This window comes from Macrotis lagotis, chromosome 1, assembly GCF_037893015.1.
Source record: "Macrotis lagotis isolate mMagLag1 chromosome 1, bilby.v1.9.chrom.fasta, whole genome shotgun sequence".
Classification (NCBI taxonomy): domain Eukaryota; kingdom Metazoa; phylum Chordata; class Mammalia; order Peramelemorphia; family Peramelidae; genus Macrotis; species Macrotis lagotis.
The window spans coordinates 109,431,047-109,997,601 of NC_133658.1; the positions used below are offsets into that span (position 1 = coordinate 109,431,047).

The 566,555-nt window shown below is 35.9% G+C and overlaps 4 protein-coding genes across 8 annotated transcripts; 1 reads left to right on the forward strand and 3 right to left on the reverse strand.

Moving 5' to 3' along the window:
• Positions 1 to 30,418: 30,418 nt before the first annotated feature.
• LOC141514155 (uncharacterized) lies at positions 30,419 to 37,875 on the reverse strand. Its single transcript, XM_074224732.1, has 2 exons — positions 37,125 to 37,875; positions 30,419 to 30,543 (listed from the first exon to the last, which is right to left on the reverse strand). The coding sequence occupies exons 1-2, from the start codon at positions 37,873 to 37,875 to the stop codon at positions 30,494 to 30,496; spliced, it is 801 nt and encodes a 266-aa protein (XP_074080833.1). The 3' UTR covers positions 30,419 to 30,493.
• Positions 37,876 to 38,827: 952 nt separating this feature from the next.
• On the forward strand, positions 38,828 to 324,986 carry EML6 (EMAP like 6). The gene is made up of 41 exons (XM_074206262.1): positions 38,828 to 39,066; positions 174,972 to 175,131; positions 181,677 to 181,775; positions 193,500 to 193,568; positions 199,518 to 199,703; positions 201,476 to 201,611; positions 220,733 to 220,934; positions 224,354 to 224,491; positions 226,127 to 226,383; positions 228,812 to 229,024; positions 232,208 to 232,375; positions 233,551 to 233,657; positions 235,873 to 235,991; positions 236,698 to 236,884; positions 238,780 to 238,885; positions 246,733 to 246,826; positions 253,786 to 253,886; positions 258,125 to 258,327; positions 260,781 to 260,892; positions 261,154 to 261,281; positions 266,801 to 266,942; positions 267,544 to 267,696; positions 267,861 to 267,992; positions 272,768 to 272,856; positions 278,586 to 278,762; positions 283,374 to 283,575; positions 283,683 to 283,809; positions 300,047 to 300,125; positions 300,674 to 300,803; positions 303,443 to 303,541; positions 304,643 to 304,816; positions 305,426 to 305,634; positions 306,778 to 306,935; positions 307,597 to 307,711; positions 311,392 to 311,580; positions 313,258 to 313,430; positions 314,108 to 314,270; positions 319,738 to 319,841; positions 320,945 to 321,098; positions 321,745 to 321,845; positions 322,922 to 324,986. The coding sequence occupies exons 1-41, from the start codon at positions 38,870 to 38,872 to the stop codon at positions 322,944 to 322,946; spliced, it is 5,877 nt and encodes a 1,958-aa protein (XP_074062363.1). The 5' UTR covers positions 38,828 to 38,869; the 3' UTR covers positions 322,947 to 324,986.
• A 597-nt stretch (positions 324,987 to 325,583) lies between these two features.
• On the reverse strand, positions 325,584 to 465,814 carry RTN4 (reticulon 4). Of its 5 annotated transcripts, XM_074206283.1 has the most exons (11): positions 465,698 to 465,814; positions 464,635 to 464,781; positions 463,602 to 463,654; positions 379,405 to 379,461; positions 376,286 to 378,706; positions 343,850 to 344,057; positions 343,104 to 343,242; positions 328,751 to 328,820; positions 327,104 to 327,150; positions 326,928 to 326,986; positions 325,584 to 326,581 (listed from the first exon to the last, which is right to left on the reverse strand). In XM_074206283.1, exons 4-11 carry the CDS (start codon positions 379,418 to 379,420, stop codon positions 326,539 to 326,541), a joined length of 3,003 nt encoding a protein of 1,000 aa, XP_074062384.1. In that variant the 5' UTR covers positions 379,421 to 379,461; positions 463,602 to 463,654; positions 464,635 to 464,781; positions 465,698 to 465,814; the 3' UTR covers positions 325,584 to 326,538. The 5 variants fall into 5 exon arrangements, with proteins under 5 accessions (XP_074062384.1, XP_074062394.1, XP_074062376.1 ...); XM_074206293.1 differs by lacking the exon at positions 464,635 to 464,781; XM_074206275.1 differs by lacking the exons at positions 463,602 to 463,654; positions 464,635 to 464,781; positions 465,698 to 465,814 and adding an exon at positions 389,669 to 390,502.
• An 87,926-nt stretch (positions 465,815 to 553,740) lies between these two features.
• On the reverse strand, positions 553,741 to 554,124 carry LOC141514009 (CD59 glycoprotein-like). Its single transcript, XM_074224425.1, has one exon. The coding sequence runs from the start codon at positions 554,122 to 554,124 to the stop codon at positions 553,753 to 553,755; it is 372 nt and encodes a 123-aa protein (XP_074080526.1). The 3' UTR covers positions 553,741 to 553,752.
• Between the last annotated feature and the right edge of the window lie 12,431 nt (positions 554,125 to 566,555).

The window sequence follows — 566,555 nt, forward strand, 5'->3', positions numbered from 1 at the left end:
GATCAGTGTAGCAATCAGAAAATATACAGTACTTACCAATTATGTCTTATATGGGAGGGGTTTGTGGTACCCCAAAGCAATTACCATAATGATACCAAAGATCATACCAACTTATCATAACAGATGTAATAATAATATGAGAAATATCAAAATATGAGTTCATCCTGTTGGAAAATGGATTTGTAAAATTTGTAAAACTATCTGGGAAGCCCAAAGAAGTGAATCTATAAAACAAGATATGCCTGTAATTTTCTCTTTTCCCTTTCCATTTATAAGTATTGAAGCTTCAAACAATTTGTTGAGTTTCTTTTGTTTATTTATTTGCATTTCAAAAACTGCCCAACCCCTTTTTCCTCTCCCAGGAAATTCTTGGAAGTTGCCAGTTTTGTTAAATATCCTTCTTCACCCTTCCACTCACTTTTGTGGCTTCAACTGTGACATCAAACAGAAGATTCCCAGAAATGTGGACATTTCTATGAGTTTTCTTTTAATCTTGAGACTTAGAGGTCACCTTCCTAATCACATTTCCATCATTAGGTCCCACCAGCATCTCAAATTCAACATAATCATAAATGAACTTATCTTACCCCCCAACTTCACTAGTTGTTCCACTTTGAATCTGTTTGCTCCTCACCCTTCATATCCAATTGGCTATCAAGTTCTGTCAATTCTATATCCATAACATGTGTAGTTTGTGGTGTAGTGAATGAAGTCCTGGGCTTGGAGTCTGGAAAATTCATCTCTCCTGGTTCAAATCTAACATCATAAACAACAAGTTGTAAGACTCTGGGCTAGTCACTTAATTCTATTTACCTCTGTTTTCTCATCTGTAAAATGAACTGAAGAAGGAAATAGCAAATCACTCCAACATCTTTGTCAAGAAAATCCCAAGGTGGGTCACAAAGAATTGGAAGCAACTGGAGAGGACTTTATCTTCACTGACACAACTCTGGTATAAAAGAGAGGGGATTATGTAGTAAGGAAACAGATTTCTAGAGATAATTCAGTTTGCCAAAAATATTTGTTTAAAGAAATGAGCAGACTATTACAGTGACTGTTTATGGACCATGTTGGGGAAAGAACAGACTTTTTATTGGAAATTCCCTCAATCCTTGGGGAGTTGGGTAAAATTGGAAGCTTCAGCCTGGATCTGACATGCTGGTAAGGCCAATGACCTTTCATCTCTCCCTTCTCTGCAGTAGCATAGTTTGACTTTTTCTTTTTCCTTTTTTCTCTTGGACTTATACCACTAATTTTTCAGACCTTAACCGATTAAGTCCTGGATGGGGATAAGGAAGCTGACCTTCTCAGTTTTTTCTCCCCAGACTCTCTGTGTGTATTTTTTAGAACTCCAGGGATAGCACAATGTTACTTTCCAGCTGGTAGATTGCTATCTTTGGACTCAGAGGGGAGTTTTCAAGGATTACATTCATCACTATAAACTACAAATCTCAGTGGCCAACTAGTTCTCAAACTTGTCTTTATCTATCTATCTATCTATCTATCTATCTATCTATCTATCTATCTATCTATCTATCTATCCAGCTATCATATGGGGCAACTAAGTGGTACAATGAATAGAGTGCTGGGCCTGGAGTTGGGGAGAGATGAATTTAACTCTGGCCTCAGATACTTCCTAACTGTGTGACCCAGAAGTAAGTCATTTAATCTCTGCTTCAATTTTCTCATCTATAATATGGGGATATTTTATTATATGGGGTTGTTGTGAGGAAATAAATGAGATAATATTTATAAGGTGCTTTATAAACCTTAAATTGCTATATTTAAAGGTTAGCATCATCATCATCATCATCATCATCATCATCATCATCATCATCATTATTATTATTCACATCTTTGGGTCCATTATTGGATAATAAAGATAGAGCCTATCATTGAATATTGTTTTGAAAGGCTATTTCTTCTCTAGTTATACTCTCATTCAGTATGTCTACCATAACTACACTTGAGCCAATTCAGCTATTATCCCCACTTCTGTTCCCCTAATGCCAAGGCAGCTAGGTGAAGCAATGGATAGGCAGAGACCTTGGAGTCAGAAGGACCAGAGTTTGGCTCTAGCCTCAGACACTAGACACCAAAAGAGCTGTGTGACCTTGGGTAAATCACTTAACTTGATTGCCTCACATCCAGGATCCTCTCTAGTCTTCCTGATCCATATCTGGCCACTGGATCCAGACGACTCTGAAGGAGAAAGTGAGGCTGGTGACTTTGCACAGCACTCCCTCACTCAGATCTAATTCACATGCTTGTCATGGCACACCTTCCTGATGTCATGGTCTTCTTCAAGAATGAAGGACAAGCATTCTCCCTAATACCATCTCCTTTCTTTATAATCACCTCAGAAATGGTAAGGTCCAATCAATGTGGTTCCATTATCCCTGAAGGAAAAAATAGTTTGTTATCACTAAACAGACTGCCTCAGTCAAACCAAAGTCTCTTAAAGACCATAGCCTTTTAAAAACACTTTAGCTTCTTTAAAAAAAAAAGCCAAATTCTCCCAGTGCATTCAGGGCCATCTCCAGTCATCCTGACCTATATCTTGCCACTGAACCCAGATGGCTCTGGAGGAGAAAGCAAGGCTGGTGACTTTGCCCAGCCTTTCCTCACTTAAATCCGATTTATTTGCATGTCATGGCATTATCTCCCTGATGTCATGGTCCTCTCTGAGAATGAAGGACAAACAACAATAGTTTATTTTAATAGTTTTTACAAATCTTTTCCATTTTTCTTCCATTTGTTGTGTTTCTTTTTTAATTCTTAAATGCATTTGAGTTGATTTTGGTTTTTAAGATCTCTCACTAGGCCTTCTATAGACTGGTTTTCCCTTCCACTTTTTGAGATGACACTGCTTATAAACATTCATATTTCTCCTTTGTAAGATTTTATAATCGAATTTAATATTTTAATCTAGCATCACCTTTGGCAGTCATTTCTCTCCATTTGGCAAATAGGGCTTTTTGCTGACTAAGGTTCTTTATGGGCTTTTTTGATCTCTTTGCTGTAGCAATTAATTTGTATTGCTTTAAATTCTTGATGATAACTACATTTGGTATTTCTGTTGTGTATTTTCCTTTTTCTTTTCAATAACTTTTTAAAATAATTCATATTTAAACAGAGCTAAATTTAACTGAAAGGAATAAAGGAGAGAAAGAAGCATTTATCATTAACCATTTATTATGTATCAGACACTGTAGTAAACCATATTTTACAAATATCTCATTTTAACTTCACATCAACCCTGAGAGATAAGATTTATCATTATCCCTATTTTACAATTAGGCAAATTGAAGCAAGGGTCACCTGACTTTCCCAGAGTCACAATTAAGAGTCTGAGATCATATTTGAATTCAGGTCTTCCTGACCTTGCACTCTATGCACTTCGCCATCTATCTGCCTTTCTTCTCTCTCTCCAAAATGGAAACAGAAAAGGGCATAAGATGGAGGTTCTTTTCCTTGAATTCTCTGATTCTTTGCACTCCTATTCCTGCTCTCCAGTGGAAGTTACCTAAAACATGACTATGATTTATTCCCTAAAAGTGGAGTAGAAAGGTACTCAACATACAATGAAGACTGAGCAAAGAACAACTTATTTGTTCCCCTCCCCTCAAAAAGAAAATGCTTCAAACAAACAATTCCTAATACATAATCACAATTAACAAAGACTTAAATATGAAGCAATAGCTTATAAATATAATTATGCTCTCCAGAAAGATGATACTTAAAACATCCAGACATGAACTATATTATGGTACTGCTCAATATTCTTCTCACCTTCCAACCCATCTCTTGATTATTATTCTTTACCAAGGAACTCAGGAACTCCTCAGTAGCTATACCCAAGAGTCCATTTCTCATGATCACTTTGGTTAACTATGTTCATGGAAAGAACAATACAACCAGAAATTCAAGTTCATCTATTAGACATATTTTTTGAAACCATCATAACTACTGAGAGTAGAAGAGGGTGCCCCCCACTTCCCACTCCTCATGGGAAAATGGTGGGGAAGAGGGAGAGGAAGAAAGGAGAGAGACAGACAGACAGAGAAATGGAAGGGAAGATGCCAAACATTCTTAAGGGTGGAAGAGGGAAGAAGAAAGAGTACCAAAGGCTGGGTCACTCATTTTAAGGTCTACTTAATGCACTACTCTTACTACATTAATAGCCAGTCTTCTTTGACACTGATGTCATGGGATAGCTGTCATTCCAAAGCACCAAATACTTTAAGCTTACAAAAGCGGCCTGGGGTCTTTCATATGGTGGGAGCAGGCTCAGTTGATTACTCCCATCACCATCAATTGAATATAAGTAAAAAAAAGTTTTCCTTTTATCACAGTTACTTTAATTCATAAAATACTCTATATTCTGATATCTATTTTATTCTGAACTCCTTGAAAAGGACTGCCTTTCACTTTTTTAAAAAAAATTCCTACCATTTAGCACAGTGCAGAGTCCAGAGTAGGTGCTTCATAAATATTTATTGAATGATTGATGGTTTTTATCAGTTGAAATCTCTTTGGTTAAAGAGCCAATCAATCAAATTATAAGCTAGATATTAATATTTCCTAGAAACCACAATTGAATCAATCAGTCGAAGGTGTGAAGTGAATGACAGCAGATAATGCTTCAAATTTCTTGTGGTTGATTGAAGAGAATTAGTTATCCCCTGTGGAGCTTGAATAAAACAGTAAACTATTTAGGAAGCTAGCCTTTCAATAGCAGGTCAATCTTGTTGATGTTCCAGTCAGTCTCTTGAGAGGGAAATGCATGGTGTAGAGAGAAGGAGAGAGTTACTAACTCCTCTTTTTACCTTTTAAAGGAAAACCTTATGATCTGCAAAAAGTCAGAATATTTAGATTTCTCATCTTTATTGTTAGCAAAGTCCTTATGGTAGTAGTAGCTGATAGCAGCATATGAATTGTAAGCTAAAAACTTCAGCAAGGACAATCAAGACAAAACAAAGCAACTTCTAAACTCTAAAAGGCTACCAATCCTTACAAATCAATAAAGTGTAACTTCATAAGGACTTCACACATATTCTTTATTACAATTTGCCAGTGAACTTAGATATATAATGGTGACCCATTATTTTTAATTCCAGAAACCAGGACCTATGAATTACCCCAATTTAACACACATGCTTTTAGATATTTTTGATGTTGTTTGTGGTTTATTCTTTTAAAAATGTATTTATTTAGTATTTTACTTTTTTCAGTAGCATGTAAAAATAGTTTTTAACATTCATTTCTAAAACTTGGAGTTCCAAGTTCTCTTCTTCCTCCTTCACCTCCCCACCATTGAGAAAACAAGCCATTTGATAAAGGTTATAAATGTATAGTCATGCAAACATTTCCATAATAGTCATGCTATAAAAGAGAACACAGACCCCTACCAGAATAAAAGGAAACCTTAAGAAAAAAAAGTTTAAAAAGTATGCTTCAATTTGTATTCCAACAATACCAATTCTTTCTCTGGGGATGAAGAGCATTCTTTATCATAAATCCTTCAGGGTTGTCTTAGATCACAGTATTTCTGAGAAAAACTACTCATCCTATAATATTGCTATTACTTTATACAAAGTACATTTCACTTTGCATCAGCTCATGTAAGCCTTTCCAGGTTTTTCTGAGAGCATCCTACTTATCATTTCTTAAAGCATGGTATTGCATTTCCTCATCATTGCATACAACCATTTGTTTAGCCATTCCCCAACTGTGAAGGGCATCCCCTCAGTTTCCAATTCCTTACCACCAGAAAACAGCTGCTATAAATATCCTTATTTTTGGAATATAGACCCAGTAGTGGCAATGCTAGGTCTTGAATGGTTTTATAGCACTTTGGGCATCATACCAAATTGCTCTACATGTACTCTCAGATATTAAGTAATTTTTCCCAGATTCTTTTTAAATACAAGAGAAACACCTGTATCCCAAACTTTTGATAAGAATTTTTTATTTCAATTATTACTCAGTATATAAATATATCTATATCTATGAATATATATATTATATATAGCTGTTTACTATATACTGCCTTTTAATATGCCTGTCTCTAAAAACTTATTAAGTTTGAATGACTAGTAATTGATATTGGGGAAATGTTTGGAATTCATAAGTGACAATAATAGACAATCCCAATCCTGAATGGTTCTAAGGATAATCCTGAGTGATTGGGTTTGTCTAGTTCTAAGGATAACTCTAGGGGGGAAAAATAGTACATGGAAGGGGGGCTTGGAAGAGTAAGCATAGACCAAACACTACAAATGTTTGAGTAAATATTCAAAGATGGAGAGGAACAGCTTGGTTTAGTGATAAAACCTCTGGATTTGGAATTAGAAGACTTGGGTCAAATTCTAGCTCTTCCACTTACTACTTTTGGGTCATTGGGCAAATCATTAAAATTTCTATGCTTTAATCAACAAGTATTCATTAAGTTAGATTGTAAGCTCTTTAAGGGTAGACTCTGACTTTTTACTTTTTTTTTTTGTATCACTTTATGACCCAGGTTCTTTGACTCCAAATCCAATTTCTGAGAGTTGTCCTTAGAACTAGTCTAATTGCTCAAGATTATACTAGATTGTCTACTACTGTCATTTATAAACTTCCAGTGTTTATAGCAATTACTAGCAAACCAGACTTCATAAATTTTTTAGAGATAAGCATACTAAAATGTAGTATATAGTCTGAACATAGTAGGTATTTTATAAATGTTGATTGATTAAGTGGCTAATATTTTCCAGGCACAGCGCTACACCTAAAGAAAGGCAAAAACAATTCTTTCATTCAAAGGACTTACAAATGAGTTCTCATCTGTAAAACAAGAGGGTTTTACTGACTTTTAATTTCTCTTCCAGGTCAAAATCTTTGAACCATTATTTAAAAAAAGTGAGATATAAGGAATGGTCAATCATGGTGCAAAATTCCTTGACCCAAATATCTATACCTATAGACTTTAATTAAAATTCAGCAATGATTTAATTTCCTATTTCAGTGATCAGACACAATCACAGATTGAGAGAGGTTAAAAGAGGACTAGCCCTCCAGAAATTTGCTTCTACAAAGGCAATTCAAGCTGTAGGGCTGGCACAGGAGTCATGAATACAGCATTATGGTTATATGCTGTGAAACAATCTGTCAGCATTTTCAGAAATATGATGTAGATTGCCTGGAGCAACCAGCATCCCAGCCTTTGTGGTACAGATGTTAGATAGGATGGACAGTGGTGCAGTGGGTTGACATCTGTTTATAAATAGCACAGAGGCCAATGCACACTGCAGGTTGTCAGTGATCCTCCTGATGTTTCAGCTGGAGATAAATTCAGAGCTTTATCTTTATCAAAATATGTGGAAGTAGTACAGCTTTCCTAAGAGGAAACCCAGGGTAAGTGCCATATGTAATTAAGACAGTAAGTTATTACCATATTTCCATTAATATTTAATTGAGAAGTATGGGCTTATTGCCATATGATATAGATGTGAGTAAATAAGTTGAAAGCTGACATCTCTGAAACTCTTTGTACAATATGCCAATGGACTCAGGCATTTGATGGTGACCTGTTATTTTTAAGTTACATGGAAGATTTCAATTGCGACAGGCCTATTACAATCCCATGATCATGATAGGCTTTTATGCTTCAGAGTTAAAGTTGAAAGATTTTTACAGCGGAAGAAATTATTTAAAAAAATTTAAGCCTGTAATATGTCTTATTAGAAGAATAATTATGATGAAGGAATTGAGCATAGGATTCTAGGGTCAGGATCCTAATGGATCACTTAGAGTCAGCCAATCCACTGTCCTTGGGAATGTCAGCCAATCAACAAACATTTATTAAGCCCTTTCTATGTACCACTCAATATGCAAGTAAAGGCAAACAATAGTTCCTGCATTCAAGGAATTTACAATCTTATGGGGAGACAAAATATAAAGCAATGGGTATATACAAGATCTAGAGGTGGCACAGTGGATAGAGTGCCAGGAGTCAGGAAGTCTCATCTTCCTGAGATCAAATCTGACTTCAGACACTAACTAGTTTATGACCCTTGGCAAGCCACTTAATCCTATTTGTTTCAGTTTCCTCATCTGTAAAATTAACTGGAGAAGGACATGACAAACCACTCCAGTATCTTTGCCAACAAAACTCCAAATGGGGTCACAAAGAGACACATTACTGAAAAAAGACTGAACAACATATGGAGAATACTAGCAGCTGATGGCACAAGGATTGGGAAAGGTCTTCTGCAAAAGGTAGGATTTGAGCTGAGTTTTGAAAGAAGACAAGGATTTTGAGAAGCAGAAATGAGGGATAAGAATCTAGGAATTAGAAATAGTCAGAAACAGATACACTTCAAAATATAACAAAACCAAAATTGTAAATGTGTTTGGGTGGAGATGGTTAGGAAAAATAGCCAAGGACAGAAAATTCGAGAGATACTTCAAGCTAAAATTACCTAGAAACAAGTAAAGGAAGCCAGAATAATCCACATGGTTTATATGAACAAGTAATAAAGTAGGGTAAAGTTAAAGACCTGGGCTCCTTCACTGTCAGTGTCCAAATATGACTCAGACACTGTTATCTAATATGTTTGATATGTCCTGCATAGGATAATCATTCAGGTCACTTGTGCAAGTTAGACCTGCCAAGGAGTTGAGAGCACAGATCTAGAAACACTGACAGACTTCCATAAATAGTCACCATTTGCACTGTTTTCTGAAGGTAGAAATCTCTCCTAACAGTTGAAGATATACAATTACATCAATGGACTCTGTCTCAGGAACTTAGACTGGTGAGGCAGATAACATCCCCTCTTTTTATGGGACAAAAGAATCCCAATTGAAAATGATTTCACCTGCATAGAATCTTTCCAAGATGTTAACTTTACTTTTCTATTTTTTTTAAATTTTTAAAAGTTTATTCTAAACTTAAGAAATAAATATTTCCACAGCATAATAGAATAGGGAAAAAAGGTTTGCTTTTCTCTTCACATTTATAGCTTCTGCAGCTGGGGATGGAATATTTTATGATTCTGAGCTTCTTCTTCAAGGTGGGGAGGGAGGGGGAGAAGAGATACATGTATCTCTAAATTTTCCCACTGCCACAGAGGAGAGTCCAGAACTATTTTGAATTTGGAGTGTTGCTTTTCTTTGTGCCTCTCCCTATCCTTGTTCATTTTGCTTTTCTTTGATTTCCCCTTTGCCTGTGGCCACGACTACCCTGTAACGTCTGCCATCTCATCCAAAGACCTGGCAACGGGGTTGGCACAAGTCAGATGCCCTCTGTGTAGTTCCGTGTCTGGGATAATAGGTCATACAGAGCCTGAATGTTCAGATAAAGAATTTCTTAAATAAAAACAAATAAATTCAACAATCCCCAGGTAAAAGCAGTCTCTGTGGCAATAAAAAGTAGTACAGTAAGATTAAAAAAAAATTAAAACGGGGCGGCTAGTGGCACAGTGGATAGAGCACCAGCCCTGGAGTCAGGAGTGCCTGAGTTCAAATGCGGCCTCACACACTTAATAATTACGTAGCTGTGTGGCCTTGGGCAAGTCACTTAACCCCATTTGCATTGCAAAAACCTAAAAAAAAATTAAAACCTCCAACAAGGCAATTAAAAGCACTTAGCAAGGAAGAAAGTTCCCAGGGGTCTCAGGAGCTCCTTCACCAAGGTCCTCTACCCACACCTGGGTCACAAATAAATCTACAAATAAATGCACTGTCCACTCACAGGAATGATTCCTCTGGTTGAGTGACATGGAAGCTTTTATTTACTCCATTATCTGACCTGGGCTAATTTGAGTACCCTTTGAGCTTTGCACCATGGGGCAAAGTTAACTCAATTTACCCCAGGTCTCCATTCTTGGTTTACAACAGCCGTGCTTGGTTATTTGGAACTAAGAGACTTAACTCAAATCTCACTAGGTTTCCCTAGTGTCCTGGGCCATAATACTAGGTCATCACAATAGCATCAATGACAGGCAACCAACATGGGAAAAAAAATTGAACCATGGTTTTTAAAAAAAAAAACCCACGTCTTTCAAATTCAAAGTACAACTCTATATGGCAGATGAATGATACATTAGTCAAGAGAGACTGACAAGAGAATTGGGATCTTGTAGATAAGAATGGATGGAATCATAAAATGGACTAATTCAATCAGCAAACTAGCTGAACCTCATCACTTTGGACCAAGCATATTGGTCACTAATTCTGAAAATTATTTCGACAGTTTTATAAATAAATAACAGTAAAGGGGATAAATGTTGAAAGAACTGCTTGATCCCAAAGTAAATTAACAATATTAAAAAATGAAAGACAAGTGAATGGATAAGATGGGAAAGGCTAAAGGTCTCTTAAATCGACAGGTGTTCTTTAACAATGAGTGAGGAATCCAAACCTTAGTCTGTCTGAATCTCTGTTTTATTACCTAGTGCATTTTTAATTTAGGAAGCAGATTAACCTGATTGATATAGGGGTGGATTTGGAGTTAGAAAAACCCAGGTTAAAATCTCACCCTGTGATCATAAATAAGTCACTTAGTATGCTAGAGACTTAACTTTCTCATCTGTAAAATAATATTGGTAGTACAGATCTTACAGGGTTGTTATGAGGTTTCAATGAGATAATGTGTGTGATGTGCTTTGTAAATATTAAAGCACTAAATAAATATCAGTTATTGTTAATGGGCAGTGCCATATAATCTTTTTGGATCTCAATTTTCTTATCTATAAGATGGATATGATAATATTTGTATTATCTCATAGATTTGTTTGGGGAGCAAATGAGATAATGTATAATAAAAATATTTTCTAACTTTTGTAACAATGTATAAGGAGCTGCTCCTTTTAGATTTTTGGCAATTTTGCTGATTGAAAGGAGCAAAGGTAAAGACAAATTCTTGCTTTGAATATCTTACTGAGATTATAGAGATTGATACTGTCTTAAGAGTCATATAAAACTCAGTTATAATGTTACTATAACTTTAAGTTGCAAATAGAATATTAAGAAAATAATTAATTGTTTTTTGATGATTGGGAATAACAAATGAGAAATGAGTTAGGAAGAAGATAGGTGATCTCTGATCCAGCAGGATCTTTGAAGAGTTCTTTCTGTGTACAAAATTTGTGTACAAATTCTTTCTGTGTACAAAATTGCCTTTCCCTAAAGAATGCATGTTTTTGACTTTTTTTAATCTGAGGATTTTTTGATAAATTATAGAGATTTTCAAAGGTATTGGCTTGAGAAATAGTGGATAGGTATTTCCTATCATTAATGGAAAGAAACTAAAGAAGACAAGAAGAGGAAAGAGATGAAGAGATCTTTAAGAGAAGAGGCTTTATTTAATACCTTGAGAATCGAGGAATGGAATAATACTGAGTTTTCAGACAAGTAAAAAGGAGTCAGTTTAATTTTTATATTTTAAGATATATTTTAAGAGTCTGAGGTGATTTGTAGTAGCAACAGTCATAGTCAAAATATTGTAGATAATATGTATATATTTCTATCTGCATGCATATATAAACATTTATATCTTATGTTTATTATCTTGCTTATAAATACATTGTATAAATTTAGCAAACCACTCCTGTATCTCTGCCAAGAAAACTCCAAATGGGGTTGTGAAGAGTTGGATACAACTAAAGACAACAGAACAGTAACAAATATATTTAGTAATTTTAGTATCTATTTAAATATAGATTTCAAAAGTAATTACTAATGGGAAATGTGCTGTGAAGTAGTAGGAGTAGATAGTTATGCAGTGACCCCTCAAACCCTGAGAGTAATTGTAGCAGTTGCCCTTGGGAGATTTCAATTTGCCAGCAGGAATTCATTTTGTGGGAATGAGCCAATTCTGAAAGAGAAGGTCTATAGAAGGGAATTCTGTCATGCCACTATTATCTAGTATTCCTAAAAGCATAGGGATACTATATATTATCCTCTTATTTATAATAATTATGGAATAAATGCTAAAATATGTGAGTGGAAATTAAAAATATTTGTCAAGAATTATTCTTTTGTGGGGGAGTGGCAAGATTGGGTCTCCCTATCTCAGGCCAGAAGTGCAGAATCCACTCGCAGTATTTCCCCTGTTAACATGGAGGTAAAAACCTTGTAAGTAAAAGTAAAAGTAAAAACTTGTTCCATTTTCTAACCTGGGTCAGTTTGAACACTCTCTCAACTTTAGCCCAAGTTCAATTTAGAACCCCTAAACTCAAACAATCTACTATTCTCAATCTCCTCAGTTACAGAACCAATAAGACCAGATAGAATTAATTTCATTTCAAAGAAGACTAGTGGTATACTAGCTGAGGGGTTTTCCAGAAAATTTTCATCTAATTTTTAATTTGTTTTTGCTATGTTTCATTTACATGTCAGAATTAAAAGGCAATAAAAAACAAAGTTGGATGAATCTTGGAAATGTTAACAAATGACCCAAATATAAATTAGCATAAGGAAAGCTTTATTTTAAAAAGTAAAATTCTAAACAAGCTTACATTTTAGTCTGTCTAAAGAGATTGAGATTACTATACTTCCTTTTAAGCCCCAAATACTGCTGCTTTCCCCATATCTGATTGTATCCATTCATGACAACCAAACATCATTATATGTTTTTCAGAACAGCATCCTGGATCATGGCTATCAAAACTGACTAATTTACGCTGCTTGTTATGGTCACAATATCCTTATTTTTTTTCAATACTGTATTAAAAAAAAGTTTTTAGGAGCATAGATGAATGAATCTGTGACTTTCTCACAAACTGTTTCAAAAAATATTTTCTTTGGTAGATGTGGATAATCACAAAGAAAATGTACCTAGAAGATTTGATGATACATTTCACTGACTAGTACCAAAGAATAAAATATTTGGAGTAGAAATGTTTATTATAATTTATTTTGATAGATAATCATTTAATCTGTCACAATAAATTATCCCTTTCTTACTTCATACCTTCTATTTTTGGATACCGATACTATAGGGGAAAGAAGTCAGGAGAAAAAATACCCATTAAAAACAAAGCAAAACAAAAGCAAAAACACCCCAGAGATTAGAGAATTATCTTCCCTGGTTATGCAGAGAATTAAATTATTTGTTTCCACTGATTTTACCTGGACAGTCCTATATAAAATGTTCAGTCCTCTTTGCATATTGTTTTAATGATATATCCATTTATACTTTGCTATTACTACTTTACAAGAACTTTTTCAGAATATTAAAAGAAAAAAGACTTTAGCACACAATCTGGTGTCGCCATCTTCAGGAAGAAATTAAAAATACTCCTCCTCATAATGCTCTTGCATTAGCCAAATACTGCTATGAGGAAAGGACAAAAGGAGTATTCTTTTTTTATATTTTCATATATGATGGGTTTTCTATATTCAATATGTCCATTTCCTCTCTTCTAAGTCTATTCTTAATCTTCCAGTTCCCACATTATCACTCAGCTGAAACTGAGTTACTGAGTTACACCAGTTACTAATAATCTTTAATTACCAAATCCATCAGTCGATTCTTATTTATTATTCTTCTTATCCTCCCAGAAAACTTTGTCACTGTTGATCATCACCTCTTCCTTTCTCCCCTCTGGATTTTCCTAATGCTGATCTTTCTTGGTTCTTCTACCATCTCATCACTCTTTCTCAATCTCTTCTCCTGGATCGTCATCAATGAAATGCCCATTAACTGTGGCTATCTTCCAATGATTCTCAGAATCTCTGCTTTTCTCTAGTTCATACTCTCTCACTTGGTAATCTCATCAGTATCCAGGGTTTCAATTACTATCTCTCTGTCGATGATTTTCAGATCTATTCATGCAGCCCTTAAGGTCTCTCTTAGACAATTAAGTGATGTAACAGATAAAAGTTCTAAGTCAGGAAAATCTGAATTAAAATCCAGTCTCAGACATTTACTAGCTGTGTGACCCTGAACATGTCACTTAACCTTTTCATGCCTCAGTCTTCTCATCTGTCAAATGGGGAATATGATGGCATTTACCTTGAAGGAGTATTGTGAAGATAAAAAAATATGATGTTTGTAATTTTTTTTTTGGCACAGTTGTTGCTGTTTAGCCATTTCCAGTCCTGTCTGACTCTTTATGCTCTTTTGGGGGTTTTCATGGCAGACTCTGGATTGGCTTGTCATTTCTTATCTAGCTTATTTTACAAAATAGGAAACTGGAGCAAACAGAATTAAGTGATTTTTTCAGGGTCACACAGAACTCAAGTGTTTCTGATTCCAGACTCAGCCTTCTATCCACTGTGCCACCTAGTTCCCTACTTAGTCCAGTCCTTGGCCCATAATAGGTACTACATGAATACTTATTCCTTCCTCCATCCTAATACCCATTCCTCAACTTCAATTCAACATCATCAACTGGCAATTAGATATTTCAAAAGGGATATCTCTTAGATGACTTAAAATAAATATATTCAAAACAGATTTATCTTCCCTTCTACTCTCAAACTCTTCTCTCTATTACTACTACAATTCTTCCAAGTACCCAAGTTTTCAATTTTGGTATAATCCTCAACTCTTTACTTGTATTCTCCTCAAGTATTTGATTTGCTGTCAATCTCATCATTTCTATCTTTATAGCACCTCTCATATAGGTTCCCTCTATACAGTGATAAGGCTGGTTCAGACCTCTTCATTTTTTGCCTTGACTTTTGCAATAGCCTTCTAATTGATTTCTCTAAAATCACAAGTCTATCTCTAATGCAATCTGATCCCCTTGAAGTGTTTGTAACTCCTCTTCCAAAACCCATCAATTTAGAATTCTCTCTGTTGGAGATGAAGGTCCTACCTTGTGTGAGGGATGGGTGGAATTAATGAGAGACAAGAAGTTCAGTTCTCAGTAAATCCTTTTAGAGATTCATCAAGTCTTCTTCTAGCTTTGAGAGTGAAGATGAAAAAGATCAAAATCACTTCAGTTTACTGAAGAAAAATTCTCTAGGAAGACATGAGAAGAATTGGCAGTCTCTATCATATCCTCTTCTCTAGGTTGCTACTCTAGAGACTGGGGAATTTCCTCTTGGGTGAGATCTAAGATTCTTTCTCTTGGTTGAGCTAAGTTATCTCATTTCCAATGGAATAGCTCCTTCACTCTATTTTATTTGGTATAGTCTCTTAGGTATACCTTCCTCTGATTTCTGTCTTGCTATGATTTGGATAAATGGGCTTCTTTTCTATGTATGTTCATTGTGGAAATGGTATTGGATGAGAAAGAGGTCAAATCTTAGTCATAGAGCTTATGTTCTCCCTTCTCTCCAAAATGACAAAGTGATCAGAAATTAGATGGTACCTGATCATATCTCCTAGACAAACAGAACAGATAGATATAATCACAGCCTGGTACCACTTCTCTCTGAGAAGAATAGAGGGGTAGACTCTAGTCATAGCTTTCCACTTCTCCTCTGATAAAAATTGAAGCTTCCTTTCAAGAATGGTTGGGAAAGAGATGCTAAAGATATCTATTCTGCTTCCCAGCCATATAAGGACAGATCCTTTTTTATCCCTCTTGCCTCACTACTCACATGGGGCTGGCATGTTACTTCCCTCAAAAAACTATTAGTCTCTTTTATTTCCAGGATAAAAATATAATGTCCATTGTTTGGCATTAAAAACTCTACAACCTGGTGCTGGTGTTCTTTTATTCTCTTCTCCTCCAATTATTTTAGAAACTAACGCAAATGGAATTAGAGGAGAGAGAATCTGGGTGTTTATATTAGGATACCATTGTATAAGAGAAAGGGACAGATGAGAAAGACATTGTGGAAATAGAAGTGATAAGACTTGGCTTGAGATTGAATTTGTAGTATGAGGGAAATATATATATCTATAACTATAGCTATGTCTATATCAAACCTAATTTTCTCACTGTATTCCTCTCTTGCAACCTTCCAGATAGCTCTTAAAATAAAGAATTTTAAAAGGGGGGGGTAGAGTTCAGCAAAACTAACCAATATAGTGAAAAAGATTAATGTTATTAAAGCATTTCATACCATGGTCCCTCATCTCTCTAAAGAAATATAGGGGGCAGCTAGGTGGCACAGTGGATAAAGCACCGGCCTTGGAGTCAGGAGTACCTGGGTTCAAATCTGGTCTCAGACACTTAATAATTACCTAGCTGTGTGGCCTTGGGCAAGCCACTTAACCCCATTTGCCTTGCAAAAACACCTTAAAAAAAAAGAAATATGGTAGTAAAGATATCTTCTTATATCTATTTATTTCTTATGACCAGGATTAGTCATTATAATTTCACAGATTTTAGTTTTGATTGTTGTTCTTTCTATTTACATTGTAGAAACTGCAAATTTTTTCCCCTAGAGGTCTTTACTTCTATATTTATGTGCCATCATTTTTTTTTTAGCCATTCATACTCCATGGGCATACATCCATGGCTGTTCTTTGTTCCCACAAAAAGCACTGCTATAACTACTTTGTTGTACATGGAACCTCTTCCCCCCCCCCCCCCTTCTTTTTTTGACTACTGACCTCCTTAGGGAATATGCTTAGAATGGAATCTCTAGATAGGGTTCAAGGGGAGTGGGAAGGAGGGAAGGGAATAAGTATATAATGCCTGCCTGTTATTTGCTTGGCACTGTGCTAAGCATTTTTTTTAAAACCAAATGCTATCTTATTTTATGAAAGGGTAAGCACATTTGAATCACCCTTTATAACAGTTTTAAACTCCTTTCCACAATGGTTGTACAAATTCACAGCTCTACTAGCAACACATTAGTGTGCTTGGCTTTTCACTATCCATCTAACATATGCTATTCCCATATTTTTGTCATCTTTGTCAATTTGCTTGGTGTGAGGTAAAACTCAGGGATACTTTAATTTATATTTTCCTATAATTAATGATTTAGAGCATTATTTTATATGATTTTTAAAATAGTGCTCAGTGTTTTTGGATAACTATTTGCTCATGTCCTTTTCTTATTCTTTATTTGTTTTAAATGTCAATTTATTTGCAAATATGAACTTGTTTTAAACATTTTTCATTTTTGCTAATCATATATATATATTCTAAACTCAAGGTCATAATTTGATATTATAGTTGTGAAAATTGATAGGCCTTATTTTGTCATCTCAACAATAGTGACAGAATTAAATTATGGTATTTCTTACAGGTAGTTATTTTTCAGTATATTACTTACAAGAATCTTTTTAATAATTGAGTTTTGTTCTCCTTCTGACTCTGCTTCTGACTTCTTGGAGCTTGCTAATATTTCCTCGGAACTTCCTTCAGCTTCTGCAGAATTCTCATGTTGGAATGTCCCTTTGCTCTGCTGGCTACCTTCTTCCATTGTGGGATTTTTCCTAGGGCCACCATTTTGTATTAAGGCTTAGTTGGGGGGCAATTAGGTGGCACAGTGAATAGAGCACTGACCCTAGGAGGACCTGAGTTCAAATTTGACCCCAGACACTTAAGTGTAATTATACTTAGCTATGTGACCTTGGGCAAGTCACTTAACTCCACTGTCTTTCAAAACCAAAACTAACAAACAAAGACTTAGACCACCATCCTTCATTCACTCTCCTCCTGACTCTGCTTCTGACTTTCCAAAAATCAAACCATATCCTTCCAACTCTCTTCCTCCTTTACCTCACCTCACTGCTTTAAATTCCCTTTCATGTGTTATCTTTCTACATTGGAATGGAAACTCCATGAGGGCAAGAACTGGCTTTCTTTTTGATTGTTGCCTTGACTTGTTGAGAAATTAATTTAGGGTGGTCTTGATGATTTCTTAAATATAGCCTTTTACCTCTAAATTATATGCTTAAGTTCAAAGGATATATTATTTTGGGACCTAATCCTATATCATGAATATTTTTCTCTGACTTTAACATCTTTCCTATGTTATTGCTAAAAAATCTGATATTTTAATTAATAGTTTTTAATATCTATTTTTTTAGTTTCTCAAAGATTAGGGGAACCCTTTTCTTTAAAATTTTGAAATTTAACAATTATATGCTTGGAAGACTTGTATTTAGTATTTCTCTGTGCTAGTGTTCTTTGAATTTGTTTTCCTCTTTAGAGAGTTACCAATTTTATCCAGTCTGAGAAATTTTCTCTAATTCCTAAAATATAGTCTCTCTTTTTTATTTCAAAAATATTGTGGAATGATGACTAATGCTCAAATTTCTAGCTCAGTTTTTTGTCTATTACTTTGGTTTCATATTTATTAAATGCTTTCAAAATTCATTTTTCTTTTTCCATTGATCTTTGTTCTACTGTCTGCCATGTTCTGTGAACTGATGCTTTTATTTCTTTTGTTACTTGGTTTTTGTTAATTGTTATCACTTTCTATGCTTTTTTAAATGAGAGTCAAAAGTCTTTCTTGAATTCCTTCCAAGGTGTTTATTAATTGATTTGTTTACTCCTTTATTCTTGAATTTATCCTAGGAACAGTTTGAGATTTCTAATGTTGTTTTTTTATAGGATCCTTTGTATTGCAGAATTTCTTCAGTGTCCTAAGGTTTCCTTTGACTAGCTCATTATCTGTTTGATCAGTTTTATTTTTCTTATTTTTCTTTTTAATGCATGATGTGGAATGCTGAAATGTCTACATTTTTTTGTTGCTATTGAAGATGCCTGTTTCTCATTCCTCTCAGGATGAAGCAGAAGTAGAGAAACCAAGTAGTTGCTCTGGGTTCCAGTGTATTCATTTTGGTTAATTATTAGTCCCCACTTGCTTTCAGGGTAATGGTAGTAGCCGGAAAAGGTTTGGAAGGGAAATTCAAAGGTAGGAAGTTCGATTGAAGTGCTTTTGGAACTAAGACCATCTTCCAGATGGTTATCTTCCAGAGGCAGCTAGGTGACAAAGTGTATAGAGCACTGAACCTGGAGTCCTGAAGGACCTGAACTCAAATCTGACATCAGATATGTACTAGCTGTGTGATCCTGAGCAATTCAGTTTGTTGTTCAGTTGTTTCAGTCATTTCCATCTCTTCATGACCCCATTTGGTGTTTTCATAGCAAAGATAATGGAGTGGTATGCCATTTCCTTTTCCAGTTCATTTTGCAGATGAAGAACTGAGGCAAAAAGGGTGAAGTGACCTGCCCAGGATCATGTAGCTAGCAAGTATCTGAAATCAGACTGGAACACAGGGCAATGACTTCCTGACTTCTGGCCTGGCATTCTATCCACTGTGCCAGCTAGCTGCCCTTGCTCCAGTTTCCTCAACTGTAAAATGGAATAATGACAGCACTTATCTCCCATTATTGTAGTAATGATATATTATTTTTTTGGGGGGGTTGTTTGTTTTTGCAAGGCAGTGGGATTAAGTGGCTTACCCAAGGCCACACAACTAGGTAATTATTAAGTGTCTGAGGTTAGATTTGAACTCAGGTCCTCCTGACTCCAGGGCTGGTGCTCTATCCACTCTACCACCTAACTGCCCCTGATATATTATTTATAAAACAATAGGGTTGTGTTTGTGCTCCAGATTGAGGTGGGAGCAATGGTCTCTGAACTAGAGATGAAATGTTGGTGTTAGGAGAGGAAGTGGACATTGCCTACCCGCTAAGGTAGGTTGATATATGGGGACAGTGTTGATCATTTCTGCTGTATTGGAGATTGAGCCTTTTGGGGAATAAGGGAAATTCTTTGGGTTGGAGGTTGTGTTTACTACAGTAGAGTTGTGATGTCTGGGCCTTCTGACTGATGAGGAGAAAAAGGGACTAGAGCAAGCCTCTGTTAGGATAGAGATTGGTTTCTTGCATTGGGGATGTGCCTGGAAACTGAAGATCAGTTTGTTAAAGTTTGGAAATAGTTGACGTAGATTTCCTCCTGTTGCCACAGCATTTAACTCTATGTGAAGCAATAACTTGGCATAATTTATAGAAGCAGGCAATGTTCGTGTCCTCTCTTCTTTCATTCTCCTACTGTTTCTGGTGACTTCCAACCAAAAATTTATATCCTTCCCTAACCTGCCACCTCTCTCTCACCTGTTTTCAAACCATAAGTAGGAATTTTTTATGCTACTGAAGGATTTAGAGCAGGATTGACCTCTTTGTTGATTTTTACTTTTTATTTTAGAGGACTTAAAGAAAAATTTCAAAACCAACTATGGGGACTGTTTCCAAACATTTATAAAAAATAGATGGGGAAAGCAGAACAATTTTGCTACCTTAGCATATTTAATAGGTCCAGACAGGAGAGATATAAACTATAGACAGATATAATTATAATCATTCAAATAAGGTATTTCAAGCTATAAATTGAGGAAGGGGGTATATTGATTAAGTATATAGGGTTCACAGGGGAAGAAAATATAATTAAGTCAGATTCAATGTTCCAGAACTAACACTCATTACAGGATGCATAGATGTTTTCTTAATCAACTTTTGCTAAGCCATTTGGCATGTATTTAAAAAGAATCATCTGCTTTCATCCTCATGTCCAATTTTTCATATTATCTCTTTGGGATTAATTATCTTATATTCAGAAAGGAAATTTAGGAAGGACATTAAAAAACTAAAGAGAATCTGGAGGAGAGGAACCAATATGATAAAAAATATATTGTGCCCTTCACCATGATATAGTACACTTGACCTACCCATTTTGATGTTTTCTGGATTAAAGTCAACTTTTTTCTGATATCATTATTGCCATTCTTGATTTTATTTTTTATGTATATGTGTAATATGCATAATTTAGATCCAGTTTTTAACTTTAATGTTAGTGAAATGTCTTTAGTTTACTTCATGAAAGGATTGGTTGAAGAACCTCGGAATGTTTACCCTGGAGAAGAATGGGAGGTAAAAAATAGGGCAGAGGACATGATAATTGTTTTTGACTGACTTGGATAATGGCATAAATGTTATCCTTACAATATTGATAGATGACACAGAGTTTTTAATGCCAAACAATGGACATTATATTTTTATCCTGGAAATAAAAGAGACTAATAGAGTTTTTTGAGGGAAGGGATGGCTTCCAAAAAGATCTTGTCAGGTTAGAGAACTGGGTTGAATCTAATAAGATATATATTCAGTGACTAGACATTTAAGTTTAAAAATCAACTCTACAAGTATAAGTTAGGGGATGAAGAGACATTAATCTATCTAAAAAGACGAGATTTTTTAGTGGACTTTAATCTTAATATGAGTCAGTTTTTCAATAAGCTGGTTTATTTAGCTATTATTATTAGACTGCAAAGCATAGCTTCCAAGAATGAGAAGAGAATATTTCATTTGTTCTCTGTCCAGCTAAGACAGAGAACAGTACTCATCTGGCAGTTAATACTCATTTGGAGTTCCATTCTAGAAGCCCCAGTTTAAGAAGGGTATTGTTGAACTGAAGAATTTCTAGAAGAGGATTGCTAGAATGATGAAAGACCTTAATTCATGTAATGTGAGGAGCATTTGAAAGGACTGAGGACATTTAGTTGGAAAAATAAAGTTTTGGGGGACATTGTTGTCTTTATTTGAAGGGATATTATAGAAAGGAAAGAGTAGTTCCGAACTGTTTAGCTCTGAAGGGTAGAATTAGAAGCAATGGGTGTGAGATGCAAAAAAAAAAAAAAAAAAGGCAAATTTAGATTTTATATAAGGAATAACTTCTTAACAGTTGTTGTTGTTCAGTCATTTTTCAGTCTTATCTACTTCTTTGTAACCTCATTTGTTGGTTTGTTTGTTTAGCAAAGATACTGTAGTAATTTACCATTTCCTTCTCCAGCTCATTTTACAGATAAGAAATTGAGGCAAACAGGGTGATGTGACTTGCCCAGGGTCACTCTAAGTGTCTAAGGCCTGACTGGAACTGGGGAAGATGAATCTAGGCCCTGGTGCTCTATTCAACTACCTATTCTATCAATTAGACCACTCCAAAAATATAATGAGTTTTGTCAAGAATGTCTTTAGGAAGAGACTGGATGACCATTTGTTGACTGTGCTGTAGTAGGGATGAAGTCCCTTACAACTTTAAAGTTATGTGATTCAGTTAATTATATGAAAAACTGTCAAATGGAGAAAGGATTCAATTTGTTCCATTTTGCCCTAGGTAGCAGTGTTGTAAATAAGCAAACTTAGATTTAATATAAGGAAGAACTTCCTAATAATTAGTTCTATCCATAAATTGGAATGGGCTCTCAGAAAGTAATGAAAATTTTCTAAATAGAAATCTTTAAGATGAACAGTAAATTAAGATGAACATTTGTTTTATATAATATATATATATATATATATATATATATATATATAAAATGTAAAAAAATTGTTTTGGGGGTAAGGATTGACAACTGACTATTAAAATCCTTTCCGGCTCAGAAATTCTCATTCTATAATATAATAAATGTCTTAACAGGGAATTTATTGGAAAAGAATATCAGCAACAGGCTGTTTAAGAGCATGAAAATATCTTTTCCTCTAAGACAATCTGACATATCAATATTAGCAAACTGTGTGTGTTTACTGACAGTTTATTTTTTTAATTTTTTTAACTTTTTACGTTTTTGCAAGGCAATGGGATTAAGTAGCTTGCCCAAGGCCACACAGCTAGGCAATTATTAAGTGTCTGAGGCCAGATTTGGACTCGGGTACTCCTGACTCCAGGGCCAGTGCTCTATCCACTGCACCACTTAGTTGCCGCATGACAGTTTATTTTTAAGCTTTATTAGTACTGAGAATTCAGTTATGGTTACTCTAAAATGGTAGAAATTCATAAGGCACCCTGGAATACTTTTAGTTAGCCATATTGGAAAGATATTTTCTATTTCTCTAAATAGCCTCCTGTTGGTTAACAGAGATATGTTCATAGTACCTCCAAAAATGTGTGAATGAGTTAACATTTATAGTGTCTACACTATAGTATCCTCAAAATTTCTTAAGATTATTTGTAATATCTGAGCAAACCCTTTGCTCCCCCTCCTAAACTTCTTAGATTGAATTTTTTGTAAGTAGTTTTGTGAAGACAGCCTGGTGGGGGTGAGGCATAGGCTACTCTAATTGTTATATGATTTATTATTAGAGGTAGCTCATAAATATTGATATTAGGGGTAGCTAGTAGATAGAGCACCAGCTCTAGAGGACCTGGTTCAAATCCAGCCTCAGACACCTAATACTTACTTAGCTGTGTGACCTTGGGTAAGTCACTTAACCCCTTGCCTTGGCAAAAAAAAAATAATCGATGTTAGACTTGACAATTTTTCACTAAACTTTTTGCTCTGGTGTTTCGGTCATGTCTGAGTCTTCATAATTCCATCTGGGGTTTTCTTAGCAAGAATAGTGAAGTGGTTTGCATTTCCTTCTCTAGTTTATTTTATATATGAAGAAACTGAGGTGAACAGGGACAAGTGACTTTCTCAGAATCACACAAATAGAATCTGAAACTGGATTTGAACTCAGGTTCTTCTGACTCCAGGGCCCATGCTCTATTCACTGTGCCACCTAGCTGCCCTGTCCCCTTCTTTATAATAGGAGTTTAATAAATGCTTATTGACTGATTGACTGTGGCTATATTTTAGCATTCATTTTAAATTTTGAATTCCAAATTCTTTCCCTCCCCCATTTCCTCTTCTACCCATTGAGAAGGCAAGCGATTTGATACCTACAACACATGTGAAACATGCAAAACATATTTCCATATTAATCATATTACCAAAAAAAGAGCAAGAAAAATAAAATGAAAAATATGCTTCATTCTCCTTTCAGTTCTCTCTCTCTCTGGAGGTGGATAACATTTTTCATCACGAATCCTTTAGTATTATCATGGGTAATTTTATTTATCAGAGTAGCTAAGTCTTTCACAATTATCATTCCAATATTTCTGTTCCTTTATATTTTTCTATTTTTACTTACTTTACTTTGTATCAGCTCGTAAAAGTTTTCCCAGGTTTTTCTGAAACTGTCACTTTCATTATTTCTTACAGCACAATACTATTCCGTCACAATCATATACCATAACTTTTTTGGTCATTCCCCAATTATTGAGCACCCCCTCAATTTCTAATTCTCTGCCACCACAAAGAGTTGCTATAAACATTTTTAAGCATATAGGTACTTTTCCTTTTTCATTGATCTCTTTAGGATACAAATCTAATAATGGTATTACCAAAGTTATTCTTCATTAGGCTCTTTGTGTCCATTTCTATTATTTATATTGTATATTCAGTGTCTTGCACAGTGCCTCAGACTTAATAAATATTTACTGAAATGAAAGATCAATCACTCCTTTGATTGGAATATGGAAAAATACATATGCTTTCAATAGCTATAAGAGCTCATCAATTTGAGCCCTGCATTCAACAATATTCATTCTAATCCATTATGCCTTTTCATCTTGGGCAACTCTTGCTTATGTTCTCCTGTATATGCTCTATTGTGGGTCATTCAATGAATTAGATGTCTTCCTTTTGATCTGTTCACCATTACAATACATGTGATCCCTTACTCTGCCTGACTTTGCTTTTCTAACATATATCTCTTGCATTTTTTATTGCACTTTTTGCACTCAGTTTGATTGGTAATATAATGCTGTATATTCACAGGCACCATGCTCTCTCTATTAGCCCTTGAGCAACCTGTTTTTGGATTTATCAGAGTTTGTGGTATTTCTTGATCTGAATGCCAGATAAACAACATGAGAAGAATATTAATGTAAAAAAAGATAGGCCTTCTTTTCCTCTGAGGGAGAAGCACTGAAAACACTATATAATTTCTCCTAAGCAATTCATCTTGCTTTCTTCATCCTATTAAATTCTGCTCTAGTTTTATTGTCCATTTGCAGTCTATCCAAGATTTATATACTGATGGATCAGCCTCATGGCTCATTTATCTAAATCTATCTAAATGCATATGTAACAACCACTGGAAAGTTTTGGTTGTTCAAAAAGATCCAACTTAGGAAGAGAGGAAATTATTACAAGACCAGGTCTGGAGGGCAAGGATTTTTCATATGTACAGGGAGTTCTGAGGGTTCTTAAGGGGAAAAGGGAGTTCATAGGCACCCTGTGGGAGCAATGAGACTGGGGAAGAAGGGACCATGACATCTTCAATACTCTTCTTTAAGACCATGAGAGATACCCCAAATAGACAAATGGAGAGGTGGATCATCAATACTTTTTTTGGTACTTGGGGTTCTGATGGGGGAAACAAAAAATTATATGAGAAGAACTAGTAGTCCTTAATTTCTCCCCCCTCTTTGCCTCCTTTATCTCTACCTAATTGTGTTTTTAAAATTCTGCTCAAGCGTACATTAGATGGTCTTGATCTTATTTGTCATAAACACCTGTGGTTTATCCTGTCCTTAAATTGTCTGGTGTCCCTTTGTTTGTGGCGTGAGGTCATGAAATAGATATGAGAGCCACCCAAGAAAGCATGATCTTTCCTTGAAGAGAGCTGAGATCTCAACACCCTCAGTCTGTTATTAGAAAATTTTACTCCCTAACCAGGGCATAAGCTTGAGCCATTTTATAATTACACTATTACAAACAATGTCTGGCACATAAAAGACACTTAGTTGAGTGACTAAGGCTAATTTTTAAACTGTAAATTTGCTTCCTAAATTGGAACCTATCAGTAAGTGTTACACTTATCTGTAGAGGTCTATACAATAGGAGTTTTCCCATCTACTTGGTTTTTCCTGCATGGAGAATTAGAACAAACTCTTTTAAATGATTATAGATCTCAGCTTGGACACTCTGCAGTGTTTCAGAGCCATCAACAACTAAAGCAAGAATATCTAGATGACATTATCTGTAGAAAATCCCTCTATCATTTGGGCTCTATACTGGAGTCCTGTGTGATGGTGCCAAGCTCCTTTGGTGAGTATAAATCTTCCTTCTTCATTCTGCAGCTAGGTGGTATAGTGGATAAAGGACTGGTCTTGGAGTCAGACAAACTTTGAGTTCATAACCTTCCTAGACACTTACCAGCTATGTGACCTTTAGTAAGTCATGTATCCTCTCTTAATCTCAATTCCCTCATTAATGGCATTTACTTCCTAAGATAGTTGTGAGGATCAAATGAGATAACATGCAAAGTCCTTTGTAAACTTTAAAGCACTATATAAATGCTAGCTATTAATATTACATTCATTTAAGTTTCACAATGCTGTAAAATAGGAAATGGAAATATTATACGCATTTTACAGATAAGATAACAAAGGCCTAGAGAGGTTAAGTGACTTGCCTCTGGTCACTCAACTTTTAAATCTCAGAGACAAGATTTGAAAAGAGAACCTCCTGACTTCTAAGTGCATGGTTCAATGTCAACTGTAAAGTTATATGTCTATTCCTTTATGTTTCAGATTTGGCTAATTTAGTTTTTTTTTTTTGGCAAGGCAAATGGGGTTAAGTGACTTGCCCAAAGCCACACAGCTAGGTAATTATTAAGTGTCTGAGGTCATATTTGAACTCAGGTACACCTGACTCCAGGGCCAGTGCTCTATCCACTGTACCACTTAGCTGCCCCCAGATTTGGCTAATTTAAATGAGCTAATAAGAGGATTTTCATATTTTTCTTTATTGTAGAATCTCTCAAAGAATCTTTTGTGATTTTAAAACATAAATGGGACTTCCTTGTTGGAGGAAAACCTTTAAGTTAGTATTTTCTCTCTGTGTTCAAATAATCTTTTAGACAACAAATAACAAATACAATGGAAACTCATATTTTCTTCTTTCAATCAATTGTGATCCAGAAAAGACTTAATCTGTTGCAAAATGTCATTTTTGGAATGTTTGATTGCTATATTCAGATATTTTCATCAGCATATTCTCCATATGTCTATAAATTTTCTCATATTAATCATTAAGATCTTGTCAAGATAAGACAAGATTAGTGAGTAGTTACTGATATCTTCTTAATCTTTTTTCTTTTTTAAGTAGCAAAACATTTTCTCCCCAATAATTCTTTATTTTCAAGTTTTCAGGCATCTTGAACTTCAAACTTGAGGGCTTTAGTGCCCTCAAAACTGTGTTGCTTCCAGAATATATTTTCTTCTCTTTATGTGCTTGGTCTGGTCTAGCTGTTTTTCCCTTGTAGAACAACAACTTATTGTTATATTCTATACACTATTTTTATAATGCAAATGTACAGAATGATGAGAATGAACACATATTCCACATGAGTAAATCATTCTCAGGATTTTAGTCAGTAGCAACTTGTTTCAAATAATCCAACTTTATTTTTCACTTTTTTTTTGCAAGGCAAACAGGGTTAAGTGGCTTGCCCAAGGCCACACGGCTAGGTAATTATTAAGTGTCTGAGACCAGATTTGAACCCAGGTACTCCTGACTCCAGGGCCGGTGCTTTATCCACTATGCCACCTAGCTGCCCCATTTTTCACTTTTTTTTAATCCTTTACAGATATCAGCAGACTGCTAACATTTCTGATAGTTTTTTCATTCTTGAAGTTCAAAGCAATTAAATAAAGTGAGCTTTGGTGATACCCCAGGAGAGCACAGAAACTTGGAATCATCCAACAAAAAATGGAAAGGATAATACACAGAATCATCTTCTATGACTGTAAGACAAATGAAGAACTCTGTAATAAGGTGGGGGTGGCATATATATATATATATATACTAGAGACAATTTATCCTTTGAAGAGATATTGGGCAACTCATGTAGCAAGGATGATAGATTGACGATTATTATAGCTGGAATTCATATTGTATTTTAAAGTTTATATAACATTTTGCAAAATTATCTCATTTGATCTTCAAAACAAATGTGCTGGTAAATGCTTAATAATCAACTCCCTAGAAATAGAAATGTACAGATGGCACACTTTAAGGTTTAATCTGTATTATGAAAACTTAGTACATTATTTTATTAAGTCTCTGCAATTAGCAAAATAATAAATCAAGTTCTATCTGCTGATTTTTGAGATTTAAATGCTCATATTGAAAATGAAACAATTGGCTCTCATGAGCCAGTATGAGCTGGTTCCAGCACAACTCTGACTACAGGTATCATTACTCCTATTTTCTAGATGATGAATATGAAGCTCAGAAAGATTATGCAATTTGCCTATGGTCACCAAACTAATAAATATGGGAATATTTTATGTTTTACAGTTTGGGGTTCTGATTCTTCTTTCATTTTTTTAAAAATTGAAAGTAATGGGGCAGTTAGGTGGCACAACGGATAGAGCACTGGCTCTGGAGTCGGGAGGACCTGAGTTCAAATGAAGCTGCAGACACTTAATAATTACCTAGTTGTATGATCTTGGCAAGTCATTTAACTCCATTGCTTTGCAAAAACAGAAAAAAAATTGAAAATAGTAAGCTTTGATCTGCAAGTCATTTAATCTTTTGGGACTCATGTTATTCATCTGTAAAATGAGGATAATACTTTTATTTCCTATTCCACAGCATTGTGAAAACTTAAATGAGTTTTTACCAAGGATTATATAAATGTTGGTTTTCTTTAATATTTTTAATAGTGTTCAATCCAATATAGGAGTAATATATATATATATATATATATATATATATATATATATATATATATATGTACACACATTTGCCTACTTACTATCATTTGTCTTCAATTAGTTATGGTTCTGAGATATGAAATGGAATATGTATAATGAATGAATATGTATCCCATCTGGTGAGTGCAGCCTTTTTATCAGGTTGAACTCATGAATAAAGTCAAAGAGCCAAGACCTAAGTGACAATGCTAACCCCTAACCTGATCCCATTTCCAATAATAAAAGCCAGGTTCTAGAAAGTTCCACACTCACACTGGTTGGTATAGGGTATATCTCAAACCAGAGATAACTCTGGGAGAGAACAGGTTCTCTATGGTTTTAAGACAACTTTCTACTTAAAGATGTGCCTCTCTCTGAGAAATCGTATTTGTTTTATTAGCTTAAAGAACATGGTTGGTATGGATTTGTAAAATCAGAATAGCTCTGAGTTCTCATCTCATAAGAAAATTTCAACTTTATCCCTGACTCTGTTGTATATTAAAGAAGTTATGTGAAAATAGTAAAATGGCATCTGTCACACAAGCCATCAAACTGTCAAGAATATTGAATGGCTTAAATTTACAGTAAACAAAATCAAATACATTTAAACTACTAAATGACTATACTTCCAGTTTTTTCTAGATCTGACTGGTAAGAGCCATCATCTATTTTAACAACAAATCAATCATCTATTTTAAGAGAGGTTTATCTTTCATCATATTCTGCATTTAGTATACCTCATCTGGATTATTTATTTGGTTCTGTACACAACAGTTTAATAAAGACATTGATAACTGAAGAGCATCCAGAAGAAGACCAACTACAATAATGAAAATCTGTCCATAAATTTATTTTAGGAGTGATTGAAGGTAATTGGGAATGTCTAGTTTGGAGAAGAGAGGCTTCAGGGAAAGCATTTATAGTATTCAAGTATTTGAAAGACTCTATGTAGTAGGAATTATACTTGTTCTTTTTGGTCCCTGAAGACAGAATGAGAAGCAATGAATGGAAGTTGCAAATTATTCAAATTGTGCTTGATGTCAGGCAAACTTTTTAATAATTCATGCTATCAAAAAGTCAATAAATCAGCAAGGATTTATTAAGTCCTTATCAATAAATATATCAGGCATTGTACTAAGTGCTAAGAACGTAAAGAGAGGCAAAAATAAAACAAAATAAAATCAGTCCTTACTCTCACAATCTAATGGGGTGACAACTACATACAATTCAGACAACTATTCTTCTTTTCAGCTTTTGACCCAAAGTCCAGCTAAATTTTCTGTAGGAGATATGCAAGCTTATTGTTTAGCTATATTGTTTGCATCAGATGTGTGTTTGTGTGTGTGCTGTTGGATTTATTATTATTTTATTATTAAATATTTATTAAGCACTTACTACATGTACAGTGCTGGAGATACAAATAGAAAACAAAGATAGTCCCTATCCTCAAGGAACTCATCTTCTAATGGGTGACACATCACAAATATGCAAGATTTCAACTGCAAGTCAGATGGAAAAGTCCCATTGTTCTTAGTGTGTGACAACAAAGCAAATGGTGATGCTTCTTCTTTAATGTCATTTCTTCTAACCCTATTGGGCATCCATTTAAATGCATGTTGTTAATGAAAGCTTGTTCCCTACTATCCTCCTCCAGAATGAATGTGTAAATGAGGGTTTTAATTTGTGGATGGATGACTATCATAAAAATTTTATATAGCTGAGAAAGAATATAGTTGGTGGTTATTGATATTCTGACATTGTTTTTTGATATCAATAAATTCTGAAGTTTTTCTATACTTCTGATATCTTCTTATCCTTTAGATCACTTGTAAATTAGTCCCTCAATGTCTTCATAATTGTGTTGTCTTTAGCATGGATCTCTTCTATATATCTTTTTTTTAAGATTTTATTTATTTTGAATTTTTACAATTTCCCCCCCATTATGGCTTCCCTCCCCCCACCCCCCACAGAAGGCATTCTATTAGACTTTATTTCTCCATATATCTTTGATCAAATCCAGCTGCTTTTCTTATTTTTATTCTCTTTAGTGACATTTCTACTTCCTCTGAAAGTCACTTATTGTCCAAGTGTGGTATCTCAACTGCCCTGAATGAAAAAAAAAAACACAATTTGTAGTAATAAGTTTTGTAAATCTTTTCAGTTTTTCCTCTTCTTATTGTTCTGTTTTCATCGTTAAATATCCTTTGGATGTTTTTTATTTAGTTGGATGCCTGGCCAAGTTTTCTTTAGAGTATTTTTACTCTCCATTGTTTCTTCATATAATCCTGTTTTTTTGCCACTAGTAACCCCAGTTGTATCTAATAATTTAACATCAATTAACTTTTCCAAATGGATAATTAATTTGAAAATACAATAAGTACAGAAATGTAAATATTTCTTCCCCAAACATCCCATCCCCAAGACCTTAATAGTCAGACTTGCTGTAATATCACCTTACTCTCTGGGTAGAGTAGGCTCAGACTTAACACAGTTTCTTCATAGCACCAATTCTATCAAGTACATACCCAAATGGAACATTGCTGCTGGATGAATCTCATGTCAACCAGTATTTGACAGGACCTAATAGGTCACTCCTTGTGGTCTCAAAGCTGAACTGGTCATAAAACCTTGACTTGACATCTAGACCTCAGGACTCTCTCCTGACTTCTCAAACTCCTGACTCTAACCCTAACCCTAACCTTAAATTGGTCCTCCTGCCCCTAAATTCATTTCTAACCCTAAATTCTAACCCTAAAATGTTTGTTCTTCATTCTTAAAGAAGACCATGATATCAAGGAGATGATGCCATGACAAGAACATTAGAGTTGAGTGGGGGAGGGGCTATGCTAAATCATCAGTCTCACTTTCTCCTCCAGACTCATCTGGATCCAGTGACCAGATATGAATCAGGATGACTGGAGATGGTCCTGGATGTGAAGCAATTAGGGTTAGATGACTTGACCAGGGTCACAAAGCTAGCTAATGTCAAATGTCTGAGACTGGATTCTACTCCTGACTCCAAGACCAGTGTTCTATCTACTGCACTACTTAGGGACCTGCAATAGAAGGAATCTATGATTAACAAGGAATAACTTAAAAAAAAAAACCAGTCTGTGTCCATTCAGGGATCTACAATTATTTTATCTGTATGACCCCCATAAAGTCATTTTTCATCAAAGTACAAAGTTAGTCCTGGATGGCTGGGATCTCTGGGCTAGATGCCTTGCCTTGAATTGAGGGCCATGCAGGATAAGGACCAGAGAGCTTGAAGTCAAAACCACATAAGGCAAAGAGGTCCTGTCCAAAGAAAAGGAAAAATAGAGAACTGCTCTCATGTGCAGATAGTTTTCTGGTACCCAATTCTTTGTGCCTAGAAATATGAACCATGGCAGCAAGCACATACCCCCACTGCTCATATGTGGCTGTTCAGACTCTCAGAGACCCAACCCAGCCCTATCCTGGTATCTCATCTACAACATTCCTGGAAGGTAGAGATGGCCATGATAGAAATGGCCATTCAGGTTCCCTTCCACTTCAGAGTTTGTGGTCAACAGGAAATTACAGAGTAATTTGTGTATGGCCTTTGGTCTTTCCATTTGACTTTGACTGGGCTTTATTTTAAACTAAATAATGAGACCACGCTGTAAAAATCATTCCACAAGTGCAGATGAATTATCTCACCCCAGTGCATGCGTTTCAGGTCATAATCATCTTTGATATCCTGCAACTAAAACAACGGACAAAAGTGTAGCCCTAGAATCATGGAATGTTTTGTCCTTGGATGGTGGTGAGGGTCCCATGCTTTTCTCTCTTTTTTAGCATTGTCTCTCTCTCTCTCCTCTCACTAGACATTGTCCAGAAGGAAGAAAGAAGTCACAGGAACAGAGAATGCTAAGACTCAGATTAGCTAGTACTTTTCAAACATCTCTTTAATTCTGGCTACGAAACTGCAGGCAATCTGCAAAGTTCTTAGTCACCACCACATGGTTAGCTGTGTGACCTTGGGCAAGCCACTAAATCCTGATTGCCTCAAATTCTGAGCCATTTCCAGTTGTCCTGATTCATATATGGCCATTGGGCCCAGAAGGCTCTGGAGAAGGAAGTGAGGCTGATGACTTAGCACAGTATCCCCTCACTCAAATCTAATTCACGTGCAGGTCATGGGTATCATCTCCCTAGTGTCATGGTCTTCTTCAAGAACAAAGGACAAATTTCATCATCACTTGGATTTGATATCTTCTCATAAGGGCTAGTAAAAAAAAAGGTGAGCACTTCACAAATATGATTGATCTCATTTGGTCCTCAGAGTAGCCCAGGGAGGTAAATACTATTTATTGACCCTGTTTTATAGTTGGGGAAACTGAAGCCAAAGGAGGATAAGTGAATTGCCAAAGCCACATAGCTAGTAAATGTCTGAGGACATGTTGGAACTCAGGCTTGTTTGACTCTTTATCCCAGCTCTCTGTCCAAACCTCCTTATAGATACTTTTAGGCATCATTGGCCAGTCCCTATTATTAACAATAGATAGAATAATGAATAAATAATATATGTATTAAGTACTTACTTCATGTACAGTGCTGGAGATACAAATAGAAAAGAAAGATAGTCCCTATTCTCAAGGAACTTATCTTCTAAAGGGTGATACATCACAAATATGCAAGATTTCAGTTATAAGTCAGATGGAAAAGTCTCGTTCTTAGTGTGTGACAACAAAGCAAATGGTGATGCTTCTTCTTTAATGCCATTTCTTCCAATAAAATTTTATCAGTTTCGAGACTTCTGGCCAAGATGGTGGAGAGAAGACAGGCACAGTTCTAAAGTCTCCTGATCTCTTCCCCATCTATCACATGAAACAAACCTCTTAAAAGAAATCTGAACCAGGAAACGCAGAAAGAAAAGCCAGGAGAGGAAAATCTACCTCAGGATTTGTCTCCTGCAGCAGCCTTGGCTGAGTACCGGCAGGTGAGTCTGACCTCGGAGGGAAGATCAGCCCGGGATTAGCCAGATTAACAGCTGAATTGGAACCTGGAGACTGAGGGCCTGAGAGCTGGACCTGTTGGATCAGCAGTGGGGCTGGACGAAAGGGGCTTGGGTCCGCGGGGAAGCAGAGGCACTGGTGTTGGTGCTGTCCCCCTGGAGCTTGGGGAAGGGGCTGTGGGGAGAGGTCTGGTACAGGAGAGCTGCGGACGCCATCCCTGGGCTCCTCAGGTCTGAGAAACTCTGAGTCCACACCTCCATTGCACTGAGGCCTCCTCCAAAACAAACAATTGTAAACTACTTCTGCCTCAGACCCAGGTGTGTGAGCAAAAGAACCAGCCCAGCTGAGGAATGACCTCAGGCCAGGGTAAAGCCCACCATTGATTGAAGGCAAAAGAATTCAATAGCTCCAATTCCTTCCCTCAAGCAAAGGGAGAAGGCCTCTCAACCAAGGTCACAGATACTCCAGAGAAAGCAACCAGCACCTCCTACTGGCCAGCCAGAGAAACTGCACTCAGTAAAGCCTGTAGTGATCCCAAACCCAGGTGAACCAGCCCCCCCCCCTCCAACTCAAGGCCTTAGCATAATGAAGAAGGGTCAGTGGAAAGGTGGATCCACAGAAAAATTCCTGGAAGGGAAAGACCCCAACTCAGAGAGACCTGGAACCTCTGAGGAGAATACAATCTGGTCTCCAGCACAGAAAGACTTCCTTGAAGAAATAAGGAAAGAGCTTAAAAATTTGGGAGAGACAATTAATACATTGTAACAAGAAAACAAAACCTTAGAAAGTACAATTGGACAAACACAAAAGGAGAATAAATCTCTCAGATCCTCAAATGAGCAAATGCAAAAAGAAATTAATTCTCTCAAAACCTCAATTGGTCAAATGGAAAGCTCTTTCAAAAGTAGAATTGACCAATTGGAAAAGGAGTTGCAAAAGGTTAATGAAGAAAACTCCCCCCCAAAAAAAGATCAGAGTATACAGAAACTAATGACTCCATGAGACAGCAAGAATCAGTTAAACAAAATCAAAAAATAGAAAAAATAGAAGCAAATGTAAAATACCTCATCAACAAAACCACTGACCTCGAGAATAGATTGAGAAGGGGCAACCTAAAAATTATAGGACTTCCTGAAAACATTGAAGAGAAAAAAAGCCTGGACTTAATATTACAGGATCTAGTGACGGAAGACTGCCCTGACATCATGGAATTGGAGGGCAAAGTAGTTATTGAAAGAGTACATTGATCCCCACCAGAAAAAGATCCTAAAATGAAAACACCAAGGAATGTTGTGGCCAAACTACAGAACTATCAGATAAAAGAGAAAATCCTACAAGTAGCCAGAAAGAAACAATTTAAATATCAAGGATCATGCAGGACCTGGCTGCATCAACTTTAAGGGATTGAAGGGCCTGGAACGAGATATTTCGAAGAGCATGGGAGCTTGGAATGCAGCCAAGAATCTACTTTCCTGCAAAGCTGAGCCTTCTCTTCCAGGGAAAAAGATGGACATTTAACAAAATGGAAGAATTCCAAAAATTTCTGATGAAAAGACCAGAGCTAAACAGAAAATTTGGACATCAAACAGGAGGTTCAAGAGACACATGAAAAGGTACAAAAAAGGGGGGGGGGGTGGCAAAATTTTAGCAGTTTCTAATTTTGTACTATTTGACACTGCCAAAGAGAACTTTTTTTTCCTGGGTCTTCAGTAACTGGACTATATTGCCTGCAGGAGCAATTGCTAGGATCCATCCTCAGAGGTGGTGGCATTAGTTGACCCCTTCTTCACTGGAGTTGCTTTCTGGAGGCTAGACTGGAAGCACTGCTTTCCCTAAGACCTTTGGGTTCGTGGTCCTTGGATGTTTCTATCAAGATCAGAGGCAAAGTGGAGATCAAGATGGTGGTGGTGGTTTGACTTGCCTTATCTCCTGTCTCTCCCTTGCTGTCTCAGCAAGAAGATAGTTGAAACTGTCCAGCTTAATTTCTAATATTTCTTGATTCTGTTGCAATACCAGAATCCCCACAGAATCTTTCCATCAGACAGAATATCGAGACTGAAAGCAGAGACACTGAATGATTCAATAATGATATAGGAAAGACTGGTTATATAGAAGAAATAAATGGTCTTTCTGAAAGTCCATTTTAATTATTTCTACAATATAACCTCTGCACTTTGAATCCTAGCTAGGGAGCCTCAGTAAAACATGAGATTCCAAATTTACTTAGGAGACCTTTTAAAAAAAGTTTCTACCAGCACCTGGCCTGTGATAAGGAGCCATTATGGGGGGGGGGGGGGAAGAGAAGAAATAAAAGAATTATCAACTGTACTTTTAAACATTTTTTTATTTTTTTTGACATCATCTCTAACATCCTTTCCTCCTTCCCAGAAAGTTAGCCATATAACAAATAGTATTTTTAAATAAAAAAAGGAAAAAAAATCATCATAACTGATCAATGCAGCAAAAATGTCTGAAAAATTTATGGATTATGTTAACACCTATGAACTTTCACCTTTGTCAAGGGGTAGGGTGGGAGTGTCTTTTCATATCTCTTCCTTAGAGTCATAATCTTTATAATTTTGCAAACTTCACTTTTCTTTAAAGATTTTATTTATTTTGAGTTTTACAATTTCCCCCCAATCTTACTTCCTTCCCCCCACAGAAGGCAATTTGCCAGTCTTTACATTGTTTCCACGGTATATACTGATCCAAATTGAATGTGATGAGAGAGAAATCATATCCTTAAAGGAAGAAAAGTAAAGTATAAGAGATAGCAAGATCAGACAATAAGATAGCAGTTTTTTTCCCCCCTAAATTAAAGGTAATAGTACTTGGTCTTTGTTCAAACCCCACAATTCTTTCTCTGCATACAGAGACAGTCCTAAATTGTCCCTGATTGTTGCACTAATGGATTGAGTCCATCAAGGTTGATCATCACCCCCATGTTGCTGTTAGGGTATATGGTGTTTTTCTGGTTCTGCTCATCTCACTCAGCATCAGTTCATGCAAATCCCTCCAGGCTTTCCTGAATTCCCGTCCCTCCTGGTTCCTAATAGAACAATAGTGTTCCATGACATACATATACCACAATTTGTTCAGCCATTCCCCAATTGAAGGACATTTACTTGCTTTCCAATTCTTTGCCACCACAAACAGGGCTGCTATGAATATTTTTGTACAAGTAATGTTTTCACCCTTTTTCATCATCTCTTCAGGGTATAGACCCAATAGTGGTGTTGCTGGATCAAAGGGTATGCACATTTTTGTTGGCCTTTGGGCGTAGTTCCAAATTTCTCTCCAGAAAGGCTGGATGAGTTCACAGCTCCACCAACAATGTAATAGTGTCCTAGATTTCCCACAACCCTTCCAACAATGATCATTATCCTTTCTGATCATATTGGCCAGTCTGAGAGGTGTGAGGGGGGTACCTCGGCAAAGCTTAATTTGCATTTCTCTAATAAGTAATGATGTAGAACAATTTTTCATATGGTTGTGGATCACTTTAATTTCCTCCTCTATAAATTGCCTTTGCATATCCTTTAACCATTTGTCCATTGGGGAATGGCTTTTTTTTTTAAAGGTTGACTCAGTTCTGTGTATATTTTAGAAATGAGTGCTTTGTCAGAACCATCAGTTGTCAAGACTGGCCAGCCTGCCTGTTGCTGTTTGTGGGTGTTCTTCCCATTTCAGTTGCCGCTTCCCGGTTACCTTCCCCCATGCTTCCCTTCTCGAGGCCACTGCCCGGCGTTGCAGCCCACGGCGGGCAGGTACATGCTTCAAATTCTCCGCTGTTACGCTCGCTGCCAGTTAAGGCCTCCTTTTCCCGGACGGGGCTCGGGGGGCTGTTGCAGTCACCTCGGGTCCACCCCGGCGCGCCTCCCCACGAAGCCGCCAGGGCCCATCTCCCGCCCTTGGCCCAACTGGCTCGGGAGGGCTCCCCCTGCGGCCCCCCGCGCCCCTCTGCCCAGGCTCCGAGGCCTAGCTGCCCGCCGGAAGGCCTCGAGCCGCTGCGGATCCTGGGACTGGTACCTCGGTCTCCGGGACTACATTTCCCAGCGTGCCTCGAGCCGGGCCGGAAGGAGGGCCGGCGTGGCGGTTTCCAGGCGCCGCGCTGTCTTGGTAACCGCCGGCCGTGATTCCCGAGCTCGGCGCGCCTGCGCCCCGGCCCCGCCTCCCTCCGGCCGGCCCCTCCCCCCGGGAGCCGGGCCCCTCCCGCTTGTGCTAGCGGTGAAGCGGCCCCGCCGGGAGCGCGAGGACCCCCGGAGCGGGGGCGGGGGGGGGGGCGGCCGTGGCCGTGACCTCCGCCCGGAGCCCGGGCTTCCAGTCTAAGCGGCTGTGCGGTTCCCGCAGGCCGGGGGCAGTGTGTGCGGGTGGCCGGGGGCTCTGGCGTGCCATCCTCCCTGCGACACGCGCAGACACGCATGCAGACACGCGTGCAGACACGCGTGCAGACACGCATGCAGACGCACACATGCAGACACGCATGCAGACACGCATGCAGACAAGCATGCAGACGCGCACACGCAGACACACACACGCATGCAGACACGCACACGCGCCACCTCTTGCTTCTCTTTCCTCACATCCAGGATCCCGCGTGGCGCTTCTGAGTGTATCCCAGGACTAAGCCGGCGGCGCCCCGGGCTCTCATTTCGCCCCTACATCTGGGGGGAGAAGGGTGTGAATCTAAAAAAGAAAGGGGGGGGAGCAAACACGCCCCCAGAGGATCTCAGCAGATCCGCGTGCCCCCTTCCTCACGGATGGCCGTGGCACTTGTGACTTGGTCCTTCTTCATTGAAAGAGAAGCGCCCGGCCCGGCTCGGCCCCGCAGCCTGATTTGTTAGATATTTGGTAGCGGGGGGGCGGGGAGGAGCCGCCAGCCGGGCTGAGCCGGGAGTCGCGGGTCGGACGGGGTGACCCGTGGGGGGGGGACCCCGTCATCCTGGCTGAGTCTGCCCGTCTCTCCTTCACCCATCCCGGACGCGGACGGGCAGCCCGGGCAGCGAGGAGCGCGATGGCAAGGGCTGCGCGAGCGGCGGGCAGCGGCGGCCGGGCTGTCACCGGGTAACCCGGGCTGCCGCAGGGGGCCCGCCCGACCCCAGAGGGGTGTGCCCGTCCGTCTCCCCCCCCAGTGCCCGGGGGCTGCCCCCGGGGGATGGTGGCGGCGGCCACGCGGGGCTGTGGACGCTGGCGAGCAGAGCCCCCGAGCGCCGACTGCAGCCCGCCAGCCCGCCGCGGCCCGAGCCCTTCCCGGAGAGAGCCTGGGGCGGGGGCTGGGGAGAAGCCCCGGCCCGCGGGCGCGTGTGAGCGAGCGCGTGTGAGCGCGTGTGAGCGCGTGTGAGCGCGTGTGAGCGCGTGTGAGCGCGTGTGAGCGCGTGTGAGCGCGTGTGAGCGCGTGTGAGCGCGTGTGAGCGCGTGTGAGCGCGCGGGGCTGCGAGTAGGGTTGCGTTATCATGGCGGATCGGACAGCTCCCAGATGCCAGCTCCGGCTGGAGTGGGTGTACGGCTACCGGGGGCACCAGTGCCGCAACAACCTGTACTACACGGCGGGCAAGGAGGTGGTCTACTTCGTGGCCGGCGTCGGGGTGGTGTACAACACCCGGGAGCACAACCAGAAATTCTTCTTGGGACACAACGACGACATCATCAGGTAAGAGGAGCAGGCTGGGGCTGGAGCCTGGAAAAGGGACAGGGCAGCGAGAAGCAGCCCGCCTTCCCCACGGCCACGGGCGTCCGAAGCAGCGCTCCTGGCACCATCCGCTGCCGTGCCAAAGCTCATCTCGAGGCCGAGCCCTCCGCTGGCTTGGGGGCACCGCGGGCACTGATCGCTTTCATGCTCCTAGGGGGTGCCAGCCTCTACGGAGTCAGTGTCTTGCTATTTGTTGTTGCTTTCCATTTTTGCTACAAGTGGAGGAATCGTAGGGAACTTTGAAACACTTCCCCTTTGCCCCCCTTTATGGATTAAAGATAGGACGTATTAATAGTACCAAAAGCTTGAACCACCCCCCTCTTGCCTTTTGGGTGTTACTTAGAAAATTGCCAGAGTGGCGATCTAAAGGAAATTAAATTTTGTCAAAAGACAGACAGACAGACAGAGAGAGACAGAGAGAGAGAGAGAGAGAGAGAGAGAGAGAGAGAGAGAGAGAGAGAGAGATTTTTACTCTCTACATCTGAGGGATTTCTTCAGAGAGGTAGTGTTTGTTTTTTTAAATACTGTGCTACAATATTTTACTTGGCAGTGTTCACATAGCTTATAGTACAGCGAGGAGCCTTCAACACCGATAAGGTTATTAAATACTAGAAGCTGCTGGACCATACGACATTCTACCTTCCAGGACCCTAAAACAGCCAACATCTGGAAGCTGATGATACTAGATTGTTAGTAGAGCAAAACTGGAAGACCGGCCAGTTTAGGGATCGATAATAATAGTAGGCTGTGGAAAGAATTAATCTGATTCTTGGTGTTCATTTCCCTGGGACAACCAAAACAAATGTTTTGTTCCAACTTCGTAGCTCCTGGGTGACCAAGCAAGGTGTGGCCCAGATGGCTTTCAAAGGGAACCTCTTTCAGTCTTTGACAAGCTAAGGAAGGTTTTTTCCAGAGATGGGAGTAGCCTCCAATAGGGGAAATCTGAGTGTGAAATAAAACTAAGAGAAACGGTGTTTGACTATTTATTCTTCTCAAACTGATATATTCTGAAATATTTCAAAAAATGTATTATTTTGCCACAGAGATCTTTTAAAAATATTTAATTGCAGCAATGAAATGGTTAAGCAGTGTAAAAAGTTAGTCATAATTTGGGTTCAGAACATATTTCTTATTACAATGAATGATACTGAATTGGACTGCTTTTCCTGCCCATATTTCAGTATGGTGCTATACCCACCAAGACAGTGAATTCTGTGACCATTCTGAATATGTTTGGAGACCAAGAGTTGGAAAATTAATGATATGAAAGAGAAAATAGAATCTTGATTTTTTTTTTAAAGCTCAGGATTTTTATTATTTAACATTTCTCATTCTTTGAGAGAAATGACCAAATCTAAATCCTACAACCTGTTAATGCTGATCTAGACATTTGCATTAAGTTCCCACTCTAAGATTTTTCTTCTTTGACTGTTTATTATTAAAGTCATACAAGTGAACCACTAAATTAAATGATTGGATGTTAAAAAAAATAAAAGCATTATAGATTTGTTGTATGTCTTAGGGTATTATATTTATTATATCTTAATAAAGATCTGGTTATTTGGGGATGCAGAGGTGTCATGGTGGCATGGATTAATTAATAGTAACATTCTAATTAATCAAACAACTTTGAGAAATTGGACCCCTTAAATCAAGAGCTCTAAAATGCTGGGAAAACCTTAACAATAAGACAATTTTCTAACAGTGAGATGGGGTGAGGGTGGAGTTGCAGTAAACCATTGTAGTGACAGGCTAATTGGACCATTGGAGAAGTAACAGTATAGGACTGATTGAGGTTTATAGAAATCTTTCAACTCCAAATAATCAGATTTAAAAAAAAGTGAAACAATTTATGCCCTCAAATTAATTATTTGTGAAGATATTAAAATTTATAAAAAAAAAAGAAAAAAAAGGATAGTTTGTCTCCTGACTTGTATACACTGGTTTCTTTGAGAGTGTATGTATTCAGAGATAGCACTTTTTTTTTAATTCTCTAGCATATTTGATTGGGTTAAGTAAATTCAGCAGAGTATGTTTCTTTTTATATGAATAAAAAAAGAAAGATGACAGCACAAGACATTATATTTTAACCTAGATTTTAAAATATAAATTATTATACTTTTATACAGTTTTTTACTTTATTTTCTACATTCACTTTTTTATTACTGAGAATAATGGTTCATGATCTCTATTTGTCTCCCCCTTTTAACTTTCAGTATTTTGAGCTCTGAAGTGGAATTGCTGTTTAATTTCAGAAGCAAGATAGATTATTAAAATCCATATTGTGAATTGCTGGTAGTTTATAATACTAGTGATACACATGTATGTATATGTGGGGAAAGTACAAGTCTTGTTTTTAGATTTTGATTAATTTCTAAGTCACATAAGTATAATTCTTCTATATTATATTGAAAATTATTCAGTAAATAAGTTTTCTACCAGTCATCTTTTAGATTTCTTGTACCCTAAATGTGAACATTGACCACCTTGATTCAATAAAATGTTAACATAATGTCATCCTATCTCATATTTTGCTTTTGTGCTATTTTGAAAGTAGATATATAATACACTTTACAGCTACTTTTGCTATATTATATACTACAATCAGGATCTTAGCTAGAAAGCCAGTCCAATAAATATTGATAACATTCTATTTCAAGAAATCACACTTCTCTGAAAAGCAAGTTGATGCCTAGTAATAATGTAGGTTTTGGCAAAAAAAAATTGTAATCCCTTGGTAAATATGTCCTTTTTCACTGATAGGCTGTAAGTTTAAGGTTTTTTTAAGTTAGTGTACAAGGAATAATGTGATTTATTGGACCTGGAGGCTTAGTTTTCTTTTTTTAATGATTGCCCTTTAACCCATAAAACAATTAGATAATTAGAGAATGATGCCACATTTTTAAATGTCTTAATAAAACTACACAAAAGAAACTAAAATAATTTAAGGTATTTTAAAATAAATATAGTTTGAATGAGACAGTTTTTGAAGGTAATTAGCCAATCAGTAAACACTTATTGAGTATATATTATGTTTTGGTTACTGGGAATATAAATACAAAAAGTGAAGTGATACTTATTCTTTAGAACTCAATGTTATTGGGGAAATTATATACATACATACATGTGTATATAAATACATAGAGAATAAATATAAGGCAATTAAATATAGGGTAGTTAGGGCTGAAGATCATTTGGGATCAGGAAAAGTTTCATGTTAAAGGTGGTATTTGAGCTGTGTCAGTAGAGAGATGGAGACAGTTGGAAAAGATGTAATAAAGGAATGAATGAGGATATATGACAACTCATCGAAGATGTAGGGTGAGGTATCAGAAGATGATACCAGGAATACAAACCTTGGTGACTGAAAGGATGGTATTGGCCTTGTCATCAGGAATAAGGAAGTTTCGAGGGAGGGTGGTGGGTTCTTAAAACTTCTGATCAGTGACCAACCATGATTCCAGATTACCAATGATGAAAAATGTTACATACTTCCTAACAGAATGGCAATGAACTCAATTTGCAGAAGGAAACACACATTTTTGGATATGGCCAATATGGGAATTTGTTGTACTTGACTATGCATATATGCTGTACAAAGGTTTTTCTTTTTTTTTTTTCAATGAAAATGGGGAGGTGAGTGGGAGAGAAAATAAATGCTTGTTAATTGAAAAAAAATGTAATAAAAAAAAGAAAAAGATAATGTCAAGTGCATCTGAGATGCAGATCACAAGTAGCCAAGCCTACTCATCCTGTGCAGCTCATGCATTTCCATCCACCCAAAACAGAAAAGGAAGGAGAGCCCTTACTTACTGGTCACTCCTCCAGAGCACAGATTCCACCCTGCAGTGGCACCTTTCACAGTCACAAATTGATCTGGAGAATAGGGGGTACGCTAGGAGAGAAAAATTTTCATTTTCCCAGTGAAAAAATATATACAGTTGCTGCTGTCAGTGTCTATATAGCAGTTATGTTATAGCTTCCCTGAAGGGTCTTTTCCTGGCTCAGAAGTTGGGAGCTTGCATAATGGCTAGAAGGTAAAAGGGGAAGAGAGTCGAAGAATTTAAATAGGTTTGGTTGTGTTTGAGACAAGTTCTTTGATTGACTATCACAAGGAGAGTGGGATGAAACTTCACTATCTTCCTACCCTCTAATTGGTTGCTCACACTTTCCTTGGAGATCCTCTATCTTTGAAGATGACTGCTCTACAGAAGAGTGCTTACTCGTCAGTTTTATTCTCAGTGTTTTAAACATCTGTCCCCAGTTGACCTTTTTCAGTCTCATGTGAACTTTTTGCTTCAGACTTAGTCCCTTATTAATTTTTAAATTGACTTTGTGCTTTCTTATCTTAGCACCTTCCCTCATGTTAAAATAACTTAATTTTCTCTACCTGTTTAAATCTTACCTATCCTTTAAGACCAAAAAGTTTCACCTCTTTCATGAACCTTTCCATTTTAATTGTTATTTAGTCGTTTTTCAGTCATGTGTCCTCATGACCCTTTTTGGGGGTTTATTGGCAAACTTACTGGAGTAGTTTGTTGTTTCCTTCTCCAGCTCATTTTGCAGATGAGGAAATCAAGGCAAACAGGATTATGTGACTTTCCCAGGGTTACACAGTAAGTGTCTGAGGTTGGATTTGAACTCAGGAAGAGGAGTTTTCTTGACTTCAGGCCCAGTACTCTATTCACTACACCATCTAGCTGCCTCACAGTTTTATTTACCTCCATAGTTTATTGGGTCCTTACTTTTTGCCTTCTACTATTAATTTTTTTAAATGTATTTATGTCTCCAAAGAGGTTATAAGCTACAGCTGAGACCAAGAACCACAACTTTGTTGTTAGTAGGCATTGAACAGATAAAAACTGCATTTACTTTAAAATATTCATCTCTTGCTATCTCCTTCAACATGACTTTCTAAAACTCAATTTTTAAAATTAGAACTCAATTTTTAAATGTTTTCAAGTTCAAGTTTATTTTAGGAATATGATTAGCTTTGAAATTATTGGGAGCTAGGTATAGTAATGATTGCTAGAGGTCTATAGCCCCTTCCACTGAGGAGACCAAGACTGGTAGATCCATTTAATTCTAGAATTCTGAGCTATAATAGGGCTAAAACTGATAGGGTATCTGCACTGTCAAGCACCAAGATGATGAGCTCTTGGGGGATGACTATCAGGCAGCCAAGTTGGTCAAGACTGGAAAATTGGAACAGGGAAAACTAATGCGCTATTGAGAATAAGCCCATGAGTGATTGCTTTGCTTTCAACCCAGGGGGACAGACACATGGAAACCCCAATCTCAAAAACAAAAAGAAATAGAAAATAAAAAAGAGAGAAAGGAAAGAAGGAAAAGGAGAAAGAAGAAAAAGGAGAAAGAAGAAAATGAAAAAAATTATTGGGAATATTTCATAAAAGAATATCATATAACTTGCTTTTAGCCAGATTATGCAATCATGATCAAGATAATATGGCACTGGTCCCACTACTTTTCATATTTTATTTGGACAGACAGCAATGATTGGGCAAGTAAATCCAATTAACATTTATATGATTACTTACAAAGTTTAGATTATTAATTTCTTAATAAATGAATGAGTCTGAACAATAAGACCCACTCATAATTTTTTCATTGGCTCCTGCTGATTTGTTTACATGGGTATGAAACAACTGTTGGCAAAGGAAATTTAGGGTATGCTGGCAAATAGCAATTACTTTGTAGATGTGATCATAGATTATAGGCTATATAGTTAGACAGTTATAATTTCATTATTGCTACACCTTGTTAATCATTCCTTTTTTTTTAATTTGTTTTTTATTCTCATTTTGTACAAATGTTTTTCTTTACATTAATAAAATATACTTGTTTACAAGTAAACAAAATACCCCTCCCCCCATGAATATAGATAGACTTGCTTGGGCAAAAAAAGTAAAGGGGGGGGGAAAGAAAAAATAGTAATAATTGTAGGTATGGCCAGGTGGTGCAATGGACGAAGCACCAGCCCTGGAGCCACAAGCACCCGAGTCCACATCCAGCCTCGTAAACCCAACAATCACCCAGCTATGTGACATACAAGCCACCCAATCCCCACTGCCCTACAAAAACCAAAAGGAAGAAGGAAAAAAAAAGACCCAAAATAAAATAAAATAGTAATAATAGTAGGGGTGGCTATGTGGCAGACAGAGCATTGGCCCTTGAGCCAGGAGCACCTGGGTCCGAATCTGGCCCCAGACACCCAATGATCACCCTTCTATGTGGCCCCAGGTAGGCCACCCAGCCCCACTTGCCCTGCATCCCCCCCAAATAATAATAACAAAAAATGTGTTTCAACACCATCAACTCTGTCATGAGTGGATCACATTCTTTATGATAAGTCTATCACAAAAGTTACTTCCATATTTTTCCAATGTTGCCATTGCTGATCGCAACTCCCTCCTTTCTTATTTCTCCACTACCATGTACTCTATTTTCTCTCTCCTTTCACTCTGACTCTGCTGTAGGGTCGCTGAGTGGTGCAGCAGACAGATCCCTGGTCCTGGGGCCAAGAAGCCCTGAGCCCCGATACCACCCCTTAGGCCCAGAATCTACCTGGCCCTATGGTCCTGGGCAGGCCATCCAATCCCAGCCCCTTGCAAGAAGTAAAAAAAGAAAATGTGTTATATCTGACCACTGTCCCACCATGATCCATCCTCTCCTCCTTTATTCACATCCCCACCCCTTCCCCCTGCTCCCCCCTCCTTCTTACTCCAGTTGTCTATACCCCATTGAGTGTATTTGCTGTTTCCTCTCCTAGCCATCTCTGATGAGAGCAAAGGTTCCCTCATTCCCCCTTGCCTCCCCTCTTCCATATCATTGCAATAGCTCATTGTAATAAAAAAAAATCTTATTATGTGAAATATCTTGGACTATTCCCCCCTCTCCTTTTTCTTTCTCCCATTCCATTTCCCTTTTTTTTCTTATTGACTCCATTTTTACACCATATTTTATCTTCGAATTTAGCTTTCTCCTGTGCTTCAACTATAAAAGCTCCCTCTACCTGCTCTATTAACTGAGATGGTTCATATGAATATTATCAGTATTATTTTTCTATGCAGGAATGCATGCAGTTCATCCTCATTAAGTCCCTCATATTTTCCCCCTCTCCTCCAATCTCCATGCTTCACCTGAGTCCTGCATCTGAAGATCAAACCTTCTGTTCAGCTCTGGCCATTCCAAAAGGAACCTTTGAAATTCCCCTGGTTCATTGAAAGTCCATCTTTTTCCCTGGAAGAGGACATTCAGCCTTGCTGGGTAGTTCATTCTTGGCTGCATTCTAAGCTCCTTTGCCTTCTGGTATATTGTATTCCAAGCCCTACGAGCTTCCAGTGTAGCTGCTGCTAAGTCCTGAGTGATCCTGACTGTAGCTCCACGATATTTGAACTGTGTCCTTCTGGCTGCTTGTAATATTTTCTCTTTGACTTGGGAGTTCTGGAACTTGGCTATAATATTCCTAGGGGTTGTTTTTTTGGGATCTCTTTCTCAGGGGGATTGGTGGATTCTCTCCATTTCTATTTTGCCCTCTGCTTCTAGAATATCCAGGCAATTTTCCTGTAGTAATTCTTTGAAAATGATGTCAAGGCTCTTTTCCTGATCATGACTTTCAGGTATTCCAATAATTTTCAAATTATCTTTCCTAAGTCTGTTTTCCATATCAGTTGTTTTTTCAATGAGATATTTCACATTTTCTTCTAATTTTTCATTTTTTTTTTGGTTTTGAAGTATTGATTCCTGATTTCTGGTAAATTCATCAATCTCCCTGAATTCTATTCTTTGTCTGAAGGATTTATTCTCCTCAGAGAGTTTTCTTATCTCTTTTTCCATCTGGCCAATTTTGCTTTTTAAAGCATTCTTCTCCTCAATAACTTTTTGAACTGTTCTATCCATTTGACCTAAGCTGTTTTTTAGCATGCTATTTTCTTCAGCATTTTTTTGGATTTCCTTGACTAAGCTGCTGACTTCATTTTCATGTTTTTCCTGCATCTCTCTCCTTTCTTTTCCCAGTTTTTCTTCTAACTCCCTCATTTTATTTTCAAAGTCTTTTTTGAGCTCTATCATAGCCTGAGCCCAATTTCTGTTTTTCTGGGAGTCTTTAGATGCAGGAGCTTGTACTTCCTCATCTTCAGACTGAGTATTTTGATCCTTCTTGGGCTCATTTGCAAAATATTTCTCAATGGTCTTCCTCTTGTTTCTTTGTTCATTTTCCCAGCCTAAGCCTGTTTTTTGGGGGTGCTTCCTGAGCTTTTGGGACACTCCCACAAGGGTCTCAGTGTGTGAGGCTCTGTCCTCCCTCCTGGTCTGTGAATGAACATAAGCGCCTCCCTCTGCCACGGGGCTGAGGTGGGGGGGGGGGGCCTGCTGTTCTATGGGGGGGCCTAGACTGCGATCAGGATCTGAATGTGGTCAGAGCTCCAGAGTCCTGTTCCAGAGGCAGAGGACAGAGCTCTGCAGTCTCTCTTCACTCCCCTCCTTCAGCTCAATGGGCTCATGCCCTGGGGGCTCCTGCTTACAGGTTCCACCTGCTTCTGTTTCCCGGTCTGGGCTGCAGAAAGACCAGGCTGCTGGCTGTATGCCTTGAGGGCTGAGCTCCACGTGCTTGCTCTGGCAGAGGTCCCCTGATGTTCCCCCACTTTGTGCCAGTGCTCCCTGGGGTGCAGCTCAGGAGACTCCCCCGCTTCTGTGAGCTGAGGCTCCCAGCGCCCTGGGGCTGCCTCCGGGAGGCTGAAGTTCTTTGGCTCTGGCGGGCTGCCCCTCCTGCCCGGGGAGCAGAGCCTTTCTGCTCTTTTCCAGGTTAACCTTGAGTAGGAGAACTGCCTCACTGGGTCCCTTTGTGGGTTCTGTCTCTCAAAAGTTAAGAGTCCTTAGTTTATGAGTTTTTATCAGAGAGCTCCTAAGACTTGATCCCTTCATGTTGCCATCTTGGCTCCGCCCCCCTAATCATTCCTTTATGATTATCTTCTTTATCCACTCACTTTCAGATCACCAGATCCCTGACACCATAATTATAGATCCATAGAACAAGAGAAAGAATGAGGGAGGGAAGGCAAGGGAGGGCAGAATTTTTATTCAGGTTGACACCCAATTGACTGCAACTTGAAGAGTGTGGTACTGTACAATGTTGTCTTAAAGTTCATGACATACTGTTTACCAAAAGTCCCAAATGAGTGACCTAAATATAAAAGGACACTTCATTAAAAATTGGAGGAAAATGGAAAATTCAACTCTTGTAGTAGAATTCTTAATTGAATTGAAGAATTGAAACTACAAAAACTGTAACAGACAACTTTGATCACATGATATGGACTCACTTCTCACTTAAATCTAATGTGCAAATCAAGACATCGCTATGATGTCATTGGTCCTCTTAGAAAACAAAGAATGAACAATCACCACCTGCTGAAAAGCTTTTACCTGAACAAAAGCAATGAAAATGAGATAAGAAGGGAAACTGCTAGTTGGAAAACAATCAGCATCATTTATGATAAAGATATGATGGAAATTTACACACTCAAAATGTAAATAGCCATATAAATTAGGGGCCAACAGGGACTTTGGAGGTCATTTTACAAATGAGAAAACTAAGGCTTACAGAGATTAAATAACTTGTCCAAGATCACATAGGCAGTGAGTAGTAGAAATGAGATTCAGACCCATAGACTCAAATTTCTGTTTCATTCTGCACTAGTAAACTTCTTAATGGGAGGATTTGTTTTCCTTTTTCCTTTAAAACTTTAAAAATTCTATTGATTGTTAGAATAACTAGGGGAAGACAAATATACCAATATATTATTGTTAGAGCTGTGAATCAAGCACAATTTGGAGTTATGCAAAAAAAAGTGATTACAATGTAATCCATAAACCACATAGATCCTACTGCTATGCTTGTAGTCCATAGAGGTCAAAGACAGAAATAAAGGTTTCATATTTGCCAAAATATTAATGGCAACATTTTTTTTCTGTGACTGCAAATAACTGGAAACAATGTGGATGACCATTTGATTGGGGTAATGCTACATGAATGTAATGGAATCATAAGATTTGAGAAGTAGCATCTCCTTCAGCATCCAACTAGAGCAATCCAAGGCAATTTCCACCATAATCATGTAGCAACTGATTTTCCTGACTCTGCCTGAAGACCACCGAGCAGGAATAACCCACCCACCGCTTCTTGGAGTAATGCTGGGAACTTTTTCCTGACATAAACCTACCTAAACTTGTCTCTTTGTGACTTAACCACAGTTCCTGGTCCTGCCTTTTGGGGTCAAACAAAACATGTCTAATCCCTCCTCTACATGATATTACTTTATATACTTGAAGGAAGTTTTCAAACGACTCCTTTTGTCTTCTTTTTTCCAGTCTAATCCTTTCTTGTTTCATCAACCAATCTTCCTGCCTTGGGCTCAAGACTCTTCACTATTCTGGTTACTCTCTTCTTCAGTTTATTGTCTTTCTTAAACTGTAACCTTCAGAACTGAACATAATCATACTTTAACACAGTAAATATGAATTCAGAGAAACATGAGAGGGCTTAAATGAAGTGATGTGGAGTAAAGTAAGCAGAACCAGGAAAATAATATACATAATGGCTAAAAATACATAAATGTTAAGGACAACAACAACAAAACTAAGTAATGTGTAATTAAAATGGACAAACTTGGTACTAGAGACAAGATGAGAAAAATGCACTTTCTTCCTCTTGTTGAAGAGATGGGTCCCTGTGGGTATGGAATGTTACATATACTATTAGACATGGTAGATGCATCAATTGTTTTTGCTGACATGCTTTGTTTTTTTATAAGGGGAGGCTAGATGAATTGGAAAGGTATATTTAGAAACAAATTGATGTAAAAAAGCAAAGGTCACCTATAAAGCCTTTTTAAAAAAAAAAAGTCAAATCAGCTCCATAAATAATACTGTTGATATGCTAGAAGGTTAGTGAAAAATTAGTCCTAGTTATAGCTCCTCAATCAATCAATATTTATTAAATGCCTACCTTTGATAGGGACAGAGTTTATCTCCTCCAAACAAAACTCCTACCTTTAAAGTCCTTGTTGCCCTTTCTTTTCCTTCACACCCACCTTCCTCAAGAAAAAAAAAAATCAATATATACTATCTATATATGCTATAGACTTTGGAATGTAGAAACTACTAAGGCATTTTATTTTGATTATTTACATAGAGAAAAAGGAGGTGGTTGGGTCAGATGACTTCTTGTTCTGATTTTAGTTGCTCTTATTCTTTTTTCCAAGCAGATGAATACCAAATTCTTTACCAAGCAGAATAAGCATTCTTAGCAAGTAGGTGTCCCTCAGAAGTTTAATACTGAGTGGGTACTACTTGTCTACCTTAGAGATATTGCAGATTTGGTTCCAGACCAATAAAGCAATATCTCACTAAAGTGAATCATGCAAAAATTTTATTTTTCTAGTGTATATAAATATTTCTATGTTGATGGTTGCTGAAGGTTGAAGTACCTGTGGGATTTCTTAAAATAAGACAACAATGAAGTTTGCTGAATAGACTGATTCTTACTTGAATACTTAATGGTCATTGTAGGATTATTCATGAACTTAATTTTAATATTGCTGTGTCTCAGAGAATAGGGATACTGGTGGAGAAGAAAAAAGGCACAGAAGGGCAGGTTGGTAGAATATCCAAAACACATATGACATTTATTATATGGTCCATCTTATGTAGGCACAGTTAGTGGCATACCAAAATAATTACAATAGTAACATCAAAGATCACTGATCACAAATCACTATAACAGATAATAATGAAAAAAGTTTGAAATATTACAAGAATTACCAAAATATGATACAGAGACATGATGTGACTGCATGCTTTTGAAAAAATGGTACCAATAGTCTTGCTTGATGTAGAATTGTCAAAAATCTTTGATTTGTAAAAAAAAAATACATCGTGAAGCACAATAAAGCTAAGTGCAATAAAATGAAGTATGAACATATATGGGTTCATATTATTTATAAATAAGTTTCTAAAAAATATCCTCTACTGTTAAAGTCATAGAACTTTTTAGCAATATAGGGCAGTTAGGAAGAATATGTGTTCCTTCAATTTTCTAGACTGGTCTCTTGGGGCAGCCAGATGGGTGAATAGTGTTCTGGGCCTGAATCAGAAAAACTTGAGTTCAAATTCCTCTTAAGACAATTACTAGTTATGTGAAAAAAGGGATACTAATAGTTGTGAGGTTTAAAGAAGTAAGACACTTAGCCTTATGGTATCTATTATCCATAGATATAAATGCTTATTCCCTTTAGTTTCAGCAGCTCTGCAATATTATGGGAATAATAATAATAATAATAAATTAGTTGACAGATGCTATAATTTTTCTTAGCATTGTCAATCTTGTTTAAGCCAGCTTCTGTAGCTAGTGCTACAGAAAACATTTTTCAGATATATATATATATATATATGTATATATGTATATATATACATATATATATATATATATATATATATATATATATAAACTGATGCAGAGTGAAATGAGCATAATTGGGAGATAAGATTGCACAATGTCTACAAAAAAAGTAAATGGAAACATCACTGAAAGGACATAAAATTCCCTTTAATTGCAATTATCAAGCAAAATTTTCCAGGGGAAACATGATTAGGGAAGATGGGCTTAGAAGAAAATATGATAGCAAAACAAAATTGTTACAATTTCAAGGATAAAAACCAAATCTTCCAGGTCTACTTGTGATCTTGGTTAAATATATTCTGGAGAATCTTTGTCTCTAACTGGGTCTGGTTGGAAGAGGAGAGAGGATTGGCTGATGGCTAGAAGCTGTATGAATGATCATCAGGAGAAAGAGATGGTTAAGATACAAATAAATAAGCCTGAACAAACTTATTGTGGATTTATAATCTAGAGCCTATGGATTTATTAATTTATATTTTTATTTGTATATTTCAATAACAGTTGATTTCCTTATATATTTATTTCATGCATTCAAAGACATTATTCTGAGAAGGGTGATGTCTCTTCTTGATGGAAATTGAAATTAGGAAGCAAGGAAGGGAACAAGTGTTTATTAAATTAAATACTGTGCTAAATGCTTTACAAACATTATCTCACTTGATCCTATGAGATAGGTACTGTTTATTAACCCCATTTCCAGTACAAGTTTTCACCCAACTGCCAAAGAGGCCCATAATATATAGGTTAACTTCCCATGCTATAGACCAAGTTTCTAGCCTCAGCTCTACTGCTGGCTAGCTATATGACCTTCAACTAAGTCACTTTTCACCACTTGGTCCCAGTTTTCTCATCTGAAAAATGAAGGGGTTGGATTAGGTTAATAGTTCTCCAAATGAAATTGGCAGATCCCTCAGGGGATTCTCAAGGAACCTTTCAGGGAGTCTCTGAGATAATAGCAAGAATGATAAGACCCTTTCCCAACTATATGTCTGCTTGTACCTCAACCAGAACAATAAATTACAACAGATTGAATGCAGAAGCAGATATGAGAATCTGTCTTCTATGGAGCCAGACATTAAAGATATTTGCAAAAGATATGTTCTTAAAAAACTGCACTCTTCTCACTCTTTTCATTTTGGAAAATAATTATTTTTCATTTAACATGTTATATTAACATATTTTTCAGTGATTTAATAGTTTTAAATGTTATCAGTTAATATTGTTAGAAATAATTCACATAAGCAAAAGTTCTTTGGGGACCTCAACAATATTTAAGGGTAGTAAAGGGATCCTGAAACTAGATTAGACTATTTCCAATATTCTTTTCAACCCTCATGTGATTCTAGTGTTCCTGAACTGGTTAATCCAGTAGGTTCTAAAACTTTATTTCACACTGAGTATTTACAGTGGTCTAAAAGATTGTCCCCCCAAACTATAGAATCCAACTAGATGGCCTAATTAGTGGTCACATCTGATAAAAAGATTTCAAGTGTTTAAAAAAAATCATATAAATACTTTAGTGATACCTTGGTACTTTTCCTGTACTGTAAATCCATTTGTATTCTTTCTCATGACCAAGTTTCAATTTGCAGATGAAATCAATTGATAGGAATAAGGATTAAATTGGAAAGGAGGTTTTACCAGGATTCAAATCTAAGTGTGTAGAGAAGAAACAGGAAAATGTGCTCTCAGCTGGCATTAAGGGTCAGAATCCAGCGTCTTTTCTGGTTTTCTTTTTAAATTACTAAGGCCTTAGATAGCAAATAATTACAGCAATTACTTTTATCACATTTGAATCAGATGTTGGCTTCTCTTCATCATCGTTTCCTTTTCTATTTCTTCCTATTTTCATGTATCCCTTCCTCTTTCTTTCTCTCTTTTTTTTTTAAAGGTTTTTTTGCAAGGCAAATGGGGTTAAGTGGCTTGCTTGCCCAAGGCCACACAGCTAATTAATTATGAAGTGTCTGAGGTCGGATTTGAACTCAGGTACTCCTGACTCCAGGGCCCGTGCTCTATCCACTGTACCACCTAGCCACCCACCCCTCCTTCCTCTTTCTCTGTATAATTTTCAATAGAATCTCGAAACTAAGAATTTTTAAGAAATGATTTTATTATATTGACATTCTCCTGTGGTCTAGTAGTGAATGAGACCTGTTAAATTATCTTGAAGGCTATAATTTCACTTTTTTGTATTATAAAAAAAAATTTCTTTTGTGGCTCCTTAAATTTTGGAAACAAGTACCGCAAGTCAGAAAAACTTTTGTCTTTTAAATTTTTTCTTTCATTTTCATTAAAGGGGAGTTTTAAACAAGGGTTTGGTTTTTTGCTAGCCTAGTTTTGACATTTTAATTTAACTTTATATCTTCAGATAGGATAGGATGTTCCTTACTTCTGATGATGGTAATCTAGAAAGCCTAGAGAATAAAAAAATCAGCAAGTCAAATCAACAAGCATTCATCAAGATGCCACTCTCGGTACTAAATACTGGGAATATAAATACAAGCAGAAAGAAAAACTCCCCCAGTTTACATTCTAATGGGATGAGATAACACATAAAAGAAAGAGGAAAAGTTTAAGGGAACAGAGGGGAGAAGAGAAGGCATTCATGTTGGGGGGAACACGACAGAGAAAATCCGGAGAATTATGAATGGAACCTAAAGAACAAGGAAGATATGACTAACCTGTATGCTTTCTGTAAAATGGGGGTTCTGAGGCAAACTTGTCAATCAGAGGAAGAGATTGCAGGGATGTAGTGTACTTACAATGTATAAAGTTGAGGGACTTGAATGGACTTCAGGATGAATAGAGACAATTAATGGAATCTTGGAGTTTGTGTGTTAGTAGTGGGGAACAAGCAGCATTTTAGATATTTGAAATTTCAAATCCTGAATCTGAAAATACTGGAGGTTACCTATTCCTGGTAATGAGACTTTGGAAAATTCTCCTCAACTCCTTTCTAATTTAGTTTGAGGTGTGAGGAATATAGAAATACTATTGTCTTCCTCTTTATCCTGTCTTCTTTCTTTCCTTTTGATAGAAGTAATGTCAACTAATAAGCTATGTTACTTCTTACCTAGGCTAAATTCTGTCTGCTCAAGCTGTCCCATTTGATCCAGTCTTTTCCAGTAGTTTACTACTTCTGTCACCCCCCATTCCATCACTTATTTTCAAACTCTCCCTAAGGGCTCTTTCGCACTGCCCACAAATATACCAATTTTAGGTCTTCCCAACCTGAAAAAAAAATCACTTCATTCTTCTATACCTACTATCACTCTCTATATATTTTTGCCTTTTCTGTTAACAGAATTTTTACTGAGCCAGTCTCTTACCTGGGCATAACAGAGTAGACCAGAGACAAGTGCTAGTAATCAAGTATCGATTTAATTAATTACTTTCACTGCAAGGAGCAAATTTGCAAATCTTGAGATTTCTCCTGATTAGAACTCCCCCTTAACTGTAGTGGAAACATGTTATATACAGGATTATAAGGGGGAAGGAAGGAAGGGAATAGGTAGATCACAGAACAATTAATTTTGAACTTTGAGTGATTTTCTCAGGATAAACCCTCCACTGCAGGACAATACAATAATTTCAGCAAGTTTTGGGAGTCATGATCATACTAACAGGACAACACAGATGTCCTCAAATCCTGTGGTAATGGTTAAATTGATTGTATAGTCATGGGGATGCTCCATCACCCTGTTTGGGTACAGAAGAGGTTATACTAATTCACTTCTCTTAATAAAGGCAAGTACACAGGTCAGGGAAAGAATATAGGACTTGTCAGGATTCCAGGTTTCTTTGTTTTCACTGATTCCCAGGTTAGAATCTGCCTGTGAAAAGAATCTCTAGAAACTAAATTATTATCATTATTAAATTCATTACACATATCATATCGATGAAAGTAAAATCATAATTATTTTAACAGTGGCTAAAACTCACTTTCTTTTCTTTTTTTTGTTTTTTGCAAGGTAATGGGGTTAAGTGACTTGCCTAAGGTCACACAGCTAGGCAATTATTAAGTGTCTGAGGTCAAATTTGAACTCAGGTCCTCCTGACTCTAGGACTGGTGCTTATCCACTGAGTCACCTAGCTGCCCCTCTCACTCTCTTCTTAATCCCTTACAATCTGACTTCTGACTTTATCATTCCACCACAATTGCTCTCAAAAAGATCTCATTGATCTTTAAATTTCCAAATCCAATGACCTGGGTTCACTCAGTCCTCAATCCCCTTGACCTTTCTCTATCCTTTGTTACTGTTGATCATCCCTGGTTCTTGATTCCCTTTTTTCCTCTATGTTTTCAGGACATCATTCCCTCCTGGTTTTCCTCCTGTTTATATGAGTGCTCCTTCTCAGTCTTTTATTTTTGGCTGGAGTAAATATTAGAACCTAGGTTTTCATCCTGAGGGACTGGGAGGTTGATGTTGTTCTCAACAGTATTAGGGAAATTAGGAGGAAAGAGAGTTTAGGCTGAAAGATAATGAGAACAATTTTAGACATTTTAAGATGTTGTATTCTCATCCTTATCATGTCCTCATGCCATTATAGGTGATCCACAAGATTCTGTTCTGGAGCCTCTTCTCTTTTCCCTCTATATTGCTTCAACTTGGTGATTTAGTCATTTCCCATGAATTTAATTCCATCTCTATGCTGACAATTCTCAAATCCATACATACACACACACATATATACATATACATATATATATATATATAAAATATAAATATATTGACCTCCAATTCTACATCAACAATTGCTCTTGAGACATCTCACCTTCTATATCCATCTGTAATCAAGGTTTTTCCTTTCCAACTTTACTATATTTCTCAAATATTCCTACTTCTCTCCTCTAACACTGCCACTACTCTTGAGCAGGCTTTCATTATTTCTCACCTGGACTATTATAAAAGTCTGCTAGTAGATTTCCTGCCTTAGGTCTCCCACTTCCAAACTATCCTCCATTCAGCCACAAAAGTGATTTTCCTAAAGAGTGGGTCCATGTCACCCCCCAACTACTTAATACATTCCAGAGGCTCCTTTTATTTTTTTTTTATTATTTTTTATTTATTTTATTTATTATTTATTTATTTTTATTTTTTTTTTGCAAGGTAATGGGGTTAAGTGACTTGCCCAAGACCACATAGCTGGGTAATTATTAAATATCTGAGGTCAAATTTGAACTCAGATCCTCCTGACTCCAGGGCCTTTGCTCTATCTACTGCACCACCTAACTGACCCCCAGTAACTCCTTTTTACCTCCAACATCTAATATAAAATACTCTATTTGGTGTTCAAAATTCTTCAAACTAACTTAACAGTCTTCTTACTCCTCACTTCATGTTTTTAACTCTAGTTGACAGTGGCTTCCTTTCAGTTTCAGGAATAAGACAATTTTTCTCTGAGTTCTGGGCAGTTTTTCTGGCTGTTTCTCATGCCTAGAATGCTTCCTCATCTCTGCCTTCTAGCTTTCCTGGCTTTCTTTAAGCCTCAAATAAAATTCAATCTTCTAGTGGAAACCTTTCCTAAGTTTTCTTAATTCTAGTGTCTTTCCTCTGTTTTATACATATATGTATATATATATATATATATCCTGAATATAGCTTGTAAATATTTATTCCCTCCTATTAGATTGTGTGTTCTTTGAGTGTAGAGACTGTTTTTCCACATATTTCATGGAAATGGTTAATATTTATTAAACACTATAGTATCAAACCCTGCCCTAAGTGCTGAGCATATAAATAAAGGCAAGCAATAGTTCCAGCTTCTAGAAACTCACAGTTTAATAGAGGAGTCAACTCTCAGTCCTCAAACAGTTGATTGCAAGTGGGGATGAATTGGAGATATGAAATGTGATTTTATGACTTGAAGAAAGCTAAAGAAGCCTGGGTGGGGGGGGGGGTAGAGATGAAGAGCAATTGTATTCCAGGCATGAAAGACAGCTAGTGAAAATGCTTTGGAGTCAGGAGATGAATTTTCTTGTGTTGTTATTGTTTAGTCTTGTCTGACTTTTCATGGTCCCATTTGGTGTTTTCTTGGATTGCCATTTCCTTCTCTAACTCATTTTATTGATGAAGAAATTGAGGCAAACAGGGTGAAGTGACTTGTAAGTGTGTGAGATCAAATTTGAACTTGGGGCTTCTGACTCCAAGCCCAGAACTCTATCCACTGAACCATCTAACTGCCTAATTGTCTTGCATAAGGAACAGCAAAGAAGCTAGTGTCACTAGATTGATGTGTATGGGGGAGTAAGACATAAGACCTGAGAGGTAAGAGGGTACCAGCCAAGTTATAAAGGACTTTGAAGGCCAACGATTTATTTTTTCTTTGAGGCAATGGGGAGCCACTGAAGTTTATTGAGTGGTAGGGATCTGGGGAGGTGGACTGGAAAGGAGGAATTCACATCAACAGACTTATACTTTGGAAAAATCGGTTTGATAGCTATGTGAAGGATGGACTGGAATGGGGAGATACTTGAGGCAGTGAACCCAAACAGCAAGATACTGAAATAAAATAGGTGTGTGATAAGACCTTGACTAGGGTGATAGCAGAGTCAGAGGAGAGGAGTGAGTATTGAGAAGGATTGAGTTAAGCAGGCAAAATTGATAGGACCAGACAACAGACTGGATATGGGGAGTGAGAGAAAATGAGAAATTCAAGATAATACCTATTTTGGAAGCCTCAGTGACTAGGCTGAGGGTAGAACCTCCAAGAGTAATAAGGAAGTTCAGAAAAGGGGAGAGTTTTCTGGGGGAGATGTGTTCAATTTTGGATATTTCAGTTTAAGAGATTTATTTATGGCATATCTAATCTGTCTAATAGGCAGAATATTTACTTAAATATATCTCCTATATCTCTATGTAGATGCCTGTACCTATTGTATATGTATCCTTTATCAGTTATAGGATAAATAGAAGAGATGATTGAATTAAGAGAGGGATTTTGAGCATGGAGGAAACATAAGCATGCTCTTAAGTAGTAGGGAAACAACCAGTAGCTGGAGAGAGAATGAAAATAAATGAAAGAATAGGGATGGCAGAAGAAGCAATCTGATAAAGAATAGAGGATGGAAAGAGATCATTTGCAAATGTAGAAGGATTTGTCTTGGCAAAGAGCAGGGCCACCTCTTCATGTAAGAAAATGGCGAAGGAGGAGAATGGCAGAAGGTATCTGGGTGATGTGTGAGATGAAGAGAGCATAAGAAGGAACTTTAGGAGAATGGCTTCAATTTTTTAACATTTCAAGAAGAATCTTTGACAATCTCTGTGAATTAAAAAACATTGTCACAATGGTAGAAATTAATAGCTTGATAGTAATAGCTTCATATCATTGCAACATAATGTTCATTAGTGCATTATCAAAAAATGTAAGGAATATGAAGGGAAAAAGGTATGTCAAGAAGAAAAATGACCCTTAAATAGTCTATCTGCTATAACAAAAAGTTTAAAACTCAGAGCATAGTTTTATCCAAAGAAAAGTCATTATCTTTTCTGCTTCCATAGTACTAAGTATTCTTTTAGACATGAATCCACCTTTATCCTTTCAAAGGGAGAATTCTGAGGAGTTAGGTTCTTTACTTGGAGGAGTGTCATCTGGAACATTAATTTAATCATTATATTCATTTTAAATTATATAGATAGCTCCAAATGATAAAAATATACAAGAAAATTATGATCCTGCAATAAATCTTCACTTATTTTATTCAGAGATAATATCTCAAATTTTGATTTTAAATATCATAGTAATTCCTTAATTAAAAATTAGTGAAAATTAATATAGTGTGGTTAACATTATCCCTATATTAAAAACTGCTGAATCCTTAATATTTCCAGTCAGTATCTTCTATCATCTTAACCTTGAAACATCAAATGTGGATATAAATATTTAACTTTTCATAAAATATTCATTTCCAAGAGTCTTTCACAAATAAAATCATAATTGGAATAGGTGTCCTTTATGCAGGGATGGATTAGTAAGAAAGATAATACTCTTGCATAAATATAACTAGAATGGTTTCCATAAAACCACACACACCCTTTCCTTAGGCTATAGAAATCCCCATCCAATTACTTATAACTGGAAAGTCCATGTTTTTCTTTTGATATGAACAGGGACTGATATATATAATGATGAAAGCTGGAAAGTTTGCCTTTGATCTTTCTTTTTCTAAGCCTGTTACCCTCTGCCTTTCTTCTTTTTCATTTTTATTTTAAGGAGACTTCCCACAAATAAAGTAACATGAAATCAGGATTATTTTGGTGGAAAATAAAGCTTAGGATAAATGTAGTAGTAAAAATAATTGATGATGGTGGTACTTTTGGGACCAGAGGGCTGTGTGCTTCCTATTTACTAAGAGGATCCTCTCAGCTCTGAAACCATGCATACATAGATTATTATGGGGGTGTTCTGAACTTTAGAGAGAGGGATTAAACTTTTTTTTTCCTTTAAACTCAGCCCCTTTAAGACCCTATTCTGGTGTCCCAGGAAAATTACTTAAAGCTTAGGTTTCAGTCATGTTTAGGTTTTCCACAAAGGGGAGGGGATATGTTAAGGTATTCAATATGATCAGATGAAGGAAAGCTATTTATTTCTCCAATACAAAAAAGAATATTAGACACAAGAAATTCATAAGCATACATTGACAAAAGACAAAAACAGGGCAGCAATAACTTATAGCTAGTTCATATTAGGGCAATTAGGTGGCACAGTGATTAGAGTATTGGGCCTAAAATAAGAACACTCATCTTCTTGGGTTCAAATTTGGCTTCATTCACTTAATTATCTGGTGACCCTGGGCATGCCACTTAACCCTTGTTGTTCCAGTTTCCTCAACTATAAAAATGAGCTGGAGAGAGAAATGGCAAACCATTCCTGTATCATTGCCAAGAAAACCCCAGTTGGGGTCACAAAAAAAAAATCAGACATAACTGGGAAGCAATGGGAAGTAACAAAGATGCTAAATGGAGCAATAGAACTGAACAACAACTGAACAACAAAGAGAACACTTAATAGTCTCCAAAAAAACTGATACTTAAAACAACAAATTCTGAAACATTTGGTTAACTCCTGAATAAACATTTCATCCTTACTTGGTTCTGTACTTTCTCCCTCCAAGGTCTTCTGCAGGCTCTGCCAGGGTTTGTATTTTCCACTTGCTAGTGGTCATCAACTCTAAGAAATGCCAAAATAGTTGATGGGGCTTCTTTCAAAGTGGCAACTAAGAATACAGGACTCTTGACTTCTTGAACTCAGAGGGTGCCTCCAAGCCTGGACATGTTCAAATTAGGATCTCTGTTTGACCTTCTGTACTCAGGGAGGAAGCACAAAACGGAAGCAACTGCCAATCTAAGTCCACCCATACCAGCATGTCAAGCTGGCTGCCATGTATAATCAATTAGCCATTTCTGGTGGAATGGAGGAGCCATAACTCCCTTTATGGGAAATTCAGAGAAAGAGAGGAAAAAACTATATGCTAGGGTAGGGAACCATTTTTCTGCCAAGCATCATTTGGATATTTGTAATATCATTTGCAGGCCATATAAAATTATCATTTTTAAAAATTAGCCTGCAATATTTTGTCAATCAATTCACTCCTAAAAAGTTCCTACATTCATTGAATTCCAAATTCTACTTGTGGTGCCTTGGCAAATGATTTTATGAACCTTATAAGGCCTGCACAATCTGAAGAGAGAAATGAAAAGAGTGAGGGAGGAAGTTTTTTTTTTTTGTTTTGTTTTTTTGCAAGGCAAACAGGGATGTTCCCATACATCCAGCAGCCCTGGTCCAGCCAGTACTGTAAGTGACTTGCCCAAGGTCACCCAGCTAGGTAATTATTAAGTGTCTGAGGCTGGATTTGAACTCAGGTACTCCTGACTCCAGGGCTGGTGCTCTACACACTGTGCCACCTAGCTGGAGGGAGGAAGTTTTTAAAGCCAATCCTCTTCCCTTGATATTACACTTTTACTAAGGGTTGTAAAAGATTTCTACTTTATCCCAAAGTGCCAGTCAAAATCAGTTCTACTTTTGCTTTGGCAATGGCATGCCAGTTGACTATTCTGTTGTTCTACTCATCATCTTTGTGAGTTTCCAGACCATAAGACAGTTGACTATTCTATTGTTCCACTCATCATCTTTGTGACATCCTAGACCATATCTCCTTTCCCTGTCCACAACTTTCCTACATGCTGTAAAGTCTCTTCCCTTAAATTTGACTCTTTGAGGGCAGTAATTGCCTCCATTTTGAATTTTTATCCCACGTGCTTAGCACAATGTTTGACTAATAGTTAAGAACTTGATATTTTTCATTCAGCCATTCATTCACTCAAAGTGACTTAACCCTTTTTATACAGATTTATAGTTATTACAATCTCTTTTGGAGATTGTGGGAGACTGTTTACAAGTACTAACAAGTTCAACCATGCCAGAAAGTTTTCATTCATGATTTTGGTGTCAAACTAAATCTGATTTCTGAGGACCAGCCTAGCTAAATATGGAAGCTCATTTGGTTATGAATGAAAATAAAATTTATTTATTCATTGATTGATAAAAATCACCTACCTTAGTATTCTTATAATAAGGTAAAAAGGAGGTTTATAGCTAAATTGAAGAATAGGTCACAGGCTCTTCCTGAAAGACAAATGAAAGAGTTTTTGTGTGCCTAAAGGCAATGTTATCTGTACATGGGTCTTACCTTTGCTTATCTCTTGGCCTAGGGAGCTAATAGTCAGGAAGGGAGAGAATGGAAAAGTAGTTTCTGATGATCTGAATGTACCCTTCTCTTTGGGAATCTTGATGAGTATGCTCTAGGGCAGGTAACTTATAAGAGAGGATAAAGGGAGATATGAGATCTAGGTGATGGCAAACAGAATTGACTTTTTCCCTTTTCTTTGCTACCATCAAGCTTCAGATTTTCTGACTATCAAGCAAAGGACTGGGTCATTTGTAATTGCTTTTGAAATCAAGTTTGCTGAATGCCCTTCCATTGATAGACCAGTGACAACTGCCATTGGATTGATTTTGCTGGGCTTCCTTGAGATTGACCAGATTGCCTGTTATTGTGACATTGGCTACTGCTGGTGGCCAGGTCTCCATCAGTTGATGACTGAGACTGTTGGAGACAAGTGCTACAGAGGAGATCCAAAACCAGGGGTTGGAGAATGTAAAGGGAGAATCCTGAATCCTGAGACTGGTACCTGTTGAACATTCCATTGATTAGTGAACAAGAATGGGAAGACTGCTATCTTCTAACAGTCTTCCTCTGCTCTCCTTTGTCATCTAGGACCCAAGATATATACATTTCTTTCTTCATTTCTTTTTTTCTTTTTTTTTATATTTTATTTATTTTCTAATGTTTTTTTATTCTCATTTCGTACAAATGTTTTTTTACATTAATAAAATATACTTGTTTACAAGTAAACAAAATACCCCTCCCCCCATGAATATAGATAGACTTGCTTGGGCGAAAAAGTAAAGGGGAGAGAAAAAAAATTAAAATAAAAAAAATAATAGTAATAATTGTAGCTATAGCCAGGTGGCACAATGGATGAAGCACCAGCCCTGGAGCCATGAGCACCCGAGTCCATATCTAGCCTCGTAAACCCAATAATCACCCAGCCATGTGACATGCAAGCCACCCGATCCCCACTGCCCTGCAAAAACCAAAAAGAAGAAAGAAAAAAAAAGACCCAAAATAAAATAAAATAGTAATAATAGTAGGGGTGGCTGGGTGGCAGACAGAGCATTAGCCCTTGAGCCAGGAGCACCTGGGTCTGAATCTGGCCTCAGACACCCAAAGATCATTCTGCTATGTGGCTCCAGGCAGGCCACCCAGCCCCACTTGCCCTGCACCCTCCCCCAAATAATAATAACAAAAAATGTGCTTCAGTCTTTGTTCCAATACCATCAACTCTGTCGTGAGTGGATCACATTCTTTATGATAAGTCCATCATAAAAGTTACTTCCATATTTTTCCAAAGTTGCCATTGCTGATCACAACTCCCTCCTTTCTTATTTCTCCACTACCGTGTACTGTATTTTCTCTCTCCTTTCACTCTGACTCTGCTGTAGGGTCGCTGAGTGGCACAGCAGACAGATCCCTGGTCCTGGGGCCAAGAAGCCCTGAGCCCCCATACCACCCCTTAGGCCCAGAATCCACCTGGCCCTATGGTCCTGGGCAGGCCATCCAATCCCAGCCCCTTGCAAGAAGTAAAAAAGAAAATGTGTTATATCTGAACAATGTCCCCCCATGGTCCATCCTCTCCTCCTTTATTCACATCCCCACCCCTTCCCCCTGCTCCCCCCTCCAGATGTCTATACCCCATTGAGTATATTTGCTGTTTCCTCTCCTAGCCATCTCTGATGAGAGCAAAGGTTCCCTCATTCCCCCTTGCCTCCCCCCTTCCATATCATTGCAATAGCTCATTGTAATAAAAAAAAATCTTATTATGTGAAATATCTTGGACTATTCCCCCTCTCCTTTTTCTTTCTCCCTTTCCATTTCCCTTTTTTTCCTATTGACTCCATTTTTACACCATATTTTATCTTCAAATTCAGCTTTCTCCTGTGCTTCAACTATAAAAGCTCCCTCTACCTGCTCTATTAACTGAGAAGGTTCATATGAATATTATCAGTATCATTTTTCTATACATGCAGTTCATCCTCATTAAGTCCCTCATATTTCCCCCCCTCTCCTCCAATCTCCATGCTTCACCTGAGTCCTGTATCTGAAGATCAAACCTTCTGTTCAGCTCTGGCCATTCCAAAAGGAACATTTGAAATTCCCCTGGTTCATTGAAAGTCCATCTTTTTCCCTGGAAGAGGACATTCAGCCTTGCTGGGTAGTTCATTCTTGGCTTCATTCTAAGCTCTTTTGCCTTCTGGTATATTGTATTCCAAGTCCTATGAGTTTCCAATGTAGTTGCTGCTAAGTCCTGTGTGATCCTGACTGCAGCTCCACGATATTTGAACTGTGTCCTTCTGGCTGCTTGTTGTATTTTCTGTTTGACTTGGGAGTTCTGGAACTTGGCTATAATATTCCTAGGGGTTGGTTTTTTGGGATCTCTTTCTTGGGGGGATCGGTGCATTCTCTCCATTTCTATTTTGCCCTCTGCTTTTAGAATATCAGGGCAATTTTCCTGTAGTAATTCTTTGAAAATGATGTCAAGGCTCTTTTCCTGATCATGACTTTCAGGTATTCCAATAATTTTCAAATTATCTTTCCTAAGTCTGTTTTCCATATCAGTTGTTTTTTCAATGAGATATTTCACATTTTCTTCTAATTTTTCATTTTTTTGATTTTGAGGTATTGATTCCTGATTTCTGGTAAATTCATCAATCTCCCTGAATTCTATTCTTTGTCTGAAGGATTTATTCTCCTCAGAGAGTTTTCTTATCTCTTTTTCCATTTGGCCAATTTTGTTTTTTAAAGCATTCTTCTCCTCAATAACTTTTTGAACTGCTTTATCCATTTGACCTAAGCTGTTTTTTAGCATGCTATTTTCTTCAGCCTTTTTCTGGATTTCCTTGACTAAGCTGCTGACTTCATTTTCATGTTTTTCCTGCATCTCTCTCCTTTCTTTTCCCAGTTTTTCTTCCAACTCCCTCATTTGATTTTCAAAGTCTTTTTTGAGCTCTATCATAGCCTGAGCCCAATTTCTGTTTTTCTGGGAGTCTTTAGATGCAGGGGTTTGTGCTTCCTCATCTTCAGACTGAGTATTTTGATCCTTCTTGGGCTCATATGCAAAATATTTCTCAATGGTCTTCCTCTTGTTTCTCTGCTTGCTCATTTTCCCAGCCTAAGCCTGTTTTTTGGGGGTGCTTTCTGAGCTTTTGGGGCACTCCCACAAGTGTCTCAGTGTGTGAGGTTCTTTCCTCCCTCCTGGTCTGTAAATGACCATAAGCGCCCCCCTCTGCCATGGGGCCGAGGTGGCGGGGCCCTGCTGTTCTATGGGGGGGCCTAGACTGCGATCAGGATCTGAATGTGGTCAGAGCTCCAGAGTCCTGTTCCAGGGGTAGAGAACAGAGCTCAGCAGTCTCTCTTCACTCCCCTCCCTCAGCTCAATGGGCTCATGCCCTGGGGGCTCCTGCTTACCGGCTCTGCCTGCTTCTGTTTCCTGGATTTGGGCTGCAGAAAGACCAAGCTGCTCCCTGTGTGCCCTGAGGGCTGGGCTCCATGTGCTCTCTCTGGCAGAGGTCCCCCACTGTTCCTCCACTTTGTGCCCGGTGCTCCCCGGGGTGCAGCTCAGGAGACTCCCCTGCTGCTGTTAGCTGCAGCTCCCAGTGCCCTGGGGCTGCCTCCGGGAGGCTGAAGTTCTTTGGCTCTGGTGGGCCACCCCTCCGGCTGGCCGCTCCTCCGACCCTGGGGAGCAGAGCCTTTCTGCTCTTTTCCAGGTTACCTTGAGTAGGAGAACTGCCTCACTGGGTCCCTTTGTGGGTTCTGTCTCTCGAAAGTTTAGTTAGAGTCCTTAGTTTATGAGTTTTTATCAGAGAGCTCCTAAGACTTGATCCCTTCATGTCGCCATCTTGGCTCCGCCCCCATCCATTTCTTTTTCTTAAATATAAAAGGCTTGGAAATTTTCTTCTATCTATTGGAAAGCAAAGTAGCAAAAGGTTTGGGAGATAGTAGCACATTCATGGGTAGCTATTATATATATATATGTATATATATGTATTTATATATATATACATATATATACATATATATATATAATGTTTGTGTGTGTGTGTGTGTGTACTTAATTTTTTTCTTTCATTTTTGTCATGTTTGTCATGTTTCTCTCTGACCAGAGAGAAAAGACTTTAGATATAGATGCTTTAAGATTGCTTATAAACTGGTGAATTAATGTTTTTAATATTTTGATATATATGTAACATATATTTAAATATAGGATCTGTTTAAGAATATAATATCTTTTATACTATCTTTTATACTTTTTTACTATCTTGTTTCATCTACTGGATAATTCCAAATTAGCCAGAATGGGTTGTTATTGCTCAGTCTAGTCTGTGAAGCTTAGATCCTGGTGGGGGGAGCAGCTCAGTATTTGTCCGTTGGGTTGTCTGGTGGCCATGAGGATACTACAACCTTTAAAAAGGCTATTGCACAGATGTTCCAGAAAGGAGTTGAGGTGACTTATGACCTGTTTGATGTCACATTTAACAGAAGTGGTGTACAAAGTGTTATAATAAGAAAACACAATTTCAAGGGTATTAAGTCATCTTGTTTTGCAATGCTCATGGTAAGTAAATGCAAAGATACTACTATGAAAATAATTGCAGTTTATTTACCAATATCTGTTGCAATTAGAGAAATTCTAAAAGAACATAAGGCTCTGTAAATTAAATCAACTTTGGTATGTGATGACTTCAATGCAAAGGTAAAAATAGGTGAGGATGGTGAAATAGCTATATTAGAAAATATGGCTCAGAAATGAAGAAGTCTATAAATCAAAGACTTTCCTGATTCCCTTCCTTTTACTACTTCTGTGACCATAAGCAAGTTACTTTAGTGTTCTGGGGTCTAGTGTCCCTCAATAATTAGTCAAGGAGGTGACTAATAGATAAATAGAGTATTTATTAAGTGTTCACAATGTACTGAACCCTCTACTTAAGTGCTAGAGATATTGATTGTCAAAGAGCTTACATTCATATGGGAGAAGCCAACACACAAGGAAGAGCGGAAAGGGCAGCTTGAAGCTGGTGGCTGTAAGGTGGAGCCCTAATTCTAGGCATAGTAAAGTGAAATGTCTTCTATCATGGTGACCCTGGGGCCTGGATTCCACAATTATGATTGAGATGAGGTGGGAACGATTATTGGGATGAGAACGGAATGTGACATGGTTGAAAAGATGTGGTTCATGAAGTGTGCCAGACACTCCCTTTTAGATGTTCAGGCAGATCAACTTGGTCAACTCCTTTATTTGCCTCTCTAAAACCTCCTTCCTTCTGTATCTTTCTTTTATCTCCTGGTTATATTTTGACAAGAATGTCAAGATTAACATAATTCAGTTCTTCCAGCAGTACTGTCACTCATTGGTCATTGGACAAGCATTTCCTACTAATGCATCACTTGCTCTTAATAATTAATGAGTCATTAACTCTGTGGTTATTTTTTTCAAGGCATCTTGTATGATCATTACCTGTGTGTATGAGACTCTGTTTTGGAGAGAAGCCTTTAAAGTTCCATTAAGTGCTAAGTGCTGAGGATACAAAGGAAAGCACATAGACCTTGCTTTCAGCTCACACTTTAAGGGGGAAAAGTTGGCTAAAAAGCTATGTGACATTTATAATCAACTGGACTCAAAGGAAGTGTTTTCCTTCTGAATGAATGAACCAACTTGAGCACAATTCTACCTATTTGAAAATGCTTAACATGATATACATTTTAAAAATATGCAGAGGCACAAAATTTGCCAATTACTCATGATTAATAATGAATTAGTTGGGAAGTTCTATGAAGAACTTATGAATTATAGACTTAGGAAGTGTTTAACAGTAGAGACAATAAGCTGTTTCCATATTTTCATTAGGTTGTAAATTCCTTGAGGGCAGAGATTGTACTTTACTCTTCTTATGTAACCCCAGCACTTAGCATAGCTTCTGGAACATAGTAAATTCTTAAATGCTTCTTTAATGACAGACTTCACTGACTGGCTTATGATTCTACAGTAGAAAGAGAATTGACTCTGGAGTCTGAGAGCCTGGGTTCAAATCCAACCTTTGATTTTGCAATATAGGTGACCTTAGATAAGTGATTTACCTATTGTCCTTGGGCTTCAGCTTCCTTAAGGGATTGGATTAATCAGCCTCTGATGTCTTTTCTAGCTCAAACTCTCAGACCCTAGGATAATAAGTTATATGAATTAGTTTAGAATACTGAAAAAAAATGATAAAAATCCTGGAAATAAGTATTCTTAAATGCAAAAGTTCATGAAATAATGAAATTATGTCCTTAGAAAAACTATTTTTTTTTTAGGTTTTTGGCAAGGCAAATGGGGTTAAGTGGCTTGCCCAAGGCCACACAGCTAGGTAATTATTAAGTGTCTGAGACCAGATTTGAACCCAGGTACTCCTGACTCCAAGGCCGGTGGATTTCCTGACTCCAAGGCCGGTGCTTTATCCACTACACCACCTAGCCGCCCCCGAAAAACTATTTTTTGATTTTGAAATCTCTCATCCATCATTTCCTTAGGAATATATATATATATATATATATATATATATATATATATATATATATATATATATATATATATATATTGTCCTCGATCTTAATACCTTGATGTTTTGACTTTGAAGTTTTCAGAGCACTTTCACAGGCATGGTTTTGTTTTTGTTTTTGATGTTCCCTTCAATTGCCTGAGTAAGTATATGCTTTATTCTTATTTTTCAGACATACTGAAGTTTAGATAATCTAAGAGATTTCTCAAGATCACGAACCAGTTGGTATAGACTGAGATTAGGATACAAGATTTTAAAGTCTTGTTCCTTATCTCTTAAAGGGAATTAAAAATTTTGGAGAAAAGAAATAAAATTTATAGTCAATTTATAACTCAAATGGTACTTTTCAGGGTCTGCAAATATTTTTTATATTCAAAATGACTGTTATTTTTGGAATTCTTAACTTCCAGAGCTGCTTTTCATATAAACAAAGGTTACCCTTAAATAGTCTGTATAGGTCAGAATGATGGACAATTGCTTAAAATGGTTTGACTTTTAAAATATCCAGCCTTAACACAAGTGTAGCTTCTCTCTCTTTCTCTCTCTCTCCATATTTGTACATTCAATAACTCCTTAGAAAACTATGATATCCTGAGAAAGGTTGGACTTGGTGGCAATAGTTTGGGGTTAAGAACCTGGTAGCATGGTTCAGTGGGAACCTTCATAGACTCTAGAGTCAGAGGTTCAAATCCTACATCTGTGACTTTGGGCAAATCCCCTTATCTTTTTTGGGATTCAGGCTCCTTAACTATATATAAATATGAGAGTGCTGGATTCAATGATTTCTTAGAATCTTCCCACTTTTGCATCTGTGATCCTAAATCACTTATTCACAGTCTGATTTTTCTACTTAACTGAAAGTAGGGAGAAAAAGTGCTTTGGAAATATTAAAGTGCTATTTAAATGTGAGTTGTTATTATTAATAATAATAACCTTTTTGGACAGAGATTAGAAAAATCAATAAATATATGTATAGTTAAATAGCCAAAAGCAAGCACTTGCCTGCCTTACCCAGGCTCCTAAAAATAGAATCTAGAGAGGTAAATGAGTGTACCAAAGCAGGTCTGGCCCTATTTATAGGTGAAGTAGATGGCAGCTTCTTTGACATTTTTCAGGGTTCCTAGAAAGATTCCCTATCTCTAATAAATTACCTTTCCCATCTACTTGCTGATACTTGAGGTTTCCTTAATAGAAGAAAGTACTTGCACTGTGTGGTTGGGAGAAACAAATGAGATAATATTTATAAAATGTTTAATATAGGGTCTGGCACATAGTAGGTACTATATAAAGTTAGCTATTATTATTATGATCAAATATGAATGATTTAATAATTAAATGATCTAATATGAAGTCTTTTTATGATAACAGGTTTTGATGGGATTAACAAAGGGGAGAATATAGTGATTTTTGGGAAGAGGGGATTAGGTAACAAAGAGGGAAAAAAAGGGTAAACAAAGAAAGCTAAAGGGTCCTGCTGAAACAAATCACCAGATTCACAGTTTTGTCTAGGATTGCTGAGTTTCAATAAGACTTTAAAGATCTAGCCATATGAAAAGGTATGGGAGCACTGTCTTACTATTTCAAAGGAAAAAAAATAAACAAAACCAAATGCAACTGAGACACGTCATGTTCCAGAACATCTGTTCCAAGGAGTTCTATTGTAGAATCGATCTGTATTATTGTATCAGAAGGGCATGGAAAGGTTTAGATACTGTAAAATATCACAAAAAACATTTCCAGAGGCAGGGATAAATAGAATAAAATTTATATGACTACAGTGATCCTGACTTTTAAGATGACTTTAAACTTTGCATGAATTTGGCAACTCATTTTACTGTTGTCTCAGTATCAAGTATTGAGAACTTGAGAATTGGGACAATTCTGTTCCATTAGATAAACATTTATTAATTATGAACTTGTGACTTTCATATTCCATGAGGCAAAAATTAAAAATTACATATTTAGACACAGAAAATTTTAATTCTCAATGGATTTTGATTATTACCTTTCAAATAGTTCAGAATATCAAATTATGAACCATTTTAAACTGTATTGCCTAAGTTATTGACAAATTTTTTAGAACCTTTAAATAAAATCACTTGTTTCCTAGGACCCATTAGTTAATGTAGCATATGTCTCTTTAAATGTAAATTCAGACATTTCCCAGTGCAATGAGATATCATAGGTATTATTTGTCCTTTCATCTGCCTTACTGATACTTTTCATCAAAAGAAGCCCAAACTGGCCTCATTATTAAATTACATTAAATTATCATATACCATTGTAAAGAAGGTAGAGCATTCATTTAATCCTCGTTCTTCTCTAACTCCTTCCCCCCTATTCCAGTTTGACTCAGAAAACAATTGGAAGGCATAGAAAGTAATCTAAAATTACAATTGAAACTATTGGTAAATTTTATTTATATCTTAGTAAATTCATTTAATCTTTCTTCATATAAAAGGATTCTAAAAAGGATGCTTCATAGCAGTATCTGATGTATTAATTTGTCAGTCTTTATAATAATCTCTAAAACTGTAGGGGTGGCTAGGTGGCGCAGTGGATAGAGCACTGGCCCTGGAGTCAGGAGTACCTGAGTTCAAATCCGGCCTCAGACACTTAATAATTGCTTAGCTGTGTGGCCTTGAGCAAGCCACTTAACCCCATTTGCCTTGCAAAAACCTAAAAATAATTAAAAAATAATCTTTAAAATTGAAAACAGCTAATAAGAATCTACCCACATTCAATATTATTCTAGAGAGTCAGAATATTAGAACTGAAAAGAACCTTAAAGATGATCTTGTTGGTCTCATTTTAATAATAATAACTGACACTCATTTAGCACTTTCAAGTTTGTAAAGCTCTTTTCATATATTTTCTTACCTTAGTTGCACAGCAACCCTATGATAAGTATCATTATTCCCAGTTTCCAACCAAGGAGAACGAGGATTAGAAAAGTTCAGTGACATCTAGCAATGGATATTAGAGGTTGAACTCCAAGACCAGATCTCTATTCACTACATCACCGAGGAGAGACCTGTGATTCAGAGAAAAGTAATTTGCTTGTAGTCACTTAGTTAGTTAGCAACAGAACTTGTAGTTGTTGCTACTGCTACTACTACTACTACTAGTACTACTACTACTACTACTACCAGCACTACTACCACCACCACTGCCACTACTACTACTACCACCACTATTACTACTACAACTGCTAATACTACTACTAGTCCTACTACTACCATTATGACTACTACTACTACTACTACTACTACTACTACTACTACTACTACTATTACATATTTATATAGTGGTTTGTGGTTAGCAAAGCATTTTAGATATAACCCATTTTTATCTCCAAAACAACACTGGAGAGCAGGGTGTTATTGTTATCTTTGTTCTATTCAGGAGGAACCTGAGACAGTTTGAGGCATAAGTAACTTGTCCAGAGTCAAACAGTTCATGAATTCAGGTCTTCTTAACTCCAGGGCACCACCTTATTCATTGCTCTTTCCAGCATCCATGGTTTTCTTGAGGTTGATGCTGTTGTAAATATGCTTGGGAATTTAACTCTATGACTCAATAGCAGGACACAGCAAGCAAAGGCTTTTGAGCCATATTAGGTGAGTTGTCTTGTTTTTGTATGATCTGCCTGCTAAGAATGGTATTTACATTTTAAAATACAATGAAACTTTATTTAAAAATATAAAAAGCATTCTCAGCTTATATTCAGGAAAAAATGGGATGGACTGTGATTTGACCATCTATATGGAAGGATACATTTATATTAATTTTATAAATATTTTTACCTTTATTTTATAAAGAGAATTTGGAGGATAAGGAATTACAGAGAAAGAATTAATATATGATGATGATGATGATGATGATGATGATGACCATGGATGACACTTATTTTGTACTTTAAATTTCTTTTTTTTTGTATTTTTAAATTTCAAAAGGTACTTTAGTTGCATTGCATTCTTTGACAGTAAAGTAGTTTTACTTATTAGTGGGCCAGGGCATTGAATGTTTTTGCATTTCTTTCTGGAAAACAGTTATATTGAGATGTCAGTGAATATTTTCTCAAGATTTCATTCTTAAAAGGACAAATTTAGGACAATTTCTCATATAGAATGATACTTCAAAAGAAACTGTGAACTATTAAGAAAGATTGTCCAAAGAAGGATTCTAAACATATATAGGAAAGCTCAAGGCAGAATTCTCCTAAGATGATTACATTTGTTGAGATGCTACCTCCCACCCCAGGAAGGGACTATTAATATCATAAATTCCAATTCCTTAAATTTATAGTTGAGGAAATTGAAAACGAGAGAGGCTAATTATGTGAAACAAAGGCACACAGAATCAGTGGCAGAGCCAAGTATTAACTTTCCACCATACCTTGCTGTCCTTTAAGTTGATATTATCAGATGGTTATCTTTGGTAGATTTGTCTGAATTTTAACTTCTAGTAGAAGAAGATGAAAAGGGAGTGAAATGTGTTAAGAAAACAGGAAGAAAGTTTCTGATTTTAATAAAGCAGTTAAGGAAACTGAAACCAGAATGATAAAATAATTTTCACTTTACATCATGTGTTTCTGAACCAAATAAGCAAAAAGGAAATTAAACTACCACTTTCTCCAAGAGCAACCTGCTGGCATAAATGTGCAATTAAATTGATTCTGGCTTAGATACAGGTTTTCATTAACTACTTTAGCCTGAAATTGAGCAATTTCCACCAGTCATTTTAAAGATATTTTCCAGGCTTCCAGGTCTGTGAAATATATATATATATATATATATATATATATATATATACATATAGATATATTTCTAAAATATATATGTATTTAATGTATGTCTATGTGCACAGATGTATATATGTATGTGTATGCATATATATATATCTATATAGTTATCTCTATAAAACTATTTCAGTCAGACAACAAACATTTATTAAGTGTCTACTATTTGCAAGACAATGTGCTAAGTGCTGGTGATACAAAGAAAGGAAAAAGACAGTCCCTCTCTGTGAGTAGGTGGGGGTAAGGGGGCAAGATACAAACAACTATATAAAATCAGACATATAGAGGACAAATTAGAAATAATCAACAGAGACAAACCATAGAATCAAAGGGCCTGAAAAAGGATAGATTTAATTGGAACTTGAAGTAATCTAGGAGATGGAGATGAAGAGAGAGATTTCTAGCATATTTGAAAATGCAGAGAGATCAGAAATGGAATCTTGTCACTGTATTAGAAAGTATGGGAGGAGGGGGAGGTGAATAAGGTAAGGATACTGGAAAGGTGGGAGCAGACAGAATTATGAAGGACTTTCAAAGCAAAAATAAATGATTTTGTATTTAATTCTGGAGGTGATAAGAAAACTTTGCAGTTTATTAAGGGATATGGTCAGACTTATAAGGGTAATTGAAAATTATACCTGTGGAGAAAATACCACAGAGAGACTTGAGACAAGCAGGTCAACCAGAAAACTATTGTAATAATCTAGATGGGAGGGGATGAGGATTTATATGGGGTGGTGACAGTATCAGAAGAGAGAATGGAATAATATATATATAGTTGTAAAGATAGAAGAATTGACTTGATGTTAACAGATTGGGATTTGAAGAGAATGAGGAGATAAGAATAAAACCTAGATTTTGAGTGTTAGTGACACAGAGAATGATAGTATCCTGAAGTTTAGAAGACAAGTGGGTTTGAGGAAGAGTAGGTTTTAGGGAAGTTTGGAAAATCAATGGGTTTGGGGGGAGAGTAGGTTTTAGGGAAGTTTGGGAAACAAGTGGGTTTGGGGGAGAGTAGACATATTGATATTAAGATGTCTCTGACACATTTAGTTGGAGACTAATTTCAATATTTCAATATTATTTATTTCTTTTGTAATCCTACATAAATACTTTATGCATTTAAAAATGATATTTTGAAAAAAGGATCTGTAGACTTTTCCAGACTACCAGAGGTGTCCATGATGCAAAAAAAAAAGATTAAGAGTCTCTGCTGGAGGTTATTATTAATTATACCAAACGAAATACCCAGAATCTCAAAATAATCTTTTCTTTGTACCTAAGAACTTTTCCAACATTAACTTAATTCTTAATAATTATAGTAATATTTTTGGTATCACATAATGCCCTTCATGATAGCCTCAATCTCCAAAGTCTTTATAAAATTATGAACTTATTGACTGGCACATTATCCAAATATTATCAGAATCTATTTTCTTTAATTTTTCTTCTTATTAGACTTAACAGGAGGTAAAGTTTAATAAGTCTGTCTTTTTCTGAACTATTTTCAGGATTTTGATCTAAAAATCAATTGGGAAGAGAAGACCGATTTCATGCCCCAATTCTTAGGATACTTTCTCTTAAGAATAAATCTTGGTAAAACAGCTTATATCCTTTGACTTAGGCCTTAGGTCTATTTCCAAAGAAGATTAAGGAGAAAGAATGAGAACTTGTATGTTCTAAAATATTTATAACTAGCTCTCTGTGATAGCAAAGAACCAGAAAGTTCAGGGATGTCCATCAGTTGGAAAATGGCTTAAAAAGTTGTGGTATGTGATTGAGGTATTCAAAGAAATGATGAGTGATGATTTTAGAAAAACTTGGAAAGACAGACTAATGATGAGCAAAACTAGGTGAACCAACTAGCAGTAACAGCAATATTGTTTTAAAGAATTTGGAGCAATCAAATCATATTGACTAATACAGATACCCAAATCAACTACATACACACCTTAATATATATGTATATACATGTACATATATACACATATGTACACACACATATATATATATATACATACATATGTATGTATACACATACACAAATTTGTATCTCATGGGAGCTGTCCCTAGGTTGAGGGGAAGGGGGGAGGGAAGGAGAAAAGAAGAAAGTTACATAATAATTTTATTATGTATTTAAAAGGAAAAGCAAGTTGCCCATAGATCTGCAGTTTCCTGTGCAATTTTCTTTTTTTCTATTCTACTTTGTTATGGAATGCTTGTTTTATTTCTTAAGTTGGAAATTTAAAAAAACTGAAAAAGAAGAATAAATCTTGGAAGCCCAGGCTCAATTAAATACCTTTGCCAACCTTGAATAGAGCTGAAATAAAAGGATGGACTGAAACTGATCTTGCTTTCTGGAATCTTTCAGGATCAGGAAAATTCCAGTAATAGCAAGGCACTCTGGGGCAAATTAGGATGACTTAGTGTTCATTTTCCAAATGATAACAATGACTGAAATTTAAGTATCATTTTATTAATATCATCTCATTAGGATCTCAGATCAACCCTTTGAGACAAGTATTATAGATATCACTATCACTATTTTACTGTTGAGAGAGCTTTGGCTTAGAGAATTTCTGACTTCCTGGGTCACATAAATAAATTTTGGATAAAGGATTTGGATCCAGAGATCAGAAAACCAGCCCTGTCCTCTACATTTCTCTAAAGATTTGATTGGAGTTCTGAATTTAGGCAGAAGGACATTACTCCTTGGCTTTGGGTGGATAAATTAGCTCATAGGAAATATATATCTAAAAATTCTCATACCTTTCAATAATGAGGACTTGTGAGTGCCAAACTTGGTAATATCCTGTTCCTTTTCAGTTCTGAAGTTCTGTAATTTACTTGAAGTTTGAATTTTACTAATATTTGTAAAAAAAATACATCTTAATCTCATCATGTTCCAAAGTGAACTCATTATCTTTCTTTCCAGACTTACCTTATTCCCAATTTCTCTATTAATGATGACGACACCGCCCTCTGCTCAGTTACCCAAACTCTCATCACTTCACACCTGGACCATTGCAATAGTCTACTACTGACTGATCTCCCTATCTCAATTTTTGCCCTACTCCAGTCCATCCTCCATTCATCTACCAGTGATCTTCCTAAAGTAAAAAAGCATTTTATTAATGCTTGTTGACACAAAGACTATTGCAAAAATAAAGTATTCTCTCTTTTTTTGCTCATCACCTCTCATCTGGATTATTTCCATAGCTTCCTAATTGACTTGTGTTTAGTCTCTCCCATCTCCAACCTATATATGACATAGAAACTGAATTTATATTCCTAAAGTCATGTTTCACAATTTCACTTCTTTGCTCAAGAAACACAAGTGGCTCTATATTGTTTTTGATATAAAAAAAACAAACCCCTGTGTTTTGTTTTTAAAATCTTTTACAATTTATCTCTAGCCAAATTACACATTACATTCCTTAATGTACTATAGTCTAGCCAAACTGACCTATTTATATTTTCATAATGTTCCACCTCCCACATTTCTGCCTTTGCCTGAGTTGTCCATCCTCACTCTGCATCTTGGAACTTTTAGCTCCCTCTAAGACTGAACTCGTGTCCCCTCCTTCAATTTTCCTAATTACCCAAATTGCCAGAAATTTCCTCTAATCGCTGCATGTTTATTTTGTATGCATCCTGTATTTATTTGCCTATGAACATTTTGTATTTTTCTAGCAGAATTTAAGCCTCTTTATATTCTTTCCTTTTATGTTTGTATCTCCAATACCTAGTATTGGGCCTGGCCCATTCTCAGTACTTAATTGATGACTAATTCACATGTTCAATTTCAATTCAGTTCAATAACTATTTATTAAATGCCTGTGTATTAAGCACCATGCTAAAGATAAATAGGGAGACAAATGAGCATACAATCTAATGAGGGAAGACAATACCTGAAAAGATTTTGTGAGGATTGAGAGGAGACCTGAGGGGATCTGCTGATGGCAAGGGGAGAGAGTTAGCTGGAAAGTACGACTCTCTGTCCTTATATAAAGAATAACTTTGAGAGAAGTTAGTACTCTCCCCTCCAGACCTCCAGTAAGAAGGTGGAGAAGAGGGAGGGAATTGAGAAGGTGTTGAGAATCCAAAACTGAGATGAGAGCACTGTTATGAAATCTCAGGTAATAAGTTCATCTTGAGTTGGGGCATCATGTGTGGAGACCAAACTAATCAGACCCATGAATAGAAAGTACTCTATGTTGTATCTCATTGCCTAAAAACCAACCTACGAATCAACCAAAAAACTGGATTGATTGTAAGGATGAATGTCATGTAATTACTGCTTGCAGTATTTGAAATAAAAACATTTTTAAAGAAGTGATCTTGATTGGCTACATTGGCTATGGTTTAAATCCACATATTATGTGGTCTGTTTGTTGTTCACTCCAGAGGTTGCCATCTGATGTTAAGGGCCTGAGATTCTTTTCCAGATAAAAAGAGTAATTGAATCTAATATAAATATATAATGAATGAATTTTAGAGGGAATTACTAAATTCATTATTTCCTTGATTTAAGTCATGGAAAACATATAAATTCAAGAAGGAACCACCTTAGGCATAGAATTGAGTTTAGTCCTTAGTATGGTTATGGTAGACCTTAGTACTGTAAGAGACAGTAAGCAAATGACTTCCTATAGAATCCAGAGCACTTCACAATGAGTTCAGAGAGAGATTAGTTATTTTTAGTTATTTTATTTTTTAGTTATTTTTATTTTTAATAAAAATAGATAGGATAATAGTTCTCTGCTTTGATTGAATTACAATTTGCTCAATTGTTTTTCAGTGAAGTCCAACCCTTTTTGACCACATTTGGGATTTCTTGACAAAGATACTGGAGTGACTTGCCATTTCCTTCTCCAGTTTATATTAAAGGTTAGGAAGCTGAAGCAAACAGGATTAAGTGATTTGTCCAGGGTAAGACAGCTAGTAAGTGCCTGAGGCTAGGTTTGAACTTGAGAAGATGAGTCAAGACATCTAACTGTGCCAGCTACCTGTCCCATTTGAGTGGGAACTGCATTAGCTGAAAGCTCTAACTCTTCCTTGTGTACCCCACCCAAAAAAAAAAGGAAGGAAAAAAATATAGTAGGAAAGAAACAAAGGGACATACAAGCACACACAAGCAGTTCTTCCTTGACCAATTGAGCTGTACTATTGTCGATTTTATTTTTAATTAAAAATAGAACAGTTTTGTGGGCTTATTTCATAAATGCATTTTGCAGCCCCACCCAAAAAACAGTTGGGTTGAGATCTTGCTGTTCCACACTGGTGCAATTAGCCTTAAAGTTTTCTGGGTCAGGCATGCTAGCTTCATAATTGAAGGAAGATGGCTATAGCATTTTACTGTTCCTTTCTATCTAGAATGTGCACCTTAATTTTGAAAACTGGGACAGAATATAATGTCAAAAACAGGATAATCTTCTGAACAGATTCCAAGAAAAATGGGTAATAGAAATATGTATTTCATTGCAATATTTAGAATACTGATAGATTACATATCATGTATTTAATTAGTTTGAAAACAGTCATTTGCACATCATGAATGCAATTCAAGCTTCTGAAGTTCATTCTCCCTCCCCTAGCTTTAGGGTGAGTTCATTCTAGGCCACCTAGTTATTACAACCTAATCTCTTTCAAATTACAAGTATATCCATAGTGCTTAAATTGGATAGAAATCTCATAGAATATCAGATTTGCTATTTTTTTCTTTACAATCATCTTCACTAAGAGGGTAATATATTTCCTGACATGGTTATCTGATTGTGTGTGTGTGTGTGTGTGTGTGTGTGTGTGTGTGTATGATATGACCACTTCTCAGGTGAGAACAGGTGAGTAGTTTTTGTAGGGCCTGAGTCTTCTTTATATACTATTAGTTAATAGTTAATAAGCATTTCTCAAGTACCTACTAAGTGTCAAACCACCGTTAAGTGTTGTAGATACAACTAAGAAGTTTACAAAAAGTTTACAATCCAATGGGGAAGGATAATATTCAAAAGAAAGCTGCAAAAGGGGTGGGGCACTAAAGGGTACCCATTGCTGCACTTGGGGCATGATGTTTATGCAAATAAAACCAAGTAGAGCAGCTGATGGGAAAGGAAGATCTGGTTGGGGAGATTATGAACCTTCAGCCTAAATGGAGGTGTGGGGAAAAGCTTTTGCTCTGCCTTTCAACTCTCCAATTAGGGAGTAGAGACAGCTGTGTGGAATAAGGAAGTGTTGAGTTCCAAAGCTTACCTTGGGGAAAGCTTGACCTTCAAAGAGTTGAAACTAAGTAGAGAAGTTAGAATGGAAAACACATTTTTGTGTCCAATTGGATGTTTTAGAGGTGAGTTCCACTATTGCAGGTTGTTGTATGTGTCTACTTCTCTTTAAGATCTCATTTTTGTTTCCTTTTATCCTTTGAAACTATATTTCTATTCTCATAGTGAACAAACTATACATATATATCCTTTCTTTTAATATTAATTTAATAACATTAATTTTTTCATGGATTTAGGATCTTGTTGACATGAGTACATCATTCCATAATGTAGAATTTGCAATCTCTCAATGACTTATTATTCTGTGAACCTCTTGTCCACCTTCTCCCATAAGTCCTTCACTCTGCTCTGCATACATCTGTATAATTTGAAAGAGTATGACTACAATTGAAACCCAGAACCTGTCCTTCACTCTTCTCATAGAGCTATTAAAGAAAGTATAAAGCAAGCGAATTGTAAAGGCAGCAAAGAAGCTGATGATTTTCTCCTCATTTTGCTGTGGAATCCTATACACATGCTATATTTTGATAATGTGCTAGTAAAGTTTTAAAATGATTTGTGGCAATATTAATTATACCCACATATGCACATTTTTATATGTACATACTTAAATATTTTAAAATTTTCATTGACTAGAAGCTCTGATAATCTTTTTTCATCATCTTATTCCACATCTTCATAGGAGAAACATTCAGTTCTGTCTTTGAAAGAAATGCTAGAATAATTCAAAAGAAATTTCTTCTGGATTTGTCCATAAGAGTGATAGTTTTGATCACCTTTTTAGAGAATGCACTTCCATCCAGCTGATCAGCATTGATATCCTGATGGTCACTTTTGTGGCTTAATGACTAGACTATCAAGTCTATATACATTTTAGATCTGTGTCTGTAATTCAACACACACACACACACACACACACATACATGTACGTATATATTTGCTAGCACTTAATTCTCTTTATGCTATGTACCACCAAAGTGTTTTTAAACCTGAATTTCCATACTGGCAAAATAATGTGATTTTATGTGATGTGATTTTAAAGACTAATTTTTCCATACAGAATATGGAATTACTTTTTCAATGATAATTTATATGTATTGAATTTTAGCATCAATGACTTCATCATGGAAGTTAAAAGCTTGCTCTGTATAGTGTGGTTTTTTTTGCTGTTATGAAAATATGCATGTCATTAATAATTTGATGTTACAATATCTCAGTGACTTCTGTAGTCAACTTTCATGGTTATGTATATTCTTTCCATTAGTGCAGATTATACACTATCCACACCTCATCCTATGTGATTCTAATCCATAGTAGGTCTATGTAATAGAGGGCTTCCTCTAGATATTTTTTTATATTTTATGGATACTAGTCCATCACTCTAGATATCTGTTTTCTTTTAGATCTACCAAGTGGGGTGGCTAGGTGGTGCAGTGAACCAGCCCAGGAGTCAGGAGTACCTGAGTTCAAATCCAGCCTCAGACACTTAATAATTACCTAGCTGTGTGGCCTTGGGAAAGCCACTTAACCCCATTTGCTTTGCAAAAGCCTAAAAAAAATATACCAATCAACACAAGTATTTATTAAGTGATTATTATGTTGTAGGCATTGTTTTAGGTGCCAGGAATATAAAGGCAAAAATGAAAAAGACCCTGCCTTCAAGGTAGGGGAGGTAACTCACATGATTGATCAACTTTTTTTTTTTAGTTTATGTATCCTGTAGTATCTCACACCAAGTCTTGCACAAAAGTTAAAAATATGTAGCTTACTGATGCCCACATGGGTCTTTCCATTGCCCTTTGGATTATCAGCTGTTTTATTCTTTGGTAGTCATATATATATATATAGAATCTGAATTCCCTTTGGTATCTTTCTAGGATTCATTCATTTATTCATTCATTCATTCACCCACTCATTTATCCAATAAGCAAGTACATGCTCCATTTGTTTTTCAAAGATCATATCTGGGACTATAATGTTAAAGTTCAGTTGTGATCCTGCTTTCCTTTTTTTTAATTTTTAAATTTATTTTTTAAAATTATTTATTTATTTTGAATTTTACTATTTTCCCTCTAATCTCTCCCCTGCCACACACAGAAGGCAGTCTGTTAGTCTTTACATTGTTTCCATGGTATGCATTGATCTAACTTGAATGTGATGAGAGAGAAATATTGTTAAGGAAGAAAAATAAAGTATGAGATAGCAAAATTATATAAGATATTGGTTTTTTTTTTTTAAATTAAAGGTAATTGTTTTTGGTCTTTGTTCAAACTCCACAATTCTTTCTCTGGATACAGATGGTATTCTCCATTGCAGATATCCCAAAATTGTGTCTTATTGTTGCACTGATGTAATGAGCAAATCCATTAAGGTTGATCTTCACCTCCATGTTGCTGTTAGGCTGTACAGTGTTCTTCTGGTTCTGCTCATCTCACTCAGCATCAGTTCATGCAAATCCTTCCAGGCTTCCCTGAATTCCCATCCCTCCTGGTTTCCAATAGAACAATAGTATTCCATTACATACATATACCACAGTTTATCAAGCATTCCCCAATTTATGGACATTTACTTGATTTCCAATTCTTTGCCAACACAAACAGGGCTGCTTTGAATATTTTTGTACAAATGATGTTTATTCCCTTTTTCATAATTTCTTCAGGATATAGACCCAGTAGTGGGTCAAAGGGTATGCACATTTTTGTTGCCCTTTGGGCATAATTCCAAATTGCTCTCCAGAAAGGTTGGATGAGTTCACAGCTCCACCAATAATGTATTAGTGTCCCAGATTTCCCACATACCTTCCAACATCGACCATTATCCTTTTTGGTCATATTGGCCAGTCTGAGAGGTGTGGGGGTGGTTCTTCAGATGATCCTGCTTTTCTCGATGATCAAAGAGTTTGTTATAAAATAAATCTTTTCCAACAATCATATGTTTGTTGTCCTTCTAGTTTCAAACTTAAATATTCTTGGGATGACTTTGTTTAGCTAGATGGTCCAGTGGATAGAATACTGGTCTTGGAATCAGGACGATGGGAGTTTGAATTCAGTCTCTGACACTTACAAGCTGTGTGATCTTGGGTAAGTTACTTAACCCTGATTACTTCTTATACAGGGTCATCTCCAGTTATCCTGTTTCGTATCTGGCCACTCATCTGAGATGACTCTGGAGGAGAAAGTGAGGCATAGCAACCCCTCACTCAAATCCAATTCATGTGCTTTTTATGGTATCACCTCCCTGATGTCATGGTCTTTTTTGAGAATGAAGGACAAACACCTCAGCTTTCTTTAAACTCTCTGTCTGACAAGTCTATGAAATGATTTCTGACTCAGGTAATTTTTTTTGATACTCTTGGCTCTGTTGCTATAGAAAGTGGTTTGTATTGGTTAATCTCTTTGTATCAATTTCTTTTCTTTCATTTAATAGCTTTTAAAAATAGCTCAAGTTATAGTTATTTTAATTATCATTCATATTTTTATCATATTCATTTGATTGATTTTGATTGTAATTTGGTTTGATTTTAATTTTAAAATTAATTTTCATTGTATTTGATTTGAATTTTTGATATTAATTTTATTTTACTCTAAAAATTTGGGAGTCTGATTAAACATAGACAATTCAATAATGATTACCACTACCTTTTCCTTTTCTGTAACAGACATCAGTGAATAAGTTGTAATCCTTTTCATGATGGGCATTTTACAAATACTTTTCATAAACTCTTTAATCTGAGATGGCAAAATTTCCTATGAAATGATGATTTTGTGTGTTTTTATTGCCCATTGATGCATAGTAAAACCAAACTGGAAAACTCCTTTCCCAGGAGGGCCTTCCTTCCATTCAAGTGTACCTTTCTTTTGTCTTATTTTAGCAAGGATGTCAAGACTAATCCAATTTAGTTCTCCCAGTAGTATACTGACTCCTTGATCATAGGACTAATGTTTCAGTTTTAGAATTATACCTCCCTTGTTATTAATCATCAGTGACTCATTATCAAGTTAATATTTAAGGCATCTTATATAGTCTTAACATATGTGACAGAAATCTTTAAGGCTGCATTTTGCTCTAATTGTTCACAAAAATACATTTTTGTAATATTCTCTATATCTTTCAGTTAATTGTGTGACAATGAAGATATGGTAATTAATATGAAAAATATTTTCATTTTTATAATTATACTTTTATTCTATTTCTAAGTAAAACTATGGAATTGGTTCTTTCCTCATTTTGGTGGAAATTAACTGTAAAATGTCTCATTACCAAAACATTTTTTTAAAACATATATATTTTTTTAATTAACAAGCATTTCTTTTTCTCTTTCCTACTCTCTCTATTGGAAAAAGAAAAAGAAAATCCTCGTAACAAATAATGAATAGTTAAACAAAACAAATTTCCATAGTGGTCATTTCAATAGGTAGGTAGTATTCTTCATAATTGGTCATAGTGTTATTCAAAGGTCTTAAAGTTGTGCCTCAGAGTTTTAAAGTTGGACATTAAAGTTAATTTTCAAAAAATATTTTAAGTTCCACTATTCAGCCTCATTATCATGTTCTCCACTATGCCATCAAAGAACAAATTCAGGCAGGTTCCAACAACCAAACTAGAAAGACTGTATATAAGCTGTGATAGAATATAGACCTATTATTTGGAGGCCAACCTAAATTCTGAGAGTTTAATCATCTAGGTTGTCCATAATTTTTACAACTCTTAATCTTCCAAGTCAATTTAGCAAATATTTACTAAGCACTTCAAAAAAGCCTGAGTTATATATAGTTCAAGTCACTTAATCATCTTTCAATTAACATCTATTTATTCAGTATCTTCTATGTACTAGACATTGTGCTATGTTGAAGATATAAAAGAGGCAAAAGGCATGGAGCTCAGAATCCAATAGAGGAGAGAATATGCACACAAATACATACATACATACATATATATATATACATATATATATATATATATATATATATATATAAACAAGCTGTAAACAGGAAAATAATTGAAAAGGGAAAGGTTTTAGATTTAAGAGGGGCTTTGATTGAATTTTAGTTGAAACCTGACAGAAACCAAGAAAGTCAGTAGGAAGAAATTGAAGAGGGAGCATTCCATGCATGGAGGACAGCTGTGAAAATTCTAGGAGATGAGATGGAGTTTCTTATTCATGGAACATTCAAGAGGCCATTGTCACAGGATCAAAATATGCACATTGGAGAGTAAAGAGTAAAGAGTAAGGTGTAAGAAGACCTGAAAGATAAGATGGGGCTAGATTGTGAAGATATTTTGACTGTTAAATGGAAGGTTTCGTATTTGATCCTGGAGTTGATAAGGGGTCAGTGGAATTTGCTGAATAGTAGGTGACATGATCAGATTTATTCTTCAGGAAAATCATTTTGGTAACTGAATAGAGGATGGCTTAGAGTGGAGAAGAGATTTGAGGCAGATAGTCTAGGGAACTGTTTAGATGATGAGCTTCTGCACTTTTTTCTCCCTGGCTTCCTCCTCCACCACCACCCCATCAATTAATTGCCTTACCTCCACCTCTTTCCTCCCTCTTTCCAGTTCTAGAATCATGAATGATGATCAAACATTTTCTGTCATTTTTTCTCCCTTTAATGGAGTGTAACAATCTATGTTACATATGGCACCACCCACCATCCCTATAACTTTTTTGTATTTCTCCCTGGCCACCACTTTTATTTATTTTATTAAGTCTGTGCTCTCATTAGAATGTAAGTTACTTTGCTTTTGAATTTGTATTTGCACCTTCCTTCCTTCCTTCCTTCCTTCCTTCCTTCCTTCCTTCCTTCCTTCCTTCCTTCCTTCCTTCCTTCCTTCTATCCTCTACATTCTCCATTGTATCCTTTCTTTTACTCCCTCCCAATTATAAAAAGGTTTTGTAAAAAATAAGAAAAACACATTTGGAAGAATTAACCAACGCACCAAATAAGTCTGATATATAGAATGTTTTATACCCATAGTTTCCTACATCTGCGAATAAGTTTGTGAGAATTGAGGTGTCTTCTCATATCTCTTTCTACCTCATATCTCCAATCTATTTCATATCTCTTTCTTTGGCTTATTATAGTTTTATGGCATTCAGTTTGAATTGTTTTTTTTTTTACATTTGTTTTTGCATAGCCATCCTACCATATGAAATCCATCTTGGGTAATGAGTTTTAAAGCTTTATGAACTTCATTAAATTCAAATAGGATTGAAACAAATTTATTCTACATAATTTCCAGAGTGGAATCAGTCAGGGAAGAAGAAGAAGAACTAAGAAAGAATAGGGCTTATTCTCAGGTATAGCTGTCTGAAAGAATTATGTTAGCTGTTAAGATATTTTGTAATTTTGTATTTTTCCCATATTGTTACTTGTCCACATGTTCTTTTCTACAATAGTTAACTGTAGGAATACTTTAAAAGTAAAAGAGCTTCATTGCTGATTCCAGAGCTAGCAATCAAGGGACAAATAGAAACTTGTATTTTTTTTTTTTTTTTTTTTTTTTTTTGCACAGAGCTAGATGAAGGAACCCAGAACTAGAGAAGGGAATAGTAGCATGTCCAGTTTTATCAATAGGGGGAGCCTATGAACCAAATCCTGGATTCCCATTTCTGAAGAAGAGTGATGGAGAACCATTCAAAAGGGATTAGATTTGTTTTGCTTAACCTCAGAGAGCAGAGCAGAGCAAAGGGTGGATGTTGTAAAAGAACAGATTTCCATTGGATATAAATCAAAACTATATTTAATAATAATTAAAACTATCCCAAAATGAACTGCCTCAGGGTGGTAGGACTTCAAGATTGTATGACCATTTGTTAGGTACACATTAAAGGGGTTTCTTGGGTGATCTTGACAGGTGGGATATTTTCGAACTCTATGATTTTATGATAGTCATCTACTCTCAAACTATCCTTCCCATATCTTACAGGAATCCCTCCTAGCATTCAATAACCTAAACCTTCCTTCCCATATCTTACAGGAAATCTTCCTAGCATTCAATAGCCTTGAATAATGTACACGCGACATCACACAAGCTTGATATATACTTTATGCATATGTGTTGATTTTTTAAAATGCTGTATACTTGAATGTTATTAAAGATTATCGAAAGTTCATTACAAGACTATTAGCATCTTTTGAAGATTAAAGTTTCTCACCATTATGATAGGATTTAACACCACATTTGTGTATTTAAAAGAAAAAATAAAGATCTTAATATATTGACTTATGTTTTATATTGACAGATCAATTTCTCTGGGGTTGATTCTACATTTTAAAAATAGATTCATTTATTTACTTTTCTTTTTTCTTTATTTCTTTATTTATTCTCATTTTGTACAAATTTTTTTTACATTAATAAAATATTCTTGTTTAAGAGTAAACAAAACACCTCCTCCCCCTCATGAATATAGACTTGCTTGAGCGATAAAGTAAAGGGGAGAGAAAAAAATTAAAATTAAAAAATAATAGTAATAATTGTAGGTATGGCCAGGTGGTGCAATGGATGAAGCACCAGCCCTGGAGCCACGAGCACCGGAGCCCATGTCCAGCCCCGCAGACCCAACAATCACCCATCCATGTGACATGCAAGCCACCCAATCCCCACAGCCCTGCAAAAACCAAAAAGAAGAAAAAAAAAGACCCAAAATAAAATAAAATAGTAATAATAGTAGGGGTGGCTGGGTAGTGGACAGAGCATTGGCTCTTGAGCCAGGAGCACCCGGGTCCAAATACGGCCTCAGACACTCAAAGATCACCCCACTATGTGGCCCTAGGCAGGCTACCAAGCCCCATTTGCCTTGCACCCTCCCCCAAATAATAATAATAATAATAAAAAGTGTGCTTCAGTCTTTGTTCCAACACCAACAACTCAGTCATGGGTGGATCACATTCTTTATGATAAGTCCATCACAAAAGTTACTTTCATATTTTTCCAACGTTGCCATTGCTGATCACAACTCCCTCCTTTCTTATTTCTCCACTTCCATGTATTATATTTTCTCTCTCCTTTCACTCTGACTCTGCTGTAGAGTTGCTGAGTGGCGCAGCAGACAGATCCTTGGTCCTGGGGCCAAGAAGCCTTGGGCCCCCATACCACCCCTTAGGCCCAGAATCCACCTGGCCCCATGGTCCTGGACAGGCCTTCCAATCCCAGTCCCTTACAAGAAGTAAAAAAGAAAATGTGTTATATCTGACCACTCTCCCCCCATGGTCCATCCTCTCCTCCTTTATTCACATCCCCACCCCTTCCCCCGTCCCCCACTCCTTCTTACTCCAGATGCCTATACCCCATTGAGTATATATGCTGTTTCCTCTCCTAGCCACCTCTGATGAGAGCAAAGGTTCCCTCATGCCCCCTTGCCTCCCCCCTTCCGTATCATTGCAATAGTTCATTGTAATAAAAAAATCTTATTATATGAAATATCTTGGCTTATTCCCCTTCTCCTTTTTCTTTCTCCCATTAAATTTCCCTTTTTTTCTATTGACTCCATTTTTACACCATATTTTATCTTCAAATTCAGCTTTCTCCTGTGCTTCAACTATAAAAGCTTCCTCTACCTACTCTGTTACCTGAGAAGGTTCATATGAGTATTATCAGTGTCATTTTTCTATGCAGGAATACATGCAGTTCATCATCATTAAGTCCCTCATATTTCCCCCCTCTCCTCCAATCTCCATGCTTCACCTGAGTCCTGTATCTGAAGATCAAACCTTCTGTTCAGCTCTGGCCATTCCAAAAGGAACATTTGAAATTCCCCTGGTCCATTGAAAATCCATCTTTTTCTCTGGAAGAGGACATTCAGCCTTGCTGGGTAGTTCATTCTTGGCTGCATTCTAAGCTCTTTTGCCTTCCGGTATATTGTATTCCAAGCCCTATGAGCTTCCAGTGTAGCTGCTGCTAAGTCCTGTGTGATCCTGACTGCAGCTCCACGATATTTGAACTGTGTCCTTCTGGCTGCTTGTAATATTTTCTCTTTGACTTGGGAGTTCTGGAACTTGGCTATAATATTCCTAGGGGTTGGTTTTTTGGGATCTCTTTCTCGGGGGGATCGGTGGATTCTCTCCATTTCTATTTTGCCCTCTGCTTCTAGAATATCCAGGCAATTTTCCTGTAGTAATTCTTTGAAAATGATGTCAAGGCTCTTTTCCTGATCATGACTTTCAGGTATTCCAATAATTTTTAAATTATCTTTCCTAAGTCTGTTTTCCATATCAGTTGTTTTTTTCAATGAGATATTTCACATTTTCTTCTAATTTTTCATTTTTTTTGATTTTGAAGTATTGATTCTTGATTTCTGGTAAATTCATCAATCTCCTTGAATTCTATTCTTTGTCTGAAGGATTTGTTCTCCTCAGAGAGTTTTCTTATCTCTTTTCCATCTGGCCAATTTTGCTTTTTAAAGCATTCTTCTCCTCAATAACTTTTTGAATTGTTTTATCCATTTGACCTAAGCTATTTTTTAGCATGCTATTTTCTTCAGCCTTTTTCTGGATTTCCTTGACTAAGCTGCGACTTCATTTTCATGTTTTTCCTGCATCTCTCTCCTTTCTTTTCCCAGTTTTTCTTCCAACTCCCTCATTTGATTTTCAAAGTCTTTTTTGAGCTCTATCATAGCCTGAGCCCAATTTCTGTTTTTCTGGGAGTCTTTAGATGCAGGGGTTTGTGCTTCCTCGTCTTCAGACTGAGTATTTTGATCCTTCTTGGGCTCATATGCAAAATATTTCTCAATGGTCTTCCTCTTGTTTCTCTGCTTGCTCATTTTCCCAGCCTAAGCCTGTTTTGGGGGGGTGCTTTCTGAGCTTTTGGGGCACTCCCACAAGGGTCTCAGTGTGTGAGGCTCTGTCCTCCCTCCTGGTCTGTGAATGACCATAAGAGCTCCCCTCTGCCATGGGGCTGAGGTGGGGGGGCCCTGCTGTTCTATGGGGGGGCCTAGACTGCAATCAGGAGCTGAATGTGGTCAGAACCCCAGAGTCCTATTCCAAGGGCAGAGGACAGAGCTCTGCAGTCTCTCTTCACTCCCCTCCCTCAGCTCAATGGGCTCATGCCCTGGGGGCTCCTGCTTACAGGCTCCACCTGCTTCTGTTTCCAGATCACACTTTGTGCCCAGTGCTCCCCGGGGCATAGCTCAGGAGACTCCCCCACTGCTGTGAGCTGAGGCTTCTAGCGCCCTGGGGCGGGCCGCCCCTCCGACCCCCGGGGAGCAGAGCCTTTCTGCTCTTTTCCAGGTTACCTTGCGTAGGAGAACTGCCTCAATGGGTCCCTTTGTGGGTTCTGTCTCTTGAAAGTTTAGTTAGAGTCCCTAGTTTCAAAGTTTTATCAGAGAGCACCTAAGACTGGATCCCTTCTTGTCACCATCTTGTCATTTATTTACTTTTCAATACATTCCAACTTAGTTTTTAACATTTATTTTTTTCAAGGTTTTGAGTTCCATATTTTTCCCCCTTACTCCCTTCCCTTCTCCCACCTGTTGATAATGAGTAATCTGATATAGGTTATACATGTACAACTATGTTAAACATATTTCTATATTAGTCATGTTGTGAAAGAAGAATCTAAACAAAAGGGGGAATTTTGATGGGGGAAAATATAAAGCTTAAAACATTTTAAAAATGAAAATAGTATGCTTTGTTCTGCATTCAGTTTCCATAGTTCCTTCTCTGAATGTGGATGACATTTTTCATCATAATTTGGGGTTGATTTTCTAAAAATTATTCTCAAATGAAGTGAAAATAAAATCTATCACTTAGTTGTGAGAACATTTCATCCTTTGTAATTAGGAATATATATAAAGTTTTTTTCACTTTACAGCATAACTATCTATCTTGAAATACAAGATTTTGCCTTTGTGATGAAACACAATTTATAATTCATTCTTAGTCTACATCTTCAAGGGCTCCTTCCATTTAGATGCTAAAGATAACTCTGGGAAAGGAAAGCCTTTTCCTCCTCTCCTCTTCTTCATCTCCTTCTCTTGATAGTTTTGTGGTATGTCTTATCTTTAGGAGTTACCACTTTACTTACTGTGTTGTAGATTTTCGTGGTGGTGGGGGAGGTTAGTTATACTTCATTCTCTTATGCCATAGACAAAACTACTTTTCTACTATATACAGTCAAGTTATTTTGGTAGATAGTTTATAATTCAGCAGCACTGTGTTTTCTATGCCCAGAGTTGGTTAGATGGTGCAGTAGGTAGAGTAAAGAAAGAAGTGTATTCTAATTCTGCCTCTCACCAACTTTGTGACCCTGGGCAAATTACTTAATCTCTCCTAGCCTTAGTTTCTTCATCTGCAAAATATGGATAATAATAGCCTTTACCTCCCAGAGTTGTTTTGAGGGAAAAATGAATTAGAATATGTAGAATGCTTTACAAACCTTAAATGCTAGTTATCATTGTTAAAGCCTTAGAAGTCATCTATTACAACTCCTTTGTTTATAGATAAGGAAACAGACCTATAGAGGTTAGGTGACTTGCCCAGTATTACACAAGTAATGAGTTTCAGTGTTAGGATTTGAACCTAGGTCTTTTGTCTATACTTTCCACTGAATTATTCTGGCGGATTGGGCTCAGTATATTAATGGGTCAAAACAAATGAATATTACAGATTTATTTGCAATATTATATATACATATATATTTCACAAGTAGCATATGATAGTTCTTCTTAGAGCATGAAGTAACATAATTCTCAAAAGTGAATTTTGTCAATTAGGTCCTTAGGGGATAAAGTATCAGATTTGGAGTCAGAAGAGCTAATCTCAAATCTATCCTGAGATATTCACTAGTTATGTGATTCAGGCATATAATTTCATCTCCGTTTGCCTCATTTTCCTCATCTGCAAAATGAGGGTAATAAAAGCACCTATCTGATTAGATTGCTGTGAAGATAAAATGAGATAATTTTTGTCAAACAGTTATTATTAGATATTGATTTTTCCAATTTTGAAAGATGTGTCAATATAAAATGAGAAATAATCTAAGAACTTGTTAATGCATATTGCAATGTTCCTTTTCTTAAATAAAGGAAGGGAAGGGAATAAATATTTATGGAGTGAACCAGGTACTATGCTAAATGCATTACAATGATTATCTTGTTAGATCCTAATGTCAATCCTGGGAGGTAGGCACTATTATTATACCCCTTTTACAATTCAGGGCATAGAGATTTTCAAGGTTAAATGACTCACCCAGAGTCACATGACTTGTAAGTGCTGGAGGCTGCCCTCTGGTCTTCCAGAACCCTTGTGCCCTCTATCCATAAAACCACTTAGATGCCCCCAAAATAGTAAGTAATGACATTTTTTATGAGATAATTAAAAAAATTAATCACTTTTAAAAGTGCAAATCCAATAATTATGTCCACATTTTTCAATGTCTTCTATTATTTTAGTTGGTAATTTCCTGCACAGCCACTTACTGTATATGTAGCTTGGTATTTGTAACTATATAATTGAATTGAAAAATTCAAGAATATAGCTTAAAAGTTTGCCCTTAAAATTAGATGAATTGATTATTCTGCATTTCTTTAAAGTCTCAGGGAATATATAGAAATTATAACATTAGGATAGATTTGATACTGGTATTTCTACTGATGAAATTGCTGGAATTATTTTATTTTATAGGAAATATTACAAGTATAATATTATTAAGGGAAGAACAGACATGAATTATTGACCCTTCCTTCCCTTCCTCATGCCAGCTCTATAATACTATTTTGTGAATCCTTAGGGAAAAGACAGTTGTTCTGTGGTGGGGTAAATTTTATTCAAATTTAAATTATGGACAGATATATAATAATAATAATAATAATAATGGCTGCCTTAGTAGTTTGACTTTTTTAAAGTAACTCCTTCTACTTTATAGGTAATATAGATTTTGCGATCATAACCTAGTCAACAAATATTTATTAATAAATACCAAAAATTAACATTAATACAGAATTATTTATAAAGGCTTGTTAATTGACTGCCACATTCACCTATTCTAATTGCTGCTTTTGTTGAAGGATCCAGAAGCATAGGTTTTAATACAGTCACTGATGTGAGACCTTCAAAAGAGACGCAGAATAAGATGCACACTATCTGTCCGCCAACTGGCATGTTATCTTTCGTTGTAAATGATTTGGAAAAACTGAAATTTCTTAACAAGCAACTGGATAGTTGCCAGGTCATTGACAGTTGTCTTCTGACAAATTTGAGTTTTCCCCACACTCTAATCTATTAGTTTTTCAAAAGTCACTGAAATTCAGCCTCTCTATAGTATTTTTCATGTGTTGATTTAGCTAAGAAGATGGGGCAAATGGAAGCAAATTAACCCTCCCCAGGATTCATGGTTTAAGCCAGCATTAGGCAGGTAAAACCCAGGTGCCTTCTTTATATTCTGCTCAGTTTTGAGCACCATATTTTAGTGAGGGTATTGATTAGTAGAAGTATGCCCAAAGGACAAATGACGATGAGAATGAACAGGGGGATATTTATCCTATAGAAGAACAGATTTGGGGAGAAGTATCTAAAGGGCTATCATGTGGGAAAGGAATAGGACAAAATTTGTTTGGCCCCAGAGGACAGAATAAGTCACAGAGATTAGAAGTTGCAGAGAGTAAGATTTAGGTTGTTGTAAGGAGAAACTTTCTAACTGTAACAACTTTTCAATGGTAGTATAGATTACTTAGGAGGTTATGGGGCTAAATGACACCTTGCAGAAATAATTCCTACTCAGATAGTGTTTGAATTGGATGGTGTCTGATGTTTCTTGTGATCATGTAGTTCTTATGATCATGGTCCATGTTCTTATGTCAGAAGCTATTTAGCATTTTGTGTTCTAATTGTCCCTGGTCCTTCATATTCCTGGTTTTGTCATTTGTTTCTTTTGTGATTTTTTTTCAAATGCCCTTCTTATGAGAGAAAGTAATTTAGTGAATGTTCTTTCCTTCCTCTGCTAATACCCTTTGAATGGTACCTGCATGATATAGTGAGAAAACCTTTAGATTTGGAGTTAGAAGTTCAGTGTTTGCATATAGGCTATGATTCTTACTGCAACTATGATACTGGGAACGTTATAACCTCCTTGGATCCAATTTGTTCATATGTAAGATGAGGATGGGATAGGTGACCTCAAATATCCCTTTTAAATCCTATGACCTCAATGATACATTAGAAAGACTTGATTGGAAAGAGCTGGAGTGTCTGTCCAGACAGGAAAACTTCTTTTTTAATATTTTATTTGAGTTTTGAGTTTTACAATTTTTCTCCCAATCTTACTTCTCCCCCCCCCCCATGGAAAGCTTTTTTATTTTGTTTTTTGTGAGTTTTTGTGAAAGCAGTTTTTATTTTGTTTCCATGTTGTACATTGATCCAAATTGAGTGTGATGAGAGAGAAATCACATCCTTAATGAAGAAACAAAAAGTATAAGAGAAAACAAGATCAGACAATAAGATATCTGTTTTTCCCCTAAATTAAAGGGAATAGTCCTTGAAATTTGTTCAAACTCCGCGGCTCTTTATCTGGATACAGATGGTATTCTCCATTGCAGACAGCCCAGAATTGTCCCTGGTTGTTGCACTGATGGAATGAGCAAGTCCATCAAGGTTAAACATCACCCCCAGTATGCTGATAGGGTGTACAGTGTTTTTCTGGTTCTGCTCATCTCACGCAGAATCAGTTCATGCAAATCCCTCCAGGTTTCCCTGAAATCCCGTCCCTCCTGGTTTCTAATAGAACAATAGTGTTCCATGACATACATATACCACAGTTTGCTAAGCCATTCCCCAATTGAAGGACATTTTCTTGATTTCCAATTCTTTGCCACCACAAACAGGGCTGCTATAAATATTTTTGTACAAGTAATGTTTTTACCCTTTTCCATCATCTCTTCAGGGTATAGACCCAGTAGTGGTATTGCTGGGTCAAAGGGTATGCACGTTTTTGTTGCCCTTTGGGCATAGTTTCAAATTTCTCTCCAGAAAGGTTGGATGAGTTCACAGCTCCACCAACAGTGTAATAGTGTCCCAGATTTCCCACAACCCTTCTAACAATGATCCTTTCTGGTCATATTGGCCAGTCTGAGAGGTGTGAGGTGGTACCTCAGAGAAGCCTTGATTTGTATTTCTCTAATAATTAATGATTTAGAGCAATTTTTCATATGGCTATGCATTGTTTTGATCTCCTCATCCGTAAATTACCTTTGCATATCCTTTGACCATTTGTCAATTGGGGAATGGCTTTTTTTTTTAAAAAATACGACTCAGTTCTCTGTAAATTTTAGAAATGAGTCCTTTGTCAGAGTCATTAGTTGTAAAGATTGTTTCCCAGTTTACTACATTTCTTTTGATCTTGGTTACAGTGGTTTTATCTGTGCAAAAGCTTTTTAATTTAATGTAATCGAAATCATCTAGTTTGTTTTTGGTGATGTTCTCCATCTCTTCCTTAGTCATAAACTGCTCCCCTTTCCATAGATCTGACAGGTAAACTAATCCTTGATCTTCTAATTTACTTATAGTATTGTTTTTTTATGTCTAAATCCTCAGACAGGAAAACTTTTGCCAGATTTTCATGTATTGTTTCAAAGTGTTTTAAGAAATCTTCTGGAACAGTCTGAGGTAGAGGAAAATATTATTATAACTGGTAAGTGACCATAGCCATCAAGGTCCTCACACCTCTGCAACCACACTCACCAGTGTGTATTCATTCATTCTTCCTCACCCACAGTCACAGCCTGGGACTGTGTCTGGTCAGTACAAGTGGATCCTACATCCAGCCCCAGCAGAGAGCCCTCAGTCTTCCCCTGGTCAACCATCTAAGCCCTATACTATCTGTAATATGAAAGTTTCTGAAGCTGAGGCTGTTGCCAACACAATTGCCTCCAAGGCTTGGTTTTTTTTTTTTATTTGGTTGAATCTGCCCAGAAGTATCTGCTCTTCAATCTGGCCAGACCACCACCCTGGGGACTTAGGTCTTTCCTAACATTCTCCCAAATTATTTTAAACTGGGCATCTGCTTTATCCTGATTTTAATTATTTTTGCCTCTCTAAATTTCACTTTGAGCCATTATTTTAAATTATTTGTTGTGGGATTTGAAAGAGCCAGGTAATTTCCTGCCTTATTCTATTATTTTCCCAGAATCCTCTCCAAAATGGAAAATTCCATCAATTTTTTTTTGTCCTTCCTTCTCTTATGCCACAAAATCTTAAATAGTGTCACTTTTTTATTTGATTCTCTTTTCTAGAGGATTTGTTTCTCTGCAGATTTTTGTTGAGGGCATTTTATAGGAGTTCACTGCAGGCTTCTGACTTCCTCAAGGTTTTGCTTTGATTTTCTATTTCTGTTGGTTTGTTTTGATGAAAGTATAGACAAATGCTTTTGTTGTTTTAGTGGAGTGATAAAAAGAGCAGCAGAAAAGGATCAGTATTGTAGGGAGGATGTGGGTGGTAGTTATATGAGTATTGTGGATAGCTGTTTAAAAATAATCCAATTCAACAAATGTTTATTAAGTATCAAATATGAGTATATTAAGATGAAAATGACAGTCCCTCAAAAGAGTTTATAGTTTAACCAGAGGAGATATGATCACGATTGCCATGGAAATACAATTCCTTTGAATTCTTTAATGCAAGGTGGACATAATGGCAGCATTAGGAAAAGAACCCAACCTGTAATTTTATTGGTAGCTGGAACTCCCACATGAGGAAGCTGCCACCACCAGTGTAGGTTGGTGCATTATCTGTAACTTATCTTCTTAGAGAACTGCCTAGGGCCTGATGGAACAAATAATTTGCCCAAGGTCATGAAATCCATATGTGTCAGAGGAGGGACCTCAGCTGAGGTCTTCTTGACTTATAGGCTAGCTCAATAATCACTATGTTAAGTTGTTTTTATGATTATACATTTTGATTAAATACCTTTGATTGAAAACCAGTTAAAGTATATACCACAGAACAATTGTTTTTTCCCTAAGGATTCACAAAATAGTATTATAGCACTGGAATGAGGAAGGGAAGGAAGGCTTTATAATTCATGTCTGTTCTTCCCTTAAAATATTATTATACTTGTAATAATAATATTGTTATTTAACATTAACAAGACAGTTTGACAATCTATAATATGTATAGTATGATGTACAATAAAGTATATTGGTAGATAAACCAAAATTAAATTCTTACAGAGATTCTGTAATGGAGTGGCAAACCATTTTTCTGCAAAGGGCCCAATTTATAATATCATATATTTGGTCAAACATTTAATTAATTCAACCCTAAGAAGCTACTAGATTTATTGAATTCTGAGTCCTGTCTGTGGTTATCTTGGCAATGCCAGACCAGTGCAGCCCATTGACTGGAGGTTCCTTGTCCCTGTTCTATAGAGTATTATTTTTCTATTTTTCCTATTATATAATGATATTTAGATGTGAGTACTGCATATGAAGTATTTTATAAATTTAAAATACTCTTAAATATCAGTTATTATTTCTAATATTTAAAACTTAACAAGACTTGGTAACATTAATTATTTTTAAAGTTAGGAGTAAAAATAAAGTATAAATACACCTGACTTTCCAGAAAACCACAGCATATGTGGATTATTTTGCTGTATTATGTGCTGTGTACATTTCAATTTAATAAAGCTGGTATTTTTTGAGTAGCTTCATATTCACCTACTACAGCAATTAAGACAAATTAGAAGTTGTAAGGATGATGACACTGTAAATATTTTTTCACTTAGAAAGATGTTGTGTTTTATATATATATATATATATATATATGTATATATATATATATATTTTTTTTTTTAAGGCAAATGGGGTTAAGTGGCTTGCCCAAGGCCACACATCTAGGTAATTATTAAGTGTCTGAGACCAGATTTGAACCCAGGTACTCCTGACTCCAGGGCCAGTGCTTTATCCACTACGCCACCTAGCCACCCCATGGAAAATATTTGTTAAAAATTCTGTTTGAATGATATCTACATGAGATTGGTGTCTGAGTAATGATCATGTGACTTTGTAGAAACTTTAGAATTTCTATCTATTTTTTTTTAGTCATCAGTGACTCTAAGTTTTTTCAGTATGCTCAGAAATGGCTAATTTTGAGCAAATACAGTGAATCATAGATTCTCAATAGAGATAATCTGATAGACAATCTAAAAGAAGCTGCCTTGATAGAGTACTCGAAGCTGCAAAGTTTCTCAATTAGACTTGTAGACCATGCTATCTCTACTATGACTACTCTTTCAACTCCCTCCTATAAAAACCTTTTAGGGGTTCTGGATGTCTGATAGGTGAGTGTTTTCCTTATCTTGGCCTTCTCCAGATCTCTAAATCACTTTCTAACTCTATTTCTTTCTTTCTTTTTTTTTAATTAGCCACACTTCTCAAGAAGAAAAATGTAAGTGCTTTAGCATTGTTCCCAGAAGTTCTTATGAGTATTGACCCCTACATCATGTGACATCAGAGAGCCTAATAGATGTAGTTTTTCCACTTTTATGGCATTTTAATTAGAATACTGTATTTAGTTTTCCTAATTGACGAGAAACTGAGGAAAAATAATACTTCAAGGGCAAAAAATGTTATGGGGGAACACTATAACTCTAAAGAATTATTATCTACTTTTAATTATATTTTTGTAAATAGCAAGAGATTAGTCCTGGTGCTCACCCCTTTTACATCACAAAAGCACCCTGAAATGGACACTTTTCTAATATGAAAGTTAGAAAATGGTCTGAACACAAAGAAATCTATAATCACTTTAAATATATGTAATTTACCCCAAAACCTCATGATATAAAAATAATAAAATGTCACATGCTGTGATACCTAATTCCCTTCCTCCCATTCCTATTAAAGTATGTTTTCCATGTTCCTCATTTTGAATTTATCATCCTGTCTGTAACATGTTTCTGGCTCTATTTAACCCATGCTAAACTTCTCCACTTCTCTCTATTCACCTAATTTTATTCAATCTTCTCTGGATGTGCTCCATATTGTCAGGGAATGCCCTAAAACACGATATCCATAGCTTAGTACAATTTTCAGTTGTGTTTTCACCAGGAAAGAATACAATAAAACTCACCTACTTCTGCCAAAAGTTTTCTTGGCAAAGATACTGAAGTAGTTTGTCATTGCCTTCTCTTGTGAATTAAGACAAACAGAGGTTAAGTGACTTGCCCAGGGTCACAAAACTAGCAAGTGTCTGAGGCTGAATTTGAACTCAGATCCTTCCAACTCTAAGCCTATCACTCCATCCATTAAAACCTCTAGCTGCTTCCTGTTTATTTCTACCAAATACCCAAAGAAGACCACTGAAATATGTAATGTGCTTTATGATCCATTGAAAAGAATTAAATGAAGCTGGGTATTCCATAGGTATGTAATCCTGCTAGTGAAGAGGCTGAAGTTAGTTACCATTTGAGTTCTGAGCTGCAGTAGGGTTATGCTGACTGAGTGACCAATATGGTAAGTGCATGGAGTCACTAGATTGCCTTAGTAGCACCATATTGGCTCAAGTCATTAAAAGAATAGGTTAAAGCTTCCATGCCAAGCAATTATAGAATCAGAATCATGAATCCTGGAGGTTGTACCTCTAGCCCAGATGAGATATGGAGTTCCAATCACCAAAAAATAAAGTAAAATAATTTAGAATAGTTTTTTTTAAGTGGGATAGTGTTAGCAAAGAACTGGCCCATTTCTTCACAGCTGCCTTCTATAAGACTCTTAGCTATTGTGATTCTAGAAATAGCAAGAGGCAATTTTCATTTCCTATCCAGGGTATAAATAAATTTATACTTGCATAAGGTTTTGGCTATATAGATTTCAGCTCTAATCTAAGACAAAAACCAGTTAATCAAGAATTGGGCTATCCAAGAGAGAGATTGGAAAAGATGTCCCAGTTAATGGGACAATAGTATATAGGTGAACTGGTTGTAAATCAGTAGTAGTAGAGAAAATAGGCAAATTAGCTAGCAAAGACTGAAAGGAGTCAATGTGACAGGCATATACAATCAGTTGGGTTGTCAGAATTCCTCGATGAATTCCCATCATGTCAGGGGACCTTACCATAATTCTATGGAAGAACACTGCAGTAGAGGACATCTGTTTTTATCTCGATATATCTGTCAGAACTGGCACCTACTCTTACCAAAGTGACAGGCATCAGAAAAATGAATGAAAAATTCCATGCACCTGACAATATGCAGACTTAATCTTAAGGGGTAGATAGTAGCAGTCAACATTAGACTCCGAAGTCAGTGAAGGTTGTTTAAAAAAAAAATCATACTGTGCTATTTTCAGTATACTTTCTTGCCTCTTTTATCTCTGCACTATGCTGACATTTGGTTACTGTTCACTAGCCACTAGAAGATACTTACTTTCATATTTTATAAGATGCTATATCAAACCAATCTTGATATCTTAAAAATTATTGACAGACTACAATCATATATAATTTCTTTTCTTTACAGACCATGAACATGTATTGTTTCTTTTCATTATTTTAAAATATAGCAACTGTTAGATGTGGTTTAGGTGTAATCCTATATTCCTGTCTACAGTCCAACAAGTATGGGTCTGCTTTCTGTCTCAGTCAGTACTTTTTGTTCTCTAGACTTTCAGGAGGTATTTTTCTAGGCTCTTATAATTTTCTGTTTTTACCTCAACCATGAGACCAGGCTTTGGAGTCACAGAGATCAAGAGTTTAACACACTAACTGGATTACTACCTCTGCCTCCTGGACCTATGATTCCTCTTCCATGACATTGGAGAATTCTATTTATTTCTTGTAATGATTCCAATATATAGCAGATAACTGATATCTGGTAAATTATAAAAGTATCTTTATAATACCCAGGAAAGATAGTGATAGTTTCTTCCATTACTTTTCCATAGTAATGTTACACCTAGGCATGTTTGTAAAGGACATTGTGATAATATTTGTTAGGGTATAAGGTATTTTAAAGGATCTGTAATTCTATCATATCTCCACTAGTGTCAATCACAACCCCCTCTATTTTAGTAGATGATCTTTGAGAGTTGCTATGTCTTAATAATTCATCCCTTTAGGGTTTTCTAGGTGGTATATCGGATAGAGCCCTGAACTTAGAATCCAGAAGACCTGAGTTTGAATCTTGTCTCAGATTCTAACTACTTGTATGACCCTGGGCAAGTCACCAAAAGAGATAATATATGTAAAGCACATTGCAAACCTTTGAGCACTATATAAATATTAGCTATTATTATTTTGGAAAATGTAATGATGAGCCTTTCCAAGCTTAGATTAACTTTTAGACTGTAAGCATGCATTCTATAAGTTATATATCAATATGGAAATTACATATACCTTGTACTGCATTGAGACCAAACCAATTCAGTTTTGACTCATTTTCTTATTTAACTTTCCAGGAACACAGAATATGAAATTTCAATGCTAAAAAGAATCTCAGAGAAATTTAATCTCTCTTTCCTAATCTCATACAGCTTTGCCTCCTATTAATTAATTATTCATTTTTATTGATCTTTCATTTTTGCATTATCTTCTTAATATATCATTTCCCCACTCAGTCCTATCTGAAGAACCATCCTTTATAACAAGAATTTCTATAGAAGGAAAAAAAAGCAGCTCAGCTAAACTAACATCAACTGAGACTGAGAAAATATGCAATGTTCTATCTTCATAGTTCCTTCTCTCTGCAAAAAAAATATATTTTCTCATCTCTTCTTTGGTGGTAAATTTGCTCATTTTTAATTTTAGTGCCTCTTGTTTCTTTTTTTTTGTTCTTTCTAATATTATTTTAGTAATTGCATATAATTTTCTGTTATTTTTATTTCATTTTTACATGTTTATAAAATCTTTTCCATGTTTCTCTATATTTTCATATCTACCCTTTCTTATAGCACAGCAGTGTTACATTACATTCATATGCCATAGGTATCTACTTTGTTTCTGATTCTTTGCCAAGACAAAGAGTGCTACTGTAAATATTTTTCTAAATGAGAGACTTTCTATCCCTCCTTAGAATATATGCATAGGAGGGATTTCTGGGTCAGAGTGTGGATATTTAATTTGCTTTTTGAGGATAATTTCAAATTTCTTCTGGAATAGTTGAATCAATTGGTAGTTCTATCAACAGTGTTATTAGTGTACCTTTCTCCATATAATTCTACATTTTTATCATCTTTGCTAATTTGGTAGGCATGAAGTGAAGCTCCAAAGTTGTTTTAATTTACATTTCTTATATTAGGGATTTGGAATATTTTTTTACATTTTCATAATTAGTATATGACTATGTTTTTTAGGTTTTTGCAAGGCAAACGGGGTTAAGTGGCTTGCCCAAGGCCACACAGCTAGGTAATTATTGAGTGTCTGAGACTGGATTTGAACCCAGGTACTCCTGACTGGTGTTTTATCCACTGCACCACCTAGCTGCCCCTATATATGACTATTCTTTTGAGAACTATTTGAGAACTTTTTAAAGACTATTCTTTTATATGCCTTGACCTTTTAATTATCCACTAGATAACTTTTAATCATTTTAGATCTCCATACTCTTTCTTTTTATATCCATGACCAACTACTTAAGGGTTCAGGTAAGTTGGCATATCTGGCATCTTCCCTGATTGGCTTCTTGTTCTCTGAGGTTCTCACACCTAGAAGTCTCTTTCCTGTTTGCTTCCAAATTATCATTTCCCTGCTTTGGCCTTTGATTAGCTTAATCCTTAACTGTTTGTATCTTTCCTCTCCTATCTTTACTCTCCATGCCTGAATATAGTTTTTCTTCATATGCATCTGTTTCAAAGATCATAATCATACCTATATTTCTATTCTACAAATGCTTTTGAGTTTTGACTCTTTCTTTTTTGACTCTTTTTTTTTTTTTTACATTTTCCTTTGTTGTCTTATAAATCCATCTTCAGAGCCTGTTTCTTACCTGGAGATGCTTTCTAAAGTGGTTAGCTGGGGCAAGCAGCTTGAAATATGTTCTCCACTTAAGGCAAATTGGCAGTATGGAGCTGGAAGTTGTGGGAGAGAGGATTATATTGCCAGTATTATAGATATACCTTTTAACAGTCTTTTGGGGGGTTTAAAGGTCTTTAAACAAGTAGGAAAATTGCTTACATTTCTACTTTGATAGTTTCATTGCGATTACCTTTTCAAAATGGAGAATGAATGACAGGTAAACCAACTAGGAAAAAAAAGGGATAGAGAAATTTGCATTGAAGATTGAAATATCACCTCTCAATTGCTAAGCAGGACTGTGTGGAACATCCAACAAAGAAATAAACTGATAAATTATAAAAATGATAGACTTCCATATTTTGACACTAAAGATATTCCAGAATGGTATATGTGGTGAAAACACTTAGCCATCAGGTTAAAAGAGTTTACATCCAAATCTTATTGAAGTGCTTGTTGAGTGATGAAGGAATATCAGCAGCTGATATTCTATACGTCCCATGGAAACAATGGAACTTTGAAATCTGGGATTTTGCCAAACCAGAAAGTTCTAGCATATTTTATAGAGAAGAAATATTCACTGTGGGAATAGATCAATTTGCATTTTAGCTTCTTGGCTCATCTTTAAAGAGATTTATTAACTTTGTATTAAAAAAAAGTATCCTGGGTTGAAGATTGCTTTTGGAAATAATGACTTCATCTTTAACTTTTATCAGTTATCAGTTGTGGCTCAGCTATATATTGACATTGATTGGCAGCTATACCTGGAAGTAGCATTGGCTCCAATGAACTATGCTGTTTAATCACCCAAAAAAAGCATTTGAAGGCCTTACTGAGAGAGCCAAGGTATTGTGGTAAGCACTAGAGATATAAGGGCAAAAGCAAAACAGGCCTCACCCTTAAAGAATCTACATTTTAACAAGGAAGGCTACATGAACATATATAAATATCTATATAACAAATAAATATACAGAGAATACAAGAGAGTTTTCAGAGAGAGCATGCTAATAGCTAGCAGGATCAGGAAGGGCTTCTTATAGAATGTACTGGTACTTGAGTTGTCTTTTTTAAAAAACCTTCCAAACTTAACAAACTGCAAATAAAATGAACAATGCCATGCTACCAAGTAGAACAGGAAAAGAAATGTATATGAAATTGTGAGTCTCTATCACATAGTTTGCTTTTCTTCTTGAGAATATAATTAAACATACAACTTTCAATCTGTCCTATAAATTTCCTCTTGACCATCTTTTGTTTTATACATTTAAAAATGCTTTCAATTGTTTTTTTCTTTTTACAATCCTATTAATACCCTTCCTTCTTTTTTCCTCCTAGTCCTCAAGTAGAAAAGAAAAACAAACTCTGAGTAATCAATATATATGGCCAAATAAAACACATTTCTACATAGGTTGTGTCTGAAAATGTTTGTATCATTCTGCACCTTGAGTCTTTGTTTGGAGGTGGGCAGTATACTTTATCATTAGTTCTCTGGAATCAGGTACATATGCTTTTTGATAAGTACTGCAGGATTCAGAACTGAATAAGACAATGATAGAATACTGGATTGGGTATTTGTGCAATTTTTTTTTCAATCTTCTCAAGATATCCCCTGACCCAGATCCCAGTAATTCTTCCAGTGGTTGCTATATGTTTATAAACTATGGAATGCCATAATTTCCAAAGAGTCAAAGTTTGTTTTGATCAAAAGGGTAACATTGGGAATAATTAAGTAGCCTCCTATTGCAAATGGTGAACATTGTGAAAGAAGTCATACCAAAAACATCCCAGAAATAAACAGTCAATATGACGTAATGCTCTTCTGCTTTAAGAAATTATGAACAGGATGGTTTCAGTAAAACCTGGAAAGCAGATACCGAGCAGATACAATGTGAAATGTACTGTATGCAAAGTAATAGCTATATTGTTGGATGATTAGCTGTGAATGATTTAGCTTTTTTCAGCAGTACTGTGACCCAAGACAATACTGAAAGACTTAAAGAGAGCTTTCCAAACCCAGAGAAATACAAATTGAAGCATCTTTTTAACTTAAAAAATACTCATCAGCATTGGGTGATGATCAACTATGATCATCTTGAGTGGAATATTCCATCTTAAGAGTTAATATTCCTAGTGAAGTCCTCTCAGGGTTAAACATTATTAAAACAAAGACAGACTATTACTCTTAGACAATTCTTAGAAGAGGGACAGAGACCTTGCATTACCAGTCAGACACCTTCCTGATTCGCTAGGGAGTGAAACAGTGGACTATTTCCAGAAAGACCTTGCATTGATTCTGTTAGGGAGGGAAATAGTGGAATACTTCCAGAGAAGAGACCTTTCAGTCTTAGTTAGCCACCTGTTTGATAATGGATTGTGAGAACAGTAGTCTGTCTTTTCTTATTTGATAAGTGCTAGTAGAATCCCTTAGAAGACCTTGCATACTCAGACATTAACAGAAGATCATTAGAAATCTTCTTCTGATACCCTCCCATCTGGATGGTGAGGTAATATTTTATGAAAACCTTTTATTCTTCTCTTTGCTGCTGGGTAGATTTTTCGCTTAAAGATTGTACCTCTGAAAACCTTAACCTAATCAGGTTGGAAGAGGGGGGTTGGAGGGGGGAATCATGCTAGGCCATATAATCTTGCTTGACTGTCACCTCAGGGAAGTCCCTTGATCTTCACTACCTTTGTGAGACCTGTGGGGGGGGGTGCCCTTTTCCCAAGAAAAGCCAAAATAAACTTTCCTTTTTTGCTCAGAGGAGTCTCTATATTTTTTTAAGTGGATTTTTATCCCACACAGTCTCCTCTCAGCAGTTCAGAGATCAAGGACAATTCTAAAAGACTTGTGATGGAAAATGCCATCCACATCTGAAGAAAAAACTATGGAGTTCAGATGTAGACCAAAACAAATTATTTTCACTTTTTAAAACTCATTTTATGCTTTTTTTCTTTTTCTTATGAGTTTTTTCCTTTTAGTTCTGATTCTTCTTTCACAACTTGACTATGTTGTGGAAATACGTTAAACATGATTGTATTATGTATTGTATTATGTATGTTAAACATGATTGTAATATATATATATATATATATATATATATATATATATATATATATATATGTAACCTAGATCGGATTACTCACTGTCATAGGGAGAGAGGGAGGTAGAAAAATGTGGAACTCAAAAGCTTACAAAAAGATGAATGCTGAAAACTATTTTTATATGTGATTGAAAAAATAAACTAAATTATCATTCAAAGCAAAAAATAAGCAATCAAAAAAGGAGGTAGGCTGGTTCTATAGCAAGCTTGATGTATAATAATGTATAATCAGTGATTATTCATGTAATATTTTTTTTGTAAGGCAATGGGGTTAAGTGGCTTGCCCAAGGCCACACAGCTAGATAATTATCAAGTGTCTGAGACTGGATTTGAACCCAGGTACTCCTGACTCCAGGTCTAGTGCTTTATCCACTGTGCCACCTAGCCGCCCCATATTCATGTAATATTAATAGAATAGATAAGTTTCCAGAATTCTGCCTTCTTTTCTCTCCATCTTCCCTCCCCTGCCTTCATTCCTATAGAATATTTATGGGAGCATATGGACATATAAAATATAAACAAATGGTTGGGTTATTATGTTCACTGTTGGAATACCTAAATAGATGAGACAACAAGTAAATTGAATATGAAAAATATAGTCTGTTAATATATTCCATGGTTTTGTGTACACACTAACTCAATATGAACTATAGGAAAGTGTGGAGAACTCTCTGGTTGTATGATAATTAAAATGAGACAACAGAATTCAGTACATAATAATTTCTGCTTTTACTGTCCCTAAACAAATGATTGGGTTTGAGGGCAGTTAAGAGAAACAAACAAAATGAATAACAAAAACAAAAACCAATCCTCACCAATCCCCATCTGTATATCATCCATGAAGCAGGAAAGGTTTCAGTGAAAATTTTAGGATTAAGTAGAAACAATATTTATCTGGAATCATTAAATTCTTACATGTTGCTGAATGTGTAAAATTCTCTTATTTTGTGAAAATACCCAGATATCAACTTTTGTTGGACTCTTAATTTCCCTTGTTGCCCTTATATTCTCAGACTTCACTGGCCTTTAAATCCAGCTCAGTAAAAGCTGAATTTTTCTAAAAGATTGGTACTTTACAGTTTTTTCTTGTTGGAGGCAAAAATTTATCATTATTGTTTATTTGTATGAAGAGTCTATAATTCAAGGATTCCAGAGTGATTTACAAAAATCACTATTTGTAGACAGTAACATACACTTGAATTGTGAATACCCCAATAAAATTTTGCCAAAGGGCCCTTCTTTAAATTAGTCCTTTACCATGAATCTAATAGGACTTTTGAGCAGCAGTTTATTCATCATTATAGTGATTAGGAGCAAATGAAAACCCATGATTCCCATTTTATCAGTGAAATGTGATAATTCTCTAATAGAGTTAAGGAAATGGAACTAGTCACCCAATCTACTGGAATCATTATATTCTTTCCTTCTTACCTTGATAGTATTTTAAAATCTTCCATTGTTTTCTCTAGATACTAATTATTGAAAGATTATCCCATCCACATTTTTCTTCATATATGACATTATACTCATATTTACTGACCTACTTTTACATATTCTCTATTGTGGTAATTATACCTTCAACAAAATTTCCACCTTTTTATTTCTCTTTTATGTAAGTGTTATAGATTATCAATGCAGGATTTTCTGAAAGAATTTAATTCTATGTGAATTTTTTTCATATTGACTTATGTTCAGCAACTTATGTTGTTTATTATATTTTATGAATTTAAATAATCTTACTAAATAGCACTCCTTATTTCTACTTTACAAATATGGGTCTCATTAGGATCAATTCAAGGGGAAAAAAAAGTAGCATGTGATTACCTCTTGTTAGAAACTTACATAATAGCCCTAAAGCAATAAATACATTTTCTATGCTATTACCTATTCTTTGTGAAGTCAGATCCTAATATAGTCAGCATTACCTGGGAGTAAGAGTGAAGCTTTAGGAAACTAAAGACATTAAATAAGAATCTTTTTGTGACCTTAATAGTCATTCAATATCTCTGTGTTATACTGTATATAGTAGAATCTCTTATGAGTTAGAAGGACCTTCAGGGATGTATAGTTCAATTTCCTCCCAAACATAGAAAGCTCTTCTTCGGCAAGCTTGTTGGAGGGTCATCTAACATGAGCTTTTCTAGTAATAGAGAACTCACTATTTTGAAAGGCAACTCATTCCGTATGAGTTTCACTGTTGGATTATTATGTTAATATTTGTTCTGCTGACTTTTCTTCATAAAACAATCATCCTTAACTTCAAAGAGCAGAGATTTTATAATCAGGAAGATTCACAATAAGTTTCAAAAAAAAGTTTCTGAATGGACTTTTTCTAAAGATATTTGGTTTAGTAATCTGATTCAGTGAATCATACTTTTTGAATAATTCTGAAGTATCAACGAACCAATAAGTAGTCATTTTGAAGTATGCAATAGGAGGAGTACAAGGAAAGTATTCCATGAATTTTCCAGTATCTACCTATAGGATGCAAAAATATCTGGCAGGACAATTGAAAAGTTCTTTAGTCTTTGAGCTATTTTAGTTCTGTGTTGCCAAGCATTTGGATATTTGAGAACATCAGATTGATGGCTTTTCTACTTTTCATTTTCATATTTAATGTCATACAGGTACAATCAAGACTAAGATTGGATTGTTCAGGGGGCAGCTATGTGGCACAGTGGATAGAGCACCACCCCTGGACTCAAGAGGACCTGAATTCATATCCAATCTCAGTCACTTAATAATTGCCTAGCTGTGTGACCTTGGGCAAGTCACTTAAATAAATAAAATAAAATAAATTGAATTGTTCAGCTTATAGCCACAAATGTTTAAAATTCAGCTGATCTCAGAATAGATGGCAAGGTAGAGAAACTTGGGGTTAATTCCCAAGATCACCTACATAAGAAAAACCTACATAATATAAGATTTTGATTACAAATTGCTGAGATCAATTGAATACTGTAATAACTTACCTAGGGAGGCTATAATGCTTGTTTTGGAAAAACAGAATAAATTCTTTTATGTCTTTGAGTCTGTCTGACTGGTTTGTACTGTATGGTATCTGGAGGTCCATACTGCTGTGTATCTCCATTAGACAGTTACTTGATTTGCATACATTTCACCCCTTTGCTTCATGTGATGCAATATTTCTGGGCATAGGCATTTTCTACTATTGGAGCAAAAGGGAAGAGAAAAAAATGCAAATAGAAGTGCATTAAAAGGAATAAAACTATATTATACAAATTTTTAATAACTGAAATATATAGGATTTGCAATCTATAATTTAGCAAGAATGAAGTGTTGGTTTGTACTTTTATGCTTATTTCAACTGAGAAAATTCAGAGAACTTAGAAGGTTCATGTTGTTAAGGTAGTATATTACAATTGTGAAAAAAAGAGTAAGTATTAATAAAAGAATTAATGGAACAAGTTTATGGTAGAATTAGAGTAAGAGTAAGACATTTTCTTTCAACTTTACCTTCTTTATTTGAAATAGTCACTATTACAATATTTATTAAAAATTTTCACTTTTATTGAAAAGTCAGTATTAACACATGAAAATGTTAAAGATTAGTTAGTTTCAGATGTGGTTAAAATTATTTTCAGTTTATCATTTTGCATAATCTTAAGCAATTTGCCAAAATTTAGCCTTGTAAATTGTTTTGAGATTCAGAAGGCAGACAGATTTTTATTTTATCTGACTTTTAGAATGCATCACATTCAATTATGTTTGTAGCTTTAGTGCTGCATGGTTGGACTGCTGATGGGATAGTTGTCTGAGAAAAATATTTCACTTTCTATTCCCAAGACTCTTTAGTTCTTTAGTCATTGTATATACTTACATTAATGTAGTAGCTAATAGAGCTTTCTTTATTTCTTATTTCTTTTTATGTTCCTTTTTTCTATTTAATTTTTCCCAGTAAGCAATGAAACAATTTCCATAATATTAAACACTTAGAGGTGAATTCAAGGTTAAAAAACAAATTAAATGCACTATAATTATGCCATTCTAAGATGAGTTATAATGTTATACTTAAGGGAAAATGCTACAAATGGACTATAAAATATCCCAAAAGAATAATTGTAATCAGACTGAATATAGAAGACATGAAAAAAAGAAAAGGGTTCAGCTGGAAAGCTTTAGTTTAAAAAAAAACCTGGGTTAAAGAACAGTATATATAAGTAAGCCTGCTTGTACATGACATGACTAGAAATTTTAATTTTTCTGCTGCTGGTATTGTTGGAACAATTTGAGAAATGGCTCTCTGTAACAATGAGGATTTGACCATCCTATTTAACCCATGCCAATATTTTCAGAATTTTTGCAGTTGGAAGGAAACTAAGTATTAGCTGTTATGAATCATTATGAATCATTATGAAAAATATCTTTGAAAACTAATACTGATACTCTGTTTTCGTGTAGAATATGGGCTTTTTAGTGGTTTTATACTGGTGCTAGAATTATATTGAGTCCTCCAAATGCTTGCTCAGTCTTTCTTGAGATTTGACATGGATTTTTGGGAGGGAGAGTGGTTTAGATATACATTTTGTGGTGATCATAAAGCATTTGGGATGCTTGTTTTTTTTGGGGAAATGCAAAGCTAATTAACCACACCAGGATTGAATCTGTGATACTGGCTTCATTAGACTGATGCTTTCATAGGCCTGATGTATTTTTCCAAATTAATGGATATAAGCAACTCCTTCATTTCAGTTTGTTAATTCAGTCAATTAAACAAATATTCATGTTGTGTTTACTGTGTACCAAGCACCATGATAGAAACTGATTGAGATCCTCCCTTGCAGGGATCATGGAAGAGAAATGTAAGAGAAGGCTAGCTGTGCCTAACTACTTTATTGGTGCACTAACCATAGTTAGCAGCTATGGGGAGTGGATCAGGAACTTAATAGCTAAAAGTTCAACTTCAACTAGAAAACCAGGATTTCATATTCACTGAGATTCATTACTCCCCTTTCCCAGCAGCATGCTCTTAAGCACCATTCTTTCTTCATCTCTCTTCACATGTTACCCAAAAGTCTGTAAGATCCCATTTCTGTGGTTTACCCTGGTTATAATGTCATTGGCATAGTCCTGTACATATGCAGTCTCAACTTGAGGAATAAATTTATCTTTCAATCTGGCAATTATCTTACTCTGCTGAGGATCACAGGGAATGCCTCAGATGACCTTGGAGTTGTATTGACTGAGTCACCTTTGATTTGTATCTTGTGGTCTTCTGGGGGACAACCTTTCTATTAAGTCCAGTAAGTCAGATTCGTATCTATGCTCCAAGAAATTTTTGTCTGCACCTGTATTTCAAGAGATAAAATGCTCTCAGAAAAGAATAAGGTTAGTTCAAAAGATAAGCTACCACTGCCTAGGTAAAATTATAAAACTATAGAAAGCTGTGTGTCTAATCCAACCTAAAGACTTTCCCCCCACCATCTTGTTTCCCTTCTCCCACTTCTTATCTCTTCTGCTTCAAGTTAACTCTATGACTACCAAGGAGATTAGATTATATAAATTTATTGATTATAATTATTGAAGAAACTGTAAATTTACATGACCCTTGACATGTTGTTGTTCAGTAGTTTCTAACTCTTCATTTGGAGTTTTCTTGGTAAAGACATTGGAGTGGGTTGCTATTTCCTTCTTCAGCTCATTTTAAAGTTTAGAGAACTGAGGCAAAACAGGGTTTTGTGACTTATCTAGTGTCACACAGCTAATAAGTATCTAAGGCCAGATTTGAACTCAGAAAGATGTCCACTTGACTTTAGACCCAACATTTTATCCATTATACCATCTGGCTACCCCTTAATATATGTGAGGAATAAGTTAGAAATGAAAGAAATTACTAAATGTTTAATTTTAATACATGCAAAATATATGTATAAATTATCAACATAAAATATTATTTCATTTAAACATTTTCTAAAACATTATTTTCCCCAATTTGAAACTAAAACATATCTGTTAAGCTTGTCACCTCCTTTATCTTCATTCTGTTGCCAAGTAACTACATTTTAACCAAAATTCATATATAGTAAATGTTTAGTGAATGGTTGAATTGAATTCAATATTAATAATATTCAATTGGTTGCATAGTACAGAAGAAATTTTTAGGAGGGCATATGTTGAACTTAATGGCTGTTGAAATCTATTTCAGCTCCAAAATTATGTGGTTCTATAATAAGGTGATTCTAATATTTTGTACTGTATAGTTTTTAGGCATAAACTAATAGGATTTTTAATTGAAGTTTTGCTATTTTAAAGTTATATCATAAATTTCCATACCATTTACTAAATAGTTTTGTACTCTGTTTTTTTTTTTATTAAAATAGTCTTATTTGGTATTTTAGTTCATCTTTTATACATTTACATTTTAAGATTAAGCAATTTTGGGGGAGATTTTAATGACATGTCATGAGTTGTCTTTTATGAAATATTAAATTGTGTTACATTAAAATCATATTTATGTCACTTTTGGAATTAGTGATATAAATTGGAATTTCAATTATTTTTAGAATGCAGCCTTAAGCATGTTACCTTCCTGCTTAAAAAGCTTTATTGGCTTTTCTCTTGCCTCTCAGATAAAACATTAATTCTTTTCTCTAAAATTTAAAACCCTTCACCATCTTGCTTTAATTTACCTTTCTAAACTGATTTCTCATTATCATTCTTCAGGCTCTCTTCATTTCAGCCAAACCGGTCAACTTGCTGTTTCCTAAGTGCAACAAACCTTTTCCCATTTCCATGTCTTTGTACAAGATACCTGCCATGTCTGGAATTTACCTCTACCTCTTCCATGAGGATTTAATCTAAGTACCACTTTGCACCTAAAGCCCTTCTATAGCTCTTCAGTTTTTTTTTTATCATCATTTCCCTCTAAATCATTTTGTATGTCTATCTGTCCATCCATCCATCCATCTTATATTTGCTTATTTGTATATATATGTATACATATATATCTATATATGTTCTCACCCCCCCTCATCCTATCATCCACCCTCTTTAGAATATAAACTGCTTATGAACAGGAATTATCTTGTTTTTATTTTTATATTTTCAGTGCCTACTACTGTTTCTAGCACATAGTAGGCCATTTAATAAAAATTAATGCATGAATGAGATAATTTGAAATATCAGAAAGTAGTGAAAAGAATATTAGATACTTGAATTGGAATAACTTTTTTCATTTCTATGATTTTTAATCAAATTCATCCAGTTGATAAATTGTTCTTTCACTACCATCATATTCATACATTTAAAAACATCTATTTCTAGAGTCAAGCTGTCATCCATGCTTTCTAGAGTCAACTTGCCACATTTTGTTTTAATGACTGAGTCCTTCCTGCTGTTTTTCTTTTTCTGATCTCTTTTCTGTTTTAACATTCAATTCCTTTGACAAGGTTAAAATCCATTTTCACTGTTCAGACTACTTCATAACCAGTTTTAAATAACTCCACTGAATCTCTCTCTGACCTTTCAGGATGAAGTCCAAACTTCCAGTCTCTCTCTCATCAAGAGGCCTAACATTCTTCCCCACCCTTACTTTCTTCTAATTTTCTGTTCTCTGCACATACCTCTGTTTACTAAGGAAGTTTGAGATGAGTGAATTAAAATTTTGGCTTATCTAAGGACTGTGCTTAAGACCTTTTCTTTTTCATTCTCTGATATTGAAAACCTTTCTAAATATTTTAATATAAATTCCCTTTTTTGTAAGCACAATGTAAATTTTTCTATGATAAATTGAACAATAAGCATTTATATGTGATGTTAAGATTTACAAAGAGCTTTAAATATATTATTTAATTTATCTAGATCTTAAAAACTATTACTTAAATTTTTTTGCTTAGAAAGTATAAGAGATTTGCTTAAAACTATGTTTTAATCTGTTCCCTTAAAATATTCTGAAAGTTTTTAGTAAGGTTTTGACATCAGGTTTTTTCCATAGCCTTAGTGTGGGGAAATGACTTTAAAAATCACCTAGTCTAATTCCGTTATTATTTACCTCTTTTTTGAAAAAAAAAAGAGGTCTGTGAAGAAAACTTCTACTTAGAAGGGATTACTCATTTTGATTGGCTTCTGATTAAATACAGAATTTTCTCTAGTTCGTTCCTATATTCCACTACTGTACTCTTCCTTGATGTTATCTCTCCCTTAAATTTAGAACAATTTCTCCTCATAAATTAGCTGATATTTTTTCCTTTCTAAAACTCCAAAGAAGAATTTACCTTTTCTCTATGTCCCTTTGTAGTATTTAGAGGTAAATAATATAAATACCAACTCTGACAACTCTATAATATAATTCTCTAACAATTAGTGTTTAAATTTAACCACTTTGACTGAATTAATTAACTTGAGGTGACTTTAACAACCAGGTGATCTTGGGTAAATCGATTATTCTCTATGAGCCTCCATTTCCTCATCTTCAAAATGGGGATAAATAGATTAGTTATGTGGAAAATATTTTACAAACTATGAAGTGCTTTGAAAATGAGAATTGATAGTATTAATATATTAAATAGCAAATGGTTTTTCAAAAATGTTAATGAAATGCCATGAAATATCAAATTAAGTATTGCCCATAAATCATATTTAGATTACTTCTCATATGCATAGAAGAAATTGAAGCTTAAATGCTAATTTATGGTTTGAAATATCAGAAGGTTTTGCACTATTAAGTTATTCTAATATTGGGAATATTATTATTATTATAATAACTATTGATAAGGATTAACTCAACCACATTGTAAATTCAATTCATCCATAATGTATTAAGTACTATGGTTCCAAATACTTGAAGAGAAAAAGAAAAATGGTTCATATTTACATGGTGCTTTTATAACTGTGAATTATATATGTATATACATGATTATAAGTTATGTCATATAGTTTTATTATTGTTACAAAACACATGCTATATATTATTTCAATTATCCCTCACAACAACCCAAATCTAATTTTTCTACCCAATGATTTGACCTTATTATTTTGTTATTTTAACATAAAGTATTCACATTCATGGGTTTTATTTTTGGTACCTTGCCATCTATTTATTCTTTAATGTCTTTATCACTAAAAAGCATGTCATCATCTAACTGTATATGGCAGGGTAATAGCTCCTATATAGAATCAGAAATTGTACCTGTTCTTGGGGAAACAGCACTTGAGAAGAAAATCTCCAATATCAGAGCTTGATTTTTCTATTTTAAAATAGTAGTTCTCATATTTAAATGATTCTTAAAATGTTTCAATTGTAGTGTTGCTAAGTATTTTCATAAAAATGCTATATTTGCTATATGAAAATAACATATACCTTGTTTTTTCTTCCTTCATTCTTTAATTTATTTAACAAATACTTATTGAGGAATTTTATATCAAATTAGTGCCAAATTCAAATAGAGAGTTCACTAAATCCTGCATTAGGATCTCTGCTGACACCAAAAAACCACCTAATAACATTACTTATATTTTATTTCTTTTATTAAATGTTTCCCAGTTTCATTTTAATTTGGTTCAAGCTTTACGAGGAGTGATGAGACCTGTAGGCTGTCTGTTTGACACCACTCTGAGAAGCACTTTGGGCATGGTAATGAGCTTCCAAGGAACGAAGTCATTACTTGTGCAATGACTTTTTTGACCATTTTTAACAGCAGTGTCTGGGAAAAAAGAATTTTTTCTTTATGAAACTGTTCATCTAACTAAGGAATATTATAATCATCTTTTTGTATTTTCACACAACAAATATTTAATACTACATCACAAATGTTCAAAATTTAGTTCCTATGCTACCCCTATATATGAGTTGCATGCATGTTATGAGTACATTTCATTACACTGATTAGCCATGATGGAAAGTGCAACTTATTGTGTTGATATTATAGTGTCATAAAATAAAAGCCACAATGAGTTTCTTCAGTATTCATTGATCATATGTATATTGCTTATATTTAGAGCTATAGGGGCATTATGTGAGCAGGGAAGCCAACTTTCAGATGCCTTTAACCAATTACATTTAATGAGCAGATATTAAGCATTGATTGTGTAAAGAACACTAGGAATGACAAATTTTAGATAAAACTGATCATTGCCTTTACTTGCTAAGGCAACAAGGTGATGCAGAGGATAGAGTGTTGGACTTGGAGTTAGAAAGATTTGTGTTTGCATTTGGCTTCATACACTTACTAGCTGTGTGAACCTGTACAAGTCACCAAACTTGCATTTACTTTGGTTTCATCATGAATAAAATGGGGATGATTAACTCCCTCCCCAGATTGTTCTGGTTATTAAGGATTATTTCAGAGGTGAGACCTGGGGAACCTCCACTAAAGTCCTGTTTCCATTTCTCATGATACTCAAGATTTATCAAAAGTCATGTCATTTAAGTGCAGACCCAATCAGGGCCTAGCAAACTCTAAAAATTTCAACTCTGGACTTGGGGTTTTGTGATGATATTGTTTGTCCTTCATTTTTCTTTGACTTTTGCAGGGTAATGGGGTTAAGTGACTTGCCCAAGGTCACACAGGTAGGTAATTATAAAGTATCTGAGGTCGAATTTGAACTCAGGTTCTTCTAACTCCTTCATTTTTGAAGAAACACAACATGTACATGAACTGGATTTGAATGGAGGGGGAAGGGTGTTGTTAAATTACTAGCAGTACTTTCTCCACTGGAGCCGTCTGGGTCCAGTGGCCAGATGTGAATCTGGGCGACTGAAGTAGTTCTGGACATGAGGCAATCAAAATTAAGTCAGGTGACACAGTTTAGATGATGAAGCAGGTAGAGCTCTGGCCCTGAAGGCAGGAGGACATGAGGCAAATTGTATCTGTTGTCTGAAGATTATCCTGGCAAAGATCATCATCAGAAGCTGGGTCACAGAAATGAATTTTTTTGCCACAGGAATTCATGACTATTTACCAAGGAATGAAAAGTTTAATCTGAATCAGTGGAGGAAGTACATATACTGATGAAATTACACATCTTTTGAAATAAAAAATTATGTATGAGAAAATGACTAGTTGTTTAAGGTGACAAAAGCTCTCATTAATATTAAAGATGGTTAATGTCTTACCAAATCCACTAAAATATGCTTATAAAATTTACATAAATTTCCACAAATCAGAATTAACATAAAAGTACTATATCAGTTTGTACTCACCATACATAATTTTCCACTGCACCCTAACATGCAGTCATGCACACGAAGTATTCATCCATCCTCTGGAATGTGATGAGAGAGAGAAATGTGTGTGTGAGAGAGAAATAAGAAATCTGCCTTTTAATTCTTATAAAATTCAACTAAGCCTAGTAGAATGAATCTATAGGACCAGGCAGTATTGGTCAAATTGATGACAAACGTAAAGTGTATTCTTGCTTTTTGCTTCACCTTTTCTCTGCAGTACTCTTAATAAATCTCCAGTGTTCTCAGATTGCATAGGCCCACATAGAGTCTGTTCAAACCATTTGAAAAAAAACAGCTAACCTTGTTGATGAAATAAAACTAACTGGACCATTTATTTGACTAAGCTGATTTAGGTACTATCAGTTCCATTGGTCCTTTGAGTAGATAGTATTATTCACACTCTCTACCTTAAATGAAAGCTTTATTTATTTTGTTTTGAAATGGTAAAATTCATTAGAAGACCTTATCATAGACATGAGGTTAAAATCTTGGAAATATTCCTGCAGAATCAGAAGGATTTTCTCTCGCCCAAATTTAATGTTTTCATATTTATCCTTTTTGTAGATGTGTGCTAGGCTCTTTTCTTTATAAAACTAATGAAAATTAAAGTGCTTCTGACAAGTTTAATAAAGGCTGAAATCTGTTGGCAAGATATAATGATTCAAGTTTTGGCTTCTTTTCTCTTTTCATTAAAGTGCTTATGTTCTAAATGTGGTAGGACAGGATACTCCTACTCCTACTCCTTAATAGGCTAAGATGCAAAAGAGCACCTCCTCACATTATATAAGACTAAACTAATGTATGAAATTTCATCTCCAAGAAAACTATTCATATTTCATATTCAGAAATTTCTTAAAGGGCCAGCATATATTTAATTTCTTCACTTAGAATGAATCTCCTAGATCAGCTTTCCACCAGATATTTTTGGCTGTCATGTGGCAATGAATTCATCATAGCCTTTCACAGTGGTGCAAGTAAGTGGGAATCTGGTGGGGGGGAAAGACACATGATAGGATGCTACAGATAAATGGCATATGGTAGATCAGTCCTAACCCTAACACTAGGTGTAGATCCTAAGGGGGGAAAAAAGTGAAGAACAAAGAAAATGATGACAAAGCAAAGAAAGTGATTATATTTCCCATATATTTGTAGAGTTTAAAGGTATTTTTCCTGTTTTCCTTTCACCATTGGCTTAAATTTCTCAAAATGTCTGCAGTCACTAAGCTTTGCCATCACAAAGTGATTTAGAGTGCCTTCCCCCTTTTCTCATTTTTCTGTCTTTTTAAAAATCCTTTATTTTTTCTATTCCTATATTTTTGTTGGTTATATATCCTGAAGGTTATTGGGAAAATATGGACAAAAATCCACACTAGATGAGATGTACAGAGTTGTAATCTGTATTGGTAAAGGAAATAACACACTAATGAAATCACAGATTTTTGAAAACATTAGGGAAGATTTTTGTTATTTTTGCCTAATTCCTATAGCACAACAGTTGTTTTGAAATAAAAGGCATTCTTGGAGAACATGTGCTTAAACAAAAGACATAACAACAAGATAGTTCTTAGAAGTTTCAAAAATATCTATAAAGGAACTGACTAGGTGATTCCCAAGGATTCTTTAAGGTCTTTATCAAGATAGAAACAGTGTATTTTGTCCATTGGAGATGTAACCTAGATGACTATAATTCTTCATTTTTTCTTTTTCCCATGTTATCTTATATTTAACTTTCATTTTTTCCCTACTACCACTTATTGGACTTCCTTTTATCTGATCTTCCTGCCAAGAAATGTAGGGAAGCTTTGATAACACCAAAGAACCGAGGGCATTACTGCCTATATGATTCACTTTAGTCAAAAAATGATTCTGATCCTTACGATCACTAATCAAAAAAGAATTTACACCTGGTAATTAGGATTTAAAGCAGGAAAGGACCTTAGCAGTCCTCAAGGTCAGCCTCCTCCTCCTCCTCCTTCTACAGGGGAGAAAATAGTTCTAGAGAAGTTAAATGGCCAACCCCAAATTCTTCTTTTCATTTCACTATGCTTCTTTATTTTTTATTTATTTATGTATTTATTTTAGGTTTTGCTAGGCAATGGGGTTAAGTAGCTTGCCCAAGTCCACACAGCTAGGTAATTATTAAGTGTCTGAGGCCAGATTTGAACTCAAGTACTCCTGACTCCAGGGCCGGTGCTCTATCCACTGCGCCACCTAGCTGCCCCTACAATGTGACTTCTAACCTAATCATTCCCATCAAACTACTCTCTTCAGTTACCAATAATCTTTTAGTTGCTAAATCCAATGACTTTTTTTCTTGGTCCTCATTCTCCTTGAACTTTTTGTAGTCTTTGAAAGTGTTGATCATCCTCTCCTCCTTGATGCTCTCTTCTATTTAGATTTTTGGGACACCACTCTCCTGGTTGTCCTCCAAATAAATAGTGTTCAGTTTCCTTTGCCAGATCCTCATCCAGATCACATCCTCTAATCATAAGTGTCTGAAAGGGCTCTATCCTGGACCCTCCTCTCTTCTCCTTCTGTGTTTCTTCACTTGGTGATCTTATCAGCTCCTATGGATGTTAAGACCATTTCTGTTCTGACAATTCTCAAATCTACCTATCCAGCCACAACTTTTCTTTGACTTCCATTCTTACTTCTCCAACTGTCTTTCAAATATCTCTAACTGGAGGCCAGTAGAGATTGAACTCAATATGTCTAAAACTATTCTGAATTATCTTTCTCCCTAAATCCTCTCCACCTCCTACTTTCCCTGTTAGTATTGAGAGCAATGCCATCCTCCCAGTCTCTCAGGTACATCACCTAAGAGTTATCCTTAACTTCTCACTATCTCTCCTCACCATATTCAGTCTGTTGTCAAGTCCCGTCCATTTCACTTTTGAAATATCTCTTAAATATGCCCCCTTCTCTCCTGACATGACTACTCTTCTAGTTAAGGTTCTCATCACTTCACTTGATAATTGTAATAGCCTGCTGATTGTCTACTTGCTTCAATTTTCTCTCCACTTCATCCATCCATAGCATGATAGCAGTAGCAGACCTCAATTACTGCGGTGTATTTCTCCTGGAAAAGAGACAATATGACTAATCTTAAATTAATTTCCCATATTCTCTTTTGTCCATTAATAAGGCTCATGAATAAGATTATGTGACGAATAAAGACACTGATAACTCCTACTGCAATGTTAAGCAAAGTATGTCTTCTTCCTGGGTCATTTCAAGATAGTTTATCAAAAAGGTAGACACGGTCTGCATTATCAAACATTTTGGTGGCAGCTTGCCAAGAGCCTACAAAGAAATGTCTCAACTTCCATAGAACTTTATGGTAATTTAAAAAAGAAATACCACTTCCCCACCCAAAACTTGTGGGTTTGAAGTAACTAGCTTTAATTAATAACATGCAAAAAAAAATCACCTCAGAACTACTCAGTTTGTCAGCAGTCTTTATTTCCATTAATGTACATCAAAATTATAGGGAAGAATTATTGAAGTTTAATAAATTGATAATATATTGTTTACTTTAAAGAAAGAACAAATTTCTCCTCTTCTTATATTTATCCATTTGAGATAATCTGGGGCTGCCTTGGATTTGGCATTAGATGAGTAGAATTTAGGAGCAGCTAGATGACACAGTGGATAGAGCACTGGCTCTGGAATCAGGACCTGAGTTCAAATCCAGTCTCAGACACTTAATAATTGCCTGGTTGTATGACCTTGGACAAGTCACTTAACCCCATTGCCTTAAATAAATAAAATTTTTAAGAAGATGAGTAGAATTTAAATGTTTCTCTTTCTTCTACTATATGAATGAATTATAGCAAGAATTCTCAGAGTCTCAGTTTCTTTATTTGAAAAATAAAGGAGTTGGTTGCCTTAAACAACCTGAAAAGTCTCTTCCATTTTTAAATCTATGATCCTATGATTCCTAAGGGCTTATATGTCAAGCAGGAAGAGACTGCAGAGATAAGTCCAAGTTATCTAAGAAGATGACCTGATAAACCAGCAGACTGCTTTTTAGGACTGAGGCTATACTCCAGGCTCATCATAAATAACACTGTGCTAGGCTTATTTTCTAAGAAACAATCTATCTTTCCTTGATGATAGGTAGCTAACCTTTATAAAACACATTATGATTTGCAAAGCACTTTACAAATTTGATTCTCACAACTCTGGGAGGTAGTATTGTTATTATTATGTTCATTTACTGATGAAGAAATTTAAGGCAGAAAGAGTAGTTAAGTGATTTGCCCAAAGTCACACAACTAGTAAGTATAGGACACTGCACTTGAACTCAGTTGTTCCTGAGTTCAACTTTTTATTTATTATGCCACCTTGCTTCCTGTCTCCAAAAAACCCAACAGGCTCTTTCTCTTCAAAGCTTTTTGGAGCTGGTGATTTCTAAAGGTATGCTGTCTGTTCTAGAACCCTTAAAATTAGCATTCTTTTTTTTTTTGTTGTTAGTTTGTTTTTGGCATGGTAATGGGGTTACATGATTTTACCAAGGTTACACAGCAAAGTGACTAGTAAGTGTCTGAGATCAAATCTGAACTCAGGTCCTCCTGACTCCAGGGCCAGTACTCTCTCCACTGTACCACTTAGCTGCCCATATTAGCATTCTTTTTAAAGAATAAACAAATATATATATATATATATATATATATATATATATATATATATATATATATATATATTTTCCTTTTGAGCAATCCAAGAAAGGATAAATAACAGGAATGGGGAAAATACTGATCTTGAATCTCTGTTTCCTTACTCCTCTTCAACAGTGAATGTTTCTTTTTCCCTTCTATGGCCTTGGGAAAAACAAATCCTTGATCTTGATACATTGCATCCTTTCACGTCTAGACTGCTTTATTAAATATCCCTTCTAACCATTATTGTGTTGCTTTGAGGGTAGTTCTATCAAGGTTCTTAATAAAGACTGAATAGCAAAACTAACTTTATTGATATTTTAAGCTTTTTTTCAGCATCTGGGGAAGAGGGATCAATCAATCAAAAAAAATATCTTGCTGAGTTGAGAAAATCTGGGCTGAGAACTATTCAGGGTTATTGAGGATCCCAAAGAAGAACAAGACATGAGGAACATGTAATCTAATGAGGAAATATAATTTGAATGGTGGGGGGGAAGAAAAAAATTAAAAAAGAAGTACATGATAACTTCTTATTTAAAAGCTGTAAATAATAAATGGGGGGGAGGCAGCTATTTGGCACAGTGGATGGAGCACCGACCCTGGAGTCAGGAAGACCTGAGTTCAAATTTGGCCTCAGACATTTAATAATTGCCTAGCTGTGTGACTTTAGGCAGGTTACACTTAACCCCAATGCTGTAAATAAATAAAAAAAATTTAAAAAATGATAAACAGATGTCCAGTTTTGTGGACAACCATCTTTTTTTCTATTCTACTATGTTATGGAAAGCATTTTATTTCTTAAGTTCATAGACTGGAAAAGGCATATATTGATGAGATAGATTAGTTAAAGTACACTGATAATGTCCTTGTGAGAATCACAAGGCAAACATGTCATGAAAAAGGAAAAATAATTTTAAATCCCAAGTATTTGGTACTCTTAGCACCTCAATAGACCCATGGTTTCCCTTATATGAAATATATAGTTCTTTAAGTGGTTTAGATTATAACCCATTCATGCTTTTTCATGCTCCATTTTCATTCCTCCATAGAAAATCTAGCCAATGTCCTAAAGGACATTCTCTAGTTCTTTAATAATATTCTGTGGGTATCAATTTAATACTTTATTGGTCATATGCTATCCCTCCATCTTGCTACAAGACCAGACTGCTTAATTTTCCAATTACACATTTGTTGGATATCTTTTTTATGACTACTTTTGAAAAGTTGATTTTAAAAAAAAGAGCTGGCATTTATATAGCCCTTTAGGGTTTACAAAATACTTCACAAATATTATCTCATTCGGTCCTTATAATCACCTAGATAATAGGTACTTTTATTATTCACATTTTACAAATGAGAAAATTGAGGCAGAAAGAGGTTAAGTGACTTAGCTAGAGTCACACAGCTAGTTAGTATCTGAATCTGTATTTGAACCAGTCATCCTAACTCCAGGTTGCATGCTCTATTAACTTGTGCCACCTGGCTTCCTAAGTTTTAGTGTTCACTACACTCTAAGATTGTAATGCACAATTTTCCAAATGTAATTTTTCTCCTATTCAGAACTCATTGCCCATCTGTAGTGACTGTCCAAGACATGTGTGCTGATGGACTACATTTCTAAATCATAACTTGACCTTCCTTCTTGTAAGGCAATTCTTCCCCCCCCTTTAATTAATTAATTATTATCTGCTCTTTAAAATTATTCCAAACCTTTTCATTTTTCTTCATACTTTTTATATCAGCTCTTCTTTCCTCCTTTTTCTCTCCCAGAAGACCCCACTTCATACTTTATTGGGAAAAAACAGACTATTCATCATGAGTTAGTTCTCTCCTGTTCTCTACCTCCAACTTGCTTCAATTTAACAAGCATTTATTCAGCACCATCTCTCTGTGCCAAATGGGCAGCTAGATGGTGGAATGGATATACCACTAGCTCTGGTGCCAGGAGAACCTAACTCAAATCTAGCCTTAAATATTTGCTAGCTATATGACCTTGGGCAAGTCACTTCACCCTGTCTGCCCCAGTTTCCTTATCTGCAAAGTAAGCTGGAGAAGGAAATAGCAAATCATTTCAGTATCTTTGTTAAGAAAATCACAATTGGTTTCACAAGAGTCAGACACAACCTGAAATGACTTAACAACAATAAAAATGTACTAGGAACAGTCTTAGGCACTGGAGATGCAAAGATAAAAAGGAAATAGCCCCTCTCTCATAAAGTTTAGAAATTCCTTGTCATTATTCCCTAAGCTCTCCTTCTTTGCTCCAGGTTCCAGGTGGACCTTCTTGTTCAAGTGAAATCCTCTGCTTGTGCCCTTGATCTTATATGCTCTCTTCTCTTCCAATTTCCTCCGGCTTCAGTCTTGACCTAGTCTGTTCTAGTTTTTAATCTCTCTTCCTCTATTGACTTTTACCTATTCACTAAAAATAACCACTCTTTTTCCTCATCCTTAAAAAAAATCTTCCCTGGTTTAGCCATCCCCTTGAGCTATTGTCCCTTATCTCTTCTCTCTTTTAGAAACCAAAGAGGTAAACAGTTTTATAAGGTTGCTTTCCTTTCCTCCCTTCACAATAATTTGCATTCCAATCCCATCTTGACTGAAACTGTACTCACCCAGGTTAACAGAGATCATTTAATGAACCCTAGAGTCTCTCTTTAGTTTTCATTCTGTTAATCCTCTCAGTCCCTTATCTGTCCTCATTTTTTTTTTTTGATACTGCTCTCTTTGCTCTCTAATCTGTTTGACAATTCCTGCTTAGTCTCCTTTCCTAAATCATCATTCTCCAATCCACTTTGTGGATCTTACCTCCCCACCCCAGGCCTTGACTTGTCTTCTCTCTATATACTCTTCCTTAATGATTTAATCAGATCCAAAGAGTTCAGTTATTTTGGTGCAGGTGGCTCCCAAATGTATTTGTTCATCAATCACTCAATAAACATTCATTAAGCATCTACAATATTCTTGATGGTTTAAAGTCCCAAGGCATTCTGCTAAGCCCCGAGGATACAGATATGAAAAAATCTTAGCTCTGAAGGGGTTTACAAACAAATGGGGGGAAAGACAATGCAAGAAAATAAAAAGAGTGAGAGTATTGGGTGGGAGCCCGTACAGGAAAATTCTTGATCAGGAGCATGAAAAAAAAAAGTTGGAGAGGTCTGAAAGTAGTACAGCCAGGTGGGAAGTGAGGAGATGGCTGTGCTGGATGCCCTCTTAAATGAAGGTTTGGGAGTCATGGCTCCACTCTCTAATTAGAGTGGAGAAGGGGAGTGATGAGGTTGGAATACCAAAGCTGATGACATCTTGCAGCATGGTGAAGTTTGTTAGGGCATAGTGAAGATGTCAGAGAAGTCCAAAAATAGTGTAGCCTGCTGGGAATTGGAGTGCTAGCAATGCTACTGCAGTAGTTCTTTTATTCAGTCCTAATCTCCTCAGTGTGTACATAAACCTATTGGGTATTTCTGCCAGATATCAAAATCCACATGACCAAAACAGGACTCCTTATATTCTGCTCTCCTTTGTAGATTCCCTAACTTTCTTCAAATCACAGCTCAGGTGACACTACCTATATGAGACCTTTCTGATTCCTCCCAGGTCTTAGCAATTCTTCTTGAAGTGACATAGTATTTACTTAGGTACTTGTAAGCTCTTTGGGGATAGGGACTATTTTGTCTTTGTACCTGTACTTTCTAGGACAGTGACTTGAACATAATGTTTGTCCTTTGTTCTCGAAGAAGACCATGGCACTAGGGAGGTGATGCCTTGACAAGCATATGAATTGGATTTGAGTGAGGGGGTTCTATGCTAAGTCACCAGCTTCACTTTCTCCTCCAGAGTCATCAGGATCCAGTGACCAAATATGAATCAGGATGACTGGAAATGGCCCTGGATATGAGTCAATCAGGGTTAAGTGACTTCCCCAAGGTCACAAAGCTAGTGAGTATCAAGTATCTGAGGCTGGTTTCCAACACCCCTCCTCCTGATTCCAAGGTCAGTGCTCTATCCACTGTGTCATCTAGCTGCCCAATTTGCGCCTTGAACATAATTAGTCTTTAATAAGTGCTTGGACTATTTCTCTATATACATGCATACATGCATATGTAATAATATGTCTTAAAATAATATATGCATATTGTAATATTAGACATACAAAGACTTTTTTTAAAAAAGCATACTCATTATAAATCTGATTCTTTTAGTACCTTACTTTTTTTACTTCCTTTTTAGACTCCTTTCTCAATTTCTACTATTATCCTATCTAATATCTAAGTATTCAATACCAGTAGGTTAATTTAAATTCCTAAATGTAGTATCTAAACACTGGTTATGTCAATATTTTTATATCAAAAATAAAAATATTGGCAGCTCAGTGGATAAAATGCCTAGCCTGGGGTCAGGAAGACCTAGGTTCAAATCTGGTCTCTGACACTTACTTGCTGTGCCACCCTGGGCTTAACCCTGTTTAGTTACTCAACTGTAAAATGAACTGGAGAAAGAAATAGCAAACTATTTCAATATCCTTGTTAAGAAAACCCCAAATGGAATCACAGTCAGATACAAGTGAAACAATTAAACAATAATAAATGAAGAAAAAGAAGGTATTAAGTTTCTTGAAGTTGAAATATATGCCTTGGAAACTGAAGGAATATCCACCAATTGGGGAATAGTAAGTTGTGTATATGAATGAATGTGATGGATTACTGTTGTTGTGTAAAAAATCATTAGCAGATGGATTTCAGAAAAACCTGAAAAGATTTACATGAACTGATGCTGAGTGAGCAGAAGCAAGAGAATGTTGTACACACTAATAGGAACTATAATAGACCTGGCTCTTCTCAACAATACAATGACTAAAGACAATTCCAAAAGATTGTGATCCATATCCACATCCAGAAAGAGTACTAAGGAGTCAGAATGCAATCCAAAGCACACTATTTACTTTTTACTTTTTTTTGTTTTTTTCTTTCTCAAGGTTTTTAATCCCTCCTTTTGTTTTGATTCTTCTTTTACAACACAACTAATATTGAAATACATTTTACATGATTATACATGCATTATTACCTATATCAGATTGCTTACTGTTTTGGGAAGGGAGGGATGGGAAAATATGGAACTCAAAATCTTACAAAAAATGAATGTTGAAACCATCATTATATGGAATTAAAAAAATAAAATGAAAAAACAAAAAAATTCATATCTGCAAGTCTAATGGCTTTCATGGTAAGCTGCTGAATCATAGATTTTAACTTAAAAATTTTTTTGGTTCTCAAAAAAGCAGCAACAAATAAACATTTTCAAAAATGAGTAAATCAAAATTCTTATATATAATAATTCTGTTTAACTTTTCATAGGTCATTATTTCACATTGATGTCATTCTTCTTTGAATGTTACATCACTTCATGGTCTATTTTGTTTTTTGTTGAGTCTTTTCAGTCATGTCTGATTCTTCATGATCTCATTTAGGATTTTCTTTGCAAAGATAATGGAGGGATTTGTCATTTCTGTTTGAAGTTCATTTTACAGATGAGGAAACAGGATGAAATGACTTGTCCAGGGTCGCATAACTAGTGAGTGAGAAAGACCAGCTCATAACTCAGGAAGGTGAATCTTCCTGACTCCAGATCTAGCACTCTATCCCTGGGCCACTAATTTTCTTACTTAATTTTGAATTTTGTAATTTTACTGATTGTTTCATGATTGTTAGATTTCTTCAGTTAAGTTACTAAGTAAGGACCATGTCTCATGCTTTTTCCATGTCTTCCCCTGGACCAGCACAGTGAGGTACACCAGGTAAACAGTGTTAATCCATCTTATTTTCCTGGGTTCTGGTAAGGTTGTAAACTCAAGAGAACAAATTAGTGAAATTATATCTAAATACTTAGTACAGTTGTTGTATTTATTTAACTATTAATTTGGTTTACAAGAGTGAGAATTGCATTTGTGTGGTTATATCTCTTAATCTGTTCCAACCACTAGCCAATAGGTAACTGAAAACTAGATCCTGGGAAAAGTAAATTATGTGACTAGATCTGATGTTTTTGACTGGGAGGGAAAAACTCCAAATGATGAGTTATCATAATCAGGTTAGTGAATTTAATTATTTGGAGAATCTTACTTCCCAAGTCACCAGTTCCTTGTCTCTTCCCCTCTCAAACAAATCTTAGAAAGGCAATTATGAGAGGCAGCCTCTGTCATCTCATATGTCAAGAACAATTAGGTATTAGGGACCATTTCAGAAAAGCATCAGCTATTTTAGTTCACCTGCTATGTCTGTCCTACTGTTTAAGTGACCTTTTAAGCATTTTTACAAAGGGAAAAAAAGTTTTTGCAAGATTTCAGAAAGAAATGACAGCTTTGCAGAATAAACCTCATCCATTGCATGAATTCTATTTGAAAAAATTCTAGGTCAGTGAATAATATTCCCCCCCCCCCATTGAGAGTCTTATTGGGATTTTAGGAGGAGTAGGAGGTAAGGGAACACAATATCCTGAGAAATCAATCTCATTAATCATTTCTAAAAATAGTGAAATAAAAGGAAAAAATCATACTGTCTTCCTATATAGTCATTATTATACTCAAAATACTGCATTAGAGCATTTTTTAGATGGCAACTGCATTAGAGAACTTATTTCTTCCCTGAAGGAAAAACAGATCATTCCCCTTTTTAGGTGTACCTCAATGTATACAAAAATTTGAGGTAAAGTAACTTTAAAAAAAGAATCATATTTGAAAGATATTAGCAGAGTTTACTAAAGGAACACTGAAATTATTCCTTGTCTAAAGTGTATTCAGTAAATCAAATTAAATTCTTGTTTAGCTATTCAACTGCCTGGTTTCAAAAGCCCCTTCCTTCCATCTCTAAAATTCCATGATACTATAATACTTAATGAATGTTCTCAGTAGGCTATATGTCACTAAGTAGATGATGGAAACTTGGAAGAAAAGGGCCTGCTCCACTTTGGAATTTATTATGAAAAAAAAAAACAGAGTAAACCTGGGAATAGCCTAGAGACTAGATTCCAAAGAGTCTAGAGAAAAGGCAGATAAATTCTCATAGATTAAAATTTTACGTGGAAATTCACCTCCGATAGAATACAAGGCTGTCAAGAATGACAATGAGAAGCCACAAAGTGAAACCATCCCAATGAGGTTAAAGGGAGTCATGTGGATGCCCAGGAAACTCATCAATCAAGCCTTAATAAATTGCAATCTTAGGAGAGCAGCTGTTTGTGGAATCACTCATGGGTGCAGAGAAATAGTTTTCTCAGGCGGATCTTAGAGGGAATCTTTGAGTTTGTCTTGGAATTGTAAATGAAAAATGAATCTTCTTCCAGGATGAGTCACTAACAGAAGACTACAAAAATGAGCTAAATGATTGGAAACCTATAGATTTCTTCAAGTTACTTTGTCCAAACCAGGCCTGGGACATTCATTCTTATACACCAGACTCAGAAGGAACAAATTACTGGAGGTGGTTTCCACTTATTGCTATAATGTACCTGATAAATGATCTTTTTCAGCTAGAGGAAGTTTTGAAATCCCCATATCCAGTGGTTCAAGGGGTTGGGGCGGGAGCTCTTGTTTTGCTTGGTTCTGTTTTGTTTTTGGCAAGGACTCAAATGCTGACCTTTGAGAAATTTGCAGCCTGGCTTTTGGTAAGCTTCTCTCATCAAGGTCACTTGGGCATCCTTCCCAGGGTCTTCAAAAAAGGTTCGATTTGTTCAAAGTCCGCTCAGCCAAAGTTTTACAGAGGGTTCTAGGAAAGCATTCCTACAATGGGGAAGCAGTTCGGGCATGGGTTTGAGGCGGGGACTGACTGGAAACCTCTCCAAAAAGCCAGCTGTGTCCAGCCTCCCCACACCCAGGCCCTGCGTCCTTGCTCCGTGCCCCCGAGAAGACACAAACGCACCGCTCCCCCATCCCGGGCTGCTCGGGTCCCTTCGAGTGGAGGATGCCCGGTGGGTGCGGGCGGGGGCCTCGGGGCTTCGGGCAGCTCAGCCTGGCCTTGGCGATCTGCTTGCACTTGGGGGGCGCGTTGACCCGGACCGCAGAGGCCGCCTCGGCCGTCATCAATGTGACGGTGCAGGAGCCTGGCCGGGGGAGCCCCCGCACCTTCTTCATCCGCCGGGCCCGCTACGGTCTGGAATCGCCCCCCGTGGAGGTGAAAGGACGGGTGCTGCCCCCGCAGCCCCTGCGAGGGGCCTGGAATCTCCAGGGCTGCGACCCAGAAACCCGCTTCCAAGTGCCCCCGGACTTCCAACAATGGATTGCGCTGGTGCAGAGGGGAAACTGTACATTCAAGGAGAAAATAGCCCGGGCAGCTTTCCACCATGCAATTGCGGCCGTCATCTATAATTACCAAGAAGAAGTAATCTCCATGACACACCAGGGAACTGGAAATACCGTGGTTGTGATGATTCCAAAATCAGGAGGAGAGAGCATTTTGAGTTATCTGCAGAAGAACGCCTCTGTCCAAATGACTATCAGCCCTCGCTTTCGTGCTTCAGAAGTGCATTTAAAACGCATCCGATGGGCTCCTGTAGTTGTCCTGGCAATATCCTTTTTTTATTCTGGTGGTCCTCTCTTTAGTGTGCTTTATTTCAGATTATATTAAGGTAAAATGCCAAATTCTTTAAGTTAGCATTTCCATAGTTTGTCTCCAGTATACTTTTCTAACCTCATTTCACATGACAAACTTCTCTTCCCGCATTCCTCGACTAAGCACAACTAGACCACGACTCTTTTCTTAATACTTGTGGGGGTCATTCTTCCTTGTATTTCTCTGTGGCCCATCTGGAACTGGATCGTGAGCCTTCCTTAGCTCTGCCTCTTGGAAAACCATGTCTTTTTTCAAAACCCAGATGCCATTCGCTTCTTGGAGACAGCACTTATTCGTGCAACTGAAAGTGATCCTGCCTTCTGTTAAATTTTCTTAGAACTTTTTGCTCTCCATATCTGCTTTGCCTGTTATATCATTGGGTTGTGTTTTGCTTATTTGTCCTCCCCCCCCAATAGAGAACAATAATTTCCTTGAAGTCAGGGAATATTGTTTTGTATTTTTGTTATCTTCAGTGCATTTCTCAGCTCAGTGCCCATGACAAGAATCAGCATCATCCGGAGATTCGACTAAGAAACTCATCAGAAAGTTGAGTCAAACAGTTAAACAAGGATGATCAAAAAACTGACCAAAATTCAACCTTGTATTTTTTCCATTGAGTGAAGAAAAGATTTCCATATCCTGTCCTATGGGCATGTGCTAAGTGGAATGAGAGTTACAAAAGAAATATAATACAGTACTATTTCGTAGAATTGACACTTAACATATACTGAGTTGATTGACTTAGACATGACTTCTTGCCCTTAAGAAATTTACAATTTGGATATAAAGACACAACTTATATAAAGAAAAACAATTAGAAATAGCATTTCATTGTATACATCATTTTTTTAAGGTTTTTGCAAGGCAATGGGGTTAAGTGGCTTGCCCAAGGCCACACAGCTAGGTAATTATTAAGTGTCTGAGGCTGGATTTGAACCCAGGTACTCCTGACTCCAGAGCCAGTGCTTTATCCACTGAACCACCTAGCTGCCCCTTATACATCATTTTCAATAGCATTTTGAAACTGAGCATTTTTGTCCTGTTCTCCTTGGGTTCTACATCATTGGTCAATGCCGGTCAGACATAACTGAAACTAATTTATACCATTTTGTGGCTTCTGGGCCATGATAGTATCCTGTTGGTGATGGTGGCAGAGATAGATATATTCCAATAACTCAATGATCTCCAAGCTATTTGTATGCAATATACTTTATGGGCAATGTTTCCTGATTATCTACTTTGTTTTATCAGAGTTGTTTTCTAAACAAGTCAATTGAGGAATAAGGTATAAGACCTAGAAATACTACATTCATACTACTACTACTACTACTACTACTACTACTACTACTACTAGTACTACTACTACCACAACCACCACCACTATGTTTTATATATATAGTATATCTTTAATATGCACTATACCCTTTTAATATTTATATTATAAACACAATATATTTGTGAAGGATGTACTACTGGTATCATTAGCCATATTTGACAGAGGAGGGAACAGAAGCTCAGAAAAATGAAGGGCTTTGGGTATGGTCACATAACTAATAAGCATCAAAGGGGAGATGAGATTAGATAAGAACCTATTTTTCCCTAATTCTAAGTCCATCTCTATTTTCTGGGAACAGCCAGCTACTTTCTTATTCTATGATAAATGTGTTAGAGATGTAAAACAGAGTGCCATGTGACTCCTGAGAGGGAAGATTGTTAACAAATGGATATTGTTTTCTCCTTGGCAAAGGGGAAAAGTTTACTATAATAACCAGATAGACACAGAATGATGTGCTGAATCTGCAGCTTTGATTTAAAGATTGGATCCTATAAAGTCACTAAGCGCTAACTAGGAGATGGAAATCTCCAGGGCTGGCTGTTTCATTTGTCCAGAAAGAAAAGGAAACATTAAACACAAGATCAATATTTTTGGTATTAAGGAATCTGAACTTCCAATGTGTCAAGAGTGTAAATGATTAAGTACAAAAATCAATGTGGACTAGACCATTGAATCCTTTAGTGATCACTTACTAATCTGTTTGATAAATTATATTAATTTTATGTATAAAATCTCCAATATAAAATCTTCTAATAGTCATGTGTTATTTGTTCAAAAGCTACATTTGTTGGTTGCTATGACACAACTCTAATGATTTCTTACTTATTATGGGGGTTTTGTGCTAATTAAGGGCACCAATGAAATTCTAAAACTAAATTTAAAATAATTAATTTAAATACTTAAAAAGTATTATTGTGATTAGTTTCAGAGCCTAACTGTTGGTTTATAGTTACTAGTATATGGTTTCTGAATGACTGTCTCAGACTTCTTTTTAATAATGTTCTTAGCTAGTTAGATTGCAGGATTTTCCCAAGAGATGCAGAAGCACAATCTAACATCAATACTGAACTCCCTTGTATTTCACAATGAGTTGGGAGGCATTAATTAAGTGCTTACTTTATGGCAGGCACTAGATACCGAAGGAGGGGCAATAAACAACAACATCTCAATTTCCTTAGGGGAGGCAACTATGTAAACAACCTTATACAAACAAGGCATATATATACACCAAATAAATTGGGGGTAATCAACAGAGGAACAAATTAGCTAGATGACTCAGTGAATGGACCTGTAACCAGAAAGACCTTAGTCAATCCTGGGCAAATCATTTAATTTATATTTGCTTTAATCTACTGGAGAAAGAAATGGTAAATTACTCCAGTATTTTTGCCAAGAAAACCCCATGGACAGTTTAATCCTCTAAAATATTATTTTTATGGGCTGACTAGGTTGCACAGTAGTGCCAGGCCTGGAGTCAAAAAGACTCCTCTTCCAGAGTTCAAATCTGGCCTTAGATATTCTGTTTGACTCAGTTCTTCTTCTATAAAATGAGCTGGAGAAGGAAATGGCAAACCATTCCTATCTTGCCAAGAAAATGCCAAATGTGATCATGAAGAACTGGACACAACTGGAAAATGATAAAAAAAAAATGGAAGGAAAGCATTAAGAGAAATCAAGAAAGGGTCCCTGCAGAAGGTGTGATTTTAGCTGAGTTTTAAATGACAAGCAGAAGTACATATATTTGATCCTAAAGGTAATTTGGGGCCATTAGAATTTATGCAGTGGACAGAGCACTGGCCCTGGAGACAGGAGGACCTGAGTTCAAATCTACCCTCAGACACTTAATAATTACCTAGCTGTGTGGCCTTGGGCAAGCTACTTAACCCCATTTGCCTTGCAAAAACCTAAAAAAAAAAAAGAATGTATTGAGTAGTGAGAGAACCTGGTCAGATGTATGCTTTAAAAAATCATTTTGGCAGCAATGTAGAGAATAGAATGGAGCAGACAAAACGATACAGGGAATTCAAGTAGGAGGTTATTGCAGTGGTTCAGGAGAGAGGTGACAAACACCTTTCATACGATTGTGACTATGTGACTAAAGAGAAGAGAAAATACACTTGAGGTATTGTGAAGATAGAATTACCAATATTTGGATATGTGGAATGAATGAAAATGAGGAATCAAGGATGACAATAAGGTTGCAAGTCTGGGGACTGGAAGGATAGTGATGCTCTTGATAGTGATATGAAATTTGGGAATAATCAGCAAATATGGTACAATATGAGGAAGCAATAGAACCCAGGTCTCCACTATTTCTCTAACCAAGACTTAGAGCACAAGGCTTAATCATAATCCGGAAGTTCAAGGGAAAATCACCAGTCCAGGTCAGAACAGAGAAACAGACTGAAATCGGTATTAGGGACAGGTCTCCCAAGAAGATGTATTTTTTTTAAGAAGATATATTTTCACTCTAATTCATTAAACATTTATTAAGTGTCTACCATGTTCCAGGAATTGTGTTAAATGCTGAAAGTATAAACTAGGAAAAGAAAGACAGGTCCTACCCTCAAGGAGCTTACAATCTATTAAGGGCAGATATCACATCAAAGCGAGCATGGGGACCAGCCATTCCATGGAGTAGAAACCACTAGAGCTAGTGATGAAAATTGAATTACCAAGGAAGTTGTAAGTCCATTATAAAGGAAAACTTTGAAAGGAGTTGATCCCTTCACTGTCTAGCCATTTGATCTGAGAGGAAGAGCAAGAGAGAGAGCTGAGAAGGTGTGGAGTTTCAGAAACTAAGCCGAACTGGATGACATGAGATTTCAGGTGATCACCTTATCCTGCAGAAGGTTCTGTGGGGTAGAAACCAAGTTGAGCTGCTGATAGATACTGATTGAATGCAGAGATTTCTTGCCCAAAGACTCATCTGGGACTCATACTAAGGCAACAAAAGACTGTTTGCAATTCTAGCTGGAACAGAACTGACAAAGTATAGGGACCTGGAAAAGGTTAACACTTGACAGTTCTGATTCTCTGACCCCAGAGCTAGGTTACAGATTTAGTTTGTACTGAGGAGGTGACCTTTCACTAAGGGAGGCAGATCTGTGCCAAGGGGCAGTAGACCAGTTTTTGTATGCATAGCAGGGCAAGAATCTGTAGTGAGTATCCTTAAATGTATCTTTATTGAATATAATTTTTATTATATTTTTTATTATTAATTTGTTAATAAAGTATTAATCTTTTGCTACATATTTTACTGAGATCTCTATTCTTTTTTAGTGAAGGATCTAGATTTATTTATTTTATATTATTACAATAATTTCATTATAAGAGTAAACATAAATCCTCCCCCCCCAAGAAGATGAGAAACCTTAAGAATAGTGAGAGAGAGAGAAAAAAAATGTACTTTGATCTGTGTTCAGATTCCAATGGCTCTGTCTTCTCTGGGGTGAGTTGCTTTCTTTATCATAAGTCCACCAGAGAAGTTGCTTCAATATCTTTCCCACAGTTGCTATTACTAGCTGTATTTCCCTTCACTCTATTCCTCCTCACTCTCATTTATTCTATTCTCTCTCTCCTTTCATCCTGGCCCTGTCCAAAAGTGTGTTGTATCTGAGTATATTCTCCCTCAATCTTCCCTCTCTTCTATCACCTATTCCTCCCTCCTCCCCCATTCCCCCTTCTCCCATTCCCCCTTCTCCCATTCCTTTCTTCTCATTTTTTTTCTCTAGGGTGAGATAGATTTTCTATATCCTATTAAGTGTGTATGTTATTTTCTCTCTGAGCCATTTCTGATGAGAATGAAGGCTCACTCATTCCCCCTCTTGCCTTCCCCCATTCCACTCCATTGAAAAAACTTTTTCTTGCCTCTTATATGAAATTTCTTAGCTTCTTCTTCTTCATCTCTTTTTCCTTCCTCCTAGTACTTTCCTTTATTACCCATTGACTCCATCTTTTTACTACATTATATATCATTATATTCCACTCCTTACCATGCCCTGTCTATGCTCCTTCTAACTGCTCTTATAAATGAGAAAGTTCATATGAGTTATCACTATCTTCTTCTCATGCAGGAATACAAACAGTTTAATATCATTAAGTTCCTCATAGTTAGTCCTTCTTGTCCACTCCCTCTATGGTTCACCAGAGTCCTGTACTTGGAGGTCAAACTTTCTGTTCAGCTCTGGTTGTTTCATTAGGAAAGTTTGAAAGTCCCCTGTTTCATTGAAAGTCCATCTTTTCCCCTGAAAGAGGATGTTCATTTTTTCTGCGTAGTTGATTCTCGGTTATAAACCAAGATCTTTTGCCTTCCGGAATATCATATTCCAATCCCTATGAGCCCTTAATGTAGATGCTGCCAGATCCTGTGTAATCCTGACTATGGAGCCTTGGTAGTTGAACTGTTTCTTTCTGCTAGCTTTTAGAATTTTCTCTTTGATTTGGGGTTTTGGAATTTGGCTATAATTTTCCTGGAAGCTTTTCTTTTGGGATCTCTTTCAGGAGGTGACTGGTGAATTACCTCAATTTCAATTTTACCCTCTGCTTCTAGGATCTCAGGGAAATTTTGCTATATTATTTCTTGAAAAATGAAGCCTAGGCTCTTTTCCTCGTCATGGCTTTCAGGTAGCCCAATAATCTTAAAACTATTTTTTTCTGGATCTGTTTTCGAGGTTAGTTGTTTTTCCAATGAGATATTTCACATTTTCTTCTAATTTTTGACTTTTTTTGGAAGAGTTTTATTTCTTTCTGATTTCTTGCAAAGTTATCAGCTTCCTTTAGTTTCATTCTGCATTTGAAAGTTATTTTCTTCAGAGAGCTTTTTTTTATCTCCTTTTCCAGCTGGCCAGTTCAGCTTTTTAAGGCATTCTCCTCATTTGCCTTTTGTTTTGCTTTTTCCATTTGGACTAAACTGACTTTTAGCATATTATTTTCTTCATTTTTTTGCATTTCTTTCACCAAGCTGCTGATTTGTTTTTTGTGATTTTTCTGTATCGCTCTCATTTCTCCTCCCAATTTTTCCTCCACCTCCCTTAATTGCTTTTCAAAGTCTTTTTTTTGAGCTCATCCATAGTCTGAGCCCATTTTTCTATTTATCTTGGAGGTTTTGGATATAAAAGCTTCTATTTTGTCATCATCTGAGTGTGTGTTTTGATCTTCCATGGGGCTAAAGTAATTTTCTATGGTCAGATTCTTCTTTTTCTATTGTTTACTCATTTCCTCAGCCCAAGACTAATTTACAGCACTTCCAAAGCTTTGAGGGTTTTTTTGGGGGGGACACCCCACTGGGATCTTTATTCCTCCAAGGTCTTATGCTCTTTTGCCTGTGCTTTGGTATGTAGATGACCACAGCACTCCCCTCTGCCCTGGAACTGTAAGGAGGAGCCCTGCTTAGCTATCTTAGTATGGAAGGCCAAACTGCAACCTGGATCTGAGTGTGGGCAAACAGCAGAGTCCTGTTCCCAGGGAGAGCAGGGAAATTTCTGCACTCTCCCCTGACCCCCTTATCATATGTGGGCTGTGCTCTGGAGGTGCAGGTTGGTTTCTCTCAATTCTTGCTGCAGGTTCTGCGGCCAGTGTTCCTCACTCCACACTCATTCTGGTGTAGCAGAATTCTATCAGAATTCTCTCCCCACCTCTTCAAGCTGTTTTGGGGCTACGATGCAACCATTGCTTTTTCTAACTCTCGGTCCTGGTAAAATACAACTTTCCCATGGAACTTCTAAGTTATCTTGGACTGGGAAAATATATCACTCAGGCTTTCTGTGGGTTCTGCCCCTCTAAATTTTGGCTAGAGTCATAATTTGATAGCTTTTGGAATTTTGGGAGGAAGGAGTTCGGGGGAAATGCTGCCTTCACACTGTCATCTTGCCTCCACCCCCTGAGATCTCTATTCTAATATATAGTAAAATTTTGGAAAGAATAAATACAAAGGAGAAGAATGTAAATTCATTTCTATTGCCATTCAATAATTGCCAGAGGGCTATAATTTCTAATTTTTCTAAAATTCTATTTTTCTTTAATTTCTTTCATGTTTATCTTTTTGTTTAGGTTGTCTAGGTCTGGAAGATCCCCAAGAAAACAGTTTTATTATCTATTTTTTCCCCTCTAATCTAATTGACTTTTCCTATAAGAATTTATATGCTATGTTATTAGCTTCATACATAAAGTATTAATACTGATTCATCATGATTCCTTTTTTCATAATTTCCTTGTTTTATTCCTTATTTTATCTATATTTACTATTGCCTTATCTGATGCCCATTCCTCCCTCATCCCTTCCATAATGACTATAAACTCTTCCTCTTAAAACACTTCTATTATGCAGTAGTGACTTTTCTCCCTTTCTCTCTTTTCCTCATTCTTGTCTTTTTCCTAAGACCATTAAAATAGACCCTCTGTCATTTTAACCTTTTTCTATCATCTTTAAAAACATTAGGATTCTAAGAAGACATGTTTCTTACCACACTATCATCAATAATATATATGTATGTGTATATATATATATATTTATATATATTTCATCCCTTTAAGTTAAAGAAATTTATGTAACTTTCTCTTGGTGCCAATATTTTCATTTCCAAACATCTACTCAATTCTTTTCATCAAGAATACTTGACAGTTGCTTATTATCATATAGACTCAATTTTTTTCCCCTTTGTAGGATTATACTTAGTTTTGCTAGATGGACTATTCTTGGTCGTAGACTTCTTTTTTCTAGTATTATGGAACATTGTATTCTAAGTTTTCCTTTTCTTTAGAGTAACAGTTGCTAAATCTTATATAAGTGCTATTTTGACTCCTTGATTTTTGAACTCTTCCTTTTCCCATGACTGTAATATTTTTCCTTTAGTTTGGAAACTCAGGATCTTGGCTATTATATTCTCAGAAGTTTTCATTTGGGCTTCTTTTCATAAATGACCAATTGAATATTTCTATTTTTACTTTATTCCCCTGGTTCCTAGAGTTTGGACAATTTTCACTTATAATTTACTGAAATATAGTATCCAGATTTTTTAATCATAATTTTCAACTATTCCTACAATTCTTAGAGGTTTCCTTGACCTATTGTCTAGGTCAGTTTTTTTATTGTTTTTTTGAATTTTACAATTTTTTCCCCAATCTCACTTCCCTTCCCCCACCCCCCCACAAAAGGCAGTCTGATAGTTTTCATATTGTGTCCAGGCTATATATTGATCAAAATTGAATGTATTGAGAGAGAAATCATATCCTTAAGGAAAAAATAAAATATAAGAGACAGCAAAATTACATAATAAGGTAACTTTTTTAAAAAATTAAAGGTAATAGTCTTTGGCCTTTGTTTAAACTTCATAATTCTTTCTTTGGATATGGATGGTATTCTCCATTACAGTTACCCTAAAATTGTCCCTGATTGTTGCACTGATGAAATGAGCAAGTCCATTAAGATTGATCATCATAGGTCAGTTTTTTTAAAAAAATATATTTCATAATTTTTTGTCATTTTCCTCTTTCAATCTTTTGGCTTTGTTTTTGATATTTCTTATTGCATTGTTGTTTTCTGTCTAATTTTCATTCTAATTTTCAGTTAACTTTTGAGTGACCTTTTCTGCCCTCTGTTCTAAGGTATCAATTTTTCATTCTTTCCTCTTTAGCTATATATTTAGTTTTATTTTCTCTAGATACTCTTACTTATTCTCTATCTACATCTAGGACACCTCCCCTCCTTCTCTCCCCCCTCCCCACCAAAGTTTTACCTGGACTTAATATGGGATCAATATCCATTTCGTAGGACTTCCCCCCTGAAGTCTCTGCTAGGTAAATGATGAGTTGGGACTAGATTGACTTTAGACTCTGTTTGGCTCAGGTAAGGGTGCTGTCCTGAAACTATCCAGAATTCCCAGTGCTACTATCTCCAAAGCTAGACTCAAGCAGCCAGCCAAGGGTTTGGAGAAAGCTTGGACTAGACTTGAGTGCTGTTTGCTTTAAGTTAGGAATTCCCTACTGGACCGTCCAGAAGCCTCCAGAGCTCTTCTGCAGCTCTAGCCTCAGACAAATCATGGGTTAGGTTGGACTTAGGCAGGGAGCTCTGGGAACTGCACAGCAGGCTCCAGGGTCCTGTGTGTTCCACCCTTGAGCTCTGTCATTAATCTGCCCTCTGCAGGACTCTAGTATTTCATCTATGGATCCTTGGGCTGAGAGGGAGAGTCTAGAGGCATTTTTTTTATCTCTTCATAGAATGGTCACAATGGTATGTTTGAGAGAGATTTGAGATCCTCTGCATTCTATCATGCTGCTGCCTTTCCACAATTTCAAAATACATTATCAGGTGTTACAATTGGGAAGAGAGATGGGGAAATTTGTATCCTTCCCTCCTGCATCCTTCAATCTTCTTTTATACCACCAGAGTTCACAGTTCTTTTCTGTTAATGGAGATCCTTCAGCTAAAGGTGACTGAACTTTTGAAACAGTGAAGTGAATAAGACTTTGTGCCCCAAATGAGTTCTTAGATGTTGTTAAAATTCTATGTAAATTCTATGTTATTTTAAAATCTGGAACTCATTTTATGGTTCAGTTAACTTTAGCAACAATCAGTAAAGTCAAAATCATTGCTATGCTGGTGCTAGTTCATTTCCATATCTTCTTAATGAAACGCTAAAATTATACAAACCAAGTAAGATCCTTTGAGAATGTATCAAGAGAATCTAGTCTTTGAATATTTTTAGAATTTTGTGTAAAGAGTTAAAAAAATTCAGATCATATTTTTGTATGCTTAGAATCCTATCACTCTGAATATATTTAGATATGCCAGATTTATGATGTGTACAAAAATATTTTCTAATGATTAATAAAATGGCTAATTTTAATGATTATTATTTGGTGTATTAAGAAATAAAATATGGCTTAGTGAAGAGAAACTTGACATTCTAATCAAGATAATCTGAATTTAAGTCCCATGTCTGACACAAACTAGCCATGTGACCATGGCAAGTCATTTTGCCTGGGCAATTCCTGAAGACTATCAAATAGACAACATTTACCAATCTGCACCTACTGAAGGAGTTTCCTTGCTAGAACTTCCTTGCATTAAAAATTATAAGTCAATAAAAATTTGTAAGATTTTTTAAAGTATTAAAATAGAGAATTACAAATTTAAAAATTTACAAAATGTTAAAGGCAGAATAATAACTAATATTTATATTGTGATTTGAGGTTTATAGAGTATTTTACAAATTTTGCTTAATTTGTCTTCATGTATTATTTTCTCAAATCATGAATGAAGAAATTAAGATAGTGATTCAGTGACTTGGTCAAGTTCACACAGCTAATAAGTATCTGTGACTAGATTTAAACTCAGGTGATTCAGCTGATTCCTAGTCTAATACTTTATTCACTTTGTTAACTAGATGGAAGAGATTTAGAAATTAAGAAAAACAAATTCCTTATTTTACAAATGAGAAAATGTTGGTTTTATATGTAACATTTAAAAAGCTATTAATTTTTTTAAAGCTAAGTCAAGCTTATATATTTTAGTCACAAATATTAATTATGCCCATGGAATAGGACAAAAATTGACCTCCAAAGGCAAAAGACCACTTTCATTTCATGATATAAAATATTTCTAGGAAAATTGGAGGATTAATATAGGAAGATAAGTTTCATGCTTGTAGCTGCCTGTGAAAGTTAATGATCACTCATAGATCCTGCAATGAAAGAAAACCCATATACCTCTTGTTTATTTGAAAGATGTAACCAGGGTGATAACTTTGTTTCATAACACTGATCATTAATATTAGAAACGGTATAAAAGAGGAAGATGCATGCTCATCAAAAGTTTTCACCAGCGTCATGGAAACAATCCAGAGCCAAGTCCCAGTTGAAGATAGATTCCCTATAGATGCTCTTGTTTGTGTTCTGGCATTGTGCTCATTGAATTAGGCCCTAGAATATTACAGAACTTCCTGGATGAGATCTATAACCACTAAAAAGAGCCAGCCTGACTTTCAATATAGAAAAAAATGGATAAAAAAATACATTTTATCTTGTCTATGATATGCAGTTAAAAATCTCTGGAGTTCATAATATATATATATATATATATATATATATATATATATATATATGTATATATATGTACAGGAACAGGTTTAGGATATACATGGAATATATGTATAATATATCAGTGCTCATATATGTACACATATGATATAATGATATTAGATACCATTTTAAAGTTTTGCGTATCTCACACAATGTATTGAATATTATAAGTGCTTAACAAATTTTTGTTGAATGAATCAATGATGATAAGAAAATAGATTTGAAGGGAGTTCATGAAGGAGGCAGCTAGGTGACTCAGTGGATAGGCTATTGGACCTGGAGGCAGAAAAACCTGAGTTCATATCTAGCCTCATACTAATCAAATGACTCTGGGCAAATTACTTAATCTCTGTTTAGAAGGAACTAGCAAACACCTCCAGTGGACTGTATAAAATTACTTCTCAGTGAGGTCTTTGCTTTACTGAGAAAACTGAGCTTTTCCTTCCAATCTCAAAATTCTCTTCTCCTTTTCTCCAGTCCCTAGCAAAAAGTTGGCCCTCCTTATGAAGGCCAATCCCTATACATGCCTATCTATTCACATTATCCTGTCCTCTATAGAAGATCACAACATCAATCATTCTCTTTTTCTCTCTTTTTCTTCTTTCATATCTCCTTCAGCCTTACAAAAAGAGGTAAAATGTAGTCCCTGCCATCAAGGAGCTTATAATTTGATGAGGGCAACAATATGTAAATAAATATGTGCAAACAAGCTATATGCAGGATAAACAGGAGTTAATGAATAATAGGCAAGGCACTGGTAAGAGGGACTGAGGAGGCTTCCTATAGAAGGTGCCTTTTTTAGTTAGAATTACAAGGAAGTTAGGGAAGTCTGCAGTCTTAGCAGAGAAGGAAGAACATTCCAGGCATGGGGGATGGTCAGAGAAAATGCCTGAATTTGAAAGATGGAGTGTTTTGTTTATGGAACATAAGTAAGAACGCCATGTGAGTTGGTAAGTAAGGTATAAGGAAGTTGGAATGCAGGAAGGGGCTAGTTTTAAAGGAACTTGAATGAGAAACAGAATGCTCCCATCTTCTTCAACCTTGAAAACTCTACCCTCCAACCTCTGCCTCTTCTTTTTCTTAATCAATGAAATATGCTGCATCTGCTTCCTCACTTCCTGCCCACTCTTCAATCCTTTAGTCTCACTTTTGACCTCATCACTCAATGAAAATTGCTCTCCCTAAAGTTATCTATCTTCTACATTTACCTATACTCTTTCTTAATTCCTATCAATTTATACCACCTTTGTGCCTTTGTCTTCCAAACCTATCTGGCCAGTTTCATTCTCCTCCTAGTTCAAGACCCACACCTCAATTTGCCTCCTGGATTTCTCCATTAGCACTATGAACATGTCTAAAATTGAACCTATCCCTTCTTCCTTTTTTCCTCTTTTTTGTTGATGGTACTGCCACCCTCTTGTCATTCACATTTATTTTTTGCAGTCACCTTTGATTTTCTTCTTATCTTCTTTATCCACTCAGTGACTAAGTCTTGTCAATTCTGCCTCTACCCTCTCTTTCACATCTTTCTCCTTTTGTGTACTTAGATGGCTATTACCCTAGTTAAGTTTCTCATCACTGCTTAATGGGACTAATCAAATAGTTTCCTTCCAAAACTGCCTTGGGGAGGAGAGCATTAGCTTCCCTGTAAGTTCTTCCCTCTATGTTGCTCCCTTCATAAAACTTCTAAAGTTATGTTACTAATGCATGACTCCCTACTGTGTCTCAGAAAAATATAATCTCCTTGGGAGAAACAGCTAATTTAAAGTATAAAGATCTGGATTTTAATTCTGTCTTTGCCAACTATGTCACCTTAGGGATGTCTATTAAATGAAAGACAAGAGCTCAGTTATTTATAGGATTCCTATATTGGATTTAGAAGATAGGAAAGTGTTCAGTTTGACTGAAGTGTAAAGTATATTTTAGAGACAGAAGGATATTGGATTGGAATGATCACTTGTAACCAAATTTCAGATGTCCAGTTAAGGAATTTAGAGCATTTAGAGTGAGCATTTCCAATTGCTCATTCCTGCAAGTGAAAGGGAAGAACTAGATGACTCATAAGGTCTCTCTAAATCTTTGATCCAAAGTTCATAACAGCTCAGCATTTAAGATTCTCCACAATGTGGCTTCAATTACTCCCTTTCATTTATTCCATATTCTCTAGAAAAATAAAGCTGCTAACTGTTTAGTTGTCCTTGAATCACTTTCTGTTATATCCTGCCTCTGAGTATTCAGAGATCATCTTCTGTATCTGGAACACAGACCTTTCTTATCTCCATTTATTGAAATCTATGTTTTCTTTCAAGGTCTAACTCAGATAATAACCTACATGAAACCATTTCTGAGTTTCATCTTCCTTATCTCCCCAGTTGAAAGCAGTATCTTTCCCCAAATCTTCCCAGAACAATCTCCTTCCCCCTGTATATCTTCTTTGTTTCTATAATTTTATAATTTATTTTACTTTTATATGTATATATATTTTTTCCCCTCTCAGTAGAGCTTAACATTTTGAGGGTAGGAACTGGGCATTTTAAAATTTTATTTCTCTAGTTCATAGCACCAAGATTTATGTGTGAAAGGTATATAAATGTTTTTTGAATTGAATTCTTATTATAGTCCCTGATTGCATTAGTCTACTGCTCAAAAATTTTACCCTTTTCTAATCACTTACTAAATAGAATATAAATTTCTTAGCCTGGCATTTGTAAACTTACATAATCTGGTTCCGATTTATCTTTCTATTCCAATATCCCACTACTCTCTGTAAAGTATTCTACATTTCAGCAAAACTGGATTCTTTACTATCCTCTAAAGAGTCCTTACTTTTCTTTGGCCTAGTATAATGTCTGGTGCATCAAAGGTATTTAATAAAATACTGGTTGATTAATTGACTCCTGCCTTTCTGTCTCTTTTCATCCTACATTTGCCCTTCCCCTCACCACCTTTATATTTTGAAACCTGACTTCAAGGTTCAGCTCATGCTATTTTCTTCATGAATCTTTTCCCTTCCCCAAGCCCTTCACTGGAAAAAAAAAATCTCTCTCCATTCTCTAAATTCTAAAAATTACATTACATTGTTTATTTCCTTTATTCTCATTTTATTCCCATTTTATTTTTTTGCTTCTCAAATACTGAAAGAGATCTGTGAACTCACTGATGGGGAACTTCCCTTCAATGATGGGTAGTAACTCATTCCTACTTGACTAGATATCTTGTATGACTCTTGTTCATTTCTTTTTCATAAATTCAATTTAGAGATATTTCCAACGCAAGGTGAGGATGCCAGTTAAACTTTCTGTTACCCACCTGTCATCCCTTGCCTTTACCTTGTTACTAGTTCATCTTATCTCTCTCTACCATAAAATTCCTTGATTGCATCTTTTACTTCTGTAATCCAGAGTTCCTCTTGGGTTTTATGTTGAAGCAGTAGGTGGCATATAAGGGCACTAACCTGGAGTCAGGAAGACCTGAGTTAAATTTCAGCCCTAGACATTTACTATGTGACCCTAGGCAAATCACTTAGTTTCTGTCAAGCTCAATTTCCTCAACTACAAAATGAACACAATAATAGCACCTATCAAGGATCAAATGGGATAATATTTTCAAAACATTTTTGCAGACATTAAAGCTCTCTATTTATGACAGCTATTTTATTGCATCCCACCATATGCCCTTCATTGCTCTCTGTTTGATATTCAGCTTTAATGCTTCAAAAATCTGTTATAATCCCTATCTTGCTGCAATGCATCACCACCAGTGGAATGCTGGCATTAAAAAGATGGAGTTTTGCTTTCATGAGAAGCTTGAGGTCATTATAGGAACTTTGCAATTTTCCAAAGGCAATTCAACTTGCTCTTTTCCACCTGTTCAAAACTGGGTCCAATTTATTGTCCATCTGTACCATCTGTCCCAGGTATATATATCCTGATGATTCTTAAATTTATTTATCCTACCCAAACCTCTTTGCTAACTTCCAATCTCACATCTTCAACTAATTTTCAGACATCTTGAACTGGACAGACATCTTACACTTATCTTGTCCAAAATAAAATTTATAGTCATTTCTCCTAAACACTTCCCTCTTCCTCCCCTTCCTATTAATTATAAAGAGCACCACCAATCTCCAAATTCTTCAGGTTCATAACCCAGTAGTTATCCTGGATTGCTTACTATCTCTCATTCCTCTCATTCCTAGGTCCAGTTTGTTTCCAAGGTCTATTTATTTCACTTTCACAGTATCTCTTGAATGTACCACCATCTCTTCTCTGACATGCCACCACTTTTTTTAAAATGACAACAAGTTGGTATTTATTATTTAAGGAAGAGGCACATTTGGAACAAAAATCAAAGACAGAGTTCTAGAGAGTGAGAAGAGAGAGGAAGTACTGGAGCCTCCTAGGACTGTACCTCATCACTTTCTACCTAGACTATGCAATAACCTACTGGTAGGTTCTGTCTTTCTCGGATCTCTCCTCATTTTAATCTCTCCTCCATTCAGTGATTTCCCTAAAGAGTTGATTTGACCATGTCACCCCTCTTCTCAGTAACTAGAGTGGTTCCCTAGCACTTACCAAGTACAAACTCCTCTGTTTCAAAGCCCTGTGTAAACTAGCCTCCACTTTCCAGCTTCTTCCATGTTACCCCATACTATGGATTCTGTGATTCAGTGACACTGGACTTCTTCCTATTCTAAGGAATCAGATACTTCATCTCTCTGCTCAACATTTCCTTCCATGCCTCTTCAACTTACTCTTCCTCTGCAACACTGCTTTTTGAGTTCCCTGGCTACCTTCAATTTTCAAGTAAAATCCCCCCTTTCAACAGGAAATCTTTCTCCATGCCTCTTAATTACCCTCACATAATTATTTCCTATTTATCTTGTTTATAACTTATTTTTACTTTCTTGTTTGCTTGTTACTTAGATACTAGAATGATCTTTAGGAAGGAAGAGGAGTTCATATGCTAGTACTTGTTGAACCATTAAGTCATTTCATAAACCGGATTCCTACTTTAGGAGCTAGATTCTCTCACTGACTCAACTTTTCTTTGAAGCTGAACTCCTATAGCTACGTGCTTCTACAGTAAGACACATAGCTGATGGGAGTGGATGTGGGAGTGGAGATGGGAGAAAAGAGAAATATATAGGAAAATCCATTATTTCTGCCGATCCTTAGTCAAATTTCATGGTCCTATGATATAGAAATAACCTAATCAAAGTCTCACTCTTTGCAAAGTGAAAGTGGGCCAATTTAAATTTCATGCCCTTACCAAGCTAGGAATTTGAGCCATTTACAATTTGAACAGGGAACACCCTCATACCTCTTTATTTTTGTTACCTGCCCCTTAGATCCTATAATTTCACCAGGTAGGTTGTGTGGGCTCAGTCAGGGCCTGATACCCATGAATCTGCCATTATCTTAGAAATAATCTTTGAATCTAATAATGCAGAAAGACATTTTTAATATTTTCCTCAACTATGAAAATAAAAATAACAATTATATTCCTAGGGTTGTTGTGAGAATCAGATAGGATAGTATTTATAAACTACATGGCTTATACTATATTAATGTTTGTTCCCTTTCGCCTACTATGAACCTTAAGACTAAGGCAGTCCTTGGATTGGAGAGAGAGAGTTCATAAAGAAGTTATATTTTGGGAAACTTGGAATGTGCTTAAGTAGATAGCTAGCTTTAGGACTGTAGGAAGAGATGCTATGTTAGCCACAGGTCATAAGATTTGGTGTTGTCTCTTAGATATGAATTAGCCCAATTAAAGAAGGCATAATACCCTATCATCAGTGATGGCAAGGTAAGGGAAATAGCAGGTTGTCGTGTCAATCTTACTAAGATTTCTCGCTAAATATGAAATTCTATTGAAGTCTTCATTTATTTTTAGTTTCAGCGCTAATGATTTTGAATTGTTTTGGAAAACAAATCCTAATTTAACAATTATAAAATGAAAGAAAGGAAGGAAAGGAAGTCTTTCCTTATATAACATATAAGGTGAATGTCCCATGTAGAATAATGTTAGATCCAGGTTTCATAGAAAACTTGAATCTTTATGGATTTGATATAGAACTGAGCTAAACATTTGTGCAGTTGCTAGGAGAACTCTCACCTGGTGATTAGCTATAGAAATTTGCAGCCAAACCAAATCAGGATTAAATGATAGCAGAAAAAAACAGCAGCCAAAGCAAAGCAGAAAGCAAAGCCCAGCTTCAGCAGCTCTACCCACCCAACCCCCACCCCAATTCTAATTCTCACATCATATGAACCATATCAGTCCAGGTTTCAGTTTGCTTCAAGGCTTCTCTGTTTAGTCTTGGACAAGGTCATATTGTTCTGTCATTGCCAAGGAATTAAAAGTCAATAAATATGGGTGCTTTTTTTAGGTTGAATTAACCCCTAAATCAAATATAACCCACGAATGATGTTATAAATATCCAAACGGCAGTTGGCAGAAAAAAAGGCTCCCTACCCATGGGATAGGGAATAGTTTTGACTTAGAGTGATGGGCCCTCTTTTTTTATAGGAATCCAAGAGATCCCTTTGACTCTTTTCCTGAACCTCAGCTCATAAGAGAAGGGTATAATGTTCACATCTCTCTTTTTTAAAAAAATAAGTTTAATTGATACCTTTTGATTTTACACCTATCTAATTCTTGAGTACAATCAGTTCTGTTCCCAGCTCCTATCAAATTCTGAGACAGAATCCATTTGGCCAAAGCTAGCTAGCTAGTAAATTCTATACTAGTAAAATTTTGGGGACTTTAGGTTAATTCACTTATTTTTGTCATGGATAAAAAAACTAGAATTGAACTTTACTTTCTTTTTTTTTTTTGCAGGGCAAATGGGGTTAAGTGGCTTGCCTAAGGCCACACAGCTAGGTAATTATTAAGTGTCTGAGGTCAGATTTGAACTCTGGTACTCCTGACTCCAGGGCCTCTATCCACTGCGCCACCTAGCCACCCATTGAACTTTACTTTTTAACAAAGAAAAATAATTAAGTAATACAATGATATGAGAACATCTTTCAGTGTATGCAACAATTTACTCCTTTATTTCCCTTGACTCTCTACCAAGAAGAAAGAGTATGCTGTTTTCTGGGACTATTATTGACTTTTATTTCTTTTTAAAAATGATTTTATTGATTTTTTTCATTTTTATATTGCCCAGTTTCTCAATGCACCCCTGTCTGTTTCACCTCCAAGACAATGAACCTTTTTTTGATATAAATTTATTTTTCTAACTAAATTTTAAGATAGTTTTCAACATTCATTTTTTTTTTTACAAAAATTTGAGTTCCACACTATTGTTCTATTAGAAACCAGGAGGGACGGGATTTCAGGGAAGCCTGGAGGGATTTGCATGAACTGATGCTGAGTGAGTTGAGCAGAACCAGGAAAACATTGTATACCCTAACAGCGACATGGGGGTGATGTTCAACCTTGAAGGACTCACTCATTCCAGTGCAACAATTGGGAACAATTTTGGGCTGTCTGCAAAGGAGAGTGCCAGCTGTATCCAGATAAAGAGCCATAGAGTTTGAACAAAGTTCAAGGACTATTCCCTTTAATTTAGAAAAAAAACAGATATCTTATTGTCTGATCTTGTTATCTCTTAGACTTTTTGTCTCTTCCTTAAGGATATGATTTTTCTCTCATCACCCTCAATTTGGATCAATATACAACATGGAAACAAAGTAAAGACTGACAGATTGCTTTCCATGGAGGGATGGAGGGAGGGAAGTAAGATTGGGGGGTAAATTATAAAACTAAAATAATAATCTTAATAAAAAAAAGAATTTGAGTTCCACATTTTTCTACATTTCTCCTTTTTCCTCCCTCTTCCCCTTGACAGCAAGAAATCTGATATAAGCTGTATATGTATAACTATGTTAAACATATTTTCATATTAGTCATGCTGTGAAAGAAGAATCAGAACAAAAGGGAAAACTCTATGAGAGGGAAAAAACAAAAAGTATAAAACATTTTAAAAATAGAAATAGTATGCTTTGGTCCACATTCAGATTCCATAGTTCTTTTTCTGGATGTGGATGGTATTTTCCATCACAAGTACTTTAGAATTGTCTTTGAGCATTTGAGAAGAGCTAAGTCTTTCATAGTTGATTATCAAACAATGTGAGCAAACCTTTTTAGGAATAAAAAGAGGGAAGAGATCAGTTCATTAAACCACATGTCAAAAACCATTGTAATGTTCTATATCCATAGCCTTCTACTTCTGCAAAAAGACAGAGTGGTTTCTCATATCTTTTCTGTCACCTTTTTCTTTAAGGCAGAGGTGGGGAACCTTTTTTTTTTAAGGGCCAAAACTTTAAAAATAGCCTGTTAAATTTGGTCAAACATTTAATTAATTCACCCTTAAAAAGCTCCTAAATTTAATGAATTTTGAGTCTTGCCTCTGGTTGCCTTGGCAGTGCCAGACCTCAGGTCAGATGTTCCCCACACTCTATTCATTTCCAACATTAATCACAGAAACAAGATTTAGGTAATCACCAAAATTTTTATTTATCAAAATGTGAAAGACAAAAAAAAAGCAAAAGAAGACCATCAGAAAGTAAATGACACACAAGCACTGATATTTTTGGGTAGAAGCTCAGAAAAATGCATCCCTGGCTCTTCTTTCCTAAACCAAACAGTAAACAAGACAGGGCTAACTGTGGGCATCCCACAGTTTAGTTGAGAGTTAGGGGGCTTTGAATTAATCCCCTCTAATGGACAAAGTGAAGTAGTACTGGTCTCAGGCAGCTCTCGCAATCAAACCACACCAGCCAGCTCTTCATAGTCTCTCACCAAACACTCGGTTTGTCTAGCTACCCTATGGCAGCAGCAGCAATGCCCCACATCCCAAAGTCCCAGAGAAAAGGAGCAGAAGGAGAAGTCTCACTAGGCAGTCAGTCAATGAGCACTTTTTAAGGGACTACTATTATGTGCAGATTCTGTAACAAGGGGATAAAACGATCACAAAAAGGGTAAAAAAGTCACATGTAGAAAAATATTCATAGCATCTCTTTTCATGGTGGCAAAGCATTGGAAATTGAGGGGATGCCCATTAATTGGGGAATGGCTGAACAAATTATGATATATGAATGTGATGGAACCATTGTTCTAGAAGAAATCATGGGACAGGACTTCAGAAAAACCTAGAAAGATTTATATGAAATGATGCTGAGTGAAATGAGAAGAACACACTAAGAACAACACTGGGCATTGATCAGTTATGATGGACTTGTTCATTTGAGCAGTACAATAATCAAAGACAATTCTAAAAGACTTGTGATTGGAAAATACCATCCATATCCAAAGAGGGAACTATGGAGTTTAATTGCAGACCAAAGCTTATTATCTTCAATTTTTAAAAAGTTGTCTTATGATTATGTCTTTTTTATCTCTAATGTTTTTTCCCATCTGAATTTGATTCTTCTTTCACAGCATGATTAATGTGGATCTCTGTTTAGCATAATTACACATGTAGCGCCTATATTAGATTATTTTCTATTAGGAAGGGAAGGGAAGGAGGGAAGGAAGAAAATGTAAAACTCAAAACCTTACAAAAAAAAGATTGGTGGTAACTACCATTGCTTGTTATTGGAACCACAAATAAATGAAAATACTTAATTTGAAAAAAATTAAAATAAAATTTAGCAATACACACACACACACATATATATATATGTGTGTGTTTGTGTGTGTGTGTGTGTGTGTGTGTGTACAAAAATTTCTGGGGATACAAAAAGAAATATTAGATAGTCCATGCCCTCAAGGAGCTTACAATTGAACAAGTAAACAAATATGTTACAACCTATAAACATGATAAATAGTCAATAAAAGAAGGAAAGAATTAGGATGAAGAAGGCTAGAGAAAGCTTCAAAAATCTCTCATCTTCTTAACAGGAAGATGAGATTTTTCAGGAGTTTGAAGGAAACCAGAGTTGTTAAAGAAGGAGACTATTCCAGGCATGGGGACAGCCAGAAGAAAAGGCTGGAAAATGAGAATTGCAGTATCTTGTTTATGGAATAGTCAGGAGGCCAGTGTTCCAGGATTAAAGACTATATGGTATGGAGTAAGGTGTAAGAAAATTAGAAAGGTAGATTATGAAGGGCTTTGGATGGCAGCTAGAGGGTTTTTATTTGATCTTGAAGTTGATGGGGACCCATGATGGTGAGGGAGAGAGAAACACCTATATATACTAGATACTATGCTAAGCAATTTTTACAACTATTATGTGTGTATACGTGGGAGGTGCTTTAGGAAAATCATTTTGGCTACCTAAAGCTACACTCTCCAGCAGGCTATTGTAATTGTTCATAAATGAGAGGTGATGAAGTTCTGCACCAGAATTCTGGTGGAATCAGAGAAGAAAATATTTGAGAAATATTATGAAGGTGAACCTGACAGTCCTCGGTATCAGCTTAGATATGGAAAGTGAGAGATCCAAATCCAAGATAACTCCTATGGTGTGAGCCTAAGGGACTGATAGGATGGAGGTGCCCTCCACAGTAATAAGAAATGTGGGAGGGAGAAAGGGTTAGGACAGAGATAAATTTTTGTTTTGGAAAGGTTGGCTCTTAACCAGGTATTTAGTGTCCAGGTCAAGATGTCTAAGCTGGAACTGCTTGCCCTTCCCCCATCCTGCATATGGTGTGCAAAATGAATTTTCTTTCTGCTTCTCCTCCCCAGAAGCTTCAAAGCCAGATTAAAAATATGACAAATCTAGTAAATTCTGAGTCAGAATCCATTAGGCCAAAGCTAGCAAGGAAGTCCAAATTACTTGGGGCTTCAGGTTAATTTATTTTTTTTTGTCATGAATTTGCTTTTTATTTTAAATCAGATTTTTATGTAATTTAATTGCTTTTTAAATACTTTTCCAGGCACTATGAACTTTGTAGTAGCTGCCCTATCATATAATTATAGATTTATCTCTTTGAGGTTTGATTTTAGCATCAATTCAAAAATAGATAATGTTCTATAATGAAAGGTTATAAAAAAAACCAAGTCATTTAAAATAGTTAAATACACATTCAGTAATATGAATAGGACTATTAGCTTTATTGACAAAAATACTGAGGGATTATACTTTGTGATTGCTCAATCATTTGGTGATTTTTCACATGAAATTTACAGAACAGGTGGTTTGGGGTATTTCTGTGTGAAAACCATTTTCCTCTAAAGACAAAAGAAAATGCTCTCAGAAAACTATCAACATCCAGAAGTACATTGGTTCACTTTTGCTTTATAGACTTCAGCAGACCATAGAGAAGCAGGCCAGGTAAGGTAACAAACTGACTGTAGAGTGAGGGAGGCTTGTGTTCAGATCCTACCTCTGATCTACTAGTTGTGTGTCCAGTGACAAATTCTTAACTTCTTTGAGTTTCAGTTCCCCCATTTGTAAAATTGGAATAATAATTCCTGACTGCTAAGCACAAATAAAAAAAGGATATATAAAGCACCTCACATTTTTAAAGCACTATATAAATATCACTAATCTATTATAAAATCTGTCTATAAAAATGAGATTTAAAATTTTTCTCTCAGAAACCATGATTATAGACCATGCAATCAAGAAAAACAAATTCCCTCATTGGCTTAATAGATTTTGAATACCTATTAAAGTGGGGGAAGGAAGGAAGGGAAATTGAGCTGATAGTTATCAGGTCTCTATTATAAACTAGGAATTGTGATTAATACTTTACATGTAAGTATTTTCAATATTACAAATATTTATATACATATTTTTGTTTGAAAATTTCCTTTTACTTTGTCAATTGATGTGACTATAATCAATCATTTATTGATTTATCATTTATCCTTTAAGTGTTTTGTGGCCACTTCTAGGTTTGCTCTGTGCTCATCTCCTTTGTTCAGAAAGAATTCTTCAGTTATCTTTTGGCAATATATTTTGACAAAAGATAAACATAACATAATTCATTCCATTTTTTCCATGTGGTCCTAAGTAGATATAGACTTTTTTAACTTTCTGAGTGTAGATAACACTGTCTTTGTTACTCACAGTCCTTGTTACTCCAACTCTGGTTATTGAGAATCCTTCTGGGACATGTGAAAAGTTTGATACAGATTGTGGTCATATGATCTTGTACTTCAGGGCATGGGGTTGATACTAAGATACTAAGAAAGATAACTCATATATTGGAAGATCTTTTATACAGATTGTAAGCATAAAATGAATGCATCTCCACACTAAAAAATTATACCATAGTATCACAGGACATGAGGAAACCAATATGTGAACCCAGTGAATATTTGAATATTATTTTATGTTAGTGTCTTTAAAACTCTTATCAGGCAAATTTGAAATAGAGGGATTAGATTGCATCACTCTACAACCATACCTTTATCAATCAGCTTTGAGTTTCTCATTGGTTGGAGTTGGGAAGGGGATCATGTCTATGTCATATTTGGGATTAATCATATAAGTTTAGGAAGGATGGATCTGTGGTTGGGCTGCTGTAGTCCTTTCATGGAAAAAACATTTGAGGGATGATGATGATAGATAATATTTATTGAATACCTATTATTTGCTACTTACTATGCCAAGTAGTTCACAAATATTATCTCATTTGATTTGAATATTTTTAAAGAAGGACATTTTACCTGCTTGAATCCTTACTGTCATTTCAGTGACTGAAAAGAAGGAAAAGGAAGAAAGAAAGAGTACAGTTTGTTATAGATGAAGCTATGTTTATCCATGTGGAACCATTTGTATTTAACAGAAAATATGGGAAAAATTAACTTGGAGTTTAAACATTAGCAGTGCTTTGAGTATCAGAGGACTTTTCTTTCCATGTGTTAAAACATTTTTTCTGAGTACATATTTCAAAGAATCAACAATATAACCATTTGAAACAGACCACAAAGGTATTTTATTTTGCACTTCAGTGGACAGAGGAAGTATATTTATGCACTCTTATGAATGAAGGACCTCCCAGGACCTTCATTTATTCTTGAAATGTATCTTGGTTGTGTTTTGAGAATCTTATGCCTTTGGAGAAACAAGTGATGAATAAAACAACTCAAATTTCATATTTTCTCATTTCTCATGTTAAGAATTCTATACATTAGAGTGGATATAGTATATAAAAGATAGGTAAGTAGAATTCTCCCTTACTCTTATTGTGATTTCTAGATGATCATGGTAATATTGAAAACTGCTGACAGAACTGAATTTGGGTACCTGACCCTGGGATATTTGAAGCAAAAATCCTTTAGTATTTCAGAGTAATTATTCTCCTATATGTTAAATAGGATAATAGTAAATTCCCTCCAAAAGCTTGAGGACTTTATATTTCAAATCACTTGATGTGACAGGCCTTATCTTTGACTAGGAAAAGTTGAACAGGCTAACATCAAAGTTACACCCAAGTTCAAGATCATGAACTGGAGTCAAATGAAGTTGGAATTATTAATCTCTCTGGGGGACTCAGCTAGAAATCAGAGCCAGAGGTCACACAGCATTGTCCAAGTCAAAGTTCAAGGAAGAAATATGGGGTCAGAAGTCAGGCAAGTAGTAGTGATCATAGAATGAATACATTAAAACTGAGTATAAAATTATGGAGATTTTTTTTGACCCTCATCTTAGACTCTCACCTAAGAGTGGTGAAGATCAGTTCCTGGGCTCTTTAGATCTGGTTAATCTTGGGGCAGATACTAATTGAATAAAGGTTTGTCATTTTCTTTTAGGAGACAGAACAAGGGAAAGTTCTGATAGGAGGAAAGTTCTGACAGGTGTATGGCAGAGGAATGGTAATAAAGGAAGAGATGAGAAAATATCACTATGGTTATAAAGGGGAAATATGTCAGGAAATAAGTAGGACTTCCCAGGACCTCCATTTATTTCATTCACTTACCTGTATAGGACATTGTGTCAGACTCACTGTAAAGAGATTTCAGTACCAAACAAAGGAATTTATATATGACCATGGGTGATAATTAGAAGCCAATGGAGATTTTTTTTTTAAATGTGGTCACATTAGGGGTTTTTTTGCAAGGCAAATGGGGTTAAGTGGCTTGCCCAAGGTCACACAGCTAGGTAATTATTAAGTGTCTGAGACTGCATTTGAACCCAGGTACTCCTGACTCCAGGGCCAGTGCTTTATCCACTGCACCATCTAGCCGCCCCCATATTAGGTTTTAAGAAAATCACTTTGGCAGCTTTATGGAGTATAAATTGCAGTGGGAAAAGATGTTTGAGGAAATACTACAAGATTTACCTTGAAAAATGATGAGGTCCTGAACTAGAAAGATGACTTTGTAAGAGTAAAGGAAGGAACATATATATATATATATATATATACATATATATATATATATATATATATGTATATACACATATATATATATATGTATATATAAAATGTTGTAAAGATAGAAATAACAAGATTATCCCCCTACTAGATTGTATTCTCTTTGAGGGCAGACATTGTTGATTTTTTTATTTTTTATCCCCGAATCATCTAACACCTCACACTCAATTCAACTCAATTTAATAAACATTTATTAAGTGACTACTATATGTGATACCTGTTAGAAGCTGGAGATTCAAAGAGAACAAATGCAATAGTACCTGTCTTCAAGGAGCTTAAATTATACTCTTCAAAATAGCAACTTGGTTCCCAAGAACAAGTTTGCAGTGAAGTTTAGTGGAAGGAACCCTGGATTTGGAGATGGGATGCCTAGATTCAAATTCTGGTCCCAATACTAACTTGCTATAAAAACATTTTGGACCAGTCATATAACCTCAATGATTCTCAGTTTCCTCATCTGTAAAATAGGGGTAATAATACTTTAACTTTCAAAGATTCAATGCAAGGAAAATACTTTGTAAAGTTTAAACATATCAGTTATTATTATTATTATTTCTAGCTGAAATTAATCATCAGAATTTTTTTCTTCTACACATTTAATCATGGTCTCATTTATGCTTCATAAAAAAAGAAATGAGATTATTAACAGCAATATATTATATAGATCTCCAAATGATTTCATACCAAGAGAAATAGAATCCAAAATTCTAGCTTGTTGTTTAACTATGGTTTTAATGAAATTGAGTTTTTAAAAACACAAAACTTTTCTATTAATTAATGCTATCAAGTCAATAGGCAACAATATTAATAGTGAATCTATGCCTAGAGTAGGCAAAGCTGTGCTCTAAACACAATGAGGTGGGAACAATATATCTCATTGCTGCTATATATCATGCTAGTTGATGATGATGTTTGCCCCTTCATTCACGAAGAAAACCATGACATCAGGGATTTGATGCCATGACATGCAAGTGAATTGGATTTAAGTGTGGGGGGGAGGGGAATGAGGCTGTGCAAAGTCACCAGCTTCACTTTCTTCCCAGGAGATATCTGGGTCCATTGGTCGGATGAAATCAGGTCTTAGATTAAAAACTCAAATCTCAGAGCAGATTATCTATTACTGGAAATCAGTGGTAGATAAAAGGACTACTGAATACACTTTTCCTTCTTCTATGATGTGAAGAGTTTAACTACTGCCTACCAAGGCAATCTTCTGCAAAAGAAGCTAGGGAAATGGAGAATACTATTATTAAACTGTTCATTGTCTTTCTCGCCCCCTCACAGCTCCATTGGTTCTTCCCACAAAAGGAAGTAAGAATGCTACTCTCTTACAGTTGAGACCTGCCTTCCAGTTACCAGTGCATTAAACCACCTCCCCCTTCTCTTTCTTTTAAAAAACATCAATTTTGTAAATCATTATAACTGAAATGGCAACACTATAGTATTAATGTTGCAAAAATCTAAGTACTCTTTACTGAAGGTCTCAGTCTTCAGAAGCCTCTCTTCACACTCACTCTGAAATGTTTTTCTGCCATTCCAAACAAGATTACTTGTTCTGCTTTTCATTTGGCACTCAGTCTAACATAAGGCTCTTGTTTGTACATATGGCAAAAATAAAATTAATCAAGTCTTCAAAGAATTGTTTTCTCTCTGAATACATAAGGATATTTCCATCAGGAGATTCCAGCTCCTGTTACCATAGAGATAGAAGACATTGCAGAGAAGGACATTCATCTCCCTATCTGGGAGGAAAAATTGATTTGTTTCTTGCAGTATCTCAGGGAGGGAAAGATCATTTTTGTAATATTAGGTAAAATCAGGAAGAATTCCAATAAAAGATTGGAAAAAGATGAAAGATAACAGTATCAAGGAAACAGGTACCCTAGTGCTGTTTTTTTTTTTTAAGGTCAGTCTTGATTCCTAAAGGTAAAAAAAAATATTTGAGTATCTCTTTCAGGTATAGCATAAAAAGTGTGTGTTCCTGGCCCTGACTTTTACTCTTAAAGCTTTATTTGATTTGGATCCTGGTTATCTCACTAGATTTCTCTGGAATTGAGCTCAGCTGGTGTAGTCTGGTTAAAGGTGCCTGGATTTATTTATTCTTCAGAGGTTTGCCTTCAGGACTTCAATCTTTGGAACTATCTATCCCCCTGACCTGTTTCGAATGAATAATGGTCTGTTTTGAATGAATAATGGTCTGTTTTATTTCTAGGACATTTCACAAAAGTGACATTTTCAATGTGTGTGCATTTATTTTTTTTAAAAAACGAAGTCAGGTTTTATATCAAGCACTTATAGAAATGTACATTAATAAATAGTTCCTCAACATCTTCTTCCATGACTGACAGGAAAGGGGTCTAGAGGAGTGTTTTCTAAGGTGAAAAGAAATATCCTCCATCTCAACACTCATGATTATTTGAAAGAAAGAATCAAAGCCTTGAGTATATTGGAAAAAAATGTCCAAATGTTGTTAAAATTAATAGAAACTAAACAATGTATTATACTTAGTATAAAGCCAAAACTATAAGGTTAGGAGCTTACATTACAAGACAAAATGAGCAAATATCACACATAGTACTATAAATATTGTACAAATTTGTATTCCCATTTAGAGAGGCAACATACCATAGCAGAAATAGTGTTGGATTTGATGTCAACCAATTCTAATCAAAACTGGGACAGTCCTTGGTTGTTTAACCATGGAGTCACTTAACCTCTTAAAGTCTCAGTTTCCCTATCTATAAAATGGGAATAATCATACTACCTACTACCTCCCAAGGTTGTTGGGGATGAGGGATAGACTTTGTAAATTTTCAAGTGCCTATAGAATGTGTTATTGTTAAATTTTAGCTTTCTGCCTTTTTATTATTGAACAAATTTGACTGATCAAGTTAACCAAATGGAAGATAATGAACACTTCCATATAAATTTATTGTCATCAAATATCAAAAGAGAATACTCTTAAAGGAAGTGGAACAGGTGAAACAACCGTGCATTTGTGACCATTTCAATTCCACAAAGTATTAAACAACTATTGTGTGAAAGACAAGTTTAAATCCCTACTCTGATGCTTATTACATAAGGCTAGTTCTCAATTTAAATCTATATTTATTGAGATCCTGTTTTATGTAAGACTCCATTCTAGGCAGTGGAGCACTTAAAAAATAGTCCCTTGGTTTCCTTCTCTGTGAAATGAGAGGTATAGACAAGTTAATCTTTAAAATCTCTTCTAGCTCTAAATCCAATGAGCCCATAGCAATTGATTCAGTCTTAGGCAGGATTTCATAATGCTCCAAATTCTATATCTGAGTCCTCTAGCTAAATTACTTAGTAACCAGGGCAAGTCTCTTTGTCTTGTCATTACCACCAAATGGTTTTCAATCGGTTTTTTGCATTGGTGTGATGGTAAATATTTAACACTTGGCTCTCTGAAAAAAAAAATCCAAAGCATACTTTAAGTTCAAACTGCATTATTAACATTTTCTCCAACACATTTTTTTTGTTTGTTTGTTTTTTGTTTTGCAAGGCAATGGGGTTAAGTGACTTGCCCAAGGTCACACAGATAGATAATTATTAAGTGTCTGAGGTCACATTTGAACTCAGGTTCTCCTGACTCCAGGGCTGGTGCTCTATCCACTGTATCACCTAACTGCCCCCAGTAGCTCCTTTTTTCCTCCAGGATATAATATAAAATATTCTATTTGAACTCAGGTTATTCTGACTCCAGGGCTGGTGCTCTATCCACTGTGCCACCTAGCTATCCCTCTCCAAAATGAGAAATCAAATCCTGATTTGTATTACTTCCATTTTCCAAGGAGTCACATTGAAATTTAACTCACTTTGAAAATTTAACAGTCAGATCTTGCAAACTAGTTCAAGCAGACTCCAGCATATCCTTGGTTAAATGAAATTTTAATTCTTCTTGAATCACAATATTCCATGGTTCACAGCATTTTTGTACCACTGGGGAAATACTACTATTAAAGAGATGAACTTTAGTAGTAGGACAATTGTTTATCCCCTTCAACTTTCCAAATAGAATTAAGTTCCATCACCTTCTGACTCAATTCTGGGGCCAATTCATCATCCCTGTGTGATAAAAATGCTCTAAACAAAATCTTCAGGGACTGGTCTGAGCAAAAAAAAAGTTTTTAATCTGCTTTCCTTGAGAAAAGGGCACACTCTGAGTCTCACAAAGGTAGTGAAGATCAAGTAGCTGCCCTGAATTGATGGTCAAGCAATTGCGATCCCCTCCTTCTCCTATCATCTCTCTCTCTCTCTCTCTGTGGGATTAGTCTTCAGAGCTACATTCTACTCATGAAAATCTACCTCAGAAACAAAGCAAAGAATGAAAAGTATTTTCTCATCATCTATATGGTGAGAACATCAAAAGACTGTTAATGACTTTCTATGTCCATCTAAATGAAATAATGTCTGAGTATGCAAGGTCTTCTAAGAAAAGTCTACTAACTTCCTAGTCAGTAAAAGTAGTCTTATCAGAAGTTAGAAGAATGAGCCACCTGTTTGGAATACGAGGGCCTTTCTTCTTTAAATAGTTTAACATAATAGTTTGTTCTTTCTTTAATATTTCTTAAACCTGAAAGGACTTCATTAGAAATATTAACCCTAAGAAGGTTTTATTGGAAATATTCCACTCATCTCTCTACATTGATTGTGAATATCTATCTATCTATCTATCTATCTATCTATCTATCTATCTAGACATGCACACACATATATAGATAGATAGATACACACACACATACAGGAAAACCCTAAAACTCTTACATGATGAGAAGAACTATACAGATGAAGCTATACATATCTGAATAAAGAAATATACCTCAGGGTGGCTAGGTGGCACAGTGGATAGAGCACCAGCCCTGAAGTCAGGAGTATCTGAGTTCAAATCTGTCCTCAGACACTTAATAATTACCTAGCTGTGTGGCCTTGGGCAAGCTACTTAATGCCATTGCCTTGCAAAAAAAATCTAAAATGAAAAGAAATATACCTAGCTTTGCAATGGATAGAGCACCCAACTTGGAATCAGGATAATCTGACTTCAAATCTGAACTAAGAAATTTACTAGCTATATAACCTTAGGCAAATGTCATAAACCTCTGCTTGCCTCAACTACCTCATTTGTAAAATGAAGATGATAATAGAACCTACCTCCAGGCATTGTTGTGAGGATAAAATGAGATAATATTTATAATGTGCTTTGTAAATCTTAATGATCTATGTAAATGATAGCTATAATTGTCATCATACATACATCTCTCTTGATATGTATACTGTTTCATTTCAGTTGTGTCTGCCTCTTCATGATCCCATTTGGGGTTTTCTTGGTTAAGATGTGGAGTGGTTTGCCATTTCCTTCTTCAGCTCATTTTATAGATGAGGAAACTGAGGCAAAAAGGATTGCATGCTTTGCCCAGGTTCACACAGTTAGCAAGTGTCTAAAGCCAGATTTGAACTCAAGAAATGAGTCTTCCAATGCTTCAGGTCCAACCCTCTTTCTCCTGTGCCTCCTGGCTGCCTCAATGCATATATACATATATCCAAAGTGTAAAACTTCAGACATTTATGTCAGAAATTTATTCTTGGTCAAATACTTTTGATCACTCTAAGTCATTTTACTGAAAATGGAGAGATACAGCCTGAAATGATAATACCCTAGTTGGAAAATGAGGAGATCCTTTAATGAGATGGCTTATAAGAAATTTCCTATCCCAGTCCATGCTTTTCCATCTTTATAAAGCACTGAGCATGACTCAGGCTTCCAGGTCTGGCAGAAGTCCTGTTAACAGGATAATTAAATATACCAGCCATATATTTCATGAAGGTCTTATTAAATACATTAGAAAAGTCATCAGTGGGTCCATCTGGCCTAGCATTTTTGCCACATGGAACAGTATTACTACCTCCATTATTTTTGCTATTATAATATTCACCTTCTAGAATAATGTATCTACTTTTAATGTAGAAAGTAATTAAATATTTTTCAAGGGTCTTATTTTACCAACTCATATAATCAATAGACCCTGAAGTTATTGGGAAGCCTAATCTTTTAAAAGAATAATGACTTAACAACATAGTTTTGAAGATATATTAAGTCCTTTAACTTATGTGCTTACAATAATATGATTGAATCTACATTGGACATTACTAATGCATGTACACAAGATAGGAAGATCTGAAAGTTAGTGATTTCATACTATATAAATCTGTAAAGATCTAAGATTGACAAAAACCTTGGAGCTTTTGCCTCTTCAATTTAACCACAGATAGTGAGAACCAGGACAGCAGAGACTTTTTTTTTGTCTTTCCTTGCATCCTCAATGTTCGGCACAGTGCCTAGTATATAGTAGGAATTTTATAAGTGTTTGACTTATTGACTTGATGGAGAGTAGTACTTCAGGGATTTTGTTAAGGCCAGAGCCACATAGCAACATCAGAGTTCATGGCCATGAGTTAATCTTTCAAGTATTTTTCATTTCTTTCCAAGTGCCCCGAAGATTTGTCCATGATTTCTCAACTTACTAATTGAGCTGAGGTATGATGGCTAGAGCACTATAGACCTAGAATCAGTAAGATATGAGTGCAAATCCAGACTTTGGTACTTGTCTACCTCAGTTTCCTCATCCATAAAATGGGGATAATAATATTAGGTATCTCCTAGGATTGTTATAAGGATTAAATGAGATAGTGTTTGTAAAGAGCTTTGCAAATCTCAAGGTGCTCTATAAATACTTATTCTTATTTTTATCTGAATCACAAAACCACAGAATGGGAGCTGATAGGGACTTTCAAGATCTAGACCAGATTCTTGAATCAAGGGTAGAAAAAGAAGCTATGAAGGGAAGATACAAATAGGCAAATGTAGTCTTGATGTTCAGAAAACCTTCTTCATCATAAATCTATCCTAAAGCTGATTGGACTCCTGGATTCCTTGTCTCTGGGGGCCTTCATAGCAAGGCTAGTTATCTACTTTTCAGTTATGTGCTCAAGGGGATTATCAATCAGCTATGCATTGGTCTACATGGTTCTGAGGTTTCTTCTAATTTAGACTCTATGAAATCCTTCCTTTAATACAAAAGGAAACTGATGTCCAGGTAGTTGAAAGGGCTTCCCCTGATCACAACTAGTTTTTCTTTGAGCATTGTTTTTTAAAAGTGAGGCATATTTACCAATATGATAAGTTTATTTTTCAGTGGGAACATACAATATATTCACAAATAACTATATTTCACACAAATAAAATAAGAACTAATTAATTGAGCAAATGTCAATTGCTCATGGTAGGTCGAGTTAATATGATAAAAATGATAATTCTACCTGAATTAAATTACTTATGCAGTCCCATATCAATCAAACCACCAAAAAGTTACTTTATTGAGTTAGGAAAAATAGTAACAAAACTCATATGGAAGAACACAAGATCAAGAATATCAAGGGAATCAATGAAAAAAATGCAAAGGAAGGTGGCCTAGCCATATCAGATCTAAAATTATATTATAAAACATCATCAAAACTGTTTGGTACTGGCTAAGAAATAGAGTAGTAAATGAGTGGAATAGATTAGATGCAAAAGAAACAGCAGTAAAAGACTATAATAATCTATTGTTTGATAAACCCAAAGACTCCCAACTTCTGAGATAGGAAATCACTCTTTGATTAAAAGAGTTGGGGGGGGGGAAGCTGGGGAAACTGGAAAATATTATGGAAGAAACTAGGTATAGACCAACATCTCACACAAGATAAGGTTGAAACAGATATAGAATTTAGACATAAAAGGTGATATAATAAGTCAATTAAGAGACCAAGGAGTAGTTTATCTGTCAGATGTATGGGGAGGAGGGAAGAATTTAAGATCAAACAAGAAATAGAGAGCATTATAAAATGCAAAATGGATAATTCTGATTACATTAAATTGAAAAGCTTTTGCACAAATAAAACCACTGCAACCAAGATTAAAAGGAAGGCAGTAATTTGGGAAACAACTTTTACATATGATATTTCTGATAAAGGACTCACTTAAAAATAAATGAAAAGCAAATAGCTATAATATAAAATATGACTATAATATAATATATTATATATAATATAATTATATATAACTATAATATAAAATAGAATATCAGTGCATGAGAAAAGTAAAAACAGAATGCTACTGTGTTTACTTGAATTGCTTTCCTGAGGCAGCTTGAATAGAGCCCTGGGGTCAGCAGTAAAAAAGACCAGAGTTCACCAAATTTTTTTTTTAGGTTTTTTGCAAGGCAAACAGGGTTAAGTGACTTGCCCAAGGCCACACAGCTAGGTAATTATTAAGTGTCTGGGACCGGATTTGAACCCAGGTACTCCTGACTCCAGGGCCGGTGCTTTATCCACTACAGCACCTAGCCGCCCCACCACTATGCCACCTAGCCGCCCCAAGACCAGAGTTCAAATCCAAGACACCTGCTAGCTCTCTGACCTTGGGCAAATCACATAACCTCTTCTTGACTCAGTTTCCTCATCTGTAAAATGGTGATAATAATAGTATCTGTCTCCAGGCTTGTGGTAAGGATCAAAAGAGTTAATACTTATATGGCACCTGACATATACTATCTTCATCTGTTATTATCATCATTACTTTATAAAAGTACATGCTGCGTTTGAGAAGGTAAGAACCCAGGTAGAAATGTCTGGAAGACAGTTGAAGATGCAGGACTAGAGTTTAGGGAAGATTTCTATTTCAAAGGCATTTGAATTAAGATGACAACTATAACCATTAAAGTGAGTGAAATGAATGAATGAAGGGAAAAGCATTTAACTGTTTACTATGCACCACACACTCATACTAAGTGTTGGATAAACCAAATACAAAATGGACTGATCCCTGCCCTCAAATTTACATTCTAAGAGATGGAGGAAATACATTGAAGGAAGACTTGGTCAAGGAGGAGTCTCCAAAGCAGAAAGGAGAACAAGGGCCAAAGCTAGGATAGAGCCGGTTTCAGAGCCTTGAGGATTACCCACATTCAAGAGCTAAAAGAAAAGGAGGAACCAAAAATCATACGACTAAATAACACCATTCTGGTATTTGAATGAAAGAGGTTCAGTGGACTCAATCTCAGTTTAACTCACTATGTCCATATTCCTTTTTTCATAGCTTTTCTACTTCCTAATTAAACTTGTCTGAAAGGAGAGTCTCTATGGGAGTATAAAGAATAGCATTAAATATTTTTCAGGAAACATGAAATATATACATACACATATAATATTATATGTGTATGGATAAATATATAGATATAGATATCAACTAGGTGATACAGTAAATAGAGCACCAGATCTGGAGTCAGAAAAACATGATTTAGAATCTGGCCTCAAACACTTACTAGCTGTGTAAGTCTGGATAAGTCAGTTAACTTTGCCTCAGTAAAATGAGCTAGAGAAGAAAATGGCAAAATACTCAGTTATCTTTGCCAAGAAACCCCAAAAGGAGTCACAATGAGTTAGACATGATTGAAAAACAACTGAACAACAAATATATATTGCTTGCTCCTTTGACCTACGAATCTCAGAATGCCAATCTGTTCTCAAATTCCTGTTATATGCAGAAAAATAACATATGGGGAAGTGACAGCATATTTCTTCATATCATAAAACAAATTGACTCCTCTCCCATTCCTATGTTGAGAGGCAATAACAATGTGTTTTAGAAATAGAAAAATATAAATTCTAGGCTAAGCTGTTCTTTCTTCTCTATAATGACTCCTCTGAAGAGTAGTATTTCTAGATAGAGAGGATAATCTAATTGCCAGAAGACTACTTTGGTATCTTGGGTGCAAGGAGAAAGAATTAAACTATCCTGGTTCATTCAAGAGAAATTTTCCTAATTTAGTTTAAATGCCATGGAGTTGTGACTGGGCCAGAGAACTATTGTTAATTCATTCTCAGCTTTAACTCAGAGAGAAGATGGAAATATATATAATATATCTAGAGAGAGATTTATATGTGTATAGATGGATAAGCATATATGTATATACATATAAACATACATTTATATGGGCATAGTCATTCCTGGAATTTGTTTTGCTTGATTATGTATGTTTGTAACAGGGGGTTTTGTTTTTCTTGCTTTCTTAATGTGGAAGGGCTAGAAGAGAAGGAATAAGTTCATTTTTGAAAATTTATTTCAAAAAAATGTTTCCTTTAGTGTGTACATGCTTGTAGTCCCTGTTACTAAGGAGTATGAAGCTGGTGGATTATGTTTGCATTAATCTTAATTGGGGGTCCAGAATATATCGGCACCAATATAGTGAGCTCCTTGGGCACATAGGACCATGAAGTTGACTAAGGAGATGGATAAATTGTCCTAAGTAAAAATGCAGCGGGTTAAAGCTTCTGTGCTGATCAGGTGAGTTCAGGTTTGTGAGTGGGCTCTTTATTTCCAACCTGAGTAGATAGGGGTATTCAGCTGGAAGATAAGAAGGAAAGAAGGAAGGAAGAAAGGAAGGAAGGAAGGGAAGAGGGAAGAAAGGAAGGAAGGAAGGAAGGAAGGAAGGAAGGAAGGAAGGAAGGAAGGAAGGAGGGAGGAAAGGAAGAAGGAGGGAAGGAAGAAAGATTTTGTTTGAAGATGTCATCCAAATGATTCTGAAGGAGAAAATAAGGCTGGTGACTTTGTATACATCTTCTAACCCTCTGCCCTTAAATCCAGTTCACTTGCAGGTCTTGACATCACTTTCCTAATGTCATGGTCTTCTTTGAGAATGAAGGACAAGCATCATCAACAACAGTAACAATCTTCTGTCAAATGAAGCCCTATGTTATTACATAGCTACCATGTACCACAAGCATTTAGATATTGTGAGAGAATACTATTCCATTCTTATTTGAATAAAAAGATTTAAGCAATCTTTAACTTGCCAATGAAAAATTATCACGTTTCTTTTTTGATCTTGTGGTGCTTCTGTGGACATACAGAAGAACAAGATTCCAACTTAGCATAAAGTAGCAACAGATGCAAAAGGTACCTAAAAATATAAACTTTAAAGCACTATATATATATATATATATATATATATATATATATATATATATATATATTTTCATTCTTGAAGAAGACCATGATATCAGGGAGATGATGGCATGACATGCATGTGAGTGAGGGGTGCTGTGCAAAGTCACCAGCCTCACTTTCTCCTCCGAAGTCATCTGGGTCCGGTGATCAGATATGAATCAGGACAATTGGAGACGGCCTTGGCTGTGAGGTAATCAGTGACTTACTCAAGTAGCTTACCCAAAGTCACACAGCTGGTGTCAACTGTCTGAGGCTAGATTTGAACTCAGGTCCTCATGACTCCAGGGCCATTTCTCTAGTCACTATACCACCTAGCTTCCCAAAGCACTGTATGAAGTCTGCTATCATTATATAAATGTATGCCTTTTAAATAGCTTCTAATATAATAGTGCTGTTTTTAGAAAGTACCATGTATAGAAGTTCTGAATTCTCAGAAGTAGGAAACAAATGTAGTAAGAAAAAAAGGAATAGATTTTTTTTTTTTGTTTGACTGAAACTACACATATTTATTACAAAGTAGGGCTGGGGGGGTAGGTGTAGAACAGTGAGTAGTGACAAATGCAGTAATAAAAGACCAGTAAAACACATTTTTTACTTTACAAAATGAAACTCCAGGAGACAGAAACAAAGAGCATAGTTTTTTTTTTTTACTTTCATGACAAACTATGTATAGTGTATATACATATATATCTTAAAAATCAAGCTATAGGGGGCGGCTAGGTGGCGCAGTGGATAAAGCACTGGCCTTGGAGTCAGTAGTACCTGGGTTCAAATCCGGTCTCAGACACTTAATAATTACCTAGCTGTGTGGCCTTGGGCAAGCCACTTAACCCCATTTGCCTTGCAAAAACCTAAAAAAAAATTTAAAATAAAAAAAATCAAGCTATAACTAAGTTCATAATTTTTTATAAAAACTCTTATTCAAATAAATAATGCTTTTTTAAGTTTTTTTTAAATCTGGGCTTATTTATTTATTATTTTGTTTTGGGCTTTTTTTGCAAGGCAAATGGGATTAAGTGACTTGCCCAAGGCCACACAACTAGGTAATTATTAAATGTCTGAGGCTAGATTTGAACTCAGGTATTCCTGACTCCAGGACCTGTGCTCTATCCACTGTGCCACCTAGCCACCCCTAAAAAATCTTGCTCAAAAAGAATAGATTTTTTTTTTTAGGTTTTTGCAAGGCAATGGGGTTAAGTGGCTTGCCCAAAGCCACACAGCTAGGTAATTATTAAGTGTCTGAGACCGGATTTGAACCCAGGTACTCCTGACTCCAGTGCCGGTACTTTATCCACTGCACCACCTAGCCGCCCCAGAAAAAGAATAGATTTTTGAACAATATCTTAAAATTTATTTAAAGAAATATTTTTAGTATTGGACCAATACTGATAATTTTGCATGATTGTCTTTCAAACCCAGTGATTAAAGTTTGCTAGAAGGTTTTTTGATTTTTGTATACTCAAAATTATCGTATGTTTGATAAAAACAAGTTTCAAAATAAGTAAATATAGGATAATACGTTTTGAGAAGATATAAAGAAGCCTGTCGGTATAAACAAGCAAAAATAAAAGGGAAAATGATTTTTACTGATACTCCTTAAGACTAACTGGTGGAGAAGTAACAAACAGCCAGATAAAGGAAGGAAGGTTGTAGGATTTCCCCCTCTCTATTCTATACCTAGAATAGATAAATGGCAATACCAGAAATCCCTTCACAGTGAAAATGGAAAACTTAAGAATTAGTAAATGGAAAAATAACTGGATTCCATTAAGCTATTCAGAGAGATATGAAAAACATCAGAAAGCTATTTGAACTAATGATGACAATCATAGATAGACATTCCCTTCAGTGTAAAAAGTAAAATAACATTTGGTGAAGTGAATTTCTGACATGACATTTTGTACTTTTGGGGGGGGGGGTTGGAGCTTTATTCTAATTTTTTTTTTATGTTTTTTTTTGGCAAGGCAAATGGGATTAAGTGGCTTGCCCAAGGCCACACAGCTAGGTCATTATTAAGTGTCTGAGACCGGATTTGAACCCAGGTACTACTGACTCCAAGGCCAGTGCTTTATCCACTAACCACCTAGCCGCCCCCTCTAATTTTTTAAAAGAAAAGAAGGAAGAGCAACTAGAGTGGCTATTTCTAACCGACATAGTAATTTAACACAATAGAGCATTTTCAATATGTCCCTGCTAAATGAGGATCTGAGATGTATGAATGACTTCTGAGTCTCTTTGATCTACATTATAAAAATGAATTGCCCTAGGAAACCACCTTTTCAAGGAATCTCCTTTAGAGAACAGAGCTTTTTTTTCCCCTCAGAGCCAGGGAATAAGCATTAAGAGAAAAACATAAAGGTGACAGAATTTCTAAGAAAATGGTTAGTAAACTGTGTTTCATAGAACCTACAGCACACTACCTAAAATTGTTTGAAATAACATATGACCTTCCCAAAACTGAGCCTGGTGTTCTATAAACTGCTTATCCTTATCACCAGCACCTCTCAGTATCCCTAGTTTCTTTAAAGTTTGTCTCAATTGCAACCTCTTATATTAGACCTTTCCTGATTTCTAGGCCCCCCCCATCTATTTTTTTTTAAAAACAGAAGAACCTGAGACCAAATTGTCAACATATATTAGGTTATAGAGAAAGCAAGGGAGTTCCAGAAAACCATCTACTTCTGTTTCATTAATTATACTAAAGTCTTTGATATGGATCACAATTAAAATATGACAAATCTTCAAAGAGACAGGAATATGAAATCAACTGACTTGTCTCCTGAGGAACCTTTATGTGAGTCAAGTTAGAACTAGACATGAAAAAACTGATTGGTTTAAGTTTAGAAAAGGAGTCTGGCAAGACTGTGTATTGTCATTTTGTTTAACTTATATGTAGAGTATGTCATAGGAACTGCCAGACTAATGATTCAAAAGCCAGGAGAAATATCAATAATCTCAAAGATGCAAAGGATACCATTCTGATGACAGAAAGTTAAAGAATTAAGGAGCCTCTTGAGGAAGGGAAAACTCATGTGAAGTTTAATAGCAAGAAGAAGTAAAATCATGGCAACTGGAAAATAGAGGGAGAAGTGGAAGCAGCATCAGATTTTTTATTCTTGGACTCAAAGATCATTGCCAATGGTAACTGCAGTAATAAAATTAAACTATGCTTGCTCCTTGGAAGGAAAACTACGACAAATCTGGATAGTATACCCAAAAGCAGAGATATCACCTTGCCAACAAAAGTCCACACAGACAAAAACCATGGTTTTTTCCCATTGGCAATGTATGACTATGAAAACTGGACCACAAAGAAAACCGAGTGTGACAGAACTGATGCTTTCAAATTGTGGCACTGGAAAAGAGTTTTGAGAGACCCTTGGACAACTAGGAGTCTATACTTAGAGAAATTAATTCAGACTATTATTGGAAGATCATGAAACTGAAATTTAAATCCTTTAACCTCATAAAGAGAACATGAGACTCATTGAAAATTACCCTGATGTTGGAAAAGATTGAAGGCAGAAGGAGAAGGGGTTGGCAGAAAAAGAGATAAATAGTGTCAGGGAAGCAATGAACATGAGCTTGAATAGACTACAGAAGATAATGGAGGATAGAAGATCTTGAGGATCACAAAAAGTCAGACACAACTGAATGACTGAATAATAATGATTCATTCATCTAGTGCCTTCACCAGCTGAAACTACACTGTGTTTACTTAGTATGTATTTTATTTTATTTGATAGCTATGTGTCATACCCCATTATTAGATAGCAAGTTACAGAGGGCAAGAATGGGGGCTTATCTAACATTTATCCTGTAATATCTAGTACAGAGACTTCAACCTAGTCGGTATTTTTAAAAAATATTTCTTGAATTGAACTGAATTTTCTAAAGTTTTTGATAAACATGGTCTTAAAGATGCAGGTTATACTTCTGATAATTAGAGATGAGAGAGGAGAGAAAAGATGAGGGAGAATTAGGGAGAAGAATAAAGGAAATAGAATGGACAGAAGCTAGTGCAGTTCCTTCCTTCTCCCAGGGCTACTTTTTCAACCCCCAGTTCACATTGATGGGTTTTGTCCCCAGAAGGTAACTACTACTACCTTCAAGTTTCTAGGCATAAATCTGAAGGGCTAAGGTTTCTAATACCATCAATAATGAGCCCCCATCAGTGTACTTCCTATTAACAATCAACCAATTAGCTTTTTTTACCAAAAATGTTTACTAAAATAGTATAGCAAAAACCATAGAGACAAAAACATCCCCTCCCTCACAGTCTGAGGTGCATTCTCTTATATTCTCTTTACATACAAGAGTCATGATGAGAGTGGGCAAAACTTTAAAGAACAAAGGTAATGAAGCACTGTGTAGTGCACACATTTGAAAGGGGTTAACTCAAAACTTCTGTTAGGTGAATGTCTTTTTCTCTTTTTTGTAGTCTCCCCAAGAAATTTTTCTTGGATGTAGTTCTCTTTTAGGATCCAAGTCAGTACCTTTTCAGGGATAGGGGTGAGGGGATGGCAGGTGAGCCAGAGCTAAGCCTCACCTCTGACTGAAAAGTACTGAGAGCATACACCTGGTGCATTTGCAGAGGTGGGGCTCAACTCTGTCTGCCAACCCCTCACCACACATCCCTGTACATGGCCAGCACTTCTCTCTGCCAAGAGGTATCACACTTTCTGAAGTTTTTTTTTCCATGAGTTGACTACCTCTACTAATTGGTATATGTTACCTTCTACTGATCTAGTCTCTCTGATCTCAGTTGGAGATAGAGTGTATGAAGATAGTAAGTAGGTCAGGGTATCTTGGTGGTAGTGGACAGGAGTGAAGTTTAAGAAGACTGGACAGGTATGAAGGTGTCAATTTTTTTTAAAATTTTTCCAGGCAATGTGGTTAAGTGGCTTGCCCAAGGCCACACGACTAGGTAATTATTAAGTGTCTGAGGTCAGATATGAACTCAGGTACTCCTGACTCCAAGGCCGGTGCTCTATTCACTGCGCCACCTAGCCGGCCCTGAAGGTGTCAAATTGTAAAGGACTTTAAATGCCAAACAGAAAATTATCCTGGAGAAAATAGATATACTGGAGTTTATTGAATAGAATAGTGATCTGGTGAGATTTGTGCTTTATGAAAATCATTTTGGAAGCCAAAAAGAGGATAAATTGGAGTGGAAAGAAATTTGAGGCAAGGAAACTAATCATAAAGCTTTTATGATAATCCGGGTAAGAGATCCAGGCCTGCTTACTAGGAGGGTGGCTATGTGAGTGGAGAAAAGGAGACATATAAAGGTGTTGAAAAGGTAGAAATGACAAGATTTGGCAACAGATTGGATATAGGTGGTGAGTGGGAGTGAGGACTCAAGAAGGACAGTGAAGTTACAAGTGTGCCTATCCAGGAGGATGGTAATACCTGAGACAGGAAAGAGTAATTTGGAGGAAGGGAGGGTTTTGAGGCGAAGAGAATGAATTCTGTTCCAGACATGTTGAATTTGAGATGTCTATGAGATATCCTTGGCAGTTGATTATCCCTATTTAGAAAAGGGGGATAGCTAGCTAGCTAGCTAGCTAGCTACATACATACATACATACATGCATGCATGCATCATACATAATACAAGTGGAAAATATTTGCATAGATAGTAGTCAATAGTGTTGAATGCTACAAAGATGACAAGAGGATGAGGACTGAGGAATGATCGTTGGATTTGGCAATTAATAGATTATAGATAGCTTCAGACTGATCAATTTAAATTGAGTGATAAGATTGGAAACCAGACTTTAAGAGTCAGAAAAGTGAATAAATGAAGAGAAACAAGACAACTCGGAGCCTGGAATTTGGCCAAGAAAGGGAGGAGAGATAAGTGAGTGGTTTTAAAAAAAAACAACAATATTTTCTTTCTTGCCCCAATTACATGTGAAGATAATTTTTAACATTCACTTTTAAAATTTTGAGTTCCAAATTCTTTCCCCCCTCCCTGATATGGTAAGCAATTTGATATAGCTTATACATGGGCAATCAATCAAAAGATTATTTCCATATTATCAAAAGTAAAAATTAAAATAAAAAACCATGAAAAACACAAAGAAACAGATACTATGCTTTGATTCTTCATTCAGATATTCATCAGTTCTTTCTCTGGAGGTGGATAGCATCTTTCAACACAAGTCCTTTGGGACTGTCTTGGATCTCTGTGTTGATGAGAACAACTAAGTCATTCACAGTTGTTCATTGTATAATATTGCTGTTTTGTGGTTTTTCAGTCTTTTCAGTCATGTCCAAGTCTTTGGAGTTTTCTTGGCAAAGATAATAGAATAGTTTGCCATTTCCTTCTCCAGCTCATTTTACAGATGGAGCAAATGGAGATTAAGTGACTTGCCCAGGATCATACAGTGACTCTAAATTTGGACCTCTATCTACTGTGCCATCCAGCTATCTTAGTTTCCACATGAGACTTTTCCTGGTCCCCCCAGATACTACTGTCTCCTCCACAAAGTTATATTGCATTTACCTTGCATATATTTTATATTTACTTATATATAATATAAGTAAATTTATTCAATAAATATATTCAAGCTAGCTGGGTGATACAATGGCTTAAAACCTGAGCCTGGAATCACAAAGATCTGAGTTGGAATCGAACCTCACACTTTTCTTTGCTGTGTAATCTTGGGCAAGTCACTTAACCTCTGTTTGTAGTTTGTTCGACTACAAAATGGGAGCATTTCCACTTTCTAGAGTTGCTGTGAGGATCAAATGAGATAATATTTATAAAATTGTTAGTCAGTTCTTGCATTGGAGGCACTTTAGATGCTTATTGCTGTTTTTGTCTTTGTATTACTAGTGCCTAGTATGATGTCTGGTGATTGGTAGACTTGATAAAGCTTATTGATAAAGTTTGTTGATTATGTGGTTCTTTTCTTTCTCCTCCTCCTCTTCCTTCTTCTTTTTAGAAATGTTATAGTCAGTTGTTTATTTTGTGAATTGAGAAACTGAGGTGCATTCTCTTATATTCTCTTTGCATTATTGTAATTGAATTTCTAGTTTCTTCCTGCTAAAAGTTCCTCCTTAATACTAGCTGGTATTTTGAAAAGGATTTATTTTGATAGGAAAATTGCCAACAAAACCTAAGTACATTCATTTGAAGTTCTTCTGGGGGCATAGTGATTTATGTAAAAATAGAAATTTTCTTTTAAAAAATGCATACTCCTTAGTGACAGACACAGAAACAGCAAGTGACTCTGTGACCTCTAAGAGCTTTGCTATCATAACAAATGTAACGATTGGTAGTGTTTTGCAGACAGGTTTAATTAACTCTAAGTGAGACACTTTTCCAAGTTGTCAGCATTTTTTCAAAAATACATGAGAAGACTTAAAAGGTAAACAATATTTTTAAAATCAGTATGCAAATATAGTCAACAACCATAATTATAGAACTCACATAGAGGAGTGATCAGCCTTTCAAATGAACCAAATACAACCAAAATAGTCACATCTGTTTTTCATGGCAATCCACCAGTAAATTTGACTAAATGTTCCTATCGTTGAATTGTACTGTCTGTATTCTCTTAGGCTCAACATTGTTATTTAGATTAATCAGATAAATTATTTTAGATCCAATTTCAATATCTTTTCTCTTGAGATTATAGACAGAGAGAAGTGACAAATAAATTGGATAATTTACAGAATATAAAAATGATCAATATTTTCTTTGACTTTGATGAGTTTTTGCACTGACTGGATCAATTATATGCATTCCATAGACTTTTTTTCCTCCTCTCTTTCAGCCTTGCCTTACACCCGGATAAAACCTTGGTTGCAACTGGACAAGTTGGAAAGGATCCTTATATTTGCATTTGGGATTCTTATAATGTACAGACCGTTTCTATTCTTAAAGATGTACATACACATGGAATCGCTTGTCTGACTTTTGATTCAGATGGTCAGGTATGGATGCTTTGTGGTTTCTGTTATCTTAGTATCTTCTCTATAGTCTCCAAAGTCTTCTAACCTGCATTAATTTTGAAATCATAACTTAAAGAAAATAGTTTATAGTAGTATTGGTTTTGCAAAAGGACTGTGAGCAGTTCTTTGGTAGAGTCCAGAGGCAGAAGTCATAAAGGTGGCCATCTTTTAGTTTGGAGGTAAATTTAAATCAGAATGGAAACAAAAACATGTTTCTCTATATTGAATAGACTTCTGAGTCTTAAAAACAATTTAGATTTTCAGATATAGTTCTGGACTTGGAGCCATCAAGGACTTGGATTTGAATCTAGCCTCTGGCACGCTTCAGCTGTGTCTTCATGAACAAATCATTAATATTACTTTCCTTAACAAAAAAATGAATAATAACAATAGTAATAATAATCATTAAAATTTTATTTATAATATATTACATATCACATTAACACAATATATACTATGTCATGACTAACACTATAAATATCATTATATATTTATATTGTGTAATGATTGTATTATATATTATATTATAAATATAGTTCTTCTTATAATATTTAAAAGACATAATACCTGTAATACAGTACCTTTGTTACCCAATGGTAGTGAGGATCAGATAGGATAATGCATATAAATCACTTTGTAAACCCCAAAGCAGCATAGATATTATGGAGGTTCTGTGACTGGTGTTTTTTGGAAAAAAAGCTACCCAAGATTGAAAACATGACTGCAGAGGGACAAGCAGAGTTCATTATGGGAGTGCGTTGATGGTTCTTCCAGTCAACATGCTTTATGTTTCCTAACAGTGAGGATTAGAGAACAGTAATCTCTAGATGAGACTCTGTGGCTGAAAGAAACTGGATTTTAAGGAGATTTGTAAAAGCTCCTTCTCTGAAAGTAGATACATACAGAAATAGGTTTCTTTTTAATCTATTCGAGACAGTTGTGATTCTTCTGAAAAGTGGAGAAATGGTCAAAATTGCAGAAATAATATATATTGGAATAAGAAGAGACTAGAACAATCATTTAGTCCATGGGTCATATGTAGCCTTCAAAGTCCACTCATTTTATACTCAATGATAATATGGGTTACATTGTCATCATGAATAAATATTAAATTCAACATGTGGCCCTTGAAAGTTTTTGCTGGGCAATGCAACCTAGAAGAACAAAAGGTTGGACATCCATTATTTAGTCTAGCCTTCTTATAGACATGAGGAAGCTAAATCAGTTAAGTACCTTGAAGGTAACATGGCTAGTTTTAGTTGAAAACTAATGAATGGCTAGGAAGCAAGCCATCTAACTTTCTGATAATCCCATGAGTGTATGAATACAAATGTTCATATAATACATATATGCATACATAAACATACATACATGCACATGCATTTTTATGTGTGTGATCCAACAAATTGACCATGACTCTTGCTGTGTTCTGGTCAAGCTCATTACTGATTTTTTTGGGGGAAAGAGTAGTTGTTATTCTAAATGATAGGATCTTTAATATTTTAAATGGATTTTTTTGGGGGTCCAGATCTGTGATTAGTAAAGGAATTTCTACCAATACAGATCAGAGACTTCTGAAATTTATAATATTCTATGATTTCCTAGGCCTAGTATCCTGTGAAATTAAGTGATTCTCCCAGGATTATTCTGTAAGTACGTATCAGAGGTAGGACTTGAACACAAGTCTTCATATCTCTGAGATTGACCCTTTCTTTGTCTACCAAATAAAGTTGCTTTTCAAAGACAAGACTTAGGAAGATTATAAAAGGTTAATTAGCTATAAGAAGGGAAGAGTAAGTAAATAAGTATTTATATAGAGCCTTCTATATGGACAGGCACTATGTTAAGTGATTTATAAATTTTATCTCATTTGCTCCTCAACAACCCTGAGAGACAGGTGATGATCCTCATTTTGCAACTGAGTAAACTGAGGCAATCAGGAGTAAAGTGACTTGCCCAGGGTCACATAGCTAGAAAGTGCCTGAAACTATATTAGACTCAGCTCTTCCTGACTCCTAGCCCAGAGTTCTATTTACTGGGCCACCAGCTGGAGCTGCTCCTGATATCCTCATCTGTCAGATGAGGAAACTGCCATAGAGGTTAAGTTATTTGCCCAGTATCACAAAAATTAGGATGTGTTCAAGTCAGGACTTGAACTCATGTCTTTCTGACTCTAGCCCTAGTATTTCATCCATTGTCCCACATGGCTTCTTAGAGTTGGTCTATCCAAGGAGCTGTTGACTTCTGAAACAACTTAAAGAAAACTGTAGTGGCTACATGGATGAGGACATTTTGAAGAGAGTTAAACATGCATACCAACATACACACAAATAATGCAGAATAGGGGATGGTAAGTGCCTAAGAGGTACAAATAAATTTCTTTGAGAGTTCAGAGAAGAGAGAGATCACTTCCAACTAGCAAGATGAAGGAAAGCTTCCATGAGGGGACAACATTTCAGTTGGCCTGGAAAAATGAGGAGGATTTCCATAGACAGAAATTTATACATGTGTATGTGTGTATGTCTACATGTGTATGCATATGTACCTGAATGTGTATGCCGAGGCATTGTAGGAATAAAGAATACATGAACAAAGGCAGAAAAGGAGAGGGAATATTTTAAAAACAGTAAGATGTTAAATTTGACTAGAGAACAGGAATGTAAAAATGAATAGTATGAGATTACTTAAGATTCCAATTTGCTTTACAGGAGCTGTCTTGTTTGGGAAATTTCTTTCAACAATTTTGTTGATCTTTCCAAATAACATTGTTCTGAATTTCTTATTCCTATCCTAACATTTATCTATCAGTAGATGTAAAATAGGCAGATAGATAATTCAGTAGATAGAGTGCTGGGCCTAGGCTCAGGGGAGACTCATCTGACCTGAGTTCAAATCTTGGCTTAGATACTTAGTAGCTGTATGACCTTGGGTCAGTCACTCAATCATGTTTGACTCATTTCCTCATCTATAAAATGAGCTGGAAAAGGAAATGGCAAATCACTGAAATATCTTTACCAAGAAAACCCAAAAAGGGGTCACAAAGAGTTGAACACAACTGAAAAATGACTGAAGACAAAAATAATGCAGTTATATTGGAAAAGATTTTAGATTTGCATTCATGGCACATTTGAATTTGAATCTTGCCTCTGATTCAAAATTAGAAACTAAGTCAAAAGCAAACCTTTGACTTAGCAGTGATCATGCCCAAATTTTATGCAAGTTTCCTCATCTGTAAGACAGTGATATTAGTACTTGAGGTTGTCTTGACTACCAAATGAGATAATGTATGTAAAACTCATTAAAAATCTTAAAGTACTAGGTAAATAGAAGCTATTATTCACAGAGTGTATTTTATATAGCTTTGTAAATTGGGTTAGTGTGAGTTCATTTTCATATATAGTTTATGTGCTTATATTTTATATATAAATATTTATTATTTTGACTTTTCATCTACTTTAGCCTTTTTTACACTTACAGGCAGACTTAATAGATATTCATATTTACTTTAATGTTGTTGCAAGGATGTTTTTCTAAGCATTTCTTTATCAATACCTATTCTGTAGTATCTAAAAAACCCCATTAAATGAGATGAGAGACTTTTATTTTCTTACCTTTATTTTATATTAGAATCCCTTTATTATAGAATGCCTTTGTTTTATGTTAGAATCCCAAAACCTTTTTGTTAGGGAAATCAAATAATCCGTGATACTTACTTGCCAATAGATGAAAATGTCTTTCTAGTTGATTCCCATGATTCATTTCCTGACTCATTGTTGCCTATTGCTTCAGCAAATACACTTATTCCCTGGTCAGAGTCCAATGGGATCTAATGATATTTAGAAATAGGCAAATAGCAAATGGTGTGTCACTTCACAACTGAAGAAAGGTCATAAAAATGCCTTTAAAGTAGTTAGAGGAATGTTCAATGAAATTACTAAATGGATTTATTTTTTTTAAATTCAAGTAATAGAATAAACTGACTCCAACATACTCCAGCACAGGCTGAATGGCTACTTCTAGAATCTAGAGTGAGTTTATGCATTGGCTAGGGCTGTACTTGCTAACTTCTTATGTTCTGTGAAAACTGGTTTCACTTATTTGAAATAATTTTGTGGATTTTTTTTTAGATTTTGACAAGGCAAATGGTGTTAAGTGGCTTGCCCAAGGCCACACAGCTAGGTAATTATTAAGTGTCTGAGACCGGATTTGAACCCAGGTGCTCCTGACCCCAGGGCAGGTGCCTTATCCACTTCACCACCTAGCTGCCCCATGGATTTTCTTTTTAAAAGAATAATACCTGAGATGTCCCTTCACCTATGAGTAGCCAGAAAAAGCTACCAGAGATTTGAATCATGCAAACCTGGAGCATTTTTGGTTTTGTTTTTTGGTTTTTTTTTTTTTTTAACTAACCAGACTAAGAATCTGAGATTAAAACAAAAGACTTTAGTCAAACAGCATAGTAAATGTATTAACAAAAGAATCCCCCAGTGCATGTACAGGATACCTTCTCCCACAGAGTTACCATACTACCCTTGAGGAAGAGGATGAGGATATAGAACCTGTATCTCCTATACATTTTGAGGACTGAGCTAAAAAACAAACAAACCCCAGAAACCTCACAGGTGCTGTGTGCCACTGAATTGGGAATCTCTTTTGAACAGGCAGTAATGCTCCTGTGGATGAGGTTGGCAAGGTCTACAGTCTTGCCTTTATTATGAGTATGACTTGGAAAAGCATAGATTAAAAGACGTTGTAGATGGCAAGCTTGCAATTAGCTCAGCACTGTGGATACAAATAGAAAAGTAAGACAGTCCCCTTTGCTTAGAGCTCACATTCTAATTGGGAGAGAGCTTTTAGAAGAGTTCTGTTGGGAGACAGATGGCTAGAAATTAGGCTCAGTGGAAGAGTAGAGAACAAGACCCCGAGAGTCCTGAGGGTAGATAGGATGAAGTTTTAGGCAAAAATAATATATCTATATAGGCAATTGTAGGCAAAATAATATATATAGGCAAATAATACATATAGGCAAAAATAATACTTTTATTCTTTCATTAATCTGTCATTTTGTTGGTAATGGCATACCTTTCACCAGCGGCAAAAGAAATAAATGAAAGACATCATCCACTTCATTCTTATTTATAAAGAAACATTTTAATTTTTTATCAGATTTTATCAGTATTATCAAGTTCCCACAGTGAGGCACCTGCTCTACCAAAACATATCCATGCATCATCTTTAATTTTTAGTCTTAAAGAGTTCCCTGGGTTGGGCTACTGAACAGCTAAGTGACTTCCTAATGATCAGTTAGGTCTCTTCCTGATTCTAAGACTAACCTTTCCACTATGCTTGAGGCAATGGGATAGCTTTGGAGTAAAAGTAAATTATCCCACTTTCATATGCATCACATGTGAGAAAATGGCATCATCTAGTCATTCCCTCTAGTGGTAGAAATGGAAATTTGGAGCCCTCAAGAAAAAATTTCAGAATGAGCCCTAAATGATTCTTTTAACACCCTATCTAAACATGGACAGTACTGTATATTATTTATATGCTAAATATCTCCAATAAGACCAATGAGGGTCCCAAACAAACAAGACCTCAGAGTCCTGAGGGGAGACTGCCAATAGAATCTCAGTAGTTAGGATGGAGTTGTAGGGTTAACATATATAGGCAAAAATGTTACTTTGATTTTGTCATTAAACTATCATTTTGTTGGTAATGGCATTCCCTTCATCAATGGAAAAGGAAGTAAATTGTTTTGGATTATGCTTCCATGTTTATAGTCTACTTTTACATGTATTACTTCAGTCACTCCTCAAAATGATTCTAGGAGGACTGGGAGGGAAGTAATGATCACTTATATTTTACAGCTATGGATACTGAGACTAAGAGACATTAATTTGTCCAAAATAAAATACCAGTTAGCAGAGGTAGATCCTGGGTTAGACTCCACCATTTTGATGATTTTCATTGGAAGAAAAATTCTGGTCCTAAATAAGTATTTCAACCAGAGATTTGAAAACGAAATTAGTTTTATTAAGTGTAATTAATTCTTCAGTTTATTAAAAGTATATGAATTATTAACAATTTAGAATAATGGATACATCATATATATATTCTCTCCTCTTTTAAAAGATTTAAGACATGATGTTTTTCTTCTTCAATTTCAATAGTTTTATTAAATTTCTTGACTTAAGAAACCTGGATTGTTTAATCCAATACTGAATTAAACATTGCCCTCAATTTGCCTTCCTTTATGATTTCAACTGATGTCAGCCAAAGCTGTTTGGGAAAAAATCTAAAACTAAGATTAATACCAGTTTGTGATAACTTTGATTTGTTTAATCACTTTACAACCCTTGCCAATTATCATTGAATTTTCAGCATAGATTAGTACTAGACATACAATAGCATTTGTCTTCATTTTGCCTAAATTGGAAAAATTGCCTTGCATAAATGATATTCTGAAAAGAAAAAAAAATCTTTGTCATAATCATCAATTGACAAGATTGTTGTTCTTTTTTTAGCGTTTAGCCTCTGTGGGACTGGATGCCAAAAACACAGTCTGCATTTGGGACTGGAAGAAAGGAAAACTACTGGCAACAGCAACTGGCCATTCTGATAGGGTAATTATACTGTACTGAATCATGCATAATGAAAACATACAAAATTTCTTTCTGTGTACATGTGCATGTAAGATGTCCTTAGGATTTTTGAAATGCCTTTTGTTTTTAACAATTTAAATTCTTTTGAAGTTATTGTTTTATTCATTTTTTCTTATTTTTTTTGTGAGACAATGGGGGGTAAGTGACTTGTCCAAGGTCACACAGTGTCACATGGCTGAGGCTGAAATTGACCTCAGATCCTCCTGACATCAGGGCCAGTGCTCTATCCATTGAACCTCCTAATTGCCTCTTAATTCATTGTTTAATAAAAGTATACTAGATGTATAAAGATGTTTCCTCTAGTCAATCAATTAACAAACATTAGTTAAGCATCTCCCTACTTGCCATGCCCTGTCACATAGGATAGAAATATAAATATGAGTCAGTTTATATTCTTAAGGAGCTTATTTTTTCTAGAATACAGCATGTTCACAGATAAATAAATGCATAATATAAATATGTAAACATATGTATGCATGTTTATATACATGTACACTTTAGAGACATATCTAATATACAGTGATTAAAAGGAACTGGGGAGAGGCAGTTAGGTAGCACAGTTGGTAAAGAACCAGCTCTGAGGTCAAGAAGATGCAATTTCAAATCTGGCCTCAGACACTTAATAATTACCTAGCTGTGGCCTTGGGCAAACCCCAATGCCTTGCAAAAAAAAAAAAAAAAAGGAACTAGGGAGTACTTAAAAGCTGAGGCAATGAGAAAGGTCACTTAAAGTAGATGAAGCTTGGAATTAAGATTTCCATGAATGGGAACTGACCAAGGAGACCTTTTAAGTCATGATGCACAATTCATGTATGCAAAGACTCAGAGGTAGGAAATGAATTGTGTATAAGGAAGGGATGGAGAGAAATAAGCATTTTTATGTATTGTGCTAAGGCCTTTACAAATATTATCTTATTTAATCACCAAACCCTCTAAGGTAGGTACTATTATTAGCCTGATTATGCAGAAGTTTCATGATAACAGCTAATAAGAATCTGAGGACAGAATTGAATTCCCATCTTCTGGAAAAACAGGAGACAGATTTAAAAGGTATAGTAAATACCAAAGAGATTAGTTTGTATTTTCACCTAAAGGGAATTTAACCAAAAATTTTAAAATTGAGGAATAAGATGGTAATATCTGAAAGCTGTGTGGAGAATGTATTAGAGAGGGAGATACTTAAATTCAGGGAAACAAAGTAGGAGGTGATTGTCACAGTCTAGTCAAGAAGTGATGAGGACACATTTTTGTGTCAATGGTAGTGACCCTGGAGTCAGGAAGATTTGAGTTCAAATTCAGTTAGTCACTTAATAATTACTTTGCTGTGTGACCTTAGGCAAATCACTTAAGCCCCTATTGCCTTGAAAATCCCCACCACCCCCAAAAAAAAGAAAAAAAAGAAAAAGGAAAAAGAAAGTTACATGATAATTTTATTATATTTTAAACAAATAGCAAATTGTAAATAATATATTTACAGTCTGATGTAAACTCAATTTTTTAATTCTACTGTGTTATGAAAATACTTTCTTAAGTTCACAGTAAACTAAATAAAATTTGAAAAAAGTGATGAGGGCTTAGACTTGTATAACTGAGAGGACAATGAAAGATATTGAGAACATGGAATTGACAAGACTTGGCAACTAATTGAATATGGAGGTTGAAGAGGAGTAAAGAATTTTAAGTTGCAAATCTTGGTTCTTTTTTAATATTTTTATTTGTTTTTCTAGCTACATGCAAAAGTAATTTTCAGTAATCATTTTTTGTAAGGTTTTTGAGCTGGCAGACATGTTCTTAAGAATGGTGGTACCTTTAACACAAATACACAAGGAAGGGGGAACCATGGATTTAGAAAGATAGACAATTCTGTGGGGAATACAATGAGTTTAAGGTAGCTATAGGACATACAAAGTGGAGGTATCAAACAGGCAATTGGAGATTCAAGTCTGGAACTCAGGAGATTTTTAGGCTGGATATTATAGAGTGGGGAATCAACTGCATGGAGATGGAAATTGAATATATTACAATTAATTAAATCACTGAGAGCTTAGAAAAAGAGGTCTAGGAGATCTATAACATCTTTACATAGGGCAGAATATGGAAAATGAACTTATAAAAACAAGAGAGTTTTTGTTTGATGGGTTAGAAGAGAACTTGATGACAGCAGTATCTAAAAACCAAGAGAGGAAAGGATACACATGGCTTCATTTGTGTCAAACTTTGAAGATATATTGAAAAAATGATGAAAAATAAGAGGAGGTTATTGTATTTAACAGAAAAGAGATGATTGATAACCTTGTAGAGAGTAATTTCCGTAGAGTAGTGGATATGGAAGCCAAATTACATTGGACTGAGCAAATGTTTGACAGATGACAAAGTAGAATTAATGGGAATAGATAATTTACCACCATCCCCACCTAGGAGTTTGTCTGTGAAAGGAAAAAGAAAAATGATTAGTTGAGGAGATAATAAGTTAAGTGAAGCTTTTTAAAGGATGCAGATCTGAACAGGTTTAGAGGTAGCAGAAAAACGGATAAGTGGATAAGGAAAATTAGTAGGAAAAAATTGTATTTCAAATGGATAAGCTCCTGGATGAGACAAGACAGTGCAATCTTTCACTGACAGATGAGTTAGAATTGGCAAGAACTACTTCCGTATAAGATTAATTTGGTATGACGTGCTCTTAATGAATCACATCTACTCTTGGTAATCAGTGCTTCTAAGGATTTTTTGGGGGGCCAGGCAATAGAGTTAAGTGACTTGTCCAAGGTCACACAGCTAGGTAATTATTAAGTGTCTGAGGTTGCATTTGAACTCAGGTCCTCTCAACTCCAGGGCCGGTGTTCTATCCACTGTATCACCTAGCTGCCCCTCTAGGACTTCTTTTTATGGAGCTAGCTTTAAGTTATAAGTTAAATATAATGACCTAAATATCTTTTTTTGGTTGTTTTTTACAAGGCAAATGGGGTTAAGTGGCTTGCCCAAGGCCACACAGCTAGGTAATTATTAGTGTCTGAGGCTGGATTTGAACTCAGGAACTCCTGACTCCAGGGCCAGTGCTCTATCCACTGTAGTACCTTGCCACCCCCCAAACATCTTTTTCTTGTCTATGTACAGCTCCTATTTAATTCAGTAAGATACAATTTAATAATAATTGCATAGAATCAGGCAAGAGGGAGTAGGATAACTACTTTCAGTCTATAAGAATTAATATTTCTCAGGGCAGAGCCAAGATGGCAGAGGGAAGGCAGCATTTCCCAGAAACTCCTTCCCCTCAAACTCCAAAAGCCAACAAATTATGACTCTAGCCAAAATTTAGAGGGGCAGAAGCCACAGAAAGACTGAGTGATAATTTTGCCAGGCCAAGATAACTTAGAAGTTCCATGGGAAGGTGTATTTCACCAGGACTAGGGGTTGGAAAAAAGCCGCAGCTGCAGCAAAGCCCAGCCCAGCCCAGGGATCATTGGCAACAGCTTGAAGGGGCCATGAGAGAACTCTGCTACACCAAAATGAGTATGGAGTGAGGAGCACTAACCACAGAACCTGCAGCGAGAATTGGAGGAAACCCAGCCTGCATCTCCAGAGCATAGCCCACAGACAGTAAGGGGGTCAGGGGAGACTGCAGAAAACTCTCTGCTCTCCCTGGGGCAGGACTCTTCTGTTTGCCCACATTCAGATCCAGGTTGAAGTTTGGCTTTCCATACTAAGATAACAGGGATCCTCCTCACAGCTCCAGGGCAGAGGGGAGCTCCTGTGGTCATCTACATATCAAAGCACAGGCGAGAGAGAGCATATGCCCTGGGAGGAATAAAGGTCCCAGTGGGGTGTACCAAAAAAACCCCAAAGCAGGTGTTCCAATAATACTCAAAAGCTCAGAAAGCACCCCAAAACCAGGCACAGGCTGGAGAAATGAGTAAACAGAGAAAAAAGAGGAATACCATTGAAAAATTATTTGTCTATGATCCCAAGAGACCTCCTCAATTTGAAGATGAGGATGTACAAGCTCCTGCATCTAAAGACTCCATGAAAAACAGAAATTGGGATCAGGTTATAACAGAGCTCACAAAAGATTTTGAAAATCAAGTAAGAGAGAAGAAAAATTGGAAAAGAAATAAGAGAGATGCAGGAAAAATATGAAAAAGAGGTCAGCAGCTTAGTCAAGGAGATTAAAAAAAACTGAAGAAAATAACATGTTAAAAACCAGCATGGGGGCAGCTAGGTGGCTTAGTGGATAAAGTACTGGCCTTGGAGTCAGGAGTACCTGGGTTCAAATCTGGTCTCAGACACTTAATAATTACTTAGCTGTGTGGCCTTGGGCAAGTCATTTAACCCCACTTGCCTTGCAAAAAAAAACTAAAAAAAACCCAAAACAAGCATAGGTCAAAGGACAAAACAGTTCAAAAAGTTATTGAGGAGAAGAATGCTTTAAAAAAAAAAAAAGCAGAATTGGCCAGATGGAAAAGGATATAAGAAAGTTCTCTGAGGAAAAAAAAATGTTTTGGATGTAGAATGGAGCTAAAGGAAGCTGATGACTTTGTGAGAAATCAAGTCACAATACTTCAACACCAAAAGAATGAAAAATTAGAAGAAAATGTGAAACATCTCATTGAAAAAAACAACTGATCTGGAAAACAGATTCAGGAAAGATAATTTAAAAATTATTGGGATACCTGAAAGTCATGATCAGGAAAAGAGCCTTGACCTCATTTTTAAAGAAATCTTGCAGGAAAATTGCCCTGATATTCTAGAAGCAGAGGGCAAAATAGAAATTGAGAGAACCCACCGATCTCCCCTGGAAAGAGATCCCCCAAAAATAGCCCCCAGTTTCAGAACTCCCAAGTCAAAGAGAAAAATATTACAAGCAGCCAGAAGGACACAATTCAGATATCATGGAACTGTAGTCAGGGATCACAGAAAATTAGCAGCAACTACATTAAGGGCTCATAGGGCTTGGAATATCATATTCCAGAAGGCAAAAGAGCTTGGAATGCAACTGAGAATCAACCACCCAGTGAAACTGAACATCCTCTTCCAGGGGAAAAGATGAACTTTTAATGAACCAGGGGGATTTCAAATGTTCCTGTTGAAATGACCCAAGCTGAACAGAAAGTTTGACCTTCAAATACAGGACTCAGAAGAAGCATAGAGAGTGGAGAAAAAGGGTAAAATATGAGGGACCCCTCATGATAATGAACTGCACATATTCCTGCAAAGAAAAATGATGCTGATGTTACTCATATGAAACTTCTCATATTATAGAGCAGGTAGAAGGAGCTTTTATAGATGAAACATAGGAGAGAGATGAATTTGAAGATATAAGGATGGAGTCAATGGCTAAAAGGGAAATGCACAGGGAGTAAGGGAAAGAAGAGGTGGAATAGGCTTAGATATTTTGTAAAAAAAGTTATTTTTTTTCAATGAGCTTTTGCAATGGTATGGAAGGGAGGAAGGCAAGGAGGAATGAGGGAACCTTCACTCTCATCAGAAATGACTCAGAGGAAACAGCACACATGCTCAATAGGGTATAGACACCTACAGTAAAAAGGGGGGGGAAGGGGAAGGGGGAGATGTGGGTGATAGAGGAGAGGGTAGATCATAGGAGAGAATAGTCAACTATAACACATTTTCTTTTTTACTTCTTGAAGGGACTGGGATTGGGTAGCCTGTCTAGAACCACGGGGCTGAGTGGTTGCTGGGTCTCAGGGGTAGTATATGGGCTCGGGGCCTCTTGGTCCCACAGCCGGTGATCAGTCTGCTGCACTGCTCAGCTACCCTACAGCACATTTTAGAAGAGGGATAGAGTGAAAGGAGAGAGAAAATATAATAGATGGTAGTGGGGAGGAATGGATGGAGGGAATTACAATCAGCAACAGCAACAGCAACAGTGCAAAAATATGGAAGTAACTTTTATGATGTGATCCAGGGGGTGGCTAAGTGGCTCAGTGGATAGAGCACATGCCCTGGAGTCAGGAGTACCTGAGTTCAAATCTGACCTAGCTGTGTGGTCTTGAACAAGTCACTTAACCCTATTACCTTGCAGAAACCTAAAAAATAAATGTGATCCATCTGAGACAGAGCTGATGGTATCAAAACAGACTGAAACACATTTTTTTCTCTTTCCTTTATTTCTCATGAAGGTCTATTTTTTGGGGGGAGGGGTATTATGTTTACTCTTAAACAAGAATATTTTAGTAAGGTATAAAAAATCACTCATACAAAATTATTCATAGCAGCTCTGTTTGTGGTGGCAAAGAATTGGAAATTAATGTAAATGTCCTTCAATTGGGAAAGGCTTAACAAAATGTGGTATAGATATGTGATGGAACACAATTGTTCTATTAGAAGCCAGGAGGGATGGAAATTCAGGGAAGCCTGGAAAGATTTGCATGGACTGATGCTGTGCAAAATGAGCAGAACCAGAGGAGCATTGTGCACCCTAGCAGCAGCATGGGGCTGATGACCAGTCTTGATGGACCTGCTTATTTCATTAGTGCAACAATCAAGCACAATACTTTATTTTTCTTCCTTTAAGGATATGATTTCTCTCTCATCACATTCAACTTAGATCAATGTATATCATGTAAACAGTGTAAAGACTAACAGACTGACTTCTGTGGAGGGTTGGGGGGGAAGGAAGCAAGATTAGGGGAAAAAACTAAAAAAATTCATAATAAAAACAATGATAAAAAAAGAATATTTCTCAACAATGTTTTGAATAATTCACATTTTTGCTTCACTGTTTTGTTTTTCTAGAATTTCTTGATTTTTAAAATGTCTTATTACTACCTTTAGTTGCTGTAGTTTGTTGAATAGAATTGAATTTGCTATGTTCTCCAAAATGAGGTAGTTCTACAACTGAATGTAAATTGCAAATTGGCCTGGTCACCTTTAGGCAACTGAACCATACTTTTAATGACTCTATGGTGTACACGGCTATAAATGTATACATGTATATGTATATGTATATAGTGTATATAACATTTTTTAAAAACATCGATATCAAACTGGTTAATGGTAAATGTCTACAAATCACAGGGAGCCCTAATCTCAGAAGAGTCACAATTGCAGGGACTTGGTGGGTGCAGGCTAGTAGTACACACAATGAGTTAATTTCAAAAAGCATCCTAAAATACATCTTTAAGGGAATATATAATAGACAAGGCATTGAGCTAGTCATGCTTTGAAAATGAATGATAATCAGATGGACAGAACTATCACCAAAACAGAGAAGAGAGCAAGGATAAGTTGCCTCCATTTGCACTGGGGGAGAAATGCAGTTTACAGAACCATTGAAATGCTGTGATTTAAATAGGTGACTGCTGAAAATTCATTAAATATTAAATATACTGTCATTTTTAGGATAAACGTTTTTTATACAGAATAAATTAGTGTGTGGAGAATTGTGAATCTTAGGGATTCCTTTGGATTAGTTATCTTGATTCAAATTGTACTATAAAGATAAGATCTTCTGCCTCTGAGGTCTGGGATGGATAGTTCTCACAACAAATTGTCACACCAACCACACCAATAGAAGGCTGACTTATAAGTCAGAATGTTAATTTACTAATTTATAATAGATGTCATAGCTCTAAGAAAATATACCAAAATTGCATCTGTACAGGAGACCTACTTCTCCATTTGGAAATATCTAAGATGCTAAATGAATTAAACTATCCTGAAGACTCAAAAATAGCTAAAAATGATAAGTCTAAAGGATGCTAATCATGAAATCTTACAAATCAATCCTTCTCAAGAGCATTCATAGATGAAAAGGAAAGGAGACAAACATAACAATTGGAATGGACCAATTGGAAATTCAATAGTGATTATTTCTCATCAGCAATGAGAGAAGAAACCCCACATTTGTTTTATTCTTCCCTAGTGTCCAGTGAGGATAGAGAGGAGAATAATAGTTAAGAAACTCAAGGCAAGAAGTGTTATTTCATTGATCCAGCAAACTCCTGGTGAGGAAATGCCTTTTACCAATGCAAATCTACAACCAAAGGAACACTGAATTTAAGTAACTCACCCAGTATCATACATTTAGAGCATGTCAGAGACAAGCCACAGGACCAGGACAATCTGACTCTTAGGCTCTGAATACTGTGCTACTCTTCACTTGTTCAATTGTTCAACAATGTCTGATTCTTTGGGTTCTAATGCTCCTTTCCTCCACTATTTCTCAAAATCTGTCCAAGTTCATGTGTGTTGTTTTCAAGACATTTTTTTATCCATCTCATCCTCTGCCATTCCCTTTTCCCTTTGGCTTTAGTCTTTCCCAAAAAGATCTTTTCCAATGAGTCACATCTTCTTTAAGCTGTTGATACTTTAACTTTGGTATTTTTCATTCGACAAATAATTTTAATTAATTTCTTTAAGTATTAACTGATTTGATCTCCTTGCTCTTCAAGGGACTCTCAAAAAAGTCTTCTCCAGCACCACAATTCTAAAGTGTCCAACTTTCCTTACAATCCAATTCTCAGTCATCTATCGCTACTAAAAAAAACCCTTATCTTTGACTATATGGACCTTTGTCCCCAAGGTGTTGGCTTTGCTGTTAATATTCTGTTCAGATTTACCATATTTTCTTCCAAGGAGGAAATGTCTTTTAATTTCATGACCACAAGTTTCCATCTTCAGTGATCTTGAGCCCAAGAATATAAATCTGACATTGCTTCCATTTCTCCTCCCTCTAACTGTGAAGAAATGAAGAACCAGTTGCCAAGATCTTAGATTTTTTGAAGTTAAACTTCAAATCATTTTTCCATCTCCGTTTTCATACTCATCTTAATCCCTTCTCACTTTCTGCCATCAGAATGGTATCATCTCCATATCTAAGACTGTCAGTATTTCTCCCAGTAACCTTAATTAAAATTTTTAGGTCATCAAGCCTAGTATTTCCCTTGATGCATTTTGTATATAAGCTAAATAAATAAGGTGACAATGCAGTCCTCTCATGTTCCTTTTCCCATCTTAAACCAATCAGTTGTTCCATTTTTGGTAATAACTGTGGCTTTTTGACCTGCTTCCATGTTCTTCAGGAGACAAGTGGGATGATACATTTTCTTGTGATCTACACAGTCAAAGGTTTTTAGTGTAGTCAATGAAGTGAAAGTAGATGTTTTCATGGAAATTCCTTGGTTTCTTTATAATTCAGTAAATATCTGCCTCTTAGAAAAGCAGGCCGCTTTTCTGGTCATTATCACTTCACATGTCATTGAAACTTAGCTTGCAGAATATTATCCATAACCTTACTGGCATGTGAAATAAGTACAATCCTTCGGTAATTTGAACATTGCTTGTCATTGCCTTTCTTTGCTATTGGAACATAAACTGACCCTTTCCAATTCAGTGACCACTGTCGAGTTTTCCAAAGATGCTGGCCTTTAGCATATGATTAGATATAATTTATTCACACTTACGAATAACATGTCAAATATAACAATTATATTGTTATACTACAATCTCTTATTTGTGCCTTAAATACTCTTTCTACACCAGAACTTCATTTTATAGCATAAACTGAATCAATATCTAATGACAGTATTGGGCCTATTATCTTGGCATGGATATGGAAAACTGAAATTGGGAAGAACATTTTGAGCTAAGAAAATCTTACTAAAGGAAAGAATTTAATGATTCTATGAGTCTATTCCTTCTAAATTCCTCTGAAAATTTCTTCTGAATATCATTTTATTTTTTCTTTGTTCTCCATGCCTTTTTTCCTCTTACTTGTTACTTATTATTTCCTTTGTGTTTAGTTATAAGTAACAAGAGAAGTAAATAGTTTACAGCTAATCAAGCTGATTTTTTGGTACATTTATGTCTCTGCCAATTTATTAATTCAATAAGCAATTATTAAGCACCAGTTGTATATCTGTGATTGTGAGAGTTATCTGGCATACAGAGGTAATAATAAAGCAGTCTCTACCCTCACAAAGCTTATATGGAACAACATATAACATTATATGTGTGTGCACATACACAAAGTTAATACAAGACAATTGGGAAGACAATAGCAATGAGAGATGATTAGACTAGACCTCATTTAGGAACTAGTCTTTCCACTCTGATCCAATCCACTAAACATTTATTAAACGTAAACCCTAAGGATACAATTAATAAAAAGAAAGACAACTCTTGCTCTCAAGGGACTTATAGACTAAAGGGGGTGACGACACACAAAGGAAGCAGAAAAAGGGGGAAACAGAATGGAACACCAAGGGATGGCTTATTCTGTGAAGTTGAAACCAGGCAGGGAAGCAAATGCAAAATGGAATGTCATTGAATTTATTCACTTGGAGGAATCTGTATCTGTGATTTTTTTTTTTTTTACTATAGATAAAATAGTGTACATTGCAACCCATCCATGGCTCTTCTGTGTCTCCTTCTAAATCCTTCAGAAGGGATTCACTCAATATGTAGAGGGATTTCTGTATCTTTTGATATTGAATGAGTACCAATAGAGCAAATATTTCCTAGTTGTCCTAATTCTCACTATGTGACAAACTCACCTCCTTTTCAGGTCTTACGTTTCTTTGCAATGATAATTATATTTTTTTTATTTTATTTTTATTTTTTATTTTTTGCAAGGCAATGGGGTTAAGTGGCTTGCCCAAGGCCACACAGCTAGGTAATTATTAAGTGTCTGATACTGGATTTGAACTCAGATACTCCTGACTCCAGGGCCGGTGCTCTATCCACTGCGCCACCTAGCTTCCCCTAATGATAATTATCTTCTATGATATTATTTACCCTATTCAGTTCTTTCTAGAATGTAGTTGTAGATTAAATTAATTTTTTTTTACTGGTGTAACATAAATATTACTGTCCCTATTAACACTCATGACTAACTTCATTATTACTTAAACAGATAGATCACTTAGATCACAAGACAGAAGACTTGCATTTTATTTCTTGCTCTGATGATCAGTTTCTTTCTGTCTTGCTTTTTCCATTTCTAAAAGGAACCGAGTATTACCTATAGTTATCTGCAGAAAGAATCAAAAATAAATTCTGCAGAAGCATTTTAAGATATTTGGAAAAATACAAAGTCTACTCATATCATTTATATAAACAGAATCTTAAATACCATTGATGAATTGCCATAGTATTTTAGTAACTAAATGCATTTCTTCTGTAGATATATTTGAAGGTTCTTTGTAATATTCTTACAGAAAATGCCATTTATTTGTTCTAACTGAGCTCAGGAGAGCTCAAGTTTTCAATAAGGAGATCCAAGAAAATGAGGAAAATGTGACAAAATCACTAGATTTTTTCCTTCATCTAAACTTAACTTTTTTTTATGTCATGACTCCTTTGATAGTTTCATGAAGCTTATGGACCTCTTTTCAGAATAACATTTTAATATGTGTAAAATAAAATACATAGGAATGCAAAAGAAATCAAAGGTTAGTGAAAACAAAGATAATTTTTACTCATCAAAATTCACAACTTATTGAGATTTATTCCTAAGATCAATGGACCACAAGTTAAGAATTCCTGATATAACCCATTCCATTTTTTATCAAAACTTTAAAGCACTGAATTGATATAACACTGTATCCAATTTAGCTGAGGTTAACATCTGAGGACATGAAAAAACTAAATTTAAGTGTATATTCAGAATTTTCAAAGTAGCTATTTTAAGTATTTTGTTATAACGTTTTATACTTTCCCCCCAAACAGATTTTTGATATTTCCTGGGATCCATATCAGCCAAACAGAGTGGTTAGTTGTGGAGTGAAACATATTAAGGTAAAATTAGTTTTATTGCTTTCATATTTTATTTTATTTTATTTATAACAGATTTTGGGTGAAGCTATTTTATACATGTACTTAGGAATTTGAAGAAACTGCTAGGTATTCATCTTTGGGAGGGAGGAATCTTTTTTTTTAATTCTATAGTGCTTTTTTCTGTCTTTCACCTATCCACACCTATTTCTAGCTGATAAGGCAGACTTTCATAAATGGAAAGTAACAGCATTGAAATAAAGTACTTAGCAGGCATTGGAAAGCGCACTCTATATAATTAAATATTAAGCAGTGAAGCTCAGAATATTTTCAGCATTACACCTTTTGGAGTACTTGTATTTTAAATTCTGTGAAACAATAATTTTAAAAAGGTTTGGAGAAAATACATTTATATGTATCTCAAACCAGGAAATTTTTCTTAATCTTTTGAAATGTTTTCTTAGCAGACAGGAACCACATTGCAGTCAGCATATAAATACGAGAACTTTTTTTTTTTTGAAATCTGTCTGTACCAAGAAAACAGGAAGACAAGAAGGCAGACAGAAAGGAAAATAAAAAAGAGCCATTTTGTTCTCTACTACCCAGCCTGTGCTACACAGAAAATAAAATTAACTCAAGCAACATGCCTTACTTCTGATTTTACACAGATCACCCTAGAAACATGAGTGTATGTCTTTTGTTTGTAAGACAGATAAATGCAAAAAAATTTAGAGAGGATTGAGCTAATTTATTTTTGTGATCTCAAGCATATTACTTTACTTCTTTGGGTACCATCTTCCTCATCTATTTAAGTAAAATGATGAGAGGGATTTACAGATTCTCTGAGTTGCAAGATAAAGCACATACCCAGACAATCTAATGCAATCAAGACCTAGGAAAAATTCTCTCTAAAACAAGCTCAACATATGATTAGATAAATTAATAGATAGATAGAGCATCTGGTTGACTTTGATCTATAGAGAGACAGGCAGAAAGATGAATAGATAGATTGATAGACAGACAGATAGATGGATGGACAGACAGATAAAGCATCAGTTAAATGTTCACTTTGATCTATAGAGAGATGGATAGTTGGACAGATGAATGAATTGATAGACAGATATTCAGATGGACAGATGGATAGACAGACAGATGGAGCATCTGTTAAGTGTTCACTATGTGCCAAACAATATTCCAGGCACTAAAAATACAAATTTTGTGATTTTATAATTTGGGGAACTAAAGGGGCTATATTAATTTATTACTACAGAAATATCCTCCCCTTCACTATGATTGAAAATTTTATTTTCTGAAGCTATGCAGACTTCAGTATAAGATTGTATTTGAAGAACTCCTTTCATCAAACTTCTTGTCTCCAGACTGAAATCATTTTTTACAGGTCTCTGCAGCACAAGAGTGACATTACTATATGAGATGATGTAGGCAGCTGGCGAGGGGGAAAACATTCACAAGCCAGTTTTTTGCTGGAACAATCCTTTTGTTTATCCTTTGGTCTGTTTTATTGCTCCAGCTTGTACTGCCTACTTTGGTAGCAAGAGAATGGGGGAGAGAATAGGTCCATAAGTACCATACCATGGTTGGGAGGCCCAAGATGTGCTATGAATCCCTAATAGTCATTAGTTGAATTACAAAATTACATTTTGTGATCATTGTGCAAAGGCCCTAATTTAAACTAAGGAAACAATTCCCAAATCACTTAATGGCCTTACTTATTTCATAATTTTATAGAAAGTGAAGAAGAGTAAAAAATACATATTATATTTCTATAGGACTACTATTTAGGCATACTTGACTAAGCTAAGCTTTATGAAGTTAAGGACTTTTCCAAACAATATTTTCCCCTGACTTCAGCCTCTTCCTATCATCAGTGTTTAACAGATGTTTGCTGATTTGTTTTTGGACTGAATTGCTATTATTCATTTCAGGGAACTCCAGAAAACTAAATAATTTAGAAACTATCCCCTTGATTATTTACCTTGTCTTACTTTTATGCAAAACAAAACACCCCCAATCATATATATTGAATGGTAAGTAGGTAGACTACTTGTTTGGGACAATGCTTCCTCTTTTTTTCCTCTATTTATTTCCGTACTTGGCTAATTCATATTTTTAATCCACTTTGTCTAAAAGCAGAAATGCCTCATACTTTTGAAATTCATTTATAAAATCTCAGGGACCCTCTTTTGTCAGCTTCATTAATTACACTTTAGCAGACAACCATTAATGAGAGCAAAAACAAGCACTCATTTGTAAGACAAATTGAGAGCATCTGCCAGTGAGCTAGGTCCAGTTAAGGAAGTCCCCTGATAGCTGGGCCCTTGCTGTTGTCTGCCTATAGCTTAAAGATTTTTGTTCTAAGGATGCAACTAGCAAAAGAATCTCATCAGACTCTATCATAAATCATGATCATCCCAGTTCATATTTTATGTTTTCAATTGTCAGATGTAAATTTCAAAATCATCTCCTTTATCAAACCATTGGAGCTAGTCCCAAGGTAAGTACAAATAATTGGTACCAAAAAAAAAAAAATCTGACAGATCTTGGATGAAAGCCTTGACTGAAATTCCTGCATATTTTACCTAATTGCCAGCATTTTGAGGCAGACAGTCAAAGTATAATTATCTGAAATTAGCCATTCAAAAACAATAACAACCTGGGATGCTATGCTTCATTGAATCTGAAGCAAACAAACCTAACAGGTTTGTTGATTTTGTCTAGCCTTCTTCAACCTTTACATGTAGATTGTGGGATTTTAATATAGGAGAGGACTTTTAGCAGGTGAACTGGATGATCTAACCTTACAAACTAAAGTTGACAATAAAACTGTCCACTTAATTTTGCTTCAGAGCAAATGAATAATCAACTAGAATATCACCCATGTTTTCTACAACATGAAATGATTTTAGTAGAGGAGGTGCCATTTGACAATTTCTCATTTTTTCAGATAAGTCTATAAACTATCTTGACTTCTCACCAGTACATCTTCCATTCTTGAAGATCATCATGTATCTTCTTAGTCTTTTCTAAAGTGGATGTAGTTATGACATCCATCTAAGGTCTTTGATTTTTCCTGGTTTCTTTCCAACTTGTCTTCTAAAATTATGGCACTCAGAACTGAACATAATTCTCTCTGTGTCTTTTGTGGGCAGAGTATATAGAATGTTGTTTTCAAGACTAGATCTGTGGTGTCATAGTTTTAGGAGCTACCAGTGTGGAAAATTAAAGGCTTAGCATTGCCTGAAGCAATGAGAGGTTAAGTAATTTGCCTAGAATCACACACTTATCTAATAATTTAGATAAATGCGTAATGTGTAATATTTTCATTCTCATCATGATGCTTTGCATCATTGTACCTCATTCATGCCTTTTTAACCTTGTGTGATACTTGACTGCATGTTCTCATAGAGAACTGTCCAACACAGGACAGGCCCTCTATGTGTTTCCTCTAATTTAATTTAATATTTAGTTAATTAATATTTAATATTTTTCCAAATATGAGTCAAATTGCTTACCTCCTAATCTGTTCTGACATTATCATCAGTACCTGTCCATTCACAAACCATTCTTATAAAGAACTTGTAGATGAGGAGATATAAACTAGTCATTTCTGAAGTTTTCTCAATTTTTTTTCTTTTTGTAATAACACTATCTGTGCTCATTTCAGTTCTTTTCAAAACACCATGAATGTCTATCCCTCACTGTCTTTAAACTTGTGTTAACCAAGCAGTTTCTCCTGAATATAGTAGGTCAGATCCAACTGCTCTTCTTCTCAAGGGCCAATTTTTACTGGGATCCAAGTCCTTTCCAAAGTCAAGTGGAAAATAGAAATTAGGATTACGTATGGACTCTGGGGATTAAAGTATTTAGTATCCACATGTGGTGCTTTCACATTTGTGGATAAGTTTTAAGAACATTAGCATATCTGATGCATTTCTTATCTTACTTTCAATATTAATTATACATACTCTTGGGGTAAGTTTAACTGAGTCTCAAGACAAAGTTTTTGATGGACTTGTCATTGTCTTATTGCTTTTCATTATTTTGTGTGCTAGTGTTGCTCCTAGTTTTCCCTCATCTCTCTAGAATGTTTTATGAAGCAGCTTATATTCTTAATCAATATCGTTCTTTTCTTCTCTATCTTGGCAAAGAGCTTGAGTGTTTGCCACCCCTACCTTTTTAGTGTTTTTTTTAATTTGTTTACATCAGATATGGGGACTTCAAGGGGAAGTGACGAAATGTTCTATGAAAGATTGTTACTTGTTACCTTCAGATATATGATGAAATCAAATCTTCTATCATCTGTATTTGTCTTTTTGGAGGAGGTAGGTGATCATCAAAAGTATAACTTCTTGACAAAGTCCATGAAGAAAGCAGAGGTAAAGCAGTAGAGAAATCCTTCAAACAAAATTGGTAAAATAATAATAATTTTCCCTCACTTGGTGTTCAATCTGCTTGAGATAAACTTTTATATATTTAATTATACTGGTCCTTGGACAGCAGGCATATTTTGATGCTAGACCTATGCTTAAACCTTTTCCATTTTGATATGGAACACGCCAGACAGATGTTGTATTACAGTGTTGTAGTTCTTAAGAACCAGTTATCCCTCTGGAATGATGAAGCCTAGAAATCAATTTTGAGGAAGGGCTATGATAGATCTCTATAAATGTAGATCAATAGCAATTCTACAACTCAGTTTTTGGAAGCAATCTAGGAGAATGAGAGATTAGGGTCACATAGCCTTGCTGTGTCAAAGGGGACACTTGAATCCTGGAACTTAGGGGTGGGGTCATTTTTCTGCTATGACATACTACCTCTCAAAATAAAATTATGCCATTTATACTACTTAAGAATGAAAGGAAAATAATGATAACAAGCAAATTTTTCCCTTTTAATACACTAAAAGTATTTTTTCTATTGTCTTGAAAGATAATACCAATAATGAATAAAAAAAGAAATTGGGACATTGAAGCATAACTATTTACTTAAAAGAAAGTTTTAGAATCCATAGAGCTTGAAGAGATCTCAAAAGCCATCATCAAAAGGCAAGGAGTACTTCCTCATTTTACAGATTAGGAAACTGATGCTCAATGAGGTTTAGTGAATTGCCTAAGTTCACACAGGTAACAAACTGTGGAACTGGTATTCATCAGGTATTAAGAGTCCAAATCCAGTGTTCTTTCCACACACCTCACCACATTTCCAACTATTAGTCTACTTCTAATTAACCAGTAAAGATTCAAATTGAAAATATGGGCATAATGGAAATGTTATTGAACTCTTGTGATCTATCATCCACTTTGCATTGACTAATTGATTTATGAATTACTCTAATTCCTTTAGGTTATTGACTTTCTTGGTACTAAAAATTGAAATAATTTGACAAACATTAGGAACTCTTTGCTAAAATGCAAACAGAGGGGCGGCTAGGTGGCGCAATGGATAGAGCACTGGCCCTTCAGTCAGGAGTACTGAGTTCAAATCCGGCCTCAGACACTTAATAATTACCTACCACCTAACCCCATTTGCCTTGCAAAAACCTAAGAATAAAATAAAATAAAATGCAAACAGCTAGTCCCTTAATTACTAAACCATTAAAATATATAATTACACATACATAGCTGTAAGAAACAAATGAGATGAAGCATGAAAGAGACTTTGTGAAATTTAAATGAATATATTACCTGCAATTATTATTATAATTCTTTGCTACAAAAAACTATGCTAAAAAACCAACGTAAAAAAAGTTTTTTGTAGCAAAGAATTATTAATATCTGGTTAAAAGATTTCAGGGTATTCTTACTTCATTCTTCAATGACCTCAATGGCCCAGATACAATGTTCTCTTTAACTTTTTATTCCAAACAACCCTATTAAATAGATCTATCAGTGATGAGAGATTTTTAAATAATCTGTTTTTGAAGATACCATTTAATCTATTTTTGTTCTGTAGTTTTGGACACTATGTGGAAATGCATTGACTGCAAAAAGAGGAATATTTGGCAAAACCGGGGATCTACAGACAATCCTTTGCCTTGCATGTGCCAAAGAAGATGTTACCTACTCTGGTGCTTTAAATGGAGATATCTATGTCTGGAAAGGACTAAACTTAGTGCGCACAATTCAAGGAGCTCATAGTGTAAGTATCATGGAGGATAGTTGGGGGAATCATTAAAGTCTCAATCTATGTATTTTTGATCCACACCTTAGGACTACACTGACCTCATTTAGTACTCAGCATGGATTAAAGGAGCATTAAAAATGAAAAATTAGGATTCAAATTGAACACCTGTTATGTCTCTTGGTTATTTCCCAAGTTATTGAGTATAAAATGCATTTCAAGGTCACAATAATTTAAATGACATCTCTGAAGCTATTGATCTTATAAACAACATTATGAATAAACAATATTGTTTGTAAAATACTTGACTTCCATTATTTATAATTATTTTATTAGTTGCCTTTAATTTCAAGAATTAATCTTATTATAAAATAAGATTCATAACTTTTTAAAAAAACAGCTTTCTAGGCCTGGAGTCAGCAAGACCTAAATTCAAGCCAGCCTTAGATACTTAATAATTTTATGACTTTGTTAACTTTTACTGCCTCAATTTCCTCATTGGAGACAATGTTAATACCTATCTTCCAGGGTTATTTTGAGGATCAAAGTTAGATAATATTTGTGGAACCCTTTGCAAATCTTAAAGTGCTATGTAAACATTGTAAATTATTTCATTTTGACCTTAGTGATGTGTTCATTTTGAATACTCTGAAAATTTGGATGAGTAGCTTTTCCACCTCATCATGTGTCATGTAAGTTCTTAATGCTTATGTAGATAGAAACTAATACAACCCTTTCTTTTTACAGCCTAAAAATAGAAGGATGGTCCTTTCCTTATCAAACTGATCTCTTTTGTCAAATAGGAAACCTGTTAAACTATTAGAATATTTAATTTAAGGTGATCACAATTGCTAAAATAGAAAGTGTTTAATTGATGAGTATCAGGGGAAGAAGAACAGAGCAAAAATGCAGGAGGAAAAACCATTTGAAAAAATCTTCAGTGAATAAAAATTTGTTTAAATGCTTAATCCAAACTTATCAGATCTTATTTTTCCCTGAAAGACTTCACATTGCCCTTCACTAACATATGGCCTTGAAAATAAAGAAAATGTTACTTGTACACATTGAAAAGCTCAGTTCTAGGTAACAAAAAGAATTTGATCTTTGTTGGTATTAAACTTTTGTTTTCTATACATTGGATCAGTCTTCTCATTTACTAAGTCCTCCACATGATCTTCCAACAGTAAATATTATTAGGGAAAGTGACTTCATTTGGTTGAGGCCCGACATTTTCTTTTCTAATTCAAATTCCAAATTTCAAATTCAAATTCAAATTGTTCATGCCCAAGAAAACGCAACCCATACTTTCAATTCCAACTAGATCCTAGGTGATATTTGTCTAAACTTGTTTAATCATATATCAGGTGTTTCTATATCCATAAAAAGTTTCAAATTGCTTCCATACATATTTTTGCTTCATTATTTTGGACAGCAACTTATTTGTGTCCCATGGTTGATGAAATATTCTTTATAAAAGTAATTCATTGCCATTATTTACTATTTCTAATTGCTTTTAGTTGTGATAGTACTACAGAATGTGATAATATGCTTTCAAATATTAAAATTGGAAAGTATCACATCAAATAAAGTAGATCATCTAATTTGTTTGTTTAAATTATTTCTTAGTTGGGGAATATTTCTTCCTAGACAAAAATGTCTAAGCATAAACAATTCTAGACCTACTAACAGTTTGCTAGGATGAATATTTCCTTTGTCCAATGATTAAAAGATATGTAGAGCCCATTTTCAGGATGACTGAATTGCTAACAATCACATTATTGGATTAACAGGCTGGAATCTTTAGCATGTATGCCTGTGATGAGGGCTTTGCCACTGGCGGTCGAGATGGATGCATACGATTATGGGATATTGACTTCAAACCAATAACCAAAATTGATCTCAGGGAAACTGAGCAAGGATACAAAGGTATTTCATGCAATGTTACTTACAAATTGTGAAGTATGAATAACATGAAGTTAAATATTGTATAAGCTATTAATAAGTATGACAGATAATTTACTTTTTAGCTGAAGCAATTTAAATTTTGTTTAATTATATGATATCCTTGATGATCTGTAGCACAAAGCAGTTAACAATTTTTCAATTTTTTAAAAGATTTTAGTTCATTTAGGCTAGATTTGCTGCTAAGAAATGACTCAGGGACTGAGTGATTCATTGACATACTCTGTAACTTGTTTTGTCCTATTAAAAATGCTCCCCAGAATTTCATGTCTCTTCCAAAACCAGAGGAAAGGACTGTTTTGGTTGCATTCACATGTGATATTCCTACCCTGAGATAGACAAACTCAAATCTTAATACTAACCCATCCCTGTACAGGGTAACTCCTCAATGGAGACTTCTTCATTAAACCTATGGAGCCAGGCTCCCTAGGTAAGATCAACCTCTAGAGTCTATATCATGGAGCAGATACTGGATCCAGCTTGCTATTGGTCATAACGATTGTCTAGTAGTGAGCTATACTTTTATGGAGAAAAAGCATCATGATGCAGTCCCATATGGTCTGAGTGTCTGTCTCTCTTTATAGAAGATATTCTATTTCCTCTATAGAAAACCATCAAGACAGGAGGATCCTTTCAGGGGAATGGTCAGCTGGTCAGTGTGAAAGGCCTGATGTTGGGAAAATAGGAGATGAGGAGAAAGGCAGGTGATCTAACTGTGTCACTACAATTTGGAGGAGAGGGGACAGGGATTGATGCCTTTAGACTGCTGATTCTAGTTTAAAATTCTTAGGGAAATGGCATAATTCATGGGCTGAATTCAGAGGTTCTCAAAAGTCCCAGGTTTCACTGTAATATCAAAGCAAAAGTATATGTGTTCAAATATGTCAAATTTGAGACAGAAAAGGAAAAAAAAGTAACTGAAATGGAGAACTTGGAACTGGAAGTGGGGAATTCAAGAGCAGGATTTTTCTGACTCTCTCTTCAGGCTTTAGCATTGACCAGCTGACCATTCCCCTGAAAGGATCCTCCTGTCTTGGTCCTGTGTCTGCCACATATCTCCCTTGCGGGCATGTTTCCATAGTAGAGAGAAATACAAAGAATAATGCTTGCTAAATAAACAGGCTAAATGATTATGGTAACAATTAATATGTTTCAAGAAAAATAAAGAATCTGAGAGGGCCCCCAACTCTTGAGCGAGGATCATTCTAATTAGCATTTTGGGGTGGCTCCATCTCTCTGTCCTTGGAACTACCCATGTGCTATGGTTAGTCAGTTCCTACTTTCTGCTCTTCTATTCCTCATGATTTAGAATCATCTTTCTACCTAGGGGAGAATCCTTTTGTTTTCCTTCCCGCCCCCCCACATTCCTTCTCTGATTCTGTCTGTTCTATTCCTCCTCCTATTTTTTGTGTCTACCCTTTCCATTGTGATCCCCAAACACTCCTTTTTTCAGGTTAACATCAAATATTGGAAAATATATATTAGAAAAAATAAAACTCTGCTTCAGAAAATTCAGCAATTCAAAACCTCTTTTCACGATTGAATGAGAGCTGATATTGCCCTGTGGATCTCTGCAGGGATAGAATTTGAGAGCCAAAAAGGACCTTAGTCTAATATTTTTCAGTCTGTGGGCCATAGACCCCTAGAGTCCAAAGCATTATTGCAAGAATTTTTCATTTCATTAATGCATGGAGCCTTGCCACCTTGAACTTGATCCAGTTCCAACAAAATATCCAGTATGATGAATTGGTTTTGTGTGTATAGCTTTATAAAAGTGATGCTTCATTTGTGCCTAAAAGGAAAATTTTTTCAGTATAATTAATATGCAAACGTACATTCAGTCTGTGGTAAACTGAATAATATGTCTCATTCTTATGTGTTGCTACTTTTCAAATATATTTTGATGCTCTTGTGATTTATAAGCTTTCAACTAATTTAAAATATTACTTAATTCAAGGTAGCTTTTTGCAATATATTTTCTTAAACAGTGGTACAATTGTCATGGAGGGGTATCTAAAAAGGACCCTTCCCATTTGAAAGAGTTGGAAAGCCACTGATGTAGTTCAAACCCTTCATTTTACATATATGGTAACTGAGCTTTAGATAAGTAAAGCAACTTGCCAAGTTCTCCCAAGTAGTCATTGATAGAGCCAAGATTTAAACTCAGGTTTTCTGATTCCAAATTCAGTTTTTTCATGCTTTTAAGAATTTCTTGACACAATTCAGGTTTATTTCATGCTTTGGCAATAGTGCAATGATGACTCGTGAGTCCATTTTCAAGGAAATGCACCCTAGTGATTCATTTTTTCCTACTACCTAATTAATTTCTAATGTGCTCAGCTAATTTCAGTACCTCTTCTAAACAAATTAGAAGAAATAATCAAAGTGGGCAGATCCCAATCCCAAAACAAAGAAAGTTTTAGGGAAAAGAGTAGAAGTTTAATAGAGACAGTGGGAGGCAGGAACAATGGAAAACAGAGGGAAAGTTCTAGCTTTGCTATCTTGATGAAATCTTGGTTCCCAGAGGCAAAACTAGCACTGGGAGAAAGTAGTAAAGAGGTGCAAAACTTCTTACAATGAGAGAGCTTTCCAAAAATGGAATAAGCTTCCTTCTTACTCTTAAAGTAGGCTTTCAAACAAGGCTGCAGGACTATTTGGGGAAGTATATAGTAGAAGGAGATCCTTATTCAGGTAAAGATTGAACAACATTGTCTCTGAGTCTGATCTGACTCTTAAGAGTCTGTGCTTCTGTGAAAATATGGGTGAGTGCAAATATAAAGTGAATTCAATGCTGTGTTACTTAGTCCAAAGCACTTTTTCTTTTGGTCTTTCTGGTTTTGTTTACCTATGACACAAGAAAGTAGATAGGCTATTATGTTGAGCTTAAAGATTCAACAGGATTAACCTAAGGGTTGAATAATAACCTAGAAAAGCAGACTTAAGACATCACTACCTTTGTTTCTATCATTAGCATAAAGAATTATGGGCTTAATTTCCAAGGATATCATGGGTTTACTTTGGGTGGGGGGAGCCTAAAAATTTCAAGTTATTAGATCGTGTCCATGTTTACCAAGATATCTAAAACAAAATACAACTAATACACTACATCTCTCTGTCTGACATAATTTATTTACTAGAACCCTCATCTATTTCCTCTTTATGTCCATTTGTTTATTGTGGTTATATTTCTTCTCTGTTCATTTTCACAAAAAATGTTTTCTAACATCTTTCCAGGTTCTGGTCCCTGAATTTCTTCACATGAATCTTTCTTCTTTAATAGCTAATGCTTCTTTCTTAACTAATTCTCTTTTCTTCCTGCCACCTGATTCTGTTTCCTTTTTTTTTTTTTTAGAAATTTTATTTATTTTGAGTGTTCAAACTCCACAATTCTTTTCTTGGCTATAGATGGTATTCTCCATTGCAGATAGCACATAATTGTCCCTGGTTGTTGTATTGATGGAATGAACAAGTCCGTCAAGGTTTGATCCTGTTTCTTTTGAATTAGAAAGATTCTTCCAGAGACATGTTTCAATTATGAGTCTCATGCCAATTCTCAATGATACTGATGATGGTCAGAATTACCTCTTTGAATTGGAATCTCTTTGAATTGCTATCCTTTCTTTATACATTTGTGTATAGGTATCTTAGATTATGGGTTTTATTCTGTATGAATTTCTAGATATTTTTCCTGCTATTCTTCCTACCTTGATTAGTTCATTTCTATGGTATCTAGTATGGTAGGTAGATCTGTTTAGGCATTTTCTGTTCCTTCCCTTTATTGCTTTCTATTTAAACCCTTTTTGATTGCAATGCAAGACTCTAGTTAAATATCTTCTTACTAATCCTTATTAGATACATTCCCTTCCTAGACAGGAGCCCTCCATTTTTTATCTTTTAAGCTTTGGTCTAGAAATCGAAATTGCATCCTCATTTACTACCTTCTTAACCTGGGGTTCACCTTTCAAGCCTTCCTCATTTCAAACCCTTACCTTTGATGGGTGTCAGAGATGAAAATACCATCTGTGCCCTTTAAGAATTGTTTTTGTTGCCTAACACTTTGTAATCTTTAGCAGTGCTCTCTACATTTCCCATCTGGTCAAATCATTTGTGCTCAGGTGAATCACCAAAAGTAGGTAATAGCCATCTGTTCCGAAAAATTTTTGGAGATTCTCTGCCAAGTCTTGAACATAGGCTCCGGAAAGATGGCATTCCATTCTCGTCTTTATCAGATCTGCAAACCATTGCTTCAGTAACCCTAAGCAAAAAGTCTCCAATCATCACTAATTTCTCTTCTTCTGATAATTACTCAACTGTAGAACCTTGTCATCTCCTTGGAGAAGAAGTAAGTACTTTCTCTTCAGAAGATACAGGTTCCCCTTTTCATAAAGAGCCTAATAATTGTTGCTAAATTCCAAGTGTTCAGTGGTTCTTCCTTCTTCTCTATGTCACATTCTTCCTATCAGTCCTCTTGACATGTCAGACTTTCCCTCTTTTTTTCAAAGAGAGCAGCTAGTATGCTGTGCATATGCATTAATAACTTGTATGTGGCCAAAATTCAAATATCATACAATATCATTACATTCTATTTGAATGTAATCCACTCCCTCCTCATTCTTACTTCTAAGAATCCCTAACTTCCCTCGGAATTCAGCTCAAATGCCTCCTATATGATGCCTTTCATGATCCTCTCTAGCTACAAGTGCCTTCCCCTTACTTAAAAAAGAATCCCTTTATATTTATTTATTATACTATGTATTGTTATATATTTCAATATTTATTTATATTATATAGGCATATAACACATATATATATAGTATACTTTTATTTGTACTTATTTTTCCTCCTAACAGAATGTAAGCTCCTTGAGGGTGATGGCCATTTCATTTTGTCTGTTTCTTCTGGTACATAGTAGGTCCTTAGTAAATGCTTAGTGATGAATCTGTTGTGTTCTTTATTGGTGCTTTCCAAGGCATTTTTCATTTTGCTTTTTTACTTTATCTCTTTTCCTTCTTCACAATCTTCTGGGTATTGTGTAAATATTTAAAATATAACTCATCCCTGCTCAGAGAGAATTCATATAAAAAGAAGATAAATTCTAGTCTTCTTCCTTTCCCTTGAAGTGGTTCCCTCACTATATGGCTATTCCCCCCCCCCCCACTCCCATCCTATTTCCTTTTCAAAGTTTCTTTCCTTCTCTTGCCTGCCATTGCCTTTTATATCATGCTTTCCTGTGCAAGAATTTTATATTATGGATAAATGAATCTACTGTCCTGATCTCAGTAGTCTTGAAGCAGCAGATGCCAAGGCTGATGCACCTGGCAAGCTTTTCTGCTCTCAAACTGTAAGGAACTGCTTGCAAGCACGACTCAGGGACTAGAATGATGTGAGGTGTTTGGTGAAGAAACACGTGTGGTGTGATGTTGTATTTGAGATAAACAAAGTGGGAAGTGGTGTCAGACGAGTACAAGGCTGACTGACAAACTCATTCTTTGGAATAATTCCTTTCTAAATGCTCTTGACAGGTTTTGGTAAATAAACTGTACCTTCTTGATTAATCTGGCTTGATTCTGAATAGTGCTATTCTTTTTTGAAAATGATATTGATGGTATTCACCATACTTTTAAAACCATTTAATTCATTTGCCATTTATTAAACACCTACTGTATACAAAAGCAATATGTTAATTTCTTTTGTTGTTGTTGTTGTTTTTACAAGGTAATGGGGTTAAATGACTTGCCCAATGCCATACAGCTAGGCATTTATTAACTGACTGAGGCTGAATTTGAACTCAAGTCCTCCTGACTCCAGGGCCGGTGCTCTATCCACTGTGCCACCTAGCTGTCCACTTTATTAATTTCTGGAGACAGAAAAAGCAAAAAATGTAAAGGAGCTTATATTTTAATAAGAGGACATGAAACATGCATATAACTAAATCTTTTTTAAAAATTTAATTCATTTACCATTTATTAAACACCTACTGTGTGCAAGAATACCACACTAATTTCTAGAGATACAAAATGAAAAAATTGTCCTTAACTGCAAGGAGTTTATATTCTAACATGAGGACATGAAACATGCAGATAACTTAATATTTTTCAGAAAAAAAATAATTTATTTGCCACTTATTAAATACCTCTTGTGTGTAAAAACACTCTTCTAACTTCTAGAGATACAAAGTGAAAAAATAAAATTGCCTTTGACCTCAGAAAACTTACATTCTAATACGGGGACATGAAATTTGCAGATAACTAAATGTAAAGCCTATATGTTTAATAAAAGCAATATCAAGAAGGAAACGTAACAGAGGCTCAGGAAAGGTTTCATGCGGAAATGTCATCTTTAAGTTAGCTAAGGATTTTGACAGGTAGAGGTGAGGGGGGAGTGCAGAAACATATCTGTATCCTATGCATTGAAGTGGGAGACAGGATATCATTTGTGGGAAATGACTGTTAAGAACATGCTGTAAGAACTGTACAAACACAGAAGTATAAGAACACAGAGATCATGTGAAGGGGAATAAAATGAAATAATTCAGAAGGGAGAGGATTTCAGCTTATTTTAAATACCAAGCTGAGGGTTTTTTTTTTTTATGTTTTAGAGTCCACAAACAATGGAAGACTTTTGAATAGGAGAATGATGTGGAAATCAATACAAACTTAATTTCAAAAGTGAGAAGGGAAGACAATGGAGGAATTAGAAAAAGCCTTGTGTAGGAGATGGTATTAGAACTGAGCCTTGAAGGAAGCTCAAGAGTCTAAGAGGTGAAGATGAAGAGAGAACCTATTTCAGACTTGGGAGGGGTGGGTGGGATTTTGCCAATTCCTGAGGGAAACTAGGAAAAGTCAGAGAAGAAATATTGATTAAGAACCAGATCAGTCTAGTTGGATCATAAAGTATGTGGAAGAAAATGTGATCAGGAAGGACAGACGAGGTAAGAAGTAGGCTAATTTGGACTATGAATGTAGAGTGTTTGAAATTGTAGATGTATGGCATGACCAGAAAGACAATATGGAACTAGACTGTCCATGGCTTTCATATAATAAGGAGTTTTCATTTTTGTCTCAGAGGTGTTAGAGAGTCACTTAAACTCCTTGAGGAGAGAATGATGTTAGATTTATATATCAAAAATATTTTGGTAGTAATGTGGAAGATGGTTTGGAGAGGGAAGAAATGTATTTTTAAAACTGGGTAGGAAAGTAGGGAGGGAGTTAGGGAGTTATTGCAATTACCATATTTCCCCACGTATAAGATGGTCCCATGTATAAGATGCACTTTAATTTGGGGCCCAAAATTTGAAAAAAATGCATTACATAAAGTTATTGAACTCAAGTTTTATTCATCATGAAATTCAAGGATCTTCTGCTCATAGCTTTCAGGCATCTTTTGGACAAATCTGGTTCATGGACAAGTGCTTAGTTCATTCTATTTCATGAGCCTGAAGCATCAATAGTATAATCTTTTCAAATCAGTCACTTCTTTTTCATCATGTCTTCTGGCCCCCTGCAGAACCGTCTTGATGGACACAGGAATTCCAATGGCTCTTTGCCCTTCAGTTCAACTCTTCAGTCTCCTCTCTAACTCAGGCCATTTGGCTGCTTTGCCTCTCCTGGCCTTCTTCTGCAGGGGCGTTTTTCAGTAGGGTTTCTTCTTCCAGTAGCCAGTCTCTGATTATTTTCTCAGCTGAAGGAGGACCACACTGTGACATTCAGCAGCATGATTTCCATTAACTTTTGCAAACCAAATTACTTTGAACTTGAATTCAGCACTTGTACAAAAATCTTTTCTGAGCCAATTCTGGGTAGCACATGGCAAAATGTAACCTAATATACTGGTAACAAATATGAAACAATGAGCATAAAGACAACAAGACTGAAAATGCAGGAAATACAAGTAAAAAAATTTACAACCACTATATAAAACACTCCCAGTTTTTAGACCTCAAATTATTCAAAAAAAAGATGCATCTTATACTTGGGGAAATATGGTAATCAGAAAAGAAAGGAAGGTCTGAACCAAGGTCAAGGTTGTATGAGTGAACAAAAGAAAATAGATATGAGATATTTTAGGGTTAAAATGAACAAAACTTGGTCACTATTTAGATATAGGAAATGAAGGAGAGTGAAGAGGTAATCTTTAGGTTTCAATCCTTAGTAATTTTTGGAAGAATGTTAGTGCACTAAAAAGAAATAGAGAATCTAATAAGAAAGGTTAGTTTAGCAGAAAATTTAATAAGTTCTCTTTAGCTTAACTTGAATTTGAGATACCTCTTTTTGGCAATGTTCTGTGGACCCTTGCTAAAATATGAGACTCAGGAGAGAGATGAAGAGCTTGAGATGCAGATTTTGGAATTATCTGAATAGAGATGGATCATCAAACCCAGAGGAGAGGACAAAAATGCCAATAGTGAAAAGATGACGAGAGAAGTAAAGAACATTCAGGAAGAAATGGAGCTCCATTCACAGTTAGGGACTGAGACTTTGAAAATGATTCCATGAAGATGACAGGATAGGTCAAATAGGTAAGAGAAGAATCAGCAGAGAACAGTCAGGATGGCTATGAGCACCTAGAAGAGGGGGCTTATCAAGGCTGTAAAACGTAAGAGATCAAGAAGAATGAGAATTGAGAAAAGGTCATTGAACAAGGTTATGAAGTTATTGTTGATACTAGTTAGTTTGTAGTTAGACCACTAGTTAGATAGTGGTGTGTGGGGAAGCTAGTTGGCACAGTGGATAGAATGTTGGACCTGAAATCAGAAAGACCTGAGTTCAAATTTGACTCCAACAGTTTCTCTCTGAAACAACTTTAAATGAAATTTCTGGAGCAATAGAACCCCCCCGCCAAAAGATAGAGTGAAACAATTTTTCAGCTCAAGCTATCTTGGAGGAATTTCAGAATGTGTAAAAGAGAGTGCTGCGCAGCATGTGGGCAAGGAGAAATCAGTGGGAGGCTCTTAGAACAATGCAGATCAATAACCAAGACCCCTACATCCTGTCAGACCAATGGCACAGCAGGCTGGCAATGAGGGTTCTGGAATAGCAGCACAAGGGGTAGGACTGGCTAGAGCTACCCCATTGCAGGGGGCAAGCTGCCAGTACCTGAGGCCCCAGAGTGGAAAGCCAGACCCCCCCCCTGACTCTCCCAGCACTAGTAGTTTGGGACTGTGTCCCCGGTGCCCCAGGAGCAGAGCTAGCTTTTAAAATGAGTTTAAAACAAAAAGAGCTACTATGGTGACAGGGATGATCAAAATGCCACTTCAAAAGAGGAAGGCAGTGACAAAATGCCTACATCTGAATTCTCAAAGGGGATTATGAATTGGTCTCAAGTTCAAAAAGTCCTCTTAGAAGAATTCAAAAAGGATTTTAAAAACCAAATAAGAGAGGTAGAAAATGTAGGAAAAAAAGAAATGAGAGTTATGCAAAAGAATTATAAAAGATTGGAAAAGGAAACACAAAAATTGACTGAAGAAAGCAATACCTTTATAAGCAGGATAAGCCAAATGGAAAAGGAGATACAAAAACTAACTGAAGAAAATAAATCTTTAAAAATTAGAATTGGACAAGTGGAAACTAATGACTTTATAAGACACCAAGAATCCATCAAACAAAATCAAAAGACTGAAAAATAGAAGAAAAATGACCTGGAAAATAAATCCAGGAGAGAGATAATTTAAGATTAATTTGATTACCAGAAATCCATGATCAAAAAAAGAGCCTGAACAATATCTTTCAGGAAATTATCAAAGAAAACTGCACTAATAACCTCAAACAAGAGGATAAAATAGTCCTTGAAAGAATCCACTGATTAGCTTCTGAAAAAAGCTCCCAAAATAAAAATTCTAAGGAATATTATAGCCAAATTCCAGCATTATTAGCTTAAAAGAAAAACCACAAGCAATGAGAAAGAAACAATTCAAATAACAAGGAGTCACAATCAGGATTATACAGGCCTTAGCAGCCTCAACATTAAAGGTTCAGAGGGATATTCCAGAGGGCAATCGAATCACACACAAGAATCAACTAACCTGCAAAATTCAGTATATTCTTTCAGGGGAAAAGATGGATACTCAATGAATTAAGGGACTTTAAAACTTTCCTGATAAAAATACCAGAACTGAACAGAAAATTTGATCTTCCCATCTTCAAGATATATATAAAAAAGATAAACAAAGAAAATAAAATGTTAGTCAATACTACTCTGTTTCTGTGCCTACACAGGAAGATGATTCTTATTAAAAAAAAATCTGACCCCAGATACTTACTGGCTTGTGACCCTGAATAAGTAACAGCCCCATTTGCCTCCATCTCCTCATTGGAGAAGGAAATGATAAATCACTCCAGTCTCTTTGCCCTTAACTCCCCAAAAGAAGTCATGAAAAGTTGGAAAATAATTAATCAACAATGAATCATTGATAACTCTGAAGAGACCCCTTTTAAGTAGAATGATGAAACTGGAAGCCAGAATGCAAGCAGAAAAAAAGTGAACAAGAAGTGAGAAAGTCAGAGAGCTAAAAAAAATCAATATTCATGCTCCATTCTTAGGATGACTATCCTTTATTTAATTTGTGCCCTGTACCTAGTCTTTAATCTAAGACCAATAGTATTTTGAAGACTTGTTGCTCTACCTCAATTTGAAGTTGTGTCTCAGGGTTTCTTTAAAGTGTTTCTTTTGCTTGTACTTGGACTCTCCAAGAGCAGGAATTGAATGTATTTTTTTTCATATCCCCAGTGTTAAGCTCTGTGCCTAGCCCTTTGTAGATACTTAAGAAATGGTAAGAGATTGACTTCCCAATTGATATCTATGGTTCTCTGTTGTCCTATTTAAGCTCACCACAGAGCAGTAGCTTGGTCATCTTGTTCATTCATCCATTTTAAGTATGTCATAATCATTACAATAAAGTCCTTAATTATTGACAGGCGGTCCTAGTGGCAATCCTGACTTGCCATTTAAATTAAACTTGATTTAGTCAAGTTAATTTCATCATGCTGATTAAACTGCTTAAGAAGCTGGATAGAAATGTTCACAACAGGTTAATATTGACTTTACAGGAGGTCAGTCTAGGATTGTTCATAAACTTCCAGTTTAGTCCGGAACTTGATAGTCTATTGATGACAAACACAATTCAGTTCAACTTAATTCATCGTATATCTTATTGAATCCCTACCTTCTCTCTGCTTAGCACTACCTTTTATTTACCCATCTAGAGGAAAATGATCCAATAGTAATGTCTGATGAAATGATATGGTAGCTGGTGTGTGGTAGATTTATGGGATTCTGTCCAAGAACTTCAGGCAGCTCCCACAGTAAATCAGAAGAAGAGATAATTAATGCAGGGGTGTGTAAGCACACAGGATGATTTCAAGTGGTATACTCAGGGTGAAATTATGAAGTAGAAGGAGGTTATCTTTGGTCCCCTCTGACCCCCTTCCATTTCCCTTTGTTCCCCTTTTTTCTCCTTGTGCTCTCCCTAGTCACCCTTATGTTCTTAGTTGCTATCCCAGTATTGCATTTTTTTAGGGATAGGAAGTAGGATTGCATGTGTGATTTTACTGGTGTCTGGGGGGGGTGGAATATCCTTAAGTAGGAATTTTCTCTACCACTCAGGCAACTTCTGTACAACCTAGAACCTTAGTGAATTGTCCAAGGTTACATAGCTCATATGCGTCAGAAATTTAATTTGAACCCAGGTCTTCCAGGTTCAGGGACCTGCTATTTATCTTCAATGCTAGGCTACATTATGCTGCTTCTCTTAGTTGTCATCTAATTATTTCTTACTGGTAACTAAGTTATTAGCTGGCAAACAATGTCATAAAGAATAAAATACCCCCAATCTGTATCTCTGTCTTAGGAAGTTGCCACTGTTGTTGTAATTATTTAGTTATGACTTCAAAGATTTTCTTGACAAAGATATTGGAGTGGTTTTTCATTTCCTTTTTCAGTTCATTTTTGCAGATGAGGAATCTGAGGCAAACTTGGCTAAATGATTTGCCCAGGGTCACCTAGTAAGTGTCAGAGACTAGAATTGAACTCAGGAAGATGAGATGTCCTGACTCTAGGTCTGGCATTCCCTCCACTGCCCGGGAGTAATTGTATTTAAAGGGGGATTCTATTTTTCAAACTTTCTTTTCCCTCTTCTTTGCTTGTTTCTGTAAGGAGTTGGGACATTTCCTTGGATTCACTGATTGTGTCTTTGGCACTGAGGATATATCCACTTCAGTGGGTGATGTTTAGGCTGGAGAATAGGAGACTGAGGAAAAGAGGTGACTTGATTGTTTTCTTCCAACTTTTGAAAGGCAGTTGTACCAAAGATAAACTAAACTTGTTCTGTGTGGCACTGTGGGGCAAAATTAGGGATACCACATAGAAGCTACCAAGAGCTATATAATGTATACCTACACTTTCAGATGAGGTCACTGTAGTATTTATTATTTTTGCTTAACTATTTGACTTTTTTTTACAAGTGACCTCTCATGAAATGGAAGCAATCTGTAAAAATGCTTTTTAAAATAAAACCAAAATGGATCAATAAAACTTTTTTTTAAATGGACCATGAAATGAGGAAAAACTTCCTAACTATCAGTTCTGTGCCAAAAGTATATATGGGTTGCTTCAGGATATGATGGGCTCCCCCCACAGAAGGTCTCCAAGTAGAGACTAGACCTCCTTGTTATCAGGGGATTGTTTTTGGAAGTCAGGATGGAATAGATGGGTATTGGAGCCCCCTACCATAGGCCATTTTATGGTCCTGTAATCTCTCAGAACTACTTCCATCAATTTATTACATAATGCTTCATGCATGTATGTTAGACATAGAAACCAAATGGTTAATTTCATTAGCCTGAAAAACACAAAAAAAAGCTTCAGAATAAGAAAAAGAAATAAGCAGCCTGACCCTGTGAAATAAAGGATATATGGTAATATTCATGGAATAGGCCTTCTTATTCTTCAACCTCATTATTATTATTATTGCAGAAGGTACTGAAATAATAGAATATCTCAGGCTCTTCTCTGAATGGAAGGCAAGGATAAGAGTCTGGAAAGGGTTTGTTAAAACAAGAATTAGGAAATTTCTAAAAAAAATAAAGGAGGTTGCTCTTTAGCACCATCTGCTGGCTAGTTCTAAATAGCATGGACCAGAACATATTTCTTGAAAAAGAAACTGGCACAGGAGTTCATGTTAGCAATGAAATATTTTCCAAGATATGTTGGCACCACATCATTTCAGTGAAGTGTTCTTAAAATGCCTTCAGTTTACATTGCTAAAATATAGGCAGCAGGATGGTATTTCTAGTGAAATGTAGTTTAACATGAAAACCATCCCTAGCCCAGTATATTGCCCAGACACCAAGATAATCCACAAAATTCATCATCTTCTGACTTACAATCAAAAAGGGATTATAAGAAATGAAAAGTGCCTTTATGGATGTTCCAAGAAATCAAGATTCAACCCACATTTAATGGGGGGCACATGGGTTGACAATGAAATAATTTCATGTTTTATGAAAATACTTAGATTATAAAACTGAACAGTCTGATTTTTTCTTCTTTCCTCAAAATTTGTATTCTTCCAACTGAATTCCAGATTAGACCCCATTGAATTATAATTTATCAGAACAGATAGAGGGAGAAGGCAGTTGTTTCCCAAAGCATCTATTAGCTTTTGCCACACCTTCTTGGCAAAACAGGATTTTTATCTTCCTCATTTAATACCAGAATAGTTAAAAATTGGTTCAACCATGTCAAGATAATGGTGCCAGACTCTCTTGAGAATTTCACAGTATCTTCCCTAGGGATCTGGCTTGATCAGAGACAGGCCAGGAATGTTTTTTCTCTTTAAAGTTCATTTACAACTTCCTCTAGAATATGCTCCTGGTCCAAATACCCTTTACCTTTCTTTTTTTCAATTTTCTTGATTTTACTCCTGTTCCTTGAAGTTTCTTGAGGTTCAAGATTGCTTTTCTTCTACTTGTATTTATATTCTCCATTGCTTAATACTATTCTTAGTACAGGGTGAGTTAGAAATGCTACTTGACAGACTAAAAAATGATAATAATAGCAAGTATTTATATTGTGATTTAAGGTTCTTAAAACACTTTAGAATTATTAGCTCATTTGATCCTCATAACAATCCTAGCTATTACTGTTCCAATTTGATAGGTGAAGAAATTGGGACATAGACATTCAGTGACTTGTCCAGGATTGCCCAACTATTTAAGTGTTTGAAGTTGAATCTGAACTCAGGTCTTCCTGATTCTAAGCCCGACATGGTCTTACCTTCTGCACCACCTTGTATTTAAAAAAGTTATCACTTAAATTTCAGATTATAATAAGGTATTAGAAGAATATAAGTAAATGTGCCAATTCATTAAAACATCTATAGTCCTAATTTGAAACGAATGATAACAGGCATTCAAACAAAGCATCTGAACTGGACACAGCATTGCATATTAGGTGCCAGAGATACAAAGACAAAAACAAAACTGTCTCTGTGTCAGAAGAATTTTCATTCTTTGGAGACTGAATCCTGATTTCTCAGGACATACATCAAAGTCATTTTAATTAGTATAATCATCTCTTGATTGCAAATCACAAGACAATGAATTTTGTGGGTTAGCTCAGTGTGGGGAAACCTTAAACTGGACAATATTAGAGACAGGCAAAGGGGGAGATGACTGTGAGCATGCCAGCATGGATGCATGTGTGTGGATGAATGTCTCTAAGACAGGATAGGATATATCCTGCTGATTAAGTTAAGCAGGCAAAGCAAATGTAATAGTCCTCCAGAAACTTCCCCCTTGCCCCTACCCCAATGTTTAAACTGGTTATTTGGCTCATCCATGTAGTGTGACTAAATTGGCTTCCCACTGGGAGAGGATACTTTGGAGTATTCTTTCTGGTTCCTAAGTAGAACAGAAGGAGTCCATCTTTGCAGTCTAGAATAGAATTTGTAGTCTGGACCTAGAATCCAATTCTAATGTAATTTGAGCATCTGGGTGTATAGAATCTCTATTTGCTCCTGTATAACAAGGTAAAGTGCTAGAAGTCATACAGAAAGTGGCAGTTAGGTGGCACAATGGAGAGAATACCAGCCCTGGAGCCAGGAGAACCCAAATTCAAATTTGGCCTTAGATACTCGTTGTGTCCCTGGGCATGGCATTTAACCCAAATTGCCTTAAAATGGAGAGGGAAAAAAAAGGAGAACAAGAAGAAAGAAGAAGAAGAAGAAGAAGAAGAAGAAGAAGAAGAAGAAGAAGAAGAAGAAGAGGAGGAGGAGGAGGAGGAGGAGGAGGAGGAGGAGGAGGAGGAGGAGGAGGAGGAGGAGGAGGAGGAGGAGGAGGAGGAGGAAGAAAGAAGAAGAAGGAAGAGGAAGGAGGAAGAGGAAGAAGAAAGAAAAAGAAGAAGGGAAAGAAAGAAAGAAAGAAAGAAAGAAAGAAAGAAAGAAAGAAAGAAAGAAAGAATTCAGAGAATCTGTAGTGTTGATACCAATCAAATATTTTAAAGGGAGTTATATTGAGTTATCCAAGTATGTACTAGTTATATATATAAATACATAGTTAATAAATTACATAGTTAATATGAAGGGTATATCATTAAGGAAATGCCATATAGTTTTTTTAATGCATAAATATAAATATATACAAACATGCATTATCAACACATACCAACATACAAATAAAATAAGAAAGGCAACTCCTGCCCTCTAAGAAAAGAAAATGCACAAAAGGAAGCTAGAAAGCAGTATGTGTGGGTTGGGGAGTGGAGACACCAGAGGATACCTGTTCTAGGAATATGATGCTCCCTGTAATCTATATTGATTTAGAGATACTGAAAGAAAAATAGAATTAGCTGACAGGTTCCAATCCCACCCCTCAATAAAGAAAAGCTCAAGGGGAGGGGGGCAGGGTGTTTAGTGCTCCACAATCCAATTAGAAGAGACAAGGGAAGTTGAGAAGGCATTAAGTAGACACAAAAATAAAATATGTTAACTGTCATCCTCTATCTTTCTTTCCTTTCTCAGACAAACTCTTTGGGGAAAAAAATGAAAAACTACAAAAAGTGTAAATACCTGGGTCCCAAATTCATCGTTCACCTGAAACTATTCTCTCCCAAATATTAAGTGATATCTTGATGGTCAGGTCTCTAACAGCTTTTTTAATCAGTCCTTTACCCCAACATTTGACATTGTTGACTACCCTCCACTTTGGTTACTCTTCTCTAGGTTTTTCCTTCTCTTGGTTTTCTTCCTACCTATCCAATTGTTCTCTTTCAAACCCTTCTGCTGGCATATATATATATATATATATATATATATATATATATATATATATAAAATATACTAACAGTGTATGTACCTCAAGAATCTGTCTTGAGTCCTCTTTTCTTTACTTTCTATACTCTCATTTAGTGATTTTTATCAGCTCCCATGCATTCAATTATCTTCTAGCATTTTTCTCCTTCTAAACTCCTGCATCAGTTAATCAGTCAACAAAAACTTATTAAATGCTTACCAGGAAGTATTCTAAGCATTAAAGATACAAAGAAAGTTTTTTTTTTTAAGTCCCCTGACCTGGGGCAGCTAGGTGGCATAGTGGATAAAGCACCGGCCTTGGAATCAGGAGTACCTGGGTTCAAATTCGTTCTCAGACGCTTAATAATTACCTAGCTGTGTGGCCTTGGGCAAGCCACTTAACCCCATTTGCCTTGCAAAAACCTAAAAAATAAAAAAATAAAGTCCCCTGACCTTAAGGAGTGTACATTCTAATCAAAAAGACAATGTGTAAAATACTTCAATCCATAAAAGACCTATACAGGGTAACTGTAAGGTAATCTGAGGAGAAAAGCACTTGTGGGGAAACTGGAAAAACTTCCTGCAAAAGGGGAAATTTGAGCTGAATTTTGAGGGAAGACAGGGCAGAAACTAGGGGGCAAAACATTATAGGTATGATAGATAGCCAGAGCAAAAGCACAATATTATGTATAAGGAACAGAAAGTAAGCTACTATCATTGGATTGTAGAATGCATGTGGGGGGGGGGGGTGAAGAGGAAAAAAACTGGAAAGGTAGAAAGGACCAGGTTGAAATGCCAAATAGAATAGGTTATATTTGATCCTGATGGTCATAGCAACCCATTGGAATTCACTGAACAGGAGGGTGATGTGCCAGATTCACAATTTAGAAAAATCACTATGGCAGCTAAATGGAGGATGGCTTAAGACAGGGAGTCTAATTAAAAAGCAATAGTCCAGGTAAGAGGTTAATGAGGGAATATACGTGTGTGTGTGTGTGTGTGTGTGTGTGTGTGTGAAAACGAGAACAGATTGGATATGAGAGGTGAGAGAGTGTAGAGCACAGTATAACTGGGAGAATGGTCTCTTCTCGAACACCTGTATTTGTGTATATATATATATATATATAAATATATATATATATATATATGTGTGTGTGTGTGTGTGTGTGTGTGTGTATGTGGGTGTGTTGTATATTTCTGTATATACTTGTTATCTCCTTTGAAATGTAAACTTTTCCTTGAGAGCAGGAACTTTTTTTGCTTTTGACTTCCTATCCGCATTACTAAATACAGTGTCTATGATCCCATTTGAGGTGCTTAATACATTAAATGCTACACAGTCTACCTCATAAGGGTCAGGGCGAAGATTATTTTTTTTTAAATTTTCAGGTGCTTTAGAGTTATCATTATGCTAATGCCCATAGTTCAAGGGACTTTTATTCTATGAGAAGAAAAATGCAAATGAATGAATAAAATTTAGAAGGTGAAGTTCTGGAAGAGACAGTAAAGCAGTGGCCAAAGCACCCGACTTAAGGGTCAGAATGACCACTCACTTGGTTCTATGCAGTGGGTGAGATTTTTATTTTCTGGAGCTTCAAATTCCTCACCAATAAAATCCAATGGTATCTGCCCTGCTTCTTTCCTAGGAATGTCTTGGGGAAAGCAAGTTTCCATAAGAAAGTTAGTGTTCATGATTATCAGTGTTGAAAGGAAGGAGACTTCTCTTTGGACTGGCCGGGTTTTCAGCATATGAAAGAGGTGACATTTGAGCCCAGCTGGAAAGGTTAGGTATCCCAGAATCTCAGAGTTGGCAGCTCTCTCAGAGGTCATTAAGTCTGACCTGTACCTGAATAATCATTCCTTTTACAACACACCTGGCAAGTGGTTATACAAGACTTTGCTTGAAGGTTTCAAGGATATTGTTTCTCTGGGCAAGGCATTCCAACTTTTTCATAGATAGAATTTCATTGTGTGGCAACAGCAGGGGGAACACATTCCAAGAATAGGGAATGTCATTTAACAACAAGGTATTATAAGATCAGATCTCGAGAGCTCTAATTACTTAGATTTCTGACATAGGTACATACTCATAAAAAGGCTTCTGCTAATTTAGAACCAGAAGGATGCACTTGCACAAGGGTACACAGACCCTTTTAAAACATATGCTCCAGCTATTGAGTCAGTGAACTCTTCCTTTGTAGCTCAGAGACAAATGTTTGATGATATTTTGAGACTGAAATTAGTATTTCATTTGCATATTTCTGGGACACAATGCATCTGTTTACTCGTCGAAATGATGATATGGTACAATAAAATTCATGCTAAACCTGTCTGAAATGATAATAAGTTGTGCTATAGTATATCCCAATTATTAAAACACTGTTAATATCCTCACATTATAAATAATTCTTCATTTTCTTAGAAAATCATGAGAAAATTAAAAGAGCGTTGAATATTTACAAAGAAAGACTACCATTATCTTTTATTAATCTTCAATTTAGATGAACGAATATTGTAAAAACTTATAGCTATCTCAAATTAGAAAAACAGACACAAGTTTTTGTAACAATAATAGATTAATCATTCAAGCAAGAACAAAATATTTTTTTAAAAAAAGAGAAAAATTTTTTTTAAAGCCAGAAAACTCTTTAGAAGGATATCTGAATAGATAGAGGCTCTGCTCTCCTTAGCCCCACTACAATGATTCTTGTTCAATATAGGATATGCTTTTAATGTTAGTCATATTTTATTTTGACTTATCTTTGCAACTGGCTTATAAAACTATTTTCTTTTCTGCCAGGTTTGTCCATCCGTAGTGTTTGTTGGAAAGCAGATCGACTTTTAGCAGGTACACAAGACAGTGAAATATTTGAAGTGATAGTGAGAGAAAGAGATAAGCCGATGTTGATCATGCAAGGTCATTGTGAAGGGGAGCTTTGGGCCCTGGCTGTCCATCCCAAGAAACCTTTAGCTGTTACAGGCAGTGATGATCGATCTGTCCGGTAAGGCTGCTCTTGACTCTCACCTCAATTCTACCATTTGATCCCTTTTGATTCTCAGTTTTATTTCTTTCTATCTTTCCTTTTCTTAAAAAGAAAAGCAAATTAAACTACAAATACAGACTGCCAATTCGAGAATAATTAATTTTATGCTGATTTCAATTGCCTCTCTTTTGGATATCTCTTTAGCTTTCATCTTCAAGTGAAATTTTATTCAGTTTAGCCAGTTTAGTGGTATCAGCTAGTTCAGTGAATAGAGTTGCACATAGAGTTGGAATCAGGACCTGTATTCAAATTCTGCCCCAAACCCTTACTAACTGTGTGAGTCACTTAACCCTCCTTGTGTCAGTTTGTTCCTCTGTAAAATGAGCTGGAAAAAGAAATGGCAAACAACTCCATTAACTTTGCCAAGAAAACCCTGAATGGGGTCACAAAGAGTCTGACGTGACTGAAAATAACTAAACATTAAAATGTGCTGGTAAATGTAAGAGTATACAACCAACTATCCAAAAATTAACAGCACACTTTTAAATTTACGTTACTTTATTAGCATTTTCTCCTGTAGATTCTTAAGTCTAGATAATCTATAAGGTAATAAATCAAGCCCTGCTTCATGGTTTCTGAGAGATAAATGCTCACACTGAAATATACCCACAATTTACAATTATTTCTGCCAGTTACAGGTCATCCCTGCCTTTGGGTCAGATCTGATCTAAAGGAGACATACTGAAGGCTGAAATCCAGCTCTCTTTCTTGTTGAGAATATTGAGCTAATGCTCTGACACAACCCTATTTTTTCCCTTGGACTTTTGATCTTCTACAGTGTGTTTCACAGTAATTGATGGGCTCCAATTTTATGTATACTTCAAGTAGAGCCTTTTTTCTCATCCATCCTCATTTAGAACTTTTACTTTAAAAATGTTATTCAACACACATCAAGTATTTGTTTGTTTCTGTTGATTAATTAACATGTGTGACTTTGTACATTGTCCTAAAATTAAGAGCAAGTAATAAAATTGGATAGCATTTCTATAGTGCTTTATGGTTTGCAAATTATTTTTACAAACATATCTCATTTGATTTTATTAGCAAGATCAAATGGGAGGCAGGTGCTATTATCCCCATTTTATAGATGAGGAAAATAAAGCAAACAGACATTAAGTAACATGTGGATCGCATAGCTACTATGAGCCCAGGTTTGAGATCTGGTCTTCTTTACTCCAGATCTAGCTCTCTCTCTTCACTGCCTTCTAGTTGTCGACTCTTAAAAGAAAACAGAAGTTTATCTGATTAAGACCAAGAATGTTCTTGCAATGGATTTCTTATTTTCTTAATGTAGAAGATTTCAGAAGAGTGAACAAACAATATGTTTAATATGAACCAAGGGGAGTTATGATGATACTTGTTCAGCACTTTTTACTAACCAGTGATTGTGACCAGTGTAGAAAGCCACTATTAAGTCTAAGATGGGACAGTGTAAGTTAAGATTTGTAGTCACTGTCTCTTTTCTACCAGTCTATGAACTCTTGAAGACACTAAAAATATACTCATTTAAACCATCTTCACAATCTCTATAGAACACCAAAGTCTAATTAGTTCCTACAGGTAAAATGTAGGGTTAGTCCATTCATTTTATGGGTTAAAATATAAATGAAATGTTTGCTTTGTTTATGATCACCTTTCTTATCTTGTTTTTTCCCATTTTTTTTCTATCTGTTTCATTCCTGGTTCATCCAGACCCAACTAAATACCAGGGTATTTACAGCACGAGGTAACCCTTTTGGTTTCTTTTGAGCCCAACCCAAATTGCCCAAGATTATGATTTTCAAACAAGGGTAAAAGAGATTACACCAAAATTTGTGACAAATTTGACTAGTGCAGACTTGATTAAGAAAACAGTCAAAGGTCTATTAGTAACAGCAAAACTCCCATGTTGTAATCATGAACACCCACAGTAACTTAGGATGACAGAACACACTTAAAAAAAAACCTTTGATACAAGTGAGTTATTGTTCTTTCCTCTACATTAAGTATGAATATCCTGAAATATGGAATTAGCTCTTCTTGTTGATGAGAACTTGACTAAGTATGATTCTGAAATACTTATGTTTTTCCCACCCTCCCCTTCAAACACTCTATCTTTTCCCATTGGTGATTTGTAAAATAAGCAATTAAAAACTTTTCTCTCCCTATATAGTCAATGTCTTTGTGCCTGAGTGTAACGAAAGGTTGTAGAATACAACTAAGAGCAATTAGGTTGGGAACCAAATGCTACCATATATATGTGTGTATATATATATATACATATATACATATATACATATATGTATATATTTGTATGTTAGATATTATTAATTTATTTAAAAATCTATAAATATCTATAAAATTTAATATTATATGTTCATTTCTTGGTTCCCAAGTTATCCCAAATCATCTTGAACTAACTTCTTTGATTTTTATTGATAAGCCTGTGACTGTCACAGCTGGAAGCTATACTTTAGCTGTATCTGCATTCATTGAATGGTAGCTTTTGCTTATTTGCCAGTGTTGTTGCAACTCTTTCAATAGACATATCAATGACTAACCTCCAGGCTGCTGTTCACCAAAATTTCATTGATAATTAAGGATTTTCTATGGTCAGACTTGAAACTATTTTTGATAGGCATGTCATTATTCACTTCAGCAACTTTCTTTCACAAGTTTGATTAAATTATCAGCCATACATATCATCTTAGTAGTGTTTCTTCTTTAGTTTGTTTAAGTAAGATCTATTTGTATTTTATTCAATATGTGTGCAAATAAACAGAAAAATTAGCTCCATGACTAATATAAATCCAAATGTTAGCTATCTACTTTTTGTATTTTTGTTCCTTAATTCATAGATTCTAACTGTGAACTTTTAAATTTTTTAATATTTTGACTGCATTTTAATAATTGATTCCCTTTGTAATTCTATAAATATTATTTTATGCATTCAAAAACCTGCTGAGAAGGGATCTGTAGGTCTCATCAGACCACTGAAGGGGTCCACAACACAAATAAGTTTAAGAATTGCTATTTTTAAGTATTATAGTTAATATTTGGTTACATATGAATTCTTTGCTTAAATAAATAATGATTTTGTATTTTCAAAGGGAAAAACAAAGTATTGTATGTAGTATATATGATGTATTTATAAAGCCATATCAAATTCTTTGTCAATGTTGTCTAATAAGAAATATTTTTCAAATGGTGAAAATGACTTGCAGAGATCCTGAAGGATCCCTGTCCCATTGACTCATGCAGACATACGTATTTGGAAGTTGGAGTGAAATTATCTGATGTGAAAGCAACTTAAATGAAGTTTCCAGTTTTTGGTAGGTCAATAATTTTAAGAAATTTGGTATTGAGAAGGAATTAGTTGACATTGTTCTTGTACTTAGATTGTGGAGCCTTGCTGATCATGCCTTGATTGCCCGCTGTAATATGGAAGAAGCGGTACGCAGTGTATCGTTCAGTCCAGATGGATCTCAGTTGGCACTAGGAATGAAGGACGGGTCTTTTATTGTCCTCCGAGTAAGGTACATTTAAGAATTGATAATGAGGCTGATTTTTTATTAATATTTTTTTCTGGTATCTAAGTTTAAGTGCCTAAATTTTTAAAGTACAAATCCATATGAATAGATACTGCTCTAGATAGTACACTAGAGCCAAGAACAAGCCCAAAACTCCATTAGGAAAGGATTTCATTTATTCATTCAATAAACCTAAGTTAGAAAAAGTTAGAAAAAAATAAGTTGGAGAAACAACATTCAAACAAATATAAACTAGGCAAGCTATAAACAGGAAGCACTGCTATTAAGAGGTGTTGGAGGGCTTTCTGTAGAAGATAGGGTTTTATTTGAGTTTTAAAGGGACTTTAAAAGGAGAAGAACATTCCAGGCTTGGAGAAAATGCCCTGGAACCAAGACATGAAATGTCACATTTGTGGAACAACTAGGAGGAGTTTAAATACAGGAATAATGTAGCTGACTTGAGTTGTTAAATTTTATTTTTAATCACTTTTTAATGAAAATATTCCATCTACTCACCATGTTGAAGGAGATAAAATCTTTTGAGTCTTTTTCTGTTATGAGCATTTATTAGCTATAAGTTATAACTTGATGTTGATTGTACACATCGACAATTCTGCAAAGCAAAGTTCTCCATCACTTCCCACACCCCACATTGCCTAATGTATTGTTGGCACATTTTGTTGCATTAAATTCTCATTATGCACTATAATTAACTTATTATTGACTTGGTGTTCAGCATTCCCTTTCTATGATTCATGATGTGTGAAAGAATTATAGGGCTAATTAACCAAAATTTTCTATTTCATGCATTTTCTAGGCAAAGATATTCCAAAATATCCATTTATGATAGCAATTAATTTTGATCAAAATGAATAATAATACTTGTAGAAAGCTAGTCAGTCGAAGTAAATATTTAGCATTTTGTTTATGCAGTTCATATTATGAAATAGTCCTTGTCTGACTCCAGGGACACCTGTCAATCATAATATGTTTGTTATGGAAGAAAAGTAATTTTGAGGGAGGGTAGAAACTCTTACTAAAATATGATCAAAGAGTATGGAAGTAATTCAAATAATTCAGTATCTATATTGTAAAAAAATGATTATCTTACACATTGATTGGATGTTCATAAGATTATCACATCAAAATTATTCAACATTTTGAAAAACAATTTCTTTCTTCTATTGGGGTAGTTATTTTATATTCTATGTTTTTTTTTTTTTAAAACAGCAGTGATATTCTATTCAGCTTAAACTATACTGTCTACACATTCCTAGTGTTTTAAAAGATAGACTACTTTTGTCTCTACTGTCTACTGATATTTTTTCCCTTACCTGTCAAATCTTTTCAAATTGATAATTAATTCTGTAAGATTAAAATAAATTTGATATTTATAAATGAATAATTTTAGGGAAAGCATTATATAGCTGAACATTAAAACAAAATGCTTTAAAACACACTGATTTGAAATGTAAGTGATAGTTTAAAGTCTTTATTATTAGTTTTATAAGTTAGAAATTTTCAAGAAAATCCTTCCTCATGGTCCTTACATTTCTGAAAACTTCTTTCCCATCCAAAGATTCTTTCTCTGCTATTTGGGTTTGCCAACCTACAGGATTATTTATTTTCTTGTTGTTACAGAGATATGACAGAAGTGGTTCATATCAAAGACCGAAAGGAAGTAATTCATGAAATGAAATTTTCTCCAGATGGTTCTTATCTTGCAGTAGGGTCCAATGATGGCCCTGTGGATATCTATGCTGTTGCTCAACGATATAAAAAAATTGGAGAATGTAACAAATCTTTTAGTTTTATTACTCACATTGACTGGTCTATGGATAGTAAATACTTACAAACCAATGATGGTGCAGGAGAACGATTATTCTACAAGATGCCATGTAAGTAATGCCAGAAATGGTTATACAACCACTCCTCATCTATTATAGAGTTGATAACCCATGTCGTAATTTCTGTACCCTTTGAATCTCCTCTTCCTCTCTCCTACTGATTTCCTTTTTCTTTATTTTCTTGCTCATTAGAATCTCCTCCAGAATATAGGTAGGATAAATAAAAACTTTTACTTTGTCATCTTCTGTCACAGATAGTTAGGAAGTTGTTAAACAGTAGGAAATTAGCTAAAGTTTTTAAATGGTCTGAGATTTTTTAGCTAGTTTCACTGTTCCTTTCCTATATTACTTTGAACCATTGAGAGTTTCACTATGGTATAAATAGTAGTAAAAACTTGAATGGATAGAGGATTATTTAAGAATGACTTTGGGACAGCTAGGTGGTACAGTGAGTGGATAAAGCACTGGCTCTGGAGTCAGAAGGACCTGAGTTCAAATCTGACCTCAGACACTTAATGGTTACCTAGCTGTATGACCTTGGGCAAGTCACTTAACCCCATTGTTTTGCAAAACCTAAAAAAAGAATTTTAAAAATTTTAAAAAGAATGACTTTGAAAAACTAAGTCATTTTGACTATAATAAATACTCAAAAGGGCAGAAAGAATTGATAAATAAATAGTATGCCTCTTTTTTGTTTAATGGTAGCCATCTCTAGGATAAGGGAAGGAGAGGGAAGAAAAAAGGAAAAAAAAGAAATTTATGATAATTGATATATATTTAGAGGGAATAGCAAGTTGTACATGGTAGAGTTGCAGTTTTATGTTATAGGAATATTTGTTTTGTTCCATGAATTGAAAATAAAATAATTTTAATAGCAACAATTTGTATGAATAGAGTAAATTAAGCTAGTCTATCATGCATGTTCCCCACAACAAGCCTGAGAGATTGTGAAAGGACTTTTGCCATTTTAATGGTGAGGAAGCAAATGCTCAGGGAAATTCAGTATCTTGCCTCTGATTTACATATCTATTTAGTGACAGAGCAGGGAAACTCAATTCTGCCAATCTTAATGAGGGACTATGCTAACAGAGGGTCTTCTAAGGAGAAATGGCTACTGGTTTTACTAATATGGAATAGTCTCAATATGAGAAGCTAGACTCACTTACTTGATTTCAGTTCTAGCCCGCCTTTGGTCTTCAATTTTATGTATGTTCATCATAATTAGAAGCATTTTAATTTAATTTTAATTTTAAAAATATAATTATTTGGTGAAATGAGTCAGTTTGAAGGACTACTACATTATACCAGAACCAGAATGTAGCATGGTTGTTAAAAGATGTATACTTACTAATATTTAATTGCTTCACATATAATGGGAGATAACATTGTTTGCTTTGTTTGTTTTTTTTCCTAAGCAATGTTTAACTTAAGGGTGAAAATTTATTCAAAGGAACTGATTTGTCTGAGTCTAAATCTTTTCTTCTGGAAATCTCTTGATTATCTAAATTACCTTTGTTAATTACTTCCTAAAATTCTATGATTTAAGGAGCATGAAAAAGCAAATAATTGCTGAAATTCGATAGATATGTATATGTATATGTATGTATACACACACACACACACACACACACACATATATATAAAATTTCAGTCTCACAAAACCATGTGAAGTGGATGTGACAGAATTTTAACCCCCACCTTATAGAAGAGTAAATTAAGATTCATAAAGGTTAAGTGATCAGATCATGGTCACAAAATTTGTATGTAACAGAAACAAGAGCTGAAGCTAGGGCTTCTTGACTCCATATCTCACCCTCAAATCAACATACCATACTACCTCTCAAATAAACTTAATTTTAAAAATAAGTGGTATATTTTTCTAATTATAACTGGAAAGATACATAATTCAAGAAAATAGTTTCATTATTATTTTGAGTGATGATGTTAATTAAAGTTGAACATTTATTATTATGACAGATGTCTCTTCTTTCCTTATCTAGAATACATACTCATCAATCAATCAAATAATGAATAAATATTTATTAAGTGCTTACTATGTGCCAGACCAGGTTGCTGAGTGCTAGATAGATGCTTCCAGATGCTTTCCTCAGAAATAGAAGGAAAAAAAAATTTAATATATATATATATATATATATATATATATCTTATGAATTGAATGCTTATGATATTTTCTTGGCTTTTTGAGATTAAAAAATTAAACCCATATGCCCTTAAGGGACAAAAATAGACATTAGTGGGATCAAAAGTATGAATTTTTATTGTAATAATTAATGAGGGGTGGCTAAGTGGAGTAGTGGATAAAGCACCAGCCTTGGAGTCAGGAGTACCTGGGTTCAAATCTGCTCTCAGACACTTAATAATTACTTAGCTGTGTGGCCTTGGGCAAGCCACTTAACCCCATTTGCCTTGCAAAAACCTAAAAAAAAAAATAATTAATGAGTGCATTCATTCTTTTTAGCTGGAAAACCCTTAACAAGTAAAGAGGAAATGAAAGGGATTCATTGGACCTCCTGGACCTGTGTGATTGGGCCTGAAGTGAGTGGAATTTGGCCCAAATACAATGACATTACTGATATCAACTCAGTAGATGCAAATTACAACAGCTCAGTGCTAGTCACTGGAGATGACTTTGGACTGGTTAAATTATTTAAATTTCCTTGTCTAAAGAAAGGTAAGAACTTAAAATTTTGTATCCAAGGAGACAAAGCCAAATAGTTTGTTAACTTTTTACATTGTTTTATACAGATACTGTCTATGCATGAAAACTAAGATGTTCTCTTAGTTCATGAGAACTACTACTCTTCTTTCTGATATTTATCTTTTAAAATCACAAAAATGAAATCTGTTGTATAGCTGTCCTATATCTATTAAATGACTCACTGCTCAACATATCTGAAAATGTTCTTAATAACTCCAGAAATAAAATCACAAAGATTTGATCTAGAGATATCACTGACCATTTTGTAGCTCAAAAGTCTAATTTAAAAGGTCACATTATGAAATAAGTCTCTTATTTTCTGTCATAAATACCCCCTCTCATTACAAAATGTCTTTAGAGCATTCTTCTCATCACTTTTGAAAAAAGAGAGAGAATCCAGTGCAAAGAGCATTAGATTTAGGGCTGGAGGATTTGGGTTCAAATCTCACTCCTGCCATTTACTACCTGTGGACAAATCATTTCTCTCTCTGACCCTTGCCTCATCTAACAATTGGTTAGAATATATAGGAACCATGTTCCCAGTAACTCTAAATCTAAGAAAAAGTCCAGAAAGCATTTGAGAATAATTGCAATCTTTGAGCCCAAAATAATTTCAGTCTTTGATCCCAAAGGTGAACTTGAGCCATACCCAGGAGTTCTTAAGGGGATGCTCACAAGTCCACAAGAGGGCAGGCTGGGAGAGAGGAACAGCTGAGCAGCAATAGCCATAAGGAAACATTGAACTAGAAATCCCTGGATGCTAGTCACTTTTCAAATTCATTACATTATAAAAAAAAAGTTATGTAAATATATGCAAAACTATCTTACTAAAACCTAGAAATTATTCTGTAGTTCTACCACTATTTAATAAATTGATCAAATCCATTTGAGAGTCAAGGCTATATAAATCATGGCTCCATGACCAGTAAGGGTCCAGAGTCAGCATTTTGATCCCTAAAAAGAGATCAAGGTCACAAACCCTCCAAAACACAATTGTCTTATTTACTTAGTTTTAGACAGGTGCATGTTTTTAATTGCCTCAATTCTCTATTTGGCATGGATAGACAATTTTCATGATAATTAGTATTCCTTAATGTGACTTCTCTGAGAATTTTCATCTAAACAGACCTTAAAATCTTACTTTAGTAGAATTAATCACCACTGACTGAGTAATCTTTTGCATGACTTGTTTTTTTAAAGTAGATCACAGAATAAAAATGAGAAATGTAATCACAAATGCATTTTTCATTAAACTTCTTGTAACCAGATATATTTTTTAAAATCTTATATTAAAACAGTTCTTATTTATCATGAATAATAAAACTGCTACCATGTCTGACTGACAAAATGGATTTCAACTATAAAAAAATTAATATTAAAACAGAAGAAAAACTTTAACCTACTGAAAAAAAATTAGCCAAATTCCAAATTTCAACTGATAGCCTAGATCCTACTAGATGAGTAAATTAGGTTCATAATGTAAGTCAGGCAGCTTAGGAATTTCTTAACTCCTTAAAATTCACTAAGCACCTTTCATCACACTGGTAGTCTTCTAATTAAATGTCACTGAATCTATGGGAAGAATTAACACACTTTCCAAAATGCCCAATTAACTGACAAGAACACAACTACACCACCTTCAAGATGGTAGGGGACTTTGGAAACCATCAAATCCAAACCATATCTAAACAATTACCCTCTCTACAAAATGCCCAGCAAATGGCCCTTCAGTCTTTGCTTGAAGTTCTGCAGTGATGGGGAACCCAAAAGAGCCCTTCCACTTTATAATTGTTCTAATTTTTAGATACCTTTCCTTACATCAAAGCTAAACTACCCATTCTAATTTCTACCCATGTCTAATTTCTCTTCTATGTGACAGCCCTTTAATGCTTGAAAATAACTATTCCATCCACCTTTAGTCTTCTCTGGACTACATATCCACAATTCATTTCTTTAATTAGTTTTTCTATGGCAGAATGTTCAGGTGCTTTAGCACTTAGCTCTCTCTCCTTGGACTTTTTTTAGTTATCAATGTCCTTCCAAAATTGTGGTACAAAGAGTGGAACACATTATTCCAGATTTAGTCTGACCAAGGCAAAGTTGGATGGTACTATAATATCCTTGATTCTTTACTCTTTGCTTTTCTTAATGAAGCATAGAATCACATTAGTTTTGGGAACAGCCATATTTCACTGTTGACTCATGCTGAACTTGTGGTTCACTAATTTTTTTCAATAAATTATTGCCCTTCCATCCTATACTTGTGAAATTGTTTTTTTTTTTGAACCCAAGGATAAGAGTTTGGATTTATCCCTATTGAATTTTATCTTATTATATAATCAGCCCAGTGCTCTAGACTGTCAAGCTCTTTTTGGATCTTCACTGTCCTCCAATATGTCTATTTTATTATCATCTGCAAACCTGAAATGCTTGCTGGGAATACTAAGAAAAATATGAAACAGTTATTTTTCCTTAGGGAGCTTACATTCTATTGGAGTCAACACAAGCTGCTCACACAAATGATTTTAATCCATTATTATATAGAGTTACTGTGTAAATTCACTAGTTATCTAATCAGTGTCATGGTGAATAATTTCCTCCTATAATCAATTGATGTTTCTTTGTGCCTTTATTTAAATATTTTATTTAAAAAATGTTAAACAGCACAGGGACAAGTCTATATCCCTACATTGTTCCGTTAAAGGTAGACATCTTTCCAAGGTAACATGGAGCCATCCATGACCATTCTTTGGTCTTGGACTTTCACCCCTATTCTGAAGCCACACTGACCAACTCATCTGTCTCCATTGTTTCTACAAGAATACTACTACAAACTGTCAAATACTTTGTTGAAATCTAGTTTCTTCATCAGATAGGATTTGGCCTAATTTTGTAACCTTTCACTTTCACAAATCCATATTCTTTGTTGAATAAAATCAACACCATTATTTTGCCTGTTGGAAAAGACCTGTTAAACTACTCATTCTTTAGTATTAATTTGAGAATCAATTATGTACTAAACAGTATATATACATATGTGTGTGTATTTCAAATGTATAAAGATTTTGTTCCTCAAAGTGAGGAGTAACTATCATTTAATTTGATCAATGAACTTATAATGTTATATAACTATGTTTTCCCATATGTGTATTTCAGGAGCTAAGTTTAGGAAGTATGTTGGCCATTCAGCTCACGTAACAAATGTCCGCTGGTCACATGATTTCCAATGGGTGTTGAGTACAGGAGGAGCTGACCACTCAGTTTTCCAGTGGAGGTTTATTCCAGAAGGTGTGACCAATGGCATCCTTGATTCAGCATCCCAGGGTAAACTTGTCACTTTAAAAAAAAAAACATTTGTTTTATCTCATTTTTTTTAAAAATCTATAATACTTGTATAATAAGTAAAGCATAATCAATAAATATTTATTAGTATATATTATAATTATTCAGCTTGTACAATAGTCATGATCAACCTGGAAAATAGAAAATAAGAGACAAAAAGACGATAAATCACTGAGCTATTTCCATTATTTTAAATCTCTTTTTATGCTACAAAAGTACAAGGGAGTAATTTTTAAAATTTCATTTTTTTTTAGTTTTTTTTTGCAAGGCAATGGGGGGTAAATGGCTTGGCCAAGGCCACACGGCTAGGTAATTATTAAGTATCTGAGGCTGGATTTGAACTCCTGACTCCAAGGCCAGTGCTCTATCCACTGTGCCACTTAGCCACCCCTAAAATGTCATTTCTAAAAGGAATGCAGGTATCAGAAACAGCCACCAAAGATTATATGCCCAATTAGCCTTAGGACTAATATAAATTATGATGATGAACATGAAAATTTGGTGAGTTTAATGACTAGCAAAGCACTGGTGGCAATCAGATTTATGCATCTTTATTTATATTTGTTGTGATATCACCAAGACAGATGGGCTATAAAACTAGCAGGAAAAAAAGTGACGAAATGTTCTTTTGGAAGTTGTTCTATGGTAGTTTAGGCCACAAGCCATTGCTGGCACTAGATTAGATATTTAAGCAGAAGAATAAAGTGTGTTATTTCATAAACTACAAAATTGGACTATCCCCATCATTCCTGTTGCCATCAAGTTTGACTTGAAATTTTTACATTTTTCCAAAACCAAACCATTTTCCAGACTTCAGGAGAAGCCTGTGGCCCCTGGAGACTTTAGCTCATAATAACAAGTGAATTGGCCTAGTTTGCTTTTAAGGAGTGGTTCAAGGTTGCTGAAATAAAACTGGTACTACAGAACAGTAAAACTAAACCTAACAATATGTTAAACAAAGCAATATTTAAACATTTTATTTTAAATGATACTTTCTTTTTTCTACCTTTCCTATTGGGGGGGGGGAAGGGGAGGATTAACTAACTTTTTTCCTCAACTGGGAGAATTTTATTGTAGTTCTCTTAGGTTAAAATTCCATTTATTTTTTTTTAAGTTTGGAAATGCAACGAGATGATAAACATTAATTTTTTTCGCAGAAGGTGGAAATGATTCATACAGTGAAGAATCAGATTCAGATTTATCAGATGTGCCAGAGTTGGATTCAGATATTGAGCAAGAAGCTCAAATCAACTATGAGCGCCAGGTCAGTCAGGGTGGCAATAGATGATTTGTGCTGATTTTGACTCAGTTGTAAAAATTATTTCTGGCCTTTATACTTAGGATTATTGGGGAAGAATTTACAAAATATTGTCTATTATTTTCATTTAATAAAATAAAATTGAAGTTTTGTAATTTCATATAATTCACTAAAGTCAAAGTGGAAGTAGAAAATTTCAAAGACTAACCTATCACTCCTGGGTTTTCCTATATCTATGTTGGACTATTTATTTGGGAAAAAAAAGCAAAAAAAAAACCCTGAATTTTCTTATGAACTATGTACATTTTTAGTTTATAGTGTAACTTAATAATCCTGACCTGTCTTAACTGATTCCTAGCATCTTTTCATTAGAATAAAATCCTGAAATAGTATAGATGACCTCTATAGTCAGAAATTATTTCTAAAAGATATATTAGAAAGTTATTCTCAAATTAAATTTCATTTTCTTGGAAATAAATCTTTTTTTCTTTAACAAAAAAAGTTTAATATGAAAAAGAAAGAAAAGAGAGAAAGCATAGATCCCAGGGGAGTGTTTAACATTATTTAAATTGATAATTACTTTATGTTTCTTTAAGGAGGCTCAATAGCACACTAGATAGGGTGCTGGGCCTGGAATCAGGAAGATCTGAATTCAAATGCTTACTCAGAAATTCATCATCTATGGTAACCTTGATCAAGTCATTTAACCTGTCTCAGTTTCCTTAACTATAAAAGGACTTGAGTAAAAGATACACAAATTGTAGGAAAAATACATGGGTCTGTGCACTCTAGCTTCATGTATGATAGCAAAATGCACAATCAGCTTCCTGGCTTTTAAAAATGGTAGTTTTGTCCAATATGTGGCTAAATGTCTCCTATTGATATACAATACAATTGTATTATATATTTCTATATCCATATCAGACTTTCATTTCTAAAACACCTGTTACATTATTTTTCATATGTATTCAAAATTCCCAAGTGTCCAGGGATTATCATCCCTAATTTTGTATTGTTCAGTCACCTTTCAATCATGTTCAAATCTTCCATGACCCCTTTAGGAGTTTTCTTGGCAAAGATACCAAAGTGGTCAACCGTTTTCTTCTCTAGCTCATTTTACAGATGAGGAAACTGAGGCAAACAGGATTAAGTGACTTGTCCAGAATCACACAGCAAGTGGGTGTTTGAAGCCAAATTTGATCTCAAGATGTTAAGTCTTCCTGACTCCAGCCTAACAACCCTATTTTACAAATCAGAATTTTAGACTCAGAAAGGTTAAGTGAGTCCATCAAATAATGAGTGGGAGAGCCAGAAGTAGCTTCCAAATTCCTGATTCCAGTCCAATATTCTGAACTAGATTCAAGTGTTCAGAAGAATAAAGCACAAAATATATGAGCACACATCTAGTAGAATTTGATTGTGATGAGTTGACAAAAAAATAAATGAATTGTGATTTGGGACAAATTTTCCTTTACTCAGCTTACTGATTCTGATTTTGGCAAAAGAGTAACTAGTCTGATGATTATATTTTTAAGATTATGATCAAATCCTAAATGATATCAACAGTCTATTTATACTTCTTGTTTTTGAGTGACAAAATTTAATTGAATGAAAACATCCTATCATATATATTAGAAATAAATCTATTTCATAAAATTTTGTCATCAATTTATTTAAAATATCGGAGTCCATTTATAGTAAGAAAAAAATTAAATGGTATAAAATTGACTTTAAGCATGATATAGAATCTGGGCAAAAGCTAGGCTAAGTAGATCTATTATTATAACTCAAGTATTGACCTTATAAAACATACTAGAATGAAAATGAAGATGATTACATTTTGAAATATCTCAGGCATTTTCTTTAGAGCCATTGAAAGCTTTATGACAGTAAAACAATTGTCTTTGTATTCCTTTATCTGTTAATTTTCATAAGTGTTTTTTAGAATATGCTAATAATTAAATTCAATACTTTTCAATGTAAGTTGCCATTAACAAAGTACATAATACAATTTATTTGAGATAAAAGAATAAAACTTCAAATACAGTAGTTTGAGAGTCAGTGCTAAGGATTACATCTTGATAGATACCTATCCCTTATGTCAATTCAATAAACATGGTTTTGAAGAAATTAAAGATTTCCTGATAATGATAGAGAGAAACCATTCTTTATAAATCCAGACAAAGGATTTTTAATTAAGAACTTTTCATTCTTCCTTAAGGTTTACAAAGAAGATCTACCTCAGCTGAAACAACAAAGTAAAGAGAAAAACCATTCTGTGCCCTTCCTTAAAAGAGAAAAAGCTCCAGAGGATAGCTTGAAGCTACAGTTCATACATGGGTAGGGTGCCCCAACTCTGCTTTCCCTTATTTCTTTTGTTTTCTTTTCCCCATTTTCAGTTTTTTTTTTTTACTTTGTGATCACCAATACATGGGCGTGTGCACTCTAGCCTCATGGATGATAGCAAAATGCACAATCGGCTTCCTGGCTTTTAAAAAATGGTAGTTTTGTACAATATGTGGCTAAATGTCTCCTATTGATATCTTTGAAAATCCTGCTTTCTCAGATTATAGAGGCATGTCCAGTTGTCTCAGCCCAATTTTAGGTTTTTTGACCAAGGCATGATGAAATAATGTCTCAGATTCTGAAATCACTTTGCCTTGTTAAAATGTCACCATCCATGGATTTCTCTTATTTCAGTTATTCTTTTTTTTTCCTTTAAGGGAAAAGAATATACATATGTGGTTACCTTCCCTTAATTCCCCTTCACTTCCATTTGATCTCTGCCTCTATTATGTGTGGACCCTTCATGGAACTGTTTGTTTAGAATTCTCAACATTAGAGCAACTATTTCTTCCCCTGCATTGCTAAACAGTAGCTTATCTCCCTTTTATATCCTCCTGGCAGATGATTGAAAATACTTGTTGACTAGTGTCAACAATAATTTAATATGCTACCTATGCTTTTTGAGAATCCCCTCTTAATTCATTTACTTCTCATTCAAGTAATTATGTGTTTTGTGAACTTTTAAAAATATTTGTTCTAGTTATAGAGGTTACGACTGTAGAAATAATCTGTTCTATACCCAAACTGGAGAGGTGGTCTACCATATTGCGGCAGTTGCTGTTGTATACAATAGGCAGCAACATTCCCAAAGATTGTATCTTGGACATGATGATGACATCCTCAGCCTAGCCATTCATCCAGTGAAAGACTACGTAGCTACTGGACAGGTATATATCTTTCTTGCACAAATTCAAAGTGTAATTCTTCAGCTTTACCCTAAAAAAGTAATATAATTCATTTTTATTTGTTTCTTTATTAGATATTAATTTTTCTATAACAGATTATGAGCCTGAAAGTCAAAATGAATATTTATCTGATCATCTCATTGTAATAGATTAAAAATCACTGTTTAGGAGCAACGTGGTGCATTGAATAGAGCACTGGCCTTGGAGTCAGGAGTACCTGGGTTCAAATCCAACCTTAGACACTTAATAATTACCTAGCTGTGTGGCCTTGGGCAAGCCACTTAACCCCATTGCCTTGAAAAATATACATATATATATATATATATATATATTTTTAAAAATCACTGTTTATTTGAGATTTGATAAGCTGGTTCACTGTAATTTTGATGAAAAATTAGGTAGCATATTCATTAGTTATTATGATTAATTTTATGAGATGTTGATACTGATTTACATTTGTATTCCTCATTTTCTCTATCTTTTTTATGAGTAAGATTATACTCAGTTTATAAATATTTAAAAACCCATCTTTTTAAAAATTGAAAATAAAGCAAAGGCTGATTTTTGACATTCCTTGAAATAAATTTGCAAAGCCTCCATGAGCTGTGTTGAAATGGGCCCCAGCTAGCATACTAGGACCTTCTCAAGTATAGCAGCTACCTGGTGATGACACTTGTCTTCTTAGATTTTTTTTTCAAGGCAATGGGGTTAAGTGACTTGCCCAAGGCCACACAGCTAGGTAATTATTAAGTGTCTGAGGCCGGATTTGAACCCAGGTACTCCTGACTCCAGGGCCAGTGCTCTATCCACCACGCCACCTAGCTGCCCCTGACACTTGTCTTCTTAATGCACTTTAATATGTTGGTAATTTCTTTTCTACTATGATTTGGTCATGTTCCTGTGATCAGGAACCAGTACAAAGTTAATTCTCATTCCTAAAGAAGCATCTGAATGATTGGGGTAGAGTTTGGGGGCAGGACAGGTTGGGAGGCCATGTGATGTTCACCCTTTGGTCCACCACTAAACAGTCCTATCATTTTGGAGAGAAATGTCACATTGGCTTTTTCTCCCCAGGTCACATATAGGCTGCCCTGGGAGAGGGTGTGTGAGCAAAACATTGGGCTTACCAATTGAGAATATCAGAGGAGGCAAAGCAGGTTATTTGAATTTCTCTATGGATAAGAAAAGCATTGATATAGTGGTAAGAGACCCAGCCTAGGAATCAGGAGAGCTATCATTATTTAGCACAGTAATCAAGATCACAGCTCTACCACCAACTACCTGTGTGACCTTGGACAAGTTACTTCACTTCCCTTTCCTTATCTACAAAAAGAAGGTCTCAGACTAGAAGGTTTTTGAAGGTATCTTCTAACTCTATATTCTATTATTCCACTTGTGTTCCCAAGTCGTAGTTTAACTGGATTTTGGTTTTCCTATCCAAAGAGGTCTCTCCCCTTCTATGACTCTTTTTCAAGTATATGGTTATTGACTTTTGATTTCATTTAAAGCCTAGAGGCCTTCCTATTACATTTTTATCTTTGTCAGTATGGACACCACCTCTGCTAATGTAGGTGAAAGCCCCTCCACCTTATTTATAGACTTTATGAGTTGCTTTGATCAAAAAATTAATTTTCTAATGATCCATCTCCTGATAATGGGACTTTCTGACCTGGTCTAGACTGGTCAATTCATCATCATGCCCTCATTCAAGACTCTTCTAGCTTAGTAGGACCTGGTTGTGCTCTGTTGAGCACTCTATTGGGGTGACTTTTGGTATTATCACCTTCTACTACTAGAAGATGTTGGAGTTTAATATCTTTAATGAGTGATTAAAATCTATCGCAAAGCAGATAATAATATTCCTCCTGTAATTTAAGGTTGGAAGAGATGCTGCTATCCATGTATGGGACACACAAACTCTAAAATGTTTGTCATTATTAAAGGGGCAGCATCAGAGAGGTGTGTGTGCATTGGATTTCTCAGGTAAGTAGTTATGAATGATGAGAATTTAAAGTGGGCATTATGTCTAGTCAGTTTTTTTTAAATCCTCATATTTTGGGTCAGCTAGGTGGCGTGGTGGATAAAGCACCGGCCCTGGAGTCAGGAGTTCAAATCTGATCTCAGACACTTAATAATTACCTAGCCGTGTGGCCTTGGGCAAGCCACTTAGCCCTATTTGCCTTGCAAAAACCTAAAAAAAAATACTCATATTTTAGTTAAATTCTGTCTCCAAATAAATTCCCCGAGTGTATCAGTTATTGGAAACTAGAAAATAGGTTGATCTTGTGATTTGTGGAGGAGTTGTATATATGAATGCCTCACAGAACAACTGATCTTTTGGGTACTGTCAAAAAATGTAAATGATAATTTAGAGCCTAGAGTGCACATTACCTTGTGATATCCAAGGAGCTGTTACTGTTGAGATAATTCATTGTAAATGGTTGGCAGTGGCTCAGGGCAAACATTTCCTGCTCTGTAAGTCAGTGGGGTGTTTACTGGAAATCTGGAAGTTCATTGCACATGAACTCTAGTCTGCAGTAGCCTAGATGCTTTGGAGATAAATTTGATGGGGGGGGAAGAGTAGCTGGCAGGGAATGGAACTGAAATTCCATTTCCCAAATATAATGTTCCAAAATCCTTAGTGTAGTTTTAAACTTAAAAACATGACTTTGGAAACACCTCGTATATTTGTATATATGTGTATGTATCTATGTATATTATCATTTATATATGTGTGTGTGTGTGTATTATAGCAGACAGAATATCAAAAATGTAAAATGAATATTAATGAAGGAAGAGTCAAAAACAAATACATTATAGTCTCATATGAGAAATTGGTAAGCAATATGAGCGTGCTTAAATTATACTCCAGAGTGGTGGGACCATGCTATGAAATTTAATAGATGAAGCATGTGAACAGGATCTAGTATTTGTCATGGAGGCTTTGTCTAAGAATTAACTGTATGGAAGTCAATATTCTCAAGGCACTTGTAAGCCAAAACTCATTTTTTTAATTCAATTCAGCTGTCACAGTGTAGGTAAGCTAATATGCATGTTTCTTAACTAGACATGCATAACAATATTACATAGAAACCATCTGAAAATTTTAAGGTAGGCAAATTATATATTTTTTAAAACTATACTATATAAAGAGAATCTAATTTAAGAAAATACATTCTCCAGTACAAGAAAATATCAATCAATTTTAGCACTATTCTAAAGTAAATAAGAACATATTTCTTATCAAAACAATTTATACATTTAAAATATTTCACCTAGGTAGGTGGGTGTTACAATAGCTAGAGTCCTAGACTTGGAGTTAAGATGATTTGAGTTCCAATTCTGCCTTAGACACTATCTCTCTGCTCTATGAGCAAGATATTAAATTTCTTAGCTTCAGTTTTCTAATTTGTAAAATGGATAATAATAGCACTCACCTCACTGTAAGAATAAAATGAGATGTGTATAAAGTGCTTTGCAAAACATAAAGTGCTCTGTACATACTTATCATCATCATCATCATCATCCTCATCATCATCATATAAAACAGTTCACCGAATGATATAGTGGCTAGAAGGCTGAATCAGAAGCAAGAATACCAAGTTTCAAGTTCAGCTTCTAACAGGCAAAAAACCTACTTGTGTTAAGGAAAAATCACAGAACATCTCAGTGTCCTAGACAACTTTTTCTTTTAAGGTTTTTGCAAGGCAATGGGGTTAAGTGGCTTGCCCAAGGCCACACGGCTAGGTAATTATTAGGTGTCTGAGGTTGGATTTGAACCCAGGTACTCCTGACTCCAGGGCCGGTATCCACTGCGCCACCTAGTTGCCCCCCTAGGCAACTTTTTAAAGTCTATAAATTACCAATAGGTTGCTGATATATGTTGGAAGGAATTTCCATATCAGGAAGACCTGAAAAGATGAACTTTTTAAAAACAGTTCTTACTTCGGGGTGGCTATGTGGCGTAGTGGATAAAGCACCGGCTTTGGAGTCAGGAGTACCTGGGTTCAAATCCGGTCTCAGACACTTAATAATTACCTGCCTGTGTGGCCTTGGGTAAGCCACTTAACCCCATTTGCCTTGCAAAAAAAAAAAGTTCTTACTTCACAGAATTAGGGGTCTTAAATAAAATCATGTATTTAAAAGCACATTGTAGACTTTAAAATAACATAAATACTAGCTATTATTATTATTACAGGGTCAGGAAGAAACAGATTTAGGCTACTGAATTTCCTATGTGAATTTGCCATATCCAGATCTACCAGCAGTTGGTAGAGCAATCATTCCAACAAGAATAGAAACTAAATTAGAAAAGATTAGCTGTACAAAAATTTAGTATCTTGAATATAACTCCCACTAAAAGAATACAGTGGAATAACATAATTAGACAAAGATAATTTGCTCTCTCAATATTTAATTCAGAGATTCTATGTATATTATATGAACCCTTGGTAGGAGACCAACTTATTGGTATATTAGGCAAAAGGATCTTTTTTTTTAATTGTCTTTTAGTGTTGGTATGATAAGCTTTAAATTTGTTTCTATGAACAATTTTAAAAATGCATAATTAATATGTGCCAGCTTAGAAAGTATTAAAAAGGACACTGTCTTTCCTTCCAAAATATAATTGACAGTGAAAAATAGCAATTAACCTAGGAAGTGTTATCCTTCATGTCAACACAGTCTAATTCTGCATGCTACAAGAAGAAAAATTGCTTCTGAAAAGTACTGTTTCCTGTCATACTTATAATGGACAGAAAAGAAGCCTCACAATGAGGCTAACTTTGAAGTCCCCTACTCTTGTGTCAGTAGATGGAAGAGTGAGGCAGTAAATGTCTCTTACTACACGTCATCCTGAGAAAATGTGGATTTTTTTCACATTATCATCAAGAATGTATTGAGTTTCTACTGTGTTTATGATATTTGATCAGATGACCCAGCTGCTGTGAGTACAGATTTTGCTACTTGAAGAAAAAACAATAACTTTCATTTTTATTAGCTTGTATCCATCCTAAGGATATATTAATCAAATAAAATGATGCACATAAAACACTGTAGAAACCTTAAAGTTATTCATAAGATTAGTTTTTATTATTATTGGTGGTATCACTATAATCACTATTGAACCGTAAAATGAGCAAAATTTCCATTTAGTTTCAGGTTTGGTCTGTTTTATGCAAATTTTATGTTTAAAAATAGGGTTGATCAAAAAAAATCACATCTTAGACTAAATTCTTCCAAAAACATTTTATTAAGCATCTGCATGTGTCAATCATTGTAGAGGGGAAGGGAAGAAACATTTATATAGAGCCTACTGTGTCAGGTACCATGGTAAGTGCTTTTACAAATATTATCTCATTTAATCCTCACAACCACCCTGGAAGGAAGGTGCTATTATTACCTTCATTTTACAGTTGAGGAAACTGAGGCTGCATTCAAACTCAAATCTTCCTAAATATAAGCCCAGCACTTGATCCACTGCCCCAGTATCACCAAGGGCTGATATGAATATGATCCCTCTCATGGAACTCGCCCTTCCTTCTTTCTTTCTTTCTCTTTCTCTCTCTCTTTCTGTCTTTCTCTTTCTCTCTCTTCCTTCCTTCTTTCTTTCTTCCTCTTTCTTTCTTCCTCTTTCTCTCTTCCTTCCTTCCTTCTTTCTTTCTTTCTTTCTTTCTTTCTCTTTCTTTCTCTCTCTTTTTCTGTCTTTCTTTCTCTTTCTCTTTCTCTCTTCTTTCTTCCTTCCTTCCTTCCTTCCTTCCTTCCTTCCTTCCTTCCTTCCTTCCTTCTTTCTTCTTTCTTTCTTTCTTTCTTTCTTTCTTTCTTTCTTTCTTTCCCTTCCTTTCTTCTTTCCTTCCCCCTCTCTCTCTTTCTTTTCTTTCTTCTCTTTCATTACTTCTCTTTGCAGTCAATCAATAAAAATAGATGTCAGTCTTTTAATTCTATATGAAATATTTCTTTAAGGTCTGATAATAATAATTATTATTGACTAGTAATAAATACAGCAATAATAATAATAAGATATTTTATGTGCCAATTTAAGGTTTACAAAGTGCTTTTCATACATTATTTTATTGGTTCCTCACTTCAATACCATAAAGTAGGTAGGAATTATTAGAATATATAATAATAATTGTTAACATTAATCATAATATTCATACAACATAATAGTATAAATATAGAACTCTAATATTATATGAATATCTTATAATGGTTATTATAGAATGATGTTATTATGAATTATAATTTCCATCATACAAAAGAAAAAACAAAGTCTTAGGGAGGCAGAGTCTTGCTCAGAGTCATAAAGCTAGTATTTGTCCACCCTAAGTTTTCCTTATTCCTATTTCTGCATGATTTCAGAGTTATGTTAAAAATCACTAATAATAAATTGGAAGGTAACATTTCTTCCTTTGCAAATTGAGTGGACTAGCTATTTTCAAAGGTCCCTTCTAGGCCAGAGATTGTATAATTTTTTTCATGTTCACTCTCTAATAGGGTGTTAGGCCCCAGGAAATCATTAATGCATTTTCTTAATTGCTTCATTCACTAGAGAAGAGTAATGTAGAAGAATTTTACTTAGCCTAGATTCTGATTTTCTTCCTGTATAATGAGCAGGACTTCACAGAAGAAGCACTAACAGACCTTTCCAAGCAATTTTGGAGAGGGGGAGATGGGAGAAGGGGAACAATCACAGCCCAAACAAAGATCCAGGACTTTGATTGTGTGTCTGTACCAGACTAACCAGACAGATCTAGACAGTCCCCAGACTAGGGGAAGAGTGGAATATTCTATTCAGAGAAGTGTCTCTATATTCAGAAAAGAGGGATGCTTCCCAGGGTGGATTAGAGAAGAGCCATTTGGCCCATGAAGTAAATATCTCTCTACTAAGTGTCCTGGAAAAAATGGCCCAAGGAAGTTGACTCCAGGTGAAGTTAATTCTAGCTCCCTAGCAATCCCTGCCACCAGAGACCTTTGGGGGGAATTTTAACCAGTTGTTCTCCTCTTTATAATATAGGGAGCAACTGAGAAAGGCTCTTTCATTATTTGCTAAGGAGGATTTATATTCATGCACTCACTGCCTCCATTTCATTTCAATTCAATTCAATTCAGTAAATCCTGAGCATCAAATATATTCTAGATTCTAGGTTATAAAGAGGAAATAAAACAAGATAGCTACCCTTAAGAAACTGGTGAGTATAATTAAAGAGGAAGGGCAGCTGGTGGTGGAGTAAATAGAGCACTGGGTTTGGAATCAGGAAGATGCAGCCTCATGAATATGTGACCCTGGGTAAGTCACTTAACCCTGTTTGCCTCAGTTTCCTCTTCTGGAAAATGAACTGGAAAAAGAAATGGTAAACCACTCTGATATCTTTGCCAAGAAAACCCCAAATGGGGTCATAAAGAGTTGGGCATGACTGAAAAATAATAATTAAAAACCCACATGATTTGAGGGAAAGAACCTGAGCTGGGTCTTCAAGGATGGTAAAGTTTCCACTGATGGAAACTGTGAAGGGTAAAAGAAAAAGGAAGAGTGTATGGGGAGCTCTTTCAGATATAGGGAGCTATGTGAGCAAAGGTAACATTATAGGACAGGTCAGAACCATAATAAAATTCAGGAGGTATTCTAGTGTGGCCCTAATGTTGAGTGGAAGAAGGAGAGTAATGTGAAAAAAAAAGGGTAGAAAGGTACGTTGGAACCAAATGAAGGAAACTTTGAATGTCAGAGTATGGTGTTTATACTTTATTCAGTAGGTAATAGTCAAAGAAGGATAAAGTTCAAAAAAAGGACTTCACCAATAAAGAAATTTTTAAGTGGTTAAAAATGAAAGAAAAATTATAAGACTTTGACGAGTGAGTTTGTGAAGAAGTGGAGGCAGTATCTGGTATCTTATCAATTAAAATATAATTATGTAATAGATTTTTAATATTTAAAGTATACATTGTTTCTGTGGGGTGTTTCTAAGGGTGTTTATATCTTAGAGAGATAAACTATGCTCATAATTTATCCAAGATCACTAATCTAGCTACTTCCTGTAGCTGTTAAGGGACCTGTGGTTTTTCACTATAAAGCTGATAATACCTTGGTTTTAGTTACTTGCCTAAAAGAGACCACAAATAGTAAGTTGTTGCAAACTCAATTTATTTTTTAGTTAAAGATGAAAGACAGATCAGTCTATATAAATTGCTTTTGTTCAGAAATTTATGTGACAAAATCCAAGAAAGAAGGCATCCTTAAAAGCAGTGGCCACAGGTGTTATTACACAATGTTCATTCACAAAGCATGCATAGCAAATAGTATGAGCTAGATATCCTAATATAAGGAGGCAAATTTGACTTCATAACATTGTTAGTTCAATGAAACCAATACCTAGAATATGAATCTGGAAAATACATTGTATTTATTACAAGAAAGGTAGGGAATAAGCCTAGATACTGTCATATATTAACAAGATATACTCATGTGAGAAAATATAGGAACCTGGGAACAGAACGAAATATAGTGCAGAGTGTTTGGGAGAAAATCAATGGAAGCACAATCAAGAGTTGCATTGTCATCAGAATATACCACAGACTACCTGGACAGAGAGAGAGAGAGAGAGAGAGAGAGAGAGAGAGAGAGAGAGAGAGATTATATGAATTCAAGAAAATGATAACAATCCTGGCATAGAAATATGATCAACTTTTTTAATTTTTATTTAAGGCAATGGAGTTAAATGATTTACTCAAGGTCACACAGCTAGGGCATTATTAAGTGTCTGAGGTTGGATTTGAACTCAGTTCCTCCTGACTCCAGGGTCGGTGCTCTATTCACTGTACCACCTAGCTGCCCCAGATCAATTCAATTTAATTTAATTCAATTTAAATATTGAGGGCTTATTATATTTCAAGAATCTCAGTTCAGTCTTCAGCAACATTGAGAAGTACTGTATTACAGAGAGGAATCTGATAATCCTACCATACTCTTTCTTGATCAGACAACATTTGGAGAGCTGAGTTCAATTCTCACATTTTAGGAAGGTCTTTGATGAGCTGGGAAAAAAGCCAAAGGAGAGCAACCAGAATCCTCTTCTTATAGAAGGCACAGTAGGAGACAATTGGAATGTTTAGCTTTTACAGAAGGAAAGACTGAGAGTATACAACAGATGTCTTCAAGTATTTGAAGAACTGTCCCATGAAACAGGGATTAAACTTACTCTGTTTGACCCAATAAGGCAGAATGAGGAACAATGGGTGGAAGTTGAAAAGAAGTCACTTTAAGCTTGGGGAAAACTTCTTCATTTAAACTTAAAAAAATAAATTAGAGCTACCACAGGAAGTAGTGGATATCCATTCCCAGTAAAATAAAGCAGTGAAGAGAATGCTAGACTTGGAGTCAAGAAGACTTGAGTTTAAACTCAGATTCAGATATTTACTAGCTATGTGACCCTAGGCAAGTTACTTAAGTGCTATCTGCCTCAGTTTCCTCAACTATAAAATGAGGATTATAATAATAGCATCTACCTCCTAGGGTTTTCCATCAATTAAATGAGATAATAATTTAAAGCAATTCCTTCTCCTTCCATCTTACTTGAGGTTACTTGGTTCTAGATCAAGTCTGGACAGGAGTCAATAGCTTCTGAGGTTCAGTAGAGTGAAATTCTGTGATGTGCTTGTTTGTCAGCAGCTTTATTCACTGAAATTTATGTTTAAATGAATTTTATCATCTTTCTACTTCAAACCTAAAGACTATCCTTAGTTAGGTTCATTTCAGATTTCTTTCTCTTATTATTGAAATCTTTTTTTTTAATTAAAAAAACGTGTTCATTGACATTTTCATTGTTTTCTTATAGCTGATGGGAAATGTCTGGTGTCTGTTGGTTTAGATGATTTTCACAGTATTGTATATTGGGATTGGAAAAAAGGAGAAAAGATAGCAACAACAAGGTAAGAAACTGCTCAAGCAAGATAAAAACATTTTCCTGAGGTCACCTTCCACTAAAGGTCAATAGTTGATTTTTGTATGCAAGGTTTCATCTTTAGCCTCTAAGAAGTTATTTATGGGGTTAGCAACACACACATTAAATGAGAGCAGCTTGCAGTGCTTTGTATTTGCCTGTTCTAGCTTAGAACAGTTCCTGATGCTGAGAAATGGATAATTCTGATTTTTTTTCTAGGTAAGAGTTATTTTGGTATCATTAGACTTTTAATAAACTTCTTGTTATCTCCATTTAAAAATTTCCAGTAGAGGCACATCCTCATTTTTTCTCAAGTGTGTACCTTGATTTTTTTCTTCTTACTTTATTAGTTTAAACAAGTAGTGTCAAAGTCATTGAAGTCAGAAGTACCATTTGTCATTAGGCTGGTGCTTGCTCCATAATCAGCCTCCATCAGCGTACATCTGCTGCCGAATTTCAAAGGAGGCAAATTGCTTCCCTAATCTACCCATCTTATAAATAGACTTTTCAAGAATGACTGCTGTTTACTTGCCACCTGTCCTCCCTTATCTCCTGCCCTTTCCCTGCTGAATCAGCTATGCCTGAAACATTGCTTCCCACCCCTTACTTATAGTTAGCTTAGCTGTTCACACAGCATTGGTTAACAGGCCAAAATAATTGGAAAGAAAGGTCTAACAAGCCGATTTGTTGCCTGAGGCAGTGTCGCTTTGCTTCCCCTCCCACATACACACACTTTAATTTTCTGTCATGAATCCATAATAATTTTTTAAATAAAAGAATTTAAACTCTGACACCCAGTCATAAAATTTCCCCCATAAAATCATACATAAATTTTGTAATTTAAGCTAATGAATGAATATAAATGGTTCTACCTTGCTGGAGATGTTGAAATGGCTGGGCCAAACCAGGGGTATTAATTCTGAACTTTCAGTGATGAAGCCATTGAAGTTTGGGGGGTTTTCTAAATGATTTATAACTTCGCTTGCTTCTAAACAGATTTAAGGCAGCTTGCAAAGTTAAATTTTATAAAATGAGACAAATATAAAAACAGGACAAAACCTAGTTAAAAGGGACTTGTTCATTACTCTAGCTGTTCTGGGCCCCCTTGCCCCCAAAAAAACTTGTCAAAGGCTGCATATGGAATTTAATATTTATTTATGACTACAATCTAACTCATATTACCAGTGAATAATAACTGCATGAATTGACTTTGAGGGCTGCATGCAGACTGAGGGCCGAGGGTTGGACACACCTGCTCTACTAGATGGCCTCTCCCAAATCCTTGCCATACCCCAGGTCCTAATGAGGATCTTTGCTTTCCATCTTGGCTTCTTTTATTTTAAGGTACTGAATTTTAATTGGTTCTGTCTATGAAAATATGCCAACTGCATTTGTAGATAATTTCAGGGAAAGCATATGTCTGAATTTCAAAAGAAACAATTGTGCCATTTTCCATCTGGAAAGCCTTCCACAGCTGTGGATGGCTAACCAGCTGTTCACTCAGAACTATAAATAGAAATGAAGAAAGAAGTAACTTTCAGAACGACAGTAGAACCATGTAATGGAAGGAGCTCCATTCTTGGAGTTAATGGACCTAGGTTCAAGTATTGGCTTGGCCTCTTATAACCTGTGTGATCCTGAACCAATCTCTTAAATTCTCTGAACTTCAAGTTTTTCAACTGGCAATAACAGCTTCATAAGGTTTTAGGAGAAAAATGATTTGTAAACTGATGTTAAAGTATTAAGTCAACTTGAGTAATTATCCTATTTGTTAACATCAGTTCCTGTTTGATAACATCTACATAATTATAGAAGGTTGTGACATGTGTGGCAGTATGGATTTATTATGTACATAATAGATATAGTATTGCTCCATAGATTGAGGATTCCATTTTTATTTCTCAGACCTTGTCTTTGTGTTCCAGTAGAAGAGAATGTCTAGCACCAACATAATCACCTGATAGTAATATAGTCTTAGACAAATCATTCTGAACCTCAGTTTCCTCAGCTGTAAAAATGAGATATTGGATTTTTGTGAGAACTCTTTGAATACCTTAAATTATAGAAAATGGCAGCTGTTATTACTTTATTCACTTTATAGCTTTTTTTGTAGTATGTTGGGTGTAAAAATCAGAAAATGATTGCAGACTGTCTGATGAGGATAAGCAAATCTTTTAGCCCAAGGGAATTTCTAACAACTTATACTTACTCATAAGAGAACAATGAACAAAGTACTTAAAGAAGTTCATAGGAGTAAGGTTTTATTTATATTCTTGTCACAAGAGTCCTGAGATTTCTTTCAGATCAGATTTGTGGCTAGTCATTAAAATAATGGAAAATTTAAATTTTCTTTGATGCAAAATGCATTTCTTATTTCAGTGTTAGCCAGTATTGTGTTTTAACAGCTACCATCCATTGTTGCTGGATCTATGAATTACATGGAAGGGTAGAATATAAGAAGAGGGGAAACTTACAAGTTGTAAAGAGTTTTTAAATACCAAACAAAGGATTTTATATGTAATCCTGGAGCAACTGTAATTTCTTGAGTTGAAAAGTCAGATTTACTTTAAGATCATTTTGATACCTGAGGTCCCAAAGTGGAGACTATGTAAGTGGAGAGAAGGGAACATATACAAGAGATATTGTGAAGGGATAAGACCTGGCATCAGATTAGATATGTAAGATGAGAATAAATGAGGAGTCAAAAAAAACACACTGAAGTTGCAAATGCAAGCCAGAAAGATTGGGGAAATGGTGATGTTCTGACATTAATTGGGAATTTTTGGAAGATGGGGGATTTTGAGAGTATGATAATAACTTCTGTCTCAGCGGTGTGGGATTTAAGGAATACATATAGTAGGCAGCTAATTACAGGATAGGAGAGGATTGGGTAAATAGACCTGAGAATATGATCTATGATAGATGATCCCTCAAGAAAACTGTGAGATTACTAATCAAAATAACAGAGATAGAGAAGAGGAGAGAAGAAAAGTCAAGAAAAGATTGATTCATAAGTGTGTCCTGAAGGAAGATCCCACAAAAGAGATTGAAAAGAAATAGTCAAATAGGTAGGATAGATAGGAGAACAGGAGAAAGCAGTGCCATGAGAATCTAGAAAGGAAGGATATAAAGGATGCCTGTTAAAAAAAAAAAGGCTGCAGAGAGATCAAGAAGGATAAGAATCGAGAAAAGGCAATTAAAAAATCTTTGGTAACTTTATATGGAGTAGTTTCAGTTGAACAATGAGGATGGAAGCTGGATTGCAGGGGATTCATAAGAGAATTAAAGGGGACATGTATATACTGTTTTGTAAATGATCTCCTCAAGGGGTTTAGCCATGAAAGGGAGAAGAGAAAATCCCCCATCTTGGTGCTGTCCAGCAAAAACTAACCATAACTAGCAAAGATGGTTAAATGAGGTGAAATTTTTGCTTTTTTGTTTTTTAAGGTTGAGAAAAACATGGATATTTTTGAAGGTAACAGGAAAATAGCTAATAAATAGGAAAAAGTTGAAAAGAGTGAAAGAGTGGGTATGTTAGAGGAAGTAATCTGTTAGAGGAAATGGGATAATATAGGTTCAAGGTTTGTATAGAAGAGTTTCCTTGGTGAGAAGGTCCATTTTTCATGTGAGGCAAAGGTAAAGGAGGAGATATGGAGGAGGAAAGAAGGGGTTGTTTTTTTAATGATGTAGGAATCCGGGTCTTAGCTAAGAGGAAATGGGGCAAGGCATAGGACACTTGAGAAAGGATGGAAAATTTTCAAATAGCTACAGTGATGAGTGGGATGGTGAATCAATTGGGGAGGAGTGGGTTAACAAAAGGATTGCCTTGTTGAAGTAAGGGCCTAGTTGAGATTACTAAACAGAAATTTGTAGTAGATCAAATAAAGACAGTTTTGTGGTTTTTCTTGGGTTTCATATAGCAACACATAAATAGAGAAAATAAATGGTAGGATTAATCCAAAGTTGGAGCTTGGCAAGGGCTGATGATTAATAGTATAAGGGAACAAAAAATTTGAGTGTAGATTTAGAGTTTAGTTTTACTACTGTAATCAGTAGGTGTATGATAACTTGGGGGTAGGGGGATTGGAGGTCACAGTAGAAATAAAGAACAGGATTGGAAGTCATAAGACAAAAGGAAAGATGAACTGATAAAAGATGTTGCTTGCATAAAGGAATTTCAGAATTCATGAATATGGAACAGCTGTGAGTGACAGCAACATTAAAGATATCATCATCTCTTTGTATTACCAAGGCGAGTAGAGTCATGGAAAATGAGTAAAATAAGGAATTAGAAAGTTAGGATGTTTAAGAGTATTAATATATATATGTTGTCCTAGCCTAGTATGAAAGTAAGACTGGAGAAAAGAGAAAGACTGTGAGTCAGGTGCTGAGGAAGAAAGGAGAGTATTCCAGGGCTCCACAGATAACAACTACAAGAATCTTGACTTGAGTGATAAATTTGGATTGAGTGACTCTCAAAAGAAGAAAGATTACAGGTAATGATGGGAGAGGGAGAGTCGAGAAGTACCATGAAGAGCAAGAGATTTTCTACCTCCTCCACCAAGATCCCTGTGGAGGGAGATTAGTGAAAGTACAACCAGTATAGAAGGGGGGAGACAAGCTGAGTCATGGGGAGAGGGGAGGAAATAAAAATTTATATAATTATGTAATTATATAATTATATTTATATATATAGGTTATATTATTATTATAAAATGCCTCTTATATGCTAGCACTATGCTAAACATTTTATAAATATCTCATCCAATCTCACAACTCTGTAAACTGGGTACTCTTATTATCATCATATTACAGCTGGAGAAACTGAGGCAAACAAAAGTTAAATGATGGACTGAGGATCACACAGTAAATATCTGCAGTCAAATTTGAACTGAGATCTTCCTTACTTCAGGTCCAGTGCTCTATCCATTATGCTTCCTCAATATCTCACCAGGAGGGAAAGAAATCTCAATGAATGCAAGAAAGGAAAAATTTAAGATGAAATCTATGGAGCAAGTTTTCCAGAGAACACAATGGAAGGGGCTAGTAGTTCTGGAGTGGAACATTTGGGGTATCAGGATTGAGGGATAAAGGAATAAAGCACTAGATAATGGGGTACTTTGGAATGTAAGTGAACAGTAAGCTCTCCTTTTCCTTTTTTAGTGATAATATTAACTGAATAACAACACAATGGACTAGATCACAAAATTTTAGAGAAGGATACTAGAATATTATTGCCTCTAAAATACCTCTTGGATCTATGATGAGTCTTCATGTGTCCACAATGACAGAGTTCTCAGTTCTGGGGAAGGCAGAGAGCAGGGAATTTTCAGTTCAGTTTTGAGCATGGGTTCTTCTTGCATACGTGAGGTGGGGAAGAAGCCTTATGTCTGATGTTTTTCGGTGAATTTCACTTTTGATTTGACACTTTAATTTTTCTAACCCCAACCCTAACCTTTAAAGTTTTTAGGATCATTATTTGGCCAGAGAACAGATGGCTAAATTCATGGGGAATCTTTGTGAATTTATGATTGCTCTTTTGGTCAAATAATAATTAATACCCTTGACATCCTCAGTTACAAGTAACTGTTATCTGTAAAGGAGGGCTGAACTATGCAATTTCTCATAATTAGCCTGGGGTGACCTTGAAAAAGTCAGTCTTACTTTAAAATAGAAGTGATGGTTGAAAATTCTGTATGGCACCCCCATCAATTGGGGCATGGCTGAACAAATTGTGGTATATGAACGTGATGAAACACTATTATGCTCTAAGAAACCGTGAGGGGTGGGGAAATTCTGTATAGCAAGGCTTTTTACGAGTTCAAAAATAGGGAGAAAATTTGTTGAATTTTTTTAACAGGCAAGCTAAGAGGCCACAGTTTTATGTGTGTATATATATATATATATATATATATATACATATATATATATATATATGTAGTATATGAACTTACAGAAAGATATGTTTTAAAACATTATCTCAGCATGTAAGCATAAAGGAAGTACTATACTACCCTTAATGTATTTTTTTCCTCAGTTATTAAGTCTCCCAAAATGGGAGTTACAATGGTAGCTTCAATGTGCAATAATTAATAAATTGATGCAATCCTACATAGGAGTTTGGGCCACCACTTAGTCTTATTTTTGCAGTCAAAAATTCACATATCAGTAGCTTCTCAAATTAAGAATAGACTGCAAAAGTTAAACAAGACAATTACATGAGAAAAAGGCACCTGTGATCCAAAATATAGTTGATTTGGGTTTTTATTCAATGTATAGATTGCAACCAATCTACACTTTTTATTCTATCCAGTTCAGATCTTGTCTGTGAACTCCCTTAAAGTTTCCCAAATGATCTATAGCTATACTGGTGGCTTTCCCACAAGTACTGGTGAAGCACTCAGGCAATCTGCCCATGATTACTAACTCTTACCTGCCCACTTCCTCAGTCTGATTCTACATGCTGAAATGATACTTTTGCCCTCCTTTTTGTGCACATCATGTTAGTAATAATATGGAACAAACTACTTGTTTCCACTGTGTGTCTCTTCATTGCCACACATATCACCTTCTGTTCTTAGAGCAGATGGGATATCTGTTGTCCAAGGAACATCCTAACCATGTGAAGCCTAGGTTGGCCATTAGGTGGCATGTTCTTTGGACATGGTAATCTATAAAACAAAGAAAAAATAGAAAATGATGATTGATAGATATTATTTATCCATTGTTTAGATCATAATTAGGAGAGTGTTGATGTCAGGGTTGAGGTGAAGTGTAATGATTCAAAAATCTGATGAAGTTAAAGCATAGACAATCCATAAAGTTCAAAATGAAAATTAGGCCAAATTTCCAGAAGTGAGAAATTTAAAAAGATATTCCATTTATGATTTTACTTAAAAATCTTTTTTTCTCTCTGTTCAACCTAGCTTTTCTGTTTCTCTTTTACAGAGGACATAAAGATAAGATATTTGTAGTGAAGTGCAACCCACATCATGTAGACAAACTGGTTACTGTCGGAATAAAGCACATCAAATTCTGGCAACAAGCAGGTACTGCTTTTGAATTCATCATTTGTCTGAATTTATCATTATTTTTGTGATAGTAGTGAGGAGGAGGAAAGTAAGTCTCTCTAATCCCAGTTGAAAGTGGATGAGGACTTTTTTTTCTTCCCAATATCATTTTGAAACTTATTGCTTGAGATATAAAGCAATGAAATGGCATGATGGATTTTTCAGTATCTAGAATGCCATATGGATGATGTCTGTAGACAGTTTTTACAGATCATAATGATAGCTGACTTGTTTGTAACACTTTAAGTTGCACAAAGTATTGGCATTCATTATCTCATTCAATCCTTTCCAGAACCCTGTGAGATAAGCTTCTTTTATTATCTTTAGAAGAAACTGAGGTCCAGGGAGGTTAAGAGTGCAGGGTTGCTTTGTGATACAGGATTGGATAATCTTACAAAGATAATGTGTCTGAGATATGATTTAAAATTTCTGATTTCAAGTTGAAGAAAACTCATTCTTATTCATGCTTCATACTGATAATTAAATTTGTAACCCTCATATCTTTGGACTCACATGGACCAAGTTCAATCCCGGGGTCTGATTTCTTTAGCTTGTTGGCCTAAATATAAACTTCTTCACCAAAATTCTCCCAGTATATTCTGTTATGTATAGGTTTTTCCAAATATGAGTAATAGAGTTCTCAATTCTTGTGCAATTATCAAATGAATATTGAATACAGGACAGTGCTTCTTGCAACCTACAGAAAATACATAAAATAAAAAAGAGTCACAGGAATCTACCATCAGTTAACAGAAACTCATAAAACTTTCAAATAACCCATAAGTTCTCCTCACAAGGGAGCAGTCCTTGGGGGCTACTATTAGAACAATTCTTTGACTGTCTAATATGTATCTTCCCCCAAAGTCCTAACTAGTCTTCCCCAGAGTCAGAGTGCTGGCCTGTGGTTTCTATTCCCCCTGGAAGATAAATGTATTTGGGGGGGGGCAGCTAAACAAAGAATCCCATTCCCATCAGACCACTACTGATAGAGTAACTCACTAGATTTGCCTATGTAGTCAATGTTCTCTCTTGATTCGGGAAATCTCCTTCCCTGTCACAAGGTCTTGAACTTGGAAATTCTAGAATTTAGAATAACCCACAAGACAAATTCAAATATGGTGCTGCCCTAGAAATCTCCAGTTTCTTGATTTTAAGGCTGCTTAGGAAATTCATAATTCTTTCTCCTTCATGTAAGAGCTAGGGTTGATATATAGTATTTTCTAGGAACTATCTCTCAAGATACATTATGCACTTACTACAAGGATGTGAATCCATCCTCTTCCATATCTTTCAACAGATTGTCCCCTTATGAGCATTCCCTCCCTCTCTTTTCAGCTTTTTAGTATCAACAGGGTTATTCTCCATCACCCAACATGCCCAGGTTTCTCCTATCCTTTAAAAAAAAAAACCTGTAAATTGGGGGGCAGCTAGGTGGTGCAGTGGATAGAGCACCGGCCTTGGAGTTAGGAGTACCTGAGTTCAAATCCGACCTCAGACACTTAATAATTACCTATCCGTGTGGTTTTAGGCAAGCCACTTAACCCCATTGCCTTGCAAAAAAAAACTAAAAAAACTTTTTTTAATACTGTGACTTGATCCTTCTAAACCCTTAAATTATAGTCTCTTCTCCCTTTTATAGACAAAAACCCAGGAAAAAAAATCTTCACTTGTTACCACTCCTTCCTTTCCACTGGTGCACTTCTCAGTCCTTTGTAATCTATCTTCTGATCTCTTTGCTTTCTTCATGGTTACTTATTATTTCTTAATTGCCCAATCTGATGACCTTTTCTCAAACCTAAACCTTAAAATCTTTGAAACGTTGGACAGTGGCAATCTCTACTCCTGTTTGCTTTTTTCCTCTTTGCATGTTTGAATGATTCTTCCAATGGGATCTACTCCCATCTCTCTGGTAACTTATTTTCTATATCATGTCCTTTTGCTGTGGGTACCCCCCACAATGCTTTCCTGTATCACCTCCCCTTCTCTCACTACAGGGTGGGGAGAAAGGAGAGAGAGGGGGAGAAAGAGAGAACAGAGGGAGAGGGAGAGGAGGAGAGGGAGGGGAAGGGGAAGAAAATAACCAGTGTTTCCTCTGACAACAGTCTCTCTCTTCCCCTGTGTCTCAGGCAACCGATCACTAGAAATCCCATATGTCCTAATCATCAAGACTCCAGTGAGCATGCCATACTACTTAAGGAGGTAGCTATGCCCCAGATGCCTTCAAAGGTCTGCACCCTGTGGTATCATCAGGGTATCATCAAGTTCATTGTTGTTAGTGTTGGGCCTTTCATGCACTTTTTTCTTCTCCTGATAAGGTTCTCTTTCAGGGAATTAATTTAAAACCTCATACTCTGAGATGTAGTATTGAGTTAATGTTTTTAAGGATGATATCAGTGATATTGATCCTATCTCCAAACTTTCTTTATGTATCTGCTCCCTTCCTCTCTACTAGCATCACAGAGTCCTGAATCTAGACCTCATCACCTCTCAAACAGATTTTTCCAATAAGCCTGCAAATTGCTGTCTCTGAATCTAGGTTCTCCTCTCTGGGGATAATCCTCCCCATAGCTGCCAAAATGATTTTCCTGAAGCACAGGACTGACTGTATTATTCCTGTGTTCAATGGTTCCCTTTTGCCTCTAGGATAAAACACAGTCTCCCCTGTTTGACCTTAGAAGTTCTTTAGTCTGCCTTCAACTCAATAACCAATAAATATTTATTAAGGATTTACAATGTGCCAAGCAATTTATGTGCTGCAGATACTGAATATTCAAAACATTTTAAGCCATAATACTTTATTTAAGTTTAAGTATAAAGAAAAACTATCCCTGCCCACAAGGAGCTCATAATCTAATGGGGAAAGACAGTACCCAAAAGGAGACTGAAAAGGGTGGGGGGGGGGATACTCCAGAGGGGCATAATGTTCATGGAGTCAAAAAGAACCAAGCAGAGCAACTGATGGGAAAGGAAGGGTCTTCTAGTAAGGGAAATTTGGGGAGGATTTTATTGTTCCTCCCTCCAACCTTTCAATGAGAGGGGGAAAAATAATAGAGAAATGCACCACTGGTCTCACATCAATCCCTTTCAGAGAGTCTGTTCAATCCAAACTGTCCTACTTCATGGGCTCAATCACAAGTCTCCGTGTCCAGGCTCCATGCTTCCCATTCTTGGAAAATCCCTTCCCCCAAGTCCACCTCTTGAAATCCTTCAGTCCTTTCTACATTCAATTCAAGTGCCAAGTCTCTGATTTCCCCATTTGTAGTCCTCATCTCCCATGTATTTACTTCGTACATATTCTGTATTTAATTATCTATGTACATGTGGTTTCTCCCCAGTAGAATATTAGTTTCACAATAGTAGAGACAATTTTCATTTTTACCTTTGTATTTCTACTTCTTAGCCTAGACTAGGTACCCAACAGGTATTTAATAATTGCTTATTGAAATGAATAGAGTGATATTAAGGATGAAATAATTGATACCCTCTCAAAATATAAAGTTTGTCTTTTTTACTCATGAAATAGAATCAATTTAACAATTATACACATATAAAGACATAGATATAAACATCTACATACTTAGGTATATAGATATGTATACATATATACTTATTTTATAGAAATCTATACATGGGGGCGGCTAGGTGGTGCAGTGGATAAAGCATCCACCCTGGAGTCAGGAGGACCTGGGTTCAAATCCGGTGTCAATCACTTAATAATTGCCTAGCTGTGTGGCCTTGGGCGAGCCACTTTAACCCCATTTGCCTTGCAAAAACCTAAAAAAAATCTATACATAAACATATATATTTCTATATACTACCACATATAATGTATATATTTTACTATATTTTATATATATATATATACATATATATATATATATTAGGGATCTGTATGCATATCTATATAGGTACAGAATTCTGTTTTATTACCATTTCAGTTTGTTGAGTTTTCATGAAAATATAGAGAAATTCACATAAAGCATTTTTGCTTATAGTAGTTCATCTGAAATTTGCCTTAACATACACACCTATAATATTTCCTCCATTGATATTTCTTTCTGATTACCAAATTATCATTTTCAAGGCTGTTTCAAAAGAAATTTCTTCACCTCGCATTTATCTCATTTATTGATTTTTCTCTTGACATTCATTTCTACATAATAACATCAAGGATATTCATCAGAAATATTATGAAATCTTTTCCCCTCCAACTCTAGGTGGGGGTTTCACATCTAAACGAGGAATTTTTGGCAGTATTGGGAAATTGGAAACAATGATGTCTGTTTCTTATGGACGAATGGAAGACCTGGTTTTCTCTGGAGCTGCAACTGGAGATATTTTTATTTGGAAAGATATTCTTTTACTTAAGACTGTGAAAGCTCATGATGGGCCTGTTTTTGCTATGCATGCATTAGATAAGGTATAGTATATTATTTAAAAGTCTGTTGCCAATTGACATTTTCTCATTGTGTAATGGAATTTGGAAGAAATATGAAAACAACCAAACTAAAAAAAAAAAACCAACAGCCTAGGAATTTGGAAAAAGTATAAGGTTGATCATTCAGGATGGGAAGTAGGAGGAAGTGGGGAAAAAAGTTGGGATTTAAAATAATTTTTCTCTTTGTTTCTTCCTGTCTCTCATTTTTTTTGGTCTTTCTCCATCTGCATAACACCTGTCTTTAAAAGATTATGTGCAGTATGAGAAAGCACAGTCAAAAAATTTCTCTGAGGTCTTTTGTCAAAGAATTAGTGCGAAAATTTTTATATACCTTGTAGTTCAATTCAGAGAGCTGTTTTAACAGAATAAGGAAAGGACTAGGAGTATCTGTTGTTTTACTCATTGTTCCCATTAACTGGTAAAAAAACGAACACCATGGACAAGACTGACCCAGTTTCCTTGGGTGACCATCAATTTTAAACCTTTGATTTAAGTGCTGTATTGAAGTTTCCATGCTTTCCTGCTATTTACCTGCTCTAAACCATATTGTGCAATGAAAAATGTATTGAACCTGGAGGCAGGGGAACTGAATTCAATTCCTGACTGTGCCACCTCTGTGACCCTGAGCAAGTACTTAAACTTGCCAGATTTTAGTGTCCTCATATTTTAAATTTTAAGAGTTGAACTAGATGACCTCTAAGGTCTCTGCCAAATCGAAATCCTGGGATTATTTGCATTTTATCTCAAACTGTCAAGTTGCCCCAGTCTCTAAGTGCTGATTTCTCTGAAGTGCTCTGTGCAAGCAATCTATCTCACCTATTTTGAATGCAAAAATGGATTCTGTAATCCTGATTGGCTGGGATGTCCAGCCAACACAGGGCTTCTAGAACTCTAGCCAGTCTTGAGTCTCAGATTCAATCAGGTCAGAATCTAGTTTTCAGGGTTGCCATTTACTTGTCCACCATCCAATTTGGAGTTGGTCTTAATTTTTAAAAAATTTATTCCCATATATTAATTTATAATAACTGTTTTATTAATTATTTTTATTAATACATTTATTTTTTATTAAAGATAAAAATGCCTTTTAAAAAAAAGACTTGGAAAAAATTTTCCTATCAATATCATAGGGATGTGGACCTTTCCTTCTCTACCAGGGCAAGTTGGCACCTACTTACAGTCTTAGAGAGTTGCCTAGGCTTAATGTGAATCTATAAGTCAACAGACATGTATTCAGTGTTTTCTGTATGCTAATCTCTTATCCAAGATTAAAGAATTTGTGTCAGAGGAGCAACTTGAACTCAGGTCTCTCTCCTTGACTCCAAGGCTGGCTCTCTGTCCACTATGTTATGGTTTCTTCTCTAGTTCATTGGGAATGTTAGTTTACTTTTTTGTCACTTGGGAAATTTAATTGCAGTCACAGAAATTATAGGAACTTTGTCATATCCTTTGACTTTAAGAAAGTAACTCCAAATAAAAAATAAAGATGATAGTCTTTCCATTTATAAATTTCTAAGTATTACTTTTTGGTAAATGATGGGACTAGATCTATGATTTCATTCCCATTAAGGAGTTCCAAATGAGAAATATATTTTGTACAGATAGTCATGGTCTCTTAGAGAATTGCCTAGAATACCTAGGTTAAGTGACTTGCCCAGGGTCATATAGGCAGTGTATGTCAAAAAACCCCATTTGAAGCCAGATCTTACTGGTGTCAAAGACAGCTTTCTATCCACAATACCTCTTTTATTTTCTCTATCTTCATTGAAATGCTTGGCATGAGTATCTAAGAGGGAGCAGAATTAGTTATTGCCTGGTATTTCAATTTAAAAAAAAAAGGAAATGACTTATGAATAAGGACAGTTGGTGTGTTCTGGTAAGTTGCCAAAAGTAAAGTTTAGTGATAATACCAATAAATCATGTGCTTTAATCAAGAAATAAAGATAACTTTTTCAAAAAAGAAATAACCAATCTGTTAAGCAATTTGCCTGCCAGTTTTTCAAAAGATGAATCCTGATTTTAATTAGTGTGGAAATTGATGACATTTAATTATATGCTAATAAGCAACCAGGACCATAAGACCCTACATTTGGAGCTGCAAGGGTTCATCCAGGCCAATCCACTTAAATTTTATATGAGAAGCTAAAGCCAAAAAAAAATTAATATAACAAAATGTCTATTTTGCTTTTATAAGAAATGTGTATGCTTCCTCCTAGGATTGAATATGAATATAAATGCATTTTTAAAACTCTGTAGAATATCATAACTAGAATTTCTTGTGACTATGGGACCAAAAATATTGTTATGTGCTTTGAAAAAAATGACAAATTTACAAAAAAAAGACCTCTCCCAAATGGATGTGTTATTTTAAAGATAAATTAAATTTATCATCCTGAAAGATTGATGTCTATACACGCTCTGCATTTGTGCTTTTACAGGGTTTTGTAACAGGTGGAAAAGATGGAATTGTGGAACTCTGGGATGATATGTTTGAGAGATGCTTGAAGACTTACGCTATTAAAAGATCTGCATTATCAACTAGCTCTAAAGGTGCCACTTGTAAATACACAGTAGTAATGGTTCCATTTCTATGAATGGTCACTATGATGGACCTCAAAAACCCTTCCCAAATCCACTCTCATCACTCTCTACACACTCAGAGCTCATGCCCTTTGGTAGAACTGGCAAAGAAGTAATGGCCAAACACTTAGAAAATGATCAAAAACTGCTTTCTTTCTCAATAATATTTCTATTCCTTCCATCTTTAATACTGTCAAATACTCTTTCTTCTCCCCCCCTCACCCTGCTCAGGTTTGCTCTTAGAAGACAATCCTTCCATTCGTGCCATCACTTTGGGACACGGACATATCCTGGTAGGGACTAAGAATGGAGAGATACTTGAAATTGATAAGAGTGGCCCCATGACTCTGCTTGTTCAGGTACAGTACTCTCATACGGCATAACTTAATTTCCTACAAGACTATTCTGCATAATAGAGAGGTCTCAAATATATCACCTGGGTAGAATTAAATTTCTCTCCCTACCCCACCTTACTACCCAACATCAGGTTAAAATAGATATCCAAATGTGGTGATGCATGCCTATAATCTCTGCCACTTGCAAGACTCTCAGGTTGGTGGTACTCCAACTCAAGAGTTCTGAGCTGCAATGGGCTAAGTTGATAGAGTTTGTTCTGCTAAAATGATTCCATGGGTGGGAGAACCAGGCTGCCTACAAAAGGAGCAAACTGACCTAAGCCATAAATAGAATAGATCAAAGCTCCCCTACCAATTTTTGTTGGTTTGGGGGAGGCTGCACTTCTAGCCAGGGCAAAATAGGGAGATCTAATCTCAATGAAATAGAAGTTACAAAACCTTAGTGATTTTAAGTTTGATGACAGTCTTTATGAATTAATTGCATAAGTGTAGGTCAGTTATATTTTCTCCCATTAGAAATCTCCCTAAAACTATGATTTTAGAGTTTTTCTTTGCCAATTGAATGTATTTGCACTAAGATTCTCTTACAGAGAATTGATCTATTGCCATTTGATGGCTTTTTTAGCTTTATGAATTTCTCTTGCGGCAGCTAAGTATCGTGCAATGTGAATAGAGGGCTGGATTTGTAGTCATGAAGACCCGAGTTCAAATTTGACCTCAGATGCTTACTGGTTCTATGATCCTAGACAAGTCATTTAAATTATCTGCCTTAGTTTCTTAAAATATAAAATTGGAATAAAAATAATAATAGCATCAACCTCTTAGGTTGTTATGAGGATAAAATGAAACAATGCTTGTAAAAGACTTTACAAATCTTAAAGCACTTGGTAACAGCAGTCTTTTTTGGAGAGATTCTTATAGCCCATTTTTTAAATTAATAGTTTCTTTATATTTTAAGCATACTTAGTATACTTGAAATTATTGTATATTTCTCTTCAGATAACAGTAATTTAATAGACTTACAATATGTAAATTATCTAATTATCATAGAATCTGAGTTAAAAAAGATTCATTGACAATCTAACCCAAACTGTACCTATCTGGAAACCCCAATACAATGTTGTCAAAAAGTGGTCATCCAGCCTTGAGGACCTTAAGTGAGAGAAAAAATATATATTAGGAAATATTCCCTAGGAAAGGCAATTTGAAAGAATTGTGGCCAATTCTAATTATGAAGCTCTTGCCTTGCTATCAAGCTTAAATCTCTTGGCAATTTCTACCCATTACTCCTTGCCCTGCTCACTGGAGCCATGCAGAACAAGTCTAAATCTTCCCTTTTCCCTTCAAATACTTGACAACAACTATCATACTTTGTACTCTGCATCTTCTCTTCTTGCTACTTTAAACTATGTGAACTTGGACAAGGTACTTCATGGTTCTGGGCCAAAATTAGATCCATAAAATGAAAAGGTTGGATTAGATGATCGCTAATGTCTCTTCTAGCTCTAAATCCATGATCCCTGATACTGTCTCTAAGGTAAGCACCCTTAGTTCCTTCAACTGAAAATCTAATGACATTATCTTGAGCCTCTTCTTTATCCTGATCATCTATCTTGAAACTGCTCAGCCTCCTTTGCATTCTCTTGAGTTTTCAGTGTCCTTCTTAGTATAGTTCCCTGAACTGAACATGATATTCTGGATGTAGTCTGATGAGGGCAGAGTCCAACTAGACTATCAACTTCCCTACATCTGGACACCATGACTCTTATAAGAGTAGTCTAAAACCCATAAATTGTTTTGGCTGCCTTATTATGCTGTTACCTCAAATTGAGCTTGGACTTAACTAAAAAACAGAAATCTTCTTTAGGTGACTTACTAACTATACAAATATTCCCTATACATGCATACATATGTGTATATATGGATATATTTGCATATATATATATATATTTCTATACATGGAATTCCCTTTTGTATCTACATTTAAGATTTTACTTTCATCCTTATTAAATTTTTTGCTAACTAGATTTATCTCAAATTCTGCAGTTAGACCCTAATTTGTGCAGATAATGAATCTTATGAAATGGTAACATTATTTGAATTTTCATTGCTTTTATTCCATTGGACTAGAACCAGTTGCCACCTCTTACCCAATTATAACTTAAATAGTATGAAGCTAGAGTTTGAAAAAAAATTTTTGGATCCTGTGTCATCCAATGTGTTCACTCCTCCATCTGTAGATTTGATGAACATATTATTCATACATGCCTTTGTACATATTCTAATTAATGTGTTGAATACAGGGTCATATTGCAGTCATATTCTTCAGTTGTAGACAATATATATAGAACCTATCTCTGCAAGAATGAAGTGAGCAGAGCATCATTCATCTCTACAACCAAACTACTCTTCTAAGAGCAACATATAAATGGTATCTATGCTAAATAAACATCAAAAGTAAAAGTAAAAAATAATTATATATAGTTTTCTATTATCTAAATAAAGCATATAGTTAAAAAAATCATTTATTGAGTTTTTACTTTCTGCCCCAATGATTAATATCATGAATACTAAACTTTGATAAAAAAATTCAATTATCAGAATGGTACATAGAAACCATAATCATCCCTATTCATATTTGAATCACACAGAGAAAGCTTCTAAATATGATGAATGTGAGAAAGCATTCAAGTAGAAATTGTACTTTGTTAGACATTCAGCAATTAACACCAAAGAGCAACCCTATGGATAAAATGAATGTGGGAAATCCTATCACTGATGTTTCCATCTTATTGAAAAATTAGAGAGTTCTTATCACAAAGACTTCCTATGCATGTAATGAATATAGGAGATCTTTTAATTGAAATACATTTCTTATTAAACATAAGATAATTCATAGGAAAGATGATCTATATGTGTGAAAACTTTTAGTATGAAAAGATATAGTACTCAACATCTGGGAATTTATAATAAAGAATGCAATGAATGCAATGAATGTGGGAAAGCTTTCAGGCATAAGTCAAATTTTTGTGACCATATGAAAACACATACTCTATTAATGAAATGAATGTGGAAGATACTTCAATTGAACCTTTCACCTTATTAATACCATCAAATTCATACTAAAAGATAACCCTGTAAATATGCTTAATAAGGAAAGTCCAGTTGAAACTTAGCTAAAAACAACTTTGTTATATAATAGAAAATTCACACTTAAGAGGAATTAGATTAACATAAGTAATATAAGGAAGTTTTTAGTTGTATTTCACACTTTGTTCAATATTAAATAATTCCACCTGGGGGTGGAGGGAAAACCCAATGAATAGAAGGAAAGCATTCAGACAAACCTCATGCATCTTTTGATTGGTACAAGTAAATTTATATGGGAGGCAAAATAATGATTCTAGCAAATGGAAATGTTGTCTAATTCAAATCATTATTTACTCTTAAAAATGTTTCAATTGTGTAGAACTATTTTATTGTTCTCTTTTAAAAGAAAGTCATGTAGAGTCACACACATAGGGAACTATCAAGACCCTTAAAGGTCATATCGTTCATTCCCCATTATCTCTTTTCCAGATAAAGACAAAAGTCTTCCCATTGGTCTCCTAACCTCCATTCTCTTCCTTTTCTAGTCCATCTTCTACACTGCTGCCAAACTGATATTACTAAAATTAAATCTGATCATGTCATTGCCTTCCTAAAAGAAAAATCTTTAATAGCTCTCTTAAACACAAAACCTTTCATTTGCCATGTAAAGCCCTACATAGTCCAGTTATCAGCCACTTTTGGAGTCTTGCTTGATATCACTTCCTTTCACACTTTCTTCCTTCCAGACATACTGACCTACTAGCTATTGCCTATGTACACCATTCCATCTCCCACCTCCAGGTCTTTGCACAGTTGGCTGTATGCCTGTAAGGTTCTCCCTCCTCACCTTTGCCTCTTAGAATCTCAGCTTTCCTTCAAAGTTCTACCTCCTCCTCTTTCCTCATGTTCTGCAATTGTCAGTGCTCTCTCCCTCCTGAAATTACTTTGTCTTTATTTTATTCACTTTGCAATTTCTTGTTTTTGTACATTTTGCTACCAACATCACTCCTAGAATGTAAGCTCTTTGAGGGCAGGAACAGTTTTGTTTTGGTCTTTGTTTCCTCCCCATCCAACCAGCATCTATGACATAAGAGTGTTTATCAAAATCCATGATCTTTTCCCCCAAACTTGCCTGTCTTTCAAACTTTTCAATAGAAGGTACTGCCATGGTTATAGCCTCAGAATCACACACAACTCTTCCTTCTCAGAATTCCATTCCTCAAAGCTTTTGCAATGGTATGGAAGGGGGGGAAGGTGAGGGGGAATGAGGGAGCTTCATTCTCATTGGAAATGGCTCAGAGAGAAAATAGCATACATATTCAATAGGGTATAGAAATGTAGAGGAAAAAAGAGAGGAAGGGGATGGGAGAAAGGGGACAGGAGAGGGGAGGGGGATGTAGGTGATAAAGGAGAGGGTGATCAAGGGAGAGGGTTTTTTTTTGCAAGGTGGTAGGATTGGGTGACCTGTCCAGGACCATGGGGCTGTGTGGTTGCTGGGTCTCTGGCGTGGGATGTAGGCTTGGGGCTTCTGTTGGCTGTGCTGCTGGCTACCCCAAAGCACACTTTTGAAGAGGGAAAGGAGAGAGAAAATGTAATAAATGGGAGTGGGGAGGAATGGATGGAGAGAATTACAATCAACTTTGGAAAAATATTGAAGCAACTTCTCTGATGGACTTATGATAAAGAATGCCATCCACCCTGCCAGATACAGAACTGATGGTATCTGAACACAGACTGAAACACATTTTTTTTCTCTTTCTTTCACTTTATTTCTCGTGAGGTTTATTTTTGTGGGGAGAGGGGGGGATTATGTTCACTCTTACAACAAGACTATTTTAATGTGTAAATAAATAAAAATGTAAAATTTAAAATAAAAATAAAAAAAGAATTCCATTTCTCACTTCAGTGACTTTCTCTAGGATATTTCCCCCCATGCTCTGAATGATCTTTCTCTTCCCTTCCATCTCTTGAAATTCCTAGATCTCAAGATACATTTCAAATGTCACCTCTGACAAGAAACCTTTTCAGATTTCAGTGTTGTTTATGATTCCCTATGGCCCCCAAAACTCTCCACTTTTATTAATTGTTGTGGAATATATATGCATGTATTGTATCTGTCTATATATGTGTATGTATACTTCAGGTTGAATTTATTTTTCAGTGTATATGTATATTCTGTTTTCCCCCAGTGAAATGTAGACTCTGTGAAAACAGATTGAGTTCCATACTTATTAGCAAACAGAGGATTTGCATAGACCTTGTCCAGAATAAAGTACTTCATAAATGCTTTTGAATTGAATTAGTAAGTATTTAGAGTTGAGATGAGCCAGTCTGGAATCTTTGTATTTCTGCAAAATTTGGAGCCTCAAAATGGGGAGTAGAATTTCAAGAACTATGAAATCAATTCACCTCTCTCTGTTCCTTTCAAACAGGGGCATATGGAAGGAGAAGTCTGGGGTCTGGCAGCACATCCTCTCCTGCCTATCTGTGCAACTGTGAGTGATGATAAAACTCTTCGAATCTGGGAACTGTCATCCCAGCATCGTATGTTGGCTGTTCGGAAGCTCAAAAAAGGTAACTTCCATTTTTTGTGCTTCTGATGAACTATCTAAAACCTGTCCTGTGGAGATGTCATTAGTATTATTCAGAATAGTATGATCCATTTTAGGATGGACTGGGTTGTGTATTTCTTTTTCCAGAGTACATTTCTGAATTTTGCCCCTTTTCCAAATCTGGAAACATAATCAGGTTCCCTCAGAAAGTATCTTCAGAGATTTAGAATCTGAACCGAGGTCCATGGACTCCAGAGCAGCTAGGTTGTACAGGGGACAGAGTGTGGAGCCTGAAGTCAGGAAGACTCATCTCTGTGATTTCAAATCCAGTCTCAGACATTTACTAGCTTTCACTCTGTGGAAATCACTCAACCTTGTTTACCTCAGTTCCTCATCTATAAAATAAGTTCTACATGGCAAATCACTTTAGTAACTTTGAAAATAAAACCCAAATGTGTCATGAAGAGTCAGACACAACAAAACAACTCAACAACAACAACAAAAACAATCTTGAACTTCAGACTCAATGTTCTTTTGAGACCACTCCTCAGATGTCTAGTTTCATTGACAGAAAAGTTCTGTGTAATAAAAAGAACAACGACTCTTTGGATTTCCTCTCTCAGGTGGGAGGTGCTGTGCCTTTTCTCCTGATGGGAAAGCTTTGGCAGTTGGACTGAATGATGGGAGCTTCCTAGTTGTGAATGCTGATACTGTTGAAGATATGGTCTCCTTTCACCATAGGAAGGAGATGATCTCTGATATCAAATTTTCCAAAGGTATAGATATCTCCTAGTTCTTTCTTTTAATCACAGTTATATAATGAAACTACTAATAAGTTGAATTCTATTATGAAGTATCTACATTTTAAAAATGCCTGCTTCTTGGGAATGAATTATCCCATAGAGTGATCTGGTTCTAACAGCCTATTTTTCTCTCATAGACACAGGGAAATACCTGGCTGTGGCATCCCATGATAATTTTGTAGACATTTACAATGTACTCACCAGCAAAAGAGTTGGTATCTGCAAGGGTGCTTCAAGTTATATTACACATATCGACTGGGATTCGAGAGGTAAAATATTCCTCAAAACCATGGCAATATCTTCTTTTTTGATGAAATGTCAAATAAGCACAAGCTGTTTTTGGAGATGAGGATAGAAATTAAGTTTCCAGGAGAGCTAAGGTTTCTGGTAACCATCTATCTCTTTCTCCTGTTCCTTGGGTGCTGGAAAATGCTTCCCTATAAAAGTGCTTCTTTTCTTTTCACTTTCCCCAGATCATTCTTAGGCTCCTAAGTAACCCCTGGCAATCAACCCTCAAAGAGAACTAGAAAGTAATCTTTACCTCTAAACTAGCCCAGGATACCTACACCTCCGTAGTGCTATGTCTCTATTTCTTATTGTTTGCCCACCAGTAGAATGGCCTTTTCCTATCCTCTCTTCTCACTTTCACATTCTACATAAGGAGAAGAGAATTAGAGAATTACTTTTACCCCTATGCCAGTCCTGGATAACCACACTTCTTTAGGCTATGCCTCTTTTTTTCATATTGTATGCACATTTGTAGAATGGTCCTTTCCGATTCTTCCTCTTTCCCTACATTCCACAAAAGAATAACCTTATGTGAACCTATCCCCTTAGAGAATGAAGCTTATTTTTAGTTCATTTCTCAGTGGTTTTCTATTACAGGTCTTGGCATTATAACAGACTCCAAGAGGGTAATACAAGTTAATTTGTTGTATTGGGATGTTGTTTTGAATACTAAGATGGCTTTATGATGTCTTCAATTTGAATGTTCCCTCTAGGAAGGCAGATTATACCCCAGCTAAACCTGCCTAACCTATTCCACTCTTGTCCTTGTCCTCCCTTAAGTTCACCAGAAGAGTCTACCCAATACGTGGAGAGCTTCCCCATTTTATTTTGATTTTGCAGTTACCAGTGAAGGATGTTTGTTGTCCACTTTGCAGGGTGACCATCTTGTCTTTCATAGGAAGGGAAGTGTTTATTTGATTACTCTTGAAACATGAGTTTTCAGTTAAAACTTATTTTTTTGGAGATTCTTTGTTGCAATAGTATTTATTTTAAAGGAATTTGGTCTGTGTCTCAAACTTTACAAGGTAAAATGTGGAAGCTTATGACAAAGTCCATCCTATCAGAATATACTGCAATTCTAGAAAATGCAGCAAGACAGCAGGTGATTTCACATCACATTCATGCATGTTTGAGAGAACAGGACCTTAGCCTAAATTCAGGTCTTAGGAGAAAGCTTCAATCGATCTGCTGTTTGCCTTCAGAGAGATAGGTTCAAGGGACTTGTCAAGCAAATTAAATATTTGTAAAGCACTTGGTACAGTGACCAGCGCATATGAAGCACTTTATAATAATTTTTTTGCCTTACTTTTCCAATCATCTAGATTCTAAATTTAAGAATACCCATCATTTAAATTATAAAGTAACATTGTTTGGTAATATTAAACATTTTCAGTCCCTCTTTCTGGAAATATGTTAAGAAATGAACATGATGAGTCAAGAACTTGATTGACTAATCTGGTTCCAAAATCAAAAAAAAATGAAGTATATCATAATGTTAGTTTTGAAATCACAGTACTATAGATTTAGAGTGGGAAAGGACTTCAGATATGATCTAGCCCAACATTCTCATTTTATAGAAGAGACCCATAGAGGTAAAATGATGAACCCAGTCTCCCCTAAATATTAAATGGTGGAGTTAAGATTAGAAACCAAGTCTTGGAATCTGGCTACATCCAGAATTTTTTCCCTTACTCTTTTGCCACCTCCTGAAGAGCCAGAGCCAACCCTACTTGTAGACCTGCACATGGTTCTGGTTTATCTTAGTAACCTCATTTGTAAAAAGGAGTCTTTGAAATAGAAAACCCTTTGATGCTAAAAAATTTCATCCATATTAATTCACTTCAATTTGATGTGAGTTAACCCTTTTCCTCCTTTCTTACTCAGATATGGAATAGTCTGGATGGGTCATGTTATCATGAAAAAAAAGAATCCTTATTATGATGAAGAGCCTACACTAATTTCATCAGCAAGGCAGCCATGGATTTTCAGAGGCAGGAAAAAAAAGTATGGTTTTAATCATAGTATCTAGGTTCGGAGCTCTAAACAACCATAAAAGTCCCTCTTTCTGGAAATATAGACTCAGTGTTGCCTAGAGAATTGAGATGTTAAATGACTTGCCTAGGATGTCATTTCATTTCCATTTTCATTGATCTATTTGGTCTGGCACTTTGAGTACCAAATTAAGAAATATATTAGCTTTAAGACTAAGTAAATTTATTCAGAAAATAAATATGGAATCTGTCCCTTTCAAATTTTATATATGTAGGTAGGTATTTTTATTGAACATATTTGATAAGACTTTGAGAGAATGGTATATAAAAATATGCAGGGACATTCAAGACTGGGAGAGTTAGAACTCCAAATCAGGGTGCCAAAGGTTTTAGTCCTTCAAGAATAGAAAAAAAAATAGAACTTAGTTCTTACTCAGCAACATGAGTTAGTTAAAATAACAAACCACCAGATGGCTCAGTTCTTCTCACCAATGGCCAGACTCCAACTGAACTTTTCCCTTGGTCTTCAGTGGCCTCTCTGAGAGTGACATCCTGGTTTCAGTCTGAGTTCTCAGCCCACAGGACCTTGGGCTAGGTTTAGGGTGAGCAGGCTTTTTGGCCAAGGTAGCTAGGAGTAAGGAGAAAGAATGCTGAGCCTGGAGTTAGGAACAACCAAAGTCAAATATGACCCTCATATTAGCTGTGTGACCCTGGGCAATTCACTGAAAGTCTGTTTGACTCAGTTTTCTCAACCAATTCAGGTAATAGCCCCTAACTGAAGGTTTGGTTGTGAAGATCAAGTCAGATAATATTTCTGAAAAGCTACTTAGCAATGTTCCTGACCCATAGTAAGTGCCATATAAATCATAATTCTATTTCATTCCCTACATAAATTTGTGGTGGCCCAGGCACAAGTGTTGCTTGTGAAGACTCTGAAAATATAAATAGCTCTTGATTAGAATTTAGGAACTATTAGAATTTGTGCCTTATCTAAGCATTTTACTTTTCTCTCCCATTCCCTTTCTTTAGACCATTTCACTCAATACCAATGCCACTATCAGAAAAGAGCAAGGAGAATAAAAAGTTAATACTCAACCTAGTTCATGATGATATTTTAAAAGAGCTCTAGTAAAAGATTATGTAAAGAAAGAAATTAAAAAAGAAAATTACCATGAGACATCTGAGAATTCCAATTACCCAACCATGCTAATGGCCATGAATGACTTGGAGTTGACTCGAAATATGTTAAAAGGATATTTTCATTGAGCTCTTTTTTTAATCTTTCTTTTTAAATAGGTTTTGTTCTTTGCAGTCTCCCTAGAGAATGTTAAAATGTAAAATTGCTTTCCAGATTTATTCTGTTCAATAGGGAAAATATGATTATTCTTTTTTTGTGCTGAAGAAGTCAAAGTCATGGCAATTCCTTTTTCTCCTTTCCATTTCCACAGTATGATCATGGTGGAGAGATGTCACTGTAGCGCACACACACACACACACACACACACACACACACACACACACACACACACAAACAATGAGCTGACCTGTGAGTTAGGAGGCTCTGGACTTTTGTCCTGCTTCTGACCCATCAGGTTGACATTTAACTTCCCAGTACTCTAGACAACCCACTAAGGTTATGAGATGCAGAGAAGGAGATAGCTTTCATTATTAGAGTTTCCCTTTCTTGGAGTTCTCTCAACCAACAAAATCACAGGGGTGGCCCCTAATCCTAAACATGGAGAAGAATACTATTGACCACCATCTCCAATCCTTTGGAACTACATTTCAAAATTTGCCTGTAGCTTCAGGGCCAACACACAAACACATTCTCATCAGTCTCTGGACATTTGCAACATCTAAATGAGCTTGGTTTGGAGTTTGCTATTTGTAAGAGAAAGTATCTGAGGTAGGTCACATTTGAGGTCATGACCAATTAGGGCCTGTTTGATTTATAAATTCATAGGATATTTATGTAATCAACTGGAAAATCTTTATTATGATATAATCTTTTTGAAGGGGATATTTCACAAGATAGTGGAAACTCTCTGATCCTGAGTCATTTAAAACTATAAAATATTGTTGTGTAAGAAACATCTTTGCTGTGCCCAGAGTTAGACTGAATAATTTCAGAGGTGGTTTCTAATATGAATTGCTGTGAATCAAAAATTCTAATTTTGCCTTGAAATGGAAGAACATTTTCTGGTTAATGTTTTGTTCCAGTATATAAGCATGATCTTTTCAGAGTTTAGAAATAAAGAGAGAAGGAATGAGCATATATGATCTATATGGTATGTCTTTGCCTCCCTGTTTGCAAATCTTAAAGTACAAGTTTAGATTTCAGTTCAGGACCAACGAAACGAATGTTGATGCCCCTAATCTCATTTAAAACATGGATTTGTTTGCCAATACCAGTTGGCTTTCATTTTATCTTTGTGTTAGAAGACAACATAAGAATATAGAAAAGATACATTTGTGGCAATCTTGTACTTTGGCAGAGTCTTTGTTTCCTTTTCAATGCACATATTGAATAAAATCTCATAAACTTAACTCTGCCACATTTTGAAGGTCATCTCAGAGTTTCCTCTTTAGGTTATATTCCTTCAAGGAAGTGAACACATGCTGATACTACAATGGTCGACAGATTTTTTTTTTTAAGAATAAACTTGAGCCTTTGTTAAAATAACAAGATTATGAGAGGTATGCTTATAATTCTGTAACAAACATGGAATTAAAATGTTCTGTCTACTTTATTTCACCATAAACAGGAAAATTGTTACAAGTCAACTCAGGTGCCAAAGAACAACTCTTTTTTGAAGCCCCAAGAGGAAAAAGACACATAATCCGAGCTTCAGAGGTAATTAGCGTACCTAAGGCTAATTTTAATATTTCATGAAGATTTAATATGCATTCCTACAACAACTGATATAAAGATACAAGAAAAATGACAGTTGAGGTTATGATTTCTTAATTAGAAATGCTTAAAACTCTGTTTTCCCTAATTTCTTACCAAGAAAATCATTTTTCTTTTTCCTTACTTATAAATCTACTGCTCCTAATTAGGATTAGAGGGAATTCCCCCCCCCCCCTTCATCTTTCCCACCTAAGGCTTGCCACTAGGGATTCCTTTCCTTCCAAATCCCACATATCTCTTCTTCTCTACAAAGCTATTTTTGAAATCAATGAGCGTATTTTTCCCTGGACTAATCTACAACCTGATTGTAGGTTAGGCACATTTGGAAACTGTTAACTCTTTCAGATACTACCTGGACTAGAGTTTCAGTATATTCAGCTGAATTGAAATGACCTGGAAAGATGATGGATGCTGCTTTTGTCCAAAATTGTAGAATTTATTCTCAAGATGTACTTTTAGGTCATAGGAGAATCTGACTCATTGACTTACTACATAGTTTTCAACAAATTAAAAGAAAGTAATAACAATAACAATAATGAAGAAAAAGGAAGAGAAAACACTTATATGTTGCTTTGTGGGAGATGGAGGGAAGGCAGCAACTAGATGACTCAGGCTAGAGCACTGGGTCTGGCATCAGGAAGAACCAGGTTCAAAGCTAGCTTCAGATACTTACTAACTGGATGACTAGACAAGTCACTTCACTCCTGTTTACCTTCATCCACTGACAAAGAAAATAGCAAACCACTAGAAAGCCCCATGAATAGGATGGTTCACAAGGCTACAAAAAAATAGGACAGAACTTAATGACTGAATAATAAAAACAATATGGTACTTTAAGGTATGGTAATGTTTTTCATATACTGTCTTTTTCAAAATATTCATTCTTGTGAAAAAAAAAGATGTAGGACAGGGAATTAGTAGTTCTAAGTCATGTTAATTGGGAGGCACTGGGCAAATGTTACCCTCCCTTTTCCTTAATTTGCTAATTTACCTATAAAATAACTCAAAGATATTTGGTGTGAATATAATCTTGGTTTGTAAAATGTTTTGAAATTGTTAATAGCAAATACTAAAGGAATATCTTGAATTATAATGCTATATTATTTAAATTTAACTACTTTCAAGTGCAACAGGATTAATGAAAAATAGTTCTTCCCCTTAGCTTTTCTTCCTCATTTCTCCCCAAATTCCAATTGGAAGACCTCTAGTTGATAATATTGGGCAAGTCACTTAACTGTTCTGTGCTTCAGTACACTCAAAGGTGCCACTTTAAGATTCCTTCTAGTTCTGAATCCATGATCCTATGATCCCTTTTAACAACTGGGCTCCAAGAAAGTTAGTTGAGTTGCCTGTAGTTCCACAACATTCAGGTAGTGAAATGAGAACTGGGCAATTAGGGGGCATCTTCCTCCCAGATCTGTGCTCTTTGAACTCAACCAGGAAAGGGTGTTGGATTCAGAGTCAAATGACCTGAAGTCAAATTTTAGATCTGCCACTTCTTACTTCTGTGACTTTGGGTAGATCACTTCACTTCTCATCTGAAAAATAAGGGCTTTGGACTAAATTGCCTTTAAACTCTTTCCAGATTTATACCTTTTTTCTAACTTTATTTTTCTTGAGATTTCTTTTCTCTTTGGCGGGGGAGTCTATATTTTCTTTTACATCATGACTATTATGGAAATGTTTTGGATGACTATACATTTATAACCTATATCAAATTAATTGCTTTCTAAATGGAGGTAGAGGTGGGGAGGGGGGAAAGAAGAGAATTTGAATAAACATTTTAAAAATGAATATTAAATAGTTTCTACATGTAATGGGGGAAAATAAAATACTAATTAAAAAGTTTTTTTTAGGGGCAGCTAGGTGGCACAGTGGATAGAGCACCAGCCTTGGAGTCAGGAGTACCTGGGTTCAAATCTGGTCTCAGACACTTATAATTACCTAGCTGTGTGGCCTTGGGCAAGCCACTTAACCCCATTTGCCTTGCAAAAACCTAAAACAAAAGTTTTTTTTTAATCTAGGAATAAGAATTTTTAAAATTCTTTTCAGCTTTAAATCTACAGTTATGAGATTTTAAAAACCAGTTTATTTATAACATCTTTCATGATTTGGAACACGAGTAGATGGTTAAGTTCTTAAGTCACCATAATAACTTCTTGAAATTCCTAGAAAAGAGAATTTTGAACAGAACTTGGGAAAGACAAGAGGAAATGAGCACCCTGGCCCACTACTTATAAACTCTGTTAGCTCAATCCAATTCAATTTGCATAGCAGGGTGCTAGCAAATGCACTGAATAGAATCTGTTTTTAGCCTTGCCCATTCCCACAGGAACAAGGAACTTGAAATGGATACCTACACCATTATCCCAGCACTCTGACTAAAGACCGGGCTGTACCACTGTAATTACACCTCCAAGGAATGAGAGTGAGCATAGAATAACAGAAATTTAAGCTGCTACTACTGGACTATAACAATCTACATTTCCCCCAGGGAGCAGATTGGTCTTTGATTTTAGCTACATCTTCCTAATTTTTTTTAAAGTTATTTTAAAAGTGTGTTAAAGTGCTTCTCTAAAGAAAGTCATCTTGTCTGGAATATGGTTCTTGAATAAAAATGAGCATGTCCAAAGCCCCCTGGCAAACAATGCAACTTCTTTTGGTCATTTTTTTTTAGGTTTTTTTTTCTGCAAGGTAAATGGGGTTAAGTGGCTTACCCAAGGCCACACAGCTAGGTAATTATTAAGTGTCTGAGACCGGATTTGAACCCAGGTATTCCTGACTCCAGGGCCGGTGCTTTATCCACTGTACCACCTAGCTGCCCCCTTTTGGTCATTTCTAAGAATCAAAGCTTTCATGTATTGGAATTTGGCTTCTACCAACTTTAAATCTACCATCAGTACATTTCATGCAAAACTGTTTTCCAAGTGCAAAACTTGTATACATTTGACAGATGAAGAAACTGAGACAAGCAGAATTAAGTGAATTGCCCAAGGTCACACAGTAAGTGTCTGAGACCAACGTTAAACTTAGGTCTTCCTTAATCCAGGTCCATGGAGCTGCCCAAATTAAAATATAGATTCCCTTAAAAGTGTTACTGAATTTACAACTTGAACTGCTGTAAAAAGCCTACAGGGTGGCCCTGTCCAGGGCATAAATGAAGTAGACAGTAAAAAAGGCAAAAAAAAAAAAAATCTTATGACTGTGGCAGGTAGGATGATGACAGGAAATGAGAAGGATACTGTTAATGGTGTTACCATGCATGAAAAAACACCAAAAACAATCTAGATTATGACTTACACCAGACCATTCATCTGGACCAACAATGAAAATTCCAATCTATTATCTACACATTTTACAAACACTCAATTTTCTGGCACTTTCTATAACAATGAGCTGACGGTGTCACAGAAGGCTGTGAAGTTGTTACAAACCATACATACACCAAACATTGTCATTTTTGTCTCAATTTAGCTCTAACAAAAATCTACCAAATTCAATGTAATAAATAAGCAAATACCCATTTTATGTACCAAATATGAGCTAATTACTTTACAATATATTTTTCATTTGTTGTCTAATACCAGAAGTTACAGAAGTCGTTCCAATTTGTACAGGCAGAAGGGGTTTTCTCAACTAAGAGGTCCTGGATCAATGAAATCATAGATGTTTCCTATCCCTAATAATAATAATAGAGACTAACATTTATATAACAGTTTACAGTTTGCATTTATTGCATACAGGTGTAATTATTAATATCATTTTACAGATGAGTAAACCAAGGCTGAAAATGGTTAAATGATTTGTTGAGAGGCAACAGCACAGTGGATAGTCAGAAGTCAGAAGGACCTGAGTTCAAATTTGACTTCAGATGTTTCCTAGCTGTTTGACTTTGGACAAGTCACTTAACCCTGCCTGCTCACATCCAAAGCCATCTCCAGTTGTCCTGATCCATATCTGGCCATTGGATCTAGATGACTCTAGAGGAGAAAGTGAGGCTGATGACTTAACCCAGTTCTCTGGATTCACACTGGTGCCATATTGACTCCAAGTTCAGTATTCTATCTGCTAACAATATGTCTTAAACACATCTGTATCACCATTTATTTCTTAAATGTACTATATACATATATATATATATGTATATATATACATATATATATACACATATATCATCATGATAAATAAAATACTTATTGTTCAGTTGGGTTGAATTTGCTCATGACTCTTTTAGTTTTCTTGACAATGATGCCAAAATGGTTTGCCATTTCTGCTTCCAACTCATTTGACAGATGAGGAAACTGAGATAAGCAGAATTAAATGACTTGCCCAAGGTCACACAATAAGTGTCTGAGACCAACTTTAAACTCAGGTCTTCCTTACTCCAGGTCCATGATGCTGCCTCAAATAAAATATAGATTCCCTTAAAAGTATAACTGAATTTATAGTACCTTTATTCTCCTCGCACATTTAAAAAAATAGATACACATCTCTTGATACGCATCGTACACAACTATATTGTGGACTTCTATGATATGTTTTGACATTAACAAGAGATTCTTATAAAATAACATTAGTTTAGATCAAAATATCTGAATATTTTGCTGTATCTTTCAGTTTTTATTTGGATGTTTGATATCATATAGATATGATCTTAAAAAGACTGGGGCATACTTCAAAGTAACTGTTTATGTAGATTAGTTTACCACTTGAACAATTAACGTCCTAACTCATATGCATTCCAAGCTCATTCTAAGGCAGAGAAAAAGATTAAGGTTGTGATCATCTCCTTCCTGGAGCTCACAATCCAGTAGGGTCCAGAGATAGGATAGGTGGCATATATGAGTATAAAACAATACATGAGAATTGCATATAAATGGCATAAATCAAATAATATGTGAATTAAGTGTGAGGACAAAGTATTACTGACTGGGGCAATCAGAAAAAAACTTCATGGAGAAGGTGGCATTCAAACTGGAGAAGTTGAATTTCAATTAGGTAGAAGAAATTTTAGGCACAGGGAAAAGCAAAAGCAGAAACATGAAGAAGAAGAAGAAAAACTGAAGAGACAATGGGAGACAGCAAAGAAGTTCATTTTTTCTTTTTGTGGGGAAGTCAATCAGGGGTTAAGTGACTTGCCCAGCTAGTAAGTGTCTGAGTTGGATTTAAACTCAAATTCTCCCGGTTTCAGGTTGGTGCTCTATCAAATGGATCTAGCTGCCCCAGTCCATTTTTCCCCCTAAAGGAGTGGGGAGTTAAAGTGGGAGTTAAACAGAGAAGTGGAGAGAATTGCTACAATTGCGGAACATCATATGCTCTTTCAGATAATCTCACTGTATTATTAGTCTTATCTAATTGTTTTACTTTGTTGTAAGGGCCTCTCACAAAGTGGGGAAATGGCCTGTAAATGGTTGCAGTGTCAAAACAACACACATCAACAAAGTATTTAAAAAAATAGATGATAGTTTCAACTGTGAGACTGAATGAGATAATGAAGGGGAAGAAAAAATAGAATATGAGGATATTAACATAACTGCACAAATATTGAAAGTCTGTGTGATTATCACTGGGGATTACTTAGTATCAAAGAGTTTCTCTCCCATTTTGAAAATAAAACTTGACAAAGGCTTATTCTAAATGTGCTGATTTTTCTTTTCCCTCTCCCCTTAAAGATTGAGAAGATAGAATGGGACACCTGGACATGTGTTTTGGGCCCTACTTGTGAAGGAATCTGGCCAGCACATAGCGATGTGACAGATGTGAATGCTGCTAGTCTTACCAAAGATTGCTCCCTTTTAGCAACAGGAGATGACTTTGGTTTTGTAAAATTATTTTCATATCCTGTAAAGGTAAATAATAGCATATGACCACTTTTGTCCAATCACCCAAATTATTGTACAAATATTGATGTTGAATTTTTAGATAGAATTTTTATTTTATGTTATATTTTAAACATAATCAAAATAATAAATTATGATTTATTTCATTTATGATTTATTTATTTGGTTTTTATTGAAATTAATTTTTTAATTTTATAGTTCTTTATGATATATAAAGAGTCTTCCAGTAATTGTTTCTTAACACCTATACCTGATTCTCCCAGTGTCCTTGAGTACTCCCAAAGCACAGAGGGAACAAGTTAGGCACTTTGGAAAAAGACATAAAAATCTAATTGACCATTAAGCTGTTGGTGTGGCATATAAAGTAGTTCCCTCAAAATCCTGAAGAAGTTCATGTGACTTTCTTAATTGTCTGACATTGGCAAGAAATAGTAAAAATGAAGAAAGAACAATATTGAACAATATCTGCTAGAAAAGGTTTTACTATATATGCCAAATATTAAGCGTGGGTCAGTTTTCAGGTATTCACTTGCTGGTTTCTGACACTAACCCTCACTACCCATTGCCAAAGAGGCCATCACCCAATTGGCATGCACTCCAATATCTGCTTTTAATCTGGCCCCATGCCATGTGGTCAGCACTCACTGTTCTTTACTTCTCCCAAAGTGTCCTGTTTCCAGTATGCCAGAAGGAATGGTGGTGGAATCCTGGTACATTGCCAACTCCAGGACTGGAAAGCTTCAATAATGAGCAACAAATTCTATTTCTATCTTTTATAAAGTCTCTTGAAGTCTCACCCTTATCTAAACAATGGTCTCTGCACAAATTCTTGGCAAGTGGTCTTTCAGCCCTTGCTTACACATTTTCAGTGAAGGGGAAGCTACTTCCCCCTTACTACCGTCTGCTCCACTTATGCTCATTTACTAATTGCTAGAGAAAGTTTTTCTTCTCTTCAAGCAGAAATCTGCCTCTGCTTTCTCCCATTCTCCTAATACTGTCTTATAGAGCTAAGCAGAGAAACTCTCTTCCATATGACAGCCCTTTAAATTTTTGAAAACAGTTGCTAGATCCCCTCTAAGTCTTCTCTCTTATAAGGTAAACACCCCTAGTTCCTTCACTTGGTGGCACAGCCTCTAGTTACTGTTCTGTTCTCTCTTCCTTCACTTAGCATGTTCAGAATTATCAGTGTCATTCCCAAAATGTGCCAATAGTGAACAGAGTACTGCAGATGATGTTCTACCAGTTCACCTCCTTCATTCTGTACACTATGCCTCTCAGTATCATAGCAACATTTTTTTTGCTTCCATGTCATACTGTTTATTTAGTTGAGTTTACAATCTACTAAAGTTTCCAAGTATTTTTTTCTTGCTCTGTAGTCTATCCTGAACCTGCCTCCCTTTGATGAAGGTCATTATTTGAACTGTATAGAATTTGACATACATCTCTATTTAATTTAATCTGGTTAGATATAACCCATCAATCTGAACTTCTTGAAAGTAAAAATTATTTTAATCTTTGTCCTTGTACCCCTAGCCCTAGCATAGTGCCTGCCACATTCTAAATGCATAATTAATACTTGTTGATTGATCAATAAATTGATTCTAGCTTATCAGGAACTTTTCCATCTCCATCCAATGTATTAGCTACTCTTCCCACCTTTGAACTATGTATAAATTTGATAAGCATGTCAATTAAGTCACACAATTTATTGATAAAAGTGATAAATAATCCAGAACCAGAATCAGATCTGTGGGGCATTCAACTAGAGATTTCCCTCCAGGGTGACTTTGACCATTAATGATTACTCATTGGATATAATCACTTACTAAATTTGGAATCAACTAACCTGAACCATTATGGAGCCCTCATTTGTTTCAAGTTCTATCTAAGGATTACATGAGAGATTTTGTGATGTGATGCCCAGTAGGTATCCCTGTGTAGGACAGTTTGAGTGAGGAGCACTTTTTCACCTCTCTCCCTTTGGAGAGTGGTTGGAACTGATTTTCCTTGACTATGCCTATTTCTACCCCCTGAACTCCAGTCAGAGAATGCATGACCATACCTCTCCCCAACAGAGACTGAAGAGAGAGAAAGCCCCTGGTACAGAGCAACCTGACTGCTTGGGGATAAGATTAGTGCATGAAGGTTTTAATCTATGGCAAGGGTTCTGGATCTTCATGGCTTCTCCTGTCTATAAAAATATAGATTATTAACAAAATTCATGACTTTGATCCTCCATTCAACAAATGGTTTATTTAAAATTGTCAGACTGAAAAGGAGATTCCCAGATAAATTGAATTTGATGTAATCAATTATCTGCAGATTCTCACACAATATTCCCTAATCACATACATTCTCTAGTAGCAAAAACATCTGTATGTCATTAAAATTGTCTTATTTGTATCTAGAAAATCAATGTTTAAAAAATACAAATAATTAGTAAGCAAAATTTAAAATATCAAAGAAACACAGTAATAAACTATACTGTTGACTGCATAAGGCAACTAGGTGGTTCAGTGGATAGCGTGCTATATCTGGAATTTGGATTTATCTTCCTGATTTCAAATCTGGCCCCAAATACTTACCAGTTGGGATCCTGGGCAAATCACTTAACCCTGTTTGCCTCAATTTCTTCATCTGTAAAATGAGCTAGAGAAGTAAATGGTTAACCACTCCAGTATCTTTGCCAAGAAAACTCCAAATGGGGTCATGAAGAGTTGCACGTGACTGAAAGCAACTGAACAACAAAAAATTGATTTGTTCAGCAGGAAAACAGAAAAAAACAGAAAGGGGAACAAATGTACCATCTTTCCAATATCTTCTCTCAGTAGATATAATCAGGTCTACTCTCTTGGATTCTTACAAACTGAGTAGGGGACTATGGAAAGGAAAAGGTTCCAGCCTTTTTTAGGTTTAGAGTCTTTCTCCTGGAAAGTATCCTCCATTTTGCTGCTACTACCTTTCTGTCTGTCTGTCTTTCTGTCTGTCTGTCTGTCTGTCTGTCTGTCTGTCTCTCTCTCTCTCTCTCTCTTTCTCTCTCTCACATTGTCTCTGTGTCGGTCTGGGTCTGGGTCTTGGTCTCTGTTTCTGTCTCTTTCTAAATCTCTCTCTCTCTCTCTCTCTCTCTCTGTGTGTGTGTGTGTGTGTGTCTATCTCCATATGTCTGTCTCTCTTTCTCTTTTTTTCAACATATCTGAAGAAATTTCTCTTGAACATTTCTTAACCAGTCTAATATTTGTGATAATGTAATCTTTTTCCTACCTGAAAAGAAATACACTATGGGGTTTTAGAGACATGGACCCCCTTGCAAGACAGACTTGCTAGAAATACTGTTGAATAAAATTGAGGTAATGTTTGTAGCCATCCCTTGATCTTCTAGCCCATCAACCCCATGAAAAAAGAAATGAGGTTAATCTGGCATGAATTGTTATTGTTGCAGCCGTGCTGGTTCTTAGTCATAATTACTTCCCTTTCTAAATGTTCATAAACCATTCCTTGCCAGGATATAATATCAAACTCACTGTTCTTCAGCTCAAAGAATTCACATTCTTCCCTCTTTTCAAAATCTGCACTTTTGTCCTCTTCCAGTTTCTATTCCCTATGATCTCTGAAAGTCCATTGACAGTGGCAGCTTAGCTACTATACCTACCAGTTCTTTCTTCTTAGAGATGTAGTTCATTTGATCCCAGTGAAATGAACTCATAAAGAGCATCAGGGTTTCCTCTTACCATCTCCTCATTTGTATTCTAAGTCCTTGAAAACCATTTCTGTTCTATTCGTCCCAATCAAAAGATCATTTGCTAGACTATGAAACTTTTCTATCATCCACTGTCATCAAACCTTCTATCTCTTTGGTCTTCTTGTTTCCAACATAAGTTTAAAGTCCTTCTTACTGTCCTTAGCATCTTTTTTGGTCATCCTCTGCTTATTTTTAGCATGAAGTCTTCTCATGGTAACAGGACTTTGGTCCTCTTTTCTCTAAGTCCTAGTTAGTCTCTTATATTTCTCTTATCCATATATTTCTGAGCTCATGATGAATAGTATCCAACAGATTATTCTATTGAATTTATTAAGGAAGATTTTATTTGTCCATTTAAAGAAACTTGAGTTATAACAGCACCTTTTTTTGAGTCCAGACTAGATAAAAGCCTTTGGGAAGAGAAATTAGTAACTGGGATCTCCTCGAATTAGTATCTTACATACATTAATGATATATAAGGATTGTGATCAAAATGAAAACAAACTTTAACACTAAATTTGTACCTTTTGTACATCACCAATAGACTACTATGTGAATAAAACTATTTTTTTGTATTTTATTATTTTTAGTCATGCAAAAGATGTCCCCAGGCCTGTGGGTTTTTAAATTGTTGGACTAAAGTATCTACTTTATTTCTGAACCACTTCATTTAACTATCTCTGGGTTGTAGTAATCTTTCTTACATTTTTCGGTTTTTAGCAGATGCCACAACTTCTGCTAATGTAATTTTCAAAGTAGTTCCTTAAAACCAGCTGCTTACTTAGAATTATGTCCTGAAGAAATTCTGGTGGAAAATAATAAGTAGGAGGGAAAAAAACAAAAAACCCCACTGATTTGTGTAATCTCTAATGGAATTGCAGGGCCAACATGCAAAATTCAAGAAATATGTGGGGCATGGTGCCCATGTCACCAATGTCAGATGGTTACATAATGATTCCATACTGCTAACTGTTGGTGGTGCAGATACTGCTCTGATGATTTGGACCAGAGAGTTTGTAGGAACCCAGGAAAGTAAATTGGTTGACAGTGAAGAGTCAGACACGGATGCTGAAGAGGATGGAGGTAAGTCAAACACTAATTGATTTTGATTTCCCCCACTTATTCATATCTCTTCATGTTCTCCTTCACCAAAAGTTCAATTTCTAATCTTGTCATTTTTGTGACTCCAGGCTATGATAGTGATGTTGCCAGGGAAAAGGCCATTGACTATACCACAAAGATCTACGCGGTAAGCATCAGGGAAATGGAAGGCACTAAGCCACACCAACAGATGAAAGAGATTTCAATGGAGGAAAGGTATGGCAGTCTATGGTTTGCTTGTGTTCACTATACCCTTCCACTATATTCATCCTGTTACCTGCTCTTGAATTTACATTAACACAATTTCTTATGTTTATCATTTGGATATTTCTGACATTGAAAATGGCCAATATGGTTGTGGATGTCCACATCCAGGACATTGATGTGTTTCCTTCTATGAGGAAGATTTTCTTTCGTTTCAATTTTAACTAGAGATACCAGGATTATAATAGAAACTATTTTGGGTTGGATAGTGAACATAAGCCATTGCAAAAAAGAATTAAGGGAACATTTGAAATTACCCAGATTAAGGATCATACATTTAAGATGTAGTATGAGAATTGTAATGAAACCAGAAAGAACTTTTAGAGCAATTTGAACCCTTATGAACCATAGTATAGTATAATAAATGAAGAGCTAACATTGGAGTCAGAAAGACTTGGATTCAAACTATGCTGGGTCTAGATAACTCATTTAATCTCTTGATGCTCAACTCTCTAGGTTTCAAAGAAAGTGACAATGTGCATTGGGAGAGAAGGTTCCTCATTTAGCAACCCTCTATTTTTAAAGTCCACAAAGTCAAATCTATCTTGCTGTCTGGTTTTGTTTAGCCCTAGAACCCAGAACGGTTAAAGTGTAAAACTACTCTTAGCTAGTAGATCATACAAAACCAAATGGCAGGCTGAATTTGACCCATTTGCTTATTTCTACTAGTGAAATCACAGACTTGATCCCTGCTTCTAGCTCAAAGAAAGTTTCTTTGTATATGTATTGAAATATAAATGAAAATAAGAACACGTTTTGTTTGCTTTTATATAAAAAATTGTTTCATCTTATTAATACATACATACTCCTATAGAGAGCATAGACTTGAGGTGATAAGAACAGAATAATCTTTCCAGGGAGAGTCATCTGCCACCATGAGCATAATAACCAGCTTGTAGTAGATATAAATGCGCCTGTAGAATTTCACATGGGTAAGTAAAGATATTAGGAGAATTTCTTGTTTCAGCTTTGTTCCTATTTCAGTAACCTCCACAACCCTCACAAAATCATTACTGAATATAATGTGCAAACAAGAAAGACTTCCAGAGTGAGATGAACTAGCCAGGTTCTGACAAGTTTTGACTGAATTTATTGAGCTGTGAAAGTACACTTTATCTGTATGGACCTAACCATAGTCAAATATGTGGCTTCGGTTTCTTCAATGACATTCACTTTCTTTGAACAATCTGGGTAAGCCATTTGGGTCTCAAAGAGCTTTTCAGTCACAGATGAATGCAGGACCTTGGGGAGCATTCTAGGTCTTCTGAATTGTTTCTCTTTTCCTTATTTTCTTCATATGAAAACTGAGATTGCTGGTATTGTTTCATTCTTTTTTAATAGACTGTGCTGTAAGAATTGATGAGATAATTCCCAAATCATTTGAGATTCTCTGAAGAAGGAACTCTAAGACTTATTATGCTTATTACAAAAATGAACACATTAAAAATGAAAAAGACAGCAAGATTAACTGATGATTTGACTCTAGTCCAAAACCTTTCTAAGAAAGTTCATGCCCTTTATTTGTCATCATAATATTGTTTTTCTTCTCTTTCTATAGACGTTCTAAACTTTATTCCTCTTTGACCTCCTCGAGTATGTTTCACTTAATAATAACTTCCAGTTAGATAGTTTTTTAAGTTTTGAAAATTATTTTACATTATTTTACTTGATATGACAAAGTGTATTAGGTGCTGTTATTATGCCTATTTTACAAAAGAGAAAATGGAAGTTGAGTGAGTTTAAATAATTCACCCTGGGGTGGCTAGGTGGCGCAGTGGATAAAACACTGGCCCTGGAGTCAGGAGTACCTGGGTTCAAATCTGGTCTCAGACACTTAATAATTACTTAGCTGTGTGGCCTTGGGCAAGCCATGTAACCCCATTTGCCTTGCAAAAACCTAAAAAATAAAAAAAAATAAAAATAAAAAAAAATAAATGATTCACCCAGAGTCATCATGCTAATGAGGTATGATTTGAAACCAAGTTTTCCTGATTCCAAATCCTGAGTTCTACCTTATATAGCATGAAGCTATTTGAAAAACCTATCACTAAAATGTGAGATACACAAACTTAGAGACATCTCCATTCCAAATGTTCTTATGGTCTATTTTTGTCCAGTCTCTGGTAGACCCTTCCAAGCTTATATTGGTCTCATCAACCAGTCAAACATACTTCACTGTATCTTGACACCAACAAAGTGATTTCATTTTGGTCCTCTTTGAGCACAAAGGACAACCATCAAGTTTGATTTTTTTAAAGACTAAAAGTTTAGTAGGAAAATATAGTTTATTCTGATTAACTTGAGGGAGTCATAGGAGTTACTTAAATGGTTCTTAGAAAAATAAGAGAAACAGAATAATCAAGCAAGTAGATGTGTGGGTTCACCTGTGACTTTCACCTGTGACTTAATCCAAAAATTTGTTTTGCCTAAATTAATTGACTTCTCTTTAGAAAAAATTTGTATAACCTATCATAGATCATATCCTTATAATGTAATAAAATGTATTGAGGAGCAGTAGAGGAATAGTAGTAGGACTAGTAGTAGTAGTAGAAGCAGCAGCAGCAGCAGCAGCAGCAGAAGTAGTAGGAGTAGGAATAGTAGTAATAGTAGTAGTAGTAGTAGTAGTAGTAGTAGTAGTAGTAGTAGTAGTAGTAGTAGTAGTAGTAGTAGTAGTAGTAGTAGTAGTAGTGGCAATAGTTGTTGTTGTTGTAAGTTGTATACTAATAGCCAATTTCTGCACATTTTCTCAGATTTTTTTCTGCTTGGTTCCAATTTGACCATGAAAATGATCAGAAATGAACCATGCTGCAATATAGTGTCTCCAAATCATCTGACCATAACATGTATTCTCAAACTCAGTCTTATTAGATTCTTATTCTTTAATCAATACAACCTGTTTTCTAACCTATACCTAGACTTATCTATTCCTTTTCTATCTCTCTTGTGTTTTTCTTGCTCCAATTTAGGCATCTTTAAACCATCTAGGAAGCATTCAAGCTTTGCTCTGCATTTTAATCCAAATGGCTTGTTTAATTTTGCTTGTTTCGATACAGAATCTTGATGGAACTGCATTTACTTGTCAGAATGAAAATGGATATTTGTCATCCTATTGCCTGTTTAGGTTTACGTTCTTATTTCAGGTGGAAAATTGCTTATTAGTACTGATGACAGAGACATTTCAATGTTCTAATGACATTTCTGGAAATATTACAAACCAAGAGCTAGTTAATAAAAAATATGGTCAAAACAATTTTTAAAAATTCAAAATTGTTTGGCAGAGATATAACCAAGTATATTTAGGGAACAAGAATTTCCTTAAAAGTTCAGAAAATATTGATATCTAAGGGAGAAAACACTAATGAATCCCAATTAATGTAGGCTCGGATAAAGAAAGAACAGGGATGAACTTGCTATCAGATAGTTCTGAGTTCAGATCCTTCCTCTTTCTGGCAATTGACATTGACAAGTCACTTAACCTATCTGAGTCTCATTTTTCTCATTTGTAAAATTGGAGGTAATAATAATGCCCCTAGTTTCTACATCACAGATTCAAATGTGATGATATATATAAGACCTTTTCCAAATGTCAAAGCACTTTATAAATATCAATTATTATTATTATAAAGTTAGAAAAAAGGAATCAATATAATGGTTCTTATGGAACTCTCCTTCCTCTGGCTAATTTTTCAAGCAATTTTGCTTGAAGATTTAACTTACCAGCCTTCCAGAGCATATTCCACCTATTTTAAAGCAATCAAGACCTTTGAGATGACACTGCCATTTTTCTCACAGGGCCAAAATGGTCTTTGCAGTGAAGAGATGAGTACTGTACTGGATGTTCTTAAAACTACTGAGAATACTTTGTTGCTAAACTTAGGTAGTTCTCCTTTGATCCAACTATTTGAAACAATCTTGGTCATATCTTAAGAAGCAAGATATGCTCCTGCACAATATCACAAATATTGTAGATGCTTATTACCTAGCCACCATAATGATTTTAATATCAATCTTCTTAGAGATTGATATTAAAGTAATACCAAGGGGTCCTTACAGTTGCTTTGAGAAGAAACTTGGGTCATACCTGCATAATACTAGATATCCAGATAAAAATTGAATAAAGGTAGCTACTTAATAGAATATTCCTAAATGTCCTGTATGTTTGGCATTGGTTAAACCAGACCTGTGGATATTTAGCACAACAGAACTTTCAGACCAAGAGTATCTCATTTGTTTTCCTCATATTGGACATTAAGGTTAAGTAGTTAGCCGAACAACACATAGCTAATATCAGAACTTGTATTGAAACTCAGGCTTCCTAATTACCAATCCAGGCTTCTTATCTCTATAGCCATGCTGTATAATTCAAAATTATTTTTTTAATTTACAAGGAGGGAGGAGTGTTGTGTCAGAAGAGATAGTCTTCATCTCCCATATTCACAGCTGATTGATTGAGGGCTGGGGTAAAGTGCTGCTGTAGAAAGTGGTAACTTACTAATTGAAAAGAAATTGTACTCTTTATTTTCCTCCTTACTTAATATTTATAATAACAAAAGAATATATAAGAATCCCAGGACATTTATTTTTAAAACATGGTCCAGATGATTTCCAACATATATAATTTATGTATATTTTCATATAATATTGTTTGATATAACTTTATAATATTGCTTTGTAGAATTCATATATTTACATATTATATCATCTATCGTGCATAGTCTGTTATTACACAAACTCATCAAAACATATCAAACTCCTATCACTCACATTTAAGTAGTGTTTTAAAATTTATAAAGTGCTTATCTCACAACAGCCATCTGAGGAAAGGAGAGAAAGAATTATTATTCCCATTTGACAGATGAGGGGAGTGAGGCTCAAACGTTTAGAACTATCTCAGATTCATATAAAGGTAAAGATTCTAGACCAGAGTCCTGACTTCCAGACCAGAGCTCTTTCCATTATCCTACACTGAATCTTTTTAAAATTCTCTTTTCTCAGGATATAATGGGTATTTACATAGAAAGGAAGTTCCCTGGTTAGACAGGAAACCTCTACCTAAAAAGCACTCCTTAGACTAAACCAACAGAATTGTCCATATACTAGACAGACACAGTATGAGGAAAGATCTACGGAGTCTACCAGGGCAAACGATCCAGAGATGTATGAGGAAGGAAAAGTGAACAGCCATTCCAACTCAAGGAACTGTGCAATTGTAAAAATGGCTTCAGGTAAAAATTGGGATTTTTCTCCTACCTATACAGGAACATTGAAGCTCTGATGACTTATGTGTAACATTTTCTGTCATCTTAAATTTATTGCTGCCAAAACATTGCCAATATTTTTCCAGGATACTATATGGCTATAAATCATGCAACACCAGGATCTTAATATATCAAAATTGCTAATGACCAAAGAGTATCAATAGAAAAGAGCAGGTAAATAGGTATAAGTAGACTGTTCCTCTAGACTAGTAGTTATTTGAATGTAAGGTGTGGCATAAAGAATACTATCAAAGACATTTATGAACAGAAAATGAAAAGAAATGGACAGAATGTAAGCTCCTTGAGGGAAGGAACTGTTTCATTTTGTATGTCCAGTGCTACACAAGCCTCTTAACTACACAAAACTCTTAACAAACCTTTGGGAGGGAAAATAGATGGACCACCCAATAGTTATGTGAGTAATACAAGAATATACAGAAGAACTAGAAGAAGGCCTAATTGTATGGAGTTGATCCTTCTAGAAGAAAGGAAGCCATGAACAAGAATTAAATAAGATGAACTACTTAGATGTTTTAATGGATAGAAAGGAAGCTTGAAGAGATTCATATCTATGGCCTAATCTCAATGAAATAAGAAATTGAGTCACCTACTCCTTAGAACTCTTTTAGAATAGTCACTATGTAAATCAAAGTATGGAGTCAATAAGGGTAGAGTTGAAGGATCATTGAGCATGCACATTTTTAATTGCTCAAGGTATTGAAAGTTTTTAAAGCAGGTACCAATGACTCCAAATGCAAATTAGATACTTAATGATATTTTATAGCATTTATTAATTGACTGTTTATATATACACACACACATATATATATCCTTAAACCATTAGTTTAAACTATTTAGTTTAGCATATCTACTTAAAATATTAACATAGAGACAATATAATTTTTCTAATAAAGTACAGCATGGTAAGAACACTGAATTTTGGGCAGAATGAAAACATCTTAGATAGATTTAAGGTCTCTTCTTATAATTCAATAGGCCTAAAATATCTTTACAATTATACATTATACAAATAACAATACTATGATCTTTGCAGTGAAGAGATGAGTATGTAATGGGTATTCTCAAAACTATTGAGAATAGTTCAAATGATCTCTAAGCTCCTTCCTCTAGTTTCCTCATCTATAAAATGAAGAGATAGAACTACATAGACACTTTCAACTCTAGAGTTATGATATTATGAACCTAGAATAAGCATATAAAATATGTTTATAACAAAATATAAAATTTGATTTTTAGCCCAAATTATTCCATACACCTGCAAAGAGTTTAAGGAGAAAGTGAGTATATATCATGATTCTTATGAAACATATTTTTTACTTCATTGTAGCTTAGAATTCAAGGGATGGAGTTGCCTGCCTTCAAGCAGCTTAGAGTCTCATTGAAGACACAGCCTTATTGATTCAGAAAAGAGCAACACAATTCTTGACTTAGACAAAGTATCATTGAATGGTGTTGTTTCTGACATACATTTTATTTTGCATGTTTTTGGATAATTTTAGTTGAGAAATGGTCTCACAGTCAAAGCACCTGAAATCTCTAATTTAGCCAAAGGATCTTTTCATATGAGATTTTCTTAATATTCAGCAAACTCCAGAAACTTCTTAAGGAATATAATTTTCATTGTTGGTGCAAAAGAAATAATTTATAATTATTTGTCTCTGCTCTTCTACATTTTGCTTTATTCCTCCTATCCTGCTCCTTATTTGTCCTTGCCTACTCCTTTTCTATATTATTTCATAAATCCTTTCTTCCTCTTTATCTTTTCACTTCCTGCTTTCCTGATCCAAGGGCAGAATGCTCTCCATTTGACATCTGGGTTTGTGGAAGTTTGATTGGGGAGAATTGTAGCAGTGGTCTAATGGGATCAGAGCCCCCATTAGTAGCCATTCTACTCAATGGAACAAACCAAGGTCCTACACAATCTTACACAGTTCAAAGTCATGCTCTATACATCTTAGGAATCTAGCAAATCATTTTTAGGGGTTTTTTTTGAGAAAAGACTTAGCAATATATAATCTGAAGCCTTTTTAATGACCAAGGTAAAAATAAAATAAATGATTTAGGGGAAAATGGACTGGAATGGGAGGAAGGAAACCTGGGTTTTGGTTCTGTTTTTACTGTTGGCCAATGATACTGCTTTAGACAAATCACTTCTCTCTGTATCTCAGTATCCTTATCTGTAAAACAAGGGAGCTGACCTAAGTTATCTTTAAAATCCCTTCTACCTCCGAAGTGCAGCATTCTAATGGAAAGAAGCTAAATCTAGTTTCCAAAACTGGAATGGATGGGTACCTCCTACTTACAAATTATCTCTCTCTTTCAACCACATTCTCATTCCCACATCTCTATGAGTCTTAACAGAAGAGTGAAGAAAACAGTAGTATTTAGTTCCAAAGGACTTAGTTGAGAAAATCTTGTTTTCAGTAATAGAATGTATGTTCTTCTTTAATCCTAGTTTCTCAACATATGAATCTATGATATCTAGGTATTCTAAGTTACCCAAATTGCAGCACAAAATATTTCATAAGAGTCCACTGTGTCCTTGAAATAATTTGTAATTCCATTCTTTCTCAATGACTTCCTATGGGGGAAGGGAGACAAATAGCATATCTTCATACAATGACCAACACATAGAAAAAGACCTGAGGGATATCTTCAAGGAAATATAAGATCAGAAAAGGAGGTGGGAGGGAATAGTAATGAACAACTCAAGTAATGCACTGCAATCAACCAAAAGTGAAGAGCTAGGGAAAAGCCCGTGGAGTAGATCATTTGTCAAGACCCATGAAGAACATAGAGAATTGCTCAGGACCAGAGGGCATGGTGGGGTTGCAATGTGTCCCATGGGGGAAATACCCACATTGATGAAATTGCAGATCTTTTCAAGTTTCAGTGACCAAAAGAGAGGGTTCTGCCACTTCCTTTTCAATTGGTGTGGTCCATTTCCTTGTCTAAGTCAATTCTATCTTGAAAATTTAAACCCAAGTGGGAGTGTCTATTCTAAATTTGCTCCATAAAGTGACAAAGGCAGGTACCCATTGGTGACTATAGAGAGAACTTTTCTATAGAGTATATGGTTCAGATGAATGAATGAATAAATGAAAAGACATTTATTAATCACCTATTAAGTGAAAAGAACTTTCATAAGTACTGAGAGTAATAGAAAAGTAAGACACGTCCTGTTTTCAAGAAGCTCACATTCTAATCAAAGATTATTATATATTTTAGCTGCAGGCAGCTAAGAAGTACCCAGTGTTTCTTAGACTGTAATGTCACAATAAAAAGCCTAAGAATCCCTGGGAAGCATCAGCAAGTCATATAACAAAGCCCATAAGTCTAGAGAGAGTCTCATCTGAGCTGGTATCTAGCCATGATCTTACAAAGTGTATGAATGGCCATGTCTGCAAGACAATAGAGGTAGAAGATTGTAAATGGGCCCAATTCATGACTGTTGGGAAGAAGGGAGTGGGTCAGAGGGTCAAAAGTACTTGAGTATATAGGGATCCGGGCAATAGGTCAGTTTTGAGGTAACCTCAAGCTCAAATATAAACATGCAAAAATGACTGATACATTTCACCCCTGTGCAAGTTCAACCATCTACTCCAAAGTATTTCTATATGTATGTGATGTTCTCATCTTGCCTATCAGTCTCTTTGCAGTTTTGGGGATCTATGCCCTCAGAATAGTTCTAAAACACAGATAGTGAATGGCAAGAATATTGCTGTCCATTGACCAATTGATTTAAGTATATCAGAAATAATTAAAGGTATAATACATTTTAGGGTCAAGAGGTTGTCGTTTCAGTTGTGTTTGATTCTCTATGATCTCATTCAAGATTTTCTTGGGGAGGATACCAGAATGGTTTTCTATTTCCTTCTCTATATCATTTTACAGATAAGGAAACTGAGGTAAACTGGGTTAAGTAACAGCTAATAAACGTATGAAGCCATATTTTAATTCAGGCCTTCCTAACTAGCTTCCCTGGGATCAAGAGGACCTGTAGTAAAATCTGATGCATATTGACAGTGTGTTACTGCACAAGGTATTTAACCCAGCAGTTCCCAATGCTCCCAGTAATCCTCTACATTCATAAAATTATTGAGCATACCAAAGAGGTTTTGATAATGTAGATTATATCTGTTGATATTTGCAGTGTTATAAATTAAGGCTGATGAATTTTAAAATATTTATGAATTCATTTAAACTAACAGTGATAAACTTAATACATGTTAATATATGAAAATAATTATATTTTCCAAAGCAAATTGCAATGTGAAGAGCAGCATTGTTTTATGCTTTTACAAGTTTCTTTAATTTCCTGTTTAAGAGAAGATAGCTGGATTCTCATATCTGTTTCTGGATTCAATATGTCGCTTTGGTTAAAGTGTATGAATAACTTCTGGTTAATACAGATAAGTAGTTAGAAAAGGGAAGAGTATTTTAATAGACTTTCAATATAATTGTAAATATTTTTTAATATAATTCCAAAACACAGTAAGTAGTAGTTTCATAAAGATTAGTTGAAATGTAAACTTTGAAACCATATCAATGAACTTTTCCCATTCTGTTACATTACAATACATTAGACTATCTTGTATTTTAAATGAATCTTTTACCATTCATGACTATATAACAACATGGATTTGGTCACTTGGAAAATATTGGTTTCAGTAGGCAGATCTTCCAAATGCTGAAACATTTTACTGTATGATATTAAAAAATCACATTCATGATTATCACCACTCAATCATCATCATCAATCTCATCAGAAAAAATTTTAAATTATGGAAAAACTCAAGATCACCATTGCAAATCTGTTTTCCAAAATTCTAATTTTCACTTAAAAGCTTGAATTTATCATTGACAACAAAATCAGTTGTTTTCCAGGGAGGGACAGACTCACTTCATTCATTTTCAAGAAAATGCTAAGTACCTAAGTCTCAATAGCCATAGTTTGTGCCAGTTGCTTTTCAAGTAAAACCAATGCTTCATGAAAAAAAGTAGCTCATAACTTGCAATCATACAAGTGTTTTTCCTGGAGATCACCATTGAACCTCAGTATGCCTCAGAACTGTTTTACACCTACTTCTTGTTTCATCTCCCAGGAAAATACATGCACACAAGGGTCAAGATTTAATAAAATGAATAATTTTATTGTTGCATCAAAGATTCTTAGGTAAAATTGGCATCTTTTTATTTTGCTAAATAATTTTTAAGTACCAGCTATATTGAAGTTTCATGGCAATGAAGAATAGTAGTTCAGTTTGGTGCCATTGCCTTGTTTGGTATATGCTAAGACACCATGGTTTTTTCCCACTATGTTTTTGCACTATCATGGCAAAGGTCAGAACAATTGCTCCAGGATGAATCATGAGATCCAAAAAAGTTACTCAACACTGAATATTTCATCATCATTTGTATTTGTTGCCAAACATTAGCATAAAAGATCAAGATTCTTCAATGATTAGTTTGTACTGATATGAAACAAACAAACAAAAAAAGAAAACAAGAAGTGGAGCCATGTCTGTAGGCTCATCTCTTTGTAAGGCAAAGGTACAATTCTACAGATGAGACATTAACCTGGTCTTCATGTTTGCAACTCAGCCTCAGAGGGAAAGTGACAAATGATGCCTTAGTATTATTATGTAAATAGTAATGATTTTGCTGGTCCCCTGAAAATGTCTGGGGGGCCATACTTTGAGAATTGTTAACTTATCAGTGTCCTCAGCTCTCCAAAATTAATTGTTGCTGGTCTGCATTAATAAGGGGCATTTCCTTTCAGGGAGTACTCAAACCAATAAAATCATAGATTTAAACTCCCCAGATCTGAATTTAAAAAAAAAAAGAAAAAAATTGTTAGCCAGCTAAATAATTCCATTGACATGCTACAGTAGTCATCTGATTTTTAAAATAAAAAGACTGGGACGTTTTAGAAATGAATTTACTTGTTCATTTTCTATTTCCTTTTTCTCTTTTGTTTGAAGTAAAGTGATATTATCTATACAAGTTAATGGCTTTGGGGTTTTAATAGCATAAAACAAGATTTAAATTTACTATGAATTTGTTTTGTTTTCCTGAGGGATAAGAGTTTTATACATTGCCTGACTTACTCCATTTAAAAAACTGCTAAATCCCTCCCCCACCAGCACCATTTTCCTTTTTGTTTGTAAAAGTTTAATGGGAATTCATTTCTCTTTGCTTTCAATACTTTTCCTCCTCATTGATTCTCTGGTTGCTTTCTCTTTGGATTTTGATTAATTTCTTGGTTATTCAGCCTCTATAATTTGTTCTCTATTACTCAAGTTTTTGCTCAATGCTCTCTTCCAATTGAATATTACATATCACATATTTGTAATCCTTGAAGACTTTTTTTTTAAATGGAGGAGGGAAATAGTCACTTCACTTCTCTACATCTCATTTCTCTTATCTATAAAATGAATAATAAACTGATTTCTAAGAAACAAGAGTATGCTCGTAAGTGCTTAACAGTTGGCTCTCCATTTGAAAAGAAGTAAGCACAACAAACTTTTATGTTTAATTTCCACTAATGAAATTTTCTCTATCATTTTCTTGAGCATAGAAAACAATAAAACAATAAATCAAGCCTTGATTTGTAATACTAGCAAATTTTCAAAGTTCAAATGCTCACACTCAAAATTTGGCAATTTTAGCAAATTAGCAAAATTTAGCAAAAAACTACTCTTACAAGCTAATTTAAGCTGGTTCCAGAATGCTTTCCTACTCTAAAGGCAATGTTAATCATGGGCAATCACCATCAGCTATTGTCATAATATAGAACATTGAGATTTGTTCCAGGTCTCTCCTGAATCCAGGTGCATCACTCTCTTCAGTACACCACATCTCTACTCACAGTTCTAGACACCACATTTTGGAAAGGACAAGGACCAAGCTGAATTACATCTAGAATTTCTAGGGAGCTAGACTCTATGCCATATAAAGATTGGTTAAAGTAATTGAATATGCTTACCCTAGGTTAGAAAAGTTGAGAGCAGGAGTTAAGGAGACATGACAACTCTCTTTTTCAAGTATTTTTAAGACTGTCACATTAAAGGTAATTTACACACACACATATATATACATTTTTGTGTGTATATGTATACATACATACATACATACATACAAACATATTCTGCTTGACTCCACAAGATAAAAGTAGGAGAAAGTTAACAGAAAAGCAGATTTAGTTCAGTGTTAGGGAAAATGTCCTCCCTATAAGAGTTGAAAAGCAACTTGATAATAGAATGAGTACTGCATCTAGAGTCAAAGAATGTGAGTACAAATTCTGGCTTGCTACCGGTGTATCCTAGGGCACATTATTTCCTTTTTATGGGTCTCAGTTTCTTTATCCATAAAAGAAGGAAGAAGTGGTAGATGATCTCTTACCATTCTAGATGCTGGAACAGTGTAAGCTATGCCCACCTTGAAGGGAGTCCAAGTTCAGCAACAGAGCTGTTAAATGTCAGCATCATCTCAATTATGCACATGCTTTTGCTCCAGTATTGACTATGCCATCCGTCTCTGAATGGCAACCATAGTAACACTACCTTTTCCTAACCTGGGGCTCTTAAGAGTCACACTAGCCTATCTGCATAGGCTGCATGCCCCAATCCTGAACCAGAGGAAGGCTCACTATTAGTGAAGAACAACAATAGATTAAGCATTAGACAAAATATAGAATTAGACCCTGAGTTTTGCTTATTTCTTGTATTCTCCATGATTTATATATCTTTTCATTTATTCTTCTAATCTGCCCAGTGTTTATTTTTGTTTCATTTTCTCTTGCTAAGTTCTTTATCTTTCTTAGCCTGAGCATTTGATGAAATAATTCTTTCTCACATCCTTTGCCTCTCTCCCCCTCTCAGAGACCAACTATTTTCCTGTAAAATTCTCTTTCTTTCTTGTTTGTCTATTCTTTCTCAATCCCTTCCCTCTCATTTCTCTGAGACCCACTATTTTTCCTATAGTCTTCCTTCCTTCCCTTCTTCATCCTTCCTTTACCATAATTCTGGCCCCATTTGTTCACTTTCACCATTTATGTGCCTTTCCTGAGTATATTGTTCTCTCACCTCTTGCCCTGGGTGGCATTTGGGGTAACCAACTGACTTCAAAAAGTTCATTGGTTTAAGTTGAATGAATTCCCCCCTTTTTCTACTCTTACCCACCAAGAGCAGCTTTTACAAGGCCACATCTCTGGTGGAGTCTAAATCTGGAAGGATTTAGAACCACTGAATAATTCAGTGTCCAGTATTTGAAAGTTTGTGGATAACTGGAAAGAAGGCTTTAATACTTGTATTGTGTTTTAACTTGCTTTCCTTTGGAGGCAGGGAATTGTCAAGTAAGTATTAACAGTACACTGGAAAAGTTCAGGTTTCCTGTGAATTTTCAGTACTAGTTTTCATGAAGAAAAAGTTTCAGAGTCATTACTTATAATTCGCTTAATTTGCTACAATGCAGGTCTCTTCCCCTTGCCCCTCTCATCTTCAGTTTGGAAGCAATATAAGCTTTGATCATATGCTTGTGAAAAAAAAGAAGAAAAACTTTCTGATATTGCTTTACATTTCAGTTTTTTAAATGAATATAAAGGTGAAAAATGCATTGAATGCCTTTGTGTGTATATATATATACATTCATGTATATATAAATATATGATATTTGTGCTTGTATGCATACTCTTTCTATACAGATTATATATGTATATATACACATACATATATATGTACATATATATCCACAGCCTGTGTGTTTCTTGAAAAGAAACCTTGTGTTTAATATTAGATAATTCTTTATGAACCATGCCATAACCATATCGTCCACTTGCTCTCATCACAATCCCTGGCTTGCTTTTATCATACACTTAAACATTCTCAGGTAAAAGAGTATACCCAGGAATTTCATTTGAAAGTTCTACTAAAACAGAAAAAAGAGCAGACGTGATAGGAAGGGACAATTAATGTGGAGAAAGGATGTGTCTGTGTGAAATAGCATGCCTCCAGCATCCTAATTTCCCTCAATTTTAGTTACCAGTGATGTGAGCTGGGGCTGTAGTTGTGCAAAGAATTGCTTTCTACCCATTATTTGGTGGTTACTATAGTACCATTTGGTCCAATTATCACTGAAGATTACATAATCTGTTTTGATTAAACAGTTTCAAAGAAAATAAAGGTGTCTTGTTTTCCCCAGTTGGGGGGGGGAAGCCAAACTGTTCCAGCAAGCAAGTTTGTCTACTAGTAAACACTGGGAATTATTAGTCTAAATTATGAGTTAGATTTGAATCGAAAACAAAACATCCATTGTACCAAACTCTCCACAGTATTGAGGAGGAAGTGATTATGTTTCTGACAACAACAATTTGTCAACGGCACACACAAAAATAACCAAGTCCATAGGAGGCGTTAGTAACTTCACATAAAGTGTGTGGGAAGCATTGACAGAGCTTCCTTTTTTCTCCCTATTCTAGAGGCGCTTTAGTGCAGAGTTTGCCCAGTGATGCCAGGGTAGGAGCTTTCTGCATTTGTAGACTGGTGCACTCTTTCGTTTCTGTTTTAGTCCTTTGCTGGCATGCTTGGAAAGCATGGTTTGTGCCACACAGGAATGTCTGTTTCCTTGAAAAAATGCTTGTGCATGAGTGAAATGATTTGCCACTGCTCCTCTAAATCATACTAAGCTTTTCACTTGGCTTTGTTTGCTGCCTACAAGGGGATCCAGGTAATATTTTCTCTTCATGTATCACAAGACTGGTTAACATGTTATTTAGTAAATACATATAATTAGCTGTTTTAGCATTTGTACCTTTCTTCTTCCTATATCATTGTAGAAGTGAATTTTAGTTTTTACTTACATTGAACTATCATATCCATATAGTACATTAAAATGGTTCACTTTTTAAGGGAATATATAATTGATTCACAGGCAAATCACATTACAGAATCTGTCAATTAGTTTTTATGAAACTTTATCCTCCAAATGGATAAGTAAAATAGCTTTTGATGAGTACTAAGAAAGAGCTTGAATTTGTCTGTAACAATGTGATGTGGGCCGGGACATGAGCTAATAGATCATTTTGATATTTTTAGCAGATTTGAGTACCTTCTTTTGGTTAAATATTCCACCCAGTTATCATAATACCCTGAACTTCCTACAGAACATAGGCAATAAGTTTTTAGCCTACATGTTTGATGAAGCAAATTTTGATCTTTTATCTGTAATATTCTTTATTTTTATTCTAAAATGATCTGTTTGCCATGAAACTAAATGCAGACAGAAGTATTAAAGAAAATCCTCTTTTCCCTTTTGAATGATTTAGAATTTTATCCAAGGTCTACAAATATTGGTTCTCAAAACTGCAGTGACTGCATCCCGCTTGATCCTATGCCATTATCCCTAAAATAAATGATTAAGAATAGAAATTGTACTTTTGAGCCTTCCTGGAAACAAAGAATATTTATGTTGATGCAAAACCAGTAGGTAATGGAAAAGTGTGGTCCACTCAAAGTAAGTTCTGCTAAAAGGAAACCAGTGTATCTCATTTACCAACTAACCAGCCCATTCCTTAACTTTAAGTCAAGAGCCTTTGGAAATTGCATTCATTCTTTCTCAGGCCTTCAAGAAATAAGCAACAGAGGCTACCTCAAGTCATTTCACTTTAAAGTGAGTAGCATAGGAATGGGGAGATCATTCCAGTATATGCTATTACCATTAGTATTGTCTGAAGTTACTCCTACTGTGAAAAAAAAGGAAGTACAAAATGAAAGATTAAGGGAGAAAAGAAATTAATTGGACAAGTGATCTTAAAAGGTCACACTTACCCACAGATAACAATCCTGAATGTGAAGATCTCTAAAAGGCCATTGTTTAACCATGGTGCTTATCTTGGCCAATGTCTGTTTCAGGCCACCAGTGAGCAGGGCAGCTCCCCAGCCAGAGAAACTGCAGAAGAATAATATCACCAAAAAAAAGAAACTGGTTGAGGTGAGGGATTTCAGTTGTTTTGCTCTTAATTTGATATGTTCTGTCTTAGGGACTTAGAGTTGATGGGTTTGTTTATCTGCATTGATAAGACAGAGAGTTGGAACCATAGCTACTGTCCTTTAAAGTGAAAATGTATTCAGGGCAAGATGGAAAAATCAAGATGGCATATACAATATTTTTCTGCTCTGTCAGAAGCACCTGATCACCCCTTTAAGTTCATGCCATGACTCCACTTACTTAAATGCTACAAATATTTTGTTGATGTAAAACAGCAAATGACATTAAATCAGAATGGTAGAAAACATGGTTTGTTTAAAAAAAACTGAAAAACCATTTTGCTCTTTAACCAACAAATTAGAGCATTATAAATGACAAAATGGAATCTTTCATTTTCTCCTCAACTGTTCAAGAATGAAGTCATTTTACTAATTGATACTCTGAACTGTCTCCCAAACAATTCTTGCTGCATACTTGCATTTTCACTTAACATTGTTTTATTCTTCTGTTCTCTGGTACCTCTCTATTTTTTTGTGTGTCCTTAAATGTAGGAACTGGCTTTAGATCATGTATTTGGCTATAGAGGATTTGATTGTCGTAATAACCTGCATTACCTTAATGATGGTGCCGATATAATCTTCCACACTGCAGCAGCAGGCATAGTTCACAACCTTTCCACAGGTAATTAAAAATGGGGCCCAGTCTTGGAAATTCAGAATTTACTAGGAAGCCATGTCTTCATAATACAAAACAGAGGCATAATTTATGGGAATATCTTCAATGCTTTTCCTATTTCTTTTTGGTTGTCATGGGAATTTACTAAAGTACCCCTTACCAAATCTCCCTTTCTGTTTTTCCTTAAAATATACTCAGAGTCATCTTCGAGGTATTGAAGTCCCTTTCTGCCTTCAGTCTCAGTCCAAACCAACTCTTGCTATAGCCCCCAGGAGGGAGAGCAATGGTTCTTTTGGAGTCCTTGAAATTCCATGCTCGAGGCAGTCTTGCTGAGAGAAAAGAGGAGATTGTATGGAGAATCAGAGGAATTCTTAATTTCTAAGAGACACTGTCTCTGTGATCAAAACAAAATTTCTCTTTTATGTTATAAATATCACTTTTGAAGTAAAGTATATTTAGTAAAATGACAGATCTTGGAACTTTATAAGATTACCTAGTCTGATCCCTTCATTTTATATATAAATGGAAACTAAGACCTAGAGATGTAGTGACTTGCCTAAGATCTATCCCACGATTAACTGAATCAAAACAAAGCCGAGATCCCCAGTACTATGGATTGACTCCAGTGCTCCCTTTCACTATATTGCCTTATCAGTAATAAGAAGGATCAATTAACTGCAGTCAACTGGCTTTTTTCCCCACTGTCCTTTCCTATATTCCCCTTAGTAGACATCTTTTTCCATTTGGTAAATGGTAAATTAATGAATCAGTTTTGCTTAGCATCTGGAAATGGTCTTCTGCGATAGCAACCCTTAAAATAGACTTTTGGGCACCCAAAACTCTGGAATTTGGAGAATCCCTAGTTCTCTACATTTGGAACAGAATTATAAAGCAGAAAGGATTTAAAGAAATGTCTTTTGGGGGGCAGCTAGGTGGCACAGTGGATAAGAGCACTGGCCTTGGAGTCAGGAGTACCTGAGTTCAAATCCGACCTCAGGCACTTAATAATTACCTAGCTGTGGTCTTGGGTAAGCCACTTAACCCCATTGCCTTGCAAAAAAAAATTTTTTTTAAATGTTTTTTTACCATCCAGGGAAAGAATACATGTTCTCCAAGGACCAGAATGCAAAGATTCCAAGCTTATATTGTATTTGTATCTGTGTGTGTGTGTGTGTGTGTGTGTGTGTGTGTGTGTATGTGTGTGTGTGTGTGTGTGTGTGTACACATGTCTGTGTGTTATCTACTCCAAGAGTATAAGTTCTTCTTGAGGTCAGGGTCTCTTTCATTTTTGTTTTTATATTTCCAATGCAAAATGTGTTTGATGAGTCAAATCAAGACAAGTAAATAAATATTTATGAAGAACCCACTATATGTGAGTCTAAGAGATGAAGGTACAAAGAAAGACAAAAATAGTTCCTGCTCTTAAGAAGTTCACAGTCTAATAGGGAGACAAGAAGCAAATAAATATGTTCAGATGAGATACAAGCAGGATAAATTAGAGATAATCATTGAGATTATCAGTAGCAGTAGAGGAAATAAGGGTAAGTTCCCTGCAGCAGATGAATTTATATCTAGAACCCAAAGGAAGCCAGAGAAACCAAGAACAGAGACTAAGGACAGTGGGCGTGAGGGATCACCAGGGAAAATGCCCAGAATCAGGAAATGGAATGTTTTGTGTGTGAGGAGCACCAAGGGGGCCAGTGTCACTTGATAAAGAAGTACTTGGAGGGGAGTAAGTGGCACAGCAGAAAGAAGTGCAGGGCCTGTACTCAGAAAGAGACATCTTCCTGAGTTCAAATAGGACCTCAGACACTTATTAGCGGTATGGCCCTGGGCAAGTCCCTTTAATCCAGTTTGACTCAATTTCCTTATCTGTAAAATGATATAGAGAAGGAAATGGCAAAACATTCCAGAATCCTTACCAAGAATTACACCCCCAGTGGAATCATGGAATATCAAACACAACTGAAAAGATTAAACCTCTTGACTCTATTATACATTGTAATTTAATTCCTTCAGGTACACCTAAATCAACTGGTTAAATATAGAACAGAATTCCACTCCAGTATTTTAGCCAAGAAAATCCAAAATAGGGTTGCAAAGAGTCAGACATGATTGAAAAGACTAAACAATAACAAAAAGTACTGGAAAGTAGGAAGGAACCAGATTAATGAAGAGCTTTAATAAATACTTGATTAACCCAATTGATTCTCTAGGAGACCACTTGTAATTAAGAATATAATCTTTTTTTAATTAAATTTTATTGTTGTCTTTTGTGCTTAATATCATCAATTTTCCCCTAGCATCCCTCCTCCTCCTCCTAGAGTCATCCTATATAACAAACAGTATTTTTAAAGAAAAAAAGAGGAAAAAAAGCCACACTATCGAACAATATATAGAATAAGTCTGAAAACATATGCAATGAGCAACACCTGCGCAAAAAAAAATAGATTCAGAGTAGCCTCTTATAAACTCTTCTTTTGAGTCATGCTTGGAGAACATTATCTTAAATTTTGCACTTATCATTTTTACATCACTTCTAATTATACCAAAAGCAATCTTTTGGAGATGGATGTTCTAAAAAATATTTTTTGTTGCTACTAAGTCTTCTCTTTTCATTTCTTTTATTTTTTATTTTTTATTAGGAAGCCAGAGTTTCTATCTGGAACACACTGATGACATTCTCTGTTTGACTGTAAACCAACACCCTAAGTATAAAAATGTGGTTGCCACCAGCCAGATAGGTAGGTGGTTCTCTATATTAATGAAGAAATTCTATATTACCAAATGATCAGGGACACTGATTTATCGGAAATGATAATCTTTTTTCATTTCATATATGGAATCTGGGTCATTGTCACTTCCCCTTTCATTCTTTGTTGATGTGCTTATTGATTTTGAACATTTTACTTAAATATGTTTTCTTGGATGGTTGATGATTTGAAGGAACCACAATGAATATATTACTTCTTATCCAAAGGATATATGTGGAGTATTTCTCAACCTCATCCAAACAGACCCAAGATATGAAATGAAAGGTTGATAAGGCGTGCAAACCTTTGAGATTTCCACTTGACAATAGTGACATTGTTATAATACACTGTTTCTAGGATGAGGCCTTGGGGAATAAAGAGGGGCTCTGTCTGAATATCCCCAAATCAGTGTTCCTGACCCAGCTGTGACCTGGGAACCCACCAACTACAAATGTGGACCTGACAGACTCACATTTGTTCTTTCAAACAATATTTTTTCTTCACTTGGTCATTTTAAAGATAATGTTTTTAACTTAATTCACCAATATTCCTGCTTGTTTTCATTGAGCTCATGTCCATTTTACAATTTAATTTTGTGTTTTCTGATGCTGGTGTTGAGTGCTTCAGTATTAGAAGTATGACTTATTTTAGCTTATTGTTTTCCCTTGGTGCTTCCTCATTGCCATTGCTCACACAATGCAGGTGATATTGTGGAAATCCCAGGTAAGGCTGTTTCATCTGTGAGTAGTTTTCATCTACTCAGCAATACACTGTCAATGTTTCATGTCAGCTGATTGTATCATGATGAATTAAAGATACAAACCATGCATCATCCCAGATTGTTTCCTTGTATAAAATCTTCCATGAGTGTTTGTTCAGTAACATAGTATTTGTCTTTTCATGAGCAATAGATGTTTTCCCAATTTCTTTCAATTATTGCCAAATAACAATTGACTTCTTGAGATCAATATGAAATTTTAATTGCCCCTAAGTTAGTCTCTTTTTTTGATAAGGCACCTACATAAATTTAGAGCAATAGAGGAATTTAGAGCAATAGGGAAATTTCTTTATTGTATTTTCTTTGATTCTCAGGAACAACACCTTCAATCCACGTCTGGGATGCAATGAGCAAGCAGACACTTTCAATGCTTCGATGTTTCCATGCAAAAGGAGTTAATTATATCAATTTTAGTGCTACTGGCAAGCTCCTGGTGTCAGTAGGAGTAGACCCTGATCATACGATCACGGTCTGGCGATGGCAAGAAGGTAAAGTTAAAGTTTTGATTTCTTTCCATTCCAGGACTTCTATGTGAGGAAGACTTTTCCTCCTATTTCCTAGATAAGAACTTATAGGAATAAAGCAACTATTCTCAAGGTCACATAGCAAAATCAGGGCAAAGGCAAAAGTAATGAGAATAACAATTATCTTTCTGTTTTAACTCCAACACAGGTTTAAATTCCAGCTTAGAACTAGAATTAGATTCTAATTCAATTAGACTCTAATTAGATTAGTCTTCAGATTCTAATTAGACACTTAACCTGTGGTGGGACCCTGAAGCTCACTTGGTTTTCTCATCTATAAAATGGGGAAAATAATAGACCTAACTCCCAGGTGTTATAAAGATAACATATAACATAAAATATAATAACATGCAATATGCAAAATATGCAATAACAAAACACTTTGTAAACCTTAATGATATTGATAGCTAATAAAAGTGCTATACAAATGATAACTATTATTAGCACGCTATTATTATTATTATTATTATCATCAGGATGATTTCCATGTAGCTGGATAGCAACATAGAAAGAGGGGTTTGGGTAAAGGAATGCTACTCAAGACAACTTAGCAAATGTTTCTCATCAATATAGGTGCCAAAGTTGCCAGCCGAGGGGGCCACCTCGAGCGAATATTTGTGGTGGAGTTCCGTCCAGACTCTGACACACAATTTGTATCCGTGGGGGTCAAGCACATGAAATTCTGGACATTGGCTGGCAGTGCCCTGCTTTACAAGAAAGGAGTGATTGGATCTATGGAAGGTGCCAAAATGCAGACAATGCTCTCTGTGGCCTTTGGTGCTGTAAGTTCAAACACAGCATTCTTCGGGGTGTGAGAGGGGAAAACACATTTTAAAACTGGCCTTGTATGGATAGTGCACCTGCCCTGGAGTCAGGAGGATCTGCCTCAGACGCTTACTAATTACTTGGCTGTGTGACCTTGGGCAAAGTCACTTAACCAATTGCCTTACAAAAAGAAAAAAAAATACAAAAAAAAAACAAAACCCTGGCCTTGTAAATAGAGTTATCTGCCGCAAGGGAATTTCTGCCCAGGGAAAAGGACTTTTATCTCTACCTCCAAATCTAGATTTTCTAGTGCTACAAAGAAAAAGGAACTGCTCTGGAGTCTGCCTGAGTATCAGTTTCCTCACCTATAAAACAAAGAGGTTAGACTAAATGATGTCCAAGGTTCCTTCCAACACCAGAGCTATACAAATCATGCCTGGGGGTGACTGTATCCTAACAAACCAGGTTGCTGAAGTTTTTTGAGCTAGCAGTTTACTAGCTTCACCAAAAGATAATGCTAGGGAAATGCTTTCCTCCAATGAATGGTTTAATACTCTGCCCTTTGGAATATCTTGCCTTTCCTAAATCAACCTCTTTCACTCAGTGAGGAATTTGGCACAGTTGTTGCTTTTCAGTAGTCATAAGTGAAAAAAAGATGAGATTGGACTGATGTGATTCTACAGTCATCTGTTGCTTCCTTGTTGGTTATGGTCTATTTTTTAATGATCCTGGGGTGGATTAATTTATTTTATATATCATCCACAGAAAATATTGACTCCAAAATGACTTTCCCCTACCTTCCGGCATGTATCTAGTTCTTCTTCCCCTTCTGTCAGAGGTGTGTGCTTTTGGGATGAAAGTGTATTTTAATGGCGATCTGGAAGAAATATAGTTGGCAAAAACAGACTAATGAAAATGAACAAATGAGTAGTACATTACAAAATCAAATCTAAAGAATTTCTGTATTATCCATGATTCAGGATGATCTGTATCTATGACATTTTATTATGACAGATTCTCAAGAGTTGACTTTTTTTCTTTTGCATTTGCTTATAAATAGTTCTTTTTTGTTACTGAAGCTGCACAGATAAGGAAAGTATCTATTCAAGGCATCATGCCCATTTTTGGCATTCGATATTTTTAATTTGTTTTGCTTCCAGAACAACCTCACTTTCACTGGAGCCATAAATGGAGATGTCTATGTCTGGAAGGACCATTTTCTAATTAGGCTGGTGGCCAAGGCTCACACAGGCCCAGTCTTTACAATGTATACAACTCTTCGAGATGGACTGATAGTCACTGGTGGAAAGGAGAGACCGTAAGCTATATATTTTCTAGAAATATTATGCCATTTCTGAGTGTCCTTGGGAGGTGGATTACCAACAACTTCTTTTCCTCAGAAGTATGAATTTTCTCCGGAAGAATGTTTACATATTAATTCTCCTATCTTGCATGCTCAGGAAGGAGTTCTATCTCTGCTATTCTCCAAGAGGTTTTTAAATCAAATCATTCTTGATGATGTTAGAGAAGAAAAGCATCAGAATAATTTGGTTTCCGAAATCCCAGATGTAGCTAGTCGAGGGAATAGCAGAATATCTAATTTAAAAGGGTCCTGAAAGACAATGAGAATTCCTGAAGCAAATGATATTTCCTTTAGTTTTTACCACATACTCCCTGCCGAGCTTTTTCAAAGGTAAGAAGTATCATAGAGAGAACAGAATAATTACATTTTTTTCTTGTCTCATCATAGAGAATCTCATTATTTGAAGTCAGAAGATTTTAGTTCAAATCTTGTCTTAGACACACTGTGAATGGCAAACCTGCAGAATGCAAAGAAAAATTTGATGATGATTTTCCAGACATGCCAACTGTTTATAAAAGATCAACTAATCAAAAATTGATTGTATATTTGCTGAAATGATTAGTAAAGGGAATTAAAAGGTTGGGGATAGGAGTCTTATTCTCAGACTGCCTTTTAGGACCAAAGAAGGAGGAGCTGTGAAACTGTGGGACCAGGAGATGAAACGCTGTCGGGCATTTCAACTAGAGACTGGGCAGCTGGTAGAATGCGTACGCTCAGTGTGTAGAGGCAAGGTAAGCAGAGACCAAAGCAGCACCATCACCTGCCCTTCCCTTCATCCCAGGTTCTGCAAATGAGCTTAGGGAAAAAACAGGAGTAAGCAAAAAGCAGTCATACATGGGGATCTGAGCTTGTCCTCCTTCAAACATTGCTGGTAGTGAATCCACCTACCTACCCATAACTCAGGACTGGAAGTTGCCTGTATATAAAATGAATGGTGTATAAAGTGATACGGCACTCTCCATATTGAAAAGAGGCATATTTTGTTCTCATAGGCAAATAAATGTTTATTGGAAAATATGGAAAAGACAGACGAGTCTCACAAAACACTCATAAACTTCCTTGTCTTTACTCTGTAGCTAAATCCATTGTTTTAGTTACAAATAATTATAATACTATGAAGAAAAAAGCAGAAATGAAATTCAAGAATGTTTAGATTTTTCTTTTAATATATATGGGAATATATGATCTCTGAGATTTTCAATCCCCTCCTTTTATTTATTAGTTTCCATGCAACAAACATTTATTAAGTGGGCAAGTCACTGAGTTAAGAAAGCAGGGCACCCCCCGCCTTCTGTGTGATGCTATGCTCCAGAAAAAGGAGATAAAACAGAGACCCACAAGGGCAAAGGGACTTTGCTAAGGTATATGACTAGTTGTTAGCAGACCTTCTTAAGTCCTCCTTTCTGTCAGGACAGTGTTCTTTATATTTCTGTATTTCTGAATTTATAAACACTTGATGATTTTGCCTTAAGGTAAATCTAGGGGTCGACTTTATACTTAATGTCACCATACAACAACAACTCACTTTAATTTGACAAAATAAGAAAATCTAATAAAATTAGGAACTAGGTCATTGATCTACTGAGTTTACTCTCTCTGGTCAAGTGAAATTTCAAGAACTTGATTAAGAAAGATGGTTTAGGGGGAAAGGGGATGATACTATATTATTTTTTTTTTTGCAAGGCAATAAGGTTAAAGTGGCTTGCCTAAGGCCACACAGCTAGGTAATTAGTAATTGTCTGAGGTCACATTTGAACTCAAATCCTCCTGATTCCAGTGCTGGTGCTCTATCCGCTGCACTGCCTAGCCGCCCCTGGATGATGCTATATTATAATAGATGAGACTGGAAAAAGGTAAATTAATATCAAAAGACTGAATTTGGAATATTCTGAAATAGCAAAAAATGGATACAGTGGTAACTAGTTGAATCAGCGTCCTAACACAACTTGACCAATGCATTTTCTTCCTTAAGGGCAGGTTAAGTTTTAAACAGTCAGCTATGTTGTACACCTGCTACCTGCCAATCCCTAAATTAGATGTTGTGGGAACATAAAAAGAATCATTTACGCTAAGATTCCTGCCTTGTGTTTTCACATGGAAAACTTCCCTAAGATTATGATAACATCCTTTCTCCTTGCTACAGTGAATACATAAACATATTGAAGATTCAAATATAGACAAGTGACTCAGAAAAGAGTCTCAGACTCCTTAGTTTGGCACCTAAAACTCTTAACAATCTGAATCCAGTCCAGTCTCCCATTCTTCCTTTTTATGTACACTCTAATCACATGATCAGGAATTCTCAGAGTTAAAGTATCTTCAGTGGCCATCTACTCCAACTCACCCGGAAAAGAAAACTCCCCTCTACATCTGCTTACACACCTTCCATGAGAGAGAACCTACTATCTTCTAAGGCAATATATTTCACTTTGGGATAACTCAGATCATTAGAAAGATTTTTCTTTTATCAAGCTTTAAATCTAGGTTAAACTATAACTGCAACCTTTCCATCCACCACCTCCCTCCAGGAACCCAATGGAAAAAGGAATTGATGTGTCATGATCTATTCTTTTTTTTTTTTTTGGCTTTTTTTTTTTTGCAAGGCAATGGGGTTAAGTGGCTTGCCTAAGGCCACACAGCTAGGTAATGATTAAGTATCTGAGGCTGGATTTGAACTCAGGTACTCCTGACTCCAGGACTGATGTTCTATCCATTGTGCCACCTAGCGGCCCCAGCTATTTTATTTTTTAGGTTTTTGCAAGGCAAATGGGGTTAAGTGGCTTGCCCAAGGCCACACAGCTAGGTAATTATTAAGTGTCTGAGATCAGATTTGAACCCAGGTACTCCTGACTCCAGGGCCGGTGCTTTATCCACTGCGCCACCTAGCTGCCCCCTCCCAGCTATTTTTTTTAATAATGCATTCTAAAATTTTGCCAGGAAATAAGTCAAATTAATTGACCTATATTTTGAAGGTTTTCCTCATCTGTTTTTTGAAAGTCTGGACATTGTTAACCCTTCTACAGCTTTGCCATATCTCTTCTCTTCATCATTCAAAAATTGACAGCAACAGTCATTTTTCCTGATACTTATCAAGAATAACTAGGGGTTCTCTTACCATATATGACCTTGCTAAAATTGCCTAACAGCTCCCCATCAGCCATATGTACTATGAACTTTCTAGTCCTACAATTTTCTTATTGGTAGGGAAAATAGAAGCAAAACTTGGGTTCAAGTCTTATCCATGATATATGCTGGTTGAGTGACAATAGGGAAGTCATTTAACCTCTCCATTGAAAGTACTGGGGAGCCCAGTGGAAAGAGGGCTGCTGGGCTTGAGTCAGAATGAACTAAATTCAAAGCCTACTTTGGACACTTGTCAGTGTTGTGTAATCCTGGGCAAGTTACTTAAATTCTGTTTCCACTATTTCTTCATCTGTAATAGGAATAATAGCACCTACCTTGCAGGGTTGGTATGAGGATTTGTAAAGCACTTTGTAAAACATTAAGATGCTATTTAAATGTTAGTTAATAATTAATCATTTTAGTTCATGAGATTCTTCCAAACCTTTTTCTGAATTCTTTGAGATCTACTTTCACAAACTCTAAGGTACATATCAGAATATTCCTAGCTTTCCTCCCTTCTCTACCAAAAACATTAAGATAATAAAAATTAAGATGGAGTGGTCACTTCTTCTCAAGGTTCCCACCATTTCTACCCAGAGCAGCCAGTTTTTCCTTGGTGAGAATCAGACACCAAATTGGGATTTCTCCCCTTTGGGTTTCTCCCTCTTTTTGAAGGATGATATTCTAGCCAAACTACTGTAATCACAGTTTACTGAATTCATTGAACCCTTTCTACACACTCTCCCATTATACCCTTATTTCCCTTCACCTGTCTCCTGTTGAAACACTCTAATTCCAAACCCAATTCTAAAGTTTACCTCCAAAGCAATCTTGCCCTTCTCAAAATATTTATTGCATATTATATCTCACTTTAGCACTTAGCCTATTCTAATTTACATTATAATTATTTGAATTTCTGTTTCAATCTCCTTTTTCTGGAGCCTAGCATCACACAGGACAGGGACCCTGCTTTCTGTTTGGAAAAATGTGGAAAAATCAAGCAAACAGAATGACTTATTGGTAGCTAGAAGTTGAAATATGCTATCTGAGCTGAATGAGTGAAATGAATGGATGAAAAATGTTCAAGCTAGACCAAAAAATATTGAGGAATGGAGTAGATTAAAAAAAAAACCAAGAAAGTAAATGATAAATACTGGTGGATTTTGGGTTGTTTTGAATTCCACTATGAGTAGTTGAGGTAGATTTAGGGATGAAAGGGGCTCCTGACTTTCCTTGGATATTTATTATATCTCCCCAAGTTTATTTTAACTACAGTTTATTTCAACAGGGGAAAATTTTAGTAGGAACCAAAGATGGAGAAATAATTGAAGTTGGTGAAAAAAATGCTGCTTCCAACATGTTGATTGATGGACATATGGAAGGGGAGATCTGGGGTCTGGCCACCCATCCTTCCAAGGATATCTTCATCTCAGCCAGCAATGATGGTACAGCAAGAATCTGGGACTTGGCAGACAAAGTGAGTGATCTTTCTTCCTTTTCCAAATGGGATTGATTCCAGAAATTGTATAGTGTCAGACCCCATCAAGGGCAATTCCATTGACTAGGATGTTTATGAGTGACTTTAATGCTTCCTTCCTAATGGAGGACTAGCCCTTTTTTACCTTTTATTTATTTGAATTTAAAGTGTATCATGTTTTAGAAATACAATTACATTTAGGGGGGGCAGCTAGGTGGCACAGTAGATAAAGCACTGGCCCTGGAGTCAGGAGTACCTGGGTTCAAATCTGGTCTCAGGTACTTAATCATTACCTAGCTGTGTGGCCTTGGGCAAGCCACTTAACCCCAATGTCTAGCAAAAACCTAAAAAAAAAATATACAATTACATTTAGGATGGTGTTTAGAAAAAGGATGTGTGATGATGTTTCATGAACTACCCCAAGGAACTTTACTAACTTAACTTTAAAAGGTTCGACATTTTTGCCAGTGGCTCAGATGATTGAATGAAAAAGAAAACTTATTAGACTCTTAACTATATTTAGCACTATACTAAATCATAAAGATACTCATACACTGTCCTGATCAGGCCACCTCAGACTACTGTATTTATTTCCAGGTATCATGTTTTAGGAAGAAAACGCACAAACTTAACCATAGGTAGAATAAAGCAACAAGGGGTCTTGGGACAATACACTGTGCTAAGTTCTGTGATCAATATAAGAGTATAATACAATTACTTCCCTTAAGGAGATTATCATTGAGTTGGAAAGATAAGGCTTCCACACATAAAAAAATTTGGGAACAATTCAGAAGAGCATCCTTATAGGTAAATGATATAGTTTATACTCCAAGCACTATAAGAATGAAAAAATTTGGCCTGACATTCCATATTTCTGCTGATTGCAATAGTTACAGCTTTAGGTCACGTCTCTAGAAGAAAGTCCAATAAATATTTAAAATATATATATATAATATATATATATATATACAATAAATATTTAAATATAAATATATTTAAATATATACAATAATAGTTAGCATTTATATCATGCTTTAACATTTGCAAAATTCTTTTTTCAAATATTATTTTAATTCACAGTGGCTCCAGATGTTATTATTATAATACCCATTTTACAGCTGAGAAAACTAAAGCAGATAAATGTTAAGTGACAGCTACAGAGTCTCTGAGACCAAATTTGAAATCAGGTCTCCCTGACTCCAGTCCCAGAGTCTGTATACTTAGCTGCTTTTGTGTGGGAGAATGAATATCTGGAGTTCATTCAGGCATATATTAATTACTCAATTAGTCAACCAGTATTTAGTAAGTGCCTGTTAGGAGCCAGTTATCACTCATCATTTATTAAGCTCCTGATATGGGACAAACACTAGGCAGACTATCAAGGGAAATGCAAAGTTCAGATAGATAAGAATCTCTGCCCTTGGGGAGCTGACCATTCAGTGGAAGATCAGGCATCAGTGCAGGTAGCCCCAACAGGTCCGTGGTGGCCCACTGGTGTGAGGACACTCATGATCTAATAGAAACTTATTACACGGCTAAGCCACTTAGTTACAATTTTCTGTAAGACACCTGTCTCTAGGATCTCACAATGAAGTGGGTCTAGGCATTGCCTTTTCTTTGAATTACCAACTGAAGAAGTTTTATGATATTTAAATAGTGCTGCTTATGTCTCTGTAGAAACTTCTGAACAAGGTGAACCTAGGCCATGCAGCCAGGTGTGCTGCCTACAGCCCCGATGGAGACATGGTGGCCATCGGCATGAAGAATGGAGAATTTGTCATCTTACTGGTGAACAGTCTGAAAGTCTGGGGGAAAAAGCGAGATCGGAAATCAGCTATTCAGGATATTAGGTGTGAATGCGTGGGCACACTAGCTACTAGGGAGTACTCCTTGTAAACAGACTTTGGCCAATAGAAGAGGGGTTCTGAAAGAACTCAAGTTGTCAGTCAGACATTTTCAGCTGGCCATTGAGCAGATGCTTATATGGGTCTTATTCTAGCACTGATTTTCTTTAAAGAAAAATAACAAGCTAGAAGTGTACTTTAATTGAATTTCACAATGTTTACTGAGTTTGTTGAAATAAACAGCACTGCTACGATAACAATGCTATCCAAATGACTACTAAAATTTTCTTTTTATTTCTATGGGATTTCTTTTGATTCTTATTTTTTTTCTACTTCAGTCAAGACTGGGAGGGTTGGTAAACCAGTGTCATTTTGTAAAAATTAGTGAGAAAACTGAATCTTAATGTTTTTTAATGGAGACAAGAGCTAATAAGGGTCTTTTCTAGACATAGACCAATGATCCTATAACTATGAGTAGGGAATATTGGATAGAATTGATCACAAATGATATTGGGATGAGATCTCACTGCCTATGAGACCAGGAAAGCCTCAAGGAATATTTAATTTATAATGTGTCAGTTTAAAATGAGAGTAGATTATGAATCTCTTCTCAAAACCGACTAAAAACTATCCTCTGGGATTTTTGAACCCTACTGACCATGCTCTTGGTTTGTTTCTTCTAGAATGAGTCCAGACAACCACTTCTTAGCCGTGGGCTCATCAGAACACACTGTCGACTTCTATGACCTCACCCAAGGTACAAACTTGAACCGAATTGGGTATTGCAAAGATATTCCAAGTTTTGTTATTCAGATGGATTTCTCAGCTGACAGCAAATATATTCAGGTATGTTTTAGCTTTAATGTTTTGAATGAATCAAGCTTATTTCAATTATATAAAACATTAATAATAGCTAGCATTTACTTAGCATTTTAAAGTTCACAATTCTATAGATAAATTATCTCATATGCTCTTCATGACAATCTTGTGAAATAGAGACTATTATTTCCATTTTATAAGTGAAGAAACTAAGATTAAGAAAGTTCAAGTGGCATGGCCCAAATTCGATGGCTACTAAGTGTCTGAGGCTAGATTAGAAGTCAAGGCTACCACTAATGGATAAGAGAAGAAAGAAGAAGATGCATAGGATTGGCTAGGTTCTAGTGAATATCCCTATGATTTCAATGGTATGAGAAAATCCCATGGAAGAAACTCCTTCTGCCAATACAGGAAATTTTCTTTACTTTAATTTCTACTCTTGGAGAGTTTTCTCTTACCCAGAAAAGCTACTTTAAAGGCCAGTTTTTTCTCTCTGTTAAGACTACTCCCATTTTGCTGATGTTGCAATGTCATCAAATCCAAACCATACTTAAAATAAAATCACCTACAAAACTAATTCTTCACCCTTTTTGGAAAGACCTTGTCATTTTTAGTGAGGTAACTAATCCACTTTTGAAAAGTTCAATTAAAAAAAACTATATATATATGTGTGTGTGTGTGTGTGTGTGTGTGTGTGTGTGTGTGTGTGTGTGTGTCTGTGTACTTTTAGTCTGGGTCATCTTTTATATATCTTTTAGATATATCATTCAGGTTGGAAGTGCAGTGTCCACACATGGGCCCAATCCTGCCCCTGATAAGCACCAAAACCTTGAACTTCTCTATTTCTGACCTGGCTCCATTTACCCAACCACATTATTGGTCCCAAACCTAGTGGAATTTTGCCTTAGCACAATAGGACTCAGAACTCCTGAACTGAAGCTTCAAGCTTCCTGGTAGAGGGATGATAAACATTCACTCCCATACTTGTTGCCTCCTCCAATGGATGCTTTCCAATTTTACATGGAACTATCAATGACTACTCTTTCAGTCCAATCAGTCTACCTAATTGTCCTATTGTATATCCTACCTCCTTCTATCCTTTTTTTATAAGAATAGCATACTGCTTAGTTAAAAATCTAAGTAAACTAGTTATAGTATTCTCCTGATCTACCACCTAACCAAAATGGAAATGAAGTTAGTCTGTTCTTGATAAAGCCAGATCCGGACTTTGTGATCAACTGCTTAAGATAGCTTAACTATTCCTTTAATAATATTCTAGAATTGGGGGTGGCTCAGTGATGCAGTGGACAGAGCACCGGCCCTGGAGTCAGGAGTACCTGAGTTCAAATCTGGCCTTAGACACTTAATAATCACCTAGCTGTGTGGCCTTGAGCAAGCCACTTAACCCCATTGCCTAGAAAAAACTGAAAAAAAAATAATAATATTCTAGAATTTTGAAAGAAATCCAAATGAAGTAATAGTTTAGCCTATAGTCTGCTGATTATATTTTTTTCTGCTTTCTGGATATCAGAATATTTACATTCTTGACACCTGTGACAATTTGTGCTAATGCAAGGAGGAGGAAGATGAAGTAGAAAATTTCAGAAAATAGCTAATAGTCTGGTTTGGCTAAAATAGAGATGTTCTTAAAGGGCAGCAATATGAAATAAGGCTAGAAAAAGAACAGTGGGAGCTAGACTGTGAATGAAATTTTTTTGCATTTTTTAAAAAAATTTATTTATTTTGAATTTTACAATTTTTCCCTCTAATCTTGCTTCCTTCCCCCCTACACCCTAGAGAAGGCAGTCTGTTAGTCTTTACATTGTTTCCATGGTATACATTGATCCTAAGTTGAATGTGATGAGAAAGAAATCATGTCCTTAAGGGAAAAAAATAAAAGTATAAGAGATAGCAAAATTACATAAATAATGTTGTTTTTTTTTTTTTAAAGATAAGTCTTTGGTCTTTGTTCAAACTCCACAATTCTTTTTTCTGGATAAGATGGTATTCTCCATCGCAGATATCCCAAAATTGTCCCTGGTTGTTGCGAGATGGAACAAGCAAGTCCATCAAGGTTGATCATCACCCCCATGTTGCTGTTAGGTATACAATGTTCTTTTGGTTCTGCTCATCTCACTCAGCATCAGTTCATGCAGATCCCTCCAGGCTTCCCTGAATTCCCATCCCTCCTGCTTTCTAATAGAACTTTTAGAATGAACTTTTAGACCTGGCTAAGAAGTTTGCAGTATATTCTGTAGGTAATTAAAAGTTTTTGAGTTAGAAAAAAAGTTTTGACCAGGAAAGGACCATAGTCAGTCCTGGGCTTTAAGAAGATTGTTGTGACAAATGAATATAAAGGAAGGATAGCAAAAGGGGAGAGACTGGAAGCAGAGTAGCCAATTAGGAAATTATTTTAATAATATAGGTTGGTAGTAATGAGGTTTTATATTGTAAACATGGTTGGGGGGGTAGAGAGTACAAGACAAACACAGATATTTCAGAAGCCACCATCTTTTCCGAACAGTGGTGGTTCACCTGCTCTGAATTGTTCTCTGCAAGCAACTGAAATTGTCCTAAGGTTCTGCAATATAGGCCAGCCTTTGGTGGCCCAGAGGATAGAGTGACTATAGGAAGACTCTCTTTGTGAATTCAAATAGGACACTGACTAGCCGGATGATCCTGGATAAATCACTTAAACTGGTTGTCTCAAGTTTTCTTACCTGTAAAATGAAATAGAGAAGGAAATGGCAAAACCACTCAAGGATCTTTGCCAAGAAGACTCCAAATGGGATCATAATGTCAGATATAACTGAAAAAATAACAACTGGAATTACTACCAGGAGGAAGCTCTATCCTTCCTCCCCTTAAATTCCCCACTACTTGAGGCCATGATGATTTTTAATTGACAAATGCTGGCTGCTCTTCACTATAGCTCATTCTATGGTGTTCCTTTGGTAATCTCTATTCAAATGTAGATTATCAGACTGCCTTCTGTGGGGGTGGGGAAGAGAAGAGAGGGTGGGGGAAAGTGTAAAATTCAAAACTTACAAAAATGATAGGTAGAAACTACTACTGTGTATAATTGGAAAACAAAATATTTTTTTTAAAAAAGTAATCTCTGTTCAGTTCAATGTCATGTTCAACCATGGGGTTCATGGTTGCAGCAAGCCAAGGTGATGGAGACTAGATGAATAGCGGCAAAATGACAGAAGTTATAAAGTCAGATAGAAAAGTTTGGGGAGAAACACAAGCTCAGTTTTTAATATTTAGCTTGAGGTACCAGTAGGATGTATACATGGAGATGACTAGCAGATAGCCAGAAGACTAATAGATATATGGAGATGCCAGTCTGGAACTTAGAAGAGGGGTAGATTTAGGAGTTGGCTGAGAGAATTCAGAGAGAAGGGAAGACCTAGGAAACACTTAGTAAGGGTTTGAAAAGATAATAATGAACTGGTGAAGATAAAAATAGAGAAATAAGGAAGAGTGTGGGGTATCTAAATACAAGGAGGGAAAAAAGTATCCAAGAAAGGAATAGGTGGTTAATAGTATTAGAAGTCAGTGAGGATGAGGACCAGGAAAGAGTCACTGCATTTATGATGAAGAAGACATTGGTGACCTTTGAGAGAGCAATTTTACTAGTGGTGACCATAGTAGTTAAATTGTAAGAAGGTTTAAAGAAAAAGTGAGTAGTAAGAAAGTGAAGGTATCAGGAATAGAGAACATATTTAATTTTTATTTTGCAAGGCAAATGGGGTTAAGTAGCTTGCCCAAGGCCACACAGCTAGGTAATTATTAAGTGTCTGAGATCAGATTTGAACCCAGGTACTCCTGACTCCAGGGCCGGTGCTTATCCACTGCGCCACCTAGCCACCCCTGAACATATTTAATTTTAACAGTGAAGATGAGAGAGATGGGAGAGTAGTCAAATGGAATCGAAGGGTTAAGGGAAGGCTTTTTTTTCACGTCTGGGGAAAAAGGGATAACCACATGGAGCAATAATCCAGTTAGTAGGGGACAGAATCAAGGGCACAGGTAGAGAAATTATTTCAGGATTAGAAGAAGGAAGTTGAAGGACTTTGCTTTGAATTTTTTTGGTGAAGTAGTTTTCATCTACTATAATTTCAGAGAGAAAGTGAGAAATTGTTTTAATAGTTCCTGACTCTAAACAACAGAGACTAAGAACTTCTAGAACTAAAATTCTTTCTTTTCCTTTATCTCTCCTAAATCTTCTTTCAAAAAGAAATTAATAGGAATCCTGCAGTTTCAAACCAGTCAGTTCTACCAAGAATCGAATTTTGCTTTCAGATTCCTGTTGTTAGCCTCATCCTTGTTTGATATTATTTGAGTTAGCCATATAAAGAAAGTGCTCTCTCCTGTTCCTAGAGGAAGTGAATGAAAAACTGGGAAAAGGATCTGTTGGATCTCCTACATCTTCAGCAAATAGTGGAGTTTCCCAATGGCCTATATTTGAAACATCCATTTGCAAAAGGGGAACAATGGCATCTCCTGATGTGGCTACAACAATGGGGAAAAGTGTTCAGATTTTCCAGAAGAGGCCCAGAGCACTTACGATGGAAAGAAAAGAGATGAAAAACCTGAAAATCCATTTTTCTCCTGACAAAATATCTCCTGAATAATTTAGATCACATATTCTCAAGGAGAAAAGTCACTTTTTTTTTTTTCCTGGGAGACATTTGGTATTTGTTTTCACTATTAGGCTGAGCACATACAATAGGTATACAGTAAATACTAACTAAAGGAACAAGCCACTCTCTAGAGTTGGGTTATTAACTTTTGGTCATGGTCCCTTTTAGCAGTCTGGTGGACTCCTCAGAATAATGTCTTTAAATGCATAAAACAAAATGCATAAGATTACAAAGCAAACTAATTACATATAAAAATAGTTATCAAAGTATTTTAAAAATTAGCTCACATTTCCTAAGTTAGGAGATGGTATAACAGATAGAGGGCTAGAACTGAAGTCAGGAAAATCTGAGTTCAAATCCTCCTTAGATACAAACTAATGTCTGTGAACTTGTGAAGGCTACTTAATCTTTCTCCATCTACCTTAGTTTTCTCTCTATAAAATAAGGACAAACCTCCCCAGGGTTATTGTGAGAATTAAATTGTAAAGTTTGCAATTTATAAAAAATTTTGTAAAGAGCCTTGCAAATCTTAAAGCAATATATAAATGCTAGTTAGTATTATTGTTAACATGGTAAGAGGGAAGGAAAGCTAGAGTGGGTGCTGGTTTTTATCTCCCCTGGGAGAACGGATGTTGTGACTATATTCAGAAGCAGACACTTGGTTCTCTGGATTAGCTGCATAGCTCTTAGCTCTAACTTAGCTCCAACTGGGATGTAGAGTTCTTGGATGAATAGTCCTCAACTATTGCTGAGGATGGGTGAGTGCTTTGAGGGAAATGTGCCAGAGGTAATATTCTCTCAGACAAGAAAAAATCTAGTTATCATGGGATCCCATTCATTTGCAGGTTTCAACAGGGTCTTACAAGCGTCAGGTCCATGAAGTTCCACTGGGGAAGCAGGTGACTGATGCCACGGTTATTGAGACTATCACCTGGGCCACCTGGACAAGGTAATTCAAAGCAAATCCTCCAAGGAAAACATGACAATGTATTCACCTTGTCTCAGGTCCTGCTGGATAGTGTCCCCGAGCACAGATGCAGCTCAGAAATGTGTGCTCTTTGTGGGAGATGTGTCAGAGGTATAGGATCTGTTAGGCTCCTACCTCTTTAACTTGTCCGAAGTTTTGAAATGAGAATTCGCTCTTGAAATCTACTCTAACAGGAAATCTCCTATGCTCTTTATGAGTTTGGGAGAAAAATGACTCCCCTCCTACTTAGGCTGAACTCCTCCCAGTAGGTTCAGACCCAAGGACATGAACCTTAGCTAATAGTCCCTAGCTGCCCAGCTGATGGTGGACCTGGAAGAGAAGCAAGGGATGATTCAAATATAGGCTGGACTTTCCTCACAACCTAGAAATAAAATTTAGGTATGATCTATAAGAATTGTTACTTTTCTACATTTCCTTTCCTTTTAAGATCTAATATTAGGGGTCTGGCATATATGGGGGTGCACTGGGAAAAGAGTGCTGGGCCTGTAGTCGGGGAGATTTATCTTCCTGAGTTCAAACCTGGCCTCAGAGATGTACTAGCTGTGTGTCCCTGGACAGGTCATGTTTGCCTCAGTTTCCTCATTTGTGAAATGAGCTGGAGAAGGAAATGGCAAACCACTCCAGCATCTCTGCCAAGAAAACCTGGAATGAGGTCAGAAAGAATGAGACACAAAATGAAAAACAATCAACAGCCTATACAGCTGGTGTATGTGTGGGGGAGTGCAGGGCTTTAAAATATTGATATATAATCTAGCACGTGGGGAAAACAATCAATAGGGAGTGTGCAAGGACCAAGGATATTAGGAAAGCACTGCTTTCTAAAGTGCTACAGTAGAAAAAACAGAGAGGGCAAAGGAAAATAAAGGGTTATTCGTCCACCTGACCATATGGCTGGTACTGACAGAATTTCACAGATCCCTTTGGTTTGTTCTGCAAAGTTTTGAGACTAGTTTTAAGGGAAGCACAAGGATTAAGTGTTCTCTAATGGAAAGATGCTCCCCCCCTTCCCGACTTTGCCTTCCCATTTCCTATTGCTACTTCTTGCTCTTTTCTGGTTGGAATAGCATTCTAGGAGATGAAGTCATTGGGATCTGGCCTCGAAATGCTGACAAAGCTGACGTCAACTGTGCCTGCGTGACCCATGCTGGCCTGAATGTGGCCACCGGAGATGACTTTGGGCTGGTGAAACTCTTTGACTTTCCATGCACAGAAAAATTTGTGAGTCTTCATTGGAATGTAGCTACCTGGGCTGGGTAATACTCTCCCCAACTTCTCCAGTGCCCTTCGGCCTGAGCCACTTGGTCAATCTGGTGCTTTTCCTATATATTACTTTTGGTGGCCAAGTCCCCAAACTCCCAGAAGTGGTCAGGGGCAGAGGGAGAGTTGAGGGGTGGGGGAGGAGAGGCCAATCAGTCATTGTTCCCAGGGTAAGTAAGGGCAGCTCCTTAGGCTGAATGCACACACCACCTTTAATAATCTGGTCCAGGAGTCCTTTTGTAAGATGTCAGAGCTAACAAAAATAGTTTGGGCTCAGTTGTGCTTTGGAAGCTATTCATTTCCCCATAAACACGGAAAGTAGGCTTTCTAGGCTAAAAGGTACGTGTCTATGAATTTTATTTGAATCAGACAACTCAGGAAAAAAAAATCTCATGGGATATAAAAGTAGTAAAGGGTCCTAGTAGTAGAAAGACCCAGAGTCCATAAGAGAGTGAGGAGAGAGAGGTGGTTGGGAAGAATTCCCCCAGACCAGGGGTAATGTGGGTGGATCAGCAAATAGGCAGAGTAGGGGAGATCCTTGTGACTCTGGGAGAGGGATATTCTAATAGCCTTATCCACTTTTCTTGGTGTTAACATTTGCTTACAGGCCAAACACAAGCGTTACTTTGGTCATTCAGCTCACGTGACCAATATCCGGTTCTCTCATGATGACAAGTATGTGATCAGTACTGGAGGAGATGATTGCAGGTAACCTCTAAGGCCGGCCCCATAGGTGTGTTCTGTTCCCTAGGCCCACCCTTCAGGGACTGCTTCACACAGTAGGCTTTACATAAGATTGTAGATGATTTTTTTCCTCGAACAAGTTGTCTAAGCATTTCCATTGGCATCAATTTAAAAATAAAAGCAAAATTATAATTAAGGTATTTAATCAGCATCAACGCAGGATCTTGACTATTTGTTGAATGTCCTGCAACACCAGGATAATAGGCTGTACCCCTAGAGCACTCATACTTTGGAAAGAAAAATTTCCAGCCTAGTCCCAGAACCACAAAAAACTCTTTGACAGGGTGGCTAGGTGGATAGAGCACCAGCCGTGGAGTCAGGAATATGAGTTCAAATCCAGCCTCAGACACTTAATAATTACCTAGCTGTGTGACCTTGGGCAAGCCACTTAACCCCACTGCCTTGAAAAAAAATCTAAAAAAAAAGGCTCTTTGACCTCTTTATTTAATCTCCTCAGACAAATTTCCTATTTGGGAACCCTTTGAAGTTCATGCAAAGAATGCCCATGTTAAGGACTTCACTTAAGACCCCCATACTGATGATACACCTCAATGCAACATGAGGATATTTCAGGTTGCAGAGGTTGAGGAAAGAGGTCCTTTGAATTTTAGTTGTTCCAAGGTTTTTGTTTTTGGTATTGCCTCCTCTTCCCCAACTTACTTAAAAGCTGCAGTCCTAGGTTCTCTGACCACTGCAACGGCCAGAAAACTAGCAACCAGGCACCATATATGTCATGCTAGCTAAATAATTTCTGCCTGAGTAATGCGGAAAGGCAAATCCAAGAAATTTAACTTCATTGGGGGGGGGGGGGGGCTTCCATCAGGTCCATAGTGGGCTGTAGGACTTAAGGGAATGAAATGATGCCTTGGGATTCAAATTCATTTCAAAGATGGAAGGCACTGCTCTCACACCCAAATAGTGGAAGAAAACATTCATAAATTTAAAGAGAAATTTAACACAAATCAAAAGTGTCTGTCAGTCTTGGTCAGCTGAAAAATTGTCAACATAAATTAACTAATGCCTTTTCTTTTCTTTTTTAGTATATTTGTGTGGAGATGTTTGTAAAACAAACAACAAAAAACCCTGGAGAAAGGCATGCTAACACTGTACTTCAGAGGCCGGGGTCAGGTGCCTCCTTACCTTTTCAAGTGCTTGGAAATGATTGATGTAAGAGGATGCAGTCACAATTGTGTTCTATGGACGCAGTCGACCTGAAATTTGCAAAACTGATAAATCCCAAGAAGGAAAACCAAAATTAAGACTTTGGTGGCCCCATTCCTAAAGACTAAAATCACACACACACACACACACTCTTGTCTGATAATGTAGCCCACTGACAAAATTTTAAGTCTCAGTTGCCCTAATAATTACATAGCTTTATTTTGCATTGCAATTTCTTAAAAGTCTATGTTTTATGTCATTTTCACACATTTTAGAAATGTTCACCTTTTTCAAAAATCACTATCTTGAACAAGATTAATTCTAAGTTATATGCACTGGGATAAGAGAAATGCTAAAAGTACAGTTTTCCACTAAAGCTAAACACTTTCAAAAACCAAATGAGCCATGTACAAAAAAAAGTTGAAAATGTTAATTTTTTAATGTTTTATTTGCAGAGTTTTATATCCATAAAGTGCCTTTGAAAGTTTTTAGTCATGTGGGCTACTCTCACCTCCCACAAATACCTGCTTTCTACATATGGTGCTATAACTTTAAAACTGAGGGCTAACCAAACACCCCTAGCAGATATGTAGTTTCTCATTCCTATCCTTTTATTTTTTGCAAAATTTGTAATGGGCTGACAGAAGTCATCTGCTTTAGAAATATTGGATACAGATGAGCTAAAAGTGCAGCAGGGGTAGAGTGGGAGGGTGGTTGACTGAGATTCTCACTAAGCAGGCAAGACCACAAATCACATTTTTCAATACTTTTAGACACAAAAAAAGCCTGCCTCAAAGGCACAAGATGATGGACAATTACATTCTAGTCTAGGCTTTGGTGATAGTTAAGTGTCCATTAAATTCTCTGCCTCAATTTCCTGAGTGATCATAGCAAAGGTTGAACTGAATCTCACTCTTCCCCATATCCCCATTCTGTCCTTCCTCATTTCCCACCTCTCAAAATTAGCAGGCAGCCTTCAGTTAGAGTTGTTGGCTTTTTGTCCATTGTGTTGCTTCAGGAAGAGATCAGAACCAAAAATCCCTGTGTGACAAATTTCTAAGCCCCAAGGTATTTGACACAACTTAGGCTTGGTTAATTAAAAAAAGAAAAAAAAAACCTTAAATTGCCTGTCATCTTTCTAAAATGAGTTTTGCTTAAAAGATTTTCTCCCCAAAACACACCATCTAAGATTATATTGTAATACATTACTAGCAAAATAAACCAGTTAGTAACAGATCACAGGGCACCTAACCCAGTGTCTGGCCAGAAAAAGGGCACTTAATAAATATCTGTTGACTCCAGGAGGTAGGGCAATGAATTTTAAAGAGAGAAAGAAGGCATAGTAAGAACATGGTCTTGACTGGTAGTATTGACAATATGTGCTAGCTAGTCCTTTATACTTTTACTGAAGTTAAACTACTGAAATTTAAGCACTATTGGCTATTTTATCATCTTTAGACAAAAATAGCAAAATGAAATATCATCAAATAAGGAATAAAGATTCCAACATCACAAGTGCTTCAGCATTCTCAAAGAAATACATCACTCATTAAGCTATTTTTCTATGCCAAATTTATAAATGCCTTATGTTAATATACAATTAGTTTGTCAGATCCACGAGTCCCTATGCAGTCTTCACTAGAGTTTAATTTTTCTCCCCTGTATTAATAATGTAACCATATTGGCTGGTGATGATGGGTGATCACCACATTTGCCTATGTTGTTCTACTGTTGGCCTTTCATATTGATTATACCTTAAATAGAAATAAACATGTGAAAATACAATGAACTGATCAATGGTGATATGTGAATACTATATTTAAGAGCAATAGTGTCTGTGTGTGTGTGTCAGGAAAACAATATATAATTTGTATTTATATGGTATGATTTTCTGTATAAATCTTGCACTGTATCTTAATGTAAATTAAAATATTGGCGCATGAATTTATTTTTCAATTGTTTAAAGTATTTAAAACACACTTTTAAAACATTTTTGTTATGTCAAATAAATTTGATTACATACACATTTTCAATGTTGACTTTTGTTGTCAACAATTTGACAGATCCATGTTTTAAATTTAAGAGGGAATCTGTACATAGTGTAAAAAAAAATCTAGAGGCAAAGTACTACATGGAGTCATAAGGGTCAGATGAGAATGTAGGGGTTTGGGGCATTATCCTCATTCTATAGGTGAGCTATCAGGCTCAGGGACCAAATGACTCACTTCCTAAGTCATATTGCTAGTATCAGAGGTACGATTCACACTCAAGTCCATTCTGCATCCATCTGCAGTACCTTTCTACTCTAGCGGGACCTCTATGGCATATCTAAAAACATAATGGACATTGATCTTTTAGGAGTTGGGCTATGAGCTTTAACAAAAGCTAAGAAGTGAACAAAATTTCCATTTAATTGTTAAAGTAAATAGTAGATGGAATTCTCAAGTTTCTAGACACCAGGGCCTCAGCCCTAAAATGCTATTTAAAAACAGAACAACCTTTGAATAATCTATTTAATTTCACAAAAACAAAACACCAAAAAGATTTTAAGTCTCTAAGCTTTATTGATACTTGGTTGGTTTTACATTTCACAATGCATTCCACAGACTTAGTTCAGGTACAGCTTAAACCGCAATTGAATAAATCTTAATTTGTAATTTCTTGCATAACAATGTTTGATATTTCCAAACAACATTTTTTTTTTTGCATTAGATTCCATGGATCCCAAATGTGTGATGAAATTTAACTACAGTAGGGTTGGGCAATGAAGTGTATATGGTAGACCTTATATGGATATGAGTTGTGTTTTATGTTGAAAATGGATGGTAGTGTTCCTAGAAATATAGTTTCTTTTTCTAGCTTATGTGATTAAAGTTACTCATAGAACCATCAACTCTGAAATATCAAGCACTGTGGGGCAGCTGAAAGGTCTAAGCTTTGTGAAACACTATATATATATATATATATATATATTTATATATATTGGCAATTAATAAAACAGTAAAATCACAATACAGCTAGACTCATACCAACAAGGCAAGCTGTCTCCTCCTTGCTTTAGTGGTATGATCTCTTCTAAACATTTTATTTTAGAAAATCTGTATCATTCTACACAGACCATACACACAGAGCACAAATTGTGAAAAGGTTCTCCTGCTGGCTCCACCTGCAATACGACTTCCTGAAACATAGCAAGCCTCCCTCCAACGAAGCACAATGTACAGCTTTCTCAGATCCTTGTGAGAGCCAGGGCCTCACAAAGGATAAACAAAGATGATTACGGCTGAAGTCCAGACATAGCAGCTTACAATACTTAAGATGATGAAACATGGCAGTCAAAACAAGTATTTTTCCTCAAACACTGCGTTGCTAAAAAATAAAGATCTGTGAGACTGCTCTGCAATGTCAAGGCTCCATTCTCCCCCGACCCTCCCCATGGAATCCAAATGAAAATTCCCCCCAACGATGAATTCCCTAGTGGTGTTCATTGCTGATTTTACTCAGCTTTGCATTTCAATCCAGGAATTTTTGCTTGGATTCTACAAGTCAAAAGGGAAAAAAAAATTAGTAAAATTCTGAAGTTAAGGGTTTTTAAAGACCAATCCTTTTTGTTTTTAAATAAATGTAGTGAGAAATACATTTCATCAATATGTTAAAAGTGGCAAAACATATGCTATATTTAGCTTACTAAAACTGGGTTAACAAGCATAATGACCTTAAATATAAAAGTACAATTTAAATAACAGGAAAAATCTCCGTTTAACTGTTTTGAGAATAATCTGTCCCCCCAAATCATAAATTATTCCTCTTGTGCTCAGTATGGGCAATTTTTGCTAGGGCCTCAAAGTCAAGTGTCTTTTTATGAAAAGAAAACTGAATACTTACTTAGCCATAGCATCTTTAACATTCTTATTCACAAGTCCTAGATAATGATCAATCTGGGTCTGCAAACACAAGGTAAAAATGGTTGACCAATATAATTAGTATTGTTAAAAAACTTAAAGATAAACGATGCTTAAGAAATCATTTTATTAAAGTTATTTCATCATTTGAGAACTCACCTGATGCCTTTCATAAATAACAGGAACACTGAAGAGTGAAATCAGAGCTGTAATAGAGAAAAAGAATTTTAAGCCCATATCTGGAATACTTAGTGACAGCTGAATCACAAAAACTTCCAAACTGACAAGTCTAAATATAACTTGCCAGGGATTCTCTGTGAATGCTGAAGGGTCTTCTGGAGAGAAGCTCTTTCCATGTGAGCACTTGATAGAGACCCCCACCCCCACCCCCAGAATGGATACAAGGAAAGAATTACAATTACAAGTTCAAGTACCCTACTATATGCTCTTCATTCATTCATAATTTTCTGGGTTATGCTCCATGCTAGATGCTGAAGAGGCCCTTGCCCAAGAGAGCTTAGAGACTACTACATGGAAACTACACATACACAAAAATTTAAGAAAAATAAATACAGCATGATTTTGGGGAGGAAGTCCAATTAAGAAGCTATTCCAGTGGTGAGGGCTTCTCCAGGTCTAGTAACTGTGGAAATGAGAAAAAGGAAATGGATGCTGCAGTAAATGCAACAAGACCTGGCAAACAATTGGGGCAGTGTAGAGTCAGAAACGACACCAAAATCTGATAATGACCAGAAGGATCGTGGCACCCTCAAGAGAAACAAGACAGTTTGGAGGAGGTGTCTAAGACATCTAGCGGAGAGCCACATCCAAGAGCAGAGGGTGATATGGGACTAACAAGTCAAGAGAGACAGAGCTAGATGTATAGGGCTAGGAGTCTCTTGAATAAGAATGAAAACTCTAGTCATGGAAGCTGAAGGAATCACCAAGAGAAACACCCCCACAAGTTGTGGGTGATGCCCAGAGGGCATGGCTAACCAGGCCAGTGGTGTCACAAAAACTCAATAAGAAGACAATATCCAGAAGAGGGTTGTCAAAAGATTAAAAAAAAAAAAAAACTAAAGAGCGTAAGAAAGATGAGAACTGAGAAAAGGCCTTTGTATGTGACAGAGAGCTGCTAACTTTGGAAATAATAGCATTTATAAAGCATTTAAAAGCTACAAAACACTTTATAAATACAGAGTTTCAGCTAAATGATAAAGCTAAAAGGGTTGAAAAATGAAAGAAGTATAGGGAACAAGAGTTGAGAGCTTTTTGTAGGAACTTGTTTATGAAAGGCTAGGAAGATCCAACATAAGAGCTGGAGGGGGGTGGTAGAATCACGTTTTTTGTTTGTTTGTTTGTTTTGTTTTGAAGGATGAGGGAGACCTAGGTAAGGAGTAGGGAAGGATCTTTCAATCTCTTATGTCTCTGTCTGTCTCTCATTTTGTGATGCCAGGTAGGAAAGAAAAATAAACAGGGCAAAAGGCCTCTGTTTTCTCTGTGCAATATGAATCAAAGACCTCTGCTGAGAAGGAAATATTTTTCAGTCAAAGGATATTTGTTTTTTGGTGGATTTTATTAAGGGAAAAGGAGAAAATTTTAGAGTTTGTCGGTAAAGGGACTCTTAGTGGTCAAGTTGGACCACTATTGTTTATATAAAAATCTAAGCCAAAAGTGATTTTTTGGGACTTTAAAAGAAACATATGTAACACCTAAAAATTTAAGTTCCCTGGACAACAGTGTTTACCTTTTCTCCAATAATTAATTAATTGTAATTATTTTCCCCAAATAATTTTACAAACTTACCCAATATCAGTAGTGTCAGGCCATTAAACAAGGCACCCACATAGGTAAATATCCACATCAATACTGCAAACTATAAATGAAAAACAAAAACAACAAGGCATAAAAGCAGTGCAAAAATCCAATAGTCATTCTTTCATGAATTAAAACCTTCTAAAACAATTTTTCCTATGCCAGAGACTTCAAGAAGCATTTTTTTTAAACCTCATTTAAAAATTATCTTTAACCTAGTTTGAAACATGCTCAACTGGCATATAGGAGAAATTTTTGTTTTTTTAGATTTTTCACGGCAATGGGGTTAAGTGGCTTGCCCAAGGCCACACGGCTAGGTAATTATTAAGTGTCTGAGGCCGGATTTGAACTCAGGTACTCCTGACTCCAAGGCCAGGGCTCTATCCGTTGCACCACCTAGCTGCCCCCATATAGAAGACATTTTTAAGGAGATATGGAAGTCTGCTTACAATTTAAGCTGTTTTCTCTTAGCACCTCAGCTTCAGAGTACTACCCATGTATTCCATGCACCTCGGAAGACAAAACTAACATTTTTACCCTCAATCTCAATTTATTTATTTATTTATTATTATTGATATTTTTTAGAAATGGTACCATCAGTCTTTACTACTAAATTATCAGTAGTATTTTCAATTCCATAAATATTTATTAATTCCAACTATGTGCCATTCTGTGCTGGGGACAGTCTCTGTCCTGGAGGAGTTCACAATCCTATACTAGGGGAAGATAACACAAACAAGGACTGGAGCCAGAACCAAGTCCAGTCATCAATAGAAAAGGAATAGACCACCAGAAAGTTCTGAGCCCTCTATTCTTGGCAGGAGCTCCAAATTGAGAGTAGACTAGGGGTGTAGAGAAGGTAGAGAGTATTCAAAACTGAAGCAATATAACAGAGGGGAGATTTCAGGTAACCAGCTTATCCTGGGGATGGCATGTTGATAGAGGAATTGAAATCAAGCAGAGAGAAATATTTTCCTCTATTTTCTACTGTCACCCTAAAATAATTTAACCACTCTTAAAAGGTATTTTTAAGCTTCACCATGACCTGATATTATGTTAGGGATAAAACTACAAAGAATGAAACCATCTCTAGTCTCTCCCTATTCCAATCCAGCCTATATATTTTGTATAAGATTAATAATTCCAATCCACAGCTCCAATCAATCAATTCTCAATTCTTTTAACATCTCCTTACTGTCAACCTTAAAGATTGCAAATGCCTGTCTTGTGTGTCCTGAAAAAAAAATTTTTACTTGACCCTTCCATCCCTGCCAATCACCATCTTATTTCACTTCCGCCCTTTGTTGTTCAGTTCCTCTAAAAGGCCATCTGCAATGAGTGTTTCTACTTTCTCATCTACTCTCTGCTTACTTAACCCCTTACAATCTGGTTTCTGACTTTATCAATCCACCAAAACTGTTTTCTCCAAAGTTCCTAATGATCTTTTAGGAGCCAAATCCAATGGCCTTTTCCCATTTCTCCTTTAACACTGATCACGCTCTCCTCCTCTTCAATCTAGGTTTTCAGGATGCCACTGACTCCTGGTTCTCCTCATTCTCTGACTCCTTTGATCTCTAGGTGTCCCACAGAATCCTCTTCTTTTTCCCCCATTGCCTCCTAAGAATTTAATTACCATCTCTTTGCTGAAGATTCTCAATATACCCATCCTGACTCATCTCTCTGATGCCTTTCAATATTGCATCATGAAATGGATATTCAGTACACATCTATCTGAAGCTCAACATGTTGAGAACAGAGCTCTTATCTTTCCTGCTATATAAATGCTTCTCTTCTATTTTCTTTTGATTGTAGAGAGCAACACCATCCTCCCAGTCCTTCAGGCTCACAGCCTGGGAATCAACCTGGACTCCTCACTGTCTCTTACTCCCCATAATCAATCTAGTGTTTTGCATCTCCTCTTGAATATGCTTCCTCCTCTTGGTCATCACTCCACTTTAGGACTAATGTGACAGCCTGCTCGTAGGTCTGTCCGCCTCAAGTCTACCTCAACTCCAATCCTTCAACTTAAGTGATTTTCCGAAAATGTAAGTCTGTTCACATGTCACACATACACATTCAGCTCCACCTCTTTTTCCACATGATCCAGTAGCTCCCCTACTGCTTGCAGGAGAAAATTTTAAAAATCATCTGTTTGGCTTCAAAATCCTTACTAACCTAGGTCCTTCCTACATTTCCAGTCATCTTATATCTCTTTTGTGGTTATTTAGTTGTATCTGACCCTTTGTGACCTTATTTGAGTTTTTTTTGGCAAAATTACTAGAGAGGTTGACCATTTCCTTCTCCAACTCATTCTACAGATGAGGAAACTAGAGGCCAGCAGGATTAAATGACTTGTCCAGGGTCACATAGCTAGGAAATGTCTTGAGGCTGGAATTGAACTGTCTTCCTGACTCTAGGTCCAATGCTTTATCCACTGAATCACCAGCTGCCTCATATTCTTACACCTTACTACCCGATGTACTTTTTGATCAAGTGGTGCAATTTTCAAGTCTGTTACACACACACACACACACACACACACACACACACACACACACACACACACTCAGCTCCAGGTATTCTCTCTGGCTGTCCCTGGAACCCTCTCCCCTCCTCCAAAGACTGACACCCTTGGACTTCCTTTAAAGTCACATCTAAAATTCTGCTTTCTACAGGAAACCTTCTCCAATCTCATCTTAATTCCAGTACCTTCTCTCTGTTCTTCATTTTCTATTTATTCAGTACATAAGTTTTTTTCCCCCCATATTTATTTGCAGGTTGTCTCCCTCATCAGACTGAGCTCAAGGGCAGGGTCTGGGAAAGGACTGTCTTTGCCTATTTTTGTATCCCCAGTGTTTAAAAAAGTGCCTGCTACACAGCAGAAACTTGATGAATATTGAATGACTAATGCATAATTAAAGGATGTGTGAGTATGTATGCATGTATTAGCCTTAGCCAAGAGACAGGAGTTCCAATCTAGCCTCAGACACTTTACTCTCACTAGCTGTGTGACCCCAGGAAAGTCATTTAACCCTGATTGCCTTGTATGCAGGGTCATCTCTGATCATTCTGATTCCTATCTGGACAATGGACTGATAGCTCTGTAGGAGAAAGTAAGATTGGTGACTTAGGCCAGCACCCTCTCACTCAAATCCAAATCATGTGCTTGTCATGGCATCACCTCCCTGATGTTGTGGTCTTCTTTGAGAACGAAGGACAAACATTACATACATGTGTGTGCAAGTAAGTCTGTACATATATAGGTGTATAAAAATTATTTTTATTTTTTGAATATCTCAATAACATTTTAAAGATTATTTTCATTTATTCATCAACTATTTCCCAATGGCATGTAAAAAAACTCAATTTTAAAATTTTGAGTTCCAAACTCTCTCTTCCCTCCCTCCCTCCCCTCCATCCCTCCCTAGTCCCTCCCCTGGTTTACACCTGACGCCATTACTACATGGCTGGTCATTCACTCCTGTTTCCCCCAGAACTCCTAGTTGATAAGAAATTAATAAGATCCTGCTCTGGGTCAGGCCCCTGGACTAGGCAATGATGCTGTAAAGGCCCAGCTCTCAAGGACCTTACATTCCATAGAAGACAACACACTTGTGTGTGTGTGTGTGTGTGTGTGTGTATGTATACACACATATTCTTATAGATAGATATACATACAGGTGCACATTACAAAATAAATATGCTAGAAACAGATACGAGTTTTGCACTGTTTATATCTGAAGGTCCTGGTGTAGCAAGGTAAGCTGTGTGAACCTAATCTAAGAAAGCTGGACCATTATTACAGGATCATTTCAGGCTAGAAAGAACTTCAACACTTGTTTTCAGATAAGGAAACTGAAACCAAGATAGATTGAGCAACTGATCCAAGGTCACAAAGATAGTTTAATTGGAAGGATTTCCTTTCCTATTCCTATTCCTCATCCTTTTCTTTCAGCTTAGCAGACCACACACAGCATGAGCAAAAGTTAATGAGACTCATCATCTCTTGACCCAACTTATCTTCCTTTGTTTCCCAACAATTTTTCCTACATTTATATTCAATAACTCTAGTCATTTATCTAATGCTTTAAAGTTTGCAAAATACTTTACATAACTTTTCTCATTTGAGTCACCTAACAATCCTGTGAAGTAGGTATTACAGAAATAATTACCCACATTTCACAGATAGAAAACAAATTGGGAGAGGCCATCTGTAAAATAAGAAGATTAAACTAAACGAGCACCAAGGTTCCATCTTGCCCTAAATATTATTTTAACTGTCTTGTCCAATCGCTTCATCATACTGTGAAGAAAACCAGCAAAGGCTATCAAACTAGAAAGCTTGGAAAACACTATGAGACTTAAGATAGGCAATATATCTATGACTGAAGAACTAATCTAAGTTTGGACAAGTTTGGCCAAAGGAACTCATTAAAATACAAAGATCAGCAGTTCTAACATCTGGGATTTGTGATCTTGCTTTTTAAAATTTTAGTAACCACAGGTCAATAGTAACTAGCTTTCTGATCCATAGTCATGAAAAACTGCTCTAAATCACTACTTATTAGAGAAATGCAAATTAAAGCATCTCTGAGGTACCTTACACCTCTCAGACTGGCCAATATGACCAGTAAGGACAATGATCAATGTTGGAAGGGATGTGGGAAATCTGGGACACTAATGCATTGTTGGTGGAGCTGTGAACTCATCCAACCTTTCTGGAGAGCAATTTAGAATTACGCCAAAAGGGCAATAAAAATGTGCATACCCTTTGGTCTAGCATTACCCCTACTGGTTCTATACCCTGAAGAGATCATGAAAAAAGGTAAAAACATCACTTGTTCAAAAATATTCATAGCAGCCCCGTTTGTGATGGCAAAGAATTGTAAATTGAGTGAATGTTCATCAATTGGGGAATGGCTGAACAAATTGTGATAATATATATATATATATCTATATCTATATATATACACACACATATATGTATGTATGTATGTATGTTATGGAACACTACTGTTCTATTAGAAACCAGGAGGGATGGGAATGCAGAGAAGCCTGGAAGGATTTGCATGAACTGATGCTGAGTGAGATGAGAAGAAACAGAAGAATATTGTACACCCTTAACAGCAACATGGGAGTGATGATCAATCTTAATGGACTTACTCATTCCATCAGTGCAACAATCAGATACAATTTTGGGGTAAATGCTGGAGAATACCATCCATTCAGTGTGAGAATTTCAATGTAAAACAGAGTATGACTTAATGATTTGCTAATTGCCTAGTTTTAAGAAACTGATGGAGAAAATATTAAAATGCAGATTGAACTAAAAAAAAAACTGGCTTCCTTGAAAATTACATATTTTATGCATTTTAAAAACATTCTGAAAAGGTGTGCTGAGACTCCACCAGACCCCCTCCAGGGTCCAGGGCTCAAACCCCTGGCACAGATGGAGGGAGTAATCCAGCTAGTACAAACACAGAAAGCTGATATGTACATAGGAAACATGTCAAACAGTTTAAAATGTTCAATGAAACCAGAATTCATAACACTGGGCTGTAAATTTCTATTTAATGCAAAGAACCTGCCAACAACTAGATCCATTTAATAATAGCATAGCCATGACAAGTCAAGAAAATGCCAAAAAACTAACAGCTACACAGGTCAAAAATTGGCCTAGATGATAAGAATCTTTTCAACTTTTAGATTTTATGATTCTATTAATATTCTGGTAGTCATCATGACACTGTCTTCTTTTTATTACATTTCAATTTTGCTTCCCATGGTCCATTCAAAAGTTTCCAAACATCTAGCCACTGTTTTTGCCATATAAGTCACTCACCATACCAGTGTAAAGCACTCTATGGTCACAATACAGAAGGACTTTTTCTACTGATTTAAGGTTTTACAGTTCAAAGAGTCACCACATCATCATAGCCCTATATTAATAGGGGGGAAAAAGGGAGAGAATACATACAACTCAACAACCCAACCCCTGAATCTGTATGGTTATCTGAAAAAAAGCTGATAACTTTAAACAATCTTGTATTCTGCTATTCATTCTGGATCTGAAAAGTGACTTCAGGAGTTAGAGCCAACTCCTGTAACTGACTGAATTGAATGCGGGGTTGAATATCAGAACTTAAAAGTTCTCTCTCACTTAGTCAAGTAGTGGTCAAGAAATGAAATGTTGTCCTGGAAAGATTTCTCTCCTGGCTCCAGGCAGTACCTGCTTCCCTTCCCCCATAAATAGCTACACAAGCTAAAAATACATCACACCCTCAGTGGGTCTGCCGAGCTGCCACAAATCTGTGTGTGTCTATCATTACATAGACGCTCACTGGGAGAGGCAACTGACCCTCAACATGGGTGAGAGGTCACTTTAGCCTTTGTTTATAAGCACATCATACACTGAATAAGTGTTTAGCCTCACTATAGCAATTTAAAAATTAAATCATTAAGGAACTCAAAGATGAGATCTTACTGTAACCCACAAGAAGGGAATCCCAAGATTTCACAGCTGGACCACTCTCAGGCAGAAAGGCCCTCCTGAAAAGCCAGGGCTTCCATATACAACATGAAGGACAGAAAGAGGATTGCTGATCCAATCTCAAAAGTTCTGCCAGGGTTTTTTTTTTTTCTCTTTTTTGAAGAGAAAGGAGATGGGAAGGGAGGTGGCTCAGAAAATGGGACCAAGAAGTCTTTTTCTAACATAACAGCTGATTTGTTCATACAGCATCTACCCTTTCTCACATCATTATTAAATATAAAGATAAATATCTGTGGGTGGAGGAAAAAAATCAATTTTTCATAAGCATTTTTCTTTTTTTTTTTTTTTGCAAGGCAAACATGGTTAAGTGGCTTGCTCAAGGCCACACAGCTAGGTAATTATTAAGTGTCTGAGTTTGAACTCAGGTACTCCTGACTCCAGGGCTGGTGCTTTATCCACTACACACCTAGCCGCCCCTCATAACCACTTTTCAAGGCAACTATGCAACCTCTTAAATCAAGATGCACTTTGGGGTGTGCTGCAGCCACCATCTGTTTCTGTGACAGTTTTCTGAGGTTTTTCAGCTTAACAGAACTCACGAGAGGTTGCATTGCTGGCATGACCTTTGAGTTGTGGAAAACTGAGTACAACTTTGTGGAGAAACATTCAAGTGGCTTGATGTGATTCAAGAGACATCATTTAAGACATGTATGAGGGAAAAAGGGAGCTTTGTCAAGTAGCATGAACAAGGACTGTCGGTTATAGTGGCAAATATAAAATACTAGAAGACCTCTGATACTTTGAAGATATCCATTCTCTAAGGAGAACTTGTGGAAAGACAGAGGCAAAACCAGATAGGATGTGAAGTGGAAACCTATATGGGACAAGATTTGCACTTAAGATAGTCTAATAAATCAGTAAAATGTTGGATCGACTGAAGTACTAGCAGTTAAGTCTAACACCAAGTACATTCTGGGAGAAACAGCAACTTGGATTCTCATGTTTTTAAAAGTGTTTAATTTTCTCTTTCAAATGCCCACTAAAAGAATTCTAACCAATGAATATTTATATCAGAAACTTCTAACCATTATCAAAGAATCTTAACAGAAGACTTAAAGAGATTTATCCCATGATCACAACTAATGCAGAAATCCCTTCTAGAGAGATGATCGCACACACCACCATGTTCACAATCTAGTTGTATGTTTTGGCAGAGCAAATTTGGTAGATTTTATTGGGTCCAATTTTATTCTGTAGAAAATTTTGTATTTCTAACAGATGTTTTCATTTTATAAGCAAATATCATGATAGAAAAGTCCATACCTTCCCAGTTAAAATTTTCATTGAAAAGTCATCATGATTTTGGGGAGAGAGGAAAAGAAAACACTATGCAAAGAAACTATGCACACAGTGAAATGAAGCAGTGCCACTAATATTGCTGCTACATAGCCCTATACTATTCTTTCAAGTTTTGCTGTTTTCAATCTATAGTAACCTAAGTAGCACCTAGCTTGTTAAGAACTATATATGAAATACATTTGCACACATAAAAAAAAAACCAAAAGGGATAAGAACAAGTAAGTTCATTTGGTTTGATTAGATTATGATCAATATATCCATATACATTTATATCTGTTTTGGGGTTATCAGTAAATAAGTTTATTATAGGTATAGGCAATTATTTACAATGCTTTGTTCATTTTTTTTTTCAATTTGTCATTTAAACACAAGAGGCAACAAGGCAGAGTAAGAAGCTGGTCTCAGGGCCAGGAGAATCTGGGTTCAAATCCTGCCTCTGAGCTTCAATAATCCCTGTAAGCCTGGACAAGTCATTTACCCCTCCCTCATGATGCTTGAGGCAATTCTGTAAAAGTTGTACAGAAAAGTGCTTCTCTTGCCTTGGAAGAGGGAGTTTCCACATCTATATCAATGAAATCACAGGTCTCTTTATCATCCATCCCTATGATTTAACTATTTTTATACTTCTACTTGAATATTGATGGTAATAAGTCCTGTAGGTTCCTGCAGTTGACCCTCTCATGGTAAGGCCACAAAGACAGTTAAGATGCAGGGCTGCTCCAGGAGCCCAGGGTCTTGGACTTCAACACCAACATTTCTCACTGACCAAGCTAATCTGTTGGTTAGCTTCACTCACTGTCTGTTGGTTTTCCTCCTTCAGAATTCTCTACAAGTGTTCTTGGGTGTGATCTCAATCTCACACCAGATTCTCAGACTTCACCTTTTTTTCTCATGTTTTGTGAGGATATATGAGCCATAACTGTCATCTTCCTTTATAATTATTTGCAAATATGTCATTTTGATTTAGAAAATGTTTCTGGGGATCTTTCCAAAATACAGAGAGGCCAAATCTTAACTTTAGCCTAACAAGAGTCTAGCATAAAGTGATTTCCATATTGTTGTCTGAGATTCTTTATAAATGTGGATTAACCACCATTATAGATTAGAGCTGATTCCTGCTTTCTCTGCTGAGTCATACAAATTTAATTTATACCAACCAAGATTTTTTTAAAAGTATCTTCTAAAATTTTTTCAGAAAAAAGAAATAATGGCTTCACCCCCTGTTTATAGCATTACATAATCTGACTAGTAGTGCTCAAAAAGACTTGAGAGAATCAGGCACATTTTTTTGAAAAGAAAAGGACTCATCATCTTGCAGTATTAAATTGCTTCCTTACCTATTCTTTCATTTGAAGAATTTTTTCCCCACTTCAAAGATTATGGATTTAGTATTGTTTTTATTGAGTCTATTAATATCTATAATCTCATTTATCTTTTCAGTCTGATAGGGACAAGTAGGTATAATTATAAAAGAACAAGACTCAATTTTAGTCTAATTTATTTTGAAGTTATTTACCATAATCATTAAGTTTTTTTATATAAATAAAAAGTACTGATCAAGATAATTATTGACCAAGATCCCACAGGTCAGGAACAACTACTTTTCAGAAACCTTGCATGGATCACTATCCACTTATACAGGGTTCCAAAAACAAGTCTTAATGCAGTTTGGAAGCTATTAAGCTTCAACAAACTATGTTTTAGTATAAATAGTATTAAACATACTATATTTTTGCTCATCTGCTCACATCTCAGACTGAGAAGTTCCACATGCTGTTGCTTCTGAGGATACTGAAGTTATTTCACATTTCAAAGCTAAATTTATTTATTGCTATAATGCAAACATTTTATTACGTAGTACAATGTACTATACTGGGGGGGGGGGGGGGGGGGAGGAAAGCTTTAATTGCTTTAAAACTGTACCAAGACTTTTGGGACACCCAAATCAGTCACAAACCAGCACGTTCCTGATAAGTATTATGGTAATAAGTCCCTTAGGTTCCTGCAGCTAACCCTCTCATGGCAAGGCCACAAAGGCAATTAAGAAGCAGGGCTGTTCCAGGAGGCCAGGGTCTTGGACTTCAACACCAACATTTCTCACTGACCAAGTAAACCTATTGGTTAGCTTCACTCACTATATTCCCTCCCCACCAAAAGTCATTTAAAGGCACTTGCAAAAATTAATCTTTCTCATCAAAAAACAAACAATAAAATTCAAGTAAAATTATAGGAGGCTAGGGTTATACTATTAAAAAAATTACTAACAAAATCTAGACAAGAAATCAACCATTAACTGAAAACACAAGAAAATTGAAGCAGAACTTGCATAATTTACCTTTATCCATCCCTGCCTGATTTCAGAAGATAAACTCATACAACTATTCTAAGCTTTTTAAAGTTTACAACACACACACACACACACACACACACACACACACACACACTGTTGACTTTATTTTTTCAAATTTGAATGAATAGAAAACAAGTCTATTTAGTAGCATTTAAAATTTTTTCTTTTCTCCTAAAAAGAGAAAGGGATCAAAAGCGAACTACCTAGAAAAGTCCTCAACTTGCCCCCCCCCCCCATGCTGGCATGGAAAAACCCAATATATTTGGCATCAGAAGACCTATGTCTGGTTCAAGGGATCTACACCCCTTCCTAGCAGTATGCCTTATGGAGGTGATTCATTTAAACTCTCTAGGACTCTTTTCCTCACCTGTACACTGGAAGGGGTTAGACAAGATGCCAGTTTAGACCCTAAGGTCCCTTTCAGCTCTAAAACCAATATTTGAATTACTCTTTAAACTGTATTTGCATAAAACAGCAATTTTAAATAATTTTTCTTTTTAAAAAAAGTTCACATTAAGTTCTCTCAAAATATGTTGCTTGCCCTATTAATACTTAGAGACCTTAATTATTCTGATTCCTAAAAGTTTTAGATAACAAACTGTCTTGATTACAGTAGACAAGAAGTCTGATAGATATGATTCACCTATATTATCTTTATAAAGGAAAATTATGTCCCCTTCAATAGCAAAAGTTTTAAGTTACGTGCAGAAAACAGTCTTCATTAGTTGAAGAGGCTGATGATTATGCCACTAAACCAAAGTTGAGTAGCAATCATTTCCACACAGAACAAACAGGAAGCCTGACCTTTGGTTCATACCTAATGACACATTTTGTAGAAACTTTCTAAATTTCACAATATCTCTACTCAAAGTCACCTTTCACAACATTTCTGCTCAGTCATCCAGTCTCTGACTGATACATTCCAAACGCTGTTGTTTCTGTGGATTCTGAAAAGTAATGCCACATTTCAAAGCTATACTGGTTCACTCATATATGCAAATATTTCCATACCTATTATACATAATACATAATATACTGTACTATGTTTTGGAAAAGGTATAAGGATAAATAAAAGCATCTACCTGGCTCTAAAATCAAGCATGGCATCTCCTCATTACTGTTCTTTTGCACATGTTCTATGTAGAAAATATACTACCCCTAAAACAAACAAAAAACACAACAAAAAAACTCAAAACCCCCACTCTTTTATTCTCGTGGAGTAGCTGTATCCTAGGGTTTCCTAACTATAAGATCCTATTATGTGAAATTTTAAAATATCTTAATTGTTTTTTAAATTTAAAAGTTATAACTAAGTTATATTGGAAATTCTCCCCAGGAAAATATTTTATACTACTTTTCAAATACTCCAAAGAAATCAGTAACAAAAATATGCATTTTATGTAAAGGGGAGATGATGGTACAAAGGACTTTAAAGCAAATTATTAAGACAATGACTCACATCATCCTTTAAACAAAGTGTCATGGAATAATCAGGATCTAAAGAAATACACTGTTCTTGGTTTATTGTGCAGCCATGAGCCTTGCATCAACTTTGTCCAACTCAGAAATAATTTCACTGAGACTCAATGGCCTGGTAGCTACAGTTCCAATATGAATCTTCTGTGATGAATAACAGAGGAGTAGAGAAATAGTAATGGTAATGATAATAAACTTGCATTCCAGTTACTGTAAAATGTACAATGTTTTCCTCATTTTAAGATAAGAAAACTAAGGAAATGTTAAGTGAACTGCCCAAAATCACTCACAGCTAAAAATATCAGAGTAACAAATTGAAACTCCCAACCTTCTGACTTCAGAACCAGAACTCTTTTCATTACACCACACACATACTTGGGAAGAAAAACTTCCAAAAAGTACATGAAAATGGTTAAGTTGTACATACAGCTAAAAACATCTGCAAAGAAAATGTAAACCTAATTTTGTTCTTGAGAAAACTAAATGTCCACTGCTAAAGACTTCCAAAAGTGACTGTCACTCAATTTCTGAAAATTAGCTCATGCTTTGGGGAGTAGAGGTAGCTATGTGAGACTCTAGATAGCAATGTATGACAAGAATAGAAAAGGATTAAAAATACTTAGAAGGTTTCCCTAAAGTGTTTTTAAGTGCTAAAACCTGTTTCACAGTAAACCTCCTGTCCAATAAAGAGACTTTAAAAGTTTTCTCAACTGGTCTTTGTTTATTTTTCCTTATCAAAGTTATTACCTCAATAAAATTTACTGCATTTCAAAAGTCATCCCTTCAGATACCAAGCACACCCAATCTTTTATAGGGGGATCAAAATAAAGTAGTTGGACTCTTCACAAATAGCAATATTATCTCACTTGTTTATTAACAAATCTCTGTGTTCATGACAACCCTGTAAGTTAAATATTTCAAGTATTATCAAGTATTATTATTTTACAGATAAGGGTTTGAAAGAAGTGACTTGCCCAGAGTCACACAAGAAGGAATAAAACCCTGGTCTCCCTAGCCTTACAGACTGATCTATTTTTTTCTTGCTAGTAAAGTTTCAGCTCTTTGAGGTGGAATAGAAATGAACTAAAGGTGAGCAAGTCTCTGAAGAGGGCAAGCAGTAAAAAGGTAGCCATCTACCAAAAGGGAAAAAAATCAAAGACTGGAGATCTAGGTCCTAGTCTTGTGAGGTTCCACAAATCTTTTTACTATCTGTGTATTATGAGAAAAGGCATTTGGCTTACCTAGGTCTCAGTTTCTACAACTATAGAATGACATAACTGGATTAGACAATCTCTTAAAGATCCTTTCCAGCTCTAAAAGTCTATGATTCTATGATTAAGATGAAAAAAAAAATGGATTTACTGTTTACAACTTGTGTAGGAGCTGCTTTTCCCCAGTTATAGAAATTTACCATTTCTTAAGATTATGTAGATAAACCCTATTATTAAAATTATGGCTTTTCACAAAGGAATTTTAAGTTAAATGTATTTTTTAATCTACATATTTTCCTTTACTTACAAAAGAAATACAAATCAATGGAGAAGGAAATGGCAAACCTCTCTAGTATCTTTTCTAAGAAAACCCATGGGGGGGGGGGGGGGAGGTGCAGCAGCAGCTAGGTAGCACAATGGATAGAGCACTGGCCCTTGAGCCAGGAAGACCAGAGTTCAAATTCAACCTCACACACTTAATAATTACCTAGCTGTGTGACCTGGGGCAAGTCACTTAACCCCACTGCCTTACAAAAACAAAAAAAACAAAAAAGAAAACCCACATGTGGTCATAAAGAGTCAGACAACTTAAAGGACTGAAAATACAAGTCAAATCTCATAACAAAAATCTCTGAAAAATGAAAGTATTAGCGAGTCTTAGAATGAATAATTTAAAAAATACTTGATAATATTTGATGGAATACTTAATAAAATTCAGTTCTTTCAGTATTGTGTCCAATTGTTAATTGATTATCAAAGATTTCTGAATACCAGAAGGTAAAGAAAGTTTATACAAGTTTTTAAAGTTATGCTTCTTAGAACATTCTGTCTCACTTCTTTGTTCCTACTTTGCCATTTTCACTACACGAGTGACTAGGTCTGGGGACCATTCTGTAGTTTCAGTTGTTTTACTAGTTTATATAGTAAAAAAAAAAAAAAAAAAAAAAAAAAAGGCAAGGTGCAGAAAGTTAAAGATGAGTACTTTACTAGAAAGCCAGGGCTATGCTTAGAAGCCCAGCTCAGCAGAACTAAGGATCAACTCCATGACATGATAAAGAATAAAAGAAGGACTTTGTGGACTCTGAGACATAATGAAGATAACTGAGTGAGAGGCCAGAGATCTGGACTTGGAGACAAGAAGACTTCAGTTTAAGGTCTGCTTCTGAGTCACAAAGGAAAAGTCCCAGAACTTCTCATGGCTTTAGGCAACTCTCGAAGACTGCAGGGTTACAGAGAAGCTGCTGACCATATCAGCAAAGGAAGCTTCCTCATTCAATCCCTCTAGTAATGAAATCCCTTGTCAAGAGCATGTCCTCATCTCCTTACAAAAGGTAAAGGTCAATTGGAGTTGAGGTATTATTTGGATCTCCTATATTAGTGGCTTTTATGACTAGAATTACAACCAGCTAGTAACCAAATATTAAATAAGAAATGTGTGTGCAGAATCAACAAACCTACCTTCAAAGAATCAACTAAATCATCAACTAAGAAGAGGCGTCTGAGCTCTTTGATTGTGCAGTTGACATGACCAAGAGCAGAACTGCTGTACTTCTGAACCAATTCCTCAGAGACTGCAACTTCAGAATCCAAGTAGGCCCTGACAAAAGAATGCAACACAGTTAGTCAACTTTATCAAGTTCAAAGTTTAAAAGGCTTAATATTCATTAATTTAGTATCAAATATATCCAAGAGAAAGCACACTAATAAACAAAATTCTAATACTAAATAAACTTAATACTTCTACAGGAACCACAAAGAAAGGGTTTTTTTATGGTCCATTGTGCTAGGTGAGCTTCATTCATGTACTGAATCATTTTTAAAAAATAAAATCTCAATTCTTTGAGGTGGAATAGAAGAATATTTACTTATTTCCAAATTACTCCTAAATCATACAGAATGAATCTGTCACTAGATAAATTTCCAGAAATAATTGCATGAATAATGAATATTAATGTCAATAAATAGAAATAAATATCAACTCTAGCAGAACAGTTCAAATAGATGTTTTATGTATTCATAATTCAAAATTGTTGGATTTTTAGTTTAATTTTAAGAAATAATTTTAAAAAAAGAACACATGTTCTACAGATCTTATGACAATGGAAATACCAGTATTTCTAATAATGCCAAAATAAAGCAAAGTCTCAAATATACAATATGCTATATTACAAAACATATGCCTTGTATGAAGGCGATCATCTCACCTGAATGGGTGACCTTCCTCAGATTTCTGGATTGCCTGGATCACTCCCTTGTATACCCTGAAGCTGATAGTTAAAGATAACAGGGCCAAAGCAATGTATGCTGTCACACTCACAATGCTGAATACTGTCAATGAAAGTAGCAGGAACAAGCTGGCACCAAATACCACTCCAGTCTTCTTAATGTCTCGCCAATAAAGAAGATCAACAACTAAAAATTTTTAAAAAATCTAAAATTAGCATGTATTGCTTTATCTATTGGACAAGTAATGTTTAATCTATAAAAATAACAAGAGGAAGGGAAAGACACTATACATATATAATATGCACACACATATATATATACACACATATACACACATATTAGTAAACACGTTTACAGATTCAAGATAATTGCCAGCAAATAGATATACATATATTATATATCTTTAAAGTTTCCAAAGCTCATTAAAAATATTATGTTTTTAACCTCACAACAATCCCATTTTATAGGCAAAGAAACAGAGATTAAGTGACCTGCCCAGGGTTACACAGCTAATGAAGAATTATCAGAGGTCACATCTGAATTCAGGGCTCAACTCCAGGTCCAGCTCTCCCCACCCTACTGCAGAATGAAATCTTCCCAAATGAAGTTGGCAGCTGTAGTCAATAAGAGCCTTATCTATTAATTTACTCATTACTAATGGACACTCAAATCTATGATGCACATTTCCTGTGACTAAGAGTAAAGACAGGTAAAAATTAAATCAGATGTTTTCCTATACCCTTGCATTCTATATGAAAAGACTGGGCAAAAGTTGTTAAAACTGAGTTTATTAAATTTCAATTACCTGAGTAAAAATGTTGTTGTCTCATTGTCTTAGAAAGAATACTGATTAAAAAAATTAGTCTATAGAAATACCAAGGTATTTGCCTGTGAACAGATAATACATAGAATAAGGATTATAGGCATGTCCTGAAAATTTTGGTTGGGGTCAATCAATTACTTATCAACCTTTAGACCATGCAAATAAGATAAATCCCTCTTCCTATTGGAATCTCGTAGTTATACTAAATATCTTTATCTGCCAAGGGCTCTTCACCTCACTTCCCAAAATGTTAGTATTGCTCCATCAGGATCCATGTTCTCCATCCAACTCCACAGATACTCCCTTCCTATTCCTTTATGTTAGATCCCACTTCTTGCTGTAGTTTAGTAATTTCAGTCATCCCCTCTTTGTGACCCCATTTAGGATTTTCTTGACAAATATACTGCCATTTCCTTCTCCAGTTTATTTTGCAGAAGAGGAACTGAGGTAAAGAGGGCTAAGTGATTTACCCAGGATCACAAAGCTAGGAAGTGTCTGGGATTAGATTGAACTCCTTAATCTGAGTTTTGATTCCAAGCCCAGTGCTCTATCCATTATACCACTTAACATGTACCCAACGATGGTAACAAGGTCAGTCAAGACAACCGTCCTTCCATTCACTCACTCACCTAGACTCAATATGTACTCCAGGTACACTTCATTATTCCATATTTCTTTCTCTCTCAAACCCTATTACTTACTCAGTAACTACCTCCAGGAATGTCATAAATAGCTGTCTTGCCAGAATTTTTAACCTTAGTTTGTGAATTCCAATTTTTGAAATTTGTAGTCCATTTATTCATAGAAACATTGTTATAAATGTTAGTTAGGTCTCAAAGTCTGCTCCCCCCCCCACCAAAGCCTAACATTATACAACCCAGATGACTCTATTTTTATGAAACTAAGCATTTACAGACAGACAGAAAAACCACATCTTTTCTCCTATCCTCTCCTAATCCATGCCTTCAGGTCCAATTTACTGCAATGCTCTTTTGGGAACTGGGTAAGAGATTTTTATAAGGTAGAAATTAGGATAGGTGGAAGGAAAGGGACAAAACACAGTTCTAGAAGTAGGAGGATAGGAATATAGAAGACATATACACTGTTTCTTTTTACCTTGTCTTAAAGAGGTGATAAAAAATCTATCAAAAATCTTGGACTCTATTAATATGTTTTTCATGGCACTTTTTAAAAAGGTTTCAATATTGATGGGGGTAAAGAACTGATAGGAATAGGGCTGCAAAAAGATGAAGAGAGAGAGAGGGGGCATTGGGATGTGAGAAATAAGAGTAAAAGAAGAGCCTGAGTGAGATAGAAATAAATGGGTTAAATGCTTTGGAAAAGGCAGAAGAAAAAGTAGCAGCAGGAAGGAAAAGAGAATTTACAAACCTGAATCTGGCTTAGAGGACCAGTAGTATCAATACCAAAATCAAGGAAAAACTAGGCATTTAAGTCAGATCCTGTCTCTAACAGAAGAAGCCTGATATTCTAAGGTAAAATGTAACTGAAAATGACTATCTAAGCAAGGTTCTTTAGAGTATTTAAGCAAGGTTTGATCTATAGGTATTTTCTTTGTTTCCAACTAGCCTCTTAGTCTCAAAGACTTAATCAGAAACAGAAGACAGAGGAACAGAGAAAAAAAATCTAATAATGATACTACCTGAAACTTATTTTGAGTCCAATTAAATCAATATTTATTATTACTATGGAATAAAATTTATGCCATTTCATTTTTGAAATTCTGAAAATATAAGTTGACATGCTATGGTTTGATTTCAATTAAATTTCTTGTTCTAGTCTGATCTTTTAAAATCCTCTCATGTCCTTCATAACCAATAGTGTTTTTCAAAGATAAAAATCTAACAAACTATACGTCTGTGAAACTGATCAATAATTTATGTGATACATAAGAAGCAAAATCTTTTCTGGAGTAAATAGTCTAGCATTTAAAGTTGTCAGTGCATTGAAATCTTTTTTCCAAATTAAGTTTTCCTGAATAGAGTAAATGCAGCTGCCTACATTTGGTAATTACAAACTGTCATCTAGCCTAACTAAAAATAGTTCCAGTTATAAGTATACCTTAAATGCAAAAGTTATCCAATTACATTTTGTCTTAAACCAGCCCTTATTGAAGTCATTTAAGTTTCATCCTAAAAATACTTAAGCATCAATACCCCCCCCCAGTGCAAGTCTCAAAAGGAAAAGGTAAAGAAATTGAGAAATTGTAAAGAATGAAATCTTTCTCAGTACTTCTGGCAAAGATAGAATGCTTTGACTGATGTATGATGAATAGTACCTGATATATGGTATAACTGAAGTCCAACCATAAATCGCATAGAATTCATTTTGCATTCTGAATTCTACCAATGTGTAGCTGAAGAGAGATTCTCTAATTAAAAGCAGTCAGGAAAATATTCATAACAACATTTTTTTTTGCTTATATGGTAGTAAAGAACCAGAAACAAAATAAAAGTCTATCAACTTAGGAAATGACTAAACAATCTGTGACCCATGAACATAATGGAATATTAATTCACTGTAAAATTGACAAATGGGACAAATCCAGAAAAATCAACGAGAATTATATGAAATGAAGCAATAAATTAGTGAAGGAAAATAATGTATAAAATAACTATAACAACGAAATGGAAATAACAAGAACGAAAATTGTGAATTTCTCTTTGCATTATTCAAAGAAATTGCATTATTTGCAATTTCCTAAAAGTAACCCAACTATTCTCCTTCCTGTTTAATTCTAGACCCACCCCCTTAATCATTTATTTCTATGAATGCACAAGCATCACATGTGGTCTACACAACTATATATCATCATCTGGTAAATAGATATTATCTATTCAATTCCAATACAAAGTATGTATAACTAAACCAGAAGTCTAAAATGATTTTAAAAAAAATCAACTTGCTCACAAATGCTTGACTTACTTTTTTGTCAAGACAGAAATCCAAAACAATCCAAAAATATTTATTAAATACTTACCATGGGCCAAGCTCTGTGTTACACACTGAGAATACAACGAATAATAACAAAATAATTAACAATAAAAAGATAGCCCCTGCCCTCAAGGAGACAGAAAAGCTGGGTGGGAGAGACCAAATAGGGGACTCTGTGCTCCTCTCACGTGCTGTCCAAACCAGGTTAAAATATTATTGGGAAATTTTTAACAGAATAGATTAAAAACACATTAAGTATTATATTAAATCAACATTAGGTCTAAAGGGATAATTCTTTTGTACAGCTTTATGGGCCGCATTTCTACTTGATGACACTGCTGGCTTAGGCCATCTGTAATAAAGAGAAGTCCATCTTGGAAGAAACAATTGTGAAACCACTGAGGAATCTATTCTCCAAATACCTGAAGGAGGGGAATATACCAATGGTCAAGAGAAATGGAGACCTTAATACCAGAAAAGTGAAAGAACACCAACTACATACTCACTGATCAATTTGTTTATCTTTTCAACTATATAAAAATCTGTGATAATCATCCACATAGCTATACCTGGTAAGGCTATTTGTAAATAACAGTCTTTTGCAACCAATATTCCATAGAAAGAATTTTTACCTTCAGGTAAATGACTCTAAGATATAGAGAGTTAAAGATTTCACAGTGCTTATTGTTGATGGTTTTTTTAAAAAATGATTTGGTAGAATAAAAACAGCACTTAAAGGTTCTCTTCCACAAAATGTCTATCATCATTCAATATCCAAGAAGAGACATAATCTTGAGCTATGGTACAAATTCCCAAAGGACATGGAAAAAATAGCATAAACTGAAATGTATATAGTACTTTGTTTAATTAATATTGCTATCATTTATATAGTGCTTTAAAATTTCCAGTTTTATAATTATTACCATTTGATCTCCACTAAAACCCAGGGAGAAAGGTACTATAATTATTATTTTACAATCGAAGAAATAGAGGCAAAGGTCAAGTGACTTGCCCAGTGTCACACAGCTAACAAGAGTCTGAAACTGGATCTGAATTCAGATCTTCTGGAGCCCAGATCCCATGTTCTACATACTGAGCCACCCAGCTACCTGTTTACCTGAATGATTACATCTAAATACATCAACCCGTAAGGGAAGTATTACCAACATTAATATCCCAATTTGATCCTCCCCAAATGAGGAATGTAAGAAGTTCAGTATCAGAGATAGGATTTAAACCCAGATCTCTCTTGAGAAGTTTTTCCACTAAATCAAACTGCATTCTCAGAAAGAGACTGGTTATAGAAATAACTAAGTCATTATGAAAAGGATATTCCAAAGAGGGCAGAACTTATGTTTTCTAAAACTATTCCTTCCCCTGGAGGGATTTGCATGGACTGATGCTGAGTGAGATGAGCAGAACCAGAAAAACACTGTACACCCTAACAGCAGCATGGGGGTGATGATCAACCTTGATGGACTTGCTCATTCCATCAGTGCAACAATCAGGGACAATTCTGGGCTGTCTGCAATGGAGAATACCATCTGTATCCAGAGAAAGAACCGTGGAGTTTGAACAAAGTTCAAGGACTATTCCCTTTAATTTAGAAAAAAAAAAAATACCTTATTGTCTGATCTTGTTATCTCTAAGACTTTTTTGTTTCCTCCTTAAGGATATGACTTCTCTCTAATCACATTCAATTTGGATCAATGTACAACATGGAAACAAAGTAAAGACTGACAGATTGCTTTCTGGGGGTGGGGTGGGGGGAGGGAAGTAAGATTGGGGGTAAAATTGTAAAACTCAAATAAAATCTTTAATAAAAAAAATAAAATAAAATCATTGCTTCCCAGAAGTCCAGGCAAACTCATGACAAAAGTGACTGAATGAAAATAAATTAGAAATCACAACTTTGGGGAGGCTAGGTGGCAGAGTAGATAGAGCACCTGCCCTGGAGTCAGGAGTACCTGAGTTCAAATCCGGCCTCACTTAATAATTAACTAATCTGTGTGGCCTTAGGCAAGCCACTTAACCCTAATGGCCTTACAACCCCCTCCCCAAAAAAAGAAATCACAACTTCACCACATGCCTTTAACTCCTTGATTGATTTCTGCCTTATGGCTAGAACTTTATCTGTGCTTACTGGTGTATGGCATTAGAGCACAACATAAGACTTATGTTACAGTGCTTCACAGACAGTTGCCAAACATACTGCTCCATTAAGGAAAATACACTCATTAGAATCATAAAACCAATTCCCCACCTCCATATTTTGGAAGATACTAGTAACTGTTTCAATTTCAATAAATGACTATCTAATTCAGTGTCAATACCATTAGATATGGTTACACTAAAGCACAGGAAGGAAAAATTTATCCTGTCTTCATTTAATAGTCATATTTTTCTAAAAGAACATAAAATTTCCATCAACTTTTATCTCAATTAAAATTTAATGTATTGTTATTTGTACAAAACAATGTTAGCTGATGTATTTTTCTAGATTTCTTTTTATTTCTCCCTTCACCCTATTATTTTCCAGTTTCATTTCATAAAAAGCTATCTATAAACAGGTCATAAAGTAATTGAAGATTTTACTTTCTACATTGTTCTTCTCAAATATAAAGTATTAAAAAAAGAGAAAACAATCAATTAAGATAAGGGGCATTGCCACAAGTTTGAGAGCAAAGGTCTGCTTGCTTTTCTCCCTCCTATCCACTGGGCTCAGGACAATATTTAGCACAGTGAAAAAATTAAATTTGCATTCAATTTTCTAAATCTATCATCTGGATTAGGTACTTTAATGATACTGAATCATATAGTTCCTTAGCCCAGATACAATATTCACCAACTTTCATTTATAAAGGTAGCTCTCATTTATACAAACATGAAATTTCCTTCAAAAAAAGCATTTCTCCATTTTGTTCTGCAAAAACCCTGATACTTCTATTTATCAACTACTATAGAATTTTTGTGAACTGGTACAAAACTTCTTGAAATAATGATCAAAAAACAAGGAAATAAAGGTCAAGTTAAATAAAAGTGTTCAAGTTATATTCTGCACTACTAACTTAACAGAGGTTGTTAGTTCACAAGGGAATGAAAGGCAAGTAAACTCTGAGCATGTTGACTGTAGTGGGCAGAATGTCAAGCTTGCCATCAAGAGGATCTAAAATTCAAACTCTGCTTGTACACTTATGATAACTGTATAATCCCAAATGAATCACTCCCTAGGATTTATCTAGATGTCATGCACAGAATGAGGTTTGCATAGCAGAGAAAAGTTCCCTACCTAAAATAAATGTTTTAATTAAAATTCTTACTGTCTCATGATTCTCTCTCTGTACATATATGTAATATATATATAGTTAATCTGTAAAGTTTATTGAGAATATAGACATATTATAACTCACATAAAGACATTAAATGTATCGACTAAAAACAAAAAACCATATATCTAGTTTTTTTTAAAAGATAGAATCACTACTCATCCCTTAATCTAAGTCTCAGATATTACCTAAAACATTTTTTACATTATATCACTGGGCAATATAGCAGAGTCAAATACTTTGACCTCAGCTCAGTTCTGGAACAGTGTGAGAGAGAGGGACCCCCCCTATCCTAAATATCTGCCCAATTAAACCTCGGTTCAAAGTACAAAGAGTGTGTGTGTGTGTGTGTGTGTGTGTGTGTGTGTGTGTGTGTGTGTGTACTGAGCTGTTTCTCATTCAATAACTCTTTCCCCTCTATTCAAATGGGGGGTAAATCCAAGGGGCAAGGGAATAAAAGAAGAGTTCAGGGAGACCCAGAGGACATTCTGAATTCCATACACTGACCAAATGTTCTTTCCAAGGCCAAGAGTATAACTAATCCGTAAGGATGGATAAAAATTACACTCCTGCCCCAGGAAGCAGCTTTTCCTGGACACTCTTAAGATTTTAGTATGACTGGGACACATGTTGAATAGCAGAAGTTGTCAAATCTGCCTCTTCCACACTGGTGTCATATATTCATAACATTCAATGCAGAGCAAATTTCATAGAAAAAATCTAGTCATTTCATACAAATATAAAAAATTTCTTAATGTATGATTACTAAAAATCTTGCTATTTAGGTTCAAGTAGAAACACAGTAAAATGGAAAAAACTGCCTCACTGTCACTGAAAATAAGAAGTCACTCAAGTACTATAATGTAAGAAAATTGCAGAATATCTGGGATTTGTGTCATATACACAAGTTAAATTACTTCTCAGAAATTCAGTTTTCTCATCTATAAAACGAGAGGGCTAAGTCAATTTGGGAAGGGCCAAACAAACTATGGCACAAGAATGTAATGGAATACTATGAGAGTGGAAGAAATAATGAATATGAAGCAGAGAAAGATGCATAAAAACTGATGCAAAGCAAAGTAAGCAAAACCAGAAACACAAAGATACACAAGGCCAACATACAAGAAAAGAAAAATAAAACAGAACATTATTAAATCACAAAGACTAAGCCTTACCCCAAAGATGAAAAAAGAAACTACATCTCCCTCCCTTCTTTGCAAGGTGTGTGTGTGTGTGGGGGGGGCGTTTAGGAGGTATATCTACAGGTGTGAAACTACATCTACTATTAGTTGATCAGGTTGTTGAACTGCCTTTTCTCCCCCCCCCCCCCCCCCCCCGGGAAAGAGTATGTTCACATTTGTAAATGGTGATATTAAAATGATGTATCAATAATTTTTTTAAATGAAGTTGGACTGAACAGAATTAAGGTTCTATGATTCTAAAACACCAAAGTTTTCTAATTGTTTACTAGTCAAGAATCTGAAGAAAAATTGAAAATCTCTGCATTCTTCTTCCTTCATAAAATGTTGTTGAAAAACATTCAAATGCTTAGAGAAATCATCACTTTCCTCTCTCCCTAATATATTTTCCTAATCTTTCCTGTGTGATCCAAGTCAACATTACATGAGATATGATTTTAATCAACTTATTACTCTATATGAAGGTATTTATAAAGCACTTTACTTTGTGCAAAACAATGACAAAACTGGCTCTACTTCCTGCTGCCTCTCTTGGGTTTCCCCAAGTCTGTGCTCAGCCTTAAAACCCCAGGGCCTGAACAATTTTATGTGAAACTCCTCAATCAATACCACCAGCAACAGCAGGACCACGCTAGGACCCCTCAACTACTGGGTCCACAGCACATGCAAGATCTCATCTGACCCACAACCTCACTTTTCAGGTGAGAACACTGAGGCAGACAGAGGACAACATTGGAGGGAGTGGCTAAGCTGCCAGCCACTGCCCTCGCTTCTCCTTCAGCAGTGCTACCTCCCTGGTAGATACTCTACACTCAGATAATACACTGCACCTTAACCTCGACAAACTAAAACTAAATTCATCATCAACCCTCTAAAGCTAGTTTCAGACCCTAGTTTTCCTATCAGTCAGTCATAGAACTTATAAAACAGCCACCATGTGTCAGGTACTCCGCTAAACCCTGGAGATATAAAAAGAAGCACAAGAGAATCTGCACCCTCAAGGAGACTGCAATCTAATGGGAACAACAGACTGCAACCAGAGATGCACAAACACATTACATGCAAGATAAAGAGGAAATACTGGAGAGGGTAGAGGGGCTGGCCAAGGCCCTGTGTCAGATAGATTTTATGTGGGACTTACAGAGGGTCAGCAGGTGGAGATAAAGAAGCAAAAGCATTCCAGATATAGGGGACAGTCAGAGAAAATATTAGGACCTAAAAGATGGAATGTATTGTTGGTGGAACAACCAAGAGTCCATGTCCTTGGATTAAAGAATAAGTGGTAAAGAGTAAGAAGACTGGAAAGGTAGGAGGGGGCTGGGCTAGGAAGGCCAAACAGAGCAATTGTATTTGATCCCGGAGGCTTTAGGAGCCACTAGAGTTTACTGAACTGTGGGGGAGGGGAGAAGAGTGACACAGGAAAATCTTTTTGGTGGTTAAATGGAGAATGGATTGGGGTGGGGAGAGAGGCTGGCCAGTCCCCCAGCAGGCGATTCCCCAGATGGGCTACTGTCCAGGCATGAGGTGATAAATGTCTGCAGACTAGAGTGGTGGTACCTTTGTTTTATAATACAATCTCCAGGGCCTAAAAACTTGTCATTTCTAACTCCTTCCTAGGGCCATATACTCATCTGTCCTTCCTTTTCCGACGTCCACCTGCCCAAGAGACTCCTGTCCAATGCTCTTTCCACTATACAATTCCAATCTAATTTCCCAATATTCTACAAAAATAGCCTAGTAAAGCCAGATAATTCCCCCTTTCTTTCTTCCTAATTCTTACCCTATTTCTCAATGCTCAGCTAGAGTCTCAACTTCTTATAATTCCTATAGTACTTTAATGACTGAACTACTCATTTGACATTTATCAAGCACAAGTATTATTATTTATTTTCATATATATCATTTTCCCATTAAGTCATCCTCTTGAGAACAAGAATCATTTCTTAAACATTTTGGGTATCTTTAACCACCTCATGCATTTCATAGCCTCTCGATAAACAATCACCTTATAGACTGAAATAATAGCTATATAGATTTCATTTGTCACAGACATTTCAGCTAAAGTGTCATGGTTTTGAGATCATGTAACCCAATCTAGAAATGAGACTGAGTCACTCAAAAAGGAATGAAAATCCAAGGCCAAGATTTTAAGAACAATACATATTAATAAAATATATTACTCTCAAAATCTTTGAAACTTTGGCAATAATAACCTAGTTCCCTCAAAATTAAAAGTGTAATATGCCAATGGGAGGAGGAATTCAGATATTTTGTTTGCAATAGCTCTTCTACATTTCAAACTCTAAGTTCTGTCATCAGAAGCAATACAACCATAATACTGACCAAAACGGTGGAGAAAAAACATAGCCCTATTCTTTTTTTAGCTCTGCCCACAAAGTAAATGCTTCCTATGATTATGCCAACCACTCTAAAACAATAAAAGTATTTTCATTTGGATCCAATTTTTATATGCATTTAGGATGGAAAGATCTATAATCATCAAAAATCATTAATTAATCCTACAAAGCAGGAAATGACCTATCCAAATCCCAAGATAGGACCTTTGACTACAAATCATCCAAAAGGCAAGCCAAGGGTCTGATTTGATATATATATAAGGAAGAATTCAAAAACTTTTTGGATTCTTGGCCTCACCAATGTAAGGTTCAGAAAAAAGTTATTAGCAAAGATAATCTAAAAATTTAAAATGTTATTAAATTATTAAAGATGGTGAAGTCATTTACTCCAAATTATTAACTGGTTGTCACAAAGTAATATGAAGGCATTCCATACTTTAATAATTAGATCTGGATATAAATCTTCACCAGTGGAGAAGATTGGGGGAAGGGAAAGGCTTACATTTATTAAAGTCACTATACCATCATTCCTGAGAGTGTGAGTGACTTAGTAGAAGATTGTACTAGAGGCAGGAAGACCAGTTCCAAGTTCTGCATTTGATACATACTAACCTATCTGACCATGAGTGAGGTGAGTCTCATAAACTCTCAGTGTCCCCAGGTGACTCTCTAAGATTAGAAATTATAGGAGTGGATGATCTGATTTAGTAGATGGAGTTTCCACAATGGTATTCCTAACATGCTATCCCCACCAAAAATTCATTAAAAGAGTCTGTTAACATTTCTAACTGATATGGGTTTCCTCTTTAAAAGAAAAAGAATGCCTTTTAATGTTAAATTAATACAAAAAGTATAGCCCTATAGCCCAATTATTTTATTCCTAATATTCAATTTTATATCTAAATATGAATTCATACTCACCATTCCCTCCCAACAGCTCTTTTTTTTTTTACCAAATTAAATCAGGAAGAAATGTTATATTTAATACTATGGTTATTTAGTTCTCCATAATTTACTATTGGACCCACAATCATCTAAACTCTACTATGCCAATTTTTCAGTTATTTTATTCTTGGGAACGATTTATAATACTTGCAAAACCTTAATGATTCCTTACCTTATGTTCATAAATCATATAATTTTAATTTGCATAATTCAAGAATCAAACACTTGAAATTCTGAGAGGCTATTTTGCAAGGCCTTTTTAAAAAAATTCTATCGTTTTTAAGAGCAAAGCTTAAGGCCTATTGTTTTAGCTTTCTCCTTTAAAATAGCATTTAACTAATAACTAAACTGAAAATAAAATCTTAAAAGAATACTTACAGTTGTAAAAATGTAAAAGCTTGCAAGGGTTAAATTCTTGCACAATGATCTACTGAAACTTAAAGGGGTCTGGGCTTATGAGGGGGAGGAAAAGGGATAGAGATCACCAATTGGGTATTGTAAGGACAAAGGTTAATGAATCAAGTCTAGCCATTTATTTAAAACAGCTCTTAGACAATTTTTAAGGTTTCAAAATACACAAGTATAATCTGATTGGAAGGGATTCAGCAACAACAGTGCAAATGACACAAACCAACAGAATTTCAATGATATATATTTTAGAAATGTAAATGCTTACCAAAATTCAAAGATAGTTCAAATTCAAAATAAAATGAACAAATCAGCTTAGAACTACCCTGATCAAACACTACAAGGTTAAAGCCAATAACCTAAATGAAATGTCAACAAATTGGTTAAAACAAGACATTTTATATTAAATGGAAAAAGGTATAAACATATACTGCATGGGTTATTATGATCTAATCTAGATGCACGATTGCTTCTAAATTTCAAACCTTTTCAGCTTCATTTTCAATTGAAAAACCTAACCTGCAAGCTGTAATCACCAAACAACATGGCTGTTCACATACAAAAGCAGAAGAAAAGGAAATATGAAAACTGATTTACCCTTGTCCTTCCAATTTTTCTGCTGACCGTCCATGGTTCCCCAAAAGATTTAGGCGACAGCTGGGATTATCAATTATGCATACCAGTAGAAAAGCTGCAACAAGAAAAATCTCCTGCCTGTGATAGGAATCATCAGTTTCATCCACAGAGGTCTGCAGTCTTATGTGCTGCACAGCTACTGCAGGACTTCAGTCACCTGACGTCTTCTGGGTGTGGAGCAGACTGACGCAGTGCAATCTGTAACTAGGCTACTAATACCTCAGCACTAATTCCTGCATTCAATCTGCTGATTGTTCTAACCATTTGCTCAGACCAAAAAGAATCATTTGTGGGATGAGGGCAGACATCAATGCACATAAAGGAAATGTGATTTTCCCTATGGCAGAAACTGAAATATGCTATATCTAAGTAATGCCTTTTTTTTGGTCAGATTGTTCCATTATGATACTGGTATTCAAACTCAGATTAAACTATAAACCGATTATCACAAAGATTGTATCTTATACAATTAAAATGGGCTGATCCAAAGAAAGGTCAGAGTTTACATTTCAAACCTGTAAAGTGCAGAGTTCTCCTTGCTCTAAATAGCTAAACATTTAAGCATCTAGTGTATTTAAATGTATCTGAAAAGCTACTTACAGAATCAAAAAATTTTGAATAATTTAATAGAGAAATGTTATTTTATTATTATTTTGATGCACTTTAGAATTGATAACATTAACTATAGTTCATATAGTCCTTTATTCAAAATATAAAATTGTATGGCATGGAAATATTCTCTGTATACTACCATAATTCAAGACAAGAGTTCTAGAAAAATCTTTAATTTTTGTTCAATGACAAATTATTTACAGAGGAAAGGAAAATTCCCAAGATTCTTAAAATCTTTCTACGGAAATTTCTATGGGAACACATATTTATTATAGAACTATTAAAACTTAAACACAAACCCTTTTAAACTATGTCAAAATTTCTAAAATTTAATAAATTCAATTTCATTAAATCAATAGAATGCTTTTACCCACTGAAGAACATATACTATTATATAAGCCTCTTCTATATATAGCTAATTACTTTTGAATAAGCTCACTGATAAAACAAATAACAAAATCTAGTCTTTATAAATCATAAACTTGTTAAAAGAAATTTCTTGTATGTTGCATGAAATATGATATGTGAAAGTTCATTTTTGTTGAGGTAACACACATAATCTTATAATGAAATTGGAAGATTTCTGGAACTTACTAGAATTACATGGGCTGAAAAATCCTTAAATATCAGATGTGACAAATAGCCCATGACTCATTTCTTACTTTCCCACCTCTCTACTGAATATATAAAGTAGAGCAAAATAATTTTAAGAGATTATATTTCACCTTCCAAAATGAAATGCATAAATTTATATTTCATTTATTATACCCTGGCTTTAATTTAAGAACTCTGTTACCAGACCATACCGCAACAAAGGCACTCTCAAATTTAAGTTTTAGAGATGGCAATGCTCTTTAAAAAAAAAAATTAAGTTTTTTGAATTATTGGGATCTAATCTGAACCATGGATATTCCATATCAATTTATAAAATCTATAAAAATGCACTGGGGAGTAGGCCTCCAACGCTCCTGATACTTTTAAATGGTTATTGAACTATTTTTTTAAAAAAAATTTTTATCTTTATTACTAGTTTTAACATCTCATTCATTTCTAAATATGTCTCAAGAACTATATTATTTGAAAAAGAAAAAAAAAGCATTTTTCAGTAAAATAACAACCAGAGTCTGACAGTCAAAATGACTGTTACCTCTGCAATCAGAGAAATCCTGGACAGGTCACAGTGTGGTCATTATTACCACACAACTTTTCCCCTGTGGTTCTTCCAACTGCACTGTTTGCAATGGGTCCCTGGGTATATTATTTTCCTGGTTCTGCTTATTTCACTCTAAGTTAATTCCCAGGTCTTCCTCCATTGGCACAACTCCTCCCAGATGAGGAAACTCCCTCTACCAACTTCAACATCCATTCCTAGAGAGCAATCTACCCTCCAAAGAGCACACCTGGCCAACCCCAACATCTCTTTAAAAAGGAATTTTTAAAAAGCAGTCCTGTCACAGCATAGTAGAAAGAACCTTGAACATGATGCCAGAAGCCTTGTATTCCAATAGCACTCTTGACATCTAGTGGCTAGGTGACCATAGACCAGTTAGCTAACTTTTTAGGCCTGAATAAACTATTCACCTCACTGGGTTATTATAAGAAGAAACAGTACCCAAACTGTAAGTGTTATTTAAATAAGAATTATAAATTAAATAAGAATTATTGCCTATCTCATTCTTATGAAAATTAATTCATTCAGTCATACAATCATATCTAACATCTATTAAAAAGATAATCTTTCTACTACAACCATCACATCCAATCTGGACATCAGTATGTAAAACTCAAAGAGAAATCCCTGCCAGTCATACACTGACTTAGAAAAACTGCAATCTAATAATACTTTTGGCACGGGATTTTTATTTTGTCAAGCATTTACCAACTCCATTTTAATCTGGCTCAAGTTACACCAGCATTGTTGGCCACTGGCTGCCAATGAGCTTGACATCTCTGCCAGACACAACCTAAAACTTCAATATATTGCGCCATAATATCATTTGGCCATAACATTTAAGCTAAAAGGAAATGTATCTGTTCCTTGATGCTGACAGCACACTCAAAAATGCTGTTCCCTTAGGACTGACAACTTTCTCTTATTTTCCCTTAATATTATGTTTTTAGGACTGAATTACTGAAGTTAGTGTGAATGTATCTGAAATGGCTGCTCTCTAAAAAATTCTGGAAAAACAAAGTCTCTGAGAGAAAATCAGGGATACGTGGAAAACACCTGATACTTCCTTACTTCATGAGCAAATTCACAGAAGTCCTCTGAATCTCAATTCCTTCTTCAGAAAAAAATGATAAAAAGAAAAATTAAAATAATAAAAGGGGTTATTTTGAAGATCAAATTGAATGATATCTATGAAGTATTTTTAATTTCTATTTTGAAAACATTAAAGTTCATATAAATAAATATCTGATTCTTTTACTTTTTTTAATTGTCATTGTCTGTGACCAAGTTTCCATCCTTACAAATCCTTTGGCTCAAAGTCAACAATTATTTAGAATATAATTTACCTTACCTTTGTTACATTTTATAATGGTTTTGTCCTAAAGAGTTTTTAAAAAGCCACGTCAGATCCAAGACAACAACTTTTTGAAGTCAGTTCTAAAAGGGGTAATTACACCAAAAGATTTTCATAGATGTCTAATTTCAAATTCAAGAGATTATTAAATTAAAACCATCAAATCAATGAACTACAAAATTCAATTATCATTGTTAGAATCCTGCAAAATACATAAAAGCTCATTATTACAGACTATTCTTTGAGTTTCCTAGTCCATTTCAAGAGTCCACAAAATTAAAACTATTTTCATAATAATGCTAAAATATCTTAATTTCTAATATGGTAAACATCAATAGATATGTAAAACCCACAAAAACAAAGTCTTTTTGACTGGGGGAGGAGAGGGGAGGAGAGTCCTTCAATAAAAAAAGTGTAAAATATCTTGAAACATCTTTAGAAAGTTTACGAACTGGTACCCTATAATGAAGATGTCAAAAACGTGAATCCAAAAAGAAAACTCACACTGCTTCATAGAAATTTTTAAGATGCATTTCCATATTGTTTCTAAGAACTAAACAGTTATGTTCATTTGCTATATTCTTGTTTTCAAAAACTTTAAAAAGAACCCTATTATTTATGTAGTCATACAACACCCTCTATGGACAGAATTCAAAAACTTCAGTTTTGACTCCCTAATGGAGGGAAAACAGTGTTGAAATGGAATGAACTGGATTTGCATTCAGCATTCAGAGGTCTAAATCCACTTCTGTTGCAAATTATCAGAATGTTCAGGTTTCCTTACTTGTAAAATTGGAGTGAAAGAAGATGGGTCATTGTATGATCACATCCAGTTCTAAATCTATGCTTTTCTGTAATCTATTTTTAAAAGTTTTCTAGCTAAAGCTATTGAAGTTTAAGATAGTAGATAAAAATAGAATCTGACCATGGTTTAATATATGGCTAATTTCACACAAAACCATGCAAAAAATCAATATTGATATATTACCAAATTAAAGAGGTAGGGTAACATTTTAATTTAAGTCCTGTGCTATAATAATATAAAGCAAAACTATGTATTTTTAAATTACATATTCTCTTGAAAGGCATTACTTACTTCATATTTTTAAAAATATGTTTAGGGAGTTCACAAGACTATATAACAATGTAACAAAATTACTCCATTAGTCTAAATTCATTAGTCTAAAATACACATTAATCTAAAATTTGTTTTTGAGAAAGTTTTTTGATATTTACTACTGAATAATTTAATACTGAAAAAACAGAATATAGAGAAAATTACACTTAGACTTAAATCACAAGACCTTAACTTTAATCTTAGTTGTTCTACTTTACTACCTAAGAGGCAAGTCACTTAAATATAGCCTTGTTTCTTCAACTGTAAAAAAATAAGAGGAATTGAACTAGATGAACTTGAGGGTCATTTTTGATTTCAAATCCTAAGAATCAAATATTCTTTGAGTAAGGTTTTTTAGTCAGTAGGACCTCATTCTACAAGATGTTTTCCTATCATAGACACTAGATGGCACCAAAACCTCTTTTATAGCAGGCCATGAGGTTAAGAACTCTCCAGAAGTTTACTTTTGTATTTCAGCTGATTTTATAGAATAAAAACATGGTACAAACTGAAAAAGGTGCTTCTTCCAGTTAATAGAGTAGGAAAAATAAATTTCATTTCAACAAACTGTTCTAAACATTTAATTCCTACTGTACTACCTACTGGGAGAAAATATACCATAATGCTACTACCTGGTTCTCATGGACCACTGAGGGAATGGGAGTAGGAAAGGAGAGCAAGGAGATGCATTCACATATATATATAACATATACATATACTGTGTAAGTATAAATAACAAGTAAAATATTATTGCATATGCTTAGGCTTAGTTATTAAGCATCTTCCTAGACAGTTACAATGGCCTCCTAATTGCTCTCCTTGCTTCAAATCTCTCTCCTCTCCAGATTATTCTATACCAAGCTGCCAAAATCATACTTCTAACAATCAAAGTTTGACTCAGTCACTCCCCTGGCTCTTTTTGCCTCTAGAGGATTAATGTTGAGCATATAAAGCCTATCACAAGACCTGGCTCTAAACTCTCAATAAAAATCACTTAATAGTATCTTGAATAGTTGAATTATCAATTTTTTAGGTATTTCTATCCAATTTCTTATTAAAGAAGCAATTCCTTAACTTTAATTATTTAAAATTTAAATTAAGTAAAATAGATTGACAATTTTTAAACTTAAAATTTTTAAATTTTGATGGATCTTAAATTTATTTAATCTCATATTGATAGTTGAGATTTCCATAGACCATCTAACAATTCTGAAAAAGTACAATATTATTTGACATATGTAATCACAGGTGTCTAATCACTTCTTAAAATGTTAACTAAAAATTCAAATGGTACAATTCAGATTTTGGTGTTTACTGGTATTTGTGGCTTTTTTTTTAAAGAGCATTAGGGAAAAGTCCTGAGAAGATAGCAGAGGGAAGTAACTTAGGTCAGGAATTGTTCTTCTCCTCCTCCAAAATAAATGATACAAGGACATAAGTCCTAACAAAATTGCAATGTAATGAAAAGGAAAACAGAAAGAACAGACCACAAGGAAATGAAAGAAAGATGGCTTCTCCTCAGATGCACTGGGGGGGGGGGGGGTCCCTTAATCCCTTCATAATCAAGCCAACCAAGGGTTACTCAGGAATATAAAAAGAGGATGGAACCCCAAAAAAATTGGATATGGGAAAAATGAAGAATAGGTTCAACTTCAGTGGTCTCCAGAGTCTCCCCCAAACAGTACTGGAAATGGAAAAACCTCATTCCTTGACAATCACAGATATCATCCAACTCTGGATTATATTTATCAGTAAATATAAATATGAAGACAAAGGGGGAAAGAAAAAAGCCATATCAATGAATGAGTACTCTGAAGTAAAGGAAGCAATTTCTGAGAAAGATTAAAGTACTAAAACACATCTGCAAACCCACCAAAAATGAAAGTAAATTCCAAGAATGCCTATATGTTTAATAAAGCCAGAATTAAGTGAAAAAATCATAGAAATAAGTACAGAAATTTGAGCACTTGAGGGGAAAAGTCAACTAAAAAGTTACAAAGATTTAGAACAAAAAACAAAGAGACCATAATGAGATTCTCTGAAAAAGAACAAAATTTAAATGTAAAATGGCAGAGAGAAGTAAATTTAACTGAATAAAATCAAAAGATGGTTGGGAAAACACATGCAAATTCTACAAAAACAACTTTAAGAAATGATCTGAAGAGATAATCTAAGGATTAAAGGTCTTCCAGAAAACATGAATGCTATGCTTAAAAAAATTATTCTTGGTAAACAAAGTAGAAACTGAAAGATTCCTTACCAAAAGAGAGATGCTCCAACTTGATTTCAACAGAGATATTGTCTGAATACAGATTGAAGCATATTTTTTAAACTTTATTTTTCTTGAGTTTTTTTTGAAGGAGGATTATGTTTACTTTTATATTTTTAAGTTGATGTCAAATAATTTGCTTTCTCACTGAGAGGGAATGGGGGAGGGAGAAAATTTGAAATTCAAGGCTTTAACTTGTTTAAAAAATATTAAAATAAACAAGAAAGTTAAGAGATGAATCAAAATCACAGATTGAGAGGCATTGAAAAGGAAAAGGGAGTATCAACAAACTAAAGCATCTAAGGTTCTCAATACTAAAAGAAATACAAATCAAAATAACTCTGAGATGTCATTTCTCACCTGACATGTTCTTAAAATAGAGAATAATTCACGAAGGAATACAGAGAAGTTGGTAGTTGCCTTTAATGAGTAAAACAATTACTTGTAAAATATCTTTTTCTATTTTTTGTATATCAAAATGTTTTATTTGTTCATATTTGCGAAGCCCATGATTTAAAAAAGGAGATACTAAATGCTCTGAAGGCTTTGATTTTACAAAGGGGATGTGGACAGGAAATTTGATACGATCACTAGAAGCCATCCAAATTGGATATTTAGAGTACAATTTCTTAGTAGCCTCAACTAGGAGAAAAGACATGGTTAGGACATTAGGGGAGGCCAACTCAAAAGGAGAATTCCATGACATCAAATAAAAAGGGAAAATTAATGAGGAAAAAAGGCAAAGAGTTGGCTAGAGGCCATCAGATTCAAGTAATTTTCAGCTGTACCATGTTGCCTCCTTTGAGAATTTACATTCCTGGGAAGAAATTCTAGAATAACCTAGAAAGGGGAAAAACCAAGAAAGGAGTAGGAATGAAAGCAACAATTCTTTAAAAAGAATGTTATAAATGAGACAAAAGGGTGATACAGGAAGAGTAAAGACAAGGATGACTACTACAATTTTATCAGAACTGGGAAAAGAAACAGGTCTAGAGATGAAATTTGAGATTAGAACTGGGCCCAGTACCTGAGGGAGGGGAATTAATGAGAGAAAACTAGGATCAGATCAGTATAAAGAAAACAATAGTACAAACTAATGCTGACTTAATATGGGGGGTTGGGGGAGGCGGGGCTAGAGAAAGAAATAGATAAATTTAATTGGTTGTAACCCTAAATGTGAATTTGAATTAAATGCCCCAAGAGATTTTTTTAAACCAGTAATTTGACTTCATTAGCATAAGAAACTTCTGATATACAGTCTTGCTCTATCATTTCAAGTCAACACTTTCCCTGAATCTTTGTTAAAAGTGAAAATGAGGGGAAGGACCAAAATTATATTTCTGGTGATTACAAAAAAGAACTGCAATCATGGATAAAGTAATCAATCATTCAAACTGATATCAAAGGGAATTAAATTATTCTCAAAGGTGCCACAGATTGAAAAAATATTAAATATAATAAAGAATAGATCATTTGCTTTTTTGTAAAGCTGGGTAAACTGCAAAGATACTGATAACAACAAAATAATAGCCTATTAATATTCCTCTTTCAAATAAATCAATCATAAAGATAAAGATAATAGAGATGAACAGAATTTCACAAAAATTAAATATGATGAATCTGTGGTAACTCATATGGAAAAATTATAGAATATACATATTTTCTAGTATCTCATGGCACTTTTTGAGAAACTGATCATGTGCTAGGTCATAAAGGAATTAAAAACAAATGTAAAAAAAACAAAATAAACTTCTATAAACCATACATCCTGAATCATTGAGTCAATGAACAAGTCATAGAAACAATAACTAAACAGGTTAAGGAGAATGATAATGATAACTGATAAAAACAGTTTAATCAGTTGATCCTCAAGAGGAAAATTTTATCTCTGAAAATATTCATTAACAAAATAGAAGGATGAAGTGAACATATAATTATGCCTTCTGTGGGGATGGGGGAAGGGAAGCAAGAATAAGGGAAAAACTGTAAAACTCAAAATAAATAAAATCTTTCTTTAAAAAATAAAATAAAATTTGCCCTGCTTCAAAAAAGAAAAGACACCTTAAGAACAAGAGGAAACTAGATATATGACCCTAGCAAGTCATCTAATTGTCTCAGTTTCCTCATTTGAAAAGTGAGGATAATAATAACATGTATCTCCACACACAGGTGTGAGGATTAAATAGGATACTGTGCAAATTACTTAGTGTCTGGTGCTTCATAAATACTTTCCTAAATTCTTTGAGGGAAACAAATGCTCTCAATATCTAAACCCAAGACAAAGAAGATAAAGCTACAGCGACCAATCTCACTAATAAATACTGATGTAAAGCTCTAGAAAGTATTTCACTTTGACTAAATTTGATTCATAGGAGAGATTAGCATATATATAAATAGCTAAGAAATCAACAAAAAAAGAATCATAACTCAGTCTACAGAGAGAAAGTTACTTAAATCCCATTTAACCTCATCTTTAATCCTGAAGAAACTGAGATTCCACAAAGGTAGTTGATAAGGTCACCGAGTGAAAGGAGGGAAATGAATCCATGTCTTCTGGCTCCAGTCTTTCGCCTATACCACTTTGCCTTTCCTAAGTCTTGCAATTATTTCAATAGATTCAAAAAAAGAAAAATATAGTTCTCATTATTTTAAAATTTTTGAAGAGCATACACAAAGAATTCTTTTTAAAAATAATATGTAAACAAAATAAAAACATTTCCTAATACAAATAAAAGTAAAACAAAAATGGCCTCTGTGCCACTATTTTTTTTATTATAGTTCTAGATATACTAGCTAAAGCAATAAAGAAGACAGAATTAAAGATATAAATGTCTTAATCCAAAACTCTTGGGACACCCCTGAGGAAATCCTATACAAGCAAAGAGATAACAATAATATTTTTTGTACATGATATAGGAAACTACATATAAAGAAAGGTAATGGTCAAACTACCTAGAGTGCAAAATAAATCTGCATCAATCACTAGAATGCCTCTGCAGTATTATTCCCTTCATTTCTCATCAGTTTGTACTTTGACATTATCTACTGTAGCCCAGAAACCTCTTCAACCTGGATAATGACATCATGCTGTCTCTATCTCCTCTCCCTCTGAATCAATAGCTCCTTTCAGAACCCCTATTTACAGAGGGTACCCTGGCCAAGGGTTCATTTCTCAACAGGTTAAACTCAGAACCTTCCCACCAAGGAGGGGTGGAGTGAAGATACCCTCAGTACTCCTCCCTCTTCCTTTTCAGTTTTTTTTTTAATGTATAGCTTGCCAAATTAGCATGTAAGCTCTTTGAGGGCAAGAATTGTCTATATGCTTATATTTGTATATAGGAACATGTTATTTTTGTGTACCATATGCTTACATGTGCATTGAAGGGAGGTGGGGTGACCACCCTTAGCTACATTTTATAGAAGTTTAGGGGTCAGAAAGCCCTGGCTTGAGGTAAGTCATTTAAGCCATTAGCCTCAGTTTCCTCATTATGGGATAATAATAGTACCCATTTCTCAGAGTTATTGTGAAGATCAAATAAGATAATTGTATAATGCTTAGTACATTCCCAAGCATATAGTTATTATATAAATATTAACTATTATTATTGTTCCAGAGTTTAGCATGAGTCTAGTACATAGAAAGTCCTTAATAAATACTTGTTGACATTGTTAGCAGTAATAACAAAAAAAGGGAAAAAAAATCAAAGAAATTTCCATTCAAAATGTGTACAACAATTCAGGAGTTAACCTGTCAAAAATATGTAAGGCGTGTAAATACAATTATAAAATATTCTTTATAAAAATAAAGGAAAATTTTAATAAATTGGGGAGATTTAGTGGTCATGAATGAGTCATGGGAATAGATTAAAAATGAAAATACTAGCTCAATTAACTTACAAATTCATTGGTATACCAATCAAATATTCAAAGGAGATTCTTTAAGGAACCAGAAATACACCAGTTTCATTTGGAGAAGCAAAGGTCTAGATTGTCAAGGAAAAAGAAAATAAAAATAAAAAAGTAAAACTTAACAGAGTGTATCTGTTGTCAGACTTCAAGCTATATTATAAAGCAATAATCATGAAAATTATTTTGTACAGGTAATTTAAAAAAGTAACTAAAAAGCACTGAAGGGGCAGCTAGGTGGCGCAGTGGATAGAGCACCTGCCCTGGAGTCAGGAGTACAGGAGTTCAAATCCCACCTCAGACACTTAATAATTACCTAGCTGTGTGGCCTTGGGCAAGCCACTTAACCCCATTTGCCTTGTAAAAACCAAAAAAATAAAAAAAATAAAAAATATGATAAAATAAAAAGCACTGAACTCTCTGGATCTTGGTTTCCTCTTTTGTTAAATGAGGCAATTGGACTATTTGGCCTCATTTAGCTCTAAATCTATAAAAACAACAGCCCAATCATTAATAAACTCAAGAACATAGGGGAAAGATCCCCCATTTTATAAGAAATCTGGCCTGAGATCAACATCTTATTCCATATAACTACAATAAGCTCAAAATGAATGTGACCTCGGAGGGGGCAGGGGAGAAAGGTCACATTATTTTAAAATTAGGAGAATATGAGAATCCTAAAACTGAGACAGGAGTCAAAACTGATGATATAAAAAATTTAAGTATCTTCACAAAGCAATGAAGTAAAGACATCATCAAGGAGGAAAAAGTATTTCATCATATAACATTTTAATTTCTATAACCAATATACAAGGCATTTACATAAATATCACTACAAACTATTCTTCAAAAGAGAACTGGTCAAAGGATATGAACTGTTTTCAAACTAATTACTAAAACACTCTTAATCACTAATAGTAAGAATGTAAATCAATTAATCAGCAATTGTTTACTAAATACATATCGCATATCAAAATCTTCATGGTTGGAATGGAAAGTTAGTGCTGTATCAATAGACAAGAAGAATCCTTAAGGTCACCTACGCCAGAGGTGTCAAATATACTGCCTTCAACATTCCCCAGTGAAGCAGAATCAGATGAAAATAGAATTGGGAGATATTTAACAAAGTAAATAAAAAATACAATAAAATACAGACAATATTACATTTTAAAACTAAGTCAATAGGTGACCTTCAAGGATTCTTTATGTATGAATTAGTAGCTTCAACCACCAAACCATCCCAGCCTCATCCCTATCCCACCCACTTAGGTCCAGCTTTACATTAAACATTTTTTTTTAGGTTTTTGCAAGGCAAATGGGGGTTAAGTGGCTTGCCCAAGGCCACACAGCTAGGTAATTATTAAGTGTCTGAGGTTTGAACTCAGGTCCTCCTGACTCCAGGGCAGGTGCTCTATCCACTGTGCCACCTAGCCACCCCTACATTAAAGATGTTTTTAAAAAATATCCTGGATTCCAGGAAATTGAAGTAACTCCTGTAAGGTTCAGGTGTGCCGAGTTGCAAATACATGTTTAGCCCTGACTCCAAATCCCTGGCTCTTTCACAAAACAATGTTACCAGTTGCCTTTTTAAAAATAATATCATTTGTGAATTTTTTTCCCCAAGATTTCCAAAATCTTTCCCCTTTGAGACAATTTAAAAACTGAGTACTTTAGAACTCTCTTACCTGTGGTATGCATCGTGTCTTTTCTAGGTACTGGTTCAGGCAGTCACTATTTTCAACTTCATCTTCTTAAGTTCTTTTTCTTTTAAAGAAATTTTTTTGCAAGGCAATGGGGTTAAGTGCCTTGCCCAAGGCCACACAGCTAGGTAATTGTTAAGTGTCTGAGGCCGGATTTGAACTCAGATCCTCCTGACTCCAGGGATGGTGCTCTATGCACTGAGCCACTTCTGTCCTTCATTCTCAAGGAAGACCATGACATCAGGGAAGTGATGCCAAGACAAGCTCACAAACTGGATTTGAGTGAGGGGGGTGCCATGTAACGTCACCAGCCTCACTTTCTCCTCCAGAGTCATCTGGGTCTGGTGGTCAGATATGAAACAGGACGACTGGAGATGGCCCTGGATATGGGGCAATCAGGGGATAAGTGACTTGCCTACGGTCACAAAGTTTAGTAAGGGTCAAGTGTCTGAGGCTGGATTCAAACTCCCATCCTCCCTGACACTTCAAGACCAGTGCTCTAGCCACACTGCACCATCTAGTTGCCCCTTATATTTAGAGATGGAAGGGAACTCAAGAGGCCATCCAGTCCAACTACTTAATTTTATAGATGAGAAAACTGAGGTACTGGAAAGTAAAGAGACTTGCCCAAGGTCACATAGTAGTGTGAATAGATCCCTTCCTCTCATTGAGGGGAAATATTCATTCCAGTGTACCATCAAGTTCATCACAAAAATACATTCAATAAAGGAATCTAAAATGAGGTGGTTTGACTATTGTCAAAAATGAGAATATATTGCAATCTATTATTCCATTTTGAAAATTTTTTCCAGTCCTCTTAATAAATGTTCAAGATGATCAGACTAGAGGGGATGGGACCTCACACAAAGATTTCTGCTTATTATTATATCATCTGATTATTCTTTTAATAGAACAATTCTGCTTGTAATCTTCAGCTATCCTCCTCTGTATCATTCAGAATACTAAAATAATTGGTTGCTCCTATTTTTCCCTCTGGCAAAGAAATCAAGAAATTTACTGTGAAAGATAATTTCTACACTCTTTCTGGTAGTCTCATGTTTATTTTACATGGTCTTATGCTTCTCTAAGAAATGATAATGTTCAAAGTCCATAATTTGTTTAAACATGAAGTCAGAACTACTGAAGTATGCAGCATTATCCTGCCCTTAAGGCAAAGTGGAAAGAATACAGAACAGAAATCTGGAAAGTCTTGTGTGAATTTCTCCTTCTGCTACTTATTCAGAGTTCTAATCTATAAAATGGAGATACTACCAGTAGACCTCATTTCACAAGATAGCTCTACCAAATAAAATCCTCTAAAGTACTCTACAAACTTTAAAGCACTACATATAATGGATTTTTCTTGCTTTAATAACTGATTTTAATCTTTATTCTAAGCAGTTTTAGCTAGGAATGAAAAAAGTCAGGGGATTGCAAAAAAAGTGACTCTAAATGATGGCAGCTTACTCTCATGTCAGTAACTATAACTATTTCCTGTCTTTTAAAATATTTTTAATTTAATTTTACATTTAATTTTTTGGTAACATTTGTCAATTGCTACAATCATCAGCTGACTCCTCATCTGTGGGTGAGGAAAACATGAGCAATCTGACAAGACAAACCTTTGTAAACTTTCATTTCATTTCTTAATTCCAAGGTAATTTCTAAAATGTTTTGCTATTTTCCCCTATGGTCATCTTCACATTAAATCATCATGCATTAAAGCGGAGTGTTCAATAGGAAGATCTTGTCAAGTTCTTTGTGTAATTTAACTTCTCTACCTCACCCTTTGAAACCAAAAAGAAAGTCAGGGTATGCTGGCTTAAGCTCATCATGAGCTCTACCAGGCAAGATGACAAGTATCTCACAAAATGATATTTCTTGCTGCCTTTTAGCAAACAATGAAACTAACTTCAATAATTCCTTTATTCACCTCACCAGAAGAGCCTGTGAACTGTTGTTCCATTTAGCTATAGTTCCTGTTTTTTCCTTTAAATTTCACTAATAGGAGAAAAGTTGATGTATGAGATTTCTCTAGCAAAGCACTGAAGCTCCGCTCTGGTAGGTGGACAAAAATTGCATGTCAGAGTACTAACAATTAAATTGGTATTTGCATGTCATCAAAAAACTTAATCTTTATACCATCTGCCCCACCCTCCCTCCACCACATATGACAATTTCTATGGAAGCAGAATAAAGTTGCCAAGAATTAATGGTCATTTTACACTGCATGATATTCTTTCAAGTCTCTCTAGCTAATGAATTCATCACCTAGTGGCCAACTTTCTAGTAAAGAGCCTCCCCGTCCTTAGGTGGGACTATCCTTGAAGCTTGTCCAGGTTGGCAGACCCTGCCAGATCTTGAGTTGTCCTGGTAGAGTTTTCAAGAACCCTGAATAGGTGTACAATACATGCCTGGAGAAAACATGGAAACATGAAAGCAGAACTTGTTCCCCAAATATATCTCGGTCTTCAATGGTACAGTAAAAAGTCAACTGATAAGAACAGAAAATTAGAACAAATTATAAAGTCTAATATTCTAATCAATTAATTCCTAGTTTTAGTTTTTAGACAGATTAAAGTTGAGTATAGCAGAAAATTAGAGTTCAGTATGGCAGAAAAGTTCTCTATAAAAGGAATTTCCACTCAAGCAAATTTTATTTTATTGTAAAATTGGCTAAATATTAATGAGGTCAAGAGGTTACTTAGTCCAATCTTGACATGACCAATTAGCTTTTTCTCTATGTAGATGTCTTGCTGGTATTGAAAATATAGGATCACTTTCATGCCCCAAGAATGGCACTAAAAAACAAAAGATGTAAGTAACCACAAGAAATTTTTAGTGTGGAAGATAGAAAGACAGTCAACCCAGAAATATAAGCCATTAGGATGCCATTTACATAATATACAAGCTAGTGGTTATTGGAAATTCATTTTTCTTTTGCTGCATTTTGAAAATTTAGTATTAATTCACACTATCCCTTCTACAATGAGCTACAATTTCTATTCAACTAGCATGGGGATGATTTCTCATGCCTGGAAATTTCTTGGCTTTACATTTAAGACTTCCCCAAACTCTGCTTCCAAATTTCTATCTGGGGACTAACAATGTCTAATAAAGCTAATTTCTAAGGCTGTACTGAGGACCAATACCTGCTTCCCCAAACCATCATAAAAATTCCTTAAGCTTGAGTTATGGGCTAAGAATGTAGTTTTTGCTCCACACAAACAGCTGCCATTGTCAACAAAAGAAGAAAGCTCAGCAGGAACATCCAGAGAGACTTAAATTATTCTATTTCCTAAAGGCAGTGTATTTTAAGTCACTTTGTGATAATGACCTTAGTGAGTTTGGTAAAGCCAATGGATCTATCTCCTCTCAGAAAACTATTTGTCACCTACAATGCAAGTGAAGGAAATGCTAAATTTCAATTAGAGGATATATAATATCAAGATGTACTATTTTTCTATCTATGTTTACAGGCTATTCACAGGGGTCAGAAGTTACTTGACCTCCCACTACAAGGATCAATAGCAAGTGAGTAAGAGGAAAGGGGGATGGGCAAGCCACTTAACTCCATTGCCTTGAAAAATCTAAAAAAAAAAAAAGGGGGGGAAGGGGGAAGGGGCAGCTAGGTGGTGCAGTGGATAGAGCACCAGCCTTGGAGTCAGGAGTACCTGAGTTCAAATTCGGACTCAGACACTTAATAATTACCTAGCCATGTGGCCTTGGGCAAGCCACTTAAACCCCATTTGCCTTGGAAAAAAAAAAGAGGAAAAGGGGAAGGAGGGCAATCCCAGGACTGGGGCTGGGAAAAAAACAAGGATGGGGGGCAGGGGATTTCAAGAATAACATATAACTGGTTAGCAATGCTTAAAAAGAGAGAACAAGAGATGACAAACTTCAGGTGACAGGGAGGGATTAATTCAATACAAGAAGCTCAGGTTATGGTAAAATATTGAATACAAATGTCTCATTTTACAGATGGAAAAATCTGAGGCTTAGAGAGGTGACTTGTGCAAGGCCAACCAGGGAATAATGTCTACAGAGAAGACTAGTATCCTCTAAGGACCAGGTCCTATAATTCCTATAATTTTTTCGATAGGCTATGGCCATCTTTGGTCTTAAAACAAAGCAACAGTCAGATGCTCAAGTGATCTTAATCTTGTCTCCTGGCGACTTCCTACAGCCTATAAATAAGTCTACCTCTCCTAATCACTAAAAACTCTCCCCTAATCTGTCTAACCCAAACAGCTATCATCCCATCTCTTCTCCCTTTTGTGGCTAAATTCTGAATAGGATATCTATAATCAGCCTTTCCTCTAATTGTCTTTTAAGTTTGATTTCCAGTCTTATCATTCAACCAAAACCGCTCTTTCTAAAGTTACAAATGAACCCTTAAATTTCCAAATCTAACAATCTTTTCTTCAGTTCTCATGCTTCTCAATCTCTCTGACATTGTTGATCTCCCTGATATTCTCTTTTCTCTAGGTTTCCATGACTTTCTTCATCTTGCTTCTTCTCAGCTTGCTCTACTGGACCTTCATCAAGGCCATGCCTGTTCAAAGTAGGTGTCCACCCAGGGCTCTGTCTTGGTCCTCTTCTCATAGCCCTGTAATTATTTCTCTTGAGGATCTCACCAGCTGCTCCCATGGTTTCAGGGGCCATTTCTAATGCTGATCGTTCTCAGATCTAATTAGACCGCCCTCACCTCTCTCCTAATCTCTGCCCATTTATTACACGTCTCATGAACATCTTAAACTCTATGTAGACAAAACTGAACTCATCTCTCCTATCTCCCCTTCTCAAACCTTCTCCCTGTCCAAACTTTCCTATTACTATTGAGGGCACCAGGATCCTTCCAGTCCCCCAGGCTCACAACCCAGACACCACCCTCAATTCCTCTCTCACTTGCCATGTTCAATCTGTTGCCAAGTCTTGTCCATTTTACCTATTTAACTTCCCTCAAATAGACTCCTCTCTCAGATGCTTCTACCACCCTATTGTAGTCCTTCATCACCTTATTCATGGACTACTGCAAGAGCCTGCTGATTGGTCATCTAGCTCCAAATTTTTCTTCACTTCAGACTAGCTGTGTAACCTTGGGCAAGTCACTGAACCCTGACTGTCTCACATCCAGGGTCATCTCCAGTTGTCCTGACTCATATCTGGCCAACAGACCCAGATAAGTTCTGACTCTTGCAACAGACAATGAATAAGGTGAAGAAGGACTATAACAGGGTGGTAGCAGCTTCCGAGAGAACAGTCTATTTGAGAGGTTAAAAAAGGTAAAATGGACAAGACTTGACAACAGATTGAACAGATGATTTAGCACAGAAACACCTCACTCAAATTTGATTCATGTGCTTGTCATGGCATCCTCTATTCAGCATTGGATGCCCTTCATAACCTATCCCCTGCTCCCCTTCCAGCCTTCTTATAACATCCTTTCCCACAAAATATTCTATAATCCTTTTATTATTCCCCCTCTAAGACACTATATCTCCAAACCTGGGGCACTTCCACTGCCTATCCACCATGCTTGGAATCCCCTCCCTCATTTTCTCCTCTGGCTTCCTTCATGTCTCATTTAAAATCTTAGCTCCAACAAGAAGCCTATTACTCTTAATGTTAGTGCCTTCCTTCTACTGATTATTTCCCACTTCTCCCATATCTATCTCACTAATACAGAAGTTGTTGTCACATAGCCTCTCTAATTCATTAGACTATGAGAACCCTAACGATAGCCTTCATACCTTTCTTTGTATCCCAAATGTTCATGGCAGGCACTCGACACATACTTACTGGCTGACCAAAAATATAGTTATTTTGCTTAGGATGAAAGACATTCAATCAGATCACAGAAGAGATAGTCATGCCACCCAACCAGCGGTGCTCTTCAAGGTTCTATCCTGGGGAAGCTGGAGTCAGGAGGACCTAAGTTCAAATCCAACCTCAGAAATTTAATAAATTACCTAGATATGTGACCTTGGGCAAGTCACTTAACCCTATTGCCTTGCAACCTGCCCCCCACCCCCCAAAAAGGCTCTATCTTGGGCCCTCTTCTCCCACTACACCAGAGGTTCAACACCTGGGTTCTACCTTTCTAAAGAACCACTGATAGATTTCAGAGGTCTAGGAATTAAACATTTTGATAATTATTTTAAATATAAATGGGTTCTTTTGTAATATTATTTTGCATATAAAAACATTATTTTATAAAAATATAGACTTCAGACTGCGAAAAGGGGTCTATGACACAGAAAAGATTTCTTGAAGAACTCCTGCTCCACAATCACTCTTAGTATCCCCATTAGTTCTCATGAGTTTTAACAATCATTTTTACATTGATTAACTTCCAGATCCATATATGCATGTCCAGTGTCTCACCTTGAGCCTCAATTCCATCATCATTAATGGTCTATTGAACACTTCAAACTGGATATCCCAGAAAACCAAGATCACTATCTTTGACCTAAATCCTAGTGGTCTCAGATTCACAATCTTGGCATTATCTTGAGACTTCTCACTCTCTCTCCCTTACCCCATGTCCAGTCAATTGCCAAATCTTGCCATTTCTATCTGCACTGCATCTCTTGCATCTAACCCTTCCATTTACTAACAGTTTTCACCTTAGTCCATATCGTTTCTCACTTAGATTCTTCCAAGAGTCTCCTTATGGTTTCCCTGTCTCCCCCCTCTTTAGTTCATGCTATATCCTTAAGCAAAGAGCTAATCATGCAATTGTACTCTCAGCCATTAGCTTTTAAAGCCCTACACAAGATGATCCTAATCTATCTTTCCAGATTCAATGACCATCAGTGCTTCTCCCATCTTCTGTGATCCCCTCCTGTTGGCCTTCTCTCTATTCTCACTCATAACAAACCATCTTCAGCCTTGCAATGGCCATCATTCACTCCTGGAATGTACTTTCTTATTCCCTCCATCTCATTCAATCACTCTCTCTCTTTCTTAAGATGCAAAACAGGTACCATCTTCTGCATGAAGCCTTCCCTGATGTTGGATGTTTCTAAAGATCCCTCCTCTCAAACTACCTTGTATTTAAATACTTTAGATACATATAATTGCATCTTTTGTATACTGTTATTATAATTATACATATTGGTTGTCTCCCTCATTAGAAAGTAAGATCATTGTGTGTTTGCATTATTTCAGTCTGTACCTGGATCCTCAGAGTCTAGAATGGATTCTATCACATAGCAAGCATTTAATAAATACTTGCTGACTGATTTATAGACACTCCAAGCAACTTAAAATATTATGAATTAAGATTTCTTCCTTTGAAAATAAGACATTAATCTCTTTTATGTAGAACTAAATAAATGTATCTAAAAAAATAACCCATACTATGGGCAAACCAATAAATTCTTACTTAATCAGATAAGAATATATGTATTCATTCTACAAGTGATGAACTAATAACTTATGAAGCAGCTAAGACAGAGATAGGGGTAGGGGTGGAAGGATAAGGATTGGAAAAAGAAAACATTAAGAATTCATTTCTAGGTTCCTAGGAAGTATCATAATAAATTCAATATATTAGACAGAATATTGTGAACTATATCATAGAACTTCACAACATGCCAGTTGAGAAAAATACTGGTTAGTGTCACAAGATTACCTGAAGTCTTACTCAGCTCTGCTGAAAATATAGCCGATGGTGATCTTTTCTCTTTTTCTGTACTAGAAGGCTTTTTTTCCTCAACTTCTTTCGAGATAACTTTGGGCTTTACTACACTGACTATCTCTGCATTAGGAGGCAAAGCAGAAATATCTGTAAGCAACGACAGTCCCTTGGACACAGCAGGCATGTCTTGGGGGACTCCATCTGGAGCTTTGGGCAAAGTAGGACTCTTTTCTTCAACTTTAGTCGGTGCATTCTTGAGAGAAAGGTCATGGGGTAATTCTGAGCATAGCAAGGAGCTTTCTCCTTTTTGGAGATGATCGTTTTCATCTTTCAGCGATACTTCCATATTAGTGAACTCTCTAGTCGATTTAGCAGGAGGAACAGTTTTTGAGCTAACAGTTATAGAGAAATCTTCTACAATCTGAATTGGAGAAGAGTCAGCAAAGAGTTCAGCTTCTCTTATTTTTGGTTCCTTAGAAACAAACAAATCTTCATCTGAATAAACTGCAGTATTCAGTTCCTCCATTTGCAAAGGAATTTTCTCCTTGTTCACCACTGTGAAAGCCACTTCGGATGACAGAGCAGGGGCTGCTTTTGAGGTGTCCAGAAGAGGCTGAAAAGATTCCAAATATGGCTTTCCCATAGTAGCAGGTGATGCATTGAGTTTTTCCTTACTTTCATGTTCTATTACAGATGATAATGAAGTTTCCATTAAACTTTCTCTTTCAAGCAGCACAGCTTCATCTTCCTTTTGAGGAACTTCTGATATTGAGTCGTCACTGAATAAATCAACTGGTTCAGATTCTGGTGAGGAGTCTTCCACCAAGTCAGTAAAGTCAGGTATAGGTTGTGAAACATTCTCTTTTACTGCTATTTCTGAATAATCAGTAAAGTCTGGGGAAGCAGATTCAGCAGAGAGTTTTGTTTCTTTTATTAAATCGCATGCAATAGAAATATAGGATGCTTCTGTTTCTTCAACAATTGGACTAATACATTCAGGCCCCTTATTTTCTTCTTTTATTTCTAGTACTTCTTTTGAAGGTATATTCATAGTATCTTCATATGGTGGGGGGGTTTCTGTCTCAAATTTGAGGCCTTCATAATTGACAGGTGTAAAAGCCTCTAATGGTGATGAACTGGGTTGCACAGCTGAAGCACCAGCACCAGGAGTTACAGAATTTAGTGGGGCTTCCATAACAATGTCAGGTAAAACTGGTGAAGGAGTAGCTTCTGATTCTTCAAATGAAGGACAAAGCTGGGCTACAGAATGTAAAGACTCCTGTAAAGATTCGGATGTTTGAACCAAATCCATTTTTGTTTCATAAGCCAATTTTGTAGAAGTAGTATCACTAATTTTGCTTTCATATGCTTCTTGTACTAAATCTGGAGTAAGACCTTCTGGCATGCCTGCTCCAGCTTCTGCAGGTACCTTTGATAAACTATCTGTTGAGACATAGTCTTTTTCACGATCCTGCGCTGACACAATAAAAGGGTTTGTTGTCTTGAGATTACTATTATTTTCAGTCACAATTTGGGCTTGCTTTTCTGAGATTTTTTTTTCATCTGTCTTATTTTCAGAAGTTTGGTCATCTAAGAGAAGAAAACCTTTTTTTGTAAGAGTTTCAGCTACTGCATCAGGTTCAAAAGAAGCATATGCCTGTGAAATATTTTTTACAGCTTCTGGTGTACTAGGAAAAGAAGCATCTTCATTACTGCTGTCACTGTCTTTGTCATGATTCTTTTTCCGTAGACTATCTGCAACATATTTCTCATCCACAATACTTTCCAACTTGCTATCTAAATGATCTCGGACATTCTCTATATTACTCTCTTCATTGTAAGTATCTTTTGCTTTCCACACTTGCTCAAATGGTTTGAAGTCTACATATTCTTCCCTTAGAGGAGCATCTTCGGTAATGCTACCCTTACCATATTTTGCTTTTTCAGAAAATGTAACTTTGTCCTTTTCTTCTGATTTAGTGAGAGCTAATGGAAACTCCTGTTGGCACTGGCGGAAGGTCTCACTGACTAAATTCTCTTGTTTATCTTGTTTCTTCACTAATATGTCTTCCTCAGGGATTTCTTTGAAGGTTAATTCTGCTTTTTGCAACCCCTCAAATGAAGATCCCATTTCTGAGTATTTCAACTCTGAAAATCCTCTTAAGTCTCTATCTACAAATGGATTTTTTCCCTTCTCTGTGGATTCTTTAGAAACTTCATTTGTAGTTTGGTATGTTTCTTCTGTAGATAATACAACTGGAAAGTTACCAAAAGATTCAGGTTCTTTAAAAGGAGCAGCTGAGAGAGGAGACAGAGAAGGAAGAGAAGCAGCAGTTTCAAGAAGTACAGATGTAAGATCCTCTTGACCAGCCGATATAGTGTTACCCGGCTGCTCCTTCAAGTTCATAACTTTTTCTGTGACCATGGACAGAAAGGAAAGTTAGAGAATGCAAGTGTTCTTAAAAGTTAATGCAAACTTTACAACAGATTCACATTAGTATTAGTAAAAATAAATTACCTATAGTTAGCCAAAAATGGCATAGTAAATAAAGCATGTTAATTGAGTTAGAAACTATTAGTTATTAATTGAATTAAAGCTACTGCTCAGCAACCAAAAAGTTATGTATGTGGAAAAAGAAGTAACTCCATGCAAGACAGATATAAATAAAGAATAGAAAAGGACTTGTGTTAACAAGTAAGAAAAATTACTTTTACTCAGTTTTAGAAAAGAAAAAGTTTGAATTGACAGTATTTAGGGACTGGATAATAAATTATCTAAATCCTGGCATTCATTTTCAAATAAAATTAAGAAAGTTAATGCAACAATTAAAGTGTTTCAACTCTCAGCAACTATATCTGTTTGGGAAAAAATTAATTGTTAATGTGTAAATCAAGGGTCCAAGAATTCCCATACAACTACCATTATTCTACCTATTTCCCTCTTAGGAAGCCTGAATGTATAAACTACAAATTTAAAGTCTGACATAGGACAAATATTCTTTGGACCCATGCTAAATTTTAGTAAACACAAACTATTCTGGAAAGGGTTAATGAGATGAAAGCTTTAAAGGACAGAATATACTTAGGATACAAGGCTAGCAGAAAGAACTTGCCTGCAGAGGAGTGCATCACAGGCTCAGATGAAGCAGGAAGAGCAAAAAGGGTCTCATCTGAAAAACAAATACAATATAACCTCAGCAGAAATAAAGATAGATAGTTGGAAGGAGACTGGGAGCAAGAGGAAGCAAGCAAGTGTATATGATTCATAATGAGATAGCACAAGACTGTGACACAAACATCCACACAGAAAAAGTCAAGTCTAAAAAATCTAGAAAAATGTATACAAATCAACAGTCATAGGACTTCAACACTGTTATATGCTCATTGTCAGTTAAATTTACTGAAAAATTTATGCAAAGGACCCATATCTTCAAAGAGGCAGTACTGAGTATTTTTATAGATATTTTTTAAAATATGTATTTAAAGTATGGGTTACAGAACTTTTATAAACTAAAATAGCAACACTAAAATATCAACTCTTCTCAATGTGGCTATTACATGGAGTTCTACTTTGTGAAGATGTGGTCAATAATGAAAGAGGATTTAATAAAAGTTGCTGTTCAGTCATTTTTTTTTCAGTCATCTGACTGTGACCCCAGTGGGGCATCCATGACAAAGATACTAGAGTGTTTTATTTATCACTTCCTTCTCCAACTCATTTTATAAATAAGAAAACTGAGACAAGGTGATTAAGTTATTTGCTCAGGGTCACACAGCTAGTATCTGGGGTCAGGTGTTAACTTAGAAAAATGGATCTTCCTGACCCTGGGCCCTGCACTTTACCCAGTGCGCTCCCCAGTTGCCCCAAAAAGTAGATAACCAAAATGACTAAGGATATGAGAGAAAATTGCCTTAAAGTATGGATAAGATGAAAATCTATACATAAAATTTATGGAGAATGTAGATGGAGTGAATATGTATTTGTTCTCCATTCATATACAGGTTTTTATTTAGCACCTATAATAGCCAGGTACATACTAGAAAATTTAGAGATAATTCTTTATTCTGGAAAAAAGAAATTAGGAACAAAAAACTGAGGTACTATGTAACCCGGCACTCTTAAATTTTTAGTAAAGGCTTACAACAAATTAAAATACTAATAGGCCACATTTGCATAACACTTTTTCCAGTTTATAAAGGATTTTACTGATAACAATGTAAATAATTTTTAAAATTAGTTTCATGAAAGTTTTAACCAATTCAAACTTTTCATTCTTTAAATCTGGTTATTTATCTTTAACTTCCAAGGGTAAGGGAATAAGCTGTTCCTAACCATAACATGTCCACTGGTATTATAGTCATATATTATAAAAAGTGGGATGAACCACAGGTTTAAACCAATTCTTTATGTTCTCAGTATATTTCTTTTGCTTTAATTAATCCCAGATGAAAACAGATTTGGAAGCTGAATAACTGAACCAAATAATAAACTAATACTAAATAGAGTCAATTTTTTTGTGGAACTCCTGTAACTTGTAATAATAGAGAGCTGTGGGTCCTCAACAAATACTAAGGCAGTAGAACATTTATCAATATCTCCTTATAATTCAGAAGGAAAAATGGGGAAAATAACCTGTCAAAAATTTGAATTGTGAAATATTTTTAAACAAATGCAGTTTTATTATTTTAAGCACCAATATACATAGTGGTAAAAGCCATTGTTACTCAATACATTTTGGAATAGTTCCTCCTCTCCCGAAGAATACATTTTCATTCTTAAATGAAACAATTAGAAAACCCTTGAAAAAGTAACACCCTTTAGTTCTCCAATAAATATTTATACTCTGAAGCTCTTGCAGTAGTCATAGAGCTAGAGATCAGAAATTCCCCAGTGGCAACCCACTCCCTAAAAAATATGTGCTCATCTACAAGTGCAATCAATCTTTTGACATTATCAACTTCCACATCTTATTCCCTTTTCTTCACCTAGAATCTCTACCCCCAAATCTAGAACTTAAATAAGTCACCGTTTACACTGGACTGAGGGACTAACCTTTATTAATTTCATAACATATACCACTTGGACCAGATGAACTTAAAAAATAGAAAACATTAAAGATGCAATTCTGGCATAAAGTATTTGAAAGTCAAGATAGGAGTTATAAAATGAAACATATTTCAATACGAAAGATTTCTAATATGCACTAAGAAAAAAAAGGAAACAAAAGTCTTTAATTTAGATCTAGAAAAACCAAATACAATACCAAAAAGAATGTTGCTTAGAACCAACTTATCTATGTGTTATAGCTACCACAAAGGGGAAAAAAAGGAATATTTAGTATTCCCTCTTTATATTATCTCCCCTGTCAATGTCAATCATTCAGCTTCAACTTTAGCTTCTTTATAAATAATGATTAAATCTCTATCTCCAGCCTAGATGCTAGTCTCATGAGTCTAGTACCTTCAAATGCTTCCATTATATCTCTTGAAAGATTTAACTGATCTCAAACATAATACAATTAAAACCAAATTTCCCTTTGATTTAATTAATGCTATAGGGCAACTTGGACAGAGCTCCTGGTCTGGAGTTAGTAAGATCTGAGTTCAAATCCGGGCTCTGACACTTACTATCTGTATGACATTGGGGCAAGTCACTTAACCCTGACTGCTTCCTATCCAAGGCCATCTCCTGTCATACATACTGATTCACATTTGACTGATGGTTCCAGAAGAGGAATGAGGCTGGTAACTTAGCCACAGCACCTCCTCACTCAAATCCAATTTACCTGTGTCATGGCCTTCTTCAAGAAAAAAAGACCAACATCAACACTGACATCACTAGTCATTCAATTTACCATGTCTTTCGATTCTTTCTTCTCCATCTCACATATTAAAGAGCAAAAATTTTGCTTCACCACTAATATATGGGAAACAATGTATAACACTACACACACACACACACACACACAAACATATATATGAAATAGTTCCCAACATATATTATAATTCTCTACCAAACTGTTAAGCTCCATGAAGGCAAGGATCATGTCTTAGCTAAAATTTGTGTTTCCCTCAGAGTTTAGCACAGTTCTGCACAAAGCAGGTACTTAATAATTGCTTGCTAAATTATTATATCAAAAATTATTAACCATTCTTTATGGTGTCCACCAACTGAAATAAGACTTTCTGCTTTTGAACTCATATGGAAAACAAAGGGAAAATGAATTTTAGTTATATCTACATTTTGATACTCTTAATATATATCTGTGGGAGAAACCATTCTATGAATGAATAAAATTCAATGCATGAGGAGAAACATTGAAGCTTAAGGAATGAGCACAGTAAGAAAAATAGCATTAGAATTTACTATATTTCTGGATTAAGTCAATGAGAAAAATACAATTAAGTATTTTGTGAAAAATATTAAGAAAAATTTTATCACAAGAGAAATTAATAATATAACTATCTGTGAAATTGCTGTGAGAAAGATTCCATCATTATACATGTCAAAAAATTATCATACAGATGATAACTATTCTAAATAATTTGATAATTATATATGAGCTATACATGCTTATTTTACTAAAACAAATACAGTTTTTGTGGTGATTTTCCCTTGCAGTTTCAATATGACTTTTCTACCTAATTTAGCTCTTCTGTAGTTAAAGCTTATCATAATATTAACTCATAATATCATAATAACATAACAATATAATATTAACTCAAAACTGAGTTAGTCCACTAAAATTTTCAAAATATCCCAAGGCAGGAAACCAATATAAACAACTTTATATTTCATAAATGATGGGTTTAAGGAACTAGAGATGTTTGAGCCTAGAAATCAAGGATGTGTGGAATGATATAATTGTCTTCAAGTATCTGAAGGATGTAGAAGAATAAATTTTTTGCCTCTAGAAATTTGAGCATGTTCTCTGAGAAAAAAAAATTCCTATTAGAATTGTCTAAAAATGGAGAAGGCTGCCTTGAAAGGTGATGCATTTCTTCTCTTTTGAGGTCTTCAAAGGAAGAACCTAGTAGAATTAACTATCTGACATGTTCTAGTGACAATTTTTTTCAAACAAAGATTGAACCTGATGGATGCTGAGACACTCTACAGTTATATGATTCTACAAGTCAGTGTCAAGTTTATCAGACAACTGTCTAATGAGGATGTGTGAAAGAAAATTTTGTATATATATTCCTGGATTTTTTTTCTCTCAAATCAGAACTGATAGCCACAATTAATTATACTCTTTTATGACTATCTCAGATAAAAATGGAAAAATCTCATTGATGGATCTTTCTATCATAGTAGTTATCTATCTGGTATCTTGTCATTTATCCTAGGAAGACAACTCTAACCCTTGTATATGAAGCACAGCCACTTTTAAAAGTTCTTTGAGATGACTGGTCTAATAAACTTGAGAGATGTAACCTAAGTCTAAAAAATTATCAAAGCTATGTAGAATGAATTTGTGCCCTCACACAAATACCAGAAATGGGAAAAGGGGGATGGAAGAGGCACTAGGAAGTTTGAAGGACAAACAAAATGATGTCATATGATAGAAATATGTATATTACTCATTTCTATCAGTTAAATTCAATAAAAATCTCTTAAGTACCTACTATGATCTAGACATTATTCTAATAGATACAAAATGTATACATAATAATGGGGGGGAAGAATGTTATTAAGAAGAAAAATAAAGCACCAGCCCTGGAGTCAGGAGTACCTGGGTTCAAATCTGGTCTCAGACACTTAATAATTACCTAGCTGTGTGGCCTTGGGCAAGCCACTTAACCCCATTTGCCTTGCCAAAAAACCTTAAAAAAAAAAAAGAAAAATAGTTTCACCTGAAGCTGAAAAAGGGAAAGCACTTCAGACCTGGGGAGAGTTGGCTATGATGTGTAGGACTGGACATGAAAGAAGGAGGTCTCTGACTTTAAATATTAAAGAGATTGGTGTATATCTCAGTATAACTTCCGGATAAAGGAAGTAGTACAGTTAGATCCCATCTGGAAGCTCTATGGAGGATGGATTGGAACTAGAAGGCAACTGTCATTGTCCAGGATAGATGGATGTGATGAGAGAGAAATCAGGCAAGGATGCCTGAGTAGGATGGTGAATGGGAATAAAAAAGAGAGGGACAGATGCAAGAGCTGTCTTGGATACCAATTCTATCAGCATTAGACAAATCACTAGAAACAGGAGATGAGTAAGAGGGAAAAGTGAAAAGCAGAGAGGCTGATCTCAGGCTGCAACAACCCCTGAATCACAAAGGATGGTGGGATCCTCAATGAACTAGGGAAGCTAGGAAGGAGAAAATTGATTTAGATGTGATTAGTTTTCAAGAGCTTCTGGGACACCCAATTTGAGATAAGCAGCAAGCAGTTGGTGCCAAGGAGCTGGAGCTACATAAGGTGTACAACTTATCTCATCAAATTGCTAGTAGTTAAGGATAGGGAGTCTGAAAATTCTTTGTACATTCCAAGACAGCTAACATATTGAAGATAAAGAGAGATAGGGAAATAGCCAGGAGGGTAGGACAAGGCCAAGACATTTCAGGGGAGAGAGTGAAGAATCTAGCAATAAAAAAAATAGCAGAAGAAATCAAAATTGTGAGGTACATATCATTCCCATCCTTCTTGCTGATGGACTGTCTCAAAAAATGTTTAGAGCAAGTGAACTGAAGGTCACTTTACAATGCAATACTTTATTAAATTATAAAAAAGTAATGTTATCACTTGAGCAAACATTAACACATTAAATATAAATGAATAAAATAGCATGACAGTGACTTGTCCTAGATCATTTCTATCGGATCACTATTTACCTCTTGAAAAAATGAGTTAAATTAGAACTGTGGAGTTTGAACTAAGACCAAGGATTATATTGCCTTTGATTTTTAAAAAATATTGTCCTATTATGTGATTCTGCTATATTTCATACTACATGTTTCTTCCTTAAGGATATGATTTCTCTCTCATCACAATGAACTTAGATCAATCCATACTATGGGAATGATGGAAAGACTAGCAAACTGCCTTCTGTGGGGTAGGGGGAGGGAAGTGAGATTGGAGGAAAAATTGTAAATCTCAAAATAAATAAAACCTTTCTAAAATTAAAAAAATGAGTTAAATTAATAAAGATAATAACTAGTGTTTCAAGCCTAAGTGATATGAGAATTGTGATATCAATAAATGATATCAGCAAAATGGGCAGAGGGAGCTAGTTTTCAAACAATCCTACATTACTTTACATTTTTACACTCTTTTAAGGTTTATAAAACACTACCTAGCCTAAAGAGTTGCTGTGAGAAAAACATCAATAATATCTTCATTGTAAATATGAGGCAACTTGAAACTTTAAAATGTAAAGAAATTTACATAAAGTTGTACAGTTGGCAAGTGTCAGAGCTAGGATTGGAATCACAGTCCTCCCAATGTCAAATTTAGTATCCTTTCCACTATACCTTTCTCAGTTTTACAGTGTTCTCAATTGGACACTGCGACACCCAACTGTGGTAGTAAGACCATTAGAAATATATAAAATAGCAGAAGAAATCAAAACCATGCTTAAAATAGGAGGCAATATATATTATCCCTATTGTCCTGCCTACTCTTGAACTGCCCCAAAAATGCTTTGAACAAGGCTACAGAAAATGAGTTGGTATATATAAGCAAAAATTTATAAAGTCTAGAAGACATTTTTTAAATATGAATTAGACCTGATCCACAGGTTTTCTTTTAGAAAGAGTCTCTGAGGGAATGTTTTATAGATAAAAAAAGCAGTTGGTTGAAGACCACAACTTATACAACAGCTAAATTTGATAAGGAAGAACTAATAAGTGAAAGGAATACTACCACTAATTAAAAAAACAAACATAACTTCAAGAAAGACAAAGGGCAAAAGAGGGGAATGGCAGGTGAAAGATACCGCAGACAAATCAAGGAAAATTAAGTCTAAACAAGGGTTATAAACTTTGATAACCTTCAAAAGTGAACATAAAATTTAGTCATTAAATTACTGCTAGTGTTTTTTTCAGAGTAGTTTACTAATTCTGCTTTTGTCAATGGTTTCCTTTAAAAGGTCACCATATTTTAACAAATACCAAGAAAAAAAGTATAATATCTAGATTGTGAGTTGAGGAAAAGAGAATTCAAGGTTGAAGGAATAAGTGATTCAGAGCACCTAGTAAGCTCAATAGCATTTTTTATTAGTCATTAGCAAGAAAGTATACCACTGAATAAGTAACCCTCCCCACAAATAGATGTTGGTAAGGCTAAATATCTGTGTCATAATTAACCTGTCTAGAAATGAACAGTTCCTCCAAGAAAAGCTTTTGGGAGGACTCAAATTTATATAAACATTAGATTTTAAATAATTTTTCTAAAATAGAGTTGTAATAGTCATTAGCATATGCTTCAGGATATAGGCATCATTTTATAAATAGGATAATGTAAGAGAAAATCTAGTCAACTATTCCTAGTTGAAAATTTTTTCCACAATTAACCAATATAAACTGATTAAATAATTTTCCAATCCACAGAAAGCTACTAAAAAATTCCAAGTCAAGTTTTATGGGGAGTGGGGAGATAAGTACAAATTGTTTTAGAGGCTTCTACTGGGGGGGGGGGAGGTCTCTTGAAGTTGAACACACAAAGCAAGAATGGTATGAGAGTTCAAGAAATTACCCCCAAAAAAAGCAGTCAAGCATTGAGACCAAGTAAAAGACTTAAGTTAAAAGATAAATTGCTTAGATGCCTTTATTCTACATTCACAATTTCTAAATTATTAGTTTCTAAATTAGAATTAGGAAAGCAGAATTTTAGGTTACATACCTTTGATATTTTATCTAGTTACAAAAAACCCTTCTCAATACTTCAAACCCATCTCTGGGGGCAACTAAGTAACACAGTAGATAGAGCACCTGTCCTGTAGTCAGGGGGATCTGAGTTCACTTGATATTGATACCTAGCTGTGAGATCTTGTGCAAGTCACTTAACCCAATTGCCTCACCAAAAATAGGTAAGTTTTAAAAACCATCTAAGGATGCTCTTGGAATCTGCACCAAGCACAGAGATACTAGATACTGGTACAATTAAAAGACTATTATATGAGAAATGATCTGGGTTCAAATCCAAGGTCTGTTACTATGCAATCTTGGGGCAAATTTCCTCATCTATAAAACAAAGTAAAGGGTGCCAAAATCTTATTCAGATCTAAATTTCATTTTCTTGGAATGTAGAGCTAGCTACACTATGTATGAAACAAATACTATAAATAACAGTCTCAAATAAATTCCTCTTGGTTTTGAAAGCCTGAAGCTTACTGTAATGCTTCTTATAATTCAATACTTCCTATGGACTTGTCATTTTAATGTCATTCTTATAGATAGCTATGTTCTCATATATCCTTCCTGAATTTAGTTACTGAAGGGTAGGCTCTATGTCATTTTTCAATTTGTATCCCAATGGAACAGGATACTTGAGAGAGTAGACCTTTAATAAAAACTAAACAGAAATGAATAAAGGTCATCTCCAAAGAAGCAAATCTTCCCTTTTTTTGCCTTCTGAACTCATAACTGATCAGAATACTAGAGGGTTTTATTGTTTCATCAATCACTTTTCATAAGTTCAGTTACTTCCTGCAAAGTTTTTGTAAGATGTTAAATTAATATTCTTTTGTCTAACTTATATTGTCTCCTTATTTCAAATTTATCCTTTCTCTTTCATCGTTTTTACCTTCTATCTTTTCCTATATATCTCAAATGAGTCCTTCAGTCTCTACTACCAAAAGGTTTGCCATTACAGAAAATGGGAAGGTAAATGAATCCTTATTATTTGGATCCCCCTTTATACCCTAATAATACTTTCTTCTGTGTCTGAGGTAAAGGATACAAAAGGATCAGAGATCTTTTTCTGTTTCTCAAGAGAAAAAAAATACAATGTGACCTTGATGAAGTCACTTTTCTTCTGAGAATTAGTTTTCCCTGTCTGTAAACTGAGGGTAATATCTTGGTAATAACTCTAATTCCTTATTCTAAAGTTCTAAGGTTTTATTGATAAATTTCAACAGGAAAATTAAATATATATAATGGCTGGTTCTTGATCCCTAAGTATGAGAGTTCAACTGATAAAATTGCTAACTGATAAAATTACTTCCTTTCCCAAGGAAACCTTGTATTAATACAAATCACATCAGCAAATAAATGAAGTTTCTTCCATTTTTTACAAACTTAAATTTCCTTTCAAAATGAGTTTGTGGCTAAGATGGAAGATTCCTAAAAAATTAAAAGTACTTCCTATTCAAGTATTAAAATAAAAAAGAGTTGAAGTAATCAAAGCTTTAAAGAATAAAATCCTTCAGTATTGTTTAACTAAAAAAATTCATTTCTACCTATCGATTCAATATAAAAAAAATTCCTGTTTTTTTAAAATCCTGCATGATAAATGCCTGCAAACAAAGAAAAATGTTTTAAAATGGACCACTACCCAAAGCGTCATTGATATCCCCAAAATGCTTTTTGCTTCTTGCCTGACTGGGTCTAATCAAAGAATCCACAGGTTTGGGGGTTTGGAGTTTTTTCTGCTTTTGTTTTTTAGTGGGTCAACCATTTTGCCTTTTTCTTTTTTTCCCTTCAAGAGCACAGAAGACACAGGGAAGGGGCTGAATACGCCTAAGGTTGAACAAATCGCCCCACGCTGCGGCAGAGAGAACTGGCAGGTCCGCCGCTCCTCCTCCAAAGGCACGACCCGGCAGTCAGAGGGCGGGGTGGACGCCGCGGGCACGGACGCCGCGGGCACGGGGCTGCGGGCACGGACGCTGCGGGCACGGACGCCGCGGGCACGGACGCCGCGGGCACGGGGGCTGCGGGCACGGACGCCGCATCACAGCGCATCGCATCAGTCGGACAGCGGGGCGGTGGCGCCGGCTCGGCCGCGGCCGCCCCTCCCCAGCCCCGCCCCTCGCCGCCGCTGGAGGCGCTGTCGAGGCGGCCACGCCGCGGGCCGGGCTGGAAAGCCGGGGGGGGGGGGGGGGGGGGGGGGGGCTGCGCCCCTCCCCGGGTCCGAGCCCGTCTAGCTTGATGCCCCTCCCCTCCCCCGCCTCGGCCCGCTCCGCGGCGGGGGCCGGGCCGGCTGGGTGAGGAGGCGCCCGCGCACACGCACACGCGGGCCCGCACACGCGCGGCCCCGCACACACGCACACGCGGCCCCGCACACACGCACACGCGGCCCCGCACACACGCGCGGCCCCGCACACACGCGCACGCGGCCCCGCACACACGCGCACGCGGCCCCGCACCCGCCGGGCCAGGCCCGCGCCCCACCTTCCTCCCTCTCCGGGCCCGGCCCGGCCCGGCGGCGCTCACTCACCCGCGGAGCCCGAAGATCCTCTGCGCTTGGGCGCGGCCGGCGTGGAGGGGGGCGCGGCGGGCGCCGGGGTGCTCGGGGTCCAGGCCGGGGGGCCCGCGGCGGGCGCCGGGGGGCTCGGGGTCCAGGCCGGGGGGCCCGCGGCGGGCGCCGGGGGGCTCGGGGTCCGGCCGGGGGGCCCGCCGGGGGGCTCGGGGTCCAGGCCGGGGGGCCCGCGGGGGGCGGCGGCGGGGGCCGGGCGGGGGGCTCGTCCTCCTCCGCGGGGGCCGGCCGGGGCTGCCGCTCGGCGGGGGGGCGCGGCGGGCAGGGGCCCGCGGGGCGCCGGCGGCACCGCCTCGTCCTCCGAGTCCAGCAGGGGCGCGGCGGGGCCGGCGGGCGCGGCGGGGGCCGGCGGGGCCGCGGCCATGCCGGGGGCCGGCTTCCTCTGCAGCACCTCCAGCTCCTCGTCCTCCTCCTCGTCCTCCTCCTCCTCCTCTTCCTCCTCCTCCTCCTCCTCCTCGGGCTCCGTCACGAACTGGTACTTGAACTCCGGCTGAGGCCGGGCCGGGCCCGCGGCGGCGCCCGAGGACGAGGAGACCAGGGGAGACTGGTCCGGGTCTTCCATGGCCGGGCTAGGAAGGATGCCGCCGCCGCTGCGGGCCGGGAGGCAGGACGCGGGCCGGGGAGGGCTGCTCCACCCGAGGCCCGGGGAGGCTCCGCGAGGACCGGAGGCGCGGGGCGAGCGAGAGCCGGAGAGCGGCGGCGGGGCGCGGCGGCTGCGGCTGCGGCTGCCGGAACAATGAGCGGCTCCTCCCGTCCGCGCCCTGCGCCGCGCCGCCTCCGGCCCGCCCCGGCGCCGCCGCCCAGACCGCGCGGGGACGGGAGGGGGAAGCGCGCCCGCGGCGGCAGGCCGCGCCCGCGGCGGCAGGCCCCGCCCCCGGCGGCAGGCCCCGCCCCCGGCCCGCCCGGGTCGGCGCGCCTCGAGCCGGGGAGGGGCGGGCCCGCGGAAAGCCTGGGCCAATGGGTGGCGGGATGCGGGGAAAGAGCGGCCGGAGCCCCCAATGGGAGCCAGAGGCGGAACCAACGGGCGGAGCGTGCTGCGGAGAGAGAGGAGGAAGAGAGCGAAGCCCTGGGCGGGGCTCGGCCCCCGGGATGCCGCCCCCGGGGATGCCGCCCCCGGGGATGCCCGCCCGGGCCGGAGCTGGCCACCCGCGGGGACCGGCGGGTTTAGCGGTTAGAGGGTGGGACTGTTCGCCGCCATGTGGACCAGGGGCACTTTTAGAAGGGAAAAACGGAACAAAAAAAAAAAAGATGTACCGGGGTCGGGAGGCGGGGAAGGTCTCTTTTTGAATTAAATAATAGAATGAAAAATCAAATGCCAAAGTGACTTCCCCCTCCCCCGCTGACCACATTCAGAGACCCAGGCCCGGCCCCGGGATGGCTCGGGACGGCGACGGGAGAAGCCAAAGCTCGGAGGGGCGGAGGGCGGAGGGCGCGGCCGGTCCCTTGCACCGGCACATGGCGGGAGAGGAGGCCGCGAGGGCAGGGCAGGGCTGGGCAGGGGCCGGGGGCGCCCCGCGCCCCCCAACAGGGAGAAGCTGCCTCGGGGCCCGGGAGCTCGCCCGCTTCTACAGCTCATTAGCGAGGGGGCCTGGCCCCGCTTCACTGCCTACAGTGTTTGACATTTAGAGACATTGTACAGACAAGAATCAAAACCCAGAAATGTCATTTTTAAAAAAAACTATCCGATGTAGTCTTCATTTCCTAGGGTATCTGACCCTCTCATAATTGAAGAGCTCCCGTGGCCTCTGGGAATTGCTGCTTATTCAACATGGGCTTTTATAAACAAAACTATCAAAAATTCATTCTTCTAACCTCAATTGACTCAAGCTTAAGTTGACCGGGCCAGTTCAGCCCAGGAAGAGAGAATATTAAATAAGATATCTCCTCTTCCTTCCACCCACCCCCCTTTCTTTTCAGGGATGTGAGAATAATAAATATTTCCATCTGGCCAGATCAGTTATCTGAGGCAGATAAACATAAATTTCGAAACTTTATGGCCCAGTACTTGTCTTCCCACAACTGTAAATTCAATGATTCCATTCAACAAACAAATCATTTCATATTAATTTTGTATTTTTCTCTATGTACTTGTACATAAAAGTGCATTTTCTCCTATTTGGGCCTTCATTTTTGGTTTTGTACTCCCAGTACATAGTACTATGTAAATTCTCATGGACTAATTGATGATCAGCACCATCCTAGACTTGGCTATACAAAGATGAAAAAAAAAACCTCTATTGCCTTTGTCATCATAACAAGAGAAATGAACCTAATGGTCATCTAGTCCAACCCCTTTGTTTCACAGTGGAAGAAACTTGAAAGGGATACTTAGTGATTTATTCATGATTACACAGGTGAGTTTGGAACCCAGGGTCTCTGGCCTCAGAACTAGTGCTCTTTCCATGACACCAGAACCAATTGGGAGAACACCATGGACACAAGTAGGATGCAGTTGATTTATGAAAAAAAAAACAGGAGAGATTCAAAGGACTGCAAGAAACTTTAAAGAGAAAAATCACTTTCAGCTGGAGAATGGAAAGATCAGGGAAATCATCATGGTGGAAGTGAGACCCAAGCTGGACCTTGAAGAGAAAGGAGATTTATAGGTGAACATTGGGAGAGAACAAGCAAAGGACATGACATGGCCACATAGGACTTCTCTCTGTTGTCCTCTAAGTGATTAAAAATAGTTTTAGAAGAGAGGTGAAAAGGGCAACCAGAAACCTGATGGGATATCATAGATATCACAGATGGTCAATTCGATAAAGATTTACTAATCTACTACTATGTGATAGGCAGTATTCTAAGCTTTGGAATGCAAAAAGAAGCAAAAGACAGTCCCTGCCTTCAAGTAGCATACAATCTAATGAGGGAGGCAAAATGCAAAAAATATATACAAAGCAAGCTTGCCCAGCCATTACCCAATGAATGGGCATCTCAGTTTCCAACTTTTTGTCAACACAAAAAAGAGCTGCTATAAATATTTTTGTACATATAGGTCCTTTTACTTTTTCTTTTATTTCTTGGGATAAGCCTAGTAGTGATATTGCTGGATCAAAGGATAAGCATAGTTTTATAGCCCATTGGACATGGTTGCTAATTATTTGCCAGTGGTTGAACTAATTTCTAACTCTACCAGTACTGTCCCTATTTTCCATATCCCTCCAGCATTTGTCATTTAGCTTTTCTTTCAGGTTACCCAATCTGATAGGTATGAGGAGGTGCCTCAGGATTGTTTTAATTTGCATTTCTCTATAAAATAGTGATTCAAAGCATTTTTTTCATTTAACTACAAATAACTTTGTTTCTTCTGAAAATTTGCAGTTCACATCATTTGACTATCAATTGGGGAATGACTTATTTTGTTTAAAATTTGACTAAGTTACTTCTATGTTTGAAAAATGAAGCCTTTATCAGAAGTTTCCTGCTTTCCTTTTAATTTTTACAGCATTGGTTTTGATGATATAAAAAATTTCATTTCATATAATTATCCATTTTACTCCCTGAGATTTTCTCTCTCTCTTTTTTTGATCTTAAATTCTTTCCTTATCCATAGATCTGACATGAAATTTTCCATGCTCCCTTAACTTGCTTATAAAATTATCCTTTATGACCAAATCATTTATCCATTTTGACTTTATCTAGATATTTGATGTAATTGGTCCATGCCTAGTTTCTACCAAACTGCTTTCCAGTTTTCCCAGCAATTTTTGTCAAAAAGTGAGTTCTTGTTCCCCAAAGCTTGGATCTTTGGGCTTATCAAATACTAGATGACTGTGATCATTTAATACCATATACTGTGTACCTAATCTATTCCACTAATCCACCACTGTATTTTTAGTAGAAGAAAAAGAGACTGGGCACATGGTAACCTTCTTCAACTATTTGATTCAATACAATGTAAAAGAGGAGACACTTGTTCTTTAATCAATCAATAAACTTATATTAAACACCTACTTTAGACACTGGTGATAAAAAAAAAAGAGACAAAAGACAGTCCCTGCCCTTTAGGAATTCACAGTAAAATGAGGGAGATAGCTCTATACAGGATAAATATGAATTAAGAAAGGAAAAAGCACTAGAATTAAAAGGTGTTGAGGAAAGCTTCTGATAAAAGATTGTATTTTAGTTGGTATTTAAAGGACATCAGGGAAGTCAGTGGTCTGAGCCGAGAAGGGTGAGTACTTCAGGCCGGAGGAACACCTAGAGAAAATGCCCAGAGCTGAGAAATAGGGTGTCACTGGGAGAAGAGTACAAGGCAGATAGTGTTGTTGATGTTTGTCCTTCAGAAGGGTGATGTCTTGACTTGCAAGTGAATTGAATTTAAGTGAGGCAGGGCTGTGCAATCTTTAGCCTCACTCTATCCTCCTATCATCTGAGATAAGAAACCTGGGAAGATGAGGATTGGGGAGGAAGGGTTATGAAGAATGCCTAACAGAACATTTTCTATTTGATCCTGGGGACAATAGGGAGACACTGCAGTTATGTCACTGTTTGCCTGAAGAAGACTGAAGAGTAGGATCTATGGGTGAAACTTACAAATAGGCAAAAGAACTTAATTTGGGCTTTATAATGGGTTTCCTGTTACTAAAGATCTTTTTTAAAGACCAAATGCACACTTGCCAAGTATTCTGTAGTTGAATTCTTTTGAAGTCCCTTTCAACCCTAAAATTCTGTGAAAAATGTATCTAATTATAACTAGAGTGAGAAAGCAAGGGAAAAGAGAGCTCAGGATAGAGAGGAAATGATAGAAAGACAAGATATGAAATTTTCCCTTTAAATAAAAGACATGCTAAATATTTGCTTCCCTCTAGTAATTTATTATTGTTCTAAATTTTTCTTTGAAATTTTAATATGAAATTAATTCTTAAAAGCTCATGAAATACATTTCTAAATTATGTATCAAATTCAAGGAGGAAAAGAAATTTACACACAAAAAATTAAGTTTATCCACCAGTACCTATATCCAGGAGAGATACAGCAATGAAATCAAACTAATTAAACAGGAGAAAAGTTGTCTGAATTGTCTTTAGGAAATTGCAAAGCTTTAAAGCCCAAATTTCTCCAGAAACAAAGGCACACCTTTTAAAAAAAAAGTGTTGCTGTGTGGCCAGCACAATATCCAAACAATTAAAAATGCATATCTCATAAAGAAGATAAGCTGGTCTCAAGGTTCAGTTAAAGAGCCCATGGGCTCTACCAGTATCTTCACAGTCAGAAAAAGTTAGGCCCTTCCCATGCTGGGTGGATCCCCTGCTTTAAACTTCTGGAAGAATATGGATAATAGTTGTAGAGGAATGGTTGCCATGGATAGGCTGCAATCCATATTAGCAGTTCCACTTGAATTGAAGACACAGATTCTCTCATATATATGCACATATATGTGCATATATATATATAGATATACATATATACATATTTCACATGCAGGTAAATAGATTCAAATAAGAAGGTACTAAATAAAAGTTCTTTGGTAAAATGTATTTTTCTATTAAGCATATGGGATACATAGTGGCAGTTCAACTTTTCCTACTTCTCGCCAAGAAAATTAATTTAACCTGAACCGCTAAAGTCCTTCTGAAATGTTCACTTATGAATACAGATTAGTGATGCAGCATAAGGAATTTCAGAGGGATTTCATCTATCAACTTCAGCTTAATTATGTAAGGTTCTTGCAGTCATATGTCTGCCTTTGTACTTGCTCCAGCCTAAATAGTCTCAAAGAGTTATTTTTCTCCATCCATCCATTAGTTTTATAAAAATATAATATATATCATAGAAAATGACAAATGTAATAATAGTCAATAACAATTAACATAAGGACAAAAAAACCCACAGTTCTTTCAATCTTTCCCCCACATCCCACCCCATCCACTCCACCAAAAAAAAACAAAGTAAAACACCTGAAATAATGATTAGAGTGATTAGGGGTCAAAAAGACTTGAGTTTGAATTCTGTCTCAGACATTTATTAGCTGAATGGTCTTTCACAAATCATTTTCTCTAAACCTCAATTTCCACATCTGTGAAATAAAAATAACAGTATCTATGGTATAGAGTTGACATGAGGATCAAATAAAAGAATACAGGTAAAAACATTTGCAAACCTTAGAGCACAATACAAATTTTAATTTTGATGATGACATATAATTTTATCTAGGTCCTATATGTTATATATATATATATATATATATATATATATATATATATATATATACATGTAAAATATATGTTACTTCTAAGGAATTAAAATTTTTAACTTGTGTCTAAGAGTAAAATTGAATCTGCATGCTATTAATAGTATAATTAAATAAAGGAAGAAAAAAGTGGTGTCTCTAGAACTAAAAGGTGTGAAGAGAGTTTAAGAATCACAAAATTTGTAATAGACAAAAGCCTGTAATAAAAATAATTTTATTGTAATCCACAAAAACATCTGAAAACAGATCACTTGATTTGTTAGAGTCATTTGGGAAGAGAAGTAGCTGGAATGTTGTGGAAAGACCAATGGATTAGAATTAAAAGACCTGACTTTTGAGTTCTGCCCCTTACTAATTTATAAATTTGGACAGTCAAATTTCCAAATCTGTTTAGATTCAGGCTTTAGGTTAAATAATTCTAAGATCCCTTCCAGGTTTCATATTCCATAATATGGGAATAGTTAGAAGCAAAATACAAATTCTATCTGGCATATACTTAATAAAATACTTGTTGGCTATTCAATCATGATAATTTCTGATGTGTTCATTGAGTGAACATTATCTTTTATATTATCTTGACAGATTTCAAAAATTGTCTCATATGTGCAAAGATATTTATTACAGTTCTTTTCGTGATGGAAAGAATTGGAAATTGACGGGATGTCCATCAATTAGAGAATGACTGAACACATTGTGGTATATGAATGTAATGAAATGCTGTTATTCTATAATAAATGAGGAGGCGGATTTCAGAAAAATCTGGACTTAAATGAACTCATGCTGAATGAAGTGAATGGGAGAATACTATATACAGCAATAGCAATATTGTATGATGATCAACTCTGATAAAGTTAGCTCTTCTTAGCCATACAGCAATCCAAGACAATTCTAAAGGACTTGTGAAAGAAAATGCATCCATGTCCAGAGAAAGAATTTTGCAGTCTGAATGCAGATAAAAGCATACTATTTTCATTTTTTAAATTTGTTTTTTGTTTTTTTCTTTCTACTGCTTTCCCCTTTAGTTCTGATTCTTTTTTTCACAACATAACTAATTCAAAGATATGTTTGACATGATTGTATATGTATAACATATATCAGACTGCTTGCTACCTTGGGGGGGTGAGTAAATTTGGAACTCAAAAATACTACAAAAATGAATTGAAAACTATTCTTAATTAATTAGTAATTAGGAAAAAATACTATTAAGATAAAAAAGAATTAAAAAATTGTAGTATAGGGGCAGCTAGGTGGCACAGTGGATAGAGCACCAACCCTGGAGTCAGGAGTACCTGAGTTCAAATGCGACTTTAGACACTTAATAATTACCTAGTTGTGTGGCCTTGGGCAAGCCATAACCCCATTTGCCTTGAAAAAACCTAAAAAAAAAATTGTAATATATACAGACTACTAAATATTCTGGTTTGGCTCTTGTATCAGAGTACTGCCTAAGGTTTATTCTATCTGATATAATAATAATATTAATAATAATAATAATAGCTAGCACTTGCATAGCATTTTTCAGATTTGCAAAGTATTCCCATGTGATCCTCACAAAATTCTAGTGAGGTAGATGCTTCCATCATCATCTCATAGATAAGGAAATTGAGACTAAGAGAAGTTATAACTTTTCCAGGATCATACAGCTAGCTAGTGTCCAAGGTAGGATCTGAAGTTAGATCCTCCTAATTCCAAGTTAACTAGGTGGATGATGACAATGTTTTTCTTTCTTTCTCAAAGAATAGCATGACATCAAGGAGCTGATACCATGACAAGCACATGGAATTGGATTTGAGTGAGGGGCTGTTGTGCTAAGTCCCCAGCCTCACTTCCTCCTCCAGAGTCATCTGGGTCCAGCAGCCAAATATGAATCAAGACAACTGGAGATGGTTCTGGGTGCAAGACAATTAGAGTAGATAGAGCAGTGGCGATAGTGCTGAGCCTAGAATCAGGAAGACCTGAGTTCAAATCTGTCATTAGCTATGTGACCCTATGCAAGTTATTAAACTTCTTTCGCCTTCACTTTACTCAACTTTAAAATAGCACCTATTTTAATAATAAGATTTGTTATGAGGATCAAATGATCCCTTTCCTTTTATTGGTGGAGACACAGTGAATAAAGCAGTGGGCTTGGAATCTTTCTGATTCATCTTGATGAGTGTAAACCCATCTCAGAAAGTTGGTGTCTGTGTGACCCCAGACCTTTGTTTGCCTCAGTTTCCTCATCTGTAAAATGAGCTGGAGAAGGAAATGGCAAATCACTCTAGTAGCTTTGCCAAGAAAATCTCAAATGGGATCACAGAGTGTTGGACACAACTGAACAACAAACTCCACCTCCAACACTGTACCACTTAAATATTCTTCTATGGTTCTATAGAGGTTGGGGAATGAGGTGACTATCTTGGAAACTAGAGTATAAATTACCTTCAAAGGGCATGGATTCCAATTCATACCTGAACAAGAATTCTCTATATGACACTCAACAAGGACTCCCTTTGGAGAACTCCAGTGAGAGGGACCTCACAGTCTCTCTCTCTCTCTCTCTCTCTCTCTGGCAAGGCAAGGGAGTTAAGTGACTTGCCCAAGATCACACAGCTAGGTAATTATTGTGTCTGAGGTCAAATTTTAACTCAAGTCCTCCTGACTCCGGGGTCAGTGCTGTATCCACAGCATTACCTAGCTGCACCAGCCTCATAATCTCTTAAGGAAGGCAAGTCTACTTTTACTTCACTCTAATTGTTAAGTTTTTCATCCATCAAGTCTAAATCTTCAGGGAGTTGGTCATACTGCAAATGCCAAATTTGAAGTCAGGAAGATCTTAAATTCAAATCTGGCCTCAGACACTTAGTAGCTCAGTCACTCTGGGCAAGTCACTTAACCTGTGTGCCTCAGTCTCTTCAACTGTAAAATGGGGATAGGATAACACCTACATTTCAGAGTTGTTGTGAGAATCAAATGAGATAATATTTGTAAAAAGTGCCTAGTACATTTACTGGAACATATTCCCTTCCCCCTAAATTTGCTTCTCTGCACATTCCTCTGAATCATTCCACCCTAGTCTTCTCCTCAGCAGCCAAGTCTAATCCTTCTTCCACATGACAGCCCAAATGCTTGAAAATTGCTATTACATTTTCTCTAGCTTGAAAAATAAAAGACATATATTACTAGTGCCTTTATCTGATCTTCATTTGGTCGCCCTTTTCTGGACACATTTCAACTTATCTAAACCCTTGGTAAAAAGGCTTTGCTCAGATCTGAGCCATATTTCAGATAAGGTCTGTTAAAGATTTAAACTCCACTTAGACTTTTGGGAAACACTTTATTGTATATAGTAACCTTAGATGCTATTCAAGTTGAGTACAAAGGACCAGAACAATATTTCACATTTATAGTACTACTACATATGAGGTCACCTTGCAAGGGAAAAACAATCCCCACCACTCCTTTATCAAGAGTGTGCTGGAACTAGTCATTAACTGACTCAAGAGAAACTATTATTTAAGGCAAATGCTACAAAGCAGGGCTTGCTTTATTGTTTTGCTGATTGCTCAGACTTAATGACAGTTTTAAACTTAAAAAAAAATTAAACTTAAAAGTTCATCATGTGTATATTTTTTCCCTAGAGAACTGATTGTTAAACTTTTACCAATCCATTCCCATTTAAGTTCCAACTTTCCTTCCCTTCCTCCAAGTGATGAGACTTAAAAAAACAGTCCTCATAACTTATTGTACTTTTAGGGCAAGGGTGGGGAACCTTTTTCCTGCCAAGGGCTATTTGAATATTTAAAACATCATTCAAAGATGATGTTTGATCAAATATTTAATTAATTCACCCCTAAAAAATTTCCTACATTTATTGAATTTCAAGTCCCTTCTTAAATTACCTTGGCAATGCCAGACCAATGCTGCCAGCTGGCCAGAGGTTCCTGTCCCTTTATGCTACTTCCAAGAGTAAAAGTCCTTAGGGGCTGGACAGTTACTTCAGATTGTAGCATTATCTTGAGACTGTGACTCCCAAGATGGAAAATTCAGGTTTGTTAATAATAAAAAACTAAAGTTTATATAGCATCTCACACATTATCTCATTTGATCCTCATAACAATTGGGAGGTAAGTGCTATTATTATCACCATTTTATAGATGAAGAAACTGAGGCAAACAGAGGTTAAGTGACTTCTTCAGCGTCCCCCAGCATCACAGCTTTGAGGTTAGAGCTGAATTCAAATCTTTCTGACTCTAGGTTCAGCTATCTATCCTCTGGACCATTCATATCACCATAGTCTCCATGGTCATAATATATATATCACCAAAGTCTCCACATAGTAACAGTGAAGGTCAAAGTCAAGATTGTTCCTCCTGGTCTTGGTCTGGAACCTCAATGTTTCTTGGTTTTGGCAACCAAAACACCCAGCTTAATCCAGATCCTGAACTTGGTCAGGAACTCCTCCAGTGAATGACCCACTGCTGCCAATTTATATTCTTGACATTTTCATCCCCTGAAATTTCTTCCAGTCCCTTCCTCGGCTTCTTTTCTCCACTACTATCATCCCTGGAGCTGCATCATTTGCTGAAGAGATCATGTCTAAGTAGCCTCTTTTGCCTCCTTTATGTCTAGCCCCTTTGAAAGTATAGCCTCTTTTTAGCAGTCAAACCCAGGGGAACTGTTCAGTTTTGTAAGCCAGCTATGGATCTGAGTCAATGAAACGCATTAAGTACTTGTCAAGGAAACACGAGAGAGGATGGGTTCTCCAGGGGCATGACTAGGTGGTACCCATTACATTTGAAATTATCAGGTCAATTTGTATTTTGTTCCCTTACTTTCCAAATTGCTTACTAAGAAACAACATTAGGTAAATTTAAGATCACTTCATTTGAATCTTAACTATAATTAAATGTGCTGATTTATGAAATCACATTAGAATTTTAAACTCTCCAAAATTCTGTCATTAGTATGGAACTACAACTATGTATAACTATCTTGTCCAGTCATGCAAACTGGCATTACTCTTCTGCTAAAAAAGTCATAAAATAGAGAAGTCATTCACATGGAAAATTCCCATCATCTCTATTCTCTAATAGACATTTCCTTAGGCTGTTGAATTATTTATTGTCTCTCTGATGCTGATATGAAAAGCATTCTTTGTGAAAAAAAATTTACTCATAACTTTTGTTTATACATTACTTTCCTTTCTAAATATATCCCTTTTCTCTCCCTCATCACTTATAACAATGAATTTTTTTAAAAGAAAAAGGAAAAAAGTTCAGCTAAAAGAAATTCAACACATCACTAGAGTCTGACAATATATGTCCACACCTGTAGTCTTCCATCTCCTCAAAGAAAGGAATGAATAAAGTGCATTTTCTCAGTTTTTCACTTCAGCCAAATTTCTTGGTCAGCTTAATTATACTATGTTTACTTCATTTTTTAAATTTATATTTTTAAGTCATTGTATATTTTGCTTTCCTGATTCTGCTTATTTCACTTTGTATCAGTTCTTATAAATCTTCTCAAGTTTCTCTTCTTGAAAACTGGAGAAGAGGAAAAGAGAGAAACTCAAAATCTGATATGATTTGTGCGTACACATTCAAGCAAAGTTTTCAAAATCTGAAAATTACAATTTTCAGAAGAAAAAAGATTTAAAGAAAAGAGGAGTTTTAAAGAAGAAGTGAGTCACGGGGGTTGGTGACTCCCTGCTGAGGGGTTCTGAGACAGCTCTTTGTCAGACCTATAACTACAATAGAGAAGTTTATTGTCTTCCTAGAGCATGTATCCAGTATATGGCAGAGAACCACCCCCAGCCCCCACTTGACAAACCTAATGACTACTACTACTACTTTCTTTTTTTTTATTGATATTTTATTTTTCTAATTAAAAGTTATAAAAATTTTTCAAAATTCATCCACATGAATATGCATATTTTTAAGATACATAATTTCCTTCTACCCTCCCTTCCCACCCCCTCCCCTCAGTGGCAAGCGGTCTGGCAAATATTGTACATGTACATTTGTGTTTAGCATGTTTACAGATTAGTCATTTTCTGTATGAGGAATTAGATTAAGGAGAAAAAGAGAAAACCATTAAGGGAAAGAAAAGCATAAGAGAAACTTTTAAAAAGTGAATGTAGTGTTCATTCAGATTATGTGGTTTTTTGCTTTGTTTTGCTTTGTTTTTCTTCCTCTGGATGTGGATAGCATTATCCATATTAGATCTCCTAGGGTTGTCCTAGCTCTCTGAACTTCTGAGAGGAGCTACATCTAACAAGGGTGATCAACTCACAATTTTATTGTTAATGTATACATTTGTTCTCTTGGTTCTGCTTCCTTCACTCAGCATGAGTTCCTGTAATTCATTCCAGGTTTCTCTAGAGTCCAACAATTCATGGTTTCCTATAGAACAACTGTACTCCATAATATTCATATACCATAACTTGTTCAACCATTTCCCCAATTGGTAGACATTCATTCAATTTCCAATTCCTTGACACTACAAAAAGAGCTGCTATGCGTATTTTGGAACATGTAGGACTTTTTCCATTTTTTATGATTTCTTTTGAATATAGGTCTGGTATTGGTATAGCTGGGTCAAAGGGTATGATTAGTTTTATTGCTCTTTGGGCATAGTTCCATATTGCTCTCCAAAATTGTTTGGTTCAGTTCACAATTCCACCAACAAAGCATTAATGTTCCAGTCCTCCTGCAACCTCTCCAACATCAATCATTTTCCCTTTTTGTTATCTTAGACAATCTGATAGGTGTGAGGTGATACCTCATAGTTGTTTTAATTTGCAGACAACTACTACTTTCAATGTTTTATGTGAATCCAAATGACAAATATTATGAAATCTTGGCCAAGAAATTTAAGACCTTGGGGGCATAGATGGTTTTTAATCACTCCTTGAAGGCAAGGACCTCAGAAGAGCAAGGCAGATTTGGAAAATTAACAGTTGATTGCAAAAATGTCTAAAAATGGAACTTGTATTTCTGGTTCTTAGTTCAAAAAATCTAAGAACAACTAACCTGGTTTGGATATGATTAGAACATAAATCTCATCAAAAGGATGAAAATTGAAAAGCATTAGGGAGGGAGAAAACTACATTTATCAACATAACTGGATTCTACAGAGTAGGAAGATTATAGGGAGAACAGAAGTCAAGAAGTTCCAAAATTCTCAAAAGACAAAATCATGGTGTCCAGCAATAAAAATGCCTGGTCCCAGGTAACTATAAAGAAATTCATAAAGTAAGAGTGAGAAGCAAGGCAAAGTATGCAAGGTGGCAAAGTTGACCCCATAGAAACTATTGAGACTTAGTGGGATAAGACCTATGATTGGAATATTCATAAACTCTAGAAAGGTTTGTTTATTCAACAGGAACAATTTAAGTAAGTTGTAAAAGGAGAGAATAATAAAAACTCATGTGAGGAAATTACCAAATGGTAGGTATGTGATTGAGAGCATTTTAGTAATTTTCAAAAAAGATAGAAACAAAAACATTGTTATGAGTTTATTATAGACCACTTTTAAAGAAAGAAAGAAAATATAAGTATTTTAGGAAATACCATAAGTTTAGAATGAGTGAATAGTATTGAAGTAAGAAGTGATGTGAAAATTTTATTATCCAGACAACTATACAAACTCTTACTCAGACAAAAGCAGTAATAATTTCCTGGTATAATAACTTCTTTATGAGATTATCCTCTCTCCTAGAATGTGGTTCTCATCCATAAGAAAGAATAATTTGTTAGATTTTGTGATAGAGAAGAAGAAAACAAGGTGCAGTCTAAAATGCCCCCCAAATTTAAACAAATGAATGAATCACAAGGGTTAATTGTGCCCTGTTTCTCCCAGAATGTCTATTTAAGGTGGTCCCTAAGGTGGTTACATCTCTTCCAGGTAAAGAAATCCTCTTCTCAGAACTAGGTACCTTCCCATCCTAGACCCCACCCCACCTCTTTCTAGATTCCTTTGGTGTGTAGTCTTCCCCTATTAGATTGGAAGGTCCAAAAGGGCTGAAGCTGTCTTTTTCCAATTTATATTCCCAACACTCACCACAAGACCTGGTGCTTAATAAAGGTTCTTAATAGACTGACATGAGTGACAGTTTGGCAATGATATATGCATCCCTAAAATTTGTTAAACACTACTAATGATTGTGTGTATCCTCCAAATCTTATAAGCAACTGACAAACACTCATGGATTATACTGAGAAACTAAAGTTTTGATTGATAGTTTCCTTTCATCATTAGCTTTAATCAGAACTTAGAAGCAATTTATAACCACCCTTAGACAGAACCATAAAAATCTACTAGAGGCCCCAGACATCAGCTTCCCCCTAGGTCTCATCTAGGATAGACTCCAGGCTTTCCCACACTTGGAGCTGTGGGTATTCCATATTTGTTTCCCGATTAATGTTTGCTTGCAAGAATGCTACCTTGAAGGGAGACAAGTGGCCTCTGGCTGAATAGAGAGGGAATCCTATCATGAATCCCAGGTACAAGACGTAATTACTAGGACCCTTTGGAATCAAACTGGTGATTGTTCCTAGAGGATCTGATGTTTGTATTATTGAATACTAAAATTTAATAGCACGCATTATGAATCAGTCAATCAACTGGTATTTATTAACTGTTTTCAATATGTTATATCTATCCTATGCTAAGCTTTGGGAATAAAAAGAAAGGCAAATATCAGACAGTCTGCCTTCAAGAGACTCACCATCTAATAGGGGAGGCAACCTTCAATGATAAGTGTAAGCTTTATCAGTGTCCATTCAATAATGGACAATGATTCAATAAATCACTTTGGGGTGCTTTGTATTATAGTCTCTCATAAACTTAAAGAAAATTATTATTTCTTCTCAACCTTTCCTACAGAAGGCTTTAAAAAAAGGGTTTTTTTTAGTCTTTTTTCCCAGAGATCCCATTCTTGTGTAATCATTCCTTTTTTTGTTCTAATTTTCTCATAAAATTAACTTTAAAACTATAAGTGCCTGAAGTAACCAGCTCTATTTTTATTTATAATAAGGTAAACTGATTAATTTAAGACTAGATAGACAATATGTACACTTCCATTAAACTAGTGGCTCCAATTTTTTCCCACAACAGACTTTTTATCAGTTGATAATAAGTTGACAAAATGACTGACTGAATTTTTACTCTTTTCTCTAAACTTGCCCCATCCAAATTCAATTCATCTATATTTTTAATAAGTGAACCACAAGCCATTGAAGGTATAAATATTAAAAACTTCACACTTCCTGTTCACAAAGAGTTTGCAATCAAAGAGGGAAAATAAAACACATAATAGGGATTTCTTTTTCCCATACCTCAATAACCTCAGAGAACCCATATTTGTTGATTAAATCAACCAAAGAAATAAACTAGGCAGAAACAAAGCATAGATATCTCTACTGAGTCAGTCATAGATGAGGAGAAATTACATTTCAGAGGTAAGTAGTAGAATAAATTCAATCTACAGATGAAGCAGTTAATAAAATTAGTGAAATGGGTAAACTACAGAGAGAGACTATGTCCTAATTATCTATGATTTCATCAAGATAGAGAACTTTCTATGCCAATGTTTTATGTTCAATCATTTTTCATCATATCCTACTCCTCATGACCATAGGATTTTCTTGGCAAAGATACTGAGAGGTTTGATATTTTCTTCTCCAGTTTATTTTATAGATGAGGAAACTGAGGCAAATAAAGTTAAGTGACTTGCTCACTTATAACTAGTAAGCGTCTGAGGTCAAATGTGAACTCAAGAAGATGAGTCTTTCTGACTTCAGGGGCTTTATCTACTGTGCCACCCTAGGGATTGTCTATACCAATTTAGAAACAGTTGGGCTGAAATTGGGAAGCTGTGAGTTCAAATCCAGATTCTGATACTAGCTGTGTGGCTATGGGCAAATAACATAAACTCTCTGGAAATTCCCACAGGTCACTTAGGTCTCAATTGTTCTTGACTCAGTAGATGAGTCCTAGAGAAATTGCTTGAAGGACAGAGACCTTGGAACTTTCCCAAGGTCACAGGTAGTAAGTGAATTTGAAAGGTGGTGGCAGTTTACTAAGTGGAAGCAGGACTTGATTCTAAATTCAGCATTTTATTTATTATGCTAAGCTGCCTATATATATATATACATATATATATATATATATGTATATATATATATAAACTAATATATATTTTTATCTATTCTATGTTCTAACAATTCATAGTATATATTAGTAGTCCCTTTATAACAAGAATTGACTAAAGAATGACTTATTATATTGTATTTTACTTTTCTTTAAGAATTTTAACTTGAATTCTAAGTTTACAGTCAACCAGAATTTATTTAGCACCTAGTGTTTGCTAGGCACTGAGTTGGAGATAGAAAGGCAGAAACCAGTCCTTGTTCTCAATGAACTCATAGTATTCTCATAAAGGAGACAACATGCAAACAGCTATATACATAGACAAAGATATGCAGGATAAATTACAAGTACTTTCAGAGAGAAAGCATTAAGTTTAAGGAGGGAAAGGTTTGCTTCAGAAGGTGGGAATTTAGCTGATATTTGAAGGAAGCCTGGGAAGCCAGGAGGCAGAGAGAAAGACAGAATTCCAGATCTGGGAGTCTGCCAGTGGAAATGCCCTCGCAGTTTGGAAATGGAGTGTTGTGTTCCAATAACAACTTGTTCTTGAAATTAAAAAAAAACCCAGAGCCATAATGCTAACTTCAATCAACATATTATCTTTATATATATATATATATTCCAAATTCAGTTTCAAGGAGAGAATGGGTATTTTTAATGAAGATTTGCTAAAGGCTTAGAAAAGGTGAGTAACTTAACTATGGCCACATACCAATAAGAATCAGTGGTATGGTTTGAATCTAGACCAAATCAAAGTATGATCCACTCAGCTTTTTTTGTCCTCTGAAGGAATAATTCTTCATTTATTCTTCCCTTTTAGAAATAGTTCCTTGAATTTCTATGTCCTTAGGTGAATCAAAATTTCCATTTTTACTTAGTTCTGTTCTGTACTCTAGAAAAAACTTTCTAAGTGTTGAAAAGGAGTTGTTATGTTATTTCAGTAGATTCTATCCATGTTCTTGTATCTCCTGAGATTGTTTCTATGATTCAGGCAAAACATTAATTGGAAGATGAAGGAGCACTCACTGAAATTTGTAAGTTGTTATAAATTTAAAAAGTGGAAATACATTTGGGATATGGGGAGAAGAGAATAGAGAAAGGAATAATCTTCAGGATAATATGGGTCAATCAAAAGACAGATAAGGAGAATCCTTCCTCACTCCAGTGACCTTGATAGCCACAAAGATACCAATCCCTAAAAGCTCTCTTCATCAATCCTCCAGCTTCAATTATAGTCCTGAATCTGAGTAAATTATGCTCTGTTTTAAGGACCTAAAATGTTAAGACAGGAGGAAGAAGGATGCTGATGCCTTTCAATTATCTCTGATGTTATATAAGCAATATAAGAAAGCAAACCAATTAATATTAGCAATACTTGTGGTAATAAGTAATATTTAATGATAATTTTGAATAATTATTATTATTTTTATAACCTTAACATCCAGATAAACATTTAAAATGTTATTTTGAAAGTGATAAAAAAACATATGTAGGCATATGTATATATTATTCATTGTCACCAGAAGTCAGAGAGGGAGAATCATAATATTACATTACATTCTCTTTAATCAGGCTTGTCCTTCAGAAAGGTGAAACTAGGCAGTACTCCATGCTATGGCATTATTTAAAAGGTTACAATTTAACTCAATCTCCTAAGTATATGCAAAAAAATTTCCAAATCAATTTACATTTTTATGGTCCAATTTTTTTAATTTAAATTTCAAAATTTTCAATTAACAAGCAGTTTTATTCATATATATATATATATATATATGCTCTTTAATTCTTATTGAGCACATTTTTAAAAAAGAAAAAGAAATTTCACATTATTGTTGTATGGTTTAGGGAAACAAATTGCCACATTAGCTATTTCTAAAAATGCATTACTCTGCATTATCTCTCCATGAGGAAGTAAATGGCATGGTTTATCTTTATTCCTTAGGATTATGATTTAAGATTGTATTTGATGCTACATCTTTTTCATCAGCAGAGGCAGCCATTGGTATAGAGTATTGGACCTGGAGTCAGGAAGACTCATCAAGTTCAAATCAAGTCACTTAACCCTTTTTGCCTCAGTTTATACATCTGTAAAATGAACTGGAGAAGGAAATGGCAAAACTATTCTAATATTTCTGCCAAGAAAATCTCAAATCAAGTCCCAAAGACTTAGACATGGCTGAAAAACAACTGAATCAAAACAAAACAATTTATCATCATCCATGAATTCTTTCACCTCTGAAAGGTCAAAGGATCAAAAATCTAGACCTCAGATGCCATATAATCATAGGATCATAGATTTTAGAGCTGGAAGGAAGTTTGGAAGCCCCTGAGTCCAGCCCCCTGATTTTACAAATGGAGAAACTGAGTACTGGAGAATTTAAGTTGATTTGCCCAGAATCACAGAACTAGCAAATGTTTAAGGTAACATTTTGCACTTTTTGAATTTAAGTATAGAGCTCCATCCACTAAGGAAGGATAATCCAATCCTTTTGTTTTACAGATGAAGAAAGGAAGGCCCTAGGGAAGTAAAATGATTTGCCTTAAGGTGACATATGAACCTTGGAGACAAAATCTGAATCCAGGTCTTTTGACCCCAAGGTCTCTGCTCTCTTTCTACTGTATTTGTGCATTGGTAGTACAATAAATAAAATTAGTTTTCTTAACAAGTCCACATTAAACCATTGCTCAGAACTGACTACAGAACTGGTTATTTTAAGATAACATATAACTGAAAAAAAGCAATATAAATTATAATATAATTTTTTTTAAAAAAGAATACCTGCTTTACAATCAAAGAATTTGAGAATTGTAAGAGCTCTCAGAGAGAAAAATAGTGTAGAAGGAGCACAAAATTTGGGAAATCAGAGAGAGAAAAAGAAAGTCAGAGAGACACAGAAGGGAAAGGGGAGAAAGAGAGAAACAGACACACAGAGACAGACAGAGAGAAAGAGACAGACTGCAGGGGTGGGCAGGGGGATGTAGCAAAGAGAAAGAGAGAGAGAGACAGACACTGAGAAAGGAGAGTAAAGTATCATATATTTAACTAGATGAGCAGCTTTTTGCTGGTTTCATGTTTCTCATTTTAAAGAAAATGTGAAAGCTGAGTAGACTTGGCAACACTGTAAGGAAGATAATATTAAAATCAATGCCTAGGCTAGATATATTAGTCCAAAGATAAAGCATACTGACTGCAGAGGTTTGTTTTTTTTTTATTTTAGTCAAAGTTAAAATGCTCCTCAAAAGTCCTGGATGAAGTGTGTGTGTGTGTGTGTGTGTGTGTGTGTGTGTGTTATACAAATATATTTTTACAGTCTCATATCACATGTTTCTTTTCTAGTTAAAGTATCAGAGCACAATATTCTATCACTTTCTTTAGGTGGGTTGAGATGGAGTAAATTGATCTATTTACTTGATCAACCCCCAACTTTACATCTATATTACAAACAATTGAGTTGGGTGATCTCAGTAAAAAAAAATATTTTAGCCTAAATTTTTAGAATATTTTTCTCCTCCCATAAACTTTCCTATAAATTATGCTAAAAAACATTGCCTATGTTTTAAATCCTTTTAAAAAAGAGAAAAACTTTCAGAAAAATTCAGAAATCTAAATGTGACTAATTTAACTGTATGAATTAGCATAAATTATTAAAATACTCCATAGGACTTCATAATTTTTACATTACAACTTAATGAATTTTATTACCTAATTCTTTGGAAAACCAGTCAATCATAACTAAAGTAAATAGAAGAAGTTTATGTTTAAAGGGAGGAAATGACTCAATATCTCTGAGGGAGACAAGGAGAGTTCTAAATTGAGGGGGAAGTAAAATTGAATAAGCTGTTAAAAATGTTTCTAAATATGCATCCAAGTTATATATCAGCAACAGAATTTCTGTTACTAAAATATTTGATTCTAAGAATAAGATTTTTATATCAATACTTTCTTGTTCAGGAATTTCAGGATGAAAGTTAATAAAGGCAGAATTTTCACAAGAATTAATTTGGAAAATTGATGCTTACTGCATCTCGTTTACTTCTTTTTTTTTTGTTTATTTGTTTTCTTTGTGACTTCTGAGGATATTAGAACAGCAAGGGCTTATTAACTATTTTGATACAGGTAGACATAGGGCTCCATAGGGATATATGTGTAGTCTGAAGACTTGTGCTATGGGACAATGGCGAAATCCTTTGATAGTTTCCATAACTTGGTGCTTTGTCAAAGAGAGCTGTTAAATAGGCCAGGAGGAACATGGTTACTCAATGGGCTATAAAAGGAGAAGACGAATACTCTACTCTCACTTCCTTTGGTTTGAGTGTGTCACTTGGGATTCTGCCAGCTCTCTTGGACTTCCAGTGAGGATAGGGAAAGGCTGTTTCTTTCCCTTCCCAGCTAGTTTTGGCAGCTTCTACAAACACGGCAGTGAAAATATATGCTTGCTTAGGTGAGCCAAAGACTAGACCTCAAGCCTTTTCTACTGTCCTTGAGTACAGGGGAGGCAAGCAATAATTCTTAGAGATGGTTCTTTTCAACCTTGGTGACTGCCCTGTGAATTTGTTTGAAAGTCTGAGAATTCCAGAGTCAGGGACTGAATATCCTATAGGAAACATACTGTTTTTCAGAAGAGGTCAGATGACCAAAGGTAGGATTCCTTTGAAGTTGAAAGGACAAAGAAAACAAAAGGCATACCTTGACTGGTTAGAAGACCTGTACTTTGAGTGACTACTTGGACCTCAAAGACTAAGGTCAAAGAGAAATGCCTATTTAGAGGTACTATCCGGTCCTCCTAGAAGTCTTTTCTTCCTCCTAGAGCTTATGAGTGGTGATAGGTTATAATTTATGTGTTAAAGTACCCTATGAGTCCTAAGTTTTCAGAATTTTATGTGGGGCAGAGGAAATAGCTGTCATTCAGACCTGAGATTTACTACTTTATACACTAGGCAGTTTTTTTTTTTAAATAGTGAGACAGTCTAGACATGGATGATAACTAAGCTTTATTGAAGAGATTTTTTTCTGTGTCTCTGAATTTGGGAACCCAAAGAATGCAAAAAATGCCCAACTGTATCTCTTTGGGTTCTTATTTTTCCGAGACTGATCCTGATCCAAAAGCTGGAGCTCCATATGAGAGGTGAGGACCTGAGTCATGGGTAGCAGCAGTATTTATATAAGGAACTTTTATTGTAATCTCAGTTTGCCTCCAAGTGATACTGAAATACCTTCATCACCAGGGTGTTTTTGCTTCTATTATTATTAGTAATGATAAAAATGTTACAAGGTAGACAGCAGTCCAGAGCCAAATAAAACTTCAGATTCAGAAGTGATACTTCTACAGCAAATACTTTCTTTTGCCTCTTTGCTTTTAGCAATTCATTTTATTTCCCACAAATCCTCAAACAGTTCATTAACACCTTTGTATTTAGGTCAAGTTTCTGTTCCTCAGGTGTTCCTCCAATGAACCAGTTATATAGTTTTACTCTTCTACTCAGATCTTTCCATCCCTGAGACACCTTGTGAAACCATCCTTCAATACTTTCACAATTGGTTCACTTCCAGCATCAATTTCCTTTCTATATGTTTGGTCAGTTCTAGTAAGTACAATGAAGAGATAGGCTTTGTGTTATTGTTGTTGTGGTGGTGGTTTGCCTTTCATTCTAGAAAAGGACCATGATATCAGGAAGATGATGCCATGACTTGCAAGTCAATTGGATTTGAGTGAGGGGATGCTGTGCTAAGTCACTGGAGCCATCTGCATCCAGTGGTCAGATATAGAGCAGGACGACTGGAGACAGTCCTTATGCTTTTTTTATTACAACAATAAAGGCGGGACTGATTTTGACAGAGTTCATTCCTCTTTAGTGAATTGATGTTTTATTTAACACATAAATATAACACATGAGAAATCTATAATAAATTTATGCATATGATATATGACAATACATGACATACAATTTGATTTAATTAGTGTCTTATTTAACACATTAATATATATGTGAAACACATATAGTATCTAATTCAAGTAATTATTGAGCTAGGATAGCCAAATCTTTAAAATGAATTTTATTTTCAATTTTAGAGATAAAACAAGCACTTCCATAACAAAAGAAAAAAATGATTGCATATGAAACTATAACTATATTATGTATAATTGGCTATTCCTTTTAAATATGTAATAAAGTTATCATGTAAATTTCTTTTTTTCTTCCCTCCCCTCACCCTAGAGATGGCTACCATTAGAAACAAAAATATAATACATGCAAATGTGTATGTGTAAAATCATTCTATACATGCTTCTATTTAGCAGTTAAAAGACGCTATTCTTAAAGAGGTATAACTTTAAAATTTATAGTCTTCTTGAAAAAATAAGACTTAAAAACCAGAAAACAATAAAACAGTATATCACCAAATACAAAAAATGTGTGACAGATGATAAATGTTACAACCATTCAGATAATGGATAAATTGATGTGACCCTAAAATAGGAAAATCTTCATGTAATAACTGCAAATTTAGCCGGTCTTTAAAGGATGATGATGATGATGGTGGTGGTGGTGGTGGTGGTGATGATGATGATGATAATAATGATAATAATAAAACTTACATTTATTTTTTAACACTTTATGATCCATATTTCAGAATCACAGAATCTTGAAATTAGAAGGAATCTCAAAGGGCATCCAGTCTAATCCATGCCTGGACAAATAGCCTGTCTACAATATTACCAACAAATTGTTACCTAGCCTTTCCTTACAGATTTCCAGGAAGGGGAACCTACTACCAAGGAGGCCCATTCCACTTTTTGATACATTCAATTTTTAGGAAATCCTTTCTTTATATTAAACCTAAACATGCCTCTGTGTAACTTCCACTCACAGCTTCAAATTCTGCTCTGGTTAGAGCCCTGATCCTGGAGTCAATTCCTTACTTCAGACACTTGCTAGATTTGTGACCTTGAACAAATCATTTAATAATAATAATAATAATAATAATGTCTCAGTTTCTTTATCTATAAAACAGGTAATACAGAGTAGTTCAAAAGACTTTGGGCCACTCTTTACCTTTGGGGTTATGAGGAAAACTGTATTTTATAAACTTTAAAGCACCATGTAAATGGGAGTTACTATTGTTATCTCACATTCCTATTTTTAAATACTTAAAAAGAGCTATGACAACCCGCACCTCTTCTCTCTTCTCCTGGCCAAGTCTTCTTTAGGTAGTTCTAGCTCCTTTTCCTCATGGCTTGACTGCAAGGCCTGGGATTCCTCTCTCCTGGGATTCCAAGGGCTCCTCCCCTGGCCAACTTTTCAGTTTATCAGTGTTGATTCCCTCAGCCCAACAATATGAACAGTCATAGTATTGTTATCTTCATTTTACAGATAAGAAAACAAAACCTAAGAGGCTCTATGAGCCTCTAAGAGGGTCTATGACCACCCACCCATTCCAGCTTTATCCACACTATGCCCCTGCATATACTGTATTCTATAGTCAAATTATTCTTATCACTATTGAGCTACAAAAAGACCTGTTCTGCACTTTTCTCCTTCTTACCTTTTTCTCACATTTCTCTAAGGCTGCCATACCCTTTTTCCATCAAAAACCTCTAGAGTTGTCTGCTTAATTCCCATAATCCTTTGAAGTCTAATTGAAACTCTACCTCCTCTACTAAGGACTGCCTAATCCTCCAACCAGTAATGGTCATTCTCTGTTGGACATCCCATAGCACTTGGTGCATGCATACATTCTTATGTTTCTTAGTTATTTACATATTTATTACATTTCTCCCCCTAAACTATAAGCACCAAATGGACAAGGATGACACTTAACTAAACTTTGCATTTCTCCCAGTATCCAACAAAGTATTGGTATACAAAGTAGACATTTAATTATTGTTATGGTCTTCTGATGTCATGGTCTTCTTCAAGAATGATGGACAAATATTAATCATTTAATGTATTTAAGGTAAAATGGTCACAGTGAGAATTGGAGAAAGGGAGTCAATCAATAAAGAAACAAAAGGAATAAATTTTGGACTGAAAAATAAGAGATAACTAGTGGAAAGAAATTAAGGAAAATGTCCTGGAATTTGTTCATTTTTCTTTAACTTATATAATTATTAAATATATTTAAATTAAGCTTTTGTTTTATACAGTGTTACCCATATTATATGACTGGAGTATTTATTCTGCAGAGAGGGCACAAGTATCCTAAATTGGTCCACCCACAACTCACACCAAAGCTAAACTGAGATATGCTGTAGGAGGGAATCAGGGATTTCTACGGAGATCTGAGCAGCTTTTAACTGAAAGTGTAGGTGGTGTTAATGTTAAAAGTATCACCAAAAAAAAGTACTTAGAAAAATATACACACAAACTCATTATAAATTGATTTTTCACCCATATGGCTTTTCCATAAAATATATCTTGCTCAGGGGCTACTCTCTAACCTAAATTTTCAGAATCCTCTGTTAAAATGGAGGTTCCTGGGTCAGGACCTTATATTGGAATCATAGACTTCACTCCCACAATATTAATTGTAATTTTTTCCCCTTGGGTATTGTAAACATAACAGCTCCCAAAGAATAAAAAGGGAAATTGGGAATTGAACCGAGGTTTTTCTTTCTTCCTTGATAAGAGCTTAAAGTCACAGTAATTACATAAAATGTTTTGACAAGTTCACCTAGAAACAGACTCATTTTAGTCAAGCAGTTTAGTGAATCAATCAATCAATCAACAAGAATTTATTAAGTGCCTATTAAGTTGTTGGGTTGTTAAATAGCAAATTATTTTATGTGTATTGATTCTGATTCATCTAGACCACTGATTCTCATACCACGGACTAGGAAACCCATCTTTCAGGGGATCTGTGAGGTCAATGCCTTTTAGAATAATAGTATTACGTAATTATAGTATAGTAGTAATGATATTAAGATTTTTAAATTTCTAATACAGTAAATATTAATATACATAACTCCCATAAACAAAAGTGTGGGAAGTCCTCAATATTATTTAAGAATGTTAGAAGGGTCTTGAAGCTAAAAATTATGAGAACCAATGAAATAAACTATCAGCTACTTGAGGACAAAGATCATGTCTGCTAGTTTTTATACCCCCTTTGGCAGTGGTGTCAAATTCAAATTGAGGTAGAAACCACTAAACCATACATAAGGATCCTTGTGGGATATATGTTATCTATGTCTTATTGTATTTTTATTTATTTTGTTAAATAATTCCCAATTTGATTTTTTATTAATTTATTTTTATTTATTTAAGGCAATGGGATTAAGTGACTCCCAAGGTCACACAGCTAGAGGCCAGATTGGAACTCAAGTCTTCCTTACTCCATGGCTGGTGCTCTATCCACTGTGCCACTTAAGCTGCCCCCCAATTGCATTTTAATCATTTTGGCTGCATTCTGGGATATTGTAGGCTGCATACTGTTGCTACCATATTTGACACCTTTGCTCTTTAGCACCTACCTCAACACCTAACTGGTAACCTACTCAAGAAATACTTGTTGACTGAAGTAGTAGAGAAATTCTCCTTTAAGAAATTTTGTGGAAGTTACAAGTCAATTAGGGGAAAAAATATGAATATGGAAAAATTGAACAAATACTCCTGGATTATCATAATATAATGATAATATTAATGACTATATTGTCATTATTCTAGCAGTGCAGTGGATAGAACACAGTGTCTGGAGTCAGGAAAATCTAAGTTCAAATATGATCTAAGATACCTACAAACTCTGTAATCCTGAGCAAGTCACTTAATCCTGTTTGTCTCAGTTCCTCATCTATAAAATGAGCTAGAGAAGAAAATGGCAAACCAGTCTAGTATCTTTGCCAAGAAAACTCCAAATGGAAACACGAAGAGTCAGATGAGAATGAAATGACTCCACAATAAAAAGGTTTTTAATCCATCCATTGTTCCTATTAAGGATGTGGCAAAAGTAAAAATCTTTAGTTAATTAGAAAATTTTAGAAAATTATGAAATATTTTAAAATAGGATTTCCTGCTACTGAGGTTGAAAATATTCTGAGCTGCAATGGATTAGGCCCATGGGGTATATCCACAAAGTTTTCCATAAATATGATGTCTCTGAGTTGTCTGAGCTGGATCAGAAACCAACCCATAAGAAATTGGAGCAGTTCCCAGGTCCCAGGCAGATCATAACAAGTGAATAGGCTCTGTATATTCAGTCTGGACAAGATTTTTTTTAATTTAAGAAAAAAAAGAACATCATGAAATATAAACATGATAGTGGAGTACTTGGAGTACCAATGAAGTTTGACTGGAAATAAATATTTCAATACTGACTTCAAGGATCTAAGAATTTGTTGTTATTGACACATATTTTCTTTATGTTGATTGTAACCCTTTTCTGCCTTAGGAGAGGTCTTTGCTAGTTACCAAGACCAAAAAATAAATTATTCCCCTTTAGTCAGTGTTCTGACAATAAATATCTCCAGATGTGTGCAGATGACAGACATATCTTGCTTGTATTCAAAGTCCTTCCAGTTTAATAGGATCTATTAGGGTTTTGGTTAGTTTTGGGTTTCGATTTTCAAGGACTCAGCAAAAAGGGTCTGTAATCAAACTTCAATGAGAATTCATCAACAATTTATTATAAAAATAATATGGTAGAAAATGGAAACATTGATTAAATGAAAAGAGTTTTCTTGAGCATTTCAACAAACTTACCAAGCAGTTTTAAAAATTGATTCAGTACACTAGAATTTTTTCAAGATTTCTAATAATCAGATTTGTACCATTGATTAAAATAGTAGTGAATTATCTTCAGTGCAGTAAAGTGGTCTACAGTATATGTTTCTGTTTCAACTTAAAATTTCCCCTTCATCAACAGTGGCTTTTGTTTTTTTAAATCTATTGTATGGGGGTGGGGCGGCTAGGCAGCAGTGGATAGAGCATCGGCCCAGGAGTCAGGAGTACCTGAGTTCAAATCCAGCCTCAGACACTTAATAATTACCTAGCTGTGTGGCCTTGGACAAGCCACTTAACCCCATTGCCTTGCAAAAAACGTAAAAAAATAAAAATAAAAAACAAAAAAATAAAATCTATTGTATGACAAAAAAATAAAATCTATTGTATGACTTCTAAATTTACTATATACATGGGGCAAATACCTTTGGAAATACTCAAAATACTTAATGATTTTCTGCAGCAAAAGATTTAGCCAAATATGGGTTTGTGTATTTAATTATTTTCTGAAGATTATCTTTTGTCATTTTGTTCTAAAGACTCAAAATATTGTGCTATTGAAGAAAGTAGTAGTAGCAGAAATTAGTTTTTCAATCTTGATTATATAACAATTTTACTTTCCACCATGTTTAATAGTAATACTCCAGTAAGAATTGTTGTTGTGGGGTGGCTAGGTGGCGCAATGGATAGAGAACCGGCCAGGAGTACCTGGGTTCAAATCTGACCTCAGACACTGAATAATTACCTAGCCGTGTGGCCTTGGGCAAGCCACTTAACCCCATTGCCTTGAAAAATCTAAAACAAATTGTTATTGTTTGTTGTTCAGTTGTGTCTGACTCATCATGACCCAATTTGGAGTTTTCTTAACAAAAATATTGCTGTAGTTTGCCATTTCCTTCTCCAGCTCATTTTACAAATGAAGAAACTGAGGCAAACAGGGCTAAGTAACTTGCCCAAGGTCACAGATAAGTCTTCCTGATTCCAGGTCAAACTCTCTATCTGCTGAATTACTTAGCTGCCCAAACTAGTAGGAAATGCTGCTTAATTCTTTCCTCAGAGTACACAGATTGAGAACTGGAACATATTGTTTCCTCTAGCTAGACTGGAAAATTCCTCAAGGGCAAACATTCTTTCATTTTTGTTTTTGCATCTCCAGTACTTAGAATAGTGACTGGAATATAATAAGCAAATCATCAATTCAATCTCTTCTTTTTACAGATGAGGAAACTGAAGCCTAAAGAGAGTAAAGGTCTTGTCCATAATCACACAGGTAAAAGTGGAAGAGTCAAGATTTGCATCAAGATCCTTGATCCATGACAATGAACCATTTGTTTATTTGAAGCCAAACTCAGATTTCCCCAGGTTTTAGAATCATCAGGAGACTGAAGTATGGTGTTCATAATATTTTAAAATTCCCCATACTGTTATCAAATAGATTAAGGAAAAACTACAGCTGATATCATATCTTTATAAAATGCTCTGGTGGTTCAGCACTTAGTCAATAAGAAAAAAACCACAGTAATAAATCTATTTTCAGTAATATGCTGACTTTACTGGTAACACTAGTAGAGAGCAATGAGTAAACAAAAAACATGTTTAAGTTTAGAAACAGAGGCAATAAAATCAGAATTTGCTAGAAGAAGCAGGTTCAGCTGGAAAGGTTCTCCACTCAACAGTGAAAATAAGTTTAAAAGAAATAGAAAATGTCCATTTTAAGCATTTAGCAGGACATTTTGATGAAATGAGGTGACACTTTCAAGTCTAAGTTGCATTTTCTAAGAAAACATCATTTTCATTTTTAATTATGTCCCTAATAAAGTAGTTGTAGCTATCTATAAAGATAAATCTAAAGTTAAACCTTTAACAGTAGTAACCCATGTGATAGGAATTTTTTTTTCTAAAATATATGCTTTGGAGACAGTTGAAAATGACACACGCCTATCTAGGAAGGTTCAGAATACTAAAGTTATTGTACAAGACCATCCAGTACTACCCCCAGTCATCCTGACTCGTATTTGGTAACTAGATTCTGATGACGTCAAAGGAGACTGGTAACTGCACAGTATTCCTTTGCTCAAATCCAATTTACTTGCTTGTCATGGCATCACTTCCCTGATATCATGGTCTTCTTCAAGAATTAAGGATAAACATAATCATCATTATTGGACAAGGAAGCATGGTGCACACAAAAAAACAGTAAAGCAAGTCAGTTTTACTGACACACAAAAAAAACAGTAAAGCAAGTCAGTTTTACTGAGGGGAAATACTGTATTATTTGGACCCAGTCCTGGCTGGTTGGGGAACCAGACCATCTCTACCTGCTTCTTAGAGACCCTTAACTAACTAATAACTAAAGACCTAAGTTAGGCTGACCAGAAACTCAGATCATAAAATTGTTGTAAGGAATTTTCTCACAATTGTACATCTCAGGCAACCCATACGTCTTATCTGAAAACTGACTCCATACTGATCAGTCAGTTATTGTCTCCATGTTACTTGTTCACGGTCACTTGGTAGGGAAACACCTCCTTTTCTGATTTCAGGGAATTGTACCTATTTATTGCCCCCCTCACAACATGGAAAGTTTTTTTAATTAAAGATTTTATTTATTTTGAGTTTTACAATTTTCCCCCCAATCTTACTTTCCTCCCCCCACCCCCCCAGAAAGCAATTTGTCAGTCTTTACATTGTTTCCATGTTGTGCATTGATCCAAATTGAGTGTGAGGAGAGAAATCATATCCTTAAAGAAGAGACAAGAAGTATAAGAGATAACAAGATCAGACAATAAGATATCAGTATTTTTCCTAAATTAAAGGTAATAGTCCTTGGACTTTGTTCAAACTCCACGGTTCTTTCTCTGGATATAGATGTTATTCTTCATTGCAGACAGGCCCAAATTGTCCCTGACTGTTGCACTGATGGAATGAGCAAGTCCATCAAGGTTGAACATCACTCCCATGTTGCTGCTAGGGTGTACAGTGTTCTTCTGGTTCTGCTCATCTTGTTCAGCATCAGTTCATGCGAATCCCTCTAGGCTTCCCTGAAATCCCGTCCCTCCTGGCTCCTAATAGAACAATAGTGTTCCATGACATACACATACCACAGTTTGCTAAGCCATTCCCCAATTGAAGGACATTTACTTAATTTCCAATTCTTTGCCACCACAAACAGGGCTGCTATGAATATTTTTGTACAGGTGACCAACATGGAAAGTTCTTAATGTTTGCTTTAGTTCCTAAGGAATCCTGGTTAATTATTTCCTTTTAATTAATTGGCAATATTTTATTAATCATTTTTAATGTGTAAAACTTTGTCTCCCCCAGTATCTGGGGTTGAACTCTAAGTTGAAGAAAGGACCTGGTCACAATTTGTTAGGCCATTAGCATTCCTTGATTAATAAATGGACTATCTTGGAAGATAAAACCTTTGTTGTCTCAGTCATTTCATCTTTCACCCACCACATCTCCAAATCTGCATTCAGATTAGGGTAATGTGATAATATGGCAATACCTTCAATAGCTTCCCAGTTTCTCTTTTTTGTTCAGAAGAAAGGGGTTACAAGACAGCAATTGGTGGAGCATAAAATATTAACTGCTATTTCTGCTTCCAGTTTTTGGAATCTTTGAGTTCAGAAATTGACTGAAAGAGAATGGAAATGGGAAACTGGAATATTTCCCAATTTACTCAAGGTTTACTAACTAGAGATGTGGAGGAGCTTATCTATGATCCTGGGTACTTCAAGGTCATTTGGTCTCAGATGGACATTATCTATGATGCTATAGTAGAGAATCAAGTGGAAACCCTAGAAGGTTTCTAGGAGGAAAGCAAAATAAAGCAGTAAATAATTAAAACTTCATAGGTATACAAAGGTCTTCCCATGATCTAGTCAGTGCCAGTTGAATGGTTTTGGTCTGAGCTCTCTGACTGAGGATCAAAGGCCTTAAGAGTTGTTAATGTCTTTCCACCTCAGTTTTCTATGTAAAAATTTTACATTGAATGTTAATTCAGATTCTAAAAAGGGAAAGAAAATAAACTTCAAGTAAACAAAGATCTTAAGGAAAGAAAGGCTTTACTTATTAATATAGTTACATATAGATGTGTGTGACACATTCCTATTTTCTCATAAGCAATCTCAATTCAATTACATTCCCATTGCAGAAAAATGTCACCTGGAATTGGACAATTCTAAGAAACAAATACAGTCTTATACACATGGCTAAAAAAGTTGGGATTAGAGGGATTCTAGAAACCATAAATCAGATACTTTAAATGGCTCGTATCACATTTAGGGAACCCTACAAATACACGGCAACTCTGAGGTACAGTAAGATGTGAACTACAACTCCAGAGTCTCCCCACTGTGGAATCTCCATTGTACTACATTAAAGCATGAATTTTTAGGGCATTTTCCCATTCTCTTACATCTGTAGGGTTTCTCTCTAGTAGGGCGTTCTCTGATGATCAAAGTTTGATCTCTGTATGAAGATTTTTCTATACCTGTCACCTCCATAAACTTTTTTTTCCCCAGTATGGAATCTCTGAACCTGAATAAAGTACAATCTGCAGAAGAGTATAAAGTCTCTGAAGGCAAACTTTTTTTGTATTTTTGTATACCCAACACTTAAAGGGGGATATAGGTAGTACTTAATATATATTTTTTCAGTTGGGTTAAAATGAATTCTATACCCTTTAGTCACTAAGAAATTATTCTCTGGCTTTTGTAACATTGTTTTTCCACCCATATGTCCAGAACTCCTTATTGGTCTCTTCTCCCTTTATATTCTTATTGATACTATCAGAAACCATGAGTTCAATCATTATCTATGCAAATAGTTCCAAAATCTATATAGCCAACCCTCATCTCTCTCTATTGAGCTCCAGTCCCACATTACCAACTGCCTTCTAAACACACGAAACTGCAGCCTATTGGACACTCAAACTCATCATATCTAAAAGAGAATTCATTACCTTTCTTTCTAAACCTATCCCTCCTCCCAACTGCTCTTTTTCTGTCCAGAGCACTGTCACCCTGAAGTCACTAAAGATTGCAATTTCAGAATCATTCTTTATTCTATATTATCCTCTGCCCCATGTCCAATAAACTGCCAATTTTTGCTGATTTTTACCTCTATATGTAAGAGCTATAATAGCTCTTATATACATCCTCTTCTCTCCATTCTACTCCCCTCTGTTGAAGATTCTCATCACCTCAGACCTGGACTATTACATTAGGCTACTAATTGGTCTACCTGGCACAAGTCTTTCCCTACTCTAGTTCATTCTTCACCCATCAATTGAAGCTTCCTAAAGTTCATTCAGGACTGAGCATGTCACCTTCGACTCAATATCACCTCCAGGATCAAATATAAAATCCTCTGTTAGGCATTTCTCATCTCCACTTTTCCTGTCTTCTTATTCCTTACTCTCTTCTAAGTACTCTGTGGTCCAGTGACACTGATCTCCTAAGATTCCAAACAATGCATACCATCTCCAGGCTTTGGGTATTTTTCATAAACTGTTCCTTGTTGGGATCTTTGTTTCCTTGAAGTTTATTTTTCCTTCCCTTTTAGAACCTGAGTTATCATTCAATATAAAATTTCTACATAGAAACCTGAGGAGGAAAGACATTAACAACTCTCAAAGGCTTTGATTCTCAGCCAGAGAGCTCAAACCAAAACCATTCAACTTGGCACTAACTAGACCATAGGAAGATCTTTGTAAATCTATTTTCAAAAAAATTTCAATTATTTACTGCTTTCTTTTGCTTCTCCCCCCCACCCCGAATTTCTTTCCTTCTTTATCCTCACATCTTGGAATATCTAACATCCTTTAAGTCTCAGCTAAAATTCCACCTTCTACAGGAAGTCTTTCTTGATCCACCTTTATTCTAATCCCTCTGTTGATTTCTCCAATTTAACCTGTATGTAACATGTCTGTATAGTTATATTTACATTTTTTCTCCTACACAATAGACTCTGTTGTACTAGATTAAAGACTAACTCTCTAGGGAAGATTTTTTCCATACTCTGACATTCATGAGCCTCTTGCAAGGGGGGATCATTTTTTTCCTTTCTTTGTAATCTCAGTTCCTAACAAAGTACACAATGACTGGCACATAATGTAGGAGGGGGCCTTAAAAATGTTTGACTACAGATGGACAATATCTCCATCATACATTTCCAGACTTATTTCATATTATACTTCTTTGCCATTGCACTGACTGTTCCTCCTACCTCCCCTAACTTGAACCCCTAGCTCACTTTAAGACTGAGTTTAGGTTAGGCCTATCCAGATCCCTCCATTTGTGAGTACTCTTCTGGACCCTTTCACCACCAAATTGTTTTGTATTTATTTTTATATATTTTATATAATTTTTTTTATAAATGTATTTTTTCTCTCTGCTTCCCTCCAGTAGAATGGAAACCACTTGAAGACAGGAACTGTTTCATTTTTGTCATAAGAAGAAGCACTGTGGAAACATTTCCACTCGGTGTCCATGTTTGTTGAAAATGCAGAATCACTCATTTAGGAGAGATTATAATTAACAAAGCTTGAAATAAAAGTTTTTATCACAAGTTAAATGTCTTCTGATTATGAACTACAGTATTAAATGGAAAGAAGTAGTTGACAATACAGTCATGAGATTAGTTAATGACTCCAAAAAGGACTCATATAAGAGTCATACATGATTGAACATGACTAAACAACAATTATAAAATAATTGATTTATAGCCTTGGCCTGAAAAAAAAAAACTAATACCAATGGCAAAGAATATCTTTTCAAATACATTACACAGTGTGTATATTCAGATCATATTTCTATATGCTTAGTAATATTTATCTCATGTAAATAGCATTTTAATAGAAAATATAAATTCATTGAAACAATATTTTCATCAGTCTGTTACTATCTTAGATTTTTTTATTTTATTCTTCCTTTCAATATGGGCACATTCCATATTTTCACTGGGGAAATTTCTCCCTATTAGGGAGTCTAGGTCCCATTACCATTACTCAGGTTCTTACTTGGTATTACCAAGTAAGGACTGACTGGTGGGAAGTAGAATTCAGTAGAATTTCTCTGAATAGGAGAAGTAGACCTTGGACCACAATTTTTTACTTTCCTTTTTTCTCATATTAGTTGTCCTGATAGGTGTGATGTGGTAGTTTATAGCTGTTTTAATTTGCATTTATCTAATCAATATCGATTTAAGGCATTGTTTTTACATGACTATAGATAGCCTTGATTTCTTTGTCTGAAAATTCCTGTTCATATAATGGTCATTTATCAGTTGGGGAATGACTTGTATTTTTATAACTTTGACTCCGTTCTTTATAAATTTGAGTGATGAGACCTTTATCAGAGAAACTTGTTGCAAAAATTTCCCCGTCTTCTACTTTCCCTTTAATTTTAGTTACATTGGTTTTCTTCATGTAAAAACTTTAACATTTTATATAATCAAAATTATCTATTTTACATTTTGTAATGCTCTCTATGTTTTTTTACCTTAAATTCTTCCCTTGCCCATAGAGCTAACACATAAATGATTCCATGCTCACCCATGATTTATGTATAAATCATGTACTCACTTAGTCCTTGTCTTGGTATATGATGCAAGAAATTAGTCTATATCTAGCTTCTGCCACACTGTTTTCAAGCTTTCCCAATAGATTTTGTCAAATAATGAGTTTTTGTTTCAAAAGTTTGGATCATTTGTTTTTAATAATATTCTAGATTACTCTGGTCATTTACTATAATGTAATGCATACCTAATCTATTCTGGTCCACCATTCTGTTTCTTAGTAAGTACCAGATTGTTTTGATAATTATCACTTTATAATTTGTTTTGATTAATAATACATTATAGTTATGGCCAAAATACATTCCTTCAATTCCCCCCCCTCAGATTCCCTAGATATCCTTGATCTTTTAGTCTTCCAGATGAATTTTATTATTATTTTTCTAACTCTATAAAATAGTTTTGGTAATTTGATTGACATGACACTAGATAAATAAATTAATTTAGATAGAATTGCCCTTTTAGCTATGTTGGCTCAGCCTACCCATGAATAATTAATATTTTTACAATTGTTTATATCTTACTTTATTTATGTGAAGACAGTGGTGTGTAATTGTGATCATATAATTCCCGGATTTGTCTTGGCAGGTAGAATTCCAATTAGTTTATACTATCTACAATTATTTAATTGTAAATAATATCTTTCCTTCTCTTGCTACTGGATTTTGTTGGTAATATATAGAAATGCTGATGATTATTTTATATTCTACAACTTTTTTAAAGCTGCTAATTATTTTCACATTATTTTAGTTGATTACCTAGAATTCTCTAAGTATAACATTATATCATCTGCAAAGAGTCATAGTTTTATTTCCTCATTTCTTATTCTGACTGCCAATTCTTTTCTATTATTGCTATAATTAACATTTCTACTATAATACTGAATAATATTGGTGATTATGGGCAGCTTTGTGTGACCCCTATTATTATTACAAACTTAACTCCACTATAGATAATGCTTGCTACTGGTTTTAGAGAAATACTACTTACTATTTTAAGGAAATTTCCCTTTATTTCTATGCACTCAGTAGCTTTTAATAAGAATAAGTGTACTTTTTCCAAATGCTTTTACTGCATTTATTTATCATATAATCATATGATTTCTTTGGGTTTTCTATTGACAGGGTCAATTATGTTATGCTATTATGTTATGATAAAATCATTCCCCAATTGATAGTCAAAGAATATGAATAGACAATGTTCAGATGAGGAAATTAAAGCTATCTATAATCATATGAAAAAATGCTCTATGTCATTATTGATTTAAAAATGCAAATTAAAACAACTCTGAGGTACCAACTCATATTTTTCAAATTGGTTTAAGATAAGGGAAAAAAGGGGAGAAATGATCAATATTGGAGGGGATGTGGAAAAACTGGAGCAATAAATGCACTATTTGTGGAATTGGGAACTGATCCAACCATTTTGGGTAGCAATTTGGAACTATGCCCAAAGGGCAATAAAACTTTATATCCCCTTTGATCCAGCAATACCAATACTAGGACTATATCTCAAAGAGATGATTAAAAAGGACACAGCACAAAAATATTTATAGTAGTTATTTTTTAATGACAAAGAATTGAAAATGGAGGGTATACCATCAATTGGGGAATAGCTGAACAAATTCTGTTATATGAACATAATGGAGGTACTATTGTTCTATAAGAAGTCACGACCAGGAAGACTTCAGAAAAGCCCGAAATGACTTTCATGAATTGATGCTGAGTGAAGTGAGCAGAACCAGGGGAACTGAAGTGAACAGAAGTGAGGAGAACATTATACACATTAACCGCAACACTGTGTGATAATCAACTATGAAGTTCTTAACTCCTCTCAACTGTTCAGTGATCAAAGGTAATTCAAAAGACTTGTGTTGGAAAGTTGTCTTCACATCCAGAGAAAAACTATGGGGTCTGAATGCAGACCAAGCAACATAAAATGTTTACATTTTAAAACTAGTTTTATGTTTTTTTCTTTTTCTTATTTTTTTTATCCTTTAGTTCTGATTCTTCTTTTACAACATGACTAATATGGAAATGTGTTAAATATATATAACCTGTATCAGATTACTTGTTGTTTGGGGGAGAGTTGAGGGAAGGGAGAGAGGTTAAAAAAATATGGAATTCAAACAAATTGGGTGAATGTTGAAAACTATCTTTACATGTAATTGGAAAAAATAAAATAAAATAACATTCAAAAAGTCAAAAAAAGAAAAAAATGACTTGACTTAACTTCTAGTTTATATTTGTTGAAATTCTATTTTGTACCCCACTCTCTTTTATACATGACATCTGTTTTTCCTCAGTCCCATTTTATTGATTGCTTAATGGTCACTAAATATTGATAATTCCTAACTCTGCTCCTTTGCTGGGCATGTTATATTCCAATATCTACAAACAATCACTTGCACAGAATGGGTGCTTAATAAACTGCTTATTGGAGGAATGAATAGATGAATAAATAAATGAATGAATGTTCTTCATAGCTAAGATATTGATAACTATCAAATTCATGGACTCACAGAGAAATAAAATAGCTAAAGAGCTTCCTTTTTGACTAGAAACCACAGAAATCAATCATTCAATTAGCACTTAAGTATCTACTAGATACTAGATACTATGCTAGGCAACTTTGGGTCTCCAAACTCATAAGACCCCACTTAATTAGCCAATTCAATTTTGCCTTTATAAAGGGCCATAACTGAAAATATTTAGATGAGGAAAGAAATTAGACTTAAATATCTTCCATACATATTTTTTTTAGGTTTTTGCAAGGCAAATGGGGTTAAGTGGCTTGCCCAAGGCCACACAACTAGGTAATTATTAAGTGTCTGAGACCGGATTTGAACCCAGGTACTCCTGACTCCAAGGCCGGTGCTTTATCCACTACACCACCTAACCACCCCCTCATACATATTTCAAGATAAATTCCAATTGGGTACATGACAGAGATATAAATAGTTGAATAATAAATAAAGAATCAAAGAAGAAATTTTTATTCCAATCTATTGTTAGAGGAAAATTTTATGACAAAATAAGTGATAAAAGGATAAAGATGGAAGGGTCAATTTTGATTATTTAAAATTTTAAATATTCTGTACAAATGAATATTAATGTAATAAATACTAGAAGGGAAATAGATAATTGGGATAAAAAATTTTGCAGCAAGTTTCTCTAATAAATTCTCATAGCTACTATTTGTAAAGGAGTGATTCAAATTTCTAAGACTGAGCCATTTCTCAATTAACAATTGGTCAAAAGGTATGAATAGGTAATTTTCAAATGCATATCAATACTCATATTAAAAAATTTTTCAGATTACTAAATTGAAAAATGAGAATTGAAGCAATTTTGAGGTTTCACCTCAAAAAGAGGCAAAAACATTGAATCTTTTCATTCTAAGCTCTCCCAAATTGGATGTCCCTCTTTTTCAAAGAAATAAATTAGTTTTGAGTCAAGATGTTCTTGACTTATTCATGAACAGAAAGCCACTGCCCAATTCAATATGACTTATTGGAGGCCCATTGATTGTCCTGGTTAGAATCAATTGGTGTAAAAAGTAAATTCTGTGCTACTTTTCAAAAAATGTTTAGGTTATTTATGGTTATTTATGATTACTTATCATCACTTATTCATAAAAGACTTCCATGGATAGCTAATCAAACAGGCATCTAACTGGCAAAGGTGGCATAGGAAGAAGAAAAACGTTGAAGAGGCTGTGAGAAAACAGGCACTGTTGATGAAGCTGTGAATTGGGTCACCTATTCTGAAAAACAATTTGGAACTGTCCCTTTTGACCCAGCTAAACCACTGCTAAGCATACTTCACATTAATCAACGAAATAGGAAAAAGATTTATATGTGTGTGTATATATATATATATATGTAATATGCATATATATGTATGTATATATATATATATATATATATCTCCACATAAACATATTTATAGTATACTTTCATTGTAGCCACAAATTGAAAACTAAGGAATATATCTTCCTATTGGGAAATGATATTATAAATTATGGCATATGATTAGAATGATATTATTATACCATTAAAAAAAGGAAATGCATACTTTCAGAAAAAATTGAGAAGACCTCTATAAAATGATGCAAAGTGAAGTAGAAAAAAAGAGAACAGTTTAAGCAATGATTACATTATAGAGAAAATCAGCTTTGAAAGACCCTAAAATTCTGATCAATACAATATGAAAAGTTCTAAAGAAGCAAGATGGAATATATTATTCACCTGCTGGAAGAAAAGATATAATTGGACCAAGGGGGAGGGGCAAAAGCATACAGACACGGTAAAAATTTAAATCGTGGAAAATAAGTGCTAATGTAATAATAATAATAATAATAATAATAATAATAAGGGGGAAAAATATATTTTCAGACATGAATAATGTGGGAATTTGTGTTATTTCACTATACAGCTATATATATATATAGTAAATTTTTGTTTTTCATTTATTAAAAATCTTTTCAAAGCTGAGGGGGAGGGAATAAAGAGAAGTAGATGAATATAAAATGTTTGTTAATTAAAAAAAGAAAAGAAAAAATATTTACATGACTAAGAGTACTTCGCTTCTGGTGAGCAGATATACTCATTATCTACAGAATCCTTTATTGTTTAAATAAAGTTATAACTTGTAGCTTAAATGCCAGCCATAAAAATAATTCTTAGATGTTCTCTCTACTTCCAGGAAAATCAGTCGCAAGATTTTATAAAGTGAATTCACTTTGGAACTCCCTGCTCCTACCCATCTATTCTTTCAGAAATAATAGCAGGAAGATCTAAGATAGACAATTCTAACATTGATGCCAATGAGTGGCACACCAAGCATTGGAACTTAGCACCCCGGGGACCTTTGCCTTTTTAGGACTTGGCAGCTTTATTCTTGCATTTTATTCTTGCAAAGGAAGTAGAGTACTGAGGAATTACAGTGAGGCTGAACCATGGAAATTTGATGATAGGAGAGTAAAGCCAAGTAAGGTTAACAATCTGGAACTGGATTAGGAGAAAATTCCAACTTGAAAGATTAGACAGGGATAGCATCTTGGAATGAGAAACAACCAAGTTGAGAAAAGAGATATAGAAAACCACTCCTCCCCCCCCAAAAAAAAAGTAGTGGAGGAGAAGAAAAAATTATTCTTAACTCCATCAAAAAGTTTCATAATCAATAATTCAGATATTCTGATTTTGGAAATTTTGTACTTATATTTAATAAAGAATATGTGAATATTATTTCAAACTTATTCACTAATGTATACAAATATATTTCTGTAAGCATAAACAGCTACTCTTTTTTGTTGTTGTCCTTGTCCACATCGCAGTTGTAATCATTGTTATTATTTAAGTAACTCCCAACTAGGACTGAGTTCCTCAAAATAAAGCCTTTTTTCCTATGAGCATAACATCCATTGATATGTTTAAGGATTGGGCTCCTGTGGTCTAATGGATCTAGGAGTTAAACATTCTGTCACTACCTCTCTGTGCCTCAGTTTTACTGAGGATAAATAAGAACAATGTGGAACAGTAGTTCAACACCTGTACTTGAAGTCAGGAAGAACTGAGTGCAAATTTGACCTCATTATCTGTGTGATCCAGGGAAAGTCATTTAACCTCTGTTTGCCTCAGTTTCTTCTATTGTAAAATGAGTATTATAATAATAGCATCTATTTCCCGTCTTTGTCAGGGGTGGAGGAAATGACATAATATCTGTAAAGTACCTTGCAAATATTAAAGATAACTGCTATCTATCATTATTAGCATTACTACCTTCCATTAAAGGGAAGCTAGATGCAACAGTGAATAGGACATAAGGCTGGGATTGTGTGGCTATGAGTAAGTCACTTAACCCTGTTTGGCTCAGTTTTCTCATCTGTAAAAATGAATTGGAGAAAGAAATGGTAAAACTCTCCTGTATCTTTGCCAAAGAAAATTCCAAAAGGATCTCAAAAAGTTGGACATGACTGAAAGATGGATTGGAGTGGAGAGAAATATGAGGCATGTGGACTAAGAATCGAACAGTTTATATATGAGATGAAAGCTATTTGACTGAAGAGAGGAAGACATACTAAAGACTATTAGAAATAGCTTGAATGTGTGGGGTGAGTGTGAGGGAGTCATTGAGGATGACACTGAGGTTGTGGGTCCTGGTGACTCAAGATGATGTTGCCTTCAACAGTAATAGGAAAGTTGAAAAGAGGAAATCATTTGGGGGGGGATAATGAAATCTGTATTTGTATATGGAAAACGAACCACTTGCCATTAGTTACCTATCACTTACTTTCTAGTTATATTGCATAGAAGAAATGAGTTTCTTAGGTAAAAGAATATATAGGCAGACTTATAATATCTGCATTGTCATAGATTCACCCCACAAATGACTGTCCCAGGATCCCTTGCTTTGGGGGACAGAGAGAGGGGATGTAGAGCTTATAGAGAATCTGTGTGTTCAGAAGAAATGAAATCTATGAAAAGCAGGAATAGCTGAAGAAAACTGATTCTGCAGGAACATTCCCAGGCCTGGTTTTTCCTCTTTAATTCCTTGCCTCCCTTCGATTTCACTCCCTACATTGTCTGAAATTAATTTTGCCTTGTTATCCTACTTAACATTACATCAATCAGAGATTTTATTTCTGTTAAGAAACCTCCTCTAGAATATTACTACACTGTAAGAAGTAATGAGTAGGGTGATTTTAGAAAAAACATGAACGATGCATTAAATGATGAACAGTGAAAGCAGAATCAACTATGATCATTAAACAAAATAATAGCAATATTGTTCTAAAAACAACTTTGTACAATATGAATGACTAACTTATTCTGAGTTTTATAAATAGTGAAATCAACTACAAGGGACCTATGAAGAAAGATCCTGTCCACCTCCAGAGAAAAAACTGATAATTATAAATATGCATGGAATGCTGTGTGTGTGTGTGTGTATGTGTATATACTCACTTATATGTATATATGTGGAGAGAGGGAGGGAGGGAAAGTTCAAAATTTTAAATGTAACAAAAATAAATTTAATTTAATTTTTAGAAAAGAAACCTTTTTTATTTCAAAGAATACAAATCCTTCTAATGTTTGTAATAATAATATTGTTAATCTGTAGCCAAAAGTGAATTAATATCATAGAATATTAAGAGTAGTAATGTAAATAGATAACAAAATGATAGAAAAAAAAAGCAAAATGACGGTTCTTCTCCTCAATGAACTGAAAAGATCACACATAAAAAGGAACAGAAAGAAGCTGGGAGTGGAGGGACTGGTAGTAGAAAAGATGGTTAAATCCAGAGAATAAAAAGCACATCCAGGAGGGGAATTAAAAATGGTTGGCTTGGACACCTCCCCAAAATATAGACCCTTCTAGTCCCCTTGCCCAGGAACTCATCAGTGAGGGAAGGGGGCCTCAGCAGAGGGATGTTTCTGGGTGAAAAGGTTCTAGGGTGCTGAGGGGAGTTCTACAGTGAGAAAGCAGTTGGGGAAATGATGGTTAAATCCAGATAGTCAGACACATAGTCAGGAGGAGAATGGAATGAAACCTTGGAAGACTACATGGCCCTAGCCTATATATTCTATGTATGAATCCCCTATTTATGTTTATCCTCTGTTTAAATATCTTCAATAACAGGGAGCCATTTAAAAATGAAACTAAAATCAATTTAATCAGATTATTTTGCTTCTAATCTAACTGGGTTCAAATGCACTAGGAAAATGGAAATTTTGAATAGAGACTTATCTGTCCTTTCTTGTAAGGAAGATATAGGGCAGCATAAGGGTTCTGAGGACCAGGAGGAAAAGGCACCAATATGTGAAAGGAGTGTACAGAAAGGAAGATAGGAAACTGCCAAAAAGCAAACCATTGATTTCAAAATTTTACCATGGGTCAGTTTTGTACCACAAAAATGAGAACACTTTTTTTCCCTCCTATACCAACCGGATGAGACCTCTTCCCTTCCCATTCCATTCTCTGAAGGACTACCCATATGATAACTGCTTATATGGTAACTACAACCCATCTCTGAGATTCGTAGATCTTTAAATATCTATCTATCTATCTATCTATCTATCTATCTATCTATCTATGTGTGTGTATGTGTGTATGTATATGTGTACATATATATTAGATCTTTAAATATATATATATTTTTAAAGTTATTAACAACAATCTATGGATTTCTATGCATGATTGCTCAGTAGTTGTTAACTAGGTTGTCTAATTTTCTACACCAGCCATCTGTTTAGAAGTACTAGAGTATGACAACTTTTGGAGGAAATACAATTCTACATTCTAACAAGAATATCTTAAAAAAGAAGAGATAAAGGTTAATAAAACTATAACATCCAAAATCTATAAAAGGCTAGAATTCTTCCCAGTAAGGATATTTTTGGAAGCAGCCTATGGAGAACCTGATAGACTGAATCCCTCTAAACAAACACACCATTTTGAGACAAGGTTAGAGAGAGACAGAGACAAAGAAGAAGAGATGGACATTTAGGGGATCTAACAAGCTTACAGAATATAAGTAAATTTCTGGCTCATTACAATATTATAATACAACAAAGTATAGAATGGAGCCTGCCACTCTACCAACCAAGAGAGAAAAAAAGAGAACTGGTACACTCAGATCAACAGAACAGAGAAATAGAAGAGATAAGAATAGTCAAAAAGGTCCCTCCCCGACTGCCCACCAGGAGGAGGGAGAGGAGGTGAAGAGAGTAGAACTAAGATGTCTATGTTTTCATTGTCCAACAGGAAGGAGAGAGTGCCAGAGAAGAGGAAGTGGTCTCAAAAGACCTAGGTGTCCATAAGTGCTGATTATTACTTACAGTTAAATAATAGGACTCTCCAGCTCTGCCCTCTTAAGAAGAAGAGGCAACATTCAACTTTTGTATTTTAAATTCTACAGATCTGAACATCAGCATTCTTTCTTTCCCAAGGGACAAATCAGTTTTGAATCAAGAGGATCCTGCCCTATTAATAAATAGAGAACCATCTCCTCAATTATCTTAACATTACTTAACATAGCCCATTGATTAAGTTAAAGCCAACTGGGGGGACAGGTAAGCTCACTTTCCAAACTTCTTGTAGATTTCTTGGTTATCAGTTATTAATATAAGTGCCAAAGGTGGCTACTTAGACTAATTACTTAGCAAAAATATCTATGAACAATTAATAAGAAGAAAATTGTGGAAAATTAAAATGTTAAGAAGTGGAAACAAGTTGAACCATTGAATAAATCTTGAAATATCAAGGATTTTGGTTTCCACTTTGGCATAGGGTTGCTACAAGTTGCATGTAATGATGTTAATTCATGGCAGTAGAGGTGGGAGGGATTGCTTTTGATTCCTACCAGTTAAATCAGTTAAATTTGACAAAGTTTGAAGTTTATAGGACTTTAGTCCTAAAGCTACTAAGATCCCTTTTATATGTAAGGACTTTTATTAGTGGCAAAATAATGTTCACTTCTTTAAGTATGATTTGAGGGTCATTCCTTGATATCATATCTAAAGGCACAATGTGTTAAAACAGCATGATACATAAAAAGTATTCGGGATGATGTTTTTCCTTTGCTCTCAAAAAGGGCCATGACATCATGGGAGGTGATGCTATGACAAGAAAAATGAATTGGATTTGAGTGATGGGGTGCTGTGCTAAGTCACCAGTCTTACTTTCTCCTCCAGAGCCATCTGAGTCCATGGCCAGATATAAATCAGGTAGACTGGAAATGACCCTGGATGTCAGGCAGTCACAGTTAAGTCACTTGTCCAAGGTCACATAGCTAATAAGCCGACAAGTGTCTGAAGCTGAATTCAAACTCCCATCCTCCTGACTCCAAGGCCTGTGCTCTATCCATTGCATCACATACCTTTTACTACTTCTGTGTCCTTGGACAAGTTACCCTCTCTAGATTTCAGTTTCTTCTGTAACATGAGAAGATTGAAACAGATAATCTCTAATATTCTTTCCAGTTCTAGAATTTATTACATATATATATATATATATATATATATACATACATATATATATATATATATATATATATATATATATATATATATATATATATTGTCCCTGGATAGAAACAAATATTTTTTTTTAGGTTTTTGCAAGGCAAATGGGGTTAAGTGGCTTGCCCAAGGCCACACAGCTAGGTAATTATTAAGCGTCTGAGACCGGATTTGAACCCAGGTACTCCTGACTCCAAGGCCGGTGCTTTATCCACTGCGCCACCTAGCCGCCCGAAACAAATATTTTTTAATAATAATTGGTGTGGATGGTTTTTAATCCCCAGGTTTGACTTTTTATCTGTTTCAATAGAGCCTTGTCTTAGATTTACCCTAAACTAGCTACTTCAGTAAGTTCTGAAATGGCTTCCTTCATTCCACTGTCATCTGAGAAGCACTCAATTTTTCCCAGGAAGAATTAATATCCACAAAACATATGCAGAACATTGGGGAAAGTACAATGAAATAAACTTCAAAGAAAACTAGGTTGTCATCACATTTATTTTCCATTCTTGCAATGATTTCAGTAAAACAAACTTCCCAACCCAAACAAAAACATGGTAGGATTCAAAAGCAATCCCTCCCACCTCCACTACCATTCATTAACCCACATCACCAACAATAATACCTCAATTTCACCTTATTGCAATCTTCTTATATAGTCTTACTTTTAGTAAAGAATGATTGACTATTTTTGGAAAGTGATTGGTGTATTGCACTTACCAAAAGTATATACAGGGTGATGATATATAGGGGAGTGCCATGAAAACAGTACTAGATGCTAAAGTGCATTGATTGTCAGAGGTAAATTTGAGTTCTGTTACTGTCTTTCCATTATTTCCTCAGTACCAAACTGCTGTAATATATATTTTCTATATCCTTCTTACAGTAACACATGACTGTTAAATTTCTATTATGTGCCCTAATTTGGAAACTTTCCAACTGAGAGTTCAAGTGAAATTCAAGTTTGGAAACAGAGCTAATTTAATCTCAACTTTTAACCTTTTCAGTCACTTAGCAGAATTTTGCCTTGAGAAGAAGATAGAATTATTTGGAAGCCTTATGAAATACATTTTCTTTTAATAACTCTTGTATTGTCTTTACCTAGTTGCATCAAATATTATGATAGACACTCTGGGGCAGGTAGATTCCAAAATACAAAGAGATCCCCCACTTACAGGGAACTAGTTATCTCAGTGAAACAAGAGACAGATCAGAAACAAGGGACTAGGAGAAGGGGTAAGGAGAGAAGAGTCATTAAACTTCCTTAATGTCTTTTCTTTCCAAATAAAAAATTATCTGAATCTATATTCACCTTCTCCTTTTGCCTTCCTTTTTCAGAGGAAATATCCCTTTTCCTTTACAAAGCTAACTCCTGTACCTATTTCCTTGAAGCTTTTCTCTTCTACCCTCTTGTCAACATATCAAATATCCTCTCTTTCCTATAACTCTATCTTTTAACTAATTACTCTCAACTGACTCATTTCCCTCTAAGTAGAAATATTCTCAGGTTTCCACTATTATTTTTAATATGTATGCTTTTATTTTTCATTAAATATTTTCTAATTATATGTAGAAAAATTTTAACAATAATTTTTTTAATATTTTGGTTTCCAAATTTTCTCCTTTCATCCTATTCCATCCCCTTTCTTCAGAAGGCAATTTGATAATCAAAAAAATATGAAATGATACAAAACATTTCCATATTAAGGGTTCCCCTATTATTAAAAGAAAACAATCTTCCCTTGATCGTAGACATTATTATCTCTGTCAGAGTCCTTCAACCTCTGATTGACAAGGTCCTGTGATCTGTAGCACAGGCATGTCCTTAGGATGAAAGAGTGGTTCTTGGAAGTATTCTTAGGGAGAGAATCTATCTACTGACTCTGGGAGCATTTTTCACTGCAGCCAAAAATCTGAATTTAAAATATATGAAGACGATAATGACTAAGACAACAATGACAACTAAAACACCCTGAAGACACAGACATACCAAGGAGAAGGCTCTTGTTCCAGGTGGAAAAATATTTCCATGTGGTTGATAAAATAAAGAACAGAACCACAAACAAAAGGGTCTCAATTTAAAGTTACATTTGGTTCTTGCTCAATTCTTATGTACAATTTCTTTATTGGCAGACAGTCTACTGAAAATACATAAATCTTAATCACTCAAGTCCCTACCCTTAAATATAATTTCTATTGCATCCCTAAGGAGTACCTGATGCAATCAGTAAGAAACTCAGTCCAAATAGTCTCCATAGCCACTGTCAGAATTGTCCCAAGGGAGCCTTCTGTGCATGATTCCACCTTCCTACCACCCCACTTTATTGTGCTTCTTTCTTCTAGTGTGCTGACATATTCCATCTTTTTTTAGCTCCCTTTATCATCAAAAAAACCCCAAAGTCTGCCTTCATTTCCTAATATTGTACTAGTCTATATCTTTTTTAATTTATTTTTTATTAAAGATATTGAGTTTTACAATCCCCCCCCTCCAATCTTACTTCCCTCCTCCCCATGGAAAACAATCTGTCAGTCCACTAGTCTATATCTTTCTTTTTTTTTTTTTGCAAGGCAAGTGGGGTTAAGTGGCTTGCCTAAGGCCACACAGCTAGGTAATTATTAAGTGTCTGAGACCAGATTTGAACCCAGGTACTCCTGACTTCAGGGCTGGTGCTTTATCCACTACACCACCTAGTCGCCCCAGTCTATATCTTTCAAAGACTCTCCCATCACCACTAAGAGGAACAAAAAATTGCCCTCTTAACAATCAACCTTGATCAGGTCCTAATCATAAAGTCCAATCACCTTTTCTCAATCATCATTCTGTTTGACCTTTCTGAAGCATTTGACAAGATTGGCTACTTTTTCTTTAAACTCTGCTCCCTTAGCTTCCATGACCCCAAACCATATTAGGTAACATTTTCCTCTTATTTCTCTAACTTCTTTCCTTTTCCTTTTTCTCTTCCATCTCTAAACAAATTAATTTTCCAAAGTTCCCCCTTAACCTTCTCTTCCCCCTCTCTACTTTCTCTATTAGTAACTTCATTCATTCTTATCACTACAACTTTAACTTGAGCAGCTAATCTTCAAATCTAATCCTAACTTCTGCATTCTAAATGTCCATTTCCAGTTGCCCAGTGGACATCTCCTTGTAGCTCCCATTGACATGTCAAATTTAATATTCAAAACTAAACAGTATTTCTGTTGAGAAAAAGTAAGGAAGAGTGGAAATTATGCTGAATTTTGATTCAGAAGACCTGTGTTCAAATTTTGCCTCTGATAATATGTTCAATTAATAATAACTAATAATAAATACTGGTATATCACAATAATCATAGCATAACATTTATAGTAGTTCCTATATCCCAGGATAAGTGCTTTACAATTATTATCTCATTTGACCTTCACAACAAATCTGGGAGGTAGATTATTATATCTATTTTATAGATAAGGAATCTGAGGCAGACAGTGATTAAGGAACTTGCCCAAGATCATGCTGCAGACAAGACAGCTAAGCAGGGGAGTGGATAGTGTTGGACCTAGAATTCTATTGGATCAGGAAGAACTGAGTTAAGATCTTGCCTAACTAGTTGTGTGACTCTACATAAATTACTTGGCCTATATTTGCCTTAGTTCCTTATCTGTAATATGAGGAAGTTGTCTTAGATGACCTCTAAGGTCCTTTCCATATCCCAATCTATGATCCTCAAGTCTACTTGTCTGGCATGGCAAATAAAGTTCTGAACTTGGGGTCAGGAAAAATGGCTTTTTCCCCACCTTAAATATTGACTAACTGTGTGACCCTTACAAAATCTCTGAACCTCAGTTTCCTCATTTGTAAAATAGGAATAATAATAATAATAATAATAATAAACAGGCTTGTTGTGAAAATGAAATGAGTAAACAAATATAAAGTTCTTTGCAAACCTTAAAATACTGTATATATAGGTATACTACTATTATTATATATCCAGAAATGATATTATCATCCTCCCAGGCAGTCACCCATATCTAATATTCTACACATCATTCAAAGCCTCACTCAACAATTCTAAATGAGGTCACCCTCCATCCCCTATTAAAAGTAATTTTGCTTCTCTCTGTTTTCCCCTGGAATTTATTTCTATCTGAAGCCTATATAACATTTAACGCATACTATATTGTATTTCAGTTATTGGTGTTCCTGTACTACTTTCTCTACTGGAATATAATATCCTCAAAGACAAGAACCTTGTCTATTAATTTTTTTTTAAATTGAACCTGTGCTTTTATCAGTAAAGTGAGTTCCTGCTAAGGAATTTTTTCTCTCGAGGCAAATCAGTGCTTCTTGAAATTAATGTAGTCTTAAGAGTTGCCTGGGACACTAAGATAATAATAGTAATAATTAACATTTCTATACAATCTATTATGTGTCACATACAATGTATGCTAAGCACATTACAATTATTATCTCATTTGATCCTCACTACAACCCTGGGAGATAGATGCTGTCATTATTATCACCATTATACAGTTGAGGAAATTGAAGAACTGTCATAAGCAAAGAGACAGGGATAGGAATGAGAATAACACACAGAAAAGATAGCAAAAGATTAACACAGAGGGTCCATGATGGACTACCCTACATTTTCTCCCTCATTCATACATCTACTGATTTAATCTTCCTTATATTTATATCTGGCCATATCACTCCTCTATTTCAAAACCTTCCCACAACTCTCATATTGTCTACTAAATGGAGTTCAGACCCTTTGTCTATCATTCAAGGACCTCAGTGATCTTGTGCCACTTCACCTTTTCCACTATTACTTCATATTACTTACTTCTCCACATTCTACAGCCAAACAACATGGTATATGCTTTATTATTAAGTGTTTGTTGATTGGATGATATAAAGATGGCTACTAGCTTCCTTACAATTCTAAATTCTGTGATTCTGTGAAATATCCACTTGCTTATATAAGTGTTATTATGTACAAAAAGGATATGCTTTTGGGAGGAGTTGCTTTTTTTCTGAGACTAAGTCTCTACTGGGAGAGTAGACACTGAGTAGAAGCTCTTATGGAGAACTCATGTGAAAATATAGAGAAGAATTGCTCAGGGTAGGTGGTGAGACAGACTTAATATACACATATATATAATACACACACACACACACACACACACACACACACACACATTTGCTCCAAAGTCTTATAAAATATGTATGTATACACACACACACACACACACACACACACACACATATAAAACTTTTTTTTGGAGAGAACATCCAATTCAGTGAGCTCATAGATGCATGTATTTCACTATAGGGAAAAAGAATATGAAAGGAGGCAGGAGATTTGTGCCAGTGAAAAGTATGAGCTGCTGCTTGTCTCTCTCTATATATATACAGGGATTAACATGGGCAGATGGGACAAGCAGGCAGTTAAGAAGTATTAGGACATTAGAGCAATCACCCCAGGAATATTATGTTTTGGGGTGAAAGTGTATTGGGTAGATGTAGCAAATGTGCTCTAGTTTACTATCAGGGGTCTATAAGATTTGGGGATATTTTCTCTAATACCTTCAGATTCAATGACTGTGTTTTCTTCACTGTTAGGTTCTGGTAACTAATGCTCCAGTTCCATTTAACATTGATTAGCTTTTTTTTTTAAATTAATTTTTATTGAATCAGCTTTCACAAAGGGATATTTACTTTTAAATTATAGCAAGAACAAAAGTAAGAACTTCTTCCCCCAACACCTAAGGGACACATTCTTTCCTGTCTAGCCTCTATCTCTCAAAGGAAAAGGCTCAAACTTATCTCAATTTCTACATAACCTTTTTCCCAAAGAATTCACATTCAAATGTGGTATTACTGATAGATGAATTCTTGTCTCAGCTGTTGCTGGTCTAGGTTCTGAAGGATACCCGTGAAGGAATCACTTCTGGTTAGCCTTCAAAGTCACAATCTCTAATTCCTTCACTGAAAACCAAGGAACAAACATGAGGCAAACAAAGAGCCCAGGCTCTTATTCACAGATCACATGGTAGTGTAGGAGAGGGGAAATGACTCAAGGCTCCAACCCTTCCAGCACTATTTCTCCCCAATGTCATCAGCAAAGACATCAAACAAAAAGAGAGAAGTTTAAGAATGAATGACCGAGGTACTGACCCCCTGATCTCTTTTTGCAGGCACTCCCAATTTTGACTACATAGCCATTTGAAAAGGTTTCTCCTAAGTGCCTAGCAAACCAGAATTAGTTATAGAATGTCTACACATGCTCCGAGATCTAATCAAGGCACTTTCATTACACATCATTATACAATAAGATTGGAGGGGAAGAAGCAGATAAATTCCTTTTAAAGCTGAGCTACATGATTTATAGTCAAATCTTAAAAAGTTCTGACCATTTCACATTATGACCTCAGGGACCACCACCATTGGCAGATCAACATTACTGATGAAATGATAGGCTGACTATACTTAGAAGAGATTGCTTTTTCCAGCTTGGTCATTCCTTACACTCCTTTAACAGCATGAACAAGTTCACTTTGAGTTACAGCTCAAAGGCATTGGGTAGAATGAACATTGTTAAGGTATCTCTAGACAAAACTGGCTGATAGAATTCTCTGAGGAGTTTTGGCATTATTGTGAGAGGCTCAGAAATCCAGGGATTTGCTTAGTACTTTTTATATTAATTTCTCCCCAAGAAAAATATGCAGTGTGAATAATGATTTTTATGTCAAGTTTTATATTAAAAAATTCTTCACTTATGCCTGAGACATTTTTTTCTTGTGGCCTTCTGGAATGAAATCTGGCCTTTTCTTTTGCTGAGATATTGTTCCAGGAATGGATCAGCCAAGTGAGTAACTTTCAAATTTCATGGAGCATCAAATGTACTTTTTCACTGATAGCACTGCTTGCTTTAAATGATAATTGTCTTTCAGCTTTCATCTTTCATTTCATTTTAATAACTTTATATTGAGAACTAAGAACACATTGTTATATATTTGAGATAGTGGATTATAAAAATTGCTTTTGAATTTTTAAAATTAAAATTGCAACTACTCATGCTTGGAGACTTAATTTCCTATCAATAATGAATCCCAAATTTCAGATTCTTAGTCTACCTAGGATAGTTGTCTTCCCACTTTCCCAGTTTCTAAGAGACATTTTAACAAGAATACTCAAATGAACAATTTCAGATATACCAGTACTATCTCTGGCATCCTGGTAACCTTAAATGAAATCTAGTATACTGTTTTTTTTAACAACACAAAATAACATATTTTTATTTTTTAATTTATGTTTATATTTTTCCACCTATATTTATTTTTTTTTGAGGGCAGTTTGATGGTTACAATGGATAGATTGTTAGACCTGAAGAAATTCAAGAAGACCTAAGTTTAAATGTAGCTTCAAGTTACTTACTGGCTGTGTGACTCTGGGGAAATCACTTAATTTCTGTTTCTATCAGTTTCTTCACCTATAAAATGGGGATGATGATAATAACTCCTTACAAAGATTGTTGGTATCAGCGAGATAATAATTGTAAAGCACTTATCTCAGTACCTGGCATAAAGTAACTGCTAAATAAATAAATACTAACCAGTATTATTATGGGGAGTGGTGTAATGGATAGAGAGAACTGAGTTTGGAATCAGAAAGACTCACCTCAAGCTAGCTAGGTGATCTTGGGCAAGTCACTTAACCCCATTTTTCTCAGTTCCTCAACTGTAACATGAGCTAGAGAAGGATGTGGTAGTTTATTCCATTATCTTGCCAAGAAAACCCAAACGGAAACATGAAGAGCCAGACGCAACTGAATGGCAATTATTATTATTATTATCACCATTATTACTCAGGTCTGTCCCATAAAACTATAAAGTACCTGATAGTCTTTTAACACTAAGATTAAGATAATGGTCACACTTTCATTAAAGTCAATTCCATCTACAGATAAGATAGGTCAGAATTAAATTTAGATTCAAGGAGGTTTTTTTTTTTACATTTGCATTTGTTAACAATTTTATTTTATTTTTATTTTATGGAATAAAACAAGTATTTCTATAATAGTATAATAAAAGAGAAGATTACACATATCATATATATGTGTGTTATTCCTTTAAAATATATAATAAAATTATGATATATTTCTTTTTTTGTTCCCTTCCCTCCTCCTGCTCTAGAGATGGTTACCATTAGATATAAATATGTGTATATGTGTGTGCATAGATGGGTTTATAGATATGTGTATATGTAAAATCATTTCATACATACTTCTATTTATCATTCTTTCTCTGGATATAGATAGTCTTCCCTCAAATCTCCTCTGAAATCAATTTGGGCATTTAAAAAATTGCATTTTTTATATAAAAAAAGCTATAAACTCTTAAGAACCAAGTATTTAGACACTACATATTATCAAAAGTTCTAGTACACAAAGAAGGGATGACCATCTATCTAAGTTCCTTCTAAAGTTTATAATATGATTTCCATTTTTCTCTCCTAATTCTCAGGTACTCTTTTATTTAGTGATTTTAGGATGAATATTTGTAAAACTGATCTTAGTGATGACAAGACTAGACAGATGTTAGCCAATATGCTGCTGTTTGTTAAGGCAAAGATTTGTTAAGATGGTGCTTTTTTTTGAACCTGGGGTCAGCCAAACAATGAAGTCAAAATAAAAAACTTGCCAAGATAAAGCTAAAACCAGTAAGGTGAGCTTTTACCTTCAGGGTACCTTCCACCTAGTTCAGCTGTCATCTTCATGACAGTGCCCATTTAGGAGAGTTACTATGTACTTGTTGAACTTCTTTCTTTTTTTTATTTGGATTTTTTTTTGCAAGGTAAACTAGGTTAAGTGGCTTGCCCAAGGACACACAGCTAGGTAATTATTAAGTGGCTGAGGTCGGATTTGAACCCAGGTACTCCTGACTCCAGGGCCAGTGCTTTATCTACTACGCCACCTAGCTGCCCGAACTTCTTTCTTCATCAGTACTCTCTGGCATATACTCCATTTTCACCTGCCTGATTTGAAAAAAAAAAAACTGCCAGAGTAGCCAAAACTGTAAGTCTTGGTCCATTGTTAGTTTAAATGATGGGAATCTGGGGAAGGTAGGAGGCAGAGTGGATAGCACACTAGCCCTGGAGTCAGGAGGACCTGAGTTCAAATGTGACCTCAGACACTTAATAATTACCTGGTTGTGTGACCTTGAGCAAGGCATAACCCCACTGCCTTACAAAAATCAAACAAATAAATGATGGGAATCATGCATTTTACTTATTCATCCTCCTCAAGCCTTGGGTCTTCTCTAGCAGCATCAATTCCACTTCCATTTCTATCTTCAAGGACAAACTTTGAATGTTACCTTTCTTAACCTGTTGCTTTGAGATCTAAATACTGAAATAAGCTGCTTCACACCAGTCAGTCTCTAGGCTAGCTCTCTCACTTCAATCTACTCTCATGTAGTCAAGTTTAGATATCTACAAAAAGGACCACCAAGTGACAACACTTAAATTCTTTCAAGATTCTAAGGGTAAAACTGGGAAGGGAATAAGGGAGTAAGGGAGTAAGAAAACACTTAGCCTACTCACAACTTTGAACCCCCACAAGTGTGCTTCCATCTATATAAGCAGCAACTCAATAATGAATTTTTTAGCTATTAAACATAACCATTTAGGTAACAATAAGAGGAAAATGATACTATCATCACAAACACATATATTCTAGCAAATGAGTGATTTTAATCTGAATTAAACCTTCCCACTAAGGAATTCAATATCTGTGAAGAATAATGGGCACAAACACATACATAACTCTATAATGGAAGAATATGAAAGAGAAACCTCATGTTCTCCGGGTAACTTTCAGCTCTGAGGGCACATTCAGAAATAGATAGACCAAAGGAAGCTGATTCTCTGCTAACTGCTTCTCTTCATGCAGGTCCTACCAATCTCCCTGACATAATCCTCCTCACAACCATCTCTACCCTATTAAAAATAGGAATTAGAATGCTGATAGGTGAGTTTTGTGCCTTATCTTTCACAGACTCAGGTTTTGAAGCATCTTCTCAAAGTCTCCTTGCCATGCCCTCTCCTTGCTTTTCATTTTTAATGTGTTTTCTTCCCTCAATAGAATGTAAGCCCCTTGAGAGCAGAGATTATCTTGCTTGCTTGTGTTTGTTTTTCCAGCACACTTTCTGGTATATTATAAGTACCTAGTACTGTATATTACACATTGAAAGTACATATCAAATGCTTGCTGAATTTAATTACTGTTATCATAGCTATAGAATAGAGTGATGGTTAGTGCATCAGGAAGACCTGAGTCCAAATCTCATTTCAGATGCATTCTTGTTGTATGACCTTAGAAATTTTGTTTCATTTATAAAAGGAGCATGATTAGACTCAATAGCCTCTAAAATCCCTTCCAGAATTGAGACCCTGTGATCCTAGGATATAAAGGTAAATAACATGTAATATTTGCTCTCAAAGAGCTGAAACTGTGATAACATTGGATGTTGTTTGTGACAAAAACTGGAAACAATGTGTTTAACAATTACCATAAAGTCAATATGCAACATTCAGACAAAGGTAGAAAGACTTATGTAAAGAAATATAGAATGAAGACAGAAGAGAATTATATTCTCATTTCCTATTACTTTACCTAAGCAAGTCACTTAATTCTATTTCCTCTTCTGTCAATTGAAATGAGAATTTTTTGCTGTTTAACTGTTTCAGTTACAGTTCTGTTAACAAAGATTTGGAGTAGTTTGGCATTTCCTTCTCCAGCTCATTTTACAAGTGAGTAAACTAAGGCAAACAGGTCTAAGTGATTTGCCCACAGTCACATAACTAATAAGTATCTGGGCAGGGTTTGAACTCAGGTCTTCCAGATTCCAGGCCCAGCACTCTATCCACTACTCCAAAGGATAAGAATATCTCTAGTACTTAAACAGTATTCTTGTGAGATTCCAGTTAAATACTGAATTTTAAGCTCTTTGCAAATCTTAAAGTTCAATGCCAAATTACAAGTCAAATATTATTATATTGCCAGTCTTTATTTATAACACAGAACTATATATTTTAAAACTTTGATGTAAATCTAATTAATTTTGCATTCCTTACATAGGTTTAAAATATAAGAGCAATTAAATATAATTTATAAGATAATTACAATTTCTTTATATTGCTTATATCTATTAAATGTAAGTAATATAATTCTATGACATTGATATGCTATAATTTCTTCAGGCATTCCTCAACTGTTGTACATTTAGATTTTTTCCTGTCATTTGCAATATAAATAATATTGCCATAAATAATGTGAGTTGTTTCCGTCGTGCCTGATCCTCTGCAACTCCAATTGAGGTTTTCTTGGCAACAGTACTGAAGTGGTTTGCCATTTTACTTCTCTAACTCATTTTCAGATTAGAAATGGAGAGAAACAAGGTTAAGTGACTTATACAGGGTCACACAGCTAATGAGTGTCTGAGACAGCTTTGAACTCATGTCTTCCTGACTCCAGGTCCCACACTCTATCTGCTGTTCCACCTATCTGCCCTGATACAGTTCTGTAGGATATATTGATTTATGAAACAGAAGAACAAACATGTTTCAGACACTTTAAATGTTGTAGTAGAAAGTATTATAGGTTTAGATTAGTAGTTGGGACTATAGTATCAAGAAGACCACGGTTGCTTAGCAATTAACTTGCTGATTGGTTCTTGTCCTTCCTTTTTGAAGAGAACCAAATATCAAATTGATATTACTTAATTGCTTTTAGCTTTCTCCATAGTACTCCATAGTACTGCATTCAGTTCCTAGTGCACATTAAATCTGGTGTACATTTCTGTGGAGCCAATAAGTGTAGAGTTGATTCACTAGACTGTCCACAATTCAGAATGTAATGGCGCTTCTTTCTAAAGTAACCCTTAGAAACAGTCTCTGTGACATAAACCTCACTCCATTGTCCTAAAGGATGGGGCTCATCCTAATATAGAGCTTTCGCTCTTGCAAAATGTGTGAGTAAACTGAATTTTTACAAATAGAATTATTTTAAACGTTCTAGAGTAACTTGCTATTAAAAGAACTTTTTAATAGTAAGTCCTTTTAATTTACCCGTTTCTTTAAAATTGGATTTTCATCTATTGAGTTTGCCTAAGATGGAGTTTCACTCCATTTCCTTTCTTGATAGCAAGGCAATTCAGATCCATTAAACACTTTTTAGAACAAATATTGCTCCCTTCAAATAAGCATATAATCATTTAACTTACTTGCACAATTCTCAGATTCACCAATGAAGTTGTTCCTCTCCCTACACTTATTCTGCTATGGAGCAATATAGTAACAAACTTTAGGGAAATACAAGAAAGGAAATAATTTGCTTAATCAAAATGGAGAAAAATCACTATACCAAAAATGGAAGCTACAAATTTGGAAATTCCTTTACTTGATGAAACACAGATTCCAAAAACTGTCAAGGAATCATCTATGACAGGTGTAGCCCTAATCCAAAATTCTGTTTTTATAAAATCAGTGTTTGTATTCAAAATTTTCTATTTCTTCATTTCCCATTTCATCCTTTTCTTCATTTCCCTTCCTGCACCTAGGCTTGTTTTTTCATTGCTTACTTTATTTGCCTTCTCTCCCTGCACATTCTTCCATTCTGCCCCCATGCCAAAAATAGACTTGATTGTTTCCAAACCTTGTTTCCCCTCAAGCTCCTCTTTGGAAGCCAATCAGTGATAACCCTGAAAGCAAGAAGGGAGGAAAGAGAGGGGACAGATAAGCACATAGGACCTGGTACAAAGGCTCTCAATAACATTTGTTGCATGAATTAGAACTAAACATCAAAGACTGTGTTTTTTATCCATGGAATTTTCCTCCTTTCTCTTTAAGCTTCCTCTCTTAGAGATTTATTTAAACAGAACTTGTTACTTTCTCTGTCTTCCATATATCCACCCCAATAGTCAATAAATTTAAATATCCATTCAAAAATTCAAATTTTAAAAAAAAGGTATATATATCCACACAAATTCATAAATATATAGACTCTGTTCCTTTGGTGGCATCTCTGTAGTGACCCTCAGTCAAGTTCATCTAAAGAAATTTCATCTCACCTTGTTTTTCTGAAAATTTCTTGACTTTTTTTTTAAGCTCATAAATCAATTTCTTTTACAAAGAAGTTAAGTAATTCCATGGCTCCCCCCATCTTCAAATCTCTGCAATAGGCGAAATATATGGATGCCAAAGCATTTTTCCATAACTGACTTACATAAAATAAAAAATTGAAGGTTTGCAAAGCATTTTATAGATATTATTTCATTTGATTAAATGATAATTTACTATTTCTATAGAGATTTTTTCACAAACTCAGAAGTCATAGCAGGCCTAAAAAATCAATAACAGTGTTAACTATTGCTCCAAAGTCAGAGGCTTAAGAAGGTCAAACAGCGCTAGAAACAGAAAATCCAATCTAATACCTACCCATCCATGTCCTTTCCTCCTCTTAAACAGACAATTCCACAAGAGCTTTTACAGGAATTGGTAGTTGTGTAACTGGGTGTGGGGTAGAGAGGAAAGCTACCCTCAGTTAATAAAAATCCAAGAAAATAGTACACCTATCTTGTAGATTATTTTTAAAATATACACTACATTCCCTTCTCCCTATCAACTAACATAAACTGGATAGTTCTTTCATCCAACTCCCCGTCCACATCCTCCTTTTTTTCTTTTCCCTTTACCCATCACTCTTACAAAGGGAAAAAAAAAAATCTTAGATCTTTAAGCCTGAGAGATCTGTCCTGTCCATTTCACTGTTCAGGATCATAGGATTTAGAACTAAGTGGTTCCTTAGAAATTATCTAGTCTATGGCCAATATGACCAGAAAGGAAAATGATCAATGTTGGAAGGGATGTGGGAAATCTGGGACATTAATGCATTGTTGGTGGAGCTGTGAACTTATCCAACCTTTCCGGAGAGCAATCTGGAATTAAACCCAAAGGGCAACAAAGATGTGCATACCCTTTGATCCAATAATGCCATTACTGGGTCTATACCCTGATGAGATCATGAAAAAAGGTAAAAACATCACGTGTTCAAAAATATTCATAGTAGCCCTGTTTGCAGTGGCAAAGAATCAAAAAATAAGTGTCCATCAGTTGGGGAATGGTTTAATAAACTATGGCATATGTATGTGATGGAACACTATTGTTCTATTAGAAACCAAGAGGGATGGGAATTCAGGGAAGCCTGGAAGGATTTGAAAGAACTGATGTTAAGTGAGATGAGCAGAACCAGAAGAACAGTGTACACCAAAACAGTAACATGGGGGTAATGATCAACCTTAATGGACTGCTCATTCCATCAGTGCAACAATAAGGCACAATTTGGGGGTATCTGCGATGGAGAATACCATCTATATTCAGAGAAAGAATTGTGGAGTTTAAACAAAGACTATTACCTTTAATTTTTTTTTAGGTTGTTTTTTTTTTTTGCAAGGCAAACGGGATTAAGTGGTTTACCCAAGGCCACACAGGTAGGTAATTAAGTGTCTGAGACCAGATTTGAACCCAGGTACTCCTGACTCCAGAGCCAGTGCTTTATCCACTACACCACCTACCTGCCCCTTTACCTTTAATTTAAAAAAAAATCTTATTATGTAATTTTGCTATCTCTTATACTTCATTTTTTCCCTTAAGGATATGATTTTCCTCTCATCATATTCAATGTAGAGCAATGTATTCCACAGAAACAATGTAAAAACTAATAGACTGCCTTCTGTGGGGGGAGGGAAGGGAAGCAAGATTAAGGGAAAAAATTGTAAAAATTCAAAATAAATAAATAAATTTTTTTTAAAAAAGAAATTGTCTAGTCTAGAGGCAATTAGGTGGCACATTGGATAAAGCATGAGGCCTGGATTCTGAAGAACCTGATTTGTGTGGTTTTTTTTTGGTTTTTTTTTTAGTTTTTGCTAGGCAATGGGGTTAAGTGGCTTGCCCGAGGACACACAGCTAGGTAATCATTAAGTGTCTGAGGTCGCATTTGAACTCAGGTACTCCTGACTCCAGGGCTGGTGCTCTATCCACTGTGCCACCTAGCTGCCCCAGGACCTGATTTCTAATCTGACCTTAGACACGTAATAGTTACTTAGCTGTGTGACCTTAAGCAAGTCACTTAACCACATTGCCTTGCAAAAAATTTTTTAAAAAAGAAATTATCTTCGTTTTATAAATAAATGTTTGATCCCATAAGGTATCAGGGATGATGGAACACAAAATATATCACCTTACTAAATATCAAATATAGGTTGTGGGACAAAAGTGTCACAGAATCTCTCTCAAAAAAAAAAAGACATTTCTTGATCATTTAGAAGGCAACTAGTGCAGGGGGAAAGTGCTGGTTTTGGAGTCTGGCGTCTATTTTCAGTTCCCAGAACCTGTGGGACCTAAGGCAAACTATGTGACCTCTCTGGACTTAAAATGAAGGGATACAACTAGATAATCTCCGGGTTTTCTTGCTTATCACAGTCAGGATAGCATGTTGTTTAAAAAACCCAGCAAATTAAGGAATGTCTATTATCTACCATCAAGTGCATTTTATCAATCTATTTCTCTCGAGTCTATTCATCTATATCTCACTGTCTATTATATGTGTAATTCTGTCTCTGGGTTTTCTTTATTCTTCACCATGTACCCATTTCATGATTCCCTACCTTGAGTTCCAAGTTGACCTCCTGTGGTCTATCCATCTTTCACTCTTTTTACAACTATCCATAGAATGAAAGAGACCAGGAAAAAAAGAATTCATAGATTCAGAGTTGGAAAGAATCCAAAGATCATTTAATCTACCTTTTTTATTTTAAACATGAGGAAACAGAAGCCAAGGTCAAATAAAAAAATATGAGTACCCACTATTTGTGAGAAACTGTGCAAAGCAAAGAACAGTCCCTGTTCTTAAGGTACTCACTGTCTAACTAATTCAACATGCCAACAACTATGTAGGAGTGTAACTGGTTTACTCATACCCAGATCACCTAAGTTGGAGGCACCCATGTGAGAGATTTCCTTATGAGAGAAAACTTCTGAGTTTCCCTGCCCTATGGGTAGAAGCAACCTCTTTCCTTTGACTAAAGAGCCAGAACAGACTGTCTTTAAAAGTACCAGATTAGGACAGTCCTTTTGTCTCTTTCCATCTGCATCCAGTGGCAAAGATTTTGCTTACCTACTACAGGATGATCACCATGCACTAAGCTGTGTATGGAGAAAACATCCATCTTCCTTTTCCTGCTTTAAGATCCATTGTTTTGAGAAATAGGTTTAGTTTATCCTTTTCAGTTCTAGGTACAGGTGGAAGAGTACCTGGACTCAGGAGCTCAACTTTGGAGCCAGGATTTCAAGCAAGATGTTGCTATGGATTCATCAGGGAAGCCCTGAGAAATCAGGTTGCTGGGACACAGTGCTCAGGGGGATTTTGGATCTGGAACTCTGTGGGACTGATGCTCTATGGGATAGGTTTGGCTGTAACCCTTATTCTCTTTCACTCCCCTCCCCAGAGACTGAGCTATAGGGGAGATTATATATGGTATACTGATAATGACTGGATTATGTATCCCCAGATATTGGGAAGGGGTGTCATACCTTTTAAGTATGTATTCCTGTCATACCTTTGAAGTAAATCTTTCTTTGTAAAAGTGACCCTGATTGTTAATAGTTAAATGAAACTGGGGAATCCCTTAAAATTGACAAAACACATCCAATGGGGGTTTGAGCAAATGGCAGAAGCTTGGATTTGAGCTAGAGTACTTTGACATCCAATCCAATGCTTCTTCCATTAGTCTCCCAAATAATCAATGAAATAATTTTTTCTGAGATGATGTGACTTGCCCAAGGTCTCACAGTTAATTAGAGGCAGAACTGAAATTTGAACCTAGGTTCTCCTGACTCAGGGCTCTTTCCAGGACATCACATCATATGTTCACATTTGGGATTAAGTCTTTTCAGCTGAGGTTCTTAAAATACATCATAAATACCAACATTCCCAAAATGTTCCCAAAAAAGAAGTATTAATTCTCCCCAATCAATGTTTGAATATGCTGAAAATAAAGAAACATAACCTCCCCCCCCCTGTTTAGTCTGCTTTGAACTAGGAATCCTATATTGAAACCAATAGCCTATATATGCATATCCTATACAGGGGCACAAAAATAACCACACTATGGCTATTTTAGAAGACTACACTTCTCAAGCAAGTGTTTAGGAATTCTTTCAGAAGGGGATTAGAACTTGTTATAATTTTAGTAGCTTATAAAAACATCTCTCTGACATCATCTTAACATTTTAAAAAATTGGACATCTATCTAGACCTTGATTTTGTTAATTTGGAATACTGGTTATTTCTATTAAAGTATATTCTATGATTACTTTCATTTCCAAATGTTTCAACAATTACTTAAGATGAAACATTCACAGAACCAGTGTTTTATCTGTTATTATGCATGAAAATAACTACAGAAGTATCTCATAACTGAGAAATTGTCACACTTTGGGCAAGTCATTTTAACTTCTTTTCCACAGTTTCCCCAACTGTAAAGTTGGGGTAATAGCATCTACCTCCCAGGATTGTTGTTAAGGATCAAAGGAGATAATGTTGACACTTGAAAGTTGACACATTAAAGGTTCTACATAAAGGCCAGCTATGACTACTGTAATTGTTATTATTTACTTAAGTTAGCATAAAGCCAGAAAATGAAGCAATGTGTTAGAAAAATGTGTTACAAAGCAATACAACTAAATCAAAGGAGGGAGGGATGGATGAATCTATTTTAGTACAAGGTGTTAATAAGACTTATTAATATCTACCAAGCTAAAAATATTAAGAGATCTTTAGATTTAAATGACCATTTTTCTTGTGAATTCTTCTTTCTTATCCCATAATGATATGAAGCTCACTGTTCAAACAATTATTTACTGTAGAACACATATATACACTAACCTAGACGCAAGTATCTCATCCTAAATCATCGTCTCCCTCAGCAATTTTCATTCCTAGAATCACAGATTTACTGGGAGAAGGAGCATTAGAGGTCATGTAATTGAACTTCTTCATTTTACAGATGAGGAAATTGAGGCAAAGAGAGGTTACAAGCCTTGCCTAGGGTCTAGAGAGGAATCTGAGCCTGTGTCTTCCCAACTCCAATCATATTCTTACTATACTCCATAATATTGTCTAGCAAAGTCCCTTCAAGCTCTAGGCCTTTAATTAGGTGATCAATATTCTTGGGGAGTCCCTTTCAGTTCAAAAATTCCATGATTGTATGAATTTTGCTTTCCTTTCATGAGAGAACAGTGACTTGGAGATCACACAGATCTAGAAGGCACCTTATAAATTGTCTTTAACAGATTAAGAAAACTAAGTTCAAAAGACTCAAGAACATTTATTATTATTATTATTTTGGGGGGTGCAGGGCAAGTGGAGCTGGATGGCCTGCTTGGGGCCACATAGCAGGGTGATCTTTGGGTGTCTGGGGCCGGATTTGGACCCGGGTGCTCCAGGCTCTAGGGCCAATGTTCTGCCTGCCACCCAGCTACCCCTACTATTATTACTATTTTATTTTATTTTGGGTCCTTTTTTTTCCTTTTTTTTTTTTGGTTTTTTGCAGGGCAGTGGGGTTCGGGCGGCTTGCATGGCACACGGCTGGGTGATTGTTGGTTGTACGGGGCCGGATGTGGGCTCCTGTGCTCACGGCCCCAGGGCTGGTGCTCCATCCATTGCGCCACCTGGCCATACATGCAATTATTACTATTTTTTTTATTTTATTTTTTTTTCTCTCCCCTTTAATTTATTGATCAAGCAAGTCTACATTTATGGGGGGAGGGGGTATTTCATTTACTCTTAAATAAGAATATTATATTAATGTATAAAAAACATTTGTACAAAATGAGAATAAATATTAAATTAAAAGAAAACTAAGTTCAGGCAAGGTTCTGTGTGTCTTGTTTAATTAAAGTTACACAATTAGTGGATTGGAAACTTGGAAACTCAAGTCCCATGACTCTAGTCCAATATTATGCCCTTTATACTGTCTCTTTATTTGATGAGTTGAATATTCAGAATCTAAAATTTGCTACAATCTAGACACTTTTATATTTCTTCCTTCACCTTTTCTCCTGCCACTCAGAATGAAAAAATGAATATTTTAACTGATCTTATAAACTTAAATTCTATTTTGTATCATAATTATTTGAGTACAAATCTTGCATTTTCCTCTATTTGACTATAGGCTTCTTGAAAGGAAAGTACCAGATCTTATTTATCTTTATATCTCAACACATAGTATAGTATCTTTCACACAGTGAATGCACAATAAAAAATCTATGGAATTGTATTATTTGAATTTGAAAGATGATTCCTTTGGTTGAAAGGAAGGAGCAGGTAACTTCTACAACTCTGGTTCCTGGTCTGTGTCTCATGACAGACCTGGAGTTGCACTGTTGGTGCCAATAGTTTCATGAACTACTAGTCCAAGGACAATAGGGGAAAAATCAGAGTTTAGAGGCAGAGGGGAAAAAACATCTAGATATGGAAGAGGAGTGAGTAGTGATTGGTATATGGCTCTCCCTTCCTTTAACTTGAAGTCTATGGGAAAGGCCTTCAACAGAACATGTTGCAACCCTTAGCAAAAAACAAAACACATACCACTTAAAATATTTCTTGGCAGCATCATGTGTTTGTTTCTAAACAGAAAAAGGGGCAAAGGGAGAATTATACAGTTTTCTTTATTTTTCTTCTCAAAATGGAGGAAATATTTGTATTATGAAGTGTTGAGAATTTGAACAAGGTAGGAATAAATATAGTTTTCTTTATTTTTCTTTTCAAAATGGAGGAAATATTTGTATTATGAAGTGTTGGGAGTTTGAACAAGGTAGGAATAAATATAGTTTTCTTTATTTTGTTCTCAAAAAGTAGGGGGGGTTGGGAGGGAGGAAATGTCTATGTTAGGAAGGTTTGGGAGATTGAACAAGATAGGAAGAAAGGCAGTTTTAAAGATGTTGTCCTTGCTACTCTTCAAAACATTACCGCTACCACTGAATTATATGGAATCAATATCAAAATTGAGATATGGACATAAGTAATTTCATCAAGAAATGCTATAGTTTATTTATGAAAAATAAGTACTCAAAATATTTAGACCTGAAGAGTATTCAACTACAGTATTTATGTTTTTAGGATGTTTCCTATGATTTAGGGAAAAATTTATCAACCCTGTACTATTTATTGTCCATATTGTGAAAGGGAGATTATCTCTGCTAGTAAACAATTTGAAAGTGTTCTCAGATGATAACTGTTTATAGATGTTCATCTGATTTTTAGCTTATTTCTAAACCAAAGTTCTTGAAGTCTGGTATCCAAGGTTTTCTAACAATAGATGACTCAAATTTATCTCATTCTTTCCATTGTCTACCACTGAGGAAACATCAGTCAAAATGGCTGGCAACATTCTCTGTATTTTAATATTTGCTATACTTGAGGCCAAATGAATAATTGATCCTTAGGTCAAAATTACTAGGTTAGCTGCAAAGAAGACATGAAATCTGTTGTTTGGAACTTCCCAGAGCCAGCGATTCTATTCTCTGTTTCTGGCTGTCTTTGTCATTATCACATGTTTGTACTGTAGGCCATTTGAGAGTCAACATAGAATAAAGTTTCATTCATATGCTAGTGACACACTGATTTATTTAAGAATCAACAGTAGTGCTCCATCTACCACATCTGCCTTGCTTGTCTTAGTCAAACTGATGACAAGGCTCACACATGTTAAACTGCTTCCTATAAATGTATACAGACAAAACAGCACATCTTAAACTACTTCCTATAAATAAACACATGACAAAAAAAGTCATGGTTAAAAGATGGGGGAGACATGGCTAGACAGAAGTTTGAAAAAAATCTCTGGAGAGTTTAGTGGTTTGCAAGCTGAAGATGAGTCAACAGTGTAACTTAAAAAAGCTAATGTTATCTTGGGCTTCATTAAGAAAGATATAGTATCCAGAATGAGGAAGGACTAGGTTGTGATATAAAATTCTATAAACTGATTAGACCACATCTGAAGGACTACATATAAATAGAACTGCACAGAATAATTATGTACATTACACAACATACAAAATAGAAATTTAAAAAGAAGAGATAAAGATGAAATAATATAATTTTGGATACAGGAAGGACACTGATGACTTGAAAAGTGTACAAAGAAGGGTGACCAGTTTGGTAAAGAACTCCAAGATCATGTCTTATGAGGATACACTAAAGAAAATTAGAATGTTTCACCTAGAGAAAAGAAGGTTTAGGGTATCAGAATCACAGGATCTCAGTTAACAGGGACCTCAAAGAAAGTAGATAAGTTTTACTCTACATTTTAGAATCTGTTTTGCATGCAATTGAAAGTAGAGAGATTAGTCAACAGAATTTTCTTTACTAGCTAATGACTATCAATTACCATCTCACATTTAGAGTAATTATTAAACAAAAGATTAAGAAAGATTAAGTGAATAAAAGTATGTAGTTTTTAGATATGCTTTCATACTATTTGACAAGGAGAGACAATATATTGTAATGGCTTCAAACTTTTTGATCTTGAACATCTCAGTTAAAAAAAGTTTGCATATGCACACCTGATGAGTTAATGTATTTATCTATTATATACATATATTACTGTAGAACATTATAAAACACAAAAATAGAAATTTAAAAAGTGATAAAGATAAAACAATATTTGGTCCTAGAGTAACCATTTATCTATTGTGAAATGGCTCTCATTCTTATATATTTGAATCAATTCTAATATCTCAGACTTCATTCTAAAGATTTCATAAAATTTATCTTGCCTATGGTCACAGAGCTAATTCAAAACCAGTCTTCTATCTATTGCTACAGAATATATTTGTTCCTTTATTAGCAGAAGTCTAGAGAGGATGTAGGCCTTAAAAACTACAAAATCTTCTTTTACACTGATATCATTGCCATGAGATACGTCTAGCATATCCATTGAGAAGGTAGTGTAATGGAGTAAGAAAGCTTGGATTTACCTGGTCCAGGTCTGCTGCTTAATATCTTTGTGACCTTAGACTTGTCATGTAACTTTCTGTGGTTTACAGTTTCTTCACCTTTAAAGAGAATTAGATAGGTGAGAGCAAGGGTTCTTAATATTTTGGGGGCATCTTAGGCCTATTTGATTATCTGTAGAATCGTATGCATAAAGACACACACATACACACACATGCATATGTGTGTTATACATACACACATACATACATAAAATTTTAATGCCTAAAATTCTTAGGGTTTTATACAAAACCAGTTTTTTACAATACAGTTATATACTTTAAAAAAAATTTATGGACTCCAGAATTAAAACCATCATATCATATGGATTCTAATTCCCTTCCAGTTTTTTTAAACTATACTATGATCCTTCAAAGTTCCATTCCTCTAGGTACTATTTGGGATGGGAAACTGGTAAATCTATGTTTCCCAATGCCCAGCTGCTCTTTCTAATGAAGCAAGGACAGCAAAATGTTATGAGTTTTCCTTCTTGACAAATACCTCATTCCTCGTTTTTATTCCAGGTCACATAAATCTTGATTTTGGTCTTACTTGGAGGCCCTTCCTCTTGCTCAAACTTTGTTCTATTCAGGCTTTTACAAAAATACTTTGCTCTTTATGGGATTTATAGTTGCTGCTGTGGCTGCTGCTGCTGCTCACACTTGCTTCCCCCCCCCCAGCTCATCAGTGACCCTTTCTGTCCAGCACATTCCAAATGAACAGCATTACTTCCTTAAACACATCAAACCCCCAAGAACTTTAATCTGGATTCTTCTTTCCAAACCGGTTACTCCATGAGTCACTCAGACTCAGGAGGATTCTTTTGCCATTTGCTGCAACTTGTCTCACCGTTTCAGAATTGTGCTACAATTGCATCAGCCTGGGGGGGGAGGGCAGTGGAAGGAAACCACGAGGGACTTGGAATCAGATGGTCTGAGTGCTAATTTCTAACCAACATTGTCTGCAAAATCAGTTTCCTTATGCTCACCTCACAAAGTTACAGTGAGAGAAGTGCTTTCTTTAAAAACAATATAAATATTTGGGGAGTGACCACTCTCTGGCTATAGATTTTGATTCTGTCATTAGCTACATTGAAATTGTTTGCTCCTTAACTTGTAGTTAGTGAATTGGCATCATTAAGACTTTTTCAAATTGTTGCATTTTTTCCCAAAGAGTCTTGTAAAAACTAGTTATTCAAGGTCCTTTCTGAATCACATTTGTTATAATGTTTTCAAAGTGGGAGAGATATAAATTGTTGCTTACCAGAAACTTTAAAGATATAAAAAGTAGTCAGCTCTCTAGATCTTTGTGAAGCCTGTGTAAGTTTCTTCATTAGAATACTAAAGAAATTAAAATTAATGTTGTTGCTTGTCCTTTGTTTTCAAAGAGAACCAATAATATCATGTGATGCTGTGTTGACTTGTGAATGAATTGGATTTATGTGAATCAGAGTTGGGCAAAGTCATAGGCCACACTTTCCTCTTCCAGTTATTGAAATCCCGAGGCAAGACAGAAGTCAAGATTCAGCAGATGACCTTGGCATCTCAGAGGTCTGACCAAGCTCTAAGCACTCCAGAATTCCCAATTCAGTTGCCTCCATGGCCACTGGAAAAAGTCGCTTATGCATTCATTCTGCTGAGGAAGTCTTAGCCCCTCTGTTAAGAAAGTTTTACTGACTTGCTTGACTGTAGTCAAAGTTTATGCTACAGCTTTTTGGAGCCACAGATAAAAGATAATAATACTTTTCCTTCATTTTCAAAGAAGACTATGGCATCAGAGAGGTGATGCCACGAGAAGCACATGAATTGACTTTGAGTAAGGGGGTGCTGTGAGAAGTCACCAGCCTTACTTTCTCCTCCAGAATCATCTGGTCCAGTGGCCAGATATGAATCAGGACAACTGGAGATGGTCCTGGATGCGAAGTGATCAGAGTTAAGTGACTTGCCTAAGATCACACAGACAGTAAGATTCAAGTGTCTGAGTCTGGATTTGAACTCCTATCCTCCTGACTCCAAGGCCAGTGTTCTATCTGCTGCATCTGCCCACAGGTGAAAAATGGGAGAGAGGTGAACACCAAAGGTGGAGGAGCAGTCCTGAAAAATTGCACTGTAAGCTCTCACACCAAAGGTACTAGTCCTCCCTGAATGCCCTATGAAAAGTTTACAAAGTTCAGCAAAGTTGTCTCTGTGGTGGTTTATGGCTTAAAGTTAATATTAACAAAAGAAGAAAGGAAACAAGCCTTTTAACGTACCTACTACATGCTAGACACTATTCTAAGTTCTTTACAAATAGCCTATTTTATACTTACAATAACCCTATGAAGTAGATACTATTATTTTTCTAATTTTACAGTTAAGGAAACTGAGACTGAGATATAAATAACTTCTTTAATAAGAAAAAAAGGAAAAAAAAACTTGTGTAGGGTTATACAGTTATTTTGTCTCTGAGATAGAATTTGAACTTAGGTCTTTCTGACTGCAGGTCCAGAGCTCTATCCATGGTGCCACTGAGGTGTCTAAGTACCTACCTATAAAGTAATGGATATATTGAAAACCAGGGTATCTAAATGAATGGGAAGAAACAAACGTACACATAATCTGTGCCAGGAGCTATGCTCACCATTGAAATCCAAGGATTCAAAACTATGCTCAGCATTGAAATACAAGGATCCAAACCTAGATGATTGTCCTGCCTTCAAGGAGTTTATATTCTAATAAGGGAAACAATATCCAAAAAGAAATGGTCCTGAAAGTTAATGGGATGGTGAGTAGGGTCAAAGGGGTTATATAAGTATATAAGATTTATGCCATCTCCCTATGGGTATATAGTTATATAAGATACATACCCTATCATGGATTAATTTAATCGTGGTTCATTATTTTACAAGTAGAGAGATGAGAAGAGACGAAAAGATTTCTGCCAGTTTATAAGATAGTATGAAGTGGAGGAGATTATAGGATTGTGGGGAGTGAACTGATTCAGAGGCTTGCTTTCTTGAAACGGTAGTCTAGGAGAGACAGTGATCAGACAGAACCAACTGGGTCCCAGTTTTCTCCAGAGAATCAAGGAGATTTGTGAGGAGAAGATGGAGAGAAGGGAATCCAAATTCACTGAATCTATCAAACATTTAAAATCAAATTTAAAATGATAACTAATATACAGCTATATTAAGAGCTAAAGTCTATAACAACTTAAGCTCTATCAGGCCTTCCCGAGTTGAAAGATCTTGAGTATAGGCTTGAAAATGAACCATAATATTGGTCTGTCAAAGGAGGACCAGCAAAAGGTAAAGTTTATTTCCATTTTTTTTTTGGTTTTTGCAAGGCAATGGGGTTAAGTGACTTGCCCAAGGTCATACAGCTAGGTAATTATTAAGTGTCTTAGACTGGATTTGAACTCAGGTACACCTGACTCCAGGGCCAGTGCTCTATTCACTATGCCACCTAGATGCCCCACAAAGTCCATTTCCAATAAACTGTCTACTAAGTGATGAATTTTTTGACTACATCAGCCCGTTTAAACAGACAAAAATAGTAAATGATCATAAGTCTCAAGCAGCCCCTCTTCATGGCTCTATGGAGGTGACAGAATGGCAAAAAGGAGGTACACAGTGCTTAGAATATATAAACATGAACTTAACCACCATGATTTCAATTTACCATCTTTGTCCCAGAATCACTAAATTGACATGAACCTAGAGGAAATAAATTACATTCATAAAGATGTTCTTGCTATAAATGAAGCCAGAAGAAATAATAGACAAATGGAGGGGCACAAATAAAAAGCAATGGTAGCATGATTTCCTGTTGCCCAAAGGGAACAGGAAACATCATTTCATGGAGTATTTGGTCACCTTGCCTTGAGGTGCTTATGATAAACCTAAGTAAATAGATTGTCATGGAGGTGATTGCAGCCTACATATAAACACTTTTTGCTAAGAATGGAATCATAGCTAAATGGAAGGACATAAATTAAAGGAGATAGTGGTATTAGTTGCATCATCTGATCAAAGGCAACAGAAAACATCATTTCACGTAATACTTGGTCACCCTCCCTTGAAGTGTTTGTGATGAGCATAAGTAAACAGACTACCCTGGAGATAATTGCAGAGAATAAAGAAACTGAAGTTTATGGAGAATCTGATAAAAATTTTCCAAATTAGGTCCACATGTACTTTGATACTCAGTGAGTTCAATGAAAATGCAGATATAAGAAAGAACTGTAAAAATTAGGTTGGAAAATATGGTTCAAAACAAAAAAGAGAGGTCAAAGACTTTGAGACAATTGGGAAGACTTAAATATACATTATGAATATGTTCTAGTGTGCTAGGTTTATTTTTTAATTGTCTTATTGATGCTTTCATCATTTTTATCATCATTATTTTCCCAATAAATCCTCAAATAGAACCTTCCATTGTGTCAAATAAAAATAATCAAACAAAACAAGTGAAAATATTGTCAAAAGTTGAAATTGAAATTGAATAATCTGCTGCCTCTGTGAATAGGAGCAGAAGACTTGCTTCATGATTAATGGATTAATTAATTATTAATTAATTAATAATATATGGATTAATCAGAGTTCTGTAATCTTTTAATGTTGTTTATCTTAGCATTATTGTGGTCATTGTATAAATGTACTCCTTGCTTTGCTTTCTTTCCTCTGCATCAGTTCATACTATCTTTCCAACTTTTTTTACTTATGGCATTTATTGAGTGCTTTCTTCAAAAAGGGTTTTGGAAGACACAATTTAGCAAATATCAAAAGGCATTATTAAAAATGAAATTATCTAAGTCTCACAAATGGCATGCTGTTTTCACCTATAGCTAACAGGCTATCAGTTTGAGGAATTAGAAAGTGAACTCCTTGAGGGCAGAGACTGTCTTTTGCTATTTTCATATTTCTAGTACTTTGCACAAGGCTTAGAACACACCTAGATACTTATTAAATTGTTGATTGACTGACTTCATTTTACAAATGAAGAACAAAGAACCCAATTTATGGACACTTAACCCAGATCTGGATCACAATCATACTAAGTAGCAAAGCTGAGATTCCAACCCAGGACCTCTGAATCAGGCCACCTTGCCTTCTTGTCAGAATCACAGTCATCTTTTCAAATCAACTCATAAGATGACTAAAGCAAAGGTCAAATTAGAAGGAAGAATAAAGATAAAAACAATTACACTGATTCCAACTTGGTCTTTTTAAAGATGGCAACTCTAAAAAACATGAAATGAAGAAAAGTAAAGACATCAATGACATTATCTATTTCCTAACAGAGTTGAACTGATATGAAATGGTCAACATAAGAAAAAAGGTAAAAGAACTCAGAAATCATTCTCATTCAGCAAACCCTTTATTCTCTTATTGATGTGAAAGACATGGGAGCCAAAGGCAGCATAACTTTAATTCAATAGCAAAACTCTATGTAGGAGGAGAATGAAAGACTACCAACAGCATTTGCCTTGCAAAAACAAAAAAACCACAAGGGAAAAAAATGACTCAATAAAGATCATATGTGGATGAAATTAGGGAAAAAGATGGAAAGTACCTACCTATCTATGGGTATTTATGACATAGTAAGGGGGGGAAAAAAATCTATGCTCAAATTACAATGCTGCAACATTAGTCTGATGACCTTGGGCAAATAAGTCAGTTAATATCTCTGAATCTAAGGTTCCTCATTTATAAAATGGGAATAATACTAATTAAAGTACCTATCTCAAAAGATTGTCATAATTTTTAAAATACAATATAATGTGCGCTATTATTACTTATAATGATCTCTGCTCATTGGCAGTGATAATGAAAACATTTTTGGAATCTACCCCCCCCTCTATTCTTGATGTTCCACAAAAACAAGTTCTAATGGTACTTAAGAAGATCAAATCAGGACGAATGACTGGACCTGAATCAGTTTGAAGGGGATATAATTTTAAAGATGCCTAGTGATTCTCAGGATCATCACAGAAGGGAACATTTCAATAGAGTGTTTTGAATTTTGGCAAAAATGAGACTGAGGAGATATCAACATCTATCAGTCATATTCTGCTTTTTTATCTCTTTAAAATCTTTATGAAAATGACCTATACTCAGGAGCAAGAGTATCCTTGATGAAAGCATGGGCAGAAAAGAGAAAGACAATTAAAATATATCATAAACTAGAAAATCTTCAGCAAACATGAACATTTCCATAATCAAACTACCACATACAGTTTGTTCCTTTTAATATACATTACATTGTATATATACTTTTAATATATAGCAACATTGTCCATGTATTGTCAGCTTGTTTATGATTCCTTCTGCTCCTTCATTTCCACTGTAATTTTAAAAATATTTCATGACACTTTCTACTTTCCTTTCTATACTTTTTCTTGTATTACTATCCTGATTCCTCCCAAGAATACACCCCAAATACTCTCCCTTATAGTAATAGAACAAAGCATAGTCTAGCAAAACACATTTTTGTTGTTAATAGTTGTATCTTTGAATGCAATTCATTATGCTTTTAAAGTAGCATTCCAATTTGCTAGAGCAGGTCACCATCCTTATGGTCAAGCATATAACATTATACTGATTGTTGATTTTTAAAAAGCTATTGACTTGCAAAATGAAGGCTTAAATATGCTCTCCCTAGGCAAAAGGTGTCTCTCTCACATGAACATCAAAATCCTACAAGAATCTGTGACAGATGCAACAAAACTTTAATCTGTATCCTTCTTCCAAACTGGTTAACCCATGAGTCACACAAATCCAGGGGGATTCACTGGCTCTTTGCTATATTTGTCTTACCAATACAGCATTATGTTACTATCACATTAGCCAAAGCAGAAGGATAGGGTGAAAGGAAAGTATACTGGACTTGAATTCAGGAGACCTAGGTTTTGAATCCTAACAGTGTTGAATTGCCATTTTCCTCACCTGTAATATGAGGGGTATAAATTTTTTTATAGATATCTATAGATTTATATCTATCTATAGATTTATAGATATCTATTTACCTCACAAAGTGATTGAAAGTGCTTCACTTCCAAATATATGCTGATAAGCTAAAGACCGCTGTAGCAGGATCACCAAAATGGATGAAAGGTATCAAAGTTTATGCCAAAAAAACCATTGATTCACAAATAAAAAGATCTGGGTTCAAATCCTACCTTTGTTGTTTTCTTTCCTGCACCTCCAGCATGGGATCAAAGAGGGCCTTTTTCTAGACAAAGAGGAGAAAAAGAGGTGAGGAGAAAAAGACCTGGAGCTTCAATCTAAGTATGAGGCTCCCTTCAGAGAATAATCATGATATGTTTTTAGTAAACAGAACATATTCTAGGTTTCCTAAGAAGAAATATAGTTGGTCTATTCTGTAGACGGCTAATGTTCATTCATTTAGCACTTACTATGTTTACTCTCTGAACTAAGCATGGGGAGAAGCACAGTTTCAATAAGGCATGGTCTCTGCCTACAAGGAGATTGCTACTATTGTGGTACAAAAAACTATAGCATTAATAAATATCTTTCTACAATGCCTTAAGGTTTATAAAGGGCTCTGCTCTCCTCACAACAGCCCTGTGAGGTTGCTCATGGAAGTATTATTATTTACCAAGTTCTAGACTGTTATCTGATGAGATGTCACTTACGCACAGTTAGAAAACCCTGGAGCTGGATTCCTAACTCTCCACTATTTGGTATTGCCTGTATGTGAGAGGAGAATGGGAGGAGGCAATCTCCACTGGATCTGAGATTGAGTACCCAGATCAAGGGCCAAAGAAGGTCAAGATCTGAACATTGGGATACTTTCAGGTGATCTTACTTTCAATTGCAAATATAGATTCATGAGCTAAAATGCATGTTGTTTCTTTTAGAAAATGCATGCTGTTTCTTTCCAAAAAGAATTTTTTTTTCTCTTGCTGAGTCTCATTCTAGGCCTATTTTCAAAAAGATGTGGTCCCTGCCTGGTCTATTGAGGAAGAGTAATCTTTTTTTTTTATTTGTTTTTTTTTTATCTGTTTTCTGTTCCAGTATAAACTAAGAGGTGTTAGACATCATAGAAGGAGAATTTAAGCTCATGGCAAAAACAGGAATACCTTTTATAGATTTATGATTGGATATGATACAAAGATTTCAATGGATTTTTTTTAAATTTGAACAACAGGACTAGTAAAGAGCTGATATTTTTAGAATGAGGTCACATACTTCAGGCTGAGTAGATGCAAAAGTGTTCAGAGATGTCAGTCAGGCTCAGAGTAGAGATAATGAGAGCATCAGCTGAGCAGTCAGGCATTTTTAACACAGCTGCCTTCCTTGATTTTTTGGGAGCATCAGGAATGTTGTTCCCACTCCCTAGGAGAAGCAAGAATCCCAAAGACCAGATTACTCACTCTTTACCAATTAAGTTTTCAAAAATATAAATCATTTAGGCATTGGAGAATGACTCAGGGAAAAAGTACACACACACACACACACACACACACACACACACACACACACACACACACACACATATAGTACAAGGATATACAAATAAATAAAACTACATATTCCCTATTTTTGAATTATTTGATGTAAGATAATAAACACACACATCTACACGGAGGCTTATGGAATGTTTTGTTAATTGAAATTCCAGGTTCATGCAATGCTTTAAACTAGAGAAAGGCTAGACAGATAATGGAAGTAGGCTATTTTCTAAGTTTTCATTTACAGCCCTCTGGGCTTTTAAACAATGGGTCTGTGTGTGTACATGGCAATACTGCACATATGAACAAGATTTATGATACATTCCAAAAGTTTATTATAAGTAAATTATTTAGGATTTAGAATATTTTTACCTTTAGAAATAATTTTGTATCTGTTTAAACAAAGCATATTTAACCTAACATGTAGTATCTAGATATAGAATAAGTATATATATATATATATATACACACATATATATATGCATATAAATTTATTTATATACATATACATATATTAGCCACCATTTGTAACATCATTCCTATGGGGGCAAAAATGCATATTAAGTTCAAATTGGGGATATCAGGAATGCACACACATAAATGCACACATACACACACACACAATCAGAGAATTCACTAACAGAAAGGGTCTTCAGTGGCCATCTAAACCAATCCATACTTCAGCAAAAATCTCTGAATGGTAACAATGGGAAGGAAAAAGAGGAAGGAGAGAGGAAGACAAGGAGGAAGCAGGAGGCCAGACAGGGAGACAGGCATATACACATCCCACTAGTTGTTACCTTCATTTACTTAAAGACTTCCAGTGAGGGAGAACCCATTACCTCCAGAGGTAATAAGTAACTTCTCTGGCAATGGTAGCCCCCTCTCTCAGTGGCAGCAGCTCCAAGAATGAAATTAAGCTCTGCTGTCCCTCTCCCCTTGAGCCTCTGGTGATATCAAGTAGAGAGCTGAGGGCTCTGGTATTGCCAGGTGCAGCCTGGTGACTGGGAGTGGAGAAATATTTCAAGGACAAGAGTTTTCACAGTGATGATGGCTATTCATATGGAAAGGTGATTTATAAGGGTCTGTGTATGTCTGTCATAATCAAGGTCCTAAAACTCACTGTTGCTATACTGTAGCCCTTCCATGTAATTAGACTTTGGGGTTCAACTATCTCTGAACAATAAAAGGCATTCACTGGAATTATTGTATACCCCTACAGTGCCAAAGACAGTGACATAGAAGTTCATGCAGAATAATGGCTCTATGGACATTTTCTAAAGTCTCACACCATAGTAAGTATCTTCAAAGCTGGTAGAATAAGCTGTGCTTTGTCTTATGTGCTGAAATTTAGAGGGGCACTATTTACTCCTCCAGCAGGTAGTCATGGACAGTCTAGGAACTGGCCTTATATGTTAGATATGCAAATCATCATGGTTCTTGTTCTTTTATTTCTAAACCACTACTCTAAAGTGAATATGATGGGATCTGATTGCTTGACTCTAACATCTATTCTGTTTATCGCAAATTCTCTTTTCCACTCCTGCTCTCTAACTGAACTTTAAAGGCATACCCATTTATTCAGAAATCTCACAGCAAAGCCTCAGCAGATTGAAATTATGACAGTTATTTCTATCTATAGTGCTGTTAATCCCCCCCCAATGATTCTTTTCCACAGTTTCCAATCCCATTCATATCATCAGCAACCTTATAAGTACAGTGGTCCAGGGAGGAGAGTCATCTAAGATGTGAAAATTATTTTTCATTATAAAACTCTCTTTGCCTTAACTCTTGGCAAGTTCAAGGTAGAGCACAGTCTTTTAGTGCAAAAAGAAAGCAAAAAAATTCTTTCCAGATTCTCTTATCCTAAGGTGAGCAGAAGGGAGATTTCCAGATTAACTTTAAAAGCCTCAGTATCAGCATCTGCCCAAGATATCTCATCAGAACAGGCCACCATAGAAAACCCAAAGGTGGATGTTGAATCAATCAATCAATTAATAAGGATTTGTTAAGGTTCTAATATATTTCAGGCACTGTGCTAAACCTTGGGGAAATAAGTACAAAGAAATGAAACAATCCCCATTTGGAGTGAGTTTACATTTCCATGGGAGAGACAACAAGCACATATAATATATATGTGTGTGTGTGTGTGTGTATATATATCAAGTTAATATATACACTATACTTACAAACAATATGATGAAATATAAATTTGGGAGGGAAGGCATCCATAATTGGGAGATCAAGAACTTGGAGTAAAGGAAGGAGAGCTGACGCCTTTGGGGGAAAAAAAATTAAAGGACCCTGTTTACTGCTGGTCCCATGACATCACTGGCCCACAGCTGTAGCAACTGCCCCTGATTTCTCATAGGTCTGGTCACCACCATGAGTGATCAGGCCCCAGTCCCAGAATCAGTGAGTACTACATGAGAGTCAAGGAAGACAACTGACAATCCTTCTCTTCCACACCTGACCCCAACTTTCTTGGCAGGGGTGATGAATCAAGGTCCATTGCAAGGACTGCAGTGGGGTACAAGTCTCATTCCTTGGTGAACTGACTGATTGCTTTCTTCCAGTCTTCCTCTTGACTATATCCCACCACAAGAGGATCAGAGGAAGCAATAGGAATGAAGGCTAGTCCAAGTGATGAAATCCCAAGATCTTCCCCATAATTTAGGTGAGCTTCTCCCCAACCTGGTCCTGTACTACCCAGTTTCCACCACTGACCTTGGGCTCCCTCCAGATTCCAGAATTCCTAAGTGTGGATCTCTAACAGCTCAATATAAAACACTTTACTAAGAATATAAGGAGGGGTTGCTAGGTGGCACAGTGGATAGAGCACCTACCCTGGAGTCAGGAGGACCTGAGTTCAAATCTGGTCTCAGACACTTAATAATTACCTAGCTGTGTGGCCTTGGGCAAGTCATTTAAACCCATTGCCTTGCAAAAAAAAAAAAAAAAAACTAAAAAAAAGAATATAAGGAAAAAGAGAGACAAGTTTTTTTTTTAAGGTGGGAGGACAAATTCATTATATTATATATAATAACTGTTCAGTGGGATATATTTTTTGCTAATAAAATAAGTCTAAACAGCTAAAGTAAAATATTTTGCAATGTGCAATATGAAACATTTTAAAATATATATTTCACTTGTGAAAAGCATAAAAAAATCAATACATATCCAATATTTTTGTTAAATCTCTTTTTCTGTTAATCACCCAACTAAATATGTTTGAAATTCCAACTCAGCAAGTCACTAATAGGTACCCTCAGAGGAAAGAGTTTCTTTGTACTGCCAAGCTTTTTAATAATAGATGTGAAGTTAGAGAAGTGTCACCATAGGTGACTGAGTAGCTTCCATTTCACTGAGGCTTAGGGAATGTTTTGTTAAGTGAAATTCCAGGTTCATGCAATGCTTTAGACTAGAGAAAGGCTAGACAGATAATGGGATTAGCCTATTTTCTAAGTTTTCATTTATAGCCCTCTGGGATTTTAAACAATGGATCTGTGTGTGTGTGTGTGTGTGTGTGTGTGTATGTATGTGCATGGTAATATCGCACATATGAAGAAGATATGTGACACATTCCAAAAGTTTATTATAAGTCAATTATTTGGAACTTAGACTAAATCTCCCTATAAAAATAATTTTGTGTCTCTTTAAAAAAAAGCATATTTAACCAAACACGTAGTATCTAAATATAGAATATAATATATATATATATCTAGATATATATAATCTACACACACACACACACACACACACACACACACACACACACACATATACATACATATATTGACCACCATTTGTAATATCATTCCTATGGGGGAAAACGCATATTAAGTTCAAACTGGGGATATCAGGAATACATTTATACACTCACACACACACACACACACACACACATATAGATGCATGTATACATGCACACATAAATACATACACAATCAGAGAACTTCCTAGCAGAAACAGCACTAGCTAGGGGAAAAAATGATTTGGCTGAATAAGTTACCTTTCATTGATTCTGCCCACAAATATCAGGTGCAATTCAAATAGACCATTTAAAAAAAAAATTAAAATTAAAAAAAAATCTGAGCTCTGATAAGACTATTAGTCCTGGAGATTTCAGATGTCTGAAATGTATTTTGTTAATATTTGCTTGGGATAAGGACAACCATATAACAATGCCTAACTGAAATCACCATTCAAAGCAATAAAGAATAGAGTAGAATTTTGTATGTAAGATAGTGACTTTCTTTCATTTTAAACACTATTGTTTTGGAAAAATGTAAATTAGTCAGTTAGATCATTTAGTATCCATAGTGGGAACAATTCCAAATCTCTTTATCACTCTAGTCTCCCACTCCACTCCACTCCTGTGAAAGTTAAGCTAATTTTTTCCTTAAAAGATATTGAATCCATCTTTAGAATTTAAATGGCACAGTGCACCAAAGATACAAGCTATTTGAATCCCTTCCTGTTTGACTAATTATGAAAGAAGCAAAAAAAGGTTCCTGATGAGCTGTCCCTGGTAGACCATGCTGGATACCACTGATAGGGGAGCTTTGGCCAGTTGAATCAGTTTGGCTGTCCTCAATGTATATTCTTGCTGAATATCCTTCCCTGATGTGGCTAAGAAGATCACCTGTGAGTGTCTCATTTCATTTCAGTATCAGAAATAAATGACCCTTGAATTGGCCTGAGAATGGTTTGGCTCAGAACAGCCCCCCCCCACACACACACACACACCAGACATTCTATAGGATTGTGTGCACTAGATAGTTAGGAAAGAGAAGCCTTGAAATATATGGAAGGGTATCTATCATTCAGATGTTAAGAAGCTGAAGGTAGAACATAAAACAAAGAGCCTGAAATCATGTACCAAATTTCTCAAACAAGTTTATGTAATCTCATTCTCCAAAAACTCTTTCATCAAGGTCTCCATCTAGCAAAATGGAATGGTTAAATCATGGACCTACATAAGGGAAGAAAGTTGGATTAGCTGACTTTTCAAGGATCTTTTCAAGTGTTTAATAATGACAGCACAACTTTTCTAAATACTAGGGTATTCACACAGGAATAGCACAATCTGGGAAACCTTATGGAGTGTTGGGGTCGATGAAGGCTCCATCAATACTTACCCATGAAGAAATGATTTCCAAATAGCATTTCCCAATAACTCAGTCTTGGTCAAACTATCCTAGGAAGCATGTGCTTCTGTTCAGTTGCTTATTTCATTATTTATTCATTCCCTCAAACAAATACCAAAAAAAAAATAATAATAATAAAGTACTAACTCCAAGAACAAGACAAAACAGCCTGCCTGTCCCTGGAGAGACACAGATGGGGAAACAAATAGATGCTTCATTCTTTTCCACTTGCCCAAGATCAGCTGCCTAGTTTGCCCTCATCACAAGGCTGGTTCCAAGGCTGTCTGATTCACAGGCTTGTTATGAAGTTAATGCTTCATGAATCTTAAAGCATTTTAGATTCTATATGACAAAAAAATTGATGTAGGAAGGTAGTGTATATGATATTGTACTGGACTAGAGTCAGGGAGACCTGGGTTGAAATCCAGTCTAAGACATTTACTAGTTGTAGGCCTCTGACCAAGTTATTTAACTTCTCTCTGCCTCAGGTCCCTAATCTGTAAAATAGGGATAATAATAAGAGATATTTCTCAGGGTTATTGTGATGATAAAGTAAGATAATATTTGTAAAGTGCTTTGAAAATCTAAAATCTGAAAATCTATATAAATGTTAGCTATTATGATTTGGGTTAAGAAAAGTATGCTCTAGTTCTATGATGAAAATGATTGAACTTTAGATTCATACCTTTGGTCTCCCTGAGGCAAGATAATAAGAATAGGTCACAGAGTGCTCATGAAAATGTTTTTGGTTATCATAATAGTCTAATCCCAAGTGGCAGAACTATAACTAGGGCAGGGTGATCAGAGCTTTGACCCAGGACACTGACAGCAGCTATCAGGAATCTCCAATAGATAGGAAAAAAATTGAGCTTATTCCCTTAGTAGAATTAACTATTTAAAACAGAAAGTCTCTTCTCTCCTCCATACTCCCAATCAGAAATTGCACTCAAGGAGACTTGTTACTCAACTTAGTAACACTTCATTCCCTCCTCTAGCATTGAACCAACACCATTCTTGAAGTTTCCTGTCTCCCATTTATGGGGCAATGTCCTGGAATTTCTACATTGACAGGACTTTTAAGTCCTGAGGTCTCTCTTCAAGGACTCTCACCACACTTATCTTCTCTCATTTGAATTTGTCCTAATAATTTGACTTGAGAGTAACTTTCATGCTACTTGCCTAGCATATATTTCATGATTTTTTTCTCCTACACATTAGAATTACAAGCTCTGACCCAGATGGAGTGAATGGCAGTATTGGAAAAACAACTAAATATCCACAATAAAAGTTCATCTTTTGCTAAGCTCTCCAGTAAGTTAGCAAGGCCATAAATCTTGAGCCAAATGGGACATAAGCTTCTCAAAACTATATTGCATATCAACAAAATATTCTACCTACCCCTCTAAAAGGGGCTTTCAAAAGCACTCCTGGCTTAGTAGCAACCCTCTATTAATCTCTTGTAAAGGAAGATTCTCTAATCCCACCTCCTCATTTAAGTAAACAAACCCAGGAAGGTGAAGATGCTTGAAATGAAAATCAATCACATTTAAGATCTGCAACATGCTTTCCAGTCCAAGACCCTTCAGCAAGACTATCACAACAACCCCATGGGGATAAATAAGTAAAGTCTTATTTTTCCTATTTTACAGATGAAGAAACCAAAGCCCTGAGAAGTTTAATGTCTTGCCCAAGATGACTCAGATATCAAATGTTTGATTCAAAGTGAGATAACCTAACTCCAATTAAAGTGCTCTACCCACTGTTCCACACTGCTCCTTCCCATTACACACAGAAAGAAAACTGAGATTGATAAGGGAGTTAGAAAGTGATAGAAGTAGGATTTCAATCTAGATCCTCGAATTCTAAATCCAGAGTTTTCTTCAAGTCTCATAGAGGTGAAGGGTTTTTAAATATAACCGACACCCACTATGGAGACATTCACTAAAATCTGCTCCAAAAAATACTTTTCACATGATAATCACATGATAGTCATTCATCTCCATGACTGTTGTTGGCTTTTAGTAACAGGGGAGGAGGAATTTCATTGCCTCAGTTGGCAGATTCTGCAGTGTGACTCAGCTTGTGCTAATGGCCAAGTCTGGGTATCACAACTGTTCAAACTACAAGAGTCATAAAGAGCAGTGACAGCAGGCTCCAAAGTCATCCAGGAAGCTTATTACAACTCATTATTTACATACTTAGCTCCAATGGTGACATTTTAGAGCGAAGTGGATGCCAGGTCTGTCCAATCTAAAAATTAATGGGAAACATAGTAACAAATTTACAATCTTCTATACTTTCCATATTCATGCTTCCCTTTAGAAAAAAACTGAATTCCTGATGTATTTTGTTTTCTGAAAGGCTGTGTTGGTATTGTTCTAAGCATACTCATTAAAAGAACATGAAAAGGGAGTCTCATTTGACCTCTGAGCTGTTTATGAGCCTGTATCACCCTCAGTACCCCTCTCTCTCTGGTTCTGATTCTGGGTGAAGGCTATTTCAGAATCCAGCATCAGCTCTTAGAGAATGCTAACAGATGCCACACTGTGGTCCTTTGCAACCATTCTGTATCACTGAATTCTAACCCAGTCTAGAAGCTTGAGCCATCTTTATAAATATGGATTTCTAGGATTAACCCTAGGGGATATCAGGACATTGTTTCAGCCCTAGGATTGAGAGAAAACAGTTATTATATTAAAGGTCAGAGAAATCATGAATAGATCAAATGATGTAACACATGTAAAGCCTTTTGCAAACCTTAAAATGTTATATAAATGTGTTATTCTAGTTGAAATTCACAGATAGTTCCAAAATGCATTTTAATAGAAAGCATTGGTTTTTCCTCTTTTCTTTTTTAATTTATTTTGATATTTATTGAACAAAACAAGTATTTTCATAACCTAATATTAAAAACAAGATGAAAGCATGTAAAATGACAAATCTCATGCATAACTTGCTATTCCTTTTAAATAAATAATAAAGTTATCATGTAAAAGTCCCAAAATTTTCCTTTTTCTGTCAGAGCCTTACTCTTTTTCATTTTTCCTTAGAGATGCTCATGAGAAAATAAACTCAACTACAATATTTTTTTCTGGGCCTACCAGTTATTTCATTCATATCGGGCCTTCTTGGTGTGAGGGTAGATTTGCATATTATTTGTAACTTGTAGTCTTCCAACAGGAGTTCTTAACCTGGGTCCATGAATAGCTTTTAGAGGGTTTGTGAACTTGGGTGGATAAAAAAAAATCTTTATTTTCACTAATCTCTAACTGAAATTTAGCATTTTCCTCAATTATGATTTTTTTTTTGCAAGGCGATGGGTTAAGTGGCTTGCCCAAGGCCACACAGCTAGGTAATTATTAAGTGTCTGAGGTCAGATTTGAACTCAGGTACTCCTGACTCCAGGGCCGGTGCTCTATCCACTGCGCCACCTAGCTGCCCCAATTATGATTTTTTTAAAAAAAGGTATTATTCTAGGGATTCTCTGGGCTTCACTAAACTGCCAGAGGGATCCATGACACCCAAAAAAAGAAATCATTGGAAACTTCTAAAATGTTAAGCTACTTGTCCATAGTCACACAGAGTATTAGAGGTAGGATTTGAACACAGGTCTTCCTGATTAATAAGTTTGTCCCTCAATTTACTAACATAGCATGATGATTTCATTTAGAGAAAATGTTTCAATGCCAAAAAAAATGTCAAAGAAATTTGGAAAAATCTAGTATAAAGATACATGAAATGAGGGTAGCAGAGAATATATACCCTGCCTGTGACTATAACTAAAGATTTCAAGGACCTAAGATTTCAGTCTTCAATGAATCTAGTAGATAGTCTTCTAGAGTCTTTCTTTCTTTTGTTGTTTTCAGTCATATCTGACTCATTGTGTCAGAAGAAAACCCCATTGTGGGTTTTTCTTAGCAAAGATATTGGAGTGGTTTGCCATTTCCTTCTCTTGACCATTTTACAGATAAAGGAGCTGAGTAAAACAGAGTTAAATGACTTTCCCTGGGTCACACAACTAGTAAGTGTATGTAAATGTAGATTTGAACTCAAAAAGTCTTTCTGATTCCAAATCCAGTGCCCTCTCCACTGAAACACATAGCTGCATCTGTGGTCATAAACAATTTGTAACCCTGAAGCCAACCTGGTGATAAAGCTTTTTGCTCTTATTAGATCATTTCAGAGGTCCTTCCCAGTTCCAGATCTATGCTTTGCAAATAACAAATAGATAATCTGTCAAGGGTCTCCTACTTTAATCTCTCCAGCTTGGTGAAACCTATCAGAATATGTATTCTATTGACGTAACTTTGGGGAACAAAAGATCACTTCTAAGCCAGAATGAGTCACTGGAAAAGGATTTTTGTAGAGTGCATATGACTAAGGAAAAAGAAATTTACTGTAAACAGAAATACAGCTATGACTGGGGAGAAAATAGAAGGAGATACAAATGAATTACCTAAAGTTATGATGAACATATTATAAAAATGCAGAAATTTGTTTTTAAATCAATTTTTAATTTATGTATTTTGGTTTTTTAATCAATTTATCAGCACCCCTTCATTCAAATCCAGTTCATTTGCTTGTCACAACCTCACCTCCCTGATGTCATAATCTTTTTATAAGGGCAAAGGACAAACATCAGCAGCAGCATCAAAATCACCATTTTCTGCAAGTATCCTTCCCACTGCTCAGAGTCTTCCTATATAACAAATATTTTTTCAATTTAAATATTTTTATTTATTTGTTTTTCCAATTACATGCAACTGTAGTTTTCACCTATCATTTTTTTTGTTAGGTTTTGAGTTTTATAGTTTTCTCTCTGCTTCCTTTCCTTCCTCTTTACAGAAAGCAATCTAATATAGGTCATTCATGCACAACCATGCTAAGCATAGATCCATATTAATCATGTTATGAAAGAAGAATCAAATGCAAATGAAAGAAAAAAAAACTAGAGAGGAAAAAATAGTATAATACATAAGACAACTTTTAAAAATTGAAAATAGTTCCTTCTCTGGATATGGATGATATTTTCCATCACAAGTCTTTTAGAATTGTCTTTGATTATTGTACTGCTGAAATGGATAACCATCAATTGATCATCATCCAGTGTTCTTCTAGTCTTGCTCATTTCACTCTGCATCAATTCATGCAAGTCTTTTGAGGCTTTTCTGAAGCCCAGTCCCTCATGATTTCTCATAGAACAACAGCGTTACATCTTATACATATACCACAATTTGTTCAGCCATCCCCAATTGATGGGCATTCCCTCAATTTCCAATTCTTTGGCACAATGAAAAGAGTTGACCAAGGGGATTTTTTTATCCTTTTTTTTGTGATCTCTTTGGGATACAGACCTAACAGTGGTTTAGCTGGATCAAAGGGTATGCACATTTTTATTGCCCTTTGAGCATAATTCCAAATTACTTTCCAGAAAGCTTAGATCAGTTCACAACCCCACCAACAATGCATCAGTGTTCCAGTTTTCCTGTATCCCTTTCAATATTGATCATTTTGTTTTTAATCATATTGACCATTCAGATAAGTATAAGGTGATTCTTGGAGTTGTTTTAATTTGCATTTCCCTAATCAATAATGATTTAGAGCAATTTTTCATTTAATTATAGATAGCTTTAATTTCTTCATCTGAGAATTATCTTTCCATATCCTTTGACTATCAATACTTTTAAGACAAAAAAATAAAAAATGAGCACATCCAAAATACACAGAAAAGTCTGAAACAATATACATCACTTTTGGATCTCCCACATCTGCAAAGGGGCGGAATTAAAGTAACTGAGATAGGGCATCAAGTTTCTTGACAAATGTTATATTTCCAAGTCATATGGGGAATAGATTCAAATTTATGATAAACAGGTACTTTTTTTTTTAGATTTTCCAAGGCAATGGGGTTAAGTGGCTTGCCCAAGGCCACACAGCTAGGTAATTATTAAGTGTCTGAGGTCAGATCTGAACCCAGGTACTCCTGACTCCAGGGCTGGTACTTTATTCACTGCGCCACCTAACCACCCCGTGAACAGGTACTTTCAAAGAAATAAATCCAAGCTATCTAGAGCTAAATGAAAAAATGGCCCAAATTACTATTAATTAAAGAAATGCAAATAACAGGAACTTTGAAGTCCCACTTCATACCTATCAGATTTGAAAAGTTGACCAAAACAAAGGAAAATGATAAATGTGGAGTGGTTGTGGGGAAATAGGCACATTGATGTAAGTTGGGACTATTTTCAAAGTCATTAAACTATGTTTGCTCTATGAATCAGATATATCACTACTAAGTCTATACTCTGAGAGGAATCAAAGAGAAAGGAGAAGGTCCTGTAAATACAAAAATATTTATATCAGCCTTTTTTTTTAATTAAGGGGTTGTCCTTCAATTGAGGAATGGTTGAACAAATATGCCATATAAATGTAATGGAATACTCTTGTTCTATTAAAAAAAAGTACAAAGAGGATGATTTCAGAGAAATCTGAGAAGACTTTTATTAATAGAGGCACAGAGAAGTTAACTGAACCAAGAAAACAATTTATACCAAAAACAATATTCTAAGAAACAACTTTGAAAGACTTGAAAACTCAGATCAATGCAGTGATTGAATATGATTCCAAAGGAAAATAAAATATATAGTTTGATTATGCAAAATTCAAAAGTTTTTGCAAAAAGAAAACAGTGGGGGAAATATTAGAATGAAAATAGCTAAGAATGCTACTTACTTCTTCTCAGACTGGTGATGAATGAATATGCATAATGATACAGACATTTTTCAATATGACCAATACAAGAATTTGTTTTGCCTGACTATATTTATTGCTAGGGGTTTGGTTTTCTTTTTCCTTTTATTTTTTCTTTCCAGGAGGAGGAGAGAGTTTAAAGGTAGGAAGGAGAAAAATAAATGTCTTTTAATGAAAAATAAATTTCCATTTAAAAAAATCTTTCCCCATTCCAATCTATCCTCCACAGAGTCACCAAAGTGTTGAAAAGGGGGGCATAAAGATTTCTGCACACTCTTTATTGACTTAGTTTTGAAATGTAATAGTATTTGTTTTATTATATTTTTATTTAGTTAAATATTTCCAAATTATATTTTAATCGAGTTCAGATTGCATTTGGGATTATTGGACTGAGTAGTTAATACTTCTTCTGTATAGCATCAATGTGCTAACATACTGATTCCTCTTAGGGCTGCATAGTCTAACAAGTCTGAAGACCCCTGCTCTGAATTAAAAGCTCCAAAGGGAAGGGACCACCCTGGGTGGAGAGGGAATGTCTACAAATGGGAGAAGTTTTAGCTCGTGATAGAGGCTGGTCTTTACAAGATTATCTTCTACACTAATAAAATGAATCTGAAATGGACAAACATTGTCAACTATCCTAAAACTTCCATGATTTGGGGCATGATTCAGCTGGCAAATTAAGAAGATAATTTAAACGCAGAAGTGTGATGGGAAATATTTATTGAGCCAAACACTTTGCTAAGCACTTTACAAATACTATCTCATGATCTTCACAACAACCCTGGAAGGTTTGTGCTATTATTATCAGTCCCTTATTTTAATTGAAGAAACAGAGGCAATCTTTCCTTTCTCTAACAATGCACATCAGCTGTTCTACCTGCTGGCTTCCACTGAAAAGGGATTACATTTGGCAGAAACTTTAGAGAGAGAGAATGAAATCAGTCCCTGGCATAACTGTACTTTCTCTGTAACTATCTCTGCACCCCGGAAAGGGTGGTGCAAGTGGTAGAACCTGTTTTGAAAGGCAAACATAAGAGAGTTTATACAAAGGTATGATATCTTTTGGGGACCTATCAGTGTAAATGTATGGTCAGGAGGAGTCATCCGGTCCCAAGAGTCAAGTCTTTTCATTTTATTTTCCACCCTAACCTCCCTCCTCCTGTGCAAGCAAAGAAGTAGATCAATAGCTATTTTGTTAAGGTAATCTCTCATTTGTAGACAGTCTCAACGGTTAGCAATCTTTGATTCCAGAGGACTGATAATCAAACTTTACCTCCCTCCCTCCTTTCTCTAGTAATTGGGGAATTACAGATGAGGCATACAATGTCAGAAAGATTCAAAGTTCTCCATTTATAAGAAGAGGATGATGGACAATATGAGCAATAAGGTGGTTTTTAGTTTTAAGATTATATTATTTTTTTCTTTTGCACAAAATTTGCATCATTCATATGTCTTTGCCAGTAATTTCTGTTTCTTTAATCTTTACTGTTAAATTCTCTTTTCCAAAATTTTAGTCATTTTGGCTGCAGTCCCTTGATGAACCTAAATTCAGTGAGACAGAAAGTTTCATATTAAGATAACACACTACAAAAGATCATTTTAAATCCTTCAAGGAAGTGTTGAAAGTTAGTGCCAGTGTTATCCCTGACCTCTAGATAAATGGGGTTTGAGATAACAGAAGGTGACAGAATGAGGTCCCACTAACAAGGGATCAGCATCACCAAGAACTATTAAACCATTCTTCTCTCTTTCTACTTAACTTCTCAAGCTACTAATTCATCTTTCCTCTTCCTTACATCAACTGTTGTATCCAGGATACTGGCAGAAATGGGAATGAATGGGTTAACACTCCCAGTTACCACAACTTCAGGACTGTTGTGATCAAGGAAACAGTGGAAGAGACCTGAGGCAATTAGAGTTAACTTTGCTCCCCCATCCCCAGATGACCGATCTGGGTGCCAAGTTATAGTCCTTTGGGCAAGAAGAATATAAAAAAAGTTTTAAGACTGCTAAGGAGCTCCAGAGATTCTAAGGATCCTCTTTGTTGACTGTTTCTAATCTCTTTTCTAGGGCCTTTTTTCCTGCTTTTACCTTTCTGAACTTTTTAACTGCCTTGGAAATTATTTCTAACCCTGGGGTATCGAACATTTTTATTAAATAGATTTTTTTGATTATTTGAATCCTTGAGCTCTAAAGAATCCATTTAACCAAATGTGGAATAGCCAGCATAGAGCTGAACAGGAATCCCTTCTATAGTTGCCTCAGTGAGTAGACATCTAGCTCAGAAGTATCAACATGCTACCCATGAAGCCACATACAGCCCATAAACACATTAAAATGTAGTTCCTATTTGATTTTAATATATTGGTATATTAATAAAAACAATATAAACATGCATGATTTTCTAAGTCAGTATATGGTTCTCAAGGATCTTTATATATGGTTTAGTAGCCTCCATTTCTGTTTGAATTTGACACTACTAAACTAGCCTTTTCTTGAAGACTTCCAATAATATATCTCAAGTACTTCCCAATGTAGCCCTCTCTATTTCTGGATAGGACTCATTGTAAAAAAAAGTTCCTTATGAACCTGAGCCCCAAAGCCTGTTGTTATGGGATTTTCATTGGTGGAGATCAATGTTCTGTGTCTATGTGAGGGACTAGGAGGAAATAGAGAAAAGAGAGATCTGAGGTTCTCCTGGTTTCAGACTTTGAGAAAGAAACTTCTTTAGATTACTGAAAGGAGAAAAAATTCCTGGGATACACCAACATAAGACAAGCTGAAAATCTCCATCATGTCCATATTTTCAGCTTGCTACATTAAAATTAGGGGAATTTTTTTCTCTTTAGCAAGATTTGGGTTGAACTGAGCTATCCCATACCCAATTTTATATATATATATATATATATATATATATATTCATATATGAATACACACATATTTGTAAATATGCATATATTTTTTTTCGATGATTTCTGCTTGCTGTAGACTTGGGGAGATATGATCAAACCATATATATATATATATATATATATATATGTATGTATGTATATATACATGACATACAATACTTTAAGGTTTACAAAGCATTTTACATGTTAACTCAGTTGCATTTTTTGCTTTTTTTTCTACCTATTTTACAATTCAGGAAACTGAGCTTGTCTCACAGATACAGCTAGCATCTGAGGCAGGATTAAATTTGGGTATTCCCAACTCCCAATCTAAAACACTATCCATGGCATCACTTATACTAGGAAACTATATTAGACAGTCTTAAAACAATTGATTTGAGTTTGGAGGGGGAGAGTAATTTCAGCCTATGGTATCAGGAAAGGTTCTGATATTAATTTTTTTCTCTAAAGTAGGCATTAAATAGGTGGAGAGGCAGAATATTTTATGAACAAATATGAGTTTCAGATCTCCTCCACTACTTCCTTGATCACAACAGTCCTGATGTTGTGGTAACTTGGGATGTTAACCCATTCATTCCCATTTCTGCCAGTATCCTGGATATAACAGTTGATGTAAGGAAGAGGAAAGATGGACTAGTAGCTTGAGAAGTTAAGTAGAAAGAGAGAAGAATGGTTTAATTGTTTGTGGAAAAATAAACAAAAGGGCAAAAATGGGAAAGTACAAGAGTATTTGGATGGAGTGTAGAAGATGAGGAGGAGAATGAGATGACATGAGGCTGGAAAGTTAGAATGGAATTAGTTTGAGCAAAGGAAATCTGACCCAGAATTAGAAAACAAGGTTGAATGTTGTCTTTTTAGATGTCTCTGCAAGGTATCACTCCCCAGAACTATGGTTGCCAGATCCGAGTGGTGGAAGATTTTGTGTCACACTGAATTTGTGCACTGATCATCTTCTCCCTTGTATTACAGATATTAACTTATATGCTTTATCTTTCATATTTATTAAAAGTTCCTTGAGTATAGGGAACACATGCACATTATGTTGTTATATTCTGTAATGCTGTATTGTGTTATGCTGTGCTATTCTGTGTTATCTTATATTGTGTTGTGTTATATTATTATAGGGTCTCATTGTATCTTTGCATACCATGCTTCTAGCACAGGTCCTTAAATTATGCTAGACATTTAGGGGTCACCTGGGTATTAGTTCTGCATCCATAAAATAAAGGCATTAGACTAGATTGAGAATCTTAACTTGGGATCTGTGTACTTTAAAAACATTATTAATAGGAGGCTAGGTGGTGCAGTGGATAGAGCACCAGCCCTGGAGTCAGGAGTACCTGAGTTCAAATGTGGCCTCAGACACTTAATAATTACCTAGCTGTGTGGTCTTGGGCAAGCCACTTAACCCCATTTGCCCTGCAAAAAATCTAAAAAAAAATCATTATTAATCTATTTCAATATAATTTGTTTTCTTTATAATCCTATGTATTTTAATATATGCATTTAAAAACATTATTCTGGAGAGGGATCCATAGGCTTCAACAAACTGCAAAAGAGGTCTGTGATAAACAAAAAAAAGGTTTAGGGCCCCTTGATGCTGAAAGACTAGAAGATCTTTTAGCTCTTATCCATGAACCTAAATATTTATTGAATCAGCTGGAATAAGGGAATCAATAACAATCCAATTTATATAGTATTTCTAAGTTTGCAAAGCATTTTACAAATATAATTTGATTTGATCCTCACAGTTCAGAGAGATAGCTCATTTTCGAGATGAGGAAACTAAGACAGACAGAGGGTAAGTGATTTGCTTCAGATCACACAACTAATAATAAGGATCTGAGGCTGGATTCCAAGTCTATGTTAAAAGTCTCTCCAAGGTAAGTTAAAATGATGTTATTGCTCCCCCATACATTTTGGGGTGGGAATTGGAGAGGGGAGAATCAGTTTAAAGATAGAAGACCAAACAAGCTCCCATGGCCATGTGAAAACAAAGGAATCTCAAGATTCCAGAGTGGGGATCTTTGGGGTTTGACCAGCCTGGCACTGGAGGGGCTGATGCTTGCTCTGGGAAAGATTGTACTTACAAGGGAGAGGTTAACTTGTTCTCCTTTGGTTCTAAAATTCTGAGTAAAGGTTTAAACAATAAGTCTTTGTGAATTTAAATGACCTCCAATAAAATATGCTAGGGATGAGATGAGGAAGCAGGATTTTCCTGGAGATGAGGGCGGCAGAGCTATAATCTGATTGTATAAATTCATGCCAAACCTAGGCCATCCCAAGAATCTGGGACACCACCCACATAAGGGTGGAACCCAGAGAAGACTCACAGTCAGCTCTCAGAGAGCCTGTGAGAGGCACAAGGAGGTGGCATGATACCCCAGATTTCTCTCTGGTATTGGGCTCTGCACATGGCAGGTGGAATAAGCTCTGGATTGACAGCACATGCTGGTCTGCACTCCTGAAGAGGACCAGTCACTAAGACCCTTGTCCTCTGGTTTTCCATAGAGTTTAATGGTCCAGGGGGGAAAGAATTCTCCAGCACATGTGCTATCTATCTCCTATGGGAAATCATTTGCGATCTTCATATTCATTATTGTTCTCTACCTCCTACTCAAATTATTATGTACAGTGGAATTATATCTTAGTGATTCTAAAATTGGCTCATAAAGCTAGTCAGATTTATCCTTTCTCCACAGTGGGTCTCCATAAGGAACAGCCTCTGACAGTTGGAACAATAGGAAGTTAGCACACCAGATTGGAAACTTTCAAGATAGGGATTGGCTTTAAGTATAATTTTGCCCTCATTGGGGCTACAGGAGGCACCATAATCTCTCCCCATTTCTCACTCCCCTTTCTTCTCATCCCCCCATTGTCCTCCTCTTACTTTGCCCTGCAAAGGGAGAGGTAGGGTCCAATGTAGGGTCCATGACATTGAGGGCTGGGGTGCAGAGCTTCCACTCATTCCTTGGATACATACTCTAACTTGATGGAATGATAGGCTGCAGAATTGCCTGCATTATTTAAGTGGGTTTTGGTTTGGTTTTACTTATTTTTGCCTAGACCATATATAGTTGAATACCAAAAGTTAAATTGTATGATACATACATCAATGTTGTTATACACTTACTTAATTATCTATTATGTCAACCATTAAATGTAAAAGGGAATCTTTATGGTTTCCTATCCCTCCCCACCATAATATCTTGCACATAGTAGAACCTCTTTAATAGTTATTGGATTGGATGTGACGGGAATGAAGTGACTTTGACTGCTTTGTATCATCCACAACCTCTCACATATGTCAAATAAATTGGTTGATTGATGGGTCATAAAACATGAATAAAATCAAATTGAAAAAGAAAAAGAAAACAGAATTGGCAGCAGTTGACTCAAAACAGCTAAAGACTTTGCTTGCTGTGTCTAGTCCAAACAAGATCGTCCCTCTAAAACACACTGAACACAAAGAATGTGAAAAACCAATACTACATGTGAAATACATATTTTCAGGATAGAAGGGACAGCTAGTCACATGTTGTCCAAAGGAGACAAAAGCAGTCCCAAATGCCAAACCAGTGATTCCTGGTTTTTAAAAGCCTCAGGATATCTTCTAGTGATTCAGTGATTGTTTCTAAATTCTCCAAATCAATATATTTTTAGTTTGCTCCAATCTGAAACTCAAATATCTGTCACCCAGACTAGTTAGGGGCCACAACAGAACCTAAACAAAGATGACAGGGTTTTACAACTCCCCAAAGTCAGCTAAAACCTTGGTGATCTCTATATCTGCAGTGACTGCACCTGATGAATCTCATAGTCATTGGACCTTGAATAGCCTTCCCTCTGTTCTCCTGCCTCTGACCAAGACTGCAATGAAAGAACAGCCTGCCTCAGACATCAACACTCACCCAAGAATACAATTCCACAGTTAATGTGAAACCTGGTTGCCTGCCAACTGGATAAAGCATGTCCCTGATTCATGACAGGATATTGGATTCAGTTCAGTACCACAAAATGAGACAATACCCAACTGGATTGTTTAGCCACACACATAAACTCAAAATAAAATTCTTCTTAATCTGGGTCATTTTGGTTTGTCACAGGACCAGATTATAAGTGTATCTGAAATCATGCACCTGGTCCCTGATGCCCAGCAAAGGGGGGATGGGGTACATGTGTAGTTCAGGGGACCCTTGAAAGGATCCAGTTCTGAAATGTGCATCCAGGAACAGCTTTTCTGTTTTGCTCTGTTAGAGACTGACAGCCATCAGCCACTAGCAACCAGATCTGGGATTTCTGCCAAATTCACAGGCAAGCTGTACAGGCTTGACTTCTCTCCTGTCTCAGGTTGTTTAAATCTAGCAATTATATTTCACTGCATGCAACACAGAATGCAAAATAGAAACTAAAATTAGAAGGCTAGGATGCTAATAGGACTATGCTGTAGATAAAGAAAGCTCACAGGAGATACTATTAGAAAGAATATAGAGGACTGATGCCAGGGACCCTTGAATAAAGCAACAGAATGGAAGAGATAATCTGTGAAATGGGAGGGGAGGTGGGTAAGAGTTGGTATAATTAGAGTGAATCAATAGCTCCTTGCACCTGCAAATAATTCTTATTGTCCTTAGTGTAGCCCAAAGCTCCATGATCTGCTTGTTTTTAATTGAATCTCTTTCATATTCATCAACATCTATTCTCAGTAAATTACAGACAAATTTTCAGTAAATTACCCAGCAATTTGTAACTATCAGATTTGCTTTTAAAACTGAGATGAGAATTAAGGTGTGTGTCTCTAAACAAGATGATAACAACAGAAGCAATGCCAAATTATTAATGTCCATTTATTCTTTCTCTTAATAAACATTTATTTAGCACTTAGTAAGAGTTAGACTAAACCCTGGGAGAAATACAAATATGAATAAATCAGAACCCTTGTCCTATTGCCCTAAAGGAGTTCACCGTCTATTAAGTGCCCCTAAGAAATGGAAACTTCCATCCACAGCTGAGCAAGAATAAATATCACGTGGACCAGGGGAACCTTAGCCCCTACCCAATTAAGGTAGACTGTCTGCAAAGAAGTCTGGCTTAAGACCCTTGAGACAACATAGGGATGGGGGTGGGGGGGGGTGTCACAACTGATTAGACTTCTGAGAGTGAATCCAAGTATCACATTTAAGGAAGCACTAAGGGTCATTTAGTTCTGCTCATGGTTGAAACCAGCCTCTCCTAGGCAAAACAGTGACTAGCTGTTATTTGGGGAGAGGTGGCAAATGAGTATGTGACTGCCTATGTGTTGTGGCCAAAGGACAGAACCACAAACACCCTCTTACAGAAAATCTGTATATGTGTTTGTGTGTGTGTCTTGGGTATAAAGGAAGGGAAGCAAAATGGGATGGAAGGACAGCTGGAAGGTCAGGGATGGTGAATAATGACATAGGTGTCTGTTATTCACCATCCCTGACCTTCCAGCTGTCCTTCTTAAAATGGAAGCTAAATTGCAGTTTTATATGTACCCCAAGAGTAGAATATTGTCAGTTCCATTGATGTGTTCACTGGTTTTGATGAACTGCTTTTGTTTCTCTTGTTTTACAAAGGTTTGGTTTTTGTTTGTTTGTTTTTGTTATAAGGGTTAGTTCAGTGAAAGAAAGAAGGGGTTATATCTGAAAAGGGAAGGAAGGTGATTAAAAAAACAAGGTATTGATATTTTTTCAAAAAACCAAACCTGTAGGTAGGGTGGTACAGTCGACTAGGTGAGCTTAAAAGCCCTGAGAAGCTTGGGGGTCTGGGACAGAGGGAAGTATTCAACTTGAAACTGGGACCATGAGAACAGAGTTAAACTTTGAACCTAATCCCTTTCTCTTCCTCAGAGACTGAGGTGGTACAAAGAGGGGAAAGGCTTCATGCCTCTGACATCTTAGGGACATAAGTTTGTATATTTGTGATCATACCTTTTGAAGTAAATGTTCCTCTTTGTAAAACTCCAGTGTTACACCCATACATACACACACATTTATTTATATATACATATATATAAATAAACATGAAACTATTGCAATAAATTATTATAAGAAAGAAAAAACTGCATCAGTGTGGGTGAAGCATTTGAAGGGGGAAAATACACTAGATATTTTCTTAAGGACAGTTTGGAACAGGGAGCTCCCATGTGATGGTTACTCAGCCTGATGTCTCAACAAAGGGACCTCAGAAAACACAGGACAGCCCTCTCTAATCATTGCCAAGCTTTCTCCTAGTTTCTCTAGGAACAACAACAAATTACAATAACATGTAATAACACAGTGAAAGGTATTTCAGGATGGGGCTTTAAGTTTCTGAGAAGCCCTCCATAACAGTCCCTTAACAGTATTACATTTGACTCCCATTCCAGTTCTTTTATAGTCTCAGACCTGGGCTCCCATCCCCCATTCTTATGAATAACTGAGAGCTGACTGTTTGAGAAACACATGAAACTCTCCCTGGATGCTCAGTTATTTATTAGTATAGCAATCTAGGAATGGGAGAGATATAGGCAACTGCTCATGGTGGTTCAGGAGTCATGAAGTGGTAGGCATGATTGGTTAATAGATGTCAGCAGGAAAATTTGGCACCAATTTATGTTGTATCCGAGTTGGAGATTGTTTTCCTCCAGTTCCCACCTTTTGCAGGTGAAGAATCTGAGTCCCTAAGTAGTGAAGTGATTTACCCAGAGTTATATAACAGTAGAGATAAGATTAGCTCCTGGGGGGGGGGGGGGGGGGGGGCTAGGTGGTGCAGTGCATAAAGCACTGGCCCTAGAGTCAGGAGTACCTGGGTTCAAATTCGGTCTCAGATGCTTAACAATTACCTAGCTGTGTGGCCTTGGGCAAGCCACTTAACCCCATTTGCCTTGCAAAAACCTAAAAAAAAAAGATTAGCTTCTCCTTACTTCCGATCCAGGACTCCTTCCATTATACCATAGTGTCTTTTTTATTCATGGTAGTCACATACAAGATAATAAAATTAGGGCAAGATAAACATATATCTTCCAATAATGCCTACTCTTGCTACTAAAATGGCCCTCAGAGACCACATATCCAACCCAAACATGAAAATCAATAACCTCTATGATATAGTTAAGAAATGGTCATCTGGGGGCAGCTAGGTGGCGAAGTGGATAGAGCATTGATCCTGGATTCAGGAGGACCTGAGTTCAAATCCAACCTCAGACACAACAATTACCTAGCTGTATGACCTTGGGCAAGTCACTTAATCCCATTTTCTTAAATAAATTTTTAAAAAAGAAAGAAAAATAAAAGAAATGGTCATCTTGTCTTTGCTTAAAAACTTCTAATGAAGTGGAATTCATTACCTTCCAATCCCATTTTTTAGATTCCTAGGAATCCAAATTTCTAAGAAAATTTTCTTTATCTCAATCAGTTTATCTGAAATTCCCTTTCATTGCTATCAGTTGTTTTTGTTTTTGTTTTTTTGCAAGGCTCTTTCCTCAAGAGAACCTTAAAATTGTGACGTGTAAAAAGTTTGTGAGACATAATTTCTGGGCAATTAATCAAATTATAAATCATGCTAACAATAATTAATAAAAGAGGTCAGTGACTCTCTTGAATGCCAAAGACCTCTCACGAAACCCACTCAATTTTTTTTATGATTTTGGAAGAGTGGATGTTCATGAGTGTGGCAATCAACTCTCAATGGTATATAAGTAATGAAAGAGAATGACTATTATAATGAGAGGTGAGCCTATTTTAATGAGGAGCTGGGAGTCATGATTGGACAAAAGTCAAACTTGGACAAAAACACTTATTTCTTATCCACATAATCCTGCCTAAGGCAATATACACTCTGCTCAGATCTGGCTGAGTAGAATACAATAAACCAGAATTCCACTTAGATGAAGTTCTTTATAAGGTCCTCTAGTGAAATGGGGGAATAACTCCCACCCATCAAAAGGTATGTAACCAGGGGATTTGAGCAATCTCATCCATCAATAATGGATGCTTCAGTAGCTAACTTGACCTAGTAGAGAATGAGAATCTAGGAAAGAAAAAATTCTGGATTTCCCTAACTAGTTATATAATAATCATTTTCTCAAAATTCTTGAAGACAGCTATTGTTCATCCCCCCCCCACTTTAACCAAGCTCTTCTTTCCTCCAAGTTAAATAGCCCCAATTTCTTCAACTTGTCCTCATATGACATGATCTCAAGACCCTTCACCATCCTATTGCCTTCCTCTGAACACTCTCTACATGGTCAATGTCCTTCCTTAAATATGACTCCCCAAACTGAACACAATACCCACATATGGTCATCCTAGGGCAGAAAAGAATGAAATTCTCACTTTCCTCTATACTAAGAGTTGTAGCTCTCAGTGTAGCTTGATGTAGTCATTAGAAGCCACCTAGCATAGTGAATAAAGTACTGGACCTAAACTTAGGAAAGTCTAAGTTTGAATCCTTTCTCTTACATTTACTATGTCTATGGCCCTGGGCAAGGTTCTTAACCCCTCTACAAACCTTGGTTTACTCATCTGTAAATTAAAGATAAGAAAAATGAATGTATCTACTTTACAGAGGTGTTATATTACTCACATAAAAATATGTCCCTTTTGGGGACCTTAAAGCACTATGTTAATACCAGCTATTACCATTGCTTTCTTTGTTGCCAAGATACATAATTGACTCATACTTACAGTCTACTAAAATGCCCAGATCTTTCCCAGAAAATCTACTGATTCATCAATCCTTCCATCTTATACTCATTCAGTTGCTTTTGTTAACCCAAGAGTAAGATTTTACATTTACCATGTTAAGTTATCTTATTAGCTGTTCTAGTCCAGTAGTATTAAATTCAAATTGAAATAGATTTGACCATACATAAGACCACATATTGACGTACAAAACCATATAGCATTATCTATGCTTTTACTGTATTTTTATTTATTTTGTTAAATATTTTCCAACCATATTTTAATCTGATTCTAGCTGTTCTGTGAAGTATTGCTGGCCAGCAGGCTGCATGTTTAACACCTCTATAGGAGCCCATCAATATACTTTTAATTCCTAACTCTTGACATCTAGTATGTTAGCTATACCATCTAACTTCATGTCATTTACAAATCCTAAAAGCCTACCATAGTATTGATTCAAATGGTAAACATCACAGGACCAAGCACCCAAAGGTTTTATGGTCTAGCTTATATCTTTGTCTTTTCCAGAAGAAAGCAAAATAAAATTTTTAATCACTATTTTTACTAAGATGTAGGAAAAGTATAACTGTAACATTTCCCTTTTCTTTCAGTTTAGTAAAACTGTCAAAAAAAGGAAATGACTATATAACTCATAATCTAATCTTAGCAATGTGGGAAGATCATGCTCATTAGAGCAGGTTACCCTGGAAGCTATATAGATTCTTCAAGTTTCCTATGACCTTGAAAGAAAAGATTTCTTTTCTTTTATTTTGCACTGAATATGGTGACTCTTTTGATGGTACACAACATATAATTCTATGTTTCCCAATCCCCACTACATGGGCACTTAGAGGCAATTACTATGAATGGAGTATGAGATCTCCAGGACAGGGAACTAGGTGAGAGATTTGGGCTCCCTAGTTGTGAGATTCTCCTTTTAGCTTAGGATGAAGATCCTTGGCTTTCCATTTTACTCCTTGGAAGCTACATAAACCATAAGGTCTACTACATGGTTGCTATAACCATACTCATTATCATACCAAGAAATGAACTTGACAAAATAGTCACCCAGGGTTGCTCAGCACCAGCATCAAAGGTAGAAGAGTGGGTGTTGCTGTCAAAGTCACAGGATTCAGGGGTGGCTAGGTGACCCAGTGAATAGAGCACCAGCCCTAGAGTCAGAAGTACCTGAGTTCAAATCTGGCCTCAGACACTTAATAATTACCTAGCTGTGTGGCCTTGGGCAAGCCACTTAACCCCATTTGCCTTGCAAAAACCTAAAAAAAAGTCACAGGATTCAACCTGGTCCTCTGCTGCCCAAGATGCCCTTCAAGGGTCCCCTTGATGTTTGCTTCACCACTTTCCTGATATCATTATATATGGCAGGTTTCTCCAGGCAGTAAGTCATACCACAACAGACACAATGGGAATGGGAACATGGAACATATGCCCAGTCAGTTCTTTTACAACCTAGAGCCTTAGTAGTACTATTAAAACCAGGGATGGATGATGTATTAGATAGTGCCATGATCATCATGCTACAACTTGCCAGAGGTACCATCTACCATCTTCTAGTTAGCAGTAATGGCATGTACTACACTTATGAGCCCTTCCACAATGCCACAATTGTCATGAATATCCTTGGTAGGAATGCCAAGCAGTAACTACTGCAAGAGGCATTACTGACAATTTTAAGAGAATTATCATATTTCTCATGATTCACTCCCATATCAAACATAGGAGTATCAGTCAAAAGGTAGAGTGATATACTTGACTCTACCCTTCAAGTGGGTCCAACCTTTTCCATGGTGGTAAATATAACTGTAGACTTTACTATATATTTGACTATAGTTTCTTATTTTTTAATATTGGTATGATCATGCTCTTGGAAGATAATATTGGCTTTTCCATTAATCATTAACATTCCACTCTTGGCCTTGACAGTGCCCATGAACATATAATGAGTAGGATCATATTGGAACACATAAACTATGGACTTGAGGTCAATAAAGGGGTCACTGATGGCCACAACCTCCACTCTGCTTGAGGGGATGCAGCCCTAGTAACCAGGCATCAAAAAAACCCAAATCCATTGACTCTGTTTCCACAATCTTGTCTTAGGGATGTATCTGCACTAAAAGAGTCTGACACTAGGCTTAGGAGAAAGAGCTGAGAGAGAATCTTCTAAAGAGAAGTGAAATTGGCCATGTAGGAGAGTTGTGAGACAAGAATGAGTTCCATATTGCCCAAGATACTGTCACAATGCTACCTTATAAAAGAGCACAAGGACTAACCCAGGGGTTAAAATGTAAATTTTATTGGACGCATCATAAATCTCTCAAAGATCAAGCAATCAGTTGGAGTCTCTCAGGAACAATCAGTTTATAGCATCAAAGCCTTTTCTCCTCTACCTAGTTATTATCCTCTGAACTACTATCTAGTTCTCCATTCTCAATCTCCCAAAGACAAAGCTTTGAGCAAGAATAATCATGGAACATCTTTTTTAAATTTTTTCTTATAATTTTCTTATAACTGTTTTAGAGTTCCATTGTGGAGTTGCCATCAAAGTCATTGTCAATATCATCATCATCATCATCATTTCTACTATTATTATTATTATTATTATTATTATTTTTACAACAAAAATAATTATCAGTATCCTTTTCCTGGGACTCTCCTAGCACTTCACAGGTATATATTGCAATCTCACAACATCCTGGTTGAGAGGAAAGGTATAATTATCCATAATTTTTAGGGAAAGAAGCTGAGAGTCAGAGAGTTTTCATTAGTCTGTTCACCAAGGAAGATGCCAAGACCAAGACATGGCTCTAAGTGACTCAACTCCTCATCCTCTTGCCAAGTCACTCAAATGTCTGGGCAGTAAGTACAGAAAAGAAAATATAAATAACCTAAAATTTTCCTCTATACCCCAGAAAGTTCTGAGCTAAACATATTTCTTAAGATCACATTCTTCAGGACATTGTAATAACCTCTCTCCTTGAAGTTAGTTAATGTTTCTTACTGACTGAACTTCAGTGGACTACGTGAGGCCTTTTACCTCTCTGAAGTTATTGGGACATAGAAATGAGTTAAAATTTGTAAAACACTTTTTGCAAATCTGAAGGTATTATATAAATGTTAGCTGTTACTCATTGTGGACAGGATGGTTGTTCAGATATTGATTAGACAAGATAGCTACTGAGGTTTCTTCCAATGCTAGGATTCTGTTTCTGGGAGAGCTCCAAGTGTATGGATAGCTACCATTTTGTTTTGTTTTGTTTTGTTTTTTAGGTTTTTGCAAGGCAAATGGGGTTAAGTGGCTTGCCCAAGGCCACACACTCCAAACTCCAGGGCTGGTGCTTTATCCACTGCACCACCTAGCTGCCCCAATAGCTACCATTTTGAAGGGGCTTTAAGGTCTATAAAATGCCTTACAAATACTACTTCATTTTGTCCTTACAGCAAATTTGGGGGAAAGTGCTAGTATTATCTTCATTTTACAGTTGAGGAATGTGAGACTGACAGAGGTCAAATGACTTGTCCAGAGTCATGTAATTAGTAAGTTTCCAAAGCCAAATCTGATTAGATCTTCCTGACCCTAGGTTCAACATCCTATTTACTGTACTACATATATAATACATGTATACATGCATGCCTATATACATGACTATATGTATATACATACACAAAAATTAACATGTACATTTTTTTCCCTTTAGGAAGATAACTGGTTCATAAAGAGATTGAACCTATAATCAAACTCCAAACCAAATAAATTAACTGGTTCAAATAACATAATCTGATGTCCTGTCAATGACAGATCTTTCATATAAGGGTATTTCCTTGGGGGGGGGGGGGTCAGATATACTCTGAATAGACTTACTTTGCCACAAGTTAGGGCTGAAACATCAGTATTCATTTCTTTCTTCTTCTCTCTGCTGTCTCATTCCCTTCCCAGAAATAGTGAAAAGGCTGATGGCTATTTATTGATTGTGTCCACTGACCATGCATTTATTTTTGTATAAAGAATAGAATAATATGGTACCTCTGCCCAGGGGCCCTGGCATGATTCAGCAGTTTGTCTCTAACTTTCAGATGCAGACAGCGTATCTGCTCTGTCCCCGGGACCATAAAATCAATATTACTCTGCACTTTTTGCAGAGTCACTAAAACTATTCCAGTCAGAGCAGGCTGCAGGAGGCCTGTCTGATCAGAGCAGGAAGAGGATCAGTCTTACAGACAGGGCATCTGAACCAGATCCACCAAAGCTAGTCACAGTCTTAGAGTAATGCCCGATGTAGAGGCTCAACTTAAGGTAACAGTTCTAAAACCTTTTTTAGGTTGTGGTCCCCTTTAACAAACTGAAAAAGTCTTTGGACCAGTTCTCAGAATCATGTTTTGAAATGAACAAAACAAAATATATAGAATTGCAAAGGAAATCAATGATACTGAAATACAAAGTTATCAGCATTAAAAAAATATTCACAGATCCTAGGTTAAGAACCCCTGGGATAAAGGGATTAAAATGGTATTTTTTTTTTTTGTTTTGCCCAGACAAAGTGAGCATCTTTTATATTCACTAAGACGTGGGCATTACCATACCCATATCTATACCCAAAGACAGTCATAGATAAGAGAAAGTGATGGATATGGATAGAGATAAGGATGTAGATAAAAATTTAAAATAATCACAGCTAGGACTGGTTTGTAGATTCCAAGTTACCACATGAGGGAATGAATCATTTTTTTTCCTCTAACTCCTATAGCACTTATTATTTATACAGACCATTTGGACACAATCATTAATTATAGCCTGTTGCCCTCTGCTTCTTATATATGTCTTGTGGGAGGGAGTGGGGTAAACTTGATTTCCAGAGATTGGAAGGCTTCTGAGTGCAGAGTCATCAGAAAAAGGAATGAGCTGCCTAGAGAGCCTCAGAAGCCTCTTCTCTCATTGGGTACCTTCAGAAAAGATTGGATGGCCAATTTGAGGGGGGGCATTGTAGAAGGGATTCATGTTCAATCTGTCAGATAGTTTTTATTAAATACTTATGATGTGCCCAAAACCATATTTAGATGAAGCATGGGTTGGCCTAGATAACCCCTTATAACAGAAAGAGTTAAGAACTGTGCAGATTTTTATGTTTGATCACTTCAGATCTGTCTCCACTATGACACGCTCTTTCTTAAATCCTTAAATGAAACCCAAAGACTCCAGCTATTGGGATAAAAATTCTCTCTTCAATAAAAACTGTTGGGAAAATTGGAAGTTCAAAACCTAACAAGAAACTTGAATTAGACCAACACTACACACCCAATACCAAGATAAGATCAAAATGGATACAGGATCTAGAGATTAAAAAACAATATTATAAGCAATCTAGGAGATCAGGGAATAGTTCACCTGTCAGATCTATGGAAAAGGAAGCAGTTTATGACCAAGGAAGAGATGGAGACACCATTAAAAATAAACTAGACAATTTTGATTGCATTAAATTAAAAAGCTTTTGCACAGACAAAACCACTGTAATAAAGATGAAAAGAAATGTAATAAATTGGGAAACAATTTTTGCCACTAGTATTTCTGACAAGGGACTTGTTTCTAAAATATACAGAGAACTGAGTCAATTTTGGGGGGAAAAAAAGGCAAGGGGCGGCTAGGTGGCGCAGTGGATAGAGCACCAGCCCTGGAGTCAAATCCGAACTCAAACACTTAAATAATTACCTAGCCGTGTGGCCTCGGGCAAGCCACTTAACCTCATTGCCTTGTAAAAACTAAAAAAACTAAAATAAAATAAATAAATAAAGACAAGCCATTCCCCATTTGACAAATGATCAAAGGATAGCAAAGGCAATTTACAGATGAGGAAATCAAAGTGATCCATGCTCTAAATCACTACTTATTATAGAAATGCAAATTAAAGCATCTCTGAGGTACCATCTCACATCTCTCAGACTGGCCATTATGACCAGAAAGGATGACCATTGTTGGAAGGGATGTGGGAAATCTGGGACACTAATACTTGTTAGTGGAGCTGTGAATTATTATCCAACCTTTCTGGAGAGCAGTTTGGAATTATGCCCAAAATTCAACAAAAATGTGCATACCCTTTGATCCAACAATACCACCACTGGGTCTATACACTGAAGAGATTGTGGAAAAGGGTAGAAACATCACCTGAACAAAAATATTCATAGCAGCCCTGTTTGTGGTGGCAAAGAACTAAAATTGAGGGGATGTCCATCAATTGGAGAATGGTTTAATAAACTGTGGTATATGTATGTGATGAAACACTTTTGTTCTATTGGAACCCAGAAGGGATGGGAACTCAAGGAAGCCTGGAAGGATTTGCATGAACTGCTGTTGAGCAAAATGAGCAGAACCAGAAGAACATTGTACACCCTACAGCAACATGGGAGTGATGATCATCATTAATGGACTTGCTCATACCAACAGGGCAACAATTAGGCACAATTTGGGGGTATCTGAGACAGAGAATGCCATCTGTATACTGAGAAAGAGTTGTGGAGTTTGAACAAAGACCAAGGACTGTTACCTTTAATTTTTAAAAAATGTTATCTTATTATGTAATTCTGTTATATCTCACACTTTGTTTCTTCCTTAAGGATATGATTTTTCTCTCATCACACTGAACTTAGATCAATGCATACCATGGAAACAATGAAAAGACTAACAGACTACCTTCTGTGGGAGGTGGGGGGAGGGAAGCAAGATTGGGTGGAAAACTGTAAAATTCAAAATAAATAAAATCTTTCAAAAAAATAAAAAATCTCTAAATGAGAATTTAATGATAATATATTTATAAGCCAAGATTTTACACTTATAGCCCAAGAGATACACAATTACTTATATACATGTATATGAAGGGAAACATCAAAATAGCTAAAGAAAAGAGATAAGAGATGAAGAAGAGAAAAGTTACCCAATTGAGGAGGTTTCAATAATCCTGAAACTCTGACTGTCAGAGTCCCTCAATGTCACTACTCTGCCTTCAGGGTCTCAATTGTGATAGTCTCTTCAGCAGAATGTCCTCTCCAAAAGGGATGGACTTCCAAAACAGCAACATTATGTGATGATCAACACTGATGGACTTGCTTTTCTTAGCATTGCAATGATCAAAGACAATTCTAAGGGACTTATTATGGAAAATGCCATCCATATTCAGAGAAGGAACTATGGAGTGTGAATATAGACCAAAGCATCCTATTTTCAGTTTTTAAAATCTGTTTTATGTTTTATGTTTTCCCCCTTTTGTTCTGATTCCTCTTTCACAACATGATTAATATGGAAATGTTTAACATAGTTTTGTGTGTGTGTGTGTGTGTGTGTGTGTGTGTGTGTGTGTGTAAACCTATATTAGATTATTCACTGTCTAGGGGAGGGGGAGGGAAAGGAGGGAGGGAGAAAAATGTTGAATTCAAAACCTAACAAGAAAAATGAATGTTGAAAACTATCTTTTGCATGTAGTCAGAAAAATAAATAAATTTCTTTAAAAAAGAAATAGAATTTTTTAGCAAAGGAACCAGAAAGTAGGAAAAGGGAATAAACATTTATTATCTCATCTGAGTCTCACAACAACCCTGTGCTATTATTATCTCCATCTTACAATCAAGAAAACTGAGATTAAGTGACTTGTATCACACCACTAGTAAGTATCAGAGGTTAGATTTGAACTCATATCTTCCTAACTCCTAGCCTAACACTCTGCCCACTGTACCACCCATCTGCCTGTATTATATTTCCATCTCTAATATTCCGTATCTGAAGAAACCCAACTGTTGGGTTGGTGCCTTAAATAGGTATCCTCTAAATGCAATTCAACCTTTTTCAATAATAAAGCATCACATTGGAGACGGTATAGACTCAGAACATCAGAATCATGTTCTGCTAATATATATGTACCATTAATCAAGTTATTGCCCTAGTGGGCTCCAGTTTTAGAGCTCTAAGGTCTCTTTCAGTTCTAAGTTTCACAGTCCAATGAACTTTTCCTCCCAACTTTATCCAAATTCAACCAGGCTCTCATGATCAGGATATAGTGGATCAAATACTAGGTTTGGCGTCAGGAGACCCTGGGTTCAAATCCTACCTTTGGCATTTGTCAACTGCTTGACCCTGGGCCAGTCACTTCACTTCTGTGATTTGTGCTTCAGTCATAGGGTTATAAGCTACCTTGGAGGAAGGAATTCTCTACATTGGCAAAAGTTTCAAATTCAGTTTCCAGTTATGGACATAGATATAGAGTTGAAAAGAAGATTTAGAGTAATTTAGTACAACTTCACTTAGAGCAGTTAGGTGGGACAATGGATAGAGCACTAAACCTGGAATCAGGAAGACCTGAGTTCAAATGTGGTCTCAGATTCTAACTAGCTGTGTGACCCCAGACAAGTCACTTAACTTTATTTGCCTCAGTTTCCTCATCCTCATAAATGACCTGAAGAAGCAAATGGCAAACCATTCCCATAACTTTTCCCAAAAAATTCCATAAGGGGTCAGCATGTCCCCAATTGCCCAGTAAAGCCTGCCCTACTAATTAACTTTGAGAGTTCTAGGAGTGGATCCTCTTACCCATCTGTGCTTTCTCAGTCCAGGTAGTAGAGTCCTTCCTCTATGTTTCTTGTTATTTTTAGGGATACAGTGAAACCCTTGGATTGTCCAGTTGTCATCCTTTACTTTCACTAGAAACCAGCAAAACTTTTTTGCCAGTCATATGATCATATTTTATGGATTTAAAGTTTCTTGCTGCTGACTCATGATTTCTGCAAAATCTAGTAAGTCAATAAGGATTTATTAAGAGCCTCCTGTCTACCAGGCACTGTGCTATCCATTAGATTCTTTTCATAGATATTGGGACAATAGCAAGAAATTGACTTTAGAGATGGACACCGTACACACACACACACACACACACACACACACACACACACCCCTTTTGCAACAAATATAACATAAAAGTGCATACATGTGTTAATTTACTTTTTTTTTTTAGGTTTTTGCAAGGCAAACGGGGTTAAGTGGCTTGCCCAAGGCCACACAGCTATGTAATTATTGAGCGTCCGAGGTAGGATTTGAACCCAGGTACTCCTGATTCCAGGGCCAGTGCTTTATCTACTACGCCACCTAGCTACCCCGTTAATTTACTTCTTAAAAATATTTTTTATTTCTTTCATTAAATATTTTCCAATTACATGTAAATTTTTTTAAACTTTCACTTTTTAAGACTTTGAGTTCTACAAATTCCCTTCCTTCATTTCACCTTTTCCCTCCTATGTGAAGTCATGCAAAATATTTCCCTATTAGTCATGCTGTAAAAGAAAAAAACAAAAACAAGAAAAAAAAAAGCTTTTTTTAAAGTATACCTTGATCCATGTTCAAAGTTCATTAGTTCTCTCTCTCTGAAAGTGTATAGCACTTTTCATTCTAATTTTTTTTTGTTATTGTCTTAGATTGTTGTCTTAATCAGGATATCTAAACTTTTCGCAATTAGTCATCTTTTCAATAGCACTGCATTACAGTATTTTATTTACTTCATTTTGCATGAGTTCATATACATCTTCCCAAGTTCTTCTGAAAACATCATTCTCATCATTTCTTAATAAAAGAAAAAGTATTCCATCACAATTGTAAACTACAACTTGTTCATCTACTCCCCAATTGATGGACATCCTCTCAATTTCCAATTCTTTGCTACCAAAAAAAGAGTTGCTATGAATATTTTTGTGCAGATAGAGGAAACCCTTTTCTTTTATCTCTTTGGGATACAGACCTAGTAGTTATCTTGCTGGATCAAAGGTTATGTCTGTGGACATGGTTCCAGGATGGTTAGGCTAGTTTACAACTCCACTGATAGTGCATTAGTGTCCCTATTTTTCCACATCTCTTCCAACAATTTCCTTTTCTGTTATATTTACCAATCTGATGGTTATGACATAGTACCTCAGAGTTGTTTTAATTTGTATTTATCTAATTAGTGATTATTTAGAGCATTTTTCCATGTAAATATTAATCTATTTATAACTTTGATTTCTTCTTCTGAAAACTGCTTGTTCACATATTTTGATCACTTATCAAATAGAGAATGTCTCTTATTTTTATAAATTTAGCTTGGTTCTGTTTTCCTTCTAATCTAGGCTGCATTAATTTTGTTTGTACAAGTTTTTTAATTTAATGGAGTAAAAATTATCCATTTCATTTTCTGTGATCCTCTCTGTCTCTTGTTTGATCATAAACTGTTCCCTTCTCCATACATCTCAGAAGTACACTTTTCCATGCTCCTTTGACTTACTTATGATCATTTATGTCTAAATCATTTTCCACTTTGACCTTATCTTGGTATACAGTGTGAGAGATTGGTTTATACCTATTTCCTGCCAAACTATACTTTCCAGTTTTCCCAGCAGTTTTTGTCAAACAAGTTCTAACCCCAAAAGTTTGATTCTTTGGGTTTATGAAACACTGGATTACTACAAACATTTACTTCTATATATTATGTACCTAATTTAGTCCATTGGTCCACCATTCTATTCTTTAGCCAGTTCCAGATCAGTTTGATAGCTACCACTTTATAAAATAGTTCAAAATCTGATACTGCTAGGATGCCTTTCTTCACATTTTTTTAATAGATTTCCTTGATAGTCTTGATCTTTCATTTGAATTTTGTTAACATTTTTTTCCTAGCTTTATAAAATAGTTCTTTGATAGTTTAATTGATACAGCACTAAAGAGGTAAACTAACTTAGGTAGAATTGACATTTTTATTATATTGGTCTGTCTACCCATGGACAACTAATATTTCTCCATTTGTTTAGATCTGTCTTTCTTTGTATAAATTGTGTTTTGTAATTGTGTTCATATAGCCCCTGGATTTGTGTTAGCAGGCAGACACCCCAGAATTTTATATTGCATACAGTTATTTTAAAGGGAATTCTCTTTCTATCTCTTCCTGATAGGTTTTCTTGGTAATTATAGAAATGCTAATGATTTATTGGGGTTTAATTTCATATTCTGCAACTTTGCTAAAATTGGTAATTGTTTCAACAAGTTTTTTAGAAGGCATAACTCTTTGGGGGGGGCGTTTCAAGGCAATGGGGTTAAGTGACTTGCCCAAGGTCACACAGCTAGGTAATTAGTAAGTGTCTGAGGTCGGATTTGAACTCAGAACTTCCTGACTCCAGGGCCAGTACTCCATTTATTGTGCCACCTGAAGGCATGATAACTCTTAATAATTGCTTTAATTTCATCTTTACTGGAAGTATATTCATCCTTTTCATTTTTGATACTGGTAATTTGCTTTTCTTCCATGTACTTTCTATTCAATTTTTTTTTTAGGTTTTTGCAAGGCAAACGGGGTTAAGTGGCTTGCCCAAGGCCACACAGCTAGGTAATTATTAAATGTCTGAGACCAGATTTGAACCCAGGTACTCCTGACTCCAGGGCTGGTGCTTTATCCACTATGCCACCTAGCTGCCCTTCCATGTACTTTCTAATCAAATATACCATTGGTTTATCTGTTTTATTGTTTTTCCCCCATAAAATCAGCTCCTACTTTTATTTATTTGTTCAATATTGTTAACTTTGAAATTAATTAATCTCTCCTTTGATCTTCAGGATTTCCATTTTGGTAGTTAATTGAGAATTTTTAATTTGTTCTTTTCCTTGTTTTTCTTTTTAGTTGTATACCTAATTCACTGATCTGCTCTTTCTCTCTTTTATTGATATACACATTTGAAGATATGAATTTCCCCCTAAGTACTACTTTGGCTGCATCCCATAAATTTTAGAATGTTGTCTCATCATTCTCTTTAATGATATTATTGATTGTTTCTAAGTATTCTTTGACCTACTCATTTTTTGAGGATGAGATTAGTTTTCAATTAATTTTTAATCTATGCTTACATGACCCTTAATTGAATATAATTATATTTCATTAAAGTCTGAAAAGGATACATTTAATATTTCTACTTTTTTGCATATTAGATGCAAACCTACAATTAGTGTAGGTTTTTATGCCCTAACACAGTCAATTTTTTTGAAGGTACCATGAACAGCTATTTTCATTCAGTTTTCTTCAGATGTCTAATATATAACTTTTCCTAAGATATTATTCAATGTACTAACTTCTTTCTTATTTATTTTATTGTTAGAGTTATCTAGTTCTGAGAGGGTAAAGTTGAAGTCCCTCATCAGTATAATTTTACTATTCTCCTGCAATTCACTTAAATTTGAGAATTTGGATGCTATGTCATTAGATACATTTATTTAGGATTGATATTACACCATTATCTGTGATTACTTTTAAAAAGATATAGTTTCCATATTTATCCATCTTAATTAGATCTGTTTTTGCTTTGCTTTAGCTCATGTTTGCTACCCCCTGCTCTTATTATTTCAACTGAAGCATAATAAATTTTGTTCCATTCCCTCATTTAAACTATATGTCTCTCTGTGTCAAATGTTTCTTGGAAACACATTGCTGAATTTTGGTTTCTAACCCATTTTGCTATCTGTTTTTGTTTTATGGGTGAGCTCATCCCATTCACATTCAAAGTTATAATTACTGCATTTTCCTTCATCCTATTTTCTTCTGTTCATCCTACTTTATCCTACTTTCTCTCTCTCTCTCTCTCTCTCTCTCTCTCCCCACCCCGTGTGTGTGTATGTGCGTGTGTGTGTGTGTGTGTGTGTGTGTGTGTGTGTAAAATCTGTTCCTCTTCTGATGTCTATTTTGCTTCCAATCACTGCTTTCTTTTATCTGCTCTCCCTTTATATTAAACTCCTTTTTCTCATATTTCTTTTCCTTCTACTTTCCTATTGAGTAAAATAGATTTCTATTACCCCTAAATATACGTGTTTATTTACTCTCTTTGAACCAATTTAAATATAAATGAAGTTCAAGTTTTACCCCACACACACACATACACCATCATTTGCTCACTACCACTGATAGACTCTTCCTTCCATGCCTCTTTGTGATATAATTTCTCCTATTCTTCCTCTTCTTTTTCCCCTTCTCCTGGGGCATCCCTTTCTCACCTATTTACTTTTTTTTTTTTTGCATTATCCCAACATAATATACATATATATATATATATATGTATATTCTTTTTATGTAGAATCCTTCTAACTAGACTAATAATTAGAAGTTACATATATCATCTTTCCATTTGGAAATGTAAACAGTTTAACCTTATTAAGTCCCTTATGATTTTCATGTAATTTTGACTAGCCAATTCTATTTTTTAAGATGTTATTTTCTTCAATTACTTCTTTTGACCCTTGTACTTGAAAGTAAAATTTTCCATTCAGTTCTGACATTTTCATCAGGAATGTTTGAAACTCTCCTATTTTTCTATAACTATTTTTTCCTTTAAGGATTATAATCATTTTTTCCTGGGTAAGTTGTTTTTAGCTGTAATTCCAATTCAATTGTCTTCTGAAATATAATATTCCAAGCTTTCTACTTATTTCATATAGTAGGTACTAAATTTTGTGTGATCCTGACTGTAACTCCACAGTATTTGAATGATTTCTTTCTGGCTTATAAAAGAATTTCTTTTTTGACCTGGTAGCTCTGGAATTTGGCAATAATATTTCTGAGAATTTTCATTCTAGGATCTCTTTAAGATGGTAGATTCTTTCCATTTCTATTTTTTCCTCTGTTTCTAGGATATTGGAACAGTTTTATTTGATAACAGCTTTCAGGTAGCAATAATAATTCTTAAATAATTCATAATAATTCTTAAATTAGCTTTCCTCAATCTATTTACAGGTCAGTTTTTTTCTTATTAGCTATTTCACATTTTTTTCTATTTTTTCATTCTTTTGACTTTGTCAAAAGCCTGACTTCTAATTTTTAAGGAATTATTTTCTTTAGTGAACTTCTGTATCTTTTTCCATTTGGACAATTCTTTTAAAGAAATAGTTTTCATCTTGTACTTCTATAAATTGACCAATTCTGTTTTTTTAAGAAGCTATTCTTTCAATTTTTAGCCTTTTTTACCAAGTTATTGTCTTTTCATAATTTTCTTTTTTGCTCTCCTTTTTATCTAATTCTTCCTCTACTATTCTTCTTTGATTTTGCAAGTGATTTTTAGTTCTTCCAGTAATATTTACTGGAACAGAGGTCTGTATCCATTTGCAGATCTGATCAAGAACTCGGATAATGTCAATCATGAGGGTTTATGGAATTTTATATCAAAATTTGGTGGCCCAGAAAAGTTCATCAGTATTGTAGTCAATTTTATGACAAAATGCTTGCCCAAGTTCTGGAGAGAGGACAACACTCTCAAGATTTCCCCATCACCAAGGGAGTAAAACAAGCATGCCCTTGCTCCCATATTTTTTAACATGATGTTTTCAGCCATGCTATCAAATGCTTTCATTGAGGATGAACATGGCCTCAAGGTCAGTTACCACACTGATGGCAAATTGTTCAACTTGAAAAAGCTACAGACCAAGACCTAAGTAGAAGGAGTGTTGGGACATGATCTGCTGTTTGCAGATGATTGTGCACTTAGTGCAGTCTCTGAAGCTGAGATGAGACAAAGGATCGATTCTCTGCTGCTTGTGCTAATTTTGGTCTACCAAGAAAACCCAAGTGCTCATCATCTAGCATCACACCATCCATATGGGTAACCATCAATTACAGCAAATGGAGAAGTTTTGAGTACTGTGGACAAGTTCACTTACCTTGGCAGTGTCCTTTCCAGGGAGGTATATGTTAACGATGAGTTTGACATTTGAATTGCCAAAGCTAGTTCAGTATTTGGAAGGCTCCAAAAGAAAGTGTGGGAGAAAAGAAGTATTAGACTGATGATCAAATTGAAGGTCTACAGAGCCATTGTGCTTACCTCATTGCTATGTGCCTGGGAAACCTGAACAGTCTACCAGCTCTGGGTCAGAAAACTGAATCGCTTCCATTTAACTTGTCTAAGGGAGATTCTGAAGATCACCTGGCAGGAGAAGATACCAGACACTAAAGTCCTTTCTCAAGTTAAACTGTCTACTGTTCCAACATTGCTACAGAGAGGGCAGCTACGATGGACTGTGCATTATTAGAATGCCAGATGTACACTTGCCAAAAGAACTATTTTATGGAGAACTTACACAGGGCAAGCACTCACAAGGGTGTCAGAAGAAGGGATACTGGTACACCCCAAAGATCTCATTAAAGAACATTAGAATTGATTGTGCAGCATGGGAGACATAGGCACAGGACCCACCCACCCCCCCCCCAGCATGGCATGCCCACACCAGTGAGGAGGCTGAACTCTATGAAGAAGGCAGAATTGAAGCAGCTCAAAGGAAACATGATATTTGTAAGCTTAGAGAACCCACCCCAGGTGTTCACATGAACTATTTGTATCCGCCCTGTGGTAGAGCATTCCAAGCTTGTGTTGGTCTGATCAGCCAGGGTCGGACATACTGAAATTGTCTCAAACATAGTGATGTCATTTTGATATCTCTCAAATATAGTGATGTCGCTAATGAAGGACAAGAACCAACAAATCAACTGAACTTGTGTTCAGTTTATGGGGGGGTTTTCCCCTCTGAGGCTTTGCTTAATTGTCTTCTTCCGAATTTGTGTCTGATTCTCAGCCTCAGACACTTAATAATGACCTAGCTGTGTGGCCTTGGGCAAGCCACTTAACCCCATTTGCCTTGCAAAAACACCTTAAAAACACACCTAAAAAACATTTTCAGCTATTGATGTTCATATCTGAATATTTAAGATTCCATCAACCATACAGCTCATGAGTTTTTCTTAACAAACGTATTGGAGTGGTTTGTCATTTCCTTCTCCAGTGGATTAAGGCAAATTGGGGTTAAATGACTTGCTTAGGATCATATAGATATTAAATGTCTGAGGCCATATTTGAGCTCTAGTCTTCCCATCTCTAGGTCAAACACTCTATCCACTGAGTCATCTCACTTTTTCCCTTACCTACTTCTACCTTGAATCAATTTCACTAAATATAAAATATTTGTTCATCTAATTCAAAGGAACCTTAATGAACTGTTTGTAGTTGGACATTTACAATGTACCCACCCTATTTCTTGATTTGGAACTTTGTTAATGTTAAACTCTGTTCCCAGGTGGGATTGTGTGAAAGGTACTGTCTCAGGTTTTTTTTCACTGTTATTTTCAGAGCTAGTTCTGGGATTTTGACTTTTTTTTTAGGTTTTTGCAAGTCACATGGGGTTAAGTGGCTTGCCCAAGGCCACACAGCTAGGTAATTATTAAGTGTCTGAGACCAGATTTGAACCCAGGTACTCCTGACTCCAAGGCCAGTGCTTTATCCACTATGCCACCTAGCTGCTCCTTAGTTCTAGGATTTTTGGATGTATTTTGTGCTCTCTGATTTGCACTCTGATCCTTACTTAGAAAGGGTCCCTGATCCCTTGGGATTGTAATCAATACTGCTTCTCAGGGCCTCTGCTCCCTTAGGACTAGAAGGAATATTATTCCTCATAATCCTTCTTCCCTGGGACTGGAAGTGATACTATTTCCAAGATTCCTTGCCCCCTTGTGCCCTAAAATGAAAATTTTCCTCAGTGTTTTCACTCCCTCTTCACTAAAATTAATTTTCCTCTCTGCCCTTGAACTATGAGCATGGATATAAGTAATGGAAGTGCCAAACAGTGACTGGTCCAGTAACAATCCAGGGGTCCCTGTAAATCTCTTTCCAACCAGATGTGTGATTCTTACTATCCCTGACTTGAATGCTCTGGAAGCTGCTGTTGCTTCTCTCACCATCACCTAGTCCTATTGGTATTTCATCTACATAGGAATTGAGCCAGTCTCCATGCCAATGTCATAGATCTCTCTTTTTCTGACCTCCTAAGTTATCTTGAAATAGGAGAATTCTAACTCTGACTTTTGTTGTAACCTCTGTCACTCCAGGGAGTTATTTTAAAGTTTTTTAGAGGGGGAATGTTGGGATAATTCAGATGAGTAATTCCTCTATACTGTCATCTTTCCTAATTATTTTTAAGGATTAAGTTTAGCCCTTTGTTTTTGTTTCCTAATTTCCTTTTGTAAAAAATGTTTTGTTATTCTTGATAACAAGAAGAACAGAAGAACATTGTACACAGCCAAAGAAATATCATTCAATAAAGAACTGTGAATGATTTAGCTATTCTCAATAAGACAATGATCTAAGACAATCCCAAAGGACTAATGATGAAGTATACTATCAGCCTGCAAAGAAAGAACTGATAGAGTGAAAACAGGCTAACACATGCTATTCTTCACTTTTTCCTTTCAATTTTTTCTTCTTTTATTCAAAATTTCTTGTACAAAATAACTACTATAGAAATGTGCACATGCATAACCTAAAAATAAAATAAAAGGTCTTGCTTAATGAATCTACAAAAAGCTGACCTTAGTGGATGGCAAAGCCTGGATTCCTACAAATGTCTTTGCAAGTAGATGAAAGATCATGTTCCTGCCCCCTGCCCATTTCTGAGGAGCTTCCTCTCTATTTCTGCCAGCCTCCTAAGAGCCAGAGCTGTGGAAAAAGAAAGGTTGTGAAAAGCACATTCAGTGCTTTAGGTCCACAAAACATTCCATTACTCAAAAATATTTGATGGGCACAATGTTCCCAGCACTGTCCCAGGTACTGAGAGAGATACAAGCATATAAGCTATAATCCTTGTAATGGAGTGGCTAACAATCTTCCTTGGGAGAGAAGACAAAAAGATGAAACACAAGACAATGTCATTAAATATTAAGCAGTTATGGTATGGAATAGATAATAAATGCTCTAGTCTAGAAAGAATGCAAAGAAGGCAAAGATCGATACAGAGAAGAGTAGCTGGGGAAGAGTCCATAAATGCCCTTGTTGTTTGTTGTTGCTGTTGTTTAATTGTTTCTGGTCATACCTGACTTTTTGACCTTTTGGGTTGTTGGGGGGTTTTTTTGGGAAAAGACTGGAGTGTTTTGCCATTTCCTTGTCCAGTTCATTTTACAGATGGAGAAAACTGAGGCAAATAGGTTTAAGTGACTTGCCCAAAGTCACACAGTTAGTAAAGTATCTCAGTTCAGATTTGAACTCACTTCAGACCAGGCACCTAATTGCCCCATAAAGGGACCTCCCATTTTAACCACTGTAATCATCTCTTTTTTTTTTTTAGGTTTTTGCAAAGCAAATGGGGTTAAATGGCTTGCCCAAGACCACACAGCTAGTAAGTGTCTGAGGCCGGATTTGAACCCAGGTACTCCTGACTCCAGGGCCGGTGCTTTATCCACTGCACCACCTAGCCGCCCCTGTAATAATTTCTTAACGGGTCCTTCTGCTTCCAGCCCTCTCCCTCTCAATACATCCTTCATGCAATTGCCAAAATAGTCTTCCCAAGGCACAGGTCTGACCATATTATCCAGAAGTGCTAGTGATTCCCCTTTGACTGCAAGGTAAGATACAGCTCCTTAGCCTGACATTCAAAGCCTTCTCTAATCTGACTTCCAGTCTTGTTTTACATTAATTTCCCCCCCCCCCCTTTTCCTCTACGTTCTAGCCAGACTGGATCACTAGTTATTTCCTGGACCCCGCCCATGCCACTTCCCGCCTTGGTGAATTCATATTGGTCATTCCACTGGTGCCTGAAATGTGCTCCCTCCTCTCCTCAGCTCAGGAGTTATACTCCTAATCTTCCTTTGAGGCTCAGTTTAGATGCCACTTACTCCAAGAAACCTTCCCTGGTCCCTCCTTCATAGACCCTAAATTGAAAAGTTTCTTTCCTTCTTCAAATTTTGCAAATTTTCTAATTTTTCTCTTTAACCTTCATTTTATTTATCTTTGCACAAATTGAAATTCTAATAAACTGTTAAGTCCTAAGCAGGGAAGATATCAAGCTTTTCTGTATTCTCAGGGTCCAATACAAAGTGTTTTGCACATAGTGGGTACTCCAGTTTGAAATGAATAGAAATCTAATCTGAACTGAGACATGAAGGAGGGGAGAATGGAATTTATCAGTAGGAAGGATAGAAGGCTTTTTAGGCAGGAAAAACAGAGGAAATGAAAAGGCAGTGATGAACATGGAATGTATTTGTAGGGGAAAAGTGTCAAATAGGAAGAACATTGGAATACTGGATTCATCCTGGAGAACTATGAAAAATAAAATGAGATATGCAGAGTGGATTTAGATTAAGAAAACTCTTGAATTATCTGTTGGTCAGGGAATACAGGCTTGCTTCAACAGGTAATAAGGAGCCGTTGTAAGTTCTTGGCCGGAGCTTCACATGAATGCTCAGTGGATTTAGATCAGGAAGGACAAGAATGGCCATCCATCTAGGTAAAAGGGCAGAGGGAGATTCATTCCATTTCCTCCTCTACCAAGCATAGCATAGCTCCTTCCCCACTCCCATCCCAGGCTCTTTTCCTCTGGGACTTTACAATCTAAAAGGTCTTTAATGAGAGGGCCAAGTCCCAAAGGGAACAGTAATGTAAGAAAGAAGCCTACCCCAGGACCCTGCCCTGTGGAGTGTATTTTCCCATCTATGTGCAAACAATTCAGCCACAAAGATAAAAGCAGGGAGAAAAAAAAAATTCCATTTCCTCTAGCAAATGATAAGCTGGCAGGTTAGGGTCTAAAGAAGATAAAAGCACCAAACACTGCAGAATGAGTCTTGGGATTGGAGCCTGGTACGGATGCAAATTAAAGTTAAAACTATATAAACAGCCACACAATTGGACCATTCATGGCTCCTTCATTAGCAGCCAGCTCTCTGGGTGCCATTACCCACAAAGACTACTTCCTTTTCTCCTCTTTTATTTTCCAAACTAGCCAACAAAGGAATGCAAAAGACAAAGGGAATTCTAATTGAGGAGCTAGAAAAGGAGGGTGTTAGGGATATTTGTTTTATGTGCAAATGAAACAGCAAATGAAGCATGTCAGACAGCCCAGTTCAAAGATAGCCTTCTTGCTGTGGGATCTAGGCTACCATTGGTCAGTTGGAGATGGTGGTGAGGAAGTATCCAGGGCATGTAGAAATTCATCACCATCTAGAAGAAGAATCTGATGGGAATATTTACCCAAATAAACCTATTATTTCTTGGGGCAATTGCAAACTGGTCTGATGAGGACATCTTCCAAAAATGTCTCTTCTCTTTATCCATGCTTAATCCATTCAATTAAGTGGCCTAAAAATAATGAAGACACTAATTGCTCTCAACAATGCCTACTTTAATTATGTAAAAGATGCTTTAGTTTTCCTAATAAAGAATTAAATTGTATTCATCTAGAACTAGAGGAAACTTTACCAAAAATATACTTTCTACCTCATTGAGACTTCATGCTCCAATTAGATAGTAAGCTCTAATGACAAAATGAATCCTATTTAATGGACTCTCCAAGTCTTCCACATTCTTAGTACTCAAGTACGTGACAATCTCACTGTATTCTGACCTAGCCAAGTCTTATCCAGCTAACAATGAGGAGTTTGTACCTATCTCATTCTAGTGTAAGGTTTCAGAGGATCAGTGAACTTAGATGGGAACAAAATTACAACTCCTGTGTTAAAAAACCTCTAGATGAAATGTAGCAGTTCCTTCAATAATTTAAAAATATTATTGAGAAGGGGTCCATAGACTTCACCAGACAACCAAAGGGGGTCATGAAGCAAAGAAGTTAAGAATCTTTAAACTCAGGACAAAAAAAGCTATCAAATATTTCTGAGCTGAGGGATGACATGATCAAACCTTTATTTTGGTAAGATTATTCTGGAAGTTGTATGAAGGACAGATTGGAGACAGGAAAAGACTGGAAGCAACAAACTCTTTAGCAGGCTATTGCAATGGTCCCCAAAGGATTGATAAGGGTTTGACATAAATGTTTACAAAAAAATAGATCTATTTGAGACATGTTGGAGTAATAGACTCATCAAGGTTTGAGGTTTGATTAGATGTAAAAAAGGGGGGGGAGAGAGAATCAAGGATGGTTCTGAGGATAAAAACCTGAGGCTGAAAACACTGGTGACTAGAAGGCCACCAAAGATTTTAAAAAAAGGGTAAGTTCAAAGAAGGAGAAGTTTAGAGAGAAAACAATGAGCTCTGCTTTAGGAAGTCATTAGAATAACTAGTTAGAAATATCCTAAAGATAGTTGGTAGGTAATGTCAGATTGGATTTAGGATTGATATTAGGACTAGGTATAGAGAGTTTTAAAGAATCATCTGCATAGAAATGATCATTAAAAATGTAGAAACAGGGGCAGGTAGGAATGAATAGAGCATTGACCCTGGAGTCAGGAGGCCCTGAATTCAAATCCAGCCTCAGACACTTGACACTTACTGTGTGACTTTGGGCAAGTTGCTTAACCTTATCAACACACACACACACACACACACACACACACACACACACACACACAGAGACACACAAAACAAGTAAAAATATTTATATATAGAAATAAAAGAAGAGAACAAAAGAGCAGGACCTTGGAGGCTGTTTATGCTTAAGGGCAAGTGGTATTTCATAATTCAACAAAAGAGAATGAGGAGCTGTTAGGAGGTGAACCAGGAGAGAGCAATGTCTCAGAAGACAGTATCCAGGAGTAAGGAATAATTAATAGTGTCAAATGTGGTAGAGATGTTGAGTATGAAGAGCATTGCTTTAAAAAGTCATTGAATTTATTAAAGAGATAATTATTAACCTTAGAGAGAATAGTTCTGAAACTGTTCTATACTGATATAGTATATTGGTATATCACTATACTGATAAAGTGGTAGAGATGGAAGACAGATTGAAAAAGGACAATTGAGTCATGTGTAGATGACTTTTTTACTTGGGAGTTTAGTTTATGGAAAAAGTGGAAGAAGAGAGCAGGACAAAAGCTATCTTTCATTTTTAAATGGATACAGTCTATATCCCACCACCATGAAGAGCTACTATTTTTAGGGTTGGAAGACTCAAATGAAGAATTTTTAAAGTTGGAGCGGCTAGGTGGTACAGTGGATAGAGCATGGGCCCTGGAGTCAGGAGCACCTGAGTTCAAATCTGGTCTCAGACACTTAATAATTACCTAGTTGTGTGGCCTTGGGCAAGCCACTTAACCCCATTTGTCTTGCAAAAACTTAAAAAAAAAAAGAATGTTTAAAGTCAAACAATGAAAACTGTTCCTGGGTCCCTCTGCTCTGGACCCATATACTTGGTAGACTGGGTCCAGTCTAAAAAGAGGAATTAAGTTCCTTTTCTCATGCTCTTTATCTCTGTAAACTTCCACCATGAAGTCCCAGAAAAAAATTACTTAAAGCTCAAGTCTTTGTCCAGGCCTAGGGTCTCCAAAAAAGTGGGAGTAGAAAGATGCTCAATCTACAATGTAAATTAAGTATAGGACAACTCTCACAAGTGCATATTGACATAAAAAACTTAAACAAGAAATAATAACTATTGTTATACTCTCCAATGAAGTTTATAATTAAACTATCAAGATATGAGGGTCTTTTCTAGACTGCACTTTACAATTCATTTTGGCTATGAGTTGCCTGAATACTTACCTCCAGGGCCATGTTCTTTAGCAATCAATGTCAAAGGTTGGTTTAACCCTTTCTTTCCTTTGCAGACCCTCTCCCTTCAACTAGTCAACTCCAACCAAGGACCAGATCATGGACTTCTCAGATCCATAAGGTTACCTCTTCATAAGGACTCAGCTATCTTGAAATTTGTCTTCAGTGATAGTGTTGGGTGTCCCAGAAGTCTCTTTCTCTTATTTCTTAAGTGAATTTGACCCAGATTCAGAATGTACAGTTACAGTTTGCTGGTAAAAAAAAAAAACTTCAATATTCTTAGTTAAAGTTGGAGTCAAAGTCTGTTGAGAGACAGGGAAAAGGAAGAGAGGCATACTTGAGGAGAGAGTTAATCAGAAAAGAATAAGAGAAATAAGAAATAAAATAATAGTTGTTGTTCAATAAACATTTGTAGGATACTAGGAAACACTCTTCTTATACTCTTGGTCTGATGGTTGTTTTCCAAACAAGAAAGTAAATGAGTTATCTTCACATTAACCAAACATAGCCCGTCAGTTTTTAGATAGTCTCATACAGATTTGAAGTTTGCATAGTGGGATCCTCATATGACAACTCAACTGGGAAACAGAGAGTTCTGTAGTCAGTCAATGAGTTTTATGGGATTTTTTTCCACCCTTCTGTATGCCTTTCACAAGTGTTCCTTTCCTCTACCTCTGCTTAGTTCAGCTCATTAATCAAGACAAAAGGGGAAAGGATGTAAGGAATGGAGCTTAGGGGAATGGAAAATTGGAGGGAGTGGCAATGAATTTTTTTTATTATTCACTGGAATGGAAAGTTTAAACTGCAAAGCTTTTTAAAGACCTAATCTAACTTTTTCATTTCACAGATAAGGAAACTGAAGAAAGGGGAAGTGACTTGCCCACAGAATCATAGAGAAACCTTCTAGTTCAACATATACCCCCCCCCAAAAAATAGAATCTCCACTATAATATACCCAATACGTGATTATCTGGTTTCCGCCTAAAGACTCCAATGAAAGAGAGCCACCTACCTCAGTGGTACACCATTCCAACTACCAATAGTTCTAATTGTGGGGAAATTATTCCTGATATCAACCCTAAAATTATTTCTTTGAAATTTCTGCCCATTTTACTTCTCTCTAGCTAAAAAAGAGGAGATCTAATCCTTTTCTTCATATCACAGACCTTAAATTCAACTATCAGGTTCCCCTAGTTCCATCCCTCAGTTCAATCTTATCCAGGTTTTCTCTATTGTAGTTTCCTCCGCATACTCAGGTTACTAACTCAGAACCTCTGACCTCAGATCTCATGCTTTTTCCATTTATTTTGGATGTCAGTTTTAATTGAGCACTAGGGATGAATATTTGCAATTATTTGCTGTTATATTTGCAACCTTTTTGGCAGTTGTTTTGAACCGCGGCCCTTTTGCCCTGCTCATGTGATCAGATCTACTAGGAGTAGGGAAAATAAGGGCTGTGTTGTCTCAGGATCAGACTCTTACCCACCCCCTCCCCTCTGTTGTGTTGCTCAGTAAACTGTACTGTTTGTCTCATATCTCCCTGGCTGATAAGGCTTTATCTGTCCTGGGCAGCCCAGTTCTTGATGGGAGGGGAGCCTACAAGCAGCAGTGATAACAGTACCTGACCCAGCAAAGACTGTTTCTCCCCCCTGACACTTAACTGTACTCTATCCCTTCATTGACATTGCTTAAACTCTACAAAAGGATAATGGCCTGGATTTAGTTTGTTCAAGTTGGGAAAAAATCTATTCTTCATCCTAGACTCCTGAATGAAAACTGGGAAAGCCCCACTGTGATCTCATACCTTCCAAGGAACTTGAAGAATCTTCACAGGGACCAGATGGGAGCAGGAGTTTGAAAATGAACATAGTAGTAAAGGATGGAGGTAGGGGGGATGGGCAAATTTGATTTAATGAGGATTTAGTAAGCATCTACTATATGTACCAGAAACTATGGGTACAGATACGAAAATAAAATCATTTCCTGCCCTCCAAGAGCTCAAATTAAGAGGTACTCAATATTCACAAAGATGAATAAACACACATTAATTCCTGGGGGAGGAGTAGAGGATATGAACATTTACAACCTTGGCAGACATGGAAGTGATGGAAGACATTTTAGCAGTTCACAACACACCTAACTTAAGTTTTTTGGTTCTGGCACTTGAATTAAAGTCCAGTCAATGGATGAAAAAAAAAACCCAAATGAATCTAAAATTTCAGGGTAAGGGTGGAGAACATCCTCCAGATTTTTGTAATTATTTTGAGTCTTTCTAATAGTGACTAATCTAGATTCCTTCCTCTCAACCAATACCCTGAGGACTGGGCACTTAGAATTTTCTGGGGTAAGAAGTATTTCTTGGGGGCTTAGGATCATAGTGGCTTCAGTTAACTTATCTTCACTTTATATGAGGTTAAATAAGATAATATTGGTAAAATACTTAGTACAGAGTCTGGTTCAGACTAGGTGCTTATTTCCTTCTCTTCTTCCAACTCTTCTTGTTTCCTCAAGTCCTAGGAGGAGGCTCAGAATAGGAATTGGTCCTGTGATTTCATTTATAGAGGGAATTTCCTGCTAAACTCCCTCTTTTAGTGCAGGGAAGCAATTTAAAAGTTTTATGAGTTTCCTGGGAATTTGCAGGTCACTAAACCAGTAGCATGGAGGAGCAGACATTTTCTCTGATCCTCACAACCTCTCCAAACTCAAGATCTAGGAAACAAGTCTAAGTATCTATGAATAAATACTGAAAAAAACCAAAGGAAAATGTGTGAAATGCCTGGGTCAAATTAAGGGCTAGCAAACTGGGAAAGTGAGTTTTGTGGTTCCTCAGGAAAAGAAGAGTCTGCAGGGGAAATTGATGAGGAGGGAGAAAAAATTAAAAGTAGTGGGGGGGGGAAGCTTTAGCTCTGGTGGTGAAAGAAGGTTCCCATCTTCTAAATGCTTCTGTGAATAAAAAGGAAAAATGATAGATGTTGGAAAGCTTGTGGGAAAACTGGGGCACAAATGCTCAGTTGGTGGAGTCGTGGACTAATCTAAGCTTTCTGAAAAGCAATTTGGAACTACCTAAAGGGTTACGTCTAGCCAAAGAGATCATAAAAAAGGAGGAAAAAACCTATATATACAAAAATATTCATAGCAGCTCTCCTTGTGTAGCAAAGAATTGGATATTGAAGGGAACTTATCAACTGAGAAATGGCTGAACAAGTTGTGGTATATGAATGTAATGGAATAAGAAATGATGAGTAGGCAGATTTCAGAAAAGCCTAGAATGACTTAAATGAACTTATATGATGCTAAATGAAGTGAGCAGGACCAGGAGAACTTTGTACTTAGTAACAAAATCATTGTGTGATAATCAGCTATGAAAGTGTTCATTTTCTTCAGCAACACAGTGATAAATGACAATTTTAAAAGACAAAATAGAAAATCTGATGGAAAATCCATATCCAAAGAGGGATTTGTTTGGATGCAGATCAAAGCTTTTCTTGAGGTTTAACCCTTTAGTTCTGATTCTTTTTTTCACAGGGTCACCAAAATGAAAATATGTGCAACAGTATTGTGCATGTATAACCTATATCAGATTACTTACTATCTTGAGGAGGGGTTGGGAGGGGAGAAAACTTTACAAAAATGAATGTTGAAAACTATCTTTACATATAATTGGAAAAGTAAAGGATAAAAGATGTTCTGTGAAGGGAGATGAGGACCTTGTTCTGGGATTTGTAGATTTTGGTGCTTGAAAAGATCACTCATCTTATCTTGGGAGAGGGTATTGGAACTCCTGAGGGTAACTTGCACCTGAGGAAGTGAAAGGGCATGTACCTGGGAAAGAGGATTTGAGACAAAAGGGAAAAGAAGGCAACCAAAGGGAAGATAGGGAACAGTGGTAAGCTTACATAATCAGAAATGGTGAGGGGAGTGGAGTCTTACCATGGGGTAGGAACTCTTCTGCAGCATAATGTAAAGTGTCATCCATGGAGCAAGCTTAACAAGGCAACAGAAGAAACTGCCTAGAGGAGAGAGCCCAGAATAACATTCCTAAGAAGTTTTGACTCCACGAGGAATACAGGAATTAGAAAATTATAGAGATCATAAATTAGACAATAAGGGTCTAGAGTAGACAGAGAAGATGAACAATGAAGAGAGTGATATTCTTTCTCGAAAGGGACAGAAAAAATAAAATTTTAAAAACAAATGAGCATAATGAATAAAAGAGGAAGAGAAGAAGGGAATAGTTACTTGGCCATCTGAAAGGGGGGGGGGGGAAGAGGGTCAGAATCAAATAAGCACATAGAACCAAGAAACAAAAAGGAATTAATAAACAAAACTTCAAAAGGGAAATATATGTAAAGGGTAACATATGGAAAGAAGGATTTGGGCTAAGAGGAAGAGAGCCAGTAAGAGAAAGAGGGTTATCTTAAAAAAAAAAAGATTAAGCTCAACTAAAGTAACTGAAAAGTCATAACACCATGCCTACAGCAGAAGAGAGAAAAAATTGCTAACTTGAAAAAAAAACCTTAATATTATAGCCAACTCAATAAAATAAAAAGGAGTGTCAGATTGGACAAGAATTCAAAACCTTATCATCCAATGCTGTTCAGAAACAGTTAAAAAAAACAAACACAAACACAAAATAAAACTGAGGGGATGGAAAAATTTTTCTACATTAAGTAAATAAAAAAAAAAACAGGAGCTGCTATTATGCTATCTAACAAAGCAAAACACAAACATTCAAGAAATAAAAAGGAATAAACAAAGAAATTACATTATGCTGAAACCAACCATAATAACAATCCAGTATCAATGATAAATTTATATACTCCAAATGCTTTAGCATCCAAATTCATAAAGGTAATATTAATTGAGCAGCAAAAAGACATATACTAACACAACAGTGACAGGAGACTTCAGTGTTCCTCTCTCAGTTTTGGATTTCTTAAAAAACCAAATAGAATGGAAAACATAGAATAGAACCAAACAGATTGCTAGAGAAATTAGAACTAAAAGACTTATGATATCTTCTAAATGGTCCTGAAAAAAATATATACATATTTCTCAACATCACATAAAACTTCTATAAAAATTGATCATGTATTGGGCACAGAGATATTACAAACAAATGTAAAAAGGAATAAATAATAAATATGTCCTATATAGATCATTATGAAATAAAAATAGTCATTAGTTCAGCAACCACCAAAAAAATACATATATTCAATAGAAGACTTAACAATGAGTCCTAAATAATGAGTGTTTCAAAGAACTAATCATAGAAATAATTAATAGTTATGTGAAAGAAAATGACAGTAATAGATATTCCAAAATTTCTAGGATGTATTGAAAGTTGCCATCATGGGGCTGCTAGGTGGTGTAGTGGATAATGCACGGGCCCTGGAGTCAGGAGTACCTGGGTTCAAATCCAATCTCAGACACTTAATAATTACCTAGCTGTGTGGCCTTGGGCAAGCCACTTAACCCTGTTTGCCTCACAAAAAACCTAAAAGAAAAAAAGTTGTAGTCAGGGGAAAACTCAAATCAAGCATTAATTAAATAGAAAAAAAAAATGATTAACTGAATGTGTATTTTAAAATTAGAAAACAATAAAATAAACAAAATTAGCAAAAAAGGACAATAAAAATCAAAGAAGAACTAAATTGAAACAAAAATAAACCATAGAAATAGTAAATAAAACTAAAAATTGATAAAATTGTTAGTTAATTTTTTGAAAGAGGGAAATCAATAAAATAGCAAGGGAGGTAAGGGAAGTCACAATAAAACCAAAAGAAAGAAAAATAATAACCAGAACATATTATACACAGTTATATGTTAACAAAACTGAAAACAAAATAGAGAAAAACTTTCAAAAATATAAAATTCCCAAACTATCAGGAGGTCAGAAAGAAGTCAAATAATTCAATCTCAAAAAGGAAATAGATCTAGCTGTGAAGAAACTACCAAAAGAAAAAACTTTCCTAGTCCTGAAGGATTCACAGGAGAATTTATCAAAATTTAAAGAGCAATTAGTGTAACTCACAAATTATTCTCAAAAATTGAGAAAGAAAGCATGGTACCAGAATCCTTTTATGAGATACAGTGCTAACACCTAATTTAAAAACTTAGAAAGAAAATCATAGGTCTAAAACATTAAGGAATAGTGACTCCAAATTTTTAATTAAAATCCTATTAAAAAGACATCAACATTTTATCCAAAAAAAAATCATTCATTATGGTCAAGTAGGGTTTATACCAGGAATATAGAGATAGTTCAGACTTAATGATAAACACAATTATTCAAATTAAAAACCAAACATCTAAAACAACATGATTATCACAGGATACAGAAAATCTTTTGTCAAAGTGCAACATTCTAGGCATAAAGGGACCTTTTTTTAATGTAATAAAAGAAATCATCTAGTTTAAACAGGCAGTAACCTTCATATATATATATATATATATGCATCGATAATGGATTTGAACAAATACTAGTAGTAAAGCAAAAATGCCTCCCCTCCCCCTTATCATTTGCTATAGTTCTAGAAATACTCATAAAAACAGTAAGATAAAAGAAAGAAATTAAAGGTATAAAGATAGGTAAAGAAGAGATAAAATTATTCTTATCTGGTGATGTTAAGATGACAATAACAAGAATATGATATCCTTGATCCTGGAAAATCAGCAGAGATTCTAATTGAGATAATAGATTCAGCAAAGCTACAGGCCTCAAAATAAACAGTATTTCTATATAATAAAAACAAAATATAAGACATGATAATAGAAAGGGAAATCCCATTTAAATACATACAAAGCGAATAACTTACAAAGCACACAAAAGACTTGTATCTTCAATTACAAAGGTTTCTTTAAGAAATGAGGAAAAAAGCTGGGGGATTATTCAATGCCCATAATTAAGCCATGCCAATATTATAAAATGACAACACTCCCAAAAGTAATTTACACTCTTAATGCTATGCCAAGTTACCAAGGGGATACTTCATAGAACTTAATAAAATAATTATAAAATTCATTTAGAAAAATGAAAGATCTAGAATATCAAGGGAAATAATGAAAAGCAGTAGGGAGGAGAGGAGAATAGCATTTCCAGATCTCAGACTATATTTTAAAGCAGAAATTAGCAAAACTATCTGGTACTAGTTTATAGAAGAGAAAGAAATCTGTCAATGTAATAAATTAGACTAGAGAGAAAAAGAAACAAGGGAACTCAATAACCTAGCATTTGATAAAGTAGAAGACATAAATAACCTGTTAAAAAAAACTCCTTATTTGATGAAAAAAAAAATGTTGGGGAAACTGGAAAGCAGTCTGACAGAAATTAAATTTAGATCAAATTAAATCTTATATCATTTTACGGTATATTCTAAATGGATATATGACATTATTAAATATTAGTCTAAAAAGAATTTCAAAAGAAACAGATCAAACCCCTTAGAGCTAAGAATAGGAGATGTTTTCTTAACCAAACAAGAGAAAAGCAATTACAATAGATAAATTTGATAGCATGAAGCTGAAAAAGCTTTTATGAGGACAAAATTAATGGATTTCAGATAAGAAGTGAAGAATGGGGATATAAATCTTTGTTCTAAATTTCTCAGATAAGAATTTAGTATGCAATATATAACAAATAATAAATATATATGACTAATAACTGATTCGCAAAAGATAAGGTCAAAGAATATCAACAAAATGTTCTCAAAAGAATTGCAAAGGATTTACAGTCACTTGAAAGAATGCTCCATATCACTAATAACAAGAGAAATGCTAATCAAATCCCTGCAAATTGGCAAAGAAGATAAAAAATGGCAATGACACAAAAATTTTGGAAACCAATTTATAATTATGCAAATAAAGTGAGTAATATGTCCCTACTTTTTGAACTAGAGACTCCATTACTAGGCTTATATAGTCCCCATAAAACCAAGGTTATTTATACCAACACTTTTTGTGATAGCAAAGAATTGTAAACAAAGTAGATGTCCATCTTTTGGGGAATGGCTAAGAAATTATATAAGTGATGAATATAGAGAAAGATCGATCTGAACTGATGTAGAGTGAAATAAGCAGAGCCAAGGGGCAGCTAGGTGGCAGTGAATAGAGCACCAGCCCTGGAGTCAGGATTACTTGATTTCAAATCTGACCTCAGATATTTAAAATTACCTAGTTGTGTGGCCTTGGGCAAGCCACTTAACCCCATTGCCTTGCAAAAGAAAAAAAAAGAAGAAAAGAAAAGAAATAAGCAGAGTCAAGAAAACAATATACATATTCAAAAAAAATACAAAGTGAATATAACAAATTTTTTTTAGGTTTTTTTTTTTTTGCAAGGCAAATGGGGTTAAGTGGCTTGCCAAGGCCACACAGCTAGGTAATTATTGAATGTCTGAGGGCACATTTGAACCCAGGTACTCCTGACTCCAGGGCTGGTGCTCTATTCACTGTGCCACCTGGCCACCCCTTTTGTTCATATTTCAAAATTTCTTTTATATTTTTTCTTTCTTTCTCATTTTCCCCCCTTCTAATTTTTCTTTACAACACAATTAAAATGGAAACACGATTGTACATGACCAACTTTACCATATTTTTTGCTGCCATAGAGGGGGTGGAAGGGAGGGATGTAAAAAATGTGAAACTCATAAATGAATGTTGAAAACTACCTTTGAATGTAATTGGAAAAATAAATGAAAGAATAAAGAAAAAATCAAGTATGACTCAAATGAAAAAATATGAGAATATATACCTACTGTACTCCTCACTTGGTGGAAGTAGGAAGTTCACAGGTATGTATTATATATGTTTCTAAACTTTTTTCAATGTATTGATCAGTTGCACTTTTTTCCTCTTATTCCTAGAACAATCTCTGAAAAAAACTATAAAAAATCCTTGAAACTTGGGACAGTGTGCCCTCCATCCAGGAAGCAGAGCCCTACCTTAACAGAGTTAAAACCAAGTCATAGGCTAGGGAAATGAGCAAAAAAAAAAAAATCTGACCATAGAAAGTTACTATGTGACAAGGAAGATCAAAATACATACTCAAAAGATAACCAAGTCAAAGCTCCTACATCCAAAGCCTCCAAGAAAAAAATTAATTGGTCTTAGACCATGTAAAAACTCAAAAAGGATTTTGAAAATCAAGTAAGGGAGGAAAAATTGAGAAGAGAAATAATAGTAATGCAGGAAAATCATAAAAAATGAGTCAGTGGCTTGGTGAAGGAGATACCAAAAAATACTGAAGAAAATAACATCTTAAAAAATATCCTGGGCCAAATGGAAAAAAAAAAAAACAGTACAAAAAGCCAATGAGAAGAATTGGTCAAATGGAAAAGTTGACTGAAGAAAGTCATTTCTTAAAATACAGAATTTATCAAAGGGAAGGTGATGACTTTATGAGAAATCAGGAAACAATAAGACAAAACCAAAAGGATGGAAAAACTAGAAGACAATGTGAAATATATCATTGGAAATACAACTGACCTGGAAAATAGATCCAGAAGAGAGAATTTTAAAATTATTGGACCACCTGAAAGTCATAATCAAAAAAAAGGGCCTAGACAATATCTGTCAAGAAATATCAAGGAGGGGGTGGCTAGGTGACAGTGGATAAAGCACCAGCCCTGGAGTCAGGAGTACCTGGGTTCAAATCCAGTCTCAGAAACTTAATAATTACCTAACTGTGTAGCCTTGGGCAAGCCACTTAACCCCATTGCCTTGCAAAAAAAAAAAAATCTAAAAAAAAAAAGAAATATCAAGGAAAACTGCCCTGATATTCTAGAAACAGAGATCAAAAGAATCCTCTGATCACCTCCTGAAAGAGATCCTAAAATGAAAACTCCCAAGAATATAAAAACTACATTTCAGAGCTCCTAGGTCAAAGAGGAGATATTACAAACAAGTAGAAAGAAACAATTTAATTATTGTGGAACCACTGTCAGTATAACACAAGTTTTAGCAGATTCTACATTAAGGAATTGTAGGACTTGAAATATGACCTTCTGGAAAGCAAAAGAGCTTAGATTACAACTACCCATCACATCTGAGAATCTTCTTTCAGAGGAAATTGGGGGGCTTTCAAACTTTCCTGATGAAAAGACCAGAACTGAATAGAAAATTTGATCTTCAAATATTACATTCAAATGAAGTATAAAAAGGGAAATAAGGAAGGGAAATCATAAAATACTTAATAATACTGAACTGTTTATATTCCTGCATGAGAAGATGATACTGGTAAATCATAAGAACTTTCTCATCCATCAGGGCAGTTAGAAGGAGCACAGGACACAGTTGAGAGCTGAAAATGGAGGATAATATATTAAAAAGATGAATTAAAGGGTTAAAGATGAATGTACAGGAGAAAGAGAAAGGGGAAAGTTGAATGGGGTATGTTATTTCACATAAAAAAGGCAATAAAAAGCTTTTGCAGTGGAGAGGAAGATGGGGGGAAGTAAGGGGGAGTGAGTGAGTCTTACTCTCATCAGAATTGGTTCGGAGGGACAGTTAGTAATGCAGTGGATAGAGTACCAGCCCTGGAAATGGAAGAACATGAGTTCAAATGTGGCCTCAGAAACTTAATAATTGCCTAGCTGTGTGACCTTGAGTAAGTCACTTAACCCCATTGCCTTAAATAAATAAAAAAAATTTAAAAAGAATTGGTTCAGAGAGGGAATAACATACACACTTAATGGGGAATAGAAATCTATTTTACCCTATGGGAAAGTAGGAGAAGAAGGCAATAGGAGAAAGGATGGGGTAATAGAAGGGAGGGCAGATTGTGGAAGGTAGTAGTGAGAAGCAAAACACTTTTGAGGAGGGATAGGGTGAAGGGACAGAGAGAATGGTGGGTGGGGTAAGATGGAGGAAAATACAGTTCACAATAGTAACTATGGGAAAAAATATTGAAACAAATTTCTATGATAAAGGCTTAAATATAGACAACTGAGTCAAATTTATGAAAAATAGGCGTCATTCCCCAACTGATAACCAAAAATATGAAGTTTTCAGATGAGATTAGCAATTCTATTTATAGTCATATTTTTAAAATGTTCTCATTTGGAGAAATGCAAATTAAAATAATTCCAAGGTACTACCTTATACTTATTGGTTTGACTAATAGGATAGAAAGGGAAAGTAACAAATGTTGGAGGCAGAGGATGTGGGAAAAATGAGACATTAATGTATTGTTGGAGGAGTTGTGAAATGATTCAACCATTCTGTAGAACAATTTGGAACTATGCCCAAAGTACTATAAAACCTCTGACCTAGCAAAGCCACTACAAACCTCTGACCTAGCAAAGCCACTACTAGATCTATTCTCCAGAAGAGATGAAAAATGGGAAGGAAAAGGATCTATATGTATAAGAATTTTATAGCAACTCTTTTCTTGTGGCAAGGAATTGGAAATTGAGGGAATGCCCATCAGTTGGAGAATGGCTCAACAAATTGTGGCATATGATTATGCTAGAATGCAAATCTGCTATAAGAAATGCTGAGCTAGATACTCTCAGTAAAACCTGGAAAATCTTACATGAGCAGATGCAATGGGAAATATACTGTTTACAAAGTAACAGCAATATTGTAGGATGATCAGTTATGAATGATTTAACTTTTCTGAGCAACACTATGACCCAAGACAACTCTGAAGGACTTAAGATAAAGAATGCAGATTGAAATATGCTTTTTTTTTTATTTCATTTTTCTTGAGGTTTTTTTTGGGGGGGGGGTCCTGTTATGTTTTCTTTCACAACATGATTATTATGGAAATATCCATGTTTTGCATGCATTTTAACCTCTATTGATGGGAAGAAGGGAGAGAATTTGGAACTCAAAATTTATAAAGTGACTGTTAAAACTTGTTTTTATTTATTATCAAATAAAATAAAAACAACTGTATGCATCAAAGGTGGGATTTAACTCCAAATCTCTGTTCATACTGAGACCAGTATCAACTGCCTCTCGAAAAATGAAATTACATACCAAATTAACTGTCATTCATTAAATTTTTTAAACAAATGTTCATATGTACATATATAGCTATATAAATTTTCTTACATATAATAATTTTTCCTTATAGAATATAACAAATATAACATTAATTTTCCATTTTAGAATATAACAAGTATAACATTATAGAAATAAAACATTTTATTTTCCTGTAAATTTTTTTAATTAAAAAAATTACTATTTGTTATAAGAAATGGGGAGGATACTGTGGATAACTTCAACAATGTAAGAAAAAGGGAATTAAAAACTTTTTTTTTCTAAGTTTCCTGAGGTACTGGAGAGGTTAAGTAATTTGCTCAAGGTAATAATAATTCATGTCAGACTTAAAGGGAGGTCTGTTTTCTGCCTCATAGTGCCTCAAGGTTATTTTGTTTGTTGGTCATCTAGAAGCAGCCTTGCTTCATGGCATCTCCCTTTCAGATTACTTTGTGAAGTGAACTGGGATTCCAAATTTGATCCACCATCCTCCACGTTTATGTCTTGCTGCATGTGGGATGGCAGGTGCTACCTATTGCCTCTTCTCTTTTTTCAAGGTTCAGTTTAGATACAACCTCTTCAGAGAAGCCTTCTCTGATGCCCCAGCTGAAAATATATCTCCTCAAATGATCTTAGAGTCATTTGCTGTGAATTATTCTTTATCACAATCATTGAACGATATTTATTCCATATTGTTTCCTTCTAGGACACTGTAAGCTCCTAGAGGGCAGGCACTGAGTCTTACTTCATCTTTGCATCACTAACCACTTAGCATATGGTTTTTATATTAATAGATAATTAACATGTGTTGTCATTGACCTATATTTTCCTAGCTGGTAGGCTCATTCAGGTATAAGAGACATAATTGATTTCTGTTGCCATTGAGGTTGAAATAGAAGAAATAAAATATGTATATAAAAAATAAAATTTTATGAATATAAAATATAACATATTATATATGTGAAAACATGCACCCAAACACTGAGCAAGTTTCTAAATGTATATTTATGCTACAGAAAAAAAATAAAACAGAACCAACTACAGTATCATAAATCTCTTCCTAACCAGAATGTCAGAAAGTAAATAGCACAGTCATTACCAATTTCCCAAGTTTCCAAGGAAATGTTCTTTGAGTTACTAGCTTCCACTTTCCTCACTTGGGTAAATAATTAAAGTAGGTATGTCAATGTTCCTTGCCTAGAAAGAGCCTGAAAAAAAGAAATGCCAAGCTGTTATTCAAGTCAAGGCTTGCACTTGTCTCTTCTTCCTCAATCACTTACAAGAATTCTTACAAGTCCTCAAATGAGGGTTGTGCCTGGAATTCATTAGCAAGTTGAAAGCCAATTTTTTTTTTCCCACAGTATGGTAGGAGATACTCAGATAAGCTTTGAAAACGCTTGAAAAAATTGATGGGATTAGCTTTCGTATTACATGAAAGGCACAGAGATAATGATTCTAATGACCTGGGCAAACAGGTCATAAACATCTTTTTTTAGGGAAAGAATAAAATATTTAGTCAATAGACAATAAAGTTAAATTCACACACACTAGGTCACAGTTTGACCATATGACAGTGGTTCTGATATGTAGGACTCCCAAAGGTAGATTCTCTGGCACCCTGAATCTATTATGCATTTGCAGCAACAAATAGAACCACTGGAATTTTTATTTTAGGGCAATTCTCTGAAAGTCTCAAGGCCATTATCAGGACAGGAGAGGTATTCTTTCAGTGAAGTGGATGTAAAAGGATTAAATCCCTGCTGTTAGCCTATTTTAGAGGTTACAAACAGAAAATTAGAAAGCAGGCTTTTGTTTTATTTAGTTCTGTTTTTTAGTTTGACTGAGCTGGAAGGGTAAGAGACCCAAAAGATCACCTATGCCACATTCTCCCACATTTTTCAGAATAGGGAAAATGGTATTACTTGAATGAATGCTTGAATAAATAAATGAATTAATTAATTAAAAAGTATTTAAGTGAATACCATATGCTAAGCCCTATGTTAAACCCTGAGGATACAAAACCCTAAATTAAACCCTGAGAGTACAAAAAAAAAAGCAAAACTGCTCTGAAGGAGCTCATAATCTTATGAGGACAATGATACCTGTAAGAGATTTCAGCTGTAACAAGTTAAGATGAAAAGGTTCTGTGATTCCTAATGTACAGTAGCAAAGCAGATGGTGATGCATCTTTTCTAGTGTCATCTCCATTGGAAAAAAAAAAGCCTTTTGACCATTTGACAGTGACAAGGACTTTAAAATCTTGAATTTTTTTCCTTTGTCCTCAGTAAGTTATTGAGTGAGGGCTTGCAGCATCTGTAGAGTCAGTTGCCAAGTGATACCTTCACAGTTTCCTGTCCTAGGTGATGGGTGTGAGGGCTAAACTGGATCCAAGAAAACAAGGAAGAAAGAGGAAGAAAGGGGAAAAAAAAGGAGAAAGGAGAGGAAAGGAGAAGACAGGAAAGAAGAGGAGGGGAAGGGAAAGGAGAGGGGAAAGGACAGAGGAAAGGACAGGGGCAAGGACAGGAGAAAGGAAAGGAAAGGGAAAAGGAAGGGGGGGAAGAAAGGGGGAAAGGAAAGGGGAAAGGGGAGGAAAAGGAAACAAGGGTTTTACAATTATTATCTCATTTTGATCTCACAACCTTGGGAGGTAAATGGATCCCCATTTTACAGTTGAGGAAACTGAGACAGAGATTATTGATTTTCCCATGGTCATACAGCTAGTAAATGTCTTGTTCTAGATTTGAATTCAGGTCTTCCTAAGGCATTTAGGTGGCACAGACAGAGTGGCCAGAAGTCAGGTAAACATTTTCCTGAATTCAAATCTAGCTTCAGACATTTACTAGCTGTATAATCCTGGGCAAGTCAATAATCCTGTTTGCTTCAGTTTCCCCACCAGTAAAATGAGCTGAAAAAGGAAATAGTAAATCACTTCAGTTTCCTTGCCAAGAAAACTCAAATGGGGTTATGAAGAACAGACACAACTGAACAACAACAATTTACAGACTCAAAACCTAGAGCTCTATCAATTATATCAATTTACCTGCCTCCAGCAGTCAGGGGGCAGGGGGGAGTTGCTGCATTCTAGATGCACTATTTTTTTTATTTTTTAATTTAATATTTTATTTTCCCTAATCACATGTAATAACAATTTTAGCATTCATTTTTGAAAGATTTTATTTATTTTGAATTATACAATTTTCCCCAATCTTGCTTCCCTCCCCACCCCCTCCTTAACATTCATTTTTAAATATTTTTGAGTTCCAAATTCACTATCCTGCCCCTCTCCCCCAATGAGAAGGTAAGCAATTTAATATGTTTTACCTCTGCAGTCACATTAGTCATGTTACAAGAAAGCACAGACCAAATAAACCAAGAAAAAGAAAAAAGTAAAGGAAAAATTACACTTCAATCTGCATCCAGACTCCTCAGTTCCTTCTTTAGAGATGGATTGCATTTTTCATCATAAATCCTTCAAAATTATCTTGGGTCATTGTATTACTGGAAATATTCACCACTGATCATCACACAATATCTCTGTTTCTCTATATACACTGGTCTCCTGGTTCTGCTCATTTCACTATATATCAGTTTATGTAAATCTTTCCAGGTTTTTCTGAGAACATCCTGCTCATCATTTCTTTTTTTTGTTTGTTTTTTTAGGGTTTTTTTTTTTTGCAAGGCAAACAGGGTTAAGTGGCTTGCCCAAGGGCACACAGCTAGGTAATTATTAAGTGTCTGAGACCAGATTTGAACCCAGGTACTCCTGACTCCAGGGCCAGTGCTTTATCCACTACGCCACCTAGACCACCCCACCCCACCCACCCCCCGCTCATCATTTCTTATGGCACAGTCATTCCAACACAGTCACATACCACAACTTGTTCGGTCATTCTCCAATGCATGGGCATCCCTTTAATTTCCAGTTCTTTGCCACCAGAAAAGAATTGCTGTAAATATTTTTGTACATAGATATCCTGTTCTTTTTTAAAAATATCTCCTTGGGATACAGACTAATCATACTCTTTGGTCAAAGAGAATATGGTTTTACAGACATAGTTCCAAATTGCCCTACAGAATGGTTGAATATTATAAAACTTCACCATCAATGCATTAGCATATCCTCTCCAACATAAGTTATTTTCCTTTTCTGTCATATTAGCTAATTTGATAAGTGTAGGGTGGTAGCTCAGAGTTGCTTTAATTTGCATTTCTCTAAACAATGGGGCATTTTTTCATGTGACTATTATAGATAGCTTTGATTATTTCATCTGAAAGCTGCCTTTCATATACTTTTATTATCAATCGAAGAATGTCTCATTTCTATAAATTCTCAGTTCCCTAAATGAGGCCTTTATCAGGGTAAAAAATTTTTCACAGTTAAGATTATCATATATTTCCCTCTGTCCTATTTTCCCTCTGTTTATCCTCTCTCTCTCACCTTTCACCCTGTCCATGTTTTGCTTCTAATTTTTGACTTATTTAAATTTTTTTTTTATTTAAGGCAATGGGGTTAGTTGACTTGCCCAGGGTCACACAGTTAGGAAATTATTAAGTGTCTGAGACTGGGTTTGAACTCAGGTCTGCCCCACTCCAGGACCAGGGCTCAATCCACTGTGCCACCTAGCTGCCCCTTTGCTTCTAATTTTTAACCAAGTATTCTATTTTCAAAAGAAATTCTCTTACTAGTATCACAGATAAATTGTTGATTCATTCCATATAAGAGAAATCATCATATAATATGCATTCATATAACTTATCCAGAGAATAGCCAGGATTATAAGGATCTTAAGAATCATGTTTCATGAAGATCAGTTGAATACACTAGGAAATCAGTTAGTCAACAAATACTTATTAAGTGTTTAATATGTACCAGTTAATGTGCTCAGCTCTAGAAATAAAAGTATAAGCAAAAAGAAAGACAGTCTCTACCCTCAAGGACCCCTTACATTCTAAAGAGGGAAAATAATACATATAGAGAAGCAAAATAACAAAGTGAGATGGGGAGGGAAGGAAAGTGTCCATGGAAAGGGCACGATGGTGGAACCTGGAGTAAAGCCTGGTGAGAAATGAAGAGATGACTGATCTAAGTGCCTTTCTTACAGGGAGGTCCTGGGGGAACCTGAGGGAGCAGCTGTAGAGTGACTTTCAGGGCTAAGGAGATCTTCCAGGATGAGGAGGTTTCTAGGACACCATGGTGAAGTATGGAACCATAGCCTGGTAGAATGTTTAGCCTGGCAAGAAGAAGACAAAGAGAAGCCATAATAGCAATCTTCAAGTGGTTGAAAAACTGTCAAATAGAAAAAGGAGAAATGGGGAATGCGGCATCTAGAGAGCAGAACTAGGACTAAATTATGAAGATTTAGGAAGATATTTTGATTTGTGTAAGGACTCACAAGTAAAGCTACCTAATGCAAGAATGAGCCACTTCTTTAGGTAGAGTGATCTCTCAAGGACTGAATTCATGCAGAAGTAGGATCACTGTATGTCGGGGGAAGGATTCCTACACTGAGTTTGATACTGTTGTAAAAGTATGATCTCTAAGTTTTGATTTTTTTTTCAATTTTAAGATAGAATTTTGAGAAACTAGCCTATGAACCACAGAGTATTGCATTTGTAATGTATTCACTCTCTCCAAGGCCTGCAACATTCTCAAATGTCTTGGGTAGAACCCAATGCCTCTATTTTCGAACATGCCTTGAATCAGCAAGGAGTTATGATTCAGTACAATTCAAGGGCCTACTCTCTCTCTCTATCAGGCTTTGGTAGATGGCCTACCCTCTAGATGCAAAGGATGAAAATACAAAGCAGTCTCTGCTCTTGGGGAGCATCTATTCTATTAGAAGGAAATAAGTACAAAGAAAAAAGTCAATATAAAATAGATTTTGATATAATATGGATGTAGAGGTGAGTGTGCTAATAATTGAGAGAATAAGAAAAAGTCTTAGGAAATGGCACTTTAACTGAACCTTGAATGGAGCAAGGCACTCCAAGAGGAGGAAATGAAGAGATAAAGTATTTCAGACATGTGGACAGCCTGCACAACAACGTGGAGACAGGCAGAAAAGGAATGCCATAGAACAGAAAATAGGCTAAACTGATGGGAATGCAGAGCATATAAAGGTGAGTAGTGTGACATCAAACAGGAAGGAAATCAGGTCCCGATACTGAAGAGTTTTAAATACCAAACTGAAGGATTTATGTTTTATCTTGGGAACCATTGAAGCATCTTCAGCAGAGGAAAATTTTAGTCAAACCTATGATTTAGAAATATCAAAATTTGGACATATATTTTCTTTGTTATAATTTTTTTTTATTTTTTTACATGTACCTTACTGGAAAATTCTTTCAACATAAGCTTCAAACAGATACATATGAATTCCACTCACATACGTCAGTTTGTGTTCTCACAGCAAGAATATTTGATCAAGATATAAACTCTAGTAGATTACTTCTAAGAGGGCCCAGATGATGCAGAGATAAATATCACAGTAGACTATCCAACACATTATAATAAATATTCAAATGTTTCATTAAATATTTTAAAATTTGAATCTGCTCAGGATTAAGACTCAAGATTGGGAATCTCCAGCTTTTCCACAAACACATAGGCAATCTTGGTAAGTCACAACAAGAATGGAAGAATTCATTTTATTGACTGTGTTTGATAATGTTCCCTCTAGCATATAAATTCTCCAATACCTGTACTTAGTTTCCCCTCTAAGAGATATATCAACAACAGCTATTGTGAGAGAAGAGGGTATGAGTCAGTCATGGGAAAACAGGATATAAAAGTTCAACATCACTGATGTGAGCAACAAACTATAATTTCAACCTATAGTTAAATGTCAGAATCCACTGGTAATTACCTCCTGCCATTCTCTCTGTTCCTCAGTTCAAATGCAACCCCAGAATGTGAAACTCATCCTAATAATTAAGCACTTGGAAACACTTTTTGGCCTGTGAAAATTAAATACCTATAAATTCAAGCTACGCCAAAGTATTGTATTAGGTTCTACTGAATCTCACAGGTCCACAGTGACCCCATCAGTTACACTGATGGTAAGTGAATTTTAACTCAGTCATTCTTCTTGACTCTAATCTTCTGAGTGTTATTGTAGGCATAAATCTAACTGTAGTACCAGCTAACCCAAAGGACTACTCAATGCAAGAGAGAAATTAAAAATAACAAAGATATTCACTTGCTTGGGGACACCAAAAAAAAAAATTATAAAAATCTCCCTCCCAATCCCAGAAAGCAATAGGAATGATAGAACATTTGATGTGAATTTCTCATGGAAAATTCTAAGGATTTCTTGCCTCTTCATCTTCAAAAGGGATAATTTGAAGTCAGATTTAACTGCATACTCATTTCCTAGGTCTTCATTCACAAGGAACTTTATTTCTAAGAGGATAACCAAAGCCACAGTACTCCCTCTACTGCTAGATCATTTTCCAAATAATAAGACCACAGGAGGAGAAGAGGAACAGAGAGAGCAGCCAATGAGACAAATAATTTAATGAACTGGATGGATGGACTTGTTTGGACACCAGAACATGGCTCTACATAAAGGGAAGCCAACAGCCAATCAAAATGGAACTAGTTTCCATGTAACAACCTTTGAGAAATAAAGACAAACATAAGAATCCTTTAAACCCCAAAACAGATGAGAATAATGGTCACTAGACTTCCAGTGTTTTGATGGGTTGATAGCTGGTGGTGGTTCAAACACAGATCTGTATTTTCACCAAGCAAGGAAGTCTAATAAATTCTCAATTACAAACTTTGTTGTTCTCTTAGCACTTATCGGATTACCATTTTGTACTGTAGCTATTTCTGTTTATATCTTCACTAGCCTAATAGATTTAAGTTTCTTTAAGACAGGGAATATATCTTAATAGTCTTAGCATTTCCCCTAAAATGTAGCACATAATTATTGAATTAATGAATGGAAGGGAGAAATAGATGAACGAATGATTGATTGAATATTGCCCTGATTTTTTACCTCTGTTACATTTTACCTTTTGGCATATTGATTTGTGCAGCCATCATTCTCCTAATAAATTTTAAGTTTCTCACAGTCAGAAACTATATAATTTTACGTTTTTACATCCCTAACACTAGTATATACATTGTCATGACCATAGTATGTACATAATAAATGTTTACTTAAATGAATAAAATAGAATGTTTACTAGCAAAGCTATTTTGCAAATAGACAAACTCACAGCACTCAATTGCCCTCAGGTATCACAAGAATTACTATTGATAAGGATGATCAGGACTCATTAAAAAAAAAAGTAGGCAACATACTCTATGTAGTAAATAGAGGGACAGCCTTGGAATTAAGATCTGGGTTCAAGTCCTATCTCTGACAAATTCTACCTGTTTTTAAACATGGAAAAATAACAACCTCTCAGTCCTCCAGTTACTCTATCAAAGATGAGTTTCCACATTGGTAGTCCACTGCATGGATAAAATCATAAATTTGTACCAAAACCGAAAATCTCCTCCTGGATTACTACTTTGTTGCAGCAGAGGGGCTTGTAAACTAAATAAAAATATGAGTTATGCTATGTAGAGTCACCAAGAAAGATAGAGCATAGTGACCCACTGGAGAAGGAAATGGCAAAAGAATCTGGTATCTTTGCCAAGAAAACCCCATAGACAATAAACTTGAAACTTCAGGAGATAGTGGAAGATAGAAGGATGTTGATGCCATAATGGTCCATGAGTCCAAGAGTCAAACATGACTAAATGAATGAACAACAACAGCTTCTTCCTTAAGTTATTTTTAAGGAAGTGAGGGATTGTGCCAGATGATTTAGGTAAGATTTTTTTTCATTTTTTATTCTGAATTTAAACATCAAGAAAAAAAGATCATTTCCATATATGCAGCAAAACATAGAGTAAATTCTCATTTAATTCTACTTGCTTCTTTTTAAACGTATATATATATATATATTGATTTTACACATTATTTTTTAAAACTATATTACTTATGTGTGCTTATTCCTGAAATTCCTTTGTTCTCTTTTGTGAATTTTTTAAATATTTTTGTTTTGGTGGGAGGAGGGGGATTTGGTATCACTGTTGCAAACCTGTCTTATTCCTCTCAATTAAAAAAATAGAGGGAAAAAAATGGAACAAATATGCTTAGCCAAACAAATGGCTCCACAATATGCCCAAATCCAAAAATGTATGTATGTTTCTGCACCATAAATCCATTGCCATGCTGGGAAGAAGGAGGGTAATGTGTTTAATGAGAGGTTTTCTGGAAATATGGCTGGACATTGCATTATTGATTAGAGTTTTTAAGTTGTCTTTCTTTATAATACTGTTGTCCTCTTATAAACTGATCTCTCTTCAACCAGTTTTCCAGGTCAGTTTTTTCATATCTTATTTATATGTGTATGTATACACATATTCTTCCATTTTTCAGTCTTTTGATTCTTTACTAAAGCTTCTTGCAGTCCCATGGAGTCATTGATTTCTGAATGGTCTTTTCTGATTTTCAGGATCCTGTTCACTGGGTAAATTTTAACATTTTCTCTTCTAAGATGTTTAATTTTCTTCCAATTCTCTCCTAAAGAATGTTTATTTCATTTTTAAATCTCTTACTTCATTTCATCTTGGTATTCATGTAGAAGTTGTAGAAAATACATTTTTTCTTTGAATTTCTAATTGTTATTGTTTCTTCTGCTTTCTAGGCGCTCTCTCTCTCTCTCTACACACACACACACACACACACACACACACACACATACACACACACATATATAATCTCTAGATCTAAAGTTTTTTAAATATTGATGACTTTTCAAGTTTACTCATTGTTCAACTTCAGTTTTGTGGCAGACTCTCCCTACCATGCTATTCTTTTGGGTGGGAAGTTCAGCCCTGCTTGCTCTTGTCCTAATTAATCTGGCTTCTTGCATTGACCTCTGCCTCCAGGGATTAGACACCTGGGTCTTTGAGATTGAGAGCACTGGATCTTCATGGTTCTCCATGGTATCTCTGGAAAGAATACTCCTGAGAGCCCCAGGGCACCTAGATTATCCCAGTCTCAATGTTGGTACACCAATAACAAATATTTCTGGTGATTTTTAAGGCCCCCTGCTGTGGGTTTCTGATCATTCTGGGGCTTTTTTCAAGGGGGCTCTCCAATTTACCCCCCTCTGGAAACAAAACTCTGCAGGCTATGTGTGTCACTGGACCATCTCTAGTCTTGTAGGGACTAATTTTGTCTATGCTAATTTTAGATATACTAGTAGCCCCCCTTTTTAATTGATCATGGCATTTATTGACTTTTTTTTGTGAAGTTAGAAATCACACATAGTTTTTCATTGTATTTCTTGATCATTGTTAGGTCTGATGTGAATTTCAGATTTTTACTAAATTGGGTATATGGGAGCTCTCTTAGACAGTCATATTGGCCAAAAGTCTTTAAAAAGAGTCAGAAATTAATTTTTTAAGTTTGTTTTTTTTTTTAAAATAAGCTTAAGATGAAAAATCCCTTTAAATGAACATCCCTTAGCCTGATAGGAAAATATTTTGTTTAAGGAAAACTGGATTTTAGTCCTCACATATGACTATGTAAGAAAAAAGAAGGTTTAATAATCTTTCTCATTAGGCCATCCTACTCTATTAAGATAGCTATTGCACAAAAGAAATAGGTACACTATAAGTACTATGTAGAGATAGAAAGTTCTTCTATTCTTAATATTGATAGTGATTACAGAATACAGCAATTTCAGAAGCATTATGGGTATTATTACACACAAATATATATATATATATTTGTGTGGGTTAATGAAGAACACTAAGGTTGTTTCTGGAAATAAATCAATTATAAAGATATCCATTCCTTGGTGTATCAAAGTGCATGGCCTTCACTGAGTTCCCCATTACACATAGCTACCAATATCAATACTGACTTTCTATCAGGTGACATTTAAAGAATATTTAACATTCATGGAAACAATCATCCTATGGGTCAGGTATTTTTTATTTCCAAATGGCAAGCCATCTGTCTGGTAACTAAATGGGAATGCCAGCACACAGATGTAAATTAAAACCATGGAAATTGTTTTGAATCTACCATCATTAAGGAGGTAATAACTCTCATAAAGCCAGTTCCAGCACATAATTAAGACATGTTTCAACTGATTAACTAACACACCCATTGCCTAAAAGATTCAAAGATGTGCTTCAAAACGGGTATGGATGATTGCAATAAAACAAAAGAATGAGGACAAAGTTGACAGCTCTGTATCAAGCTGGTTTGCCATTCTGGAGAATGGAAAGAGAAGGAACATTGGCTTAACTAACAGGGCTCTTCACAAATGTCACTGCCTCAGAACTAGCAAATATGGTTAGAACAATGGAACTGGCACTTTGAAGAGGAAGGAATTAACACCATTTGCAGGCACTACTTCAAAAATAATATCTTGTTTGATCCTGACAACAACCCTGGGAGATAAATGCAATTATCATTCCTGTATTATATTTGAGGAAAATGAGGCAAACAGAGGTTAAGTCTCTTTCCCAGAGGCACACAGCTAGTGTGTGCAAACATAACCCTGAATTAACCAAATTCTTAATGCTAGGAAGCAGATTCTATTTGCTTCTTAAATATTCTCAAGGTGAGAGGGAAATTGAGGCTAGAGGATCAAGGTGGTAGACAAGAAATCAGAAAGACCTGGAATAGCATACTTCAGACAAGACACTATTATAAATCTGTGCATGACTCAGTTTCATCATTTGTAAAATGGGAATAACTACCTCACAAGATAGTTATGAGATTGAAATGGGATCATGCATGTAAAATGCTTTACAAATTGTAAAACAATATATAAATGATGGTTAAATGTCATTATCATTATTACTAGTCCAACATAAGAAATGTGTTTTCTGAAACAATGAAAGAATAACCTAGCTGTGTGGCCTTGGGCAAGCCACTTAACCCCATTGCCTTACCAAAAAAACAAACAAACAAAACAACCCCTTAAAAAAAACAATGAAGGAATAAGTCCAGTGTAACTGATTTAGTCTCAGAAACCTATTCAGAGGGAAGTGCTCTTGCCATTCTGTAGTGCTCTATCTAGTGCTCCACTTGGCTGGAAGTTCACAATGTTTTTGAACTACCACTGGCTACTTATTCCAACCTTAGGACCACAACTCATCATTTTTGAAAGGACAGATTTGAATAATAAAAGAGATAGGAGGGAAAATAGAGAGGGATAATCTATCACCCAGGTAGGTATGGAAAGGTCAAATAAAGAAAATATATATAAGTAAAGGGTGAGGAGAGGGGGGAATTATTCAGAGAAGGGGTATTTGGTACAATTAATGCAAATTCCTTCCTACAGGAAAGATCCTCAACCTTTCCTAAATTCACATCAAGGAAAAGATCCCACAAGCCTTGTTGTACTACAGTGAATCAAACAGTATCTTATAGTTTTTATACTATGAGTAAGTTTCCCACACCTCTGCAAGGCACCATAGACAAGCATCATCCTTTTTTTGTTGATGGAGAAACTGAGGTACAAAGAGATTGGTTGATTTTTCTCAATGAGTCAGAGACCTGATCCAAAATAAAACCATGGATCTATAGACTCCTAACTTTGAGCTCCCACCCTTTCCAGATGCTGATTACTTTCAATCAATGTTTTTATTTAGCAAGGAAAAATATCCAATTTAAAAATATTTTTCAGTCGTCTCTGATGTGAAGGGTACTAACTATGTGTGATAAATACAAGCCCCAGGACTAGGATCTCTGCTTCTTGGCAAACAACCACAAAACAATTCCCAAGACAATTTCCCACAACACAGGCTCTGACACATTGGTCCTGTTTCAAACTCTTCTCATATTCTCAACTCATTCTCAATAGAAGGAAGGAGAAATATATGGTGATAAATCCATGCAGTATTCTTTTTATACAAAGTCTCTCCAGTGTGTCTTAGAAGTCTCCATCCTTGCTCTGTGTTTCATTTGACATACTAGACATCCGTAATTAATCCTCTAATCCTGGCTTCTTTAAAGCCACATTTTTCCTATTAACCCAGACTAAGTAATGAAGTACACATGAGTGAATTAAGTAATGGGTTCTGTAGAAAATAAGCTGTCTTATCTGTGAGTGAGCTGAATAGCCTTACCTTTCCATACCTACCTGGGTGATAGATTATCCCTCTCTATTTTCCCTCCTATCTCTTTTATTATTCAAATCTGTCCTTTCAAAAATGATGAGTTGTGGTCCTAAGGTTGGAATAAGTAGCCAGTGGTAGTTCAAAAACATTGTGAACTTCCAGCCAAGTGGAGCACTAGATAGAGCACTAGCTTTGGAGTCAGGAGGACAGGAGTTTGAATCCTGTTCAGACACCTGACACTAGCTGTGTGACCTTGGGCAAGTCATTTAGCCCTGATTGCCTGGCATCTAGGATCATCTCCTGTCATCTTGATTATATCTGACCTCTAGACCCAGATGGCTCTGGAGAAGAAAGTGAAGCTGGTGAACCACACACACTCAAAACTAATTCATGTGCTTGTCATGGCATCACCTCCCCTGAAGTCATATTCTTCAAGATCCAAGGACAACCATCATCATCCATTCTCGGACTATTTCATTGCAACAAATAATACTGATGCTTGGGAGTCACCTACCTTCTTTTTTCTCTAGGGATTTAATCAGTCATGCCCTATTACAACAATTAATTAATTTTTTTAAACCCAGGAGCAAAATTATTATTTTACTTAAATTACTCAAGTGAACTTCATCACTTGGTCTGCGTTAATAGGAAAGGTGTGTCTTCAAAAGAAGCCAAGAGAATGTAACCCTTTTCCCTGCCATTTTAAAAGCTTTGTACTAAAAGAAAAGTTAAAAGTACAATCAGAATATCTCAGAGCCTCCCCCAGTTAGGAAAATTTCTAACATTTAGACCGATTTGACTTTCTGTCCTAATTTGAATTTATATTTATCTCTAGCTAATCCCTAGCCAATCTTTATGGTTAAAGAAAAAAAATAGACTACCAGAAATGTTGGGGTAAGTAAACTGTTTTAATAGATACCAGAACAGGGGTGGGTAATGTCCAGCCTTTGAGTTATATAAAGCCTTTGAACTCATTTGGTTTGGAGGCTGCCAAGACAGCAGCACCAGGGGAACTGGAAATTCAATAAAACTAGGAACTTTTTTAGAGGGTAAATTAATTAAATGTTGACCAAATATAGCAGGTTAATTTTTAAGTTGAGAATTTTGTAGGGCCTTTGGATGGTGTTATAAATATCTAAATGACGTTTGGCAGAAAAAAGGTTCCCCATCTCTGCCTAGAAGGACAAATTTTCCCTTAATTTTTGAAAGGGCAGATACAACCAGTGACCTCAGCCTGAGATTTCTGCCTTGAGATGTCTATTAGAAGGTGATGATATCAATAAGTCCCTTCTTTGCCAAAGCTCACTTTTTCTTTCTTCTTTTGTCTCTTCCCCCATTCTCCAACTATGATTTTTTTCTACTCCAGCTCCTGAGGTCCCCCTTCTGCTTCTGTCTGTCTCTTAAAGGCTATGTGTGTCTAAGGTTTCACTCAACCAGCTCTGCCTTCCAGTTTAGATCTCCCTAATCCCAGGGGAATTTTCAGGGACAAAGAAGATGTTTACCCTTTGATCTACAAACTTCAATTGGTTCTCAAAACACAGCTACACAGAGATCTGTATGAAGAAGAGATGATCAACAATGTAAAGACTATCAGACTGCTTTCTGAGGGGAGTGGGGGGGAGGGAAGCGAGATTAGGGGGGAAAGTATAAAATTCAAAAATAAATAAATAAACAAAAGAAGGGATGATCAAGAGTAGAGTATAGATCATTGTGGAAAACCTGAATCTGATATTGTCTCTTTAATCTATCTTGATGGAGCCATGAATTGGCTGAATTCATGAACATGTATGTGGGGTTTTGGAAACTCATAATGGCTTTACAATATTCCTTGCACCTAGGCATGTAAAAGTAATTTAATAAATGCTTTTTTTACTGGTCCCTGTAAAAGTTTTGTTTTATCACTTTATTATTTTACTATGTGTACCTTAGATGACAGCAAACAAATATATTCAATTTTAAAGAAGTCATATTAATATTTAAAATTTATTTAGAGGACCTCTGGATTTTAATGTTCAGGTCAGCAAAGAAAACTAATATAGGAGCCAAGAAAAGGGTATGTTTTCCCCCTAAAGTTCACATGTTATATGTAAAAAAAACAACAAACCCAACAAGTTATTATACTGCAAAAATTCCCACTCCCTCTTTAAATCAAAATCCATAGCTTTGACTTAACAGCAATCAGCATCAGATTCTAAAGTATTATCTTTATACTTAAGAGACTTACTTTTGATTTTCAAATTGAAATAATTTCTTGATCCATACTTGATTTTTTTTTGTAGAACCAGATTTATTTCTTTCTAGTTTTTTTTCAAATTAACCTGTCTGCAAACATTTCTAAAGCCCAGTTATACAATAAAATTCCTTTTTCCTGCAAATTCCTCATGAGAGTCCTTACTGTCAATGTTTGCTTTAGATTTATTCTGTAGCACACATTTGTTTTCAAACAGGTCTCTGCATTTTTATAATTGTTACCATGAGCTTCTCTTTTCTCATTCTCATAGGTTTTGATTTGGGTTTTGGGGGAGGAGAGAAATGTGAAGATGAAGGTAGGCAGCAAACTCTCTAAATACCTTAAAGGAGAGCTTCATGTCTTCATACTTTTTGTAAACCCTGCTCCCCTACAGGGCCTAGCAGTAACTTAGAGACAGTGCAAAATAAATATATACTGCAGCTACAACTGCTAAATAAATAATTTAATGAAAAGGTAATGACCAAATAAAGATTTCCAGTCCCAAAATGGTGAAGATAGGCATAGCACTAAGGAGGAGAGTTGTTAACCTTGATCAAATATCTCCATGCTAAAGCTCATCAAATGCTTTTTGATATATTCCCAAGTCCTTGACATGAGTGTATATATTTTGCCTCTCAAATAGTTAAAGTTTCTTTAGAGGATATCTGCTATTTGTATGCTTGCTCCTGACCCCCTCCCCCTATATCTACCCTGATCATTCAATAAATGGTGTTTCACTGACTCTAGTATACAGACTCTGACATCATGTTGCTTAACTTAAAATACTTTCCTGGGCTTTGGAGACTTGGAGGTAGAGTGTGGTTAGGGTTGGGTCAGTGGAGTTTTGCCTCAGAACACTAAAATTTGAAGAGTGTTGACAGTGCAGTCTTCCCACTTGTTCCTCAGTTGCCACACAGGAGGGGAGTTCTTCCTTACCTAACACCACCCTTGAAGAAAAGGGTCTTATATTTTTGTTATTGTAGTAAGTCCTATTTCCTTTCAGCATTAGCTGTACCCATGGCTTCTGGCTTACTGTTATAAATGGATCATAATTATAAAAACTTAATTTGGGGTGATGAAATAGCTTTTCATTAATTATTTTTTTTCTACAGAAAAGGGTCCTTTCTCCTAGAGAGGAAAAGACCCCCAAATTATGACAAAGTCCAGTCTATTATGAAGTTTGAAAGGCTTTCTCCTCCCCTCCAAACCAGCCATTGGTCTGAATCATCAGAGTTACAATATAATCAATATGCCCACCCCATGCCACTCTCTAATATGTTTTCCCTGCTCTGGTCATTATGCTGATGAGCACAAGGGGAGCATACAGTAATAGGTATGGACCTCTTGAGTGCAAGTATGGACTTGCAAGGGTCAGGAATCCTGCCTGGGTCAGCCCAGGACTAGTCGGAGCAGGCCTGGCCTGGGCTAATCTCAGATCTGATCAGATTGGGAAACCTCTCCCAGCTGTGATTGGTGGGGGTCAATTTCTTTGTCTCCCCTTTTGTCTCACTTTTACATACCTGTACATAGGCACAACAGGCATGGGTGGACCCCAGACTTTGTAATATATATATATATATATATATATATATATATATACAATTTTTTAAAAAACTAATAAACTCCCCTTACATTCTGTGGAAGTCAAGACACCCTACATTCCTCATACTTACCCAGTCTTGAAATTCTCCCTGATAACCAGTCCTTCAACAATTTAGAAATCAGGCTGCTATGCTACACTTGAGCAGACTGCTTCCCCTCCTCTTACCTCCCTTCTATTCTTCCCCTTGCCCTAGCAGCAAAAATTCCTTGTTGTAGCTCTGCTTGGAGTTAAATTTCTCACTTTCATTCTTATGAAGGAAGCCAAAAGCTAAAAATTGCTTTTCAGGTTCTATCATTTTTGTCTCTGATTGTTCCTCTCTATAGGTATTTCTCTCTTCTCAATAATAACCTGTCCCTCTCAGATTTCCCCACCTCAACTTCTCCTGCAGCAGCATGATACTATTCTGTCTTGAGGTCAATTTATTGGATTTCTGTTTAGGCAGGGTCAATTCTAGTCCAAAATACTTTGACATCTGATCTAAGATTACCCTGTCATTGTTTATCCATAAAGTCCTACCTGTTCCCCAATTATCCTAACATTGTCCTAAAATCTACATTGTTGTGAATAAAGGTAAGACTTAGACCTAAGGGACCTGACTTGCCTAAGGTAGTATAAAAACAGCAGAACTAGCATTTTAACTAAAGTTCTGTGATTCCAGATCCAATGAATTTCCTGTATTTCTCTGCCATTCCACTTCTCTGCAACATTCCCTGTTGGTTTGTCATCTATATGTCACCCCCAATGGTCATCTGTATCTCACCCAACTATGGTGTCTTGAGCCCTTTTCTCTTCTCTTCCTTTATTTTTTATTTTGGTGAACTCGTCAATATCCAAAGTCTCAATTAACAATCCTAAATTGAGGAAAAGTTGATGATTCATCATTCTATAAATCCAACCCATACCATCCCAGTCTTACTCTCTAGTCCCAAATTGCCTAATGTTTTCTCTATATCTTCATTAACTGAATTTGCCATAGACATCTCAAATTCAACAAGTCTAAAACAGAACTCTGTGTCTTTTCCCCAACTCTTCTCCCTAATTTCCCTATTTCTATTGAGGGTACCAAGTCTTTATTTCAAGTCACCTGGGTTCCTTGACTGTATTCTACTTTACCCCCCCCCCCCACAGTCAATCTGTTGATGACTCTTTTTGATTTTACCATCACAAGTTCCATTGAATTCACCACTTTCTCTCCATTAGGCTTTTGTCACCTCTAGTTTGGCCTATTTCAATAGCTTCCAAGTTGGATTTCTCTCTATCTCCAAGATCTCCGCACTCCAAACTCTCTTACATATACCACATTTGGCCATGTATAAGACACACCCTTTTTTGAAAAATTTGGGGTCTAAAACCTGGGAGCATCTTCTACAGTGGTTGTAGATTTTTTTACTTACATTTCCAGCTTTTTGTCTTTGCACTCATTGTTTCACTTTTGCTACCAGTATATGAGGTTGCATTTTGCCATGTTCTGCCCAGAAATGGCTCAGAAAAAATTTTCATACAGTGCTGAATTCAAGTTCAAAGTGATACAGTTTGCAAAGGTGAATGGAAATCAAGCTGCTGAATGTTAGATTGGTCCTCCTCCAGCTGAGAAAACAACCTGAGACTGGCTATAGAAAGAAGAAATCCAATTGAAAATACCCCAGCAGAAGAAGACCATGAGAGGCAAGGCAGTCAAATGGCCTGATTTAGAGAGGAAATTGAAGAGATGGATTGAAGAGCAAAGGACCATTGGGATTCCTGTGTCTACAAAAATGGTTCAGCATGAGGCAAATAGAATTGCTGATGAAAAAGAAGTGACTGGGGCGGTTAGGTAGCACAGTGGATAAAGCATCGACCCTGGAGTCAGGAGTTAACTGGTTTCAAATCTGGTCTCAGACACTTAATAATTACCTAGCTGCCTAACCGCTTAACCCTATTTGCCTTGCAAAAAACTAAAAAAAAAAAAAAAAAAATGACTGATTTCAAAGGAGGACATAGTTGGTGCTTCAAGTTCATGAAACAGAATAGACCACACACCAGACTAACCCAGGGAGAGCTTGTGGCCAACCACAGACCACAGCACAGGCAGGAGAGCGATCAGAGCCTCTCCTTAAGACAGTGATTGGTCATCAAACACAGATGAGGATGAGCTAATGGATGGGAATTTTGACAGTGATGAGGAATCATGAATTTTATGATGAATAAAACTTGAGTTCAATAACTTTATGAAATCCAATTTTTTAAATTTTGGGCCCCCAAATTAATATGTATCTTATACCTGGGGAAATATGATAACTGTTAAAATAATACTCCTAAAGGACAGATCTGAGTATTCACTGCCCTGATCAAGAAGCTTCAGGAATTCCCTATTACCTCTAGGAAAAATATAAACTCCTCTGTTTAGAATTTAAAACCCTTTATAATCTGACTCTGATTGATCTTTCTAGATTTCTTTCATATTATTCCCCTATTTGCTGGATCATGTGTCCATGACACTGCTCCTCTCTCTAAGATGTCTCTGCACAAATTGTCTCTCACACCCAGAATATACTCCTTCCTCACTCTTAAAATTCCTAGCCACTTAAAATGAAATACAAAGAGAACAGGAAAAAATTCAAAGGGAAACCTGAAAAGCAGAACATTTTTGAAAGTAATAGGCTAAATTTATTTTATGTTTTTTAACAATATAAGTAATAAGAGTCCTTTAAAATTGAATTTATTATACACCTTTAAAAAGAATATATAACAAAATTATTATAAATATGTTGAATTTGTTATATACTTTTTAAAGATGCATGGTTACATATATAATCTTCTTGGGGCGGCTAGGTGGCACAGTGGATAGAGCACCGACCCTGGAGTCAGGAGTACCTGAGTTCAAATCCAGCCTCAGACATTTAATAATTACCTAGCTGTGTGGCCTTGGGCAAGCCACTTAACTCCATTGCCTTGCAAAAAAACCTAAAAAAACTTATAAAAAATTAATCATATGTAATCTTATTTATCTGTTCTATTTGGTAAGTGGAAATTTTCTATTTGAGACGGAGTGCAGAATTTTTTAAATTAAAAATGTAATCAATTTTCATACACAAAGTTTTCAAACACAAAAATCCATCCCCCTAGATATTAGTATTGCATCCCTCAATTGCTTTGCTTTTTAAAATTTTACTTTGCATTATCTTATCTGCTACAAATCGTTTCCTCAGTAAAAGATAAATTCCTTGAGGGTGAGAATTGTTTTGTGTCCTTTTCTCAGCACCTAATACACAGTGACCACTTTGTAAATAACTTTTGAATGAATGAATAAATGAATGAACAAATGAGTGAGTGCACTATTTTACCAGCTGCCAATGAAGTGATCAAATTCTGGTTCCATCAAAGAAAATAAAACCTACCCAATCCAAAACATTGAATTGCATCCTTTGTCCCCTACTAAAAGGGATATGATACAAACCTGACCTTGATAACAAGACTGTATCTGCCCCTTTCCTTATTGTGCCATCCACTAGGGATAGAATCAAAAGGAGGGAGGAGATTACTAAGTTACTTTCCCATTGCTCTTGTTTTGGAACCTCTATAGTCACAAGAGTGAGGGTGAGGTAGATACCGAGATATCCAGGTCTACCTCAAAAGACAACACAACACAACAAAACAAAAACTGTCAGCAATCTCCAATTGAAAATAACAATTCTTCTGTATCAGATGAAACTTGCCAAGTTCTAGAACTCTAGCCTAAGGGAAGGGAGGGGATGGGAACAACTCATTCTCCCGGAACTTGACTCAAACCAGCAGAACAACAAAATCAGAATCTGTGAGGTGTGTGATTATATTAAAACACACCATGAAAGAAGAAGAAATAGTTGGGGGACAGAGAGGTGAATCTTCACAATGGCTAAGAGGACTCACCTGAAGTGGGGGGGGGGTCCTATCTTTCCAGACAAGTCTACGTTTTATCTATGAGTAAAGAGAAGCTTTGGAAAGGATTATTTCCTGCTCACTTGCTACACATTCCCAAGGCTGACAGGTGCAAAGATCACCGGAACAGTCTTCAGGCTTTAGAACTTTTAAAAGGCTTGATTTTTTTCAAGGACAGCTCCTGGTGGATATGATGAATTCATCACTAATTGATTAAAATTTTTTAAGGCCTTACAAAGTGCTGGAAATATAAAAACAAAATCTTAGACATTCTCTGCCCTCAAGAAGCTTATATTATTTAACTGGGAGAGATAACACATATAGGGGAATATTTTGGTTTGAAAAGTTCCACAGATGATGAGTGGAGCCATAGGGAAGTAAGCTGATATACCCTTTCCAGTGGTGTTCCAAAGGTCCCCTAGTTAGGCCCCCTTTTAAAACACAAAAGTCCCCAAATCATAAAAAAAAAACCTAACCTTGGGGATTGGGCAGAGGGGTAGTTAGGAGAGAAAGGGAAGAGGATATTAAATAAGTAAATCATGTGAGAGGACTGATAACTCTTTAAATCTTCTAGTATGGGTAATAGGGTTTCATAATACTGGAAACTAGCAACTCAAAATGATTCTCTAACCAGTTCCAAGTCCTAAGGACTTGGGGAGTTCATTCTAGGGGGTTCCTCAAAGGGGAAAAAAATTTATGTGAATAGAGTGCTTAAGGAGAGGGTGGGACGATCTTCTTAGGAGATGCCCCACCCATCTGAGCTAAAGGATGAGAAAGAATGACAATGATGCCTATTTTAGGAAATCTCTGTATGGTGATAGGAGCAGCCCTTGGGCCTCAGCCAGCCTTGTTGGGGGTGAGGGTGAGTGGGATTGCCTAAGGAGTTTAGTAACTGGAGAGTATTTAGGATGAATGGAGCCAGATGACTTCAACCTTCCCTGGAGTTTCTGTACTTCCCTGAGGCTTGGCCATCAAGTCTGACAGCCCTATCTTATACCCTGATCTGATTTATATTTAATTCTGGCTGAGCAGAAATACGGCTCTTAGGTATAAATAAGCCACAGCATTATTATTCTAAGTCCTCTGGGTCAGAAATTTTCAACCTGGGATTCATGAACTTGGATGGGAAGAAAAGAAAACCTGCACATTTATTTATATACTAAACTTTGGTTTCCTTTGTAAGCCCATGGATTTCATTTTGAGTATTTAAAAGCATCATTATTTGACTTCACTAAAAGGAGTTCATGACACCCCCCAAATTAAGAATACTAGAAGAATGATGGCAGATGTGGTTCCTCCTTCGCCTTAACCATAGATTGAGTGGTAACACATCCTATTTTTGCTCTTCTATTTTCCCATTATTTTCCCCAGGATTTGCTTGTGTAAGAATTTGGGAAAAAAGCTTAGCATACCTGTATGTCAGATCACCCTTGCTCCCCATAAAGACAGTTTCCTCCTCCCACTCCTCTGAGCAGCGAGAAGGCAACTGCTCTAAATTCAGAACTCCTTATAGAATTCCTCCTCTGCCTCTTTCCTGTAAGCATGAATTCATGCAGGAATGCCCCAATTCGACCCCAAGAAGCACACATACCCTTCTTGGTCTTTCCTTTTGGCTATTGAATGTACCTCTGTTAGATAAAAGAACATTTGATCAAACTACAGTCTGTGATGTTATTTGGGAGTAATGAAGAATGAGGGTGGGAGAGTGGAAAGAGATATTCAAGTCTGGAATAAAAAAGTCCTCAGAGCCTCCTGGGGAGGCTGGAAAATGAGGCAGTTGCCCAGAGAGGTTGGCCCTGCGAAGTTCCCACCTGTTGGCCTTCTCCAGGCTAGCAGCCTATGGACTAGAAGATTCTGAGGTTCCTTCCAGCTCTGCCAGTTTTTGATCATGTGGCCCATCTAATGCTATAAACAAGGTAGGGACAGAGCCCTGATGTCATTCCTGTTTCTCCAGAGTCCTATGGACCATGCTGCATATGCATAAAACTATGGCAGGGAATGCATTTTGAGGTGCACTCGGGTACCTCAAATACTTTGTTCATCCTCCCTTATCATTTCCCAATACCCCTAAAGCAGTAAGCAGTGTTTGTTAAAAGGGCCCTCTTCACTGTTTTGGCTAACAGGAAAAGAAACCACTCTGGGGAAGAGGAGCCTCTTCCTCCGTGGGTCAATCAGCTAATGTGGGGCACACATCCGTTCTTGACCCCTCCACTGTCTCTCACCCGCATCCCTGTCTCACTGCTCAGTTCCTGTGACCCAGTGACTCTCCTTCATCCTACAGGATCTCTCAGTTTTCAGGGATGGGGGGGAGCATTCTGCTGCACAGGGACTCTGCTTTGCCCACAGGCCTGCCCTCCCTCCCTCCCCAGAATCTGCAATTCTGCTCATTTCTCTTCTGCTGCACACACACCACTGAGAATTTGGTGCAAAGAAGAAAGCCGCAGGAGTGGGGAGGGGCAGATACTATCTCTGCAGCATTTTGGAAAATACAGTGGGAGGACAAAAAGAGCCATGTCCCTGGAAGGAATTGTTGGCACTCAGTAATCAGGAGTTTCATTAACACTCACCAACATTATTCATGAGATACTAATTTAGCAAAGAAAGACTTAGCTGATAGAGCTTAATTTTATATATATATATATATATCCCAGAGATTGGGGTTTTTTTTTCCTTTTTACTGACATGGGTTCATATTACTACTATGTAACTTTTATATTTGAGGGTGTATCTTCTTTAGGGAAGCTTCAACAGTCCTGCTGCAGACTCCCCTAAGATTTGAAGCAATTTCACAACTGATCCAGAATTGCCAGGTCCTGGAGTTGTTAGCACAGGCATCCTTTACTTCTTGGCCCTTTTAGAAAGCTCTACAGCATCCCTCAGAGAAAGGCTGTCAGGGATGGCCTGTGGACCCTAGCAGATGCTGCCCATCCATCCCAAAGAGAAGCCTCAGCAGATTTCAGAGAAGCCCCAGAGATGCTTAAAGTCAGAAGCTCAGAGCGAGGCAGTGAGCCAAACCAAAGCATAATGCAGTGTAATCACAGAGAGCTATTTAAAAATCAATATCAGCCTGGCAGCTAATGCAGCGTCTGTGAAAACAGGTAACAAATGGAACCATCTCCCTGCTCTTATTCTGTCAGTCACTCCCTCTACAATCGGATCCGGCACACTGGCTCACCCAAAGTGGCGTCTTCTAAAGGAGGAAAAAGGGAGGAGAGGAAAAAATCAGATAGTGTGGGATAAACTAAAAATCATAGAGGAAATCTTTGTAAAGAGCAGACAGTTTATAATGATAATTCTGAAGACAGTGATAAAAGTATATTCTAAGTTAGGCAACTATCCAACTAAATCCAGGTCCTGCCTTCAAACTGCTTACCATCTAAAAAGAATTCTTAATCAGTGGGTCTATGAATTTGGTTTTTAAAAATGTTTTAATAACTATTTCAATATAATTGGTTTCCATTTTAATATTATGTATTTTGTTTTATACATTTAACATTATTGGGAGGGGAGCTAAGTGATGCAGTGGATAGAGCATGGGCCCTGGAATCAGGAGGACCTGAGTTCAAATCCGACCTCAGACACTTAATAATTGCCTAGCTGTGTGACCTTGGGCAAGCCACTTAACCCCATTTGTCTTGCAAAAACCTTAAAAAGAAAAAAAAAAAAAGAAAGAACCTCTGACTTAGGGTAGTAAGATGGTCAAGATATGCTGATCTGCAGGGGGAAAAAAAGGAAGATTGTACGATGAAAAGAAAGGTAGGAAAGAGAGGAACAAAAAGCAAGAATTGACAATACATTTTTTTAAAAGTCTTCATCAAGAGGCCAGGTGGCATAATAGACAGAATGTTGCACTTCTGGAATCAAGAAGATCAAATCCAACCTCAGTCACTTAAAGTGATCCCAAAGTCACTCGGTTTCCTTATCTGGAAATTATAGATAATAAAAGCTACTCACAGGGCTGTTTTGAGGATCAAATGAGATAACATAGATAAAGTGCTTTATAAACTTTAAAAAAAAAAGCTTATATATAAATGATGATGATGATGATGATGATTACTAAACAGCACAGTAGTACTGGAGTACTGGACCTGGACTCAAGAAGACCTGAGTTCAAAATTAGCCTCAGACATTTACTAGCTGTATGATCCTGAGCAATTCACTTAACCTCTCTGTGCCTCAGTATGATAGAAATAAAAAAAATGAAATAAAAAAAGTCCCCATCAGGTACAAAGATACTAAAGAGGCTGTGGGCTAGCTTCAGAGTCAGAAAGACCTGAGGAATAAGAGTTGTATGAGTCTGGGCAAATCATTTAACATCCCAGTATCTAGGCAACAATTGAAGACTAAGTCCTTGGTGGGTTGTTGATCTGCTATACTTCAGAAAATAGGTCTGGACAATACAAAAAAAAAGGGGGGGGGGAAGGCAGTAAGAAGGGGCAACAAATCTTTCCTGGGATCTGACAATTTGTAATCTGTATTCATTTGTGGTGATCTAAGCTTTGTACCACCCTTCTCCTGTCCTTTTCTCCTTCAACATTCTCTCAGGGGGATTAGTTATCAGCTGAAATGGAAAATAAAGGAGCAGATTTACAAAGTGCAAGCATAATGGATACAGGCATGGGAACATTGCAGGGTTCTCTAATACCAGGTCAGGAAGAAAATTCCTGAATTCCACTCCCTGAAAGTCCAGGTCCTGTTTTTCAGACTATTTGGTTCTTGAAAATAATGTCCCAGACTTCAATAGCTCTAAGCAGATGGTTTATATCAGACTATTATGTTGGGGGGGGGGGGGTCTGAGTGAATGAGCAGAGTCTTCCTCATTCCCTGCAAATAGATTTTGAATTCAAAGAGAGAAATCATATGCAATGAATACATCCATACCTGGAAGCCTGTGCTACTGATCCCCTTTTCCCTACCCCACCTGCTTTTTCCTTCCTCCAGTTTAAACTGTAGACTCGCTTCTTTTCTGCTGAGCCTGTAGGAATGATAACTGATAGGATTGAGCTGCAACCTGGCAAGCACTCTGCAATAGCAGCAGCTCATCGGTTGCCATGGCGCCCTGCAGTGCCATCTCAGACTCAGGCTCCTATTACACACCAGACCTGCAGCTTCCAGAAAAGCAGAATGCCCACCAGTCTGAGGGGAGAAAAGAGAGACAGCTGGAAATCTTCCTCCTGCTAATCATTTCAATTTTGTAGTCCAACATCCACCTCACTGCAAAAAGAGCAGTGTTGGTGAATTTCAATTGTATTTTATTTATGCTAAAGGGTAGAAATCAAAGGTGCCAAGGGCAAAGAAAAGATTTGTGTATATAATCTTGGGATCTCAATGGATCTTTGCTGAAAGAAAATGATTTGGTAATTATAATAAGGCCCTTCATTTATTTACATGACAATTGACACTTTTCAAAAGTGCTTTGTGTCATAATAATTTTGTGAAGTAGATAAGGTAATATATTATCCTATTCACTTTAAAGATGAGAAAACCAAGCAAAAATGGTTCAGCATCTTGCCCAGGACCACACTTTCAACAGATCAGTGGTAGAACTTAATTAGAACTCACATTTCCTCACTATTAGCCCTGTGCTTTTGCTGGCTCCATTTCTTAAATATAAGTCACTAAAAAGGAAAATAGCTCTCCTTGGTGGTTTAACCAGTGGTATTTTGCTTCCCCTTTTTAACACTGAAGGCGACAGTTTGAGATCTGAGAGCCGGGCCAGAGGATTCAAAGACAGGCACAGACATCCTGTGCACATGGTTAGCTCAGCTGAGACCCAAGTGTTGCAATATTTATTCAGTGATAAGACCTTACCATTCAGATTAAATGCCCCCTTCTGCATAGATTATTTTACAGTAAAATAGACCTAGTGTCAACATGTGTCTTCCTGCTGCCCCTCGAGTTACTGGAGTTACACTATCACGAAAGGTTCTTTCATTCCTGTTTTCAAAAGGATCCCTGTTTGCTTCCCTCTGCTTCAGTTAGAAACTTGTGCTGCCATTGCAGCTGGCTGATGGAGGACAAGGAAAGAAAGCTTATCAACTAATTTTAAGGGGGGAGAAACTGAGGCACAAAAGGAAATATCTCTAGCACTTTCAGGATAAGGACCAGGAATTCTATCAATGGCATCAATTCCTGCATTCTAAGCATCCAAAGGAGCCAGCCTATACTTCTTTGGGAGTGCTAAGAGCCAAGAAACAAAGATTTTCCATTTGAGCTCTCTTTTTACTTGTTTCTCTGTTTCTTTCCTTATTCTAGAAACTGGATGAATGAATTCAGCTTTCTGTCTTTCCTTTTCCCATCTTTCCAGAAATACCCATTTGTCTGCAAGTTGCTGAAAAAAGTTCCTTCATAAAGAATGCCAGCAATCTGACCTCAAGGATGGAAGAATACTGAGTCCTAAAGATTTCGCATTTGCTGGAATCCAATGATTCTGCTGATTCTCTGGTGCTTGATGATAGCCATTTCTATTTCAAGATACTTAAATCACTCCTTTGTTCATTCTGCTGTGTAACTGGGGCACGTGCTAAGACTGTTGTTTGGGGTAGGCGTCCTTTCTTTTGGCCTTGTGTAGTCAAACAACCCACTCAGAAAGGGGTTAGTCAGACTTCTGATTAGCCTGGTCTCTAGATGTCCCCATCTCTAAACCTCATTTCAGAAGGTATTCAGAATAATCTAGCCCCTAACAATTGGTTTAGTTTTGAGTTTTTTCCCAATTGACAAGCATTTATTTTCTCCCCCTCTTATATCTCCTCCCCAAAGTAAAAAAAAAAAAGAAGAAAAAACAAAAACCTTGTAATAAATATACATAATCAAGTCTAAAAATGATTTTCTCTTTCTGCATCACCCTCACCCCCCAACAATTCTTACAGTCTTTTATAACTGCAGATCTCCTTCTATCTTACTTCTCCAGCCCACAGGTCAAAGATTCATAGCAGGTTATCTTTTGAGGTTAAGCAAGATCTCTCTCTCTCTCTCTTTCTCTCTCTCTCTCTCTCTCTCTCTCTCTCTCTCTCTCTTTTTCCTCTTTTTTTTTGTTTCCTCCTTAAAAAATCTCCATCTTCCCAGAATTCCTATGTTAATTTTCTTGATTAAATCACTTAGCAACAACTCTGATATTCCTCTACCTTCTCATACCTGGCTCTCCTTGCTAACTGTAAGCTTTCTAGGGCAGAGATCAGGTTCTGGGTCTAGCCCATTTTCCACACTGCAGAGTGTACAGGCAATTCATGAATAAATAACAGTGCTTGAGTCACCATGAGAGAAAGTGTTTCACTGTCCTCTCCATCGGATCTTTTTCTCCAGCAGCCTTTTCATACCATCTTTCATCCCTTGATCCACATGAACTATTAATTTATCATAACTTACTTATCAGTTTAGAACTACCAAGATTGCTACCATGGAAGGCAGAGTCTCCTAACTGACATCAGGGTCTTTTTTGAATGTTTAGAACAACTTTTTCTTTTAAAAATGTTTATTGATTTTTATTTTTATTGATATCTTTAGCTTTTACATCATCATCACTTCTAAATATATACTTCCCTCCTTTCTTACCAGAAAGACATCCTCTGTAACAAGATAAAAAGGAAAAAAGGAAAAGCAATTCAGCAAAATTAACTGATATCTCATCCAAATCTAACAATATAGACAATGTTCTATAACCATAGATCCCCACCTCTACAAAGGAGACAAGGGAAATGCATTTTCTCAACTCTTCTCTATAGTCAAGATTGATCACAATATTTATATAGTGTTTGGTTCTGTTTAGATTTTTCTTTTTCTAAAGAACTACCTTGACCAAGTCTGCTCAGTACTCACCTGGTCTTAGGTTCCACAAAAGGTAACCTTGAAAGCTCCACACACTACCAGCATAATTCAAACATTTATTTATTTTTGGGGGGGGGATAAAAAATCTTTTTATTTTTGATCATTCTAATAATATGTTGGCAAGGGGCTCCCATGTGGGTAGGGATGAGGGGAAGGATATCACACTTATAATATAAAAGAGATGGGGTGGGGAATCAAAGTTAGCAGGTGGAGTGTCTCCTAGGAAGCCAATTAGACAACAGCATAACCATCATAACAGGGAGGGCTTCCCTCCCACCTCCATTTTGTTAATCATGTGGCTATGAGAGTTTTGAATAATTCTGGCAATGAATAAATTCTTATTTCTGTTAAGAATGCAATTTGGAGCCTCATGTAATGGCTTCATTGATTCTTCCCCCATATTCAGAAGCAATTATAGATGCAATTCCACCAGTGACCTTGAATCTCAACTTGGTCCAATGGATATTGCAAAGCGTGAAGGCCAAAGGTTATGGAACCCTTGGTTATGGAACCAAGATGGGTTCATGCCTAGGTGGGAGGGAGAGTGGTTAGCTGAATTGTAATGGATTGATTTTGGTTTTATAATTGCTTCCACTAGGGTTCAAATTCTATCTTTGATTCAAATTTTAGGGTTGACCCTAAGGATCCAGTTCTCTCAAGATACAGCCAAATGTCTTCCATCATGAAAATATCTTTTATTTCCCTCTAGAGAGGGATTGGTTTCTAGAGCCCTTTCTATTCTAGGGTTCTCTCCTTCTGATCATGCCAGACATTTCTCAGTTCAGAATCCATTCTGGTCTCAATGAAACAAGAGTTTTAATGACACTCGTTTCATGGACAGGTTGTATTTTTTAGACTGGGAAATGTGTCCTTTCTCTGTGGCCAAGGAAGGAGTGTTAAATTGGCTTGAGAGCCAAAAGAATGGACCTGGATAATTCAGACCATGATGGAAGCATTCATTTAAAAAAAAAAGATTGTTTTAATTTGAAAGCCAAGGAATGAGAAGCCAAGATCATGAACTGAATTATCTGGAAAAGTGGGAAGAAATGCCACCCCGGATTGTCATGATTAATGCTATCACCCAACATGAGGACACAGGGGCTGGGTGGAGGGGGCCAGGGCAGCTTGAGGAAACCTCTGGTAGCTACATGCTCCTTCCATCACTGCAGAGTTTAAAATGTACCCCGCCACCCCGGATGAGAAGCTTGCCTGGGGATGAGAATGGCACCCAAAGAGGTTCATACACTTTGCCCGGATCTGCTGTTGAGAACCTGTTTCTCAAATGAACACTGTAACTCAACATCTTTCTATTATATAATACTGGAGATCTCTTGAGGAAGGAAATCAAAAACCACTTCCCCCACTCTAGCACATAGACAGAGAGACCAACAGACAAGCACATTCATATAGACACACACACAGACACACATTCACACAGAGATACACACACACACACACAGGCACAGGCACCCATTCATATAGAGACACAGACACAACATTCCAACAGACTCACACAGAGACACACATACTGACAAACACACATTCATATAGAGACACACCCAGACACACATTCATATGGAGACACACACACAGACACATTGCAACAGAGACTCATATAGACACGCATTCCCACAGACTCACCCAGAGACTCACACACTGACACGTTCCAACAGAGACTCACACACAGACACACATTCACACAGAGATACACACACACACACACACAGGCACCCATTCATATAGAGACACAGACACAACATTCCAACAGACTCACACAGAGACACACATACTGACAAACACACATTCATATAGAGACACACCCAGACACACATTCATATGGAGACACACACACAGACACATTGCAACAGAGACTCATATAGACACGCATTCCCACAGACTCACCCAGAGACTCACACATTGACACATTCCAACAGACTCACACACAGACACACATTCATATAGAGACACACACATAGACACACATTCCAAGAGACTCACAAAGAGACACACACACACAGATACACATTCCAACAGACTCACAGAGATACACACAGACACATTCACACATACACAAAAGCATTCACACACATACACACACACTCACCCCTCTCCCCTGTTCCTTAGGGTTCTTTCCCCTTCCACTCAATTAAAAGTGGAAGCTCCCGACAATCACTACCAACAGCCCAGCAATCATGACTGTTTGGCTGACGGTGGCCCCCATCCCTGCGGCATTGCACATGTCACGTTGGCAGCAGTGGTGGTGGATATTGGGAAGGGTAAAGACTTCTCTAATCTTCTGGATGTTGCAGTCAGCATACTTCCAATATGAATAGTAATAACTTCCACCACCATAAGCCTGAAGGCATGCATCTTGATCAGCTCTACAAGTGGCATTCTTGGTACAGGATTTCATAGACGTCTCACACTGTAAACATTTCAAAGCACCACCTGGACTGCAGTACATCGCCAGGACCGGGAGACCAAGGAAGAGGATGCTTATCCTGCCACTCCTCATCATGTCAATCTCTTCTCAGACCGGAAGAAGAAGCCCAGGGCCAGGGCGCATGGCCTTTAAAGAGGGGCTCCGGGCCGCCTCAAACATTTATTAATAGCAAAGAGGAACAAGGGAAAATGGAATGATGGGAGAAGCAAGTCTCCTGCTTAGTTTCTCCTACGAGGGAGAAGGGGTTTCCTTATTCCTCTCAGATTCAGTCTCAATATAAAGACTAATTCAGTTTCTGCTACCTCAGATGAGACCCTCCTAAGCACAGGTCAAACACAGGAACAGAACTGACTGCTTATGAAACTCATTCTGAGAATTTTCAGCTTACTTAAGTTTACAAATCGTTCTGGGATCCCACTTCATTTGCAAAGAAACTTTGGGCTGTGATATGACCAAGATTCTTTCCATAACCTTCCAGTAAAGAAAAAACTGGGGATTGTTTGGAAAAATATCATTGTTATGTAGCAAGCAGAGATTCTAAATAATAATCTAAATATTATTCTTAACAATTAAACATTTAAATAATACTTTAGAGTTTCCCACATGCTTTCCTTACCAACTCAGATAAGTATTATTACTATTAGTCTAATTTTACAGATGAAGAAACTGAGAGTCAAAAAGTTGAAGTGACTTAAATGAGTTCAGAGAGTAAATGACAGAACTAGGCCTTGAAGCACATTGGACTCTCGGTGTTTTTTCCACTCAGCTAAGATAAGTGGGCAGAGCCAATCCCCCTGCTACTTCCTTAATCATGAACTCCCAGTTCCTTCTTCAAAAAGTATTGGAAATTCATTAATAATGTGTTTATAGATGAAAAATGGTCACAAGTAACCACTAAGGAAATAATGTCATGACTCCAAAGAAGAAAACAGTCACTCTACCCTTAGCTTATTATATGTAGGCTGGCACTGAAAGAGATCAGATCATTAAAGGGCAGGTGAATTAAGCTGACTAAAGCTTCCACAGGTGTCTGGTCAGGACCTTAGTCTCAAAAAGGTTGAAAAGGAAACTAGTTTAATCAAAGCAGAAGAAATTGACTGACTATATTTCTTTATTCTTTAAATGGAGGAAAAGGGAAAGAATTACTGGAAAAGTAGAAAAGAAAAAATAAATAATTGTCAAAGGAAAATTCTGAAATCTAGGGAAGAAACTTTGAAGTGGCCCTCCTTTGTCTTAAGACTCTCTCCTCTTAGGGGAAGCTAGGTTGTACAGTGGATAGAGCACCAGTCCTGGAGCCAGGAGGACCTGAGTTCAAGTTTGACCTCAGACACTTAATAATTACCTAGCTGTGTGACCTTGGACAAGTCACTTAACTCCATTGCCTAAAATAAATTAAAAATAAAATTTTAAAAAAGACTCTCCCCTCTTCAAACTGTCCTGTGCACAACTGTCAAAATCATTTCCAATGAACATGTCTGACTGCTCAGAAATGTCTAGTGACTCCCTGTGGACTATAGACTAAAATATAAATTTCTCAATCTGACTTTTTTAGAGCCCTCCACAGTCTGGCTCCAATCTAACTTTCCATTACTTCCATGCACACATTACAATGGTGTTCCATCTCCTACCTTGATATATTTTCACAGGTCAACTCACAATTCCCTTTTCTATCTCCATTTGTTGAAATTCTTTTCCTTCAAAGAACAGTTCTTTTTTTTAATTTTTTTTTCAAAGAACAATTCTTGATCCTTCCCTGAAAATGACCTTGTCTTTACAAATGTATTCTGACACTTTGGAATTCTCATACTGTGCCCTACAGCCTATATTTATTTCTATACCTTGTAGTATTTCTCCCTACTCTGTCCCAAACCTCCACTCTGTGGCATTCTCTCTAGTATTCCAAGCAGGTTCATGGAAGCTTGGATTGGGATGGATACATTCTCTCTGCCCTTACTTCAAAACACACACAGATAACCTCTGTTATTACCAGTCTTGATGAGTCAGGGATCCACATTATGTTGATATGTCTTTACTGGCTACTGAGCCAATAAAGGTTATAATACAGAGGACGTTCCCCATCCCCTCACAGGGATCTTGTTTGGTAATTTCTAAGAGAGAGAAGAACTGCTGTGAGACACTAGGCTGGGAAGAGACAGCCTCTGCTCTATTTCTCTCCCTGTCTGTAGACATACAGTATTTCCATTTCTGTTGGCTCTTTTGGGTTTATTCCTTCCTAATCTCAGGTGAATGCTGGAGTTCCAAAAGGTCAAAAGAACCATTAGAAATTCCCTTCCCCCCAGGAACTAGTTGGTAGTAGAGACCATCAGAATCCATACTATTTGGAGCTGGCCAAACCCAGTGAGGAGCTAGTGTAGTAATTGAGAGATTTGCTGCCCCAGCCCATGCATGGATTGACTCATTGCTAAGACATCACATCCTGAAAGGAGATAGTCCAGCTGATCAAGGAAGGGATTTGTCCATCACCAATACCATGCCCTACAGGGAAGTTGAGAGGGACTCAACAGAGGCAGGAAAGGAGTCCCAGAACCAGAATTCAAATTATTTCTTAGCCCCCTTATTTAAATGTGTATTATCACTTCTCTCATATTGTAAACTGCTTAAAAGTAGAGTCATTTTTCATATCTGCAATTCCAATATTACATTAGTTCCCCATTTTTAAGTATCTATGATTTAATCACAATAGGCCCTACCTCATCTTAGTAGATATCCTTTGTGAGTTGCTGAGACTGAAAAAAATTGCTTAGTAATCAACCTTCTTGTGATAATCCACTCCAAATTTAGCTGGGTTGGTCCTTGGACAAAAGACACAGATGATGACTGAGGGGGAATTTGGAACCTTTCTAATGTATTATGAAATCAGAGTTGATCCGACATTAGCATAAGCCTTTGAGAATCCAGGACTACTTCTGCCTCATAATGAGACATCAGAGAAAGACTTGGAATAGAACAGAAATATGTTTGTCTAATTGAACTAGAAGTGGATAGGGGACTAGAAAGTATACACCTAAGCAGTTAGGTGACATAGTGGATAGAGTGCTGGGCTAGGAATCAACAAGACCTGAGTTTAAATCCAGCCTCAGACACCATCAACTGTGTGACCTCAGGCAAGTCACTTAACTTCTATTGGCTTCAAATTCCTTGACTGTCAAATGGGAATCATAATACCCCCCTATCTTGAAGGATTGTTGTGAAGATCAAATGAGATCAAATGTAAAGTACTTAACACAGAATCTGGTGCATAGCAGATGCTATATGAATGTGAGCTATCATTTTTCCTTTTTGATTTTTGTTTGTTTCTTTTTACATTTTTTAATTTTTCAGCTCCAAATTCTCTTCCTCTAACCAATCCATCCCCCATCTATGGAGAAGATAAACAATATGATATCCACTATACATAGTGATTATTATTATTACAAGAGTTCCAGCAGAAGCAGAAGTCTGTATAACTTGGCCAACTGACACTGACACCTGTGAAAGCAGCTGCTAGAGCTGTCACTTGGGCTTTCTCTAGTTAGCAGAATGGCATGATTTAGATTCTCATTCTGTCTGCTAATCATTACATGTGTTCTGTGCTCTGAGAAACACAGCACTATATAACAGGTTATCGTTGTCTATTCTATCCCCATGACAAGAGTTAGCAAACTTAACTCAGGAGCTAAGAATGATTTTTACATTAAAAATAAAATGTACAGACATTAAAAAATATCATTTTTAGCCTGCAAGCCATATAAAAACAGGAAGTGGCTCAAAATTGACCCATGGGAAGTACTCTGCCAGCTCTTGCCCTATAGACCTGTACAGAACATAAATAGATGAATCCTCCATTCTGATATTTAAATGCTCATTTGGTTCTATGATCCTGATGTGGATGTTTCCTGCAATGATACAGATTACAATCTATTTATTACTGTCTATGTTGTATGACTCTTAACCACGTCCTTTCCCAAATTTGCTTTCCAGAATCTGTCCAATGTACTGGAGGAATCTTTCTTGCCTTTTCCTGACATAATAGGCAGGGAGGCTGTCCACTGGCAATTCTTCCCTCTTGCCACATGATCAGTCTGTCTTTTTTTTGATCATACATTTCTTTGATCCTCTTTGATTCTTCTTTGTAGTTTGTTAAATGTTTAGATTATGCATTTCAGCCTGTTCACCCTCACCAAGGGCACCTCTCCATTGTGCTGTTGAGTTGTACTTAGTTTTCATGTTTTAGAAGCTATAGTTTCATGGCTTCTACTTGTATAACAACACTGTTAGACTATTGGTGTTAATTTAAAAACATGTATATGTATGTGGGTGCATAGAAACACATTTTTATATATGTGTGTGTATATTACACACATACAGACACACAAATAAATCACACATATATATTTCTAGAGTTGCTTAAAGTTTATGGCTATTAAAAGAGTTTTGCAATTTCCCAAAGGTTTCCCTTGACCTCTTTCCTTTTCTTGTTTAATTCTGGATCCAATTCTTTGTCCATTCACAAATTTGTTTATGTGAGTTATTATTGGTTAAATATTATGAGCTATCCCATAACTGCATGTCATAATTTAAATAACATTCTTCAATTAGAGTATCCCTTCCATATTACAACTTTCTCCATTGAGATTTCAATATACCATGGATCAGCATAATAATGGGAATTATTGGGGATTTTTTAAAAATATATTTTTTTTTGTTTGGTTTTTGCAAGACAATGGGGTGAAGTGACTTGCTCAAAGTCACACAGTAAGGTAATTATTAAGTGTCTGAGGACAGATTTGAGCTCAGGTCCTCTTGACTGGAGGGCTGGTGCTTTTATCCACTGCACCTCTTAGCTGCCCCTGGAGAGTTTTGCAGAAGCAAACAGATAGTACTCAAAGGCCAGCATATGACACAGAAAAAGTTTAGAAAGTCAGAAATTTATAAAATATATGTATATCATTGTATAATAGTAACATATTTTATCTTTTAATACCATAATAATTCAGACTTTTTTCTGGTATGAAGAGAAGTTCAAAAAATTTTACATGAATTTTCCAGATTTCAGGAGGTGGACCTCACCCCTAATCCTTGTTATGAAGAGGGGGATAACTGTACTTGATCTTTCTTCTGATCATGTTAAACCACTGTACTTAGGGGTTTATCCTTTAAAAGGATCCTATTGTTAAAAACAGTGATTATTTAAGAAAAACAAATATTAGATTTGATAGAGCAAAATACTACCTCTTGAAGACTCTCTTCCAAAAAAAGTAGTTTCCTATCAATACATCACAATTATTTGAGATGTCTCTTGAAAGATATCACCATAACTTTGGTGATCCTTGGTTATTTATTCCAGGTAAGGCATGATCCAAGGAAATGGGTATTCACCAAAGAACTTTGTTGTCATCATGGAGGAGACTGTGGAGTCTGAGTTGAAGAGAGAGTCCTTGGTGCTGATGAGGTTCTCCAAGTGCTGTTGTCTGTGGACAACATGGTGTTGGTTGTATCAGCTCTTTAAAAACTTCAGCCATCCACAGGAGCCCAGTCCAAGGTTTAAAAACCTTCCCTGCACCCAACTTCCATTCCCTATTCCTCTGCTTAAGCCCTTTTTCTTTTATTCTGTCCTAAGCAAAGATGAATCAGTTAATAATGATGGTTAACATTTATATGATGCCTATTATTTGTCAGGCACCCTTAGAACTTTACAAATATTATCTCATTTTATCCTCAGAACAACCCTGGGAAACAGATGCTGTTATTCTCAGTATACATATAAGGAAAGTAGGATAAATAGAGGTTAGGTGACTAGTTAATGGGAGGCTGGATTTGAACTCAAGTTTTGCTGACTAAAGACCAACATTCTTTTTATTTTCCTTAATTAAAATTTTATTTTATTTTTCCATTTACATGCAATGGTAGTTTTTCAACATTCATCCATTTGCAAATTTTTGAGCTTCGCATTATTCTACCACTCTCCTTTCTCTCTTCCCTCCCCAAAGTGGTGAACAGTCTGGTAAAAGTTGTACAAGTACATTCCTGTTCAACATATTTACAAATTAGGTTGTGAAAGAGGAATTAGAGGAAAGGAAATAACTATGAGAAAGGAAAAACATAAAAGAAGTTTTTAAAAAGTGAACATAGTGTGCTCTGCTCTGCATTAAGACTCTGAAGTTTTAGTCTTTGGATGTGGATGGCAATGTCCATAGCAGGTCTCTCAGGGTTGTCCTTGATTTCTGAATTGTAAAGGCTGACATCCTATCCATTGTGATAGAATTAATCAATAAACATTTATGGTTTACTAGGTTCTAGGCTCTATGCTAAGTGCTAAGGATACAAAAAAGGCACAAAGAACAGGCCCTGCCCTCAGGGAGCACGGGGAGACACTATGCCAACAAACATATACAAGGCAATCTATACATAGGATCATTAGGAAATCATTATAAAAGGAAGGCTAAGAAGATAGTATTTTAGTTGAAACTTAACCTGGGAGATCAGCAGTTGAAGTATCATTTCTGGGATGGAGGTCTGTCAGAGAAAATGGCCAAAGGAGAAAGCTATACCATCACCTGCTTCAAAAAGAAAGAGAGAATTATTGACCATCTACTATATGCCAGATACCGTTTTAGGCCCCAGGACACCAAGACAAAAAAACAATATTTGACCTCAGAGAGGTAGCATTCTATTATGGAAGAAGGAAGAGGAACATAATATATATTAATTATAGCTCAAGGAAAAGTGGGGAGGGCATATTCCTGGAAGAGGAGAATTGAGGTAAGAGGAAGGATTCTAAGGAGGCCAGATTAAAAAGGAACTCATTTGAGGTAAAGAGAACTGAGGCAGGAGGTAGAAAGCATGATGGGCGGGAATAGCTAGTTCTGTCAACCTCTGCTGCTTCATGATACTTGTTTTCCCCTTCATCTTTTTCCTCAGTCTGAACTATTCCATTTCCTATCAGCCTTTCTACATAAGGTCATGTTTTCCAACCCTTTTTTGGTTTCATATAAAGACATTTTGGTGGAGTCTCTTTTCAATCATGTATTTTTTAGTCTGTCACTTTGATGGTTCCTTCTTTTCCTTGCCTATTAAAACCAGCTTGATCGGCACCTTCTGTTGGTTCGTTTCATACAAAAAAACAAATCCCTACCCTCCAAACCATTAGCCTGTTAACCTTCCTTTGCTCCCACCCCTTGCAGCAGCCACTTCCCACATGCCACAACTTGGACACAGAAGCAAGAATTCTATCCCAGACAGACAGAGGTCAGATGGTGGGAGGAAGTGAGGTCAAGCCCAAGGTTGAGCAGCTTATCAGAACAAATAAACCATCTGGGGCATGAGAGCAGGGCGGGTCTCTACAGAACTGAGTCAAAGGTAGAGAATATATAGCAAGAAAGCCTTTTTTTTTTGAAGAGGAAGAAATCTGAATACATTCATTCTGTCATTCTAGATGGGAGACACTGAGCTGTTTAGATTCCCAAGCTCAAAGAAAGTTAAACTTCTTAGTTACTCCTGTCCTTCACTTAGAATGCTTATTTGGATCAAAACCTCATTTATCAAAACTCAGAGATTATCTTAGTAATAGTAGATAATTAATAAATCCTGATTTCCTTTTCTTTTCCTTCTCTCCAACTTGAACTTTTAGGGCTTTAAAATTATAGTTGAAGGAGTAAAGTGCTTGGCCCTTAACTCCTGAAGAGAGGTGCTATTCAGAGGTGATAATTACAATGTATAGATAAGTAGTAAAGAAGACCCATTTCATCTTACCTGTGAGTTGCCAGGCAAGAGGACAAGTTAATCATTATTATTAATCATAGCCTGGTATGGGTTTATAGCCTGCTGGGTTTATGATCATCTCCCCTGAACTGGCTCCTTTTGCTCATTTCATTATTACTATCTGGTGAATCACCTTTCACCTATTTCCTCTTGTTAAAAATTTGGGTTTATCTTTGGTTCTTCCTTTTCCCCACTTCACATCTTACCAGTTTCCAACTTCTGTCAGTTCCAGATCTGAGATATCTCTGCTTTCAGTCTCCTCCTCTCTATTTACATTACAGATTAGGCCAGCCCCCATTGCCACCTAGCTATACTATTGTTTTACTATTGTAACACCCTCCTAACAGGTCTTCAGACTTCCAATCACTCCGTCATACTGCTTATTGAATAACATTTCTTCTTTACAGATCTGATCAGTCAGAGTCAAGTAGGGGCTGTTGGAATGCTAGACCAGGAGGCCTGGGTTCAAATCCTGCCTCAGATACTATGTGATCCAGGACAAGTCTCCCAGTCTCTATTTTCTCATCTGTAAAATGTGGATGATAATAGCACTTACCTAACAGGCTTATTGTGAATATCAAATAAGATAAAAGTTATAAAGTGCTTAGCAAAGCATCTGGCATATAGTAAGTACTATGTAAATGTCTGACTCAGTTTCCTTATCAGTAAAATATGGATAATAGAAAACATTCACCTCCCAGGACTGTTGTATCAAATCAAATTATATTTATAAAGTTCTTTGCAAACCTTAAAACGGTATGTAAAGGCTAGCTGCTACTATTATACAGATTAAAATGTAAAGTGATTCTCTAGTGTGAAAAAGTTCATACTCTTGTCAGACATGCAATCAATCAATGAGCATTTATTAAATCTCTTATTACCAGGCTGTGGACAATATGGCACTACCCCACCTTTGGGACATTTTATATAGTTTTAAAAAAGGAACTTCAGAGGTCATCTAAGCCATTCTGTAATTTAACAGGGAAGTAGAACCTCCTTGTTCCTGAGGTAGTTCATGACATTTTGGGTTAGCTCTATTTGTCAAGACATTTTTCCTTCATTAAACCAAAAAACATCTCTTTGTTACTTTCTACCCACTGCTCCTTGTTCTAAGCTCTAGAGACAAGCAGAACAAATCTAATCCCTCTTATTACAATTCTGTCAATGAGGCAAATTCCTGAACAGCTCTGGATTCAGTTGTTTTCATTCACTCTAAATCCATGTTATGAAATATGATTCAAAATACTAGAAGATAGTTCTCATGAATGCCTCTCTCTACCCCACCCCAGGCTCCTCCTTTGCAGGTTAAATATTGTTGCCTTTTCTAAGCTCTCCTGCTTCATTCTACCCGTTCCCATATATTATAATCTCAAGGCCCTTCTCAATTCTTGCTGTCCTCTGAACACTTTCCAGCATATCAATGGCCTTCCTAAAATGTTTCACCTTGAATTAAACATAATTCCAGATGAAAGAACTAGATAAAGTCTGGTCTGAGCAGAGCGGAGGTCAATGGGATTCTGACATCTTGAATCTTGAATTTTGTGCTTTTTTAAATGCAGTTTCCAATCATATTAGTTTTTTTTTACGGCTGCCATATAACATTATGAACTCATATTAAACTTGTCTCCCACTAAAACCCATCCCTCCTAGCTTTATGTTATTAGTACATAAGCAAGACCTCTATAATTGAAAAAATTTTAATAGCACAGAATCAAAGACAGAATCCTCATGTCCTCCACTAGAGACTTCTTTTCAAGTTGCTTTCAAGGCAAATTCAAATACTCTGCCCTCTGAATAAACCCTGTTCTCTTTGTGCTTTCCTGCATCTATTCTATACATTCTTTAAAGGATTTTAATTGCCACCTTTTTAATTAAGCCTTCCCCAAACCTTTGAGAGAAGAAAGAATAAGCATTTTTAAGTGCCTACTATGTACCAGAACTGTGCAAAACTTTCTAAAAATATTTCATTAGATCCTCACAATAACCCTGGGAGGCAGGTTGATATTATCCCCAATTGTACATTTAAGGAAATTGAGGCAAAGATGTTTAAGTGATTTGACTTGTTTTTGTCTTTTGGTTTGTCACCAGGGCCTACCTAGTGCAGTCCTAGGAACATGGTTGGCTGGTTGTTGTCCTTCAATCTTTTTTGTTTGTTTAGTTAGTAATTCTCGATTTCACTTAACCAATGATTCATATCCTAACTCATGTTGACTATTTGTCTTTTCCTCAATTTCAACTAGTTCAGTAACATCAATTATCTTTTATAAAGGGCTATTTACTGAGAAGATAAAGCAGCTCAAAAAAATCAAAAATATTTCCCTAAATCAAGTCACACTCTCCCCTCTATACTTCAGTCCCTGAAGAAAGTGGGTTCAAACTTCAAATGGCTGCTAGGAAACATACCTTCCACCAAGCTATAGTCAGGGAACAAATGCTCCTTGTTTGTTTGGCATGGTGTCTTGGTGGCCAAGTCAAGTTATCAGTAAGAAGTAAGTAAGTATGTAAGTCTCTGGTCAGGAAGATTCAAGTCCAAGGACTCAAGGTGCAGTCTATGCTGTGGACTCAAGTCATCCAACCAATGGCTCTTCTGATCTTTTGAGGCTCCCAAGCTCATAGCCTGCTCTGTGAAACAGTGGGGGTGGGGAATAAGGGAGAGTTTAAGTGAAAGAGAGAAAGGAAAGAGGGGAAGAGTGAAGGAAAGTGCAGGAAGAAAGAGGAAAGAGGAGAGAGAGGGGAGGGGAGAGAGAAATGGAAGAAGAGAGGAGAAGGAGTTGGAGGGACAGTGAATAACCATTATAAGGAAAAGAGGGGAAAGATTTCAAAAAAAGATACACCTAAATATGAGCGGGGGAGAGGCTGAATTGAATTTGTTTACTATAACAAGGGCCATCCACACTGAACTGTGATAGATCTAAAAGAAATTGGTTAGGTGAAAGTGACAGTAATGACTTCAGAAAAGGAAGTACTGAAATCTGGCTTGCTCCTTTGAGTAAAATAAATGTCATATTGGGGGCTGGGGATAGGGCAGAGGAAGTTAAAGGCATGATGAGGGGAGGGGGTACTTTTGTGAAAGCTATTACTTCAACTTAAAAAGCTCATGAAAACTAGATTTTTCACTAATTGGACAGGAACAACATTTCTTCCCAGGTTATCACTCTAAAAACTGTTAGCAATAAAATGTTAAAGAAAAACAAAATGCAAAGACCCATATATGATTGAGATAATTTTCTATATCAAACTATTTTCATAAAAATAATGACTTTTGACTTGAAGGGTAGTTTTAACCATACAATTTTTAGATAGCTTTGTTCTATTTATACATTGGCTATTATTAAAAAAAAATTCAAACACCAAGCTGCATAGTGAATCATGGCAAAACTCACAAACTTCAGTAGAAATGATGGATCTTCAATGCAGAGCATCTGACAACGAGTTTTTATCATTTAAATTATTTTCTTAAAAATATACTAAATGTCTTTTTTTAATGATTTGCAATCCATTTTATGATGGGATTTTTTTTTTTGTACAAGGCATTCCACTTTTTAAAACTCCTTAAAACAACAGAGAAATGAAAACATGTAAACTTGAAGGGCTATTATATTGTCCCCAGGCTCAAAGTAGGGAGCAGCTAGGTGGCAGAGTGGGGTCACAAAGAGTCAGACAGGACTGAAACAGCTGAACAATAAAAGCTTAAGCTAAATATTATGATAGCATGTGACACTTAGCTAGGTTGTCCAAAGGAATAAGACAAAATTATAATTAACAAGTATTCATTGAGTTCTTACTGTATACTAAGACACTGGGACACAAAGAGGTACATAAGGCATGGTCGCTGACCATAAGAAGCTTAAAATCTAGTTGGACAGCTCAGATATGCATATTAAAAAGATAACTAATAATGCAAAGTAGCTTATAATAAACATTAGATTGATAAATTAAATAGAAAGTATTATAGGATTTGAAAGAGATAAGTGTGGGCTCCCAGGATGATTATGGAAGGATTCACCAAAATGGTATTTGAAAAATGAGTAAGTTTTGAATAGGTCCTAAGAAGTTGAAAAGGCACTCTAGACAGAGAAAAATAAAATCCTTAAGATCATCATTCTTCATATAGTTGCATATTTTTAGTGATACTGGTGAGACAGATGTCCTCAGTTGTTCTTAAATCCCTGACTGAGGATGATAATAATCACAGTTTAAAAAATTTCTAGGGGCGGCTAGATGGCTCAGTGGATAGAGCACAGGCCCTGGAATCAGGAGTACCTCGGTTCAAATCCAACCTCAGACATTTAATAATTACCTAGCTGTGTGGCCTTGGGCAAGCCACTTAACCCCATTTGCCTTACAAAAATCTAAAAAAAAAAATTTCCTATACATTAACCTAACTGTTGGTAGTCTTAGAAGGCTGTGTGTAATAATCATTGAATCTTATTTATCACCATCATCATTATTATTATTACTTCATTGTGAAAGTTATTTTGTTCTTAATTGAAATTTCCTAATTTTAAAATCTTTTAACATATATGGATCTTATTAAGAATCAGTTGTTTGGAATTCATCTCTTGTTAAACTCTAAATTTGGTTTCAAAGTACTGGAACTCTGAAAAAGAATGCTGAAGACTAACAATAACATTCAATGCTTCACATACCATATTCCATCCAAGCAGAGGGTGAGGCATTTCTTATTTCTTGAAGTGAAGTTTTCATTTAAAAAAAAATTCTTAAAAATCCATAGCACTTGTAAA

What these genes read in the sequence shown, in the direction of transcription:
- LOC141514155 (XM_074224732.1), bottom strand. Translation starts at nt 37,875, where the DNA reads ATGCGTGTCTGCACGCGTGTCTGCACGCGTGTCTGCATGCGTGTCTGC. An exon ending in GAAGGGAAGCATGGGGGAAG is followed by an intron (nt 30,544 to 37,124) that starts GTAACCGGGAAG and finishes TTTTTCATTCAG; the next exon opens with GGCAGTTGAGATACCACACT.
- EML6 (XM_074206262.1), top strand. Translation starts at nt 38,870, where the DNA reads ATGGCGGATCGGACAGCTCCCAGATGCCAGCTCCGGCTGGAGTGGGTG. An exon ending in ATTATCAACTAGCTCTAAAG is followed by an intron (nt 260,893 to 261,153) that starts GTGCCACTTGTA and finishes CACCCTGCTCAG; the next exon opens with GTTTGCTCTTAGAAGACAAT. An exon ending in CTGACAGCAAATATATTCAG is followed by an intron (nt 314,271 to 319,737) that starts GTATGTTTTAGC and finishes ATTCATTTGCAG; the next exon opens with GTTTCAACAGGGTCTTACAA.
- RTN4 (XM_074206275.1), bottom strand. Translation starts at nt 390,269, where the DNA reads ATGGAAGACCCGGACCAGTCTCCCCTGGTCTCCTCGTCCTCGGGCGCC. An exon ending in AGAGCTGAGTAAGACTTCAG is followed by an intron (nt 344,058 to 376,285) that starts GTAATCTTGTGA and finishes AAAAATTTTTAG; the next exon opens with TTGTTGATCTTCTTTATTGG. An exon ending in GTTAAAGATGCTATGGCTAA is followed by an intron (nt 326,582 to 326,927) that starts GTAAGTATTCAG and finishes TTTGACTTGTAG; the next exon opens with AATCCAAGCAAAAATTCCTG.
- LOC141514009 (XM_074224425.1), bottom strand. Translation starts at nt 554,124, where the DNA reads ATGATGAGGAGTGGCAGGATAAGCATCCTCTTCCTTGGTCTCCCGGTC.